Source organism: Eurosta solidaginis, chromosome 5 (genome assembly GCF_040869045.1).
Source record: "Eurosta solidaginis isolate ZX-2024a chromosome 5, ASM4086904v1, whole genome shotgun sequence".
NCBI lineage: Eukaryota > Metazoa > Arthropoda > Insecta > Diptera > Tephritidae > Eurosta > Eurosta solidaginis.
Window position 1 is genome coordinate 46,830,278 of NC_090323.1, and position 511,017 is coordinate 47,341,294.

The 511,017-nt window shown below is 38.0% G+C and overlaps 6 protein-coding genes across 33 annotated transcripts; 3 read left to right on the forward strand and 3 right to left on the reverse strand.

Moving 5' to 3' along the window:
- Nucleotides 1–3,105: 3,105 nt before the first annotated feature.
- On the forward strand, nucleotides 3,106–42,837 carry Pop2 (CCR4-NOT transcription complex subunit Pop2). Its single transcript, XM_067786580.1, has 4 exons — nucleotides 3,106–3,535; nucleotides 8,381–8,745; nucleotides 14,007–14,424; nucleotides 39,376–42,837. The coding sequence occupies exons 1-4, from the start codon at nucleotides 3,527–3,529 to the stop codon at nucleotides 39,496–39,498; spliced, it is 915 nt and encodes a 304-aa protein (XP_067642681.1). The 5' UTR covers nucleotides 3,106–3,526; the 3' UTR covers nucleotides 39,499–42,837.
- Nprl3 (GATOR complex protein Nprl3) lies at nucleotides 42,661–64,851 on the reverse strand. 4 transcript variants are annotated; one of them, XM_067786576.1, is made up of 4 exons: nucleotides 64,562–64,851; nucleotides 62,858–64,493; nucleotides 44,210–44,316; nucleotides 42,661–43,555 (listed from the first exon to the last, which is right to left on the reverse strand). In XM_067786576.1, the coding sequence occupies exons 1-3, from the start codon at nucleotides 64,827–64,829 to the stop codon at nucleotides 44,220–44,222; spliced, it is 2,001 nt and encodes a 666-aa protein (XP_067642677.1). In that variant the 5' UTR covers nucleotides 64,830–64,851; the 3' UTR covers nucleotides 42,661–43,555; nucleotides 44,210–44,219. The 4 variants fall into 4 exon arrangements, with proteins under 4 accessions (XP_067642677.1, XP_067642679.1, XP_067642676.1 ...); XM_067786575.1 differs by lacking the exons at nucleotides 42,661–43,555; nucleotides 44,210–44,316 and adding exons at nucleotides 44,651–45,357; nucleotides 45,436–45,591 and having other exon boundaries at nucleotides 64,562–64,844; XM_067786578.1 differs by lacking the exon at nucleotides 44,210–44,316 and having other exon boundaries at nucleotides 64,562–64,849.
- Nucleotides 64,852–66,789: 1,938 nt separating this feature from the next.
- emei (transmembrane protein 161-like emei) lies at nucleotides 66,790–70,231 on the forward strand. Of its 3 annotated transcripts, XM_067791090.1 has the most exons (9): nucleotides 66,790–67,028; nucleotides 67,246–67,623; nucleotides 67,683–67,762; nucleotides 68,092–68,307; nucleotides 68,367–68,497; nucleotides 68,555–68,624; nucleotides 68,696–68,870; nucleotides 68,920–69,285; nucleotides 69,564–70,231. In XM_067791090.1, exons 1-9 carry the CDS (start codon nucleotides 66,990–66,992, stop codon nucleotides 69,681–69,683), a joined length of 1,575 nt encoding a protein of 524 aa, XP_067647191.1. In that variant the 5' UTR covers nucleotides 66,790–66,989; the 3' UTR covers nucleotides 69,684–70,231. The 3 variants fall into 3 exon arrangements, with proteins under 3 accessions (XP_067647191.1, XP_067647188.1, XP_067647190.1); XM_067791087.1 differs by having other exon boundaries at nucleotides 66,791–67,028; nucleotides 68,367–68,624; XM_067791089.1 differs by having other exon boundaries at nucleotides 66,793–66,992; nucleotides 68,367–68,624.
- Hem (Nck associated protein 1 Hem) lies at nucleotides 70,079–82,985 on the reverse strand. The gene is made up of 3 exons (XM_067791086.1): nucleotides 81,567–82,985; nucleotides 71,394–72,582; nucleotides 70,079–71,326 (listed from the first exon to the last, which is right to left on the reverse strand). The coding sequence occupies exons 1-3, from the start codon at nucleotides 82,744–82,746 to the stop codon at nucleotides 70,324–70,326; spliced, it is 3,372 nt and encodes a 1,123-aa protein (XP_067647187.1). The 5' UTR covers nucleotides 82,747–82,985; the 3' UTR covers nucleotides 70,079–70,323.
- A 3,125-nt stretch (nucleotides 82,986–86,110) lies between these two features.
- On the forward strand, nucleotides 86,111–149,767 carry LOC137253653 (sodium-independent sulfate anion transporter). Of its 6 annotated transcripts, XM_067790984.1 has the most exons (12): nucleotides 121,774–121,993; nucleotides 133,230–133,478; nucleotides 133,550–133,726; nucleotides 133,802–134,006; nucleotides 136,021–136,106; nucleotides 136,177–136,314; nucleotides 137,705–137,959; nucleotides 138,034–138,384; nucleotides 139,288–139,461; nucleotides 140,844–140,991; nucleotides 141,055–141,234; nucleotides 141,366–149,767. In XM_067790984.1, exons 3-12 carry the CDS (start codon nucleotides 133,562–133,564, stop codon nucleotides 141,476–141,478), a joined length of 1,815 nt encoding a protein of 604 aa, XP_067647085.1. In that variant the 5' UTR covers nucleotides 121,774–121,993; nucleotides 133,230–133,478; nucleotides 133,550–133,561; the 3' UTR covers nucleotides 141,479–149,767. The 6 variants fall into 6 exon arrangements, with proteins under 6 accessions (XP_067647083.1, XP_067647085.1, XP_067647082.1 ...); XM_067790982.1 differs by lacking the exons at nucleotides 121,774–121,993; nucleotides 133,230–133,478 and adding an exon at nucleotides 86,111–86,405; XM_067790981.1 differs by lacking the exon at nucleotides 133,230–133,478.
- Nucleotides 149,768–156,262: 6,495 nt separating this feature from the next.
- On the reverse strand, nucleotides 156,263–437,109 carry rols (rolling pebbles). 18 transcript variants are annotated; one of them, XM_067788137.1, is made up of 8 exons: nucleotides 436,954–437,109; nucleotides 413,824–414,390; nucleotides 270,892–271,083; nucleotides 246,503–246,708; nucleotides 164,943–165,450; nucleotides 160,316–160,576; nucleotides 156,918–160,123; nucleotides 156,263–156,849 (listed from the first exon to the last, which is right to left on the reverse strand). In XM_067788137.1, the coding sequence occupies exons 2-8, from the start codon at nucleotides 413,912–413,914 to the stop codon at nucleotides 156,496–156,498; spliced, it is 4,818 nt and encodes a 1,605-aa protein (XP_067644238.1). In that variant the 5' UTR covers nucleotides 413,915–414,390; nucleotides 436,954–437,109; the 3' UTR covers nucleotides 156,263–156,495. The 18 variants fall into 18 exon arrangements, with proteins under 18 accessions (XP_067644238.1, XP_067644231.1, XP_067644230.1 ...); XM_067788130.1 differs by having other exon boundaries at nucleotides 413,824–414,534; XM_067788129.1 differs by having other exon boundaries at nucleotides 413,824–414,546.
- Between the last annotated feature and the right edge of the window lie 73,908 nt (nucleotides 437,110–511,017).

Sequence of the window (511,017 nt, forward strand, 5' to 3'; positions counted from 1 at the left end):
TATTTACAATCTGCAGATATGCATACTTTAAATGGGCATGACTAAGAAGGGTTCATAGTAGGAGTGACCAAGATAGCAATACATGAAACTACATCTGATTCAACTTGAATGACATTTTTCACCGACCGTATTGGATCACACCTTGAGGGGATTCGCCTCTATCTAGGGTAAAATGAAGCGGCTAACATTAAGCATGTCACTTTTTACACATTTTTGGCCAGTAAGTGACCATTTCTGAAAAATTTGTGCAGACTTTGATCCAAATTCCCTGCCATCATCGTGTGGCGATTCGATTTCACTGCAAAAACTCAACTAATTGGCACCGTATTTAACAATCGATCGCCACACGTACCACATCACTAACCATCGCGGCCTTGGCTATATGTTAACTACCACTTGTTCGCAGTTCGCCGAAGTAGTAGCATCGTTCTCCTAAAAATGTCTGAATAAAAATACTTACATTATCGTTTATGCTTTGTGTAGCTTAAAAAATGGGTTTAGTTCAATTTAAATAATTTTACTGTCTAGTTAAATGGACTTTCGTTTAAAAAAAGGGATTAATCCTGTGCAATATTAAAATTAAATACTTATGAGATAACGGATCTTAAAAACGGGATTTAAGCCTAATACATAAATGTACAGTCATGCAAATATAATATTATTTTATATAGAATTCTATACTTCTACAATACAAGACTTAATACGATGAAAACTTTCTTACTAAAATAAAACCTAATAACTATATTTTGGCAAAAAAGATTAGGATACTTGAGAAGATTTTAACAAACAATAAATTTACATAAGTATACCAAATTTGATAATTATTCTTTGATAATACAACGCCGAGCAAAAACGGAACAAATAACGGGATAGAAAAATCCCGGATACATACACATTGCATTTTTCAAATGGTTGCACTAAAAGAGACATTAATTATTTTAATCCACACAACCTAAAGTGCTAAAGTTAAATATATTTTGCAACATAAACCACATAAATAAAAAATTAAAATTTATGAGAAATAACTAATTTATGCAACTCATACTGTTTTTATTACCCTGGCCACATTGGTGGATTGCTCGGCCATACAAATGGAAAAAAAGAATCATATAACCAAAAATTTTAACATATTGTAATTTTGAAGATTGGAAAGAAATATTAACTAAAAAAAATTGAACATATTGTGATTTTGAAGATTGGACAAATATCAACAAATTAAATTGGACAAAAAGGACGAACTTAAATGAAAAAATTAACAAAAATTTAACATATTGTGGTTTTGAAATTATAATAAACTTAACATTTGGCAACTCATACTGTTTTGATTACCCTGGCCATATGGGTGGACTGCCCGGCCATACAAATTGAAAACCAAAAAAAAAATATGTTATGCCGTCGTTTTATGAACCCAAGCTTTTTTTTTTTTTTTTTGTTTATGTGAAAAGCAAAATAAAAGCAAAAACCAAAAATTTTGTTTATTTTTAAAACTTGACTTTTCAATTTAGATTGAAAAGCATGGTTCAATTATATGGTTGGCTTATCTCATCAGCTGATTTTATTTATTTCATTGCATGGCCGATGGGATTGTAAAAAGGAGATGGCAATCTCAAAATGAAACCAACACATTGGCAACATTTTCTTACACATACAATAACTGTTAAGTTTTATGTTTCCATTCCATACCATTCGCACCAACGCCAATACATAGATTTTTACAATTTGAACAGACATATTTTGTTGTTGTACAGGTGACCCAACCATATCATTGTAAACTTTACCAAGTAGCGCAACTAACAGCTGATCGTTCAAAATTAACACACACACACAAACACAACTAATGGCCATATTACGGAAATCTTTATGGAAATTGAAGTTAAATTTTTAAACAGACATAAAATGTTATAATTTTGGAATATATAGCATTGATAATAAACTCAATTGATAATAAACTCAAATTTGAAGATCATATAAATTATACAATTAAAAAAGTTGCTAATAAAATAGGAGTGATGCAGAGAACAACGAAATTCATTCAGGAAAAGTACAAAATAATCTTATATAAATCAGTTATAGAACCGCACTTCGTGTACTGCCCGTCCATTCTATTCATAATATCGGATAAAGAAGTAGACAAGCTCCAAAAGCTTCAAAATAGATGCGTGAGATTTATTCTTCAGAAACCTAGAGATACACGAACGGCTGACATGTTGAAGACTTTAGACTGGTTAAGTGTGAAACAAAAGATTTTTTTCCACTCCATGAAATTCATATTTAATATTAAACTTGGAAATGTACCTGAGTATTTAAATAAAAATATAGCATTAGTTGAGCAAACTCACAACATAAATACGAGGAGCAAACATAATTTCAAATTACCGTTTTTTAGAACTGAAATTGATCAACAGAACATTTTCTACAAGGGTCTGAAAAGTTACAATGAACTGCTTATGGATATAAAAAGTTGCAACCAAATAACAGTATTTAAAACAAAATTATATGAATATTGTAAAACCTTAGCTATAAGATAAAAAACTGTAATATTTTAAAATTTACGAATTAGGCTTCTGGCCGTAATAAATAAATAATCTAATCTAATCTAGGACACATTAATTGCAGTAATTTAAAGAAAATTTTTGCTTATACTCAAGTATTTAATTATTTTTTCTATATTTATTTTTAATATTGATACAATGATTGAAGTTATATTAATCCAATGCAACTCTGCTCTTCCTACTGTTCTTCATTCCACTCAATTCGAGTGCGTTCTTTCACTGAATTCGAGTGCCTTCCACTCTATTCGCAACATAACCTCATGGTTGAAATTATGCTCAACAAATTCTGAATTTTTCTTTTGCACCGCCTTACCGACAGCCGACAGTTTCCAGTGATTTAGGTAGCAATAGAGGCAAACTCGCAACAGCTTTAATACATTCTTCTTTTTCAATCAGTGCTTTTTCTTCCGATGCATTAGTGCCCTCGTAGTCGCAAGGAATATTAAGCGATATGCGTATGAAGCCAATGTAAACGCGTACGCATTTGAGGCCGGTGAAAATGGTTTGAGTTCAACTGGGTATATAAATTTACCAAATTGCGAAAGTACCAAACGTCCAAATGTGGAATAAATTGTATATTTGGAACGAAACCATTGTGAATATACGGAATGTGAAAGTCAATTGTGAATTTTTTTGCAGCCGTAAAAAACGCGAACGTATTCTAGCGCACATATTTTTTTTAATTATTCAATTTTTATTTTACACAGAGAGCTAAAACTGCAAATAAAAAGTTTCAATTTTTATCGGGTTAACGTTTGTAAATCACAAATTTTCGAATATTATCTTAAAATAGGAAAAATTCAGTGTATTATAGTCAAGGCTTTGTGGTCGCCATAAAGTGAAGTGTCATAAGTGGTAGCAACGGGCGCCGCCATATTAGCGGAAGCACAATTTTTCAACAATTTAGCAAAGCAAAGGCGCATAGACGACTGGAAAACCGAAAGAAATTTCTAAAACAATAGCGTTGAATTAATATGAAATGGGTAAGAGATTGAATAATAACTAAAATATACATATATGCGAAATATGTAGCAAAGCAAATTTTTCAAAAAACTACCACTATAAAAAAATGATGAGAAATTCATGCGAGAATCGGTAGAATAAAATAGTGCTGAAATTGTTAGGTATATAGCAAGATATATTTAACACAATTGAGCTTGAGTGCGTTCTATTAGATAAAATTTTAATTGCTCGGTTTACGCAGGGCAATTGAAGAGGCCTCACAAATCGTGTCCTTAGCCCCTGATAGACGATTGCTGCTCCAAACTTGTTTTTGTGTGAGAATGCACGTAATTGCTTTGTGGAGCTAGATATTAAATTCAACGCAAATTGTTTATATTTATATGCATATTTCTGTGTATATATATGTATAATAAATGCATATATGTAGGTATTTAGTTATATATACTTGTGTGCATTAAATCTCTTGCAGGTATACGCCCAATTAACGCTTCAATCAAGCGCAAGTCAAGTATAAAACCTAAGCAAGCCAACAAAATAAAACAAATCGAATAATGAGAAAGTTAAGCCAAATAAAAAGGTTTTGAAAAGTGAATCCCGGTATTATTTTTTTTAATTTATTTTAAACGCAATAATCAAGAAAACAACACTTGCCCGTGGTTGGCGGCAATTCTTTGAAAAACCTTTTAAACAAATTTTCAACGCAAAAACGAGCAGTATTGTAATGAAACTCATATCGGTTATTTAGTGAAAACCAATATACAACTTTATCATTCATATAAACAAGAAATAAGTAAAACAAAGACGAAAACGCGGTAGCAAACGAAATTTTGCTTATAACATTAGGTTTAAAGCAACGTGGCTGAAGCACCAGCAGCAACAACAAAGTCCACAACAGCTAATGTAAGTAGCGCAATGCCAATAGCTTTTGCCATTCTGTACGTTAGATTGTTTTTAGTTAATCCTACTCAAAAACACTCACATATACACATTGTACTCGCTTTTTTGAAATTTTGTTAGCTAGCTAGCTGTTTTCATTGTACGTCTTCTTTTAATCCAAAAATTCATTGCAGAAACTACTTTTTCATTAGCCACCCCACTCACATTATGTATGCCCCAGCGGGTTAGGGAGCAGGTGTGCCTGTTGTAATAATAATAAAAATACCAAATATATTCAAGGGGTTGTGTAGCGCAATCCTTTCATGTGGTTGCCATCGCAATTTATAGCTTCTCCAACCCATTTTTCAACCTTAGCTACCCGTGGCGACCTTGAGTTCCTCATGGATCTAAGGTGTGGGAGTATGGGAGGGCGGAATGGCCTAGAAGAATTCATGTGGTCATACTAAATTGTTCCCGAGATGGTCGGGCTAGTACCTTAATGGTGCTTGTTACCAGAACTTGCCGGATATGCATCCGGCAAAGGACCATCAACATCGATAACACTCCCCAAGGCCATCGGGGAATATAACCGCGACAGGTATGCCTGTCGTAAGAGGCGACTAAAATACCAAATTGATACAAGGGGTTGTGTAGCCCAACCCGTCCAAGGTGTTGCCCATGCGAAATGTAGCTTCCCCAACCCAAGTGTCAACCACACCTACCCGTGGCGATTCCTGTTACTTTAACAGCCGAGGCTCTGGCGACCCCAAGTTCCTAATGGATCTTGGGGGTGGGAGGGTGGTATGGCCTTGAAGGTTTCATGTGGTCATACTAACTCGTTCCCGAGATGGTGCTTGTTATTGAAACGTACCGGATATGCATCCGGCAAAGGACGATCAACATCCATAACACTCCTCGAGGCCTTCGGGGAGTGTCTTTATCGCTACAACAACAACAACAACTGATTTAATAATACATATATGTACATACATTATAATATAAATTTTGTTCACCTTGTATCACCTTGAACCTGTACAGTAAATCCGTAACTATATCTAGCCGGATCAATTGTTAAATTTATATACTAATAAATAAATAAAACTAAATGTAAGGGGCGATAACCTCCGAAGAGATTTTAGGACAAGCTTATAAATTGACGGGACGGAACCTACCTGTTTTATGCCGACTCCGAACGGCATCTGCAAGGCAGATGAGTTTTCAGTGAGAGCTTTTCATGGCATAAATACACTCGTAATGCTTGCCAAACACTGTCCAGGGGCGACCTCGATTAGTAAATTTTCTTCTAATTGAAAAACTTGTTTCTAAAATTTTGATGTTGTTTTGTCCAAGGCGTGAACCCAGGATTTTCGGTGTGGTGGGCGGAGCACGCTACCATCACACCACGGCGGGCGACAATATCACAACTTGATGTCGGAAAAACGACTGATTTAACGACTGCAAAGGTCGACAGGATCAGCATACAAAAATGTTATAAAAATGAATTAAGACCGATCAAACTAATGTCTTCATAATGTCGCTGTCTGCTTTAGTCTGCAGCGTTAAATGAAAACCTGAAATAGTGACACCACTCCTTAAACCGGAGCAACCTAAAGAAAAGGTGCACATGCTGCTATGTTATTCTTCAGCAGTATAGACACCAGATGCCGTGATAATTCAGCAGAAACTGCCTGTCGCTATTTTACATAATATTGTGTTGTTGTTATTGTTGTTGTGTTAATAATGATAAAGACACTCGCCGAATATTTTGGGGGATAATATCGATGTTGAGAATCTGCTGTTAGAGGTTTTGATTCCACATTACAGTTGAATAGATACTTTGTTCATGTGGGGATACACTACATACAGGACATACATACATCACGAATGCATGTACAATTGTGAGATGAAAAAATTTGAAAGTTTAGAAAAGAAGTTGTAATTTGATATCATCACCCACCAAATCTAACTGTTGGCCGTCCACGTCGATGACATTACGATAACTACTGGCAGATACACAAAATATTGTGCGCGGCTTCGATAGTGATGTACACTTTTGTGTACCGGGGTTGCATCTAACGTAAAGTGAGGCAACATCCTCTATTGCTGGTAGCACTTGGAGCAGTGACAAAAGAAATGCTGCTACTGCTTATACATTTATTGACCAGCTGCTTATCTGCTAATGCGACTCCGGTATGGTCGACGGACTTAAAATAGACAAAGGCTGTCTTGGTAAAAGAGGTTTACTAGTGGCGGAGGTTTCACGCTATAAAAAACTCTGATTTTCTTTTTTATATAAGTAAAATTTAGGAAAGGTTTCGTTCATATGTGTTTCGGAAAATCGACTGTTTGGCCATTTCGGACCTCCCACTGCAACCAGTTCTATATACTAGAGTGGTCCGGAGTTTTTGCCAGGACCAATGGCTGATTTTTCAATGTAACGCGGTCGGGGGTCGCTCAAAAATTATATCCAGGCAGTAGCTTTTTGCGGAGGGCCGGTCCCTCAGTCTCCATAAACACTATAACGAGATCCGGCACCTGCCAATACAGCCGTTTGATCCAAACAAGCATAAGGACGCCCTAAGCAAAATCCACACAGAATCGGTAAACGCTTTTGCCAGGTCGCGCCCGGTGAGCTCTGTTATCAATATACAATATCCTACTCTTGCAGAAGAAGAAAGCACACAACCAAGGCAGGTGCGAGTCAGCCTGGGCCAACTTCGTTATGTATACTGTAACAGGTTAAACTTTTACTTGTCCAGAATCAACCCCGACATACATAATGTATGTCCTACATGCGATGTGTCTCCACATGACATCAACCATTTTTTCAATTGTATTGTGGAATCTACGCCTCTAACAGCAACTTCCTTATGGTCCAACCCTTTTGAAACTGCTGGGTTCTTTTTACTCCCGTTAGAGAACTTTGATGACAATTTGTGAGTGGTCGCACCTATTGAATGGGGCCAAGCAACCTTAACACAACAACAACAACGCGTATTTCACGTTATGACCACGAAAATAGGGATCCCAAATATGGTTCTAGAATATACATAATGGTCTGTCATAAAAAATAATACGGCTGCAACAACTGCAGTTCGACCACAACCTATGTTAGGTGTGAACTGAATTAGCTTTCATTCCATTTTAGAAGTTTGAAGCTTTGCTGGAACTCTAACAACTTTTACAGTTTCTATAAGAACTAATGTTCACAGCTTTCTATTTTTAAATTCAAACAACGCCTTTCGTGTTATACGAATTTTCGTTGAGAACATCTCCATGACAGAAATACACTCGGAATATTTGCCACATATGTACTGTCAAGCAGCAAAATCGTGTAAAAAAACTTTTCTAAAGTACTTTCATGATGATTTTCTGGGATTTGAACCGCGAATCTTTGTTGTGGTGGGCGAGCAATCCATCAAAGCTCAGTTGTTGTTGTTGTAGCGATAAACACACACCCCATACAGCCCGGCCCCCTATTTCCATTAGGAACTTGGGGCTACCCAAGCCTCACCTGCTAAAGAAATAATATTCGCCACTGGTTGGTGGGGTTGACTATTGGGTTGAGATGCTACAAAATGAGCTATAACCCCTTGAATCCCATGCACGAACCTTTTCGTTGTCTGAGTACTGATTTCAATAAGCACTGCAAAAATATTAACACCTGCGACTCACGTAATAAAAAATATAGAATGGAAAGATATCAGTACTCGAGGGCACAGAAAAATAAATATGGTTTTGCTGGGCAACATTGAGAAATTCTTAGAAACAAATAACGATTTTACCAGAATTCTATGAATTTGTTTATCTTAGGTAAACTTATACCCTATTCACAGAATTGAACTCCATCCATTTTTTTTAATTTGCTTAAATTTTTTGTTCTTGTTGTAGCAGTGCTTAATATTTTTCATTTCCTTCCCGTTTTTTGTTTGCTTTCTTTAACATCCTTCATATTTTTCCTACTATAGCTCACGAATCTATTTTTACAGGCAATGCCTTCTGCCATAAGCGGTACTGGACACGGCTCATCTGCTGTTAGTCACAATGTAAATATACCAAATAATGAGGAGTGCGGCATACGTGATGTTTGGAAGCATAATCTTGAAGAAGAATTTCGCACAATACGCAAAGTTGTACAAAAATATAATTATGTTGCAATGGATACAGAATTTCCAGGTGTTGTAGCACGTCCCGTTGGTGAATTTCGTTCCACTGCAGATTATCATTATCAATTGTTGCGTTGCAATGTGGATTTGTTGCGCATCATACAACTTGGACTGACATTTATGGATGAAGATGGCAAAACACCGCCTGGCTATTCAACATGGCAGTTTAATTTTAAATTTAATTTAAGGTATGTGTAATATTTTACATAACAAATCAATGATCGAATGGAAGATCGCCCACTGTGCGCTTGGAGGATGTTAAACCCAGAAAATGCATGCCCATCTGATTTTTCTGCAGCCATTCATTCCAGCAACTGATTCGACTCGATACTTTTCTCAAATACCTAGTACTTTTTGTACTCGATTATCTCGCAGGAACACCTTTATGGGAATCTAGTAAGTGCGCACCCTATCAAGTTTGCAGATTTGCGTTGCTGAAAATTGTAGGAATTCGGTTTATTGGGAATGTATGCGATTAGGGTAGGTTGCAAGGGCTGAGCTGGCCACTATGGTAACAACTCACTACTTAGGCCACCAATGGGCCCATTGTAATACCCTATACGGTCTCAAAGAGAACCCCTACCCTGCCTAAAGCGGGTCAAACCACTTCGTTGAATTTATATATTTTGCTAGAGCCTTGACTTCATAGCTAGAGTCCTCAGCAAGGTCATGTAGAAAAGGTTTACCAAGGATGGCCAACCCACGCCTACTAAGCGCTAGACAATGACAGAGAAGGTGCTGGAGACCCTCCTCCTCTTCTATACATCTGCAGCTGCGACAATAGTCGAAGGTCGTTGCCCCCATTATAGCACCGTGCGTGCCTTTTAAACAATGCCCTTTTAGAACCCTTATCCCAAGGCAGTCGGTTCTATGTACCGGAGCGACTCGGGATTTTTCCCGACCAATGACTGCCATTTCAGTGTGACCCCATCTAATTTGTTTCGTCCCTCCCACAAATTGTCATCCTCCCAGCAACCCCTTGCAGCAGGACTGCTCCATATTCTCTTACTGCGGGAAGGCATCTAATCCAATCCGGGTCCGTCTCCTGACCCCGGTCCTTAGAAATGGTTTTGCTGCATCTGCCGGAAAAGAATCTTTTTAGGACGGTCATACTCTGTTCAGTGTGTCTCGTGCAAGGGAAGGTTGCATCGGACAGGTTGTTCTGGGCTTGATCCCAAAACCCGACGTCCACGTAACTTTTATAAATCTTTTGTGGCTCCTTGCTGTTCACACCCAAGGGCGTCCCGTAGTCTACGCCTAAGCGCCCCCCCCCCCCCCCACTACCTTCCAGCAGCCCCACTGCTCAGCAAGCCACAACAAGTACCCGCTGCTGCTCGCGCCCCACGGCGCCAACAACTCAAACACCTGATACCACTCATAACTACTACCTCGTAGTAGAGTTGGTACCAATACTGAGCATCAGCCCCTGCCCCCGCCTTCTCCCCCCCCCCCCCCCCCCTCTTTTCCGGCAGCAATCGTGCAGGTCAGGGAAACAGACTCTTATTCCCTACCTCCGTTTGCACCGTCTGCCAGCACAGAATATATAGGTTTGCGACATCCGCCCAATGCAGCTCCTGCCTTGGGTGGTGCCACTTTCCTAGATGTTCTGGTCTCCGCGACGGCAACCCCCCGACGGGTTTCATCGCGCCATGTTGCCAGGTCGCAAACCCAAATCATCCGGGTACCCCAATGCTTGCCCAAGGACGCCCAGTCCCAGGGACACAACAGCAATTGCGCCCTGGCCTTCCACAACCCAGGCGTAGTCACCCGTCACTTACCCCCAGAGTGGCGACGTCTCCCCTTATGCACTTCAGAATTCTGCAGTTAAACTGTAATGGACTAACTGGGAAGATTACGGAGATAGTCGATTTCATGAAGCGGCACAACATCCGCATTGCTGCGATTCAAGAGACTAAACTCACAGCAAGATCTGCATTGCAGACCTGCTCTGGGTATCATACACCACTCTGTGCAATATTATATATTTGATCCTGGCATCGACCGCAGGGACAATATCTTAGAACGTCAAGGCCTATCTGTCCGGTCAGGCGATGCAAACCTAGAAATCATCAACATCTACATCCCTCCTGCCACTTGTTGCCCCAGTGGATACTGCCCTAATATCAGGGCCTTACTCACTGGCAACAATCGCATTATCTTAGGCGATTTCAATGCCCATCATGATCTATGGCATTCAAACTTGCGGGCGGACAGTAGGGGTGGGATGTTGGCGGATCAAATAGAAGAAACGACGTTCTGCACAATAAACGGAAGCGCCCCCACACGTATGGTAGGAAGCTGTCACAGCTCGCCAGATATCTCAATCGTGAGCGCAGAACTCGTAAACTGCGTCAACTGGCAGCCGATGGTAACATTGGCATCCGACCACCTGCCCATACTTATTTCCCTTGAGCGTACCGCCGACTTCATCGTCACTGAAAAACGCACTTTCATAAACCTCAAAAAAGGAAAGTGGGAAGAATATAAATCCTTTACAGACAGCCGCTTTGCTGCCCTCCCTATCCCGACTGATGCCCGCCAAGGGGAGCGTACCTTCCGTAAGGTCATTAAATCCGCCTCGGCACATTTCATTCCCGCCGGAAGAATTCCCGAAATCCGGCCCCACTTCTCAGCGGAGGCCGCAAACTTAGCGAGAGAACGTGACCTTATAAGACAGCTTGATCAAGGCGACCCCCAAATAAGGGATATAAACCAACGCATCAGATTGCTTGTGGACGAACACAAGCGGGCGAAATGGGAGGAGCACCTAAGAGGTTGTAACCTCTCTACCGGTGTGGGTAAACTTTGGTCCACCGTAAAGTCCCTATCGAATCCGACTAAGCACAAAGACAAAGTTTCCATCGCCTTTGGAGTGCTGTCGGACGCGAAAAAATGCTCGAGAGCTTTCTGCCGACAATATATAATGCATCCTACGGTCGACAAAGACGGAGAGCCAATAGACACGCACATAAACACAAATTCAGCGCGTCACCAACCACCATCACCGCTAAAGAGGTTGAGCAGCAGTGAAAGCAGTGGGCCCAGACGGCATAGCCATGCCCATGCTTAAAAGCCTAGGGAAAGAGGGTTTCAAATATTTAGCGCATGTCTTCAACCTGTCTCTTTCCACCTTTGTCATACCTGAGAAATGGAAAATGGCCAAGGTGGTCCCGCTACTAAAGCCTGGGAAACCAGCTAACGTAGGTGAGTCATATCGTCCGATATCTCTCCTATCGCCAGTGGCAAAGACGCTTGAAGCCATTTTGCTCCCTTATTTCCAAGCACATTTGCAGCTAGCCCCTCATCAGCATGGCTTCAGAAAACTCCATAGCACTACCTCCGCGCTAAATGTCATTAGCACCCAGATAAATTGCGGTTTGAATCAATATCCCCACCATAGAACAGTACTCGTAGCGCTAGACCTATCAAAAGCTTTTGATACGGTCAACCATGGCTCGTTACTGCAGGACCTGGAAGGGTCTACCCTTCCCCCATGTCTTAAAAGGTGGACCGCAAATTATCTGGGTGGTCGGCAGGCATCGGTGCAATTTAGAAACGAAACATCAAAACCAAGGAGAATTAAATAAGGGGTGCCACAGGGTGGTGTCCTATCTCCACTTCTGTTTAATTTCTACATATCTAAGCTACCTTCACCACCGGAAGGAGTCACAATCGTTTCCTACGCCGATGACTGCACAATAATGGCCACAGGCCCAGGCCCAAAGATCGATGCGCTATGCAATAAAATAATCGGCTACCTCCCTGATCTCTCCATTTTTTTCGCGTCGCGAAACCTGGCATTATCACCGACTAAATCTTCCGCGACCTTATTTACAACATGGACGTCCCAAATGTCAACCATTTTGAACATCCACGTCGATGGCACTACGCTACCGACTGTCCTACACCCCAAAATCTTGAGTGTGACGTTTGATCAGGATCTACATTTTGGTGAGCACGCAGCCGCAATTGTTCCGAGAATTCAGAGCCGTACAAAATCCTCAAATCCCTCGCTGGCAGTACTTAGGGAAAAGATAAAGAAACGCTCATGACTACATACAAAGCAATTAGCCAGCCGATTACGTGCTACGCGTCACCCATATGGTCGCCAAGCCTAAAAATCACCCACTGGAAGAAACTACAAGCCTGCCAAAATACTCCTCTCAGAATCGCCACGGGCTGTCTTCTTATGTCCCCAGAACACCATCTGCATAATGAGGCGAGAATAATCCCCATTAGGGAGAGAAATGAGATGCTGACCAAACAGTTCCTGTTGAATACCCAGAAACCTGGGCATCCCAACAGACATCTGATTGATGAACCAGCACCGCCTAGGTGCTTAAGGAGTCATCTCCGTAAGCATTTTGAGGAAATACGGCACCTGAGAACCCAGCCGTATGAAGTGAAAAAACACAAGCAGGTCCTTGGTGAACTCCATAAATAGGCGTCGGACCTTTATGCTGGGAATTGCCCGGTGAATCCAGCACTTAACGAAAATTATCCAAAACTCGCGGAAGAGGGCCGCATACTCCCCAGGGAAACGCGTGTCACTCTTGCTCAACTTCGTTCTGGATACTGTAACAGGTTAAACTCTTACCTATCCAGAATCAACCCCGACATACAAAATATATGCCCCGCTTGCAATGTGTCCCCACATGACACCAACCATCTCTTCAATTGTAATGTGGAACCAACGCCTCTAACACCCCTTTCCTTATGGTCCACCCCTGTTGAAACGGCAAGTTTCCTTGGACTCCCGTTAGAGGATATTGATGACAATTTGTGATCGGTCGCGGCTATTAGGTGGGGCGAGCATTGCTACAACAACAACAACAGGGACGATAGAACTGATTTGTTTAAAATCAGAAGCGCTCCTGTGCGCCCTTGTCATATGAGGGCCAGGCTAGCCTGGATATCTCACACGATGATATGGCTGACCATAGTCCATTTGCAATTCTTATAGTGCTTGTGTTCACACGAAGCCTGAAAGTGGCCATGGGTATACCTACCGAAACGCTTGGTAAACACTGCAGTGATCTGGTAGGCGAAAAGAGAGCTCCAGACCCAGATCCGGTGAAAAGAGGCCTGCTCCCACCTTTCCGCCAAGCTTAGAACCATCCGTGAATATGTTGATGGCACCCGGTACCGTATGTTGTCTGGTATTCCAGTCTTGTCGCGATAATGTATGCCATACGCGCACACAAAGTCAAACAATTGGGAATTTTTGGTATGAATTGTCTTTCAAATCTAATGAGGCTCGATACTTCTCTTCGAAAATTTTAATAAGTTAATAGATGTAGTCATATTAATAAGGCTTCTGCTAAACCAAGTGGATGTAGTCAGTTTGACAAGCTTTTGCCTTGAGCGTAGCACAAAATGGGCAATTTTTCACGAACTGACGATTCGGAATACTTTAGAATTTTACTAATATTAACATTTCCCTTTGCAGCGAGGATATGTACGCGCAAGATTCAATTGATTTACTACAAAATTCTGGTATACAATTTAAAAAACATGAAGAGGATGGCATTGATCCGCTCGATTTTGCCGAATTGTTAATGTCCTCCGGTATTGTGCTTGTGGATAACATAAAATGGTTGTGCTTTCATTCTGGCTATGATTTTGGTTATCTGTTGAAATTATTAACCGATCAAAATTTACCATCAGATGAAAGTGAATTTTTCGAATTATTACGCATCTATTTTCCCAACATATACGATATTAAATACTTAATGAAATCATGTAAAAATTTAAAAGGTGGCCTACAAGAGGTTGCAGATCAATTGGAATTACGACGTGTCGGTCCACAACATCAGGCCGGTTCTGATGCGCTGCTTACCGGAATGGCATTCTTCAAAATGCGTGAGGTACATAATGACAATAAGAATTTTATTATTGAACCGACATCGACATTTCTCGATTATGCTGTCGAGTTTAACAACAATAACAACGTTGTATAAGAAATGAAAACAAACAAATCAAATAGAAAATAGCAAACTAAATTTGAAGCGTGCGAATTGAAACGTTAGTAAAATTAAAAAAAAGGACTTGTAGAAAAAGTTTAAAATAACGCAGCAAATTTTTTGAAAACACAGCGTTTTTGAGTAAAGTTAGCTGCGCCTAACTACATAAGAGCACGTACATATACATATATGCGTATGTACATACACTACATATATATAAATGCTTTTGAAAAATCTTTGCACATGCAAATTCAATTCAACTTTCAATTCAACTTGCAAATAATGCATTTGCGTTTAACATTTAAATGTCGAATTTCCTATACACACACAAACATACATACACACTCACATTCTATATACGAATTTCACTTGAAGTCATGCACTTTAAAATGCATAACCCACAAAAATATGAAATTTTTCCTTTTCTTTTGTAATATAAGATACGTCAGCGTTGACTGACCCAATCAGTTTCGACTAACTGCTTTAGATATGCAGTCAGTGCGCCAAACCATAAAAGACTGCAATTGCCTAAAAGTTAATCGTATTAAATTTTTCATGATCGTTTTTTTTTTTTATATTTATTAACCCTAACCCATTTTCCAATAAGCAGTCATGCTCATCACATTCGTTAGTTTTCAACTCGTTAAGAGGCTTGTTTTGTTATTATTGTGGAAAATTCGTTTTGCGCGCCAATAAGTAAACAAATTTTAGATCCATAATTTTTTAAATAAATAATTGGAATTATTGTTTTGGTTTTCACTATCGGTGTGTAACTTTCGATATTCTAATTTGCGTATTTTTTTTTAACGCTATTATTGTTTTAGTTTGATTAATTCTCGCTTATGTTTTCGAATAGGGGTCATTTCATGTGAAATGAATCAAATTCGATTTTAATGAATTATAGGTAAAATTGTGTTACGTCGTATAAGGAAATTTAAAAATTTACAAGCTCGTTTTAGAGTTATTATGTATAATATTTTGTAATAAAAAAGTAGAATTTTTGAACTCCTATACATGCCTCTTTTCATAGCTGTAAATTAACGCTTCAAAGTATTGTGGCTTAAACGCTTATTTGCAAGATAGTAGCTCTGGAATTTCGAAATTTCGTAATTGTTGTTTGACACGGTACGGCATAAAATCGCAACACCATTTCAACTAATTTTGCACTTATACCAGGGACCCATTTTAATAGTTATTTATTTTGTATTTTTGAGTCAAAAAAGACCGGGTGAAAAAATTGCCCTAGGTGAAAGTTCATGGAATTTCGGGGATACCCAAAGCACATTCTTGACGAATCATGCAATATTTTTTTCCGGAAATTTTTCAAAGAAATCCACAAATAAAATTAAAATCCGGACTTATTTTATAGCTCCGAAAATAAAGGTTTAATCCGGACGTTTATTTTCTAAGGGCAAATAGAAGTCCGGCCCTATTACTATGGAACGGCTTACACAAATGAAACTAATTTTTTTAACAATAGATTCTTCTAAATGTGTAGATTTGAAACCTATATGGTCATTTCAAAGGTTTTGTTACTAATACCAGAAATTCGTCATAAAAAAACCAAAACCAACTCTAGCATTATATTTATAATTTTCCATAGTAAATTTGCACCTGTTTCTTTCCCATAAAGTTTGATCCATTTTAGATATTGCCCTGAATTCTATATATCGCTTTCTCTTGAAAAAAGAAGAATTCCTTATATAATAAAAGAGGATTTAATCTTTTTTTCGGACTAAAAAATTAAAAGTTCGGAAATATTTTTTTCTGAAGGACTTTTACTGTCATAGGAATAACAGTTTGGGCCCTGACTTATACTCAAGCCGTTAACAAAAAATTTAAAAAGAGTGATAAAACTAGACTAATATCGCATTAGTTCGAAAATGGTCGCAGTATTAACTTTTCAAATATCATTATTCAAGCTATTAAAACTGTTGCATTTGCACAAACAAGTTATAACAGTCAATATGACCAATAAGAGGAAAAGGTGGACCACGCCTTTCATTTATTTATACAATAAAATGCTTGCATCCTAATTTCGAAATTGATGTAGCTCCACACCAAAAAACAAAACATTGATATTGATAGTGTAATAAAAAACCACTAGCCGGTTTGACATGGAACGACCCATGTATTATAAATTATTATTATTTTTTTAATACAAATTTTAAGTTCAAAATGTCTCGGTTTAAAATTATTGAAAATTTATTGAATTATTATAATAACTATATTTCCAGTCTACATCTTTTTCAAATGTACTTCCAGAGTCTATATCTTTTTCAAATGTACTTTAGATTTCATATCAGAATAATCATTTGTTATTCAGAAACGATAAACTAGACCTCAGATTAATCAAATATATTTCAGAGTAGTCAATTCTACTTCATAATAGTCAACTTCAATTCAGAGACCTTTAGTTTTACTTCAGAATAGTCTATTGAACTCTAGAAACCGTAAATTGTTGCATTTCAAAAGTCTTAACTGTACCTTAGAATAAAAAAAAATACTGTTCGGCAAACAAATCCTACAGTGTTATAGCGTTCTCGGCTACCACACCGAAGGACCTGGGTTCATGTCCAGAAGAAGCAACATCAAATAATTTTAATGCAAAGCAGCTTCCTTTATCAGAAGAAACCAATTTTTTTTTTTGTTGAATTGTACGTTTATTCTGGACACACATTTTTACGGTTTCCGAAGAACAATTTTCCGTTTCTGAAGTACTATTGAGAATAAAAAAAAAAAAAAAAATACTGAAGGCCATATTACGGTTTCTGAAGTACACTTGACTATATTGAAGTACAATATAAGTTTTCTGAAGTACACCTTTTAAATAGTAATAATTTCGACTTATGATATGAAATCTTCAGCAATCTCACATATTACATTTTGTAAAAACTTCATGCATATACATCAATACTCTATACCATGATGCAATAAATCAGACAGGTGAGGTGAAGTCATTAGTAGGTAGTAGGGAGGGTACTATTTTGCTACTTAAGTTGTTGTTGTTGTTGTAGCGATAAGGTTACTCCCCGAAGGCTTTGGGGAGTGTTATCGATGTGATGGTCCTTTGTCGGATACAGATCCGGTGCGCTCCGGTAACACAGCACCATTAAGGTGCTAGCCCGACCATCTCGAGAACGATTGATATGGCCTCATTAAACCTTCAGGCCATCCCTCCCTCCCCTCGCCAGAGCCTCGTCTGTTAGTGAAACGGCATTCGCCGCTCGAAGGTGAGGGTGACAATTGGGTTGGAGAAGCTATATATTGCGCTACAGAACCCCCTGAACCCCTACTACTGCTACTTAAATAAACGGTATGTTTCTATATGCCTTAGTTGTGTCATCTCCTTTCAGAAGTTCTATAAATATGATGCAAGGAAATAATGCCCCCGGAATTAACGCAAAAAATGGAAGTAATGCAATGGGCTTATTTCATATAAAAAAAAGAAATGGTCGACAAAAGAAAGATCGCAGCCGTTATTTTCCTGTACGTTATTTCACATTTCATCAAAAATGCTTGAGTTTAATATTTTATTATGATACTGAAAAAAACAAAATCAAGAAGCAAACGTTTTATTTATGAGAGCGGCGAGTATTGTCAAATTCGACTCTCTTTTGTCATATTCACTTCGACTGTCTCGTTTATTGCATCTATAAGCTATTTCACCAGTTGTCAATCGTATCGTTCTTTAAAATAAGTTGGAATTAGTTCAAGTTTTATTGAAACAAATTCCCTTTTATTTAAAATCATTCCTGTCGATTTTGTATTGGAAACTAAAATATTTTTTTTTTTTTTTTTTTTGATTTATTTTATTATTTTCAACTGCAGTCAGTTTGCTGTAACTAAATGCGTCTCTTTATTATAAGCCGTTTTGAAAGAGTTTGTTTTTTTTCTTTTTAATTGTTATGAAACCAAATTTCGTTCAAACCCTTTACGAATCCATGCATTTATTTGCAGCTACATGAAATTTGCTAAACTCGTCTTAATATGTGCGCTTTACATAAGCGCCTTTGAAATTTATATAAAACTAGTAATTTCGGTTATTCAAATCAAACATTGTTGTTGTTACTACATTGTTAAGCAATTACATTGTTTCTGATTTTATTTTTAATTTGCATACAAATTTGTTTTGTTAGTTTTCTTTCTTAAATTTTTTTTTGTATTGGTAATTAGCAATAATTTACTATAATTTTATTATTTATACACTCGTTGAATTGAATTTAATTTTTGATTAAAGACAAACAAAAATATTATAGAAAACAAATTAATTGAATTAAATTGGAAAAAACTTTTGTTATTGTTGTTATTAAAAAATATGCGAAATAAAAGCAAACTATCACTTTGAGTTTTCATTTCTTGGAGCAAACCAAACGAAAAGCGTGGAATCTGTAAAGTAAGCAATTTTATTACATATTTTTGTATACAATATATCCGTTAAATAGCTACTCATTTTATAAGAGGACTGGTACATAAAGTTCTGCAAATTTAGAACCCCCCTTAATTTTTAATATGACGTAGCACGTTTTCAATAAATAATTTTTGAGTTGGTGTTTCATGATACGATCCGAACCCGTGCGCATCTTGCGCAACAAATATAAAAGTCGCATACCAAATATCAACAGAAATCAGCTGTTGTATCAATAAAAACTTAGATACGCTTGCGCTGCCATCTGGCGTACGGTACCAACTGCCGGCAATGCAGTGCAAATATTCACAATAGTGCCATAGTACAAATAGATTTCTTTGTATGCTCACAATCGTTTATTTTTAACAAATTATTTTAATAAAATATAGCTAAACAAAAGCACTACGACTAATAATTCCCAAAGCTCGCTAATAGCACGAATCCCCCTCTTTGCAACCAAAACTTTATTTATAGAAAGCGACCTGTACATAAACAGCAATTAGAAATAATATATAAGATTTGTAAAATTATATAAGCTTCTAGAATGAAGCCTTCAACAACGAGAAAAGTGAGTACTAACGCAAAGCCACGAAAACAAATTTTGTGTACATTTGGACGAATAATCCCAATTTTAGTTACGAAAAGCTGCTGAAACTCGCAGGATCATCCTATGACACGGCCCGAAAAACAGTTTTGTGCTTCAAGGAAGTTGGCTTAGTGAAGGGCAAACCAAGAAGTAGCCGCTCAAAGGGATTAGCAGTCGTCTAGTTTGAGAATAAGCTCTATTAAGCTCTATGAGACCAAATTGGGGAACTAACACTTTTTGTGTGATTATGAACGACGAAACTTATTTGAAAATATACTTGAGAACGTTGCTGCCAGGTACCCAGTGATATTGCTTGCAGTCTGAAGCGGGCATTACTAACTCGGAAAACACCATCCAGATAAAAAAAAGGTTCTGATTGGCAAATAATTTCCAGTGAATGCGGGCATAAATTCACGCTGTTCGTTGGTTCGAAGATAATAGGAGGAGGAGCTGTAATGGGCTCTGATGAAAGCAAAACTTTTGAAAATAGGGTAAGCAATGAAAACCGTAGTACAAAACTTAATGTCGTGTCTCTCCAGAAAAGTTCTATCATACGGACAACTACGAAAGAATGTGACGAATAATAACAGTTTCGATACGTCACTATGCCGCTTGTAATAAATGCTAGACAACAACAACAACGCAAGCAAATGAAATAGAAAACAGCCACACATACATGTGCCCAGCAATAAATAGCACATTACTCAGATACATACATAGAAGTATAACCCTGAGAGAAATAGGCGAACGAGGATATTAAGAGCATGAAAGCAGCGCAAGCTAAGGAATTGTCAATCAGTTTGATTCTTACACAATATAAGTGAAGTGCGTCAGTATATTAAATTTTGAAAATCTACTACCATGGTAGTGCTGTTAATAAAGAATATTTGTGTTTATTTATTTGACAGTTCAGTGAATTGAACGATAATAGAAGGCGCAGAATAATCGAAAATCTTTAAGATTCGTAACAATATAAATATGTATTTTCATGCTAATAAAAAAAACGAAAGCACAAACAAAGTTAGCACTTTATGAGAATTTTCAAATTTGCAGAAATTTTTGTTTCAGTCCTTATATGTATGTATCTCAATGCATATTAGTACTGGACCCTTGCTCTCAAGTTCGTTTCATTGTAAATGTATGTTGTGATGCGAGCGCCATGTGATATAAAAGTATCAAGAGATGGTAAAAGAACTCATTGATTTACGCACAATTACTCACTTCTTGTTTTTCATAAAAAAAAAAAGAAATACATTTTTGGTTTCTATGAATAAGGCCCACTTGCAGAATGGCAAGTTTTGTTCTTTATTTACAAATTTGTCAAAAATCTGAGTTAAAAAAGGACAACAACTTCAAAACTAAGAAAATTACTCGTTATATCTTTTTTTTACATAATTTTATTGCAATTTTTGCAAAAATAAAACTGCTTTTAAAGTTATTTGAATTTAGATATGTAAAGGAATGCATTCAATTACACATAATTAGTCACTTGATTTTTTTCAAATTATTGTAATCGTTATTTGAACTATATGAGCAGGACTAGATAAATTAAGCAAATGAAGTGTGAGCATTTGGTGACTTTTTGTTTGTAAACTGATTGCAATTATTGGAAAAAAGTCTTCATTTGAAATTATTTGAAATAAGGCACATATGTAAAGAATGAATGCATTTGTACATAATTAGTCACTTGATTTTTATCAATGATTCATTAGATTTTATAATTGGAACTAAAAATAATTATTTTTTTATAAATGTTAGTTTTTTAATAAGCTGATGCGGTCTGATGTGCGCTAGTGCAAGAAAAAAAGATACGCTTTTTCTCCACTTAACTCCCTACGTTTCGCCAATCTCCTTGGCATCCTCAGGGGCAGGATCTTTATTTTATAAGACACAAACAAAGATAATACATAAGAGACAATTAGGGGACTCATGAAGGCATATAAACTTATAAGGTGTAAAATTATATCCATTTACACACGCTGTTATATGAACGCACCTAGAAATACTCTTGATAAACTTGATTGTTTATCAGATGTATTATTGCCAAACAAAAATTGTTTGATTGTTAACAAATTAAAAAATGCCAGGATTAAGTGAAAAATCAAAACTAAAACGTCTTTACTAAGTTATTCTTGTAAATGACTTGCTGATGTTGGAGATTTCTGATAATAATGCATGCTGTAATGTCTGCAAGGTTGCATTCCTTTGAGTTTACCGCGTTTACACAATGAAATGTGCGCGTAAATTTATACAACATGTGTAAATGATTTTTCATACAAAATTTGACAGCTCGTGCGTAAACTAGATAAATTTATAAGTTTACACACTATAAGGCATTTATACGGTTACATGAGTCCCCCTAATATCATCAAAACATGTATAAGTGTCACTTACATTGAAAAGTTGGAAAAAATGTATAATCTAAAAACATTAAACAATAACAAAAATTTTTTTTAAACTTGAGTCACATAACATAATTTATCTGTACCATCAATGTCAGGTACATTTGTCAGACTGATTTGTTATCATAAACATAACAAATATGCTGCCGCGATTTCGTCGCTATCTTCCTTTTTGTTTATTGTTTTTTCTCTGTTTTTCAAAATATGTATGCTTTCCAGTGTATATCTTGTTCTCTCTCTTTTCTCTGTGTCTAAAATTCTGGCGTTTTGTATATCAGTTGTATGCGCATGTGTCAGTATATGTTGGGCAAGCGCTGTACCGCTTTTGTTTCTTCTTATATCCGATTCGTGTTCTTGTAATCGCACTCCTAGTGGTCTTTTTGTCGTTCCAATGTATATTTTGTTACAGTCGTTGTTCTCTCCTCCGTTGCATTTAATTTCGTATATGACATTGTTTCTATGTTGTGATTCTATTTTGCTTTTGGTTTTGGTGTATACAGTTGAGAGTGTGCAATTTGATTTGTACGCCATAAATAATAAAAAAAATCCATAAAGTGGTCAGCAAATAAATATAAAAATAATTATGTTACCAATCATTTGCACATAACTAGTCATTTGAATTTTTTTACAAACAATTTCAATTATTTTTTGTGTTATATGACCCATTAGAAGTCAATAAATGGCTAGATATTTATTTTGAAGTTCCCTTTTTGTTTTTTGTAATAATTTGAATCAAGTCTCCTTAAAAACTTATTTAAAATTGGAGATGTAATGGAATGCATTAATTTACACATAATTAGTCACTTAATTTTGTATATGATTGCAATACTTTTTGTATATGACTAATATTAAAAAAAAAATGTCTGTTACCCATCAGAATAAATTAACTGACTAATTAATTTTAAAAACAATAATACATAAATTTGCAAATAATTACTGACTTTCTTACCAAATGTTTGCAATCAATTTTTGTATTCTGCGACGAAGACTATAAACAGAAATTCAACGTTTACACTTTTTTATTTTTACTTCCTTTATATTAGGTCGGTTGAATGTTTGTCCGCTTTTCATACAAATCTTGCAATCGATTTGTAACTAACTTCTCATTGAGCTACAAACGTGAAAACTTGAAATTTCAAACTTAATTCAGAGGCCGATGACATCCAACGACACGATACAAAAAGATTCGCTAGGGGGCGCACGGGATGTGATATTTAGAAAAATAATACGAAACGGAGGGAATTTTGGGATTGATTTTTATGTAAGTTCGCATTGAGTTACAACTGTCAAACTTCACAGATAGGATAAGACGCCGAGAAAATTTAAGAAAAGGAGAAAAAAATTCCGTTAGGCGGCGCACGGATCGAAATATTTAGATAAGAATTTGGAAATTTGGTGTTTTGAGATCGATTTTAAAGTAACTTCTCTGAGCTACAAACATAAAACCTCAGAGACAGGTAAGTCACGGTGGCAAAGGAAGAAAAGAAGAAAAAATTCCGTTAGGTGGCGCACGAATCGAAAAAAATTAGATAATAATTTAGAAATTTGAAACCGGGTTTTAAGTAACTTCTCGATGAGATAGAGGCTAAAAATTTAGAGCTTAATTCAGAAGTTGATGACAGCCGATGACACAATACAAAAAGTTTCGCTAGGGGGCGCACGGACTAAGATATTTAGAAAAATCAAACGGAACGGAGGGAATTTTGGGATTGATTTTTATGTAAGTTCTCATTGAGCTACAAGCGTAAAACTACAGATGGGTTAAGACACCGAGAAAATGTTAGAAAAGGAAAAAATAAAAATAAAATAAAATTTTAAGCACTTCCTTTATATAAATGGACAAAAATCAGCGAAAAATGTCTCCTTATATAAAGATATATTCTTGCTAAATTTTGACATAGAAATTGCAAAAATATTATTGAGAAGTAAAAAAAGCAATTGATTCACTAATTTTTATTACATAATTTTTCTAAGCTATTAAATTGAAATAATTTGAGTGGATGTCCTTTTTTCACGTGATTTGTAGTCATTTTAAATAATTTTATCTGTTTTACAGGAATATGTAATATCGTTAGCCTATTTTCACAAAGTCCCAAATTTAAAATTTTACAGAGGCAAACAAAAATGATCTTCACAATCACTCAAATTGCAGATATAGCCTTTTAAAAGTGGGAGAACTCCGTTGATATTGGTTGTAACACTTTAAAATTTTTGCTGGGGGCTATAAGTCAGTAAGACTAATCTCCGTGTTTGCCAAATGTTTTAAGCAAAATAACTCTTGACAGAAATACAATCTTGAAATTTCCCCTCGACGGTCGATCAAAACAAACGAACACATGGTTTGATGGAAACGTAGTATAAGAGACTTAATAAATTGGCTCATTATTCGGGACTCAAAAAATACTTCTAACTTAATTCTTTTCTCTTTAAACCAATGACTGCATTCCACAATTTAGAAGTCATTGATTGTGACTTTAAATGATTTCATTCGCAAACAATTGCATTCATTTACAACCCTGACAAGTATCTCTCTTCCAAATTCAATTACTTGATCCGTTCTACCTAATGAAACCTTAGGATATATATTCATTTTGGAATGAAACCGTGCTTACGCGTGCGACACAGGAGTTTCCACACCGTGGTAGCTCATGTCCATTCTTGTTTAATTTCTACATATACATAGAAATACACATCTCCATAGTAGGAGTGAATGAGATCGGCCCCTTCGTCGATGTGCTATTCTGTAAATTAAGCAGTTGCTATCGCCCTTATAATAAGTAATTTTTATACTCAGCGTGCTTTGCACACAGAGTATATTAACTTTGATTGGATAACGGTTGGTTGTACAGGTATAAAGGAATCGAGATAGATATAGACTTCCATATATTCCGTCCGTCCATTAACACGATAACTTGAGTAAATATTGAGATATCTTCACCAAATTTGGTACACGAGCTTATCTGGACCCAGAATAGACTGTTATTGAAAATGATCGAGATCGAATAATAACCACGCCCACTTTTTATGTATATAACATTTTGGAAACACACAAAAAACCGGATAATTTAGTAAATAATACACATAGTGTTGAAATTTGACATGTGGACTGATATTGAGACCCTTGATAAAAATTTGGAAATTTTGTTTAAAATGGGCGCGGCACCGCCCACTTGTGATAAAATCAATTTTACAAATATTATTAATCATACATCAAAAATCGTGAAACCGATCGTAACAAAATTCGGCAGAGAGGGTGCCTTTACTATAAGGAATGCTTTGGAGAAAAGGGTTGTGGACGAATAAAATAAGCTATATCCTTGCAAAAAAAGAGCTTTATATCAATGGTATTTCATTTCCCAAGTAGATTTATAACATTTGGCAGCACAGAAAGTGGGAGACCTTTTAAGGTTTGGGGAAAAATAGCTCGAAAATGATTTCATGTCTTCTTCTTGTAGCAGTGCTTTGCCTCACCCAATAGGAGCGACCACTCACAAATCCCACAGCGAGTTAGGCCTGTCGTAAGAGGCGATTAAAATACCAGATTCAAGGGTCTGTGTAGCGCAACCCTTTCAGGTTACCAGCGCAATATATAGCTTCTCCAAACCCAATTGTCAACCTCACCTATCCGCGGCGAATCCTGTTTCACTAACAGACGAGGCTCTGGCGACCACAAGCTCCTTATGGAACTTGGGTGTGGGGATGGAGGGATCGCCTGAAGGTTTAATTTGGCCATATAAATCGTTCCCGAGATGGTCGGGCTAGCACCTTAGTGATGCTGTGTTACCGTACGGGATCTGTATCCGGTAAAGGGCCATCACATCGATAACACTCCCCAAAGCCTTCGGGGAGAAACCTTATCGCTACAACAACAACAACACCCACAAATTGCCAACGATTTCCTCTAACGAAAGTCCAAGGAAGCTTGCGGATTTCATGTCTCTTGGTGCTTTGTTACGAGACGGCCAGGCAGTTGATTCCGATTTATGTTGAATCTAAGTAGGATAATTTTCATATGTTATTACATGTATAAAGCCAAATCAGAGCTCTAAAATAAATTAGCATAGGTACATAGGATTAGAAGTCAGTTTACACTAAGTTTTGTAATTATGTAACATAAATAGTTAAAGAAACTTTAGAGTTACCACTTAAAATATTAATTTATTATGGATATAAATCTTTCAACGCAAAAATGTTGCTGGAGTTTTTTAAAGAATATAGCTATAATTTTTGATACGTTTAATTTGTTTGTACATACAGCTGCGAGCAAGAAAATGACAGAAAAAATTAATAACAAATTTTATCAACTATTTTCTTCTTTTACTTATTTTCCTTAATTTTAGAAAAAACTTTAATGAATTCTATAATTAAAGCTATGAAAACCCAACTCAAAAGTGTTTTTGAAAAAATTCAGGAAAAGGATATGCATGAAATTTATTTTGAATTTTTAGAATTTGTTGCAGTCTGCAATTCGGTAGCCCAAACAATTTTAGAATAACAAAGCGCAAGTTATGCTTGTTTTTTTCAAAAACGGCCTCCCGGGTCAGCTGGAGGTTAAAAGCGTTGCAATTTGGCACATTACTGACTCGAAGTCTAAAAACAGTGCGCGGTCAAGACCCACGCTAAAGTTTTATGTTAATTTTTTTTTCACAAACTCATTTCATTACTTCCGGCTGCTTTTACACACTGTGACATTATTTATTGATGCGACGCCTATTGAAAACGAAAATAAACTGCCAATATGTTAGTAAATGAAATTTGGATGTCAAATTTGCCAATTTTCACTTTGCAGTCCAAACGGACGGGCAAACGTATTTGAAATTGTATAACAAGCCGTTTTAATTGATATGGCCAAGTTTGTGGTCAAATTTGACGTATCCAAAACCAAGTATTACATAAAATTTGTGCTTTTTAATGCTTGGTTTTCATTAGGCTCGACATCAAAAACTGACTCGAGCTGACCCGCTGGTGAGTTGGAGTCAAAAGTGTCGCTGTTTACACACAAATATTTTTGTTGCTGGAATTCGTTGCTTGAAATAAAGGCGGTGACGAGGAAAGCAGTTGGGTACCGAGTTTCTCGTGTTGTTAGCAAATGAAGTTTGAATGTTAAATTTGCCATACCGTTGGGTAATTGCCGTTTTCACTTTTTGGTTAATTTAATTTTCACTTTGTAGTCAAAATGGACGGCAAATGCATTTGACATTATATGACAAGCCGTTTTCATTGATATAGCCAAGTTTGTGGTCAAAGCATAAGACTGAAATTTACCGGGCAACAGTACTGCATACTCAAAAAGCTCTAAGTAGAAAATTTGAAATTTCCATGGAGATTTTTAAAAACTCCTTGAATTTTTAGAATTAGTTACACAAGTGTAATTTTTTTTTAAATCAACGAACAATAAATAATAGATAAAATTTTTAATAATTTCCTATATATTCGTGTTGCAGTTGTATTTAAAGTGCTTTTGTAGCAAGCTTATATAACTATCAAAACTAAAACCATAAAATTCACATCTGTAACGGCTCTCTAGATTGTAACTCTTTAAACATTGTCCGCCATCAAGACTGTCCCACATTCATCCTGAAACTGTTAAAGCTTCCATGAAAAAAGGATCCAAATACATTTTACTGAAGTTTTTAGAAAATTTTTTATAGTGTTGTAATGACTTTAGGGAAATTCCGCTTATTTGAAACCTTCTGCCAACGTTCGAATCGCTAAACAGTTGAATAAATCACTCCAATATTCTGTATTGCAAAATGGTCTTTATTAGACTGCTTTGGGAGTAGTACAATTACGCTTCACAATTATACTTCACTTCGCAACTGATAGCGTGTTTAAATCAAACTGATTAGTCATGCCTCAGCTTGCGCTGCTTTTATATTCTCGGTTTCCTCGTTCACCCATTTCTCCTTAGGTCTAGTAATTTCGCGAACTTCATGCTTGGTTACCAGCCATATACATGTATATTTGTAGTTTGTAGCCATATGCGTGTGTATATGTGAGTACTACTTCCGCTTATGATTACATGCGTTTGTGAGTATCTCTCCGCTGCCTTGTATGTATGTGTGTACGTGGTGATTGATTTGTTTACGTACATACGAGTGGCTGCTTACTATCGGCTTAGTGATGCTAGTATCGCTTAGTGATGCTAATATTCGTCACAGTTTTAATTGAGTGTACTCAAATCATTTAGCTCATGGTCCTTCCAATGGGGGCGTCTGCTCGCTGTGTTTTTATTCGCTGGGCCATGTTGATGTCAGTATAAAACTCATACAGCTTATTATTCGGTTCTCGCCGTCGCTAACTTGTGAGAGTCCGTAAATATTTCGTATACATTTTCTCTCGAACACGTCTAAAGCCACTTTATTTAAAGTCGGCATCAAAATTATGTAACACATATCAGCACAGGTACGATAAGAGGCATGTAGAGCTTGGGTTTTGCTTGCAGTTTTTAAATACCTACTCAGTCCAAAGTAGCCTTTATTGGCAAAAAAAAAAAATTCTCCGCCAGATTGTTAGGCTTACATTGATGCTTGTGTTAATGCAGGTTTCCAGATACACGAAGTCTTACTATTTCGAAATGTGCTGATTCTATGTTTGATAGAAGCAAATACTTCATTTTCTCCTTGCTTATAATCAAATCTTTATTTTTCATTTCGGTGTAAGTGGAACTCGCGGGTATTTGCCGAGTCTAAAGTAGAATGAATTATTTGCGATACTAAGGAGACTGATTCCGCGATAGTTGGCACAGATTGAAGAATATTTTTTCTGTACGATTGGGCAAAGGACACTTCTATCCCAGTCGTCAGGCATGCATTTGTCCGACCTATGATGCATGCACTTTTCGAATTCTTCGTCGTTAATATTAATTATTCCATCACCTTTATTTGGACATCGACTTAAATTTTCAGGCGCTATTCCTGTTTTTAGTAGCATAAGCTCCTCACATTCAGGTTCTTGTGTGTTGCTGTTGTACGCGTGGATTTTGGCTGCGAAGAAATATTTATCCAAGTCAATGTCAATAGTCATGGTCACCAACGTAATCGATCAGCCTCAAGGTAAGGTTCTTCCGTGAACGCGGAAAAATGTCTTATAGGAACCGAAAAAGGAATCAATAAAGGGAGCCTTAGGTTAAACAGGCCGATCAATGAAGACCTCACATAGACTGAACAAATTGGTTCCTACAGCAAAAAAAAACGTCAGATTTGCTATAACCAGATGCTAAGCCATATGACAATCAGGTGCTAAACCAGACATTCTCCAAACAAAGCATACAACGCTTTGAGAATATGCGAGTTCAATATATTTTCCAGCTTTGTATATCCGCAGCTCAAGCATATCGAAAAGCAGGCTTGCAAGTGAAAATATATTTGTCTAAGACATGTCTGCACAATTTCCTGATCTTAGGCTGATTGAGAGCTCGGTGACAGTTGTCGGAAGGCGATTTGAGGTCCAGAAAAATGTGCTACAATGATCAATGATTTTCCCAAATTTGTGTATATACCATTTGCATTCCAGAGGTGGCGCTGAAGTCAAGAGGGAAACGGCGAAGGTGAGTAGCAGATGAAGAAATTAAAAGAGAGGAGCAAACTTATATTTGTGTCCGCGAACCAAGCTCACGAGCTTCTCGACAATAAAATCAGTCGCGGTATTAATTGTATTCCATGTATTCCAGTATTTTTTTCTGTGGTTTTGTGGAAATTTTCGCTTGTGCTCCAGAATAAATCGGGAGCTCTATATATAACTGCTAGTACAGCGACAAAACTAAATGTCAGTCAACTCCCAATAAAAAGTTCAAAATTTTCGTAAAATTTTCTCTACATTTAAAACAGCTTTTTCTTAAAATATCGATAATAAAAGAGAATTTAATTCACGAAATTAGAAAAAAATGCCACTGCCGTTTTTCTGTTTGCTGCTGTATTTAATATACTCATAACGGTACCCCGTAACGGCATAAACTAATCGAGATATAGGCTTCTATATATCAAAATGATCTGGGCGAAAAAAGAAATTCATTTAGGCATGTCCGTCCGGCCGTCCGTCCGTCTGTCTGTAAACACGATGACTTGAGTAAATTTTGAGGTATCTTAATGAAATTTGATATGTAATTTCCTGGGCACTCATCTCAGATCGCTATTTAAAATGAACGAAATCGGACTATAACCACACCCACTTTTTCGATATCAAAAATTTCAAAAAACCGAAAAAGTGCGATAATTCATTACCAAAGACGCATGAAGCGATGAAACTTGGTAGGTGGGTTGACCTTATGACGCAGAATAGAAAATGAGTAAAATTTTGGGCAATGGGCGTGGCACCGCCCACTTTAAGGAAGGTAATTTAATAGTTTTGCAAGCGGTAATTTGGCAGCTGAGTATGTAATGTTCGGTTACACCCGAACTTAGCCCTCCTTACTTGTTTTTAACTAAATTTACAAATTCACATTTTCCTTATATTTGCTTTTTAGTTTTTTTTGATGAAATAAAAAAATTGCGTTTTATTAAGCTAATTACATAGTTGAATGTAAATACTTAAAGTTTAATTATTTAGATACAAACATTGTTCTTTCTTCAAATAAAATAGAGCGCCCTTGGTCTGATAAAAAACTGTTTCAGGAGGCCAAGGTAGAGTAGCTTCTTTAACAGTTTGAAACAACGTGCCATCAGAACGGACAAGGCGATAGCTGTTACGATTATACCTCATAAATCTCTTCAAAGCCTTTGCTCCTGGGTGTGGGATTCGAACTCGCACTCCTGCAATGATTAAACAATTGACAAACACATTCAGCCAAAGCCATGCCTTTGTTGTGGTGCAACTTTTCCCAATTGCCTTCTTTGCATAGTTTTATTCTTTGGACGATATATACTTTTGTATGTTTGCTTGTACCAAAGCTATTGTTGTTGGCAAGTTCATTTTATGAACAGATTTTGCTTTGTTCTATTTGTAGAAATACATACAAAGAATTGCCCAATGCATGTTTTTTTGTATTATTGAGCTAGGAGTGCCCTTTATTGATTTTAATGTATGAAATTATTTTTTAAAGCTATTTTTAATTTTAATTTTTTTAATAATTTAGTGGACTATTTTCGCTGAGTAGCTTTTTATGGCGAAATTACACGCGGAGGTTTACCTCCCACTACCGTGGTTTTGAACCCTGGCATTTAAGGCAACATTAGCACGGCGACCATTTAGTTAAAATGGCTTTTTCAATTTTTTTTTTTTTTTTTCGAAATAGAAAAGATTAATAAATTAATTATTCTCATTTTTCGAAAGCATATAGTAATAAATTTTTAGTGCTTTTTCACGAGTTTAGAAAGGGTGAAACTTTAATTATTTTAAGTTTTTCTTTTCGAAAATTACATATTTTTAAATATTTTTTTTTACAAAAAATGAATTGATGTGCCTCAGTGTCGCTAAAACTCAAAAACGGCTTGACCAATTTCGATCTTTTTTTTTAGAGCTTACGATTTCTTCTCGAACACAAGCGAGATTTTCGAGACCGGAGAAATCGAGAACTCGACTTTTCGCGAGATTCTCGACATAGACTTAATTGCTGTATGGACAGTATTTATACACTTGTTTTTTTTTTTACTTGTGAATTTTTTTTATTATATTGCTTTTCAATACATTTAACTTAAAACATATTTATTATACATATATAATTTTGTTCACAATATTTTATTTTTTTAACGAGACATCGAGAACACGGCTTCTCGCAAGATTCTCGAATCTCCAAATACTCGTAATGCTCGCGAGCTTCTCGACTTTCAATTCAGTCGCTGCATTGGCAGTATTCTATACATTTCGGTGTTTTTTAGTTGTGGTTTTGTGGAAATTTTCGCTTGTGCTCTAGAAGAAATCGTAAGCTCTATATAAAAGAACCAATGAATCGATTAAATTGAATGTCGAGAAGCTCGCGAGCCTTATGAGTAATTCGAGATTCGAGAATCTCGCGAGAAGGCGAGACTCGCGAGAAATCTCTTCTCGAACAAGTTCGAGAAATCGTACGCTCTAATTTTTTTCTTTCGTTCGTTATGGTTGGTTTAAAATTTTTTTTTTGGAAAACTGTGTGGTTCAACCAACGCTCATATTAGGAATACTTTTTATTCGTTAATACCTGCAATTATTTGAAGAAGGTATTTACAATAGAGATTTCATATATAAGTGTGGGTGCAGTTAGGGTGGGAGTGGGAGTGCGAGCGAGTGTGGGAGTTGGTTTTGGAGTGGGAGTTGGAGCGAGATAAATGCAATACGGGATGGGCAAGAATAAGAAGAAAATTTGATGATAAAGTAGACGAGAATGATATAGAGAGAGGAGCAGAAGCGAGCCTCACTTTTTGAATGTAGCAGACCAGCTATGGAATCGTAAAATACGATCACGGATCGAAAACGGGTTTCACACAAGCGATAAAAATAAGGATATCCAACTATTTAAAAAAATAATAATATATTATGGATTTTGTGAAAACGCGTTGTCCCTAGTTCACATATTTCATTAATCCAATGCACCATTTCGGAGCTAAAGTGATTTAAAAAACGGCATTCCATCACGGATCGTATGTAACGATTCGGCCCCAGTTTTCGAGCAGGACACTATCTGCCGAGTGCACTAGTTTTGTATAAAAATTATTTATTTTTATTTAGCGAAGGAGAAAAAATAATTTTCACGTATGTGCTTGAAAGTAAACAATTTCATAAATTTTGTACTTCCTTTTTTTTGAAAAACACAGTGAAATTCGCACTGCTTATACCTATGTATATGACACTACTTTATTTTGTCTTGGATTCCAAGCTAGAAAAACTGACGAACTTTATCGGAATTTCAAAATACAAAAACAATTTCTACTATGAGAAAGCGATACCACTATTCCCCCAAAATTAGTGAGTTTGACATGTTTTTGTTTATGTTTTCAATTTTATTTTTACATTTACATTTTTACCAATAAAAACAATGCAAATAACACGGGAAAATTATTTGGCTCACATTTTCACAAGAAAGTTGGTTTTAGTTGTATTTTTATGCACAAAATTTTCAAACTAAAAACAAAATTTTCATTTGTCAGAATAAATAAAGAAAAAGCGGCCGAATGTCAAAAAAAAACCTATCGAAATGCAAACTGCCTCGCTTGTTTTTAATGAACTAGGTTGTATTTTTCTTGTAATTCGTTAGTTTTTTGAAATATAGTTTATACACTTACACCAGTATTAAAACCGAATTAGGAGGGAGAGCGACAAAAAACAAGAGAAAAACAAGAAGAATGCAGAGAAAATAAAGTAGTGGCATATAGGTATTAACAAATAGTTTGTATTTTTGTTTTAATCTGTCTTAATTTTCATATAAAAAGTTATACAAATACGAATGGGTGTTTTTATCGTGACAGTAAATTCAATGAAAAATTGTATCAAGAAAAAAAACTTGAAACTATGATTTTTCTAAAATATTTCTTACTTACTTATTTTTATACTCAGTTGAGCAGAGCTCACAGAGTATATTAACTTTGTTCGCATAACGGTAATTCGTAACGGCATAAACTAATCGAGATAGATATAGACTTCTATATATCAAAATGATCTGGGAGAAAAAAGAAATTCATTTAGCCATGTCCGTCCGTCCATCCGTCTGTAAACACGATAACTTGAGTAAATTTTGAGGTATTTTGATGAAATTTGGTATGTAGGTTCCTGGGCGCTCAACTCAGATCGCTATTTAAAATGAACGAAATGGAACTACAACCACGCCCACTTTTTCGATATCGAAAATTTCGAAAAACCGAAAAAGATCGATAATTCATTACTAAAGACGGATAAAGCGATGAAACTTGGTAGGTGCGTTGACCTTATGACGCAAAATAGAAAATTAGAAAAATTTTGGACCATGGGCGTGGCACCGCCCACTTTTAAAAGAAGGTAATTTAAAAGTTTTGCTAGCTGTAATTTGGCAGTCGTTACTATATGTGTGCTAAATAAGAATTAGCGAAATCGGATGACGAACACGCCCACATAAAAAAAAAAATTTTGTAAGTCAAATTTTTACAAAAAATTTAATATCTTTACAGTATAAAAGTAAATTATGTCAACAGTTGACTCCAGTAATGATATGGTGCAACAAAAGACAAACATAAAAAAAATTTCAAAGTGGGCGTAACTCCGCCCTTTTTCATTTAATTCGTCTAGAATACTTTTAATGCCATAAGTCGAACAAAAATTTACCAATCCTTGTGAAATTTGATAGGGATATAGATTCTATAACGATAACTGTTTTCTGTGAAAATGGGAGAAATCGGTTGAAGCCACGCCCAGTTTTATACACAGTCGACCGTCTGTCCTTCCGCTCGGCCGTTAACACGATAACTTGCGCAAAAATCGATATATCTTAACTAAACTTAGTTCACGTACTTATCTGAAGTCACTTTATCTTGGTATAAAATATGGCCGAAATCCGACTATGATCACGCCCACTTTTCCGATATCGAAAATTACGAAAAATGAAAAAAATGCCATAACTCTGTACGAAATATGAAAAAAAGAGATGAAACATGGTAATTGGATTGGTTTTTTGACGCAAAATATAACTTTAGAAAAAACTTTGTAAAATGGGTGTGACACCTACCATATTAAGTAGAAGAAAATGAAAAAGTTCTGCAGGGCGAAATCAAAAGCCCTTGGAATCTTGGCAGGAATACTGTTCGTGGTATGACATATATAAATAAATTAGCGGTACCCGACATTAGGGTCACCCTGGTCCACATTTTGGTCGATATCTCGAAAACGCCTTCACATATACAACTAAGGGCTACTCCCTTTTAAAACCCTCATTAATACTTTTAATTTGATACCCATATCGTACAAACACAATCTAGAGTCACCCCTGGTCCACCCTTATTGCGATATCTCGAAAAGGCGTCCACCTATAGAACTAAGGCCCACTACGTTTTAAATAATCATTAACACCTTTCATTTGATACACATGTCATACAAACACATTCCAGGGTTAGCCTAGGTTCATTTTGCTAAATGGTGATTTTCCCTTATTTTGTCTTCAAAGCTCTCAGCTGAGTATGTAATGTTCGGTTACACCCGAACTTAGCTTTCCTTACTTGTTTATATATGTATATTTCATTTATAGATTTCCTTTATTTTTTTCGTTCATCTAAAAAATTTAACATGATTTTTCGAAACAGAAAATTTCATCAAACTACACAAAATAAAAAAACATATTTACTTATTGCTATGGACTTTTTTGTAAATTTTCTCATTTCTTTCGCGAAATTGAAAAATCGGTTTATGATTTTCCATATCAAAAGATTTTTTCTTTAATATAAGCTGAGCTTGTTTTGTGCTGATATTTTTTATACTTCTTTACAAAAAGAAATTGAGTTTGAAAAGCTTTTTTTTTCGAAGAAAAAATTTTCATAATATTTTATTTTATTATTATGATATACATAAATTAGAAACTTAATTTTTTATTTGATTATTTACCCTAATTTGTATTTTACAAACAAATAGGCAAAATATATTTTGAGGGCCACACAAATCGCTTCATTCGTAACCCCCTTATTCATAAAATGGTGAAAAAGTCTTTTCAGTGGCATTTCCATACAAATTTCCATTGTTTTTTATTTTTATATATAATATTTTTTATGAATAAGTGAGTTAATATCTACATTTTTTTTTTTTTTTTTCACACGAAAAATGCATTATTTTTTTATTGTATCTTTAAAAATTTGCCAAAAATTTTAATAAACATTTTTTTGATTGCTTCCGATATTTTATTTTCTTTACAGTAGCGAATACGAAAATAGCAGTAAAAATTACTAACAAATGCTATCAATTATTTGTTTATTTTATTAATTTTCGTTAATTTTATAAGCACTTGAATGAATTTTGTAACTGTGCCAAAAACGTTTTTCGAAAAAATTCTAAAACAGGCCACAAAACTGCATACTTAAAAATGTTCTAAAAATTTAATGCAGACTTTGAAGCACTTCTTGAGTTTTCGATCCGAGAGAGCGGTATTTTTTAAGTCCCAAAAATCCGGGGATTATTGGTCTCTAATCTCGGGATAGTTGAAAATAGCATTCTAATATCCATTTAAATAATGTTCCCTTTTAAGAGCAAGGCAAGCATTGCACTGGGGGACAAAACTGTATATAAAAAATCGGTATTCAGATTTTTGTAATTGATTTCTAATAGTTTTTATTGCACAAAAAAGACCTTAATCTGAAGTCAGGTTTTCCGAATTGGTTCAGGTTTTCGTAAAATTCGTGTCTAAAATTGCAGCAATCGCCTTTTTTGCTATATCACAAGTCGGCAAAAATCCAAACAAAAAATTTGTGACCAGAAATAGGACTATACTTTCTGCCAAGTTTGTACGTGGTGAACCCGATTCTGAGTCAAAACAGTACCGGCACTTCAAGTTTTGGCTGCCAAAAACAGCTTTTAGATACATTTCAGTTCAGATTGTTAATAATTTTTACTGCTAACTTTATGCACCCAGATTTTCTTTTAAGCAAAGAAGTTAATTTCAAGTATTTCTTTCTGGTTATTTTTTTTTTTTGTGAAATTTTAAAATTAAAAATTACTTTTTTGTCATAATATAATTTTACTGCAATTTACAAAAGAGGATTTTTCGTCTTTTATTTTTTTTTTTTAAATGCACAATCTAAAATTAAAATTTTTTTGCTTATAGCAAATTTAACATAGCATTCAATCGAAAAATTAAAGTTTTTATAAACATATCTCTTACTAAATCTTAAAGCTTTTTTTCATGAAATTTTATTTTTTTGTATTTCGAAGGCTGTGTGTAATATCACTCTATCTCTGCTGTCAGTTCGAAAACGCCCTTTCTGAGAATACTTTTTAAAAAACACTATTTCAAAATTTGTTTCAACAACGTCCAATCGCAAAATTCGACTGAAGATCGCCCTATCTCAGATTTTTTTTTAAAAAGACCTCGGCCAATGTCAAAATGAATTGAATTTAAGCTCAGATAGGAAGCTTTTGGAACCAATTCTGAAAAAATGCGTTCTTTAAACGAATCCTGAAATAGGGCGTTTTTAAACAAATTCTTTAGCAGGGCGTTGCACAAACGTTTTTTGAGAAAGCGCGTTTTCGAAACCGCAGCCAAGTGATATTTCACTCAGTTATCGCTCTGATATTTTATTTATAATAATTATATTTTAATTTAACTTATATTTTTGCTATTTAAAAATTCTTTTTTTAAATTTCAAACATATAAATTGTATATATTAGAGAAAAACTACAAAGTTTGCAGACGGCGCTGGTTACTGAGCGTTTTTGAATTTCAATTCATCATCAACTAGCTTTACGGCAGCTATGTTTTGAACTTGAAATCTCCAACATTCATACTTCATATGTGAAGGCAGTCGCGCCTCTCTCCGCTCAGTCATATGAATGCAGCGCTGCACTCTGTGTAAATTGTGTGTCTTGATGATTTGGTTTCAACAAAAAAAATGCGCCCTTGCACGTTGTGCATTCTTGCACTTTTGCACTCAAACCTGTAGAATTATGCCTGCCCTCTATGCACCTATTCATGAAACGAACACACATTTCGTCTGACGTTTGCAATCGAACACGAAAAAATGAGAGTGCAATAAAATGTGCCTTTTTTTTTGAAACGAAATTACCATAAGTAACCTTTTTTGTTGCAATGTCTTTTATACACACCATTGGGTACATATCGTTAGCTTAATTCAAAAAGGCCCTAACCAATAAATTTAAAATTTTACAAAAGCAAAAAACAGCTTATTTTCACAACAGTACATGCAGATACGAGGGTTGCATTTTATATTTTGCACCTTGCCAACACTACATGTGATATTTTTATCGTAAAGTTTGGACTTTTTTGGCATAAACTTGCATATAACGTTTTCTATTACGAGTTTTATTTGTGTTTATTTATAAGGAGTTTATAAATTCATATTGCCTAAAAATGGAATTAACCCGTGAACATTTTCGTGCGATGATTTACTACGATTTTCGACGTGGATTATCGAGACAGGAGTGCATCAATCTTAACTTAATTCTACTTTTGGTGTTAAATCACCACACTTAGCCACTGTGAAACGATGGTACAACGAGTTCCTACGTGGCTGCCAATCCTTACAGGACGAATTTCGTGCAGGTCATCCAAAAATGGTGGTTGTGACAGAAACAGTCGATACTGTACGTCCATTGATAATACAAGATCGTCATGTGACATATTGTGATATAGAGGCATCCTTGGGCATTAGTGGGACCATTCAATATTGCATGAACATTTGGTCGTAAAGAAGATTTGTTCTCGTTGGATACCGCATAATTTGATAATTGCCCAAAAAAGGACTCGTGCCGATTGGTGTAAAGAAATGTTGAAGAAATTTAGCCGTGGTGGATCAAAGCACGTCTATGACATCGTAACAGGTGACGTATCGTGGACCTATGCTTATGAGCCGGAAACAAAGCAGCAATCGACTTTATGGGTGTTCAAGACGAGCCTAATCCAACAAAAGTTGTTCGCGCAAGAAGCACCTCAAAGCAAATGGTCGCCTGTTTTTTATCTGGTCATGTCGCAACTGTTCCACTAGATAAACTTAAAATGGTCAATTCTGAGTGGTATACAACCATTTGTTTGCCAAAAGTTTTTGCAGAATTAAGCAAAACCAACCGCCGAAGAAAAATCATTCTTCACCAAGACAATGCGAGCTCTCACGTATCGATTCAGTATCGATTCACACAAGAGATTTTGAGGAATCAAAAGGTCGAATTGATGGGTCATCCGCCTTACACCTAATGTTTCTTTTTATTCCCGAACATCAAAAACAAAAATGCGAGATCAACGGTTTTCAACGCCTGAAGGAACTGTAGAAGCCTTCAAACAGCTGGTTTTAGAGCTGGCCTCTTCTGACTGGCAAAAGTGCTTTGAAAATTGGTTCGAGCGAATGCAGAAGAGTATTGACTTGGATGGAGAATATTTTGAAAAACAATAAAACTATTTTCCTTAATATTTGACTGTGTTTTCATTATTATGCGCAAAATATAAAAGGCAACCCTCGTATGGCTTTGTAAAAACGCCATATCTCTGTTGTTGGTTCTAACAGTTCAAAATTTTTAAGGTGGCTGTATTTTAATATATAATAATGGTTTTTGACCTTTGTGATTAAACTAACGTGTACTATATATGTATTTAATCGAAAAATTGTGTGGAATATTTTCAGGCACGTTCAACAGAACTTAGTAACATTGGATTTTTAGCAGTGCGTTAGAAATTTATTAACGATTTAAGCGCTCCAGAGCTATTCATTCGAGCATAAAACTCGCCTTCTAATCAACATTTTTTGGTTTTGTTTTTTTTTTTACTTTTATGCTATTTATACATATTTTTGCTTTACAAAATCGCGCTTCATTTGCGCAAATTTTCTAATATTGTCTATAATTTGTATTTTTTTCATTTACACTTGCAGATGTTCTTCGAAGACAATATCGATAATGCAAAATATTGTGGGCATCTCTATGGACTTGGCACATCATTTATTGTAAATGGCACGAATTTCCAGGATAGTAATGGTGAAAATAATTCAACATGATCCGTTTTAATTGAACATACGACAAATACCGACGCAAATGCGGCAAACTAAATAAGTTGTAAAATATTTCAGCTCGTACGCTATATGTTGGATGATGATTGTATTTTTTGTATGAGATCAAAAAAAAAATCGCAACGGTAACAAATAAAAATTCGGAAATGTAATTAAGCGCAAAAATTTTACTGTTTGAGGAAGTGTGCTACTGAAAAATGATGAAACAACAAAAGAAAGAAAATGCAAAAATCACGTCTGTGCGTTAAAACAACTTAAACGCATAAAAAAAGTTGCAAAGGAAAGCTAACCAACTAGCTCTAGTTTATATATACATAAAAAGAAATTATATTTAGTTAATGTTCGTACGAAATTGTATGTTTTTAAACACACTCAACCACACATACACACACACACTCAGATACAAGTACACTTTGTTAAAAAATATGATTACCGCCAAATACCGTAAAATAATATATTTAACATATTCCTTTTTTAACGCAAAGCACTACAATTCTACTTATAATAACTAAAAAGCGCAACGAGCAACAATATATATAAATGCCAACATTTATAATTATACCAACAATTTATATGTATGTATTCTTTAACGTCTGGCTAATAACTATTAAATATGTATATGTATATTTATGTCATATATGTATGTATGTAAGTCAGCGTGAGTCTTTAAGCTAACCTCCACTCTTTGCATAAAACATAAAAATTTAAAAAAAAACTCAATATCAACAATGTAACTTAAAGAAAAGTATTTAAAACAAAATATATTTAACAAAACGTAACGGTAAAATAAATACGTACATACACATTAGAGCGGGTCAAATTTTTTGCCCATCAGGAGTATAGCAAAAACGTAATCTACAGATGATTCTAAGAAAAATTGCCGAAGACACCATAGCTCTAAGTCCGATTTCGAGCCCCCGACTTTTGCAAAATAGATATTTTGCTATATGAATGTAAGGTTTGGCCAAAAAATCTTCATAGCTTCTGATAGAATTATAGGAAAAATATCATATTGGGCTTATTTTAAAGGTATTTTACGTACATTTAACAATCTGTATTAATATCTATAGTGTTTTTGAATTTTAGTAGAGATATCAGACCTAAATTATGAGAAATTAGCCTAAAATGAACTTTTAACTATCAACTATCATTTTTAACAAATTTCTTATGGAAAAAATGTTTTTCTTTACAGCTAAAATAAGTTCAGAACATTTCCAACAACTTACATTCAGACATTTTTTTTTTTCGAATTCGTTTTAGTAGAAAAAAATGTTTACTTATTACTTGAAAATATAGGTTCTTTTTGAAAATTTTTTTTTACTAAAACGAATTCGAAAAAAAAGAAAAACTGTCTGAATGAAAGTTGTTGGAAATGTTCTGAATTTATTTTAGCTGTAAAGAAAAAAAATGCTCTTTAGAAAATTTGTTAAAAATTATAATATCGTAGTTAAAAGTTCATTTTAGGCTAATTTCTCATGATTTAAATTAAATTCAAAAACACTATAGATATTAATACCGATTCTGAAATGTACGTAAAATATCTTTAAAGTAAGCCCAATATGATATTTGTCCTATAATTCTATCAGAAGCTATGAAGATTTTTTGGGCCAAACCCTAAATTCAAATGCAAAATATCTATTTTGCAATAGTCGGGACCTCGAAATTGGACTTAGAGCTATGGTGTCTTCTGAACGTCATGCTGAACATATACCCTGTAGATATTGCGGGAAAGGCGGCCGCGGCAAGGTCGTTGGTCAGGCTTCGTGATATGGGATATAGACTTTCTGACCGCGGACCCTCTAGCCTTCTTACCAGTTTCGACTTTATCCCGGACAGAACGGACTACTGTATGGATAACTGCTCCCTATACAACCTTCACCCCAGTTATTCCAGAGAGAGAGGATTGGGGAAGAGGAATTATCTGGGGCATGGGACCGGTTAACTTGTTCACGGATGGGTCGAAGCTGGATGGAAAGGTTGGTGGGGGGGTCTTTTGTCAAGAGCTAAATTTAAGCCGCAAGTTTAAGTTGGCTGATCACTGCAGTGTATTCCAAGCGGAAATTGCTGCGATTAAGGATGCGGTGGATGGAATGCTATCCAGTGCTACCACGGTTAGGGAATTTAACATCTACTCTGATAGCCAAGCGGCTATCAAGGCCTTGAGCTCAACTACAGTGCGATCGAGGGTGGTCTGGGAGTGCCTGACCTCGCTTGCGATTGCATCAAATTATTTTACAATTAAGATTATCTGGGTCCCGGGCCATAGTGATATCCCGGGTAACTGTCAAGCGGATCTCTTAGCCCGCAACGGTACAACTGAACCGGATGAAGATGGCTGTAGGGATTTCGGGATCCCGCTGGCCACCTGTGGATTGCTCCTCCATAGCTGGGCCTCGAATCAGCTCAGCAAACGTTGGGCGGATACCACGTCTTGCAGGGTAGCAAGATCTTTCTGGCCAAAAGTGGATGGCAGGAGGTCTGCTGAAATAATTGGGTTCACTAAGGCTCACCTATCAATGGTCATTGGGGTTTTGACAGGACACTGTCCCATGGGTATCCATGCGGTACGTCTCAATATACTGGAAACTCCATCCTGCTGCAGCTGTATGGAGGATGATGAGGTGGAATCACCAAATCACTTTATGCTTGATTGTCCAGCTTTTGCCAGAACTAGACGAAAGTATTTCGGTCGCGACTCACTTGGATCTCCCGAGGATATATCCAAAGTTGAGATCGGTATCATTCGGAGCTTTATCGTTGCTACCCAACGATTCTCTAAGTAGCTAGATCTAAGTCACCGTTATTTTTGGTGTATGTGGTATCACAACGGACCTTCGTGTTGTCCAAGTGAGCTGTCCTTATCAGGGCAGCTACCACCGAACCTACCTATCCTATCCTATGGTGTCTTCGGCAATTTTTCTTAGAATCATCTGTAGATTACGTTTTTGCTATACTCCTGATGGGGAAAAATCCATCCATACAATTTGACCCGCTCTAATATACATATATTCAGCTTTGTAAACGTTATGTCCCTTCCTTGTACGTGAAAAAAAAACCAAATTCAAAACAAGAACAAATTTAAATTGTAACTCACTTGCTCGTAGTACAGAAAAAGTTTATGTTACACAAACCAATAAATATACAAACTAGTTTTAAGCAGAGAAAAATATTAATTAAAAAAGAATATATATATACATATATATGTAGTAATAAATGGCAATTTAGTTATTATTTAGTATTTCATTTTCTATAAGCGCTACAGACTAAGCTAGTAATTAAAAAAAATAATAAGTAAATAAAAACGTAACTTCATTTTATCTTAAAAAATGCAAATTGTGCGTTTCAGTTATTATTGTTGCACAGTTATAGTAGTATAAACGCGTATAAACATTAATGACCTTGACTTTCTACAGGCGCTAAACAAATCCATTATATTTAACACAAAGGCAGATTTTTCTTATGGCATAAATTGCCGTTGATAGCATTTCTTTTATATATTGTAACGAATTTAGGGAAATTCGGCTTATTTGAAACCTTCTGCTAACGTTCGAATCGCTAAACTGTTGAATAAATCACTCCAATATTCAGTATTGCAAACTGGTCTTTATTCAGATTACTTTGGGGTAGTACTTCACAATTAATGCCGCGCAACTGATAGCGTGTTTAAATCAAACTGATTACTGATTCCTCAGCTTGCGCTGCTTTTATACTCTCTGTTGCCTCGTCTGAATATTTCTCCAAAGGTCTAGACGTTTCATCTTCTAGAATCTCCTGCTTGGTACATGTATATTTGTAGTTTATGCGTTTCTCATAGTCATATGCGTGTGTATGTGTGAGCAACTACTTTCGGCTGATGACCACATGTGTGTGTGTGAGAGATCTCTTCGTTGCCTTGTACATACGTATTGCTAACTTTAATGTGTACATGTATATACGAGTGGCTGCTTCATGTTTTTATTGTTGCGTGATTATTTACTAACAGCCTAGTGATGTCAACATTCGCCACAATATGTAATACTCCTAAATTGTTAGTACAATGTGTTCGCTAAAAGGTTTGAATTCGAAATAAAAAAAAGCAGCATAAGTGTGATATGAAAAGATTTGAATTATGTCCATTTGATTATTGAATAACAAAAACAAAAAAATTAAACAGCAGTATATCAGAGACGTAAAGCTCTAGAGAATCGCCAACGATGGACAGTAATAGAAATTGTCATTACCTACTTGAAAATTAGCAAAAAACTCGGTGTTATCGGTAAAAGTTCACAAAAAAGAAATTGAAAACGTTAAAAAAATAGTTAAATTGTGATTATTATATCAAAATCCCCAATGGTGAATTACTTACCCGGGATTTGATGGTTTACTGTTTCCCAATATTCGTTCTGTTGGCGGTTCTATGAGTATATCGGCACTCTGATGTCTATGAGTGTACCCAGCCTGTAGTAGCAATTTAGAAGTATTACAGGTATGGTTTCTTTACTCCTTTAACCTAACTGATAATATAGGCCGGCAAAATATTGAAAAAAGCTCAGAACCAGAAATGAGCTACTTCTTTTCTAAAGTTTGGTTCTTTGAGTCTCGGTCCGTATTACGTTTTACGATCCGTGATCGATACTCTTTTTTTAACACATAAAGGGCCAATTAATGGTGACTTATAACCATAAAACCATAACCAGATAAAACAGCTGATCGAACCTACCTTATGGAAATCAATGTTTTCGATTAATGGTGCCATACCATAACGCTAACGCCATAACCATACCATAGCCAACCAATTGGTTTTTGGTTTTTCGCCATATCCATAACCTAAAAATATTTGAATTGGAGAATTTATTAACTTTTTGTTGATTTTATTTATTGTTTTGGATACGATTTGACTAAGATACTTATTTTTTGTGGTATATGTTTGTAATTTTTTTTGTTTTCTTCATTTTTATGAAATTTTCGCGATTTTTAGGTTAAGGCACCATTAATCGATCACATTGGAGATGGTTATGGATATGGGTATGGTTACGACTATGGCGTTATGGTTAAGGAAGTTTAATTAGCCCTATATTCAATAACGGATCGTAAGACACGATTAGAAAAGTATTTGTCTGAAATCTGTCCACCTGTTTAATTCAAATTGCTGTCGAATTTGCTTGGTGTTACCAATTGGCGCCAGTTAGCCCAACGAAGAAGCGCCTGCGCGACTTGTTGAACTGCCGGAACCGTTTAGACCGTTAAGCGCCAATTAGGTAAGTCAGAATTCTGAGAAAATATTTTGTATTGGTAACATGTAGTTTGCAAATTTATCGACGAAATATTTTTATAGTATATTTTTTGTTACTTTCTTATTGTCTTAAAATTTTAAAAGCAATTTTCGTTTATATTTCGATAGTATTCTATATGTTCATTTTGTTCCAGACAGTTTTATTAGATACATATAAATTATTTTCGTTGTTCCGCCAAAAGGCTTTCATTAGCTGTGAACTAATTTGAAGAACAGTCAACTCGACTACCCACACTTCCGTTCATCATTTGTTATTATACATTGATGCAATAGCCGGATCTTCAGTCTCATAAATTATCAAAACATCACGAAATTTATCCAATAATTGTAACAATTCGGCTGGACGTAAACTTTGAAAATACATAATCTCCTCAAGATGATGTTCACTTTTAAAATAACCAGCCTGATAAAGTTTAACCAAGAGTGAAAGATCATCGATATTTGTAGAGGCTGGTATACGTCTTATAGCTAAACCATCGGCTTCATTAAATATGGATAACAACTCTTTGATCTTCTCCTCATCCTCAATAGAGGCAATGCTATCACAGTTTTCAGTGCTCATGGAAGCGGTCATACTGTGGGTTGGGTAAATAGAAAATAACAAAATGGTGAATTTATAACTTGGACGAAGAAATATGTAGCAATTTGCTTACCTAAAATTCGATTTATGACTAGAAAAGGGATGCGCCGCAATATTATCAGAGGCTGTTGAACAGCCACCCGAATATGGATCTTCGGTAATGGAGCGTCGACTTGTGTGCGGCACCGGAAGTGGTTGACTTGTGCAGGAGAGCATAGAATCAGCATTACTAAAACAAATAAGTCGGTGTGCATACATTGTTAAGATTTACTTTGAAGATGCCTTTGCTGTTATAAGCTATATTAATTGCATATTTAATGAAGTACTTATAAGTTTTTAGGTTTTAATTGCTAGTAACTAAACAACTTGCCTCAATTTTTTTCGAAATCGAGTTGTTGTAGCAGCGAAATCGAGTTCTTCTCAACCTGTGTCTAGCATATTAACACTTTCCCCTAGGACCTCTCACCCTGAGGCACAGGTTAAAACTGCCCATGACCCAGGATTTTTTCCAAAATCAGCCCCCGGTTTATTTGGAGGATTTAGTTCTATAACCCTCCTTCGCTTGCCGACATAAGCAAAGTCCGTTGCAATTTGGCACACAGATATCCAATTGTCTGCAAGGGTTTTATGGCTAAATATATATTTTTTTGAAAGACGTTGCAGTTCGCACTTCCCCTGAGAGCAGTTGGTTTTAAATTACTTTTCCCCACCACTAGTGCAAGCCTACGTACCCAACAGTGAACCTGCTTGTGTGAAATCCTCGGCTGAGAATATTTCGTGTGCATAGCAATAAAAATGCTGCGTCTGCTTCTAACGCTAATTTTACTGGTGATGGTGATATTCAAGGGTATACTAGGCGTCGCAAAAATAATAGCAATCATCAAAATCTTGTGACCGGACGAAATAGTCGCACTGAATTAGACGTAATTGCTAAGAAGAAATGGGTTCATACGAAAACATAAGCCGTCCGTTAGTGAGAGTAATATGTTGTTGTTGTTGTTGCAGCAGTGCTGCTCCCCATCCAATAGGTGCGATCGATGACAAATTTTATAACGGGAGTCCAAGGAAACTTGCTGTGTTAGAGGCGTTGGTTCCATAATACAGTTAAAGAGATGGTTGGTGTTGTTGTTGTTGTTGTAGCAATGTTTCGCCCCACCTAATAGCTGCGACCGATCACAAATTGTCATCAATATCCTCTAACGGGAGTCCAAGGAAACTTGCTGTTTCGACAGGGGTGGACCATAATGAAAGGGGTGTTAGAGGCGTTGGTTCCACATTACAATTAAAGAGATGGTTGGTGTCATGTGTGGGACACATCGCAAGCGGGGCATACATTTTGTATGTCGGGGTTGATTCTAGATATGTAAGAGTTTAACCTGTTACAGTATCCAGAACGAAGTTGAGCCAGAGTGACTCGCGTTTCCCTGGGGAGTATGCGTTCCTCTTCCGCAAGTTTTGGGTACTGTTCCCCGAGTACTGGATTCACCGGGCAATTCCCGGCATAAAGGTCCGACCCCTGTTTGTGGAGTTCACCAAGGACCTGCTTGTGTTTTTTTGCTTCATACGACTGAGTTCTCAGGTGCCGTATTTCCTCAAAATGCTTACGGAGATGACTCCTTAAGTCCCTAGGCGGTGCTGGCTCATCAATCAGATGTCTGTTGGGATGCCCAGGTTTCTGGGTATTCAACAGGAACTGTTTGGTTAGCATCTCATTTCTTTCCCTGATGGGGAGTATTCTCGCCTCATTATGTAGATGGTGTTCTGGGGACATAAGAAGACAGCCCGTGGCGGTTCTGAGCGCAGTATTTTGGCAGGCCTGTAGCTTCTTCCAGTGGGTAGTTTTTAGGCTTGGCGACAATATAGGGGACGCGTAGCACGCAAACGGCTGGCCAATTGCCTTGTATGTGGTAATGAGCGTTTCTTTGTCTTTTCCCCAAGTACTGCCAGCAAGGGATTTGAGGATTTTATTACGGCTCTGGATTTTCGGAACAATTGCGGCTGCGTGCTCACCAAAATGTTGATCCTGATCAAACGTCACACCCAAGATTTTGGGGTGTAGGACAGTCGGTAGCGTAGTGCCATCGACGTGGATGTTCAAAATGGTCGACATTTGGGACGTCCAATTTGTAAATAGGGTCGCGGATTATTTAGTCGGTGATAATGCCAGGTTTCGCGAGGTGAAAAAACTGGAGAGATCAGGGAGGCAGCCGTTTATTCTGTTGGAAACCTCATCGATCTTTGGGCCCGGGCCTGTGGCCATTATTGTGCAATCAACGGCGTAAGAAACGATAGTAACTCCTTCTGGTGGTGAAGGTAGTTTTGATATGTAAAAATTAAACAAAAGTGGGGATAGGACACCACCCTGAGGCACCCCTTGTTTAATTCTTCTTGGCTTTGATATTTCGTTTCTGAATTGCACCGATGCCTGCCGACCACCCAGATAATTTGCGATCCACTTTTTAAGACATGGGGGAAGGGTAGACCCTTCCAAGTCTTGCAGTAACGTGCCATGGTTGACCGTATCAAAAGTGGTGGTGGTGCTATGGAGTTTTCTAAAGCCATGCTGATGACAGGCTAGCTGTAAATTTGCTTTGAAGTGGGGGAGCAAAATGGCTTCAAGCGTCTTGGCTACTGGCGATAGGAGAGATATCGAGCGATATGACTCTCCTATGTTAGCTGGTTTCCCAGGCTTTTCCCGCTACAAACGAGCCGAAGCGGATTCAATGACCTTGCGGAAAGCACGCTCCCCTTGGCGGGCATCAGTTGGGATAGGGAGGACAGCAAAGCGGTTGTCTGTCTGCCCACTTCCCTTTTTTAAAGTGCGTTTTTCTGCGACGATGAAGTCGGCGGGACGCTCGAGTGAAATAAGTATAGGCAGGTGGTCGGATGCCAATGTTTCCATCGGCTGCCAGTTGACGCAGTTTACGAGTTCTGCGCTCACGATTGAAATATCCGGCGAACTGTGACAGCTTCCTACCATACGTGTGGGGCGTCTCCGTTTATAGTGCAGAACGTCGTTTCTTCTATTTGATCCGCTAACATCTCACCCCTACTGTCCACCCGCAAGTTTGAATGCCATAGATCGTGATGGGCATTGAAATCGCTTAAGATAATGCGATGGTTTCGAGTGAGTACGCCGCTGAGCGCTACGCGGTATCCACTGGGGCAACAGTTTCTAGATTTGCATCGCCCGACCGGACAGATAATCCTTGAAGTTCTAAGACACTGTCCCTGCGGTCGATGTCGGGATCAAATATATGATATTGCACAGTGTGGTGTATGATAAACGCGAGGCCGCCTCCATTTCCGCTCTCGCGATCTTTTCTGTGGACATTATACCCAGAACAGGTCTGCAATGCAGATCTTGCTGTGAGTTTAGTCTTTTGAATTGCAGCAATACGGATGTTCATGAAGTCGACTATCTCCACGATCTTCCCAGTCAATCCATTACAGTTTAACTGCACAATTCTGAAGTGCATAGGGGGAGACGTCGTCACTCTGGGAGTAAGTGACGGGTGACTACGCCTGGGTTTAGGAAGGCCAGAACGCGATTGCTGTTGAGGCCCTGGGACTAGACGTCCTTGGGTAGGCATTGGGGTACCCGGTGTATTTCGATATGCGGCCTGGCAACATGGCGCAATAAGACCCGTCGCGGGGTTGCCGTCGCGGAGACCAGAACATCTAGGAAAGTGGCACCGTCCATGGCAGGAGCTGCATTGGGCGGATGTCGCAAACGTATATATTCTGTGCTGGCAAACGGTGCAAAGGGAGGTAGGGACTAAGAGTCTGTTTCCCTGACGTACACAATTGCTGCCGGAAAAGAGGGGGAAAGAAGACGGGGGCAGGGGCTGATGCTCGGCATTGCTCCCGACTCTACTACGGAGATTGTAGGTATGAGTGGGAGCAGCCGTGTGAGTTGGGCGTGGGGCGCGAGCAACAGCGGGTACTTGTTGTGGCTTGCTGAGCAGGGGGGCTGTTGGAAGGTAGCGGGGGGGGGGGGACGTCTGGTTTTGGGGTCTAGCCCAGAACAACCTGTCCGATGCAACCATCCCTTACACGAGACACACTGACAAGAGTATGACCGTCCTAAAAAGATTCTTTTCCGGCAGATGCAGCAAAACCATTTCTCAGGCCCGGGGTCAGGAGACGGATCCGGATTGGGTTCGATACCTACCCGGAGCAAGAGAATATGAAGCAGTCCCGCTGCAAGGAGCTGCTGGGAGGATGACAATTTGTGGGAGGGACGCAACAAATTAAATGGGGTTACACTGAAATGGCAGTCCTTGGTCGGGAAAAATCCCGAGTCGCTCCGGTACATAGAACCGACGGCCTTGGGATGCGAGATGGTTGGTGTCATGTGGGGACACGTTACAAGCAGGACATATGTTTTGTATGTCGGGGTTGATTCTGGATAGGTAAGAGTTTAACCTGTTACAGTGTTTTTTGGCTTCATACGGCTGTGTTCTCAGGTGTCGTATTTCCTCATAATGCTTACGGAGATGACTCCTTAAGCCCCTGGGCGGTGTTGGCTCATCAATCAGACGACAGTGTATCCCCATTTAATTTGTGAGGATAACATTATTGTTAATGCTGCTTAATATGCAAACAAGCGATTCAAAACACCTCACTCTTCGCCAGAGCCTCGTCTGTTAGTGAAACAGGATTCGCCGCGGATAGGTGAGGTTGACAATTGGGTTTGGAGAAGCTATATATTGCGTTGGCAACCTGAAAGGGTTGCGCTACACAGCCCCTTGAATCTGGTATTTTAGTCGCCTCTTACGACAGGCATACCTACCGCGGGTATATTCTGACCCCCTACCCGCTGGGGTGCGGAATAGTTTTTCGAAGCTCTCGCTGGCCTCTTGCCTAGACCAAAAATATTGCGTTTGCAGGTCACAACTTATACATAAATACAATTTCACTTTTTGATTAAACGAAATTTTGTGTGTTTTTTTCTTCGTATAGACGGAGCCGTATTAATAGGGAGACACTCACAATGTCGAAAATCAAAATACAGACAAATCATTATACAGACATAATTAAGACTAATCGAAAGATATACACATCAAAATGCAGACAAATTAAAATTTTGACAAACCAAAATACAGACTAATCATAATAAGGAAATTCCTAGACTCTGTGTTCAAAAATAAATGCGATTTCCTGAATAAGTACATACTTTAAATGACTATGGATTTTAATATTTTGTATCTTCATAAATGAAGATAAACCTATGTATGTTTAAATAAGCTCAGCGAGGGGATCGCGTATCCGGTTTTGGATTGGCTAAGGATAATTTTTTTTGAAGCGCGTCCGAAGGCTGCCTACACAGAAAGGTGTTCTGGGCAAAAATACTGGGGATCGCGTACCCGGTGTTGGATCGGCTAAGGGTTATTTTTCTCAAGCGTGGCCGAAGGCCGCCTACGCGGAAAGGTGTTCTGGGCAGAAATACTATGGATCGCGTAGCCGGTGTTGGATCGGCTAAGGGTTATTTTTTTGAAGCGCGGCCAAAGACTGCCTACGCGGAAAGGTGTTCTGGGCAGAAATACTGGGGATAGCATAGCCGGTGTTGGATCGGCTAAGGGTTATTTTTTTTTGAAGCGTGGCCGAAGGCCGCCTACGCGGAAAGGTGTTCTGGGCAGAAATACTGGGGATAGCGTAGCCGGTGTTGGATCGGCTAAGGGTTATTTTTTTGAAGCGTGGCCGAAGGCCGCCTACACGGAAAGGTGTTCTGGGCAGAAATACTATGGATCGCGTAGCCGGTGTTGGATCGGCTAAGGGTTATTTTTTTGAAGCGCGGCCAAAGACTGCCTACGCGGAAAGGTGTTCTGGGCAGAAATACTGGGGATAGCATAGCCGGTGTTGGATCGGCTAAGGGTTATTTTTTTTGAAGCGTGGCCGAAGGCCGCCTACGCGGAAAGGTGTTCTGGGCAGAAATACTATGGATCGCGTAGCCGCTGTTGGATCGGCTAAGGGTTATTTTTTTGAAGCGTGGCCGAAGGCCGCCTACACGAAAAGGTGTTCTGGGCAGAAATACTATGGATCGCGTAGCCGGTGTTGGATCTGCTAAGGGTTATTTTTTTGAAGCGCGGCCGAAGGCCGCCTACGCGAAAAGGTGTTCTGGGCAGAAATACTGTGTATCGCGTAGCCGGTGTTGGATCGGCTAAGGGTTATTTTTTTAAAGCGGGCCGAAGGCCGCCTACACGGAAAGATGTTCTGGGCAGAAATACTGTGGATCGCGTAGCCGGTGTTGGATCGGCTAAGGGTGATTCTGCCCACGGTTATCTTTTTGAATCACGGCAATAAGCTGCTTATTCACCAGGGTATTTGACGGCGAAATAATGCAAACAACTTTTTCAATTTGAAATTCAAAAAAAGTAGGCCATTAAAAAAATAAAATTTTTTGCAATTTAAAAAACTTGAAAAAATCCCTTTCATGCAATTTGAAATTCAAAAACTAAACGATTTTCTCAAGTAGGCCATTAAAATAAATTTAAATTTTTTGCAATTTAAAAAACATGAAAAAATCCCTTGCAATTTGAAATTCAAAAAAAAAATATTCGTCAAGTAGGCCTCAAGAACAAATTAGTGTGTTTACTTTAACTGTTTGCGCTTTAAAATTACTCAGTGAATCGCGTTGTCTTTGAAAGGAAGTATTCAATCACGGTTGCCACACCATGTTTTCATTTGGGACCAAAATTCATCGAAAAAAAAAAGGACCAAATTTTTGTTTTATTTGCTTATGATACAAGCAATTTACAAAAGTGTCGTAGTCGTTGATAAATATAAAATGTCAGGATGCTTCCATGGTTTCCTATACAAAATTTTAATAAACTTTGGGAATAGGCGCAGTTAGGTTTTAGTAAGAATAGGCTCAAAAATTTGCGTTTTGGTGTAGCCGAACTATGAGCAAACTCAGTAAATCATAAATGATGCTTAATTTTTCCCCTGAACGTTGAGATTTCATACCAAAGCCTAGATTTAGTAAGTGTGATTTTTGAAAAACTCACATTTACTGAATCTAGCCCTATTCTTCAGATTAAAAATCAAACGTCTTAAAAGTTTCAACTGTGCAATAACGGAGCCTGATTACTTTTAAGTAGGTACTAGAAATTAGTTAACAGCGTTGTTATTGAAGTTTATGGGGTTCTGTGCCTACGAGAATAAAACACAAAACCCTTCTTTCGAAATCAAATCTTTTTTACATTTGCTTCAAAATCTAATATATAAAATTGTTGTGTCACGGTGTTAGAGGCTTAACTCCTCCGAAACAGCTGAACCGATTCTCATGAAATTTTGTGAGCATATTGGGTAGGTCTGAGAATCGGCCAACGTATACCTTTTTTTTCGCTTCGTGCCTAGGGTCTTGAGATCAAAACGTGGACTCGGGTACCCCTAGAATGTGTTTATACAATATGGATATCAAATGAAAGCTGTTGATGAGTGATATAGTACAGGATAATTTTCATACAACTGGGAGGCTAGGGTCTCGAGACATAGCCCAAAACGTGGACCCGGGTACCCCTAGAATGTGTTTATACAATATGGATATCAAACGTTGAAAGCTGTTGATGAGTGATATAGCACAGGATAATTTTTTTTCATACCACTAGGTGACTAGGGTCTCGAGATATACGCCAAAACGTGGACCCGGGTACCCCTAGAATGTCTTTATACAATATGGATAACAAATGAAAGCTGTTGATGAGTGATTTAGTAGAGGATAATTTTCATACCCCTGGGTGAATAGGGTCTGGATATATAGGCCAAACGTGGGCCCGTGAACGCCTAGACAATGTTTTTACATTTTGGGTATCAACTTGAAGCTGTTGATGAGTGCTTTAGTACAGGGTAGTTTTCATACCTATTGGCGACTGGGGTCTCGAGATGTAGGCCAAAACGTGGACCCGGATACACCTAGAATGTGTTTCTACATTATGGGTATCAAATTGAAGCTGTTGATGTATGCTTTAGTACAGAGTAAGTTTTACACCGCTGGGTGCCTACGGTCTCGAGATATAGGCCAAAACATGGACCCGGATACACCTAGAATATGTTTTTATATTATGGGTATCAAATTGAAGCTGTTGATGTGTGCTATAATACAGAGTAAGTTTTACACCGCTGAGCGACCAGGGTCTCGAGATATAGGCCAAAACATGGATCCGGATACCCCTAGAATGTGTGTGTATTATGGATATCAAATGAAAGCTGTTGCTGAGAGCTCTAAAGTTCATTGTGATATTCGATTTAGTAGCATCAACCTGGCAAAACTGATAAATATGCATGCGAAGCCGAAATAAAGACAAGAATTAATAATACCCACATACCTATTTACATACGTCCTATTCGATTTGCCTGAAATTTTCGTATATAAATTTGCCTATATTAGTATTTATGATGCTTTTTTCCGGGAAGTATACCAGAAACGGACTGGGACTGGGATTAGGACTAGGACTGGGACTGAGACTGAGACTCGGAGTGGGACTGGGACTGAGACCCGGAATGGGACTGGAACAAAATACATACCACCCTCTGGGACTGGCAATAAGAGATGAAGAAGAATGAGAAAAAATTGAGAGAAGAGAAAAGAGAGAAGGAGACTGAGAAAAAGATAGAATGAGACGAAGATGGAGATAGATGATGCGAAAAAGACGGAGGGAGGAGTGAATAAAAAGATTAGGAAAAAGTGTAGAGGGGTAGTGCAGAGTTAGACGGAAAAAGCTTATTAAAATGTATGCAGATAGACCAAATTTAGGGCAGAACAACATCTGCCGGGTGTGCTAGTCTGAATATAAAAGTAAATTTGTTCAATCGCGATCCGCTTTTCATTTGTAAAGTTACCGCTTTCAAGAAGTATTCCTGCCTTACTTACAGTTAAAATATTTCTTATGCCAAGCTACTTAGTTTTCAAGTATTCGGCGTGCCTTAACACCACACTACTCCTGGAACACCACAATACTCCTGGAACACGCCAATACTCCTGCAATTTTTACATAGGATTTCTTTGTAAACAATTTTGCAAGTGTTACCGATCATAAAACCAATGAGTTTCATTATTTTACTTAGTTTTCAATTCAAATTTTAACTTGACGACCATCGTAATGGCTCCATCAGTGGAAAGCCTGCGAAATTTCTTAGAGGCACACGTGCATTTGAGAAAAATTTTCTTAGCTGAACTAGTGAAAAAAATCTATCACTAACCGATCGAAATATCTGGATACTAAAACAAGAATTTTTTCTGATAAGTCCGTGTAATGTGTTTGCCCTTAGATCCATCACTTTTCTTATTAATGGCTCGCCTAAAATATCTCCTATGAAATATCATTGGTCTGCTACATTTTATTGACTGAGCAATTTTTGTGGTAAGATTTCCATATACAAAACTAAATTGAAAATTATATGTGGGTTAATGAAAGTGTGCCAAATGTTGTGGGCAGAGTTTTGAATTTTAACCTCAGCGAAAAAGGAAGAAAAGAACCAAAATCGTGGCTACTGTCTAAAAAAGACCAAAATTGAAAAAAAGGGACCACCGGACCAAATGGGGTTGAAAGGGACCATTTTTGGTCCAAATGGACCACAAGTGGCAACCGTGTATTCAATATTATTTCGCATATTTTATGCACCTTTCGATTTGCCTTTAGCCTTTATTAACTATATTTGTAATACCAGTGTTCGTTTTAATTCGGGTTATATTCTTGTGAAGGTGAGGGTTTATGTGAATATACATATGAATTATTTGCAAAATTTTGAAATTAATGTTCTTATATTGGTTAGATTGAAAACTTGAGCATGGAGATACTTAAAACAAATAAAGGTGGTATGAAGCTGTGTTGATAAAAAGCGCGACAAACGAGTGTATTGGCTTTGCGACAAAAGAAATTCATGTACGTGCAAGGGTAGGGTGGCAACAATTTTGAAAGAGGTCGGGCAACATGAATTAATTAAAAGATCCGCTGAACATACCCATGATCCTGTGGCATCCCAGGTTGATGTTAGCAAAACAAATACCACATTAAAGAATGATGCAACTAACTTTTCGGAAAAACCTTGCCAGATTATCGCTAGGGCTACTGCCCAATGTAACAAGGATACCCGAAAATATTTACCCACGTCGGCTGCTCAAAAACAGAAAATAAATAGAGCAAGGCGGAAGCTGCAGTTGAAGCAACCAAAATCTGTGGAAGAATTGGAAATTCCTTCCGAATTGCAGAAGGTTGACGGAAACAACTTTTTAATATCGTTAAAAAAGTTTGATAATCAATGCATACATAGCAACTAAGGAGAACATTCGTTTACTAGGAAATAGTGATATATGGATAATGGATGGAACATTTAAAGTTGTTCCTTCTCTCATGAGGTACGCAATCTTGCAATGAAATTGTACCGCTGGTTTATTGTCTCATGACAGAAAAAAGTTAAAAGTGCTACAACGAATTTGTTTATGAATTGTTGAAGTTCGCGTGTGATCGGTTCAAACTTGATCGTGTGTTCAAACTTGATCGGTTAGGATTTCCTCCTTTGCTTCTATCTTGGGTTTCTTCTTATGTGAGGGAAAGAAAACAAACAGTTATATTTAATAATTGTTGGTCTCGGTTCATAAACGTAACTTCTGGTGTTCCCCAAGGCAGCCATCTTGGTCCGGTTTTGTTCCTGTTGTTCATTAATGACCTTCCTAGTGTTTTGAAGAGCTGTAAGCCGTTGATGTACGCTGATGATGTCAAACTTGTAATGCCTATCCGCTCACCCGTGAATAGGGCATGTCTTCAGGCTGATCTGAATAGTCTTGGTGACTGGTGTAATGTAAACGCCATGTCACTAAACCTACCTAAATGTAAGTTCATGTGTTTTACAAGGAAGTCCTTCTAATCCCATGATTATGTTATTGGCGAATATGTAATCAAGCAAGTTACTAATTTTATTGATTTAGGCGTTACAATGGACCCAAAACTCGATTTTAAACTTCATATTGAATCTTGCGTGAATAGCGCGACAGGTACTTTGGCTTTCGTTAAACGTTGGTCTAAAGAATTTAATGACCCATACATTACAAAAACTCTTTTTACCACATTGGTCAGACCTACTTTGGAATATGCTTCAATAATTTGGAATCCGCGTTATCAGGTTCATTCTGACAAGCTGGAATCGGTCCAGAAACAATTTTTGCTTTTCGCTTTAAAACACTTACCATGGGATCCTTCTAAAAATCTTCCCCCCTATTGCAGCCGGTTAAAACTAATACAGCTACCTACATTGCAGAGCCGCAGGGAGATGCTGGGTGTCTTATTTATTGTTAAATTAATAAGAGGGTCAATAAATAGTCCATTTTTGCTTGGTGAAATTAAGTTTAACGTTCCTATTAGGCCATCTAGACATTTTCAATCAATTTTTGTAGCTACATGCAGGTCGAATTATGAAATGCACGAACCACTTCACTGCTTATGTCGTGATTTTAATAAACACTGTAAAAATTTAGACGTCTGCGACTCGTTTCTTGGTATTAAAAAATACCTTTTAACTACATTAAATTTGTAATTCGAAATGAAGCAAAGAACGCTAAACCGTGATATACTGTTCAACCCTCTGTTTCAAATTTGAAGTACCAGTTACTTGAAACTTGTTTGCAAAATTGCGTTGTGATCATTATTTTTTTTATGTATGCAATCAAATTTACTCTGTATAAATTCTATTATGTATATATTTTATCTACTATTAATTTGCTTTATTGTCAATTTCATAAATTATTATTTACTAGCTCCTTCATGAGTACATTTTAACACATTTTCAACATTTTATCTTTTGCTTACTTCTAAGTTTTTAATTGAAATTGTCAAGCGTTTAATTCAATACTGTTTAAATATTACTTTAAAATTGATGACTGCTTATGTTGTTTATATGGTGTATTACATCTGAGATTTAAGTGTCGGTATATTTGGTCTGTATAATTGTTTAATTTGTAGACTGATAAATAAATAAATAAATAAATAACAACATTTCGTTAAATCCAAAAGTAATTTTAACCGATTTTGAAAAAGCAAGCGTGAAATCCTTTAAAAACTTTTTCCCCGAGGTAATGTACAAGGCTAATTTTTTCATTTAGGCCAAATTATTTAGAGGCGAATACAAAAAGTAGGACTTCAGACTAAATATGGGAGAAATGAAGAGTTTTTTCTTAAAGTTAAACAACTGAAAGCCCTTGCATTTGTACCTGCTAATGAAATACCTACATATTTCGAAAGTTTCAAAGACGGTGATAATGATTTCTCAAAAATTGCGAAATATTTTGAAGAAGCGTATATATTGGAAAAACCCTAAAAAAGAAAAGATTAAAGCACCTGCATATGCTCCCAACTACTGGTCCGTTTACGAAAACGTTTTGGATGAGTTTCCCCGAACCCAAGAAAAATGTTGAGGCATGGCATCGCCGAATTTCCAGTTTGGTTGAACAGCAATATGTTAATATATTTAGTCTTATATCCAACTTGATAAAAGAACAAGTTCTAGTAGAAACCAAAATAGAAAAGCTGCTAAGTGGTGAAAAACCTAGTAAACGACGACGGCTGCAGACACATGAACATTGTATTAAAAAATGTATTACAAATATTGTTAGAGAAAGGGGAAACTATAGTCCCAAAGAATATTTGGAAAATATAGCTAAGCACTTAAATTTAGCATAGTAAATGATTGTTTGTTATTACTTGTTAAATTAATTGAAATAAATTTAAATGGATATATGAAACTTGGTTTATATAAAGTTATTAATGGAAGAATCAGATTTTGGGACCAACAAGATACCATTTTTTGGTTTGTCTGTATTTGTATTTTGATTTGTCTGCATTTGGATTTGTCTGTATTTAGATTTGTCTGCATTTTGGTTTGTCCGCATTTCGATTTGCCTGTCTTTTGATTTCTCTGCATTTTGAATGTCGACATTTTGAATTTTGGGATTTTGATTTTCTGTATTACGTTACACACCTGTATTAATATGGGTTGAATCATATTTAAACAGAGAGGACATTTTTGAAGCAAACGCTATTTGCAAATTTTCCTAAGGGTAGGCCAGATAGGTTGATTTTTGGAACTCAGCTGTATATATTCCGTTAAATTGCGCAAACAAATTACCATTGACCTAAAAGCATACTTACATTCCGTTCTAGTCGTTTCGTCGGAGTGGTGGTGCGGGTCATGTTGTTGTTGTTGTTGTTGTAGCAATGCTCGCCCCACCTAATAGCCGCGACCGATCACAAATTGTCATCAATATCCTCTAACGGGAGTCCAAGGAAACTTGCCGTTTCAACAGGGGTGGACCATAAGGAAAGGGGTGTTAGAGGCGTTGGTTCCACATTACAATTGAAGAGATGGTTGGTGTCATGTGGGCACACGTTGCAAGCGGGGCATACATTTTGTATGTCGGGGTTGATTCTGGATAGGTAAGAGTTTAACCTGTTACAGTATCCAGAACGAAGTTGAGCAAGAGTGACACGCGTTTCCCTGGGGAGTATGCGTTCCTCTTCCGCAAGTTTTGGATAATTTTCGTTAAGCACTGGATTCACCGGGCAATTCCCGGCATAAAGGTCCGACGCCTGTTCATGGAGTTCACCAAGGACCCGCTTGTGTTTTTTCACTTCATACGGCTGGGTTCTCAGGTGCCGTATTTCCTCAAAATGCTTACAGAGATGACTTCTTAAGCCCCTAGGCGGTGCTGGTTCATCAATCAGATGTCTGTTGGGATGCCCAGGTTTCTGGGTATTCAACAGGAACTGTTTGGTCAGCATCTCATTTCTCTCCCTGATGGGGAGTATTCTCGCCTCATTATGCAGATGGTGTTCTGGGGACATAAGAAGACAGCCCGTGGCGATTCTGAGAGCAGTATTTTGGCAGGCCTGTAGTTTCTTCCAGTGGGTGATTTTTAGGCTTGGCGACCATATGGGTGACGCGTAGCACGTAATCGGCTGGCTAATTACTTTGTATGTAGTCATGAGCGTTTCTTTATCTTTTCCCCAAGTACTGCCAGCGAGGGATTTGAGGATTTTGTTACGGCTCTGAATTCTCGGAACAATTGCGGCTGCGTGCTCACCAAAATTTAGACCCTGATCAAACGTCACACCCAAGATTTTGGGGTCTAGGACAGTCGGTAGCGTAGTGCCATCGACGTGGATGTTCAAAATGGTCGACATTTGGGGCGTCCATGTTGTAAATAAGGTCGCGGAAGATTTAGTCGGTGATAATGCCAGGTTTCGGGGGGAGGGGGGGGGGGGGGGGGGGGGGGGGGGGAAACTGGAGAGATCAGGGAGGTAGCCGTTTATTTTATTGCATAGCGCATCGATCTTTGGGCCTGGGCCTGTGGCCATTATTGTACAGTCATCGGCGTAGGAAACGATTGTGACTCCTTCCGGTGGTGAAGGTAGCTTAGATATGAGGAAATTAAACAAAAGTGGGGATAGGACACCACCATGTGGCACCCCTTGTTTAATTCTCCTTGGTTTTGATGCTTCGTTTCTAAATTGCACCGATGCCTGCCGACCACCCAGATAATTTGCGGTCCACCTTTTAAGACATGGGGGAAGGGTAGACCCTTCCAGGTCCTGCAGTAACGAGCCATGGTTGACCGTATCGAAAGCTTTTGATAGGTCTAGCGCTACGAGTACTGTTCTATGGTGGGGGTATTGATTTAAACCGCAATTTATCTGGGTGCTAATGGCATTTAGCGCGGTGCTAGTGCTATGGAGTTTTCTGAAGCCATGCTGATGAGGGGCTAGCTGCAAATTTTCTTGGAAATAAGGGAGCAAAATGGCTTCAAGTGTCTTTGCCACTGGCTATAGGAGAGATATCGGACGATACGACTCACCTATGTTAGCTGGTTTCCCAGGCTTTAGTAGCGGGACCACCTTGGCCATTTTCCATTTCTCAGGTATGACAAAGGTGGAAAGAGACAGATTGAAGACATGCGCCAAATATTTGAAACCCTCTTTCCCTAGGCTTTTAAGCATCGGCATGGCTATGCCGTCTGGGCCCACTGCTTTGGATGGTTTAGCACGACCAATGGCGTCCTCAACCTCTTTAGCGGTGATGGTGATTGGTGACGCGCTGAATTTGTGTTTATGTGCGTGTCTATTGGCTCTCCGTCTATCTTTGTCGACCGTAGGATGCATTATATATTGTCGGCAGAAAACGCTCGCGCATTTTTTCGCGTCCGACAGCACTCCAAAGGCGATGGAAACTTTGTCTTTGTGCTTAGTCGGATTCGATAGGGACTTTACGGTGGACCAAAGTTTACCCACACCGGTAGAGAGGTTACAACCTCTTAGGTGCTCTTCCCATTTCGCCCGCTTGTGTTCATCCACAAGCAATCTGATGCGTTGGTTTATATCCCTTATTTGGGGATAGCCTGGATCAAGCTGTCTTATAAGGTCACGTTCTCTCGCTAAGTTTGCGGCCTCCGCCGGGAAGTGGGGCCGGATTTCGGAATTCTCCCGGCGGGAATGAAATGTGCCGAGGCGGATTTAATGACCTTACGGAAGGCACGCTCCCCTTGGCGGGCATCAGTCGGGATAGGAAGGGCAGCAAAGCGGCTGTCTGTAAAGGATTTATATTCTTCCCACTTTCCTTTTTTGAAGTTTATGAAAGTGCGTTTTGCAGTGACGATGAAGTCGGCGGTACGCTCAAGCGAAATAAGTATGGGCAGGTGGTCGGATGCCAATGTTACCATCGGCTGCCAGTTGACGCAGTTTACGAGTTCTGCGCTCACGATTGAGATATCTGGCGAGCTGTGACAGCTTCCTACCATACGTGTGGGGGCGTCTCCGTTTATTGTGCAGAACGTCGTTTCTTCTATCTATTTGATCCGCCAACATCTCACCCCTACTGTCCGCCATAGATCATGATGGGCATTGAAATCACCTAAGATAATGCGATTGTTGCCAGTGAGTAAGGCCCTGATATTAGGGCGGTATCCACTGGGGCAACAGGTGGCAGGAGGGATGTAGATGTTGATGATTTCTAGGTTTGCATCGCCTGACCGGACAGATAGGCCTTGACGTTCTAAGACATTGTCCCTGCGGTCGATGCCAAGATCAAATATATAATATTGCACAGAGTGGTGTATGATAAACGCGAGACCGCCTCCATTTCCGCTCTCGCGGTCTTTCCTGTGGACGTTATACCCAGAGCAGGTCTGCAATGCAGATCTTGCTGTGAATTTAGTCTCTTGAATCGCAGCAATGCGGATGTTGTGCCGCTTCATGAAATCGACTATTTCCGTAATCTTCCCAGTTAGTCCATTAGGCGTAGACTACGGGACGCCCTTGGGCGTGAGCAGCAAGGAGCCACAAAAGATTTATAAAAGTTACGTGGACGTCGGGTTTTGGGATCAAGCCCAGAACAACCTGTCCGATGCAACCATCCCTTGCACGAGACACACTGAACAGAGTATGACCGTCCTAAAAAGATTCTTTTCCGGCAGATGCAGCAAAACCATTTCTCAGGACCGGGGTCAGGAGACGGACCCGGATTGGATTCGATGCCTTCCCGGAGTAAGAGAATATGGAGTAGTCTTGCTGCAAGGAGCTGCTGGGAGGATGACAATTTGTGGGAGGGACGAAACAAATTAGATGGGGTCACACTGAAATGACAGTCCTTGGTCGGGAAAAATCCCGAGTCGCTCCGGTACATAGAACCGACTGCCTTGGGAAGCGTGGTGCGGGTCATCCTCGGCTCAACTGCAATTTGTCGGGCTTTTTTAGTTGAGCCGAAAATTTAAATAGGCATCAAGGTTGGCTTGTGCTTCCTTCTGGCTTTTCGGCGGAGTTGGGAGGTGCAGTGCTTCACTGACCTGGAGTCAGATGGTGCTTGTGCACTCCTAACAGGAATCAGTGAAATTATAAGTGATCGCATATTGAAATATTGGGATTGAAAACCTGGCGTGGGCCACATAAAACCAACTCGCTTTATATAACGGATCGTAACGGGCCAGTGTTTAGCACACGGCAACAGGCCATATACTGGAAATTAAAAAAATTCTTAGAATTATAACGGAACAAATTATGGCTTATAATGGACAATTGATTGCTGAATAAGCAGCTCGTGTTAAAATCTATGCAATACTCAGTGCATAGCTACATTAAATTGCAATTTTGATTGCAAAATTTTTGAATTCACTTTTTGTGAACATTTATTGATAAATTCGACAAATTGATTATAACCTGGCGTGGTGCCATTGAAACACCAACAATCTCAATTTAAATTACGAACAATTACTAAAATTGATATCAATTCGCAAGCTAAGCTGCTACACATGGTTCTGGCCTCTATGGTATTACCATGGTGTACTAGCTGTGGAAAAATAAATATTAAAAACTTTACTGATTTTGTGACTGGCGTGGGGCCATGAAAAACCTATTGAATTGAAAATACTGTCGGAATATAACCTGGTTTTATGAGGATCTTAAGAATCCCTACCACAGAAATTATATCTCTAAAAAAAAAAGCATACTTACAGTTCATCATCACTGACATTTATGCTCCTACTCATTGGCGATGTCATCAATTCTCCCGTATGTCCAACGGATCCAACACTCATTGAATTATGCGCATTCGGGGCATCTTGTAAATCCATCATTGATGATTTATGTTCCTGAACGGCCCTACCATCTCCATATGCCAAACAATCATCACTACCTTCCGCCACATTCATACTACTCACTCCACCATAAAAATCATCCAAATCGCTTGGCATAAATTGTACATATGTATGTAATTGCATTAGAAGATGGTGTTGCAGCATCCATACCACCATTTGTGCAAGCATACCCTGGCGTGCTGACTGTTGTAATGGTGTTGTAAGATGACCAATAGATGTGGGTCGTGAAAAGTTTGAAATGGCATCGAACAGCGACATACCAGCAAAACGTGCTGAAAATTTCTCCACCAAATGAGATTTGGTATGAAGTGGAGCATCAGGCGCAATAACATACACATTCGTTTCGCAAAGTGGATAAATTATTGTGGCTTTACCCCAATAAACCAAATGTGAAACGATTTTATAAACATGTTCAATACTCATATCTGCCTCGGATGCTAACATTTGTAAGCTCATTAACGGTGTATAAATTTCTACTAATTGCAGCAACATACGCGCTGCACGTGGCGGCACACAGTCGAGCAATTCTGCATAGTCAACCAACAACATGCCATGATAAGGTTTGAGCGAACGCAAGCAACGATCAATAACCTCCGGATCAACCATGCTACCTTTTTTATGTAGCTGATGCGCTTTTTGTGGTAGGCAAAAACTAACCGTCAAATATTGATTCAAAGTTGTATTCAATAAACCAGTGGTACATAAATCATGATAAATTGATTTAAGTGCTTGTGCTAAACTACAATGTTCGACAATTGCATCAAAAGTACGTTCCAATGGTAGCTGCTGTGAGGAGAGTTCGTCATGAGTGCGTGCCATAAGCATTGTTTCGTCAGTACAATATCTAGTACGTTGCTCTTCAACACGCAAAGCCAATCCCAGTCGCTTGCTCAATTCATAATAGCATTTTACTATTGAATAACTGGCTTGGGCATGTAAAGCAAAAACAATATTTATAAGCATTTGTTGTGGTTGCGATTGTGATTTTGGTAGTGGCAATGTAAGTGCTACATTTGATGTTGTGGCATTACCAGTTGTCACATTCGTTGTTACTGAATTCTGCGTTATATTTGTACCTCCGCTAACACTACTATTGCTACGTTGCTCATTGCGTGGTATCAACGTTGGATGTGACACAAAGCGTACATCATTTACCTTTAATTCTAATTTTTGGTTGCACAATTGTTGTTTTACAGCGAACAAAGTTGAAAGCACTTCATCGGTGAAGCCTTCTAATTGTCCTTTGGGTGCACTATTGCTCGTATAATTAAAAACACCGAATAATGTGGGGGATACAGCATTTGGTGGCGGCATAGTTTGTAATAGTTCGTCGTTGCTGCTAATAGCATATGGATTACGTTTTCTATTCGATTCTACAGATACTTGTGAAACTAATGATGTTGTGGAGCTACTCATGGGTACATCCACCAATGGTGGATTATTCAAAACCGGCACTGATACAGCTAAGGACATACCATGCAGCGGTGGTTTATCTATAAAAGATGTAATCAAATGTAAGTAAGGTGTAAGGTGCATATTTCATTGTAATCATCAGACCTACCTTTCCGCACATTTTCATATGGGTAGCGAAATAGAAGACGATCACCTTTACTGTCCATATAAACGAGCATTACTGTGATTGGATTCACTTCCATTTTTATTAAATTATCGTTTGAATGAATAAAATAAAATAAATAAAGCACAAAGAACAATTTTACATTTGCAACTTTTGCAATGTCAAATGTCGTAGCGCAGGAAATACCAATGCCAACAAAATCTAGAGCTCGAGGCAAACTTGCCTTATCCATATCCAACCTCATGGAAATCATGTATTGGGTCTATGTTGGCTTACCATAACGCCGTAGCCATAACTATACCATAGCCAACCAAATTAAAATAATTTAAGGACCAATTAATGGTGACTTATCCATAACCAGATAAAACAGCTGATCGAACCCCTTCCTTGTGGAAATCAATGTAATCGATTGATGGTGCCATACCATAAAGCTAACTCCATAACCACACAATAGCCAACCAATTGGTTTTTGGTTTCTCGCGATATCCATATCCTAAAAATATGTGAGTTGGTGAAATTAATAACTTTTTGTAGGTTTTATTCATTGTTTTGGATACGTAATGATTAAGAGACTTTTAAGGGCCAATTAATGGTGACTTATAACCATAAAACCATAACCAGATAAAGTACAAATTAAACTTCCGTAACCCTAACGCCATAGTCGTAACCATACCCATATCAATAACCATCTCCAATGTCAGCGATTAATGGTGCCTTAACTAAAAAATCGTCAAAATTTTATAAAATGAAGAAAACGCAAAAAATTACAAACATAATCCACAAATAATAAGTCTCTTAATCATAACGTATCCAAAACAACGAATAAAATATACAAAAAGTTATTAAATTCACCAACTCAAATATTTCTAGGTTATGGATATGGCGAGAAACCAAAAACCAATTGGTTGACTATGGTATGGTTATGGCGTTAGCGTTATGGTATGGCACCATTAATCGATTACATTGATTTCCATAAGGTAGGTTCGATCAGCTGTTTTATCTGGTTATGGCTTTATGGTTATAAGTCACAATTAATTCGCACTTAAAACAGCTGATCAAACCTACCTTATGGAAATCAATGTAATCGATTAATGGTACCATACCATAACGCTAACGCCATAACCATACCATAGTCAATCATTGTTTTGGATACGTAATGACTAAGAGACTTTTAAGGGCCAATTAATGGTGACTTATAACCATAAACCCATAACCAGATAAAACAGCTGATCGAACCAACCTTATGGAAATCAATGTAATAGAATGGTGCCATACTATAACGCTAACGGCATAACCAGACCATAGCCAAACAATTGGTTTTTGGATTTTCGCCATATCCATAACCTAAAAATATTTGAGTTGGAGAATTTATTAACTTTTTGTAGATTTTATTTATTGTTTTCGATACATTATGACTAAGAGACTTATTTTTTGTGAAATATGTTTGTCATTTTTTGCGTTTTCTTCATTTTTATGAAAACTTCACAATATTTAGGTTAAGGCACCATTAATCGACCACATTGGAGATGGTTATGGATATGGGTATGGTTACGACTATGGCGTTAGGGTTAAGGAAGTTTAATTGCCCCTTAAGTCATAACCATATTTTTACTTAAGCTGGAGTCATTGGTGCCGTATGTCGTATCGCTGTATCCGTATCCCTAACGTAATCAGCTGTTTATCGTTACGACGGTAAACCAAAACCCAATTGGTTGGCTACGATACGGTTACGACTTTAGCGGCACCAATAATCGATTGCATTGATTCTCATAAGATTGGTCGAATCAGCTGTTATAAGGTTACCGATACGGTTACCGATAAAGCACCAATGTCTCCAGCTTTAACTATATATATTGGCATCGGTTATTGGTGCCTTAACCTAAAAAATGTAATAATTTCAAAAGAACATTAAAACAAGCCCAATTAATGAGTCACATAGTCAAAACGTATCCACAAAATAATTTAAATATTCAAAAAGTTATAAATTTGCCAAACTAAAATATTTATAGGTTATGGATATGGCGAAAAACTAAGAACTAATTGATTGGTTTGCACCATTCACCAATAACATGTTTTCCATATAATTGACCATTTTATATATAAATATGGCAAGTTTGCAAGGGCCTCTAACATTTTCTCACCATCGCCCACCGCAATTCGCCATCTACTGCGTCAATTTTTAATAATCGGTGCGTAAAATTGCCCCTAGTAAGTATTTAAAGAAGCACTACTCTCAGCTGGTTTGTTTTATTTTTGTGTCTTCTTCCCGGACACAAGTGGAATCTTCAATTGGCCAATAAATTCTATTGGATAAGCTCGAAAAGTTAAATATCCGTCTTTAATTAACGTGTTAATTATGAATTAATTAGCGGAATTATTTCGTAGAATATTCCTCTACAGCAGACAAATAAAAATGGTGCGTATTAATATTAAACGGAATGGACAAAGAAGAGTGAGTGGTCAACGTTAGCTAATATTTATATAAATGAAACGCATATTTTCGCACTATGTATTATATATTTATGAAAATGATGCCAAAAATAGATTGATAGCAAACCAGCTGCATACATTCATACATATGTTGACCAATAACTTTACATCTGCTTCATATCGCTCAAATAAAAATGATCTACATTCATACATAAGTACATGTTTTCCTTTTCTTCCAGGCAGTTCTCGGTGCACAATTGGTATTGACCCTACTCACATTGAGTGTAATACAAAAGCTTAGTCCACATTTCTCCTTTGCTAAATGGTTGTTATGCGCTACCGGACTATATAGATATTTACATCCAACAGACGATGAGCTACGTACACTAGCTGGCGTTCCCAAAGATAAGCATGTAAAAGGCGGAGGCGGTAAGGGCAATAAAAGCTACGAAAACCGTAATGGAAGCGGACAATTTCATATACCGCGAAGTTTGGAAGTGCAGTTGGAAACAACACCAGTTCTGGCGCGCGATGTAATACATCTGAGATATTTTACTGAATATCAATGGTTAGTGGATTTTAGTGCGTATGCAGCAATTGTTTATCTTTTGTCGGAAGTAAGCTATAAATACTATAAACGTACTATTAACCTACAATTCATTTTATTATTGCATAGGTGTACAACTACTACTTCCCATTGAAAAATGAGATGAACTTAAGCATGATTTGGTGCTTGCTGGCTGTCTTTTTTGCAATGTAAGTAAAAAGCTTAAAGAAGCTGTCACCACTGCTAAACTTTTCACAATCATTCCAAACGAGAGAATTGTCGACTTAACTACCTCAGACCGTAGAACATATTCACTTTAAATAAGCAAACAGGTTGTCCAGTTAAACTGACCTCAATGCACGTCCAAAAATATTGGGAGAGATGTAGAAGATGCGTCTTGACCTCTCTATATCAATCATCCGAAGCTGGGGAAAGAATGCGCGGAAGTGTTGCAACAAACAAATTAAAAGATCTTGTCTGACCAGATTTAATGCTGCTACAACAGAAGTATCTAATTCTCAAATCTTTTTTCTTTCAGCAAGCTACTCTCCTCACTCACGTGGTTGTACTTTCAAAATGAAGAATCTATTGGTGAACGTTCCATGGTTATTGTAGCTTGCCTTGTTTATCTATTAATAGCTATGATTGTGCTGATCATTGATGAACGTCATTTAGAAACAGGCTTAGAGCATGCGTACAATAGTTTTAATGAAAGCGCCTCAAAGTTCCTAACCGCACAGGGATTGCCGTCATCGTGAGTATAACTATCAAACTAATATACGCTAAATAATAATTAATATATCTCTTCTACAGTGGACCCGCTTCAAAGTTGATAGTAAAACTTTGCATTGCAGTTTGTTGCGGCCTACTGGGCGCCTTATTTACATTTCCAGGTTTACGCATGGCGAAAATGCATTGGGATTCACTAAAGTATTGTAGTGGACGTAAGATACTACAATTGCTACTCAATTTAAGCTTTATTTTACCTTTTCTGCTGATAGTACTATGGATAAGGCCGATTAGCAGAGAATATCTGTGTGAGCGTGTTTTTGAGAACATGGATAAGCCATTGTATGATGATATATTTTCCGATTTGTTTAAACTTTTTATTGTTCTTACTAAAATGTATTTCCCATTTGAAGACTTTCGGTGGAGGCGTTTGAAGCGATGCGTTTTCTAATCGTTGTGTTCGTCGTATTGCTACGTTTTGCATTAATTCCCATATACTTGCAATCGTATCTAAATTTAGCGCATGATAAAATCGTTGATTTACGTAAAGAAGCTGGACGCATTACCAATGTAGAATATCAAAAAAAGGTTGTAACATTTCATTTGTAAACACTACTAAATTTCATTACAATTTCAGATTTCTTCTATATTCTATTATCTCTGCGTGGTTACTCTTCAATTCGCTGCACCTTTGTTACTCTGCTTATATCTTACACTCATGTATAAGAATCTTGGTGAATACACATGGTCTGGTATACTTAAGAGTAGTAATAGTGGTAGTGTGGTCGACGGCTTTTGTACCGATACGTGTCCTTTGATTGATGCAACTTTGAACGATAGTGATGTGGAATTTTTAACTACAACACCTACACATTTGGATGCTACCGCAACAATTATGGGCCAAAGTGAGCCATTGCTGCTTGATAGTGATGATGATTTGAAAGAATTCAATATTTTGGAGTCGGCGAATGCGATGCATGATCAATGGATTAGTTTAAAAAACGTATGGTGATTCCATGTTAAAATGAAAAATAGTTTAATCGATTAGGATGCGTTTTATTCAAGACTTTTATAAATAGAGTTATGCATTCATGCAAAGCTCAGAATATAATTTTAGAGCATCTCAGAAAATGTTACAACAAATAAAAATCCTATATTTATTGAGGTAATGATGTTTATACTAAAGTTTTGATTAAAATTCATACAATCCAAAAGCGGTGGATTCAAGACATGTCAGTTTAACACAAATATATAAAATTATATTAATAATTTAATTTGCAGGTCTTCAATGCGGATGTCTATAGGGGTTTTCTCGGATTCGCCAGCTGGTGGAGTTACTTCACACTTTTCACCTCTTCAGCACTTGGTATCGTTTATCAATCCTATTTCAATAAGACGTGATTTGTAGCTAATAACAAAAGCAATTTTTTGTTTTATACAATTTTGTTTTTAGTTTAAATAGAAATATTTTGTTATTTATATTGACGTATTGAACGAAATTATTTAATCAGTTTGCTTAAGCTTTTATTGTGTTTATAAATAAAAGGTAATAAACCATAGATATTTGAAATGTAGAGCGAAAAAATATGTAGTTTTATATAGATCATATAGCGGGCATCAACTGAGCAATGAACGACTAAAATGGAGAAAGTTTTAAGGCACAGCTGTTGATGAAATCTCGTTTTTTAATTTTACCAGCCTTCTTGTAGAAAGAATAACAGAAGGAAAGATATAACAATTACGTATGTTCATCTGTGTATAGTGATATCGTGGTATGGCACATTAAAATGTTCTAAATATTAAATGTTTTAGAAAATTGTTATACTTTATTGTATGCACATGCACATATGTATGTAGCTAAGTTAGTAAATTGTAAGGATATTGTGTTAAATAATGCATACGATATTCATAAATGCGGTAATAGAATGTAGAGTAGACAAACAGCAAAATACAGTGAGAAAATACTTTTCAAAAGTTGCTTACAAATATTTTGTAACTATAAACAGCTTAAATTTAAATTTCGAATTCACCAACTAATCATTTAAAGTCCCAACATTTGCTCCTGTTTGTATACAGCATGATATGCATTACGTATCAGCACGTATGGGAAACATGATTCCAGTAAATCCATTGTTAAAAAGGGTGATTGTTTAACAATCTCATCTAAGAGTAAATAAATTGATTCGCGGTTACGTGTAGCCTCCTTATCCGATTCCTGACCCAAACGTAAAAGTGATGAACTGGCCAATGCCAAGAACTCTTTCATACGATCTTCTATATCATTCTCGCCACATATAGTAAACAGTGCACCAAATATATTATTAATGGCCACTGCCATGCAATGTGTATTATTCGAGTGACCATCGATGGAAGCACGATAAAATGATGTCTCATTACGTGCCAATTTCGGTATAGAAACAGCAACAAAAACCATGAGCAAACACGAAACTAAATGTTCTCCTTCATCAAATTCAGGTTTCTTCGATTTAAGTGTAGTCGTTAAAGTTGGATCAACTTTACAGGGCAAACCGGCAGCAGAGGCCATTTCTGAAGCAACACGTATTTGATCGCCACCAGGTAAATGCTCTTGAAAATCTCGCACTGAGCTTAATAAAAATGGAATACGTTTTTCGAGCACATCAACAAGTGCTTCATGTACCAAATTACGAAAGCACAGAATAACGCCTATAATAGTCATACGTTGGAGTACACGGTCTACGTCTTGCAAACGTTTAAATTGCTCTTTCATCACATCCGGTTTGTCAAAGCTGGTGCGTAATAAAATTAGTACTTCTTTATTTGTGGCTACAAGCTGTTTCAGTTCCTGCACTTGATTGGCAATATGCCACATTAGTGTCTCGTTGAGTGATTTTATGCCGTAGGGACCGACGAGCTCTGCCAGCGCACGCAATTCATTCAAGTCGGAAAATTCTTGTGGATTGAATGGTACCCAACCTTCAGGTGATATGGGTACAAATGCTTTTTGATTCATTGAAAATACAATGTTGCCAGCAGATACGCGTCGCAGTAGTACCTCGCTATACCTGCAAATTGAAAATGATGAAAGAAATTTATTAGAAATGTGCGCATCGGTATAAAAGAGGGAATTACCATGTATTATATAATGCAGCAATAGTCTTTTCACCATGTGAATCCAAGGTCTGAGTTTGCTGCAAGAGGCAATTATTAAAAACGCGCGTTATGTCAATATGCACATAATTCTCGACCGTCTGCAATACGTTCATGTAAGCGCGTACGGTCGCCAACAGCTCTGATGGTTTTGCAATCTCCATTGTCTCCTGATTAAACATTACCATACCGACCAGATCACGTGAAAAGCGATGCTCTAAGTTCTGGCAAAGATACTCACGCGGAGCAAATGCGAACTCCCACACATTTACTGTAGGACAATAGTTAATAGCGAAACACAATTCGGTTAGCGCCATATGCAACTTATCCATGGTGGTCAGATCCTCGCGTGTCTTACGATACGACTCATCACCTGGTTTGCGTATATCATCATATTGTTTCTTAGATTTATCTTTCTTTTTTCTCGCAGATTGCACAGATAGTATTTTGGCGCAATGTTTCGGCAGTAAAGCATCTGCCATGGTACATTGCTCATCACAAATTGTTGTTATAATATTCTTTGCCTCTTTCGCCATCTCTTCCAAAAAGATATTAACTACACTAAGTGAACGTTCGCGTATATGATGTCGTTCCTCGGGACACATTTCATGTGTACAATTTTGGAAGTGACTACAAATAAGTGGAAAAGCTATTATATAACGATTCTGTGCGGGAAATTCCAAGCACATATGAAACTGATCATCGAACATTTTACTATAAAAACAAAAGATACTCAAATCTGATGTTTCCACAAGTATCTCGTCCAAGTTGTCTACCACGCGTGTATGAAAAACCATAGAGTCGAGCAAACGCGCTAATTCAACATGTTCAGTAATGCGTAATGCTCCCTTGCTAACGCTCATGTACGTCTGTAAGCGAAACCAATCAAGACGAAAAGCTCGAAAATCAAATAATTCATTATCCTCGACTTGCTTCACAGTCAAACTCGACGCTGTATTATAGAGTGAAGAGAGTATAATGCTTTCATCTTCTGGACAAACTTGCAAACTTTGCATACGTATGTTGAGGTCTATAGAATCGAAACCGGAAAGATATTGCACATAATAGCGTTGCATCACTTGACTATATTTGCGTACCAGTGCTCGCAATTCTTCCATGTGAAACAGCAACTCCGGTAATTGACGATCGACTAGGTCTTCGTTGGATTTACCTGTGTTAATGAGGAGAAAAAGTGATTAGTATGATAGCAAACCATAAACTAAAGGGAAGAATTTCAATATTTTTTGTTCAGTTTGTGGCGAGACCGATTCCGGCGTGGCCAAAATGGTCTCCATGTGTCTCAGACAGTATAGAATCGTGCAGATTGATATGCAGGTATGCACTCGTTTGCATGCACGCACTATATTTCACGACTGTTGAAATATTTGATCACCGCAATTAAAATAAAACACTCGAACTTTTACAATAATGTTGGTTTTATTTGTGTCACACAAATTTATAGGTGAGCCGCTATATTTCTTATATTTTATGCGTACACGATATTACTTAGCGAAAATTTAGATGACTGCCCGAGTTGAATGCGCGTAAAATTCTGGCGTCATTCACTTTGACATTATGTGAGGTAACCCTCACTGTGAATGTTCCATACGTATTGCTTGACCTTATGGTCACGCAACACTTACCGTAGGGTTACCTTACATCATTCCCCTTTGGAAAAGAAGAATTGGCCAAATTCTTCTGTCCCAAAAGCGATGTAATTAACTTTAAAAGTTTAAGACTGTTAAACTAAGTTTAAATCTACATCTATGTTTAGGTCTAAATTAAGAATTGAGTTGTAAAGTCTAGTTCTAAAGTAGAACTTAAATTTAGTTTTTATAATTAGAAAACAAAATTTTTTTTTGTGTTTTAATTCTACTGTATACATTCAGTTCTTAATTTTTAATGATTGCTTAAATTTATTTGATTTCATTGTCCTTTTTTTTTTCAGGTTTGGAAGAAAAACATTTTATTTCTAATTTAACGATAGAGATTAACTTTAAATAATCTTGAATTTAAAAATTTAATTTAATTAATTTTTCTTATTCTATTTTTATGTACTATTTTTTCCTTTTTCGTTTCGTCATCAATTAACGTGACGTTTACGCCGTCAATACCTATTACGGTATACGGACCAATATAGATACTACTATGCTTGTCGCGGGGTTCTTTTTCAAGCAATACCTTGTCAAATACCTTGACAGATATTGGTTGTGAACTTTTGTTATATCCGGTTTGATTTTTTAATTTGTGTTCTGTAACTGTTTTATTCGCTAATTCGTGAGTTTTTTGAAAACGAAATTTAACTTCTTTCGAATAGTTTTCTATGTTATAAATCGGGTCTATTTTATCGGTTTGCAGTTCTTTTGGTAAATTAGCTGCTTTGCCAAAGACTAATTCATATGGTGAGAATTTATTATCGAATACTGTGTTTGTTGTTGTGTTGTGAAGAAAAGTGAAATATTTCAAGTAAACATCCCAGTCGGAAAAATTGGGATTTAGAAAAGATCTTAAATATTCATTGAAAACTCTGTGATTTCGCTCTACTGTGTCAAGAGTTTCATGATGGTACGCTGTGGAAAATTTATGTTCTATTTTTATTAGTTTTGTTAACTCTGAAAAAATTTCATTTTTGTATTCGGTACCTAAATCGGTTTTAATCGTTTTCATAATGCCATATATTAGTATGAAATTTTCAAAAATAGCTGATGCGACCGTTTTTGCACTTTTGTCAGGTATCGCAATCGTTACTAAGTATTTGCTGAGATCGCATATAATGGTGACAGCGAACTTGTTACCATTATCGGATTGAGGTAGAGGTCCTATAGTGTCAATGACAACAATGTCGAATGGCTTACATGGTGTTTCGGTTAGGACTAAATTTTCTTTTGTTTTTGGCTTAACCTTATTCAAAAGACATTTTTCGCAGTTTTTAACAAATTTCGCTATATCGCGCGTCATGCCTTTCCAATAATATTTGGTTCTGAGTTTTGCATAAACTTTTTTGCTACCGAAATGTCCTCCTAAAATTGGGTCGGTATGGTAAATTGTTATTAATTGTTGTTTTTTGTCTTCGTCTGTCACAGTTTCTACGGGTTCGGTTAGGACGATTTCTAAATGTTTTAAAATTTTATTCCCAGTGGTTTTCAGATCTGATATCGAAAAATATTTAAAAAGATTATCATTTTTTTGCAATTCAATTATATTAATATTGCGCTTGCCAGCTTCTTTTTGTAGCTTCAAAAGTAATTCATCTAAATGTATTATTTTGTTAGCACACGCAACCTTAATTAACTCAATCTTTTTGTGTTTTAGATGCGCATTTAATTCAAAATTCGTAATTTTACCACTTTTATCATAATTTATTTGGGATTTTACTCTGGGTATTTTCTTTGAAAATTTGTTTGAAAAATTATCATAAACTTGTAATTTTATGTTTTCTTTTACTTTTTCTTCTTTGAGTATTTCTTGTTGCATTAATTGTTTTTGTTTTGTCTGTGATCTTGTCTGTACTGCTAAAATTGATGTTCCTGAATTTTTTATTTCTTCTATTGTGATGCGAGAGAGTGCATCTGCTCCTACGTTCGTTTTACCTTTTATGTATTCAATAGTGAAGTTGTACTCTGCCAGTTCAAGTCTGATACGTGAAAGTTTTGAAGAGGGATCTTTCATATTGAACAAGTAAACTAATGGACGATGATCGGACTTGACTGTAAAGTGTGTGCCATATACGTATGGTCTGAACTGTTTTATTGCAAAAAATATAGCTAAAAGCTCTAACTCAATTATTGATTTCTTTTGTTCTGAATTATTAAATGATTTGGACGCGAAACAAATTGGTAAGTCAATGCCATCTTTATTTTGACTTAAAATGGCACCACAACCAATTTTTGAAGCGTCGACAGTAATTATAAATTCCTTTTTGAAGTCTGGGTATTGGAGAATTTGAGGAGAAATTAAAGATTTTCGGAGTTTTTCAAATGCTATATCACATGATTGATCCCATTTAAATTCTACTCTTTTCCTGCTAAGTTTATTTAAAGGTGCTGCTATGGAAGCAAAATTTGGTATAAACCTTCTGTAATAATTGGCGAATGCCACGAATCGTCTTACTGCATCTTTATCGGAAGGTTTCGGATATTTCTTTATTGCAATTATTTTGGAATCGTCTGGAAGTAGACCTTTTGAAGAACATTTGTGTCCTAGGAAAGTGACTTCTGAACGCATGAAGTTGCATTTTTCGGGATTGAGACGCAAATTAAATTTTTTGCATGTTTGAAAGACTTGTTCTAAATTTTTAAGATGGTGAGCTTCGCTACACCCAATGACTATAAGATCATCGACATATAAAAAGGCTTGGTTTGGAGAAATTCCTGAAAAGGCAATTGACATCATTCTTGAGAATGAGTTCGGAGCTACGTTTAAACCGAATGGTAAAACTTTCCATCGAAAAGCACCACGATCAGTGCTGAATGAAGTGATGTCTCTAGAATCTTTATTTAATGGGATTTGGTGAAAACCTGAATACAGATCCAATGTAGAAAAATATTTTTCTCTGCCTAGATTATCAAGAATATCGTCTATTCGTGCAAGTGGGAATTTGTCTGCTATCAATTTTTTGTTTACGGCTCTAAAGTCAACACACATCCTGTAGGATTTCTGTCCATTTGGGTTTTTCTTTGGCACAAGTATCAATGCACTATTATAGTTGGAATAGCTGTGTTCTATAAGATCGTTTTGCAATAAATTATCAACTTGTTTATTAATTTCCTCTCTCTGACAATATGGTAAACGGTAGTTTTTTATGTAAACAGGATTTGTATCTGTCAATCGTAATTTCTGTTCATAAAAGTTGTTAAGTGTCATACGATCGGTCTTTAGTGCAAAAATATCATCATATTTTAGACATAAATCGAGAAGTTTTGGTTTGGCATAGTTTGGCATTTGTTTTTCTAAAATTGATTTTAATTCCTCTGACCTTTTCGAATCTTTTGAAAGATCATTGATTTTATACACGTTGTAGTTGGTGATTTCATCCGTAACTATGTTGCAATTTCTTATGTATTTTACCTCGTCAGTGACGTTTAATACCTTTATTATCGGATTGTTGGTGTCAACAATACACTTTGCGGTGAACACACCACTACAAATTTCCTGTGCGTCTATAAAAACTGGATGTTTAGATTTTTTCAGCTTAAATAAGCGATAAACTTCGCATCTAGGAGGAATTATCAATGTATTATCGGTTGTATTATGTAAAATTGAAATTTTATGAATATTTTTGCCAATGCCAATTGTTATGCTCTCGTTTGCATAGTCTATGATGCAATTGTATTTTTTCAAAAAGTCTTTGCCTAAAATACCATCTGACGGTATGTTGAATTTGTCATCTACTACATTTAAAGTATGTGGAATTGAAAAATTTGAATAAAAAAGTTCTGTTTTAATGGTACCCAATGTTGAAACTGTATCTGTCGTAACACCCGTTATATTTATAATATTGTTGTTATTTATAGAAACATTTTGTTTTAAACTTGAAAGTTTTATAATTGATATATCAGCCTGTGTATCTACTAAGAAAGTGCATGTTTTAAAAGAGTCATTGCAATTCAGTTCGATAAAATCTGAGTAGTTCAGGTTTAAACAATAAATTGATTTATTTTGAAAAACGTTATTTAATTCAGATTCTGGTCCCCCAGTGTTCGCTCCTGAGGGCCGTTGGCGTTTAAAGTGCGTACACTAGCGTTATTTGTAGTATTTGAACGTCGATTGTTGTTGTTACTGTTGTTATTGCTGTTGTTTCTGTTTACGGGCCTGCTATTGTTATTTCGAAAATTACCATTATTTCGCGAGCCATAATTATTGTTTTTATTATGCCTATAATTGCTATTGTTGTTTCTGTTAAAATTGTTGTTGTACCTCGAAAAGTTGTTCCTATTATATTGATTTGACCTGAAGTTACCTCGAAAACTATTATTTTGCCTGTTATAACGTGATCTAAACGCTAGTACCTGCCTTTCACTTGTTTGGTTATTTTGTTCTACGATCATTTTCGCAACTACATCCTTAGAATCAGTAAACGTAGTTGACGCTAAAATTGATTTTACTAGGTCTGAGCGAGTGTTAAGCCGACAAACGTTGATGGTTTGTTCGACTGCCATTTCGTGCGCTTTTTCCTGAGTCATTCCTTCTATAACTAATGATCGTTCTAAAGCATCGGAGAGTTCCTCAACACGTTTGGCGAATTCGGTATGATTATTATTAAAAACTTTTAACGATGCAATTTTTCCTGCAACAACTTTTGAGTTGTCAGGTTTTATTCTACCTTTTAATGCATCTTTTATTTGTTGAATTGTTGTTACTTCATTTGGAATTGCCTCACGCGCTTTCCCTTCTAACTTGGATTTTATAAACGAAATGAAAGTATTTGTCAAATTTTCTTCCATCAAATCTTCTATCAAAACTATTTTATCTATAAAGGATGCAAGTGAAAGCGGATCGCCGCTGTAGTTTTCTCTAATTATGGATGCACACATAGTAATAAAAGTTTTCTTTTGCTCTGAAGTTGCCATTGTTGGTTGTTCTTCGCTAATTGTGTCTAAATTATTATTGTGGAGTGTATTGGAAAATCCAGGGAAATCCTCAAGAAAAGATACGTGACTTTTTTTAATAATACTAGCTTTGTATGCTGAAGTTGTCGATGCGTCAGATAATTCTTCCTCAGTGTCAAAATCAGAACTCGATTCGCTTTCTTGTATTAATTCAGAAAGATCTTTGGGTATTTTTATATTGCAGTTAATTCTAGAAAAACATTTAGTGAGTTGTTCTCTGCACTTTGACAAACTTTCGATTATTGAACTAGGCTTATCTCGATTTTCAAAATATGAATTTACTTGTATTATTATTTGGTTATAGCTTTTAATTAAAGCATCTTCGTATTCTATTGATTTTTTCGCTGAGATAGATCGGTTATTTAAAACTCGTTTAGTAACTTTAGTGAAATTAGAGCGTAAATTTTTGAAATTGGAATCAAAATCTGACATTTGACAACTGACATCTGAAAACTTTATTACATTTATTGAAAATGTTTACCTCCGTGGCAGAAAAAAAATGTTTCATAAAAAAAAAATTCGGAAAAATGTTAAGATTAACGCTGTAGGCACTGTTTATACAAAAATGAATTTAAAACTATTCATTCACTGTGTAATTGTGGTATGCAATTTAAAAAGAAAAAAAAAATTTTTTTGTGAAATCAGAGAATATTCGAAATATTCAAAATCGATTAGTTAATTGGTAAATGGTAAAGATTCGCATATTCAAAGGCACTGTATTTAAGACTTATTTTGTAAATGCAAGTGAATGTTGAAATATTTTAACCGCACTGTATTCGTTTAATAATGCCAAGAGGAAAGAAACTGTTGGAGTATTTGAAAGACACTGTATATAATACACAGTTTGAAAAGAGTCGCAAATGTAAGATATGTTGAAATATTTGGAATACACTGTATTCGTGTGATGCTTCGAAGGAATTGTTAACTATTTGAATGGCACTGTATTTGTTGCAAAAAAAATGTGTAAATGTTTATGATATTCACTATGTTCAATTTCCGAAGAAATAATTGGAAAAAGGGAAATTAAGCTTCCACCGATAAAATAAATTTTCACCATTACCATTATGTGACTGTAACCTGTCTATATTGATATTTGAAGTCAATGAGAGATTTCAAAATTGATTAGCTTCGAATAATTATTGCAAACTTTTGGCGAAAAGGTTTGATATTTTTGGTATTATACATATAGAATTGATGTATAATTTGCGTTTCAAAAGGGTTTTAAAAAAAAATGTGTAAATTTGAAAAAAAATATAATTTTCCGATTGTATGTATTACGAAGCAGTGTTCGCATTTAAAATAAAAAATTCAAGTTCCATGTTAATGTTTGAAAAAGAAAGAATATAGTAATATATGCGTGATAATTTGCATGTGGTGGCCGTATATTTAAAATTATTTTTAATGTACATTCAAAAAGTTTTCGATATTTAAATGTTTATATTAAATATTTGGTTAAATTGTGAGAAGAAAAATGTGTTGCTACATGCGCAGTATACAAATGTTTAGAAACAAAGTGTCAATTTTTGTTGCTACATGCATAGTATACAAATGTTTAGAGAAAAGTACATATGTAAAAAAGGCAAAAGTGTCAAGTTGATTTGCTACATGCATAGTATACAGGTATTGAAAAAGATTACATACAGAAGCAAAGTGTCTACTTATACACAGAAATTAAATATTAGATATGTACGTATGTTCTAATCTACTCTACTGTACCGCTTTTTGTCTTTTCTGCTTGCTGGTGTATGTGTTGTTGGTATTTTTCCGCTTCTTGCCGATGTAGATGTTGCCGTCCAAGTGATGCCGTCGCCGACTGGTTTTTTCTTCTTACTTTTGTTATGTATAGCATGATTTTACTGCTACTAACGGTACTGCGTATTAAAACGTAGCGGGTGGTTGTGCTTGTGTGTCAACGTTATGGTATGGTACAGCAGCTTCCAAAAACTTTTTACATATATGTATGTATGTACCACCACAATTCCACACGTAACTTTGGTTCAAGTTCAAATTAATTTTTAAATGTATGTATATACGAAGTTCTAAAAAGTATATTTTGCCATTTAGGATGTACCTTTTTCTTGTAGTTTATGAAATTTTATAAAAAATTTTTTTTTTTTGTATTTGAAATTTTATGATTTTTTTTTTTGTAGTTTTTGATATTTTAAATTTTTTTTGTAATAAATTTTTTGGAGTTTTTGAAATTTTTAAAATTTTTTTGTAGTTTTTGAAATTTTTAAATTTTTTTGTAGTTTTTGAAATTTACATATTTTTTCGTTTGTAGTTTTTGAAATTTTGTAGTTTTTTTTGAAATTTTTAATGTTTTTTTTTTGAAATTTTGTAATTTTTGTAGTTAGATTTTGTAGTTTTAAATTATAGATTACTTCATGTAATTTTTTGAATTTGTTGCAATCAGCTTTGTGTAATTTATATCATTTTATGTAAAATTTTTTTTTTGTATGTATGTACTTTTTTTTTTTACTACAACCACCACCGCATCACAACCACCACGCACTTAGTTTTTAGCAAATTTGTAAATGTCTTTTAATTTTGTGCTGCAGGGAATTATTCCAGGTCCCCGGAGCCACCATTTTTCTGCAGGCATGGTCACGGTCGCCATGTGGCGAGACCGATTCCGGCGTGGCCAAAATGGTCTCCATGTGTCTCAGACAGTATAGAATCGTGCAGATTGATATGCAGGTATGCACTCGTTTGCATGCACGCACTATATTTCACGACTGTTGAAATATTTGATCACCGCAATTAAAATAAAACACTCGAACTTTTACAATAATGTTGGTTTTATTTGTGTCACACAAATTTATAGGTGAGCCGCTATATTTCTTATATTTTATGCGTACACGATATTACTTAGCGAAAATTTAGATGACTGCCCGAGTTGAATGCGCGTAAAATTCTGGCGTCATTCACTTTGACATTATGTGAGGTAACCCTCACTGTGAATGTTCCATACGTATTGCTTGACCTTATGGTCACGCAACACTTACCGTAGGGTTACCTTACAAGTTCTTCTACTGTCCTCTTGTTACCGGAATGTACCGGATTTATATCCGAGAAAGGACCATCAACATCGACGATGATGACTCCGCTACAACATGGCGACCCCGAACTCCTCATGGATGTAGGCCTAGAAGATCGCATGTGATCATAACAAATCGTTCACGAGATGTTAGGCTTGGTACCGGATCTGCATCCGGCAAAGGACTATCAACATCTGTTACACTGCCCAAGGCCTTCGGGGAGTGTCCTTATAGCTACAACAACAACAACAACAACAACTTCGATATTTAAGATATAGCCGGACACAGTGCTCTACATTTGTATTTCCATTAAAAGTTTTAGTGAAACATTTTTTTAAGTGAAACTGAAAATGTAATTCTCTGTGCCCGACTATAATTTAAATTAATTAATCAGAGGCGGCGATAATTTATGTTACCAGTTAAAAAGGCATTCAAACCGATTGTAAACGGTAGGGGAGAGGAAAACACACAAAAAAAATTGGCTAACCAAGATTATAGCATAAAACTACCTTTGTTTTTTGTAACTGGTGGATTATCGTTATGCCGCAGCAGCCATAAGATTTCATCACGCGCCAAGCATAAGCCAATAAATATAAAAATTGCCTTTGGTCCCAACAATCCCGGTTGATCGGTCATTATCAACGCCAGCTCCTTTAAAGCTGTGCGCAAAAACTTTCTACGTTCACGATGCATCAATGCAGCTTTTTGCATTGCTACAGCATATGCTTCCTTAACCTCGCCTATACGTTTACTATATCCTTTAATTCCATCAAAAGTGCCCTGTATATATTGATGTATTTGTAGCACTTCATCACGAAATAGAGCAATAACCCAACTTGACTCTAGCGCCGATATCCATATTTTATTAACCTCTTGATATTGTCCTAACATTTGATGATTTAATAGCAAACCAAATATAATCCAACGGTCCATTGCTTCAAGTGAAACATATTCACAGGACATTGTATCAGTGCGCACTGCTTTCAATAATATTGCCGGATTTCCTACTAAACTCAATTTTTGCATTTCACGCCATTTATCTGCAGGTAAATTGCGCAATGGATAGATTATGGTAAGTGAACGTAATGCATTGGTCAATAAACGCTGATGTGGTATAAATTCTTCCGATAAACGCTTTAGTGGCACTTCATAATCAAGTATCATTTGACCCAAGCGTGGGAAACCAGAATCAGCTTGATTATTTTGCAATTCATAGGCAGCATTATAGAGACCTAAAACAGCTTTGCGATCTTCAACTCGCGAGAGTAGTATCATTAGCGATACATAAATGACTACTAAATCCAAATAATTTTTAGTCAATTCAAAATTTTGCGTAATGTCCAAATGTATTTGGCAAGCATCCATTGTAGTAAGCAATTCGCATACATTATCCTTAAAATCAAGCAAATCAACAAAAGTATGATAATATAATGATAAAGATTTAATAATCTCGGCTTTAATGTTCACAATTGCATTAAGGCCCTTTACATCGATATTCGGGAAACGTTTGACAATGAATTTTATTGATGATTCAAGTGATTTGTCTGATAGAAAACCTGGCTTGGATTTAGTATCGCCGCATGCTTTTTTAATATTGTAAATACGTGTTAATATTCCCAGGCCACGATCATTGAGTATAACTAATTTTTCAGCAATTTTCTGCTGATTTGGATAAATTGGGCGTGCCATAGCAAGCTGTCTGCACCGTTGTGTATCGCCGATATGGTTTTGTTTTGCACAACCACCTCAACTAATTGTTTTTGTACTATATTGAATTGGAATGCTATAGCGCAGCTATTTAAATATCCTATAAACACATTTTATTTATTTTCATGCCGCATAAAACATTTTTTGTTCCAAGTTTTTCCCCAAACACAAACTTTTTCACCACAAAGAATTTTTTCACAAACAGATCCACAATCCGTCAACTTTGACAGTTGCCATCATCCGGTGGCAAAATCCTGAGCCAGATAAATAATTTTGCATGTAAAAGCCTTCCGCTATTTACAACCAGATTGACTGAATTTTTGTATGTGTGCGTGTCGGGTATTTGACGCTTGCTCCGCGACTATCAAATAAAAAGCCAACAATCAACATTTGCATTGAGAAACCGTAGCCATTGTTTACTATATAGTTTGGCAGCTTAATTCGAGGTTATGTTGCTAATAGAGTGGAAGGCACTCGCAAGCCGTAAAAATAGGCACTCGAATGGAGTGGAATGAAGAACAGTAGGAAGACCAGAGTTGCATTGGATCAATCATTGCATCAATATTAAAGATAAATTTAGAAAAAATAATTAAATACTTGAGTATAAGCAAACATTTTCTTTCAATTACTGCAATTAAGGTGTCCTAGATGCTATATATTCCAAAATTATAACATTTTATGTCTGTTTCAAAATTTAACTTCAATTTCCCTAAGATTTCCGTAATATGGCCATTAGTGATGTTTGTGTGTGTGTGCAAATTTTGAGCGATCAGCTGTTAGTTGCGCTACTTGGTAAAGTTTACAATGACAGTAGCGTTCGGACGTTGTCGTATGTCGTCATCGGATGATGACTTTTTTTACTTGCAACTACAGCAGTTTTATTAAATAATAAAAAATTTTATTAAATAATAATAAAAGCTTTACATTCCATAAAGCTGGTAAACATTGATAATTTCAATAAATTTTAATATGAATTGCTTTTCTTCCGCGCACTTGTTCATTTTGAATGTCGACACAAACTAAATACAACACTGCGTTTTGTCAATCACACCCCGCGACTATCAAATAAGCTAGCGTCAAATGAAAAAATCAAAAATTTTTGATTTTCATCAACGTGTAGCCGACAACAAATACGTGTGTCACGAAGCCACCCGACTGCACTAACACACACAAAATTCAGTCAATCTGGTTGTAAATCGCGGAAGGCTTTAAATGCAACAACAACGATTTGAGCCAGATAAATCCAGATAGAAGTCTGGTTCAATTTGTGAGCCAGATAATTTGTTAATTACTTCTTTTTAGTTTGGCAACGCTGTTTTTAATGAACCTAATTTTTCAAAAATAGATGTCGCACCTTAGCCTTTCGCCGTATGAGTTAAATGAAAAACCACGCCGATCTGCCTATCACATTTCATGTGTGCGAAATTTTCACGACATCTGCTTCTCAAGCCTCTCAATGATCCAGAGCATTCCCGTGAGAATTGAGCGTGAGCCAGAGCTGTAAAACTCACTGAAAGTTCGATAAACGCAGTGCTGCCACACGGCTAAGAACTAGGCTGGTCCTAATTTATATATCAAAACAAATATATCAAAAAAAAGGGCTGAAGGATGAGACAGTGGGAAGATACAGAGGCACGTGGGCGGTGTGTCAACCAAAAGCATTTTACTCAGTGGAAAAATGTGGCATACAAATTTTTATGGCAGAAAAAAGTTTTAATTTCCACCTTTGGGTTATTTTAAGCGAGGCGAAACTTTGCGACTTTGACACTTCACCCGACATTTGTAGACTTTAACCTATGTCGGTAGTCAACTGTAAATCGATCAATCGAATCGATCCATAAAATCCATATAAAGCGGAGCAAAAAGTTGAGATATTGCGTCAAAGCGAAGCAACACTGCAAGCATTTTATGTAAATTTGGAATTTCAGGAGCGTATCTATATATTCTTATGACATGAACAGCGCGCTTAAGGTAGGTAGCTGTGGAAAAGCTATGACGTGTGGCTAAGTATGGTGTTGCAAGCGACAGTGAAGCAGCACCTCAGCGGGTTAGGGGATCAAAATATACCCGCGGTGGGTATGCCTGTCGTAAGAGGCGACTAAAATACCAGACTCAAGGGGCTGGGTAGCGCAACCCTTCAGGTTGCCAGCGCAATATATAGCTTCTCCAAACCCAATTGTCAACCTCACCTATCCGCGGCGAATCCTGTTTCACTAACAGAAGGGCTCTGGCGACCCCAAGATCCTCATGGAACTTGGGGTGGAGAGGGAGGGAATGGCCTGAAGGTTTAATGTGGCCACATAAATCGTTCCCGAGAAGGTCGGGCTAGCACCTTAATGGTGCTGTGGTACCGGAGCGTACCGGATCTGTATCCGGCAAAGGACCATCACATCGACAACACTCCCCAAAGCCTTCGGGGAGCAACCTTATCGCTACAACAACAACAACAACAGTGAAGCAGCATGGCGTAACCCTTAAAGCCCAACACATCGTCATGGTTATGGTCCCAATCCATAGAAAACGCAACGCGTATGATGATGATATTGGTGTTAGTGCCCCTAAACAATTCGACGAGTCTTTTTGTCGCCACAGGAAGAAAACGAGTGTGGGAATATCATCTAGGTTCACCTTAAATTGGAGACCTCAATCCAAAAGAGACGTGAAACTTAATCCCTTCGCTTGCATGTGCCAACAATGAAAAAGTGTTACGAAGGATTTGAACATAAACTTCGACTTCGTCGACGCCACAAACAACGCTGCTGACTCTACTTTTTACTCAAAACGACTTTTTAATACTGATGAAATTTGGGACGGTTTTCGTACGTGGCGTAAAATAAATTCTGCCAACACCAAAGAGGATAAATACAATAAGAGCCGTCACTCGTTATTTTTTTGGCATTTACTCGATGTATACTGAGAGGTAGTCGCTACTTTTTTTTTGGGCGAGATGTTTATAAACGTCTTCCAAAAATCACAGTTGCACAAGGGGACTACACGGCATGGATAAATGCGAGACAATTAAAAATGTCCCTCTCAGAAAACATTCGGCATCATTTTTTTCAATTTCCAGCTAGATACTCGCCACAAAATAACGAGTGACGGCTCTTATTGTATTTATCCTCTTTGCCAACACCAAAAAAAATGAAAAGCTGTTAACTGCATATATTTTCAATTGAGATGTCGCTTTGTAGCGGAAGTCATTTATGTAATCCGGCCTGGTATTTTCACTCAAAGAACGACAGCACTGGCAGCCCTTGCAAGTACAATACGCATAAATATTTTCGAGCCAAAAACAGCTGTAAACGGTTTAATGGGCAGCTGCTGAGAAAATTGTCTTGAGTGGATAAATAAATGGTGTTGCTGTCGCTTGAGCTAAACATTTTTTATATACCGTTGTTTATTTAGTAACGAATTTATATGAAAAAATATTTAGTTTTTTGTATTAACTACTAAGTACCTACATCGCTGATTTTGATAATGAATTATGGGGATATCGAATAGACGTGTTAAAATATTAAAGTGAATGAGAACAAAAGGCTGATTGCACACGTGTAAAAATTGTAGGGCAAAATTAATGTACAAACTAGCAAACCTATGTATGTAAATTAAGCTAAATAACAAAGTGAATATTGCATTTAGCGGTAAGTAACTTGCCGATTAGATCTGCTTGGCAAAAAAAGCAATGCAAGTACTTAATTAATTATCTTAATTAGCTAGCTATGTTGGTAACTTTGTGTGCTGTGATAGTTATTGGCTTACGTTTTTATATCAAGTTCGATCATATATCGACAAGGGCTGCCCAGCGAAATCACTGGATTACTTTCACGAACGAAGTTTGTGTTGGGTAAAATCAATTAGATGCAGCTGAATGTACCATACATGTATGTATGTATGTGGTACGGCTGGTACCTATGCAAACTTTCCTTCCTTTTAAAACGGTTTTATTTAGCTTGACTTGACAGTCCGCATGGCCGTATGCACGGCCGTTGTGAACGAATTTTGTACTTGAAATTTAAGTAACTTCCCGATAAGCTACAATCTTGAAACTTGGAATATAGTTCCGAACCCGATGACAATGCAATAGTAAGAAAAAAATCGAGAAAGGATCGAGATATTCACAAAAATCGTATTTGTGGTCCGATTTGGCTCATATATGGAACGCGTAATACATACAGGAATAAAAAGCGATCTATGAAAAAAATCACCGCTAGGTGGCGCAAGGATCGAGATATTCACAAAAATCTTATTTGTGGTCCGATATGGCTCATATTTGGAACACATATAAATACATGCAAGAATTGAGAGCGACCTATGAAAAAAATCGCCGCTAGGTGGCGCAAAGATCGAGATATTCAAAAAAAATCGTATTTGTGGTCCGATTTGGTCAATATTTGGAGAACATAATACATACAAGAATAGTTTGCAGGTACCTACGCAAACTTTCCTTCTTTTTTAAACGGTTTTATTTAGCTTGACCTGACAGGCCGCACGGCCGTATGCACGGCCGTTGTGAACGAATTTTGTAATTGAAATTTAAGTAACTTCCCCATAAGCTACAAGGTTGAAACTTGGAATATAGTTCAGAACCCGATGACAATGCAATAATAAGAAAAAAATCGCCGCTAGGTGGCGCAAGGATCGAGATATTCAAAAAAATCGTATTTACGGTCTGATTTGCTCATATTTGGAACACATAATACATACAAGAATAGAAAGCGACCTATGAAAATAATCGCATTTCGTTAGTTTTTTGAAATATAGTTTACACTCTCATACCAGTACTGAAGCCGCATTAGGAGGGAGTGCGGCAAAAATTGAAAATAAAATACAAGAAAAAATATACGAAAATAAAGTGGTGTCATATAGGTATTAGGTAGGTCCTAGCTACTAGTCATCACACTCCTCATCAATCTAGGTCGTTGATCAGACAAACAAAAGCGTTGGACGTGTCAAATTTCTATTGATAGTCATATATAAGACCAGCTGAACCTTAATCACACATGTGATTAATGAACGCCTCACATTTTTAAAAATTTCACGCGCCCAACGCTTTTATTTAATTGTCTGATGAACGTCCCACATAGGTAGATTTTAGACATTTAGGCGGCCATAATTGAATTTCTGAAAGTTGCCACAATTACAAAAAAAGAACACTCCCACAGCTTAAGAGTAGACAGGGGAACAATAATTCTACCCTTCCCATCCATCGCATACCTGGCGTTAGCTGTCAACACGGTTGCTACACCATGTTTTCATTTGGGACCAAAATTCATCGAAAAAAAGGACCAAATCTCAGAAAAAAGGACCAATTTTTTGTTTTATTTGATTGAGATACAAGCAATTCACAAAAGTGTCGTAGTCGTTGTTAAATATAAAATTTCAGGATGTTTCCATGGTTTCCTATACAAAATTTTAATAAACTTAGCGAATAGGAGACTTAATTCAAACTGCACAAACAAAAACACTACTTTTAGGTATTATATTTTCAAATTTCTAGGATAAGTCTATGCCTACGTTTCGAATGTTGTTTTGCTGACAAAGCTCTTAGTTCCAGAATTATGTTGTTAATTGGAAAGAAATAAAATATATAGCGCAGTAAGGTTTTAGTAAGAAAAGGCACACAAATTTGCGTTTTAGTGTAGCCGAACTATGAGCAAACTCAGCAAGCAATAAATGATACTTTTTCCCCTGAATGTTTTCCACAATACAGTCAAAGAGATGGTTGGTGTCATGTGGGGACACGTTGCAAGCAGGACATATGTTTTGTATGTCGGGGTTGATTCTGGATAGGTAAGAGTTTAACTGTTATTTTTCAACTGAACCTCACAAAGCAACTACAAATGCCTTCACGTAGACGAGTTATGTTGTTGTAGCGATAAGGTTTCTCCCCGAATGCTTTGGGGAGTGTTATCGATGTGATGGTCTTTTGCCGGATATAGATCCGGTACGCTCTGGTAACACAGCACCATTAAGGTGCTGGCCCGACCATCTCGGGAACGATTTATATGGCCACATTAAACCTTCAGGTCATCCCGCCCTCCCCACTCCCTCGATCCATGAGGAGCTTGGGGTCCCCATAACCTCGGCTGCTAATGAAACAGGATTCGCCACGGATAGGTGAGGTTGACAATTGGGTTTGGAGAAGCTATGTATTGCGCTGGCAACCTGAAAGGGCTGCGCTACACAAACCCCTTGAATCTGGTATTTTAGTCGCCTCTTACGACAGGCATACCTACCGCGGGTATATTCTGCCCCCTAACCCGCTGGGGGTCTCCGAAGGCCTTGCGGAGTGTTATCCAGCTGATGGTCCTTTGCCGGATGCAGATCCGGTACATTTCGGTATCAAGCCCGACCATCTCGGGAACGATTTGTTATGACCACATGCGACCTTCTATGCCATCCCGCCCTCCCACCCCCTAGATCCATGAGGAGTTCGGGGTCCCCAGAGCCTCGGCTGTTAATGAAGCAGGATTCGCCACGGATAGGTGAGGTTGACAATTGGGTTTGGAGAAGCTATGTATTGCGTTGGCAACCTGAAAGGGCTGCGCTACACAAACCCCTTGAATCTGGTATTTTAGTCGCCTCTTACGACAGGCATACCTACCGCGGGTATATTCTGCCCCCTAACCCGCTGGGGGTCTCCGAAGGCCTTGGGGAGTGTTATCCAGCTGATGGTCCTTTGCCGGATGCAGATCCGGTGCGTTTCGGTATCAAGCCCGACCATCTCGGGAACGATTTGTTATGACCACATGCGACCTTCTATGCCATCACGCCCTCCCACCCCCTAGATCCATGAGGAGTTCGGGGTCCCCAGAGCCTCGGCTGTTAATGAAACAGGATTCGCCACGGATAGGTGAGGTTGACAATTGGATTTGGAGAAGCTATGTATTGCGCTGGCAACCTGAAAGGGCTGCGCTACACAAACCCCTTGAATCCGGTATTTTAGTCGCCTCTTACGACAGGCATACCTACCGCGGGTATATTCTAATCCGCTGGGGGAGTAGACGAGTTATCTTGTAGCTTTGTTTAAATCGGTTCAACTAATGTTTATGTAAGACAAATACTGCTACGGTCGCTCGTGCTGTTGTTTGCATTTAGATCTGATGCACCCTGGCTATGATACCAATCAGCTCTCACTGTCATTGAGTAGCATAAAAAAGCTAGAAGAGATGACACCGGAAGATGAAAGTGGTCGAATCATACAATTCACACGTCAGTTCGTCTAATATATGGAACCCACTGGATTCATATACGCATTGATAAACTGTCATCAGGATCATCTTTAATAGGTGCTTAGCAGCTCAGACGATAATGTGGGGAGTTACTCCATACCTCCTTACTACTTATACCTCCTTTGCGATAATTGAAAGTACTAAGGAAGATCAAGTCTTCCTCCATCAGCCTTTCCTTACTCAGTAAGTGACTTTTCCTTCTTCTGTTTTCCAATATGGGTGTTGAAGGCTGCCAAAGCCTTTGTGCTTTTATTCATTGTACTAAGTTTATATCTACGTAAAGCCCTCGATACACGTCATGCCATAATCCATTGGCAGCGTCCACGAACGGATACGATTAAAGACTTATAGTGATTTTTGTTAATCGAAAGGAAACTTAAATTTTTCTACTCTGTACAAAGTAGCAATCATTACAATTACGACGAACTCGAAGCTAAGCCCTTTATATTTCCTGCCCTCAATTTATAGTAACTCAATCGAAGCTAATGACAAAAAAATGTTGGGTAAAAAGGAAACACCTGACATATAAACAATGACATATGTATGCAGAATTTTTTTATTTTTATTTTAGCGATAAGGAGGTTACCACCCAATTGGTTATGGGAGTTTTATCGAAGTTGATTGAACTTTGCCGGATATAGCAACTTTACGATACTAGCATCTTTAAGATAATAGTCTAGGTGATCCAACCTCTTCTTCCGTGTGGAACTTGGAGTCGCCAGAGCCTCACCTGCGAGATAAATAAGATTTGCAACCCGTAGGTGTTGCTGCAAATTGGGTTGAAGAAGTTTTGAATTGCACTCGCAGCCCCTTAAAAGGATTGCGCCAGTTACAAGAGTTTCTACATTATTGCGGTTTCTGAAGCAGATGCCCTTGAATGCGTTATATTCGACCCCCCTTAAGAAAACTAACTTTCTAGAACGATATATTTTTCTTCTACATATATTAAATACCTCACTCATCAATTTTGAGGTAACCAACAAATATTTGATACTGAAACTCATAATTGTTTAGTTCCCCAATTTTATAGCTTTCCGCAAGCAACTAGTTTACTTCACTCTTTCTGCAAGGCACTAGTATGAAGAAGCTCATCAATCCATAAAAATTCTTCATGCCATGCCCATATTTATGTTTACATCATTTCATTTTGATTTGACTGTATTTGAAGGTAAAAAAAAAAAAAATATGCAAGAATTAAGAGGTCAACGACTTTGTTTTGTAGTTGACTGAGCAATAAAGAAAATAGAGATTCGTCAAGCCAATTGGTGTGAATTTCTTTGCGTTCATTTCTGTTTGTAAATCTTATAACTTTAAACGAGCAATTCTTGTATATTTATATAGCCGAACGATCTCGGGAACGGCTCAACCGATTTAAATGAAATTTGGCACATAGATAATGTATCACCTTCTAAGACTTTCTACCTAGGTGTTGCCACTCAGAATGTTTCACAAGGTTACCACATATTCGAAATTTAAAAAAAATTGCATGAGATATGCCGATATGGATATCAAACGAAAGGTATTTCGCTCCGCCTTACAATAGGACATTTTTGAGTAGGATTGCCATTTAGTGTTGCCACCTATTCGAAATTAAAAAAAATTGCATGAGATATGCCGATATGGGTATCAAACGAAAGGTATTTCACTCCGCATTACAATGGGGACATTTTTCAGTAGGCTTGCCATTTAGGGTTGCCACCCATTCGAAATAAAAAAAAAAATTGTATGAGATATGCCGATATGGGTATCAAACGAAAGGTATTTCACTCCGTATTACAATAGGGACATTTCTGAGTAGGGTTGCCATTTAGGGTTGGGGTAGTTAGACGAAATAGTACTCTACTTACTCATATTCTATTAAAGCTTTAAATGAGAACATTTAAGTTAAAAATCTTCGTAAATATCTTACACATGATTCCACTTAATTTTCTTAATTTCACACACGCTAATAAAATTGAAACGCAATATCAAGGCACAGTGGCAAATTCTAGCAAAATATATTTAAATGCATATTTTTGGCAAATATGAAATTAATAATTCCAATTTCTCACAGATTACTATTAGAAATATTTCTCACAGTAGCAAAAAGATATCTCACCAAGATATCTCGCCGGTGTTAAGCTCATGAATTCTTAAATTTTCTACCGTTGAACACTAGAGGCATATGTTCAATTTGAAAACGACATCTAACTAAGTAAGTTGGCATTTAATTAAACTAACTGACAGTTGTCACTCGTGAAATTTACAAGTTTTTGGAATGTAATAAAATTGTGAGACTTTCATAGTTTCTAACTAAAAAAAATGTTTGAAATTAATAATTCGGCGCATGAAGATACTCGACCTTAATAACTTAGTTCTCGATTTCACTAATTGTCATAACAATTCCTTATACTATAGGCTGGAATTACGGATATTTGCGAGGTTTTTCATTCCAGTTCATTTTGCGGTTAGTGTTTGATATGTTTTTGAAATCTATTTTTAGGGAAATCAAATTTTGGTAAATAAAAATATATAATATATGTACATATAAAAAAAGTAGAGTTTGATTAATGATGACAATTAGAACAAAGTATGTTATGCGGCATACTCGAAGATTGCCGAGCAATGCTCGGTCGTCCAGGTACTATTATTGATGGGCCATCAGAAACTATAATGACTATGCGACTACGTTGGGGTTATTATGGAATATTCCCTAGGAATGAGATTATCAGATTTTTAAACTTGGGACAGGTTTTAATTCAGTCTACTTTTCCTTACGATCAGGCTGTGCCTCCAACATTTGGATGAGAGAGATCGCTAAAGAATGAACAAGTCATCAGAATATAAATTTAAAGCCGCAGCTTTCCGAACATTGTTCACAACAAGAAAAACTTGGATTGTGCATTGAAATGTGGCGAAAAAGGCAATGGAAAGTAAGGAATAATACAATCTCACATTTCGGAAACTTTTGGATGTACCTTCGTTGCGCAGGCAGAGTTAAAATAAAAAAACGATAACACTTCGATAACAAATTGATAAAACTCCCTTAACCCATCTATAAGAAATTGATAAAATGTTGACAAAAACCGATAACACTTCGATTACAAGCTGATAATATATCAACGACTCGTCAATATCGGTTGTTACCGATAACAAGCCAACAAAGCTCTTCTAAAACAGTCCTGAAATGATATAAAAAATAGCACTACAATTAGTACGACAGGGTTCCCAAAATAGTTTCGAAATGGTGCAGAAATATATCTGAGACAACCTCGCAAATATCCGAACTGGTTGCGAAGTAGTGCCTAAATAGTTATGGAAAGGTTAGGAATTTGTTAGACAATCGTACCAAAGTCATTTAAAAAGATCCAAAACTAATCCGAAAACCGTATGAAACTATTCCGAAAAGATCGCCAACTGATACCATAAACAGCATTATATCGGCACTCTGATGTTTGGGAATGTACCTAGCCTTTTGTAGCAATATAAGAGTATTACATATATGACTGATACCTTAAATTTTAATACTTCATCCTGCGAAGAAGACTCATACATAATATGTATATCACGCACCCGGGTGGAATTTTTATTTTTTGCAAAGCCTCTTCTCGCTGATTAGTAGAGGTGTTAATAAACCGAGTATAGAATTTGGTAGACAGATATGTAGATAGATAATTGTTGAGGATTGTACCAAAGAGGATAAATAAATAAGAGCCACCAGTCTGCAACGAGTGGCGAGTAACTCGCTGGAAATCAAAAAAATTGATGTCTAATGTTTTCTGTGAGGGACATTTTTAATTGTTTCGCATTTATCCACGCCGTGTAGGCACCTTATGCAAATGTGATTTTTGGAAAGATAATTAATTCATTAATTGAATACCGTCGGAAAAATGAACACAAAGGAACAAGTGCAGTATACGGACAATGCTGATATAAAAAAACGAAAAATTGAGATCGATAGGTATTAATAAAAGAAACATAACGATATATTTTTTTGTTGGGCAAACAACAACAAAAGTTATTAAAGGTCAAAGTTCATAATAAGCTTTTTTTTAAATCTAAATTACTTCTAAAGTATTGAACCGATATTTCCAATACCTTTCATTTGATGTATACCTTAAGTATATAACTGCAAAGAATAACCTGAAATAATATAATTTTTTAAAAAACATCAAAACTTTTAAAAGCTTAATTTTTTTTAAATTTTAATTGCGGTATTAAATATATGAAAATATAGTTTGGTAGATGGGAAATAATTTAAGCTTTCATTTAAAATTATATATAATATCCTTAGTCCCATCAATGCAATACCAACTGTCCTGTTCCTGGTATACCAAAACTTAATTTTGGGCAAATTAACAGTAATTCTGCGCAGAACACCTGGTATTTGTTTCCTTTATGTGCAGAACACCTTTCAGAGTTGGCGGCCTTCGGCCACCCTTATTTAAATAACCCTGGGCTACGCCAGCCAAGTTCGGGTGGTTGCCTGAACCGTGGCAACATGCCACGGTACGCACTCTTTTGCGCGTTTTTAGGTACAGCCTAAAAAAATTACCACAACCATGTTTTGAAAATGGCAATAAGGCCATACTGGCTTTATTTCTATTAGCAATTGGAAATAAGGCCATATGGCTTTATTTCTCAAACTGATTGGAAATAAAGCCGTGTGGCGTTATTGCGTATGGCTTTATTGCACCCCACCGTCATCCACAGTATTTCTGCGCAGAATACTTTCATACATACATAACCCCTTAAAAAATAAGTATTTATTTTGTAACTTACGTTTAACTCACGCCGACATATCGACCTCATAATCATCTTCATCTTCCTCCTCTACAAATCGTGGGTTGCATGGGTTGTAAAGGTTCCCAGCCATTTTAAAAAATGTTGTTAAAGGGTCAATATTAGTAGCCTTGCAATGCCGCAAAAAAATAAATTTTGCCAAATAGCCGCAAAAGAATTGCTTTTTGCGGTGGAATTGGGGCATAAAGACCTTGGCATACCTCCATAACCCCTCGATCGTATTTGTATGCTGGCCAGTTTCGGGGTCTTTAAAGTTGAGCGAGTGGTTCACTTTAAAATGTACATAACCCTCATCCTGTAAGCAATCATATGCCTATAAACGATATACATAAATGTATATTTATAAATGAATGAAATATATAATTATCAAATCAACGAACCTTCCAGAAATCGGACACAACTATGCTACCGGGTAAAATCCATTCTTTTATGATTTGCAGCAAATTATCTTTGTCCGTTTTCTCCACAGGTACCTTAAAACATCGGTTAGTTCCCCTCTCCACCCCACCGAATACCCATTGCCCTTCTACACGATGACCGCGGTGGTACTTCCGACGACCAAACTTACTTTCGTCGATTTCAACAATCACCCCGTCCCCGCCAATCTTAGTCTTATTTATGACCATACCATCAAACACCACCTCGCGACAAAAGCTGCTCCAATCGACCGCCGTATGTTTTGCTATCGTGAGCTCATCCATAATGAAATCGAGGGTAGTGTTTTTAATCCATAAATACGCGAAAGCTACCATTTTGAAAATGGGAAGCTTTGATTTATCGAAAAATGTATTCTTTCTTAACGAGACTTTAACGTTACATCTACGTTTGCCCTTGCCCTTCTTGAGAGCACAACACCTAAATAATTTTAAAAATTAACTTGTTACATACACATAATCACATTTTAGCATATATAAGCTAACCTCCAAGAGTAACCGTCACCGCTATCAGCATTTTCAATTAACTTGAGGACATGGCCTGCACTACACAAATACTCGCCCTCGCTGGGAATCAATCCCCACTCTTGCAGTGTATGCAGGGCTGACTCACTTATGGGACCACTTTCACAGCACTCAAATATTTGATAAATTTGCAACAACTTTATATTTGCCATAATAATTTACACTTGTATTTAACAGTTTAAATTAACACTTTTCAATAAATTGAAATAACGGTTATTTTCCAAACATCTGTTAAAGTCCAGCTAATCCTCCAACCAACCTTATAGAAATCAATAAAATCGATTAATGGCGCCCTACCATAACGTCATATCGAATACATTTATTTTAATAAAATTGTTGGTTAACGCTATAGAAAATTAATTTAAGCTTTAAATATCAACGTATTAACGAAATACACATACACATACATACATATGTATGTACAAATAAATATGCGTAATTTACTTAGTAAATATAGCACTTTTAAACATCGAATTTTTTAAGTATTTAACGGGATAGGAATACAAACAGCATACCAAATGAAAGGTAATTTTACCACCTATACAATGAAAAAAAAAATGTTGAAAATCGGTTCGATACTTAAAGAGAAATTTAGATTTAAAAAAATGCTTCATATGAATTTTGACCCTTAATAACTCCTGTTATTGTATTTGCCCACAAAAAAAATTGTGTAGTTATACTCACATTGACCATGTCTATCAATCCTATGCTTCTTTTTTTGATTTTGGAATTGTCCGTATACTGCACTTAAGCTCCAAAAACATTACGCAAAGTAACGAGTGACGTCTCTTATTATATTTATCCTCTTTGATTGTATTACAATTAATGGTATATTGTGCCCTCATATCCTTCACAGCATCACATCCAAGCCGACTTCCTTGCTGAAGCCTAGTAGTTACCTTGGCTTGAGTGTGGCAGTGTTATGGTCATGGCAGGCCCAAAAACTTAGCCCAATGTCTTGAGATTGCGCCACATTCCGAGAGATTTTTCTGCCGTCTCCGCTGACCGATCACAAAATCGGCAGATGTCATTCGATTGTATGCCCGATTTCTGCATATGGCTGTTGAGTTTGCAATGTGCTGTAAGAATAACTGTTAGAATTCTTAGGTTATTTTGCGAAAGACCTATGATTGCCCTATAGCTATTTGTATTGTAACCCCTTACCAGTAACGTAGACTGTCTTAAACAGCGCATTGCGCCAGTACTCTTCTCTCTTTTCCCTCTCTTCAAACTATAAATGCCCCTAACTTTCTGTGGGCCAACAGACAGATGCGGCTCAGGACCAATGGGTCGTGCATTCGCTGCCTCTCTCGCTGGGACGCAGGTCAGCAGTACTAAGTTGTGTGTTCCTAGTCGGTTTAGCTTTGCCCGCTGGCTTATGGCGTATATTTCCGCTTGAACGACTCCAGCTCCAATCCTCTCTGGTGTTTTCTAACTATCTGTGTACCATACAATCTTGTGTAGGCGTTGGGTGCTTTCTAGTCTGGCTGCGTTACATGTAATCTTGCCTCCCAAATTCACTCTATATCTTTTCTGAAACACTACCTGCCTGAGAATATCATCTCTCGGGAGTTGAGATATTGCGATCTTTTCTCTTAGCTTCTCCATGTTCAGGGATGAGAAAACATTTTCTTTACCCAAGCCGTCCTTTGCAATATTTATTAGGGTTCGCTTCGCTGACTGCTCTATGTATAGCGGAGTTAGGTTGAGGTAAGCCTCTACAGCTGTTGTGAAGACATGTGCGCATAGCCCCACAAATGTTTTACTTAGATTTCATATTCTAGTGCTACACCATCTATTGTTATTATTCTTAGGGCTGGTAGGACTTTTCTTCTGTTGTAAGCGATGATTGCCGTCCTTGATGGGTTGTTGTTAAGCCCTACACACTACAGTTTGGTAGGTACTGAATTGGAAAGCCCAGAGGTACACATAACTTTGCAATTTCAGATTTTTGAGTTAGCTTTATATTCAGGTGAGTGATATAATGCCGACAATCTGTTCCAAATAGCCACGTAATGTTCACAAACTCATTTAACAGATTTCAGAAATAAGTAGCATAAATAAAGGCCCGAAATAGTTTTATAATTTTGTCACAGCTAAGCTAGAATTTTTGCCCAGAATACCTGCACAACGAAAGTACAAAACGCCATCGAAACGTTTCCGAATTATGCGATAGTATATTCTCTTCACTTCAATGTACAAAACAATATTCAACACGCAAAAATATTTTAGCGAATTTTGGGAAATTCCTGATAAATATTCACCTTTTGCTAACGTTCGAATCGCTAAACTGTCAGTATGGCAAAATCTTCTTTATTTAGACTACTTTGGGTGTAGTACCATTATACTTCACTAATAACGTGTTTAAATCAATATGATTACTGATTCCTCAGCTTGCGTTGCTTTTATATTCTCGGTTACCTCGTTCGCCCATTTCTCCTTAGGTCTATACGTTTCACGAGCATGCCTTCTAGAACAGTTGTATCTCATACTTGGTTATTTAGATTTATACATGTATATCTGTAGTTTATGCTTTTCTTCTAGCCATATGCATGTGTATGTGTGAGTAACAACTTCTGCTCTTAGCTGCGAGCTACATATATGTACATATGTCAAATAGTCTCTCTGCTTCAAGCTGCTGGTTATGTGTATGGAATATTCTTCGTTGCCTTGTACATAAGTGGGGCTGCTTGCTTTAATGTGTATATGTACATAAGTGTGGCTGCTTGCTGGTTTTGTTGTTGTGATTATTTGCTAAGTAAGTACTAACAACTTTTAAGTTTTTTTTCCATGAATTGTATTCTTGTACACTCTGATTTTGAGCGCCGAAAACTTGACCTCCTTCATACCCAGAAATCTTTTTTCATTAATTCATACATGGGATTGATTAAACTCTTATCAAGTGCTGTTTACTGGACATGCTTTTGCCAAGTTCCCTAAAATAATAACAAGTATGCAGATCAAAACGCAGCATAGATATTATTGGAAGTTAAATTAAAAAAAAAAAACCAATTGAAAAATACGATAAAATAAATTAAAGAAAAAAAATATATTCAATAAAAAACCTATCCCTATCTCTTCGCTCGCTTAGTGCAGTGATAAAAGGGAAGTTTCAGTTCCTTCTAAAGCATAGACGTATGTATGTACTTTAGGGTGGGTCGATTTGTATGGACGAAAGTTAACCGATATCGCGCCATTGATTTTTCGATAGGATTTGGACTCAGGAGAAAAAGCTCCACTATGCATACCCAAAAAAATAATTTTCGAGCGTGCGAAATTTAATTTTCTTGCCTTTTTTCGACTTTGATTTTTAAGGTTTTTTTCATGACCTAATTTGCATATGTATACACTGTCCGACCCAAAAATGTCCGCTAAAAACGTTGTCGATAACAGTTTTTTGAAGAAAAAAAAATTTTTTTTTGGGTCGGAAAGGGTATACATGAAAATTTTACAATCAAATGAAAATGTTATTTTTTTGGGTATGCGTAGTGAAACTTTTTTTCCTGAGCCCAAATCCTATCGAAAAACCGATGGCGCGATATCGGTTAATAAATCGACCCATTCTAATGTACATATCTCAGAAAAGAATGATACCAATTATTTTATTTTTTAACTCAAGGTAAATGGATTTACAAATTATATTTTTTAATTAAATGCTCGTACGTCACATGATTAAGTATATCTGACTCTTGCATCTTTCTTTGGGTTTTTTTATATACGGAAATCCAGAGTGGCATCTACGAACTTTAAGAAAGCGATATCAATGTGATGCTGCGCCACTATTTTTCAGCCAGAAATCCATGCAATAGAAGTTTGCGGTAGAGAATGCCTATGAAGAGGTTTATCCTCAGACAGCCAGCCCGCCTTACATTCCTTGCAGTCTTACACAGTAACTTCTAAGCTAGTGAATGAATGCAGTCCTAAATGATATGAGAAGGCAAAAATGAAGTTTTGTTAGGATGGAAATCAAGGCATTTTAGCAGACTTTTATGGTCCAGAGCTGTTCTGTGGACTTACAAAGGCAGACACTACGGAAACCATAAGTAACTGGGAAACAAAGCAGTTCAGACGACACTGGTTTGAATTCCCAGGGCAAAGGCAGGCCAAATTGCTTATACTCCCAGCAACGAGAGTTTCAGCCAAACTCATTTATCTAAGCAGAGAGGGCCTATGGACTCTAACACTGTAGTCTACGATGTCACCTAAGTATAAAATCCATCCGATACATACATCTGTCGATTTTGTAAGTTGAAGGTTGAAACACCGGTTTACATTCTCTGCGAATGCATGGCTCTGACAGGGCAGAGACACTTTCATCTTGATGGCGAGACTCTTAATCCCTTCATGATATGGAGTAAAAAGCCTGAAGAGGTACTTATAAAATTTAAAAGTCTTCACATACAGTAGCAGGCTGAGAGGTCAAGCACAATAGATGTGACAGTGCATCCGAGCCTATAATAATAATAATACCAGCCGAGCTGCTCAAGCGTGGAGGTTAAGTTTTGGAAAAAAATATAAATGAACTCTTTTGCAAAATATAAGCTGACTAACTAATGCTTCCAAATTGGCATTAAAGTTTGCTCTGCCCAATACTTGAGAAAAGTAATCACGAAAACAGCGCTGATGGTCGTAAATTCATTGAGCGGCCGCCGTGGTGTGATCGTAGCGTGCTCCACCTACCACACCGAGTGTATCAAGTCCCGGGCAAAGCAGCTTCAATCATTTTTGGAAAAAAGTTATTTCAAATAGAAACAAGTTTTTCTAAGCGGGGTCGTCTATCGGTAGTGGTTTGGCAAACTCTCAGGGTCTTTTTGTCACAAATCGGCATAAAGCGTGTAGGTGATATCCAGTCAATTAGTAGGAAAAATTGAAATGAGCATGATGCACACTGGAAGAGAAAGAAGCTCGGTCTAAAGCACCTCGGAGGTAAACCGCGCCAAGTACTTTCTTACTTACATTGAGCTTATATCGCATAAAAGGTAATATCAAGCGTATAGTGTGAAGGACTATAATGCCTGATTCAGTTCTTAAATAGTTTATGTTTTGAAGGGCCTCACGGTATGCTGTGCCCTTACTCGTCTGGTATATTTAGGCGCATAAAACCATGTTCCGATGAATCCGTTTAATTTGAATAATAACTTTCGCTTCCTTAATTGCACCAGTTATCGTTACATGAACTCGGCCTGATTCACCCTGGCTGATATGTACCAATAAAAAAAGAAACTAGATACTTCAAATGAAGAGCAAAAAAAAACTTTTTTTGGACATAAATAGAGGAAAAATATTATTTCTTATTTATCTACATAAACCAATCATACCTACATATATTGAAAATAGTACTTAAGGAAAATGAAAAAGTAAATTAACTCATTTATTATTTCAAAATATTTGCCATAAGCTGAAGAGGCGTTTTCAAAGATCCTTTTCTCCCCCAGCGGGTTAGGGGGTCAGAATGTACCCGCGGTAGGTATGCCTGTCGTAAGAGGCGACTAAAATACCAGATTCAAGGGGTTGTGTAGCGCAACCCTTTCAGGTTGCCAGCGCAATATATAGCTTCTCCAAACCCAATTGTCAACCTCACCTATCCGTGGCGAATCCAGTTTCATTAACAGCCGAGGCTCTGGCGACCCCGAACTCCTCATGGATTTAGAGGGTGGGAGGGCGGGATGGCCAAGAAGGTCGCATGTAAGATGGTCGGGTTTGGTACCGGAACGTACCGGATCTGCATCCGACAAAGGACCATCAACATCGATTACACTCCCCAAGGCCTTCGGGGAGTGTCCTTATCGCTACAAAAACAACAACAAAGGATCCTTTAACTACAATTAAAGACCAATATGGAGTAGGAATTTCGCGAACATTCGCATTGCGTAAACGCGAAACTTGCACTTTCATTACAAAAACCTAGGGCGCTCAATAAAATTGAACATGAGCAACATTGAACCAGGAAGACACGTTCTCGCGCGTCATGTGCCGCTTCTCCTTTTAGGTTGCGTTAGCATTGCGTTGCAGTTGACGAAGGAATCTTACGCTCCTCGGTACTTTGCATGAGAATTAATCGATGCAATTCGCAATTATGTGCCAAAAGCCGAAGTAAGAGCAAAGGTCGCTGATTTATAAAAAAAAGTTAATTACCGCTCGCTCAGTGGATTAAGTTAAACTACAATGAAGGTAACTTTGCCAGAAACCAATAATTTCGGGCTTTTTGAGAAGAGCTTAGTCGGTCTCTTATCGGCAAGCAACACCAACCAGATACTGTTTTACTATCGACTTATTATCAATAGCGAAATATTACTTACCATCGTGTAATCGGTTGGTTATTATTATTATTAGGGTTGGAAGAACTGCGACCTTTGTGTAGATCTATTTTGCATGACCTTTCAGGCTAATTTTGTATTTGGAGGCTTTTAGTGTATTTACCTCTTCTCTTCAGGCTTTTTACTCCACATCACGTGATGATTAAGAGTCACCACCTAGATGGGAGAGTCTCTGTCTTGCCAGAGCAATGTGAATCGGTTTGTTATCCGCCTCTTATCGCCGAGTCATCGGTTTCTTATTGGTTCCTTGTCGACTTGTTTCGGTATCTATTTCATAAAAAGCAATAACAATTCAATAAGTTTTGATAGAAAATCTTTAATCTGATTAAAAATCGATATTTTTCAATACCAAATCGATAGCTTTTCGATAACAAATCGAAATTTTTTCGACAACAGACCGTTAACTCGTCAATAACAAATAAACAACTTGCCTATAACATATTTATAAAACTGCGTTAATAAGTCGACAGAAAATCGATAACTTTTCGATGATAAGTCCATAACTCGTCGGTAAAAACGATAGTTCATCGATTGGTTGTCGTGAAACAATTTATAACAACTCGATAAAAATCGATAGTTGATCGATTACATACCGACGAAAAACCGAAAACTTGTCGAAATGAAATGCATAATACGCTCATAACTCATTGACAAAAAATTTTTAAAAATTGATAATACGCTAGCCGGTTTCGACTTCTAATCTTGCAATTCCTTGCCTTTCGTTTCCTTGCTTTACCCAGGCTCCCACGACCGTGACGATAATCACAAGCATCGCCTAATCCTCCACACCATCATCGATATTTTTTTCGTACTACTCTTTTTATTCCTCCACTTATCTTATTTCACCTTATTTTATACTTGTTATTGTAGCGTGTCTTCCCGACGGTTTTGGGGAGTGTTATCGATGTTGATAGTCCTTTGCCGGATATAGCTCCGGTACGTTCCGCAAGCGCCATTAACGTATTAGCCCGACCATCTCAATTTAATATGACCACATTGAAACTTTTAGACCATCCCGCCAACCAACCTCCCGAGTTACATGAGGAACTTGAAGTCGCAATAGCCTCGCCTGCTAAATATTTGTATGATAGATTCTATTTGCAACAGGATCTGCCTCGCTTAGGTGAGATTGACAATTTAGTTGCGGAAGTTATGAATTGCGCTTATCAACCTCTTGAATCTCTCCATTTACTCCTTATTATATACCTATTTTGTTTTGATGATTTTCCGACAGGGTGCATAAATGGTGTGTATTGGAACGATTTTCCGTCATCCCTTGTCAAATTTGGTTTCGAGAAAAACCGGGTTCATCAGTGTCGATTTTCGAGAATGAAAACAACCTTCTTATTTAATTTAATGCCATTTACTTCTTTGCTTTTGTAGTTTCACTTTCCTCTCATACATCATCGATTTGTGTTCCTGCCTTCGTTAATTTCAATTAACTGATTCGCTGTCTGATTTCCCTTATTGCAATTCTGCCACGTGCATTGTTCTGACGCTACACCAAAGACTGATCGAAGAATAAAGATGTTGCGGGGACGAAAAATAGTGTGAAGCAAGCTTCACAAAACCTCTAGTAGGTCACATTCACCATTTACCACAGCAGAGTTGGTTAAACTACCACTGTCTGTATTTGTTATTTAATAACACTGGACAACGAATTTCAACTTTTTCTCTTTACCAGAAACGCCGTTATGAAATTCGTATGTAAAACCACCCCCTGATTTCGAAAATCGAGTTCATTTTTGATTCTATGGTACCGTTTTTGCGATATTTGCAATTTACCGTTATTCGAAAAAACCAAAAAGATGGCTCCATTTAATTACGTAGTTTACAGCATCGGAAAGACGATAAAATTTGCTATAAATGCATCATACACTGTTTTTTACTAAACCAAATAGTTTTCGAGATATTAGCTTATCATTTCATATCTTTGTTTTTTTTTATGAAAAAATATGAAAAAATTACTTTTTGCGAAGACAGCATTCCAAAACCACCACCTTTTTTCCAAATATTTTTTATTTACATAAAGCTCTGTTAAATAGAAAAAAGATAAGCTATCATCGAAGAAAATCGATTCAAAACTACGTAAGTTATAAGCGATCAAATAAAAATACCCAGGTTGCGCAATTTCAACGTATACCTCAAAACGTATGTATGGTATAAAGAGTGAAATATCTAGCTATGCTCTGCTTCTATTTAGTTAAAAGTTCAATTTATGAATGAAATTACCCATATTTTTAACTTTTTTTTTTTAATTTATTTATGTTTGTACTATATTCTAACAATCTTTATCTTAATTTTATTTTACTATGTAGTCGAAATAATTATGTGTTCGACTTTGACGCTTATTCAGTTTAGGATCGGTTTCTCTTATGAGAAACCAGCAGTAGTCACCCATCATTGCGACGTCCCAGAATCCTTGATATCGATTTTCAATTAATTTCTTTTGCTGTAGAAACCTTTCGCCATGTTCGTCACTTTCGTCGCCAAGATTTGCCGGAAAAAAGCTCAAATGTGAGTACAGAAAGTGAATTTTTAACGACATATTTACGCCTAGAAAGAAAATATTAGTTAGGTAAACAAGTTATAGAATTTTGGGAAATTAATTTTAATAGGCCTTTAATATTTACCCATTTTCGCATAATTATTGATTAAGTCATTCACTATCTGCTCGTAGTTAGGGCTTTTGTGTCTACCGAGGAAAGAAGCAACGACCTTTTCAAAGGATTCCCACGCTGCTGCCTCAACTGATGAGAGTAGTCCTTTGAATTGATTATTGTTGATCAACTTTTTTATTTGTGGTCCGACAAAAATACCTTCCTTTATCTTGACTTGAGAAATATCTGGAAAAATTGTTTTCAAATAGTCGAATGCTTCACCTTCTTTGTCCAAAGCCTTAACAAAGTTTTTAATGAGACCGAGCTTGATGTGTAAGGGTGGAAGTATGATTTTCTCTTTCTTGACAAGAGGGGTGTATTTCATGTTATCCACACCAACGGTAAACTCGACTCTTTCCGGCCAATCCTTTCTGGCGTAGTGGTCGTTACGAGCTCGGCTATCCCACTTGCAGAGGAAGCAGCAGTGCTTGGTGTAGCCACTTTGTAGACCGCATAGCATTGCAACGACTTTGAGATCAGAACATATTTTCCAATCATGCTCTTCATATTTGATAAATTTGAGTAGTTTTTGCATCTCCTCGTAGGATTCCTTTGTATTTACTGCATGTACGATCGGGATAGAAGGCTTTTTGTTACAAATATGCAATAATACAGCCTTCAAACTCAGTTTATTGCTGTCTATGAACAATCGCCACTCTTTTGAATCATATATTTGACCAAACTCTTTGAATACACCAGGAATGTCGTTGCAGTAGCATATACTGTCTTTCTTGGTATAGTGTTTGGAAAATGGTTCGTGACGAGTTCTACAATATATCACCTTAACATCGGATGACACAAATTTAAATTGTTGCATACGAGAAGTGTGGATCTCGGCCTTTTCTTTGGATAGTTCCAAATCTCTTATCCAATCATTAAGTTTTGTTTGTGAGAGAACGTTTCTCTCGTTTTCCATGCGAAATTCAGTACAACTTGATTCCCCGCACTCAGATATTACTGTTGACAATGGAACTGGATCCGCAACTGCCGTTGAATGTAGTACTGATAATGTCGCTGTAGGTACGCTGGCATAGGTTACTCTTCTTGATCTTCCAACGCCAAGTACTTTTGTTTGACAAATATAACACTCTATTGAATGGCAAGTAGGTTCTCTCCATATCATTGGTGTATCAAATTTTATTTGTTGTCCTGATTCCGACTGAATCAATTCTACTCGACACGATGTACACAAAGTGTTTGGTGTCCATGGTTTTTCAGCATTTTTAGGCTCAATGCCAAAATACTTGGAGTATAAAGTTTTGATATGATCTGAGAACACTCGTCGTCGCCTTATGATAGTATATTGGCCACACATGAAACAGAACATATCTGGATCGTTATTACACTCAAATTCTCGCGTCCTTTTACTCATTTTATTTTTTTTTTAATAAATCACGGTTTTGTAATTTGACTTATGAACTGAACTATCTCCGGCGAGCCTTGCAGATGTTATGAAGATTAAAGGCGTATTAACTCATATTTATACTCGGAACAAGAATAAAATTGAAAAAATTAAATCTTACCTAGACAGAAAGGTTCCTTTTTATACGAAGTCGGGAAAAGAAAATACTACCTGCTTTAGATGTAGGCTTTAAAAATTTTCTGTGTCTAATAATTTTGAAAATCTACCTGCATACTTACCCATGAGTGACGGAAATACATGTTTATAGCTACATGCCTACAGCAGGTTTCGAACCCAACCACTCTTCCTTTCGATGCAACCACTCTACCTACTATAAAACAATTCGAGTATTAAAAGTACTATTTGATTTATTTAAAGAAAAAGTATTATCATTGCTATGGTGTTATTCGTTTATCCGGATAATATCCCATTTGCGCTTTATACCTTTTATATATGTATGTATACATACATTGAAGTTGCGCAACCTGGGTATTTTTATTTGATCGCTTATAACTTACGTAGTTTTGCATCGATTTTCTTCGATGATAGCTTATCTTTTTTCTAATTAAACAGAGCTTTACGTAAATAAAAAATATTTGGAAAAAAAGTTGTGGTTTTGGAATGCTGCCCTCGCAAAAAGTAATTTTTTCATATTTTTTCATAAAAAAAAAAACAAAAATCTGAAATGATGAGCTAATATCTCGAAAACTATATGGTTGAGCAAAAAACAATGTATGATGCATTTATAGCAAATTTTATCGTCTTTCCGATTCTGTAAACTTATTTGCTTGACCCGTTCGTGAGATATACGTAATTAAATGGAGCCATCTTTTTGGTTTTTTCGAATAACGGTAAATTGCAAATATCTCAAAAACGGTACCATAGAATCAAAAATGAACTCGATTTTCGAAATCAGGGGGTGGTTTTACATACGAATTTCATAACGGCGTCTCTGGTAAATTTTGGCCGTCGACCAGTGTAATTATTTGTACACTTTTTATTCAGCTAATGTATTCAGAATTTACATTTTTACTCTCTAAAACTCTTGTGTGCTTAAATTATTGTGACGAATATGAGTGACACTAAGTGATAGTCACATCCCTAGTCTGATGCTAATTAAATGAAGTCACAACAACAATAAGGCAGACAGTCACTTGTATCTACATAAACGAATCAATCATTATGTCTACACATATGTAGGTACACGCAGCTGAGAAGCAAGGCACAACCACATGCATATATCTGAGATACTCCTGAAAGTATGCAATGAGAGAAGCTATAAAAGCGTGCAATTGTAGTTACAGCTGAGAAATTTGAGAGCTGATGGCAACTAGTAGATTCTGGAAATGGAAGCGCCTAGAGAATACGAACGTTGAAATCAGAGAGTATAAAAGAAATGTAGAGGCGCTGGCATTCAGTTTTATTTGAGCTATCAATCAGAGAAAATGTAGAGGCGCTGGAATTCAGTTTCATTTGAGCTATCAATCAGTTTGGTTATTAAGGAAGCTATTCGTTGCAAAGTTTGAGTGTTATTTTGAAGTACTTTAATAAAGGCCATTTTGCATTATTAAATATTGGAGTTATTTATTCAACAGTTTAGTGATTCGAACTTAGCAGAGGGTTTGCAAGTAAATTCGTTACATTATGATAAGAGGATTTGCAAGTAAATTCGTTACATTATGTTAAAAATTGTGTTAAAGTTTTTGGTGTGGTGGAAGTGACCTACTAGAATTTTGTGAAGCTCCGCTGCTTTCAACTGAAGTTCGCGCATGCAACATCTTTATTATTCGATCAGTCTTTGGCTACACTGTAGTGATTACACTTGCGCTTGCATTTAGGATTCCCTATACGTGAGCTAAGGCATTTCATTTACATATCAAAAGTATATTTCGATATCATCATTGGCATTCGGATTTGCGTATGTCTAAAATTCTACATTCGCATCATCCCTAGTTGCAGTTTCCAGAACGCTTTGAAGTACATACTGGCTATAAAAAATACATAATTTTTCTGTTCTCTAGTAGACGATGAGATGTCTTTACATATAGCATTGTAAATAACCACTTAAGTTTTTAATATACTAAGTAATAGTCTAAATTAATTAATTAATAGGGAAGTGTTACTTACTAACTTACTAACTTAGAAAGAATTAGATACTTATAGCTTTCTAAACAAAAGTAGTGATATGCGCGTGACTTAATACCTAATCCTGTAGTGGAATTCACTAACTTTTTTAACCACACTTGCCATCGCTTTATTTGCGAATCGATAACTATAACGATTTCGTTATTCAGTAACTATTAAAAAAACGCCAAGTAAATTGGCTGCGTTAAAAATCACGAAATTAATATTTCTGGCAATTTTAGTTAAAAAGAAAATCGAAACTTTAATTAAATACTTCCAAACACGAAAAGCTGCTTTATAAATGAAATGGCATTTGAGTACTTGGCGTACGTTTTATCAGAAGATGAAGAATTTCTAAGTCCATCGCCAGTGGACAGACACCTTCTTGGAGAAGTAGATAACCCATTCCACTTGAATGCAACGGAGTTTCGAAATTGGTACCGACTAACCCCAGACTTGGCTCATGATATTATTTCTCAACTTGATGGTCAAATAAGTGGTACAAGAATAACTGCGATATCAACAAAAAAAAAAAATAAATTAATACCGCATTTACTTACCTTTTGTTAAAATATATAAAAACTTGCACAATAATGACTTTTAACAGCAGTTAGTATACGGAATTTATTTATTTTTTGCATTCGTTTTGTGCTTTTCGCATCTTTTAGGTTTCGTTAAGTTGTGTTGCCAAAGCGATACAGGAAACTGTACAGGAAACTGTAAGCGCTTAAAATTGAATGGAAAATCTGTAGGAATCATTGGGATCCGTGGTATGAGAACATCTTCACCTTTGCTTTTACCGCTGATGATTGTTGCTTCAATTACATTCGGCATTAATTTCTTAACGCAAAGTCCATTGCACAATTTTGATGGGTCTAAATTCCGAAGAAGCATGATTTGTGAGCCCATATTCAAAGTTTATATATGCGCAGGCATTCCAGGTGGTTCTAAAGAGTTCAGAAATTCAGTTGGATAATTCACAATTTGATCTTCATCTGTGACTGTGTCGATCGATTTATATTTCGTCACTTCACCAGGAAATTGGTTGTGAATGCGATCACTGATTTTGTTAACATGATTTGGGAGCTAAGATAGTTCGTTCGCATAGCTAAAAAACGAAAACATTTAAATTTAAAATTCTTAATTCTGAAATATGAAAAACTTTCGTCTTGATCGAAGGAACCTACAGCCAAAATTTTGTGATGATTGAAGTATGGGAAACACGTTTTATAGGGAACACACACACAGAAATTGATTTTTATAGAAGACTAGAAGACCCTAGGTCGTTGGTTCTATGTACCGGAGCGACTCGGGATTTTTCCCGACCAAGGACTGCCATTTCAGTGTAACCCCATTTAATTTGTTGCGTCCCTCCCACAAATTGTCATCCTCCCAGCAGCTCCTTGCAGCGGGACTGCTCCATATTCTCTTGCTCCAGGAACGTATCGAACCCAATCCGGGTCCGTCTCCTGACCCCGGTCCTGAGAAATGGTTTTGCTGCATTTGCCAGAAAAGAATCTTTTTAGGACGGTCATACTCTGTTCAGTGTACCTCGTGCAAGGGATGGTTGCATCGGACAGGTTGTTCTGGGCAAGACCCCAAAACCAAACGTCCACGTAACTTCTATAAATCTTTTGTGGCTCCTTGCTGTTCACGTCCTAGGACGTCCCGTAGTCTGCGCCTTAGCGCCCCCCGCTACCTTCCAGCAGCCCCGCTGCTCAGCAAGCCACAACAAGTACCCGCTGTTGCTCGCGCCCCACGGCGATACCAACTCACACGGCTGCTCCCACTCATACCTACAATCTCATTAGTAGAGTCGGGAGCAATGCCGAGCATCAGCCTCTGCCTCCGTCTTCTTCCCCCTCTTTTCCGGCAGCAATTGTGTAGGTCAGGGAAACAGACTCTTAGTCCCTACCTCCCTTTGCACCGCTTTTGCCAGCACAGAATATATACGTTTGAGAAATCCGCCCAATGCAGCTCCTGCCATGGACGGTGCCACTTTCCTAGATGTTCTGGTCTCCGCGACGGCAACCCCCGACGGGTTTCATTGCGCCATGTTGCCAGGCCGCATACCCAAATACACCGGGTACCCCAATGCCTACCCAAGGACGTCTAGTCCCAGGGCCTCAACAGCAATCGCGTTCTGGCCTTCCACAACCCAGGCGTAGTCACCCGCCACTTACTCCCAGAGTGACGACGTCTCCCCCTATGCACTTCAGAATTCTGCAGTTAAACTGTAATGGATTAACTGGAAAGATCACGGAGATAGTCGACTTATGAAGCGGCACAATATCCGCATTGCTGCGATTCAAGAGACTAAACTCACAACAAGTTCTGCATTGCAGACCTGTTCTGGGTATGATGTCCACAGAAAAGATCGCGAGAGCGGAAATGGAGGCGGCCTCGCGTTTATCATACACCACACTGTGCAATATCATATATTTGATCCCGACATCGACCGCAGGGACAGTGTCTTAGAACGTCAAGGATTATCTGTCCGGTCGGGCGATGCAAATCTAGAAATTATCAACATCTACATCCCTCCTGTCACCTGTTGCCCCGTGGATACCGACCTGATATCAGCGGCGTACTCACTGGAAACAATCGCATTATCTTAGGCGATTTCAATGCCCATCACGATCTATGGCATTCAAACTTGCAGGTGGACAGTAGGGGTGAGATGTATCAAATAGAAGAAATGACGTTCTGCACTATAAACGGAGACGCCCCCACACGTATGGTAGGAAGCTGTCACAGTTCGCCGGATGTTTCAATCGTGAGCGCAGAACTCGTAAACTGCGTTAACTGGCAGCCGATGGTAACATTGGCATCCGATCACCTGCCTATAAATATTTCGCTCGAGCGTCCCGCCGACTTCATCGTCGCAGAAAAACGCACTTTCATTAACTGTGAAAAAGGAAAGTGGGACGAATACAAATCCTTTACAGACAACCGCTTTGCTGCCGTCCCTATCCCAACTGATGCCCGCCAAGGGGAGCGTGCTTTCCGCAAGGTCATTGAATCCGCCTCGGCTCGTTTCATTCCTGCCGGTAGAATTCCCGAAATTTGGCCCCATTTCCCGGCAGAGGCCGCAAGTTTAGCGAGAGAACGTGACCTTATAAGACAGCCCGATCCCGGTGACTCCCAAATAAGGGATATAAACCAACGCATCAGATTGCTTGTGGATGAACACAAGAGGGCGAAATGGGAGGAGCACCTAAGCGATTGTAACCTCTCTGCCGGTGTAGATAAACTTTGGTCCACTGTAAAGTCCCTATCGAATCCGCCTAGGCACAATGACAAAGTTTCCATCGCGTTTGGCGACAAAGTGCTGTCGGATGCGAATAAATGCGTGAGCGCTTTCTGCCGACAATACATAATGCATTCTACGGTCGACAAAAATAGACGGAGGACCAACACACACACACGTAAACATAAGTTCAGTGCGTCACCAATTACCATCTACATTTTGGTGAGCACGCAGCCGCAATTGTTCCGAAAATCCAGAGCCGTAATAAAATCCTCAAATCCCTTGCTGGCAGTACTTGGGGAAAAGACAAAGAAACGCTCATTACCACATACAAAGCAATTGGCCAGCCGTTTCCGTGCTACGCGTCCCCTATATGGTCGCCAAGCCTAAAAACTACCCACTGGAAGAAGCTACAGGCCTGCCAAAATACTGCGCTCAGGACCGCCACGGGCTCTCTTCTTATGTCCCCAGAACACCATCTACATAATGAGGTGAGAATACTCCCCATCAGGGAGAGAAATGAGATGCTAACCAAACAGTTCCTGTTGAATACCCAGAAACCTGGGCATCCCAACAGACATCTGATTGATGAGCCAGCACTGCCTAGGGACTTAAGGAGTCATTTCCGTAAGCATTTTGAGGAAATACGGCACCTGAGAACTCAGCCGTATGAAGCAAAAAACACAAGCAGGTCCTTGGTGAACTCCACAAACAGACGTTGGACCTTTATGCCGGGAATTGCCCGGTGAATCCAGTACTCAGGGAACAGTACCCAAAACTTGCGGAAGAGGAACGCATACTCCCCAGGGAAACGCGAGTCACTATGGCTCAACTTCGTTCTGGATACTGTAACAGGTTAAACTCTTACATATCCAGAATCAACCCCGATATACAAACCCAAAACTTGCGGAAGAGGAACGCATACTCCCCAGGGAAACGCGAGTCACTATGGCTCAACTTCGTCCTGGATACTGTAACAGGTTAAACTCTTACATATCCAGAATCAACCCCGATATACAAAATGCATGCCCCGCTTGCAATGTGTCTCCACATGACACCAACCATCTCTTTAATTGTAATGTGGAACCAACGCCTCTAACACCCCTTTCATTATGGTCCACCCCTGTCGAAACAGCAAGTTTCCTTGGACTCCCGTTAGAGGATATTGATGACAATTTGTGATCAGTCGCAGCTATTAGGTGGGGCGAAACATTGCTACAACAACAACAACAACAACAACCCGGCAGACGTCCTGCCCTAAATTTTGCCTATCTGCATACATTTTAATAAGCTTTTTCCGTCTGACTCTGTCCTCCCCCCCTCTTCACTTTTTCCTAATCCTTTTATTCACTCCTCCCTCCGTCTTTTTCGCTTCATCTATCTCCATCTTCGTCTCATTCTATCTCTTTCTCAATCTTCTTCTCCTTCTCTCTTTTCTCTTCTCTCAATTTCTTCTCATTCTTCTGCATTCCTTATTGCCTGTCCCAGAGGGTGGTATGTATTTTATTCCAGTCCCAGTCCCAGTCCCACTCCGAGTCTCAGTCCCAGTCCTATTCCTAATCCCAGTCCCAGTCCATCTCTGGATAATATATTACTCTGTACTAAAGCACTCATCAACAGCTTTCATTTGATATCCATAATGTATAAACACTGTCTAGGCATTCACTGGCCCACGTTTTGGCCTATATCTCGAGGCCCTAGTCATCTAGGGGTATGAAAATTACCCTCTACACAACTAAAGACTCTCCTGAAATAAAAAAAAATGTCATACGTCTAAATGGCGGGCCCCCTCAGGAGGTTTTAGGACTTAACGTCATATAGCTCCTTACCAATTTTCATTATCCTACCATTACTACATTCAGAGATATGCAGTATGATAAACCCCATTTATATGGGAGGAGCCACGCCCCCTTCTTCCCACCCCACATTTTCTTGGGGGTGTTAGGGATCGAACTCATATAACTCCTTTCTGAATTTCAATGTTCTGGCATGTATACCTTCAAAGTTATGCAGTACCAAAGATTCCATTTGTATGGGAGGTGCCAAGCCCCTTTTCTATATCGAAATTATTTTTAGCCTAAAACATTCTCGTTGATCGAAGGAACCTATAAACAAAATTTGGGAAGTGTGGGAAATACGTTTCCATAGCGGACATACACACACACAGAACTTGATTTTTATATATGGGGAAATCCGCCAAACTTTGGTTTTTTTGGAGAAAAAAATTTTTTTGAAACATGGTATCACGAAAATATATTTTTGTTAGGAACATTGAGGGGTAAATTGGAGCTATAGTGCATCGCCGTTACTCGTCTTACATAATGCCTCAAAAAGATATAGTCAAAAGATCGAGAAAAATATATATAAATTGAGGTCGCAATGTTAAATATATATTTATTTCAACACTTTTGTACCGATTATATCGAAATTTTAACAAAATATGGAAATATATGCAGCTGTTAGCTTTGTAAAATTTGTTTGATACACGAGACCCGGTTTCGTAGATATCGGTAAAATATAAAACCGAATAACCGCCAAATATTTTTTACTGCAACACATTTATTTTAACACCTTTATACCGATTCTTTTGAAACTTTAAAACCATATAGATATGTGAACGAAGTATGTTTAAGTAGAAAAGTTTTAATACCCGAGATTCGGTTTTAGAGATATTAATAAAAATATAAACCCGAAAAACCTTAATTTTTTTTTTCTTATTTAAACACTTCTTAACCGATTGTGTTGAAATTTTATCAGGATGTACATATTGCAGGCAAACTTGTGCTGTTTTCTTCACCGTATTTATTTTAATAATCATCTTTTTTCACAAAACTGAGAATTCAACAAAATATTTCTATGCATACTTATATTCTAAATTTCATGTAACAATCTATAAAGTATATAAATGTACAAATAATAATATAACAACAAATATTTTGTATTTCTACACACTACTACAATTCGTCCATCCTGACAAAGAGATCACCTGATCTCTCCTCAATTCCTAAACATAGTTTCCATTTTCCATTCTACTGCTTGGTGCATTGCATCCTTTGAACCATGGTCGAATGCTCCCAACAACCCATACACCTTTATATGGTAACCGAGTAAGCTGAAAACCTTCAACCTCGGTCTGCTATACGCTCGAAAATAATCAGAAGGTCCCTTTATAACTTCATTTGTGCTGGTAGTTTTTGTGGGTTATAACCGTACAAACTTTGGACATGAATCTACTATAACTAAAACATGTTTCAGAGCTCGCGCATTATCAATTGGACCATAAAAATCAATATGAACTACTTCAAATGGCAAATTACTTTTCAGAATATTATGAAGAAACTCTTCCTCTTTTCCGGATTTCGAGGAATACACAATACACTTGGAACAGTTTTGTATGTGCGTTTTTATCTTTTCCCTCAAATTTGGAAAGTAATAAGTTCTCGAAACTAACTCAGCTACCTTATCTATCCCAAGATGTCCCAACTCATCGTGATACTTATAAAGTATATGATCTTCCATACTTTCAGGTACATAAAACAAAATTGATCCATCTTGTTTTTTTCTATAAATAATTCCATTCCGCACTTCATATAAACTATTTTATGTAGTTTCTAATGTTTTAAATAATTCCTTTAATTTTGTATCCCTCCCTTGGCAAATTATCAAATTTTCCTCAAATGTATTTGTGTCTAAAATACATATGTTAGTGCAATAACTCAGTGCATCTACATGTTGCACACGAGTACCTGACCGGTGTTGTAACGAATAATCAGAGTTCTGTAACTCCAATGCCCATCTTTCAATACGAGGATTACGATCTTTCTTATTTAATGTGACAGTCAAAGAGTTACAATCCGTAATAATCTTAAAGTGTTTTCCCTGTAAATATACCCGAAATCGCTTTAAAGCATATATTATTGCTAGCGTTTCTAACTCAAAACTGTGGTACTTCGATTCTGCCTCAGTTGTATTTTTAGAAAAATAAAACACTGGATGCAATTTTCCATCATCTTTTTTTTTGTAACAAAATTGCTCCAAACCCTATAGTACTTGCATCACAATGTAATTCTGTTTTGATTCTATCAGTTTTTGCTTAAGAGTTTCAAACGCCTTAAATTCCAATTCTCCAAATTTATACTTCGATCCTTTCCTAGTCAAATCCGATAAGGGTTTAGCTTTAATCGAAAAATTCTTTACAAATTTCCTGAAATAAGAACACAGGCCCAGAAAACTTTGAACAGCGCTTAATTTTTGTGGTACGGGAAAATCTCGTATGCTAGATAAACCCTTCTCATCAGCTTTTATTCCATCTTTTGAAATATTATAACCTAAATACCTTATGCTTGTCTGTAAAAACTCGCATTTATTCAATCGCAATTCCAAATTATTTTCAGTTAACTTTTTAAATACTTCTGTCAAAATTATAAAATGTTCTTCTATAGTTTGAGTTGCAATTATTATATCGCCTAAGTAAATAACAACTTTATCTTCACTGACCATACTGGCAAAAAATTTGTTAACGAACCTCTAAAATGTCGATGGTACATTTTTAAGAACAAAAGGCATTCGAAGGAATTCAAACTGCCCTAATGGTGTAATAAAAGACTTAAATTTGACTGATTCATCATTCATAAACACATGAAAAAATGCATTTTTAAGATCTAACTTTGTAAAATATTGTTTTTTCGCTAATCTATCCAGTAAATCATCAATAAGAGGAATTGGGTAATTATCTTTTGCTGTTACCTTGTTTAATCTGCGATAATCTACACAAATTCTTAAGTCACCAGTCTTTTTCTTAACTAACACTATCAGCGATACATACTCGGACTCACTCGGCACAATATAACCCAAACGTAAATACTCATCCAGCAATAACTGCAATTGATTTTTTTCTGAATAAGACAAACGCCTAGGAGAACAACTAAACGGTTTCTGACATTCAATTACGATCTTCATTTCAGCCCTAACTTTTGGTTCAGAAGGACGTTCAACATTCAAATAGTAGTCGCGAAAAATTACATTCAACCGGTTTTTTTGAGTTAAATTTATTTCTTTTCCAACTTTTAAATTTAACTGATCGTCGAATTCCAAATCAATTACTAATAACGGATTTTCGTTTCCGTCGTTTACGTCAAAACTAGTTAAAAGCTCATTAGGCAATTTACACATATCACCATTTGAATCATCTTTCATTTAAAAAAAATTATTTTCGTTTACAATTTTTTTCATTCATTTGTTTACTTTCAAAATCTTTTCTTTCAACTTCGCTTATCTTGTTATATTTCTTATACCCTTTTTCATTGTCTTTATTTTCATTATTCTCAACTACTAATTTTAATCCAGCAGCTTGCATGAAATTCCTGCCTAACACAACATCATAACCCATTGATTCATTTGTCACAAAAAACAGATTAATTCCAATTTCTTTATTTTGAAACAATAAAAACGCATTAACTCTACCAATTACATTTAATTTGCTTTTATTTATGCCAAAAAAACAAAAATGTTCGCTCAAATTTGTTTTGACATATACATTCTTCGTCAAGCAGGAATTTTTCACAAAACTGATTGGACTTCCCGTGTCTAACAAGCACTCTAAAAATATATTTACAAAATCAGTTTCGCGTTTAAAACTTAAACTAAACCAACTTACATAATGGCCATTCTCAAAAAATTGTATTGCCTTCTTCTCTGGACAATTTACTACTCGATGCTGTTGACTACCGCATGCATAACAAGCACCCCGTTCTCTTTTCGGTTTTTGACACTCCGACGCGTAATGGCCAAGACTATTGCAATTATAACAGCGGACATCTTTCTTGTCAGATGATTTTATTGGTTGCATACGAACGTTTAAATTTATTTTACCAAAAGCTTGCAGTAATTGTGAAGTTGTCATATAACATTGTGTTCGCAATTGTTTGTCAGGTATTCCTTCAATCATATAATCCAACAACTCATCTTCGTCAATTTGGATATTAGCAGCTAAAACCTTCTATCGTTATAATACTTAACGAACGCTTCTGAATTTTTCCACTTACGAAGTTCGAACTGACGACGTAATGCTAGCTTACTTTCACCCACACCAAAAGCATTCAACATATCATACAAAATATTATCCACGCTCTCAGAGGCCAAATTTAACTTTGCGTGTAACCATACCTGAGCTTTTCCCTTAAGTTTACATAATAAAAGTGCTCGCAGCATCTTCTCATCAGGATTTTATACAGATTTAATCGTAGGAAACTGCATAACCCAAATCTTTGGATTTTCCCCGCCATTATATTCATCCATCAACTCTTTTAATGTATCGAAACTAAAGTCACGAACCGTAGCAACAGATTCAAAGTTTATGGAACCTGATTGTCTCAACATCTCATTTTCTCGAACAAGAAGTGCCTTTTCACGTTTCAAAAATTCAATTTCACGATTAAAGTAATGTGTAGCACTTGCTGTTGGCTCTGTTGACATATTTTGTTCGGGTTATATACGGATGTCACTTGTAATTTCAATAGGAAATGAGACACTAGCTTGTTCTTCTTCAACTACTCCATCACTCACAGAATTTTCTCTCGTGAGAATCTCAGGACAGTTTCCACGTTCATTTAAAGGCACTTCGTTAAGGTGAATTAGCGACCTTTCCTTCCACTAGTACGCAATCCAAGCTTTCGTAGCCACGAATGTAACTGCAAAACTGAATACTGATTTGCATCAATAGAATCCTCCATTTTCAATAAATTTTAGTTATCACACAATTTTTCGTTCTTAAACTTTCAAAAAATTTTTTTATCGTATTCGCTTTCAATATGATAATCTTTCCGATTCTTAAAAGTCCGATTGCTTTTTTTTTACAAATACGACGGATGTCTCTCAATTTGATAATCTTTTCGATTCTTCAAAAATTAATTCTAGTGAGAAAAGATTAAAAAAAATGTTTTTTTCGAATCCCACTTCTGATTAATTGTAGGCAAACTTGTGTTGTTTTCTTCACCGTATTTATTTTAATAATCATCTTTTTTCACAAAACTGACAATTCAACAAAATATTTCTATGCATACTTATATTCTAAATTTCAAGTAACAATCTATAAAGTATATAAATGTACAAATAATAATATAACAACATATATATTGTATTCCTACACACTACTACAATATATATATGGGGTATATTTAGGTAAAATTTTGTTGATACCCGAAACCCGGTTTTCGAGATATCGGCAAAAATATGAAACCGGGTAACCGTCAAATATTTCATACCCATTTGTTAATTTTTTCTCTACACCACAGTAGTATACCATCAATTGCCTCATCTTGGAATATTCACGCAAGGAAAGTTATTGATGTTTTTACATGGGGCAAATATACGAAATTTTCGCCAAAAATTCAATCGTCAAAAAGTGTAGACATTTTTTTTTAAATTTTTGTACCAAATGTGTTTCTTTTCATTTACTTTTAAATAAAACCTGGTTAAAAAAAAAATATTTTTTCTACACTTTTTGACGATTGCCAATTTTTGTCGGAAATTTCGTATATTTGCCCCATGTACAAACATCAATAACTTTCCTTGCGTGAATATTCCAAGATGAGGCAATTGATGGTATACTACTGGTAGAGAAAAAATTAACAGACGGGTATGAAGTGATAAAAGTAAAATTGTAGCTGTGCCCACAAAAAATATGCTCTTGAAAAAAATTTAACCCTAGAATATCATACTTCGTCGAAACGACGACGCATGTTTTTGTTTTTGGTTTTTCTCCTTAAATTATATGTTTTTTTTACTGATTTTTTGTATGGATAATATTAAAAAGCTAAACCGTTTTTGTTTTATTTCATTAAAATACATTAAAGAGAATTTATTAATACAAATTAAACATCTTTCTTAAACAGGAGACATCCTTTGTACCCTTTTAAATATTACCGTAGTCGATTCGACGAATTATGATGTTTACGTATTATAAATATGTATGATATTCTAGGGTTAAGCAACCAAGTGCTTCCACTTTTCTGCCTCTACCTTCAAAACTGAAAGGGGCACATCGAATTTGAAGCCCCAGGTATTTTTAGTCCCTGATAGGCTATTATCGTGCATAATCCAAATTTCAATACTCAGTTGCCTCAAAAAGCTATAAGCAAAAAACTGTCAATATTGGAAATGACAAAAAAAGTATCGCTACTTTGATTTATGATAGTTTTGAGTATAGAAGGGACACATTAATTTTGCTCATACTTTTAGAATCTCCGTCTCAAAAACAACACTCAGTCTACATTCCATAGCGTTTCGGCGATGCCCCAAAATTTTATCGAAAAAATTCAAAAAAAAAAAAAATCAAGGGTATCGCTTGAAAAAGTGTAAAAATCGACGTTTTTTACGTTTCGAAGTTCTGCAAAAACTTACTATCAACTTTATTGATTATTAAAATCATCAGATCGAATAGTCAAAAGGTCAAACTTAATGTCCTTGTAATTTTTTCTGGCCTTAAGTTTTTTTACCCGAGTATCCAAAAAAGTAAAATTTTTTGGGATTTGCCCATATATATATAGATAACATACTTCCAAATGCACCCACAAATTCTAAGCCACCGTCTACCTAATTTTTCCATGACAGTATGGCCTCTTCAAACCTCTGTTTCTAGAGACAGTTGTTGATAAGTGTACCCTATGTAGCGAAGCGCCTTAATTCAATCTCTTATTCGCTTCACTAGTTCATGTCTGCATAAATCTTATAGCTCATGCTTAAATCATCCGACGAACTTTTCTCGAAAATACCCTAGACGCAATTATAATGATATCATATTAATATATTAAAAAACTTGTTCATTTTTCCCAGCTCTGTTGCTTGTAAAGTAAACTACATTATTCTAGTTTTCGTTTTACATTCGTTCTAACTAAATACGCATACCTTTATGAGAAACAATGTGCACTGTACAATGAATGAATATAGTATAAGCGAAATATGCACAGTGGGTCAATTGCTATGAATATGAACTAATACATGTCAGTCTAGTTTGCTCACGAAACAGACAGCAGATCATCACTCCACTCGGCTCTCGCACCTGCTTACTGTGAGCAATCTTCTCTCATATATCTCTATCTTGCATATCGCTGCTGCAGCTGCTGAGTGGCTATCAAATAGTGTCGCGTGAGAACCCTTACCAAGAACGAAGGTATAGTTGTGAGTCCTTTATCATAACAAGGCCAAATCAGCCTCTGATCCCTAGTTCCAGGTATAATGAAAAGTTGACTCGACCACTTTATCATCAAGTTTCGAGCCTTCGGTAAAAAGGGTAATGGTATCATTAGCAGTATATTATCCGTTTTCAGTGCATTTTTTTCGTGTGGAAAAGGAAGCACACTACTGGTGGTGTAAAATTTACGATTTAATGACTGTACTAGATTATGCATAGTGCAGGAAAGTATTTCTAGCATCGTTTTTTAGAAACAATTAAAAAAGTGGAGACACACGATGCTTTAAAACACTCATCAGAATGACTTCGCTTTCCTTGGTAGTAGGAGAAATTATTCACGCGATTGGTTTCAAGACCACCAGCAGCAACTATACTGTGACGAATATTAGCATCACTAAGCTGATACTAAATAAATAAAGGCACAACAACAATAAAGCAAGCTGCCACTCTTGTGTAGGTAGAACAGATCAATCATTATTTACACACATACGTACAAGGCAACAAAAAGATACTCACAAACAAATGTAATCATCATCCGAAGTAGTACTCACGCATACACCCGCATGTGGCTATAACATAGACATAAACTACAAATATACAGGTATATAGAAATTACCAAGCAGGAGATGCAGCAGTTCTTAAAGGCGAAACATCTAGATTTTAGTATAAATATGCGAATCAAGCAACGGAGAGTATAAAAGCAGCGAAAGCTGAGTAATCAGTAAATAGTTTGATTTAAACACGCAATTAGTTGTGAAGGATAAGTATTATTGTGAAGCACTCTCAAAGTAGTATAGTAAAGACCATTTGCATTACTGAATATTGCAGTTATTTATTCAACAGTTTAGCGATTCGAACGTTAGCAAAAGGTTTCAAATAAGCGGAATTCCCCAAAATTCGTTACAATACGTTTAAGCGCCATCGCGTTATCGCTAAAGAGAGCGCAAAATTTACTTACCGATGCTATGCAAGAAATGGGCCCACTGTACTTCGGAGCGTTTGCTGATAGTTTTTTACGAATGCATGCATAAGTAGAGCCGGTTGCCGGCACAGTATGCTCATAGTGAGTTTTGTCATAGGTCTTAGCGTTTCGGCGGTAATTACATTCAAACGTTGGCGCACGTTCAAAGTGTAAAATTTGCTATACAGAGGCTACGGTCGAACGTAAAGTGAAGGTTTTTAGGATTTCTTGATTACTTTCTCAAAAACGCAGTATGATAATGAATTAAAACGCATAAACTGAGTTAAATTGATAATTCGACAGTGCTTTAAACAAATTTTTGAATTCTTTGGAATAAAAATAAAATTAAACGGTAAATGCCAGCTGATTTAGTACATACTACATTAATATTAATGTATAATAGAAATAGAAAAAAAAAAACAATAAATGTCAAACACAGCGCCTTCACCTACATAAAACTCAAACAACAAAAGCAAATAAACATTCTAATAGTGAAAACAGTTAAAACACTTGTAGTCCGGGAGCCAGCTGCTTGCTTTTTGAGCTCATCATAAAAAGTGTCAAGAGTTGAACCTTTGTATTGTGTAGCGATTTAGTCCATTCTACCATCAAACAAACTGAATGACTACTGACTGGATACACTTCATGTATATAAATTTCGCAAAAATTTGCTGCTAAACCAAATATGTCGGTCCCTCACTAGGGCAATGTTATAAACGATGCGCCCCACTCGGCGAGCGAAAGTAGTGGAGAGTCAACGAGCTCTGTGTTGGATAAGCATACGAATTCAAACAGATAAGTAGAGGGGAGAGGACCTCTACTCCTTGCCTCTCGTATGGGAGCTCTCTCGCAGCGCCCTGCAACACTAAAAAGTGTCCAACGCTTAGGAGAAGTAGTTGACCCAACAGATCTAGCGAGTGAGCGCTTGGAGTAGGTCCGTGAAGCGATAGAAGTGGGTCAAAGGCAGTTCGAGAGGTTTTCTGCAGGAAACCCTCTGTACTGCAAGCGGTACGAGGAAGAAGAAGCTGCGAGCGGTAAAATGAAGAGACGGCGTTCGGCTGAGAGCGACAAGCCTACTTTTAAAAGGCAGAAACGACCCAGCTGCAGGACCTAGTTCCAGCGAGGCAAGCTAGCCACATAGAAAACACAAGTGGGTATAAAGCTGACAGATGGCCCCTAATAGCGAGGTAGTAACTAGCTCGAAGTCAACAACCTCGAAAGCTGCAAGTTAGAGAGAGAGGATATTAAAAGTGAAAGAGAGATAACGCCAAGAATCCGGCTTTTTCGGAGGTGCCAAAGGGATGTAATATTAAGAATTCGGCTATTCTCGAGAGTATGAGTGATGTGGTAAAGCCGTCACTGACTGTGGCGCTGGAGATCTGTAGAAAGGGAGCTTATTAGCTTAATACGCAGGAGGATCAGCACTACAACTTCCAAATAAACAAACAGACGGAGTATATATTGTATACGCAGTTTAGCGAAATGTCCTGTGGAACATGGAAAATTTATGTGGGAAGAATGAGGGAAGGAATAGAAAATCATAGTCTCACGGCATATTTACGCATATTCCGGTAGAAATCTTAAAAATGCTGTCGCCTGCCTCCCGGATTTCGTAAGGTTTTTATAGATCTCAGTAAATATTAAATTGCTTTAAGCATCAATGACTAAAGCTAACACGCGCTTTCTTTGAAAGAGTTCTAAGTGATTAAATTTAAACAGTAAAAAATAATGTGAGAATTAGTCAATTATTGATCGATCTTTTAAAAACGTTTTAACAAAAGACCGTGTTTATTGCTGTATATTGGTGACATACTTCATTATAAGATTTTTGAATTACAATTGTGAAAATATTTACATATTTACTCGTTTTACGATAGGTGAGTTAGGAACTTGTATAATTTGTCTAGTAGAATTGTAACGGCAAACAATTTTTTTTCGGAGCATGTCTACAAAACCGGGTTTGAACAAAATCGGTTATAACCATGGACCAGGGTGATCCCTGAATGGGTTTTCAGAATATGGGGTGGTGGTTAAAAAGAAGAGCGAGAGGAAAGGGGAGATTTATACAAAAATCAAAGATTGAAAAAGATAAAAAAAGTAGAGAGTGGGTGAGGAAGAGCAAAGAAAGCAGGTACTCCATATTTGGCACAGAGATTCCATATATGAGGAAATTGAGGTGAGAAAGGTAGAGGGAGTGGGAGAAGGAGTGGGATTGGACTGGGAGTGGTAGTGGGACTAGGAGTGGAAGTAGGTGGGAGTGGATGTGGTAGTAGGAGTGGGAGCGGTAGTTGGAATGGGTTCGGTAATGGAAGGAAGATAAATAAAACAAGGGATGAACAAAAAAAACGAAGAACAAGTAAGGGTGTCTAAGTTCGGCTATATGCGAACATTATATACTCAGCGTGAGTGTCAATTATACAGTTTATTTTAGATAAACTACTTTTTCGTATTTTGTTACAGGGAACTTTTTTGAGGCTTTATCGGAATAGGAGCGTGGCACCGCCCATCAAAAAAAATGTCTCCCAATTTCCTCTTACAATAAAATTCTGTAAAAAAATATAATGCATACAAAACTATTTTTCGCTAAGATATAGCTTATTATTCTAGCCTACGACCCTTTTAAACCCCTTTTATATAAAAAAGTGGGCGTGGTCTTTAGCCAATCCATTTAATAATTTGGGAATGATTGATCCCGTCTACTTTTACTGCAAATAGTTAATGCTATAAGGAAAATATTTGTACCCAATCTTATTACGATTTGTTAATTTTTCTTCGAGGTATGGCTTCTGAAACATAGAAAATCGTAGTCATAAAGGGCCGGTGCCACTCCCATTTTCAAAAAATTTAATTTTTTCCTATTTCCTGTCATAATTCCACTTGGGAAATGAAACACCACTGATATAAAACTCTTTTTTGCAAAGATATGGCTTGTCTTATTCATCCACGACCCTTTTAAAAATCTTGTATATAAAAGTGCGCGTGGTTCTTAGCCGATTTCGTTCAATTTTCTTCGAAGCTTTCTCTATAGTAAAGTCATGGTTAGGTTAGGTTGAAATGGAAGTCCGCACCTGAAATTTCAACATTCTAGGTGTATTATTTACTAATCAGCTTTTTTTGTGTCCCAAATCTTATATATGTAAAAAGTGGGCGTGGGTATCACCCGATTTCGCTCATTTTGAATGACTATGGGAGGTGAGTGCCAAGAAACCCATATACCAAATTTGAATGAGATATTTCAATATTTCCTCAAGTTATCGTGTGCACAGACAGACGGGCGGACGAACGGATGGACATGGCTAAATCAATTATTTTTTTCATCCTAAGCATTTTGATATGGGGAAGTCTATATTCATCTCGATTCCTTTATACTTGTACACAACCGTTATCCAATCAAAGTTAATATACTCTGTGTGTAAAGCACGCTGAGTATAAAAAAGGGAAGATAAAGTAGACGAGCATGAAAAACGGAGTGAAGGAAGAAGCGAGGCTTAATTTCGAAATGAAGTCACACCATTTTTAGGGTAGAACAAAGTCTGCCGGGCACTCTAGCAATAATATAATAAATGTTCTAATATATGTACATTGTTTTCTTAAGTATTTCTACTTGATATCCATAATGAACGAACAAACTGTAGAATTATCCGGGACCACATATTCGCCAACATGTTCAGAGATCTCGAGAAGATTGTTTATGTTTGGTCTTCGAATTAGACTTCAGGAGCGGTTCGGGAGTATTTCTATAAATCTACCTCTACTACCGCTTTTACAGTTACCTCTACCTCTACTCATTAATTGTGGCTAAACCGTCTAGGCGGTCATCTCACAGTAAAGCAGTTTTTGACTGAAATTTGGTGATAATTTTGTTTCGCATACATACATACACACAATTAAAATAATTGGAAATTTTTAATATTTATATTTAATTTAAACGAGCCTGACCCGTGCGCATCTTCCGCAACCAATATAAAAGTCTCTTATCAAATATCAACAGAAATCAGCTGTTCTAATAACTTACAGCTTGCGCTGCCATCTAGCGTATAATAGCAACTGTCGTCAATCAATTAAAACGTACAGCTTGCGCTGCAATCTAGCGTACAATAACAACTGCCGGTAATGCAGTGCAAATATTCACAATAGTGCCATAGTACAAATAGATTTCTTTGTGTGGTTGCAATCGTTTATTTTTAACAAATTATTTTAATAAAATATAGCTAAACAAAAGCACTACGACCAAAATAGCCCAAAACTCACTAATAGCTCGAATCTCCATCTTTACAACCAAAACCTTATTTATAGATTTGGATTCCAAATAAAAGCGAAAAGGGGGCTGTACATAAAAACATCAATTAGAAATAATATGTATGATGCTAACGGGTTGTTTATGAACCTATGTAATAGCGATGCTTATAAACAAGGAACCGGATATGCGAAACCGAATTCACCAATTTATGTTTCTGTTGTCGAGTACATTTACAAGCTCTACATCGCGAAAATTTCTACTGAAAACACCGTATCTAGAGATCCTGGTTAGATTCCTGAACCCACAGCTGAGTCCATCTTTAAATTATCACTGCTCAACCGTAATCCCTTGGCAACTACAATCACAAATTTTTTCCAATCAAAAAGGGCAGAAGGCTTTATTTATGGACTCCAAAACCTTTCAAAATTTTTTTCCTTGTGGCTATGAATAGTCGTCCCAGTGGGGTTTCCTGACTGATAGGCAAATTGAGTTCATCACAGAGGGAGTTTGTTTCAGGTTGGCCTCTCTAATATATACTGATCCAAATTTTTATCTATACCCATTAGGAGAAACGAACTTAGGCTAATTGGTCGATACGACGAGGGCAGTTGGGCTTCCTTGGCTTCTGTATGAATACTACCTTAACCTTCGTCCACTTGTTTGGAATGAAGTCTATCAGTTGGGATACCTTATATGGGTTGGATAAGTTACACGAAATATAATATAGTAAGTAATTGAAAGGAGAGTGCAAATATGTAAGGCTTCTCACTAAACAATTGGTAATATCTGTTTAACTCATGACCAGCTTTCAGTAACTGATTCAGATACAAAGCTAAGATTACCGTTGACAAAATACATTTCGTCATCACCTGTATTAATACATTAGAAACGGATGTATTAAATGCATACGACTCTCATCAGTAAGCACTGGGCACCGCACATTACCAAGACCAATATTTTAATTAAAACTCCTGGAGCCAAAAAAAAAATTAGGCTGGAATTAATTAAACTAAACATTCAGGAATGTAATCAAATTATATGTAATCTCATTTCTATTTTCGGGAAAACGAAGAATATATATACATGAGAATATGCATATATATATATATATATGTATATATTGGGGTGGTCCTTATAAAAAAAAAAACAATATTTTCCAGTCTCATCTACTGCAGGCCGTAATACCTTTGTCAAATATATCACAGATCAATTTTGGTGCCGATTGTAGACGGCTAAAGAGTCCCACAAAGGGGTCAAAATGAAGATTGCTCTATGGAGACTGAAAAAATAATTGAATCACATTTACATATTTGTCCCGATTTAAAATGGTTAAGCCGTGTTGTCCCGGAATCCCAGCCCAGATTTCTCTAGGAAAACTCAATCTATATATACATAAATCAAATTCTGTGTGTGTGTTACCTATGAAAACGTATTTCCCACAATTCAATCATCACCAAATTTTTCATATTTAAGAATTAAGAATTTTGAATTAAAATTTATTTTTTTGGCTATGCGAACGAGCATTCTTAGCTCCCAAAAATGATCATGTTAACAAAATCAATAATCGCATTCAAAACCAAATTCCTGGTGAATTGACGAAATATAAATCTATCGACACAGTCACAGATGAAGATCAAATTGTGAATTATCCAATTGAATTTCTGAACTCTTTAGAACCACCTGGAATGCCTGCGCATATATAAACTTTGAAAATGGGCTCAAAAATCATGCTTCTTCGGAATTTAGACCAGCCAAAATTGTGCAATGGAACCAGATTTTGCGTTAAGAAATTAATGACCAATGTAATCGAAGCAACAATCATCAGCGGTAAAAGCAGAGGTGAAGATGTGCTCATACCATGGATCCCGATGATTCCTACAGATTTGCCATTCAATTTTTAGCGTTTACAGTTTCCTGTATAGTTTTCTATACAGTTTCCTGTATCGCTTACTGTTAAATTTAGAGAGTCCGTGCTTTTCCCATGGCTTGCTCAGGAGTCGGAACGCCAAAAAATTTGTTTATCTTTGCACCGAACGAAAAAACCAAGTTTCACCAAATATGCGTACAAAATTCAATTAAATTTACAGAACGATAAACAAAATTATCAACAAACAAAAGAGGAAAAATAACGCAACATTCATTCGATCTCGGGCGTTACAACGTACGCCGGGTAAAGCTAGTATATTAAAATATGTACTTTAAACACTGCGCGACACCCTTTACCCGTCTTCAATCGGAACCAAAATTGATGTACTATATTTCTAACGTAGTTACTACTGCCTGCGCGAGTGAGACTGGAATATGATTTATAAGGACCACCCTAATATACATAAATCAGAAATGTCGCGTAGTTGCATTGTGATCAGCTAAAAAAAAAATGACTGATATCAATGGAAATCAAATACCAATTCAATGGAATTTTTGAAGTGATAAAGATACAAAGCTCCTTCATCTTAGTTACTGTCTAATCGTAAGCTGATAATTGAGAGAAGACGATAAGCTGAAGTCTTCTCCTTGTTTTAAAGGCACTCCCCAAAGGTTTTGGTGTTGGAGTGTAGTCGATGTTGATGGAACTTTGATAGATATATATTCGGTACATTCCGGTAACAGGAACAATTAAGGCACAAGTTCGACTATTTTTTCTAGACCATCCCTCCCCTCACTTCCTAGTTCCTTGAGAAACTTGGGGTCGCCAGAGCCTCGGCTTCTGAAGAAACAGGATTCTCCACGGCTAGCTGGGACTGACATTTGGGTCGAATAAGCTAGAAATTGCGGTGCAAAGGGGTGAAAGGGTTGCGCTACACTACTCCTTGAATCATTTGGGTATTTTAATCGCCTCTTACGACAGGCATACTTGCCGCGAATATATTTTAAGCCCTTCTACTCGCTGAGTGTAAACCTTCTCCTCCTTCTAGGGCTCTTTCACCAAATGGGAACCTGTCTCTCATACATGCCGTACAGCGAATGAGGGAAGAGATATGCCTGTTAAGAAAGATGAAAGGGGAGTGAAAGCCGGAATATTACTGCTGCGATACTTGTGCGCCGTATCGATAGTTTGCTTTCGGTATTGTTCCTTAATGCAATTCTGATTAAACCACTTGAGTTCCTGAACGATTTGGCCTTAGATAAGAAATTGTGAAGAGAATAATCATATTGCTCCGTAGAAAGAGACATTCTGCTCATATACCATCTACACGCCATGTTATTGATGTTAAAAGCTGGGGGATAGATCGCCAAGTGTCTCTCACCCTCCTTCGGTGTTGACTGAAGGCATAGCATTTGAAGAAGGTGCGGTAGACGCCTTATAGGCAATTCGGGATTTCAGTATTCCACATTCTGGATCGATGTGATTGGGATTCCGCGCTTCCGATACTTCATTTCATCCACCCAAATTTCTTCACCATATAAGAGTATAGAATGCACGGCTTTTGTGATCTCAAATGTGATCTGAAAAGGTGAGAGCTAGATACGTGCTCCCCAACCATCGTATAATTGATAAATCGCATGCACCTCTTTTGAAGGGTGACGTTCTTTGTTTTTTGCTGTTGCTAGTTAAAGACCGCGTTGTTTGTTGTTCAGGCAGCTGTTGCGTTCTAAAGCATCTGGTTAAATATTTAAGATGCGACCAGTGTTATCAATGAAAAAAATATTTGCAGTAAGCGTTATTGCCATCGCTGGTATTTTATCAGATCCAGAATCTTCGGTGTGGTTGGCGGAGCACGCTACCATCACACCACGGCGGTGGTCTTGCTATGTAGGGATGTTTTTAGCTCTTCGTCGCTGAGTGGTTCCACGTTGAGATCTCCACGGGTAGCGTGCTCATCCTCTCTCAGTGGTTGGGTGGGCCCTCGTTGTTCCTCAATTATCCGTTTTTTTGTCCCTTCACTTTCCTTTCCGTAGCATAGAGACATCGCGTTTGCATCGTCGCTTTAACTCTATCTTCTGCTGAGGGTTATACTAAATTATATAGGAGACAAAAAGAAGGTTCTGTTGGCCTGGGTTCCCGGTCATCAGGGAAATGAAGGCAAAAAACAGGCAGACTACCTAGACAAGCAGGGCGCTATAGCAGCATTATATGGTCTAGAGTAGTTTTGTGGCCTCACAAAGGCACATCCTAGGAAAACAATAAGTAACTGTGAAACGAAGCAGTTCAAAAACACTGGATTGAACGGTCAGGCTAAAGACAGGCGAAATTGTTTATACCCCCACGAAAGTAGCAGCCAAGCTCATTAATCTAAGCAGAGCGTACCTACGAACTCTCACTGGGCACTATGCGGCACACTGTAGTCTAAGATATCACCTAAGTAAGTTAAATCTCTCCGATAAAAAAATCTGTTGCTTTTGTGAGCTGGGGGAGAAACGCCGGCTCACATACTCTTCGAATGCGTTGGTTTGACAAGGTAGAAACCTTCACATCTAAGACGCATTCCATGTGAGTACTTTATGTGAAGCCTTCGGTATCTGTCTCTGCGCTGGAACGTTAAGATAAAAATTTATATTGTGATCGCTACCTGTGAAATGCTCCATAACTCTCCCTCCAGCAGCGATTTTAAGGAAGGAAGACTCCAATCTCTTCAGAGATAACCAGAATCTTATTACATCGTTTAACATATACATATACCATTAACGCATATATTATAAATAAACTGAAATTATTAAATTGAAAAAGACTTAACAATAGTGTGGCATCTATTCAATAGAAGCTGTTCACAAAAGAATATTTCATTTGATTGTATTCAAGAACGAATAATTTGATTAACAATGCACACTAAGCACGCAGACCTGAGTACGATTACAGTCTATTATGTCAGTTGAATGTAAAATAATAATAAATACTACATATATATATATATATAAATGTACTGAGTTCTAGCACTTTTTTAAGTATAACAGCATAATAGGGGCTTTCAATTGGGACAGGGTGAAGTTGATGTGCATGCATCTTTGCTCACGATATGAGAGTCATGTGAAGAAAGGAAAGGGAAGATGAGAAACCAAAACCGAATGGCATGTTATAGAAGTGCTAAAAGTTTGTTATCGCTAACAGCCGTTATCGACAAGCTATCGGTTCTTTTTCCACTTATTAAAAGTTTCTTATCGATATATTATCGACCAGGTATACATATATGGCCGTATAGACGAGCTATATGTTCTCTCGAGCATCGGTGTTCTCGAAAAGATATCGATTTGCTGTTGAAAATTTATTTATTTTTTTTATCAAAAATTAATCGCTTTGTTATCGAAAAGTTATTGATTGCTATCGAAAATTTACCGATCGATGTTATCGATAATCTATCACTGTGTTATGGTTTGTTATCCACAAGCTATCCTTGTGTTATCGACAAGCTATCGGTGTGTAATCGATAAGTTATCGGTATAACCAAACAGTTAGCGATACAACTTCAAAAAAGAGAAAATATAGTGCAGGAATCCGAAGAATACCAATAAATACTTTCGAAAACTTCCAATATTGCCTGCATTTCATTGCATGTTCCACATATTTCAATATAGAAGTCAAAATTTGAATTTACCAAGCTACTTGGCTGTTTCCTGAGCAAAGAACACAAAACTAAATTGATGACGTCAAGAGCAACGGCAGGCATAGTACCGGTATCCTAGATGTGCGTAGGTCCAAATAGCGACTCTGCTTTCAAGATACACATACTCCCCCGTGCAGCACATAATGTGCACGCAGTAACCCAAGGAAAGTTTGCTTTCGAGAAGCTGCTCACGAAACCAACAGCTGCTGATTACTCCTCTCCGATCTCACACCTGCTCACTGAGCGCAATTTCCGACCTGACGATGTAACGGAGCAGTGGTGGCTCATTTCTCACCCACTACGTACCGCCGATTGGGATCATTGCCGTTGATTGGCGCTTAACCGTCTAATCAATTTTATCAGTTTCGTAACAAGTCACTATTTCGCGATAACGGATGCAAATTGGGAGAATAAGGAGAGGTCAAGTCATCGGTACTTTCCGTAATATCATGCGCAGGACTATAAATCTTCAGGAGAACTTTTCTCTGGAACATCCGAAGGGCCAAAACATGAGCGAAACAGCAGTAGAAAGCGAACCTTACTGTAATCGACGCTAGACGGGATCGGAAGATACTACGCATATCCAAGGAGTAAATTCTTAATGCTCACACTCACCCAAATAAACAAGAAGACCAAGAACTTTTCCTGAAGCACGTGAACTATTTATTCTTAGAAGAAAGTTTATCTAAGCGGGGTGGCCCCTCGGCAGTGTTTCGGCAAGCACTTCACGTGTATTTCTTCCATGAAAAACTTCTCAGTGAAAACTCATCTGCCTTACAGATGCCGTTCGGAGTCGTCGTAAAACACGTGGGTCCCTTCATGCTGATTTGTAGGAAAATTATAAAAAGGAGCACGACGCAAATTGGAAGACAAGTTCAGCCTAAAAAATCTTTTCGGAGGTTATCGGGTCTTGCATTTATTTATATAGCCTCGAGGCACTGACTCTCCTTGCAGTTGTTAATGGTATGTTCTTCGCCTCCAAGTCTATAGGTGGAATGTGCAGAATGGCATACAGTGCAGCCGTTGAGATTGTTTTCGGGGCTCCCGTTATGCTAAGCATTGATAGTCTGATTATAATTTTTGTTGTTGTTGTTGTAGCAATAAGGTTGCTCCCCGAAGGCTTTGGGGAGTGTTATCGATGTGATGGTCCTTTGCCGGATACAGATCCGGTACGCTACGGTACCACAGCACCATTAAGGTGCTAGCCCGACCATCTCGGGAACGATCTATGTGGCCACATTACACCTTCAGGCCATTCCCTCCCTCCCCACCCCCAAGTTCCATGAGGGGCTTGGGGTCGCCAGAGCCTCGTCTGTTAGTGAAACAGGATTCGCCGCGGATAGGTTAGGTTGACAATTGGGTTTGGAGAAGCTATATATTACGCTAGCAACCTGAAGGGTTGCGCTACACAGCACCTTGAATCTGGTATTTTAGTCGCCTCTTACGACAGGCATACCTACCGCGGGTATATTCTAATCCCCTAACCCGCTGGGGTGTATATAATTTTTAGAGGAAGTTCCTTTGCACACAGTCCACCTAAGAAGGACTAGTATAGGATATGATTTACAATCGCTGTAAATACCCAGTGAGAGAAAGGGCATTAGACTCACTCACTCTCCTTTAGGTTGAGCTTCCACGACAACTTACTGTCTAGAATGATTCCTAGATATTTGGTGCAAATTTTCTCCTGCAGGGCCACCTGTCAGAGCTTAGGCCTAGTCCAATTCGGGACTCTTATCACCGATTGATCTAAACACAATAAGTATTTCTATGAGAATAACTTGGTTTCCCAACTTACCTCTAACTAGATGAGAAAGAAGAGGACGACTTATTGAAAATTACTGGTATTAATATTGCCCCCAGCGGGTTAAAGGGCGGTAGGCATGGTCCTTTTAAGAGGCGGCTAATATCGGCAGATCCGATGGTTTGAGGGGTCAAAAGATCGTTCAAACGGTAATGGGGTTAGTAACTGCCCACATCGGCGAAACTCGTTGAAACCTTCTGTGAGTTTTTTGCGCTTACAACAACGACTAATTACTACTTTTGGATTACCATAGGTGAAAACATCAAAAGATACAAATTTCGAAAGTTAATAAAGTTTTTACCTCTTTTCTTTCTTTTATTACAGCTTTATTGAGACATGAAACCACTTGACATTGCTTACCGACTGCTGCCGGGCATTAAATGGTGGCATGGTTATGCAGCACAGGATGCGGTGGCTGATATGATTGCAGGCGTTACAGTGGGCTTAACAGTGCTACCACAAAGTTTGGCCTATGCTACATTAGCAGGCTTAGAACCACAAGTTAGTCTAAACATATTCACACATTAAACACATATCCAAGACCAGTAGTTATTTTTTTTTTTTTTTTCTTTCTAGTATGGTCTTTACTCTGCGTTCATTGGCGGTATTGTTTATGCCTTTTTGGGCAGTTGTCGACAAGTTACTATCGGCCCTACAGCTTTACTGGCATTAATGACTAGTCGGCATACAGGTTTTGGTTTGCAATCGGGACCAGCTTATGCTATATTACTTTGCTTAATCTCAGGAATTGTTGAATTTTTAATGGCTGTGCTGCACTTAGGTAGGCAACTTTTTTATACTCAGTTGAGCAGAGCTCACAGAGTATATTAAGTTTGATTGGATAACGGTTGGTTGTACATATATAAAGGAATCAATATAGATATAGACTTCCATATATCAAAATAATCAGGATCGAAAAAAAATTTGATTGAGCCATGTCCGTCCGTCCGTCCGTCCGTCCGACCGTTAACACGATAACTTGAGTAAATTTTGAGGTACCTTGATGAAATTTGGTATGTAGGTTCCTGAGCACTCATCTCAGATCGCTATTTAAAATGAACGATATCGGACTATAACCACGCCTACTTTTTCGATATCGAAAATTTCGAAAAACCGAAAAAGTGTGATAATTCATTACAAAAGACAGATAAAGCGACGAAACTTGGTAGATGAGTTGAACTTGTAACGCAGAATAGAAAATTAGTAAAATTTTGGACAATAGGCGTGGCACCGCCCACTTTTAAAAGAAGGTAATTTAAAACTTTTGCAAGCTGTAATTTGGCAGTCGTTGAAGATATCATGGTGAAATTTGGCAGGAACGTTACTCCTATTACTATATGTATGCTTAATAAAAATTAGCAAAATCGGAGAAGGACCACGCCCACTTTAAAAAAAAAATTTTTTAAAGTAAAATTTTAACAAAAAATTTAATATCTTTACAGTATATAAGTAAATTATGTCAACATTCAACTCCAGTAATGATATGGTGCAACAAAATACAAAAATAAAAGAAAATTTCAAAATGGGCGTGGCTCTGCCCTTTTTCATTCAATTTGTCTAGGATACTTTTAACGCCATAAGTCGAACAAAAATTAACCAATCCTTTTGAAATTTGGTAGGGGCATAGTTTTATGACGTTAACTGTTTCTGTGAAAATGGGCGAAATCGGTTGATGCCACTCCCAGTTTTTATACACAGTCGTCCGTCTGTCCTTCTGCATGGCCGTTAACACGACAACTTGAGCAAAAATCGACATATCTTTAATGAACTTAGTTCACGTGCTTACTTGAACTCACTTTATCTTGGTATGAAAAATGAACGAAATCCGACTATGACCACGCCCACTTTTTCGATATCGAAAATTACGAAAAATGACAAAATGCCATAATTCTATACCAAATACGAAAAAAGGGATGAAACATGGTAAGGTAATTGGATTGTTTTATTGACGCGAAATATAACTTTAGAAAAAACTTTATAAAATGGTTGTGACACCTACCATATTAAGTAGATGAAAAAGTTCTGCAGGGCGAAATAAAAAACCCTTAAAATCTTGGCAGGTATTACATATATAAATAAATTAGCGGTATCCAACAGATGATGTTCTGGGTCACCCTGGTCCACATTTTGGTCGATATCTGGAAAACGCCTTCACCACCACTCCCTTTTAAAACTCTCATTAATACCTTTAATTTGATACCCATATCGAACAAACTCATTCTAGAGTCACCCCTGGTCCACCTTTATGGCGATATCTCGAAAAGGCGTCCGCCTATAGAACTAAGCCCCACCCCCTTTTAAAATACTCATTAACACCTTTCATTTGATACCCATATCGTACAAACACATTCTAAAGTCACCCCTGGTCCACCTTTATGGCGATATCTCGAAAAGGCTAACACCTATAGAACGAAGGCCCACTCCCTTTTTAAAATACTTATTAACACCTTTCATTTGATACCCATATCGTACAAACAAAGTCTAGAGTCACCCCTGGTCCACCTTTATTGCGATACCTCGAAAAGGCGTCCACCTATAGAACTATGGCCCACTCCCTCATAAAATACTCTTTAATGCCTTTCATTTGATACACATGTCATACAAACACATTCCAGGGTTTCCCTCGGTTTCTTTTTCCTACATGGTTATTTTCCCTTATGTTGTCACCATAGCTCTCAACTGAGTATGTAATGTTCGGTTACACCCGAACTTAACCTTCCTTACTTGTTTTTGTATAGTGATTGAAATGCGTTGATTAAAATGTCGAAAATCTCAATCTTGCTGATTTCATTAAGGCGCACTTGTGGACTTAATTTCACTGCCAGTTACAGTCGGATTTACTTCAGCGACGGCGGTCATTATTGGTACCTCGCAGCTGAAAGTAAGTGCAACAAGTTGTAGATTACATCTGACAATGTGTTTGAAATATTATAACGAATTTCTTATTACAGGGCCTGCTAGGCATTCGCGGAGGAGGTGGTTCTGAATTCGTGGAAACAATGGTATCGGTTTTTAAAAATTTAGACAAAGTGCGTTACGGTGACTTGTTGTTGGGTATTCTCGCCATAACCGTATTATTATTGCTGAGGGTAAGTATTCAGTTTGCGAAATAATGAAATAGTTACGGGCTGCGTAGCCAGCTGCTACGGTGATAAATTCGCAATTTAGGTTAGGTTGAACTGGCCGGTTAGTAAAGACCACACATAGAATTAATGTGTCCATGGTATTACCAGAATTTGTTTGACGAATATACAGAAAACACTCAATTAGGCTCCTGCACTTGCATTATAGAATAACTCCGTCCTCTTGGCAAATACTAGACGTTTTCTAGGACCTCGCTTAATTGCTCCCTCAAGATCTCGCAACTGTGACCTCGAATATCTGTAGCCTTGACTTCGCAAGCTCGGGACTCAAACACAGAACGTGCTCAACCATTTCTTCTTACAGCTCGCACTTTCGTCATCTGCTGTTGCAGTGCCCAGTTAGTATGCCCATTGTGAGCCTTAAGTCTTCTCTCTTCAGAGATATGAGCTACTTTGTGAGTCTAATATCATAGGCTTTGCACATGATCTTACAAATTATACAGCCCCGCGCTTTTGCCCACGCGTTTCCTGCTTGATGGCTCATATGCAACTCCTGCCTTCTTTTGATTTCTCCCAAACGCGGTTTGGGACGTCTATCGTCGAATCAGCGAGTGTTGTACCCTCCTTTGCCAACTAATCGGCCTTTTCGTAACCTTATATCTCTTGGATGGCAGGAGGTCTGCTGAATTAATTGGGTTCACTAAGACTCACCTATCAATGGTCATTGGGGTTCTGACAGGGCATGCCAATGGGTATCCATGCGGTACGTCTCAATATACTGGAAACTCCATCCTGCTGGATCTATCGAGGATTTATCCAAAATTGAGATCGGTATCATTCGGAGCTTTATCGTTGCTACACAACGATTCTCTAAGTAGCTATATCTACGTTACCGTTATTTTATTGCATGTGGTATCACAGCGGACCTTCATGTTGTCCAAGTGAGCTCTCTTTATTAGGGCAGCTACAATCTAACCTAACCTATGTCATAGTGACCTGGAACCCAGCACAGATGAACGGTCCGGCTTGAGGGAAGTTTTTTTTAATTCTTCTTTGCATTCCAGAACACTTCTTGATGAAGTACTGTGTGAGATTATTGCCTTAATCGCCGCATTACTGTCAATATACATTGACGCGACTGCAGCTTAAGCACGCTTCCTCCAGAATTTCTGCTGCTTTCTTCACAGCTATAATTTCCGCTTGAAAAACGCACAGTAATCTGCCAGCCTGTAGGACCTACTTATGTATTTCTGGATCGATACAGTAAATAGCAGAATAGCATACAGCTTATAGCTCTTTTCCAATTTAAGGATGAAGAGGTTCCCAGTATACGTTTTACCAGTGAGCTCGATTCATAAAGTTCAGTTCTCACACACTGTCTATATTTCCATTTCAGAAACTAAAAGACGTCAAGCTTGCCCGACGTCCTCTACTAAGTGGCACAATATGGGTTATCGCAACTGGGCGGAATGCTCTAATTGTACTGTGCGCCAGCATTTTAGCTTATAATACATGTGAAACTGGAGCTTCTTGTCCCTTTATTTTGACGGGTACAGTAAAAGCGGGTTTTCCAGATGTTGAAGTGCCAAAATTCCATACAACAGTACTATTACCGAACGGTACAAGAGTTGAACAAGATTATTTTGACATGGTAAGTGATTTGTCTAAAACAAAAAAAGCGGAAAAATAATCGATTGATACAATTACTTTCCCCTCCATTTACAGTTCAAAGAGCTCGGTCCATCCATGATTATACTGCCGATAATCGCTGTGCTGGGTAATGTTGCCATATCGAAGGCATTCAGTAGCGCTGGCATAAGTCCAACACGTGAATTGGTTGCTTTGTCACTATCCAATGTGGTTGGTTCATTCTTCTCATCAATGCCGGTAACAGGCTCCTTTTCACGCAGCGCTGTAAATCATGCGAGCGGAGTGCGTACACCAATTGGTGGTTTCTATACAAGTGCTCTGGTTTTGTTAGCACTCGGATTGTTGGCGCCATATTTTCAATACATTCCAAAGGCTGCGCTTAGTGCTGTCATCATATCGGCGGTGATATTTATGATTGAATTTGAGGTGAGTGGATGACTTTAGGGAAGGGGGAGGGCTGTGGAATCTGCTTATTTAGCAGGCGAAGTTCTGGTGACCCCCTAAGTTCTTAACGAAACTGTGGGAGGGGGGTGGGGGGCTGGATTACCTTGATCGGGCTAGTACCTTAAGGGTGCTATATTCAGAGCATGCCGGATCACAAGGATGCTTTACATTTTGTACCAGGAATGTCAACAGTAATATTGTCCATACCGGCTTCTTAGCATTTCAACGAATACCGGCTCTGACACACCTTGCAGGTTTAAGAGGTCGCTAAGTCTGATGTAAACGATGTAAACAGAAAGGACCACGTAGTTTATAGCTATAAGCGCTACGTATGAAGCCTCTATCTCAGAGCTCTCTTGGAAAACTCCTTCTACCAGGATTTTTTTCAATTACGTCCTATTCCAACAGGGATCCCCTGTAGAGATGGGGTAGCCATTCCATCAACCCGCTATACACTCCCTTATACCAGCTTTGATCACAATTCGGACCGTAGGAGCAATAAGTAAAAGTAAAAAATATATACATATTTTTAAGGGCTGATTGATACGAATGGAAGAAGCAAAATTCATAATAATATGCTTAAGCCATTTCAGTGTATTAGGTTTTGGGGAGTGTTTTACCGATGTTGATATTCTTTTGTCGGATATAGATTCGACCCGTTCCGCCATTAAGGTACTAGCTTGACTATTTCGGTAATGATTTGATAAGGCCTAGTGGAACCTTTTAGGTCATCCCACTCCCATCTTCCTAGAGGAGTTTCAGATCGCCAGAGTTGCGCTCAAATTAGATTTGGTTAGATCTCTTATGCCTAAAACGAGTGCAAATATTTTTGATTAACGCATATCTGTAAAATTGTTTGTTAATTATTTCCTCTATTTCTTTTAGGTTATCAAGCCTTTGTGGCGTTGTAGTCGTCGTGAATTGCTGCCTGGTGCCATAACATTCGTCATAAGCTTAGCAGTTGGTGTAGAGCTCGGCTTACTGCTGGGTGTAGGAGTAGATGTCGCATATCTGGTATATCGAGCTGCCAGACCAGCACTTGCCGTATCCAAATTGAAGGTAAAAAAGAGCGAGCACGGACTCCTACATAAAACATTAATCATAAGTAGAAAAGAAAGAGTCACTAAAGGCAACCATTTAGGGTAACTTCAGACGGAGCAAGATGCAATAAATTAAATGGGGGAAGAAACAGTTTCTGTTAAATACCCAGAAACCTGGGCATCCAAACAGACATCTGATTGAAGAGGTCCCGCATCCCAGGAGGTCCCGCATCTCCGTAATAATGAAGAAATTCACCATTCAAAAAGTTAGCTCTTTGAAGAAAATAATCGCAAAAAGACTGTCAGAGACATCCAAGGCGGCAAATTACTATGTCAACATATACCCGGTGAACCCCGTTCCCAAAGACAAATACCCAAAACTGGCAGTTGAGGAAAGCAACCTCCCCAGGTAGCCGCGCGTCATTTTAGCTTAACAGCGACCTAGGTATTGTAAAAGGTTAAACGCTTGCTTATCCAGAATTAATGTCGGGGACCTACCCTTCCGCTTGTAACGTGTCCCCACGGTAAGACGTCCCAATTCGTTTGGGAGAAATCTAAAGGAGACAGGAGTTGCATATTATCCATCAAGCAGCAAAAGCGTGGACTGAGGAGCGGGACCGCAAAATTTCTAAGATCATGTGCAAATCCTACCACGTTACACTCACAAAGTTGCTCATATCTCTAAATAGATAAGACTTAAATCACACGATGAACGTACTAACTGGCCTTCTGGCGTCACATGCTTATAAGTTAGGCCTCATCAGTAACAACAGTTGTAGGAAGTGCGAGCTGCAGAAAGAATTGGTTGAGCACGTTCTGTGTTCGTGTCGTGCGCTCGCGAGGTCAAGACCCGAGCTACTAGGCGCGACAGAGTTGCTAGATCTCGAGGAATCAATTAAGCTAGGTTGAAGAAAACTTCTAGTATGTGCCAAATGGACGGATTTATTCCATAACATATGTAAGTCCTGGTGTCTAATTGGTGGTTTTCCGTTTGATCGTCAAACAAATTTTGGTAACACTATACACACATTCAGTCATTATTGACCGGCCAGTCCAACTTAACCCAACGTGTCCCCAGCATCTTTTAAATTTTTATGTTAAACCAACGCTTCTAACACCCATATCTCTCTGATCCAACCCTGTTGAAACTGCAAGTTTCCTCTACCTCCCCTTAGATGATATTGATGAGATTTTATGAGTGATCGTACGTATTGGATAGGGCGAAGCACTGCTACAACAACAATAACGGAACAGGAAGTGCTTTTTTATCGCTACAGCAACAACAACAACAGCGTGCTTCCCTAATTTAACAGCATAATTCTTTTCGATGCTACTTTTTTGTTTCCTTTAGAACTCTACAAGAAAAAAAAACTGTAAATAATCTTCACTTACTCCTTTTAGACTTCAAATGGTATTGACTACATACTCATGCGTCCGGTACATAGTTCACTATACTTTCCAGCTATTGAATGGGTGCGCACAGGTATTTCCAAAGCAGTGGCAGTGCACGGTTGCGCACCTGTAATCCTAGATTGCTCAAATATGCATGGTTAGTAAATAATAATATATAGTAAATAATAATAGTTTCAAACTAATTACTAATATATTGTAGAACTCGATTTTACGGCTGCGCGCGGTATGGGCGCTTTGAATAAAGAATTAGCCAACATTTCGGTGCCATTATTTCTAATGAAAGCTTCCAAAGAGATTTGTGTTATATTAAAGGAGTCTACAAATTGTGAATTTTCAACTGTAGAAACGCCAGATGATTTAGAATACATATTGGATAGTAGTGAGTAGATTTGTAAATTTCTAATTTTTATTTTACTTTAAAATCAATATTGTGTAATTTTATTCCAAATAAAAAGTTTCTAATCTACTAACAAAACATGATTAATTAAATTCATTTTCATATTCCTTTAGCCACATCGATCGATGAGCATCGTTTGCAAGTAACCATTCCATTAATTTCTACACAAAATGCCATAAGCAATGCAGACTCAACCCAAGTTGATGGCGGTGGTGGACCTTGTTAGAATTACTAGTATGTATATATGTACGTATGTATTTATTAGCGTTATTTAGGTAATTGTTAGTTTTATTTAATTAAGAACCCAAAAATTAATTATATATGCCACACCTAGATTAAAACCGCGATCAACTCAAAAAACCACACTTTTTAGAAAACGTTGTTGTTGTTGTTGCGATAAGGGCACTCCCCGAAGGCCTTGGGGAGTGTTATCGATGTTGACGGTCCTTTGCCGGATGCAGATCCGGTACGTTCCGGTAACAAGCTACATAAAGGTACTAGCGGGAACGATTTGGTATAACCACATGAAACCTTCTAGGCCATACCGCCCTCCCACCCCCTAGATCCATCAGGAGTTCGGGGGCGCCAGAGCCTCGGCTGTTATAAAAGAGGATTCGCCACGGGTGGATGAGGTTGACAATTGGGTTGGAGAAACTATATATTGCGCTGGCAACCCCTTGAGAGGGTTGCGCTACACAACCCCTTGAATCAATTTGGTATTTTAGATGCTTCTTACGACAGGCATACCTACCGCGGGTAGATTCTAAGCCCCCTAACGGCCTGGGGACTGACTGCCTCTCCCATATGCGCTAATGCAATTTAAACCTTTAACAAAGTCTTTTCTCGTTGATTAGTGAAGGTATTAATAATTCGCGTATACAGTTCGGTATGTATTGAATTTGGAAGTCCGGAGATAGTCATAGCTTCGAAGTTAAGATTTTTGAGTTAGTCCCTTAGTTGATCTAGGTGTGCGATGTGATTATAGCAGGGATCGAAATTGATTATTGTTTAAAACTTTTCGCATATTTGTATATCTTAGATTTCGTCCCATTCGAAGCTCAAATATATAGCAGGTAAAGTTTTGGCACATGAAGAAAATGGTGAAATGATGCGGATGCCTTTTCTGTTTAAATAAACTTACCGGTTCGCATTGTCATTGTTGTTGCAGTGATCAAAACCCTCCTCGAACTGGCACCATAGATTCACAGCGAATCAACTGGTACGTTGAGGATTGGTGTGCTGAATCGAAAAAGAAGGACGCTGCCTTTAGCACCACGATGCGAATGGCGTGAGAGCGAGGAGCTCCAGACGCTGGCTGATGGAATGTTGCCCAAAAGTTTTATCAAAACATGCAACGGATGCTGGAAGGTCGCACGATCGGGGAGGAATCTAGAAGGAATGATGATGGCGACTTGGTAACTGACGTACAGTGTGTGCTTAAGTTGTGAAGGGAACACTTGCCCTCATTGCTATGTAGTGAGTGAAAAGACGAACCTTATACCCCTAATTGCCGTTGTTGTTGAATTCTGCCTTCTCTGGATTAGATAAGGAGGCAAAAAGTGGGTCTTGCGGTAATTGTGAACAAGACGAAGTACTTGGTGTCATCAAGAAAGAATTGGCGCATTCGCGCTTGGCAGCCGCTTCACTGTTGACAGATATAAACTAGAGACTGTGAAGGGCTGCGATTGTTTGAGAACCAACGTTAACAGCAAAAATAACGTAAGCTTAGAAATGAAACAGAGTATAACTATTACCAACAAGTGCTCCTTTGGGCTCAGTAGCCAATTAAAAAGTAAAGACCTCTCTCGACAAACAATAATCACGCTCTACAAGTCGCTCTTCAAACGCGTCCTGATTTATGGCTCAGAATTATGGACGGTGCCGAGAGAAGATGAGATTGCTCTTGGAGTGAAAGATTTATCGTGCTGTACGTGATGCCGATGGCGAGTATCGAAGGAGGTATAATGATTAGCTGTATGAGCTTTACGCAGATATGAAGATAGTACAGCTAATAAAAACCCAGCGGCTTCGCTGGCTAGGTCATGGTATTCGAATGCACAGAGACGCTTGGGTCAAAAGTTGTTGGTGAGTTGGCAGAAGCAGGGAAGAAAGACTTGGCCTCCCTTGGTGCGCCCAATTGTCGTCAGTGCGTGCCTTGTTGTGAAACGGTCAAAATCACTTTGTCGGTTAAGGCCCCCCCGACTCAGAAAAAACATTTCCTAAACAATTTTTTTTAACGTTATTTCCTCAGAACGTTCTTTCAAACTATTTTTAAACGGTTTTTTTTATTTAAATGCTCGTCGTTGATATTTTATCAATATTCGAAAAAATGATAGTGCAAATTATTTACTAATTTCGTTAGTTATTTTCTTCTTTATATTTTTAGTTTCCTCGATTAATTAGTTTTTTGATTAATCAATAGATTTTTTGATTACTTACAATTTAAATATAGCAATCATTTTAATCTACAATTTTTGAAATTACTCAAATAATGTTCGATATTTATTAATCAAAATGCAGCGATTACTTCGCTTAGTTGCCCAACTGATTATTCATTTACGCGAATAATCGAATAATTGCTAATCCATTTTGGATTTACAAATTTGTATTATAAACCAGTAAAACCTCCTTACTTGATTAGAATAACAAAAATATCCCTGGTATATATTGATTTAAATGTTTTAAGTATTGTTTTGCGCATATTGCATTAATTAATTGGAAGCTGCTCTAAGTATTTATTGTTGTCATTAAAACTTTTTTTTTATACACAAACATATTAATTTTGGTACAAATAACTAAACTATTTCAACATCATTTAAAATTTGGATCATTTCTAAATTTATTTTCATGTTTTTCATTTAAAGTAATGTTCAGAGTTGTTAAGGATTGCAATCAGGCCGGAATGGAATATATGCATTCCCATTCACGCATTTGAATTGCAGCTTTTATACCTTTTTTTGGAATAATGAATAAATTTTTTAGTCATAACTCCTTTTTGGTTAGTTCGGACTAATTATTCCTTTCTGCATTCCTCATATGGAATAAAAAAATTCGAAAGCATTCCGCTAGTGAATAATAATATTGAAAAGCAAAAGATTGCGGAATGCATTCCGCGGAGTATTGCAGTCCCATGAATGCAATCCATGGAATAAAAAAAGAAGAATAATAAAAGGAATAATTAGTTCGGAATACAACAAGGAATAATGACTAAATTTTTTTATTCATTATTCCGGCCTAAAGTATTGCAATAATCTGCGACTGCAATCTAAGAATTATAACTCCAAATGGAATACATTCCCTTAAAACTCTGATACTGTTATACGAGGGTTGCTATTTATATTTTGAGCCTAATAATGAAAATACAGTAATTTATTATCGAAAATGGCTTTATTGTTTTTCGAAGTATTCTCCATCATAATCAATACACTTTTGCATGCGTTCAAACTAATTTTCGTAGCACATTTTCTACTCCGATTGAGGTATTGAGGATTGAGCTTTTGTCAAATTATACGATATCAAACGCAAACAAATTTTTTTCACAGCTAAATGTCATGCAATATCTCATTGATGCTCATCATATTAATGCCCAGGGATGACTCAAGCTCACGATAAGTCGTACAACGATTTTGCAATATAAGTTCGTGCACAGCGTCAATGTTTTGTTACACAACAACTGATTTTGGACGACCTTCACGACTTTCGTCCCTGAGCGAACGGCGGCGTTTCACTGGGGCAAAGGATTGGGGTTCGCTTCCCAAGGCAGTCGGTTCTATGTACCGGAGCGACTCGGGATTTTTCCCGACCAAGGACTGTCATTTCAGTGTGACCCCATTTAATTTGCCGCGTCCCTCCCACAAATTGTCGCTTCCCAAGGCAGTCGGTTCTATGTACCGGAGCGACTCGGGATTTTTCCCGACCAAGGACTGTAATTTCAGTGTGAACCCATTTAATTTGTCGCGTCCCTCCCACAAATTGTCATCCTCCCAGCAGCTCCTTGCAGCAGGACTGCTCCATACTCTCTTACTCCGGGAAGGCATCGAATCCAATCCGGGTCCGTCTCCTGACCCCGGTCCTGAGAAATGGTTTTGCTGCATCTGCCGGAAAAGAATCTTTTTAGGACGGTCATACTCTGTTCAGTGTGTCTCGTGCAAGGGATGGTTGCATCGGAACGGTTGTTCTGGGCTTGATCCCAAAACCCGACGTCCACGTAACTTTTATAAATCTTTTGTGACTCCTTGCTGTTCACGCCCAAGGGCGTCCCGTAGTCTACGCCTAAGAGCCCCCCACTACCTTCCAGCAGCCCCGCTGCTCAGCAAGCCACAACAAGTACCCGCTGCTGCTCGCGCCCCACGGCGCCAACAACTCAAACAGCTGATACCACTCATAACTACTACCTTCGTAGTAGAGTTGGTAGCAATGCTGAGCATCAGCCCCTGCCCCCGTCTTCTCCCCCTTCTTTTGCGGCAGCAATCGTGCAGGTCAGGGAAACAGACTCTTAGTCCCTACCCCCGTTTGCACCGTCTGCCAGCACAGAATATATAGGTTTGCGACATCCGCCCAATGCAGCTCCTGCCTTGGGTGGTGCCACTTTCCTAGATGTTCTGGTCTCCGCGACGGCAACCCCCCGACGGGTTTCATCGCGCCATGTTGCCAGGTCGCAAACCCAAATCATCCGGGTACCCCAATGCTTGCCCAAGGACGCCCAGTCCCAGGGCCACAACAGCAATCGCGTCCTGGCCTTCCACAACCCAGGCGTAGTCACCCGTCACTTACCCCCAGAGTGGCGGCGTCTCCCCTTATGCACTTCAGAATTCTTCAGTTAAACTGTAATGGACTAACTGGGAAGATTACGGAGATAGTCGATTTCATGAAGCGGCACAACATCCGCATTGCTGCAATTCAAGATACTAAACTCACAGCAAGATCTGCTTTGCAGACCTGCTCTGGGTATAATGTCCACAGGAAAGACCGCGAGAGCGGAAATGGAGGCGGCCTTGCGTTTATCATACACCACTCTGTGCAATATTATATATTTGATCCTGGCATCGACCGCAGGGACAATGTCTTAGAACGTCAAGGCCTATCTGTCCGGCCAGGCGATGCAAACCTAGAAATCATCAACATCTACATCCCTCCTGCCACCTGTTGCCCCAGTGGATACTACCCTAATATCAGGGCCTTACTCACTGGCAACAATCGCATTATCTTAGGCGATTTCAATGCCCATCATGATCCATGGCATTCAAACTTGCGGGCGGACAGTAGGGGCGAGATGTTGGCGGATCAAATAGAAGAAACGATGTTCTGCACAATAAACGGAGATGCCGCCACACGTATGGTAGGAAGCTGTCACAGCTGGCCAGATATCTCAATCGTGAGCGCAGAACTCGTAAACTGCGTCAACTGGCAGCCGATGGTAACATTGGCATCCGACCACATGTCCATACTTATTTCGCTCGAGCGTACCGCCGACTTCATCGTCACCGAAAAACGCACTTTCATAAACTTCAAAAAAGGAAAGTGGGAAGAATATAAATCTTTCACAGACAACCGTTTTGCTGCCCTCCCTATCCCGACTGATGCCCGCCAAGGGGAGCGTGCCTTCCGTAAGGTCATTGAATCCGCCTCGGCACGTTTCATTCCCGCCGGGAGAGTTCCCGAAATCCGGCCCACTTCCCGACGGAGGCCGCAAACTTAGCGAGAGAACGTGACCTTATAAGACAGCTTGATCCAGGCGACCCCCAAATAAGGGATATAAACCAACGCATCAGATTGCTTGTGGACGAACACAAGCGGGCGAAATGGGAGGAGCATCTAAGAGGTTGTAACCTCTCTACCGGTGTGGGGAAACTTTGGTCCACCGTAAAGTCCCTATCGAATCCGATTAAGCACAAAGACAAAGTTTCCATCGCCTTTGGCGACAAAGTGCTGTCGGATGCGAAAAAATGCGCGAGCGCTTTCTGCCGACAATATATAATGCATCCTACGGTCGACAAAGATAGACGGAGAGCCAATAGATACGCACATAAACACAAATTCAGCGCGTCACCAATCACCATCACCGCTAGAGAGGTTGAGGACGTCGCGCTAAACCATCCAAAGCAGTGGGCCCAGACGGCATAGCCATGCCGATGCTTAATAGCCTAGCGAAAGAGGGTTTCAAATATTTAGCGCATGTCTTCAACCTGTCTCTTTCCACCTTTGTCATACCCGAGAATTGGAAAATGGCCAAGGTGGTCCCGCTACTAAAGCCTGGGAAACCAGCTAACATAGGTGAGTCGTATCGTCCGATATCTCTCGTATCGCCAGTGGCAAAGACGCTTGAAGCCATTTTGCTCCCTTATTTCCAAGCAAATTTGTAGCTAGCCCCTCATCAGCATGGCTTCAGAAAACTCCATAGCACTACCACCGCGCTAAATGCCATTAGCACCCAGATAAATTGCGGTTTAAATCAATACCCCCACCATAGAACAGTACTCGTAGCGCTAGACCTATCAAAAGTTTTTGATACGGTCAACCATGGCTCGTTACTGCAAGACCTGGAAGGGTCTACCCTTCCCCCATGTCTTAAAAGGTGGACCGCAAATTATCTGGGTGGTCGGCAGGCATCGGTGCAATTTAGAAACGAAACATCAAAACCAAGGAGAATTAAACAAGGGGTGCCACAGGGTGGTGTCCTATCCCCACTTTTGTTTAATTTCTACATATCTAAGCTACCTTCACCACCGGAAGGAGTCACAATCGTTTCCTACGCCGATGACTGCACAATAATGGCCACAGGCCCAGGCCCAGACCCAAAGATCGATGCGCTATGCAATAAAATAAATGGCTACCTCCCTGATCTCTCCAGTTTTTTCGCCTCGCGAAACCTGGCATTATCACCGACTAAATCTTCCGCGACCTTATTTACAACATGGACGTCCCAAATGTCGACCATTTTGAACATCCACGTCGATGGCACTACGCTACCGACTGTCCTACACCCCAAAATCTTGGGCGTGACGTTTGATCAGGATCTACATTTTGGTGAGCACGCAGCCGCAATTGTTCCGAGAATTCAGAGCCGTAACAAAATCCTCAAATCCCTCGCTGGCAGTACCTGGGGAAAAGATAAAGAAGCGCTCATGACTACATACAAAGCAATTATCCAGCCGATTACGTGCTACGCGTCACCCATATGGTCGCCAAGCCTAAAAATTACTCACTGGAAGAAACTACAGGCCTGCCAAAATACTGCTCTCAGAATCGCCACGGGCTGTCTTCTTATGTCCCCAGAACACCATCTGCATAATGAGGCGAGAATACTCCCCATCAGGGAGAGAAATGAGATGCTGACCAAACAGTTCCTGTTGAATACCTAGAAACCTGGGCATCCCAACAGACATCTGATTGATGAACCAGCACCGCCTAGGGGCTTAAGGAGTAATCTCCGTAAGCATTTTGAGGAAATACGGCACCTGAGAACCCAGCCGTATGAAGCGAAAAAACACAAGCAGGTCCTTGGTGAACTCCATAAACAGGCGTCGGACCTTTATGCCGGGAATTTCCCGGTGAATCCAGTACTTAAAGAAAAGTATCCAAAACTCGCGGAAGAGGAACGCATACTCCCCAGGGAAACGCATGTCACTCTTGCTCAACTTCGTTCTGGATACTGTAACAGGTTAAACTCTTACCTATCCAGAATCAACCCCGACATACAAAATGTATGCCCGCTTGCAATGTGTCCCCACCTGACACCAACCATCTCTTTAATTGTAATGTGGAACCAACGCCTCTAACACCCCTTTCCTTATGGTCCACCCCTCTTGAAACGGCAAGATTCCTTGGACTCCCGTTAGAGGATATTGATGACAATTTGTGATCGTTCGCGGATATTAGGTGGGGCGAGCATTGCTACAACAACAACAACAACAACATTGGGGTTCATCACCAAAAGTGGAAGTAAGTTGTTCAAAGCACTTCTGTCTTGATAGTCCACGTTGAAAGTCGTAAAAAATCATCGCACGAAAATTTTCACGAGTTAATTCCATTTTTTCGCTGAGATACAATTTTTAAGTTACTGTAAACAACACAAGTTGTGCTCAAATGTCAAAATTTTCTGAAGAAGGTTATGCTTAAAAACGTCAAACTTTCAATTGAAAACGTCAGATGGTGCCTGCAAACAATTAGTGTTGGCAAGGCTCAAAATATAAATAGCAACCCTCGTATGTATGTAGGTAGTATATGTGTACATATAACACATTGTTTAGCTCTCTCTCTGTCTCTCTTTGTTTTACAAATCACTCAGTTTTAAGTTTTCCTACATAGTATTGTATTCAAGCACAAATTGTTAATTTATATGAAATAAATAATTATACATAAATATGTCGCAATGCATTTACAAAATTCAAAATTTTTTGTAGTTGGTTCTTTTACTGAAATTGGATGCTAATTTTTATGTTCATCGCCAAATATCACTGCTGCGACAGAATTGGAAGTTTAAAAGGGAATAAATATTCATTTCACAAGAAAGAAAGTAATCTTTGTTAATCATCATCATTATCATCGAAACATGTGCTGGATCTCATCATAGTGCTTATGGGGACGTTTCATTAATCCTCTTAGAGGCGGGGCTGGATCAAGCAGTTGTTTGCTGGGATGTCCTGGTTTATGACAAATCAGCAAAAACTGTTAAGCGAACCACCGCATGCAGATGATGTTCAGTGGTCGTACGAAGACATCCCGTGGTTGTTTTGAGTGCAGTATTTTGGTAAACCTGCAACCTTTTCGGGTATGTGTTTTTTAGGTTAGGCCACCAAACTGGCGTAGCACATGAGCGGTCGGCCAATTGCTTTTGGAGTGTTTATCAGCGTTTCTTTATTTTTTCCTCAAGTGTTGGCGCCAAGCGACTTGAGGACTTTGTTGCGGCTTTGTACCTTAGATATAATTTCGGTGGCATGCTCCTTGAAGGTCGGAGTATTATCAAACGTTACCCCTAAGATCTTTGAGTCACTGGCCAGTCGGTAGTATGACGCCATCGACGTGAACGTCCAATAGTCGGCATAGGAAGTGATAGTGACTCTTTCTGTTGGGGAAGGCACCTTTGAAATGTAGAAATTAAACAGAAGTGGGGATAGGACACCACACCGTTTAATACTCCTAGGTTTCGCTCTTAAATTGAACAGAGAGGCAAGGGGTGAACCAGCCTTGTCTTAGAGTAATGTGGCGTGGTGCACTGTGTCAAAAGCTTTTGGCAGGTCAAGTGCCACGATCACCGTCCTCGTTTAAGGGTTTGGTTGGTTTAGTCCATAATTTATCTGGTTGATTATGGCGTTTAGGGCGGTGGTAGTGGTATGACTATAAACATTAGCGCTATGCATTTTGCCGAAGCCATGCTAAACGAAGATACGCAGTAAAATGAGGCAGCAGGACGGCTTCCAACGTGTTCGCTACTGGCGAAATTAACTATATCGGTCAATATGACTTACCCTAGTTAGCTGGCTTTCCGGGCTTTAGTTGTAGAACTATCCATGCCATTTTCCATTGTTATGGAATGACAAAGAGGACTTCAACTACAAATTGACGCCGGGTAGCTTACTCGCTCATCGCCAAGTGTTTCAGCATTGGCATGGCTATACCGTGTGGACTTATTAACTTGGAAGGCGTGGTCTTTAAATTGCTTTCCTTAACCTCTATGGTAGTGATGGTAATGGGTTGTTTTTGCATTTATGTGCCTGTCTTTTTGCACGACGTGCAGCTTTGTCTACTGCAGGATGCGCTACAAATAGCCGGCAGAAGCGCTCGCGCATTTCCTCAAGTCCGACGAGAGTTTTATCGTCGAAGGCGATGGACATTTTATCATTGCATTTTGTGAGGTTTGATAGAGATTTGACAGCTGGCCGCAAATCTCCGACACCCGCAAGCTAAGATTCCTAATGCGAGGGTTTCTGTTCGAGCTGTCTCGCCGGACACCATTCGGTGTGGAGAGGAAGTCTGCTTTTCTCAACTGCAAGTTTCGGGTATTCGACTCGAGAACAAATATCGCGGAACATTTATCGAAATATTGTTGCGCCGCGCTCAAGTCCAAAATCTGTAGGTAGTACTTATTCTTCGACTGATCGCCGTATATCAGGTGTTGGGTAAAATAAAAGAATAAAATATATATCGATGAATGACTGCCAAGACGCTAGTTCGACTTTTCGTTTGTTGACAGGAAACACTGCGTCTTGTCTTCACTTATCGCTATACCCACCTATTTTCCCTATTGATCCCGGCCAGTGAGGGCAGAACTCGGGGTGAAACTTTTAATGGCGCTTTCAATAATATAACATGAACTAGTCAGCGAAGTCGTGGGCTTTTTATTCGTTGCATATCATTAGGGCTCCTCGCACTAGCCCCTTCTAATAGTACGTTTATTTGTCGAACTACGAGTAGTTTTCCTCTTTTCGCTTTTAGCTGTCTCGATGGCAGTTTCCCAGCGGCTTTCTTTTCTCGGCTGCCACAAAACGGCATGCACGACTCAAAACTGGTCCTGATCTATAACCTGAAGCTTTGCAGCCGTAGATCACCACGGGATCAACAAATAAATCTCACTCGCAGCAGTTGATATAAAAACTGAAGGGGATATTGTTGGAACGCACCGGACGAAGGACAATGCTCTTAACCTTCGAACAATGTTTTTATTGTTATAGCCAACAACAAGGACGAAATCATCAAGTTTTTTTGTTAGAGCACAATCAAATATTTGCAAACTCAGCCCAGCATTATCCGAAGATGTTACATTGATAAAATAAGTTTTCCTGGCTTTCGCAGATTCGTCTCGCAGTAAGTGTAGATGAGTGATATGTTGATAAACCTCGTTTAAATGCGGATCGTGTGGCGATGGTCGTTCATGTAAGGGGTTGATAGTATTTTGAGGTGTAGCTTCTTTCTCACCACAAGTCCAACACCACAGCTGCGCTTCTTTACTCTGTACTACACGTCGCAAGGGCCTTCCCTTCAGCGAGGTCTTAAGCCGAATATAAGTAAATGACCCTACTAAAGTTCACTTATCCCAACGAGCTAACGGAGTTAGAATAAACGCACGGTAAGCCATGGTTCGGATACTTCAATATGTCTTTTATTTCCACCTACGCAAGGACTATGAATAATCAGAAAATATCTACTGAGCTACGATATTTTCCTTGGGTAAAAAGGGGCTATCTACAGAGCCACAGAGCTATAGGATAAAGATATACGGTAAGTAAGAAGGAAGAAAAATGGGTGAGTGAGTTCGACAGACTACAAACACTTGTATACTTACGATTTTGTGGCAGTGATTGAAGCTTCTTGGGACAAAAATCAACGCTTCTGATTGAGTGTGACATCAACCATTAATCGCATTCGCATGCATAATCATAGCTTTCGCTCTTTCTTCCTGGCGAAAAGAGAGATATTAGTTATTGATTGGCTGCTTTGCGAGCTTCACATTTGTCCTTTGAGGTGTTTATACAATTGTGTTACAAAGCTGAATACGTCAAAAGAATATGTCTCTAGCTAAAGAGCGGAAATATGGCATATGAAAGTAATAAGATTATTAATAGGAAGTCCCTTATTGCAATTACATGACACGATGGCCCCTACGCTCAGAATATCATGGAATCCATTGTGGACAAAACTCTTTGCGAAACAGGGAATTCATGCACTGACCCTTATTCTCAGGTCTGGTTCACGGATGGATCAAATCTTGACGACGGAAAAACTGGAGCTGGCATCTATGGGCCGTGTCTCAAGATATCGATACCAACGGGATGCTACGCTACTATTTTTCAGGCAAAAATCCATGCAATAAAAGTTTGCGGAAGAGATTGTCTACGAAGCGACTTATCCACGAAGAGTTCCCTTGTTATGTCAGGCAGCCAGGCAGCTTTACGTGCCCTGCAGTCTTACACGCCCAGGACAAAGGCAGGCCAAATTATTTATACTCCCAGCAATGAGAGTATTAACCAAACTCATTAATCTAAGCAGAGAGGACCCACGAGCTCTCTCTGGGTACTATACGGGATACTGTAGTCAACGATATCATCTAAGCAAGTTCAATCTATCCGAGACACAAATTTGACGCTTTTGTGAGCTGAAGTATAAAAGGCCGGTTCACATTCCTCGCGAATGCGTTGCTCTGGCAAGGCAGAGACACTCCCATATAAATGGCGTGACTCTTAATCCCTTCGTGATGTGGAGTAAAAAGCCTGAAGAGGTAGTGAAATACATGAGGAGCCTCCACATACAAGAACGAAGAAGTCATAGTTTTTTTTTTTTTTTTTTAATTCATACATAATTTTAATTTTTTTTTTGTATCCTAATTTTTATTTATGTTTTATTTTAAATTAACCGAGTCTTTGAGAGGCAGTGGCTTATTAAGCGCCGAGATCTAACCGCTCAGCTACAGAGAAACTGATCAGCTGAGAAATATAGATTTAAAAATACAATAGATTAAAAGTATGAATATAATTTTTTAATTATTAAGAGAAGATAAAACCGTTTTTTATGGCAAAGAGCGAATCCGAAACATCAATTATTCTCGAGTGAGAGTTATAATCTTCACACAAACATAGAAAAGGTTCGTTTAGTTGGAAATTGCTTCTGCATTGTTTAAGAATTATAGGTTTATAATGCCTTGAAACTTGGCATGGAACATTCAAGTTTACTTCGTTCAAAAGAAATGGGCTTGAAATCGATCCATTTAATAGTTTAGCCATAAATAGTACATCTAGCATTTCTCTACGACTTGCAAGGGTAGGAAGATTTATTAGTTTTAACCGATTAGTGTAAGGAGGAAGATTATACAAGGAGTACCATTGAAGATTTCTTAAGGCGAAAAGTAAAAACTGTTTTTGAATTGATTCTAGTCTATCCAAATGAACTTGATAACGCGGATTCCAAATTATCGATCTATATTCTATTATCGGCCTCACCAACGATGTAAAAAGGGTTTTTGTAACGTAATGATCACTAAACTCTTTTGCCCATCTTTTCACAAATGCTAAAACTCCTCTTGCTTTATTGACTGTGGCATTTATATGAGGGTTGAAACTAAGTTTGCAATTCATTGTAACTCCCAAGTCGACAAAAACATCAACGCTTTCCAGATCTTGGCCATTAATTGTGTAAGAAGCTGGCTGTATGTTCCCACGTGAAAAACACATGAATTTAAATTTTTCTATGTCGAGCGGCATAAAATTCACATTACACCAAGTAACTAAACAATTTAAATCCGTCTGGAGTACAGAACGTTCTTCAACCGACGCGTATGACTTAAAACGTTTTACGTCGTCGGCATACATTAAAAGTTTAGAATATTTTATAGTTGTGGAAATATCGTCTATAAAAAGCAAAAACAGAGTAGGATCGAGATGACTGCCCTGAGGCACACCGGAGGGAACATCGATGACATTCGAACAAATGTTTTTGAAAATGACTCTTTGAGGTCTACCGCAAAGATAGGAGGATATCCAGGGAGTTAGGCCAGGTTGAAAGCCAAGCAATTCGAGTTTAAACATGTAACAAGTAATGAGTGGCGTACTTTGTCGAATGCTTTGCTAAAATCAGTGTATACAACTTCGGTATGATGATTGTTTCTAAACCCATTAAATGTGAGTTGTAAATTCAAGCAAATTGGTTGTGGTTGATTTGACTCTACAAAAGTCATGCTGACAACTATCTATCAATGTAGAAATCGGAAATGTAAGGTGATTAGTAACGATTGCTTCGAAAAGCTTAGGGATAGCGGAGAGCTTTGCTATTCCACGATAGTTTTCAATAGACGGCTTGCTTCCTTTTTTATGGAGTGGGATAAGAAAAGATTCCTTCCAAGCCGTCGGGAAAATGCCATTTTTTAAAGAGAGGTTAAACAGATCAGTAAGGGGCTGGTAAATGTATTCCGCACATTTTTTAAGAATACATGTTGGGATCAAATCGGGACCGTATTTGAAGGATTCTTCTAGGGTCTTTAGATGTAATAGAACATCTTCAGGCAACAAATGTGGAGCATATATTGAGTTACTAGAATGGAGCTCATATGGATAATTTGTAGGTGATGAATCAACCACAGCAGAAAATTAGAGTGAAAGAATTGAGCGGAGAAGTTTGCAATCCCTTGATTGTCGCTGGAAATGCTATTTCTAAACTTCATGGCAGAAGGAAACCCGTTAGTTCTGCGTGTAGAATTTACGAAATCATAAAAAGACTTGGGGTTGCAAATAATGTTTCTTTTAATTTTACATATGTAAGCTTTATAACACTTTTTATTAAGTTCAAAATACTTATGACGAAAATAGCGCACTGTGCATAATCAGAATGTAAACCGGTTCTCTTATATAATTTGAATAAACGTGATTTCTTATTTTTAAAGCTTTTGTTCTTTAGTAAACCAGGCCTGCACTGGTTCTGTGTACGAACATGTGCGTTTGGGTACATGTTTTTCAAATAAAGTATACATGTATTTTGTCTAAGGGGAAAGAATGTATCTGGTGGTAAGTATCTAAATATTGCATACTTTTAGGCGCGTATAATTTTTTTAATAGTTTCAACGATAGATAAAATTAGAATGAGTTGCAGTTCTCTTCAAAAGCGAGGGTTATTAGTACCTACCGAGCTGTTTCATCATTGCGGATCAACGTCGGAAAACAAATTCTAAACTATTTTCGGTTTTTTACTTTAATTATTTCAAATTAACAATTTTTATATTTATAAAATTAAAATACAATTAAATTTTTTTTTTACATGCGGATGAAAGTTTTCGATTTTTTACTTTATTTTATATATTTGAGGATTTTTTAGCAAAAAAAAAAAATTAAAAATGAAAATATGAATAATTTTTTTTTAAGGAGTATTGCCACACTTGCGCTGTTTTTTTTTAATAATCGACTTTTCGTAAAACTTAAATAAAAATAAAAAATAAAGCCAAAATCACTAACACAAATAAATACAAGACATTTGAAATGTAAACTTAATAGTTTATGTATGTAAGCAGCTACCGAAACTAAAAACAAAGTTATTAAATTTTTAATTATCATTTATCATAATATTTTAAATACAATATGTTGGCTGCGCCAAATCTTTAGCTCCATTTTAAAGAAATGCAGTGCGATTAAAATAATCATAAACTAAAATTAAATACAAATTTCTAATATAAAAAAGTTACTAATAAAAACTAATAATGCTTTTCAAATTTACTTTAATTAGAAAGTAAATTTGTGTTTGCGCGCTGCCCTAAGCCCACGCACACTACAGATCTGAACTCACATTCTGCGTTGAAAAGCCAACAGCGCCTAAATCAGCATACTCTTCATAAGCATGCGCATTAGAGCGCGCTGTCAAATCTCTTTCCACAGTCGTGCCTAAACCAGCTTCACTGCTACAGCGCGCTGATAGCTCAGCTTGTATGCGCTTCAGCACATCGACCACTTCAGCAGTGACAGCACTTAGCAAAGCCTTTTGCATGGCTTCGTTGGCATCGATGAGCGCTTCAGTGAAATCGCCGCACTCCATACGCGATTTGCAGCGCGCATAATAGCCTTCATAACTGGCAGGTTTCTGAGCGATTGCCTGCGTAGCCAAATCAATGGATTCGTCAAGTTCCTGAAAAAATTGATTGACATTTTATTAGCTGTTGAAAAATTCTAAAAGCATTTTCACATTCTACTCACATTCAACTTTCGCTTGCAGCGCGACAGATTCAGCAATAAATTAGTGCGCAGCTGCGCAAATATAGCGCTACGCTCCAGCAAATTCTCCAGACATGAGATCTTACGCAGCGCATATTGATAACGATGCGCTGCATCGTGAAAGCGATTTTTACGATACAAAACATTGCCGTCTTCAAGCAATTTATTGAGTAGCACTACTAAAATCTCTGGCTTTCCCATAGCCATACTCCATGTGGTGGGCCCCAGTTTGGCGCCGCGTCGCAGAAACACTTGCACTACTTGTATGTTGCGGCATGCAATTGAACGATCTAGCGGTCGCATACCATTCACATCTATATGCTCAATATTTGCGCCTTGCTCGAGCAGATAGAGCACTAGCGCTGCCGAACCTTGATACGCTGCCAAATCGAGCGGTGTACGTCCATTATTGTCGGCGTGATTACGGTTACAACCGCGCTCGATCAGACATTTGGCAGCTATTGGACGGCCGCGCAGACATGCCCACGAGAGCGCTGTGAAACCCTCTTCATCTTGCGTTTCCAATGCAGCACCGCGTTCAATCAACAACTCCAACAACTCTATATGTCCCTCTTCGGCAGCAATCATGAGCGGTGTTTTACGCGCTGCAGTTACAGGTTCATCAATGTCGGCGCCATTTTGTATTAGTTTCTCCACCACGGCCCAATGTCCCTCTTTAACAGCTAACCAAAGCGCTGTGAAATCTTGCTTGTTGCGCGCTTCAATACGCGCGCCTTTCGACAACAGTATAGATACTGCATCACTGCAACCATTACGCGCAGCTGCTGTTAGAGGGAGTTCGCCACACGCGTCATCCATGAGATTGACATCGATGCTATCGATTTCTAATAAATCCTCAACAATTGTGACATGATCTTGCGCTGCAGCAGCGATAAGTGATTGTTGAAGCGCCACCGCTAAGCTGACGTCATGTGAGTTGGGACGTGGCGTCCAATCGCAGGCGAGCAAATATTTCACAACATTCAAGCGTCCAGTGCGCGCCGCATGCACCAGCGCACAGCGTTGTGTTGTATCGGTTTGTCCTAAACTGCTGCCAGCAGCGACAAGTAAGCGCACTACATCAGCATGACCGCGTATCGCAGCTAGTATGAGCGGCGAGCAACCTTGACTATTTGTCAAACTAACATCAGCGCCGAATTCCAGCAACAAACTCACCATCGGCACTATGCCCTCATGCGCTGCTATGCAAAGTATTGTGGCATCACCCATAAATTCGGTGCGATAGTGTGGTGAAGCGCCTGCTAGCAAAATTAAGCGTGAAACTTTCAAATTCGGACTGTAAACGTTGCGTAGCGAGCCAAGTGCAGCAGAAATGTTATCTGTGACTGAAGCGATCCAGAAAGATTGCATATCACGCGGAAGTTGTGGTCCTTGACAGTTGCGATAGATATGCGCTTTCAGCATATGATGCCCAAGTTCCATTGTCTGTTCGGGATCGAGTGGCGCATGCATGCGCGACAAGCGGAAAGCGATAGCTGCATGTCCCAAACGAAAATCGCAAAGAAATTTCGTTGATTCACCTTCATCACGTCTAATTAACCATTCGCGGAAGTACGAGTGAAAGAACATGTAAGTATTATCAATGCGGCGTATAAGAAAACCATCAAGCGATTTGAAACGCTGTGAAAACTCATCCCAACTCAATACTTCGTCTGTCTTCATGGCGCATATCGTATAATAGATCTCATTCAAGGTTAGCGGATAGAGCGCAGCCAAACAGACGTTCAATATGGGCGCAGCCTTCTCGAAGCTGCTATTGGTGGGGAAGCGCAAATTGAAATGGAGCAAAAAAATCTGCGCTAAGCTTACGGGTAGCACTTTATAGCTTGTGGACTTGATTACCAACTGTCCACGTTCGATTAAATCCAATATCAGCTTCGCGTATAACATCGAGCCTTTCGTGAGCGACTGCAGGTGTCCAACGAACTTTAGCTGACCGCTATTGTGATCTTTCACCGAACCGATATTATTTTGTATTTCTGCGCTATGATTCACACGAAACGTAATGTAGTCGAGCATATCTTTTTGCAGCAAATCATTTGAGGCCCAACTATCCAGCGTCATTTTCGTATAAGACAAACCTTTGACGAACTCCAGCATCTGCGTGCGTACTGTGGCAACAACTTTCAGCCACGATGGAAAATATTGCGTCATTTTGGCAAGAAATGTGGCGATTGTGTTGCCGTGATCGGGGCGATGATATTCCGCTTCGCACAACGCATCGACGAGTATGACGCAAGTTTTCGTTGATATCTTACCGGCGCGCTTCAACACAATCAACGGTTCCAAAATAGCCATACGCATTACGCGCTCAGGATCGGCTATACACTCTTTTACGCTCAATATATCCTGCAGATGGGGCTCGCTAAGTAAATACTCACGATAGGCTTCCAGTTGTGGTGCTTGACATAGTTGTGCGGCTAGTGAGTGTACAAAATCGGGTACTAGGCAAGTTAGATTCGAGTCGGCCTGACAGAAGTGATAGCCAACAACGTGTGAGGCGAGTGCGCGTATGCGATCGTGCCCAATATTGACAGGGCAATATATACCGTCGGGATCACTTGCGCTATTGCCCGCCTTACGCCGTCCAAAACATGAATATTCAACCAATTGCAAGATGAGCGCAGTCTTACCCGTACCTGGGTTACCATTTATTAGCACACCTGGTGTTTCAGTGCCAGTTAGTATATTCGAAAGTTCGCGCAACAGCCATTGACGTCCAATAAATGGTGGATCTGGTTCGGGTAGTGGTACCTCAAAGAAGAGCGGCTTCAGCGCAAGTTGTACAGGCTGTAGTGCGGCTGGCTTGTAGATGGCATTACGTTTACCAGCGCCACCTGCTGTTTGGTTGGTGCGTGCGGAACGACGTGCGCCCGATTTGCGCGCCTTCACCGGAAATACATCACTGTTGTCTGTTGATAGAGACAAGGCATTCAATTTGCCAGCTAAGCTGAGAGTATCATCTTTTGTGATTACGGAGAGTTGAGAACCAAATACATTAGCACAGCCATTTGAAAGCGTCTGTTCAGGACTGATATTCTGTGAGGAGCAGCTGCTTGTTGTTGTATTTGTATTGCCATTCTGATCGCTGTCCAGCAGCAGTCCGAGGCGCGCACGTAATTGATCTTTTTGTTTCTCGGCAGCAGTGAGAACATTATCATCGTTGCCTGTGTGAGAGAAAAGAGAAAGAGGAATGATAATTTTCATGAAAGACAAAAACAAACATGCAATTAAACAAGAAAATAATGAAAACATGCTTTAAAAAAAGTTCATGCATTTGTGGGCTCTTCATGCAAGTTAATCCAACGCAAAAAAACACAACAACAATGAAAATGTATATGCGTGAAAAATGCTCGTGCCTGCAAATTGATTGAGTCCCGCATCCGATGAATTTGAGTTTACGCTCCATAATGATTTAATTTTTCCAAAAACCAACGACGAAAGATGTCCTGCATAGACTGAGGTTCCGGCGAGACTTAAACGATTCAGTCTGTTCTCACTACCAGCGGCAGTTGGTCTAGTAGATGCGGCATTCACAATGTTGCTAACTTTTTGACGGCGGCGACGTGTAACCGCCGAATCGGAGCAAGTCGATGTATTGAGAGCGTTACTATCTTTTCCTGCAAAGTTGGATTTGAAGGGTGATGAATTATGAGAGAACAAATATGAGAGTTAGTGGCTAAAAATTTGTATGATGTGCTAAGTGAGAGTAAGAGTAGAAATTGCATTAAGATTTGTTAGGTTGTTTTGGGTGAGCACTCTCTTCTTGCACTGAGATTAGACGAAGAGAAAATAAGCTATCTTAAACTGATATAGTGCTAACTAATCGGAATGTGCTCGATAGGCATACTTTTTCGAAATAACTACTTCGGAGGGTGGAAAGAGTCATAGAGGAAAACATGGAGTCATTGATGGCGTAGACGACTTGAAGAATACACATACATCCACTTCTTGAGGAAACGTCTTATACAGGGGAAATTTTTCTAAGGACTTACAACGTCTAAAAAGTGCGATGTATGCGAGTTAGTTAAGAAGCACAGCCCTCCAACTGTGAATAAGACGGTATCAAGACTAAAAATTAAGTGGACAGTATCTAACGTTTAGTCATTGGTTTCAAAACTGACGAAGACCATAGCAGTTCATAATTCGCTCCCTTCAATATTAATGGCAGGAAGATGAACGGAAGTTTCTAAGATGTAGTCACGGCTACGATGGCTAAGCCATTTTTAAAATAAAAATAAATACATAAAAAAATATCCGCCGTCTACCTTTCCGCTGTGTACGACTCCTCAAAGGAGTCATATAAGCGCCGATTTGTTGTATGGGATAACCAACCACGCGGAGTGCCCCTGTTGTTTTTTTTTTTTTTTTGATATTTAGGCATTAAACTCCCCGCCTTACATGTCTAAGACTATATAACGACAAAGAACCATCAACATCGATAATAAACCGCAAATCCTTAAACCTTCGGGAAGTGTCTTTATCGCTACAACAACAACAACAACAAAAACTAAGATTGGCACTCAAGGAAGGCGGTTTGTTGATGGTTGTTGATAGCACATTACTGTCAACACCCGATTGAAGGGGAGACCGAGAAGGTGGGAAACTAGAGCTTTAGAACACTAATCGGACCGATCTGCATGCCTGATCCGATCCAACAAGCTTAATAGAAAATAGATTCCTACATCCAGCCTCGCCTGGTTCGCTCGTAAACTACTACGCACGTTACTAATGGTATCTCGCTTAAAAACAAAAAAGTGTCGTTGACCAAAAGGAATGATCAAAATGAATAGTCTCGTATAAGTACACCGCACCGAAGAGCGCTTCTGCTAAAGGATTTCTAGGACGGTAGAAAGAAAACTGCAATTTCCTTTTAGTGGACGGAACTAACGGAACAAGTGGAAACCGATTTAAACTGCCTTGGTGCGACCCATTGGCGCCGGTTGGCAGAGAGAAGGAGCGACTGGCGCGCCTTGTTGGCCGGCCATAAGCGTTTAAACGGTTAAGCGTCAATTAAGTAAGTAAGTAAGGACGGAACTATTCCCGAGTTAAGAGAAGCAAATGCTTGGAAAACATGTAACATCTATTATCATTTCCGATGGAATAGGAACCCGTGACATCTGTTTTCATCTCTCAGAGGCGAGCATCTGGAGCGGGAGCGCTATTAATTCTTACGCAACCCGAAGATTGTAGCTGTGACATAAGCGCCTCTCTGATCCCAACAGTCCAATATTCGGGGAATTCTGCAATCCTACTGAAAGCATCCCTCCTCTTTCCATTAAGAACAAGCAATTAACATTTTCCACTGATCCTAGATAGCGACGACATGAGATCGAAATCAGCTCCCTGATTCCTGTAACCGCTTGAATTTGGAAGCAACTGAGAGTATTGCAAAGATGGTCATCTGCTTCTTCGCCAGCCATTTTGGATCAATCCATGAAAACTGAAATCTTGCTCTTTAGTTAACCATCTTCCCAATACTATCAGATGAGGTCTTTCATTTCAACTTCGATCTGGGCGCTGTAACAGGTTAAACTCGTACCTATCCAGAATCAACCCCGACATACAAAATGTATGTCCTGCTTGCAATGTGTCCCCACATGACACAAACCATCTCTTCAATTGCAATTTGGAACCAACGCCTCTAACACCCCTCTCACTATTGTCCACCCCTGTTGAAACAGCAAGTTTCCTTGGACTCCTGTTAGAGGACATTGATGACAATTTCTGATCGGTCGCACCTATTGGATGGGGCGAAGCACTGCTACAACAACAACAACAAGTCTTTCATTATGATTCAATAGTCGTTAATGTTGGGATGAATTCTGGCCTCGATCTTATGTCTACTTCATTGAGCCTTGGTCGCAGCCTTCGTGTGTCGTGAGATGTCATATCCCGCATTCACCTTTCTAAACTAATGTAACCAAACATAAGCTAAGTTTCCATGTTTTGGCACAGTACGCATCTCAAAACCCCTGCATCTTTCTATTGTTTACAATCACTTTGTGTATTACCACCAGCCTCCTGCCTAATACATCGATGATATTACTAAATATTTTGTTACCTATTAGCCACTGCCCTTTACCTCAACTGCACGTGCAATCATCCAGCCCATCACATGGACTTTTCAAGACGATGGCTTTGTACTTTGCATACAAGTATTCTTTTTTTTCTAAAAGCGTGAAGTAAATATTTTCACGGCTACAAATCAAGAGAGTGCCCGGCAAAGGCAATGACAGTTCGTGGTCACCATTAAGTGGGTAGGTCGAATAGCGGTCTTTCTTCACTTACCAAGTGCAGATTGCAAAGAGTAACCAATGAAAACAAATAGACATTTAAATGTTCACCTTCAATACTTCCAAAGCCTACTAAAAATCAAAACCCGTAGAGAGAAATATGGAAATCAAGGAATGAAACCGAATTTTGAGCCGAAGCCTTTGAAATCGGTGTATTATTCTAAAACGAGATCGAACCTTAGGTCTCAATTCTGTACTGCATGTGCGCCCTCCAAAGGCTAAGCTATCGACTCAGATTACTTACACTGCGGTCATCGTGGGGTTCCAGGCACCCGAGAAAAGAGCGCTTTTTGCAGCATCATACTGCGTACGAGTGCATCAACACGCGGTGTATGGGAAGATAGATGCGAGGAGTTGTAGATACTGGCTGCCAGGAACGATTCTATCAAATCTTGCAGATGACAGCAGGCTTGAAGACCGGGGCTAATTCTTGCAGGAATGAAAGTGGCGACCTGGCATCGACTACAGAGCATGGTTAAGTTATGGAGGGATCAGTTCATTTTATTGCCAGATCGTGAGGGAGATATCGGACCTGATACCCAATCCCTGACAATGGAATATATGTTGCGCCACTCGACTTTAAAATAGAGAAAATAGAAATGTCTCTTTTAAAAATAGGAAAGCGCTAGGACACAAAGGACCGAGCTGCTCAATTAAACAGGCGCAGCGTTGGAAGAGAGCATGTATCAGCTGTGACTTTAGCAAACCAATGATGATGATAACAGTAGCAGTGTAGCTTTACAACTTCGGAAGAGGATGTTAGTCGACTTAGGGTAAGTTTTTTGGAGGGTCGCGGGTAAGTGGAGCTAAAAATAGAGTGACACATTCAACAGTCAACACGCGACCGCCGTGGTGTGATGGTAGCGTGCTCCGCCTACCACAACGATGATCCTGGGTTCACGCCCCGGACAAAGCTACATCAAAATTTTGAAAACAAGGGTTTTCAATTAGAAGAAAATTTTCTAAGCGGGGACGCCCCTCGGTAGTGTTTGGCAAGCACTCCGAGTGTATTTCTGCCATGAAAAGCTCTAAGTGAAAACTCATCTGCCTTGCAGATGCCGTTCGGTGTCGGCATAAAACAGGTAGATCCCGTCCCGCCAATTTGCACGACGCAAATTGGAAGAGAAGCTCGACCTCTCTTCGGAGGTTATCGCGCCTTACATTTATTTTATTTATTTTCATTCAACAGTCCTAGTTATCCTACATACAGCTACACGGAAGCGACTGTTTAGGATGCTCGAGCTTACAGCAAGCGCTTCCCAGGTATAATGGAGTGTCCAAGCACCAATTAAGAATAATGGGATAAGTGTGCTTTAGTGCATAAACGTCTGGCGACAATATTCTAGCGAGAATATTCTGTCAGCCCTGCCTGAGATGTTGTCAACCCATTGTTTCATTATATCTCCCGAGTATGCGAAATTTCGAAGTCCCACTCAACCATTTCTGCAACTAAAACAACCTCCACAGCAAACCTGCGATATCATGAAGTGGCTCTTCAGTTACATACCCCAGATGAGGTATCAGAGTCTTTCGGCAGTTCTGCTCAACAACGAAAACACTATGTAAGGCTTAAGCCGAAACGTGAAGCTATTTTGGATCGGTTTCATTCCTTGATAGAAATCCATCAAATTTGGCGAATATGCAAAATTGTTTCTTATTTTTTTATTATTCTTCTTTTTTTGCAACTTACCATCGTTAAGTATCGCTGTGGCGGCATCTGTTGTTGCGCCCACCACACCACCACTCGATGCAGTGCGTCGGTGTCCAGTTAAAGCGCTGCGCAAATTCTTGTGATTAAAGAAACGTCGTCGTGTTGGTGGTGTGGCAAATGAAGATGCATTGATTGCATCGCCGTTGTAATTTGAATGTTGTTGTTGTTGTTGCTGTTGAGACTGTTGTACATTGTGGTTGTTGTTATTGCTATTGATATTGTTGTTGTGGTAGTGATTATTGTTAATATTATTGTGACCGTTATTATTACTGCTGCTGCTCGCTGTACTGCTGACTGTATTACTGTTGCTGCTGCTGCCAGCGCTAATGCCGCTGCTAATTGTGCTATTGTTGTTATTACTGTTATTTGTGTGGTGTATGTCCGCCGTAACGGTATATGTTGTTTGCGCGGTTGTGGTCGCTTTGGGCAATTTACCAATACTAGCATAACGATGGTATTCCGGCGATATGGACTCCTGCCGATTGTACTGCAAAGACAAAAACCAAAAACAAAAATAAAAACGATGTTGAAAAATATTGGAATTGGAAATGCGGTTGCTAGTTGGAAAGGGAAGCGTGACGCCTTTAAACTAAAGGAAAAGCAAAAAGGAATGCTAGGTACACAGTGGGGTCTGAGGCCAGACTTCATGGCATGGATGTATAAGGCAGTTATCCGACCAATTCTGACATATGTGGCACTCGTATGGTGGAAGGCGGTAGAGGTGAAATACATAATTAACATGCTAGGTAAAGTTCAACAATCTGCCTACGGAGCGATCACGGGGGCAATTAGGTCGTACCCCTCGGAGGCTTTAAACGTGATATGCAGTGTTCCACCGGTAGATCTCTTTATCAAGGAAACGGCATCTCAAGGGGCCCAAGGCTTCGGGATATGGGCCTTTGGAGGCAGCGTACATACGGGCACGCCCGTATCCTGCTCAATATTAACGACTCGCGCATCTTGTCAAGAACGGACTACATACGTCCAAGGACAGTCTTCGACACAAACTATACAATTCTCTTGCCCACAAGGAAAGATTAGAAAGATGGGGGGATCACTCAGAGATTCGAAATTTCGGTTTTCACGAACGGATCTAAAATGGCTTGCGGAGTGGGCGCGGGAGTATTTGCGACTGTCCCGCCCACGTCCTTATGTATGCGACTTCCCGACTCGGCAAGCGTGTTTCAAGCTGAGATTTTCGCTCGCTATCCAAGACGCGTGTAAAGCGTTGATGGATATCAATGGTAACGGTAACCGGGTAGCCATTTTCTCCGATAGCGAGGCGGCTCTTGGTGCTCTCGGGTCCGAGACGATATCATCAAACCTGGTTGGGAAGTGTAGGTAGAGCGTCGTGATTCTGGCGAGCCGTCAGATCGTTGCCCTGATATGGGTGCCGGGGCATCGAAACATACAGGGTAACGAATGGTCGAAGCAGAATAAAGTTGGGCCGGGAGAGCTTCTCAAATTTATAAACTCCACGGGATGGATATAGGGCGACGGGTTTCCCTGAGGCGCTTGGAAAATTTTTATTAATCTTCTTACAACACCCTTTCATTGGTTAACTCACGAGTTCGTGGCATCAAAACGGCGCATGAGCGCTAATGGGAGTCAATTGGGACTCGCCACTCCAACCAACCAACCAACCTCGATTGTGGATGGCACATATATCTGCTCTCCTGGATGATGAACCCGATCCCGCAATCGATGATGATGAAATTAAAGTCCCTCACCCGATTATGCCGAAGTCAGAATACTAAAGACCAGAATAAAACACAACACTTTGTCTGAATTTCGTTTCCATACAAGACAGTTACGGCTGCGCAGAATGACGTTGAGAAACACCATCAGCTCAGTCAGAAGCAATCTAGCCAATGAATGCTACTTTGGACTGTGTAAGCAATTGAAAGTAAAGTCATCTCTCTGCAAACGGAAATCATACTCTACAAGTCATTTATAGTACCCATCCTGCTATATGGTGCAGAAGTATGAACCATGACATGAGGCGGCTCTGCCAGTGTTCGATCCTAACTTGGTGTCCTGGAGCAATATGTTTCTTCTATAGAATAGACTTCCGCCTGCATTTGCATTGCAAGGACCCCAAAGTTTAAGTTTACCTAACCTGCAGATACTTCAGGTACATCCCAGGTTCTACATTTGTGAGCTATCAGAGTAGACATAAATTTCCCTATCTCTGTATAAGCTCCCCTTCATTGAATAACACTTTATGTTCTGTACCTGGAAGGTTGGCATTTGCAGGTTGGTTGGTTGGTTGGTTGCTGTGCTGCCCGAACGCCAAAGATCCGTGCCCAAGTAACGCACGGGGAGATATTTTGATGCACAATTCTACTGGAACGAATAGCTTCTGTTTTAGTATGGTTAGTCGTTACTCTGTGTGAACCATTTGGTGCGGACAATGGACTTGTATATTTTTTACAGAGCATTTAGCTACTTCCTTAAGTTCCAGCAGTATATAAATGCCCATAGTTAGAAACTTAGTGTGTGCTAGAGCTCGGTATTCACAGAGGTAGTGCCTGAACGTTTCTTTGCTGCCCTCCTCGCTGCAGCACTTGCAAATGCTACTAAAAGAGATCTCCATTCTCTCGGCGTGCAGTCCAAGTGGACAGTGTCTCTTGATTGTGGAAGTAATCCAAAAGACCTCTTGCAGCTGCTGACGGCCTTAGACAAAGTGATGGGGGAGTTAAGCGCCATGAGCGCTGCTTGGTAATCTGAGTAAATGCACAGCTCGCTCGATAACGATTTCCAGCTAAACTTGCTGTCTTGATAAACTTGACACGCGTAAATAGCATGGGGGAAGTACCATTAAGAGAAAGCCGTCCAAACTGTGCTATTTTGGTCTTGTTAGTGAACAGTATCAGTTCCAGAAGTAAAACCTTCAAAGGGCATCTTCTAGTATTTCACTTAAAGTCGACGGGAACCTCTGTTATAGAAATTACGACGTCGTCTGCATATGCGACTACCTTCACTCCAATTTTTATTGAGCTCCTGTAGAATATCGTTCAGCGTGACCACCTACAGAAGCGGTGAGAGAAGTCTTCACCTGCAAGTTCATTAAATGTATCTGCTTTCTGTCTCACGTAAAGGCCTTATCAGAAGACAGCTCAGTTTTGACACCGTTTGTAATCTGGTCGTCCACAGTCCGCTTTTCTTTTTTTTACACATCGTATTCTCTCAGTCTGAGGTTTTCTTTAGCGGCGTAAGACAGTACGTACACGTGCAAACCTATCAAGATTGCAAGACTACATCAACCGTAGCTTTTGGACTCGAGGGTCCGTAGCATCTGCGGTGCATACTAGCGCTTACATATGCAGCACATAGACACATCTCTTTTTAAGCTGAACTAAAAATGTTCCCATAGAAAAAACAAAAGGAAAATAATAATAATTCTTAAATATAAAATCAGATAAAGGTTCCCTGCGGTTATGGCACATGGGCAGGAAAACGTCTGTGGCATCAACAACGGTAATAATAAGTAAACGAATCAGAGAGTTAAACAAAATAAACGGCAAGCATCAAATATTGATTAGTCACATCCTCAAAAAAAAAAAAAAATCACTCACAAAAGTAAGCTTTAAAGTTAGAACTAAACGTAAAGTAAGAAACTATTTTAAGATACTCGAGTGTAGGTATTTATAGACAACATACATCTTTTTCTTCTATTTCTGCTTCATCATCTTCTTGCTTTTCTTGCTTATGTGCTGGCTAATTTTGTTGTTTTTCTTGTGCTTTTTGAAAGTGGTTGTTTAAGTTATTGTTTTTGTCTTCCCAATCATTTTACTTTAATCATATTTAGTCGATCAGTCAGTGGGTAGGCCAATGCCTCATATGGCATGTACCAGCGGTGCTGCATGTTGGCTGTCTTGGAGAGGAATGATGTTAGGCTTTGCAGGATGCTAGATGTGCTAAGGCGCATGCGTAAACTTTTATTATATTGCTATTCATATCAGTAATAGCACTTTATATACAATCATACTTTTTTCATGTATATTGGAACATTTTTCCGTCATCCCTTGTCAAATTTGTATTGAAGATCAAACGGTTTCGGTGTTGTGCCATCTTCAGTGTTATTTTTCGTTAACGTACTTTTCTCAATGCAATATCTTTTGAAATAGTACCTCATGCACAGACCTCCTTTTTAGAATGCTCCAATTAAGGGCTCACAAACAGATATATAAATTTTCATTTCATTCTCATAGAAAACATTGCTTTACTCCCAATATGTATAAACATCGATAACGCACTTTAAAATAAGCAAATTTTTTGTTCAAGAAGTAAGCCGTTCTTCGACAATACGGCTTCCAGGTTTTATGTCCCTGCTCGGGCGCCTCATGTAAAAGAGTTGACTGCATGAAGTTCATGAATTCCCTAAAATTAAAAAAAAATACTTGGCGCGATTTACCTACGAGGAGATGTAGGATCTTTCTCAATTTTTCCTACAAATTGTAGGTCCTGTTTTGTATCGACACCGAACGGCAGCTGCACGGTAGATGAATTTTCGCTGAGAAGCTGCTCATGGTTGGAATACACTCGGGTTATTTGCCAAACCACTGTCGAAGAGGGGTGCACCCCATACTACTGACTTTCAGATTCCCGACAATACATAATCCCGGAAATTTTCAGAAATCCCGAAAAGACACAATCCAGTTATAACAAAATCCCGACAAAACGAAAAGCCGAAAAGACAATATCCAGACAACATAATATCCCGACAAAGCAAATTCCCGATAAATTTACTAAAATTTCGTGCTCATACATTACGTACGCCTAAGCAGATAGGTGTTCTGTGCTGAAATACTTTGGATCGCGTAGCCGGTGTTGGAGCGGGTAAGTGTTTTTGTACGGAGATTTTTAAAATAATAGAAAAATACCGAGTATGTGTATTTTTTATGACATCATGTGATCTCCCAATTCATATATTTTCGCAGTTTTCGGGATTTTATGTCGGGATGTGGTGGTGTCGGGATTATGAAAGGACGGGATTTGATCCTGTTGGGATTTTGAATTATCCGGCTTTAGTCGTCTCGGCATTATGAATTGTTGGGATTTGGTCGCATCGGGATTACGTGTTTCGGGGTTTTGTATTTTGGGATTTTGTAAGTCGGGACAATGTTATATACTCCCCGGAGAGGAGAGTGACACAGATTAGAAACACTTTTTTCAAAATTTTTGATGTTGCTATGTCCGAAACTTGAACGCAGGACCTTCGGTGTGGTAGATGGCGCACGCTACCCACACACCACGACGGCTGCCTAGTTCCCAAATATTGTAGGTTATAATTTGATACGATACTCTAAGGAGAGAAAGTTCCATCACTGATACATATGAAATGAATTTTAGTTCGATCATACTGTGGGTAAGTTTTGTATGCTACTGACTGACAATAAACGCAAATTATACCTCCGTTGTGAAATGAAGAGAAGCCCAACATATGCTGGAGTAATCCTAGCTTTTGAGGCCAAGGTGATAAGACTATCAAAAAAAGGTTGGTGTACCCGAAACTACTTAGTTCGAATTGCGCTCGGTGGGAGGATCGACTTGTGCTGTACTGAAATGACCATCTATGGCGATCACGTTTAGAAAAACCTTGTCTAAAGTAACAGATGTAACCTTAACCCAGGATCTTCGGCGTCGTAGGCGAGCATGCTACAAATGCACCATGGCGCTGTCGATAGAAGCCGAGCTATCGATGGATTCGGCAGACGGGTGGTGGATGCCTAACCTCTTCTGCAAGTTCAGTGAACTGTAACTCTGTGATGGATGTCCAAGCCATCGCATATTGCTGTGCTATGCAGATATTTTCTGTTATATTATAGACATTTAATTTGTTTGTCAAAGAGTAGGACAGTGATTGTTAATAAAGTCCGTATCTTCGTATAAGAACTCCGATAGCTCATTGACGATGACTACATTTGATCGACTTTAAACCATCTCGAACCCAAGAGCGGTGGTGCATTAGACTGGCCTCGATACTTACTTTTCTCTGTTAAGGGGTTTCGGTGGCTATTTTTTACCAATCGAAGATCCGAGAATTGTTGCTTTCAATCTACTTCAAACTGATTGCTCACAGATCAAACCTTTCAAAGCCAACAAGTAATGGAAAATAGAAACAGACGGTCCAATAGGACATCAACTTCTGTCCTGGAGGCTTTGCAGGTGTACAGCTCCTAACTGCAAATTAATCATAAAAAATGCTTGAGGGGTTTAGAATATTCCAGCGGGGGGATTCAAGGGGTTGCTAACCGCAATACAAAGCTTAATAACGTCACAGCTGCGTAGCTTCTTTAGCAGGTGAGGCTCTGGCGATCTTAAGTTCCCAAGATCGCCTTAATCGTGCCTGGTACTGGAAAATACTTGATCTATATCCGGCAAAAGATAATAAATATCGATAACAAAATATTCGTAAAGTGTCTCTATCACTGCAAGAATAAGAAGAAGACAAACTCGAAGGTTCGAGTGGTAAAAAACGCTCTTGTTCGAAAGACCTGATCCCCCTAAAGTATGGCGTTCGCCATCGCTACTATGGGCTCGATGCTAGAGAAATTTTTGGTGAACATGCGGCTCCACAAGGATATGACAGAACATCCGACAGGCAGGGTTATTACTGGCGCTATTAAAAGGACAAGCCTAATAAGTACAATCATCGGCAGGTTCGTCTCAGTTCCGTTCTTCTAAAAGTTATCGAAATAGTCTTCTATCAGCATTTTATTAGGGAAGTCAATCTAAAAAAACTCCATTTAAAAAGAAATACATTTGCTTATAGATCGAAAGCTCTATAAATAAAAATATATGAAAATATGAATGAACTAGAAACGGAAGCTGATATTTATGGACCGACAGAAACACCAACATCTTTCCGACATAAAGCCTAACAACGAAGTTTGCTTTTGAAGCAGATAATAAACTGACAAACGATCTTGCCAACAAAAGTATTATATAAGCATTTTATGGTGCAGAGACTTTCCTGTGGGGTCGACTATATACATTTAAAAACTGTTTGGGAAACGTTGTCGTCACGGTTTAGTACAATATCAGGGCTTTCCTTATTTCAAAACGAGAAGTCCTACAAACTCGTTTGGTTTGTGTCGACCTTCTGGAAGATTGGACGGTTGGTGTACATTGGAACGACTTTCCTAGTCTTTTGTAAAAATTGCCTTGGATAAAAACCGGTTTTAGTGTTTTACTGGTCCGTCTTTGTTCGCGGAAATAAAAAAGCACTTGGCGCGAAATACCTCCGAGGAGATTTAGAACGAGCTTTTCTTTCAAATTTGAGTGGTGCTACCTTTAAAATTTTTCTACGAATTGGTGGGACGGCGACCTACATGTTTTATGCCGCCTTCAAACGGCATGACAGAAGAATTTCCGCTAAGAAGATTTTCATGGCGGAAATACACTCGGAGTGTTTGCCAAACCACTGCCTAGAGTGGTCCTGTTTCGAAAAAACTTGAAAAGAGTATTTTCATGTTGATTGGTCTTGGACTTGAACCTGCATACGCAACCTGTGTTATTAGTGTTAAGTCCACACTAAATCTGACGAAATATTTGAACCTTAACCAATTATATATTGTAACGAAGTTAGGTTATATTCCGCTTATTTGAAACCTTCTGCTAGGGTTCCAATCGCTAAACTGTTGAATAAATCACTCCAATATTCAGTATTGCAAACTGATCTTTATTTAGATTACTTTGGGATTAGTACTTCACAATTATACTTCTCAACCAATAGCGTGTTTAAATCAAAACAGATTACTGATTACTCAGCTTGCGCTGCTTTTATACTCTCCGTTGCTTCATTCGCATATTTCTACTAAAGTCTAGACGTTTTGCCTTTTAGTACTTCTGTACTTCCTGCTTAGTAATTTCTGTATACATACATGTATATTTGTAGTTTATGTCTAACTTATAGCCATATGCGGGTCAATGAACTGCAAAAATCGAACACAACAACCTTCGATTACATTCGGCAATATGATCGTGTTCAATGATCCAACTAGCTTAAACGAACATAATCGACATTGATTTAAAATCAACTAACTTATTGCATGCGTGAATATAATCAATTCAGGCGTTTGCTCGTTTGCCTCAACGGTGATTACCTTCATCGGAATGAAAAGGCAAATATGAAAACTCCATGCGTCTGAATATTTGCATGATTCTTCTGCCCTTACGTCACGGCGACAAGCTACATATAAATATACATATAAACATACATATAAACATTGCTTACGATTGTGGTTGTTTGCCGAACTAAACGGTACTAATTCTCGTGCTTAGATTTTATTCTCCGCTTGCCTTCCTTTGATCAATACAACCGTACGCAAAACCTGTTCGGTCATAATCATGCTAACAGAGTCTTGTAAAGACAGATGCTGAGTATATTCAATTACGAGTTTATTCAATTATGAGTTTATTCAATTTGAGTTTATTCGCATGATTGAATGTGAATGCAAGTGTTTAGTGTTTGATTAAATCAAGAAAATTGTGATTTTTGCAGTTCTCTGATGCAGGTGTATGCGTGTGTACTACTTCGGCTGATGATTACATGTGTTTGTGAGTATCTCTTTGTTGCCTTGTATGCATGTGTGTAAATGATGACTGATTTGTTCACAATAGATACGTTCACAATAGTGGCAGCTAACTTTAGTGTTGTTGTGCCTTTATTTATTTAGCATCAGCTTAATGATGCTAATATTCGTCACAATATTCACCTGTCCACATAGTACTGAACGAATTTATTTCGCACTTCTACCTAATCCTAAAATACTGTAACGAAGATTCTTAAAAGGAATCTCTGTTATAAGAATGCACCTGCCAAAAGAAAATTTACTACTGTGCATCACCGCTTACCATATTTTATTACTCTATTCAGCGCCAGTTATTCCACAGGCGGTACGTACGGCAAGCTCTTACCTGACGTGAGACACGTCGCTTTGCGTTCTAATGAACCTCAAATCATTTTAATCGCTAGCAACAATATGTAGAGAGAATTAAAATTTACTGATTGGCAATTTTCCAAATGTTTTCAAAGCAATGAATATAAGTGGAAATTTGAATTGACGGCAGAAAATAGGTGAAGACGATTTAAACAAAAAAAAAAAAAGATCAATAGAAATCAGTGTGAACAGCACAATTAACCGCACAATTGAACGAACAAAAAAACATATGTATGTGGCTAAACAATGTTGCTAAACATGCAGGTGCCACCGCAACATGTGTCCGTGTGTTCGAGCAGTTAAAAGTTATGTTTAATATGTCGTAAGTGAGGCGCCTCACAACGGATATATGCCATTATTTTTGATTATTATTAATGTTGGGGTAAAAACACCAAAAAAACAACAACAACTAAGCTACAGCAATAGAAAATTGCGGTTCACATAGCACACACTTGGACTTTTGAAGAAGAATGCAGGCAACCCGATTGCAAGTGTCGGGCCAACAAGCTGTACAGCATATTTCTCTCGCGATTGATTTGTGTGATTAGTTTAAATTGATTGAATACGATCGCTTTATCATTTATATATATTTAATGCATGTGAGCAAGCAGTTATATTTCTGTTCAGGCACATAACCCAATCAACAACGGGAGTACGTTAGAACAAATGTTAGTACTTAATTTGATTTGATGATATTGAGCTTTGGACGTCAAATATCAAGATTGATTGTAGAGTCCTTGATAGGCCATCCTTTTCTTTGCAAAGAGGCTACAGAAGGGAGGGACCTTTGGAAACCCTAAGTCAACGGAGTGGACCAAATTCAAGGAACATTTGAAAACAAAACTTGGACAACACAAAGAGGTTCCACTATAGAAGAAATGGAGGAATCCTATAACTTCCTATCAAAGACGCGTATGACAGCATACAAAAGAGCTCGTCCTATAAGGAAAATCAGAGTAAAAGCAAAGCTGTCGTGGTGGAGCAAGGAGCTGAGCCTTCCTAGAAGACAGGTAAAAGAAACGCTTAAGCTGGCAAAGGTCGCGGAAAGCGAAAGACGCTTACGACGCGTACAAACAAGCTTATGCACTAAGAAAATTCAGAGGAAAAGCAAAGCTGCCGTAGACAGGTAAAATAAACGATTAAGATGGCAAAGGCCGTGGAAAGCGAAGCGTGCAGGGACGAGCATAGAAATCTATGGAGGATAGATTTCACTATTATCTACCGGGCGAAGAGAGCCTCATGGCAAAATTTCTGTGCGGACCACTGGGGCTCCAGCGAGAAAGCGCGGTTAGGGACAGACCTAGGGGAAATGTAGGCCAGGGACAAATACATAAAGAAAACGTTGTATGGTAACGTAGTAGTGAAGAGTCCGTCGAGCGTTTCTCAACGCACATTTCCCATCGGGAGATGATGCAGAAGGGCCAGCAAGTAACACTTAAACTTCGATAGCGGGTAGTGCCGGGCTTGGTGACTGATATCAAAATCAAATGTGCGCTGAAGTCTTTTGCTAAGTTTAAATTGGCGGGCCCAGATGGTATATTTCCTGCCATGCAACAAACCTCGAGTAGAGTGATCATGGAATTGCTTAAAATAATATTAGACGGTTTCATGAGACTGACTGATGTATCATGTAAGTAAAACTGTTCTCCACAACACAACACATGCACACAAAAGCCAATTCTGTGGACAAGGCAGTGCTTAGGGTGGTTGTAAACATGGAGAAAGCCTTGGAATATCAAGAGTACGCCTTAGGTGTCTTCTTAGGCATTGCCGGGACTTTCAAAAATGTCTAAACGGACGATCATGGATGGTCTGGCTGTATGCTAAATTGCAAGAACATTATTGAGGCCATGGAAAAAGTGAACAGAGGAACGCCACAGGGCGGGGTATTATGACTTTTAATGTGGACGCTCGTCATTAACCAACTGTTCAGGCGGTTCGACGCGGGACCCGTTAAACTTATGGCGTACACAGATGACGATGATCGCACAAATAGAAAGTGCCTTCTTACAGCTAGCCCTTTGATGTATAGAGCACATAGAACATAGACAGAAAATACATACCTGGGCATTAAATGACGGGTTGAGCGCTAATGTGGAGATGACGCGTGTGGTTTTGCTTACTAGGAGGCATTTGCTACCGAATTGCACAAGGCACGAGTTAGAAGGAGTGACTCTGCAGGAGAAACCTTATACATAATATTGTAACGAATTTTGGGAAATTCCACTTTTCCAAACATTCTGCTAACGCTCGAATCGCTAATTTGTCGAATAAATCACTCAAATACTTCGTATTGCAAACTGATCTTTATTAAGATTACTTTGAGAGTGGTACTTCACAATTATACTTCACAACCAATAGCGTTGTTAAATCAAAACTGATTCCTCATGCCTCAGCTTACGCTTCTTTTATACTCACGGTTTCCTCGTTCACCCATTTCTCCTAAGGTCTAGTCACTTCGCTAACTTCATACCAGCCATATACATGTATATTTGTAGTTTGAAGCCATATGCGTGTGTATATGTGAGTACTACTTCGGCTGATGATTACATGCGTTTGTGAGTATCTCTCCGCTGCCTTGTATGTATGTGTGTACGTGATGATTGATTTGTTTGCGTACATATGAGTGGCTGCTTAGCATCGGCTTATTGATGCTAATATTCGTCACACTATAAAGGAACCATTTAGGTAGTAAGTTGTCGTGGAAGCTCAACGCAGAGGATAAAGTGAAGAAAGCCCGATGTATGTAGGCGAGTGCTGGGGTATTGGTGGGGTATATCGTGCTTCTCTCTCATTAAATATTTACAGCGATTTTAAAGCCTATCCTATATTACGGAGTCCTTGTTTGGTGCCACACTAAAATTACCTTCTTTAATAAATTTAAGGGAGAAGTGCAGGCTTTAAATGCGTAGCATGACGAGTGCCCTGAAAATAACCCTGACGGCTACACTGTGTGCCATTCAACCTGAAGACTTGATGACTAAGAATATAGCGTTAACAACTGCAACGAGACTGAAACCTTGGGGCAGCCTATGGCAATAATTAATCATAGCACAACATTTAAAAGTGTCTTAGAGTGTATGAATCCCTTGGATAGAATGGGATAGGGAGAAATATATATCAATAATGGGTCCCAGGGCATATAGAAATAGAGGAAAGTGAAAAGGCAGATTAGCTATCTAAAAATTTGCAAAGAGGACGAAACTATAGCTCCTGATTTCAAATAAGGTAAAGTTGACTAGAGTTTAATGTTGTTGTTGTTGTAGCAGTACAGTTTAATCTTACCACTTTGTGTGAAACACACAACATTTTGCTGCTTATCTCAACTTAGTTGGCAGACGATACAGGGTTAGACTCTAGTCAACCTTAACTGGAGTTTAACTTGTACTGAATAACGAGACCTTAATGCAGTAATGGCATTTGACAAGATCTAAAATACAAAAACTGCTGGGAAGTGCCCAATGATCATTTAAAATCCAAGACTAACAAAAAACGTCAACTACCCTAATGTACATATATTTGTAGTACAGTAAATTCGATTATATGTATTAACACAAAAAAGTTATGTTCTGAGATCGACAGCCTAATTGAGTTGTGCTAATTACCGCTGATACAATCTGCAGACAGTGTGAAGAAAGGTATAAATAAAGTGTAAACTAAAAATGAAGGGAATACGGAAATATAAAAAGCAGAAATCACAAAACAGATTGTACTTATCGATGTCCATCTTCCCTTAATTGAGGGAAATGCGAAATTGCTGTATTGATTTCTTTTGTACGAGTCAAGGCTAAAGAGTAAAAGATTGGTTCTATCGATTGAAGAAGCCCATGCAAAAAGCTGAGATTGAATCAGAATATAGAGTTTTGCAACGTTGGTTGTTAGTTGAGTTGAAGTGGCTGTCCGAGGGCACACTTAGGCCAGTGATACTATGCTTATTGTGATATCACGAAAATATAACATTACCTTTCCTCTTCGAACTTTATTGCGAACCTGTTAAAAGCTACCAAGTCCTTGATCTGCTACTTTACGACCTGGTGCAGATTACACAGAAAGGGAGTTTTTTGAAAGCGCTGCGTTTGGAAATTATATCTCTGCTTAAGGTGTAAACGTGATGTGATATTTAAAGATCTAATTTTGGCCAGGTTTTTGTGTAATGTACGACACTCTGTTGTTTGTAGCAATCTTTCATCGGCTTGACGGTGGATGTGCTCTTTTAACATTAGGTTGCATTTGTGGAAAGGAACATACTTAAGTGTTATTGGTCATGTTCGCACCATGCCTATCGAGTTCATCTGCAATGCAGTTTCCTTGGGATTCAAGTTGATATGCGCAATACAAAGCTTTAAAGCTTCAAGGCTTCCGTTACCCAATTGTCAACCTCACCTACGCGAGGGGAATCCTGTTACTAATATGAATGTATCATACATAGCAGGCGAGGCTCTTGCGACCCCTAGTCCCTCATGGCACTAGGGGTGAGGGTGGGTTGGCTTGGAAGGTTTAATGTGGTCATATTAATCGTTCTCGAGATGGTCCGGCTTGTACCTTTATGGTGCTTTGTCACCGGAACGTGCCGATTCTGTATCCGGCAAAGGACCATCAACATCGATAACACTCCCCAAAACCTTCGGGAAGTGTCTTTATCATTAATACAACAACAACAACATGCAGTTTCCTTCAATGTCCCTGTGCCTCGGTACCCATGTGAGGTTTACACTGTACCATTGGGCCATCTCTTGCAGAGATCGGCTACAATTTAGTGTTAGTTAGGAACTGGACGGGGGTTGTCGATATTATGTGGCCCTATCCTATTTCGGCTTCCATTATGCCTAATAATTCTGCCTGGAAATCAATGGCAGGGTGATTGTGTGGTCTGAAGGAGAGTTGGAGGTCAAAGTCCCTTAATTAGACTCCATTTACAACTTTTCTGTTCAGCTTAGAGCCGTCAGTGTATGTGAAAATACTGCCGTCAATAGCAAGGCACCTATCCGACTCCACCCAATCATCCCTACTGGGAGTTTTGCCATGAAGTGGCTTTCCCAAACTATTGCGGTCGCACAACGATCCCTGCTAGGAGGAAGAAAACTGTTTTTGTTCAGTATGCGAGAGTGTTCTTTGGTTTTATTGTACCAATTAGACAATTCCCTTAAACGCAGGGCTGACTTTGCCGCTGCTCGATAAACAGCATGTCAAGAATGATAGAATGTCAAGAATGATTTAACCAGTTTTGCTAAATCACCAATTTTGCTGATCATACTAAATCTTCGGACTTTACCCAAGCAGCATTTTATTTTCACCCGTTGAAAATTCAGTTCTTGGTAGGACATGCAATCTTGAGGTGTGAGATTGGGATAGATTTGCTTTAAGCCAACGGTATGAGCAACTGAAAAATTTAATTGTAATTCCACTTAATTTTTACCGCAATAATGTATATCCCTTTCTCTTTAAAGGCACCTTTTGGGATCGATTTGTAAGAGCTGCAACAATAATGTTCATCAGTGTTCCACAGAAAGTGGCAAAAATGCATCTAAAACGCTTCATTTCTACTCGTCTACATGAACAATTGCGATACAAACATCCAAACGGTTGAAACTAGTTACTGTGTGTAGTTGTAGTGTCTTCTCTACTTTTGCTATAACCTAGAGGATACATCAAAATGCATGCAAACATAAATATAAATATTGGGGTGGTTCAAAAAAAAAACGCATAGAGGGTTTTGTATGATGTCGTTTTCTAACTTTGAGTTACCTGTCAAATACCACATGCATTCATGCACTAGCTTAGTAGTAATTGTGTAGGATGCAACTTATGCAAGGCTGTCTGGCTGTCTGACACAATGAGGATACTCTTCGAGGATAAGCCTCTTCGTAGCGGAAATTTTTATCGTAGGGATTTTTGCCTGAAAAATGGTGGGGTAGCAGCTCATTGATATCGATTTCTTGAAGTTCAGAAATCATATCCCGTTTTTCCGTCATCAAGCTTTGATCCTTCCTGGGATTAGACCTCTAAATAAGGCCCAGTATATAGATTCCCTATTTCCCAAAGAGTTCTGTCCACAACGGACACCTCAAAGTTACGTGAGAAGAGGGAAGGGAGGTGTTCTCACTCAGGCTTTAAGTGCATCAGCAGACAACGTTCTCACCGCAAGCTTTATGCCAATGCAAACTAATCGATGTAGTTTGCTTAATTCTGCTATTGCTGTTCCATGGCGAAATTATACAAGGTGGCAGCATGGTGAGAGCTGAATTGTACTTTTTTAATATGATTTGATACATCAACTTCTGCCGCAGTGCGATTTTGACATTAGTCCATCGATTTACAAAAACAAAGTACATGGAAATTTTATTTATGTTTGTAGGTATGTCACCGTGCTGCCACTTTGTATGGTTCCGCCATGTGCTGTTTTTTGCGTGGTGTTTGACCACCAAACGAAGGAAGCATAGGTGACCATTGGCTTCACCAGTAGTATGAAATGTCCAGTATACCATTTTGGGGTATAGCAATTTCGGAAAAGTGGCATCTCCTCATCCTTTCATTTTTTTTTGAGAATCATTTTAAGCTTCGGGATTGCTTCTGACATCAAATCTGGATTTTTTTGCGGCTATTTAGGGACCATTTCGGAACGGTTTTCAGAATCATATCCGGATCAATTTGGTTTTTTTCAAAATAAATTCTGCACCACTTTGCTTTAATTTTTGGCATTGCTGGAACATTTTGTAATCAGTTGGACACCACTTTGCGATCAATTGGAAGACTGTTCCGTACCATTCAGGATCATTTTATAGTCCATCTCGGATTTAAGTTTAGATTTAATTTCGGTAGAATTTCGGTATTGCGTGTCACAGTTTTGGGACTGTTTACAGCAACATTTTGGTATTAGTTGGCGCATTTCTTAATAAACTAAAGACTATTTCGGGACCACTTTGGGACTATATTTGGGTATTTTCGGGACAATCTCAGGAATTTTTTAAAGATCATATTGTGACAAGTTTCGGTATAATGTTGGGAATGTCTTCGAGATCAGTTCATAATTGTATTCGGTATATTTTCGGGACTGCTTAGATATCATTTCGGAACTATTTCTGATTTCGGGACTAAGCAGGGATTGTGCAGTGACGCTTTCGGAATTGCTTTCAGAATATACGCGGTACTGTTTTGGGTATAGTGGAGGCGATATCCGCAATATTTCGACATTATTTACGGAATCATTTTTGAGCTATTTTGTAATAATTTTGGCTTTGTTTATGAGTTTATTTGGATACCATTTGAATATGAATTTAGACTACTTGGAGATCCGTACTTATATTGGACAGTTAGTGTATATTGGAACGATTTCTCGTCATCAGAGCGAACGTAAAATGGAACTGAAGATGGCACACCGCCAAACGTATTACCTCCAAACCAAATTTGACAAGGGATGACGGAAAATTGTTCCAATATACAACAATTTTAGAATTGTTTTAAGGATCATATCGGCCTTAGTTATTACGGTATATTTTCGGGTCTATTTTGAGATTGCAAAAGGGTTCAGTTCATGATGTCGGGATGATTTTGGACCATTTTGAGCATGTTTTATAGGTCTATATATATATATATATGAAAAAAATTTATGTGATAGCGAAGCTTTTAAAGTAACAAATTTACTTTGAACCACGCTAATGAAAGAGCAATGTATACTAGACTTTGTCGATTTATTAAACGATATCACGCCATCGATTTTTCGAAAGGATTTGGGGTGAGGAAAAAAACGTTCGCCTACGCACACAAAAAAAATTTTCGAGCCCGCGAAAATTCATTTTTTTGACTCTTTTTCGACTTTGATTTTTAAGGTTTTTTTTATGACCTACTAAAAAAATTTTCATTTGATTGTAAAACTTTCATGGGCACCGTTTTTAGCGGGCATTTTTGGGTCGGACAGGGTATATGTACATATGAAAATTTGTTAGTAGGTCATGAAAAAAAACCTTCAAAATCAAAGTCGAAAAGAAAGTAAAAAAAAAAAATGAAATTTCGCAGGCTCGAAAATTATTTTTTTGAGTATGCGTAGTGGAACTTATTTTTCCTGAGCCCAAATCCTATCGAAAAATCGATGGCGCGATATCGATTAACTTTCGTCCATACAAATCGACCCACCCTAATGTATACGTCATAGCAAGATGTTTTCAACGGGAGCCTGCAAGTCAGCATACTCTACATTGCGAAAATGTCTATCCTGTTGCTACTGCTATTATATCACTTAAATGTATGTATGTATGTATGTCCAAGTACATATGCATAGATAATAATTGTGTTGTTGCTGGCCATTAAAACATAGCAGCATGACGCCTGAGGTGGCATTTTAAATACCCACTACACATGTTGATTAAGTTGTTGTGGCTGCCATAGCATAGTTAATATTTAAATTAATTAATATATATAAATTGTAAACTTTCTACAATAAAAGCAAAACTAGGTATGAAATTATAGTTGCACAAGTGGCGCGGCGCGCATGTGCAAAACGTGCAAAAGCAAAATTTAAAAATGTGTAAATAACTGGCAGCAACTGTCAAATGGCGACAGCAGCACATCAAAAATGCATGCGAACGGTTGTTGTTTCCAAACACTTTCCTAACGGCAGTTGGCTACTGTAGTTGTTGTTGCTGCAGCTTTTGGTGTGAATTTTGTTGTTGTATTTATTATTGTGGTAAACAGCACACCTATCAATAGAGTGGAAATTGAAGTGATAATAAAAAATATTATATCCAAAATTGATAATAACAGCTTTGTCAAGTGATGGCCTATCTGCTTTGTTGTAATTTTAGTTTTGCTTGTTTTTGATAACCAATTCCTAGCTAGTTTTGAGCATGCAAAGATAACTTTCTTGCCTTCGTGCATTTACAACTTCATTTAAAAAATTGATAATCTGCATGTTTGGATCTTGTTTTGACTGACTATGAAATCCCCCAGCGTGTTAGGGGGCTTAGAATACACCCGCGGCAGGTACGCCTGTCGTAAGAGGCGACTAAAATACCAAATTGATTCAAGGGATTGTGTAGCGCAGCCCTTTCAAGGGGTTGCCAGCGCAATATATAGCTTATCCAACCCAATTGTCAACCTCACCTACCCGTGGCGAATCCTGTTTATTTAACAGCCCAGGCTCTGGTGACCCCAAGCTTTTCACAGATCTAGGGGTGGGAGGACGGGATGGCCTATAAAGTTACATGTGTTCATTGGCATGCTTAACCAACGAACCAATATCATTTCGTTTCGTTTATTAACGTTAAGAACGACAAATTAACGAAATGATTTTGTTTCGTTTTCTGCCATATCAAAACGAAATCAAACCGTTTATGTTGATTATTAAGCTGGAGACATTGGTGCTTTATCGGTAACCGTATCGGTAACCTTTTAACAGCTGATTCGACCAACCTTATGAGAATCAATGCAATCGATTATTGGTGCCGCTAAGGTCGTAACCGTATCGTAGCCAACCAATTGGGTTTTGGTTTACCGTCGTAACGATAAACAGCTGATTACGTTAGGGATACGGATACAGCGATACGACATACGGCACCAATGACTCCGGCTTTAATTTCAAACTATGCTGGCAAACCTGATTGATGGCGGAGTCATTGAAGGTGAAAGCATTAGCCAAGCTGATGGCAACTTTTCTCATGAATTTTGACAGTACGAACATTTCTCAGAGTAGTTTTGACATTACCACCAACGAATTACACAAACAAATTACATGGAGTTTGTGTGTATGACCGCTCGCTGTCATCATGGCTGTAGCATTGCCAGCACAATTCAAACATAAAGTATCACGTTTTTGTTAACTTTTTTAACGTAAACGAAAGCTTTTCGTTTCGGTTAAAAACGAGATACAATTTATCTTGATAATTTCTTTATCGATAATATTTCGAAGTGTTTCAACGGAAACGGTGGAAATTTTTCGATAAACGATTAGCTTAACGTTAAGGCGCATCCCTGGTTCATACCAAATCGTTCCCGAGATGGTCGGGCTAGACCATCAACATCGATAACACTCCCAAGGCCTTTGGGGAGTGTTCTTATTGCTGCAACAGCAACAACAACTGACTTGGAAAAATGTGTTTTAGTGTTTTTTAGCAGATCTTGATCTTGAAAGTTTCCTTAGAGGCCTTACGCTATATAATGCTCTGACATTTTGCGTCGCAGCCATTTGCATCCACTTCAGCCACTATATTATCCCAAAAGTTTCACAAAGACACTTTTGTTTAACTTTCACTCAATAAAGTAAGTGCATGAAGTTATTATTATTATTGTTAAGCCTTGCTGCCTGCGACTTTAATTTAGATCTATTGTGCTTTGCCTTTGAGCCCATTACTGTATGTTGAGGCTTTTAATGTATTTAAGTACCTCTTCAGGCTTTTTACTCCATAACACAAGGGATTAAGAGTCACGCCAACTAGACGGACAGCCTAGCCAGAGTGACACATGCGCATGCATCCTCCAGCTCAAATAATCGAAATATTTGTCTATTGAATAGATTTAACTTACACAGGTGATATCGTAGTTAACAGTGTTCCGTTCGGCACCCAGTGAGAGTTCGTGCATATATTAATGAGTTTGGCTGATAGGTACTCTCTTTGTTGGGAGTATAAACAATTTGACCTGTCTCTCTCTTCAGTCCAGTGTTGTCGTTCTCCAGTTACGTTTGGTTTTCCTAGTGTGTGTAAATCACAGAAAGGCACCCTGCTTGGCTAGGTAGTCTGTCTCTTGATAACTTTTATGTGCCTGATGATCGGTAACCCATTTTAACAGAACCTTGTATTTGGCTCCCAAATTATTTAGGACTCACTAGCCTAGAAGTAATTGTGTAAGACTGCAAGGCTGTCTGTTCAATTCCATTGGTATCGATTTCTGGAACTACGGCCCATAAATGTCAGCTCCCGTTTTTCCGTCTTAAAATTTTTATCCATCAGACTCTGAATCCCTGTTTTCTAAAGAGTTCTGTCCACACTGTATACTTCAAAATTCGGCGAGATTCTAAGCGTAGGGCCCATTGCATCACATAGTTGAAATACGGGATTTCCTATACATTTTTTTTTCACCATCGTATGCCCATTCATGTTTCCGCTCTTTAGCACAGAGATATTTTAAAGTCTTTGCGAAGAAAGTGCCTATTAGAAGAGGGAAGGGAGGTATTTCCACCAAGGAACTAAGTACATCAGTAGGGGACGTTCGCATCGCACCCGTTGTGCCAATACAAGCTAGTCGATGCAGTTTGCTTAATATTGTTTTTGCTGTTCTTTGCGTGATCTTCAGGCAGCAAACTAAGGAAGCATAGGCGACTATAGGCTTTACAATAGTATTAAATGTCCAGTATACCATTTTGTAAGATAGCTCCTATGTTTTGCCATACAGTCGAGAGCAAGCGAAGAAAGGTCTGGTTACTTTGTTTCATGTAGCATCTGGGTGAACGATCCACATGAAGGTTCTGTCTAGTATAGCCCCTAGGTATTTTGCTTCCATTGAAAATCAGATTTTGGTATCACCTAGCCATGGTTCCAGTATTGGCCTTTTTCTTCTCCGGTTTAAAAGCACTCGGTCAGTTTTGTTAGGATTGATAGACAATCTTTTGCTATCACATAACCACTCTATGATGCGCAGCGCTTATTGCATGAGATTGAATATCGTTTCCTCGTACATCACTTAGTTAATCTGCATACTCTTGTGTGTCAAAGCAATTGCATTTCAGTAACTGTAGGAGGTCATCTATGACTAGGATCCACAAGAGAGGAGGGAGTAAACCTTCTTGAGGGCATACTCCAGCTCAATACTGATTTTTGTTCTTTTTAGCATTGATCATTGGGCTTATAATCTTGCCAGTCGTAGCTTGCTCCGATTGCCTGCTATATCGTGAAATATTTTAATACTTTTCTAACCTCTTGTGCTGTATCTTACAAAAATTCCGCTATGTTACACCAAAGCAGGTGTTTCTAGAAAATTTAAATTTTCTAATCCCAATCAAGGACAACATTTACATCAATCCAATTAACTAAAAGCAAATTAAGCGTGATTTATGCAAAGGTCAATAAATTGTTAACCCTAATTGACAATTAATTGGCAGTACAACCAAAAATAAATTGAAGGCTTGAAAATTAACGCTGTAATGTAACAGCTTAAATGTAAACATTTTACAATAAATAAAAAAAGCGTATACAATTGCGAATAATTCATAAATAAATAAATGCAGAACAAGAAATATTTAACAATAATTGCTTTATATTATAGAAAAGCTTAAAGTACGCGCATAGAAAAGGAATAGAGCTTAAAGCTTGATTTTGCATAATTGAAGAATGGTATGAATTACAGTTGAAAGCTAAAAAATAAACACCCCGTATCAACTTGCAAGTATCTTGATGTTTGCATTTGTGTTGTGAACAAAATTTAAATATTACATATTTATGTATGTCCTATGATACATATATAATATTTATAGCTAAACAGCAGCAAACATTTAGTTTTATGTATGCAAGTAGTGCAAAATCATTAGGCAGCAATGCGATCAAAATGCGACTACATTTAAAGCAAATCACAGTAAATCATTGTGAGCAAGCAAAGGAAAAATCGATAAAAAAATAAATAAAAAATAAAATATTTATATGAATGAGAAGTTGTCGTTTAATCTGAAAATATTTTAAAAGATTGATATTCGATACGTGGGATGCCTTTTGGGTTTCTCACTCAACAAGATGTGACAATGAAGTTTCGGGAATTTAGATATACTTAATTAAAAAACTGGCAACACTTTTTCAGTCGTCAGTATCTGTCTAAGAAGGGAGATCTTACTTCTAGTTAGAGTTCAAAGTTGACGTAGACGTAGCACGTTTGGTTTGTGTTTTATGGGTATTTTAACTTTTCTAGTGGCGTAGTGAAAATGTGGTCCCTATTATGATAACTTTTTGATAAGAAATGGATAGTTTTTCGATAACGCTACGATGAGAAATAGGTAACAATCGATGACAAATCGATATCATAATAGTAACATATAGATAATTTTTCGATGATAAATCCAAAGTTTTCGATAACAAATATATAACTCATCGATAAAAAATCGATTTAATTTACTTAAATATTTTATTTTAATTTACTTTATTTATTTTTACTTTATTTTGTTTTATTATATTTTATTTTTTTCACTTTATTTTATTTTATTTATTTATTTTAATTTTATTTTGTTTCATTTAATTTAATTTTATTTATTTTTTTAATTTTGGTTTATTTCATTTCATTTTACTTTATTTTATTTTATTTTATTTTATTTTATTGTATTTTATTTTATTTTATTTCATTTTATATTATTTTCTTTTTCTTTATTTTGTTTCATTTTATTTTATTTTGTTTTATTTTACTTCGTTTTGTTTAATTTAATTTAATTTTATTTTATTTTGCTTAAATTTTTTTTCTATTTTGTTATTATTTTTCTTTTTATATTGGGATAAGTTTCTTTTCACGACCGAATAGGCCAGACAGACCACTTGAAAAATTTCAAGGCGATGTGACTTTTTTTTAAAGAAATCCATGATTGACTATGTTATAAAGCCACTGACCAATTAAAAGACCAGCGTATTTTGTTTACATCGCCAGCCGAGATATTTGGAAGAGCAGCCCTCGTATTGGTGGCTTAGCTTTATCTACACAATCATGTTGTTATGAGCCATAGTGTTTATGTCTGTTAACCATGATTTATGAGCATTTGTAAAAAAATGTTGCAAATAAATAGAAAAAAGTTTCGAATTTAAACAAAGTAAAAACAAAAACACAATTAAAAAGTAAAGAAAATTTCTATTTTTTTGCCTAAATTTAATAAAAATATAATGAAAAAAACAATTATCCATTCATGGTTGCCAACTGTCAAGTTTCTCAGATGACGATATCAATCACTAAACGATCTAATAGCCCGATGGCATGACTTAAGTTGTCGTGATAGTATCATCTTTTCATATTCCTTTGAGGCTTTTGTAGCTTGATAAACTACATACTTGGCAGGAGTTAGGTACGGAGTGCTCAGCTAATAAATCATTGGCCGTATTATGTGAATTGAAATGGGGTATGGCCTACTTTGATCTTATACATAGCTGAAATATGCTCTGAGCTACTATGATATGCTCAGACACCATGTGATAAGAAATCAATCGGTTAATCAGTCCAATATGCCTATGACTCATTTGATATTTCATCATACGTTTTGATCATCAATTCGTATGTTCTTAAGCAACATCAGAACATCATTATTCGCCTATATCTTTACATATCGTATTACATCGAATGAGGCCATACCAAATGCCAATTTACTGAGTATCGCTCATATAATATGACCTAAATTGATGTGATAGAATATGAAATAGTTGATTTTTAGAGAATACCATTTCACGTTTTTTTTAGATTAGGATGTGACGAAATTATGATCACATCGTATGATTTAAGTAAATTTTAATCAGTCAACGATATATTAAACCGACGTGTCGATTGTATGATATCATATCATGCCTGCACATATCATTTCATCTGATACTACATATATAATGAGATAAGATCTGATTTGCTGTGATATGATATCATATGATATCAATTGATTTATCACTCTACTATATCTATGATTTATTCGATTTTAAGTCACCTAAATTGATGTGATAGAATATGATATATTTGATTTTTAGATATCATCATTTCACATTATTTTTTTGACTACGATGCAACGAAATGATGATCACATTGTATGATTTACAACAACATATTTTATTGATGGGTTCATCGACATCATATTACATCATATTTCAACATATAATTCGACCTGATACGGGGTGGTGAGAACTGATCTGATTTACTATGCTATTCATGTATGATGTCATATGATATAAATCGATGTGTCGAACTAAATCGCCTAATTATTTGATAATAAATCACATGATATTACTTAAATTGATATGATAGGATATGAAATAGTTGATGTTGTGAGATTTTTTATGATTTAATGACTCGTCTGATTTTATACCTTATCAATCAGGGGAATATTAAGTCTATGAGACGATCGATATAATATCACATCATATCTGAAGATATCATGATAAGATATGAAATAGTTGATGTTCAAAGTTTTTAGGCTAAGATCATGTGACCTGATTATCCCATCATCTGATTTCATATGCAATCAGTCAGCGACATATTATGTTGATGGGCCCATTGACATCATATCACATAATATGTGCTCATATCATGCGACCTGTTATAATATGGTGCCTTGTTATGCTATTCTCATATATTATGCCATATGACATCAATTGACATATAGTTCTCCATATCGTTGAGTAATTTGATACTAAATCACATGATATGAATTAAAATGATGTGATAGGATATTAAATTGTTGCTGCTTAGAGATCATCATAGCATTTTTTTAGACTATGATGCTGATAATATCCAATCAGTCTATCACATCATATTTCAACATAAAATTTGACCTGATACGAGGTGGCGAGAATTGATCTGATTTGCTATGCTATCCTCATATATGATGTCATATGATATAAATCGATTATTTGATAATAAATCATATGATCATATATATTATTTCTAATTGCTGTTGTTATGTACGGATCCCTTTTTCGCTCTTATTTGGAATCAAAAGTTATAAAAAAAGTTTTGGTTGTTTTGGAGATTCCGGCTATTTGCGGGCTTTGGGCAATTTTGGTCGTAGTGCTTTTGTTTAGCTAGGTTTTATTAAAATAATTTGTTAAAAATAAACGATTGCGAGCACACAAAGAAATCTATTTGTACTATGGTACTATCGTGAATATTTGAACTGCGTTACCGGCAGTTGCTACCATACGCCACATGGCAGCGCAAGCTGTAAGTTTTAATTGATTGATAGAACAGCTATTTCTGTTGAAACATTTATATTGGTTGCCCAAGATACGCACGGGTCCGGCTCGTATTAATTGATATGATAGGATATGAAATAGTTGATGTTGACAGATTTTTTTACGCTATGATGTGATGACTCCTCTGATTTAAGACCTAATCAGTTAGGGATATATTAAGTCGAGAGAGTTTAGAGATCACCACATCAAATTTTTTTAGACTACGATCGTATGAACTCATTATCGCTTCATGTGATTTCATATCCAATCAGGCAGCGATATATTATGTTGATGGGTTCATTGACATCACATCACATCGTATGTGCTCATAACATTCGATCTGCTACAATATGGTGACATAGGATTTGATTTGTTATTGTGTTCAAATCCACGATGTTATATCATCATCAATCGATGTATCGCTCTATTATATCGTTGAATAATTTGATACTAAATCATGTGATATGAGTTATATTGATGTGATAGGATATGAAATAGTTGATGCTTAGAGATCGTAATTTTTTTTTTACTTTTTAGTATATAAGAAGTTGGTATGTCCTACTTTGATTGATATGGTGATATATGATCTGCTCTAAACAGATTTGATGCGATATGGTAGGAGCAGATAGTACCTCTGTGCCAAACTTAAACAAATATACCAAATTAGGTACAATAGAGCCAACATGCCAACTCTGGCCCAAGAGCAAAAAAAAAAAACAAGAAACTATTGCCGACACACACACTCACAACGAGTAGCACTAAGTGAACGCATAAATGTATAGAATAAACTGGCTGAGCTAAGCAGCATGCAAAGAAAAACAAGAACTAAAACAATAAAACACTACTTCACACTGAGCTGTTTATTGAATTTATGCTACTGTAAGCATTCAACTGCACCTCCAGCTAACAACTTTCCGTCAGCTATTCACTTTTTTTCGCATAGCTGGTTAGATACTCGTTTACAAGTGCTGCTGCGCTCTCAAGTCAAACCCCAATTCCATAGCCCAAATTGCATTGAAAATATAGAATTAATGAATGGATTGAGTGTTGGATGGGAGGTTGTTTTTTTGTTTTGTTTAAATATATATTTTACTTGTTTTCAAGTTTTTTTTTCCCATTCAAAACTTCATCTGTTACAAATAGTTCTCAGCTCATTTTTGGGTTTTTGGTAGGTGTTGCTGCCTCTAACATAACCGGCGCGCTGCCGTTCACAAATTTAATGGTTGTGTGCTTATAATTTAATAGCTATATATGCGTTTGATTATCATTAATTTTGCCTTTTTGTTTTTGTAAGTGTATGTTACTTGTTGGCAAGATTGTGAAAATTATATCAAATCGTTTTTGCCTATAAGAAATAATGTCACTATGTCATATTTAAGCTTTAAAGCTTATTGTGCATCACACGCAGTGTGATGTTGCCTGTGGTGCAGTGATGTTTCTTATTTGCGATTTATGTACATTACAGACAGCTACTATATTAAATTTAACATATTGTCACTTTTCACTAGTCAAATTATTTTTCACTTATCCCACTAATGATTTTCATGCTTTTTGGTATACTCTCACTTTTAAATCACTTTTTCGCTTGCAGCACAGCTGTTCGCTACATAGAGATGGAAAATATTCGTGGATATGTGGTGATGTCACAGTGACTAAAATATTGCAGTAAATCGCACGTTTACCAGCAATGGCAATTGCAGCCCCAATAACGATAATTTTAATCGAAGGGTCCGTGATATTCACAGCGACTGACCAGCATTTGATGTCGCTGTAAACTTATACATGAGCAGCTCTGCCAACGCCCTAGAATCGATGAGTCCATGATTTTGGCTGCAACCTACTACTGCTAGCCTAGGCGTATTCGCCTACTTAAGAATTTACCGCGACAAATCATGGATTTACTGATACATATTTTGCAACCAATTGTTCTGCTTTGGGTGGAGCTGTGATGTGGTTTGTGACTGCGATTATTATCAGTATACAGCAGTGATGCGCTCGGGTGTCTTCGGAAAACTATTCGGCGTTCACCTACATGTCGTATGGCCGCACCGACAATAATTCAGTTAAGCAAGTACTCAATCAGTTCTACCTTGCACTTCACATCTTAAAAATCTCATGCGTGAGTTCTATGCTAAAACGTTCTCCATGTAACCACATACTTATAACAAAAGAATTTGCGTTTGTATTCCAAGCTCTGCCGACATTGTGCCAACAGTCGCTTCTAAAAATCGTCCTAAAGCTCCAGTCACAAATCCCGTTGTTCCTCAAAAATCGCGTGATCTGCAAACTCTTATTTGCTCGTACAAGCGGTATGTAGATATTGAGCAGTACTAATGTCTTAAGTGCTAGACACAATCTACGCAGTAATGATCCGAATACAAGCAGAACAGAGTAAGTAGTATCGGACATTCTTTTCTACAGAAGGGTGATCGGTAATCTGCGTTAGCTAACATAGTTTATAGCAGGTACTGAGGATCAACAGTTCCGAGGCAGCACACTGGTCCGTATAAAAAAAAAAAAACTATATTCCTGGTTACTCTGAGGCTAACATTCTCTAAGGAATATCCAGTCAGTTCGACCAGTTCGCATGCAGGTCCGTTAGAACTCATGCAGCGGTGTGCTCACCTATCTAAGTAGTCTCCGAATAGGCTTCCAACTTAGCGTTCACAGGGAACCTTCACAGACCTTAAGGCCGAAAATATAGGGTTAGCAACTGCAACAAGGCTAAAGGTCTCAAGGCTGCTTGAGTGCAGTCCGTATGGCCAAAGCGCCATTAAATATAGGTCGAACGGACTACATGATCCCGTACCTGAGCATAGAAAGAGATATCGGGGCCACAATAGAGCCGAAGGGTGCAGAAATGGCAGAACATACTATACACGAGTATACCGATGATTCAAAATCAGCTGAATGGGTTGGGCCTGCTGAAATAAGTAGATCTTATATGCTGCCATATCACTGCAGTATCTTTCAGAAGGAAGTTGTAACCGTCAAGAATGCAGCAGAAATTCTGGAGGCAGCGTGCTTAAGCTGCAGTCGCGCCAGAATATATATTGATAGTCAGACGGCGATAAAGGCAATAATCTCACACAGTACTTCATCAAGAAATGTTCTGGAATGCAAAAAAATATTAGAGAAACTTCGCTTAGATCGGGCCCCTTTCCATCTATACTGGATGCCCGGTCATAAAGGGATAGTATATAACGAAAAGCCCGATGAGTCGAAAAACGAGAGCAAAGCACTCGATGAATCGACGGTAGACGTCCCAATCCGTTTGGGAGAAATCGAAAGGAGGCATGTGTCACATATGTTCCAACTACATCAAGCTGAAAAGGCAGGAGCGGCTGTAAAATTTCGAAGATCACATGCACATCCTACGATGTCAGACTCACAAGATTGCCCATACCTCTAAAGAGCCTTAAGGCTTTCGAAGGACATAATAACTGTACACTGCCTTCTGCGTCACATGCTTTTAAGTTAGGTCGCGTCAGTAATTGCTGATGTAGGAAGCGCGAGCTGCAGTAAGAAACAGTTGATCACATTCTGAGTTCGCAAGCACAAGCCTCCAGCTACTACGGACGGCAGAGTTGCAAGATCTCGTGACAGCAATCAAGCTAGGTCTAAGAAAATTTCAAGTATTTGCTAAGAGAATGGCGTTATTCTATAACATAAGTTTTGGTACCTAATTGAAGGCTGGTAAAAGTCTATTTGAGGGGTCGACTGCTAACACGCTACCAAAATTGACATCAGCAACAATAATCCGAAGGCGGAAAAGAAATATTTTATCTCTGTCCGCAGATATTTGCAGTTTAAGTTGGCGATTTTCATGTGGTTGTTGTAGTGTTGTAGTACCCACAAAAAAAAAATTGTGAAGTGTTTTGCGCGGATATAGTTTTGGTCTCCAAACCGGTGTTGGACCCACCCAGGGTAATTTTTTATAAGCCGAAGGCCGCCAACGCAGAAATGTATTCTGCACAAAACTACTATGGATACCACCCCCCCATTTCGGAAGGAACCGCGGGTAATTTTTCGGTTTTTCGGTAATATCTTTTGAACGAGTTAAAATTTTTATTTTCCGCCTTCGGATTATTAATACTGATGTCAAGACACGTCGAATGGCACCCTTCTCGATATTTTTGGTACAGTATTAGCAGTCGACCACTCAACTAGACTATTTATCACCTGAGGGCTTTCAGTTTGGTCTTCAAACAAGTTCTGTTAGCACTATGGACACATTCAGTCTATGTGAGGTCGTAATTCATTGGCCAGCTTTACCTAACCTATCCCATTAAGCTCAACTTCAGCAGACCTAACATGTATAGAAATCTCTTTAAATCTCTTTGCTATAAGTTTTTCTCATCAACATCTGCTTTGAGATCTCCGCGTGCCTCACTGCCGCCTTTACTTTCTACACAAGTCCCCAAGTTGTCTCTGCTTAGATTTATGTGACATTAAAATGCAAAAACATGATAAAACGGAACGATAAACGAACAAAAAATAAACTTTGGCAGCGGGCGACAACGTTTAAATGTTACCAGCCAGCAAAGAGTATTTATTTCATATCTTACCGCTACTTGCCACTGTGAATCCATTCTAAGCAAACATATGGCCCCTGCAATATATCGCTAACACATGCCTTATAGACAACAACAACAATAACACTACACGTGCTTTAAAAATATTTGAATGTCGATTTTGGATTCAGGTGTTGTGTAGTCATTCAACTTTCAGCAGCGTTTCGACTGTTTCACTTGTCGTCGGGCGCATAGAATTGCCAAAGTTTGCCAGAGTGCCTCAAAAGCACATTAATACCACTCCTGCAGCAATCTTTAACCCATAACTTTTCCATTTACACATCCATAAGTAATAACCGATATATGAGTACTGTGAGGAGATACGAATATAGTTTTGTAGATATGTATGACTGCATGCCACGGCGCAGTGCGCACATTTAGCTTGTACTTCACTGACAGTTTTGTTGGCTTGGCTTAGGTGCTTCGTTGGTGTCAGCATGTCTGCTATGTCGTGTAACATTTGCCGGCATAGAGTAATAAAAAATGAACAAAAGAAATACCGATTGCTTACCAATAGAGTTAAAAATATATTTATTGGATATTGAAATGCTGGATACAAGTAGTAGTAAATGATCTTTAAGCGAGCAAAGCAAACTTAATGGGCTTGCGCATGTGCTGTACAGTGTGTGACTTTGCGGTGCCAAACAATAAAAGCGTGTACGTCAGTCACATCAGTTTAAGGGAAAACTGGTAGAGGATTCATCTTGGACTAGTGAGCACGTTAAGTAGCTCATGGATGGGTAGAATATAGAAGAAGAGAAGCCTGATGGATCGATGTAAGCCGCGAGTTTAAGCGGCACCATCAATGTAGCGTATGTCAAGCGAAGGATGTCGAGATGGAGATCGCGGTGATTGGTAGGCTATCCAGTGATACTGCAGTGCTGCTAAAGATGGATTTGGCAGAGACAGAGCGATAAAGTTGCTGAATATAGAGAGACTGAATGAGCAGATTCCACTCATCCAAATTTCAGGGAATGACAAGAGGAAGTTGATTAAGTTTGAGGAGCGCTTCAAAATAGAGTCGTGGAGCAAATGTACGTGGGGCATTTCCAGAACAGAAGCGCTCCAACAGGAACTCACTCTCATATCGTACAACGATGGCTCGAAAATGCTAGCGACAGTCAGGGTGCGCTCAAGGGAATATCTTCAGTTGCGACTAAATCATCAATAGTCCTTGCGTGCGTGTAGAGGTTACATTGGTTAGAAGCTAATAACACTATTATTTTTGCTTCCGTACCTGGCCACAGAGGGGTGGATGGAAACGAGCAAGCGGACGGGCTGGCCAAGAAGGCAGCAACCGAAAAGCCAATAGGGCCTGAGCCCATAATGCGCTACATGCACATGCACACACCATAAGTATATAGCTCAGGAAAAAGGAGACATGCCTCAGAGAGCAACACTGGCCCAAAGGTCCAGGACTGCGACAAGCAAAGGTACTAATAGGATGATACAACTCCAAGCGTTATAAAGCTATAATTAGCCACCCAAAAAGCAACTTTAGAATTTTAACAGGCATACTCACAGAACACTTCAGACTAAAAATCTACATGCAAAAACTGCGTATATGTTCTGAAAGCCTCTGTCGCTTCTATGATAGCGAGGACGAGGCTGCATAACACATCCTGTTCGAATGCGGTCACTTAAATTAGAAAGTAGGCACGTACACTCTCTGAAGCCGAGCACTATTTTGGATTTCTCAGCGGACTCGATTTGGACGGATGCTGTGAAGAGAATAAGGGCACAATAGCCCAATAAGCCACAGTGCAAAACCTCACAACAATCTATCTATCTATTCAGTGCTACTACGGTTAGCAAATTTAATATCTAATCGTACAGCCAAGCGGCTATCAAAGTCCTTTGGGCCTGGACCTTTGACCTCTTTTGTTATTGCATTGAACAATTGAAATCAGTATCATCCGGAATCCTTTGCTTGCGTCAGTACGCCTGAACCCGACGTGTATGATTTAAGAGAGTTCCCCTGGAGGTCTACTTCCGTATGGATGAGCCTCGAGTCAGATAAGAAAACAATAGGGGCGGAAATATCTTGCAAGGTATCTATATTTGCCGGAAGTGAGCAGCAAGCGGTTTGTTGAATTTATTGAGCTCACTTAGCTCTTCACTGTGCTGTTTCATTCCTGAACTCTACCGATGACTGTCATTAGTTCGCTTAACATCTGTTACTCGCCAGCGTCACGCGTCAGCCGCGTGGACTCCCATTATGCAGTGCCTTGATTTTTTCCTGAGAAACTGATCATGGCAAACTCCGATTGTTTGCAAAACTTTTGCCGAGGGGCGACACCACTTAGAATTTTTCTATTTGAAACAACACAGCCAGGATAACGTAAACGACATTCATTCTTACGACAACTTCGAGCAAAAAGCAAAAATGTTTAGTGAACATATTAAAGATGCGTTGCATAAAATGTCAAAAAATAAAATCATAAAGAGTATTGAAATCAGATGTGAATGGTTTAACACATCATTACGTGAAGTGAAATATAAGAAAATTAATTGCTATAAACGCGCTGTATGGACAAAGAATCCGTCTGATTGGGCTGAATATAAAAAAGTAAGGAACGAATACTCATTAAAATTAGATAGAGAGAAAAATAAATATATTGAGAAAAAAATTGAGCAGTGCAAAGATCAAAAGTCAATGTGGCAAAAAATAAAAAAATTGGTATTAAAAAAGATTATAAAGAAATACAAAAAGTAAACTTTAGTGGAACAGTAGTAACTGAAAAGTACGAGATAGCGAATCAACTTAACAATTTTTTTGTGGACAGCATTAAAGCTATTAATGAATCTATACCAGCAATGCCTTTTGTTAATTGGGAACAAACACCAAATGAAAGTTTCAGTTTCCAATTCGGAAAAATAACGTTAAGTGAGCTCAAAAGTTATATTCAAAGTATGAATAAAAAGAAAGATTGTAATGGTCTCTCAGCGCCTATACTATTGCAGACGTTTGAATTTGTAAGACCAATAATGGTTGCGCTGATTAATGAATCATTCACGAAAGGTATTTTCCCAGAAAATTGGAAAGAATCCAGAGTTGTTCCAATAGAGAAAGTAAAGAACGCGATCAAGCTAGAAGATCTTCGACCAATTAACACATTGATAATGGAAAGCAGAGTCATTGAAACAATTGTTCATGAGCAACTGGTGCAATATTTTGAAAGAAACGAGTTATTTCCGAATATCAATCTGGGTTCAGAAAAAAACAGGCTGTGAATCACTCATAAATTTAGTGATTAGCAGATGGAAAAACATGTTGATAGAAAAAAAAAAAACAATAGCAGCAGTATTTCACGATTTTGAAAGAGCGTTTTAAACCTTGGATAGAGGAATATTAATAAAAAAAACTGCAACAATACGGAATATCCGGGCCGGTTTGAAAGCTATTTGACTGGCAGATATCAATTAACGATATCGAAATAGTCTTGCAGAATTCAAATGTATGTTTGTTCGCTGATGATACGTTATTATATATGTCAGCTAATTCAGGTAATGAGTGTATAGATAAACTTAATGCAGAAATTATTACAGTTTAACGTTATTTAAAAATCAATAAACTAAAACTTAATGTAAAGGAGACAAAATGGATGATGGTCAATGGTAGATCTAACAAAAATATTTCTATAAATTGTGAATATATAGAGTAGACCAAATTAAGTATCTAGGAGTTATTATTGATGAGAAACTTAAGTTTAATCTGCATATAGATTATGTTTGCAAAAAATTGGCTAAAAAGATTAATTTCGTTAAAAGAATACGAAAACAAATTTCAACTATGTGTGCAATAAATATTTACAACACGATCGTTAAACCACATTTTGAATATTGTTCCACTATCCTTTTCTTAAGCACAAGGTCAAGTATAGATAGAATGCAAAAACTCCAAAATAAAGCTATGAGATCTATTCTTAAATGTAGTGTAATGACATCGATTTCAACGCTTCTTGAAACGTTGAAATGGATGTCTGTAAATCAGCGTGTTATGTTTAACGCGTTATGCTTTATGTTTAAAATTAAATATAATATTTTGCCAAGATATTTAACGTCCGAGTTATGCTATGTAGTTGATATACAACCATATCCCTTAGGAACAATATTGATTTTAGAGCTAGCTTATTTAATTCATTGCCGATGGAAATAAAGTCTGAATCTAATATGTATATATTTAAGAGAAAAGTGATTGAATTTGTTAAAGTTAATTATGATTAAAATTTGAAATGTAATTATGAATTACTACATTTAATTTATTTTTTAAACAGTAGCTAAATTGCTAAATAATCTACTACATATATAAATAATAAAATAACAAAAATAATAAACTAAAGTTGCCACATCTCACTTCTGTTATTATTGTTGTAGCAGTGCCTCGCCCCATCCAATAGGTGCGACCACTCAAATTGTATTCAATATCCTCTAAGGGGAGTTCTGGGAAACTTGCAGTTTCAACAGGGGTCGACCAGAGTGAGAGAGATGTTAGAGGCGTTGGTTCCACATTGCAATTAAAAAGATAGTTGGTGTCATGTGGACATACATTATGTATGTCGGAAATGATTCTGGATAGGTAAGGTTTTAACCTGTTACAGTGTCCAGATCGAAGTTGACTTAGAATTACGCGCATCTTCCGCGTGATGGTAGCGTGCTCCGCCTACCACACCGTATGCCCTGGGTTCACACCCCGGGCAAAGCAACATCAAAATTTTAGAAATAAGGTTTTTCAGTTAGAAGAAAATTTTTCTAAGCGGGGTCGCTCTCGGCAGTATTTGGCAAGCGCTCCGAGTGTATTTCTGCCATGAAAAGCTCTCAGTGAAAACTCATCTGCCTTGCAGATGCCGTTCGGACCCGGCATAAAACATGTAGGTCTCGTCCGGCCAATCTGTAGGGAAAATCAGGAGCAGCACGACTCAAATTGGAAGAGAAGCTCGACCTAAAATCTCTTCGGAGGTTATCGCGCCTTACAGTTTTTTTTTTTTTTTTGAATGCTCACAGTGGTTCCAAGGTACTCCGGTTCTATGTACCGGAGCAACGCGGGATTTTCCCCGACCAAGCGCTGTCATTTCAGTTTACCCCGTTTAATTTTTTCCGTCTCTTCCACATCATAGAGTAGAAACACTGCCTTCGACTAAACGCTCTTCAATTTCAATCACTTCCGTTTTCCAAAAAAAATTAATTTAATGGAATAATACTCCCTGAAAAAGACATGAGAGCTTTGAAACGGGTAGGAAGGTAAAAGGAACAAGAATAAATTTTCCTTCAGATTTCTTGGTCGCAGAGCTCCAAGTGTTAAATTAAATTAATTTTTCGCCCGCCATTTCAAAATCGTACACTGTGCTTCGCTTATGTTGGAAAACCCTCAACCGATTTACTAGGTTCATTATTTGGTTATTTAATCACTTCAGCAGCAAAACGTATGTCACATGTGGCACATATTGATTTTCCTGCAGGCTTTTCATGTTTTCTGTTTACTATTTTTTTTTTATTGTTATTAACTAAATGGCAATGCTGCTTCGATGTGATTTTCCGTAGCAAATTTAATTGTTTTTTTGTTTTTTTTTTTGCCGCTTTTTTCTCAATAACCGGTTCGCCTTCTGCGCTAAATTGTTAGATGTAGTTTTGCTCTTTTTTTCTAAATATTGCTCGCTTCCAGCTACATTTTTCTTCTTCGCTTACCACATGAACTCCTTCAAGCCGTCCTTTTGTTCGTGCAGTTTTTTTTTTGTGGTGACTCTGATTTTCGTTGTTCCTATGTTTAGGCTAGCTTGCTGATATTTATTTCGTTGTTCTGCTCTGCGCGCGTGTACACTTCTCTAATATACCGTCAAAGTCATTCTTGAATATGCCATAAATCTTTGTTTGCGTACGTCATTTAATGGTTCGATAGCGCGTTAGCGAAACACCGCAATTGCCATTGGCTTGGCTCAACGTACAGGTTGGCTATGTATGCGATATCACAAAGTGCATATATCAACTTTATTTTTGTTGGCCGTTTGAATGATCTCCACTCTTCTCTCACCACTTTATCACTACTTCAAGTGGGCTTGTGGTCTGCCTCAGTGTCTGTTGGTGTACAAAAAAGTTGTTTGCTTCTGCTGACATTATGAACTCATAATATTTCCCATGCTAAACTTTTGCAATCTATAAATTTTGGGGATTGTTTTTGTTATTGTATTTAATATAATTTCAATTATGTATTGGTATTTTTTTTTTCAAAAACAAAATGCGCAGTTAATATGGTCATGTCGCATTTTAAACTTGCAACAACTTCCATGTAGATTTGCACCTGTTTGTAAAGAAAAAAGAAAACGGTGTTGCCAGATATTCGGTAAGCAAATGTAAGTACAGGGTGGTTTCGCTAACTGCGTGAGACATTTTTTAAATAAAGTTTTATATGTTTATATATTCCAAGTTTTCTTGTATATGAGTAACCCGAATATACAATAGAGCCGAGTTCCAAATCATTTGGTAAGCAATGAAGCTCTACTTGATGATATCACATCATTTGATATTACCAAACTTCACATTCAAAAAACCCACATCATAATGCATGATATAATTTTTATGCATGAATTCGTTTGATGTGATATCTTATACAATATCGTATCATATGATGTGATATTTTATACAATATCTCATCACATTAACTTTTGATATTTCATAATGTAAACGCATTTCAAATTAAATATATAAACATCCCGCTACCAATCTTCTGCTTTCATAAGTTGATTGAAAACAACATTCAACTGATCGCAAATAATACTATTATTACACCACATCAGATGCTATGACATCTCCTGACATAATCAAACGAAATGGCCTCATATTTAACAGTATCACATCAGCTCACAATTTTACGATATCATTAGAAATATTGGATTTAATGTGTATTGGTATAATGCTTAATTTTTTTAGACTATAGCGAACTAACCAAAGTTATGATATATCGCATACCATTACATCATATGGGTATATAATTTCACATCGCTACACCGAATCAGATCTTTTTATTTGGTATTAAATGTATCATGCTGTTTTTATCACCTCTCTATTTCACTATGTACTTTATCATCTGTAAACAACTTTGCTCATAATGTAGAAGAATCCAAATATTTACGTAACTATTTACGCGTGACTGCATGATTGAGTTGATATACATGCAATTAAAAATTTAAAAAAGACTGACACAAAAACTAAATCAGAATAACAAAATCGAAGAAAATAGAAAAAAAATTGAAAGGGGAGAAGAGAGAAAAATTATATTAAAAGGCAACGGAATAGAAAAGTAAAGATCACTTAGTGGTTGAAGGAGGAAAAACGGAAGAAAAATTGTTATAGCAATGCTAATGATGAGGATGACCGCATTTACGGTTACGACAATGCTGAATATTTAATACGGTTATGGTTATGGTAATATGTTGCAGACTACCTAAGAAGTTCTGTTTTAGTTAAGGTCACCTCTTCACATCCTATTAAATTGCAGCATCACATCATGCACACATTGTATCAAACTGATTCTGATAATTACAGTAAGACAATATATCCCATTCTAATTTTATCAAATTCCCATTACTTCATAACCATAACGCATCACATCCAACATAATAGCACACTACTACCCCCCAAATAGCACACCATGTTATGTCTATACGTATGTATCTATTACGCCGTTATCACATCGAATATCAGAATTAATTTTTTTTTATCTTTTTTCAGTAAAGAGACCCCAATTCATACCTCGCATCTTAAACATATCTCATTATAACGATCCATAGCAGATATAAATATAAATGATATCCATATCGCATCCCTGCCATAGTTATGATATGTCAGTCTTATTGCAGGAAGGGTCCGCAGATAACACCTCGCATCTTAAAACAAATCACATCATAACGGTGCTTTTGATATGGATGTGATCATGTATAAATATAAATGATATCACATGTCATACGCGTTATAACCAAATTGTTCCAAATCCTTATCACTTCATATCCATGTAATAAAATATATATCCTTATCACATATATGTCATAGATATCATATGCCTATCACATGACATCCATGTGATATGCATCAAAGCCATATTATTCCAAATTGATTCCAACTCAGCGCCATAATCATTAAATTTCACAATCCCTATGATCGGAATCGGACTTTGCGTGCTTTCAGCGAACATCGCAAAAAAACAAAGGCAGATGTTTCTCTTAATGATATTGGCTTTGAGGGAAGTTTCAGAATTTATGAGAGGGTATCTCAAGGTACTAGAAAACTTCTTCATGAAGCAATTAAGCTTAGGCGTGCTGGCAAAATTGCATGTGCATTTACTCTTCGGGGAGAAGTGTACATACGAGCTACCAAAAACTTCGTTGCAGAGAAGATCTTCACCTTTGACGATATGAAGCAGTACCACTGACTAGAAGTTGCGCTAGCTTATTGCTATTTAATATTATATTGCATTTATATTATTATACGTATATAACCTCATACAAACATATAACATCAACACCTTATGTTAAAATGGTCCGCTTAAATCTCTTCAAACCCTTTTACTTATGTTTCTCGTCTTTGACTACTTTCACTGCTGTAACTTTGCGCTTTTGTCTTATGGTTGCTTTTGTTTGCATACATTATGGTAACCCTTAGCAGCACTTTGAGTGGTGCGGGCGATAATAGTCTTGCTATGATAAATGTTTTATTTCAGCGTGGGAATGGTTTTAGTATTGTACATTTTAACGCCAGAAGCTTGAATGCTGAGAAGATAGATTTTGTAAGGTATGTGTTTGAAAACTCGAATGTTGACGTAATATGTGTTTCAGAGACTTGGTTTGCTGAAGATCTTGATGACAGACACTTCAATATAAGCAACTATAATCTGGTTCGTAATGACAGAGTGGGTAAAAAGGGTGGAGGCGTTGCAATTTATTGTAAAAAATATATAAATATGAAGCCTATTTGTACAGAGTATTTGTTCGTTGAGTTACGTGATGCTTCTACAAAGGTCCTTGTGTAATGCGTTTACAATCCCCATAAAACTAATAGTCATGACTTGTTACTTTCTTCTCTGTCCTCGTACATTGTAGCTTATGATAGTATAATTGTTTGTAGCGAATTTAATGTTAATCTCCTCGTTCGTGACTCGTATAGTTCCAGTCTATTGAATAACTTCTGTGGTACTGGTCTTAGTGTTGTAAATCGGGATATTCCTACCAGGTTTGGTATTAATTGTTGTCCTAGTCTACTTGATTGTTTTATTGTTTCTGACTTGGCTGTTTTTTTAAAATTTGACTAGATACCATTTCTATCAGACCATGACCTTATCTTTTGTTCCTTTAACTATAACTTTGACCGCTGTGACGCAAATAGCTCTTTTGCTTTTAGGAATTATCGTTCCCTTGACAACAATGCTTAAAAGTAATCGATGATATCCGAATACCCTTCGATAATAAACAGCTCACCCTGCTCTGCTTAGTGGACTTTTCAAAAACTTTCGAATCTGTCGACCACGAGTTGCTCTGTTATAAACTACAGCTATACTTCGGATTTACTATAAGCGCCTTGATGCTAATGGAAAGTTATTTTACTGGAAGAGTTCCATTTGTCAACACAGGAAGTGAAGTGTCGGGCATGAAAAACTTAATCCAAGGTGTTCCGCAGGGCTCCATCCTTGGGCCCTTATTATTTAGTATTTTTATAAACGACACTTTTTCAGTGTGTAAGCAAATGAGCATGCATGCGTATGCAGATGATAAACAAATGTATTTATCTGGTAGTTTCGCGAACCTAAGCACACTTTGTGTCAAAGTAAATAATGACCTATCATGCGTGCAGTACTGGGCCAATAGTAATGGTCTTTGCCTTAATGCTAATAAATCGTTTGTATTACCTATTTCTAAGAAAAAGGTCGTCGATGTACTAACTCCTACTATATGCATTGGTAATACTGCTCTACAAACTGTTACTAAAATTAGGAATCTGGGTTTCGTAATTAACTCAAACCTAACTTGTGTTGACCATATCAACTCTGTTGTTGGTAAAGTGTATGGTACATTGCGCAATCTGAGGCAATCTGCACCGTTTACGCCTCCTCAAATTAGAAGAAAGCTTGCTGTACAGCTTATATTGCCAATAATAACCTACTCTGAGCTAGTCTACAATAAACTATATTCGTGGTCTGCACATAAAATTGAGATTGCCTTTAATCAGGTAAATTCCTACGTATTTGGGTTACGCAGGTTCGATCATATTTCTGCGTGGCGGTTTCAACTCTTGGGATGTGACATATTGGCCTATCAGAAGGCTAGAAGTGTAATTTTCTTGTTCAGGTTGATTTCTACTAAATCCCCACCGTACTTATATGAAAAATTCACATTTGCTAGATCTCTCAGGTCATGTAGTATAGTTGTACCCAACTTCAATTTTGTTGTCTCTACAAGGCTGCTTTTCGTCAACACCATTCGTATATGGAACTCAATCCCAGCTGCAATAAGAAACAATGTAAACCAAAGCAATTATAAGCGCATTTTTTTTCAATTATTTCTCTACACATTAATCTTAATCTAGCCATTTTGTTTTTCTTTTTTTCTTTTTTTACTAAATTTTTTCCTAAGTCGCCTACTTTAAGTATAGTTTTAATTAACTGTCTTTAATATGTCTACTATATCTATATATATTTTATATCATTACTACTGTACTTTATATAGCGTCATTAACTTAGGTTAACTTTAGTAATACTGTGTATCCCTTTTTTATCCCAAAATTTTATTCAATCTTGTTAAATACTGTCACGGATATTAACATCACTAAGTTATACCATCACTAAGGCGATGCCAAGGCCACGATAAGCAGTATTTACGTCAATAATCAAATCATGTATACACATGTAAGGCATCCGAAAGATGTCACACACAGATGCATTTACTTATACGCCTATGTATGCGCGAGAGACTGTAAACTACAAACATTCACATCAATAATTCAATCATTATGTATATACATAAACGAATAAATAATTGCGTCTACACATATGTACGTATTCGAGCAGCGGAGCGGCAATGAACAAACACATGCATATATCTTATCTGAGTTGTCACAAGAGAGAGCAATAATTTGTGCACGTAGTTGTGGCTGGCGATTTTGTAGCCGAAACTAACTAGTAACTTCTGGAAATCGATGAGCCTAGAAGTATGCAGCGTAAACTATAAAAGCGGGGCAGGCGAGTAAGAAGTAATTCAGTTTGATTTGAGTTGTCAACAGTTTGATTAAGACGATATCTAGCGAGCAATAGCAGAGTTTCGTTGAGCTATCAATCAGTGTGGTTATTAAGCAAGCTATTCGTTGCACAGTTTGTTATTGTGAAGTACTTTAATAAAGGCCATTTTGCATTATTACAAATTGGAGTTATTTATTCAACAGTTTAGTGATTCGAACTTAGCAGAGGATTGCAAATAAGAGGATTTGCAAGTAAATTCGTTACAATACATATCTATGACACTGTTTGTTGTACTATAAAGATATATTATCTTACTGTACTAATGTAATTTCTAATAAATGAAATGAAATGAAATAAACTCTTTTTTCGTTACGAGTAAAAAAGATCATATCAGATAAGAGACAAATGGTCACATCACATCCATGTCATATGATATATATCCTTATCACATGCATGCCCGAAATACCCTATGCCTATCACATTGCTTCCATTTCATATGCATCGTATCGCCACTAATCCAAATTCTTGTCACAACACATCCAAATCTTACCTCCATTACATTCCAATTCTTTTTACGTTACGAGTATCAAATATTATATCAGATAAGAAACAAATTGTCTATATCCTCACATGATGTTTGTATCACATCACATTCATGTCATATATGTATTACGCACCCTTATCACAGCACGTCCATATCATATGGATATACCATATCCTTGTCAAATTACATGCATGCCATATATATGATATCGTTATTATATCGCATCTATATGTATACGCATATCACATACTTCTCCAATCATACCTATTTCATGCATATCACATCGACATCACATCACATACATGTCAAAAAATGACAATCATGTTTATTTACTTTTAAATCACATTTATCAATTGTAATCCATTCCTATCATAACTCATTCACATCACATCACCTTACATAACACTAGATCTCCTTATATTACATCAGCAAACATATATTCCCTTCACCACTCACGCAATCATATCACATCAATACACTTAACATCACACCTGCTTCAAATATGTTACATCACTCACTTTCGATAACATATTTTTTCTAAAGATTTTTGTGCAAAAATCTTATGATTCATAAAATGTGTACACGCACCTGCAACAATTCGAACAATATGCGGCTAATGTGGTGATAAAAACTTAATTTGTAGTAATTGATTTTTGTTATTACTTAAAACCAGAACGCTGTTGTATTAATAAAAGATTTTATTACAAACAATCACAATGTAATTGAATACACAAATCACAAAAGTTCGTTGCACTATGCAATAAAAAATGCGATTGAAAAGTTGCGAAATGCAGATATTGTCAATTAAACAAACAAATTAACAGAAAACTCAAGTAAAAAAAAAAACAAAAATCTAATATCAACAAATGGTAATTTAGTATGGATTAAGAAACTTTCTCACAATACGCTGAAAAAAAAACAGGCTCATGCATCAGAGCGCCACATAATTTACGAGCGCCTGACGCATTTAGCGACAGCCGCTGTACGGAATAATCCACAGCTGTCAGACGTTGCAACTTAACCTCATCGCCTACCGCCCGCTTTTACTTGCATACACGACGATGCCAATATAACAAGATGTGGTGTAAAGTAAAATGAAACATTCGAAGGCAAGAGTTGAAGACAGGGGATCAGTGGAGTGGAAAAGGAATATTTTGGATAACTGGGAAGAATTGATCTGCAGCAGCTGCAATGGATTGAGGCGACATAGGCCATTAAGCAAAACAGCAAAAACAACCACAGGAAAAGAAAAATAGCAGAAAACAGCGCAAGCGCAGCAAATGTTGAGATTTGAGATCTGTCAAGCGATTAAGCTGCTGCACGCATATTTTTATACCAAGCTGTGCTTGTGAACAGGGTTTTATAAAGTTAATGCCTCAAAGGAATGGAAATAGATATAGACTGTCATAACTCAATTCTTTCGCAAAATATGGAATCATATTTAACAAATTTAATACACAGGCCACATCATGTCCATATCACATCATATCCACATTTTACTATTTCCATATCCATTTCTCTTATGTTACATATATTCTTATAGAAAATACATCCATGTTACACAAAAACTACTGAGAATACACCCCCACGCCGTCTTCTTTGCGTGCACTATAGATCATATCATATGAGAAACAAATTGCCGATACCCTGTCATTATGTCCGTAACATAGTTGCGATGAAGTTATATATATCATATCCTTATCAAATCAAATCCATATCATATCCTTATTACAACACATCAGTATATCCACACGCCTTCTTCTTATCACAGATTACATCAGATGAACGTGATGTGTTCTCATCATACATGTCATACCCATATCACATGTCCCACAATGCTGTAATCACATCGAATTCGTAATCCAATCTCATCATATTGAAAATTGGCAAAATTGTAAAATAATCACGCCCACTTTTTCGATGTCGAAAATTTGGAAAATTAGGACCGTTCTTAAACTTATTTTCTTTTTAAAACTTTAGATATACTTCTGAAAGGTTTTATCAGGAGATCGTACGACCCATCGCTTCTTTCGCAAGCTCAATGTGCATATAGTAAAGGCAGATCAACCGTAACTGCTCCTAGTTCCATGATATCTGTCATTGAAAAAATCGCTCGACTTAAAAAAATGTACACTGGTAGCATTATTGGGTATTTAGCATTATTCTTCCGGAGACAAACACTTTGGCCATAAGCTATGTGGTAAATAAAGGCTCCCCCCAGGAGGTGTTCCCTCTCCGCTACTTTGGGTAGTGGCAGTTTACCGACTACTACAACTCATGGAAGTGGAGGGCCAAGAGTTGATTGCATAGCGGATGATATTTGTGGATAATATGCGGATCGGGTAAAGATATCAAGAACTGTGTTGCTCTTCTGCAAAAGATCAATTGGTTTATCATGGGGGGGGGGGGGGGGGGGGGGGGGGGGGGTTCCCCAAAACTAGTACATTGTATCTATTCAGCCATTGTACGCCCATTTCCACTATATAGTGGTCTGATTCGTGGCCTTTGTGGAGACCTCCTTCCAGGAGAGGTATCACCGTCAACATCCTTCCCGTAAATGAATCGATAGCTATACCAATGGCCTTTTTTGAGCTCTATGCGAGCTCGAACACTGTAAGCAGGAGTACTATGCTCTGGTCAGCGCTTCGTACATGCGAGTCAAGGGTGGTTTGGCTTTCCTATGATAAAGGAATCATTAACACTATTTTGACCCCGAATAAGGCAGTGCCTTCGTTCTTGGTAAGGATGCTTACTGATCACTGTTTGATAGGTACTCAAGCCGCTAGCATGGTTATCTAATCTTGCTATTACTGCCGCAGCTGCAGATGAATTGAGGAGGAGTAAAACGTTCAGCATTTTCTGTGCCACTGCCCGGCACTAATTAGAATGAGGAATGAGCTGCTCGCGGTCAACCGTTCTCGCGGAGGCTTTGCAAGCTCGAAATTAGGGCGATAGTTGAGTTTATTGATTCCACTAAGTAGTGCGATCGGCAGTAGCTGGTACTGTAAGGCTTACTTACCGTTTAGGGCATTACCATAGGCCCATTGGTGGCCCAAGGGTCGGGCTGGAGCGCAACTTTCCGTCGCAGTCCTTTCTGTAGTGTTCTGACTGAATATCTACAGCTGCGTATAACGTGTACGGTTCGCCCGAGCTTAGACTCTTATATGTTTATTCAAAATGATTTTTTTCCCTATTTTTATTGAAATGCATTTTTTTACTTTTTGCGCTCAAAGGTGTAAATTGAAAGCTTGACTTGCATATCAATTGACTGAATTGACGTAGATACCCAGGTTACTGTGCTTTCCACTTTGTAGTCGCTTTAATTGTCGTGTAGTCAATGAAGCTGAAAATTAACCCAATTTTTTGGCAGAGTTATGTTTTTTTATGTTGGAAACTTTGTTTTTTGCTCTAAGCGAACAACAGTGATTGATGATCACGCGTGCATAAGTGCGAGTGCCCGCGAGATACGAATTTTTTATGTTGCGTGCACTTTGATGTGCGGACCAAAAAAAAAAGGAAAAATAAAACAAAAAGATTTCTAAAAAATGCAGTGCAATGAGGAAATATGTATTTAACACTTCAAATTCATTAGTGAGATCTTTTAAGTGACACAAGCAACGGATCATCAAGCTGGAGCTGTGTTGTTGTTTGAGTGTACGATACCGATCATGAGAGAAAGGTGTGTTGATGAGTTAACGATGCACCACCAAACATACTTGTTAACAAAGAAAGAACACGTACAACAAATAATTGAACACCAACAAACATACAATTCACACAGGCGCATGTTCGACATAGTGAGGTACAAGAAAACAACGCTCTTCAATTTTCACCAACGCGCATGCGCACCGTTCAGCTAGCTTGCTTTTAGACTTTGTATTGTACCTTTCACTTTCACAGTCAGTGGAAATATATCTACTAAACATGCTTACTCTACTCTTAAATAAACAAATCAGCGGCATTTTGGAGCTTCTGACACATTACAAGTAAGCATATTGTACACTTTGAGTACAAGCTTGACTTGTTGTCAAATTCATTCATAGATTTTTATTTTCCTTGGATACTTATGATAAAAGGCGCGAAAGTTGTGCACCATGAATTAGGGCTTTACAGATTTTAGGCATACTTAGGCCAAATACTACGAGGGCAATACGGATGACACGCGTTCAATACTAATATTATTGAATCAGCCACAAAATATAAAGAATTTCATTAAACCATTAATATTCGTAACTTAGTTAAAGCTGTCGTCAGCTAACGCCAGTAATTGCACGCTCTTATAGAATATTGTAACTAATTTTTGGAAATTCCGCTTATTTTGCACCTTCTGCTATCGTTCGAATCTCTGAACTGTCGAATAAATAACTCAAATATTCAGTATGGAAAAATGGTCTTTATTTAGACTACTTTGGGAGTAGTGCAATTACAATATGTTTAGCCCCAATGCCTAACTTTTACCTGATTGACGGCGCCCCTCCCTAACGTTTTAATAATATTTCCAGCCACCCACACTCACACCGCATTTGTGTGCATGCATACACATGCATGCGTTTCATACACATGCACGTGTGTGTGTCCAGGTTGTCAGCACCCATGCACGTATATGTGGGGGTGGTTGTATGTGTGGCTTTCCCCTCCTTAACACCAGAGGACTTTTTCGCGGCTTAGCGTTTGTCCTCAACGGGACAACCGGCCTCTTTTATGATCGACAGCCAAGCAGTTCACAACGCCCAGGATCACCATCGTCTATTTCGACATTAAGGTAACATTATACCGATTGTATATTTTCCTTTTACTTTCCAATTAAGCATTATTTTATAACGAGGAATTCCTCTTGTGTTCTTTATTTTATTCTGAGTGAACCATCACACCAACCCCGAGATCGACCCTTGTGCGCCTACCCATTGCCGGTTTACGACACACTCAGGCCGAACATTGGTCCTTCGAGCCAATTAGGGACCACTCGCCCCTGCATTTCGAGAATGACTCGACCCATTCAAACCTATTTCACTCCTTTCGGGGAAATGGGTCGTTTTGCCGCTTTGAAACGTAATGCTGCCACGAGTGCAGCGCCTTATTCGTCGGAATGCCGAGTGTGTCTTGAGCGACACCCTATCCGCTTGTGCACAACCTTTCGAGCGAAAAGGCCAGAAGAGCGCCTCTACGTAACCATTCGCGAAAGCTACTGCGGAAATTGTCTGGCGCCTGATCACCGCTCTAACGCGTGCCTAATCCAAGGGCGATGCAAACGGTGCGGCGAGAAGCACCACACGATGCTGCACATCGCCTCGATCGACGAACAGGAGCAGCTATTACAAGAAGCCCGCTCCAAGCCATGGAGCGTCCAAGTGGAAGAGAAGCTAGATTCACCCCGCGAGCGGATATACGACTCAATCTCTTTATATGCGTCGGACGCTGGAACGGAGACTGGACCTCTTCGTCCACCCCGAAACCGAGATGCCAGCCGAACCGGAGCGGAGACGCGGTCTCTTCGCCCGACCATACCGCCTACAGCCAAATCATTTCGACCACTTTTGCAGCACGAGAGGAAGCGGCTCCAACAAGGGACAGCGACAGCACAGCGCCATACACATAACGGCCGAGCGGAGACCCGGTCTCTTCGCCGGCAAAACAGGAACCCCCAACGGAGACGACATTCGCGCGACCGCAGAGCGGAGACAAGGCCTCTTCGCCTGCACCAACGACATCAGCCACAAGACCGCAGCCACGGATGCAACACGCTGCAGCTCACCACAGTGTCCGCCTTCCGGTCAGGGCTCGTAGCCCAGCATTCAGCAGCCACCGCCACCATGACACCAACGGTAGCGATCACACCCACCGCGGTCGTGAAGATAGAAGCTGGGGGGCGGCTACACCTCGTCCGTGCCTTAATTGACGGATGCTCCCCCACCACCGTGATCGCAGATGAGCTCGCTCGGGAGCTCCAACTCCCTACCATCACCATTGGCGGGCAAGCAGGATGCCTACTACGCATACGAGGAAGACACGGTCAAAACAAACGAATTGCAACCCATGCGGCGGTCGCGTCAAATTTTCGGCGAATGGCCCCCACGACCAGCGTCGACAGCGCCATCGCATCCCCGTATGCACATCTCAGTCTGGCGGATCCGCACTTTTATTCATCCGCCCGATCCGCCTCGTACTAGGGACAGACGTGTATGCGGAAATAATGCTACCATGGATTCTGCCCACCACGTTTGGCCCTTTGCTAGCTCAGCGTACCATCTTCGGTTGGGTACTCTCGGGCACAACGAAGGCCTAACATCAAAATTTTCGGTAACGACCGAAATACATGAATTTTACACTTTTTATACTTTGTTATTTTATTGAATTCACAATGGAGGTATTCTTTTACACTCCTTTATCATTACAATAAGTTATTTTTTATTGAATTTTTCTTCATACCAAATTCTTTGTTGTTCCTTTCCAATGAATTTGTAATAAACGGTAAGAAATATCAACACGTATATCTTCTTACTTCTTTTCGCAATCTCTACCTCTAGGCAAACCTGGCTCAGGCCTTGAACCATAACGGGAAAAGTGCCGAATGACCGAGGCATCAGCAACCAAGCTCGCACACTGCGCAAACCATCTTGCGTGCTGCCAAGCTGGCGGACTGGCCGGCGTTATGTTAAGTTAGATATAATTAGTTATAAGTTTTTTATTTTATTTTTTTCCTCTTCTTCACGGTCGGTGATCCTTGGCGGACTGTGACGTTGCGTATCGCAAGGGGGCGGCATGTTTAGGCCCAATGCCTAACATTTACCTGATTGACTGCGCCCCTCCCTAACGTTTTAATAATATTTCCAGCCACCCACACTCACACCGCATTTGTGTGCATGCATGCACATGGATGCGTTTCATACATGCACGTGTGTGTGTGCAGGTTGTCAGCACCCATGCACGTATATGTGGGGGTGGTTGTATGTGTGGCCTTTCCCCTCCTTAACACCAGAGGACTTTTTCGCGGCTTAGCGGTTGTCCTCAACGGGACAACCGGCCTCTTTTATGATCGACAGCCAAGCAGTTCACAACGCCCAGGATCACCATCGTCAATTTCGACATTAAGGTAACATTATACCGATTGTATATTTTCCTTTTACTTTCTAATTAAACATTATTTTATAACGAGGAATTCCTCTTGTGTTCTTTATTTTATTCTGAGTGAACCATCACACCAACCCCGAGATCGACCCTTGTGCGCCTACCCATTGCCGGTTTAAACTAATTAATTATTCCTCAGCTTGCGCTGATTTTATAATCTCTGTGGCCTCTGTCGCATATTTATCCTAAGCTCTACACTTTTCACTAACATGTCTTCTGGAACAGTTGTATCTAATACTTGGTTATTTAGCTAAATATATGCGAAGGTATGTGTGAGTAACAGCTTCTACTCTTAGCTGATGATAACGTGATGTGTGATTGTTTCTCTTTCTTCAAGCTGCTGGTTATGTGTATGTGTGGCTGCTTGCTATGATGTGTTCATGTACATAAGTGTGACTACTTGCTTTAATGTGTACATCTACATACATAAATGTGGCTGCTTGCTTTATTGTTGTCGTGCATTTATTTAGTAGCAGCATAGCGATGTATAGAACTGCTAATATTCGCCACAATATTGCTCCGAAGTGCTTAGGTTCAGCAGCTAGTATAATATTCTACAGCATCAAATTGGCGGCCACCATGGTGTGATGGTAGCGTGCTCCGCCTATCACACCGTATGCCCTGGGTTCAACTACCGGGCAAAGCAACATCAAAATTTTAGAAAGAAGGTTTTTCAATTAGAAGAAAATTTTTCTAAGCGGGGTCGCTCCTCGGCAGTGTCTGGCGCTCCGAATGTATTTCTGCCATGAAAAGCTCTCAGTGAAAAACTCATCTGCCTTGCAGATGCCGTTCGAAGTCGGCATAAAACATGTAGGTCCCGTCCGGCCAATTTGTAGGGAAAAATGTTGGCCAATTTGTAGGGGATAATGATGGAGTGGCCTATCTAGGTTGTCGCCTTCTCACATTAGCATAAAGCAAACTTAACTATGCTATTATTATGTGACGCACTTGCTTTTTGTTTGCCCTATATTTTCTACATTTATAATCTATGAACGAAGTGAATATTGTGATCTCTAATCGCGCTCATTTCGCTAATATGCTCATAATTATAGTGAAAGTTTTACCATAAAAAAATTAATATCATAACACAATTTGAAAAGGCTTAACTAAAAGCAAAATAGTTAAAAGTTAATTACACAAGGAAAAATATTTTCGCAATCTGAAAGGGCAAGACAATTTAGCGAATTTACATATACATTGCGGCAATATTAGCATTACTATGCTGTTAGTAAATAATCAAAACAACAAAAACAGCAAGCAGCCACACTTATGTACATGTACACATTAAAGCAAGCAGCCACACTTATGTGCAAGGCAACGAAGAATATTCCACACACAGAACCAGCAGCTCAAAGTGAAGAGATTATCTCACACATATCTAGTCATCAGCTAAGAGCAGAAATTGTTACTCACACACGCATAAAGCTAAATAACCAAGTATGAGATACAACTGTTCCAGAAGGCAATGTCGTGAAAAGTCTAGACCTTAAGAGAATATAAAAGCAGCGCAATCTGAGGAATAACTAAATTACACAAGCTATTAGTGAAGTATAATTGTGAGGTGCTACTCCCGAAGTCCTCTAAATAAATACCATTTTGGAATACTGAATATTGGAGTTATTTACTTGACAGTTCAGCGATTCGAACGTTAGCAGAAGGTGCATAATTATCAGGAACTCCCCAATATTCGTTACAATATGCAATACAAAGTATTTGGCTACATGAATAGTCCTCGTCATCATTAATTGGCGCTTAATCGCCTAAATGATTTTGGTCAATTCGTAACAAGTTACGCCAGCCATCCCTGTTTCGCGATAACCTTTTCTCTCGGACACCTTTCAAAATTTCGAGCAATACATCAGGACAAGTATGAGCGACTATATAAAATATCGAAATTTTTGTAACATTTTCGTGAATTTTGGACTTTTTCCAAAGACGTTTTTGAAATTAGTTTGCATAGTTTAAGCTACAACATTCATTAGAAAAAAAAAAATATTTATAGGTCAAATTTGTTAAATTTGTGTTCGTTGCTGTCTATTTCTATTAAATGAATGCAAGTGAGGTAGGTGTGTGGCTGCAATTCTGTTGTGCTTAACGAAGAGGATTAGCAAGAGCCCAAATTTGGGTCGGGCGTGGATTTAATATCTGAAGCAATATCTGAGTTATAAACCAAACTGTGGGTGAACTGAAACTTCAATCACAAATACAGATATCAAATAAAGGGTGCTAAGCAGAAGTTTAATTTTGCTTCGCCTCGTTCAACCATTTCTCTCACGATTAGACTTTTCGCGAACAGCCGTCTCGAGTAGTTGCTTATTTATATTCAGTTATGTGTCTCTTATTGGCTTTGGCTACATACATGCATTTCCGCCATATGCACACTTTATTACCATGTACATGTGTGTGGGAAATAACTTCTTCTCTTAGGTAATGACGGCATTATGTGCAGGGGTGGGTGTGAGCTTAGCACCTACCATATACGTATACGATCAGCAAGAGCACAACGGTTACTTCGTCAAAATCAACGACAGCTCATTTAGTTTGATTTTGATGCTCGTACAGTAAGGACGTGTCGCACGCGCTCTTAAAACAGAGTACAAAAGAATGCGTGTGACAGGTTCTCACTGTACACGCGCTGAAATCAAACTAAATAGATACTTGGTTTTACTTTCGTGCAAACTACAGGTTCGTGTATTCAAACACACTCTCAATTTGGTAACCGTGTATATGTAGAGGTGCCCACCGCTGATTATGTGTGATTGTTTCTCTTTCTTCTTCGCTCTTAGCTGCTGACTACATGCATGTATGGCTGCTTTCCTTGATGTTTACATTTATGTGAGGTGGCTTGCTTTGTTGTTGTTGTTGTGCATTTATTTACTAGCAGCATAGTGATGTTTTGAAATGCCATAATATGTTAGATATTATTATTAACTCAAGCTGCCGTTGAGAGACGGTATGATACATCTAGGCCCCGCCAATTTGTAGGAAAAACAAGTAAGAAAGGCTAAGTTTGGGTGTAATCGAACATTACTACTCAGCTGTCAAATTACAGCTTGCAAAACTTTTAAATTACCTTCTCTTAAAAGTGGACGGTGTCACGCCCATTGGCCAAAATTTGACTAATTTTCTATTCTGCGTCATAAGGTCAACCCACCTACCAAGTTCCATCGCTTTATCTATCTCTGGTAATGAACTATCGCACTTTTTCGGTTTCCGATTTCCTTTATTTTAAATAGCGATCTGAGATGAGTGTCTAGGAACTTACATACCAAATTTCATTAAGATACTTCAAAACTTCCTCAAGTTATTGTGTTTACGGACAGACGAACGGACGGACATGGCTAAATGAATTCCCCTTTTCGCCCAAATCAATTTGATATATAGAAGTCTATATCTATCTCGATTAGTTTATGCCGTCACGGGGTACCGTTATGCGAACAAAATTAATATACTCTGTGAGCTCTGTTCAGCTGAGTATAAAAAGTGAAGTATCATGCTACTTACTAGAACAAAAACTCCGCCAACATTTTCTTCGGAGGTTTTTCGCGCCAAGGTATTATTATTATTGAGTAATGTAAGGCAAATTAATCATATTGTGGTGAATATTAGGAATGCCGACACATCACTAGGCCGCTAGTAAATAAATGCAGCACAGCTACACCAGGAATCTAGGCAGATGAGAGAACAAACAGCTACGCACACAAGCACACAGCAGCTGAGAGCATAGAAGATATTACGCACACAAGTAAACAGCAGCTGAGAGCGTAGACGACGTTACACACACATATACAAAGCAACAAAGAGCGCATTTGACATTAGATAAACTACACACATATGCATAAAAGGTATTGGCAAATATGAGATGCAATAAGATGAGAGAAATCCACAAGCATGGATCGCGAAGGCTGCTCGCGAAAGTCTAGACTCAGGGAGAAAAGGGAGAACTAAGCAACTGAGAGTATAAAAGTAGCGAAATCTAAGGCATGATAAATCAGCTTGATTTTAAAACGTTGTATGTGAAGTACGCGAATAGTTTCAATTGTCAAGTTATACTACCAATGTAGTGCTGTAAATAACGAACATTGTGATATACTGTAGATATGAGTTTATGTACTCGTCAGTTCAGGGGTTTGAACGACATCTCCAACTAAGGGTTGCCATTAAACTTTTTTCTCTTACAATGAAATCATTCTCAATAATCTCATTGAGTACCAGTTCTGCTTCCGTTTTAAAAGTTTTGCAAGAAGAACAGCGTTCAATTAAATCAAACTTTAAACTGAATTGCCATATCATAAGCCAAAAGAAGATACACATTATATGAACAAAGCCTAAAAAGTAACAAAAAAGAGAAAAATAACAGAATAGAAAATAAAGAAAAAAAGGAAACTGGTTCAGAGTTTGCTAATATTTTACATTATATCTAGTAGCACGCCGGTTTGATATACCAATTCCATATACAATAAAGAAAGTAAATATATATGATGAAGTATGTACCAACCTACAATATATAGGATGATGATATATTCATACATTTAGAAATTGTCTTGTGCAACATTATGACCACAATAAGTAGCGGTGTGTCAACAGTTGGCTCACTTCCTTTGTTAGCACAAAAGCTCGCACGAATGAGCAACGAGTATTTCGACAGGTTTGTGGTTTTCGTTTCACCATTTAGTTATTGTGCTACAGTAGTTTGCAAGAAAGAACCGGGTTGCTGCCAATGTTGGCCTTTTGTTTGCAACACGTTTAAAATGGCTTTAAGGTAGTGTTGTTCTTTGTTCTTGTTCGTGTTCTTGTTGTTGATGTATTTTCTTAAGTCATCATTGTTGCAGCAAGTTGTTGGCTATATTATAACACGAAGAAGTTGTTGACACATGTGCTACATTACTGTTTGTCTATTGTAGTGCGCTGATAGTTCTCGATAAAGTTGTTATTTTTAGTCAGCTGAATGTGTGAATATGCAGATTTTCGAGTGGTATTCCAAGGGACTGAAAGGACGGTGTCCGACGACGCGATAGTGGTCCTAACCCAGAAAATCCCAGTGGACTTACTGGCAAACGAAATGGTCGGTCTGTATAACACTAATACCAAACGACCATCTGAAGGCGCCAAGAAAAGAGCAAGGACATAAACAATAGCTAAGTGGCAAGAACGGTGGGAGGTCTCGAGTAAAGTGCGTTGGACCTTCGCGTTAGTTTGGGACATAGCTCAATGGAATTAGCGGAAGCAGGACGATACGCAGATACCGGGTGGACAGGGCGGTTAAAAAGAGTATTTATGGAAGCGTAGTATAGAGGAAGATCCTCTTTACCCAAGGTGTACCACGGAGTTATAAAACGCCGAACAAGTTATGTTCCACTGCCTCCGTTTTCACGAGGAAAGACTCACCTTGCATAGAGTTTTTGAAGAGGAATCTACCACGAGAAATTTAGTATCACAAATGTGCAACAGGAAGGAATGCCATGAGCAAAATGGGCTTCATAGTAATGACACGCCTGATGGATGCTGAGAGGGAGCGCAGACAAATGCGCACGCGAAGCAGTGGCGATTAAATCGACACTCAGAGAAAAAAGCGGGAACCTGGAAGCAGAAAAAGTGGTATGCTATTAAAAAATGACAAATATGGAACGCCACCCTGAAGTAGTGCGAAGGTGGTAACGGGGTGGGCGACGGTTAGAAAGCTGGGGTTGTTTTTTAGTCTACGGACACACGGTTGCTGCGACGGCAGCAATTATGGTGCATTATGCAAAAAAAGAAGGTATTGAGTTCGGTCTTAACCAAAGTTAAAAAAAAATATTTCTTTCAATTGTGGTCATCCGTCTGCAGTAGTCGACTAGCTTTTCGGTTGTGTTTATGCCCTCTCAAAAAAAAAAAAATTAAATACGTCCGCAGGTAACAACTGTGGTCACCAAAGTATGAAATCAAAAATCTTCCTAATAAAAGGGCAATTCTCGTAGTACTCGACCTCTAAGTAGCCCAGCTTACTTGGGCTCAAGGATCAAGAAAAGCAAAACGAAAAATTTAGAAAAACTTTTTTTATCATAAAAGAAAGTGTTTTTAACGGCAATGGGTTTTGCAAATAAATCAAGTATATTTCCGCCATGAAAAGCTTCTCAGTGAAAATTCATCTGCCTTTGCAGCTGCCGTTCGAAGTCGGCATATGTATGTACTGTCTCGCCAGTTTGTAGGCCTAAATCCACTCGGAAGTAAATCCAGCAAAGTGTTTATTTTTTTTATTAATAATAGGTCGGGAGCTGGGCTACTCAGGCTAGTGACCTACCAATGTTTAATTTTTCAACTTCTAAAGTTCCTTAGCCAACAGTAGTAACAGCAGGAGTTTCTTATTCAGATGACTTTTCGGTAGTGGGAAGAGATACAAGCTTTGATAGGTTCCACTCGGGTGGGAATGTCGTTAAGTATTGTAACGAATTTACTGAAATTCCACTTATTTCAAATCTTCTACTAAGGTTCGAATCACTAAACTGTTGAATAAATAACTCCACTATTCAATAATGCAAAATGGCCTTTATTAGACTACTTTCAAAATAACACTACTATTGCTCGCCAGATAGCGTCTTAAATCCAACTGATTGTCTCGCCTCTACTGTTGGTGTTTTATACTCTGTGATTTCCTCGTTGCATCTTCTAGGCGCTTCCAGAATTTACTTTTCATATGCTTGTGTATTTGTGGGCGACACTTCCACAATTATAATTGCATACTTTTGGGAGCATCTCAGATAAGATATCTGCATGTGTTTGTGCGTCTCTTCTCCGCTGCGTGAACGTACATATGTGTAGACATAATTATTGATCTATTGATGTGCATACAAGTCACTGCTTAGCATCGCTTAGAGATGACAGTACCCCTTAGTGTTGCTAATATTCGTAACAGTATATAGAACACTGCGACTACGCCACCAACAGTCAACTATCACTGGGAGTGGTTGGCGTAAATTACTCGCCTCCCAACACCGACTTCTAACAAATAATAGGACACAACATAATCATTAGGACGGTTGCCGACAGAACTTGAGGAGAAGACGAAGAGATGTTGCACAATCATGACTATAAGTTGGTATGTTTACACTTAGGGGAACATGAGTCAGTCAAGGAGCTCAAAGTTATCTGTATTTTCTTTTGCTAGCTCTCGTCTGATGAAAACTGTAACCAGAGCTTAGTTGTTGTTGTAACTACACTTATTTTTCTTCTTGCAGCAATAGGTAGACTTCCAGAAGGTTTTGATGGTAGACCGATCATCTTCGGAACAACGCTGAGCCCTATAGGCCATCCAACTTCCACTCCGTGAGAAACTTGAGAAAAATTTCAAGTGACGGGATTTTCGGGGGAAATATAAACCGCGCTTTAAAAAAAATATATAATAATGCAAATTACTTACTGAAGCGATTTTCTGAGACAGGGATTTTTGAAATTGATTCTATAGGCTCGTCTTGAGAATAAGCCATGACTGAGTTCTCAGAGGCAGGACTGAAATTTCACACGCCGACAGCATCTCAGACCCAGAAACCGGACTATATATTTTCGAAGGATTTTGATGCGATGAATCGAAATCTAGTCTCAAAACTGCTCCATCAGCTCTGGTTTTCGAGGTATCCTGGGGTCAGTGAGTTAGAAGTTTAATGAGTTCAACCGCTTCTGGTGTGAGATTTCAGGTAAAATAACACTCATTCCAAGAAAAAGACGCGGCTAAACCCGCTTTCCCTAGAGTCAGGTGGCTTAAGTTGTTCGTGGTTTGGTAGGGATGGTTTCTAGGGATTAGATGATACGTGGTGGTTTGGTGGAGGAGTTAAGCCAACTTGTGTTATGAGACATCAAGAAAAATATGCGACTAAACTCGCTGTTCCCAAGGTTAGGTGGCTTTGCCTGCTTGTAGTGCGGTAGTGTGGTGGTTTCTAGGGGTTAGGGGATAAGGGAGTTGATGGGTTAACAGTTAAGTTGGTTAGCCCACTTGTGGTGTGAGCTATCTAGATAAATAAGACTCATTTTAAGAAAAATATGCGAGTAAACGCTGTTAAGTGGGTTAGCCTGCTTGCGGTATGATAGTGGTTAGTGGGTGGTTTCTAGGGGTTAGGGCTGTTTGTGACTTGGTACCCGAGGGTCAGATCGTGTAGGGCTGTGGTGAGTTAGCACACTTATAGTGTGATACAAAATTTAAAGAAAAATAAGACTCAATTCAAGAAAATTAGCAATCGATTATAACATGTCTATGTTATCTCAATCGATTTTCAGGTTTAGGAAAATTTAGAAACATGAAAATTTCAAAATGCGATATCCCAGTGAAAAACAAATGATATTTGAGCAACCTCCAAGCAATTTGAAAGAAGAAAAAATAAAAAAAAAGAAGAAAGAAGAAGACTTGTATTTAAAGATGTCATCCTTTAATTTTGGTGAAAGAAAACATCTGCAAGGCTACATAACCTCAAATATGGGCAAAAACGGTGTTTTTTGCACTTTTAGGTTAGGATATCTCGAAAACCAGAGCTGATAGAGCAAGATTTGGATTCAGCGCATCATCAACCTTCGGAAATATATAGTCTGGTTTCTGGGTAGGAATGTTGGTTAAATTGTGTCGGCCTCTGTTTTCTTGCGCTCAGTGCATTTCGGTAAAATTTAAGATTTAAGGTGTTGTTGGACTAGTTTTGAGATTCTAAAATGGATAGTTTTGAGGTTTTAAATGGAAGGAGTTTTAAGGCAGAACAATTGTGAAATTAAAATTATTACAGGGAATTTTTGAAATAAAATATATAGAGATAGAGGTTTATGTAATCCTTTGCTGATATGATGACCTCTCACTCATTTCCTACATGGCTTATTGCTCTCATAGCACACGTAGGTCTTAAGCCAGACAATCAAAGAAAAAAACTAACTGCATCAATCAAATCAGCCGCCATATCATCAATAAATTGAGGTGTGTGCGCAAGTTAATTATTTTCGAAGTCAATCAATAGGCATTTTGGAATGATTCGGAATCATAGTGAGTTGCACAATAACAATTAGAAAAAAACTATATCCGCCGTTTGATTTTTAAACATTTAGTGGTAATTAGTACAATATTTTTAATGCACAATTAAGGCTAACTGTATTAACACATATGTATTGTATTTTTTGTTGTTGTTTTAGGTATTTATGTATAAGTTTTGTTGTTGTAATCATCTGTGCAATTGTTATTATAACTGTCTGCTCGTGTTTTAACAAGCAACACTTTTATGAATTATTAATATTTTTGTTGTTTTTTTGTTTGTTTATTTTAGTTTATTGCAATCAACGTGAGTACTTTTGTATGCTCAATTCCCAGCAGATCCAATCTTGTTATTAGTTGTTACTTGTTAAGTTTTTTTAACTGACATTAATTAGCGGCTGAATACCGCCAATTCATTTAAGTACACTGAAAGAAAAACGCTGCTAAAATCAACCGAAATACGATTCAACTCAACCGATAGGTTAGGTTGAATTGACCGATCAATGTAGGCCTCACAAAGACTGAATGTGTTTATAGTGTTACCACAATTTGTTTGACGACCAAAGGGAAAACCCCAATTAGACACCAGACATAAGCTATAGAATAACTCCGTCCTTTTGGCACATAGGAGAAATTTTCTAGGACCTAGCTTAATTGCTTCCTCGAGTTCTAGCAACTCTGCCGGCCCTAATAGCTGGAGCCTAGACAGAAGAACAGCAGAACATGAACACAGAGCGTGCTCAAACGTTTATTCCTGCACCACGCACTTTCTACATCTGCTTTTACTAACGAAGCCTAACTTACAAGCATTTGACGCCAGAATGCAGTGTCCAGTAAGTATGCTCATCGTGAGCCTTAAGTTCTGCCTCTTTAGAGAAATGAGCAACTTTGTGTGTATAACGTCGTAGGATTTGTACATGATCTTCAAAATTGTGTGGCTCAGCGCTTCTGTTCACGGCCTTCTTGCTTGAAGGAACATTTGTTGCTCCTGTATCCTTTCGATTTCTCCCAAACGGATTGGGACGTCTATCGTCGAATTATCGAGTGCTGCACGCCGTATGGGTTCATTAGGCCCGCCCTGAGCCAAGTCTCTCCATGTTTTTTTGCATCCCAAGGCACTTCTTGATGAAGTATTGTTTGAGATTTTGCCTTGATCACCACCTGACTATCAATATATATATTGACGCGGCTGCAACTTAAGCATGATTCCTCCAGAATTTCTGCTGTTTTCTTCACCGGCTACAATTTCCGCCTCTCCAGTGAACTTGCAGTCTGTAGGATCTACTTATTTCTAAATTGACACAGTAAGCAGCAGACCCTTTTCCAATGTCATCCTTTTATTAATTTCATCCTAAGAATACCAATGAAAACTGTTAAAATAACAGATTACCGTAAACATTAGAACAACAGTGGCTGTTAATATCACAGAGATTTCTGTGAGACGATAGTCATAAGAACAAAGTGTTGAGTGCTGTGAGCGTAAGTTTCTCTTCAAAATTAACTGATGCATTTGCATAATATTGACAGTTGTTCGCTCTTGAAACAACTACTGAAATCAGTTCTTTAACAGAAAAATCAGTTGATTGAGAACTTGTAATTTTTACAAAATATTGCTAACTTCAGACCAACAGTTTTTCATCTGTTAAAATAACCACACAAGTTTGTCCTCTTGACAAAAAACTCCGTCCAATTAACCATAATGATATCAATTTTACTAAATGTCTGTTAATTCACAAACCACCAACCAGATTTGTTGATTTTACTAGCTTCATTTCCTTCGGTGTGTTATTATATATTGTTGTTGTTGCTTTTAATTTTAACAGTTTTATTTGTCGTTTACAATTAAGTATTTATGCTGGTCTCTTTAGGTTTTACATTGTTGTTAATTTCATGTTTTTATTTCGCATAATTTTCATTTATAACCATTACACGAATAGTTTAATTTTATTGTGTTAATGCTGCTTCTGCAGCTCTGAAAATTATTTAATGTGGTAAAACCAACAAAAAATGCATTTTTTTGGAGTTTTTTATTTGACTGACAGCTGTCAATGTGTATTGGGGTACCGAAACATAAGATTGCATAAATTTAAAAGGTGTTGAAATGTTTGTGCGCGTATGCAATACGAATTAAGCTGCTAAATTTTTAAAACTTCAATACTATTGACAGTGAGTGACAGTTAGTGATTAAATGGAAATTATAAAATGATATTAATTTCATTCAATTAAAAGAGTGAAAAAACGAGTTCCATAAATTAGTTTTTGGTATTTTGATCGAATGTGAGAAATTCATGCCAAGGCTGCAAACGTGATGGAAGAGTTTTTCACAAATTAGAGAAATTCGGCTCTCCGTAAATTAAATTTATTTTAATTTTAACTCTATTTTTAATTAAAGTAAATTTTAATTTAGTTTTATTTTTATTTTAGTTTTAGTTTTAACTTTAATTTTAATTTTAGTTTTAACTTTAATTTTAATTTTATTTTTAATTTAAATATACATATAAATTAAATTTTAACTTTAGTTTTGGTTTTTATTTCAATTTTAAATTTAATTTTAGTTTTGATTGAAATTAATTTTAAATTTTAGTTTTAGTTTTAATTTCAATTTTAATTGTCATTTTGATTTTACTTTTTATTTTAAATTTAATTTTAACTCTAGTTTTAGTTTAAGTTTCAATTTTAATTTTTATTTTTATTTTTATTTTTATTTTTATTTAATTTAAATTTAATTTTAACTGTAGTTTCAGTTTTTATTTAGTTTAATTTTAGTTTTTTTCTTTAATTAACTTTTGGTTAAAATTTTTATTTTTATTTCAAATTTAATTTTAATTCTTCTTTTAGTATTAATCGTTGTAAAAATTTTAGTTTTAGTTGTAATTTTAGTTGTTTTTTAATTTGAATTTTTTATTTAATTTTAACTTTGTTTTTATTTTAATTTAAATTTTAGTTTAAGTTTTAATTTTAATTTAGTTTTAATTTTAATTTTGGTTTTATTTTTATTTTAAAATTATTTTTTTCTAGTTTTAGTTTTTACTTTAATTAAAATTTTAGCTTAAGTTTTAATTTTTATTTTTATTTTATTCTAATTTTAGTTTTAATTTATTTCAAATTTTAATTTTAATTTTAGTTTCCATTTCCGATTAGACATTTGTCGGAACCGGCCGGATCGGACCACTATAGCATATATCCTCCATACAACTGATTTTTCAGAAAAAGAGGGTTTTTGTCATATCTTACTCAATTTAACAGATTGAAGCTTCAAACTTCACCATCTAATTTCGTATATTGCACATATTGTTGCCTTGAAAATTTGATGAGATCGGTCGTATATATAGTATATATCCCCCACAACCGATTGTTCGGATAAGACACTTTTCGCAATTTCTACCCCATTTTAACAGCTATAAGCTTTAAATTTCAACGAATGCTTACGTATATAGCATATATTGTTGTCTGAAAAAATCATAAAGATCGGTGGTATATATAGTTTATATATGGTGGTATATATAGTATATATATATAGTATATATATATATATATTTTTTCGCAAATTTTAGCCCCATTTTAACAGCTAGAAGCTTCAAATTTCACCAAATGCTTACGTGAATAGCATATATTGACGTCTGAAAAAATCATTGAGATCGGTGGTATACATAGTATATATCTCATACAACTGATTGTTCAGATAAGAAACTTTGCGCAATTTCTGCCCCGTTTTAACAGCTAGAAGCTTCAAATTTCACCAAATGCTTACGTATATAGCATATATTGTTGTCTGAAAAAATCATAGAGATCGGTGGTATATATATTATATACTTCATATAAACTATAATTTTTGCCCCTTTTTTACGGCTAGAAGCTTTAAAATTCATCAAATTTCATCAAATATTTACGTTTACGTCATATATTTTTGAAATACGTGATTCGTAGTCATAGTTTTTACATGCAGACCACAAAAAACGTGAAGCTTTGCATCCTCACACAAAGTACCTACCTATTTTTTATTTTATATTTATCTTAAAAATCGTTTAGATATTTTCAAATTTCACCAAATGCTTACGTGTATAGCATATATTGTTGTCTGAAAAAATCATAGAGACCGGTGGTATATATAGTATATATCTCATACAACCGATTGTTCAAATAAGAAACTTTGCGCTATTTCTGCCCCGTTTTAACAGCTAGAAGCTTCAAATTTCACCAAATGCTTACGTATATAGCATGTATCGCTGTCTGAAAAAATCATAGAGATCGGTGGTATATATATTATATACTTCATATAAACTGTAATTTTTGCCCCTCTTTTACGGCTAGAAGCTTTAAAATTCATCAAATTTCATCAAATAGTTACGTTTACGTCATATATTTTTGAAATACGTGATTCGTAGTCATAGTTTTTACATGCAGACCACAAAAAACGTGAAGCTTTGCATCCTCACACAAAGTACCTACCTATTTTTATACTCAGTTGAGCAGAGCTCACAGAGTATATTAAGTTTGATTGGATAACGGTTGGTTGTACATATATAAAGGAATCGAGATAGATATAGACTTCCATATATCAAAATAATCAGGATCGAAAAAAAATTTGATTGAGCCATGTCCGTCCGTCCGTCCGTCCGTCCGTCCGTCCGTCCGTCCGTTAACACGATAACTTGAGTAAATTTTGAGGTATCTTGATGAAATTTGGTATGTAGGTTCCTGAGCACTCATCTCAGATCGCTATTTAAAATGAACGATATCGGACTATAACCACGCCCACTTTTTCGATATCGAAAATTTCGAAAAACCGAAAAAATGCGATAATTCATTGCCAAAGGCGGTTAAAGCGATGAAACTTGGTAGATGGGTTGACGTTCTGACGCAGAATAGAAAACTAGTAAGATTTTGGACAATGGGCGTGGCACCGCCCACTTTTACAAGAAGGTAATTTAAAAGTTTTGCAAGCTGTAATTTGGCAGTCGTTGAAGATATCGTGATGAAATTTGGCAGGAACGTTACTACTGTTACTATATATGTGCTGAATAAAAATTAGCAAAATTGGATGAAGAACACGCCCACTTTTTAAAAAAAAATTTTTTTAAATTCAAATTTTAACAAAAAAGTTAATATCTTTACTGTATATAAGTAAATTAAGTCAAAATTCAACTCCAGTAATGATATGATGCAACAAAATCCAAAAATAAAAGAAAATTTCAAAATGGGCGTGGCTCCGCCCATTTTCATTTAGTTTGTCTAGAATACTTTTAATGCCATAAGTCGAACAAAAATTTACCAATCCTTCTCAAATTAGGTAGGGACATAGAATCTGTGACGGTAACTGTTCTCTGTGAAAATGGGCGAAATCGGTGGAAGCCACGCCCAGTTTTTATACACAGTCCACCGTCTGTCCTTCCGCTCGGCCGTTAACACAATAACTTGAGCAAAAACCGATATATCTTTACTAAACTTAGCCCACGTACTTATCTGAACTCACTTTATCTTGGTATAAAAAATGGCCGAAATCCGACCATAACCACGCCCACTTTATCGATATCGAAAATTACGAAAAATGAAAAAAATGCCATAATTCTATACCAACTTCGAAAAAAGGGATGAAACATGGTAACTGGATTGGTTTATTGACGCAAAATATAACTTTGGAAAAAACTTTGTAAAATGGGTGTGACACTTACCATATTAAGTAGAAGAAAATGAAAAAGTCCTACAAGGCGAAATTAACAGCCCTTGGAATCTTGGCAGGAATACTGTTAGTGGTATTGCATATATAAATAAATTAGCAGTACCCGACAGATGATTTTCTGGATCACCTGGTCCACATTTTGGTCGATATCGCGAGAACGCCTTCACATATACATCTAAGGGCCACTCGCTTTTAAAACCCTCATTAATACTTTTATTTTGATATCCATATCGTACAAACACATTCTAGAATCACCCTGGCCCACCCTAATGGCGATATCTCGAAAAGGCGTCCACCTATAGACCTAATGCCCACTCCCTCTTAAAATGCTCAGTAACACCTTTCGTTTGATACCCATATCGTACAAACATTCTAGAGTCACCCTTGGTCCACCTTTATGGCGATATCTCGAAAAGGCGTGCACCTATAGAACTAAGGATTACTCCCTTTTAAAATACTCATTACCACCTTTCATTTGATACCCATATCGTACAAACACATTCTAGAGTCACCCTGGCCCACCCTAATGGCGATATCTCGAAAAGCGTCCACCTATAGACCTAATGCCCACTCCCTCTTAAAATGCTCAGTAACACCTTTCGTTTGATACCCATATCGTACAAACATTCTAGAGTCACCCCTGGCCCACCCTAATGGCGATATCTCGAAAAGGCGTCCACCTATAGACCTAATGCCCACTCCCTCTTAAAATGCTCAGTAACACCTTTCGTTTGATATCCATATCGTACAAACATTCTAGAGTCACCCTTGGTCCACCTTTATGGCGATATCTCGAAAAGGCGTCCACCTATAGAACTAAGGATTACTCCCTTTTAAAATACTCATTACCACCTTTCATTTGATATCCGTATCGTACAAAAACATTCTAGAGTCACCCCTAGCCCACCCTAATGGCGATATCTCGAAAAGGCGTCCACCTATAGACCTAATGCCCACTCCCTCTTAAAATGCTCAGTAACACCTTTCGTTTGATACCCATATCGTACAAACATTCTAGAGTCACCCCTGGCCCACCCTAATGGCGATATCTCGAAAAGGCGTCCACCTATAGACCTAATGCCCACTCCCTCTTAAAATGTTCAGTAACACCTTTCGTTTGATATCCATATCGTACAAACATTCTAGAGTCACCCTTGGTCCACCTTTATGGCGATATCTCGAAACGGCGTCGACCTATGGAACTAAGGATCTCTGCTTTTCAAAATACTCATTAACAGCTTTCATTTGATAACCATATCGTACAAACATATTCTAGAGTCACCCCTGGTTCACCTTTATGGCGATTTCTCGAAAAGGCATTCACCTATAGAACTAAAGCCCATTCCCTTTTAAAATACTCATTATCACCTTTCATTTGATACCCATATCGTACAAACACATTCTAGAGTCAGCCCTGGTCCACCTTTATGGCGATATCCCTAAATGGCGTCCATCCATAGAACTATGGCCTACTCTCTCTTAAAATACTCTTTAATACCTTCCATTTGATACACATGTCATACAACCACATTCCAGGGTTACCCTATGTTCATTTTCCTACATGGTGATTTTCCTTATTTTGTCTCCATAGCTCTCAACTGAGTATGTAATGTTCGGTTACACCCGAACTTAGCCTTCCTTACTTGTTTATTTTATATTTATCTTAAAAATCGTTTAGATATGTTCAAATTTCACCAAATGCTTACGTGTATAGCATATATTGTTGTCTGAAAAAATCATAGAGACCGGTGGTATATATAGTATATATCTCATACAACCGATTGTTCAGATAAGAAACCTTGCGCAATTTCTTCCCCATTTTAACAGCTAGAAGCTTCAAATTTCATCAAATGCTTACGTGTATACCATGTATCGCTGTCTGAAAAAATCATAGAGATCGGTGGTATATATATTATATACTTCATATAAACTGTAATTTTTGCCCCTCTTTTACGGCTAGAAGCTTTAAAATTCATCAAATTTCATCAAATAGTTACGTTTACGTCATATATTTTTGAAATACGTGATTCGTAGTCATAGTTTTTACATGCAGACCACAAAAAACGTGAAGCTTTGCATCCTCACACAAAGTACCTACCTATTTTTTATTTTATATTTATCTTAAAAATCGTTTAGATATGTTCAAATTTCACCAAATGCTTACGTGTATAGCATATATTGTTGTCTGAAAAAATCATAGAGACCGGTGGTATATATAGTATATATCTCATACAACCGATTGTTCAGATAAGAAACCTTGCGCAATTTCTTCCCCATTTTAACAGCTAGAAGCTTCAAATTTCATCAAATGCTTACGTGTATGGCATATATTGTTGTCTGAAAAAATCATTGAGATCGGTGGTATATGTAGTATATATCTCATACAACCGATTGTTCAGATAAGAAACTTTGCGTTATTTCTGCCCCGTTTTAACAGCTAGAAGCTTCAAATTTCACCAAATTCTTATGTATATAGCATGTATCGCTGTCTGAAAAAATCATAGAGATCGGTGGTATATATATTATATACATACTTCATATAAACTGTCATTTTTGCCCCTTTTTTACGGCTAGAAGCTTTAAAATTCATCAAATTTCATAAAATAGTTACGCTTACGTCATATATTTTTGAAATACGTGATTCGTGAAGCTGAAGCTTTGCATCCTCACACAAAGTACCTACCTATTTTTTATTTTATATTTATCTTAAAAATCGTTTAGGTATGTAGATCTGTTCACTATATATTTCTTATCTTATACATCCGATTATTCGGACATTACGAACGGGATAAGATTATTGTTCAGCCCCATTCATGAAAGGTATGAAGTCTTCGGCACAGCCGAAAACAGTCCCGTTCTTACTTGTTTTAATTTAAATTTGGTTAAAGTTTTAGCTTTATTTTTTTTTTAGCTTTAATTTTTGTTTTTATTTTAATTGAAATTTTTAGTTTAAGTTTTTTTAATTTTAATTTTTATTTTAGATTTAATTTTAGTTTTAATTTCATTTTAAGTTTAAAATTTAATTTGCAATTTTAATTTTAAGTTTTATTTTAATTTCTTTTTAATTTAATTTAAATTTTAATTTTAATTTGATGTTAATATTACGCCAGCTCTTAAGCTGATCCCTGCAATATAATACCCAGTTGTGTTATCACAGTGTGAAATACACCCTAACCCTACCGAAACTAATGTTAAGCCCTTCATTAGATCAGGCTCCTTACACTAGAGTCAGAGTCAGATATACTTCTTTCTGCTAAGCAGCCTTCTGAAATCACTTATCATACCTATGCCGACGTTTGGCACGTAATAATGGACGGTGTAGAGAGAAGATGATATGACCCTTAGAGTCTTTCAGAAAAAGGGTCTCCAATTCTTCTTGCCCGTGATAATAAAAATAGTGTAGTGAATAAAAACCCAGAAGCTTTGCTGGGTAGGTCATGTTATGCAAATGGACGGAAACGCTCCTGCGAAGGAAATATATCAGTCGACACCGAAATAATATTAAAAATTGAAAAAACCAGTTCCCCTTCGCATTATCCGTCCATTACTAACAAACTGCACGGATTACACTCAAAATCGTGAGCTTGGTGCGCCAATAACTTGTTTGCTTAATAGGAATATGCCAATATCGATACCAATTCTAATATTGAATCCAATTCTAGTATCAACATGCCTATACGTAGTAGGTACATGAATTTATTGTGCGGCTTATCAATATTCATTAGCAAAGAAATCTATTTGCGTTAGTCTTGTCAATCTTAATTGTAGATTAACTTTCACACAGAAAACATAAACGTCGTTGATGGCCAACTATGATTATGATGACTATGAAAGTGATGATGATGAAGGTGCTGACTAACAGTTTTGTGAAGGTAAATGCATAAATTATCCCGGAGTAAAAAACAAGTAAGGAAGGCTAAGTTCGGGTGTAACCGAACATTACATACTCAGTTGAGAACTGTGGAGACAAAGTAAGGGAAAATCACCATGTTGTAAAAAGAACCTAGGGTAACCCTGGAATGTGTTTGTATGACATGTGTATCAAATGAAAGGCATTAAAGAGTATTTTATGAGGGAGAGGGCCATAGTTCTATAGGTGGACGCCGTTTAGGGATATCGCCATAAAGGTGGATCAGGGTTGTCTCTAGCATTTGTTTGTACGATATGGGTATCAAATGAAAGGGGTTAATGAGTATTTTAAAAGGGAGAGATCCTTAGTTCCATAGGTTGACGCCGTTTTGAGATATCGCCATAAAGGTGGACCAGGGGTGACCCTAGAATTTGTTTGTACGATATGGGTATCAAATGAAAGGGGTTAATAAGTATTTTAAAAGGGCGTGGGCCTTAGTTCTATAGGTGGACGCCTTTTCGAGATATTGCCATAAAGGTGGACCAGGGGTGACTCTAGAATTTGTTTGTACGATATGGGTATCAAATGAAAGGTGTTAATGAATATTTTAAAAGGGCGTGGGCCTTAGTTCTATAGGTGGACGCCTTTTCGAGATATCGCCATAAAGGTGGACCAGGGGTGACTCTAGAATTTGTTTGTACGATATGGGTATCAAATGAAAGGTGTTAATGAGTATTTTAAAAGGGAGTGGGCCTTAGTTCTATAGGTGGATGCCATAAATGTGGGCCAGGGGTGACTCTAGAATTTTTTTGTACGATATGGGTATCAAATGAAAGGTGTTAATGAGTATTTTAAAAGGGCGTGGGCCTTAGTTCTATAGGTGGACGCCTTTTCGAGATATTGCCATAAAGGTGGACCAGGGGTGACTCTAGAATTTGTTTGTACGATATGGGTATCAAATGAAAGGTGTTAATGGGTATTTTAAAAGGGCGTGGGCCTTAGTTCTATAGGTGGACGCCTTTTCGAGATATCGCCATAAAGGTGGACCAGGGGTGACTCTAGAATTTGTTTGTACGATATGGGTATCAAATGAAAGGTGTTAATGAGTATTTTAAAAGGGCGTGGGCCTTAGTTCTATAGGTGGACGCCTTTTCGAGATATCGCCATAAAGGTGGACCAGGGGTGACTCTAAAATGTGTTTGTACGATATGGGTATCAAATGAAAGGTGTTAATGAATATTTTAAAAGGGCGTGGGCCTTAGTTCTATAGGTGGACGCCTTTTCGAGATATCGCCATAAACGTGGACCAGGGGTGACTCTAGAATGTGTTTGTACGATATGGGTATCAAATTAAAGGTATTAATGAGGGTTTTAAAAGGGAGTGGCCCTTAGTTTTATATGTGAAAGCGTTTTCGAGATATCGACCAAAATGTGGACCAGGGTGATCCAGAACATCATCTGCCGGGTACCGCTAATTTATTTATATATGTAATACCACGAAAAATATTCCTTCCAAGATTCCAAGGGCTTTTGATTTCACCCTGCAAAACTTTTTCATTTTCTTCTACTTAATATGGTAGGTGTCACACCCATTTTACCAAGTTTTTTTCTAAAGTTATATTTTGCGTCAACAGGCCAATACAATTACATGTTTCATCCCTTTTTTCGTATTTGGTATATAATTATGGCATTTTTTTCATTTTTCGTAATTTTCGATATCGAAAAAGTGGGCGTGGTCATAGTCGGATTTCTGCCATTTTTTACACCAATACAAAGTGAGTTCAGATAAGTACGTGAACTGAATTTAGTAAAGAATTATCGATTTTTGCTCAAGTTATCGTGTTAACGGCCGAGCGGAAGGACAGACGGGCGACTGTGTATAAAAACTGGGCGTGGCTTCAACCGATTTCGCCCTTTTTCACAGAAAACAGTTACCGTCCTAGAATCTAAACCTCTACCAAATTTCACAAGGATTGGTAAATTTTTGCTCGACTTATGGCATTAAAAGTATCCTAGACAAATTAAACGAAAAAGGGCGAAGCCACGCCCATTTTGAAATTTTCTTTTATTTTTGCGTTTTGTTGCACCATATCATTACTGGAGTTGAATGTTGACATAATTTACTTATATACTGTAAAGATATTAACTTTTCTTTTAAAATTTGAATTAAAAAAATTTTTTTTTAAAAGTGGGCGTGGTCGTTCTCCGATTTTGCTAATTTTTATTAAGTAGACATATAGTAATAAGAGTAACGTTCCTGCCAAATTTCATCATGATATCTTCAACGACTGCCAAATTACAGCTTGAAAAACTTCTAAATTACCTTCTTTTAAAAGTGGGCGGTGCCACGCCCATTGTCCAAAATTTTACTAGTTTTCTTTTCTTCGTCATAAGTTCAACTCACCTACCAAGTTTCATCGCTTAATCCGTATTTGGTAATGAATTATCGCACTTTTTCGATTTTTCTAAATTTTCGATATCGAGAAAGTGGGCGTGGTTATTGTCCGATATCGTTCATTTTAAATAGCGATCTGAGATAAGTGCCCAGGAACCTACATACCAAATTTCATCAATTTTAAATACTCAATTTATTGTGTTAACGGACAGACGGACGGACGGACATGGCTCAATCGAATTTTTTTTCGATACTGATGATTTTGATATATGGAAGTCTATATCTATCTCGATTCCTTTATACCTGTACAACCAACCGTTATCCAATCAAAGTTAAAAAATCTGTGAGCTCTGCTCAACTGAGTATAAAAAAACACAAAAGCCTGAGAAATGCGCATGCGCAAAAGAAGCTTAAACAGCAATATGCATGTTACGTATGACAAGCAACAACACTATTTTGCCCAGGTTGTCACAACAGTCAAAGCACATAAACACGTCCAAAGCAAAAATAGCAAAATGCACTAAAAATAGCAAAAACAAAAGACGCATTTACATACAGTGAAGTAGTCAGAGTTTGAGTATAAGGATGGAATGGTGTTTAGATAAACGAAAAAATGTTTTTCCATATTTCTTTTCGAGAGTTACACTGAATCGAAGATCGTCATATTTCGACTGTGAGTACTAAGCAGTACGGCTGAGTAACACAGCACTGTGCTGTGTTATTGTGTTAACACTCAGTAATGTGCGGCACGCACACGCACACTTATCGATTAATTTATAACACAGTGGCACACTCGATGGCACAAAGCTGACTGTTTCTATAGCACAGAGAATGACACTCAGATCGTAAGTGCACGTTCATACATACATAGTCCATTGTGTTTGTGTTTTGCTTGTGTGTTGTTTGTACTCATAATCTTGCCTGTGTATTACGTTTAAAAGATGTGGGCACAAAATGTATACTCTAAGTTGAAAATGTTCTATTTAAACAAAAGTTGTGGTTATATAACGTAAACTCCCTAAACATGGGAGTATGAAAGAAGATAAATGTTGCCATGATTTACTTTTCGAAATGGTGTCAAACGTGGCGTTAGAGGTAAGTAACACAGTACTGTGCTCTGATATTGTGCCAACACTCATATCGACTTTCGATAATCAGTTATAACACAATTGTGTCAACACAATGTGTTAACACTGCAAAGTGTGTCTGTGCTACTGTGTTAACACTCAAAAAATAGTGTCATTACCCACCACTACTAAGCAGTCAATGAATTGTACCGAAAAGCATAGGTTTTGGACATTATTGATTGGTCTTCTTAGGGATTCGTATATGACCTTGAGAATTGTTAACGAGGTCCTTAACTGATCATTTAGAAATCATCTAAATCTCTTCGATAATACTCTGATAACAAACCGACTGAGAGCGGTGTGTTCATTGAGCATTTATCGGCACAAGACTGACTGAGCTTGTATGAGGCGTATGACCTTTTTATGTTCTTTTGGTTAAACTGTTGAACTATTGTGTGCTAGATCTCTTCATATTGTTTACGGAGATGTTCCCTTATATGCCTCGGTTTTTGGACATTTAACATATTCCCTCACGATTCGATTGAGAAACGCCTTACCACAAATTAAGTTGAAGGATTTTGTCAGATTTTGAGAAATACTCTGCGACGCGTGTTCTATAGCGTTAGGTGGACATAAAGTTATCATATAGTCAGTATACGCCGCAGGATGGCGTTTCAGAAAAGTTGAGATGAACAGATGATCAGTGTCCTATTATATCCCGATGAATGGCCCATTTTTTCCAATCGTTATCCCGCTGAAGATGTAATGAGTGTATTATTGAGAATGCCTTAAGACAAAACTACACTTTATCATCTTGTTTCGGTTCAATGGTGCCCTTTCTACTTATTCGGTCCGAAAGTATCGACGGCCTTTCACCATTCAGCCACTAGTATGAAGTATGAATGTTGGAGATTTCGAGTTCAATGCTCAGCTCCCGAAGAGCTAGCTGATGGAGAAGTGAAATTCAGAAATATGTCCTAGTAACCATCGCCGTTTTTAAACGTTGCAATTTTTCTCTAATATCTATGACTCTTTTGTTTATAGTCAAATTGCAACTGTTAGAAAAGTATATTAAGAACTATATATCCTTCAAATCGCTTCTTACTCTAAACAGCCGATAAGTCAGGTTAGATATCGTAAACTGGTTTCTACCTCCATATGCTCAACTTTTGAAACTTTTATGTTTGCTTGGGCCGGTGCCGGTCTATTGAACTTCCCACCATATACGAACTAAGCCGAATGAATACCAGTCCCGCCGAACAATGGAAGGGGCCACAATTCATTCCAGCGGCAGTTTGGCTAGTACTCGAAAGTGCTAGTTTCGGAACAAGTAAGGTTTATATCTAGCCAAAGGCTGTGAAGCCTATAGCACTCCACTAAACCTTTGCGAAAAACAAAAAAAGAGTAGAGAGAGTTAAGGGAGTCTTGACGTAGGTGCAGTAGATATGGAATTTTTGGTGGGGTGACATAATGTCAAAAGCCAAAAGATCTGTTGAAGTTATACCCACTTCAAATAGCCATAAAATCAATGGGTCTTGAAGTACCACTTCAAATAGTCATGAGGTATATTGACTTCATACCCAATTTTAATTTGAAATACAGCAATTTAAACTCAGCACAAAAGCAAAAGACTTCTGCATGATTGGTTAGACGTTATAAGTTGAATAATTCATTTTTAAGTTGAGTGCAGCTTTTAAAAATGTTGTTTCCCTTTAATGAAATTAGAATTAGGAAAAGCGGGGCCGCAGCCGAAACTCTCTTAACCTTTATATGCACAAGTTATTCTTATCGCAGGGGGGCCTCATTGGGCCAGCTTTTATCCAATTTTTCCACAGAATTGATGCAAAATATAGGAAAAGGACCGTATTCGAATATTTTAAATTAACAAACATTTTATCTTTTCATTCAACTGAAGGATTATGTAGCGAAAACAATAAAACGTAATTGTAATTCGACAGTTACTTTTAGATCACATTTAGAATACGTAGAGGTTGAAACAAAATAAAAGTGGGCTTTATGATCATTGCAGAAAAGCACGATGGTCATAATGTCAATATCGTTAACATTGTAATATTTTGAAATTTGACGTTGTAACTATTTAATATGGTCATAACTTCAATTAACTTTGTTATCATTTGAAGTGGTTATAAGGTCAATTTACGTTATGACCGTTTTGTCACCCCTCTGAAATCAACTTCTCGAATTCGACCCTTGGCCTTACTTATTTCTCTTAGGAAAGTTAAGTTAATTTTGACTTATTTTGTTTTGTTGATTTTCCAAAACGAAGTTTAGTGTCCTTGAAAGACCTTTTACGCATATCCAAATGCTTATCTAGATCAGGCCCCATGTGTGAAAAAGTACTACGAACATTCCTTGATGCACCCTCGACTTTCGACCTTCTACCAACTTCATTAAAAAATATTTATTCAAATGCATTGCAAACATATACCCATTGAATTTATGCTGGGGCAACTAAGGGACCTTTGCTCCCCCCTCTGTATGCGCCTTTGATGCACATTAATAGTGAACATATCTAATGGCAAAGAATAGGCATAATATATGGTTAATGGTTTGTTAAAACGTTTATATGCAGTTTATGGTTGTGTATTAATGAAAATATGGCGACAATTAAAAATCAATTTACGTGCAATGCGCACGCGCAGCCATAAAGCGCCAATGACAAATGCACAACGCGAGTATACGCAGCAAACTATTTCTATTTATGTATGTTTGTAAGCAAGTGGATGGCTGGGAAATCCGACAATCAAACAAATGTACGCGTGTATATATGGGTTTAGCCTGTTGTGGGCTTTTAGCCAAGTCAATCGAATCCAGCGACCACCCGGGACTCTCATTTGTGATTCATAACTGGGCGTACCACCAGTTTATTTGATTTTGTTTTCGCAAAATATTTGCTGTTTGTCTGCCATTTGACGTTTTCGCTTACTGTACGTCACGGATGTGCTGTGAATTGACATGTGCCCCCGATATTTTTATTATTATTTTTTTTTTTCGATTTCGATGTGTTGTATGCCAACACGAATTGACTGCTTAGCTGCCATGCCACTTCAGGCTCATGCATGTACTCCTTTTTTGCATCCAGTTCATCCGTTGCATGCTTTGATGCGATTTACAGTTTATGCGCCTTACAAAAGAAAAATGATATGCGCTGACGTCTAAAGTGAAATCCCATGTCACGTGTCAAATGCAAAAGGCGCAAAGTGAAAAAATATTGAAAAGCGCATGCGCCACTGATCGTTTAAGAGGGCTGAGATGCGCATGCGATTGAAGTCAGTCATATAAAAAAAAACAATTTAAGTAATTTTTGCTTTGTTTCGGTTTATTTAACAAATTTGTGTGAATGAAATATAAAATAAAAAAAAAAAAACGGCAGTAAAAAACAAAATGAGCACAAGTGCCAGTACTGAATCATAGCTAGCATACCGTTATAGTAATGCACAGTGGTACGGGGTTTCGTAAAGTGCTGCTGAAACATAAAATGTATTACACTGGAAGTAAGTTCGTACGTTCTAGCTTGCAGGCTTAACCGCTCCATATGATCCCATATGAACTCATTCTGTGGTAGGCTAAATAAAGCGTCTTTAGTATAGTGAGCGTGGCATCGTCCATGGGCGTGTTTGTTAAATAAAAAGCGACATGTGAAATTTGAAGTGAACCCAATTCGTAAAGCTAGTACGTATAAATAAGTAGGTGAATGAGAACGTGTTGGAGATGTGCCACTGCCCATACGCATGAGTTTTTTATGCGTCGGGTCTTTGGACTTCGGATTCGTAGGCCATTGAAATTTGATACGAAGGCACAGTGTGCAGAAAATTATTCAGATCATCGCATACAGGTGTTAGATTTTTATTGTGCCACATATTTTGACTCAAAAGTCAGATTGGACTAAAGTTTGGTATGTAAACCGTCTAAAGTTTTAAAGGGTATTGGTTTTGAACTTACGTTGCTATGAAATGTGGTAGGAAGATATCCCAACAGCTAACTCTTACGACTATATGAAGGCGTTTGTGCTAGGAAAAGTACACGTGGCATTAAGAATGCGAGTGTAATGAGAGAGTAGAAGAGAAGGTGGTGCTTTTGGTAGAGAAAAGATCAAATTAAGAGACAGAAAGAAGGGTAAGGACAAAAAAAGCGGTAAAGGGAGGAGAAAAAGGAGTGTAGAAAAGAAAAGCTACTTAAAGAACCAGAGAAAAGCGAGAAGGAAAATACAAGTATACAAGAAAATGATGAAACCGAGCGAGTAAGAGTGTTAGGTAAGACAATGAAAAGGATGAGCGAGAGAGAGAGAGAGGAGATACCGAGCATATAAGAAAATACGAAACCGAGGGAGTGACATAATGAAGAGGATGATAGAGAGAGATAGAGAGAGGAGATGAAAGCAGGGAGATAGTAAAGGAAAAAGACAGTGTCAGAGAAAAACGATCGAACCACTGCAGAGCGAGAACAAGAAATGTAAGCAAAGAAGTAGGAAATAGAGAAATTGAGGAAGATGGCAAAAAAACTAGAGAAACAATAAGCACCAGCGGTGTAATGGTGCTAATTTTCGGAGCGTACCGTATCAATACCTGACAACAGACCTTAATAATCGATAACACTCGGCAAAGCCTTCGAGGAGTGACTCTATTACTAACACTAGAAGAAGACAAATGGAGATTCCGATATAGGAGGAACTAAGAAAAAGTGCAGAGTACAGAAGGAAGTACCCATGAAATGAAGGTAAGAGGAATAAAGAGTAGGGGAGAAAGAGTGCCAAAGAGAGAGAATATATTTGCATCAGAGAAAAAGAAAGAGACAGAAAGAAATGGAGAGACGGCCAAAGCGGCAAAGAAAGAAGAAAAACGAGAAAAAGAGAAAGCGACGGAAACATATAAAAAAGTATAGACGGCTAAATTGAGTATGATATTGAAACGAAGAAGAGATATTGGGTTAAGAAAGAAAAAAAAATATGGGCGCAGAATCAAATGCTAACAAGTAGTTATTTATGTGAATATACATAGGAAACTTGAGGTAGGCAATACATGGTTATAACTTAGAGGATACCATAATTTTGTTTTAAGTTAAGATTTCTAAAATAAAAAAAGGCGCTGACAGAGAACAGTCTGCGCATCTACGTCACACTACCAAATTTACTTGTGGCGAAATTTTTTCGATAATGTGACGTCATAATCAGAGACTGGATTAGGCACATCGTAAAGAGAAATGTTACAAAGCTCTATAGTAGTGGTACAAAACGCAAGCAGAGCTGCAAATACAAACGCAACTTTTTTGCATAGGATGTGTTTACATGAAGAATGTTTGAGCACAGAACTCACGTGTGAGATGTTTACTGCTTGAAGCCATAGTACAGGTTTACAAGTATGATATGTATGAGAAGGAAGCATTTCCTTTCCTTTTCTAACACATTGCAGTTTGACACTTCGGTCAGTGTCAAACTATTGTGGAACTCGGTGGAACCTGCGTGGAACATGCGTTTGACACTGAACGAAGTGTCAAAACTACCGGGGTTGCTGTCGTTGGAAGCGATGCAGGGAAACAAAAAAAGGAGCGGAATATCAGATATGGGTTGCTGTGATGGTAAATTTTTTGAATGAATTTCAAAATTTCCACAAGTGTCAAACGGCAGTGTGTTAGAAAAAGAAAGAAATTGTTTCCTTCTCATACATATCATACATATCGTAAACCTGTACTATGGCTTGAAGTACAAGCTAAAACTGATTGGATGTTTGCTTTACTGAATCCCTGTCGTTGCGCGCACACGACAAATAGGTGAACGTGGAATAGTTTTCCGAAGCTCTCTAATGCATCACTGCTCTACAGCTGAATATGGATAACAACAATTTTTGTAACTTTATTCAGTATCTTACACCACTGTGTAATGTTGTATAAATTCATTTTAATGTAAACATTTCAAAATCGTATCTTTGAATGTTCTCTTCCGCCAATAAATGCATCTGACCCAATTTTCTGAGCTGAGCAAAACTTAAAAAATTTACTACAAACTCTAAGATTTCGTATTAAATTTAAAAAACCCGTCAATTGCTCTCAAATAGCTGTCTGTATAACAGTTTTATGATACGGTATGCCCCAAAATGAAGAAATCCAATATGCCGCACCTCCTATAACCTCAGGTAACTCTACAACTTCTTACTCATATCAAAATTTAGGTAGCTGTCGGTGTTGCAGCTTTTTTAGGTCTACCCGACGCATCCAAACTTTAAAAAAATATCGCTACAAACAAATTGTAAAAAAAACTTGAAAAGGGTAACTCAAGTTTGGAGCTGAGAACAGTGCAATGTTGTTGATATCTGCATCATTGCTTTTTTGTTGTGGATAATTTTTGTATTGTCATTTGATATGCGAGCTTTGGTGAATTAAATTTTATGTAAGCCGCTTGTAAGCGTTTGAAAATGTCGTGATGTTGGCGTGGTAAGTAAATAAGGTATGTGCTCGTGTATGGACTGCAATATTTTTGGGTGAGTAAGCAATACTTTGGGAGCTGCCATGTATTTTGTTTTTGGTTCAACAAATGCAGTTTACAAAAGAGCAGGTTCCGCTTCTCAAATCCCTGACTTGAAAAACCCCGTCGATAACATAGACTGGTTTACAACTTATTTCCTCGCAAGGCAGTGAAGAGGGCGGCCTACACTCCGTTGGAAGGACCAGGTTGAGAACGATTTAATTCCTTTGGTGTTATCAATTGGCGCCAATTAGCGAAGGCGGCCACCGTGGTGTGATGGTAGCGTGCTCCGCCTATCACACCGTATGCCCTGGGTTCAACTCCCGGGCAGAGCAACATCAAAATTTTAGAAATAAGATTTTTCAATTAGAAGAAAATTTTTCTAAGCGGGGTCGCACCTCGGCAGTGTTTGGCAAGCGCTCCGGGTGTATTTCTGCCATGAAAAGCTCTCAGTGAAAACTCATCTGCCTTGCAGATACCGTTCGGAGTCGGCATAAAACATGTATGTCCCGTCCGGCCATTTTGTAGGGAAAATCAAGAGGAGCACGACGCAAATTGGAAGAGAAGCTCGGCCTTAGATCTCTTCGGAGGTTATCGCGCCTTACATTTTTATTTATTTATTATATTTATTGGGGTTTCATGATATAGGAGCGAAATCAGCTGACCAGATTTTAGTACACAGAGTAATTTTCTATTGCAACAGTGGAAATACCAAAAAGCTTCAACAGTGGTCAGTCTAAAACAGGAACCGCCCAATGTTGGGCGCAGCTAGAATGGTTGTTGTTGTTGTAGCAGTGCTTCGCCCCATCCAATAGGTGCGATCAATCACAAATTGCCATCAATGTCCTCTAACGGGAGTCCAAGGAAACTAGCTGTTTCAATATGACCATAATGAGAGGGGGTGTTAGAGGGGTTGGTTCTACATTACAATTGAAGAGATGGCTGGTGTCATGTGGGGACGCATTGCAAGCAGGACATACATTTCGTATGTCGGGATTGAATCTGGATAGGTAAGAGTTTAACCTGTTACAGTACCCAGATCGAATTTGAGCTAGAGTGACGCGCGTTTCCCTAGGGAGAGTTCGTTCCTCCACTGCTAGTTCTGGGTCTTTTTGTTTATGTACCGGATTCGCCGGGCATAGAAGTCCGACGTATGTTTGTGGATATCACTGAGAACCTCCTTGTGTTTTTTGCTTCATACGGCTGTGTACTCAGTTGCCGTATTTCCTCATAATGCTTACGGAGATGACGCCTTAAGCCCATGGGCGGTTTAGCCTTATCAATCAGATATCTGTTGGGATGCCCATGTTTCTGGATATTCAACAGAAACTGTTTGTTAAGCATTTCATTTCTCTCCCTAATAAGGTGTACTCTCTCCTCATTATGCAGGTGGTGTTCTGGGGACAAAAGACGACAGCCTGTGGCGGTTCTGAACCTTTAGGCTTGGCGGCCAAATCGGGGACGGGTAGCATTCAATCGGCCGGTCAATTGCTTTGTAAGCGGTAATGAGCGTTTATTTATCTTTACCCCTAATGCTGCCGGCAAGAGATTTGAGGATTTTATTAAGGCTCTGGAGTTTCGGTACAATTGCGGTTGCATGCTCTCCAAAATGTAGAGCCTGATCGAACGTCACACCCAAGATTTTAGGGTGTAAGACAGTCGGTAGAGTAATGCCATCGACGTGGATGTTCAATATGGTCGTTATTTAGCGCGTCCATGTTGTAAATAAGATCGCCCATGATTTGGTCGGTGACAATGTCAGGTTTCGTGAGCCGCTTCCCTTCCCAAGGCTGTCGGTTCTATGTATCGGAGCGACTCGGGATTCTTCCATACCAAGGGCTGTCAAGGGCATTTAATTTGTTGCGTCCCTCCCACAAATTGTCATCCGCTAGAATAGTGAAGAACTTGGCTTTGCATAATTGAGAACTTTGAACAAAGCATTTCACTCTCTATTTTTGTTTTTTTAAGAGCAATTAAAGAAGTATTAAATTTATTTATGTATTTCGTAAATCTGGTAGCCCTACCTCACAACCCTCTGCTTACTTTAAATTTGTATCATTCGCAATTCACTAATCAGGTGAATAAAAAATGTATGTGTCATGCTGTATTAAAATATCAATTTGACATTTAACAAATTTTGCAAAAGGTATAAAAAAGTGAGGGCTAAATGGTAAGAGAATTTAAACGAGGAATCAAGCATTTACCTAAATATGAATATACGGGAAGCCTTTGTCGCTTTTTATACTCAGCTGAGAAGAGCTCACAGAGTATATTAACTTTGTTCGCATAGCGGTAATCCGTAACGGCATAAACTAATCAAGATAGATATAGACTTCTATATATCAAAATGATCTGGGCGAAAAAAGAAATTCATTTAGCCATGTCCGTCCGTTCGTAAACACGATAACTAGAGTAAATTTTGAAGTATCTTGATGAAATTTGGTACGTAGGTTCCTGGGCGCTCATCTCAGATCGCTATTTAAAATGAACGAAATCGGACTACAACCACGCCCACTTTTTCGATATCGAAAATTTTGAAAAACCGAAAAGTGCGATAATTCATTACCAAAGACGGCTAAAGCGATGCAACTTGGTAGGTGCGTTGGCCTTATGACGCAAAATGAAAAATTAGTAAAATTTTGGACAATCGGCGTGGCACCGCCCACTTTTAAAAGAAGGTAATTTAAATGTTTTGCAAGCTGCAATTTGGCAGTCGTTGACGATATCGTGATGAAATTTGGCAGGAACGTTACTCCTATTACTGTATATGAGCTAAATAAAAATTTGCAAAATCGGATGACGAACACGCCCACTTTAAAAAAAAAATTTTTTTAAAATAAAATTTTAACAAAAACTTTAATATCTTTACAGTAGGTATATCAACATTCAAATCCAGTAATTATATGGTGCAACAAAATACAAAAATAAAAGAAAATTTCAAAATGGGCGTGACTCCACCCTTTTTCATTTAATTCGTCTAGAATACTTTTAATGCCATAAGTCGAACAAAAATTTACCAATCCTTGTGAAATTTGGTAGGGGCATAGAGTCTATGACGATAACTGTTTCCCTGAAAATGGGCGAAATCGGTTGAAGCCACGCCCAGTTTTTATATACAGTCGACCATCTGTCCTTCTGCTCAGCCGTTAACACGATAATTTGAGCAAAAAGCGATATATCTTTACTAAACTTAGTTCAAGTACTTATCTAAACTCACTTTATCTTGGTATAAAAAATGGCCGAAATCCGACTATGACCTCGCCCACTTTTTCGATATCGAAAATTACGAAAAATGAAAAAATGCATAATTCTATACCAAATACGAAAAAAGGGATGAAACATGGTAATTGTATTGGTTTATTGACGCAAAATATAACTTTAGAAAAAATTTGTAAAATGGGTGTGACACCTACCATATTAAGTAGAAGAAAATGAAAAAGTTCTGCAGGGCGAAATCAAAAGCCCTTGGAACCTTGGCAAGAATATTGTTCGTGGTATTACATATATAAATAAATTAGCGGTACCCGACAGATGATGTTCTTGGTCACCCTGGTCCACATTTTGGTCGATATCTCGAAAACGCCTCCACATATACATCTAAGGGCCACTCCCTTTTAAAACCCTCATTAATGCCTTTAATTTGATACCCATATCGTACAAACACATTCTAAAGTCACCGCCGGTCCACCTTTATGGTGATATCTCGAAAAGGCATCCACCTATAGAACTCAGGCCCACTCCCTTTTAAAATACTTATTAACACCTTTCATTTGATACCCATATCGTACAACACACATTCTAGAGTCACCCCTGGTCCACTTTAATGGCGATATCCCGAAATGGCGTCCACCTATAGAACTATGGTCCACTCCCTTTTAAAATACTTTTTAATACCTCCCATTTGAAACCCATGCCATACAAACATATTCCAGGGTTACCCTGGGTTCATTTTGCTAAATGGTAATTTTCCCTTATTTTGTCTCCAAAGTTCTCAGCTGAGTATGTGATGTTCGATTACACCCGAACTTAGCCTTCCTTACTTGTTGAACGAAAGGTTTTTTCAGACTGAGGTATAAGGAATGGTAGCAAACGAGCAGAAGCCATTCAAGTGTAAAGGGAGTAAAAGTAAAATGAAATAAAAAGAAGAAAACGAAGGAAAGCTCAAACTACCAAATAAATTGGTTAAATATAGAAGTGCCATAAATTAGGGGAAAGTAAATAACTGAAGCAGAAGACATGTACAACCATAACTCCATTGGCAATACAGTAGAAAAAAATATATACAATACCATCATTGAAACAAGTCAAAAAAACGAGCGAAGATCAAAGATCGCATACGAGATCAAATTGCCGATCAAACAACTGTCTGAGTAATCGAATATAGTCAGAAAACAGTAGAAAACTGAAAAAATAAAAAATAAAACACAGTTGATTGAATGACTGACTGCCGGAATAAACAGCAATCAAGCCCAAAGAAATGCAAATACGATCACTAAATAACTGACTGAGTTGCCCGTAAGCGCGGCAAAAAAATAGCGCACTCGAGCACAGCAGGCTCACATGCCAATATCATAGACGCAGTCGCAGCTCATGTCAATAAAAAAGTCGTTTGGAACCGACGGTTAGCCGCAGTGGGTACTACTACAACAACTAAGTAGTTACTTCAATTATTTTGTTGGTATTCGATCACAACCCAATCATAGATAAACACTTAAGTAACACCAACATATATGAAGCGAAAACTACAAAGTGCTTTATCAAGTCGATTAAGCGGAGCTTAGGTGTAATCAAAGCAAACTTACCTGCATATAACGCGCCAAAGCTGCTGCATTTGTACGTTGTTGCTGTTGTTGTTGTAATTGTAGTAACTGTTGTTGTTGCTGGTGGTGCTGCTGTTGCACTTGTGATCTTAGTTGTGGTTGTGGTGAACCCAACGGACTGACAATTGTCGATGTCGATCCACCAATGCCCGTATCATAGCCTTGAGCATTGCTATTGCAGTCAACATCTGTGTGGTTTTGATGATTTGATTGAGTTGAGGCGGAAGAGCAAATAATAAAAAAGAAGAGAAAATTTGATAATTGTGGTTGTTGTAAATAAGTAAGTAAATGCTGTGATAGACATCGAACTTAATTAATGTAAGATTAGTATTTTTAGAAGTACACTATCTAATGATAGTTGTTGTTGTGTTGCGGGGGTTGCCTTTTACTGTATTACAAAGCATTTTTTAATTTGAATTTATTAAACACAAGCTGATAGCCGCGGCCCAGTCCGCATGTAGAAAATACAACATAAAATTATTATTGCGATATACCCCGATATGATCCTGAAAACAGTATCGAACAGTATCGAGACAGTTCAAAAAACAATCTTAAAACAGTCCCAAAAATCCGGACACTAAAGCGCACACAATCGCGAAATGTTCACAGCCGCGAAGAAAAGCCCACAATGATTCAATCGCACGAGAATGGCTGAACTAATTTAATAAAAAAATAGCTAATAGGATCAACTGGGCATATTCACTTTTTTTTTTTTTTAGACGAAAGTGTCTTGAAATTATCCTGAAAAACCTAAAAAATTATTCTGCAAACAATCCCATAATGATCAGTAGATAGTCTCAAAATGATAGTAATAACCTTAATTTAGGTGTGCTTCCATCCAGAAAATAATCCGTAACTATGGCAAAAATAATCCCGAAACTATTCAGAAATTGTATCAAAGAAGTTCGAAAAGACAATCCCGTAATGGTTATGAATTAATCCCGAAACGGTCCCAAGATTGCCCCGAAATTACTCCGAAAACAATGCAAATAGTCCTCACCACAGTTACGAAATCATATAGAAATCATTCGAAGTTGTTTCCAAAATGGCACAGATACATAAAAATTGTGATACTTGGAACAGTCGCCCAATGATCCTGAAATAGTTCCCAAATAATCGTAAAACCAGTCCAGAAGTGGCAATGTTCACTTTTACACATTTCAATATAATTAACCTACAGAGATAACAAAAATTGGTAGACCACGATGAATGTGACCCATATACCAAATATTGTCAGTTAGTGAAGGAGTCGCCTTCCTGTTGTTGTTGTTGTTGTATTAACGATGGAAACACTCCCCAAAGGTGTTGGTCCTGTGTCGAATATAGATCTGGTACGTTCTGGTATCAAGCACCATTGAGGTACCAGGTCGACCAGCTCGAGAAAGATTAATATGAGCACATTAAACCTTTTAGGCCATCCGATTTCCAATCCTAGTTCCATGCGGATCTTGGGGTCACCAGAGCTTCGCTTCCTTAAAATTCATCATACCGCCAATTTTTCTAAATTCAGCCAACAATTTTCAAAGAAATAAATACTTCAGGTAACCACGTTATATCGCAGGTGAGAACAGAACACGCTAAATTTTTTTATTTATTTGCAATTAAAGAATGTGGCTACCGCAATCAGAGCATTCATAGCGTACAATAAAAGATCGATCACAAAATTATATAGTAAGGGAGTTCAGAATTTTGTGCAAATGGGGTAGCATCATTGCATTGCAAACTTGTGTAGCATATTTTTACAATACACTAACAAAATACATGACTACGCATTTGCTATGTCATGGCAAATATGCAACATCAAAAACCGTAGTTTATTTTTCAAATTTGAAAAGCAAATCAACAACTGTAAAAACAAAACAAAATATGCAAAGAAAAAATTAAAAATGAAAAAAATTGTCCACTACTCGTTGCTTTCATTTGCCATAGCAAACATTTCCAACATCAAATACAAACTCTAAACTCCCCTATAGTAAATATTAAGTAAGCAAATGACAACAAGAATTGCAATATAAATGCAATACAATAATTAAAACAACAATGCCAATTGATAAATCGCAACTTGGTTATGCAAATTTAAGACATGCAAATACAATTTGTTTGAAAAAAAAAAAAAAAAAAATGCTTAAAGGAAGGCTAACTCCCGCTTAGTACATAAACCAACACATACACAACATTTATGTAAATGAGCTAGAACGAATTCGAGAAAAAAATAATACATGGATCTTGCATAGATCTGTGAAACGATCGAGAGTGAAGGAGATCGATTTCAAATTGCTGCAATAAAGCACGCAGCTGCAACAATTTGCACTACAGGCAGCGTACAACAAAAACAAGCGCAACTAACAACAAGTAAAGGTGTCTAAGTTCGGGTGTAACCGAACATTATATACTCAGCGTGAACTTCAATTGCACATTTCATTTCAGATAAATTACTTTTCTACATAACACGTGGCACCCCATTTCCTCTTGCAATAAAACTTGAAAAGCGAAATATCATTGATTGAAAACTATTTTTTGCTAAGTTATAGCTTATTATTCTAGTCTACGACCCTTTTAAACTTGTTTTATATCTAAGTTGCCGTGGTCTTCAACCGATCCCGTCCATTTTTACTAGAAAAATTTGCTGCTATAAGGAATATTTGTGCACACAATTTCATTACGATATGCTAATTTTTATTCGAGTTATGGCTCTCGAAACATAGAAAATTACTTAGTCGTAAAAGGGGCGGTGCCACACCCATTTTCAAAAATTTTAGTGTTTTCCAATTTAATGTTATAATTCAATTTAGAAAGTAAAATTCTACTGATACAAAGCTTTTTTCGCTAAGATATAACTTTTAAAAATCTTTTATATAAAAGTGGGCGTGGTCCTAAACCGATTTCGTTAATTTTTCTTCAAAGCATTCCTTATAGTAAAGGCAACCTCCCTGCCGAATTTTGTTATAACAATATAATATCGTATACGATAGGTTTAACGTTTTGATTTATGATTAATAATATTTGTAAAATTGATTTTATCACCAGTGGGCGGTGCCGCGCCCGTTTTAAAAAAATGTTTCAAATTTTTATTAAGAGTCTCAGTATCAGACCACATGTCAAATTTCAACATTCTAGGTGTATTATTTACTAAATAATCAGGTTTTTATGTTTTCTAAAATGTTATGTATATAAAAAGTGGGCGTGGTTATCATCCGATTTCGCTCGTTTTCAATACCAATCTATTCTGGGTCCAGATAACCTCGTGTATTTGGTGAAGATATCTCAATATTTACTCAAGTTATCGTGTTAACGGTCAGACGGACAGACGGACAGACGGACGGACGGACATGGCTCAATCAAATTTTTTTTTCGATACTGATGATTTTGATATATGGAAGTCTATATCTATCTCGATTCCTTTATACCTGTACAACCAACCGTTATCCAATCAAAGTTAATATACTCTGTGTGCAAAGCACGCTGAGTATAAAAAAACAAGTAAGGAAGACTAAGTTCGGGTGTAACCGAACATTACATACTCAGTTGAGAGCTGTGGAGACAAAGTAAGGGAAATCACCATGTTGTAAAAGGAACCTAGGGTAACCCTGGAATGTGTTTGTATGACATGTGTAACAAATGGAAGGTATTAAAGAGTATTTTAAGAGGAAGTGGGCCATAGATCTATAGATGGGCGCCATTTAGGGATATCGCCATAAAGGTGGACCAGGCCTGACTCGAGAATTTGTTTGTACGATATGGGTATCAAATGAAATGTGTTAATGATAATTTTAAAAGGGAGTGGGCCTAAGTTCTATAGGTGGACGTCTTTTCGAGATATCGCCATACAGGTGGACCAGGGGTGACTCTAGAATTTATTTTGTACGATATGGGTATCAAATAAAAGGTACTAATGAGTATTTTAAAAGAGCGTGGGCCTAAGTTCTATAGATGTACGCCTTTTCGAGATATCGCCATAAAGATGGACCAGGGGTGACTCTAGAATTTGTTTGTACGATATGAGTATCAAATGAAAGGTGTTAATGAGTATTTTAAGAGGGCGTGGGGCTTAGTTCTATATGTGGACGCCTTTTCAAGATATCGCCATAAACGTGAGGGGTGACTCTAGAATTTGTTTGTACTATATGGGTATCAAATGAAAGGTGTTAATGAGTATTTTAAAAGGGAGTGGGCCTAAGTTCTATAGCTGGACGCATTTCGGAATATCGTTATAAAAGTGGACCTGGTTTGACTCTAGAATGCGTTTGTACAATAGGGTATCAAAAGAAAGGTGCTAATGAGTATTTTAAAAGGGTGTGGGCCTTAGTTCTATAGGTGGACGCCTTTTCGAGATATCGCCATAAAGGTGGACCAGGGGTTACTCTAGAATTTGTTTGTACGATATGGGTATCAAATGAAAGGTGTTAATGACGGTAGACGCCTTTTCGAGATATCGCCATAAAGGTAGACCAGGGATGACTATAGAATTTGTTTGTACGATATGGGTATCAAATGAAAGGTGTTAATGAGTATTTTAAAAGGGAGTGGGCCTTAGTTCTATAGGTGGATGCCCTTTCGAGATATCGCCATAAAGGTGGGCCAGGGGTGACTCTAGAATTTTTGTGTACGATATGGGTATCAAATGAAAGGTGTTAATGAGTATTTTAAAAGGGTGTGGGCCTTAGTTCTATAGATGGACGCTTTTTCGAGATATCGTCATAAAGGTGGACCAGGGGTGACTCTAGAATTTGTTTATACGATATGGGTATCAAATGAAAGGTGTTAATGAGTATTTTAAAAGGGCGTGGGCCTTAGTTCTATAGGTAGACGCTTTTTCGAGATATCGGCATAAAGGTGGACCAGGGGTGACTCTAGAATTTTTTTGTACGATATGGGTATCAAATGAAAGGTGTTAATGAGTATTTTAAAAAGGAGTGGGCCTTAGTTCTATAGGTGGATGCCTTTTCGAGATATCGCCATAAAGGTGGGCCAGGGGTGACTCTAGAATTTTTTTGTACGATATGGGTATCAAATGAAAGGTGTTAATGAGTATTTTGAAAAGGCGTTGGCCTTAGTTCTATAGGTGGACGCCTTTTCGAGATATCGACATGAAGGTGGACCAGGGGTGACTCTAGAATTTGTTTGTACGTTATGGGTATCAAATGAAAGGTGTTAATGAGTATTTTAAAAAGGAGTGGGCCTTAGTTCTATATGTGGACGCCTTTTCGAGATATCGTCATAAACGTGGACCAGGGGTGACTCTAGAATGTGTTTGTACGATATGGGTATCAAATTAAAGGTATTAATGAGGGTTTTAAAAGGGAGTGGCCCTTAGTTGTATATGTGAAGGCGTTTTCGAGATATCTACCAAAATGTGGACCAGGGTGATCCAGAACATCATCTGTCGGGTACCGCTAATTTATTTATATATGTAATACTACGTACAGTATTCCTTCCAAGATTCCAAAGGCTTTTGATTTCGCCCTGCAAAACTTTTTCATTTTCTTCTACTTAATATGGTAGGTGTCACACCCATTTTACCAAGTTTTTTTTTCTAAAGTTATAGTTTGCGTCAATAGACCAATACAATTACCATGTTTCATTCCTTTTTTCGTATTTGGTATATAATTATGGCATTTTTTTCATTTTTCGTAATTTTCGATATCGAAAAAGTGGGCGTGGTCATGGTCGGATTTCGGCCATTTTTTACACCAATACAAAGTGAGTTCAGATAAGTACGTGAACTGAGTTTAGTAAAGATATATCGATTTTTGCTCAAGTTATCGTGTTAACGGCCGAGCGGAAGGACAGACGGTCGACTGTGTATAAAAACTGGGCGTGGCTTCAACCGATTTCGCCCTTTTTCACAGAAAACAGTTATCGTCCTTGGAGCTAAGCCTCTACCAAATTTCAGAAGGATTGGCTAATTTTTGTTCGACTTATGGCATTAAAAGCATCCTAGACAAATTAAATGAAAAAGGGCGGAGCCACGCCCATTTTGAAATTTTCTTTTATTTTAGTATTTTGTTGCACCATATCATTACTGGAGTTGAATGTTGGCATAATTTACTTATATGCTGTAAAGATATTAACTTTTCTTTTAAAATTTGAATTTAAAAAAAAATTTTTTTAAAAAGTGGCCGATTGAATTGTCGCACTTTTTCGATTTTTCAAAATTTTCGATATCGAAAAAGTGGGCGTGGTTATTGTCCGATATCGTTCATTTTAAATGGCGATCTGAGATGAGTGCCCAGGAACCTACATACCAAATTTCATCAAGATACCTCAAAATTTACTCAAGTTATCGTGTTAACGGACAGACGGACGGACGGACGGACATGGCTCAATCGATTTTTTTTTCGATACTGATGATTTTGATATATGGAAGTCTATATCTATCTCGATTCCTTTATACCTGTACAACCAACCGTTATGCAATCAAAGTTAATATACTCTGTGAGCTCTGCTCAACTGAGTATAAAAATGGAAATCAAATGCCCAACAGCGATCAACAAACCAAACGATCAATTGTGCAAATTATCTGCAATTCAAATGATCGGCAACCAGAAAAATTTACTTAGTAGCAAAATCATTTGCGTGTTTTATTTTTTGTTTTTCTCTTGATTTCATTCTTTTACATATCGCTGTTTGAGTACGGCAGCCACAGAAGCTGTCTGTCTCAAATGAGTGTTTCTTTAAAACTGTCTGACCGTCCGACTGTGTGCGATTGCCACGACTCCAAACCTATTGCTCTTAACCTCTTTTTGAATAGCTCGACCGACACTTATATTATTATTCATATACCTATGTTTCTATTTAGAAGGGCTCCGAAATAACTCTCAAGCAATTCAATCGGTTCGATATTGTAACGAATTTTGGGGAGTTCATGATAATTATGCACCTTCTGCTAACGTTCGAATCGCTGAACTGTCGAAAAAATAACTCAAATATTCAGTATTGCAAAATGTCCTTTAGTTAGACTACTCTGGGAGTAGTACTTCACAATTATACTTCACTAATAGCGTGTTTAAATCAAACTGATTGACTATCGCCTGCACCGCGCTGCTTTTATACTCTCAGTTAGCCTCGTTCACCTATTTCTCTTAAGGTCTAGACGTTTCACAAACATGCCTTCTAGAACAGTTGTATCCCGTGCTTGGCTATTTAGCTATATATATGTACATATACATATCTGTAGTTTATGTTTTTCTTCTAGCCATATGCATGTGTATGTGTGAGTAAGAACTTCTGCTCCTAGCTGCCGGCTATATATATGTATGTGAAATAATCTCTCTGCTTCAAACTGCTGGTTAGGTGTATGGAATATTCTTCGTTGCCTTGTACATAAGTGTGGCTGATTGCTTTAATGTGTGCTTGTACCTAACTGTGGCTGCTTGCTTTCGATTAGTTACTAACATCATAGTGATGCTAATATTCACCACAAAATTAATAATTACAAAAGGAGACATACATTTGAGTTAAGAAATAATAGTTATGTTTTTTGTTTGAGAAACAAATGTTTTTCTTGGGTAATGAGGAATAAATTAAATATGACTTGGTAAGGTTAGGATAGTTTGGGCGACAGCTGTTCCATTTATAAGGGTAATGGTTGAGTTGCAACGATAAATCTACAAATAAAGCACGCATCGACGTCCCGATCGAGATATTTATAAATAGTTGTTGCTGTTGTAGTAGCGATAAAGACTTTCCGAAGGTTTTTGGGGATTGCTATCAATATTGATGGTGCTTTGCCGGATAAAGACCCGGTATGTTCTGGTAACAAGCACCCTTAAAGGACCATCTCGTGAACGATTCCATGTGACCACATTAAATCTTCTAGGCCATCCCGCCCCACCTCCTAGCTCCATGAGAAACTTGTGGTCGCCCGAGCCCCGGCTGCTAAGGAAACAGGATTCGGTACAGGCTGGTGAGGTCGACAATTGGGTTAGATAAGCTATAAATTGCGCTGGAAACGTCTTGAAAGGCTTGCGCTACACAAGCTCTTGCATCATTCGGGTACTTTAGTCGCCTCTTACGACAAGCATACCTTCCGCGGTTTTATTCTAAGCCCTCTACCAAGCTGGAGGCAAAGGCTGGACAGCTCAGCATAAGGTGACTGGATAATTCCACTTCGTCGTACTTCAAACAGCTAACACAGCAGGGGCTGTCCAGTATATTAGGGCGTACCGCATTGATTCCCATTGGGCAGGGCATGATTATCATTCCAATAACCATGGAAAGATGAGTATTGTAAACCCTAATAGTTCCGCCGAGCGCTTGGAGTCCACAACAGTTCAGCAAATCTTAACACAAGCTGGTATAATTGTAGCGTTTTCTAAGCTGACTCGGGGCTCACCTGTCCAGAAGCAGAATGGAAATGGTCAACGGAACTTCAAAGTAACCACTGACACACACATGCGTTCAGGTCCAAGATCGCTCATTTGTTGGATGCCATTCTAACCGCTTAACCGTATAGCTATCCATGCATGTGAACACCGAGTTCCTATAGCTCCAGCCAGGTCTTCTTCTTGTAGCAATAAAGGCACGCCCGAAGGTTTTAGGGAGTACTATTGATTTTCTTAGTAATCAGCTCTTGTGTGTCATCGAGACTCCAGCATGAACGTACCCTATGCTTGTAACACAAATACTTGTGAATTAACTGTTATTTTGGAGCTTTGATAAGTAATGCTTCAGTCTCTACTACTGCTGCCTTCACTTAAACACATTAAATTCTTCAATTGTTGAGCTTTAATATTTCACAGCACTTAAGTAACAACAATATAAATAGTGGTGGATTTGATTATTACTTCTTTTATATTTTGATTTTTAAGCATTTATGTGAAAAGATTGTTACAAGGTGATGCAATTCCTCTAAAAACCCCATTCATAGAACTTCAATAGCATTCCTTCCTTTCAATGTGACCGTTAGTGTAAAGAGTTGATGTCTGAATGAAGTAATATGAAAGTTCCCACAATAGCATCGCGTTGTGAGTTAAAGTTGTTTTTAGACGTGGGTTCAAACTAGAGATATACGCCGCCGATAAACGCCGCCCCCGTCGCCAATTTTAGTCGTTTTTCGCACGGCGCCGCCGAATGTAAAAAATATCGGCGCAGCGGCGGCGGCGGCAGCGTCCGGCGCGTTACTATACTTTCTAAAGAAGATTGTTTAGGCCATTTATTATTCATGTCGAAAATTGGTCGGATATGGTCGAAAGTGGTATCAACGGATGCGCATCACTGCCAGTTATAAGAAACTAATTGCGAAATTTAGGTGTTTCTAACTGTTTAAAAGTTATTAAAAACAAGTAAGGAAGGCTAAGTTCGGGTGTAACCGAACATTACATACTCAGTTGAGAGCTATGGAGACAAAATAAGGAAAATCACCATGTAGGAAAATGAACCTAGGGTAACCCTGGAATGTGGTTGTATGACATGTGTATCAAATGGAAGGTATTAAAGAGTATTTTAAGAGAGAGTAGGCCATAGTTCTATGGATGGACGCCATTTAGGGATATCGCCATAAAGGTGGACCAGGGCTGACTCTAGAATGTGTTTGTACGATATGGGTATCAAATGAAAGGTGATAATGAGTATTTTAAAAGGGAATGGGCTTTAGTTCTATAGGTGAATGCCTTTTCGAGAAATCGCCATAAAGGTGGACCAGGGGTGACTCTAGAATATGTTTGTACGATATGGGTATCAAATGAAAGCTGTTAATGAGTATTTTGAAAAGCAGAGATCCTTAGTTCCATAGGTCGACGCCGTTTCGAGATATCGCCATAAAGGTGGACCAAGGGTGACTCTAGAATGTTTGTACGATATGGATATCAAACGAAAGGTGTTACTGAACATTTTAAGAGGGAGTGGGCATTAGGTCTATAGGTGGACGCCTTTTCGAGATATCGCCATTAGGGTGGGCCAGGGGTGACTCTAGAATGTTTGTACGATATGGGTATCAAACGAAAGGTGTTACTGAGCATTTTAAGAGGGAGTGGGCATTAGGTCTATAGGTGGACGTCTTTTCGAGATATCGCCATTAGGGTGGGCTAGGGGTGACTCTAGAATGTTTTTGTACGATATGGGTATCAAATGAAAGGTGGTAATGAGTATTTTAAAAGGGAGTAATCCTTAGTTCTATAGGTGGACGCCTTTTCGAGATATCGCCATAAAGGTGGACCAAGGGTGACTCTAGAATGTTTGTACGATATGGATATCAAACGAAAGGTGTTACTGAGCATTTTAAGAGGGAGTGGGCATTAGGTCTATAGGTGGACGCCTTTTCGAGATATCGCCATTAGGGTGGGCCAGGGGTGACTCTAGAATGTTTGTACGATATGGGTATCAAACGAAAGGTGTTACTGAGCATTTTAAGAGGGAGTGGGCATTAGGTCTATAGGTGGACGCTTTTCGAGATATCGCCATTAGGGTGGGCCAGGGTGACTCTAGAATGTGTTTGTACGATATGGGTATCAAATGAAAGGTGGTAATGAGTATTTTAAAAGGGAGTAATCCTTAGTTCTATAGGTGCACGCCTTTTCGAGATATCGCCATAAAGGTGGACCAAGGGTGACTCTAGAATGTTTGTACGATATGGGTATCAAACGAAAGGTGTTACTGAGCATTTTAAGAGGGAGTGGGCATTAGGTCTATAGGTGGACGCCTTTTCGAGATATCGCCATTAGGGTGGGCCAGGGTGATTCTAGAATGTGTTTGTACGATATGGATATCAAAATAAAAGTATTAATGAGGGTTTTAAAAGCGAGTGGCCCTTAGATGTATATGTGAAGGCGTTCTCGCGATATCGACCAAAATGTGGACCAGGTGATCCAGAAAATCATCTGTCGGGTACTGCTAATTTATTTATATATGCAATACCACTAACAGTATTCCTGCCAAGATTCCAAGGGCTGTTAATTTCGCCTTGTAGGACTTTTTCATTTTCTTCTACTTAATATGGTAAGTGTCACACCCATTTTACAAAGTTTTTTCCAAAGTTATATTTTGCGTCAATAAACCAATCCAGTTACCATGTTTCATCCCTTTTTTCGAAGTTGGTATAGAATTATGGCATTTTTTTCATTTTTCGTAATTTTCGATATCGATAAAGTGGGCGTGGTTATGGTCGGATTTCGGCCATTTTTTATACCAAGATAAAGTGAGTTCAGATAAGTACGTGGGCTAATTTTAGTAAAGATATATCGGTTTTTGCTCAAGTTATTGTGTTAACGGCCGAGCGGAAGGACAGACGGTGGACTGTGTATAAAAACTGGGCGTGGCTTCCACCGATTTCGCCCATTTTCACAGAGAACAGTTACCGTCACAGAATCTATGTCCCTACCTAATTTGAGAAGGATTGGTAAATTTTTGTTCGACTTATGGCATTAAAAGTATTCTAGACAAACTAAATGAAAATGGGCGGAGCCACGCCCATTTTGAAATTTTCTTTTATTTTTGGATTTTGTTGCATCATATCATTACTGGAGTTGAATTTTGACTTAATTTACTTATATACAGTAAAGATATTAACTTTTTTGTTAAAATTTGAATTTAAAAAAATTTTTTTTTAAAAAGTGGGCGTGTTCTTCATCCAATTTTGCTAATTTTTATTCAGCACATATATAGTAATAGTAGTAACGTTCCTGCCAAATTTCATCACGATATCTTCAACGACTGCCAAATTACAGCTTGCAAAACTTTTAAATTACCTTCTTGTAAAAGTGGGCGGTGCCACGCCCATTGTCCAAAATCTTACTAGTTTTCTATTCTGCGTCAGAACGTCAACCCATCTACCAAGTTTCATCGCTTTAACCGCCTTTGGCAATGAATTATCGCATTTTTTCGGTTTTTCGAAATTTTCGATATCGAAAAAGTGGGCGTGGTTATAGTCCGATATCGTTCATTTTAAAGAGCGATCTGAGATGAGTGCTCAGCAACCTACATACCAAATTTCATCAAGATACCTCAAAATTTACTCAAGTTATCGTGTTAACGGACGGACGGACGGACGGACGGACGGACGGACATGGCTCAATCAAATTTTTTTTCGATCCTGATTATTTTGATATATGGAAGTCTATATCTATCTCGATTCCTTTATATATGTACAACCAACCGTTATCCAATCAAACTTAATATACTCTGTGAGCTCTGCTCAACTGAGTATAAAAACAGGCGCTTTCGATGTCAGCTGAACACGGACTTTGCAAAGTTGGCGGCCCTATCCGAAACTAGTCCCTTGGAGTGAATCACATTGATGCTAGCCCATGAACCAAGTTTAAATATCACCTACACGTCACGGCTCCTTTTACAAATGTGAATACGTAGGCACATATATTTACCAGGTGAGGCTTTGTCTTTCGCAAGAACACTCAAAATTGTGAAGCAAAATCTTTCTCAAGACAGCCGAACTAATGACCGTGAGTGCTACTAACCTAATGTAGTGGGCAGTCGAACTAGTCTGAAAACTGAAGCTACGCGGTCATCCATAATGAGCCCTTATATCATAAGGTCGGAAAACAGTAGTTAACATCTTGCAACTTAAAATCGGTCGGCTTTCATTCTAAAATATCATTTTGATTTAACGAAGACTATTGAAATCAGTGTTGTGAACACAAACGTCTGCAAACTTTGGTCTACATTTTAAAAATTTATCCAGGGTCCTTGTAAATTTTTAATTATGTAGATGCGCTGAGGATTATACGATTTTCACCCACGACTTACGCAATGACATCCACTTAGACTGCTTATGATTTCGACGCGGCATCCTTGGCCGAATAGTCACTCCCTAACGTTTCAAGGTGTTTTTTTGGTGTAGCTCGGAAGCATAGCGCGACAAAAACATCCGTCAGAAGGTCTTGGAGCTACACCTAGAGCTTCTAGGAAAGTGCCGTCGACGAAGGTATGAGTTTGAAGCCGCAGTCCTATAGCTTCTGTACTGGTATATGGTATAAGGGCCAGGATTCGTGGTAGCGACTGGTAGTCGGGATTGCTACTGTTCGCACGTCGGGAGTTGTAGCTCTTAGAAACAGCCGAAAAAACTGAAGGCGCCCTTTGGCGCGATCAACAATAAGCCAGCATTGATGCTAATCGTTAAAACTGAGAGTCATGACTATTAGTAGATAATTGATAGCAACCGTAAGTCGGCTTTGTGCGTGACCAGCATGTAGCCACAAATGATTTAAAGAAATCGTGCCGACGACAGGTATTAGAGTTAGCCCTGAACATCTCCTTCAGTGAAACTACGCTACAAAAGTGTTACCATTTTAAGTATTTTTCCCTCTCTCCGCAAGAAGCCAATCCGGAAATTCCTGAACGAACTGCGAGATTTTGAGGCAAAAACCGCGGATATTTCCGAAATGGCCGAAACGTCAATTTCCTTAAATACATATAAACAAAACCTTTCAAAAATTCTTTTTTTTTAATTTTCGCTTTACAAGCCTCCCAGATACTCATCCCCATGTTAATGATGTTGTTCCAGATCGTCAAACATACCATTGACGTCAGCAGTATGTTTCCATATTTATTAGTTGTGGACAATGTGATAATCTGAAGTCCAGCCATTCAATTCAGAGGTTTACACCGATCACTTTGTCGGCGCGCCGGATACACCGCCGGTATATAATAGAGCCTACACCGCCGCCGATTAAGTGACCGCGTAAACCTCTAGTTCAAACACCCGGGAGGAAAGAAATAATCGAAACAGCTGTTGCTTTGTTTAAATTTTTCTCAAATCATTAAAGATAAAAATGTGTGAGTATCAAAAACTCTTGAAGTTCGATTTGTAAACATATAGGTGAACTTCTAAAAATGTTTCAAAGTTAGCTAGAGCTCTCCCAGGGGTTAAAGTTGAACCACAACAGAAGCTACTTTACTAGAAACAAATAATTTTGGGCTTTATGCAATCATTATCGATAAAAAATTATTATCGTCGAGTTATCTCCGAGTCAAAGGCCTTCTATTGGTGTCGTCGATTTTATGTGACGCTCCGCGAGAAAAAACCCCAACTCGAAAAAAATTAACGACTTATTAAAATCAAAGTTCGTTCTATAAACTGGTAAGAACCACATATCTATACCTTTACTGTTTTTTAGTTATCAGCTGTCAAAGTCGTATACTAACCATCATATGAAGGCTAGCGCACCACTAAGCCTGCACGCCGTGCAAAATCAACCGCATTTGAGCTAGAGGTCTTTTCTAACATAAACATAGGGAGTGCCACGAAATCCCAAAAAAAAAAAAAAATACCCAAACACAAAATCCACAAAGAAAAAAAAATACCCAAACACAAAATCCCCAAAGAAAAAAAAAATACGCAAACACATAATCCCCAAATTCAAAATCCCCAAAATCAAAATCCCCAAAATCAAAATACCCAAGCACAAAATCCCAGTGCTATGATAAATATCATGACAGTGTAAAAAATAGCAATATCTCTTTCCTCTTTTATTCATATTTATGTATGTATAACTAAATATTCACGTTTTGGCAATACATATTTTTACTTATCCATATATAGGACTGCTAGTCGCTCTAACTCGAACAAGCTAACAGAAGCGTGTACTACGCAGAAGGACATCACCGTGGCGGTAGCCACGGTTATACCACACACCCGGACTTGGCATGGCGTAGCCCAGGGTTATTTTTTATAAGCGCGGCCGAAGGTCGCCTATGCAGAAAGTTAGTATGGATTATTAGCCTTTTTTGGTCGCGGCGATTTTAAACCTAATTTGAATTTATTTCGCACATAAAATGGGAATTTTGTGTTGGGGATATTAATTTTGGGCATAACGTGGTAGACCCATATACATATATTGAAGTTTTATCGGTATCTGCTTCATAATACCCAGAAAACCAAGAATTTTGATATCAATATGATGACCTTTTTAAAACAAATAGATAACTTTTCGATAAAAAATCGATTGTAAATTGGTAGCACTCCGATGACAATTCGATAATATTTTTACAAATAGATATTTTTCAATAATCGATAAAAAATCCAGAACTCGTCCAAAAAAATCGATTACTCGCTGAAAGCCTTTATTAAAAAAAAAATAAAAAATAAAATACTTGGCGCGGTTTACCTCTGAGGAGATTTAGGCCGAGATTCTTTTTCAATTTGCTACGTTCTCATTTTAATTTTCCCTACAAATTGACGGAACGGCATCTCAACGGCAGCCCCCGATTAGAAAAACTTATTTCTAATTGAAAAAACTTGTTTCTAAATTTTTTATGTACTGGAGTTCAAACCAGGACCCTCGGTGTAGTAGGTGTTGCATGCATCACTCCACGGCGGCGGCCAATAACTTTTTGATATTAATACCAAAGAGGATAACTATAATAAGAGACGTCACTCGTTACTTTGTATAATGTTTTCGTTATGATAGTCGTAGGTTTTTTTTGGGCGAAATGTGCACAAATGTCTTCTATACATTTTCGTGGGGTATTTGTGTTTATTTTTCCGACTGTATTTAGTTAATTAATTCTTTTTCCAAAAATCAAATTTGCATAAGGTGCCTACACGGCATGGATAAATGCGAGACATTTGAAAATATCCCTCTTGGAAAACATTAGGCATACATTTTTTTTAATTTCTAGCGAGTTACTCGCCACTCGTAGCAGACTGGTGGCTCTTATTATATTTATCCTCCTTGTTAATACGATGATTTTTTTTTTTAACAAATCGTAAGCTATTCGATAACAAATCGATAACCTTTCGATAAAAAATTTAGAACACACCGATTGTAAATTGGTAGCACTCCGATAATAATTCCAATACGTTTCGATTACTTTTTGATAACATATCGATATCTTGATTTATAACAAATCGATAAGTTTTTTATAAAAAATTAATAATTTTTAGATAATAATATGTTCGATATTTGACGAACTAAACGATAACTTTTCAATAACAAGTCGATAACAAACTGATAACAAACCGATTACTGCCGAAAAAAAAGTCGCATAACTCATTGACAACCTTTGTACCAAATGGGAATTTATACCACGTCGATAACAAATCAATAGCTCGTTTATACCTTTTCGATAACCCCTCTTAAAAAGCTGATAACTCGTCGAAAAGAAGAGGATAACACGCTATGTCGATAACACACAGATAACTGATCGATAACAAACCGTTAACACTTCTATAGTAAATAAATAGCACACCGCCCCGTTTCGGTTCCGCTTCGGTTTTGACTTCTAATCTTTCCTTTCCTCTCCCCTTCTTTTCTTGTGTCCTTTTCCTTCCTTGCCCTAATTTGCTGTCTGATTTCGCCCATATCAACTCCTCCAGATATAACTTTCGCAAAACCTGCTTGGGATGAGCTGCTAGGTATGCCCTGTGATAGAAAACTCTGTCTGGGGCCTGGACAGGATGTATTTAAAATATGTGTTTGCGTATTTACAGGCAATGCCTCTTATACTATTTTCTAAGGGACCTAGTAAGATTTACCAAGTATTACCTGAATAAGAAATTCTGTGAGACTGGGTATTATAGTTTTTTTGTAGAGATTGTTCCATATTCTGTCTTAACAGAAAACGCTTTCTAGGGTCTGAAAGCTACTATACGCTTCCTGTAAGAAAATTATATCTTTATCTTCGTTTAAGCCCTTACTTCTAAGCCGTTGCTTAACGAAATGGTAACTTTAATCGATAGATAAACAAAACTAGCTGCGGCCATCCACAAAGCGTTTTCCATAGAAGACACATAAAAAAATAAAAATAAATGTAAGACGCGATAACGTCCGAAGAGATTTTATGCCGGGCTTCTCTTCCAATTCGTGTCGTGCTCCTTTTAATTTTTCTACAATTTGGCGGGACAGGACCTACTTGTTTTAAGTCGACTACGAACGGCATATGCAAGGTAGATGAGTTTTCGCTGAGAGCTTTTCATGGCAGAAATACACTCGGAGTGCTTGCCAAACACTGCCTAGAGGCGATCCCGCTTAGAATAATTTTCTTCAAATTAAAAAAACTTGTTTCTAATATTTTTATGTTGCTTTGCCCGGGTGTGAATCCAGGATCTTCGGTGTGGTAGGCGGAGCACGTCACCATTACACCACGGTGGCCGCCAGACCCATAATATTGTGGCGAATAGTATAATCTCTAACATCGCTATGCTGTCCGTAAATAAACATAACGACAGTAAGCCATTTACGCACATACATAGAAGGCAACGAAGAATATTCCACACACATAACCAGCAGCTTGAAGCGAAGAGATTAGTTCACACACACATATGTAGTCAGCAGATCAGAGCGAAGAAGAAAGAGAAACAATCAATACCATGTTATCATCAGCTAAGAGCAGAAGCTGTTGCTCACACATACACACGCATATAGGTACATAGAAGTAAAACATAAACTACAGAATATATGTATATAGCTAAAAAATGAAGTATGAGATTCAGCTGTTCCAGAAGGCATGTTCGTGAAAAGTCTAGACCTTAGGAGAAATAGGTGCACGAGGTTAACTGAGAGTATAAAAGCAGCGCAGTCCAAGCGATAATCAGTCAGTTTTGATTTTAACACTCTATAGTGAAGTAATACTCCCAAAGTAGTCTAAATAAAGAAGATTTTGTTATACAGAATATATGAGTTATTTATTCGACAGTTCCAAAATTCGAACGTTAACAGAAGCTGCAAAATGATTATCAGGAATTTACCGAAATTCGTTACAATATTATAAATCTCTTCATTTTCCAATACTACATATATGTTTTGCAAATTGTCAAACTGTTAGAGCGGCACTTTTTTCGTCACCCTATTAAACTCCGGTAAGCAGTATTTAATGACTCTAAACGTTCACGAATTCTAATCAATGCCTATTGTTATGAACGATTGATTGGTAAATCGATTGTTGTTGTTGCTTGTTTGTACTAAATAGTTTAGCTTGGCTTATTAGTCGTAATACTCAAATAAGTATCGCTTAAGTATGAACTTTACTATTGGTCTTGTAGCAAAGAATCTATATAGACAAACTGCTACTCTTTCAGTTTGTGGGGTTGGTTTGTATTAATTTTAATTGTGTGGGTGTGGCTTGAAAATCTGATCGTTTTAATGACCGTTCTAATGAGTTTTTGTTGTAAGTTTGATTGAAAACGTTATAAATTAGTAACTGGTTGTGACTGCACAAATCACATAGAGGGACTGAAAGAAAACAACATTATTAAGAAACATTATTAAGAATCAAGAATCAACAAGCTTTAGAGATTTGTGATCCAAAAGGGGAGTACGAGTATACCTTAACACTCTAGAAATATGGAGACTCGTCTCGAAAGCTTAACACATCCGTCATTGAGACAATAGACTCAAGATAAACGTGTTAACTATCGATCCAGAGCGAAATAATTTCTTGGCGAGGTTCGAAGGCTAGAAGAAGGGAAATCAATAGGTATAGCGTGCGACACAAACAACAAGACTTCTCAATTCAAATTCGATTGTACTCCCTAAATGGTAGTACTCTGTCTACGAGAGTAAAGTATCTGGGCGTCGAAATAAACAGCATGTTAAGCTGCAAATCGATTATGTTGTTGTTGTTGTAGCGATAAGGTTACTCCCCGAAGGCTTTGGGGAGTGTTATCGATGTGATGGTCCTTTGCCGGATACAGATCATGTACGCTGCGGTAACACAGCACCATGAAGTTACTAGCCCGACCATCTCGGGAAGGATTTATGTGGCCACATTAAACCTTCAGGCCATCCCTCCCCACCCCCAAGTTCCATGAGGAGCTTGGGGTCGCCAGAGCCTCGTCTGTTAGTGAAACAGATACCACTGGACCTTCACATACATGAAATTGCGACTTTTTCGGTTGCAAGACCTCGTGGTTCTAAGTGTGGACATGAGGAAGTATGGCCACAGTAGCATTTTCAGATAACTCCCGGCGTGGCACCATCATCACATTATCATACGTCCTCAATAAGTTTTGACAAATGTCATAAGGCTAAGTTCCCCTCAAACGGGGACTAGAGGGCTACTCGGATGTAAAGGAAGAACGCAATTTCACTCTACACCGACGGTTCCAAAAGGGACTGCGGTGTGGGAGAGGGTGTGAACATCTTCTCAATGTCGGTAGTATCTACCAAGCGGAAGTTCTAGTAAGGATAGAACGCTGCTGTCAAACGACTCGATAGGGGTGCGACGTGTGCATTTATTCAGATAGCCAAGCAGAGCTCATGGTGTTTACCTTCGTCATCACTTCGTCCAAGGCCGACACTAGCTGCAAACGTTTCAAACCGCAGGTAACTTCGCAAACAAAACCCTTGCTCCTGGTCACAGGAACATCAACGGCAACGAGAAGGCAGAACCTGCAAGAAAAGAGACAATGCTGGATGCTGCGAACGCGGGAGAGATGCATCATACATATCAGATTCAAGAAGTTAGCAGTCTCCAACTCGTACTCCTCGGACACCTGCAAGATAACCAAGCAAAACTGACCGAATAGCGTTAGTGGGAGAACAGAGGACCTATTGTATAAGCCACAAAAAGAAATCTTTGGTATTACTACCCATGGTGATCACTTTTAAAAGCATTTCCAGGACTTGCAGAAGTGAAGAGCAACAGAGAAACAGTTGTGTGAATGCCCAGCTCTAGCACACACTAGGTTTCTAACTGTGGGCTGTTATATATTGCCGAAACTTAGGGAAGTATCTGAATGCTCTATAAAAGATAACAGTAGTTTCATTTTCTGCACCAAATGGTTCGAACGGAGTACCGACTAGCCATACTAAAACAGCAGCAATTGGTTCCAGGAAATATGTGCGTCCAAATGGTGCTCCATGCGCTATTTAGGCTCGGATCTTTGGTATCCTGGTGGCATAGCAACCAACCAATCAAATGCTGTCCATTCGAATCTATAGAGAAACCGATCGCAACTAAGTTGTCCATAGAGAAGAGGAACCTGATATTTTCAACCCATAGGAATGACGTAGCGCAAGCTGAGGTCAGTTTTTTACACCTACTAAGTTTATTTTCCATGGAAGCGCCCTTATTGAAACTCCTCCATATATTTGCTTTCAGGAAGTGCAACTACATATCGTTTAGGGAAATTTAATTAAGGCCCAATAAAAAGTTTGCAATTGTAACTGAAAAGATGATATTGTAGTAAGTACTAAGAAAAGAAAAAAAAACAAGGCCTAAAAAGTTTGCTAAGGTACTTAACTACAAGCGATTAGTTATTTGAAGTTTTAACTGCCACCAAAGAGAAAGGTGTTGTTGACATTTTATGACTCTGCAACTGATTTAGGATTTGTCCTCTTTTTATTGTAAAACGATTTCCGTTTGTCATAAAATTGTAAACAGCTATTACAAACAGTGATTGGAACTCTTAATGGCATGAAAATGGGAGAAAAATCTGATAAAACGAACAGAGCAAACAAAAAAAATTTGGAAAATACAATTTTGTGCAAATGTTATTTCAGCAATGATGGATGTCATTCAAAGATTTAGAAATATTAGCTCATTTGGTGTCACAGATGAGAGTCTGAGTCGGAAAGGTTTCCTCGAATATAAAGACGGATTGCATGGAAGTCCATTGGGCAGTGTCTTATCAAAACCGCAATCACCATTTTATGGGCGGATCTATTCATTTCAGCACACCGCCTGTTATCCACTTCCGGCCAGAAGGATATCCTTATGCTTGAGGATAACCTGCAGTCCTTTAGATACGGCTCAGATGTACCTACGTCGGCTAAGAGATTTGCATGTCCGGTATGGCCCACGATCCACAATAAACTAATCTTGTCCGTTCTGATGTCACGTTGTTTAAATTTTTCCCATATTATTAAATAATCTTAAAATATTTCCATACAATCGTAAGCGAGGTCGGGCACTCCCAGATCACAGCACTAGAGGTCAAGGCCTTAATTGGTATCTGGTTAACGGGATGACTTCCTTTCCGTAATCTCGGCAATTTCTGCAAAATTGATCGAGCAGCTTGAAATTGCGGTTTGCATCGAGATTCTAACAGAGAAACCTCCACCAATCGTCCCTTTCAACTTCGAACAATCCGGGAATTATTTATTTGGTCCATTGCCGCAGATGAGTTTCTTTCCAGGGATTTAAGGAGTTGATAAGCGCAATATATAGTTGTACAGCTTCCGCAACGCAATTGTGAACCTCGCGTACACGAGGGTAATCCTGTTACAAATATGAACTTAAAATGCACATATGTAATTGGCAGGCGAGCCTCTGGCGACCACAAAGTACAAAGGAGTGGGCGAACAAGTTAGCCTAGAAGGTTCAATGTTTTTATATTAAATAGCTGCCGAGGGTGCTTGTTACCGGAACATACAGCATCTACATCCGGTAAAGGACCATCAATATCGATTACAATACTCAAAACCTACGCGGAGAATCTTTATCGCTACAAAACCAAAAGCGCCCTTCCCAGTTCTCTTTCGAGAGAATTACTGTGTTAAAGTTCGCTCAGAAGCAGTTCTCGGCACACAGTATTCTGTTCTGCTTCGGGTGAAGTCGAAGGTGGGAAAAATGCCGCAGTGCCTATAGCACATATCGCGAAGCCTGATGAGGGACTGGCTCATAGCCGCCTTACCCGCAATATCTACTGGATGTATAACCAGCATGACATTCTGGGTCAAGGTGGACGTTGTTCCACAGAAAACAGTTGAAACAACCAAGAACCCTGATTAAAAATATTTCGTCATTGCCTTGGAGGACAAGTATAGTAAGTAGTACAGGACGGTTTCAGTCATCTTATAATAGTATCGGTCTATAAATCATTGGAGCTTTACTGATTTTCTTCAATTAACTTTGACCAGGTTATGGAGATAACATAGAGAACAACGGGTCCAACGTCTGAGACCGCTTTTAGTATTCCTTCAGGAACTCTTACGCTAAAAGGTAAGTAACCTTCTCCTCGGTCACAAATCCCGGGGATAGTTTGGAAAGTGTCTCTTCTACCCTACTACCTATTGTTTCCGAGCGAAACGTTCGAAGTAGGTTTGTATCAGGTAGACGCTTATTTATCCATGAGGTCGTTTTAACCTTTAGAAATTAATTCCCTGAGCACTTGCAATACTGCTGGACCATTGTTGTTGCTGTTATCAGAGTCCGATCGATTCATTTCGCCCGTGTATGATTGCAACATCTCTACTGACTTCTGCTGCGAGGTCGTAAATTCATATGTTTTCCTCAGCGAGATGATAAAGCAGTACCGCAATGACCAGGATAGCTTTTGTAGAAATCCTGTTGAGCCGAGGTACTTGCGTTTTTATAATCAGCTGCGCAGAGCTCACAAAGTATGTTAATTTTGTTCGCATAACGGTACCCCGTAACGGTATCAACTAATTGAAATAGATATAGACTAATCGAGATAGATATATATCAAAATGATCTGGGCGAAAAAAGAAATTCGTTTAGCCATGTCCGTCCGTACTTCTTGAGTAAATTTTGAGGTATCTTAATGAAAAATGATATGTAAGTTCCTGGGCACTCACCTCAGATCTCTATTTAAAATGAATTAAATCGGGCTATAACCACGCCCACTTTTTCGATATCGAAAATTTCGAAAAACTGAAAAAGTGCGATAATTCATTACCAAAGACGGATAAAGCGATGAAACTTGGTAGGTGGGCTGATCTTATGACGCAGAACAGAAAACTAGTAAAATTTTGCACAATGGACGTGGCACCGCCCACTTTTAAAAGAAGGTAATTTGAAAGTTTTGCAAGCTGTTATTTGGCAGCTAAGTATGTAATGTTCGGTTACACACGAACTTAACCTTCCTTACTTGTTTTCATTTAATCTGCTCATATTTCTGCCCCATACAAGAGTAAAGAATCTGATATATGTAAGTGCAAGGAACTTTTTTATAAACGGCTTTATGTTTGCCATCAATCGATTGAGATGTGTTTTAAGCTTTTACATGTTTCTAGAAGACGCTCCGAGAATACGTTCTTGCAGTTTAGCCTAATACTAGGTTCAAACACACACCATATTGGCAATTTATACTATTTGGGCAATTTATTACGCAATTTGTCATATAATAAATTGTAATAATAAATTGCCAATTTAAAAAAAATTGCGTAATAAATTGTTTCAAACTGCAAATGCAACATTGTAAAGTGTGTTTATTGAGTATATTTAAACGTCAGTTACGCATGGCTGAACTATATGGTTGGCTCATCTCATCAGCTGATTTTATGTCTTTCATTGCACTGGAGTAGGGATTTTCAAAAGAAGATGGCAAACTCAAAATGAAACCAAAACATTGAACACATTTTCTTACAACACACAAAAATTTCAAAGTTTTATGTTTTCATTCCATTTCATTCGCCTAATAATGTGCGTGTTTATTTTGACAGTCTGAACAAAGGTATGTTCTTGCTGTAGAGATGAGCCAACCAGCTATCAAATTACTATTGTGTAAGCTATATCGAGTTGTATGAACAGCACTCACTTCAAATCGAAATTTCCTCAATTTATTTTTCTGTTTGAACATAGTATAAGCCCCAGATATATCATATAGATGAGTGTATCTACTTTTTGGTCCCCAACCAAAAAACTAATGCTTGTGGCGAGGCGCATCTAAGCGAAGACTGCGATATCCGTTTTTTCATCTATTTATGAAGCACAATACTTGGGTTAGTTTAAGCTGTGCAAGTTTTGGAATTCGTGCTATTCTGGCATCATCAATATCGTCAACGAAAGCACAAGGAAAGAGCTTTGTCTATTAAAATTTTCCCTGGTCCAAACCATGTGGTTTGCTGCCTTTTTTCTTTTCTTTTCTTTGAAAGTGGGTTGTTTCGTAGTTTAGATATCCGTATGCCTTAAGAGGTCTCGCCTTTCTTGACTATCTTCTATTACTTCAGCTAAAGCATTCCCTATGTTCGATGAGACAGTCTTCTCCTTTCTTCTATGGCAAGCTGTGAGACAAGTCACACCCATCTTACTTTTTTCTTCAGATTTCGAGAAAAGTATACCAAAAGGAGCCATTCGAAAGCTATGACTACGTTGTACAAAAAAGGTCTTCACAAAAGTTAATACCAAGCTTCTAATGTGCACGGAGACTGATTATAGAACACATGCCCTAGAAATTAAATAGCTTACAATTTGCCTAGAGTGGGATGTGAACAGCCGACATAGAAAGTTGGTTTATCATCAACCCTCTGCTGTAGCTAGGAAGCACCGACGTGCTCTGCCTATATGAATAAAATGCGACCCGTAACATCAGAAAGTTATATCCAATGCAAAAAAACAGTGTGCTCTATGTGCGTTCGTTTAGTATACTGTATACTATATCTCCCAAAGTTACCTGAAAAGCGTTCTACTATACTGTGCAGCAAAAATTACACTGAAGATGGCCCAACTATGAAACTGGTTTATGTACAAATTAAATTCGACAGGGGATAACGAAAAATCGTCATTTTTCTTACCTTTCAATAGCGAACTATTGCTATTCATACACATTGGGCATTGATCGTTACGAAACATACAGGAATAGCAACGTTCGTGACCACAAGTATCGATCAATTTCCGGCGCTTGCCCTTGTCGAATGAAATGCGACAACTGGGGCATATCGTACCACTACTATCGTGCTCCAATAAGCGGCGAATCGATTGTAGATCTGGAAGAAAAAAGGAAATTTCAAAATGAATTATTGAAATATGAAATAATAAAAAATATATAACAAATATGTGATGAAGGTTGTAGAAATAGAAGAACAATGAGACACATATAGTCCGATAACTCTCCTATCGGCAGCAGTCTAGAGACTTAAAGCCGTCCTACTCCCTTAGTTCACCGCAAACCTACAGCTTGCCAATCATCAAAATCGAAACTAACTTCCCCACCAGAAGGATTTACCATTGTGTCCTACGCCGATGACTGTACGATAATGGCAACAGGTCCTGGTCCATCTAAGGATGGACTTTGTTGAAAAATTAACGACTCTTCTTTCTAGTCTTTGCAGGCTTTTCATCTCACGACCATATCCTTGGCATCGTTATTTTCAACGTGGACGTGGCAAATGTTGGTAATATTGACAAATATGTGTATGATACATTCATATTTGTAACGGGATTCCCCTCGCGGGTTGCGGAAGCTTTGAAGCTATAAAGCTTGAATCCCTCATCAAGTTCCTCGCTGGCAGTAGTTGGGGCAAAGACAAATAAACGCTTATTGCCACTTATAAAGCACTTGGCGAGACGCTTGTAGGCTACGCGTCTCCGATATGGTCGGCGAGCTTTAAAGAAATACACTGGATGAAACTACGCTCAAAACTGCCACGAGATGTTTTCTTCTGTCTCCAAGGCATCATCTACACAGAGAGGCGAGAGAACTCCCCATAGAGGAGGGATATGAAATGCTGCACAAAAAGTTGCTGTTGAATACCCAGAAACCTGGGCATCCAAACAGACAGCTGATTGAAGAGGCCACGTCTCCCAGGAATTTAAAGAGTCATCTCCGTCAGCCCTTTGAAGAAATTCAGGTTTCGAGAAGTCAGCCGAATGAAGAAAACAAGCACAAAAAGGTCTTCAGAGACATCCACAAAAAAAAACCGTAAAATTACTAAGCCAACAAGTTCCCGATGAACTCCGTTCTTAAATACTGTGGCGAGTATTAACATCACTATGCTGTTAGTAAATAATCACAATAACAAAAACAGCAAGCAGCCACGCTTATGTACAACGCAACGAAGAATATTCCATACACATAACCAGCAGCTTGAAGTAGAGAGATTATTTTACATACATATATGTAGCCGACAGCTAGGAGCAGAAGTTGTTACTCACACATACACACGAATATGGCTAAAAGAGAAACATAAGCTACAGATATATATGTATATAGCTAAATAACCAAGCATGAGATACAACTGTTCTAGAAGGCATATTCGTGAAACGTCTAGACCTTCGGAGAAATGGGCGAAAGAGGTAACCGAGAGTATAAAAGCTGCGCAATCTGAGGAATCAGTAATTAGTTTGATTTAAACACACTATTAGTGAAAGTAGTCTTATAAGTAGTCTTACAAGACCATTTTGCAATACTGAATATCGGAGTTATATCGGAGTTATTTATTCAACAGTCAACGATTCGAACGTTAGCAGAAGGTGTATGATTATCAGAAATTCCCAAAATTCGTTACAATACATACACCCAAAACTCACAGTTGCAGAAAGCAACCACCCCGGGGAGACGCGTGTCACTCTAGCTCAACTTCAAGCTGAATACTGTAATAGGTTAAACTTTTACTTATCTAGAATCAACCCGTACATACCCAATGTATGCCTCGCTTGTAACGTGTCCCCCCGCATATCACCAACTATCTTTTCAATTGCAATATGGAAGCAACGCCTCTAACACCGATATACCTTTGGTCAAACGCTTTTAAAACTGCAAGTTTCCTCGAACACCCGAAAAATGTTGTCGCATGCACTACTAGATAGAGAGGAGGATATTGATGACAATTTGTGAGTGATCGCAACTATTGGATGGGGCGAAGCACAACTACAACAATAACAACAAACTTACAGCAATAATGCTTAAACACAGTTGACATTTTCTATCCAACTGTCCCACTCGTAACAATGGAATATCACATAATGCGAAATTGTGAAGGCAGTTTAAAAAAGAATTGAAGTAAAATAACAATAAAAAAACATGAACAAATGCCGCCAAATTTTGCGCAGCTAGACTTTTTGACTTCACTTAATTTTTTTCGCAATAATTTGTTTTTATTTTTGTGCATAGATAACCGGTTGATAGAGCTGCGCATGTCTTGAAGCCTACGCAATTCTGCAATAATAATAATAAAAAATATAAAAAAAAAAAAAAAAATTTATCGCCAACCAAACCAGCTTCAGCTAACGACGTCAACATTTGTTTCACGTAGTGCATTCATGTTTCACTTACAGCCTGGTAACCCCGAATGAAATTTTTATATTTTTTGTTACCTCACAATTTAATGTGAATACGAATGCGCATGCAAATGAAAACAACGTATTGAAATTGCATTAAAAGCATTAATAAAAATCATTTGCAAAACGTTTTATAATTGTTTTCATTCTTTTTCAATCATTGCATAAATTTTTTTTTTACAGATTTTTTTTTAAATTTTTTTATCGCAAATTTTTCTCGAGTGCTTTGGCATGAAGGAAACCCACGCTTGATTGTTGATTACCAAACACTCCAAACACACACGCACACATGCACATAAGTTCATTCGGTTCATTCTGAACTTGCCGTGCTAAATGCAATTGCATTGATTGCTTTAGCGTTTACAGCGCTTGCGTGAATTATGCCGTCACAGCGCAGCGTTACAACCGGACGCAGACCAAAGTACTTTGCAACCCACTTGAAATTAAAAAAAAGAATAAAAAAACAATTCTGCAAAATAGTATACTTTTAATGCTTTATGTAATATTTGAAGTTGATATTTACAATAACAAAAATGTTTGTTTTTGTTTGTATACCAATAGAAGCGCACGTGTGTTTGTGACGTTTGCATCCGTTCCTTAAATATACTCAAATTCTTATATACTGTGGCGAATGTTGACATCACAACAACCAAAAAATGAAGTAGCCACTCTTATATACATGTTCACTTTAAAGCTAGCAACACTTATGTAGAAGGCGACGAAGAGATATCTCACACACACACACATGTAGTCATCAGCCGAAGCAGTTACTCTCACATACACACAAATTTGGCTATACACTACAAATATACACGTTTATAGCGGGTAACCAAGCAGAAGATTCTAGAAGGTTAAACGTCTAGAACTTTGGAGAAATATGCGGACGAAGCAACAGAGAGTATAAAAGTAGCGCAAGCTGAGTAATCAGTTTGATTTAAACACGCTGTTCTGAAGTACGTGATATTGAAGTATAATTGTACTACTCCCAAGTAGACTAAATAAAGACCATATTGCAATACTGAATATTGGAGTGATTTATTCAACAGTTTAGCGATTCGAACGTTAGCAGAAGGTTCGGAATAAGTGGATTTTCAAAAATTGATTACAATACATATGTATAGCCCACCCAGAATAGACGTTCTTCGACAATCTACTTTTTAACCGTTTTTGAAAAGTCAGGTAGGTTGGTATAATGACAGCGACCCCGGTCGCTTAAGCAGCTTGGTTGGGTTAGGTTGAATTGGCTGGTCTGTGAGGACCTCACATGCACTGAATGAGTCCATAGTGTTACCAGAAATTTGTTTAACGACCAAACTGAAAAACTCTATCAAAAACCAGCACCTATTTTATAAAATAACTCCGTCCTCTTTGTAAATACTAGAGGAAAGCGCAGGGCACGAGCGCAAAACGTGCTCGCCGTTTCCGGTGCAGTGAAATAACTCCCAAATGAAATAACTCCCATGAAATAACTCCCAATGAAACAATAAAAATGAAATAACTCCCAACTTTAATAAATGAAATAACTCCCAAAGAAGGGAATGAAATAAGTCCCAATATTTGCCAGTTATTTCATAATGAAACCACAAGTCCCAAAAAAAAAAAGAAATAACTCCCAAATGAAATAAGTCCCAAAAAATAAAATAAATCCCAAATCAAAATTTGAAATGGTATCTTTATACTATATAATCAGTTACAATGAGATTTGAAAAATACAGCAAACTATTATGTACATATTTAAAAGTTACAATTACAAGAAAACTTGAACAGTGTCGTCGAAGTAAACGAAATTTATTTTAAAAAATCGCATTTTTTTTATGAAATTAACATAATTTATTAAAAGTAAAAAATAAAAGGAACAAGTCTGCGTAGAACACCTTTCTGCATAGGCGGCCTTCGACCGCGCTTATAAAAAATAACCCTGGGCTACGCCATGCCAAGTCCGGGTGTGTGGTATAACCGTGGCTACCGCCACAGTGATATCCTTCTACGCAGAAGGTTGTACTACGGTTAGTTTTTATAAGCGCCCCGAAGGCCGCTTATGCAGAAAGGTGTTCTACGCAGAATTACTGTGCATCACGCGGTTTTTTATTTAAAATTTTCTATTTTTTTGTAAAATAGATAAATATAGTTGAATGAAAAAGTCCATTTTCCTCGTTGGTACTATTTAAAAATTTTTCATTAGTTGGAACAGTTTAAAGCATCTGTTACCACCAAGCAAGCAGTGATTTAGATAAAATGGCTGTATGCTTTTGTTCGCGGAAAGTAAACAAATAAATCATTAAATTTTACAATAATATGCAAATTTAAACAAAAGAAAATAGTTGATTGTGGTTTTATAAACATTATAAAGTGTACTTATGTATACAATTCTTGTGAAAGTGTTTGTATGTAGATAAAAAGTGATAGTTATACCATGGTAACTTTAACTACTAATTACTAGTAAATTGTTAATAGCAATTAAAAATTACTTAATGATTCTCGTTGGGGAACTCCCTGTGAACATATGTGCAAAATTTCAAAGTTCAAACCCGTTTGGTTTACGAATAAAACCAATTGGTCCCTTAATGTATAGCCGACCCATAGAAACTGTTAGAAGAACGTCAAAGTTTGATAAAATTGTATTTTTAAGAAAATGAAGTAACTCCCAACAAAAATGAAATAACTCCCAATGCCTGAATTACAAACAATGAAGTAAGTCCCAATAAAAATGAAATAACTCCCAATCTCAAAAAATTATGAAATAACTCTCAAAGAAATTTTATTGGGGATTATTTCATTTGGGAGTTATTTCATTATGAAATAATTACCAGCAAAAATTATGAAATAAGTCCCAATGAATTTGGAGCTATTTCATAATGAAATAAGTCCCAATTTGTATGGAAAATATTTGGGATTTATTTCATTTTTTTGTTGGGAGTTATTGCATTTGGGAGTTATTTCACTGCACCGCCGTTTCCTCCTCCAACCTGCACATCCTACATCTGCTATCATTGACCAAGCCTAATTTAAAAGCATATGACGCCAGAAATCAGTGTCCAATCAGAATACCCGTCATTAGCCTCCGTCTCCTCTTTTTAATGAGGGGAGTAACTTTGTTAGTCTAAAGTTGTAAGATCTACGCTTGGGTCCAAGCTTCGAGGGATGCGCTCTTTTTCGCTAATTCATCCGCATTTCAAAAGCTAAAAATATTTTTCCAAAAAATTTATCGATTTGTTTTCTAAAAATTTTGATTTGCTTATTTGAAATAAGATATTTATGAGAGAAATATTTAAATAAAAGAAGTGACTATTCCTCCGGCAAGAAATATATTTGGTACGTCCAGAAGTAAAATGAAGGAAATTAACAAAAAAAGAAATAAAAACCACGAAAATCAAATTCGAAAATGTATGAACTATATTATCCGGACGAATAGGGAGTGCCTTAAATTAAAAGGCAATTCTGTACAAATCGACAAAACCTGCCAATACTTAGTGCGTTCTATTTATATGAAAAGGGGTATATGTTTGCTTTGTCCATGTTGTTAAATTCACCACAGGGCAGAACACTGTAAACAGCAGTTTGTAATATTTTTTCTTTAAATGCTTTATAGCAATTGTTTTTGTATTGTTAGTACTTCTTATACACTATTTGTTTATTTTATTGTTGTTGTTCTTGTTTTTGTTGGCACAAGTGCAATTGCGTGGGTTGTTTGCATGGCGAATATCCACTTATATGCACAGCTGCTGTTGCCTGCTTCCATGACTGAGTGTCTGTGTGTTTGTCGCTTATGGCCTGTAAATGTCATTTATGCGGGCTTTATTGCGAAATCGTTGAATTATGCTGGAAGGTTAAGGTTTCCCTCCCACTGCTTAAAGCGTACATTTCAAATAAGAGTTTGGAACAATAGCCAATGATTTTTTGGGTGTGTTTGTTTTGTTTTTGAAGACAACTTAGATGAAAAAGCGTGGAATGTGTAGAACATGCAAAGATTTAAGACGTTGATAACAAATACGAGGGTCTTCACTTTTCATAACCAAATTTGGTTGGTTCTGCATGGGCGAAGCTCAATAAAAACGATTTAAAGTAAGAACAAAGGGATTAACATAGACGTACAAAGCTGGAAATACGATCTATAGACTGGGTAGTAGAGGCACTCCGCAAGGAGGCATACTCAGTGGTGACTATTTGCCAACGACATTTGAGTTATTATGCAGGTCTCCCCCTGCAAGCAATTTAAATCTGTAGGTTGAAATTGACGACACAAAACTTCAAAAGCCATTCTAAACATGAAAAAAAGCTACTCTAGAAGGACAATAGTGCAAATCGAGTGAATAAAAATTGCGCCGTTCTTCTCTAAAACTCACATTGGTATACCTTGGTGATAGTTCTCCTCTAAGAGTGGCATTGGTATACCGTTAAATAAATAAATGTAAGACGCGTTAACCCCCGAAGAGATTTTAGGCCGAGCTTCTCTTCCAGTTTGCGTGGTGCTCTTTTTGATTGTTCCTACAATTTGGCGGGACGGGACCTACTTGTTTTATGCCGACTCCGAACGGCATGTTCAAGCCAGATGACAGAAATACACTTCGAGTGTTTGCCAAACACTGCCGAGGGGCGACCGCGTTTAGAAAAATTTTCTACTAATTAAAAAACGTGTTCCTATAATTTTGATGTTGCTTTCCCAGTGAGAACGCAGGATCTTCGCTGTGGTAGGTGGAGCATGCTACCATCACACCACGGCGGCCGCCCATATGGTATCCCGTGGTTCTCCCAAAATAGTAACTGGCTCTATACAGCCAAGGTATGTTTGATCTGGTGGCATGGACTCTGTTTAATTTTCCAATTGGTGCTCAAAAACTATAAAACTATCATCATCGTTGAAGTTCCTTGCGGCAGGCCTGCTCTTCATTTACTTACACGAGAAAGGTCTAAAATATGTTGAACCTTAGATAAGACTTAGAGGCGGTTACTGCTGCGATTGCCGAAAAAAATAAATAAATTAGAGATGGCCACCCGCTTAGCAATGTGTCTCGTGCAAAAGATGGTTCCATCAGCCGGTTATTTTGGGGACTCGTCGTCTGCCCTACAAATATTTGTGGATCCTTGCTGCTCATACGGGGTTGTGTCTAGTAATGCTCACCGCCCCGTGGCACCCCAACTCTTCAAAGCAGAGCCATGCCTAACACTAGCCCTTGGTGCTTCCCCGCCCTTGCCCTCAGTAACTATCGTGCTAATTTCCTTAATGTTGTGGGCTCAGCAACGGAAAACACCCGTACTACCGGGCAACGCACCAGATACAGCTTCACAGGATTGCACCAGCACAATCAGGCACCCCTCACACCATCTGTGCGTATTCAACTGTGCGAATTACAACCATTTAACTGGGATAACGTATTGCAGCCTTACTAGAGGCCAAACTAACCGATACATTGACCCTCTGAACTGAAACTCTACATTCTTCCTGTCACTTCTTGTCCGAGTCCACTTTATGGCCTCTCCCACCCCAATTTTCCATGGCAGGAGACACAATTTCGGATGAAACGAAATTCTATTAGCGGTGAATTGAGACGACCTAACCAGCGTCGTAGGAAATGGTCAAAGTCTGCAAGATTTCCCCGTCGTAAATGCAGGGCTCCTAAACTGGGCTGAGTGGCGACCGATGCTAACACTCCGAAGTGACCAGCTACCCAAACAGAGATTCGAAGACAGTAGTAGTATGTATTTGAGTAGGTGGAGAATATCGAAAAAAGTTTTAGCATAGGATTTGCGCATGAGATGCTTACGGCTTGAAGTAGAAGGGAGAATTGAATCGATGCTTGCTTCGTTGAATCTCAGTAGCTGTCCTCACACGACATGCTGATGAACACCGAAGATCTTTCCGTTGCTCTACGAAGCTCTTAAGGGCACTTCTGCTCCAGATCGGCCAGCAGATTTCATAACCTCTGAGCTTTCTAGCGAAGTTTCATGATTTTGTGCGACTGCTAAGCCTGCAAGACTATCAAATAAGGAAGCGAGATGTAAAGATAAAATAGCGTGAGACGAATTCAAGTGAGCCCAATGGGGAGATCGTCTCAAAAACAAAACCTCTCTGATGGTGCCTGTAAACTCTGGTCAACCGTGAAGGGCTTGTTAGAACCGGCAATAAATAACGACGACTGCCAACAGACATACTACGATTTTGACTTACGCAATCTCATTTTCTGTTAGTATAAACAAACGGTATCGTGCTTAAAAACTAGATTGGCTACATTTGAAGGCTTGGCGGGCCAAACAAAATCGTTTTTGAAGCAGTCGGGCTACACAGTAGGAGTATGTCGTACTCATTTCCGGAATAGGACTGCGCTTATATTCGTTATATATATATATCTATATATTATTCTTAACTCTTCGGCCACGGTATTTCAATTAAAACAACCTCCACAAACGGTAGACTAATTGCGCTTTGGTTGGGTTATTCAGCTGCGATATCTCGATTCGAGGAAAAGTACTGGGGTTACAGTAACCTTGGGGTAAAGACAAAGAGACGCTCATTACAACTTACAAAGCAATTGGCCAGCCGATTGCATGCTACGCGTCCCCGATATGGTCGCCAAGCCTAAAGATTACTCACTGGAAAAAAATACAGGCCTGCTAAAATATTGTCATCAGAGCCGCTACGGGCTGTCTTCTTATGTCCCCAGAACACCACCAACACAATGAGATGAGAATACTCCCCGTTAGGGAGAGAAATGAAATGCAACTCAAACAGAGTCTGTTGAATACCCGGAAACCTGAGTATCCCAACAGACATCTGATTGATGAGGTTACACCGCCAAAGGGGCTTAAGGGGTCATCTCCGTAAGAATTATGAGGAAATACGGCACCTGAGAATCATACACGGTTTGAGGGGGGGCTGTATTTTGTATTGACTGTAATGAAATATATAATACTAATCTACATAGTAGTTTCTTATCACAAAACGGATCTTTAATAATTTTTAATTTTTCTTGCTTTTTTACGTTATCACTATATATATTTAAAAAAAAATTACTAATTGGGGTGAGCACTGCTACAACGACAACAACAACAGGAAAAGTACTAACTCACTTAATACAACAGGTTTCCCCAAGATCGTCCGGAAAGTAAGTTGAAGATTTTGTCTCCCGCTCAGTACTGACGCCGCAATCAGCCAGTCAGCATATAGTAGGTCAAAATATGGTGAGGAAGTGGGTTTCGGCGGCCTACCACACCGAATGCCCTGGGTTCACACACCGGGCAAAGCAACGTCAAAATTTTTGAAATAAGGTTTTTCAATTAGAAGAAAATTTTTCTAAGCACGGTCGCCCCTCGGCAGTGTTTGGCCAGCACTCCGAGTGTATTTCTGCCATGAAAAGCTCTCAGTGAAAACTCATCTGCCTCGCAGATGCCGTTCAGGGTCGGCATAAAACAAGTAGGTCCCGTCCCGCCAATTTGTAGGAAAAATTAAAAAGGAGCACGACGCAAATTTGAAGAGAAGCTCGGCCAAAATCTCTTCAGAGGGTTTCGATAATTAAAAGGCAAACTAAAATGGAAAAATAAGAAATCGAGCTAAGGCAGGGCTTGATTTGTTCTTCTGGGAAAAGCTACTCCATTTCATAATTCTACTGATACCAGTCAACCACTGAGGCGATTGTGGGTCACCTTCTCAGCCTCGATGAGATATTTGGTTTTCATCTCGGCTAAGTGAGTTCAGTAACCACTTCTAGACTTCGAATCTTCTTTCAATAAAAATATGAACTGTTCGCGAATTACAAAAGAAATTATCTCAGGAAAATATTTTTTTAATAATATAATTTTGTCATCGCAGCAGCAGCTCTATGGACATTAATTCAGTAAATGCAAAGGAATTACTATCTGGGCGGAAACTAAGTGTGCCATGCAAATGACCTAATTCCATTACGTCCAAACGTCATTTGTCTAGGCGATGATGCGCACCGAACTGCGGTCATAGCGTTGGCGTCTGTGTTGAATTAGAGTCGCAAAACGAACTAACACGAATAATAAGATTACGCTGAAAAAAATGTGAAATTAACATGCAAACAATTTTTCTTTCTTCGTCATCACAAAACACACAGTGAGCGGGGGGCGGCGGGCGGGAAGGTTAGCGGATGTTACGAGGAATTTAATGCAAGTTGAGCGTTGAAGAAAAGTAAAATTACTAAACAACGAAAAAGTTGTGAAATGCAATTTTCTTGTTGTTGATTATTGTTTTTTTATATGTTGCTGTTGCTGTTGTAGCGGCTGCTAAATTTAATTATGACAAAATGCCAGGCATACAACAAAATCCACATTGAGTGTAGGGAGGTGCGCAGGCAGGTAAGTAGGCTGCGTTACAGAATGGGTAGTGACGATTCCTTAAGCAGTTAAGTGTAAAATTTCAGCTAAATTTTTGTATACAGTCACTTGTGTTCGGAATGGGACACCCGCCAATATTGTTTCGTATCTTTCCCGGCTTTGCAACCTTCCGTCATCCGCTGGATTTTCTGGTTGAACTTCCCATTAGCCAGCACCTGAAGCTCTTCGAAATCTTGTCGTGCGGCCTTACATTAATTTGTTCCAACTAAGCGTGTCTCATCCCTTTCTGTGTCACGATAACACTCCCATAAATTTCGCATTGCTCTCCCGCAGGCAGCTTGGTCCTGTCTGCCTCGCCCTTCTTTTCCAAGGCGGCGCTTCATTCCCATTGTAACAGCTGTTTTTTTGGGCTCACTATAACGCTTCAATATCTGCAGCAGCTATACTTTGTAAGTGAGAAATGTGCTTCTTCTTTCTCTTGTAGCGATAAGCAGACTACCCAAAAGGTTTTTTTTTTTTTGTTTTTGTTTTGTTTTGTCGATTTTAATGGTCCTTTACCGGATATTGTTCTAGTACGTTCCGAAAAATAGCATAATGAAGGTACTAGATCGACCATCTTGAGAACGATTTTATGTGACCACGTTGAGCCTACTTCTGGCTCATCGCGTTTGGGCGAGGTTGACAAATAGATTGAGTCCCTCTCGCACTTCTCGGTCATATCGTTTGGTTGAAGATTGCTACCATATAGGAGGGGAGAGATTCGAATGGGGAAGTTATCGATTGTTCATTGTAAGCATCTACTCGACGGCAACCTTTCCTGGTAGCACTGCGCTCATATTCTTCGCTGAGCACAGGACTGTGCGTTCCATGGCTGTCACTATATAAGGACACTAATGCTATGCTGCCGTGCCAATTTGGTCTCGCATTATTTGAACAGGAGACTGCTGTTCTAGAACCTGGTACTACAGATAACTATATTTAGAGATGCGGACAATGCTGATAAGCCTCAAACCTGGAGATGTTATTTAGGCTGATTTTTGCGACTGTAGAACGAAGGTCTTCTTCCTTTCCCACCCTGATCTCATAGCTTTTTCGTTCAGGAATCTTTCTCCACATCCATCGCCTTCTCTGCTAGCGCGTAGGCACAGACGAATGTTATGTTGGTGGGAATTTCGGCTTGTTGCTTATTTGTATCCAGAACGCAGTTCTTAGCGACGAGTTCTCTTTCCACCATAAAACCAATACACGACTATGTCTGTCGTTTTTCTTTTCTTGTGACCTGATTGTCTGCATACATTGCTCATGCTGGAGAAAATTATATAAGTTTTAGCATATACGAGGACACAAATCCTCCAGGGAGGCTTGAAAAAGGGTTCTGATATTAGCTACATAATCAAATCATAGCTCTCAAACCGTTTGCAACATTACCATCGGCGTCATCAGAATAAATATTTTTTATTTTATTTTTTTGTTTTTGACGTGGCTGGTTCAAAGGCAGCGCAAAGCCCGGATGCGAGATTGGTACATAGTTGCATATTTGTATAACAACCCCCTTGCTCCAAGACAGATGTCCGCTTTCGGCTGAATATCATAGTGCATGCGCGATGTGAACCTTAGAGAGCTGGTTAGCCGAGTAGCCCCCCTTGAGGCTTTCTCACCTACACTTGATACTCCATGGGCTGGTCACCGCATCTTATATTGTGGCGAATATTAGCATTACTATGCTGTTAGTAAATAATCACAACAACAAAAAAAGCAAGCAGTTACACTTATGTACAATACAACGAAGAATAATCCATACACATAACCAGCAGCTTGAATAAGAGAGATTATTTCACATACATATATATAGCCGGCAGCTAAGAGCAGAAGTTGTCAATCGCACATACACACGCATATGGCTACAAGAAAAACATATACTACAGATATACATGTATATAGCTAAATAACCAAGCATGAGGTACAATTGTTCTAGAAGGTATGTTCGTGAAACGTCTAGACCTTAGGAAAAAATGGGCGAAAGAGGTAACCGAGAGTATTAAAAGCACCGCAAGCTGAGGATTCAGTAATCAGTTTGATTTAAACACGTTATTAGTGAAGTATAGATGTAATTGTGAAGTAATACTCCTAAAGTAGTCTAATAAAGAACATTTTTCAATACTGAATATTAGAGTTATTTATTCGACAATTCAGCGATTCGAATGTTAGCAGAAGGTGTATAATTATCCGGAATTTCGCAAGATTCATTACAATATATATATACTTCCATAGTTTAAAAGTCTTTTTTTATAGAATTGCAACAAAAAAAATAATTAGGGCAAATTTTAGTCCCATTTCGACTGTGAGTGACTGTATGTTCAAGTATTCAAATATGTAGACTTATGTACATACATATATGACTTTCCTACGATTTTCTACATTTAATGATTTTTGTTCGCAAAAAACCGCAACGAAAATTAACAACGACAAACGTCAACCGCTGTATGCTGGCGGCGAACGCCCACACGACGCATCGTGACACCGCGCCGCAACAAAACGTGCCAGGCAGTTCTTACTACCCCACATTAACATTTACATATGTTGTACGTTAATATGTTAAAACAACGCGGATGCTTGCAACGTGGGTCGTTGGACGACGGCAACAGCGCGTAGGCTCCCAAGCTTCAACAACCAACACTCATGCGCGCCGAAGAAAGAATAGAAAACCCGCAGCACGCGCGGTTGCTTGTAACTCAAACTTGCACATTAACGAAGCAGAAAATTCAATTCAATCAAAAACAAAGTCAAATAAATTCATAAATCTTAAACCAATCAAAAAAGAAACAGCAATAACAAAAAAAGTTGTTGCACGTAGTAAATAAATCTGCGAATCAAATTTGTGGCGCGTTTAAGTGGCTAAATTAGATTCATTGTTACGGCAGCGCGGCATGCATAAAAAATGTGCATATTGCATGCATAATTGTATCACAACCACCATGGGTAGACAATGCGGCAGGCATAGTGACCGACATGCTGACAGTCAGTGTGGGGAGTGTGCAGGCCGGGCGCGCGTCTGTGTATATGGTATTAGGCGGACATGCGCTGCAGGCGCGACTGCCGCGCGGCAGCTTGGCTTCCTTTATATGTAGGTAGCAGGCGTATGGCATATCTACAGTATCTTAGGTGCATACTTTTGCGCCGCAATTGACATCACTGTCTGTCACTAGTTGCTGCTTAGCATCACCATTTGACAGAGTGTAAAAAATGCTGTTTTGGGTGTAGTTTGAAATACCTAATAATAAATATCGGGGATTCATGCGTTTAGAATTAGTTATTTAGTGCTGTCTTATAATTTGAGTAAGGGCTGGGTGTATGCTGAGACATACCGCATGGACTCACATTGGACAATGACCCCAAAGTCTCTCACCCAAGCGGGTTAGGGGGCTTAGAATATACCCGCGGCAGGTATGCCTGTTGTAAGTGGCGACTAAAATACCAAATTGATTAAAGGGGTTTTGAGCGCAACCCTTTTAAGGGGTTGCCAGCGCAACATATAGCTTCTCCAACCCAATTTTCAAACTCACCTACCCGTGGCGAATCCTGTTTCTCTAACAGCCGAGGCTCTGGCGACGACTCATAGATCTAGAGGGTAGGAGGGCGTTACGGCGTAGAAGGTTTCATGTGGTCATACCAAACCGTTTCGAGATGGTCGAGCTAGTCCTTTAATGGTGCTTGTTACCGGAACGTACCGGATCTGTATCCGGAAAAGGAGTTTCCATCAACACGAGCCTAATCCATGGTTTTGATATACCCGTACCGAAAGATGAATGGTCTGCGGGTTCGAGTGAATAATGATAATAACAACGACGAGCAATACAGACCTCTCCTTAACGTGACGAAGTGCGAAGGAGATACATTTCATATACCAAGATAGGAGACTGATGTAGGTGTTTTTTTAGATGTGCAAATAGGAAAAGCATGAGGCGCAATGACAGAAATCATTCAAGTCGTGTGAAGTATTAATCATAGCGCACTGCGATTTTCATCTTGAGAGCGACTAGTAGCACCAAATACATTCCACTTGCGCTGCCGCAGCAGGTAATGGCTCATACACATATATATATATATATATATATATATATATATATATATATATATATATATATACATACGCTTCTCATTTCTCACAATGAATCTCCTGCTTATCTTCACAATAGTGTGCTCAGTGGGGTCCAAGAAATCATGCCCGAGACAATCAGACTACTTTCAGATGCTGCAGGTACCGGACCGTACTGAATCGTATAACCTACTCTATTCATTAACTTCTGTCTCAACTTTGAGCTATATTTCTACTGTTACAACAGCAACAACATTAACAACAGTTCCCGATCTAAAATCGAGATAGATAGAAAAAAAAATAAAGATGGCCAGATTCGACGGAATAGCTGTCAACGAACGCCAGCGGTTCTATAGTTTTCGTGTATTGTAAAACTATGGAGTAGGAGATCTTGTCAAGAAGGGTATCCTGACCCTCTTTAGAACACAGGGTCCAGCAATATTCGTACGATGTTTACAGAAAAAACAGATCGGTTCATGTGCGCACTGCCGATGCTGTAGCGAAGATATCCAAACGGACCATTATAGATGGCAACAGTGGATCGATAGCATGTATACAGCAAATGTGGGTTAGATTGTGATCTGACTGCAAAAATTACTCGAGGAGTAGTTGCTGAAATGTATAATGTTGTAGAACAGGCACTTTCTGACCAATTAAGATTGCAGCTCGGAAGAGGTAGCCAGCTAAAATCAGTAAACCTATCTGACTTACAAACGTAAACTACACTAGAGAGCAATAATTTGTAAACACATTTTACATCCCTCTAAACACTGCACCCGTTGTTGCATCACACCCAGTGTATTGACATTTACCTTCATATGTTGTTGTTGTTGTTATAGCAGTGCTTCGTATGTATTTCCTCGGTTTGATTTATTATGTGTTTTATTAGAATCGGGGACATAGGCGTTTGTGTCAGCGGTTTTCCATTGCTACGTCTACATGCAACTCTGTGTTTAGCTTCTCTCGCCAAACATTTTTCACTTTATTATGTAAGTAAGTCATTTCCTCAATTTTTCAATAGACTTAATACAGTGAATGCCCCCATAAATAAATTTGATTGAATGTGGGAAAATTTTTGTTTTCTAGTATTTTATGATGATGAAATTAAGTATGCAATTGCTATGGCATGCCCGTGATGCAAACAATTGGCGGACGCAAAGATTATTTGCAATGGAAATTGGCGCAGAGATGTTTGGAATGTGAAGTTGTGTGGAACGTGTAAAACATTAATATAAAAAAAAAAAATCAAGGAGGTTGCATAAATTTAGTTCTTATTATTTGCAAATGCAACTGCGAGTCCAAACAGTAAAGCCTCGATATGGAAATAAGAGTGGTGGAATGGGTCATAGTTTTTACTAAAGTCTTTAGTGTTATTTTTTGTTTTCAAAGTGTTAAACATTAACTCCTTTTTTTCAAGCTAGCGGAAATAAAATAGTAGGTAAGTTTTGCGAATTGCAGTTGCCTAAACAATAAACGAATAAAAAAGGGCACTATTGTGAACGAGCTCATGAAATGTAAAAACGAATATCGCGAATGTTCGAAAAAACGGTCACAATAGTAAACAGCCTTGGCCACTTGTTAAATCTCTGTTTGATTATATTCTGGGATATTCCGCTTATTTTAAACCTTCTGTTAAAGTTCGAATCGCTAAACTGTTGAATTAATCACTCCAATATTCAGTATTACAAATTGGTCTTTATTTAGATTACTTTGGGAGTAGTACTTCACAACCAATAGCGTGTTTAAATCAAAACTGATTCGTTATTACTCAGCTTGCGCTGCTTTTATACTCTGGGTTTCCTCGTTCACCCATTTCTCCTAAAGTCTAGTAATTTAGCTAACAGTTGTAGCTCATTCTTGGTTAGTTAACAGCTATATAAGTACACCTACCACGAGAAATTTAGTATCACATATGTGCAACAGGAAAGAGTGCTGGACTGCAGTGAGCAAAATGGCATTTATAGTAATGACACTCCTAATGGATGCTGAGAGGGAGCGCAGAGAAATGCGCATGCGAAGCAGTGGCGATTAAATGGACACTCAGAGCAAATAGCGGGAACCTGGACGCAGGGACAACAGTAGGCTCTTAAAAAATGAGAAATATGGAACGCCACGCTGAAGTAATGCGAAAGTGGTGCCGGGTGGGCGACGGTTCCAGAACGGGGCTGTTGTTTAGTCTACGGACACACGGTAGCTGCGACGGCAGCAATTATGGTGCATTAGGCATTTTTCAGCCTCCCCGCAAAGAAAAAAAAAAATAATATATATAAGTACATGTATATTTGTAGTTTATAGCCATATGCGTGTGTATGTGTGAGTAACTAATTCGCCTGGTGACTACATCTGTGTATGTGAGATAGCTCTTCGTCGCCTTCTACATAAGTGTTGCTAGCTTTAATGTGTACACGCACATAAGAGTGGCTGCTTCATGTTTTTGTTGTTTCATGATTATTTACTAACAGCTTAGTGAGGTTAATATTCGTCACAATATTTAAAATTGTTTGCTTAAATGGCTGCTCATATTCTCTTTTTTAACTAGATTTTTTTCAAATATCAATAACAAAACCAATTGTATAAAGCAATATGAGCATGTCTCGCTAATTAAATATCGATTTTAAAATCAATCAAATTTTTACCATTCTCGGGACGGACGTGAAAGCCAGCCAGCTCCCTGTCAGCCTTATTTGACAGGTAGGGTAGGTAAGACAATTTAGTAATAGAAAAATACTTCACTTGTAGAAATTCACAATGGATGCTTTCAGGAAACACAAATGTTGAGCAGTCGTTGAGTGAAAATATAATGAAAAATAATTTAAAAAGTCCTTTTCCTTCAAATTTATGAAAAGTTATTTCATTTGACAGTTGGTTCAACTCGCCGTTCATAAAATAAAATTTCTATCACTTAATTGACGGAAACATGTTTGCAGCGTTTCAACAAAAATATTTATTTTATTTTATTCTATCGTTTAAACGGTTAAGCGCAATTTGAGTAAGTATTTTGCTTTTTGTATAGGTTTCACTGTATGCAGATTTTCTTCTGATTTTAATGATGATACTGTAATGAATTTCGGGAAATTCCGCTTATTTGAAACCTTCTTCTAACGTTCGAATCGCTAAACTGTTGAATAAATCACTCCAATATTCTGTATTGCAAAATGGTCTTTATTAGACTGCTTTGCGAGTAGGACAATTATACTTCAAAATTATACTGCACTTCACAACTGATAGCGTGTTTAAATCAAACTAATTAATTATTCCACAGCTTGCGCTGCTTTTATACTCTCAGTTTTCTAGTTCATCGATTTCTCCTAAGGTCTAGGTCATTTCGCGAAACGGTATTCCAAAAAATATTGTATCCCTTGCTTGCTTATTAGCTATATACATGTATACCTATTTTTATACTCAGTTGAGCAGAGCTCACAGAGTATATTAAGTTTGATTGGATAACGGTTGGTTGTACATATATAAAGGAATCGAGATAGATATAGACTTCCATATATCAAAATAATCAGGATCGAAAAAAAATTTGATTGAGCCATGTCCGTCCGTCCGTCCGTCCGCCCGTCCGTCCGTTAACACGATAACTTGAGTAAATTTTGAGGTATCTTGATGAAATTTGGTATGTAGGTTCCTGAGCACTCATCTCAGATCGCTATTTAAAATGAACGATATCGGACTATAACCACGCCCACTTTTTCGATATCGAAAATTTCGAAAAACCGAAAAAATGCGATAATTCATTGCCAAAGGCGGTTAAAGCGATGAAACTTGGTAGATGGGTTGACGTTCTGACGCAGAATAGAAAACTGGTAAGATTTTGGACAATGGGCGTGGCACCGCCCACTTTTACAAGAAGGTAATTTAAAAGTTTTGCAAGCTGTAATTTGGCAGTCGTTGAAGATATCGTGATGAAATTTGGCAGGAACGTTACTACTGTTACTATATATGTGCTGAATAAAAATTAGCAAAATTGGATGAAGAACACGCCCACTTTTTAAAAAAAAATTTTTTTAAATTCAAATTTTAACAAAAAAGTTAATATCTTTACTGTATATAAGTAAATTAAGTCAAAATTCAACTCCAGTAATGATATGATGCAACAAAATCCAAAAATAAAAGAAAATTTCAAAATGGGCGTGGCTCCGCCCATTTTCATTTAGTTTGTCTAGAATACTTTTAATGCCATAAGTCGAACAAAAATTTACCAATCCTTCTCAAATTAGGTAGGGACATAGATTCTGTGACGGTAACTGTTCTCTGTGAAAATGGGCAAAATCGGTGGAAGCCACGCCCAGTTTTTATACACAGTCCACCGTCTGTCCTTCCGCTCGGCCGTTAACACAATAACTTGAGCAAAAACCGATATATCTTTACTAAACTTAGCCCACGTACTTATCTGAACTCACTTTATCTTGGTATAAAAAATGGCCGAAATCCGACCATAACCACGCCCACTTTATCGATATCGAAAATTACGAAAAATGAAAAAAATGCCATAATTCTATACCAACTTCGAAAAAAGGGATGAAACATGGTAACTGGATTGGTTTATTGACGCAAAATATAACTTTGGAAAAAACTTTGTAAAATGGGTGTGACACTTACCATATTAAGTAGAAGAAAATGAAAAAGTCCTACAAGGCGAAATTAACAGCCCTTGGAATCTTGGCAGGAATACTGTTAGTGGTATTGCATATATAAATAAATTAGCAGTACCCGACAGATGATTTTCTGGATCACCTGGTCCACATTTTGGTCGATATCGCGAGAACGCCTTCACATATACATATAAGGGCCACTCGCTTTTAAAACCCTCATTAATACTTTTATTTTGATATCCATATCGTACAAACACATTCTAGAATCACCCTGGCCCACCCTAATGGCGATATCTCGAAAAGGCGTCCACCTATAGACCTAATGCCCACTCCCTCTTAAAATGCTCAGTAACACCTTTCGTTTGATACCCATATCGTACAAACATTCTAGAGTCACCCTTGGTCCACCTTTATGGCGATATCTCGAAAAGGCGTGCACCTATAGAACTAAGGATTACTCCCTTTTAAAATACTCATTACCACCTTTCATTTGATACCCATATCGTACAAACACATTCTAGAGTCACCCTGGCCCACCCTAATGGCGATATCTCGAAAAGCGTCCACCTATAGACCTAATGCCTACTCCCTCTTAAAATGCTCAGTAACACCTTTCGTTTGATACCCATATCGTACAAACATTCTAGAGTCACCCCTGGCCCACCCTAATGGCGATATCTCGAAAAGGCGTCCACCTATAGACCTAATGCCCACTCCCTCTTAAAATGCTCAGTAACACCTTTCGTTTGATATCCATATCATACAAACATTCTAGAGTCACCCTTGGTCCACCTTTATGGCGATATCTCGAAAAGGCGTCCACCTATAGAACTAAGGATTACTCCCTTTTAAAATACTCATTACCACCTTTCATTTGATACCCATATCGTACAAAAACATTCTAGAGTCACCCCTAGCCCACCCTAATGGCGATATCTCGAAAAGGCGTCCACCTATAGACCTAATGCCCACTCCCTCTTAAAATGCTCAGTAACACCTTTCGTTTGATACCCATATCGTACAAACATTCTAGAGTCACCCCTGGCCCACCCTAATGGCGATATCTCGAAAAGGCGTCCACCTATAGACCTAATGCCCACTCCCTCTTAAAATGTTCAGTAACACCTTTCGTTTGATATCCATATCGTACAAACATTCTAGAGTCACCCTTGGTCCACCTTTATGGCGATATCTCGAAACGGCGTCGACCTATGGAACTAAGGATCTCTGCTTTTCAAAATACTCATTAACAGCTTTCATTTGATACCCATATCGTACAAACATATTCTAGAGTCACCCCTGGTCCACCTTTATGGCGATTTCTCGAAAAGGCATTCACCTATAGAACTAAAGCCCATTCCCTTTTAAAATACTCATTATCACCTTTCATTTGATACCCATATCGTACAAACACATTCTAGAGTCAGCCCTGGTCCACCTTTATGGCGATATCCCTAAATGGCGTCCATCCATAGAACTATGGCCTACTCTCTCTTAAAATACTCTTTAATACCTTCCATTTGATACACATGTCATACAACCACATTCCAGGGTTACCCTATGTTCATTTTCCTACATGGTGATTTTCCTTATTTTGTCTCCATAGCTCTCAACTGAGTATGTAATGTTCGGTTACACCCGAACTTAGCCTTCCTTACTTGTTAGTATATATCTTTTATAGCCATATGCGGGTGTATGGGTGAGGAACACTTCGGCTAATGTCTACGAAGTTATCTCTTCGTTGCCTTGTATGTGTGTGGGTAAATGATGATTGATTGATGTACACAAGAGTGGCAGCTTGCTTTATTGTTGTTGTGCCTTTATTTAATAACCTTAGTGATGTGTGTATCAGCATTACCAATTCTTGAAAATTCTATATATTTTCCACATTCTATCAAAAATATTATTTGAAATTCCCAAAAAGTTGGTGCTCGGAATTTTCAAATGAATACAAGCTGTGAAACTGTTTTAATTACTCCAGACTGCTTTAGTTTGAGTATTATTAACCTTAGCAACTTTTTTTAATTTTTAATAAGATTATTATCTATCTTTTGCGACTATTTAATATTTTCTTATGCGAAATTTTCCGCTTATTTTGATGCATCGTTGCACCAGATAAGTGCCAATAAATTATATGCGCTCGTGTTCGGAAAACATGTAAGGGAAAATGCTTTTGACGGTACAATAGGCACCTTAATAAGACCTACTCGTTTTTATGTACACATAAATGGCTTTACGTCTCTTTATACGAAGTTAACTAATTTGCCCAAGACGATTGACCTGTGTACCTGTGGTGCTTTCTGCACGTTGCAGTCTATGCTTTTAGCTACGCGCATGCGCTGTGGCAATTTTATCTGTACGATTAAAAATTTGCATACAAAAGGCGTCGACAATGCAGACGACATATGTTGCGTGTGCCAAAGATATTATATGTTGCATGAGTATGTGTGTGTATGTACTAGAGGTATACGCCGCCGCCGAATGTCAAAAATATCGGCGCGGCGGCGGCGGCGGCGTCCGGCGCGTCACTATATTTTCTCGTTTAAGACTGTTTAGACCCTTTATTGTTCATGTCGAAAATTGGTCTGATATGGTCGAAAGTGGTATCAACGGATGCGCATCACTGCCCGTTATAAGAGACTAATTGCGAAATTTAACTCTTTCTAACTGTTCAAAAGTTATTTAAAAAAACATGCGTTTTCGATGTCAGCTTAACACGGACTTTGCATCGCCCAATTTACAAAGTTATTAAAACAAAACACTAAAAGAAAATTTATATAATAAATTTATATGCTCACTTTGCATATTTTTTTCAAAAAACTAATAATGAACAATGAATTCAATTAAAATGACCCAAGGCGAAGATCTTTTCAAATTGTCCTCAAGCTGAAAGAATAAGCGAAATAAGTGATGCAAAATCCTTTAGTAGGTTCTAGGGGAATAAACACCCCTTTGAAATGATTCTTACCTTATACTTAAGTTGAGGATATATGTAGGTATATGAGAAGGGTTTGAAAATCACTTGGGCTTACATTCAAACATCTGTTGTTTATTAGCGAAACTATACAAAGCGTCTGAAATGTTAATTTTGATTTTCAAACTTCATGCTTCAACACCCAAGTCTCCCGGTTTGACATTTCCTAAAGTGGGCGGCCCTATCCAAAACTAGTCCCTTGGAGTGAATTACATTGATTATAGCCTATCAACCAAGTTTAAATATCACCTACTCGTTACGGCTCCTTTTACAAATGTGAATAAGTAGGCACATATATTTACCAGGTGAGGCTTTGTCCTTCGCAAGAACACTCAAAGTCGTGAATTAAAAGCTTTCCCAAGACAGTCGAACTAATGACCGTGTGCGCTACTACCCTAACGTAGTGGACAGTCGAACTAGTCTGAAAACTGAAACTACGCGGCCATCCATAATGAGCTCTTATATCATAAGGCCGGAAAACAACAGTTAACATCTTTCAACTTTAAATCGGTCGACTTTCATTCTAAAATATCGTTGTGATTTAACGAAGACTATTGAAATCAATGTTGTGAACACAAACGTCTGCAAACTTTGGTCTACATTTCAAAAATTTTATCCAGGGTCATTGTAAAATTTTAATTATGTAGATGCGCCGAGGATTATACGGTTTTCACCCATAAGTTACGCAATGACATCCACTTAGACTGCTTATGATTTCGATGGCGGCATCCTTGGCCGAACAGTCACTCCCTAACGTTTCAAGGTGTTTCTCTAGTGTAGCTCGGCAGCATAGCGCGACAAAAACATCCGTTAGAAAGTCTTCGGAGCTACACCTAGAGCTTCTAGGAAAGTGACGTCGAGGAAGGTATGAGTTCGAAGTCGCAGTCCTTTGGCTTCTGTGCTGGCATATGGTGTGAGGGTCAGGAGGCGTGGTAGCGACTGGTGGTCGGGATTGCTGCTGTTCGCACATCGGGAACTGTAGCTCTTAAAAACAGCCGAAAAACCTGGGGGCGGCCTGTGACACAAGAGTCATGAGTATTAATGGACAATTAATAGCAACCGTAAGCCGCCAAGGAGCCACACATGATTTAAAGAAATTGTGTTCGCGACGATTATTGGGAGATAACCCTAGGTGAAACTACGCTTTGAACGACATATACAGACAAAAGTGTGACTATTTTATGTATTTCTTTTCATCAGACGCAGCAGTACCAATTCAAAAGATCGGGGTTAGGTTCGAAGCTTCTCTGGAGCAAGTGAAAGAGGGACAATCCCACCGAAAGGACCTACTCCTGAAAATTTTTGAACGATCTGCAAGATTTTAAGGCAAGAACCCCGGATCTTTCCGAAATCGCCAAAACGTTGATTTCCTTAAATACATACAAACAAAACCTTTCTCAAAAATTATTTTTTTAAATAGAAAAATTAAGCTTTTTAAAGTAAGAGCACCGGCGTATGACGGCGCGCCGACCACGCCGCCGCCGCCGATAAAGTGATCGGCGTATACCTCTAGTATGTACATATATATGTATATTATGTAAGTATGCCTGTATGTATTGTGTATTTTAACTCGGATCAGTTATAAGGCTGCGTTTTTTTCAGAGGGTAAATTTTCTTGACCTCTTACCAGATGGCCTCTGCTTTTTCTTCTCCAGTAAAACTAACTGATTCTAAAAAATAAATTCGCTTGGAAAAGTTATTGGTTTCCAAAACGCAACCGATTCCCAAAATGCAACAGGTTTCCATAAAGGAACGGATTCCCAAAATGACCGGTTCCCAAAAATTAACCAAACCAGTTTCGAAGTATTAACCGGTTCCCAAAAAAGTAAGAAATTTCGACAAATAACGAGTTAAAAAAAGTAATTGAACTCGAAAACATATCCAGCTATGTGAAAGTAGCCAGTTTCGATAATTTAACTAATTTGCAAAAACAACCGGTTCCGAAAATGTAAGTAGGCTGATTCGGAAAGGTAGCTGGTAACGAAAAAGTTATTAGTTCGTACAAGCAACCGGCTTCCAAACGGTAACTGGTGCCGAATATACATATAACTAAACAAGTTCGGAAAAGTAGCCGGTTCCGTAAAAGTTACTGGTTTGGAAATGTTACCGGTACTAAATAGTTAACAGGTTTCGAAAATAGAATCAACTTTGGAAGAATAACTGAGAGCGAAGAATTTGCCGGTTTGGAAATGTTACCAGTTCTAAATAGTTAACCGGTTTCGAAAATAGAATCAACTTCGGAAGAATAACTGAGAGCGAAGAATTTGCCGGTTTGGAAATGTTACCGGTTCTAAATATTTAAGCGGTTTCGAAAATAGAATCAACTTCGGAAGAATAACTAAGAGCGAAGAATTTACGGGTTTGGAAAAAGAAACCGGTTTCGATAATGTAACCAGTTCCGGAAATTTAACCGCTCCCAAATACAAATTAAGAAAGTAACCAGCTCGTGAAAAGATCGCTGGGAGGTAAAAGTAACCATCATCATCATTAAATGGCGCTTTATCACCGAAGCGTATCAAGGTTTCGAAAATGCAACCGTCTCTGAAATTGTAAGTGAAGGAAGTGGCAGATACTGGAAAAGTTAACTGTTCTGAAACTGCAGCCGGTTCCGAAACGGGTTCAGAAAAAATTAGTCGCATGGAAAAAGAAACATGTTCTCAAGATTCAACCGGCCGTAAAAGTTATTCACTCAAAATAACCTATGCCGAAAATAATACCGGTTTCAAAAGAGTAACGTTGTAACCCATCCTAAAAATACACACACTCGCTCTAAAATGGTACTTAACCTGTTCTGAGGATAACCTTCTTTGTAGTAACTGGTTACGAAAAAAGCATTTTATTCCGGAATGGTAGCCGATTTCAAAAAAGCTACCAGGTTCAAAAGAAAACCCGGTTACAAAAAAAGGAACCGGCTTCACTGGCTCATTACTCAGCTTCAATCAATTGGCTTGGCATTGACACATGGAAACAAAGTGCCAAAAGAAGGATAAATAATAACCTGTTTAGGTGACATTTTCACCCGCACTAATATAGTTAGAATTTAACTGTAGGATAGTAATCCAATCCTTCAGATATATTCATTTGACATTTTAACCAACACAGGGTTACCAATCCCCAGTTAAAGAGATAATTGTGAATAATTTGTAAAACAAATCGGAAAAATCTATTGAGAATGCACAAAAATCAACAAACAGCTGACTTTTGTTCACACTTTTGTCTTTCATTTAACTGACAGTCACCGGCGTGTCCGTTAGCATAGAGAAAGCGAGAATTTCTATAACTTATAGATAATTGACTAAAAAAAGATGGTCAAAATGGAACTTGAAGGAAATTCTTAGTCATGGACTTCTAGGTTCCTGGCTCGAAAATTGGTTAGAGAACGCCCTATTTCAGAATTTGTTTCTTAGTCGGCCGTATCGAATGTCTGAATAAGTATTTCATGGAGTGCTTAGCAGCAGAACTTGGCTCTGCGGAAATCCAAAATATTCTGCGCTACATCAGAAGGTCAAATTAGTTCAAATTCTTAAACATCTAAATGAGGAAGGGCTATAGTCCACACAGTGGTATCACAATGGGCCAGTCGGCCTAAGTGTGTCCCTCATATTTCTGGGGGGCAGCCACTTTAACCTAACCTATATCAGGTAAACACGTATCGAACTTAAATTGAGACTGATCTTTCTACAAAAAATCTGCGATAAGGTGTTCTTCAAGCGATTGATGACTCACAGCGTTTTTGATTTGAGTCTGAGATTAGATGATCTCCGACTCAGAAGACGATATTTAAATGAAATAAAATAAAATGCGAGTTACAGTATTTATCATTACCAGGGTACTACTGAAATTAAAATAAATTACATAAAAAAGTATAAAATAAAAACAAGTAAGAACGGGACTGTCTTCGGCTGTGCCGAAGACTTCATACCTTTCATGAATGGGGCTGAACAATAATCTTATCCCGTTCGTAATCTCCGAATAATCGGATGTATAAGATAAGAAATATATAGTGAACAGATCTACATACCTTAACGATTTTTAAGATAAATATAAAATAAAAAACAGGTAGGTACTTTGTGTGAGGATGCAAAGTTTCAGGTTTTTTGTGGTCTGCGTGTAAAAACTATGACTACGAATCACGTATTTCAAAAATATATGACGAAAACGTAACTATTTGATGAAATTTGATGAATTTTGAAGATTCTAGCCGTAAAAAAGGGGTCAAAATGACAGTTTATATGAAGTATATAATATATATACGACCGATCTCTATGATTTTTTCAGACAACAATATATGCTATATACGTAAGCATTTTGTGAAATTTGAAGCTTCTAACTGTTAAAACGGGGCAGAATTTGCGCAAAGTTTCTTATCTGAACAATCGGTTGTATGAGATATATACTATGTGTACCACCGATCTCAATGATTTTTTCAGACATCAATATATGCTATACACGTAAGCAGTTGGTGAAATTTGAAGCTTCTAGCTGTTAAAACGGGGCCGAAATCGTAAAAAAAATATATAGATACTATATATATACTATATATACCATCATATATATATTATATATATCACCGATCTCTATGATTTTTTGACACAACAATACATACTATATACGTAAGCAATCGGTGAAATTTGAAGCTTATAACTGTTAAAATGGGGAAGAAATTGCGCAAAGTTTCTTATCTGAACAATCGGTTGTATGGGATATATACTATATATACCACCGGTATCTATGATTTTCTCAGACAACAATATATGCTATACACGTAAGCATTTGGTGAAATTTGAACATATCTAAACGATTTTTAAGATAAATATAAAATAAAAAATAGGTAGGTAATCTGTGTGAGGATGCAATGCTTCACGTTTTTTGTGGTCTGCATGTAAAAACTATGGCTACGAATCACGTATTTCAAAAATATATGACGTAAACGTAACTATTTGATGAAATTTGATGAATCTTGAAGCTTCTAGCCGTAAAAAAGGGGTCAATATGACAGTTTATATGAAGTATATAATATATATACCACCGATCTCTATGATTTTTTCAGACAACAATATATGCTATATACGAAAGCATTTTGTGAAATTTGAAGCTTCTAACTGTTAAAACGGGGCAGAAATTGCGCAAAGTTTCTTATCTGAACAATCGGTTGTATGAGATATATACTATTTATACCACCGATCTCAATGATTTTTTCAGACATCAATATATGCTATATACGTAAGCAATCAGTGAAATTTGAAGCTTATAGCTGTTAAAATGGGGTAGAAATTGCGAAAAGTTTCTTATCTGAACAATCGGTTGTATGAGATATATACTATATATACAACCGATCTCTATGATTTTTTCAGACAACAATATATGCTATATAAGTAAATATTCGGTGAAATTTGAAGCTTCTAGCTGTTAAAATGGGGCTAAAATTTGCGAAAATATATATATATATACTATATATATATACTATATATATATACTATATATACCACCATATATATACTATATATACCACCGATCTTTATGATTTTTTCATCCAACAATATATGCTATATACGTAAGCATTCGCTGAAATTTGAAGCCTCTAGCTCTTAAAATAGGGCAGTAATTACGAAAAGTTCCTTATCTGAACAATCGGTTGTGGGGGATATATACTATATATACGACCGATTTCATAAATTTTTTCAGGCAACAATATGTGCAATATACGAAAGTATATGGTGAAGTTTGAAGCTTCAATCTGTTAAATTGGGTAAGATATTACAAAAATCCTCTTTTTCTGAAAAATCGGTTGTATGGAGGATATATGCTATAGTGGTCCGATCCGGTCCGTTCCGACAAATGTCTAATCGGACACCCAAATACACCTGCTCACCAAATTTTATCAAGATATCTCAAAAATTAAGGGACTAGTTTGCATACAAACAGACAGACGGACAGACGGACAGACGGACATGGCTAAATCAACTCAGCTCTTCAACCTGATTATTTCGGTATACTTAATAGTGGGTCTATCTATTTTCCTTTAAGGACTTACAATTTTCGGTTTCGTGACGAAATTAATATACCATTTCATTTTCATGAAAGGTATAAAAATAGGTAGGTAATCTGTGTGAGGATGCAATGCTTTACGTTTTTTGTGGTCTGCATGTAAAAACTATGGCTACGAATCACGTATTTCAAAAATATATGACGTAAACGTAACTATTTGATGAAATTTGATGAATCTTGAAGCTTCTAGCCGTAAAAAAGGGGTCAATATGACAGTTTATATGAAGTATATAATATATATACCACCAATCTCTATGATTTTTTCAGACAACAATATATGCTATACACGAAAGCATTTTGTGAAATTTGAAGCTTATAGCTGTTAAAATGGGGTAGAAATTGCGAAAAGTTTCTTATCTGAACAATCGGTTGTATGAGATATATACTATATATACAACCGATCTCTATGATTTTTTCAGACAACAATATATGCTATATAAGTAAATATTCGGTGAAATTTGAAGCTTCTAGCTGTTAAAATGGGGCTAAAATTTGCGAAAATATATATATATACTATATATATATACTATATATATATACTATATATACCACCATATATATACTATATATACCACCGATCTTTATGATTTTTTCAGACAACAATATATGCTATATACGTAAGCATTCGCTGAAATTTGAAGCCTCTAGCTCTTAAAATAGGGCAGTAATTACGAAAAGTTCCTTATCTGAACAATCGGTTGTGGGGGATATATACTATATATACGACCGATCTCATAAATTTTTTCAGGCAACAATAAGTGCAATATACGAAAGTATATGGTGAAGTTTGAAGCTTCAATCTGTTAAATTGGGTAAGATATTACAAAAATCCTCTTTTTCTAAAAAATCGGTTGTATGGAGGATATATGCTATAGTGGTCCGATCCGGTCGGTTCCGACAAATGTCTAATCGGACACCCAAATACACCTGCTCACCAAATTTTATCAAGATATCTCAAAAATTGAGGGACTAGTTTGCATACAAACAGACAGACGGACAGACGGACATGGCTAAATCAACTCAGCTCTTCAACCTGATTATTTCGGTATACTTAATGGTGGGTCTATCTATTTTCCTTTAAGGACTTACAATTTTCGGTTTCGTGACGAAATTAATATACCATTTCATTTTCATGAAAGGTATAATAAAACTTTATGTGCTTCTAAAAAACAACTCGCAAACAAGTCATTTGCATGTCGTGCAACTGTTGCCATTGACAGATGTCATTGCTGGTGATGGTGATGCGTCGGCGCTCTGTTTAACATGTAAGAAAAAAGTACGCCAAAAGCTACACCGCTTACGTATGCAAATTAAACTGCAAGGTGCTGTCTTTGCTCCATATGCATGAATGTGGGTTTGTTGTACGAGCATGTCAATTTAATTTATTGTGCAAATTTCAGTTCAAGGACTCGACTCCTTACAAACATACGAAGCAATTTCTTTCGCTTTTTAAGTTGGCTGTCGTTACGCTCGTCTTCAGCTGTTTACAAGATGTGTTGATTAAGAATTGCATGTCAATGGTGATTGAAAGGGGGAGATGAGGGGAGGGAGTATTTCTGTACAATTACTAGTACAAAATACTCATAAGGGAAGGGAACGGAATTTCATGATATGTGGGCTCTTAGTATGCAAAACCCAGTATCCTTGCTATGTACGTCGAACTTTTCAAACTCTTATCCGAAATAAGTATAAGTGAACCTATGCGAATTTTAGTGCTACAGAAGCTGCCCCAACTGAGTGAAAGCAGCTGATTAAGACAAATATATTTCCTTGAAATTTCTTCCCTGGATTCGTATGCATCCAGACAGAGATTTCTACACATTTTTGTTGAAAAAGGGGGACAGCTACAACTTGGAATGACAAATTAACTGAAACAGGTTCGGATTTCGAATATACTGAGTTGCACCGCATAGGTTTCCATTCGGCAGGGCCCCTTTAACACTCTAGCCCTTGGAAGGTAGATCTTAGTAAACCCTAGTAGTTTCGCTGAGCGCATGGCATCAACACCCGGCTAAAGAATGTCGACAACTAATATGAGATGGTGATAGCCCGGTGCTTGCTTGCTTAGCTGATCTGAGGCCCACCTTCCCAGGAGTAGACTGCAAGTGGCAATCCGTGCTCTAAGGGTACTATGGGCATTTACCTCCTGTTCGCACGTATGCGCTCGAGCTGAGAGATCCGAATGACAATTGTCGCTATGCCCTTACTTCCAGATATCTTTATCGAATATTAGCTCCATGAGACCAGGACTGAGTTTAGGCACTCGCCTATATCACTCGATCGCACCTCTTCAAGCCTAGCGCTATAATAGCGCTAGCACATGACGCACTGAATAGCATTTAATCAACCGCATTTTTGATACCGGCGACCTGAGATTTGAAGAAGCTGCAGTTGTGAAGCTACCCTAACTAAAACAACATCTCGTCTTCTTCGAGGCTATATGAGCTGTGAAGTTGAGAGACGGAAAAGCAAATGACGTACAGTAATCTGTCTAGCTAAGAATGAAGTCCAAGGTAGTGAAAAATCCAATTACAGCCTGGGCTTCGACCACCCTCCCCACAATGTCCACGGTATACATATTTAAAATTGCATTCAAAAGTCAGCGCTGTTGTTGTACGAAGGGCCTCAGTGATCCCAATCAGGACTATTGGTTGCACAGTTGATTTTTTTTTATAAGAAGTGTCTAATTCAATCCACCAAGGAAATCTTCATAGAAGAGGATCGGCTCAGCACTAAAATATAAAGCCAGTATACCGGCCTTGGAGAGTTTCGACAGTGTTTGCCAATGCCTCAACGGCAGCAGTAGAGGGAAAACGGAGATTTTCTAGCTCTGTCTCCTATATTAAACTTTCTTGGCAGCTTGCTGTCACGTATAATACCAAAGTATTCCGTGACCGATAGTACCAACAACTTTCTCCATTAGAGGGTGACCTGAACACAGAAATCTGCTCTACCACCATCGGCTTAGTTTTGTTTAGTCTTCAGAAATCTGTTGACCCAGCCCCCGTAACCAGGAAGCCAACTTTACCAAGGTGTTCGGAAATTGTCTCCAGATGAGGATTATCATGTCAGATCAGCATTGTTTAGCACTTGGCAGCTGCTGCACTCTATAATAAATAAATAAACGTAAGGCGCTATAACCTCCGAAGAGATCTAAGGCCGAGCTTCTCTTCCAATTTGCGTCGTCCTCCTCTTGATTTTTCCCTACAAATTGGCCGGACGGGACCTACATGTTTTATGCCGACTCCGAACGGCATCTGCAAGGCAGATGAGTTTTCACTGAGAGCTTTTCATGGCAGAAATACAATCGGAGCGCTTGCCAGACACTGCCGAGGGGCGACCCCGCTTAGAAAAATTTTCTTCTAATTGAAAAATCTTATTTCTAAAATTTTGATGTTGCTTTGCCCGGGAGTTGAACCCAGGGCATACGGTGTGATAGGCGGAGCACGCTACCATCACACCACGGTGGCCGCCACTCTATACTTTGAAGTAATTCATTTGCGACCACAACCTTGAAGAAGGGCACGATAAAATACCACCTTTGGAATATCCTAATGCAGTCGTCTGCGTAGATACTAGGACCTTAGATGAGACGTACATTTAGGCCGTTGGATCTATGTCTGTCATCCAGTACGGCGGGATCGATTTTCCTACGCGTTTTTGGATCACGCGCGGTAAGTCTGCAAAATTACTTTATTTCTTTTAAAATAAAAACCAGAAACTCTGACAAACCAGTAAAAAAACGTGATCGGTGTACAAATTATTTTATTATTATGCAAGTACCATCTCACTCCCACACAATTTTGCACTGTGTCACCTGTGCCATGGGAATGTAGCTTGGCGCATTTGTTATTAAAATGTTTCAGGTACCCAAATGCTTGATTCCGATACTGGAGTTTAAAAAAATATATATATTTATAAAAATATGCAGTGAATAGCAGAAGAAATGTATCAGATGCCAGAAATGGAGCGAGAAAGGCGCGTAGAGAGTGCTTGGCAAAATAAAAAAAAAAATACGCTAGACACCCAACGCGCACCGCATAAATATTATTCGCCCGCGCTAGCGCCACACCAACCGTTTGCAGTTGTAGATTTCAATATCAATCGCATTAATCGCCAGACGAGCGCATAATGAGTAATTGATTAAATATGCCAAACGCTACCGGCTTTCACACCTCTGCCGCTTTCAATGCTGGCGGTCTTTGACGGACTGGCTAAAGCGCGCGCATATTATTGTTTTCACCGACGCTTTTGACAACAACTCTTCGCTGACTAGTCTGTCGCTGGCAGCGCTTTGACGCGCTACTTATTTCGTTCTCTTTTTCTTAATCTCCCTCTCTTTCTCTTCTCTTCTTTTACTTTCAATTGGCGTTTTTATTAATGTTTTACCTCCGCGTTAGTTACGGGTTAATCTTTGATTGTACGCGCGTTTGCGAAAGGTGTTGATTGCTGCCAGAATTGGCACTAATAAATTTTTGTTGTCACCTAACGCGTTTGCAATACAAGTATTTTTAAAAAATTTGCCGCTTTTGGTAGTGTTGAATTTGAAATATCTCATCGTTTGCAGTTTATCGTGCCGGCTCATATGATGCGTCATCGCTGTTTGCGCGTCTGTTACAACGACATACAATCGCTTGCCCTACTCGCGCATTTAGGTTTAGCTTTATTATTTGAATGTTTCTTTTGTGTCGTGACCTATTCATATCTGTTCCATTTGTTGGTTTTGCTTTGTCTGGTCGCTATCGCTAAACAATGTTGTTGTTGTAGCAATGCTCGCCCCACCTAATAGCCGCGACCGATCACAAATTGTCATCAATATCCTCTAACGGGAGTCCAAGGAAACTTGCCGTTTCAACAGGGGTGGACCATAAGGAAAGGGGTGTTAGAGGCGTTGGTTCCACATTACAATTAAAGAGATGGTTGGTGTCATGTGGGGACACATTGCAAGCAGGGCATACATTTTGTATGTCGGGGTTGATTCTGGATAGGTAAGAGTTTAACCTGTTACAGTATCCAGAACGAAGTTGAGCAAGAGTGACACGCGTTTCCCTGGGGAGTATGCGTTCCTCTTCTGCGAGTTCTGGATATTTTTCTTCAAGTACTGGATTCACCGGGCAATTCCCGACATAAAGGTCCGACGCCTGTCTATGGAGTTTACCAAGGACCTGCTTGTGTTTTTCCGCTTCATACGGCTGGGTTCTCAGGTGCCGTATTTCCTCAAAATGCTTACGGAGATGACTCCTTAGGCACCTAGGCGGTGCTGGTTCGTCAATCAGATGTCTGTTGGGATGCCCAGGTTTCTGGGTATTCAACAGAAACTGTTTGGTCAGCATCTCATTTCTCTCCCTGATGGGGAGTATTCTCGCCTCATTATGCAGATGGTGTTCTGGGGACATAAGAAGACAGCCCGTGGCGATTCTGAGAGCAGTATTTTGGCAGGCCTGTAGTTTCTTCCAGTGGGTGGTTTTTAGGCTTGGCGACCATATTGGTGACGCGTAGCACGTAATCGGCTGGCTAATTGCTTTGTATGTGGTCAAGAGCGTTTCTTTATCTTTTCCCCAGGTACTGCCAGCAAGGGATTTGAGGATTTTATTACGGCTCTGAATTCTTGGAACAATTGCGGTTGCGTGCGCACCAAAATGTAGATCCTGATCAAACGTCACACCCAAGATTTTGGGGTGTAGGACAGTCGGTAGCGTAGTGCCATCGACGTGGATGTTCAATATGGTCGACATTTGGGGCGTCCATGTTGTAAATAAGGTCGCGGAAGATTTAGTCGGTGACAATGACAGGTTTCGCGAGGCGAAAAAACTGGAGAGATCAGGGAGATAGCCGTTTATTTTATTGCATAGCTCATCGATCTTTGGGCCTGGGCCTGTGGCCATTATTGTGCAGTCATCGGCGTAGGAAACGATTGTGACTCCTTCCGGTGGTGAAGGTAGCTTAGATATGTAGAAATTAAACAAAAGCGGGGATAGGACACCACCCTGTGGCACCCCTTGTTTAATTCTCCTTTGTTTTGATGTTTCGTTTCTGAATTGCACCGATGCCTGCCGACCACCCAGATAATTTGCGGTCCACCTTTTAAGACATGGGGGAAGGGTAGACCCTTCCAGGTCTTCCAGTAACGAGCCATGGTTGACCGTATCAAAAGCTTTTGATAGGTCTAACGCTACGAGTACTGTTCTATGGTGGGGATATTGATTCAAACCGCAATTTATCTGGGTGCTAATGACATTTAGCGCGGAGGTAGTGCTATGGAGTTTTCTGAAGCCATGCTGATGAGGGGCTAGCTGCAAATGTGCTTGGAAATGAGGGAGCAAAATGGCTTCAAGCGTCTTTGCCACTGGCGATAGGAGAGATATCGGACGATATGACTCACCTACGTTAGCTGGTTTCCCAGGCTTTAGTAGCGGGACCACCTTGGCCATTTTCCATTTCTCGGGTATGACAAAGGTGGAAAGAGACAGGTTGAAGACATGCGCTAAATATTTTAAACCCTCTTTCCCTAGGTTTTTAAGCATCGGCATGGCTATGCCGTCTGGGCCCACTGCTTTGGATCGTTTAGCGCGACCAATGGCGTCCTCAACCTCTCTAGCGGTGATGGTAATTGGTGACGCGCTGAGTTTGTGTTTATGTGCACGTCTATTGGCTCTCCGTCTATCTTTGTCGACCGTAGGATGCATTATATATTGTCGGCAGAAAGCGCTCGCGCACTTTTTCGCATCCGACAGCACCTTATTGCCAAAGGCGATGGAAACTTTGTCTTTGTGCTTAGTCGGATTCGATAGGGACTTTACGGTGGACCAAAGTTTATCTGCACCGGTAGAGAGGTTACAACCTCTTAGGTGCTCTTCCCATTTCGCCCGCTTGTGTTCGTCCACAAGCAATCTGATGCGTTGGTTTATATCCCTAATTTGGGGGTCGCCTGGATCAAGCTGTCTTATAAGGTCGCGTTCCCTCGCTAAGCTCGCGGCCTCCGCCGGGAAGTGGGGCCGGATTTCGGGAATTCTCCCGGCGGGAATGAAATGTGCCGAGGCGGATTCAATGACCTTACGGAAGGCACGCTCCCCTTGGCGGGCATCAGTCGGGATAGGGAGGGCAGCAAAGCTGCTGTCTGTTGCAGATTTATATTCTCCCCACTTTCCTTTTTTGAAGTTTATGAAAGCGCGTTTTTCGGTGACGATGAAGTCGGCGGTACGCTCGAACGAAATAAGTATGGGCAGGTGGTCGGATGCCAATGTTACCATCGGCTGCCAGTTGACGCAGTTTACGAGTTCTGCGCTCACGATTGAGATATCTGGCGAGCTATGACAGCTTCCTACCATACGTGTGGGGGCGTCTCCGTTAATTGTGCAGAACGTCGTTTCGTCTATTTGATCCGCCAACATCTCACCCCTACTGTCCGCCCGCAAGTTTGAATGCCATAGGTCGTGATGGGCATTGAAATCGCCTAAGATAATGCGATTGTTGCCAGTGAGTAAGGCCTCGATATTAGGGCGGTATCCACTGGGGCAACAGGTGACAGGAGGGATGTAGATGTTGATGATTTCTAGATTTGCATCGCCTGACCGGACAGATAGGCCTTGACGTTCTAAGACATTGTCACTGCGGTCGATGCCAGGATCAAATATATGATATTGCACAGAGTGGTGTATAATAAACGCGAGGCCGCCTCCAATTCCGCTCTCGCGGTCTTTCCTGTGGACATTATAACCAGAGCAGGTCTGCAATGCAGATCTTGCTGTGAGTTTAGTCTCTTGAATCGCAGCAATGCGGATGTTGTGCCGCTTCATGAAATCGACTATCTCCGTAATCTTCCCAGTTAGTCCATTACAGTTGAACTGCAGAATTCTGAAGTGCATGAGGGGTGACGCCGCCACTCTAGGGGTAAGTGAGGGGCGACTACGCCTAGGTTGTGGAAGGCCAGGACGCAATTGCTGTTGTGGCCTTGGGACTGGGCGCCCTTGGGCAAGCATTGGGGTACCCGGATGATTTGGGTTTGCGACCTGGCAACATGGCGCGATGAAACCCGTCGAGGGGTTGCCGTCGCGGAGACCAGAACATCTAGGAAAGTGGCACCACCCAAGGCAGGAGCTGCATTGAGCGGATGTCGCAAACCTATATATTCTGTGCTGGCAGACGGTGCAAACGGAGGCAGGGACTAAGAGTCTGTTTCCCTGACCTGCACGATTGCTGCCAGAAAAGAGGGGAGGAGAAGAAGACGGGGGCAGGGGCTGATGCTCAGCACTGCTACCAGCTCTACTACGAAGGTAGTAGTTATGAGTGGTATCAGCTGTTTGAGTTGTTGGCGCCGTGGGGCGCGAGCAGCAGCGGGTACTTGTTGTGGCTTGCTGAGCAGCGAAGCTGCTGGAAGGTAGTGGGGATACGCTTAGCCGTAGACTACGGGACGCCCTTGGGCGTGAGCAGCAAGGAGCCACAAAAGATTTATAAAAGTTACGTGGACGTCGGGTTTTGGGATCAAGCCCAGAACAACCTGTCCGATGCAACCATCCATTGCACGAGACACACTGAACAGAGTATGACCGTCCTAAAAAGATTATTTTCTGGCAAATGCAGCAAAACCATTTCTCAGGACCGGGGTGAGGAGACGGACCCGGATTGGGTTCGATACCTTCCCGGAGTAAGAGAATATGTAGCAGTCCTGCTGCACGGAGCTGCTGGGAGGATGACAATTTGTGGGAGGGACGAAACAAATTAAATGGGGTCACACTGAAATGCCAGTCCTTGGTCGGGAAAAATCCCGAGTCGCTCCGGTACATAGAACCGACTGCCTTGGGAAGCGTAACAATCATCGCTAAACAATCATTTATGGCGCTTCATACAACAGGTAGCTGCATTGCCAACGCGTCAGCACGTTTCACAGAATTTCCATGCACGTTGGGCATATTGGCGGAATGTCACTGCGATACCCTCCATGCATAATACGCGCCAACGCATACTCTAGTGCAGCATTGAACTTAATATGAGTAAAAACTATTGTGGAAACTCTGTGGGAATATCAACAATTTACGGCCAGCGAGGTGTGGTAACGCTTCTGGGTAAAAGCTAAGTGGATCGACTTTGGTCAGTTCCGGCTCCTACTTTCTCGTAAACTTGGCAAAAATACCAACGTAAGTGAGGAAAAAGAACAAGAGCTTTAGAAAACACGAGCGCTAAATTAAGCAAAAGATCATTGGAAAAAAATTATATGTTATAACCGGCAGACGTGGTGATGGTCGGATACGTTTGTCAACAGTTCAGTCATCGCAGGTGTGGGGGTTCAAATCCCACTCCCAGGAGAAACGTCAATTCGTAGGAAAAATTAAAACAGAGCACGACGCAAATTGGAAGAGAAGGTCGGCCTAAAATCTCTCAGCATGAATTTTCTTAGCGAGGCAAAATAGTAAGGCGAGCGTGCGAAATACTCGTGAATATCGATGTGTGATCATCGATTATTTATGAAGTTTTATCGATATCTGTTACATGACAAACCAATGAGTCGGTGATGACAATTTGTAAACACGTCGATAACCAATTTTCTAACACTCCAATAAAAAAATCGATACATTTTCGATATCAAATCGATACCTGTTTGATAGAAAATCGATAAATTTTCGACAACAAAAAAGTAACTAATCTATAGCATAGCGAGAGCACGCCGATAACTTTTTGATATCAAATCGATAAATTTTGGAAACATATCGATTACTTTTCTATAAACAATCTCTAACATTTCGATAATAAATCAATAACTTTTTGATAACAAATCGATGGATTTTCAATAACAAATCGATAAGTTTTCCATAACAAATGGATGAATTTGTGATAGCATATCGCTTACTTTACGATAAACAATCTCTAACATTTCGATAATAAATCAATACCTTTTTGATAACAAACTGATAACTTTTCGATAACAAATCGATGAATTTTTGATAACATATCGCTTACTCCTCGATAAACAATCTCTAACATTTCGATAATAAATCATTAACGTTTTGATAACAAATCAATAGATTTTCGATAACAAATCGATAAATTTTACCGATAAATTTTTAGTAAACAATCGATCACTTCGATAAATAATCCAGCAAAGCTTCTGCTCAACCTTTTAATTCGAAGATAATTAAGAATTCGCAATTCTCACCAAACAATTAATCTGACAGCTACCATCGTTGTTTGCGCAATCAACCATAAAACTGTCAAAACAATGACATACAAAGGGTAAATAAATCGTATAACAAAATTTTGTTGACTAAATCAAGTCAACAGCCTCAATTGGCCCAGCACGTATCTTCTAGTATAAACTCTTTTTTTTCCAATTTTGTTCACGGGTTAGGTTAACCCTGCGCAATGACTTTCGTTACAGCTACGGCAGTTAATTTTAGCGCAAGCACGAAATGAGTACATCAAAATGTAAAGATCTCACGAATTTTTCCACTGCTTGTTGTGGCCAACTCATAAATACTTCAATGGTTGCAAAAAAAAAAAATAATAAAATAAATTTGGCACATTGAGTACACAAAGTACAAGCCGGCTTTAGAAAAATATAACTGCGCATGTGTAAAGGAGCCATTTTTTCAGGTTTTTTCTTTTGCGCTTTTTTGGCGTCTTTCTTTTCTTTGAATAGCCATAAAGTCAGATCTATTTACAGTATTTCATAGTACTTTCTAGCTCTGCGTCTGCCTGAGTGCATAGCCGACTAACTGTATAAGTTATTTGTTGGTCAAGTTAAGCAGTCTTTAAGACATTAATTGCACGCAAAATTTACGAGCTCATTCGCAAGTGTTGAAAGTTACTTTGTTGTAAGTATATTTTTACAGGTTATTCCTTTTTTCGTTTTCTTATGGCATCTCTTAACGAAAGTTCCATCATATTTTTGTTACTAACTCTTGTAGGCAGATATTGTATTTAACGGCAAACCAAAAAAAGCAGTTCCGCTTATCACGGATAACAACCTATATCCAAAAACAAGAGAGCTCTTTATCAGTGAGATATGTGGCCTAGATGCGGTCATGTTAAAACGCCCACGGGATGGTCGGGCTTGTGTCTTAATTGTGCTTGTTACTGGAACGTTCCGGATCTGTATCCGGCAATGAACCATAAACATTAATAGCACTCCCCAAAACCCTCGAGGAGTGTCTTTATCGCTACAATAATCGCTACCAATCTTCTTAGATCATTTCTGGACTGTTCGTGGAGAGTTTTAAAACTTTTTTGCAGTAAGGTTATTTTAGGTACTATTTCGAGATTAATCAATTATTGGGAAAGTGTTAGAGAAGATTTCGCGACTATTTGCATATTATTTCGGGACTATTACGGAACTTCTTCAAAGCGTAGCTTAAGATTCCTGAGTACGACTTCAGACTGAAGTCGAAATATTGAAAAATAAAAACAAAATAAAATACACATCCCAGTGTTTTATTTAAGAAAACCCGGCCTTGATTGAGCTCAACCAAAAAAATTTTAGTTATTGGAACTATTTTGAGATCGTTATTGAATCATCTTGGGATCATTCCAGAGTCTTCAGAGATTGGTTATAAAAATGTTATTGACACTATCTCGATTTGGTGTCAAAAATGTATCGATTTCTTATCAAAAAAATATCGATTTGATATCGATAATTTATCGACAAAATACCGTTTTGTTATAGAAAAATATTGATTTGTTGTTAAAAAAGATATTTTTATTATATAATCTAAAAGTTTTCGATAGCAAACATTTATATTTCGATATCACATCAATAACACTTTTATCAAAGAATTTTCGATAATAAGTCGATACATAGCTTTTCCATACCTCGCTCGCTCACATTATTCCAGCGCCCCACCTTTCGAAGCGCGCTAATAGAGCGCCAGAGTCACTTTATTTATTTTTGTAATCTTTTAGGGAATTCATATTTGTCATTCGGCCTGATGGGGTGGCCACAGTGATCTAAAATATGTGTAGAGATAAGAATATATCCCCCTTGGCAGTACCACCGTAATTTTTCTAAGACTTCTATCCTGAACAGCGCAGCTGCAATATCCTAAGGCGCTCAGCGATAAAGTAGGGCTCTATGGAGTTCAACTTTTCCCTCGCACCAACGACAAGGTGCCTTAGCAGGGTTGTCAACCTCACGCGATTTTTCTAAGTGACAATGGCTGGGTGGGTTAGGTTACGTTGAATTGGTCGATTCAAAAAGACCTTACATAGACTGAATGTGTCCATAGTGCTACCAGGTTTTTTAACGACCAAAAGGAAACCCCGAATAGGTACCAGGGCTTATGTTATAAAACAACTCCGTCCTCTTGATAATTACTACAAGTTTTCTAGAACCTATCTTAATTTCTTTTTCGATATCTGCCAACTCTGGCACCCCCAGTAGCTGAAGGCTTGACTTCGCGAGCGCAGGACACGAACACAGAACGTATTCAACTGTTTCTGCTTGCAGCACACACGAGGCAATATTTATAAGCATGTCACGCCAGTGGGCAGTGTTCCTTTAGTACGTCCATCATGAGCCTTAATTCTTCTTTTTTTAGATTTATGTATAATAACTGAGTCGATTTATTAACCGATATCGCGCCATCGATTTTTCGATAGGATTTGGGCCCAGGAAAAAAAAGTTCCACTACGCATACCCCAAAAAATAATTTTCGAGCCTGCGAAGAAAAAAATGGCGAAAGGGTCAATACAAACAAATATATATATATATTTTTTTTTTTTCAAAAAACTATTATCGCCAACGTTTTTACAACAGTTTTTTGAAAAAATGTACGGCGCGATATCGGTTAACTTTCGTCCATACAAATCGACCCAGGTTAATGTATAAATAATTTTGTGAGCAACGTCTGGGTAAATATGTACAACTTCAAATCGTTTGAAACCTATATTCGTATGTCATCTAATTTTGTTTCTGATTTCATAGCTAACTGTATTCCCTAATATCTTAAGGCAGTTTTGTTTACGCACCAACCTTTAATTGATATAAATATGTTAACGAAGAGATTTGCTTTTAACCATGGCGGGACCAGCAACAGGTGGCTTCCGGAAATCAGCTGATTGGTATATTTTTAATATGATTTAACACTTCAACTTCCGACGCAGTACTATTTTGACATTAGTCCATCGATTTACAAAAACAAGAACTTTTATTTATGTTTGTAGGTACATATGCCACCGTGCTGCCACCTTGCATGGTTTCGCCATGCTTTTAACTTTCATTCAAAAAACAAGCTTCAATTTCATTCAACATTGACCCACATACAATCGTACGTTTATTTAAAAACAAAACTTTAAATATTTATGTATGACATTTCTTACAATAACAATGAAGGTGTCATCTTATTTCTACAATGATCACCGTAAATGGTGGTGATTTTTGAAAGAAATTAAAATGAATGGAACTCTGCGCATGCGTAAACCACAAACTTCAAAAGTTAATGACGCTGCTGCCTAATTACGACATTTATTAGCGTTATAAAATAAAAATCAATAAAAGTCACTTAAAATAAATTGCCGCTAAATAATGTGCCCACCTTAAAAAAAAGCTAATTTTTTTCTTTTCTGTTTTTTTGTTTTTGTTTTTTTTTTTGTCAATTCGCATGCTTCAAAATTTGTGTCAACAACAAACAAAACCCACAAACACTCACGCACACAACCAACACGCACAAGCTTAGCTAGCATTTCGCACCGGAAATAGACGGTAATGCAACAACAATGCAAATGCACAAATTCGGATATAAATATTCACATATTAACAAATATCTACCTTTTATATGTATGTTTATGTATTTTACTATCTCTTCACACACATAAGAAGTTAAATTTATTTATTCGTAAGTAGATCACGACAAAACCCACGAGCGATCGCATGAATTTGTGACTATGACAACAACAACAACAATAATACATTTAAACGACTCTGCACAGCAGATCTCAATGTTAATAAATCAAATTCACTTCCGTTGGGAAAATAAAAAACGAAAAAAAATTTTAAATATCCACAAATTAATGAATGAATGAGTAAATGAGTAAAAACAAGTAAGGAAGGCTAAGTTCCGGTGTTACCGAACATTACATACTCAGTTGAGAGCTATGAAAGCAAAATAAGGGAAAATCACCATGTAGGAAAATGAACCTAGGGTAACCCTGGAATGTGTTTGTATGACATATGTATGAAATGGAAGGTATTAAAGAGTATTTTAAGAGGGAGTGGGTAATAGTTCTATAGATGGACGCCATTTAGGGATATCGCCATAACGGTGGACCAGGGCTGACTCTAGAATTTGTTTGTACGATATGGGTATCAAATGAAAGGTGTTAATGAGTATTTTAAAAGGGAGTGGGCCTAAGTTCTATAGGTGGACGCCTTTTCGAGATATCGCCATAAAGGTGGACCAGGGGTGACTCTAGAATTTGTTTGTACGATATGGGTATCAAATGAAAGGTGTTAATGAGTATTTTAAAAGGGAGTGGGCCTAAGTTCTATAGGTGGACGCCTTTTCGAGATATCGTCATAAAGGTGGACCAGGGGTGACTCTAGAATTTGTTTGTACGACATGGGTATCAAATGAATGTGTTAATGAGTATTTTAAAAGGGAGTGGGCCTAAGTTCTATAGGAGGACGCCTTTTCGAGATATCGCCATAAAGGTGGAACAGGGGTGACTCTAGAATTTGTTTGTACGATATGGGTATCAAATGAAAGGTGTTAATGAGTATTTTAAAAGGGAGTGGGCCTAAGTTCTATAGGTGGACGCCTTTTCGAGATATCGCCATAAAGGTGGAACAGGGGTGACTCTAGAATTTGTTTGTACGATATGGGTATCAAATGAAAGGTGTTAATGAGTATTTTAAAAGGGAGTGGGCCTAAGTTCTATAGGTGGACGCCTTTTCGAGATATCGCCATAAAGGTGGACCAGGGGAGACTCTAGAATTTGTTTGTACGATATGGGTATCAAATGAAAGGTGTTAATGAGTATTTTAAAAGGGAGTGGGCCTAAGTTCTATAGGTGGACGCCTTTTCGAGATATCGCCATAAAGGTGGACCAGGCGTGAATCTAGAATTTGTTTGTACGACATGGGTATCAAATGAAAGTGTTAATGAGTATTTTAAAAGGGAGTGGGCCTAAGTTCTATAGGAGGACGCCGTTTCGAGATATCGCCATAAAGGTGGACCAGGGGTGACTCTAGAATTTGTTTGTACGATATGGGTATCAAATGAAAGGTGTTAATGAGTATTTTAAAAGGGAATGGGCCTAAGTTCTATAGGTGGACGCCTTTTCGAGATATCGCCATAAAGGTGGACCAGGGGTGAATCTAGAATTTGTTTGTACGACATGGGTATCAAATGAAAGTGTTAATGATTATTTTAAAAGGGAGTGGGCCTAAGTTCTATAGGTGGACGCCTTTTCGAGATATCGCCATAAAGGTGGACCAGGGGTGACTCTAGAATTTGTTTGTACGATATGGGTATCAAATGAAAGGTGTTAATGAGTATTTTAAAAGGGAGTGGGCCTAAGTTCTATAGGTGGACGCCTTTTCGAGATATCGCCATAAAGGTGGACCAGGGGTGACTCTAGAATTTGTTTGTACGATATGGGTATCAAATGAAAGGTGTTAATGAGTATTTTAAAAGGGAGTGGGCCTAAGTTCTACAGGTGGACGCCTTTTCGAGATATCGCCATAAAGGTGGACCAGGCGTGAATCTAGAATTTGTTTGTACGACATGGGTATCAAATGAAATTGTTAATGAGTATTTTAAAAGGGAGTGGGCCTAAGTTCTATAGGAGGACGCCTTTTCGAGATATCGCCATAAAGGTGGACCAGGGGTGACTCTAGAATTTGTTTGTACGATATGGGTATCAAATGAAAGGTGTTAATGAGTATTTTAAAAGGGAGTGGGCCTAAGTTCTATAGGTGGACGCCTTTTCGAGATATCGCCATAAAGGTGGACCAGGGGTGAATCTAGAATTTGTTTGTACGACATGGGTATCAAATGAAAGTGTTAATGAGTATTTTAAAAGGGAGTGGGCCTAAGTTCTATAGGAGGACGCCTTTTCGAGATATCACCATAAAGGTGGACCAGGGGTGACTCTAGAATTTGTTTGTACGATATGGGTATCAAATGAAAGGTGTTAATGAGTATTTTAAAAGGGAGTGGGTCTTAGTTCTATGGGTGGACGCCTTTTCGAGATATCGCCATAAACGTGGACAAGGGGTGACTCTAGAATGCGTTTGTACAATATGGGTATCAAACGAAAGGTGTTAATGAGTATTTTAAAAGGGAGTGGGCCTAAGTTCTATAGGAGGACGCCTTTTCGAGATATCGCCATAAAGGTGGACCAGGGGTGACTCTAGAATTTGTTTGTACGATATGGGTATCAAATGAAAGGTGTTAATGAGTATTTTAAAAGGGAGTGGGCCTAAGTTCTATAGGAGGACGCCTTTTCGAGATATCGCCATAAACGTGGACAAGGGGTGACTCTAGAATGCGTTTGTACAATATGGGTATCAAACGAAAGGTGTTAATGAGTATTTTAAAAGGGAGTGGGCCTAAGTTCTATAGGAGGACGCCTTTTCGAGATATCGCCATAAAGGTGGACCAGGGGTGACTCTAGAATTTGTTTGTACGATATGGGTATCAAATGAAAGGTGTTAATGAGTATTTTAAAAGGGAGTGGGTCTTAGTTCTATGGGTGGACGCCTTTTCGAGATATCGCCATAAACGTGGACAAGGGGTGACTCTAGAATGCGTTTGTACAATATGGGTATCAAACGAAAGGTGTTAATGAGTATTTTAAAAGGGAGTGGGCCTAAGTTCTATAGGAGGACGCCTTTTCGAGATATCGCCATAAAGGTGGACCAGGGGTGACTCTAGAATTTGTTTGTACGATATGGGTATCAAATGAAAGGTGTTAATGAGTATTTTAAAAGGGAGTGGGTCTTAGTTCTATGGGTGGACGCCTTTTCGAGATATCGCCATAAACGTGGACAAGGGGTGACTCTAGAATGCGTTTGTACAATATGGGTATCAAACGAAAGGTGTTAATGAGTATTTTAAAAGGGAGTGGGCCTAAGTTCTATAGGAGGACGCCTTTTCGAGATATCGCCATAAAGGTGGACCAGGGGTGACTCTAGAATTTGTTTGTACGATATGGGTATCAAATGAAAGGTGTTAATGAGTATTTTAAAAGGGAGTGGGCCTAAGTTCTATAGGAGGACGCCTTTTCGAGATATCGCCATAAACGTGGACAAGGGGTGACTCTAGAATGCGTTTGTACAATATGGGTATCAAACGAAAGGTGTTAATGAGTATTTTAAAAGGGAGTGGGCCTAAGTTCTATAGGAGGACGCCTTTTCGAGATATCGCCATAAAGGTGGACCAGGGGTGACTCTAGAATTTGTTTGTACGATATGGGTATCAAATGAAAGGTGTTAATGAGTATTTTAAAAGGGAGTGGGCCTAAGTTCTATAGGTGGACGCCTTTTCGAGATATCGCCATAAAGGTGGACCAGGGGTGAATCTAGAATTTGTTTGTACGACATGGGTATCAAATGAAAGTGTTAATGAGTATTTTAAAAGGGAGTGGGCCTAAGTTCTATAGGAGGACGCCTTTTCGAGATATCACCATAAAGGTGGACCAGGGGTGACTCTAGAATTTGTTTGTACGATATGGGTATCAAATGAAAGGTGTTAATGAGTATTTTAAAAGGGAGTGGGTCTTAGTTCTATGGGTGGACGCCTTTTCGAGATATCGCCATAAACGTGGACAAGGGGTGACTCTAGAATGCGTTTGTACAATATGGGTATCAAACGAAAGGTGATAATGAGTATTTTAAAAGGGAGTGGGCCTTAGTTCTATAGGTGGACGCCTTTTCAAGATATTGCCATAAAGGTGGACCAGGGATGACTCTAGAATTTGTTTGTACGACATGGGTATCAAATGAAAGGTGTTAATGAGTATTTTAAAAGGGAGTGGGCCTTAGGTCTATAGGTGGACGCCTTTTCGGAATATCGTTATAAAGGTGGACCAGTGTTGACTCTAGAATGCTTTTGTACAATATGGGTATCAAACGAAAGGTGTTAATGAGTATTTTAAAAGGGAGTGGGTCTTAGTTCTATAGGTGGACGCCTTTTTAAGATATCGCCATAAAGGTGGACCAGGGGTGACTCTAGAATTTGTTTGTACGATATGGGTATCAAATGAAAGGTGTTAATGAGTATTTTAAAAGGGAGTGGGTCTTAGTTCTATGGGTGGACGCCTTTTCGAGATATCGCCATAAACGTGGACAAGGGGTGACTCTAGAATGCGTTTGTACAATATGGGTATCAAACGAAAGGTGTTAATGAGTATTTTAAAAGGGAGTGGGCCTTAGTTCTATAGGTGGACGCCTTTTCAAGATATTGCCATAAAGGTGGACCAGGGATGACTCTAGAATTTGTTTGTACGACATGGGTATCAAATGAAAGGTGTTAATGAGTATTTTAAAAGGGAGTGGGCCTTAGTTCTATGGGTGGACGCCTTTTCGGGATATCGCCATAAACGTGGACCAGGGGTGACTCTAGAATGCGTTTGTACAATATGGGTATCAAATGAAAGGTGTTAATGAATATTTTAAAAGGGCGTGGGCCTTAGTTCTATAGGTGGACGCCTTTTCGAGATATTGCCATAAAGGTGGACCAGGGGTGACTCTACAATGCTTTTGTACAATATGGGTATCAAACCAAAGGTGTTGATGAGTATTTTAAAATGGAGTGGGCCTTAGTTCTATGAGTGGACACCTTTTCAAGATATCGCCATAAACGTGGACAAAGGGTGACTCTAGAATGCGTTTGTACAATATGGGTTTCAAACGAAAGGTGTTAATGAGTATTTTAAAAGGGAGTGGGTCTTAGTTCTATAGGTGGACGCCTTTTTGAGATATCGCCATAAAGGTGCACCAGGGGTGACTCTAGAATTTGTTTGTACGATATGGGTATCAAATGAAAGGTGTTAATGAGTATTTTAAAAGGGAGTGGGCCTTAGGTCTATAGATGGACGCCTTTTCGGAATATCGTTATAAAGGTGGACCAGTTTTGACTCTAGAATGCTTTTGTACTATATAGGTATCAAACGAAAGGTATTAATAAGTATTTTAAAAGGGAATGGGCCTTAGTTCTATGGGTGGACGCCTTTTCGGGATGTTGCCATAAACGTGGACCAGGGGTGACTCTAGAATGCGTTTGTACGATATGGGTATCAAATGAAAGTTGTTAATGAGTATTTTAAAAGGGAGTGGGCCTTAGTTCTATAGGTGGATGCCTTTTCGAGATATCGTCATAAAGGTGGGCCAAGGGTGACTCTAGTATTTTTTTGTACGATATGGGTATCAAATTAAAGGTATTAATGCGGGTTTTAAAAGGAAGTGGTGGTAGTTGTATATGTGAAGGCGTTATCGAGATATCGACCAAAATGTGGACCAGGGTGACCAAGAACATCATATGTCGGGTACCGCTAATTTATTTATATATGTAATACCACGAACAGTTATCCTTCCAAGATTCCAAGGGCTTTTGATTTCGCCCTGCAAAACTTTTTCATTTTCTTTTACTTAATATGGTAGGTGTCACACCCATTGTACAAAGTTTTTTTCTAAAGTGATATTTTGCGTCAATAGGCCAATCCAATTACCATGTTTCATCCCTTTTTTCGTATTAGGTATATTATTATGGCATTTTTTTCATTTTTAGCAATTTTCGATATCGAAAAAGTGGGCGTGGTCATAGTCGGATTTCGGCCATTTTTACACCAATATAAAGTGAGTTCAGATAAATATGTGAACTGACTTTAGTAAAGATATATCGATTTTTGCTCAAGTTATCGTGTTAACGGCCGAGCGGAAGGACAGACGGTCGGCTGTGTATAAAAACTGGACGTGGCTTCAACCGATTTCGCCCTTTTTCATAGAAAACAGTTATCGTCCTAGAATCAAAGCCTCTACCAAATTTCACAAGGATTGGTGATGTTTTGTTCGTATAGTATCCTAGACAAATCAAAGGAAAAAGGGGGGAGCCACGCCCATTTTGAAAATTTCTTTTATTTTTGTATTTTGTTGCACCATATCATTACTGGAGTTGAACGTTGATATAATTTACTTATATACTGTAAAGATATTAACTTTTCTTTTAAAATTTTACTTAAACAATTTTTTTTTTTAAAGTGGGCGTGGTCGTTCTCCGATTTTGCTAATTTTTATTAAGCATACATACAGTAATAACAGTAACGTTCCTGCCAAATTTAATCATTATATCTTCAACGACTGCCAAATTACTGCTTGCAAAACTTCTAAATTACCTTCTTTTAAAAGTGGGCTGTGCCACGCCCATTGTCCAAAATTTTACCAGTTTTTTATTCTGCGTCATAAGTTCAACTCACCTACCAAGTTTCATCGCTTTATCCGTATTTGGTAATGAATTATCGCACTTTTTCGATTTTTCGAAATTTTCGATATCGAAAAAGTGGGCGTGGTTATAGTCCGATATCGTTCACTTTAAATAGCGATCTGAGATGAGTGCCCGGGAACCTACATACCAAATTTCATCAAGATACCTCAAAATTTACTCAAGTTATCGTGTTAACGGACGGACGGACGGACGGACATGGCTCAATCGTTTTTTTTTTTCGATACTGATGATTTTGATATATGGAAGTCTATATCTATCTCGATTACTTTATACCTGTACAAGCAACCGTTATCCAATCAAAGTTAATATACTCTGTGAGCTCTGCTCAACTGAGTATAAAAAATTAAATCAGTAAACGTATTGAATGGGCATTTTTGAGTGCGTGGAATATTTAAGTAGCAACGTGTGGATGCAGATTTGCATAAGCATATACCCAGTAAAAAATTGCGTAAGAGATTAAGGGAGAAAGAAAGGCGACAGGACAATAGGAGGACTTGTATCGTGGGTTGGGATCTTTGATCCTTTATTAAATGAGAGGAAGCTAGACTAGGTCTAACCCATCTTTAATCGGAATAAGTTCCCAAAACAGGAAAATATATTCACGACCCAACTGTAAAAAACGGCCGCATTTAGCACTTTATAATTAAAATGTGTTAAAGCCAAGCGCTCTTATCCTATCATCCATATGACAGCTCCGAATATGTATATTAACATATCCGAGAGATCGTCTGTCCTATCTTTGCTTTATTTGCATGACTTTTAAGAATTTTGTATCTCCTCACCCTAACGAGTTTTTTATTCTCTTACCTCTAGCATCTCTCTTCCTTTTCGTTTTCTTGGCTACTTCCTCTTCCGTTCTCTCTCTCCCGCGCCATCTTTTACAAAGATAGAGTAATCTTTGTCAGCTCACCAAAAAGTATGTATGTGAAACCTTTTTGACTTCATCGTTCGTTCACACAGCTCATCACTAAAACTCCTTCGATACACACCGTTGGCAACTTGGAAAAGACCTTAAATCTTGCGTAGAGCTTTTGTTTCATATACTCCCCGAACCGTCACATGTTCGCTCGACATCGACCATGTCTCCAACCGTACATGAGAGTATGATGGGATATTTATAGAGCGTGACTTATATTCGTCGAAGCAGCACTATTACCGACTCAGGCCAAAGTATATAGCTGATAGTGTTGTTAAACGTTATTTCGCAAAGTCGTATATCTTTGTGCTTCCAAAAGCTGTTCAAAGAGATGGTGCATATCGATGCTCTTATCGTCAGTCTTCTCCAGAATTTCAGATATCGTGACAATCTGGTCGATGCACAGTGTTTCGTGTAGAACAAGCTAGCTGGACAAAATTTTTTTATGAGATTTTCCGTTTCATATGCAGTCATTTATTACAACTACGTCATTTTTTTTAGCCATATGTTCTCTTTTTTATTTTTTTCCAAAATTTTACTTCATATGCATAAATTTGCTTATTTCATATACAGTAACTCATGTGAATAAGTGATATAGATCCAAAAATATTTAAAGGACTTAAGAATATTACTTTATTGTACTTAAATTGAATGGAATACAAATCTCAATACTCTAAAAAATTCTAAAAATTCAGAAAACAAAATTAAAATTTTTTATGAAAATTTGTCGAATTCTTTAAATATAATTTAGTTTTGTTATAGATCGTGACAAATTTTCTTATGGGAAATTAGTTAAAATCAATTTGCGAAAGCGAAAATTGTAAGAATTATCAAAAAAGGGGTGTCTACTTATTTATGTGAGTGACTGTACATATGTACATACATATTTTGTATTTATTTGAGTATATATTCTGGGACTACAATTTTTACAGAAATATTTTATAGTACCAGTCAGGAATGTAAAGGTGAATTACAATAATAATAATAACAATGTAAATAATTAAAAATTACTTATTACAAAAACTTAAAAGTAAAGTATCATACAAAGTAGAAAAGACAATAGATTTAAATTGAATAAAACCTGATCCAACAAAAAGTTATAGGGTAGGTTATCTTTTATAATTATGTTATTATTCGCTATCATCACTTTCATTTTATGAGTCACTTGTGGAATAGTCATGAACATCAGCAACACTACTGTGAAAGCTTGAAACAACTGGGGTATTTATTGACTCCTCAACATTATCGGGGGACAGTAAATTTAAGACTTCTGAAGTCAGACTTTTAAATTTTTTCTTAGGTATCTCCCTAAAACTGTTAACTAAAGGATACGATGTTATAAGCAACATATTCATAAGATCTCTATTCGTGGCTTCACGCGACTGCTTTTGTGTGTTATCAGCCCTGATTCGTCTCAAATCTTTGTTACGGGCTTCCTGTGCTTCCTCGGAAAGTTGACCAATAGGTAAAATTGCTGATTTTATAATATCAGTACTATGCACTAAGAATTTATGAACTGTAACAGGCATATTAAACCATGGATAGAGATCTATGTATAGTTTTTTAGTCTCGACCGCACATTTTTCAAATTTTTGGATATTTATATTGTACCCAGATGCTAATGCGCGAAGGAGATTGTCGAATCTTTTGATGAGCGTTACATCCAATCCCGTAATCTCAGCACTAGCCTCAGAATTTTCGAAAAACCTACGAGCAGTGTTGCCGTCATTGGTATTGCCGAAACCTGGTTTTGGTTTATCTTCATCAATCCATTGTATGTACCTTTTTTTATGCCTTGGTGACTGGTGCGGTAGGTTGTGGCAGGTTGAAGTCAATGATCTTCGCCTTTTTTGCTTTTGGTGTGATCTTGTAGACTTTGCGCGTTTATTTTTGTATGTTTTATGGCTACGTGTTTGTTCCCTGTACCAGGGAATTGGTTTTACCGTTTGTAGATCAGCTTTAAAGGTTCAAATATCTCGTCGGAGGTGGTACGTACATACATCCTATTTGATATGTAGAGATAACTAAATCTATAAAAAAAAAAATTAAAAATAGATGTGCCAAGAATTCGCAATGGTTTTTTCTTTCGACTATTAGAGAATACTTGCGACTATAACATATGTAAAATTAAGCCCGGATGTCCGCGGATGTATGTAACTTTTTTGTCCCTAAAGTTAAAAATATAGGGAAAAAATACCTTTTCTTCTTAATAACGCAATGTTATATATATCGAAAATACCCTAATTGTGAAAGAATTACTATTAAAAAATTTTACTTACCTTCGAGCTTAGAATCCATCAAAAAAATTATGTAAAAGTGTTCACTTAAAAGAAATATGAATCTTAATATTCAACAAGAATTTTGCAAATTAATCAATGCATTTTACGGCCACTCCTGCCTTCTCACTTCAATTACTCAATATATATGAGCAAAAATATCAAAAAAAAAGCAAAAAATCCTGTTATTTTGTTTGTTTTCTTTCATTTCTCATTACACTTTTCTTGGAATAAGAACTTTGTTTTTGTCCAGCTAGCTTGTTCTACACGAAACACTGTGCGATGGCAGATTTACCAGAATAGAAGCTGCACTGATAACCTGCTTAAATTCAAATGTGCAGAGATACGTTCGTCTGACTATTTTCGCATAGGAAGTCATGCACGCTTTTAACCAACTTCTCGCCTCCGTGTTTCAACATCTCTGCCGATAATCAGTCGTTTCGCAGAGATTAACTATGTTTTGGCATGGATATTACCATTCTCACTTTATGATAGTCGTGTTGCGAAACGTATCCGTTATCAATCATTGGAATATTGGGTTCGTCATCTTTCTTGCTATCTACCAAAAATAATAATTGTGAGCTCCATAACTGCAGCATGCGCAGTCCGTCGGGTCTAGTCACCTTTTCATATTTTCACTAAGCATTGAAAGACTAACCTGTTAGGCGTGAGGTAGGGGTATGATTTTACAATTATTTTACATAAGCGGCAGATTTTTTAATGGGTATGAATTATGTCAATGTAATGAATATAAATATGCTGACAAATAAGAAAGAAAACGCAGCCTTCATGTGACTTAAATGTTGAAACAAAGTAAAAAATAAGACTAAATAAAATAAAATAAAATAACAAAATAAAATTTAAAATTACATAAAAAGATAGAATAAAATAAAGTAATTTAAAGTAAATAAAACAACAAAAAATTAAAAAAAATACTACAATAAAATACATAAAAATAAAATGGAAATAAAATAAAATAAAAAAACAACAAAATAAAACAAAATCAATTAACACAAAATAAAATAAAAGACAATAAAATAAAATTTAAAAAAATAAATAAAATAAAGTAAAATTACATAAAAATACAGAATAAAATAAAATAAAGTAAGGTAAAATAAAATAAAACAATTTAAAATAAATAAAATAAATTAAAATACATAAAAATAAAATAAAATAAAAATTAATAAAAACACAAAAAATAAATAAAATAATATAGATAAAAAGAAAAAAGGAAAAATAAATAAAATAAGATTAAAAAAAATAAAACAAATTAAAATAAAAAAATAAAATAAGATAAAATTAAATAAAATTAATTTGTAATATATTTATTTTGGGCAATTTTTGGGGATACAATTATTTGGAGCTTTTCCGCCGATAAAAAAAAGACAAAACACAAGGTTTTTCTTTTCCTCGATGAAATTTTTCCATCTTCATCAGGGAGACTGTATATTTAATAAATGTGACCCGGCCTATGATAAGGTGGCTTACGACTTAAAAAAAATAATGCAAAAGAAGAACTACTAAGAAACTGAAGAAATGCATTATTTATCTTTAACAGCTGTTTCTTTTTTGAGTCATAAGCCACCTTTCCATAGGCCGGGCCACATATATATGTTATAGTTTCAATGTCATAAAATAATGTGACTTAAATTGAACGTAAGTAGAATCTTTATAACAGAGTTATGTGAATTGTTCAATTCTAATTAATGGCTTAATGTTTGTTTTTTTATGTTATATTTTATGTTAAACATATCTACAGTCTCCCTGATGAAGATGGATAAATTAATTAATTAATTAAATTTAAATTAAATTAAGTGAAATAAAATAAAATAAGTACAAATAAAATGAAATAAAACAAAATTAAACTCAAAAAAATAAAAAGGAATATCAAAAAAATTAGATAAAATAAAATAATTTAAAAATATTTTTTAAGTACATAAATTAAAATAAAATAAAACATAATAAAACAAAATAAAACAAAATAAAATAAAACAAATTAAATTAAAATAAAACGAAAGTAAGTAAAATAAAGTAAAATATAATAAAATTAAATAAATTGAAATAAAATAAAATGAAATGAGATGAAATAAAATAAAATAATTTAAAATTTAATTTGAAAGTATAAAATAGGACAAAAATAAGCTCTAATTAAGTAAAACAAAAGCAAATAAAAATAAATAAAAATAAATAAAAAAGAAAGAGAAAAAGAAGTTCCAAAAAAAAAAAATTATGACAAATTTCAAAAATTTATTAATAATAAAATAAATTTTATAAAATATTCGTAAGCGAAGAAATTGTCTTGTAGTCCGCTGGTAAAAATATGACTGTATCTTTTAATTACAGAAAGCATTCCCCTTTTATTTTTTCATTATTTTAGTATGCGTCATAATACTGAACGGATTCATGTTGGTCTAGTACCAATGCAAAAGAGTGATATGTACCTACTACTGAACTAACATCTTCTTTAGGGAAAAATTTGTACACTGGCTACAGCAACGCTGGCAGTGGCAATGAAGAGAAATTTCTATAGAAAACTCGAGTCGGGAACTAATTTTAGAGATAAGTTCAACAATGAAGGCCTGTAGGTCGCGATTACTTTCTATCTTACCCAGTTCCCAGTCGGGTAGTGCTTTGCTGAAGTCAATGACGTACAATTTCTATGAAGATATACATTTTATATCACTTAACGTTTTGACGAAGAGTTGAAGAGAAGATTAATAATGAACTCCCTCCCACCGTGAGTCAAACTCTCGGAGAGTCTTGCTACGAGAGCATATTGCAGCGAGACCTAATAGCGCGGTAAATGTTAAAGCAGCTTCGTAAAACCAAAATAATTAAATAACATTTCGCTTTACTCTTTTTTCGTGTATAATCAATTTATGACCTTAACCTGTATCAAAGTTAATTGCACATAAATTGAGCTCTTTATATTTTTAATAATAAAGCAATTAATCACGTTATCAATTAAAATGGGTTATGCGGTCGTGAAAAGTCATACATTATTTATAATATATAAAATGTAAACAATTGCCTAATATAACTTTTCAAAAATTTGTTGATACTTAAAATTTCACGCTTAATAAAAATGCATTAACGGGTGCCTATCTATTTGAAGCGCATTGCATTCGGGCAAATGGAATGGGGCGCGTAATCAGCGTTGAGAAAGAACGGAAACTGATTGTTTAGATTTTTTTTAACATATAATAGCATTTTTTATTTCCTGATAAAAAATTCCCTACTGTCACATACTCTCATAGAACACAATTTAGTTTTTGGTCATGCTAGAAATTTATTTGTTTACACTTTACTGTCTTCTAATCTTCATTAATTGACCCATTTCAGTGACAACACGCGACAGCCCGCGTGCCCACTTTAACGATCCTTATTTGTGTTTAATGTGTAAATGATATTTCTAATTGATTATATTAAATAATTTAGCTCAAGTTTTATCAGAAAAGTTATAAGATTTACTTTTTATTATACTTCTGCTGTAATTTTCTATAGCGACATTTGTACATCCAATGCATTGGAAATTATATTTGAATTGTTCTTTTTAAAGAAATTATTTTGAATGACTAGCGCTCGATCAAAAATAGTGCTTCTACAGAACGAGTATTTAAGTGTATACACCCTTGGAACGTTCTGAACCCAAAATGGTACTTTAAAATATTGTAACGAATTTTGGGGAGTTCCTGATAATTATGCACCTTCTGCTAACGTTCGAATCGCTGAACTGTAAAATAAATAACTCCAATATTCAGTATTACAAAATGATCTTCATTAAGACTACTTTGGGATTAGTACTTCATAATTTAGTGCAGTATAACGTGTTTAAATCAAACTGATTGATTATTCCTCAGCTTGCGCTGCTTTTATACTCTCTGTTACTTCGTTCGCATATTTCTCCTTAGGCCCATATGTTTCACGAACATTCCTTCACTAACATGCCTTCTAAAACAGTTGTATCTCATGCTTGGTTAATTAGCTATAAACATGTATATCTGTAGTTTATGCTTCTCTTCTAGCCATATGCGGGTGTATGTGTGAGTAACAACTTCTGCTCTTAGCTGCCGGCTAAATAATCTCTATGCTTCAAGCTGCTGGTTATGTGTATGGAATATTCTTCGTTGCCTTGTCCACAAGTATAGCTGCTTGCTTTAATGTGTACATGTACATAAGTGTGGCTGCTTGCTGTTTTTGTTGTTGTGATTATTTACTAACAGCTTAGTGATGCTAATATCCGCCACAATATAACGGCTAAGGGCCGTTCTCGCCATCTCTTGTTAAGTTATAACTAAACTGGAGAATAGAAATCCTTCAGAGAGGTTCAGATGATATTTTCATTTCCACCAACATAGGATAACCAACCCAGGTAAGGTCACAACTGTGAATATTTTGTAGATAAAGCACTTAATGAGAGTCGATGCTTCAGTTAGCAGCATGGAGAATACGAGAATATCAATAACTTATAAGTGACTAACTGAGGATGGTGAACCACCTAGGGTGGTAAAATGCAACCATACTGTGCGACGACCTTCTCATATGTAAGCAAGCTTCTAGCTACTAAAATGAGGAAGAAAGAAAATCCGTAAAATCGGTTGTCTGGGAGATACATATATGCTATAATGGTCGGATCAGATCGATTCCGACAAATGATGCTTTTTATGGCAGAAATACACTCGGAGCATGATACCGCCACACCACGGCGGCCGCCAAATGATGAATCAGCTTTGAGATTCGTGACAAACTTTATATACTAATTCATTTTCATGAAAGGTATAAATATAAGGGCTAAGGGCCGTTTTCAAAGTCCCTAGTTAAATTAGAATTTATCTAGAGTTTGAATCCTTCAAAATATATCTTTGCTAGACTATAAGCAGCACACCAAAGCCAAGTAAGTAGTTCTCTTCTAGAAATTAGAGGCATAAGATCGGCAGACAATGCTCACCACCTTAGAGCAAATATCTCAAATACCATTCTAGCATCAACGTGTCATCAGAAGCTATATAGGATATCACATCCCATAAACCCAATCACAAGGGACTCTCGGACTATGAGTCCAAAGTTTTGGCGCAGCAGGCAAGGGTATCAATTCTCAACCTATCTGTATGGAATGTGAGTTATTTTGCAATTTTCAATCTTGAAATGCCCCATGATACAGTCCTAGTCGAATATACAGCCGACATTGCCACAGTCAATACAGCGCGAAAGCGCTTCCAAAATAACACATGTGGCGTAGTGCGACTTATAATTCTGATACAAACAGCGGAGCTGCTCATTTTATTTAAAATTAGTTCGGCATTGCTTCAGGTCGGGGGGAATGTTAAAAGTTCACTTCGCCTAGCAGAAACGGCCTAGAGATTTCAACGTGGTCATACTTACTAGCCTTGTTTTTTTAACATGTATATACATCTACATTTGCGGGTAAAAAAACGCGTATCATAACTTAGATAATATTTAGAAGACCCATCTAGCGGCAGTGGTTATATAACTAGCTACTGAATGGGTTGTACAGAATAGCGGAGACACGCACCTCTGTTGGCCATAGTATATAACCTATAGCTGAATCGGTTGCGGTGAATAAGGGACACACACCATTTGTAGAGGTAAAACATAGAGGTAGTGTAGAGGTAAACCATAGACACACATTTCAGTTGCATCTGAGTATAACGCGTATTGACATTTAGGAATACTAATTTTCTGCGCAGAGATTTCAGAAGTATAGATAAAGTTACGCACTTGGTAGTCCATATAAAGTTTAAGTGCATATGTGTATAAATGTAAAAAAACACGTCTAATGATTCAGGCTTATACCTTTATGGTGCTTTTTTCCGCAACGTACATACATACGTCCGTCAAACTACCATCAACTTTGATAACACTACTCAAAACTTTCGGGGAGTGTCTTTATCGCTACAACAACAGACCATCCGATCAGCGCTATCTTTAAAATTTATTGCATCATGCAGTTTCTTAAATGAATCGCAGTTAATTTTGACAGCTTTCACTCATACAAGTTCTCGTTTGATTTTAAAATATATATTTGTATACATTTTTTTTGTCAATCTAATCTTAATTCTTGCTTAACACTTAAAATTAAGCTATTTAAAATTTAATTTGATTTTCAATTAAACGCACAATTTAGTGACTACCTACAAGTGTCAAAACAGCAATGTGACATGCACCTAAAAATGTCCAAATTACAATTCACAAAAGTGATTGCTTTTAAAACGACTAGCGGAAAAAGTGGGCTCAGTACGACGAGCACAAAAAAGGCATATCTATAACCAAAAACAGCAATAAATAAATAAATTAAAAAAAAAAAAAACACGTATTAAGCGTACAGCTGTTTGCGATGAAATATCAGTCAAATGGTGTTTTAGTCACACCGAGTCAATCAAAACTGACTTCTAATAAACTAAATACACGCAAAATTAAAATAAAAAAAGCGAAACAAGCTTTTAAATCCATCAGCGAATCACATTAACTGAATGAAATAACTACACTACTTGTAACTATGTATACATACATATATATAACATATTAGTATAGTATAGATATAGTATTACCAGTTTACATATACGTATGTAACCAATATCCTCAATCATTTGATCGCGTATTGTATGTCAAATTCATGTAAGTAGTACCTACTTAAACTCTTCAAGTTTTAGTTGCATCCGCCAGCTGTCAACACGCTATACTCACACACATGCATAGATAAGCACAAAAACTGCACTTCACTACACCTCATATGTGACAACTCGTAAACTGTCATTTGCGCTGTCAAGCAACCAACAAAAGGAAAATTTAAACAACCACACAAAAAAACAAACGCTAAGAAAATGCAACCCACCAAATTTAACCGCTCAACTGATACTTGTACAAACTTCTTTTTGGTCATAACACCCATCTATTTACTTATGTACTACTCGCAACTGTACATTGCTGGTTTGACACACAACCGTTTGACAACGTCTTGCGCTGACCACCCCAAATTATTGTCAATTGTAATTTGAGCTTTTCGTATGATTTGCGCAGCGGTCGATTACATTTTAATTAAAATGTTTTCGACTTTTTAAGGTATTTTAATACATACTTTATTTACTTGTTTATGGTTAAAAACATGTAAGCCATTAAGTCGTCAAGATCATCCTCCCAACTGGACATAATATTTATATGAGAATTTTATGTACGTGACCAGAAAAATATCATATGACTCATATTGTTTTGTTGATTTTCCCACAGTGTAAATACTGGATGTATATTAGAGCGATTTTCCGTCACACCTTGTCAAATTTGAAAAAAAAAAAACATTACACTTGCATTCAAAACCAATTAAAAAATATGACAACGGCGACGCCGGGTTGTCTTCAAACCAATTTGTCAAGTTGGGCAGCGTACTTTCCTTCGAAAAAAAAAAACACTTCCAACATCCTGTACATTACACAGGTCAAGGCGAGGCTTGTGAGGTTCCACATTAAAAAAAAGGAAAGATTCTATGCAAAAAACGCCCAAGAAAATTTTCGTTTGTCAAGTTGTATCCACCTCTCAATAAATCGCGTATGATTTCCTGCTATGTGCACCACGGCACACTACTCCAAGACAAAGATGGTCTACCAGTCCCCCTTGTCTATAAAGATGAGCCGCAAGTTATCTGAATGGTCAGCGGTTCAATTTATTAACGAAACCAGGGAGAATTAAACAGGAGCTACCAGGGGTTGGTGTCCTATCCCCACTTCTATTTAATTTCTACATATTAAAGCAACCTTCCCCACCAGAAGTAGTTATTATCATTTCCTATGCCGACGATTGCACGATAATGGCAACAGGACCTGGCGCTTCAATAGGCGAGCTAAAATAAAAAAGCTATCTCCCCAGTATTTCTGGTTTCTTCACCTCACGCGACTTGGCACTATCAACGACCAAATCCACGACTACTCCGTTTACAACGTGCAAAGAACAGATGACTGTTGGACGTTCATGTTGATGGCTATCGACTTCCCGACACTCAAAGGCCTTAGAGGCAACGTTCGATAACACTCTGATATTCAACGCACATGCCCACGAAATTGAAAGCTGCAACAAAATCCGCAAGTCGCTTGCTGGCAACACTTAAGTAGAAGGTAAATAAATGCTGCTAACATCGTACAAAGCAATTGGCCGACCGTTTATGAGCTATGCGTCACCAGTTTGGTCGCCTTGCTTAAAAAATACTCACTGGAAAAGCCTGCAGACCTGCCAAAATACTGCACTCATAACAGCAACGGGATGTCTTCTTATGACCCCTGAACATCATCTGCGTAATGAGGCAAACAAGCTCAACATAAAAGAGCATAGCGAAATGCTGAACAGATAGTTTTTGCTAGTTTGTCACAAATCAGGACATACTAGCAAACAACTGCTGATCTAGCACCGCCTCAAAGGAGACACGAGTCACTCGAGTTACTGTCCAGACTCAACCTCGACATACGTAATGTAGCAATTAAGCTAGGTCCTAGAAAGCTTCTAGTATTTGCTTAGAGGACGGTGCTATTCTATAACATTAGTCCTGGTACCTGATCAGACCTTTTACGTTTGGTCGTCACACAAATTCTGGTAACACTATGGACACATTCTGTTTATGTGAAGTCTTATTGACCCGTCAGTTCAACCTAACCGAACCTGAACAAAGTACTCGAGTATATTATTCGTAGTTACTCATATCGGAACAACACTAGGTGTAAGTAATAAACGCATACCATATTCTTTAACCGACGAACAGCGGCATTTTAGCTTTGGGGGTATTTTATTATTATCCAATTAGGTATTAATTACTGCATTAAAAGTTTTTGAAATTTAAATATGTAAAATTAAGTTTATTTTTAACTACTTTGTATAATCCAGCAGTGTAAGATACATTAGCCTGAAACTGACGTTGGGCTTACTTGTCTAGCAATCAAAATCAGTCAAGGTTAAAGCGTAGAAAAGAAAAAAAACTCTATGCATATAAATTTAAAATAAAACTGTAAAAAACTGCATTTAAAAGAATAACTATGAAAAAAAGCCTAACAAATGTTAAACAAAATAGGTACATTAACAAAACCAAGCGGAAAATCATAATATATTCAAAGCACGTATCCATAGGCTTCCCGGCGTTATGCAAATATTTCCTTCCTTCTCGTAGTAAAAAAAAAATTTTATAAATAAACAAATTTAAACTTTGCACGTAGGCGCATATTTGTCGTAAAATTCTTTTTTCCGACCATAATTTCTATGCAAATCCTTTTTTTAATTGACGTGTGACAGCAGCCAGTCTATGCCAGCCTATTAACCCTCTGTTGCCCAACGGGGCACCTCGCCCAAATCTACATACATACGTTTAATCAAAGCTCATGTGTAGGGTTGCCACTGTTGTTTTTACATATATGTAAATATTTTTATTATTTAACAGTTTTTTTGTGTCCTTTGTCATTTTGATTGGTGTCGGTCTGCGCTTGCGTTTTAGTCAATTTGTCTGTTGTTAATGAGTGTCGCTTTTTTTCTTCTATATTTGTCTATTACTTACATCACACGCTTTTTTAATAAGAGAACCCTTCTCTTAGTGTTGTTGTTTTTCTATTGTGTTTTTACATTTAATTGATTTGCTGCCTGACTTGTGACATTGAATTATTGCTTTCCTAATTGTAATCATTATTATTCTTTTGTTACACTGCATATTAATTTATTCTAATTAAGTAGTTTTAAGTGATTGGATTGGACGTAGAATTAAAAAAATTGAAAACTGAAGGGAGTGTTGGCGATCGTTTTTAAAAATTGTTATTGATTTATGCACTGTTATCATTCCGATTTAGCTCCTAGCTCTATTTTGGTTCGAATTTAAGCCGGATTGTATTATATATTTATTCATTTATTACGTTAAAATTTTATTAAGGTATCTTTCATATCTCTTGATGGTTGACTATTCTAATAATCAATTAGTCGATTGGCGAAGGTTGTTCAGTCAAATAATCGAGAATCACTAATCGATTAGGTGTTTACATTCGATTAGTGACATATTCCAAGAATTATACTCAGCTAAGCAGAGCTCACAGAGTATATTAATCTTGTTCGCATAACGGTACCCCGTTACGGCATAAACTAATCGGGATAGATATAGACTTCTATATATCAAAATGATCTGAGCGAAAAAAGAAATTAACTTAGCCATGTCCGTCCGTCCGTCCTTCCGTCCGTAAACACGATAACTTGAGTAAATTTTTTGAGGTATCTTAACGAAACTCATCTCCGATCGCTATTTAAAATGGACGAAATCGGACTATAACCACGCCCACTCTTTCGATATCGAAAATTTCGAAAAACCGAAAAAGTGCGATAATTCATTACCAAAGATGGATAAAGAGATGAAACTTGGTAGGTGGGTTGACCTTATGACGCAGAATAGAAAATTAGTAAAAGTTTGGACAATGGGCGTGGTACCGCCCACTTATAAAAGAAGGTAATTTAGAAGTTTTGCAAGCTGTAATTTGGAAGTCGTTGAAGATATCATTATGAAATTTGGCAGGAACGTTACTCTTATTACTATATATGTGCTAAATAAAAAATAGTAAAATCGGATGACGAATACGCCCACTTAAGAAAAAATTTTTTTAAGTCAAATTTTTACAAAAAATTTAATATCTTTACAGTATATAAGTAAATTATGTCCACATTCAACTCCAGTAATGATATGGTGCAACAAAATACTAAAATAAAAGAAAATTTCAAAATGGGCGTGACTTCGCCCTTTTTAATTTAATTTGTCTAGAATACTTTTAATGCCATAAGTCGAACAAAAATTTACCAATCCTTGTGAAATTTGGTAAGGGCATAGTTTCTATGACGGTAACTGAGGAGTTATGGTTATCCATTCTATGAAAATGGGCGAAATCGGTTGAAGCCATGGCCAGTTTTAAAACGCAGTCGACCGTCTCTCCTTCCGCTCGTTAACACGATAACTTGAGCAAAAATAGGTATATCTTTCCTAAACTTAGTTCACGTACTTATCTGAACTCACTTTATCTTGGTTTGAAAAACGGGCGAAATCCGGCTATTACCACGCCCACTTTTTCGATATCGAAAATTTCGAAAAATGAAAAAAAAAACGCCATAGTTCTATACCAAATACGAAAAAAGGGATGAAACATGGTGATTTGATTGGGTTTTTGATGCAAAATATAACTCTAGAAAAAACTTTGTAAAATGGGGTGACACCTACCATATTAAGTAGAAGGAAATGAAAAAGTTCTGCATGGCGAAATCAAAAGCCCTTGGAATCATGGCGGAATACTGTTCTGGTATTACATATATATGTAAATAAATTAGCGGTACCCGACAGATGATGTTCTGCGTCACCTTGGTCCACAGTTTGGTCTATATCTCGAAAACGCCTTCACATATAAAACTAAGGGCCACTCCCTTTTAAAACCCTCATAAATACCTGATACCCATATCGCACAAACACATTCTAGAGTCAGCCCTGGTCCACCTTTACGGCGATATTTCGAAAAAGCGTCCATCTATAGAACTATGGCCCACTCCCTTTTAAAATACTCTTACAACAAATATTCTACAAATACTCTACAAACAAATTCCAGGGTTACCCTGGGTTCATTTTCCTACATCGTGATTTTCCCTTATTTTGTCTCCAAAGCTCTCAGCTGAGTATGTAATGTTCGGTTACACCCGAACTTAGCCTTCCTTACATGTTTTTATTTGACTTCTTCGGTTCCTGAAGACGGTGTGGAGTTATATCTAGCCATCTGCAACTCATGTATGTTGCATTTTTCTTATTTGGCATCCTCGCAACTATAGTTCTATAGAAAAGAAGTTCCATAACCACCAATGTTACCGAAAACTCAATTTCTGACAAACAATAAAATTTTTGTTATGATAACATATTGAATTAATAAAACCGCCTGTATTGGAATAATGACAATTAGTCGATTGCATGTCATATTGTAATTGAATGCCAGCCAATCGATTTCCAATCAATGCTAGAGTTGCTACTCGACTAATTGACTAGTTGAATAGTAATCGAATAATCTATTGTAAACAAGAACCCTCGTATCTATAAAAGATACGGATAGCTGAACCGTCTCTCATTGAGGGATTTGCGATGAGTTTAAACTTTTTGTACTAGCTGATTGTCTGATAACCTTTTCCTTTACTGAGGTTTACTATACAATTTATTCACGGTCCATTCAGTGGCTACTAAAATGGACATAGTTATATTAAGTTTTCGAAAACCATCTGTTATCGTTTTTTGTGTATCGTGGTTTAGTCCCAACGCGTGCTTAATTAAGCAAAAATTAATTAAAATATATTTGTCACCCTCAATAATTGTTTAGTATAAAGATTAAATGCAAGCTGTTAAGGAACGCGTGTTCGCTATTTCAAAAACGACAAAGATTTTAACGAGACGCACAAACTCAGTAGCGCCATGCGGTAAATTAATTTGTTGGTCATTGCTTTTTGATGAGCACAACTATATTTCTTCAAGATTGTTATTCATTTATTTGATTTTATTATTTATGCACACACTTGGAATTACATTTATATTCAAATCTAGCCAGCATAGTAAAATTAACAAACAAGCTGTGGATTTTGAGTTTCTCGACAACTTAACGATCTGTAGCGCTCAACACTTTTGAGTATAATTTTGTTGTGAATCATTAAGGAGCAGAGTAAGCAGCATGACCCAAGTGTGGGTTTCAAAAAGCACTGAGTTTGAGCTGTGGCGTACGCATCGTCAATGAAAAACAAGTTGTTACAAATTCATATTTGAATTCGTTAAAAATTAGTGAGTGCTCCAAAGTGTGGGCAGCTCTTGCATGCAAATTAATGAAGATACTTTTTTTCGCTATTATTTATATTATTCGTTGGGTGTTTTACGTTTGTTTTTATTAAGTAGATCACTGAACAGCTGGCACAAAATATTCGAATTTATTTATGTTTTCTTTTTTGATGTGTAAACATCTTCACGAGAAAAGATTAGAGATCAAAAGTGGTCGAAACCAAGGGCGATATCGGATGGTGTGGTATGAGTTTGTTATCCATGAGTTTTCGGTTTGTTATCGATGAGATATGTGCGTGCAATCCATTTCTTATCGACGAGTCATCGGTTTGTTATGAAAGTGTCACAAACTTCCTATCGATAACAAAGTCCATCGATGAGTTATCCATTGTTTAACAGCGCGTTATCGGTTTATTAATGAAAAGTTTTCGATTTGTTTATCAAGAATTTATCGATTTATCATGGAAAAGTTATCGACTTTTTATCGAAAGTTATCGATTGATAATCAAAAATAGATCTATTATTTATAGGTATTTTTTTGAAAAGTTATTGATTTTTTGTCAAAAATTTATCGATTTATTATCTAAAATTTGTCGGTTGTTAATTGAAAAGATATCTGCATGTTATCGAAAAGGTACTTGTTATCGAAAAATATAAAATTTTTATCAGTTTTACTAATTTGTTATCGACGTGTTGTTATGAAAAAGTCATCAATTTTTGCTGTAGATTATTTAACGAAAAGCTTTCGATTTGCTTATCAAAAATGTATCGATTTATTATGGAAAAGTTATCGGCTTGTTATAGAAAGTTATCGATTTATAATCAAGAAGTGATCTATTATTTATCGGTATTTTTTCAAAAGGTTAATGATTTGTTATCAAAAATTTATCGATTTATTATCTAAAATTTGTTGATTATTAATTGAAAAGCAATCTGCATGTCATCAAAAAGGAACTTGTTATCGAGAAGTATTCAATCTTTTATCAGTGTTACCAATTTGTTAACGACGTGTTGTTGATTTTTTACCGGAAAGTTATCGATATGTTATTATAAGGTTATCGATTTGTTATCTTAAAGTTATGGGTATGTTATTAAAGTATTATCCATTTGTGCTACCAAGGTTATCGATTTTTGTTAAAAAATTTATTGATTTGTTATCAAAACCTTATCGATTTGTTATGAAAAAGATTGTTTATCAAACATGTATCAATTTATCATGGAAAAGTTATAGACTTGTTATCGAAAGTTACCGATTTATAATCAAAATGTGACTTATTATTTATCGGTATTTTTTAAAAAGTTATTGACTTTTTCTCCAAAAGGTATCGATTTATTATCTAAAATGTGTCGATTATTAATTTTTAAACGATATCTGTATGTTATCAAAAATGCATTTGTTATCGAAAATTATTCAATCTTTTATCAGTGTTACTAATTTGTTATCGACGTGTTGTTGATTTTTTATCGAAAAGTTATCGATAGGTTATTATACGGTTATCGATTTGTTAGCTTAAAGTTATGGGTATATTATTAAAGTATTATCCATTTGTGCTCCCAAAGTTATCGATTTCTGTTAAACATTTTATTGATTTGTTATCAAAACGTTATCGATTTGTTATGAAATAATTATATATTATTTATCGATTCGTTATGAAAAGTCATCAATTTGTTATCGTAAACTTATCGATTTATAATCGAAAAACTTTGGATTATTTATCGAAAAGTCGCGACCGCCGTGGTGTGGTGGTAGCATGGCTCCGCCTACCACACCGTAGATCCTGGGTTGACGCCCAGGCCAAAGCAGCATCAAAAATTTAGAAACAAGTTTTTTCAATTATAAGTAAGGCCGACCTCGCTTAGACCATTGGCAGTGATTTGGTAAACACTCCGAGTGTATTTCAGTAAAAAGTCATCTGCCCTGCGGATGCCGTTCGGAATCGGCGTGAAGCATGTAGGCCCCCTCCTTGCCAATGCTTCGGAGGCTATAGCGACTTGTATTCTATTTCCATTTAGCGATATGTTATTAAAAATGTACTGATTTGTTATCGAAAAGTTATCAAAATTTTATGTGAGTGTTATCAATTTGTTATCGGCGTGTTGTACAAATATTATCGAAAATCTATGGATATGTGCAGAACTTAACTGATATCATCGGCCTGAACACCTGCGCCGTTAGTTTTGCTTACTCCAAACTGGAAAAAGAGGCGTAAAATTGGTTTGGTGGTGAATGAGGAGAAAACGAAGTACCTGATGTCATCGCGCAAAGCATCATCGCATATGCGCCTTGGCAACCACGCTACTGTTGGGAGCCATAATTTAGAAATAGTAAAAGACTTCGTTTATTTGGGAACCAGCAACAACATCAGCTCTTAAATCCAGCGAAAAATCACTCTTAACAATAAATGCTACTTTGGACTAGGTGTGCAATTGAAAAGTAAAGTAATCTCTCCGCAAACGAAAATCATGCTCTACAAGTCACTTATCGTACCCGTCCTGCTATATGGTGCAGCAGCATGGACCATGACAATATCAGATGAAGCGGCTCTGGGCGTATACCATCAGCAGCGATAGCACTCTCCAACACCTTCGCGCGGTAGCTTTGTCACTACAACAACAACAAGAGCGTTTTAACGATCATATTTTCCGAGGTTGCTCACGCTTTGACCATTGTAAAATACATTGTCGTTTTCATCATTAGCCAACAAAATTTACCATAAAATATTTTTCAATTATTTTGATTGATTTTGAAGCGGAAAAATGTAAATTTTGATTGATGTTTTTGCAATTTGCCCATACGCCAATGATATGCACATATACTCGCTGAATTCGAGGACGCCATCAAGGCTGTGCAGATTTCGTACATAGATCGCATAGACACGACAAGATTATTATCGATAATTGCTTTTGGATACGGATTTTTTATTCGAAAACGTTGCTTGACTTGCGCTGTCCGTGAAGTTGTTAATTACTGGGTTTTGGGTAAATAGGTGGCATGTGCGAATATGCATACAAGGGATAAAAAAAAACCGTAAAGTATTTTAATGAGCGTCTATTTACAAAAACGAAAAATTCATTAAAACAGTTTATTTTTTATTTTTTAAAGTCTTCAAATCTAAGTCATCTTATGGCAGATTAAACGATTTTTTTACATAATTTTTACGGTCAATGACGAATCCTCAAGCCATACATTTTTGACAGCTCCCATATAAAATTATGAATGATTAATTAAGCGAATTGTTTCTTCTTTATATCTTCTTGTTAAGTTTTGCTGTGTTGTTGTTTATGTTTGTTTGTTTGTTATGTTTTTGTTGTATGATTAAATGATGCTTGACTGTAATATTGTGGAAGTTAAAAAATCAATGACTCCAGATATAGTTCTCCTTTGAATTTGGTTCTTTGCTTGAATACTTAAAAAGACAAAGCGCTCGTGCCATATGAATGTTTGCTATTATACGACTATTACGCATTTTGAAACTGACAAAGTATTTTAAGCAGCTTAATTTCATAAATATATTGAAAGAGCTTCCATATAAAATATATACAGTCGTGGTCAGCCAAATAGCACACTTTTATTTTTAGACAATATGCACAATTGCTTTTATATTGTGACGAATATTAGCATCACTAAACTGATACTAAGTAAATAAAAGCACAACAACAATAAAACAAGCTGCCACTCTTGTGTACATCAAATCAATCATCATTTATACACATACATAGAAGGCAACGGAGAGATACTCACAAAAACATGTATTCATCAGCCGAAGTTAGTTCACACACATACACACGCACACATATAGCTCAATTACCAAGCAGGATATACATCAGAAGGCGAAACTTCTAGACTTTAGTAGAAATATGCGAACGAAGCAGCGGAGAGTAATCAGGAATCAGTTTTGATTTAAGCACGCTATTGGTTGTGAAGTATAAGTGTTATTGTGAAGTACTCTCAAAGAAGTCTAATAAAGACCATTTTGCATTATTGAATATTGAAGTTATTTATTCAACAGTTTAGCGATTCGAACGTTAGCAAAAGTTTTCAAATAAGCGGAATTTCCCTAAATACGTTCCAATATTAATTTGTTTTGATAGTTTTCAATTAAAATATAACACCTTCTCTTTCCAATTTTTTAAGAATTCAAGCCCAGTACTTAAAACGAAATTTACAGAAATTTGACGAATTTAAAATAATTTAGCTCAAAACTCCATTTTTAACGTAATTTTTATTTAATAATGCAGTTTTGTAAAGCTTATTCAATGTTGTGATAGGGTGGTGTGGTGGTAGCGTGCTCCGCCTACCACACCGAAGCAGAAGCAAAATTATGAATACATTTTTTTCCATTAGAGACAAGTTTTTCCAAGCGTTGCTGCCCCGCAGCAGTGGTTTGGCAAACACGGCGAGTGTATTTCTACCATAAAAAACTTCTCAGAAAAAACACATTTGCTGCCCGGAGTCGGCATTCGATATTTGGAAGTGAAGCTCGGCCAAAATATTCTCGAAGCCAAGTATTTATTTTTTATTTTTATTTTTTTTTTCATTTTGAATTGGATTACGGTCGCCTCATTATAGCACGTACCTTGTCATTAGTGTGATAGCTTAGCCGAACTCATTAGCGCCCAACTATAGGTCTGGGCATTTAGGAGAAATCAAAAGGAGATAGGATTTGCATATGATCCATCAAGCAGGAAAGGTGTGGACACAAGCGCAGAACGCAAAATTTCTAAGATCATATGCGAAATCTATGACGTAAGACTCACAAAGTTGCTCATATCTCTAAAGAGACAAGACTTAAGGCTCACGATGGGTATACTAACTGCGCACTGCTTTCTTTACTACAAGCTGCAGGAAGAAACGGTTGAGCACTTTCTGTATTCCTGTCTTGCGCTCGTGAAGTTAAGGCTCCAGCTGCTAGGATCGGCAGAGTTGCTAGATCCCACAACAAGGTCCTAGAAAACTGCTAGTATTTGCCAAGAGCACGGAATTATTCTGTAACATAAATCATGGTGCCTAATTGGTGTTTTTCCGGTTGGTCGTTCAACAAATGCTGGTGGACACATACAATGTATGTTAGGTCTTTATTTACCAGCAAGTTCAACCTAACCTAACCTGTGAGTACTGTCAAAACAAAAGTGTGCTATTTAGTTGACCACCACTGTATAATGTATGTTTACTTATTTAGTGATGTCAGGTACTGAGCTGACTGTATATTTACAAAATCTTTGCAGATAACCTTCATAAGAATGGACGCATAAATGTTCGGAACAGCGCAAGGTAAATTAAGCTAAGTCCGTTAAAGGGTTTAGAATAGTTACATGGCAGATATGTTTGTCATAACAGGTGACTAAAACTAAAAATAGTTCCCAAGACAGTCGGCTGGTAACAGAAGGTGCTAGTAATGGAGCGTACTGGGTTAGGGTCACAACAACAGTAAGAACTAGCAGGGAATTTTTAAAGAAATTTTGTTTTTCGTTTACTTCTGAAGATGTTTTCAAGTTGTTGGACACAACTCGATTTTTCGAGACTATTTCACGGTTTTTATATACCAATGCCGAGTCTCTTCAACTGAAGATATTATTCGTTTCATATGCAATGATACCAGATCGCGTAAACCTGTTATTCTAGTGTTTCAACACGAGTTTCGGAATTGACCACTTTTTCATGGGATGGTTGGTTTATAAAATCATTGTTGATGAACCGGATCAATATTGTGTATATCACTAATAAAAAGAGTATGTGAATATTCTGGAATTAATGCAAGGTCTCAGCGCGATGAATTTGTGATGTGACACTTATTTGGACGTTAATAGTGTTGCCAAGCTTTAACATGACCGCATTCTCATAGTATGAACGTTCATATGCTCGTGATGATCCAAATACATAAATATACACAAATGCAATTTCATTGCTACTCATTTTCAGAATGACAAAATTAAGTGAATAAATTATGGATCAAATTCGATAGCAAATTTATAAATCAACGCATTCCCTAATAAAAAGCTACCACTGCTCTGAATTAGTTTTCGCTAGAGATCTAAAAGTATTTAAGAAAATGTTGCAAACAAGAACAGACGAGATATAGCTACCGCCCTTTCCGCAACGATTACTACTAGTAGTCTTTCAGTGTTCCCATTATGATCGCTGTACCTTAAAAAGGTGTCCGCATTTGAGCCGATTTTGGAAAGATAAAATTTTTTGACTTATTTCGAGAAGCTATTCTTGATTCATATACCTTATTAGTTGGCTCTAGAGTTGAGTGATTTGTGCTTAGGTGCTTGTAGGTTTTATGGACCCAAACATTAAGGTTAAGTAGAATTGACTTAGGATCTGTTTGCTGAAGGCTTGAAATTTAAGACAGAGAGATGCGTAAAGGTTTCTAGTTGGCTCTCATGCCTCACCAGGTAATAATAAAAGTGAATGAGCAAGTACTTAAAATATACCATAATTTCAAAGCGGAATAGCGTGAAGTTACGGTAAGTTCACATTTAAGTGTGAATTTGTACTGCAACTGTAAGTTGTGAGTAGATTTGCATTTTGTATAAGGTTTGGTTAGGTTAGGTTAGGTTGAACTGGCCGGTCAATAAAGACCTCACATAAACTGAACGTGTCCATAGTGTTACCAAAATTCTTTGACGACCAAGCGGAAGAACCCCAATCATGTACCAGGACTCATGTTATAGAATAACTCCGTCCTCTTGGCAAATACTAGAAGTTCTCTAGGACCAAGCTTAATTTACTGTCGCGAGATCTGGCAACTCTGCCGCCCCTAATAGAACTAGCTCAACCGTTTCGCATTAAAAGCATGTAACGCCAGAAGACAGTGTCCAGTTAGTATGTCCATCGTGAGCCTTAAGTCTTCTCTCTACAGATATATGAGTCACTTTGTGATCGGATTTGGACATAATCTTTGAATTTTGCAGCCCCGCGCTTTTGTTCACGCCTTTCATGCTTGATGGTTCATATGAAGCGCATGTCTTCTTTTAATTTCTCCCAAATGTACTGGGACGTTTAAGGTCGTTTCAGCGAGTGTTTCACCCTCCTTTGCCAACGCATCGGCCTTTTCGTTACATTCTATCCCTTTATGGACGGGTGCCCAGTATAAATGAATGGTTCAGTCTGAGCAAAGTTTTTCCAATGTTTATTTGCATTGAAGAATACTTCTTGATGAATTACTGTGTGAGATTATTGCCTTATATCTTCGTGGCTTCAAGATCTATTACGAAGCTGAGGCATGTGACCATGTAGTCTGTTTGCCCTATGTGAGATGATGATAAACTGCTATGGTGATACGACCTGCACACAAACTGCCCCAAGGCAGTCTTTTTGAAGCTATTAATGCTATACTATAGAATATTAGGTCTGATCATCTGCCCTTTTTTGTGCGGCAGACAAATTCCGTAATGACGCAATTAGAGAGTGTGGGCGATAGGCCCTACGTGCATCCTCTTGCACGCATACAGTTCCATTGAGACTTTCTCCGCTTTCTCTTCCACATGTATAGTATAATTCCTAGATATTTTGTGCTGTATTTTTCTTTTAGGGTTACCGCTTCCCGCTTAGGCCATGTTTAATTTTTATATCCTAGTGAAATATTACTACATCAGCGTGTATAATTGATGAATACTGGAACGATTTTCCGTGATTCCTTTGCCAAATAGGCTTTGCCAGTTTCGGCACTGACACTGAAGACGGCACAACACTGAAATTGTCGCCAAACCATATTTGACTAGGACTAACGGAAAATCGTTCCAATATACATCAATACTAGATCGGATTTTTCCGCGTTAGCGGTTATTCCAGATGCCCAGGCATGTATATCCCAAAGTTATTATTGTTGGAAGACATCTGCCACGTCTTATACGTCTTAAGCTTAGATCATCTTAGCTAGATGTGCTTATGGTCTATTCAAAACCAATTTCAATTACACTCACAACAAAAAATTCCCAATCACAAATCTCTTTAACTCATTTGACCCTCTACCAAGCTTTTTAACCGCCAAATGCGAATTCACTTAATCCACAGTAACCTACAAATAGCTTGTCAACACCAATAAATATTTCGAATTATGATAAATAACTACTACAATACAAATATTTGTAAAAAAAAAACAAAATATTTGTAATCATAAACATAATCTTTACGAAATGACTGGTAGTTATTAGAAATGACAGCAGCTTTCTCTGGACGCATCAATTGGCTAGATCTTGAGCCACTTTATTTTGATTTTTTTTTTTTCCATGAAAAGCACATAAACCATATAGTATTTTCTTATTGCATACATATCTACACACATACATACAAACATATAATTACACAAATTTATAAGTAAACAATAACAACTTCCCACAAACCACCAAAGCTCTTTTGAACATTGAAGCTGCCGCAGCAACATCCAAAAAAGACAGTCATAAATCAATGTTATGACCACACCTTATGACGGATCATATAAAAATATTTTTATGACCACTCAAAGAGATAGCGCATTTGCTAAGTGAAATGTTGCTAGGTACATACATATGTACAAGTGGCAGAGTAAAAAGAAAATACCAGAAATATTACAAAGTCAACAAAGAGAAGGGCAGCAAATTAGCCATTAAATATTTTTTTGTAGTAACGATAGCTTTAATGATATTGAGTGACTAATAAAAGTAACTGTAAATCTAAAAGAAAAACGGTAAATTTTGCATGACAGTTCACTAATACGTAGAACTGATAAAGAGATTGTCGTCCAAACGGAGCCAGCCGCTGCGATTAGCATAGGTCAAAGCTAACAAAGTAAAAGACAGATATGATTTTGCGATTTTTCAGTGATGAGATAAATCTTAATGAAACCGCCTTTAAACTACGCATGCTAAGCTGATTGGATGAAGATACATTAACAAAATTTAGTTGAATTAATCCAAAAGTTATAAAGGGATACCATCTTACTATCATCTAAAATAGATATAAGCCACTTTGCAGAAAAAAGATGACGTTATTGAAGCATCCGGAACATCAAAAAGTACTAGAGTTCGCCCAATGGTTAAAATTCAACCACTACAGACATCGCTATAACTTTTCTTTCTTTCATCTCCCTTTCTTTTCCTTACTCTGCTTTCCTTATTTTACCTTACTTCATTTAATTTAATTTAATTTTTTTCTTTTATTTTATTTTATTTCTTTTATTTTAATAATTTTTATTTTTTTAATTTTTTTTTTATTTTGTTTTAATATTTTTTGTATTCTCTTTTATTTTATTTTACTTTATTTCATTTTGTTTGATTTTGTTTTATTTTATTTTATTTTATTTTATTTCATTTTATTTTATTTTATTTTATTTTATTATTTTTTTAAGTTTGATTAACTTAATTGTTTTAATTTTTTCATTCTCTTTTATTTTATTTTATTTTATTTCCCTTTACTTTATTTAATTTTCTTTTTTATTTTATTTTTTCTTTTTTTTTATTTTTTTTAGCTTTATTTTTTTTCATTCTCTTTTATTTTATTTTATTTTATTTTCTTTTATTTTTTATTATTTAACTTTGTTTTTTTTTTTTAATTCATTCATTTTATTTTATTTTATTTATCTTATTTTATTTAGTATTATTTTGTTTTATTTTATCTTACTTTATTTTACTTTGTTTTATTTTATTTACTTTTATTTTATTATTTATTCTGTTTAACTTTATTATTTTTTTTAATAATTTGTTTCATTCTCTTTTGTTTTATTTTATTTTATTTTAATTAATTATTTTTTATTTTATTATTGATATTAAAGAAAAATTACAAAGTTTATTTTTGTAAACACTTTGAATATTAGCAAAGAAAATTACACATTTACGCATATTTCACTCCCGCGCCATTTTTCGGTTAATTTTTTTGGCGCTATATTTAACGTCTTCAAAACTTTTTAAAGGGCTGCACTTTTTCTTGAGAAGAACTATCGACACATACACAATTGTTATACGCTAGAGTTATGGTTTGGTCCTAAAAGGAGCGCAAAATGTTCAACTTGCTTATTTATATATGGATAAACATATACTTACAATCTCTGGTTTGCGTATTAAATACTCGTATAAGAAATACATTTGAACTTACCTGAAAAGAAAAACAATTAGAAAATTAGTTTAAGTAGGACATATGTAAATACTTATGTAGGCATAACTTTTTAATTTTTGAACACGAATATTTAAATGATATTTTATTTCTTCGAATGATTTTTGGAAAAAATGGTGAATTTTTTTCGCACATGCAGTGCTGTCATTCTAAAGAGGCCTTCAATTATCAGCTGACATAGCAGAGCATAGACAGCTATTTCTTATTCAGTTAATTTTAATCAAAATGCTTTGTTATTTCCTTAAACCTTGCCGACGAACATCCTAGGATCTTCTTGCATGTATATAGTGCAGCGGAAGCTTTCTTCGCTCTTTTTTCCACATGTAGTTTCCACGACAACTTACTATCAAGTATAACTCCTAGATAATTTGTGCTATATTTTTCTTGTAGTGTTACCCCTTCGAGTGTAGGCTTTGTCCAAATAGAAACCTTTTACTTCCTAATAAATAATACTAAATCGGTTTTTGCCGCATTGGCGGGTAACCCGACTCCAAATGCCCAGGCATGTACATCCCGTAGTACCTGATCCATCAGAGAGCTGATTGTTGTAGTTAGGCATCTGCCGTCATCTGCATATGCCGCAAGTTTGACAGTTCCTATTTCAAACTGCCTAAGCATAAGTACATCTTAGTACAAGATGAACTACATGTCCTTTGTGCACCCCACTTTGCACTTGTTTCATTCAAGTTAAAAAAAAATTTTTAGGAGGAGAGTTATATTGGAAAGGGAATGAAAGGCTCTGATTTTTCCACTAAGATTCCGAGCTCTTTTTTATAAAGCGCAAACGCGCTGTAACTTCTGTTAGGTTTTTTATATATCGGCTAATAACAAAATAAAACACAAAGTGTCATATCCAGCCTCGACGCAGGAGCAGGGTGTAGGAAAATTAAGAGAAAATAACAATCAAAGCAACTTATAAGTGAGAGTAACCTAAAAATTAAATAACAATTAAAAAATGCCTTAAAATGAACAACTTTAAGAACTTTACATAAGAAAAAAATTAGGAGCTATCAAAAAATACAAACTCATGCAATATAACTAAAGAAAAACTGGCAAACTAAACCATTATTCACAATGCGCATGCGCAAAAGTCGGCCAAACAGCAGTACGCAATGATTTTAAATTTAACAAACAGCAATTTAAAATGGCAAGAGTTGAACTTTTAATCATTTACAGATTTGTATGTAGAAACCTATGTTTATAAGTACATATGTTTACAAGTCTATATGTAAGTCAGGCATAAACAAAACTAAAGAGTATCACGCAAAAAAATCAAATAAAAATACTTAATTAACCCGTTGTGGACTTTGACCCTCGAACACTGCTCCGACATATGAGTGTAATTTTTTCTTGGCGTTTCTTTTTTAAAATCCCTGCTTATTGTTTTATTTATATGTATCTGCAGACATGTTTGTATATTTTTATATATTTATGTATTCTCTTTCATTTATTATTTTTATTCGGTGCATAAGACAAACAAATTAAGCAAACACGTAGTCAAGCAAACACGTTGCAAAACATTCAACATGAAAGTAATTAATAATTTTTGCGAACCCGTAAACTAACTGTGAGTAGAGGGGAATGCTACTTTGTTCATGCTTATGTGCATATATTGGGCTGTCAAAAAAGTTTCCGCAGAGTTTTCTGTTTATGTTGGAGTATACTTCACGGTACCTCCATCAAACTTTAATGATCAAATGACACCTGAATTATAGAACCAAATGTTCTCGTTCGCCTACTAGCAGTCCACGATCGTTTAGGCCGCTTAATTGTCTTAAAAAGTTCTCCCTTTCCACACTCAAAAGTGTGGAGATATCCTATAAGCCACTGATATTATCGACGACTGAGTAGAATATCACTCTAGATCAGCTGCCAGTTTGAAAAAAGGCCTGTCTCTGAGCTTGCTTAAAGAAAAGCCTAGCTTTATCTCAGAAACGTATTCAAAGTACACTCCATCTTTCTCCTCTTTCCATCTCCGTGCGAACACAAGCACGAACACAATAAGCTGGGCTTATATGCACTAGTCAGCGCTTTCTACATGCGGATCATCGAATTTGGTTTATCATACATCCGATAAAGGACGTACTAATACTATTTTGACCCTGAATAAGTTAGGGCTTTCGTCCCTGGTAAGGTTCCTTACTTGCTTTATTTTGTTTTGTTGATTTTCCGACAGGGTGGATAAATGACGTATACTGGAACGATTTTCCGTCATCCCTTGTCAAATTTGGTTTCGAGACAAACCGGTTACGGCGTTGTGCCATCATCAGTGTCGACTTTAGTTCTTATCTGTTGTTGTCGTTGGTCTTCTTGCATATTTATGTGTGTGTGCTGTGTGTTCATTCAGAACAGAGGGTGGTTTTTACTGATCGATTTGTGTGGCTGACTGAGGCAGGTAAAAGTCAGTAATTCTAGTCGTTTGACCTTGTTTGTCCTTACTTGTCAATGTTAAAGAGGTACGCACGCCGCTAGGATGGGCATCGAATTGGGGAGTAGGAAAATGTACAGCATTTTCTTTGCCATTATTCGGCACTAAGTAGAAAGAGGTTAGTTGCTCTGGATCAATCGTTTTTAAATGATCTGGTGGAAGTTTCCGCACTAAAAATAAGTACGATAATTAAATTTATTGATACCACAAAGTAGTTCAATACGCAGTAGCTGTTACAGTAAGTGCTACTTACCTCTTAGGACATCACAATGTCGCCATTAGTAGCCTAAGTGCCGGACTGGAATATAACTTCACGGCCCAGTCCTCTTAACTTAACCACTCCATCTCAGAAATTGGTTGAAGAACGCTCTTTATGAGAATTGGTTTTTATAAGCGTGCTTTCTCAGTTTAATATGAATTCAATATATGCTAAGACAGGGTGTTTTGCAATGACTTCTAAGATAGGACATTCTTCAACTGAGTTCTAAAATAGGATGTTGTTTTAAGAGAGGTTGTTTTTCAAAAGATTGCTGAGATAAGACATTTTAGGGAAGACAGCCGAAGTATGATGAGATTCTACTTAGCAGTCGGTATGCTGTAATTCCGTAGTACCTACCCAACGAAAATATTCAACACAAGAAACAGAAATATTGTTATCTACTAATATATCTATTTCATTGTCCAATTAATAGTCCAAACTCCATTAGCAAGCCCAATGTTGGTCGCAAAATTTACTTACATACTATCTAAATTTTGTTTAGGTACTGAAGTTGAATGCGAGAGGCTAAATGGACATTTACTTAAATAATTACATAATACAACAATAATAGAACTCCTCGCAACATAGTTACGGTATTCTTCTTAAGCCGAACTTTATACATATTTGCACCTAAAGATTAGGACGTGACAAGGAGTCTTTGCTGAAGTTGTAGAAAATCTAGGAGCGTAACAACTTTGGTGTCATAGAAAATATATTCATACAGGGAGCAAGAAGCTTAGAACTTCATACTTAAACTTCAACACTCCAGGAATAATCCTTTAATGGTCTTTTTTACCCCAGAAGTGAAAATGTCGAGAAAATCTTTAGCAACATGTTGCATCAACACGCAGCAACTTTTTGATGCCTCGGGGAATAATTCGAAAAAGTAGTGGAACAAGAATTAAAGGAATTTCGAAGTGTTTTTTGAATTGTTGCAGTTTTTTATGTGCATGTCGGATATATGCTATAGTGGTCCGATTCGGCCGGTTCCGACAAACGTCTAATGGTACACCTAAATATACCCGCTCACCAATTTTTATGAAGATATCTTAAAAATTGAGGGACTAGTCTACATACAAACAGACAGACGGCCAGACGAACATGGCTTAATGAACTCAGCTCTTCATCCTGATCATTTCAGTATACTTATTGATGGGTCTATCTATTTTCCTTTAAGGACACACAGTTTTGAGATTCGTGACAAAATTAATATACCATTTCATTTTCACGAAAGGTATAAAAACACTTTAAGGGAAATCGTTCTACTAGAACTTGTTTGAATTTTTTATTAATAGGCTTAAGAACTTGACGTTGTAACCGTTATGGTGAGGCGTCAGCATACTCGATTACCATAACGAATATCCTCTGTTCAAAATCCTGGTAAGAGCAACATGAAATACTTTAGCACACGTGTCCCTAAGAAGCGTATCTCCTCGGCAGTTGTTTGGCAAATATTCCGTGTGTATTTCTATCTTGAAAAGTATCTCCGCTTTGTAGATGCCATTTGGAGTCGGCATAGAAAATGTAGGCTCTGTCCCGCCAATTTGTAAGAAAATAAAGTCGCACAAATCCAATTGGAAGAGAAGCTCGGCCTAAATCTCCACGGACTTATATATGTCGCAGCTTATATATATTTTTATTTTTTACTTAACGTCATATGTAGCGTGTAAACAAAAAAACTTACAACTACTTCCGGCCTCGTGCTTCTCAGTTAGGAGTTAATCGGAAGAATGTACACAAAAATTCCAACGATGAACATCAAATAAGAAACGACGCAAGCCATAAAATATTTACAAATGCAAGCACTGATGTACTTATATATTTGTTGTAGATAAAGCCACGAAATATTTAAAAGTTTTTCCATCAAAAATAAATAAAAAATATCATAAAAATGTTATTAAAATCAGGCATAAAAAATTTGATGGCTTTAACTGCATATCTCCAAAAACCATCTATGATTTAATGGAATACATTAAATGAATATCACGAGTGTGGAGCATTCTTGAGAAAAAGGAGATACATATCGTGATTGGAATATAAAGATGAGTAAATGATCCAAGCCCAAACGACTACTCTAAGATTCGCCTCGATGCACTGCGACCTTTATTTACATCTGTTGTGCTTGACCTTTCAGCCAACAACTGTATGTGAAGGCTTTTAATGTATTTATGTACCTGTTGTTTTTGTTGTTGTAGCGATAAAAAGACTTCCCAAAGGTTTTGGAGAGTGTTATTGATGTTTATGGTCCTTTGCCGGATATAGATCCGAAACGTTCCGGTTACACGCACCATTAAGGTACTACCCCGACTATCGCCATAACGATTTAATATGACCGCATCGAATGTTCTGGCTCATCCCGCCCCCTACCAACGTTTCATGAGAAACTAGGGGTCACCGGAGCCTCGCCTGTTAAATATGTGTATGATACATGCATATTTGTAAAAGGATTTGCCTCGCACAGGTGAGGTTGACAACTGGGTTGCGGAACCTTTGACTTACGCTCATCAACCCGTTGAAACCCTACTTAAGTATCTCTTCAGGCTTTGTACTCCATATAAAGAAGGCATAAGAAGTCAGCAAGATGGGAGAGTCTCTGCCTTGCCAGCGCGTCGCACACCCAGTTAATGTGAACCAGCGTTTCATACTCCAGCTCACAGAAGCGACTTATGATTTTCCAAGTGTGGCCTTTGTGAGTCCACAGAAGTGCTCTGACCCATAGAATGCTGCTATAGCACTCAGCTTGGCTAGGTAGTATTCCTCTTCATTACCTTCATGTGCCTGATGCTCAGGACACCGTTCTAAAGAAACCTCGTCCTTGTGAACAACAGTATTAAGTATACCATATTAAGTATACTATACCATTTTGGGAGTTAGTCCACATGTTTTGCCCATAGAATCGAGTGCAGGCGAAGAAAACTCTTGTTGCTTTGTTTAAGGTAGTATCTATATGAGCATTCCACCTCAGGGCTCTGTCTAGTGTAACCCCTAAGTATTTTTCTTCCTTTTAAAATCGGATTTTGTTGCCAGCCAGGGATGGTTCTGGCATGAATAGTTTTCTTCGCCGGGTTAAAGGCACTAGGATAGTTTTGTTAGGATTGATAAACAGTCCTTTGGTCATCTGCATGCCCTTGAGTGTCAAATCCATTGGATGAAGTAGGTCATCTATGACTAGGGTCCACAAGAGAGGACAGAGTTCACCCTCTTGAGAGTATCACCTCGTGTTCACAATTTACTCAGTTGTCCCTCCCAGCTCAAGAAATATCATTGCTAATCATAGCTTTTTCGATAGATGTATGTGTTGTGTTTTCGAAAGCCCCTGAGATGTCAATAAAAGCACAAACTGCTTTATTTTTAGACTCCAAAGCCTTTCAATTTTTTCTGTGTCGCTATGAATAGCCGTCTCCATGGGTTTCCCTAACTAACAGGCAAATTGATCCCTAGACAGAAGGAGTTTGTTTAGGACGAGAGCAGTTGCTCGGGTTGCCCTGACTTTAGTATGAATACTAACATAACCTGTTCAACTGTTCAATGTAGGTTGGATGAGGCTCGGGCTATGTGGTTAATTATCAGCTGTAACGTACTAGTACAAACCCCATCTGATCCTGGTGACTTGATTGGGCAGAAAGTAGACAAAGCTCATTGCACCCGCTTAACAGTGATGAGCTTTGTTGCTAGGCTTTTTTCATTGCAACTAATGGTCGGCTAGCTTTCCGTTATATGTGAGTGTCGATTGCCTGAGTGAGGGGGATGGCCTCGAAGTTTTCATGTGGTCATATCAAATCTTTCCCGAAATTGTGGTGCTAGTAGCTTAACGGTGCTTGTTACTGGAACGTAATAAACATCGACAACACTCTCAAAAACCTACGGGGAGTATCTTTATCGTTAACACAACAACAACAATATCAGCTGAACTATTATCGTCTTTTGTTTTCTTTTTTTGTTCTTTGATTATTTTCAGCTGCCTGCACTTCGATTGTTTATTTCAACGCATTGCATGATTTTCCATTTTCTCAATTAGATTTTATCGGCTTTTTCACTTATCATCGTTTATGAGTTGTGAAGTGTTCTTTCACGACCTTTCTACAAGTTTTTTGTTCGTCGACTGTGTAGCTTAACTTGTTCTCTATTATAACAATTGTTTTTGTTTTTTTTTTACCTGTTTACTTCAAATTGTTGTTGTTGCTACTAGCTTCCACTTTCCAACCCCACCCACCTTTTCCTGTAGCGTTTTGATTTTTTTAATATTTTTGTTTTTGTAACAACAAACATGTTACGCAGGCACCGAGGGTACACAAGTATTACAACAATAATAAAATTAACATTCATAAAAACTCGAAATAGATTAATGGAAGAAGAGCTAGGTGAAGAAAGCACTTGTGAAAAACCAAGCACACGCAACGGCGCTACGGCGAGATACGAGTAGAGAGTACAGGTCATGTTTATACTTAGAGTTCATTATAAACGCAGAGATCTAATAATATGGTAATGTCTACAGAGATACTAATTTAGGTACGGTAGCAAATAGTGCCCGTTTTCACCATTTGATCTAACTTAGGAATATGATGTGGTAGAATGCTTTCGCTGAAAGTGTGTTTGTTCGTTTGCTTCACAGCGAACAAACAGAAAACAGTTTTTTATAAGAAATATTTTTATTTTATATTGTATTATTTTATGGGGTATAAAGATAAATCTATCGGTGATGTCCTTAAAGAAAAATTTTCAGGGGGAATTTAATGTCGGTCTGTGAAATTTTAATATCAAACTTTTCCAATTCGGATGAAAAAATTGCAAATTCTTTTGACGAGCCACCTTAATACACATCCATATGTATACTTAGTATGTATGTATATTCGTCATATTTGTACGTTCTATCACCTACCCGATCAGTTACAACTCTACTTACTTCATTCGGTGAGAGTCTATAATAGGTATCTACTTTTCTTGTTGCTATTTTTGTTGCTGCTGGATCTTTGATTGTTAATTTTATTTGTCTACTATGATACAAAAAAGATCAAAGCAGTTGTTATTATTAATGTAAATATTGTTTTTTTTTTGATTATTAACTACCTTTATGTCAACTTTTGAATACTGCGAGCCAACGTCTGGTTAGGCAGTGACGTGTTCTTGTAATTTTTATATTGCTATTGTTGTTTTTGTAAAAATGGCATATTATTTATTATAATACCTATCAAGATCAAAACACGAATGACAAAAGCAATCTTCTAAGGGATATATTAAAAAATACCTGCTATGGAGCCCATGTTAGGTAAAGTTGAACAATACGGTCCATGAGGACCTCACATAGACAGAATGAGTCCGTAGTGTTACCAGAACAACCAAACTGAAAAGTCCAATGAAAATCCAGGACATATGTTATAAAATAACGCCGTCCTCTTGGCAAATAATAGAAGCATTCAAGGAACTATGCCACTTGCTGCTTCTAGATTTGACAGCTGTATCACATCTATTAACTGGAGTCTTAGCCTGGCAAGCGCAGGGCATGAGCAAAAAACCTGCTCGATCTTTTCCACCTCGAACCCACACTTTCTACATCTGCTGTCACTGACCAAGCCTAACTCAAAGGTATGTGACGGCAGATGGCGGTGTCCAGTCAGAATACTCGTCGTGCGTCTATAGTTATCTTATTAATGATAGGAATAACTTTGCTAGTGTAAGGTGTAAAGACCCACACATGATCTTCGACACTTTACATCCCTGCCTAAACTAATTGGGAAGTCCACGGAGCAAGCTTCAGGGCTTTTATCGTCGATTTATCAGCTCTTCATCTGAAATGCATCGATTTATTATCGTAAAATTTTTGTGCATTTATCGAAAAGTTATCGATACCATCGAAAAAATATCGATTTGTGATGGTAGTTTTACAATTTGTTACCGGAGTGCTATTGATTTTTTATCGACAACTTATCGGTTAACAGATACCAATAAAACGTATATATAAAATCGATGACAGATCTGTAACCCGTCGGCAACAAGACGATAAAAAGCAAATGACTCGGCGAAAACAAGCCGATAACAAACCGATAACTCGACGGTAGTTTCGCACACGATGACAACCTGTTAATAATCGATTGTTACAGATAAGAAGCAGAGGAAGATGTCAAATAGGCCGAAATGATTTTTTTCTGCTAAGTTTACTCTGTTTCGGATTAACTTCAACCCCTGAGCGTGCTCTAGTTAACTTACAAATACTAGTTTTCTAAAGGTGAACCTGCATGTTTACTAGGGACATGATGTGGAATGCATAGTATCGATTGGGTACTCATATCAAATATCGCTCTACAAGTATCGGGTATGCGATAGTATCCAATCAAAAAAACTCGGTACTCAAAGTATCGATACTAAATTGACATGACAAATGTGCGGATCAATAATGCATTACGTTCCACAAACTTTGTGCTGCAAGACTGCACTTCAACAAATTAGAAATGGGCAAGCATATAGAGCATTCTATTTGGTCAATATTAGTGCATGTATACAGCCACGTTTTACCGAAATTTCGATACGATTCTAGGGTTGTTGTTGTTGTAGCGATAAGGACACTCCCTGAATGTTCTGTGGAGTGTTATCGATGTTCGTGGTCCTTTGCAGGATGCAGATCACGTACGTTCCGGTAACAAGCACTAGTAGCCTGACCATCTCGGTAACGATTTAATAAGACCACATGAAACTTTCTAGACCATTCCGTCCTCCCACTCCCTAGATCTATAAGGAAATTGGGATCGCTAGAGCCTCGGCTGCTAAAGACACAGGATTCGCCAAGGGTAGGTGTGGTTGACAATTAGGTTGGATAAGCTATAAATTGCGCTGGCAACACCTTGAAAGCATTACGCTACACATCCCCTTGAAACAATTTGGTATTTTAGTCGCCTTTTATAACAGGCATACCTGCAGCGGGTACATTCTAAGCCCCCTAACCCACTGGGGGCTATACTGCGGTCGAAGTACTCGATGTCAAAAAGTATAGCCATAAGAGCATTAAGTATAAGGTATAGGCGGCGGCCACCGTGGTGTGATGGTAGCGTGCTCCGCCTACCACACCGTATGCCCCAGGTTCACACCCTGGGCAAAGCGACATCAAAATTTTAGAAATAAGGTTTTTAAATTAGAAGAAAATTTTTCTAAGCGGGGTCGCCCCTCGGTAGTGTTTGGCAAGCGCTCCGGGTGTATTTCTGCCATGAAAAGCTCTCAGTGAAAACTCATCTGCCTTGCAGATGCCGTTCGGAGTCGGCATAAAACATGTAGGTCCCGTCCGGCCAATTTGTAGGGAAAATCAAGAGGAGCACGACGCAAATTGGAAGAGAAGCTCGGCCTTAGATCTCTTCGGAGGTTATCGCGCCTTACATTTATTTTTTTATTTTATAGGTATGAAATATCACAAGTATCGATATGCTAATGTTTCACCATCGAGCTTCACGAGTACTTGGTACTTACGTTATTTGTTTCTACTATTAGAACCTTTGTTGGGTTTCCTTTGAGTAATTACTTCACAAATCACTTATGTGTTTGTTTCTCTTTATTCCCAATTAACTTAAATGCACTACATATATTGTATTGTAAATATTTGCTGTCTAAGTCTAATGTATTTTTGCACTCTAGCGACCAGGCCCGGTCTTGTTGTATCTCGTTCGTCTGTTGTTTTCTTGTTGCAACTTCTCGCATTTAATTTATTTACAAGCATATTTAGTTTTCTTTAGCTTTTGAGCCTTTTATACTCAGCGTGCTTTGCACACAGATTTCCATATATCAAAATGTGCAGGATGAAAAAAGTATTGATTTAAGCGGGTCCATCCGTCCATCCGTCCGACCAACCGTCTGTCTGTGCACACGAACTTGAGTAAATATTGAGATACCTTATTGAAATTTGGTATGTTGTTTCCTTAGTTTCATCTCCCATCTCTCTTTAAAATGAACGAAATCGGATGATAACCACGCCCACTTTTTACATATGTATCATTTTGTAAAACACAAAAAACCTGATTATTTAGTAAATAATAGACCTACAATGTTAAAATTTTATGTGTGGACTGATATTAAGACTCGTGATAAAAATTTGGAACATGGGCGTAGCACCGCCCACTTGTGATAAAATCAATTTTAAAAATATTATGAATCATAAATCACCGCCAATCAAACCGTTAACCCTATCACAACAATTTGGCAGAGAGCTTGCCTCCACTATAAGAAATGCTTCGAAGAAAAATAAACGAAATCGGTTAAGAACCACCCCCACTTTTATATAAAAGATTTTCAAAAGGGTTCTGAATGAATAAAATAAGCTATATCTTTGCAAAAAAGAGCTATATATATATCAATAGTGTTTCATTTTCCAAGCAGAGTTATAACAAGAAAAAGCAAAAAATGCAATTTTTTCGAAAATGGGCGTGGCACCGCATGTTTTTTGGCCAAGAATTTTCTATGTTTCGGGAGCAAAATTCGTGGAAAAATTAACGGATGGATGGATGGATGCACATATTCCTTATAGCAGGAAACATTTCTCTTAAAAATGGACGAGATTTTTTAAAAACCAATCCCACTTTTATATACAAAGTGTGTTTAAAAGGGCCGTAGAATAGACTAATATCGTAAGGAGATTTGGGGTATTTCTGATAATTATACACCTCCTGTTCACATTCGAATCGCAGAACTGTCCGATAAATAACTCCAATATCTCAAAATTGACTTTATTTAGACTACTTAGGGAGTAGTACATCACAATTACAATTATACTTCACTAACAGCGTGTTTAAATCAAACTGATTACTGATTCCGCAGCTTGTGCTGCTCTTATACTCTCGGTTACCTCGTTCGCTTATTTCCCTTAAGGTCTAGACGTTTCACGTACGTGACTTCCAGAACAGTTGTATCTCATGCTTGCTTATTTAGCTATATACCTGTATATCTGTAGTTTATATTTTTCTTCTAGCCATATGCCTGTGCATGTCTGAGCAACAACTTCTGCTCTTAGCTGCCGGCTACATATATGTATGTCAAATAATCTCTCTGCTTCAAGCTGCTGGTAATGTGTATGGAATATTCTTCGTTGCCATGTACATAAGTGTGGCTGCTTGCTGTTTTTGTTGTTGTGATTATTTGCTAACAGCATAGTGATGCTAATATTCGCCACAATAAGCTATATCTCAGCGAAACAACATTCCTAAAGCCTCAAAAAAAATAAATCCCTTCTAACAAAATTCGAAAAAGTAATTTATCTGAAGGCGGCCACCGTGGTGTGATGGTAACGTGCTCCGCCTACCACACCGTATGCCCTCGGTTCGCATCCCGGGCAAAGCAACATCAAACTTTTAGAAATAAGGTTTTTAAATTAGAAGAAAATTTTTCTATGCGGGGTCGCCCTTGGCAGTGTTTGGCAAGCGCTCCGGGTGTATTTCTGCCATGAAAAGCTCTCAGTGAAAACTCATCAAAAAGGAAAATCAAGAGGAGCACGACGCAAATTGGAAGAAAAGCTCGGCCTTAGATCTCTTCGGAGGTTATCGCGCCTTACATTTATTTCTTTTATTTATTTTTTATTTATCTGAAATGAACTATACAATTGAAACTCACGCTGAGTATATAATGTTCAGTTACACCCAAACTTAGACACCCTTACTTGTTCATTTCAATTCTATTCATACAATTTTTTATTTTTTTTATTTAATGAAGCATATTTTTCAATTTATCATATTACGAGACATTCCTCTAGTTTACTATTTTTTAAAAATTTGTAGATATGTTGTATGTAAGTACATATGTTACATATTTCGTTCTAGCGATTATGTATGTACATACAAACACCTATTGTTTGGGAAATTCATTTATTTGTACTCGAGAACGAAGTCAGCAAACTTGTTTACATAAGTAGAGAACTTCATCGATACCAACTTATTTGAGAAATATATGAAGTCATCAGTTCTAAAGCAATGATTTTGTTGTAAGTAAGTAAATACTGAAAAAGGCTTTTGCTTTTATAAATTGTACGTTTTTTATAAGTATTCATGTATTAATATTGTAACGAATTTTGGGGGATTCCGATTATTTTGCACCTTCTGCTAACGTTCGAATCGCTGAACTAATGAAAAACTCAATTATTCAGTATTGCAAAATTGTCTTTATTTAGACTACTTTGGGAGTAGTACTTCACAATAACAATTATACTTCACTGATAGCGTGTTTAAATCAAACTGATAACTGATTCCTCAGTCGGCATCGGTTCAAAAGCAATTTCTGGGTTTTGCGCTAAGGGACTTGCCGTTGGATCCCTTAAGGATCTTTCCTCCACACTTCAGCCGTTTAAAACTTATTCAGCTTTCTACGTTACAGAGTCGTGTAGCGATGGTAGTTGTGTTGTTTTCAGCAAAACTTAATAGAGGGATGGTAAATAGTTTGCTTCTGATTGGTAAAATTTTATTTAATGTCCCCTTTAGACCATCTAGGCATTTTAAACTACTTCATATAAGCATATGCAAATCAAATTTTGAAATACACGAACCTCTTCGTTGTGTTTGTTTTGGCACCAGCTTCTCAACGGCATGCGTTCTTTGTCTCAAGGCAAGGGGGTCCTAGTCGATATTTGGACATTGGAGCATATTTTTCAGTTGAATCACAACGTGAACGATTTGGAACTGCAGATGATCACATATCGAGCTGCGACCAAGTCAAATAGTCCCACCTCATTGGGAAATGTTACAACTTAAACTTACCTTTATAAATACCCACTTTTTGCTGGCAACACAAGCTTCTTACATCCCATAAATGTTTTAACTTTTTGATTGCCTCTTAGTAATCGCTTATCTTTCACATATCAATTTAATCGCTTTTTGCTTTTTAATACGAATTGGCTTATTTACACATGACAATCACATGTCATGGATTTATTTATTTTATATTGAAAAAAAATTCTATTTGTACGGAAGTGAGAGATACAAGAACTTAAACAAACACAAATGCCTTTCCCTGAGGTTTATTTAATTAAATTTTCTGCTTAATCTTACCATCACCAACTTTTTCAGGGAAATTTGAATTATACGAAGCGCTATTTTTATTACGAGCATCCATTGTTGTAGTTTGTTACATATTTTTATTTTTTATTTTTTTAACTACTGAGCTTATATTTATTTAACAGTTTTGTTTAATGAGCTTTTCCTAAATATCAAACAAAAGTGTGAGCTCATTTAAAAACACATAAAGAAGTGCATATTTTACTTGGAAGAGAACAATTAAAAGTTACTTGCGGTAAAAGCTACCTAATTTTGCTGGTTTTCATAGAGTAATAAAAACACCCAAAAAGTTATTTCTTCATAACAAAAAAAAAAGAACACTTTTCTCCTCCAAACAATAGGAATAATGGAGCTTTACGGCCGAGAAATGAAAAGGCAAAGTAAAATTTTTCTTTCACCTCCAACGCGTCTCAAAGCACTCAATTCTTCCTCAGGGAGTCGGTTAATTATACTCAGCTGAGCAGAGCTCACAGAGTATATTCATTTTTTCGCATAATAGTACTCCGTAACGGCATATATCAAAATGATCTGGGCGAAAAAAGAAATTCATTTAGCCATGTCCGTCCGTTCGTCTGTCCGTTAACACGGTAACTTGAGTAAATTTTGAGGTATCTTGATGAAATTTGGCATGTAGGTTCCTGGGCACTCATCTCCATCGCTATTTAAAATTAACGATATCGGACTATAACCACGCCCACTTTTTCGATATCGAAAATTTCGGAAAACCGAAAAAATGCGATAATTCATTACCCATAAGCGACGAAACTTGGTAGGTGGGTTGACCTTATGACGCAGAATAGAAAACTAATATAATTTTGGACAATGTGGGTGGCACCGCCTACTTTTAAAAGGAGGTAATTTAAAAGTTTTGCAAGCTGTAATTTGCAGTCGTTGAAGATATCGTGATGAAATTTAGCAGGAACGTTACTACTATTACTATATATGTGCTAAATAAAAATTAGCAAGATCGGATGAAGAACACGCCTACTTTAAAAAAAAATGTTTAAGTCAAATTTTAACAAAAAATTTAATATCTTTACAGTATAAAAGTAAATTATGTCAACATTCAACTCCAGTAATGATATGGTGCAACAAGATACAAAAATAAAAGAAAATTTCGAAATGGGCGTGGCTCCGCCCTTTTTCATTTAATTTGTCTAGAATACTTTTAATGCCATAAGTCGAACAAAAATTTACCAATCCTTGTAAAATTTGGTAGCGGCATAGCTTCTGTGACGATAACAGTTTTCTGTGAAAATGGGCGAAATCGGTTAAAGCCACACCCAGTTGTTATACACAGTCGACCGTCTGTCCTTCCGTTCGGCCGTTACTAAACTTAGATCACGTACTTATCTGAACTCACTTTATCTTGGTATTAAAAATGGGCGAAATCCGACTATGACCAGGCCCACTTTTTCGATATCGAAAATTTCGAAAAATGAAAAAAATGCCATAATTCTATACCAAATACGAAAAAAGGGATGAAAAATGGTGATTGGATTGGTTTTTTGACGCAAAATATAACTTTAGAAAAAACTTTGTAAAATGGGTGTGACATCTACCATATTAAGTAGAAGGAAATGAAAAAGTTCTGCAGGGCGAAATCCAAAGCCTTTGGAATCATGGCAGGAATACTGTTCGTGGTATTACATATGTATATAAATAAATTAGCGATACCCGACAGATGATGTTCTGGGTCACCTTGGTCCACAGTTTGGTCGATATCTCGAAAACGCCTTCACATATACAACTAAGGGCCACTCCCTTTTAAAATACTCATTAACACCTTTCATTTGATACCTTTATCGTACAAATACATTCTAGAGTCACCCCCGGTCCACCTTTATGGCGATTTCTCGGAAAAGCATTCACCTATAGAAATATGTCCCACTCCCTTTTAAAATATTCTTTATTGCCTTCCATTTCATACCCTTGTCATACAAACACATTCCAGGGTTACTCTAGGTTAATTTTCCTACATGGTGATTTTCCCTTATTTTATCTCCAAAGCTCTCAGCTGAGTGTATAATGTTTGGTTACACCGAACTTAGCCTTCCTTACTTGTTTTATTTTAAATTTATATTAAAATAAAATTTTATTTTTGAGTACATTTTAATTTTTCCCTAAACCGCAGTATCTATAGTCGAAACGCATGGATGGGAAAAGGAAAATTTAACTTCGCCTTCTCATTTCTTGGCCGTAAAGCTTCATCAAAGCAAACGAAGAGTGGGAATGACTTTCCGCTATTGAAATTAGGAACGCCTATGCCTCAAAATGAGTATCGTTTTTTTTGTTTGGTCTACATTGTCCTCTTTTAATGATATGAGCCTCTCCATAAACCATGACCATTGAGAGTTAGTTAGAGCTTTTTGCGGATGGCGCCAGTGTTACATCTCTATCTGGTATTGTTATGGTAACTTATGGCAAAACATACAGTTATAATTTTAATGCTTAAACTTGTAACAAAAAAATTAAAAAAACAATTATAAAACGTAAAATGATAATAAGGCGATGGCCTAGAAGTGGTCATACCAATGGTCGGGCTAGTACCTTAATAGTGCTTGTTACCGGAACGTACCGGATCTGCATCCGGCAAAGAACTATTTACATCGATAACACTTCTCAAGGCCTTCGGGGAGTGTCCTTATCGCTACAACAACAACAACAACGCCCCTTTTAATCTCCCTCTCTTGATATATTCAGTTTATAATAGGAAGTAACTAAAACAGCACAAAAGCTGAATGTTAGATTCGTACTATCGTAGACAAAAAAGTAGACCTTAGACTGAAACGAAAAAGCTCATATTGTGAATTACCTCAACTCCCTGCTCAAATATTTATTCGCTAGATATGAATAGTCTTGTACTAAACTAGTTTTAAGAGCGTTTATTATGAGAAAACTAAATAAAGTCTAAATAAATATTTGGTCCTAAAAGCTGCTAAAAAAGGTTATCTAAGCATTATTTGCACAATTGTTGGTTTTATGTTGCTTAGAACAACAGAGGGTGGTTGAAGGAGGACTGACGACATTTTTGTTCTTAAGTTTTCAAATAAAATTAGATAAGTAATAATTAAAAAACAAAATCTTATAAAAGAACAATACTTTCAAGCTCATTCCAGGCTGAATAAATTTAATTTCTACGGAAATCGATTTCCTGTTTTTTTTTGTTTCAGGGCTAAACAAAACTTCTTCCACTCAAGTCAGTTTTTGGTAAAAATTTTGATCTTCAACCAAAATAACAAGACAATTGTTGGTGGGGCGTTGCTTAAAGCACCATTGAGAATAAGCACTAGTCTTATAGGAAGGGCATGCCTTCATATCCGACCAGCCCATGTCGCTCAGTCGGCACTTCAACAGAACTTTTAGACTGTTTTGCCGGTATTTACGCAAAGCACACAATCCAAGATTTAGGTAAGCCAAGATCACTCACTACCAAAGCAAGGAGACAAGGAAAATCAACTGTACTGGTGTCATTTTTCTGGGGAAAAATTTATCAATTACAGAACCCGCGCTACCGTATAGCATCTAAATCGGCTTTTTATAGGATTCATATTATTGGACTTCATATTTCATAGCAGTCTAACTTTGATATGTCCGTTAGAAACTACATTGTGCCTCGACTATAAGCGCCAACGTGGATGCTATCTCCCAAAATGAATTAATGCCGATTGAAAAGAGTTATGGAACCAAGTCAAGTAAACAACATAGACTGAAACGTGCGCTGCTGATACTCTCACTGCCCTAGTTAGGGAGTATCTTAATCGCTTAAAAAACAACATCAGCAAAATGTTTCGCACTTGCCTCTGGCAATAATGTTAATTTCATAGCCATCATCAGGCTAATACACTGCTGTTGTTGTTGCTGTAGCGATAATGACACTTCCCGAAAGCCTTGGGGGAGGGCTCATCCACTACTACCCTACACTGTAGGGATAACAGGTCTTCCTTACGCCTCTACGTACCTTTCGGTTTTTTGCGGATAGCTAACACACGACTTTGTTTGCCGACCTTTGTATGTTAACCTTATTTTAGAAACCTACGGTGTAGTCTTTTTGTCTTCTTTGACTATGACAACCTCCACTGGAATGCAGACCAACGCTAAACAATCCCACATAATTATCATTGGTGTATGTGTGACTGACCGCTTCGAATTTTTCAGACAACAATATCTGCTATATACGAAAGCATATGGTGAAATTTTAAGGTTCTAGCTGTTAAATTGAGGCAGAAATTACGAAAAGTTTATTATCTGAACAATCGGTTGTATGGGATACATGTCATATATACGGCCGATCTCATCCATTTTTGAAGACAACAATATGTACAATATAAGAAAGCATATGGTGAGTTTGAAGCTTCAATCTGATAAATTGAGGAAGAAAAGACAAAAATCCGCTTTTCTGAAAAATCGGTTGTATGGGGGATATATGCTATACTGGTCCGATCCGGCCGGTTCCGACAAAAGTATAATCGGACAGCTAAATATACCCGCTCACCAAATTTTATCAAGATATCTGAAAAATTGAGGGACTACTTTGCATAAAAACAACAGACAGATGGGCATGGTTAAATCAACTCAGCTCTTTATCCTGATCATTTAGGTGTACTTATTGGTGGGTCTATCTATTTTCTTTTATGGACTTATAATTTGAGAGTCGTGACAAACTTAATATACCATTTCATTTTCATTTGTTGAGCGAATCCGTGCGGCATGTTGGTATACCAGCGCCAGTAGCGCCACTATGGTTAACAGCGCAAGTACTTAGAGGAAATTAATAATTTTAGTTTTGTTTTTTTTTCAGAAAGAACCATTGAACGAAAACTCGAACAACGCGGTTAGCACATATTGAAACACCCTTTACTCTATTTATTTTTTCTCTCCCATATGCTTCTACCCACTTACATTTTATTTATTTATGATTTTTTTATTTTAATTTTTTTTTTTTACTCACTAATGAGCTACAAAGTGTGTGTGAATTAGCGGTTAGTACATTGGCTAATTGAATAAAGTTCGAAAATCCGTTGAAATCTATTTTGAGGCTTAGTAATTTGTAATGCTTGTTTGTTCCTTCGGTTTCCACTTTATTAGATCCATATATGGAGACCTTATTATTTATTAGCTACACAGATTTTTTAAACAAATAAATAGTGGAGCAGGCAGTCCATTGATCAAAGTTTAAAAGCTTTCGTATCTATGCTTCAACTGTATGCCTTCAATTGTTTCGTACAAAGGGTGCACCGCCGTTCCGATCCGTTACGCTTGAATTATGCAAATACATTATAGCGAAAAAGGCCAATTTTCATTTTTTCTAATTTATTTTTATTTTGTGTATAGATAGTTTCAACCTTCGTTGAACTTGTGATTTCAACTTGTTCAACTGGAAATGAGTTTCACTATCTACTTTTGTTAGGTAGGTATTTTATACTCCATTGTTTGTGAGTTTTCAAGGTTGCAGTAACTCTAGGTACGAAGCAATTATAAGTACACAACAGATAACATTCGCTATTTAAAATACGAAGTTAGAGCAAATACTTTTTGAAGTTTCAGCGCTCCCAAAATATCGCAGTACCCAAGATCACACAAAAGCTTTCACTGATAAAAGCTTACTAGTTGGAATGCCGAATCTTCATGTTTAGCACAAAGCTTAATCGTTTCTTCACTTAATCTTCTTCACTTTCTTGCAGTAGCCTGGATTTTTTATAATTATTTGAGAAAGATTTATAGCGATGTCATCTGAAATCTTCTGTTACAATATCGAAGGCAACTCCAAGTACAACAAGTCAGAAACCTCCAAAATCCAAGCGGAAAATGACCTAAACTTGCGAGATATACTAAACTGCAGGACGTTACTCAAGAAATCATATATGTTTGGATCGTCAATTATCTCAGCCCCTTGAAACGCCGGCTGCAGATGGAAGTTTCACACCCCTACCATGTTCGATTTCTAAGCACTGCTTGCACCACAGTCCATTACCAAAAGTTTGAACGGGGTCTAATGTAATATTTCTATTTACAAAATGCGCACCACATGAACTTAAAGGACTTCAGTCTAGGTTAGGTTCTTTTCTCCTTAGATATGGTTGAACTTCCCGTTCGTGAGAACCTTTCATACACTTAAATAGTCCATGGTGTTAACATGCTGAAAAACTCTTACAAAGACCAGCACCTATGTTATAAAAGAAATCAATTTTCTTTTCATATATTATAAGTTTTCTATGATCTATGCTACCTATGTTGCTTCTACATGCAATAGCTTGTGTGCAATAGCCTTGTGTGTGCAGGACACGAGCACAGAACTTGCTCAATCGTTTCTTCCTGCAACCCGTACTTTCTACATCCGTTATCACTTAAGATGATACCTTCAGATAGGCCAATATATGCCTATAAGATTTTAGACAACTGCTTTCTACGTCATCGCATCTTAGATCACTTTTAAGAGAACTCACAGAGACCATTGTCTCTTTGAAAATATCCAGCGAACGGCCGTGCTGAAATTGATGAAACAAGTTGCCCTATACCGAAAATTGTCGAGTTATTTTCGTATAGCAGCACTATTTGTCGAAGCCTCGGCGAAGCTACTATTAAAAGGTGTGGATGTTCATTTATAGCATGGGTCGTCAAAAATTTGCTGTGAGTCCACTGTCGTATTCGATTTGAGAGCACGATTGTGGTATGGAATGTGAAGCCCAGATTTAAGGGCACTTTTCATAGTCGAAATACTGCGAGAACAAAAACCCCATTATTTCAGGAAAAGGCCTTAAAAGAGCAACCATGGTGTAATTGAATCACCGGAGCGAGTATTCTTTTAGAGGAACTTTTCATTCAAACATCATTCTGGGAGTTCTGCTACAAGCCCCACTCATTTTAGAAAAAACCTGTAGTAAGAAATAAAGTTGAGCCTTTGTTATCAATACATATTAGTATATGGTCCTACCCCCAAACTATGTGGTATTAACCCAGCACATGTGTAGCTGCCTCAAAGGCAGTGGGAAGGGTTCCGTCCATTCGTTTACAATGTTTGTTTTTTTTTTAGACAGAACTCGTTATGGAATTGTAAAGACTGATTGATTAGCCCAAACTTGAGGCTAAATGTGGTATTTTTATACTCAGTTGAACATATTAAGTTTGATTGGATAACGGTTGGTTGTACATATATAAAGGAATCGAGATAGATATAGACTTCCATATATCCAAATAATCAGGATCGAAAAAAAATTTGATTGAGCCATGTCCGTCCGTCCGTCCGTCCGTTAACACGATAACTTGAGTAAATTTTGAGGTATCTTGAAGAAATTTGGTATGTAGGTTCCTGAGCACTCATCTCAGATCGCTATTTAAAATGAACAATATCGGACTATAACCACGCCCACTTTTTCGATATCGAAAATTTCGAAAAACCGAAAAAGTGCGATAATTCATTACAAAAGACAGCTAAAGCGACGAAACTTGGTAGGTGAGTTGAATTTATGACGCAGAATAGAAAATTAGTAAAATTTTTGACAATGGGCGTGGCACCGCCCACTTTTAAAAGAAGGTAATTTGAAACTTTTGCAAGCTGTAATTTGGCAGTCGTTGAAGATACCATGATGAAATTTGGCAGAAACGTTACTCCTATTACTATATGTACGCTTAATAAAAATTAGGAAAATCGGAGAAGGACCACGCCCACTTTAAAAAAAATTTTTTTTAAGTAAAATTTTAACAAAAAATTTAATATCTTTACAGTATATAAGTAAATTATGTCAACATTCAACTCCAGTAATGATATGGTGCAACAAAATACAAAAATAACAGAAAATTTCAAAATGGGCGTGGCTCCGCCCTTTTTCATTTAATTTGTCTAGGAAACTTTTAACGCCATAAGTCGAACAAAAATTAACCAATCCTTTTGAAATTTGGTAGTGGCATATATTTTATGACGTTAACTGTTTTCTGTGAAAATGGGCGAAATCGATTGATGCATGGCCTTTAACACGATAACTTGAGCAAAAATCGACATATCTTTAATCAACTTAGTTCACGTGCTTACTTGAACTCACTTTATCTTGGTATGAAAAATGAACGAAATCCGACTATGACCACGCCCACTTTTTCGATATCGAAAATTACGAAAAATGAAAAAATGCCATAATTCTATACCAAATACGAAAAAAGGGATGTAACATGGTAAGGTAATTGGATTGTTTTATTGACGCGAAATATAACTTTAGAAAAAACTTTATAAAATGGTTGTGACACCTACCATATTAAGTAGAAGAAAATGAAAAAGTTCTGCAGGGCGAAATAAAAAACCCTTAAAATCTTGGCTGGTATTACATATATAAATAAATTAGCGGTATCCAACAGATGATCTTCTGGGTCACCCTGGCCCACATTTTGGTCGATATATGGAAAACGCCTTCACACCACTCCCTTTTAAAACTCTCATTAATACCTTTAATTTGATACCCATATCGTACAAACTCATTCTAGAGTCACCCCTGGTCCACCTTTATGGCGATATCTCGAAAAGGCGAACACCTATAGAACGAAGGCCACCACCTTTTAAAAATTCTCATTAACACCTTTAATTTGATACCCATATCGTACAAACAAAGTCTAGAGTCACCCCTGGTCCACCTTTATTGCGATACCTCGAAAAGGCGTCCACCTATAGAACTAAGGCCCACTCCCTTTTAAAATACTCATTAACTCCTTTCGTTTGATACCCATATCGTACAAACAAATTTTAGAGTCACCCCTGGTCCACGTTTATGGCGATATCTCGAAAAGGCGTCCACCTATGGAACTAAGGATTACTCCCTTTTAAAATACTCATTAACACCTTTCTTTTGATACCCATATTGTACAAACAAATTCTAGGGTCACCCCTGCTCCACCTTTATGGCTATATCTCGAAACGGCGTCCACCTATGGAACTAAAGATTACTCCCTTTTAAAATACTCATTAACACCTTTCTTTTGATACCCATATTGTACAAACAAATTCTAGGGACACCCCTGCTCCACCTTTATGGCTATATCTCGAAACGGCGTCCACCTATGGAACTAAAGATTACTCCCTTTTAAAATACTCATTAACACCTTTCTTTTGATACCCATATTGTACAAACAAATTCTAGGGTCACCCCTGCTCCACCTTTATGGCTATATCTCGAAACGGCGTCCACCTATGGAACTAAAGATTACTCCCTTTTAAAATACTCATTAACACCTTTCTTTTGATACCCATATTGTACAAACAAATTCTAGGGTCACCCCTGCTCCACCTTTATGGCTATATCTCGAAACGGCGTCCACCTATGGAACTAAAGATTACTCCCTTTTAAAATACTCATTAACACCTTTCTTTTGATACCCATATCGTACAAACAAATTTTAGAGTCACCCCTGGTCCACGTTTATGGCGATATCTCGAAAAGGCGTCCACCTATGGAACTAAGGATTACTCCCTTTTAAAATACTCATTAACACCTTTCTTTTGATACCCATATTGTACAAACAAATTCTAGGGTCACCCCTGCTCCACCTTTATGGCTATATCTCGAAACGGCGTCCACCTATGGAACTAAAGATTACTCCCTTTTAAAATACTCATTAATACCTTTAATTTGATACCCATATCGTACAAACTCATTCTAGAGTCACCCCTGGTCCACCTTTATGGCGATATCTCGAAAAGGCGAACACCTATAGAACGAAGGCCACCACCTTTTAAAAATTCTCATTAACACCTTTAATTTGATACCCATATCGTACAAACAAAGTCTAGACTCACCCCTGGTCCACCTTTATTGCGATACCTCGAAAAGGCGTCCACCTATAGAACTAAGCCCCACGCCCTTTTAAAATGCTCATTAACACCTTTCATTTGATACCCATATCGTACAAACATATTCTAAAGTCACCCCCGGTCCACCTTTATGGCGATATCTCGAAAAGGCGAACACCTATAGAACGAAGGCCACCACCTTTTAAAAATTCTCATTAACACCTTTCATTTGATACCCATATCGTACAAACAAAGTCTAGAGTCACCCCTGGTCCACCTTTATTGCGATACCTCGAAAAGGCGTCCACCTATAGAACTAAGGCCCACTCCCTTTTAAAATACTCTTTAACTCCTTTCGTTTGATACCCATATTGCACGAACGAATTCTAGAGTCACCCCTGGCCCACCTTTATGGCGATATCTCGAAACGGCGTCCACCTATGGAACTAAGGATTACTGCCTTTTAAAATACTCATTAACACCTTTCTTTTGATACCCATATTGTACAAACAAATTCTAGGGTCACCCCTGTTCCACCTTTATGGCTATATCTCGAAACGGCGTCCACCTATGGAACTAAAGATTACTCCCTTTTAAAATACTCATTAACACCTTTCTTTTGATACCCATATTGTACAAACAAATTCTAGGGTCACCCCTGGTCCACCTTTATGGCGATATCTCGAAAATGCGACCACCTATACAACAACCACCACTACCTTTTAAAACCCTCATTAATACTTTTAATTTGATACCCATATCGTACAATCATATTCTGTAGTCACCCCTGGTCCACCTTTATGGCGATATTTCGAAACGGCGTCCACCTATAGAACTAAGGCCCATTCCCTTTTAAAATACTCATTAACACCTTTCGTTTGATGCCCATATTGTACAAACAAATTCTAGGGTCACCCCTGGTACCTTTATGGCGATATCTCGAAACGGCGTCCACCTATGGAACTAAGGATTGCTCCCTTTTAAATACTCATTAACACCTTTCATTTGATACCCATATCGTACAAACGCATTCTAGAGTCATTCCTGGTCCACCTTTATGGCGATATCTCGAAAAGGCGACCACCTATACAACAACCACCACTCCCTTTTAAAACCCTCATTAATACCTTTAATTTGATACCCATATCGTACAAACACATTCTAGAGTCACCCCTGGTCCACCTTTATGGCGATATTTCGAAACTGCATCCACCTATAGAACTAAGGCCCACTCCCTTTTAAAATACTCATTAACACCTTTCGTTTGATGCCCATATTGTACAAACAAATTCTAGGGTCACCCCTGGTACCTTTATGGCGATATCTCGAAACGGCGTCCACCTATGGAACTAAGGATTGCTCCCTTTTAAATACTCATTAACACCTTTCATTTGATACCCATATCGTACAAACGCATTCTAGAGTCACCCCTGGTCCACCTTTATGGCGATATCTCGAAAAGGCGACCACCTATACAACAACCACCACTCCCTTTTAAAACCCTCATTAATACCTTTAATTTGATACCCATATCGTACAAACGCATTCTAGAGTCAACCCTGATCCACCTTTATGGCTATATCCCTAAATGGCGTCCACCTATAGAACTATGGCCCACTCCCTCATAAAATACTCTTTAATGCCTTTCATTTGATACACATTCCAGGGTTTCTCTCGGTTCATTTTCCTACATGGTTATTTTCCCTTATGTTGTCACCATAGCTCTCAACTGAGTATGTAATGTTCGGTTACACCCGAACTTAACCTTCTTTACTTGTTTCAAAATGGGCTCCCAATTTCCCCTTCACTTCAAAACAAGTTATTTGTCTAACTATGTATCGCAATTTAAAATGGCACACCTTTCTTCCTGGTTCTAGATACCATTGGTATCGAAATAACTTAACTTTTTTTGCTTCCTGGCTTACTTCCTTTGGGGAGTACCGAAATCAATATTGATGACTCAGCAGAATAGACAACACCACTTCTGGGGGTCCCAGGTCATATTAATTGCTGTGCTGCCTTACTGATGAAACCGGTCCCAAGTAGCACACGAAGTGCCATTTTGATGCATTTTCTCCTATAACCTTTTATTTATTAGGCTGCTTTACGTTGTATTTACATCTACGTGACTCAGATCATTTGAATGGGTAATTTTTCCTCCTGTCCTACATGACACAATTTGATATCGCTCTCAAGTCGGGCCGCACAAAAGTGCTGAGCAATTGCAGATGAAGTGGGCGATCTGATCTTTGTAATCCTGTTAGCAGTAGCTCTTGTACACACCATTGAGGCATCTCGTAATTATGGCTGCAATACTAAATATTTCTCTTCTTAGCCTACTTAATGAACTCCGTCTTCTATTCGGATCGTAATCAGGCCACGTGCTCCTGCTAACGATGTACAGGCTGCTTTTTGTATTTTGTTAATTTGTTTGTTATACTCAGTTGAGCAGAGCTCACAGAGTATATTAAGTTTGATTGGATAACGGTTGGTTGTACATATATAAAGGAATCGAGATAGATATAGACTTCCATATATCAAAATAATCAGGATCGAAAAAAAATTTGATTGAGCCATGTCCGTCCGTCCGTCCGTCCGTTAACACGATAACTTGAGTGAATTTTGAGGTATCTTGATGAAATTTGGTATGTAGGTTCCTGAGCACTCATCTCAGATCGCTATTTAAAATGAACGATATCGGACTATAACCACGCCCACTTTTTCGATATCGAAAATTTCGAAAAACCGAAAAAGTGCGATAACTCATTACAAAAGACAGATAAAGCGACGAAACTTGGTAGATGGGTTGACGTTATGACGCAGAATAGAAAATTAGTAAGATTTTGGACAATGGGCGTGGAACCGCCCACTTTTACAAGAAGGTAATTTAAAAGTTTTGCAAGCTGTAATTTGGCAGTCGTTGAAGATATCATAATGAAATTTGGCAGGAACGTTACTACTATTACTCTATATGTGCTAAATAAAAATTAGCAAATTTGGATGAAGAACACGCCCACTTTTTAAAAAAAAATTTTTTAAATTCAAATTTTAACAAAAAATTTAATATCTTTACTGTATATAAGTAAATTAAGTCAAAATTCAACTCCAGTAATGATATGATGCAACAAAATACAAAAATAAAAGAAAATTTCAAAATGGGCGTGGCTCCGCCCATTTTCATTTAGTTTGTCTAGAATACTTTTATTGCCATAAGTCGAACAAAAATTTACCAATCCTTCTCAAAATTGGTAGGAGCATAGATTCTATGACGGTAACTGTTATCTGTGAAAATGGGCGAAATCGGTGGAAGCCACGCCCAGTTTTTATACACAGTCCACCGTCTGTCCTTCCGCTCGGCCATTAACACAATAACTTGAGCAAAATCCGATATATCTTCACTAAACTTAGCCCACGTACTTACCTGAGCTCACTTTTTCTTGGTATAAAAAAGGGGCGAAATCTGACCATAACCACGCCCACTTTATCGATATCGAAAATTACGAAAAATGAAAAAAAATGCCATAATTCTATACCAAATACGAAAAAAGTGATGAAACATGGTAACTGGATTGGTTTATTGACGCAAAATATAACTTTGGAAAAAACTTTGTAAAATGGGTGTGACACCTACCATATTAAGTAGAAGAAAATGAAAAAGTTCTACACGGCGAAATCAACAGCCCTTGGAATCTTGGCAGGAATACTGTTAGTGGTATTGCATGTATAAATAAATTAGCAGTAGCCGACAGATGATTTTCTGGATCACCTGGTCCACATTTTGGTCGATATCGCGAGAACGCCTTCACATATACATCTAAGGGCCACTCGCTTTTAAAACCCTCATTAATACCTTTAATTTGATATCCATATCGTACAAAAACATACCAGAGTCACCCCTGTCCCACCCTAATGGCGATATCTCGAAAAGGCGTCCACCTATAGACCTAGTGTCCACTCCCTCTTAAAATGCTCAGTAACACCTTTCGTTTGATACCCATATCGTACAAACATTCTAGAGTCACCCCTGGCCCACCCTAATGGCGATATCTCGAAAAGGCGTCCACCTATAGACCTAATGCCCACTCCCTCTTAAAATGCTCAGTAACAGCTTTCGTTTGATACCCATATCGTACAAACATTCTAGAGTCACCCCTGGCCCACCCTAATGGCGATATCTCGAAAAGGCGTCCACCTATAGACCTAGTGTCCACTCCCTCTTAAAATGCTCAGTAACACCTTTCGTTTGATACCCATATCGTACAAACACATTCTAGAGTCACCCTGGCCCACCCTAATGGCGATATCTCGAAAAGGCGTCCACCTATAGACCTAATGTCCACTCCCTCTTAAAATGCTAAGTAACACCTTTCGTTTGATACCCATATCGTACAAACATTCTAGAGTCACCCCTGGCCCACCCTAATGGCGATATCTCGAAAAGGCGTCCACCTATAGACCTAATGTCCACTCCCTCTCAAAATGCTCAGTAACACTTTTCGTTTGATACCCATATCGTACAAACATTCTAGAGTCACCCCTGTCCCACCCTAATGGCGATATCTCGAAAAGGCGTCCACCTATAGACCTAATGCCCACTCCCTCTTAAAATGCTCAGTAACACCTTTCGTTTGATACCCATATCGTACAAACATTCTAGAGTCACACCTGGCCCACCCTAATGGCGATATCTCGAAAAGGCGTCCACCTATAGAACTAAGGATTACTCCCTTTTAAAATACTCATTACCACCTTTCATTTGATACCCATATCGTACAAACACATTCTAGAGTCACCCTGGCCCACCCTAATGGCGATATCTCGAAAAGGCGTCCACCTATAGACCTAATGCCCACTCCCTCTTAAAATGCTCAGTAACACCTTTCGTTTGATACCCATACCGTACAAACATTCTAGAGTCACCCTTGGTCCAGCTTTATGGCGATATCTCGAAAAGGCGTCCACCTATAGAACTAAGGATTACTCCCTTTTAAAATACTCTTTACCACCTTTCATTTGATACCCATATCGTACAAACACATTCTAGAGACACCCTGGCCCACCCTAATGGCGATATCTCGAAAAGGCGTCCACCTATAGACCTAATGCCCACTCCCTCTTAAAATGCTCAGTAACACCTTTCGTTTGATACCCATATTGTACAAACATTCTAGAGTCACCCTTGGTCCACCTTTATGGCGATATCTCGAAAACGCGTCCACCTATAGAACTAAGGATTACTCCCTTTTAAAATACTCCTTACCACCTTTCATTTGATACCCATATCGTACAAACACATTCTAGAGTCACCCCTGGCCCACCCTAATGGAGATATCTCGAAAAGGCGTCCACCTATAGACCTAATGCCCACTCCCTCTTAAAATGCTCAGTAAAACCTTTCGTTTGATACCCATATCGTACAAACATTCTAGAGTCACCCCTGGCTCACCCTAATGGCGATATCTCGAAAGGGCGTCCACCTATAGACCTAATGCCCACTCCCTCTTAAAATGCTCAGTAACACCTTTCGTTTGATGCACATATCGTACAAACACATTCTAGAGTCACCCCTGGCCTACCCTAATGACGATATCTCGAAAAGGCGTCCACCTATAGACCTCATGCCCACTCCCTCTTAAAATGCTCAGTAACACCTTTCGTTTGATACCCATACCGTACAAACATTCTAGAGTCACCCCTGGCCCACCCTAATGGCGATATCTCGAAAAGGCGTCCACCTATAGACCTAATGCCCACTCCCTCTTAAAATGCTCAGTAACACCTTTCATTTGATTCCCATATCGTACAAACACATTCTAGAGACACCCCTGGTCCACCTTTATGGCGATATCTCGAAACGGCGTCCACCTATGGAACTAAGGATCACTCGTTTTCAAAATAATCATTAACAGCTTTCATTTGATACCCATATCGTACAAACACATTATAGAATCACCCCTGGTCCACCTTAATGGGGACATCTCGAAAAGGCGTCCACCGATAGACCTAAGGCCCACTCCCTCTTAAAACGCTCAGTAACACCTTTCATTTGATACCCATATCGTACAAACAAATTCTAGAGTCAGCCCTGGTCTACCTTTATGGCGATATCCCTAAATGGCGTTCATCCATAGAACTATGGCCTACTCTCTCTTAAAATACTCTTTAATACCTTTCATTTGATACACATGTTATACAACCACATTCCAGGGTTACCCCAGATTGATTTTCCTTATTTTGTCTCCATAGCTCTCAACTGAGTATGTTATGTTCGGTTACACCCGAACTTAGCCTTCCTTACTTGTTTTTTGTGTATCTTTGCTTTTGCAGAGTTGGTCACCAAACCATGGCTCCGTCAGCTATTATGGGATTTGGTTTCAGGCCGTAGCTTCTGCGAAGTATTTTTCTTGCACAGTTACTACCTGTGTATGTATATATTTTCAACCATTATTTTCATATTAGCTTTGCTGGGTAGCCAGCTGTCTATTTCGACAACGAGGAGGATCACAGTGAATTAGGGGGCCCAGAATATTCCAGTAGTAGACATGCCTGTCATAAAAGATGATTAAAATCCATAAATCTAAGTATGGGAAAAAAAATCGTTCCCTAACCAGTCGGTCTAGTACCAGAAGGTGCTTGTACCGGGTCGTACAGAATTCATATTTGGAAAAGGACTACTGCCTGCGCCTTCGGAGTGTTTCTTTTTCGGTTAAAATAACAACAGCACCACCAACAACTTCCGTTAAGAGTAAGTGAGTGTGTCTTTGAGTGAAGACCAACGAAATTGAGGTACTGTGAGCTTGTTACTGAAAAGCATCAGTGCTTTTGAGCTCCTGATAACCCACTAAGGCCAGCATGGGGGATTACTCTTTGCGTTGAGAAGAAACCCCGAAATTGGGATAACAACGGCGTCTGCTTATATTAAAACCTTCACTGTTGTTGTTGTTGTTGTAGCAATGCTCGCCCCACCTAATAGCCGCGACCGATCACAAATTGTCATCAATATCCTCCAACGGGAGTCCAAGGAAACTTGCCGTTTCAACAGGGGTGGACCATAAGGAAAGGGGTGTTAGAGGCGTTGGTTCCACATTACAATTAAAGAGATGGTTGGTGTAATGTGGGGACACATTGCAAGCGAAGCATACATTTTGTATGTCGGGGTTGATTCTGGATAGGTAAGAGTTTAACCTCTTACAGTATTCAGAACGAAGTTGAGCAAGAGTGACACGCGTTTCCCTGGGGAGTATGCGTTCCTCTTCCGCGAGTTTTGGAATAATTTTCTTTAAGTACTGGATTCAACGGGCAATTCCCGGCATAAAGGTCCGACGCCTGTTTATGGAGTTCACCAAAGACCTGCTTGTGTTTTTTCACTTCATACGGCTGGGTTCTCAGGTGCCGTATTTCCTCAAAATGCTTAGGGGATGACTCCTTAAGCCCCTAGGTGGTGATGGCTCATCAATCAGAGGTCTGTTGGGATGCCCAGGTTTCTGGGTATTCAACAGGAACTGTTTGGTCAGCATATCATTTCTCTCCCTGATGGGGAGTATTCTCGTCTCATTATGCAGATGGTGTTCTGGGGACATAAGAAGACATCCTGTGGAGATTCTGAGAGCAGTATTTTGGCAGGCCTATAGTTTCTGCCAGTGGGTAGTTTTTAGGCTTGGCGACCATATGGGTGACGCGTAGCACGTAATCGGCTGGCTAATTGCTTTGTATGTAGTCATGAGCGTTTCTTTATCTTTTCCCCAGGTACTGCCAGCGAGGGATTTGAGGATTTTGTTACGGCTCTGAATTCTCGGAACAATTGCGGCTGTGTGCTCACCAAAATGTAGATCCTGATCAAACGTCACACCCAAGATTTTGGGATGTAGGACAGTCGGTAGCGTAGTGCCATCGACGTGGATGTTCAAAATGGTCGACATTTGGGATGTCCATGTTGTAAATAAGGTCGCGGAAGATTTAATCGGTGATAATGCCAGGTTTCGCGAGGCGAAAAAACTGGAGAGATCAGGGAGGTAGCCGTTTATTTTATTGCATAGCGCATCGATCTTTGGGCCTGGGCCTGTGGCCATTATTGTGCAGTCATCGGCGTAGGAAACGATTGTGACTCCTTCCGGTGGTGAAGGTAGCTTAGATATGTAGAAATTAAACAAAAGTGGGGATAGGGCACCACCCTGTGGCACCCCTTGTTTAATTCTCCTTGGTTTTGATGTTTCGTTTCTAAATTGCACCGATGCCTGCCGACCACCCACATAATTTGCGGTCCACCTTTTAAGACATGGGGGAAGGGTAGACCCTTCCAGGTCTTGCAGTATCGAGCCATGGTTGACCGTATCAAAAGCTTTTGATAGGTCTAGCGCTACGAGTACTGTTCTATGGCGGGGGTATTGATTTAAACCGCAATTTATCTGGGTGATAATGGCATTTAGCGCGGTGGTAGTGCTATGGAGTTTATGGCTGCAAATTTGCTTGGAAATAAGGGAGCAAAATGGCTTCAAGCGTCTTTGCCACTGGCGATAGGAGAGATATCGGACGATACGACTCAGCTATGTTAGCTGGTTTCCCAGGCTTTAGTAGCGGGACCACCTTGGCCATTTTCCATTTCTCGGGTATGACAAAGGTGGAAAGAGATAGGTTGAAGACATGCGCTAAATATTTGAAACCCTCTTTCCCTAGGCTTTTAAGCATCGGCATGGCTATGCCGTCTGGGCCCACTGCTTTGGATGGTTTAGCACGACCAATGGCATCCTCAACCTCTTTAGCGGTGATGGTGATTGGTGACGCGCTGAATTTGTGTTTATGTGCGTGTCTATTGGCTCTCCGTCTATCTTTGTCGATTGTAGGATGCATTATATATTGTCGGCAGAAAGCGCTCGCTCATTTTTTCGCATCCGACAGCACTTTGTCGCCAAAGGCGATGGAAACTTTGTCTTTGTGCTTAGTCGGATTCGATAGGGACTTTACGGTGGACCAAAGTTTACCCACACCGGTAGAGAGGTTACAACCTTTTGGGTGATCCTCCCATTTGGCCCACTTGTGTTTATCCACAAGCAATCTGATGCGTTGGTTTATATCCCTTATTTGGGGGTCGCCTGGATCAAGCTGTCTTATAAGGTCACGTTCACTCGCTAAGTTTGCGGCCTCCGCCGGGAAGTGGGCCGGATTTCGGGAATTCTCCCGGCGGGAATGAAACGTGCCGAGGCGGATTCAATGACCTTACGGAAGGCACGCTGCCCTTGGCGGGCATCAGTCGGGATAGGAGGGCAGCAAAGCGGTTGTCTGTAAAGGATTTATATTCTTTCCCACTTTCCTTTTTTGAAGTTTATGAAAGTGCGTTTTTCAGTGAAGATGAAGTCGGCGGTACGCTCGAGCGAAATAAGTATGGGCAGGTGGTCGGATGCCAATGTTACCATCGGCTGCCAGTTGACGCAGTTTACGAGTTCTGCGCTCACGATTGAGATGTCTGGCGAGCTGTGACATCTTCCTACCATTCGTGTGGGGGCGTCTCCGTTTATTGTGCAGAACGTCGTTTCTTCTATTTGATCCGCCAACATCTCACCCCTACTGTCCGCCCGAAAGTTTGAATGCCATAGATCATGATGGGTATTGAAATCGCCTAAGATAATGCGATTGTTGCCAGTGAGTAAGGCCCTGATATTAGGGCGGTATCCACTGGGGTAACAGGTGGCAGGAGGGATGTAGATGTTGATGATTTCTAGGCTTGCATCGCCTGACCGCACAGATAGGCCTTGACGTTCTAAGACATTGTCCCTGCGGTCGATGCCAGGATCAAATATATAATATTGCACAGAGGGGTGTATGATAAACGCGATGCCGCCTCCATTTCCGCTTTCGCGGTCTTTCCTGTGGACATTATACCCAGAGCAGGTCTGCAATGCAGATCTTGCTGTGAGTTTAGTCTCTTGAATCGCAGCAATGCGGATGTTGTGCCGCTTCATGAAATCGACTATCTCCGTAATCTTCCCAGTTAGTCCATTACAGTTTAACTGCAGAATTCTGAAGTGCATAAGGGGAGACGCCGCCATTCTAGGGGTAAGTGACGGGTGACTACGCCTGGGTTGTGGAAGGCCAGGACACAATTGCTGTTGTGGCCCTGAGACTGGGCGTCCTTGGGCAAGCATTGGGGTACCCGGATGATTTGGGTTTGCGACCTGGCAACATGGTGCGATGAAACCCGTCGGGGGGTTGCCGTCGCGGAGATCAGAACATCTAGGAAAGTGGCACCACCCAAGGCAGGAGCTGCATTGGGCGGATGTCGCAAACCTATATATTCTGTGCTGGCAGACGGTGCAAATGGAGGTAGGGACTAAGATTCTGTTTCCCTGACCTGCACTATTGCTGCCGGAAAAGAGGTGGGGGAGAAGACGGGGGCTGGGGCTGATGCTCAGCATTGCTACCAACTCTACTACGAAGGTAGTAGTTATGAGTGGTATCAGCAGCGGGTACTTGTTGTGGCTTGCTGAGCAGCGGGGTTGCTGAAGGTAGTGGGGGCGCTTAGGCGTAGGCTACGGGACGCCCTTGGGCGTGAACAGCAAGGAGCCACAAAAGATTTATAAAAGTTACGTGGACGTCGGGTTTTGGGATCAAGCCCAGAACAACCTGTCCGATGCAACCATCCCTTGCACGAGACATACTGAACAGAGTATGACCGTCCTAAAAAGATTCTTTTCCGGCAGATGCAGCAAAACCATTTCTCAGGACCGAGGTCAGGAGACGGACCCGGATTGGATTCGATGCCTTCCCGGAGTAAGGGAGTATGGAGCAGTCCTGCAGCAAGGAGTTGCTGGGAGGATGACAATTTGTGGGAGGGACGAAACAAATTAAATGGGGTCACACTGAAATGACAGTCCTTGGTGGGGAAAAATCCCGAGTCGCTCCGGTACATAGAACCGACTGCCTTGGGAAGCGTAAAACCTTCACTCCTTTCCTTTCCTGTCGAGCTCAAACAGTTTAACATTCAGTGGTATAATCCATATCAATCGGAAGAAGAATACCACCGGGGTGTGCAGCTCTTACTACAATGCAGAAAGTTGTCAGCGAGCTTATGGCTGCTTGTATAATTTTATTATCCAGCATTGATTTGTTCTATTCGCAGTTGTGGCTGTCTTCTGCAGCTCTTTGGAGGAATTTGGCAGAACTGAGAAAAACTAAAAGATATGAGGGAAGCTGCCTAACTGATGAACAGGCAACGTATGACCAACCGTTTTCTACTTGGTGCTTTCTTCTCTTTTTACTTGTAGCGCTAAGAAGACTCACTGCAGGTTTTGGGGTGTTTTATCCATTTTGATAGTCCTTTTGAGGATATACTCGTAAATCCAATACGTTACGGAAAATAGCATCATAAAAGTACTAGCCCTTCAAATGTGGGATCGATTTAATATGACTAAGTTGAACCTTTTAGATCATGATGGATGACCTCCCTCCATCAAGACTTGGGTCGCCACGGACAGTTGAGTATAATAAGTGGGTTGGACACGCTTTCAAAGGTTGATCTCAAGATACGATTGGGCTTCTTAAGACTTCCTGAATAGTTCGATAAAGGGAAATTAACTGTATTAGTGGTAGCATATTTTTCATACCAACATTAAGAGAAAATTTCAACTTTGAGGTTTGTTTTTTAGAATTTCACGCTACTTCTCGCTATTAACGCTTATTTCGTCGTCAGCGTATCATAAAAGTTCTTAAGTTTACAATTTAAGTGCTTACAAAAAAAATTGTGTTATATAAACACTATAATTCTGTGCTGAAAGCTAACATATTGTGGGTGTTACTCATGTCGTAAAACTATAATATTCATGTACATATATATATAACACTTAAGTTTAGCTCAAACGCTCCACTCCTCGGCCAAGTCAATATCGATATTAAAGCGGCAACCAAGTGGCGCCAATGCAGCCGACCTGCACTTAAATGAAGATAGCATAAACTTTCTTAAGCGCCAGTGTCTTTTATATGGACATACGTATATACTTAGATACATAAAAGTAACAACTCAAGCAATCAATGGCACCGATCATCATTCCATCTACTTGGCACATCTTTTCAAGCACCAAATTACACAGTGTCATTCTCAGACAATTTCCCATCAAAGTAAAAGTATTAAGGCATCCATCGACTTGGAGATTGTAAGGAGTATCTCAAAGTTGACTAACAATCATAGATGTACTTATTAGGGTGGGTCGATTTGTATGGACGAAAGTTAACCGATATCGCGCCATCGATTTTTCGATAGGATTTGGGCTCAGGAAAAAAAGTTCCACTACGCATACCGAAACAAATAATTTTCGAGCCTGCGAAATTTCATTTTTTGGCTTTTTTTCAACTTTGATTTTTAAGGTTTTTTTCATGACCTACTAAAAAAAATTTCATATTTATACCCTGTCCAAACCAAAAATGTCCGCTAAAAACGTTGGCGGTAACAGTTTTTTGAAAAAAAAAGAAATTTTACAATCAAATGAAAATTTTTTTAGTAGGTCATGAAAAAAACCTAAAAAATCAAACTAAAAAAAAGTCCAAAAAAATTAAATTTCGCAGGCTCGAAAATTATTTGTTTCGGTATGCGTAGTGGAACTTTTTTTCCTGAGCCCAAATCCTATCGAAAAATAGATGGCGCGATATCGGTTAATAAATCGACCCAGTCTAGTACTTATATACGACATGTGTATGTATATGTGAATTGGATGGGTAAATGTAACAGATTGGCATTTGCACGTTCCAACTTTGCGTGTTGTTGTATAAATGATACTTTGTTGCTAGCTATGTGAAGGTGTTTTGTAACAAAAGTGTTTTCACACCAACAAATTGAATGAGTGTTTCGCATAATAACGAGCAATTATGCCATAAACGTTGAACAAAAAAAAACAAAAAAAGTAATAATAATAACACAGCAAAATAAAATAAAGAAAAATTAATAATAATAACAATAATGAAGTGTATGTGTATATTTGTGTGTGTATTTCAGGGGAAAAAAATTAATTTTGCAAAAAATTCAAATACATACATACATTAAAAGTATTTTTTTTTTAAACGAGTTGTAGTATGTTTAATACACATGTATACTATACACTATAATTGCAAACAAGAACAACTTCCATACAAATGAACTCTCAAGTTTACAAAGTAATTGCAGTACATCTACCGAATGAAATGAAACTAGTAAAATCAATAAATCAGATTTTTATACCCAGCTGTTTTTTCTACACAAGGTACTTGTGCGAATGTTAGCATTACTATGCTGTTAGTAAATAATCACAACAACAACAACAGAAAGCAGCCACATTTATGTACATGTACACATTAAAGCAAACAGTCACACTTATGTACAAGACAACGAAGAATATTCCATACACATAACCAGCAGCTTGAAGCATAGAGACTATTTCACATAAATATATGTAGCCGGCAGCTAAGAGCACAAGTTGTTACTCACACATACACACGCATATGGCTAAAAGAAAAACATAAACTATAGATATATATGTATATAGCTAAATAACCATGCATGAGATACAACTGTTCTAGAAGCCATGCGCGTGAAACAACTAGACCTTAGGAGAAATGGGCGAACGAGGTAACAGAGAGTATAAAGCAGCGTAAGCTGAGGAATCAGTTTAATTTAAAGACGCTATTAGTGAAGTATAATTGTAATTTTGATTAGGCGGTCACCGTGGTGTGATGGTAGCGTGCTCCGCCTACCACACCGTATGCCCTGGGTTCGCACCCCGGACAAAGCAACATCAACAATTTTAGAAATAAGGTTTTTAAATTAGAAGAAAAATTTTCTAAGCGGGGTCGCCCCTCGGCAGTGTTTGGCAAGCGCTCCGGGTGTATTTCTGCCATGAAAAGCTCTCAGTGAAAACTCATCTGCCTTGCAGATGCCGTTCGGAGTCGGCATAAAACATGTAGGTCCCGTCCGACCAATTTGAAGGGAAAATCAAGAGGAGCACGACGCAAATTGGAAGAGAAGCTCGGCCTTAGATCTCTTCGGAGGTTATCGCGCCTTACATTTATTTATTTTTTTTTAATTGTAATTTTGAAGTACTACGCCCAAAGTAGTCTAATAAACACCATTTTGCAATACTGAATATTGGAGTTATTTATTCGACAGTTCGGCGATGCGAACTTTAACAGAAGGTGTATAATTATCGGAAATTTCCAGAATTATTTACAGTACTATAACTTTGATTGAATAACGGTTGGTTGTACAAGTATAAAGGAAACGAGATAGATATAGACTTCCATATATCAAATTAATCAGTATCGACAATAAATTTGATTAAGTCATGTCCGTCCAGTCGTTAACACGATAACTTAAAGCAAATATTGAGATGTATTCACAAAATTCCCTATACGGGCTTATCTGAACCCAGAATAAATTGGTAGGTGTATTGATTTTACGACGCAAAACATAAATTCCAAAACATTTCTTAATATGGGCGTGGCACCACCCAGAAGCTACCTCAGTGATCGCGTCCTTATATACACGGCGCGTCATCAGAAGGTACCTCAGTGATGGCGTCTTCATATATGAACCCTCAGAGAGTCCAAGTATCACGAAATTCACAGGGATCAATTCTTGGTGCTGATTTGTGAAACGCCAGTTAGGAGGACGTTTTCAATCTTGAAATGTTTGATGATTCATCCTTAGCTAGCGCAGACAAGATTACTGCACTCATTACAGCCCGAAACGCGGAAGAAGCACACATAAAGCTCAATCTAGTCATGAGACGTTCAAAGGAGTGTATAGGCTCGGACGGACTCCAATTGGCAGAAAAAACAGAAGCTGATACTCCTAACAAAAAGGATATAACGCTCGAAGTTAGCTTTGAAACCGTCAACTATATAAAAGTAAGGTTAGACTCCCGACTAAAATATTGGACGCAAAATCAACACACGAATGAGCATAAAGCACCAGAAGCTTTAACGAGGTAAATGAGTACGTTACCCAAAGGCTCTCCGGACATGGGTACTTTAAAAAATATTTTCACAGGAAAAAAAGGCGAAAGATCTTAAATGCGTTTACGATGATGCAGACGAGAACGATACTGAGCACATTTTCTTCAAATGCGCGCGTTGAAGCCAGTGCCGACAAATGCTCGGGGAAAGAGCCGGGCAAATCACCGTTGCTTATGTTATCGCAAAAATACTGAGCGGCCCAAAAGAATGGCAAGAAATCAGTAACTACATAGAAACCAAACCCAGAGCAGATAAGCGGAACCTAGACGCAGGAACAACAGTAGGCTCTTAAAAACAGAGAAATAGGAACGCCACGCTTAAGTTATCGAAAGCGGTCCCGGGGTAAGCAGCGGTTCATTCGGTTGCTGCGACGGCATTAATTATAGTGTCACCCTTAGAATAACAATAAAAACTGTTAAAATAACAAATTTCTGTCAACATTAGAATAACAGTGAGCGCCGTGAGCGTAAGTTTCTCTTTAAAATGAACTGATGCATTTGCATAGCATTGGGAGTTGTTCGCTGTTGAAAAGACCAACGAAATCAGTTCTTTTAACAGAAACGGCAGTCAATTTATAGAGAATTTGTAATTTTTACAGAATATAGTTTCTCATCTGTTGAAATGACTAAACAAATATGTCTTCTTGACAAAAAACTTGGTTGAAAAAACCATAATGGGATAAATTACAAGGGTTACTTTTGATAATATACAATGAATGCACGTCGACTTCGGTTAACAAAATCTTGCTTCGATCGGACTCTATTAATATGTATGTACCTACCTAAGTATGAAAAAAATCAGCCTCCTTTGGCGTCACAAGTGTAGTGAGCTGAATTTATTTTGAAATTGACTTGTTCGTCTTTATGTATGTATGTACGAGCTCGTATTAATTTTTCTTAATATGAACATACTCATACTTGCATTTTTTATTTGTTTATTTTAATTTTATGCATTTGCAACAAAATTGCCTGGCATTACAAATTGGCCGCGTTGTATACAAATCAATCTATACTCACATCTTCACACAAAAGTACAAACATCTATGCTGTTGCTCAATATCAAGCATAATTGTTAATATGTAAACGTACAGTTGTGAACAAATCAAATGCAGTGCAAAATGTGATTTGCCAAATCTAATAATTTCATTCGACAAGTACCGAGAAAATTTAAAAATATGCAAAAATTTAGGGTCTTATAGCATATACTAGCTCTATCTGCATAACTTTTAAGCAGCTTTTACCTCTTAGTCTCCGTTGCTATCTCTTCCCCTTTTCCTTATCTTTTTATTTACTCTTCCTTCAGTCTTCCTCTTTTTCTCCGTCTCTTTCTCCCTATCCGTCTTTTCCCTCACTTTTTTCCCGTTCCATCTATCCATATCTCTATTTCTTCGTCTAACTCTAACTCTGGCTCTTTCTCCTTCCCTCTTTTCTCTTCTCTCTAGTTCTTCTCCATCCCTTTTTCCCAGTCCCAGTCGCATTCCCAGTCCCAGTTCCAGCCCCAGTCCCAGTCCCAGTCTAAGTCCCACCCTCAGTACCGCTTCCATTTCAAGTCGCAGTCCCAGTCAGTCCCTGCTCCATTTCCCGAAAAAAAATGTTATAAATACTATACCAAATTTCAGGCAAATCGAACCGTGAATAGAATGCCCAATTTTAGGTAATTGGCGGCCACCGTGGTGTGATGGTAGCATACTCCGCCTACCACACCGTATGCCCTGGGTTCACACCCCGGGCAAAGCAACATAAACATTTTAGAAATAAGAAGAAAATTTTTCTAAGCGGGGTCGCCCCTGGGCAGTGTTTGGAAAGCGCTCCGGGTGTATTTCTGCCATGAAAAGCTCTCAGTGAAAACTCATCTGCCTTGCAGATGCCGTTCGGATTCGGTATAAAACATGTAGGTCCCGTCCGGCCAATTTGTAGGGAAAATCAAGAGTAGCACGACGCAAATTGGAAGAGAAGCTCAGCCTTAGATCTCTTCGGAGGTTATCGCGCCTTACATTTATTTTTTTTTTTAGGTAAATCGAACCAAGAACAGAATTTGTTCCAAAAGATCGGTCCTCCCCCGGACAAAAAGTATCGTAAATAACAATCGAGTTAAAGGGCTACTTATATACTAAATTTCAGGCAAATCGAACCGTGAATAGAATTTGGTCGAGTAGCTCGGTCCACTTCGCGAAAAGAAACTTTACAGGAACGCTATTCTATCTTTCAAGTTGGATCAAACTGCACACGGTGTGCAAATTTGATTGAAATCGGTTTAGTAGCTTGGTAGTTCATCGCGGACAAACAACAAAATTTATATAAAAAATAAAATTTATATAAATAATAAAAAATATAATATATTAATATAATATAATTATAAGAATAATAATAAACAAAATTTATATATATTAAGATATTTTAAGTAGGTTAGCCCCATTAACCTAACACCTCAGCTCCTTTAGCACGAAGAGAACACAATATACAATTATTGTGATTGTTCGCCGAAATTATCCTGAAAACAGTTACGAGACAGCCCAGAAAATATTATTGTAGCAGTCCCGAAAACATTCCGAAATTATAACGCAAACAATCGCGAAATAGTCGAGAAATACTCGAAATGGCCCACAAACAATCTTAAAATAATCTAAAATAATTATGTAATTAATTACAAAATGAACCAATGATAACTAGTACTGAAATAGTCCTACTATGCCCTCATAAATAGTCACGAAACATAACGAAAATTAGGATATTGCAGAAAATATTTCGAAATGCTCTCGAAACAATACGACCCTAAAAAGTCCAAAGAAAGCTCTGAAGTGATCTGGCCACAAATCCGAAATGATGCTTTATTCAATCCGAAACTGCCTACTTTTTCAAAATTCTTTAGCTAGAAATCTATATAAAGCATGAACTATGTATAAATTATTAATGTGAACTTTTGGATACTTCGACATCAGGATGTCTGGATGTTTGTGACTCAATTGAAATTTGCCATAAAGATAGCTAATAATCTGTAAGGTCTTAATTGTCCTCAATCTTTGTTTTTTTTTTTTTTTGTTTTGAAGATGTTCCCAATTGCTCCTTTTGAACACTTTTTTTACAAAATGGTCCCTAAACTATCATGAAATAATTCCAAAACCAATCTAGAAATGATCTGGCGATATCTCAAAAATATATCAAAGCAATCCATGTTGGATGATTCTCAAGCGGCCTAAAAAACAACACCGAAACGATTCGAAATAATCTGGAAAGCATTTCCAAAATTATACGGAGTTATTCCAAAAGTGTCTCTACACTATTTTACGAAATCAAACATGAAACTAATTTGAAACAATTCCGAAAAAACCCCGCTCACAATCCCTAAGCTGCCCCTAAATAGTTCTCAAATATCTTGCAATAGCCCCGAAAAGTTCCTAAAACAGTCCTTAACAAATCTGAAGTAATCTTGAAATAGGCACGAAACAATTCAAACCACAATCCTTATACGATCCCCAAATAATACTGAAACAAGTCTCGAAATGATTCCGATCATAGTCCCGCAACAGCACAAAATAAGTATGATCCATGAAACGGATCTATGCGAAGTCCGTTTTATGAAAACTACCATGGTTACCATGACTAAAGAAAAAGTTTTAATTTTGTTGTATGGCCTTATTAGTAAAAAAATAAAGCTTTTTTCATACGTTGGTATTTATCTTATCACGACTGTATGAGTTTTCTCATATAGCATTTTTGAACTGCGCCTGTTTAAGCGCCAAATACACGACACAAACATTTCCGCGAACATTCCGCAATCTTGTTCGCAGCTTTGGCCATACACCATACGAACTTTTGGCCGAACATTAGTTCTCTTTCAGACAGCGATGAATATGGACAACAATTGTACTGCAGCAATATTGCTCGCTGTGGCAATTTAGCGTAAAAAAAAGAGAGAAGATCGCAAAAAAAGAATTTGGTGCAAAGAATGGTTTAAAAAACGAGCAGTTATTGGACAAAGTGAGCTTATTAAAGAACTGGAATTCACGTCACAAAATGATTTAAAAAATTACGTTCGTATGAGCAAGGCAACATTTGACCAACTTTTACAAAAAATTTTGCCACTCATAACGAAACAGGATACAATAATGAGAGAAGCGATTCCCCCTCATCACCGCTTTGCTTTAACTTTGCGCTTTCTAGCTAGTGGCAACAGCTTTGAAGACTTAAAATTTTTGACAGCAATTGCGCCCCAAACGATTGGGAAAATAGTTACAGAGACTTTTAATTTTTCGATTAAAGTCGCATAATCATTATTCTTTTTAATTCTATTACAATAATCTTTGCTTTTTACTTGCCACAATGATGGCAAAGATTTATACATTTCAATAAATTCACTCAGAAATTTTTTATTGTCCATTTTACTTTTCCGCGCACGTCTGTTCCGTTCAGAAATTACTACGATTATGAGCTATTTCGCCATACACGCACGAACAGTTCGCGCAAATGTTCGCCAAAAATTAAAATATTTTGATTTTTGGCGAACATTTGCGCGAACTGGCAAACACCACCATACACGACAGAAAAGGTCGCAGAAACATGACATAACGGGAATGTTCGCGGAAATGTTCGTGTCGTGTATTTGGCGCTTTATGAATGAGTTTTAACCAGTCACAGATATGAGCAATCAACAACAATTGGCGTCTGAATTCCTTAACAATTGCTACAATACATTGTTGCCATACACATTTATACATACAAATATATTAAAAAATATATATTTTCATATAAAGGCATGATAATTGTAAGAAATACTGAAAAGATTCATACTTCTGATACGCACGCGTATAAAAGTTCAGATAATAAAATATTTTTGCGCTGTCGGCTGTGAATTGTGCGAATTTTTCCCATTGATTGATTACATATGTACAATTTTACAGTTATAGTTGTTGCTATTGTCTTTTCTTACTGCATATTCGTTATGAATTTGTTTAGTTTTGATTTCGCTTTCTTGCCTCGAGATCTGGCAAAAGTTGCATATTTCTCATACCCTTTTATAAAGGTTAAAGTTCAGGAATTCATAACTTCATAACAGATTTAAGTGTCTGGTATGTAATTTACATAAATAACGGTATACAAATTACTTTAAAATTTTAAAGGTAGTTTACATGTTACAAAACATACTTTTGCTTTTTTATATGTGTGGAATATTTTTTGGCGCGTTCAACAGAACTGTTGGTTTGATAACGTCACATTTATTGCACAATTCGTTGCAGGGGCACAGGTTTGCTTCGCTACACTTGAAAATCTAGCTGATGGGGAATTAATAATTCAAATACACGTCCAATTTATAGTTCCTATGCTTATTTTGAAGGACCATGAAAAAAAATCGTAATCAAAAGCACTACCGACAAACTCTGAATATCCTTTGAAGTAGGTGTTTAATTAAATTGGCCTTAGCAACAAGAATTTTTTGTATTATGTTAAAAACTGTTCTTTATAGTACAGAAAACACAAACAAATGTGTACATAAAAAACTCCTACAACAAACAATGTACACTAATTGAGGTAAATATGAAAAGTTGATGGGCATTAATAAAAAATTTCAATTTGCAGTTGAGTCATGAAGGGAATGATGAAAAAGAAATGGTAAGGAACAACGAAGGCAAAGGTAATGTGGAAGATTTTAAGACGAAAATTCACAAAACTATAAAAAGAAAAACAGCAGTCTCAACAGTGTGAACTCTTTGTACAGGCGTAAGTGTGAACACATGTTAATGAAAAGGGTCTTTGGTGAGGGTACATTAGGCTGGGACGAAAAAAAGATAGCAAAAATTATTTAAGGACCGGAAAACGGAGAAATTCTAAAAGCTAATACTACTTTAAAATTTATTTTGATTTGATATTATGCTGTACGGTGAATTGGGTTGAACTTGATTTGCCGTCACCTTGTATAGATTGGCCTTCGGACGGCCAATGATTTCATTTTGCTTCTTATCAATACAACACGAAAATTTCGAATCCAATTCCCCAAAACATAGAAATTGTTAATAAGTTTTCGTCTGATACTTGCAACAGCAAAAATTTAAATAAGAACATTTAATAGAGATGGTCCGAAGTGGATATAAATGAAGCGACTAGCTTCGAGCACTCTGCACCGAACTTGCTATGAACCAACCGAAATTAATTTCGAGATCTCAATGCCCCCATTGCTATATTCGGGCACGAGCTTCCTTCTCAAACCAAATAAAATTGCAGTAACAGTACTTACGGTCTTTATGTTGTTGTTGTTGTTGTAGCAATGCTCGCCCCACCTAATAGCCGCGACCGATCACAAATTGTCATCAATATCCTCTAACGGGAGTCCAAGGAAACTTGCCGTTTCAACAGGGGTGGACCATAAGGAAAGGGGTGTTAGAGGCGTTGGTTCCACATTACAATTAAAGAGATGGTTGGTGTCATGTGGGGACACATTACAAGCAGGGCATACATTTTGTATGTCGGGGTTGATTCTGGATAGGTAAGAGTTTAACCTGTTACAGTATCCAGAACGAAGTTGAGCAAGAGTGACACGCGTTTCCCTGGGGAGTATGCGTTCCTCTTCTGCGAGTTCTGGATATTTTTCTTCAAGTACTGGATTCACCGGGCAATTCCCGACATAAAGGTCCGACGCCTGTCTATGGAGTTCACCAAGGACCTGCTTGTGTTTTTCCGCTTCATACGGCTGGGTTCTCAGGTGCCGTATTTCCTCAAAATGCTTACGGAGATGACTCCTTAGGCCCCTAGGCGGTGCTGGTTCGTCAATCAGGTGTCTGTTGGGATGCCCAGGTTTTTGGGTATTCAACAGAAACTGTTTGGTCAGCATCTCATTTCTCTCCCTGATGGGGAGTATTCTCGCCTCATTATGCAGATGGTGTTCTGGGGACATAAGAAGACAGCCCGTGGCGATTCTGAGAGCAGTATTTTGGCAGGCCTGTAGTTTCTTCCAGTGGGTGGTTTTTAGGCTTGGCGACCATATGGGTGACGCGTAGCACGTAATCGGCTGGCTAATTGCTTTGTATGTGGTCAAGAGCGTTTCTTTATCTTTTCCCCAGGTACTGCCAGCAAGGGATTTGAGGATTTTATTACGGCTCTGAATTCTTGGAACAATTGCGGTTGCGTGCGCACCAAAATGTAGATCCTGATCAAACGTCACACCCAAGATTTTGGGGTGTGGGACAGTCGGTAGCGTAGTGCCATCGACGTGGATGTTCAATATGGTCGACATTTGGGGCGTCCATGTTGTAAATAAGGTCGCGGAAGATTTAGTCGGTGACACTGACAGGTTTCGCGAGGCGAAAAAACTGGAGAGATCAGGGAGATAGCCGTTTATTTTATTGCATAGCTCATCGATCTTTGGGCCTGGGCCTGTGGCCATTATTGTGCAGTCATCGGCGTAGGAAACGATTGTGACTCCTTCCGGTGGTGAAGGTAGCTTAGATATGTAGAAATTAAACAAAAGCGTGGATAGGACACCACCCTGTGGCACCCCTTGTTTAATTCTCCTTTGTTTTGATGTTTCGTTTCTGAATTGCACCGATGCCTGCCGACCACCCAGATAATTTGCGGTCCACCTTTTAAGACATGGGGGAAGGGTAGACCCTTCCAGGTCTTCCAGTAACGAGCCATGGTTGACCGTATCAAAAGCTTTTGATAGGTCTAACGCTACGAGTACTGTTCTATGGTGGGGATATTGATTCAAACCGCAATTTATCTGGGTGCTAATGACATTTAGCGCGGTGGTAGTGCTATGGAGTTTTCTGAAGCCATGCTGATGAGAGGCTAGCTGCAAATGTGCTTGGAAATGAGGGAGCAAAATGGCTTCAAGCGTCTTTGCCACTGGCGATAGGAGAGATATCGGACGATATGACTCACCTACGTTAGCTGGTTTCCCAGGCTTTAGTAGCGGGACCACCTTGGCCATTTTCCATTTCTCTGGTATGACAAAGGTGGAAAGAGACAGGTTGAAGACATGCGCTAAATATTTGAAACCCTCTTTCCCTAGGTTTTTAAGCATCGGCATGGCTATGCCGTCTGGGCCCACTGCTTTGGATGGTTTAGCGCGACCAATGGCGTCCTCAACCTCTCTAGCGGTGATGGTAATTGGTGACGCGCTGAGTTTGTGTTTATGTGCACGTCTATTGGCTCTCCGTCTATCTTTGTCGACCGTAGGATGCATTATATATTGTCGGCAGAAAGCGCTCGCGCATTTTTTCGCATCCGACAGCACCTTATCGCCAAAGGCGATGGAAATTTTGTCTTTGTGCTTAGTCGGATTCGATAGGGACTTTACGGTGGACCAAAGTTTACCTACACCGGTAGAGAGGTTACAACCTCTTAGGTGCTCTTCCCATTTCGCCCGCTTGTGTTCGTCCACAAGCAATCTGATGCGTTGGTTTATATCCCTTATTTGGGGGTCGCCTGGATCAAGCTGTCTTATAAGGTCGCGTTCCCTCGCTAAGCTCGCGGCCTCCGCCGGGAAGTGGGGCCGGATTTCGGGAATTCTCCCGGCGGGAATGAAATGTGCCGAGGCGGATTCAATGACCTTACGGAAGGCACGCTCCCCTTGGCGGGCATCAGTCGGGATAGGGAGGGCAGCAAAGCTGCTGTCTGTTGCAGATTTATATTCTTCCCACTTTCCTTTTTTGAAGTTTATGAAAGTGCGTTTTTCGGTGACGATGAAGTCGGCGGTACGCTCGAACGAAATAAGTATGGGCAGGTGGTCGGATGCCAATGTTACCATCGGCTGCCAGTTGACGCAGTTTACGAGTTCTGCGCTCACGATTGAGATATCTGGCGAGCTATGACAGCTTCCTACCATACGTGTGGGGGCGTCTCCGTTAATTGTGCAGAACGTCGTTTCGTCTATTTGATCCGCCAACATCTCACCCCTACTGTCCGCCCGCAAGTTTGAATGCCATAGGTCGTGATGGGCATTGAAATCGCCTAAGATAATGCGATTGTTGCCAGTGAGTAAGGCCTCGATATTAGGGCGGTATCCACTGGGGCAACAGGTGACAGGAGGGATGTAGATGTTGATGATTTCTAGATTTGCATCGCCTGACCGGACAGATAGGCCTTGACGTTCTAAGACATTGTCACTGCGGTCGATGCCAGGATCAAATATATGATATTGCACAGAGTGGTGTATAATAAACGCGAGGCCGCCTCCATTTCCGCTCTCGCGGTCTTTCCTGTGGACATTATAACCAGAGCAGGTCTGCAATGCAGATCTTGCTGTGAGTTTAGTCTCTTGAATCGCAGCAATGCGGATGTTGTGCCGCTTCATGAAATCGACTATCTCCGTAATCTTCCCAGTTAGTCCATTACAGTTGAACTGCAGAATTCTGAAGTGCATGAGGGGTGACGCCGCCACTCTAGGGGTAAGTGAGGGGTGACTACGCCTAGGTTGTGGAAGGCCAGGACGCAATTGCTGTTGTGGCCTTGGGACTGGGCGCCCTTGGGCAAGCATTGGGGTACCCGGATGATTTGGGTTTGCGACCTGGCAACATGGCGCGATGAAACCCGTCGAGGGGTTGCCGTCGCGGAGACCAGAACATCTAGGAAAGTGGCACCACCCAAGGCAGGAGCTGCATTGAGCGGATGTCGCAAACCTATATATTCTGTGCTGGCAGACGGTGCAAACGGAGGCAGGGACTAAGAGTCTGTTTCCCTGACCTGCACGATTGCTGCCAGAAAAGAGGGGAGGAGAAGAAGACGGGGACAGGGGCTGATGCTCAGCATTGCTACCAGCTCTACTACGAAGGTAGTAGTTATGAGTGGTATCAGCTGTTTGAGTTGTTGGCGCCGTGGGGCGCGAGCAGCAGCGGATACTTGTTGTGGCTTGCTGAGCAGCGAAGCTGCTGGAAGGTAGTGGGGATACGCTTAGGCGTAGACTACGGGACGCCCTTGGGCGTGAGCAGCAAGGAGCCACAAAAGATTTATAAAAGTTACGTGGACGTCGGGTTTTGGGATCAAGCCCAGAACAACCTGTCCGATGCAACCATCCGTTGCACGAGACACACTGAACAGAGCATGACCGTCCTAAAAAGATTCTTTTCTGGCAAATGCAGCAAAACCATTTCTCAGGACCGGGGTGAGGAGACGGACCCGGATTGGGTTCGATACCTTCCCGGAGTAAGAGAATATGTAGCAGTCCTGCTGCAAGGAGCTGCTGGGAGGATGACAATTTGTGGGAGGGACGAAACAAATTAAATGGGGTCACACTGAAATGACAGTCCTTGGTCGGGAAAAATCCCGAGTCGCTCCGGTACATAGAACCGACTGTCTTGGGAAGCGTACGGTCTTTATCAAAAGCCACTGTATTATCATATGCTATTTCGACGATAGCGCGTAATAAAAAGACCCTCTGGAGCCGATGTCATGATGTAGAGAAAAAGTGTTCGTCGATTCATCACTTTCTCTAACGACATTTAACGACTGCTGACAAAACGAATCAAATTTCTGGCACACGTTTCTTCGGAAGTCTAGGTAGCGGCAATTGAGGTAGATCTTAATGCAAAGTAGTCAAATGGATGGAGGCGTAGTGCAAATAGATGGACGAATGACCATAGACTTAGGCTTGCGACATCGAAAACTGAGAACGTGATTCTCACGAAGAGACGAACAGGGGAACATCAAGTACAAACCTTCGAGTGAGGCTAGACAGCAAGCTAACCTTCTTAGAAAACTTTGAAAGAGCCTACGAGAAAACTGCGCTATCTAAGTCGATTAATGGCACACATAGGATGCAATGAAATTCCGAAAGTACCGAGCAGCTATAATCTTGGCCCAATGCAGAGGAGCACTACCAATTGCCTCAGCTTACCGCACGGTTTCCGCAGATGCAGTCATTGCAGTTCCTCGCTGAAGAGAGATAGTCAATTTATCTCCTCCGAGGAGAAGAAGGTAGAGATGTTGCTGCAGTGCTTCAGGCAATTGAATCAGGAAATTGATTCCCGAGCTCGAGTCATGGTTAGAGTGGCCACACATGGAGAGGTCGACTTCTACCTGACTCAGTTTTTAAGTGGCCATGTCTACTTCCGCGAATATCTAAACAGAATGGGCAATGTTGAGAATCCGAACTGATTGTATTGTGGGCTCTAGACGACGCACACCACACCTTTTTCGAATACGATTACTTCGAACAGCAAGGGAGAATTAACACTAGGTGACCTATCCCGTGCTGTGTCATCGATAAGATGAAGTCCGGAAGTGACAGATACCCGAAGTTATGCGAAACACGGTCCCAGGTGGGGAAAATGCTTGGGCCGTGTGAGGCAAGGTTTTAGTGGGTAACCCATTACGAGAAAAAGGTAGTTCTATACGCAAATAGGCTCGCATAAAGCATTTCCTCCTTCCCAGTAACAAAAAAAATTATAATAATAATATCTTGGTGCGATATATCTCCGAGAAGTCTTTCTTTTGAAGTGCTCTCAAAAGAATTTTCAGAAGTATTTAGCGAGAGACCAGGTTTTATTTTTGGAAAATTGCCAGTCCCTTCGGTTCCAGAAATAAAGAAGTGACATATTGGTTTCGGTAAACTACTTCGCCGGATATATACACTGCGGTTTATTCAGTAGCGTAACCATAAAAGTCAGACTCCGCCAAAAATAATAAAAGCACATAACAAATATTATCAGAGGTGGCAGAGTTGCCAGATCTCGAGGCAGCAATTGAGCTTGGTCTTAGAAAACTCCTTGTATTTGCCAACAAGACGGAGTTATTCTATAACATAAGCCCTGGTACCTGATTGGGGTTCTTCCGTTTGGTCGTCAAAAAAATTCTGGTAAAACTATGGACACAGAAGCAGAACCACCCTGATGTACACATATACTTTAAAGAAGTCGTCAAATTTCAGATATTGTAAAGACTGCATTCTTCACTTAGTTATTCGTCATACTTTTTTCGCGCATTTTAAATTCTGCATTTCTGTTGTGTTATTCAATTTTGTTGAGATTTTTTTACAAAAATGCTGATGTATAGACATGTGCGTGCATTAGGGTTGTCATTAAAACTAAATGAAAGATTTTATCAGTCTGAGTCTTTCAGATTGAACAAGAGTTAACACATATAAATTTTAACTGGATGTAAAACGGTTAAGCTGCCATAGCTAGGCTATGTTATCTTATTGTCGCGAATATCAGCAGTTTCAATACTTCACTATACCGACAGTAATATATGCTGCACAAGACTAACAGCAAGAGCGCAGAGAATATTTCACACACATGTACATAGCAATAAAGAGCGCATACGACCTTATATAAACTACATATATACATGTATGTAGCCAAAGCCAATATGATATCTACAGAAACAAGAAATAAATAAGCAACTATTCGAGACGGCTGTTCGGGAAAAGTCTAGACCATGGGATAAAAAGGTGAACGAGGGGAACTGAGAGTATAAAAGCGGCGTAGTCCAAGCGATGGTTAATCAGTTTGACTTTAAAACGTTATAAGTGAAGTACGAGAGTAATTAGTTGTGAAGTACTACCGTGGTAGTGTTGTCAATAAAGAACATTTTGCTATACTGAATATTTCAATTATCTATTCGACAGTTCAGCGATTCCAAAGATAACAGAATGTGCGGAATAATCAAGAATTTCTTTACATTCGTTACACTATAAACTCTCAAATATCTACAAAATACGCAAGTCGAAGGTATCACATCTGCATTTTGGCCACAATTAGATGAGGTTATCTACATCATAAGAAAACGCTCAAGAAAAATTTCATATAAATTTTGTGTGTGAAAATATAGTTGATCCTTCCGTTATCGCTCTCTTCTCTATGAAGTGGTGTCACTTCCGTACAAATCACGAAAGTCATATTCAGCACAGCATTAGAAGCAAATTTATTAAAATTAACACATTCGAACTGAAAATGCACTTAAGCCAAAGAAAATACACCCAACCAGAAAAAAAAGAACAATTGTGCTCGACCATAATTGCGAATTAAATTCAAAAAACTCATATATACAGTCACTGTTATTCCTGGTATTTAACCGACTGTGCTCTTACTGGGTCGTTAATGGCCGAACCCTACCTAAAAGTATAGGAGTTAGGCTGTTATCCCTTGTGACCATATGGTACTAAATGTTGCATAGTTTTCTGCGCACTTGATACTCATTTAGATATTTTTGGCGATGCAGTTTTAGTGTTCGAGAAGGTTAGAGTTTGGGGGCTGATCGTGCCCTAATCAATTTCTTCCAAATTTTCTCCCTACATTTAAGGATCACCCTAAAGTGCATACGTTAAAACATATGGAAGGTAGCTGCAACATACAAATTAAAAGAAAGATGAGTATTTTTGCATTTCGCAGCAAATTTCACATTAATATGAAATATTTGTGCAGCTACAAGTTGCCTGCAAACACCTTTTTAACGATAATTTACCCACATTTTGTTTTTGTTTTTTTCTTACTTGAATGCGATGTAAAATGAAGACAAGAATTTGAGTAGCCAATTTTGTAGTTATAACGTTTTATGTTACAACGGTCAATGTAAATGGCAAAATAAGCATATACGAGTGAATATATTTGCATATTTATGTATATCTGTATGAAGTAATAATTTATAATTTTTGGCATGCTGTTGAATGGTGCTCGCGGCGAAGGGTAAATCTTCGCACATTATTGCAGAAGAAGATGCAAAAAGTATTGGAAACATTGAATGATGATTTTGAAAAAAAAGGAAACCACAGACAGTCATAAATTTTAAATTGCAGATGGGATGTGATTTCCTTCACCTTGTGAATATTGTTTTTGACGGTTAGTCAGTAAAAATTTGCATAATTTTGTTTGGATCATTTTGAATGGCAAAATATTGCAGATGCAGAAGAGAGAAATGGAGGAAAAGAGAAAGAGGTAAAAGTAGAAACGTACCGAAATGTGCGTTATGTATAAGGTAACATTCGGCAGGCAGTTTAAGACGCCTACAAGGAGGAAAGAATCAGATTGCCTTTTGAGATTGTTATAACTTAATTAAACCACTGTCCATGGGATCAATACATAAATGCTCGTGAGCAAGGTTTACTCTCCAACTCTACTGGGAAAGCCTCAATTAGGAAACCAGAAAAAGCACTTATGCAGGAAAAAATGGCACCGACGGTGAAAAACTTTCCATTCGTAAGCTAGGACTTCATTTATCTGCGATAAATTTGACCTACGCATGTGATTTAAAGGCGTAGTTCGACTTCAACCAGGAGCTTTAAACTTGTAATTTATCTACCGATTTCGTTGGTTTACTGCAGGGTATATTATATATGTATATGTAGATTAGAGCGGGTCAAATTGTATGGATGGATTTTTTTCATCAGGAGTATAGCAAAAACTTAATCTACATATGATTTAAAAAAATTGTTGAAGACACAATAACTGTACGTCCGATTTCGAGTCCCCGACTTTTGCAAAATAGATATTTTGCCATATGAATGTAGGGTTTGGCCAAAAATCTTCATAGCTTCTGATAGAAATATCATATTGGGCTTACTTTAATGGTATTTTACGTAAATTTCAGAATCTATATTAATATCTATAGTGTTTTTGAATTTTAGTAGAGATATCAGGCTTAAATTATGAGAAATTAGCCTAAAATTAACTTTTAACTACTATATTATCATTTTTAACAAATTTCTTATGGAAATTTTTTTTTATCTTTAATTTGTGTCTTGCATTTTCTTCTTCGCCCAAATTAACATCTACAAGTAATTCAGCATTAGGCTCCTTTAGAACAACTAAATGGGGTTCTTTTACCATATTTCTATGAAATTTCTCATTAATTTTCTCTCTAGTTAATGAATCATTTTTTCTGCCATCGAAAGAAAATGCAGTTATGTTGGAATCTATGTATCGTTTACGATATGATATTTTTCCTATAATTCTATCAGAAGCCCTGAACATTTTTTGGCCAAACCTTACATTGATGTGGCAAAATATCTATTTTGCAAAAGTCGAGGACTCGAAATCGGACTTACAGCTATTGTGTCTTCAACAATTTTTTTAGAATCATATGTAGATTACGTTTTTACTATACTCCTGGTGGAAAAAAAAAATTTGACCCGCCCTAATGTAGATATATCATCATCATCATCATCATCCTCCTCAACTCCTATTGGATCATAGGGCCTCGACCACCGACTTAAATCTTATTCTGTTAGGTGCAGTTCTTGTGATGTCATTCCACGTATATCCTGCGTCTTCGAGTTCTTTATCCACAGTTCTGCGCCAAGTTTTCGTAGGTGCACCAGGTCGTCGGCTTCCTTGTGGATTCCATCGCAGTGCTTGTCTGGCTATATTTACTGGAGGTCTTCTGAGAGTGTGACCAATCCACGACCATTTACGCTTGGTTATTTCTGTGGCAGCCTTAGGTTGATTTGTTCTAGACCATAAGTCGTCATTCATGTTATGTAGATATATAAGAGGCAGCTAACTTTGTTCATTCTTTGTACAAACTCTGAATGTTCTTTCAGCTAAGCTTTTTTATCATTCAATTGCATAATTCTTTGTTTGCAGAGACTTTTTGGCTGCGCTGATGAGCATGAAAAATTTATGAAAGAGGTTTGAAAACAAACAAAAAATCTTAAAGAAATTAATAAAATTGAATTAATATTGTATAGCGGCTGATTTATGATTTCATACATCCTATTTCCTATAGCCAGCAGCTTATTCGTCCACTGGCATTATTCCCTTTATCTCCAATTTATATATATATTTTTTTTTTTTTGAATTTACAGTTAACTGTATTCCTTGAACAGCAGGATACTTTGGCTCGATGATAAATGAGTTTACACACGCTTGCGCAAAAGAATTGCAGCAAGACATGCGGGGGGCGTGGCGAACCAGCTGTTGAAATTTATAAAAGTTTATACAAAAAAAAAAAAAAACAATCAATTTATCGTTTTAAGATAAACCAAGGCTAAGAAAGAATGAGTTGGTCATTTTTGTTGACCGTAACACTATTGTAGCCTGAGCTTATCAATGTTTGCAGAAATATTGATCGAAGGTCTGACTCAGAGCAATTTAAGTTAACTAGGTTAAGTGGAAAGGTGCAAACAGAAATTGAGCTTCATTCATGATCAACTAGAGACATTCGTCACAAAGTCATGTCACATCTGTCGCAATTGTATTCTGATATTTTAGTCTCAATTTATTTGTTTATATTGAATTTAGTTAAGTCAGCAATATTACAGTTAACTTAAGTACTGAACTTTGGCTGATTCAGCGCAACTCAGCAAACCGTTTTTAGAAGTTGAATATCATTGCTTTCAAACTTTCTTGTTAGGTTAAAAAAAACACCTGACGTATGTGTTTTCATCGAAAGGGGCAGTGAATCTTTAATTTAGTCACTCTTTTAAATATTTAGCGCATTTATGCCATATAAAGTTATCTTTGGAGTGGAACATAAAGAACTTTTTTGTGTAGTTTTTGCTATTCAGCTACGTTTTCGCGTATTCAGCGCACCTCAGTTAAGCAAACTTGGACTGACTTCAATCACCTAAGCTGCTTTTGACTTGAGTTTTGTTAATTTTTGTATTCAGCTAGATTATTTGGTATTCAGCACAGCTTATCAATATATTACAGAACGCATTTGGCATGAAATAGCGCAGCTACGCATGTTTCGGTTGAGTATTGCAGTGAATTTTTATATTCAGCATCTGTTTTGAGCTTTCAGCGCAATTCAGCAAAGTTGAAAAAGAATTGTCCATATTAAGGGACATATTTGGCATGAAAGGGCGCAGCTACCTATGTTTCGGTTGAGTGTGCAATGAATTTCTCCATTCAACGTAATTCAGCAAAGTTGAAAAATTTAACATTATTCAGTAACATTGTTCAGTGCCCATTGGCAAATTGAAATTGTGCTGAATCTGCCCAACTCTACCAGCTAAGTTTAGTGTATTTTAGTATTCCGCGACTCAAATTCGTATTCAGCGCCGTTTATCAAAGAATACCTTTAATGCTATTGCGTAAATATTGCAGCTGAATATTTATTAGTTGTCTGTCGTAAATGTCTCTATTCATTTTTAAGACTTCAGCGCAGTTCGGCAAATTTGATAAAGTTAAAGTTTTGTTGCTGGAAATTGGCTGGTGTAATTTCTGGAGTATTCAGCATATATCAGCAAACTGAAATCGCGTAAATTTTCCAAATGGTACAGCTAAGTTTCATTGTGAATAATACTACAATGAATTTTTTTTCATTTTGCTAATCAAGTTCGTATTCAGCGCTACTCTAAATACATTGCTGAGCAGCGCTAAATATGAGCTTGACTCGCGAAATGAAGAAAGTCAACACAGTTTGCATGAAATACCGCCTTTGAATATTTTATAGTTGAGTATGTAGTGGATTTTACTATTCAGCGGCGATGCTGAACTTTCAGCGGTGATTAAAAATTAATTAACATATGGAAATGCATACACTTGTAGTTAAACAAAGTTATTAATGATTTCTCCAAACAAATTACATATAGAGGACCGCATATATGTACGTGCGACCTCGAAGGTATGAATTAAGATTTAGTACATTACGAAATGAAGTAAACTGGGTAATTCAGTATAATGAGTTTATACTTTAAACGTATTTGTACGAGCTTTATTCATATTCAGCGACATTTTTGAGTATTCAGCTTAGCTAAATACTGAAATCGCAATATTTTTGAATAGGCTTGGCTAATCTTCAGTACAGCGCATCAACGCATGGCAAAACTCAGTTTAAAGTAAATCTGTTTATCGGTTTTCCAAATTCAGCGTAATTTTTCAGATTCAGCATTGTTCAGTGAAGTAAAATTAAGCGAACTTTAATTATTTCAGCTAATCTTGTCTTAAAGTTATTGACTTTTTTATATTCAGCATGAATAGTTCGTATTCAGCGGTAGTCAGCAATAAATAAAAAAAACGTAGTTTACATAAAATATCACAGCTGAAAATACTGTGGTTAATTATTCAGCAACTTTCGCTATTCAGCTGCAGTTTTGAGCATTCAGCGCCATTCAGCAAAGTTTGTAAAATTAGTTTTGAAGCTAAATTTCTTGGAAATGCAAAAGGGAGCAAACGTTTATACAATTTTTTCCTACAGCCTAACAATAATTTATTATAGCAATCGACCGACTTCTCAACCGATACTTCAAAAGTTATCGATAACAGAAACATAACATCCATATATACATACATTCAGACAATTACGCGCATATGAAAAAGCATGGCAGTGCCAATGTGAATGAAATCATGGAAGCTATTCAAAAAAGTTGGTATACGAATAGTTAAACAGTTGCTAACACGACAAGCTTCTTGACGCCATCGTTGCACTGCGTTGTTGCATATGCCAACAAAAAATAATTGCCGCAGCAAAATGCTGAATACAGCATGTTAGTTTGTCAGCGCAGTCAGTCAGTTTGTCTACTTATATGTTTTGTTGGTTATTGGAAATTTATTTAAAACTTGTTGTGATTATGTTGACAGTGCTGTTGTTGTTCTTGTTGATGTCGCGAAAAAACGAGTTAATATGCAACTCCCACCTTCCGGCGCGCACACCACGGCATGCAGCACAGGCAGCTGCAACAAATTGCAAACAGCACAATATGAAAGCGCTGAATGACTGCTTATTAGTTAGCTATTGCGTTGTTGTTGTTGTTGTAGCTGACATTGTTTTTGTTTACGTTTGAATGCTTACATATTTGCTGCATGTTGTATTCCAAAAGTGTAATTAAGCTTAAAAACGCATCCATAAAATACTCAACTCGTATCGCTGCATTTAAATGCAAATGTGCACAAATACACATACATACAGAGTTAGGTACATGTAATGTATGTATATAAATGTATATAGCACATTAGTGCATTATTGCATGGCACGCAGCTGTGTCATTAGTTTGTGCAACTGCAATCGTTTTTCGCGCCAGTACGTTTATGCGTATCTGAACAGGTAGTTTTGCTGCATTGCAGTGGATGAGCGTTCGATTTGAGGGGGAGGCGTAGCACCACTTCATAGTGTCTAATATGCTATGCTAATTTGCAATTTGTCAATATTTAGTATTTAGTTTTATTTTGCTGCCACATTATATATAACTGCGCATGCGCCAATGTTTGTTACATGATTTTGACAAAATATCGATGATGCGTGAAGTTTTGTAAGGCATGAAATTCGCTTGACTTTTTTCGGAAAGGAAATTGATTTGCGCTTCTTTAGCTAATTCAACTTGCTTTTCATCTTGAGTAATGATAACTGACTTATCAAATATTTTTATTCAGCGCTCTTTATTGCAATTAAAATGGTGTGAATTTTATATGATTATTCTACGTTTTTTTTCAAAGATGAAAGTGCTTGTACATTTTACCAAGCGCATTACTGTTCATTCTGGTCACGTAATAGTGAGGAATCCTTTGAGGTGCTTCTCGATACACATTTCCCATCGGGAGATGGTTTAGAGGAGCCAGCAGACATCACTCACACTTCGATGACGGAGCTAGTAGTGCCGGGCTTGGTGACCGATACCAAGATCGAGTGGGCAGTGAAGACGTTTTCTAAGTTTAAATCGCCGGGCCCAGATGGTATATTCCCGGCCATGCTACAAGTCTCAAGTAGGGCGGTTGTGGAATGGCTTAAAATAATATTCGATGGGTGCATACGACTGAATCATGTACCGCACTCTTGGAGAACTGCTCGTGTAGCTTTTCTACCAAAGGCGGGGAAGATCGGTCACGTGTATCCCAAAGACTATAGACCCATTAGCTTAACATCATTTCTGCTCAAAACCTTTGAGAGGCTGATAGATGTGTACATAAAGTCCAACGTGGATGAAAAGCTGCTCTCCACAACACAGCATGCGTACACCAAAGGCAAGTCGGTAGACACCGCATTGAATACGGTGGTAACAAGCATAGAGAAATCCCTGGAATATAAGGAGTATGCTCTAGGAGTCTTCTTGGACATTGCCGGGGCTTTCAATAATGTTGCAAAATGGGTGATTATGGATGGTCTTAATTACATTAAAGTACATCCTGCCTTAATCAGATGGATCGGCTGCATGTTAAATTGCAGAAAGATTACATCACAATGGGGATTGTACGAGGCCACGAAATCAGTGGACAGGGGCACGCCGCAGGGAGGGGTGCTATCACCTCTGCTGTGGACGCTGGTCATCAACCAACTGCTCAGGCAATTCGATGAGGGATCCGTAAAACTTACGGCTTACGCAGATGACGTTGCAATTGTCATAAGTGGAAAGTGCCTTCCAACGATTAGTTCTTTGATGGATCGGGCGCTTCGCGATATTCATACTTGGGCATCTAATTTCGGGTAGAAAGTCTATGCGGAGAAGACGGATATGGTCTTGTTTACAAAGAGGTACAAGGTCCCAAACTGGACCAGGCCTAAGTTAGGAGGGCTGACCTTACAGGAGAAACCTTGCACAAAATATTTAGGAATCATCCTAGACAGTAAGCTGTCATGGAAGCTTTAACGTGGAGGAGAGGGTCAAGAAGGCCTCAACGGCACTCTATGCATGTAAAAGAATGCTGGGGTGTACGTGGGGCCTATCGCCCTCTCTTTCTCATTGGGTTTTTACAGCGCTTGTAAGCCCTATTCTTTACTATGGAGTTCTGGTTTGGTGGAAAGCCACACAAAAAACAACATACCTCAAAAATTTAGAGGGGGTATGCAGACTATCGATGCTTAGCATTACGGGAGCCCTGAAAACAACCCCGACGGCTGCACTGTATGCCATTTTGCACATCCCACCTGTAGACCTGGTAGCAAAGAACAAAGCGTTAACGACCGCAACCAGGCTCGGTGCTTCGGGGCAGATTGAGCGCCGACCATATGGCCATAGTAGTATAGCGTCATCAATAACAAGACGAACAGACTACATGATTCCCTATCTGCGCTTCGAGGGAGATCTTAAAGCCACAATAGAGGTGGACGGTTGGCGCAAGGGTGCGCAAATGGCGGACGAGGCGATACATGTGTACACCGATGGTTCCAAGGTAGTGGAAGGAGTAGGGTCTGCGGTATACTGCGCTGATCCGGAAATAAGCAGATCCTACAGGCTGCCGGATTACTGTAGCATTTTCCAAGCGGAAATATTAGCCGTAACCAAAGCAGTAGAAACCCTGGAAGAGAATAGCTTAAGCTGCAACCGTGTTAACTTTTATATTGACAGTCAAGCAGCAATTAAGGCAATAATCTCGCATAGCGCAGCATCTAAATGCGTGTTAGAGTGTAAGCAGTCTCTGGAGAGAATCGGGACAGGGGGAAGCATACATCTATATTGGGTCCCAGGGCATATGGGAATAGATGGGAATGAAAAAGCGGACGAACTAGCTAAAATGGGCGCATCCCTTGAAGCTTGCTCCGTAGATGTCCCAATTAGATTGGGCGAGATTAAGCGAAGTCGAGAGGTACACATGATCGACCAAGCGGGAAAGGCGTGGGTTCAAGCGCGGGGCTGTAAAGTGTCGAAGATTATGTGTAGGTCTTACAACCTTAGACTAACACAGTTGCTCCTCTCATTAAAAAGAGAGGACTGTAGACTCATGACGGGTATTCTGACTGGACACTGCCTTCTGGCGTCACATGCCTTTAAACTAGGCTTGGTCAGTGATAGCAGATGTAGGAAGTGCGGGTTGGAGGAGGAAACGATCGAGCACGTTCTGTGCTCTTGCCCTGCACTTGCCAGGCTAAGAATCCAGCTATTAGGAGTGATACAGCTGTCAGATCTAGAAGCAGCAAGTGGCTTAAGTCCTAGGAAGCTTCTAGTATTTGCCAAGAAGACGGAGTTATTTTATAACATAGGTCCCGGCTTTTGATAGGGTTTTTCAGTTTGGTCGTTAAAACAAACTTCTGGTAACACTACGGACTCAATCAGTCTATGTGAGGTCCTCATGGACCGGCCAATTCAACCTACCTACCTACTGTTCATTCATATAATGTATTTTAACTAAATTATTACTTTGAAATTAGGGCAATTCAGCGCTATCTAGCACAATTCAGCGAACGTAAAATTATTCAAATATTTTAAACTAACCAACTTTCTACAATGGAAGTGCTTAGTTATTCTACTCAGCGCTATTTCAGCGGGCATCAAATAAAAAAGGATTTTTTTTATGCAAAAGAGGGGTTCTTTGTTATACTCATTCACTTACAATTCTACTTAGAGTAACTCAGCGTACGTAAAAGTAACACAACATTGTTAACTACCGATTCTTCTACATTAGAGGTGCTTCTTGAAATATTCAGCACTATTCAGCGTGATTCAACTACCATGCAATACCTTTTGGAAAGGTCGACAGTCTTTGCTAGTTGTAATCAGTACTCCAGTAAATAAAAATGTTGCAATAAAGAGAGTGCTTTGTGTCTACAGCCAATTCAGCGCTATTTTATACAGCGGAGTTGAAAGCTTAACATGAACTCTTTATGAAATTTTTAAGTGATTACAGGCAGACTTATTTTATTTTACTAATTGCTGACTAAGTACTCTTTTATGAATATATTTAACACTGTTTTCAAAGCAACGCGTATTTAGCATACATTTACTCAATTCAGCACACTTGACCTCAATTCAGCAGGCCTTTCTTTCTTCGGTTTATTCAAGCTTGCAACACTGTAGAATTATTTATTGCTTTTGAGCATATTTAGCACTGTTTTCAACGAAGTCGGTATTCAGCATAATTTTACTTCTTGAGCTTCTAATTAGTAAAACTTGAACTCAATTCAGCAGCTATTTGACCTAAGTTTCCTTTACCGATTGCCGACAGCGCACTCTTTTGTGATTATATTTAACACTGTTTTCAATACAGTCCCTATGCAGCTTACATTTCCTAAACTAAGCTCCCATTCAGCAAACTTCAACTCAATTCAGCAACTAAGTTATTTAAATTTTCATTACCTGATGTAGGCTAAATACTTTATTCTGAACATATTTAACACTTTTAGTGATGCAGTCGCTATTCAGCATACTATCACAGAATATTGAGCACTTTTTCTCAATTCAGCACACTCTAGTGCAATTCAGCTCTGATATATTTATATGTAAAAAGCTAATTGTAGAATAAATACATTTAACCCTTTTTACAATGCAGTCGCTATTCAGCATAGTTTTACGCAATTCAGCTACTGTTTTAGTCTCATACTTTTACCTAAAACAATTTCATTGAAAATATAAAATTAATTAAAACGCATGATAACTTAAGAGATAGCACATACACTTGTATATGTATATACAACCCCGGCGGGTTAAGGGGCTTAGAATATACCCGCGGCAGGTATTCCTTTCGTAAAAGGCGACTAAAATACCAAATAGATCCAAAGGGGTTGTGTAGCGCAACCCTTTCAAGGGATTGACAGCGCAACATATAGCTTCTCCAACCCAATTGTCATCCTCACCTACCCGTGGCGAATCCTGTTTCTTTCCCATTCGAAGTTCTGGCGACCCCAAGTTCCTTATGGATCTAGGGGCTGGAAGGGCGGGATGGCCCACAAGGTTTCATGTGATCATACCAAATCGTTCCCGAGGTGGTCGGGGTAATAACTTAATGATGCTTGTTACCGGAATGTACCATATCTGCATCCGGTAAAGGACCATCAACATCGACAACACTCCCCAGGGCCTTCGGGGAGTGTCCTTATCGCTACGACAACAACAACAACGTTTTTTTCGTATTGCAAGAAAAATCTGTCAGCATCACATACCGATTCCTCCCTCTATACGATTAAATTGCAGTAGTTCTTTAAAAATAATTTTCATCTTCTCGTTTTATTACACCATTGAGCATCTAAAATGAAATCGAAGTACGAATATGCGACAGTACGAATACATACAGTATAAAACATACTACTTTAGAGCAACAACACGATGTAGGTACAATGTACATTTTGCAATGTCTATCCGCAGACATTATTGTTGTAGTCTTTTTTTTTTTTTAACAAAATTTTTTGAGAATTTTTGTTTCTGGATACATTCTTCGCCTTGTTGCAGACAATGGTCTGTGGTTGTTTCGGGTCTTCGTTTGCTCTGCAGATATTCTTAAATGTGTTTACTTTTTCTTTTGTTGTCAAAAAAGCAAAGTATGTATGTAAGTTTCACATTTTATAGCCTTGGGACAATTTGTGCTGTGCAAATTTTGGTTTGCTCTATTTTTTTAAATGCCGTCCCTGCTATTCAGCGCATCTAATTTTATTGTTGTACGCTTTTTTCATTACAGTCAACGTTGAATCAAGACAATAACTGCTGAAGAGTTATTTGATTGAATTTCGTGGAAATTATTTACATACACACTTACACATTTGTTGAGCTGAATTTGGTTTAAGAGCGATGAATACATACAAATTTATTTTGAAAAACGTTAAATCATGTTTATAAGATTATAATAAAAAGAAAATACAGCTTTGATCGAAATTAATAAAATTGTTTAGCTGAATTTTGATTGTTTATCGAGAAAAGTGTTTAACATTTGAATAAGCCTTTGATTTTGCGCTGAATTCAGTTTCGGCAGCTGAATTACGAAATATGCTACGAAAGAAGAAAGAAACTAGTCGAATAGTATGTATTTTAATACAAGCGCTGAATTTGATAACAGTGTTGAATTAAAAAAAAAATTTTAAGACTAAAGCAGTAATGTGGTTTTCTTGAAAAGGTGCTGAATTACATAATGAGCGCTGAATTGCGGAAAGTTTGCAGAGAGAATGGAAAATAAATCTTTTTTCATCAATATTCTGGCGAATAATGTGTGCTGAATTGATAACTGGTAGCTGAGAAAGATAAAAAGACACAACCAACATGCCCATTTTTGATAGGTATAATTGGGCTACTTTATGAATGCTTGGTTAGTTTGTTGAGAGTTTACCAACATTTTTGTTTAAATTATATAAAATGACACTGCTAAATATATTTAAAAAAGAATGTCCACTAAACATTTTTCGTAAAATAAGAAGTATGTTCTGAGTTGGATAGGGGTAGCTAAATTAAAAACAAAATACAAAGGCAAATATCACAGAAAACGCATTTTTGTGAACATTATCGAATTCTGGATGTCAACCACGTTGCAAAGAATCTTTTTTTTTTTTTTTTGAAGATAGAAAATGAAATATGTGCTGAATTGGGTAGTGGTAACTGAATTAGAAAAAAATACAAAGACAGGTATCAAAAGAAATGCATTTTTGTGAACATTATCCAATTCTAGTGCTAAATTAAATGCTGGATGCTGATTTGCAAAAAATTTGCTGGACACAATTGCAAATAAACGTATTTGTTGCAAAATAAGCCTATTTATATGTGCTGAATAGATTATTCATAACTGTATGATTTGAAAATTAAAGCAGGCGAGTCTAACATATTGTTAAATTTAAAAACATGCACTGAATGTAATTTAGCAGCTTAATTTCAAACAAAAATGTATAAAAATGATATAAGCGGCGTATTTTTTTATCGAAACATACATAAAACCAAGCGCTGAATTGAACGAGGCTAGCTGAATTGTTCTAAATTAGGTATTAAATGCACTTTAAAGTTTTGGTGCGTATGTAAATATAGCGCTGAATTGAAAATATTTAATTCAAATATGCGAAAAATCTAAAAAAAAAATAAATGTAGATGTCATTTATTGAATAATCACATGAAAATGCGCGCTGAATGGTAATAGGGCTAGCTGAATAGCATTAAAACAGCTATAATTGTATCAGAGAATTGAGCTGAACTGTAATAAACCCTGTTTAAAGTCGCATACATAGGCACACATGCATATTTGATCAATATGTAAGCTATTATGCGCATAGATTATTAATCAATATACATCATGGATTCAAAGGCAACGATAGATGTATACTTTTTAAAACAAAAACATGGTGTTTAGCTGTGCCAATGAAGTAATTTACTGCTGAGTGCTGAACAAATGTGATGCATTTAATGATTTCGCGCTGAATATAGAAATTGCTTGTTTTACATGTTCGAATAAACCAAATAATTAGTTTGTTCATACATCTTTTTGATTTTCTTATTCAATTAACCCGATTATTATGCAGTTAATGTAAGCTGCATGCATTAGCTGAGCGCTGAATCATAAAAACAAAATACTGATAAAAATTAAACATAAGTTTCTAAACAATTGATATGCAAAATCGTCTCATAAATTGAGCTGAATGCATCGCAAAGGCTTTAAAACTTGTTAAATAAAACAAATAACTTAATTAAAAATATTACGCAACCTTGGCAACGCATTGAATTGGCCTAGATGTACAAAATTTATTTGCTGAATGATGAAAATATGTAAACAGCAGAAGTGTAATTTAGCTGAATTGCGCTGAATAGTAAAATTAATGCAAGTTTCTTGATTCATTGGAAAAATTACATTTAAAACATTTTAAACTAAGAAAATAATATATGAAATCATTTATTATTCAGCAACATGTTTAATGCTGACAACCACAATATAACGTGCAGTTTACAGAAATTTGTTCATAAATGAAACCTAAAATTTGTTAAAAGCTGTTAGATCTTTAAACAAAACAGCAGAATTGTAAGAACGTTGGTATATTTTAATAAACTTTTAACAAACAGTGCACTTTAGGCTAATGTACATGCGCTGCATTTAGGACGACTAGCGCTGAATACATAAAAACGTCCAGTTTTGAACTATTAAATGATGATAAGCACATTTGAATTTTTCAAAATCTGCAGGAAAATGCGCTGTGAAAAAGGAGCCGAAGACGTATTTGAAACATTATTAGCCAATATCATTAGACGTTATTTTTAGCACCAATAAATGAAAAAAGACGCGCTGAATAGCCAAATTCTTTACAAAACTTCTTAGTTTTTCCAGTAGAGAATCAAATTAAATCACAGAGCATGTTCACGCCAGCTTGAATGCTGCTGAATACGCTGAATGGAGCTGAATAGCTCAAATATACATACATGCTTATATTTTTTGTAACAAAAATCTCAAACCACTTCATATTACACGCGCTGAATTAAATATATATGCGTGAATTGCATTTGATTACAAAATATCTTCGATTTCAGGCTTAAATTAAGTTCGTAGCTGAATCAACGCAACTTAATTATGTCAACAAATGTGACACAGATCACAAAACAACTTTATAAGCAACTTAGTCATGTTTCCACGCGCATCCTTACATTTTCTTAACAAAATGATAACAGAACAAAAAAACGTGCCAATAAAATTAACAACGCTAATTTGGTATGTAAAAAATGTCTTTCGGACGCACCGACGACGAGGATGCTGTGTCATCGCCCCTAAAATTGCATACGACCACAAATGTTAGACAAGCCACATATTTGCTGTACAACGCAATTTAGTATGGATGCTGAGCAGATACTAGGGAAACAAAAAAAGTTGCATTTAAATTAACTTGGCTATAAAAACAAAACATAGCACGATTTGTCTGGCCAGCGAGAACTCTTTAAATTTTTTTACTACTAAAAGACATGTATGTATGTAGGTATGTGGCGCAAAAGCCAGCGCAATCCAAAGCCCTTAGTCACTCCCATTTTGGTTATATGCGATGAGACAGCGACTATTTAGCAGAATAGGCATACATTATTCTTATAAAAAATGTGTTGAATGAAAAAATTCATGGAAGGGAAGGTAAAACCTTGCAACATCCAAATGCCACTCAATTGACCCGAAGAATTGCATGGGAAATGCAATGGTGTAAAAACTCAAAAAAAAAAAATAGCTTAAAATAAACGAGAAAAATAAAAAGTAGCATTTAAGTATGGGAATATGAATAAAAATGTTGTTTGGTATACAGCGTCCGCTAAAAGTACACGTTTTAAAGTTCGAGTGTAAATTATGAAACCTTTTGGTACGACCAAACCAAATTTGGTTTAAAATTTAGATTCGTTTATCCTAACTAGAGAAGGCACCTTGTCGATGGTGTTAGGGCTTAGCCGAACTCCACTGCCGCCGAATATGTGGCTGAACGATTTATGTGCTTGCATCTACGCCGTATGGCCTCATAGGAGAGCGGCGGCGTGTAGGTGACCAAGAACTGTCAACCCCTAATACATGGTGTTATCCACATCGTGTCTATTGGATTATTTGCAGTCAGGGGATATATTCAGCTGTACTCCAATGGAGCCTTCCCGTTACAAGGCCAGCTCTGGAAGTATTGATGATCTTGCCATAGTAAGAGACGCTGCTGTGGCAGGCGGTACTCTTCCCCATTTTATTTAATATTGCACCGCTGAGCACATCTTGTCGGGCAGGTGGTGTGGTCGTACGGCCAAGTAGAACGACTTAAGCTCCAAATTCGATAAGGAGGATGAGAAGTAGAGAACGGAGTTGCAAGCCAAGGAAGAAAAAAGCGTTATAGGCGATGGGTCGAAATCGGAAGGCGAGTAGAGTGGATAGTCATCCAGTTCCGTGACCGAAAAGCATACGAATTCAAACGGAGAAGTAGACTGGAGAAGTGTAAGGAGCAGATGGAGTAAGAGAGCTCTCATTCAGTACCGTGCAGCTCTAAGAGTTATCCAACACTTGGGAGCAGTGGTAGATCCAACAGAGGGGGAGACTGAGTGCTTGTAGAGGACCGGTGAGGCGGGAGAATTAGGTCGAAGGCAGTCCAAGAGATTTGCTGCGATAAACCTTCGGTACTGCAACCGTTACTAGGAGAAAGCAATTTCGAGTGGCAGAATGAAGAGACAATGTTCAGCTGAAGACAACAAGCCTGCTTTCAACAGGCAGAAGGGACCCAGTCCCAGTGCCACGAGACAGGCTAACCGCATAGACAAGACAAGTGTTTAGACAAGTTTAAAGCTGTAGGACAGATGAGCTGAACTGTTAATTTCGCCAACCTGTTAAATATAATACTACAACAATCATCTCAAAATCTTTTGTTAGTCGAATATTTATCGTAAACAATGTTATGGAAAAAGATCGAAATTCCAAGACCCTGTTTAACCGCAATCCATTCATATTTTGGCCCCCTTTTCACAGTTAATGTACCCTACAGCAACAACATTTTTATGAACTTTTGTTGTTATTGTAGACATCCAGTGTATCAAGCGGCAACACTTGACCTGAAAATCTCCAAGCGTTCCGATACTGTTGGAAAACCCATTATCAAAGCATCTTTATACGTGTGAACGTTTGTGTGTATTGTGGCGAATATGAGCATCACTATGATGTTAGTAAATAATCACAAAAACACAAAAAGGAGTCAGCCACACTTATGTACAAGGCAACGAAGTATAATTCCAAACACATAACCAGCCGCTCGAAGTTGTTACTCACACATACGCACGCATATAGGTAAATAACCAAGTATAAGATACAGCTGTTCCAGAAGACAAGTTTATGAAAAGTCTAGACCCTAGGAGAAATAGGTGAACGAGACTAACTGAGAGTGTAAAAGCAGAGCGGTGCAAGCGATGGTCAATCTGTTTGATTTAAACATGCTATTAGTGAAGTATAATTGTGATTGTCAAGTACTACACTCAAAGTAGTGTATATGATTTTTACCTAAAAAACTGCAGCTATACCCACTTCCAGAACGGCGTCCAGTTGTTTTATTACAGTTCCAAGTATTTATTTTATCCTTCGTTGTTGACATATTCCACGTCGGTTTGCCATATAAATTGGTTGATGATGTTGCGCGTTATAGCTAATGTTGAGCCTTTTGTTGTTGCGACATAAAAGATAGATAATGAAAATGCTGCAGGCTAGCGGTAATAGCTTTTTTTTTTTATTGACAAAATAATTGTAGGCACTTTATACGTACATAAATATGTATGGTATAGGGTTGTTGGTTATTTCAATTTTTTGTTGTTATAATAGTATATTTCATTTCATTTTTTTTTATTTTTCACTAAATTTTTTCTCCACACTTTACGCGGCTACTTTTGCTCATCAACAATTTTATTCTTTTGTTACGTGCTTAAGATGTTATCACCGTTGCTTTTTCGTTGTTGGTAGATAGCAATAAAACAATGCATTGAATATTTTTGCATTTTGTTTTGTATGTTTTTATTTTTTTTTAGAATTTAGTGATGCATTTTTTTATGTTTTTACGCTTTTGAACTTGAAAAACTTGAAAGAAATTCAAGGAAAAAATGCAGCTGCTGTTGTAATTTTCTTGTTGTTTTGCTTCACAATTGTTAAACTTGTTTTAGCCATATTTTTTTTTAATAACTAGGACTGAAGACATTTTGTGCTCATTGTTGATATGTATATCTATTAAATATACTAGTAAATATAAACTAATTTTTGAAATATTGCCTTCTTTAATAAGCTTATCTTAATATAAACAAAATGTTTTATATGCGCACCGGTACCCGTCCTTTTTGGTGCTATCTATATGTTTGCGTGTAATTAAAAAAACACGTGCTTTTTCTTCATTTATACCACATATCGGCTGCTGAGTGAAATATCCTCCGGCAGCCAGTTCAAAAATGGGCTATCTCAGAATACTTTTCAAAAAACGCGCCTTTTCAGAATCCGGTCGAAAGACGCTCCATCTCATAACTTTATTTAGAAACGTCCTATATGACATCAAAATGTATTGAATTTATGATTACATAAGGTTTTCCTGAATAAGTTTTCAGATAGGGTGTTCAAAATACTAGTTAATCCATAAGAACTTTTAAAATATTGCTTTTCTTAACAAGCTTACCTTAAAATATACAAAATGTTCCACATACGCACCGGTAACCGTCTTTTCTGTTGGTACGGTTGTGTTTGCGTATAATTAAAATAAAACAATGTGCTTATTCTTCATTCATATCACATATCGGCTGTTGAGTTGAAACCCACCCTATTACAGTAGCCAGTTCAAGAAAGCCCTATCTCAGAATTCGGTCGAAGAACGCTCTATCTTATAATGTTTCCATAAATTATCTCTCTAATATCAAAATGTTGAAATGTCACTTTTAGTAGCATCTTCACCCCACATTCATATACATAGTTACCACTTCATACGACCCCACTGTAACAGCGCTCAGCAAGCGCATGAGAATGTACATGAACAAAATGCAAGTAATCAGTTGCAAGCATTTCATTCGCCCGACAGTCTCGCAAACTTCTCAAATTGTTTATAATGACTTATTCTTAAGTAGAAATAATTTTTATTTGATAGGGCATCGAAGGCGCGACCTAATATAAAGGAAGTCCGTAATTCCCTTATCTGGCCTAAGCCCGCTAAAATTGATCAGTCGTTCACCTCGGTCGTCCACTACTTTTTAGTGTGGCTGCAGAATGAACGTAAAGAAACCTAGTTCACACATACTCCTTCTCCCTAACAGGTGCGTGCACCCCCCTTGCACCTACGGCGCCATACAAACTACCTGGCTTTCATCGATTTCACCAACCATCGGTGTTTTCGAACTCGCTACATCAGTCCGTTGTTGTTGATGTTGTTTAAAGACACTCTCCGAAGCCCTTGGGGAGTGATATCGTTATTGATGTTTCTTCCGTTCCGGTAACAAGCACCTTTAAGGTACTAGCCCGTCCATCTAGGGAACGATTTAGTATAACCACACAAAACCTTCAAGGCCATTCCGCTCTCCCACACGCTACATCCATGAGGAGCTTGGATTCGCTAAAGCCTCGGCTGTTAAAGCAACAGTATTCGTCACGGGTAGGTGAGGTTGACAATTGGGTTGGAGAAGCTACATATTGCGCTGGCAACCCTTTTAAAGGATTTCGCTACACAAGCCTTTCAACCAATTCGGTATTTTAGTCGCATCTTACGACAGGCATACATACCTGCAGCGGGTATATCCTAAGCCCCTAAACCACTGGGTGAACACTTGGAACACCGAATATAGATTCCACCATTCTTAAGTTGCTCGGAAATCGATCCACGGGCATCCATCAATCCACCGATTCGTCATATATGACTCTCCAAGTATCGATTTCACTAGCCACCGGTTGCTTGGAATTCGATCCACATCTTCGCGGGTGTGGCTAAAACACCTTCAAGATATCAACAACACCAATCGAATATCCAGCCAACGTAACATTCACTACAACAACAACAGGACTCTAGCAAACCCTGTCACAGCTCACCGTTTACACCAGCAACCGTAAGGTATCCATCAGCCAATACACCGTTCTCCAGTTTTCCGCCGCTGTCTATCAATCCTACGCCTGTTACAGTCCCCCTTCAATATTACCACTAGATAAATACAGTGTTCTTGAAAGAAAAAAATCTGAGATAAACTATTTTTTAATCAAATTTTTAGATAGCGCTTCCTCAAAGGTGTTCTGAAACAAACCTTGATAGGCCTAAGGCTGATATGTCTTTTCATACCCTTAAGCTAAATGGCTTTGTGTTCTTATCAGTAAGTGTGGTGTCCAAACTATTTTAAAGGAAGGTCCCACATAATATACAACCTCTCAACTAAATACTCCGAGTAGTCATTGATCAAAAGGAATCGATCACATCAACGTTGATTGATTTTCACGATTGCTCTACGACGAACGAGCACTTCATTGACCAGATCATCCAATGCAAATCAATTAAGATTTCACGGCCCAGTAACTATTCAACCGGCGACTAGACTTAAGGTAGACACTGGGCTCAAAGGATGCACTAAGACCCTGGCCGGCAAACTGTGAAACAGTTTTGTAGCCTGCCCTGAACCAGCATTGAAATATTAAATTTGAAATATGACACAAAGGGTAGTAGTAGTAAGTAGCATGGTCACGGAGGTATCTCTGTACATTTATTACTTCTGTAGACATGATATCGATCCAACTTTCGTCATTGATAAGCACCAAGGAACTGAAGGAACTGCAGACTATTCGTTGCAAAACGTATATGTTACTAATCCTTAGTCAGGAGAGAGTTCAATACTTCCCACTCCTACTTGACATTGGATCAAGCAATTAGTAGAAAGCGGCTACTAACTCTGAGATATCTAGAATTATAATTAATGTGCTTATTATGTAAAAGACGGAGCGACATTATAGTCACATTTTTTCGTGTAAATAAACTTTAGAACGCCATTTACTTCACTGTATAGCAGCGTATATGAATATGAAGGACTATGACGCAAAGTTTCGCAGCGCTTTACCTGATAAGGCCCTTAATCAGTATCTTTAGCTTATTGACTTGAAATAAAATTATAAATATCCTTATTATGTAAAAGGCCGCACAACACAAAAGCCATATTTTATCATGTAAAGCACCTAAGCGCGCTATGAAGGACTGTGATTCAAAGTTCCACGGCCCTAAAGCCATATCTCAACTTATTGACTTGCACAGAAAACTCGATCCATGACGTTTGGTATAGTAAAGTGAGTGCTACTGTATGTGAATTATGAACCCATTTCTGGCCTTAGTTCCGTCCAACTACTCTATCCTAACTGGACATTTAAGCTTACGTATCCTTAATTATAGTCATTCTGAACTATTAATATAGCAAAACATTTTTAGCCATTAATTCAACCACTCATCATAACAAAGAGTTATTTTTTCGAACATTTAAACTATTTTAGGCCAGCTGCAACTCCTTTCCAACCGATCGCCTTTTATGTGTAAGTATTTTTAAAGTGCGGCCACCGTGATGTGATGGTAGCGTGCTCCGCCTATCACACCGTATGCCCTGGGTTCAACTCCCGGGCAAAGCAACATCAAAATTTTAGAAATAAGGTTTTTCAATTAGAAGAAAATTTTTCTAAGCGGGGTCGCCCCTCGGCAGTGACTGGCAAGCGCTCCGAGTGTATTTCTGCCATGAAAAGCTCTCAGTGAAAACTCATCTGCCTTGCAGATGCCGTTCGTAGGGAAATCAAGAGGAGTACGACGCAGATTGGAAGAGAAGCTCGGCCTTAGATCTCTTCGGAGGTTATCGCGCCTTACATTTTTTTTTTTTTATTTTTTTTTTAAAGTGATCCTCACTTTGCCCCCCTATTCTTTGCAACACTTACATCTTAGAAATGCAGAAGTTCTTGCAAGAAATGTATTTATTTTTAGCGCTAATTACAGTAAAGCGTACAAAAAGGATGATGGAAACGGAAAAGGGAGCTCGCTACTGCTGACCAACAGAAGCACTTCACAGAGTTGACTGTGCGCCAAGTAAGACGTGCGATTGGAAGAAGAGCATCAGTCAAGAGCAAGGCAGACATATATTTTTTTTATTTGCACGCAACTTGCATATAGTACGTGATTTTGTACTTGGCCGAGCCGGCAAGCAACAAACTGACAAACTACGTACTCTTACAAAAATGTTCGAATTGCTGACTAACTCCTCTGTTCGTTGAACTGACAAACTACTTACTTATATATATGTTTCCAGACTTCTTGCAAAAAAAAACGCTTTTTGTTGACCACGAAAAATGCTTTTAATGATCGCGGCACATTTGCTGAAAGCGTAGGCTGTGGTGTGTGTGTGCGAATTAAAGCACAAGACGACTGCTAAACGTACTATGTTTCGCAAATGTCTCTGGGGACAATAGACCTTTGGTAGGTAGTTGGTAACTACCGCCGCATCCAAGGGCAGACAAGACAACTTAACTATGTACTGAATAGCCAGGTATGTAAGCCTCCAATCAACGTCTTTACTCATGGTACGAGCTGAGCAGCACCAGCATCTTTTGCCGCTTTGTTTCACTCTGCTTTCATTTGGCTGCTGATAGTCTAAGCCGCCGACGATCGGTGATCAATTGCTGATCTTGTAATGATCGTGTCGTTTTGTTTGGTTGGGAGAGCGCTTTACTTTTCCAGAACGTTGCAACTTAACTAATTTTCCTTGCCTTACTTTTTATTTTATTTTTGTTTTGATTTTTCTTTTTCCTAGTTTTTTTGCGCTCCCTTCAAATGCCGACAAAACTATCGATCGTTGTTTCCCCATTACTGGCTTTGAAAACGTACTGCAGTGAATTTATTGTATCATTTTGCTTTAAAGAAATATTTGTTGTATCGTCAACACGTACAAAACGTAAAACAAACATTAAAAAAAGAGCATAAAAAACATTGATACAATGCTTGGGTGCTTTGCTGTGTGATCAGCAGCAATCATTATGATCAGTGGCGATCATTACCGGTTCGCAGACAGCAGCTTGTTTGGACCGTATTCGATTGCTTCACTTCTTTTCTTTAGTCTTTCAAGAATGCATATGCAACGCTTCCGAGAATCATTACAAAACAAAAACTTCAAGTAAATGAAGTGTCCGAAGAATGGGTATAAACAAAAAAAAATTCAATAAAAAACGTACAAAGTAAGTGTGAACGATAACTGCTCATGCAATCCCTTCTTTACTCTTGAACTCAAGCTGAGTTACTGTGCCTAATGTTCCTGTGATGCAGGTCTTTGACACAGACACATAAACGCCTGCATTATAAATATTTAACCTTCCCGCTCTGTCGGCAAATCACTAGTGAACGCACAGTGGTGCCTTTTGAGTTGTTTCTTTGCAAAAATCATAACTTTTAAACCAATGAAGATATTTTAAAAATTTTAAATGCAAATGAAAGCCAATTATTCGATGTTTTACTGTGTGGAAGCTCAGAATGTGACGGATACAGGATGATTCAAAAAAATTCGTCAAATTCGAAAACTTTTAGAAAAATACAAACACAAAATGTTTTTAGTAAAAAAAAAAAAATAAAATGAGATTTGTCTTTTTATGACGTATTTAAGCATTAAATAGTATAAACTAATGATTTTGATAAGATAGCGTGGCACTGCTATGATAAAAAGTTGTATCTAAATAGTCACGTAATCAATAACTTCCAAAATCGATAGACCTATTGTTTCTTTTAAATGGCAATACTCTTATAAAACTCAAATGTCCGTTTTTGGTGCCACAATAACAAAGTGCTTCAAAATTCATCGTAAAATTTTACATGATTTTTTTTTTTTAATTTACAAACCAAATATGTATTTTATTAATAACTAACAGTTATTGAAAGTGGTTCAATGAAATTTTATTTGAGCTAAATATTAAACAGCCAACGAATTTTGGAAAAGGGGAGTGGCACTGTCCATTTATGATAAAAAGTTTGATCTTAGTAACCGATTTACCAATTTGTACCAAACTCGATAGACGTATTGATTTCTATAAAAATTTAATACTCGTTTGAAGGCGAAATGCCTAAGCTTTAAAATAAATTTGATAAACTTTAGAGAAATGCAATAACGAAAAGTATATATTTATAAATTACTAAATTAATTAATTTTTTTATTTGAAATAAAAAATTAACTTGTACATAGATATCTTATTTTTCAATAATGTAACAAAATTGATTAGTAAATCTCTTTTTCATTGTTGTGATAAGAAGTGAGAAACTTATTTTATCTTAATATAGTCATCGTCACTGGAACATATATCTAACAAAGCAACCATTTCTGAGCTATACGCACCTGTAAGATCTTTTTGTGTTCTTACATACCTCATAGATGATATGACTGGATGAGAAGAGATAGCTAACATGTTGAAAAGGACTTCGTTTTGTCTAACTCGTGATACTTTGCAGGTGTTCATACATCTATATCTTTTGTAGTCCTTGTTCTTAGATTCTTGAGCTTCTTCAGACAATTCTCCTAATGGTAAGCACTGGTACTCTTTTAAATCTTTTCCATGTGCTAAAATTGTATGTGTAAGTTTCTTCTCAGGATACTTTTGGTGCTCTCTGTAGTTTTAGATGTATATTCTCCAAATTTGGGTCCATTAACTGGTTCATGGCAGTTTAAACAATTTAAAATACTCCCAATCTTTTCATAATATCCCTATCAACCCCTGCTATGCGAGCAGTCACTTCATCGTTTTCAAAAAATCTTCTTGAGGAGTTACCATCATTTGTATTTCCGTATCCATACTTTGGACAGTCGACTCTAAGGCCAATCTCTTTATAGAATGCATCCTGAATTATTTTTTTTCTCCTGTTTTGTTTCTTCTTACATGTCGTATTGTCGTCGAAAACTTCTCCTTGTTGTGGTAGTGTATAAGCCCGATTCAAAACAAATGTCATACATCTTATCCTAGCATGAAAAGGAGATATTCCATACTCATAATTTAGTTCGTCAGTTATTGAATCATCAAGATTTTCAAAGTCCTTTTGGCTCTTCTTACAAATTGGACATTTCATTGTAGATGACGTATTTTTTTATTAAGTTCAAAACTTTTCCATCGACCATTGTTAGAAGAAAATCATGCTTTATTGTAATGACATTCTCATCTTCAATTTCAATTATTGTTAGTTCTAATTTGGCAATTTGATTTTTATATCACTCACTGTAGCTTTTATGAGTTCCGAAGACTCCTTCTCGTATTTAAATAATATCGGGCGGCACAATATAGTTGATGATGGACGTGGATTTTTCCAATATTCTGAAGCTTCACCTTTTAGTCGTAATGGAACAATAGAAGCCATAAACATATTACTATCTGTAATTGTTTCATCGTCTACATTTATTCTTTGTTTATATGCGCTATGTCCTGATGATCCATCACAGCCCCACTTAGTTATCAATGCTAGCTCCTTTGGCAATGATTTCAACTTTTCTTCAGTAAAACTTTGAAGGAGTCGTGTAGACGTATGATCCATTAGGTTTTGTAGCTCAATTTCAGCTGATACTTCGGTTATTTTGGGACTTAGAGGAACTGCTTCTTTCTTGGATTGAGTAATTTTTTTGTATCCAGGTAAAATATCGGCATTACGTTGCAATAATATTTTTTCTTCGTTAAACCGAGATCTATAAACAGCGCCAAAGCTTCTTCGGGAGTGTATTTCCTAGGTAGCGCATTTGGTGGTGTGGGAATGCTGTTTTTGATCCTCATCAGTCGCACTGGACTTGCTACCGCAACTGCTTGTGTTATATGAGACTTCACGTTTTCTTCGTCTTTTTTATATTTAATAGCCAGTGCTTCTGAAAGATGAGTCGTGGCCATCGATTGTGTGGTATCAGACAGCTTCCTTTTCCTTGTGTAGGTAGAACACTCTTCTATGGGTTTTGTTGGTCTCACTCTAGTTGGATTGGTTGACGTGCTAGGCGTTTCTTCGTCCAAAAAAGTTTTGTCAGCTAGCCACTTTTCATGCTTACTTAGAAATTTTTGAATTGTTACGATAGACGTCCTTCCATTTTCTTTCTATCATAATGTATTGTAAACCAATTTTTTCTTCCAGGCCTTCCTTTTCTTTAATGCTTGTTTCACTCGCTAATTCTCTCATAATAGCCTCAACGAAGTCCCGTCTTGACTTTGTAGATTTAAACACCGCAAATAGTTTCGAGTTTTCTAGATACATATTAGAATTGGCTTCGAGTGTATCTGACTAAATATTAAACTGTGACCTATATTTAAAAAGACTATTCACTTTATTTAAGTAAACATAATACTTAGTTCCTTAATCGCCAAAAGACGAATGATAATATGCATTGTATTATTAAAATGAATTTCAGGTATACAATTCGTAACTAAAACAATTTAACATTAACAAGTTCCAATAACAAAAACGACCTTACGGCCGTACTGAATTATATATACCTGCTCAGGCGCGTATTTATGCCCAAGGTTATTTAACTTTATTTGATGTAAAAGGTGAAGTTGCAGCTGGACGCAGGTAGACTTTATGAATAGAGGTAACTGAATATTTCACAAATACTTACTTACTTACTTACTTAATTGGCGCTTAACCGTCTAAACGGTTATGGCCGTCCAACAAGGCGCGCCAGTCGCTCCTTCGCTCCGCCAACCGGCGCCAATTGGTCACACCAAGGGATTTTAAATCGTTTTCCACCTGGTCCTTCCAACGGAGTGGGGGCCGCCCTCTACCTCTGCTTCCATAGGCGGGTTCCGATAGAAACACTTTCTTGGCCGGAGCATCATCTTTCATTCGCATAACATGGCCTAGCCAGCGCAGCCGCTGCGTTTTAATTCGCTGGACTATGTTGATGTCTGCGTATAGCTCGTACAGCTCATCATTAAATCTTCTTCGGTACTCGCCATCGCCAACGCGTAGAGGTCCATAAATCTTTCGAAGAACTTTTCTCTCACAAATAACTACTGTTAATTTGACGGAGCACATATTTTAACATTTTTTTTCCATCAAAATTTTAAAAAGGGTCTAAAAATAGGCATTTCGAAAAACAGGTATATCCGCCAACTTTTAACAAAAAGAAAGCAATTTTTGTTATGATTCAATCCTAAATTAAATGATCTTTAATTGCTATACAAGAAAATGACATCCGGCCGCCTTATTTACTCACAAAACCATTTTAAATACAACGAAAAAGAAGAAAAATTTCAAATTTTTTCCAATGTTGAAAATTGGTCAACTTTGAGCGGCTCTACCTGGTAAACTATAATTATCTATGAAAAAAAAAAAGTTGTATATTCTTGATCCCTGGAAAATTCTCTATTAGAAACATGTATTAGATTTAGCGAACGCTTTCATGTTTTTTTTGATTTTTGCCATGCTTTAAAGGCAGAGGCTCCACTGTGGAACGATCGCTGACGATCATTGCCTTAACTGCGATCACTTTGGTTTGTATGCCCAGTACAATGTACTAACTTGCCTCGTAAATGAACGCATTCATGTAAACAAATAGTTAACATTTAAATAAAAAATCTCTGATTTCATTGCTGGTATTAGTAGCTTGTCCGTCTTTTAAGCGCCCCGATAAATATCGCATAATGTTTGTGACAATTGCTTGTTGTTTCCTTTTTTCATTGGCGATATAAAATTGCATATTAATATTCTTTACAAGGTTTTCAAGCGAATTGTCATATACTTCATGCATGTAGATCCAGCATTGATATAAATGTGTTTCAAAACTAGATTTGTGGAAAGTGTGGACTTAATTTTGAAATCGGGCGATGGAGCTCCCAAACCTGTAGTAGAAACTTTAAAAACTACTGAGAAACCCATAAAAAGACCGTATGTGCGTTGCGAAAGCAGTGGGGTACTTAATGTTCAGTTCAGTAAGATGAAAATATACAAGCGATGAACCCAATTTTGTGATTAAACAAGTAAGGAAGGTTAAGTTCGGGTGTAACCGAACATTACATACTCAGTTGAGAGCTATGGTGACTACATAAGGGAAAATAACCATGTAGGAAAATGAACCGAGGGAAACCCTGGAATGTGTTTGTATGACATGTGTATCAAATAAAAGGCATTAAAGAGTATTTTATGAAGGAGTGGGCCATAGTTCTATAGGTGGACGCCATTTAGGGATATCGACATAAAGGTGGATCAGGGTTGACTCAAGAATTTGTTTGTACAATATGGGTATCAAACGAAAGGTGTTAATGAGTATTTTAAAAGGGAGTAATCCTTAGTTCCATAAGTGGACGCCGTTTCGAGATATCGCCATAAAGGTGGACCCCTAGAATTTGTTTGTACAATATGGGTATCAAAAGAAAGGTGTTAATGAGTATTTTAAAAGGGAGTAATCCTTAGTTCCATAGGTGGACGCCGTTTCGAGATATCGCCATAAAGGTGGACCAGGGGTGGCCCTAGAATTAGTTTGTACAGTATGGGTATCAAACGAAAGATGTTAATGAGTATTTTAAAATGGAGTGATGCTTAGTTCCACAGGTGGACGCCGTTTCGAGATATCGCCATAAAGGTGGACCAGGTGTGACCCTAGAATGCGTTTGTACAATATGGGTATCAAACGAAAGATGTTAATGAGTATTTTAAAAGGGAGTGATGCTTAGTTCCACAGGTGGACGCCGTTTCGAGATATCGCCATAAAGGTGGACCAGGTGTGACCCTAGAATGCGTTTGTACAATATGGGTATCAAACGAAAGATGTTAATGAGTATTTTAAAAGGGAGTGATGCTTAGTTCCACAGGTGGACGCCGTTTCGAGATATCGCCATAAAGGTGGACCAGGTGTGACCCTAGAATGCGTTTGTACAATATGGGTATCAAAAGAAAGGTGTTAATGAGTATTTTAAAAGGGAGTGATGCTTAGTTCCACAGGTGGACGCCGTTTCGAGATATCGCCATAAAGGTGGACCAGCTGTGACCCTAGAATGCGTTTGTACAATATGGGTATCAAACGAAAGATGTTAATGAGTATTTTAAAATGGAGTAATCCTTAGTTCCATAGGTGGACGCCGTTTCGAGATATCGCCATAAAGGATGACCAGGGGTGACCCTAGAATTAGTTTGTACAATATGGGTATCAAAAGAAAGGTGTTAATGAGTATTTTAAAAGGGAGTGATGCTTAGTTCCACAGGTGGACGCCGTTTCGAGATATCGCCATAAAGGTTGACCAGGGGTGACCCTAGAATTTGTTTGTACAATATGGGCATCAAACGAATGGTGTTAATGAGTATTTTAAAAGCGAGTAATCCTTAGTTCCATAGGTGGACGCCGTTTCGAGATATCGCCATAAAGGTGGACCAGGGGTGACCCTAGAATTTGTTTGTACAATATGGGTATCAAAAGAAATGTGTTAATGAGTATTTTAAAAGGGAGTAATCCTTAGTTCCATAGGTGGACGCCATTTCGAGATATCGCCATAAAGGTGGACCAGGGGTGACCCTAGAATTTGTTTGTACAATATGGGTATCAAATTAAGGTATTAATGAGTATTTTAAAAGCGAGTAATCCTTAGTTCCATAGGTGGACGCCGTTTCGAGATATCGCCATAAAGGTGGACCAGGGGTGACCCTAGAATGCGTTTGTACAATATGGGTATCAAAAGAAATGTGTTAATGAGTATTTTAAAAGGGAGTAATCCTTAGTTCCATAGGTGGACGCCGTTTCGAGATATCGCCATAAAGGTGGACCAGGGGTGACCCTAGAATTTGTTTGTACAATATGGGTATCAAAAGAAATGTGTTAATGAGTATTTTAAAAGGGAGTAATCCTTAGTTCCATAGGTGGACGCCGTTTCGAGATATCGCCATAAAGGTGGACCAGGGGTGACCCTAGAATTTGTTTGTACAATATGGGCATCAAACGAAAGGTGTTAATGAGTATTTTAAAAGGGAGTGGGCCTTAGTTCTATAGGTGGACGCCGTTTCGAAATATCGCCATAAAGGTGGACCAGGGGTGACTCTAGAATGTGTTTGTACGATATGGGTATCAAATTAAGGTATTAATGAGTATTTTAAAAGCGAGTAATCCTTAGTTCCATAGGTGGACGCCGTTTCGAGATATCGCCATAAAGGTGGACCAGGGGTGACCCTAGAATGCGTTTGTACGATATGGGTATCAAATAAAAGGTGTTAATGAGTATTTTAAAAGCGAGTAATCCTTAGTTCCATAGGTGGACGGAGTTTCGAGATATCGCCATAAAGGTGGATCAGGGGTGACCCTAGAATTTGTTTGTACAATATGGGTATCAAAAGAAATGTGTTAATGAGTATTTTAAAAGGGAGTAATCCTTAGTTCCATAGGTGGACGCCGTTTCGAGATATCGCCATAAAGGTGGACCAGGGGTGACCCTAGAATTTGTTTGTACAATATGGGCATCAAACGAAAGGTGTTAATGAGTATTTTAAAAGGGAGTGGGCCTTAGTTCTATAGGTGGACGCCGTTTCGAAATATCGCCATAAAGGTGGACCAGGGGTGACTCTAGAATGTGTTTGTACGATATGGGTATCAAATTAAAGGTATTAATGAGGGTTTTAAAAGGAGTGGTGGTTGTTGTATAGGTGGTCGCCTTTTCGAGATATCGCCATAAAGGTGGACCAGGGGTGACTCTAGAATGCGTTTGTACGATATGGGCATCAAATAAAAGGTGTTAATGAGTACTTTAAAAGCGAGTAATCCTTAGTTCCATAGGTGGACGCCGTTTCGAGATATCGCCATAAAGGTGGACCAGGGATGACCCTAGAATTTGTTTGTACAATATGGGTATCAAAAGAAATGTGTTAATGAGTATTTTAAAAGGGAGTAATCCTTAGTTCCATAGGTGGACGCCGTTTCGAGATATCGCCATAAAGGTGGACCAGGGGTGACCCTAGAATTTGTTTGTACAATATGGGCATCAAACGAAAGGTGTTAATGAGTATTTTAAAAGGGAGTGGGCCTTAGTTCTATAGGTGGAAGCCGTTTCGAAATATCGCCATAAAGGTGGACCAGGGGTGACTCTAGAATGTGTTTGTACGATATGGGTATCAAATTAAAGGTATTAATGAGAGTTTTAAAAGGGAGTGGTGGTAGTTGTATATGTGAAGGCGTTTTCCAGATATCGACCAAAATGTGGACCAGGGTGACCCAGATCATCATCTGTTGGATACCGCTAATTTATTTATATAATTAATACCTGCCAAGATTTTAAGGGTTTTTTATTTCGCCCTGCAGAACTTTTTCATTTTCTTCTACTTAATATGGTAGGTGTCACAACCATTTTATAAAGTTTTTTCTAAAGTTATAATTCGCGTCAATAAACCAATCCAATTACCTCACCATGTTTCATCCCTTTTTTCGTATTTGGTATAGAATTATGGCATTTTTTTCATTTTTCGTAATTTTCGATATCGAAAAAGTGGGCGTGGTCATTGTCGGATTTCGTTCATTTTTCATACCAAGATAAAGTGAGTTCAAGTAAGTACGTGAACTAAGTTCATTAAAGATATGTCGATTTTTGCTCAAGTTATCGTGTTAACGGCCATGCGGAAGGACAGACGAACGACTGTGTATAAAAACTGGGCGTGGCATCAACCGATTACGCCCGTTTTCACAGAAAACAGTTAGCATAATAAAATCTATGCCCCTACCAAACTTCAAGAGGATTGGTTAATTTTTGTTCGATTTATGGCGTTAAAAGTATCCTAGACAAATTAAATGAAAAAGGGCGGAGCCACGCCCATTTTGAAATTTTCTTTTATTTTTGTATTTTGTTGCACCATATCATTTCTGGAGTTGAATGTTGACATAATTTACTTATATACTGTAAAGATATAAAATTTTTTGTTAAAATTTTACTTTAAAAAATTTTTTTTTGTAAAAGTGGGTGTGGTCCTTCTCCGATCTTGCTAATTTTTATTGGGCGTACATATAGTAATAGGAGTAACGTTCCTGCCAAATTTCATCATGATATCTTCAACAACTGACAAATTACAGCTTGCAAAATTTTTAAATTACCTTCTTTTAAAAGTGGGCGGTGCCACGCCCATTGTCCAAAATTTTACTAATTTTCTATTCTGCGTCATAAATTCAACTCATCTACCAAGTTTCGTCGCTTTATCTGTCTTTGGTAATGAATTATCGCACTTTTTCGGTTTTTCGAAATTTTCGATATCGAAAAAGTGGGCGTGGTTATAGTCCGATATCGTTCATTTTAAATAGCGATCTGAGATGAGTGCTCAGGAACCTACATACCAAATTTCATCAAGATACCTCAAAATTTACTCAAGTTATCGTGTTAACGGACGGACGGACGGACGGACGGACATGGCTCAATCAAATTTTTTTTCGATCCTGATTATTTTGATATATGGAAGTATATATCTATTTCGATTCCTTTATACCTGTACAACCAACCGTTATCCAATTAAACTTAATATACTCTGTGAGCTCTGCTCAACTGAGTATAAAAAGGCTACCGGAGCAGTTAGTTAGGTGGGAGGAATGATTCCCGGAATGTTCGGACACATCAATCGGAGAACTTGGCCCCCAATTATCTAAGAAAAGAGTCAAAGATTTTCTTGTTTCCAATAATTTTTTAAGACAGTCAGTCCTTTGCGCACTCCCTAGATTCCAGAACGATAATTTTCATGTGAAATTATATAATCGTACGTTGTTCTGCCCAAGCTTTGATCTATCTACATAACTTTTTAAGCAGCTTTTACCTCCTACTCCCCCTTCCCCCTCTCGCCCTTTCCCATCTCTCCCCTAACCTTATTTTTTTATTCACTCTTCGCCCTTCCTTTCTCTTTTTCTGCGTCTCTTTCTCTCTCACCATACTTTCCCTCAGTTCTTTGCCGCTCCATCTATACCTATCTCTCTATCTTCGTCTAACTCTAACCCTTTCTCCCTCCTTCTTTGCTTTTCACTCTAGTTCTTCGTACTCTTCTCTATCCCTTTTTCCCGGTTCCAGTCCCAGTCTCAGTCCCGATCGGTCCCTGCTCCATTTTCCGAAAAAAGTGTCGTGGCAAATCGAACCATGAATAGAATTTCTTCGAATTGGTCGGTCCCTGGTCCCCTTCCCGGATTTTTGATATCGGGGCAGCATTACAACTTTGATAAGCCCAGAATGCTGAAGGTTCTGGTAAAGTACAAGTAGACTCTAGAAACTATTAGGATGTACGATTTTAAAGTTATAAGCATTTTCTCTTCAGCTACATAATCAGTATTTTATTTAAGGATCACCAAACTCAGTTAGGGCTCTGCGTCTCAGTTACAGCTCCGACACATAAGTAGTTTTTCATATAGATGAGTTTAACGCAAGCTTATGCATTATGAGTAGATTGCACGTATTTTTATGGAGAACGGTAGAATGAGCGACACTGGCGCCATCTGATATTGAAAAGTAGCCATCTCCCAAATTTTGTTCCAAGCAAAGCATAAGAAGAATTTGACAGTTGCTTTGGCTAAGGGTGTTGGCACACTTTGCAAGTGAAATTATTTTCCCCACTGGCTGGTTAATTTTCTAACATTTTTCGCAATTAAAAACTGCAATATAACAATCGTTTACCACGCAAAATATGTTAGCAAGTATTTTTGTTGTATAGGGAGAATGTTTACAACAGTGCTTCGCAAAATTTTGTATGTGAATGGGCAAGGCGTAATAAACTTGCCAAGTTCCTTCATATTTACAAACGCAACGTCTTGGTTGATTGTGGCGATGTTATTACAATGCACAAGCTTGTGTTAAACGCATCTATATGAAAAATGTCATTGTGTCACGGCCTTTAAGTGCAAGGAAAAAGTGTAAAGAAAAGTCATCTGTTTGGCTAATTTTCGTGAACCCACAATAAATTTTTGCGATTTATTTTACAAAGTATTCACAATTATTGATAAAAGCGGCGGTTGGTCACCCTGTGTTCTTGAAAACAAAATTGACAGCTGAAGCTATCTGATAGGTGAAATATTCCTTAACTGGAGATGGTGAAAACGGCGCTTAGTCACATAACTATAAATTACCGAAATTCTAGTTTTCTCTATGCTAACTAAAGCCTAGACTCTTACCATGGTGGAATCACCAGGTGTAGTAAATAAACAGACAGAAGATGTACGCTATATGAAACGGTAGAGGTGTATTTTCAACGATTACAAGAGGGTAACATTTTTACCCGCGTTGAAAAAATTGGAGCAGAAAAATTAATACCTTGCAACGAAGGCCATTACAGAAACTGTTTTTTTCAGCATATCAGTGTCACCTAACGCCAATACAAAAGGGGATATAGAGGACCAGTGCTAGTGTGGGATCGAACAAAATGAAAAAACTTAAACTGTGATGAGCAGTAAAATTTAATAATTTGTCAAAAATAAACTTACCTCAACAAAAGTTCAAGCTTTCATAGAAAAACCGTACATATTATTTAAATGGGTTTCGGGTTCGGTGAGAAGTTTTACAGTCCCAGTTGGAAGTGACCATAATACTTCTAAATGTGTTTCGATCCCTAAAAATGCATTGATATTTTCATCTGCTCTGTTGATTTGTCGTTGAGAGTCGGAACTAAAACATACGCCCGTCTAATATATTGTACAAACTTGATCAGAAGATCCCCCAAAAACTCCTGACAGTTGAATTCATTATGTATTACTAATACCAATTATTTTTTACTAAGATATGCCAGGAGATATACTATTCCCGCGGCAGTCGGCCAAGACCCAGAAGATGCTGGTCCGATTGAGCCGGATTCATATATTATAAACTACAATCCATATTTGTGACATTCCTCTTATCTTAGTGGTCTAATTTTTTGGGCAAAACAACAACAGTGAGTTACATTTTTTTTGTGACCATATTTAGAAATCCACTGTTTTAGCGAATTTTTTACATAAATAAGGTGTAATACGACAGTTTTGGTGTTCGTGATGCAGGAATAACAAAAAAATTTATCAAAAGTCAGTTCAGTAGCGCTGCACACGCGAAAATCCTTGTTGGATATGACATGAATACAAATAGTTTGTTTTAGCAAATACCTGTTTCAATTTATATATAATGAAAACATCAACAATATGAACGCAATAGTTTAGCACGGCCTTACTTATGATAGCCACCACGAATGATACTCAAATGATGAATATCTGTAATTAAATCCAGTAAAGGTCCATCCCACTAGTGAAAAAAGTACTAAAACTACCATATTTTACTCCTGAAATATGCAAAAAAAACATCACTTTTCGGGGACAACATTGGTGACGAATTTTCATATAGCCGATTGGCAGAACAAAGAAGCATTTAGAGCGAGACAATTGACGGCTTACTTCACTTGGTTATTCCACCATGGACTGTTACATAAGTATAAGGAAATGTGCAAACAAAAGTCAGCTGTTTACGTGTATTCACAATAGATTTTTATGATTTGTTCTATGAAATATATACAACTATCGATTTAACTGCGACTTTGACACCCGGTATTGGTGAAAACGTCAAATGAAGCTATCTGAAGGATTGCTACCCTCCAGTGAAAACTTCGCCAAGGGGCAAAGCAAGTTAATAAAGCTACGCTAAAACTGAAGAACAATTTCACTTGAATAATCCTGGAAATATGTCAATAGATAGGACTGAGTTGATCGTTTAAGAACAGATCTACAAAAAAGATAATAATGGAAACTGCCTAATCATTCAATGATATTCTGCTCCCATAAGCGGTTATCAGAAGTTGTCCAAAGGGGACTCGCGAAGGATGAATTTATCGTACTGTTCAATTGTGCACAACGTCAACAGATCTTCGAATACAAACGCAGGGTTTTTGTAGATGTATGTGTGCAGAAAGAGAATGATGAAAGAAAGCTTGAGTATAGAGTTTACAAAAGAGGTACTTATTGCTGAAAGTACACTGGCAAGCTGATTAATCTCTTGCTTTGCGAAGTCTTTGTCGCTGCGCTCACAAACATGTACGTGAATTCCGAAAAGATTTTCGAAGCTCGGAGAAGCTCTCAAAGTCATAAATTTTCCTTTTTAGGTTTTCACGGCAGCGTCCAGCGGACTGGAAATTACGCTTTCGCACAGCACAGAAGTGGAATATACAATTCTGTTAGTTAAGATCTGATTCTACATTTAACAAATGAATTTGGCTTTACGGATCACTTGATCATCAAATAGTTTGTATTGACATAACGGGTGCGATGGGAACGTACTTCAATGGAGAAAATACTTTCTTCGCTAAGACTGCAAAATATCTCGAGCCAAGGAGCGAAAGCAGAGCAAATGAAAGTAACAAGAAAATTCATGCGAAATCCCATATTGCAACTACGTGATGCAATGGCTGCTATGCTCAGAATCGCACGAAATTTCGAGTTGTCCATTGTGGACAGAGCTCTTTAAGAAACAGGGAGTCCATATTCTGACCCTGACTCAGAGGTCTTGTTCAGGGATGAATCAAAATTTGATGACGGAAAAACGAGAGCTGGGATCTAAGGGCGGAACTTCAAGAACTTAATACCAATGGGATGATACCCCACTGTTTTTCGGTCAGAAATCCATGCGATAGAAGCTTGCGGTAGAGAATGCCTACGAAGAGGCTTATCCTTGAGGAGGATCCTGATTATGTCAGATGGCCAGGCAGCCGTGAACTGAGTGATCGAAAGTAGATTTTTGGCAATAACAGTTATGAACCGAAGGAAACAAAGCGTGTGAGCTATCGCAATTTCCAGATGGCGCCAACTATTAATATAAATATAATTTATTATTTTCAGGTCCATATGACGCCTTTTGGTCAAAAGCTGGAAGGGTAGCACTCATCTACTTGACAAAAAAAAATGTTAATAACATGAAGTATACTTATTCATTGAGAATCATATCACAATGATCTCTTTAAATTTATACCAGCCTATTGATAAACAAGGCGCAACGCAAAGCTTATAATAATTTTACATAAGAGTTTGGAAAACAAATCACTTGAAGTACCAACCACAGGTAGGTTAGAATTTACTTCGCCTACATATGTAAGTGAGTAAGTAAGTTTCAGTGTCATTAACGAAACTGTGTAAAAGATCAGCTGAAATAATCTTAGCTTGCTAGGAGTACTCATCTCATACGCAAAGCATTCTGAGCGAAGATATGTCAAAGTAAAACTCGCTAACTAAGAAAGTTGATCTTCTTGATCCTTTTACAAATGTTTAACAATGAACGGATTAGTGCAAATAAACGTTTGGTCATGAAAGTGTGGCGCCAGATCAACGAAGACGTTTGGAATTACAAGAACTAAAACACATTTTACACACTCATTCAAATGAAGGAAATACTTTAAACTTGAAAGAAAATAGTGTGCTCACCAACAATATCGGACGTCATAGGTTCAAGTCCCTGGGAACGTCACAATGCCTTAAAAAGGGCTAAGTAAATACTCCGAGATGAGGGCGAAAGAAAATTAGCAGAGGGATAGCTTATCGATCAGTTTGCCGCTGTAGACACCATGAGATCTGAGCCGCTTTTGGCGCTTAGTTCATAAAAAATAAGAAAATGCTAATGCGAGATGAGAACTTGGACAGACTTGATATTCGATCGAAATACAGCTGCTAATTTTGTGAGCAACGAAAACCGCAGTGCCATTCCAAATTGTTTCTATGTCAGCGACAACTAAAGGCGCCACTTTTGAAGCGGCGCCAATAAATATTTCACTAACTGAAGACCGCTGTTCTACGACATGATTTTAATGCAATCGTCAGAATAGGTAGGATAGAGACTTAAAGAGTGTGCTTTTTGAGTCGAGAGAGAAAGTAGAACTCGTTGTAAGGGCCGAACGACTTAATTTTATTCCAGCGCAAATGTGTTATATCCACCAACAAAAGGTAAAGCACATTAAAGCCTAGCACTACTAAGCATCTTGTGAAGCCTCAAAAGTAGAACAAAATGTGGTAGGGCCTATTTCATATACGTACAAGCCATTGATATTCAAAAGTATAATTATAACAGAAAGTTTGCGGACCTTTATATAAGACATTGAAGTCAAAACTGTTCATAAGATACGTTTTATTTTGACGGATTTTTTTTAATATTGATGATTAGTTCTCAACCTGTATTTCATGTTTAATGTCTCGGCGGATGTGCCATCTGCAGACTGTATTTTCGCAAACTTCAGAAGTGGAATATTTGTATTTCAAGACTAAGCGCGGTTGCAAGAAATAAAATTCCATACAAGAAATGATCAGGAAAAATTTCGTTCCACCTCTCAAGAAAATGCATAGCTTTGTGCTACATTTCTGTAAAGATTTTTAGCAAACGTACACAGGGTAGTCGCTCCATCTACTAGGTGCAACCGATCACAAATTGTCATCAATGTCCTCCAACGGGAGTCCAAGGAAATTTGCTGTGTAAACAGGGGTGGACCATAGTGAGAGAGGTGTTAGTGGCGTTGGTTCCACATTACAATTGAAGAGATGGTTGGTGTCATGTGGAGAGACATTGCAAGCAGGACATATATTTTGTATGTCGGGGTTGATTCTGGATAGGTAATAGTTCAACCTGTTACAGTACCCAGATCGTAGTTGAGCTAGAGTAACGCGCATTTCCCAAGAGAGAGTGCGTTCCTCTTCCGCTAGTTCTGGGTATTTTTCTTAAGAAGTGGAATGGCCAGGCAACTACTGGCTTAGAGGTCCGACGCCTGTTTGTGGATATCACTGAGGACCTGCTTGTGCTTTTTTGCTTCATACGGGTGTGTTCTCAGGTGCCGTATTTCCTTATAATGCTTACGGAGATTACCCCTTATGCCCCTGGGAGGTGTAGCCCCATCAGTTTCAGCATTGGTTCAGCATTTCTTTTATATTCCTGATGGGGAGTACTCTCGCCTCATTGTGTACGTGGTGTTCTGGGTACATAAGCTGACAGCCCGTAGCGATTCTGAGGGCAGTATTGTGCTCGTGTCCTGCGCTTGCCAGGCTAAGGCTCCAGCTATTAGGAGTGATACAGCTGACAGATCTAGAAGCAGAAAGTGGCATAGGTCCTAGAAAGCTTCTAGTATTTGACAAGAGGACGGGGTTATTTTATAATATATTTAGGCCCTGGTTTTTGATAGGGTTTATCAGTTTTGCCGTTAAAATAAACTTCTGGTAACCATACGGACTCATTCAGGCTATGTGAGGTCCTCATGGACCGGTCAGTTCAACCTAACCTAACCTAACCTTATTATTTTTTGTCCCAATAGGAACACAGTCGGCTAAATAACTCTTATTATGAGTTTTTTGAAGAGAATTTGCAATTCTATTTTAGCAGAAGTGTTTTTTTTTCTTGTTTAGTGTATTCTCTTTAACTTAAGTGCATTTCCTTTCTTCTATAGAGAACAGAAAAATAAAGATACCTGGCTGCTACTACTTTTCACACAGAAAATATATACGAAATTTTTCTTTGGCATTTTCTTATGATATGGATACCCGTATTACGTGTTACGATCAGTGACTGAAAACCATTTTCACTAAAGTGATAACTATGCAACTGTCAAACTATTTCTAAAAATTATTATAATAAGTTATGGATCTAACGAGTACCCTTTGTCGCTTGTTCGCAGATGCCCTTAATTAAATCCACCATTTCAGAGCTTTTGTGATTTAAAAAATCAGTCTCGATCACGGATCGTGACATGTAATACGAGCTCTGAACTGGAATATTATGTGTTTCAAGGTTAGTTTAAAACGTGTTAGTTTTATTTTAGTGTTTTTTCGTACTTAATATCGAATGTTGAGTGAAACATCACCCTAACTCGGTTATCGTTTCAATATCGTTATATCCCAACAAAGTTTTTTGAAGAACGCCCTTTTTCAAAAGTTTATTTAATAACATCCTGTATCCTAATTCCGTTGCAGAAGTCCCTACCTCACAGTTGGTTTGCAACAACTTCTTCTTCAGTACATTTTCTGCCCAGAGGGGGGCATTACGAAAAAAATTCGAGATAGGGTTATCTAAAGAAATTCTGATATTGGGAGATAGAGTACCTAATATTCCACTCAGGTGTCGATACATTGATTTATTTATGAATTATTTATTTACACATTAACTTATTTTGTTGTTTTTGTCTCCTAACCTATTTCTCTTTTACGCTAACGACATTCGGGAGTTTAGAACCATTTTAGTTTAAGTAAATTCTGACAAAACTCAGACGTAATCAAATTTCGCACTCGTCATATGTATTAAATTTTTGCATGATGATTTGATGGTATGCAAGCATTCACTTTTTTTTTTATTTCGTAAATTATTTTTAATACCATATGCGCACACCGATATGTTTTTTAATTTTCTATTTATATATTTATTAATTTTTTAAATTTTTTTTTTAGGTGTACAGCTTAACGAAGGACTTCAGATCAGTTGCGTTTTCACAAAATTCAGTGGTGAAATATTTTTGGATTCTATATACAAACTTGATATCTTCACATTATTTAATAGGTTTATTTATGAATATTTACATTATTTGTTTTTATAAATGTTAAACCCACTTCATTTGCATATATTTTTTCTTACAACATTGCAGACATATCTTTGGTAGTTTTGCACTTTTATATTTTTTTAAATTATTAAACTTCACTTCTTCTTAGGTATTTAACAAACGAAATTATAAAATTTCATTATTAAAATCACCATTTCGCAAAATTTTCAAGCTAAATGTGAACTACCCAACCACAGGCTAAACACTTGCACAAACACGCGCCAGCCAACACGTTGCGATCACTTCGATACGCCGTTTCACCATAATAAATCTGCCTTTTTCCGTTCCTTTACGTTATTGAGCTTTAACGGTCGTTTCGTTACTGACATCAGCTAACCAGCCACTAACCAACAAGTGAATTTCCAACAAATTACGAAGGAGAACAAACAACGAAAAAAAAAGAAAGCAGTACATTTCGAATGTGCCCGTTCTCAAGCCCGGCTGTGCGAAGAGCGGTTGAGAGTGTAAAGAGCACAATGATTACCAACGAAAGTCTACACAATATGGTCTCCAAAAATTTGGCGCTCTGAAGAACGAAGTGGAAATGCTCAAAGTATACAGAGATTGTGTGATCTGTGTTTATTGTTAACAATGAACGTCTGGTTGGACGCACATTTTTTTGTGCGGTTGATAAGAAGGGAAAGTATGTAGTTGGCGTCTGAGCGCATGTTAAAGTAATAAACAAAAAAAATATTTTAAAACAATCTCAAAATTGCTATCAGCCGCAATATGCGTATCTTTATTAATTATACTCAGCGTACTTTGCACACAGAGTATATTAACTTTAATTGGATAACGGTTGGTTGTACAGGTATAACGGAATCGAGATAGCCATATATCAAAATCATCAGTATCGAAACAAAATTTGATTAAGCCATGTCCGTCCGTTCGTCTGTCCGCCCGTTAACACGACAACTTGAGCAAATATTGAGATATCTTCACCAAAATTCTGTATACGGGCTTATCTGGACCCAGAATAGATTAGTACTGCAAAATGATCGAAATCGGACGATAACCACGGCCACTTTTTCGATATCGAAAATTTAGAAAAATGGAAAAAATGAAATAATTCGAAAACGAGTACGGCTAAGCTAATAAAATTTGGTGGATGGATTGGTTTTATGACGTAACATATAAATTCAAAAACACACATATAGAAGAAGAAAGTTTGAAAGTTTAACAAGCCGTTAAAGATATTAAATTAAAATTTAGCAGAGACACTATCCTTGCCAAATTATATAGACTGAGTGAAGATATTCAAAATCGGTCTAAGTGGGCGTTGTTGTTGTTGTAGCAGTGCTTCGCCCCACCTAACAGCCGCGACCGATCACAAATTGTCATCAATATCCTCTAACGGGAGTCCAAGGAAACTTGCTGTTTCAACAGAGGTGGACCATAATGAAAGGGGTGTTAGAGGCGTTGGCTCCGCATTACAATTAAAGAGATGGTTAGTGTCATGTGGGGACACATTGCAAGCGGGGCATACATTATGTATGTCGGGGTTGATTCTGGATAGGTAAGAGTTTAACCTATTACAATATCCAGAACGAAGATGTGCAAGAGTGACACGCGTTTCCCTGGGGAGTATGCATTCCTCTACCGCAAGTTTTGGGCACTTTTCTTTGAGTACTCGATTCACCGGGCAATTCCCGGCATAAAGGTCCGACGCCTGTTTGTGGAGTTCACCAAGGACCTGCTTGTGTTTTTTTGCTTCATACGGCTGGGTTCTCAGGTGCCGTATTTCTTCAAAATGCTTACGGAGATGACTCCTTAAGCCCCTAGCCGGTGTTGGCTCATCAATCAGATGTCTGTTGGGATGCCCAGGTTTCTGGGTATTCAACAGGAACTGTTTGGTTAGCATCTCATTTCTCTCCCTGATGGGGAGTATTCTCGCCTCATTATGTAGATGGTGTTCTGGGGACATAAGAAGACAGCCCGTAGCGATTCTGAGAGCAGTATTTTGGCAGGCCTGTAGCTTCTTCCAGTGGGTAATTTTTAGGCTTGGCGACCATATGGGTGACGCGTAGCACGTAATCGGCTGGCCAATTGCTTTGTATGTAGTAATGAGCGTTTCTTTGTCTTTTCCCCAAGTACTGCCAGCAAGGGATTTGAAGATTTTATTACGGCTCTGGATTTTCGGAACAATTGCGGCTCACCAAAATGTAGATCCTGATCAAACGCCACACCCAAGATTTTGGGGTGTAGGGCAGTCGGTAGCGTAGTGCCATCGACGTGGATGTTCAAAATGGTAGACATTTGGGACGTCCATGTTGTAAATAAGGTCGCGGAAGATTTAGTCGGTGATAGTGCCAGGTTTCGCGAGGCGAAAAAACTGGAGAGATCAGGGAGGTAGCCCTTTATTCTGTTGCAGAGCTCACAGATTTGTGGGCCTGAGCCTGTGGCCATTATTGTGCAGTCATCGGCGTATGAAACGATAGTGACTCCTTCTGGGGGTGAAGGTAGCTTAGATATGTAGAAATTAAACAAAAGTGGGGATAGGACACCACCCTGTGGCACCCCTTGTTTAATTCTTCTTGGTTTTGATGTTTCGTTTCTAAATTGCACCGATGCCTGCCGACCTCCCAGATAATTTGCGGTCCACCTTCTAAGACATGGGGGAAGGGTAGACCCTTCCAGGTCATGCAGTAACGTGCCATGGTTGACCGTATCAAAAGCTTTTGATAGGTCTAGCGCTGCGAGTACTGTTCTTTGGTGGGGGTCTTGATTTAAACCGCAATTTATCTAGGTGCTGATGGCATTTAGCGCGGTGGTGGTGCTATGGTGTTTTCTGAAGCCATGCTGATGATAGGCTAGCTGCAAATTTGCTTGGAAGTAGGGGAGCAAAATGGCTTCAAGCGTCTTTGCTACTGGCGATAGGAGATATATCGGACGATACGACTCTCCTATGTTAGCTGGTTTCCCAGGCTTTAGTAGCGGGACCACCTTGGCCATTTTCCATTTTTCGGGTATGACAAAGGTGGAAAGAGACAGGTTGAAGACATGCGCTAAATATTTGAAACCCTCTTTCCCTAGGCTTTTAAGCATCGGCATGGCTATGCCGTCTGGGCCCACTGCTTTGGATGGTTTAGCGTGACCAATGGTATCTTCAACCTCTCTGGCGGTGATGGCAATTGGTGACGCGCTGAATTTATGTTTATGTGCGTGTCTGTTGGCCCTCCGTCTATCTTTGTCGACCGTAGAATGCATTACATATTGACGGCAGAAAGCGCTCGCGCATTTTTTCGAATCCGATAGCACTTTATCGCCGAAGGCGATGGAACCTTTGTCATTGTGCTTAGACGGATTCGATAGGGACTTTACGGTGGACCAAAGTTTACCCACACCGGCAGAGAGGTTACAACCTCTTAGGTGCTCCTCCCATTTCGCCCGCTTGTGTTCATCCACAAGCAATCTGATGCGTTGGTTTATATCCCTTATTTGGGGGTAGCCTGGGTCGAGCTGTCTTATAAGGTCATGTTCTCTCGCTAAATTTGCGGCCTCCGCCAGGAAGTGGGCCGAATTTCGGGAATTCTCCCGGCGGGAATGAAACGTGCCGAGGCGGATTCAATGACCTTACGGAAGGCACGCTCCCCTTGAGGGGCATCAGTCGGGATAGGGAGGGCAGCAAAGCGGTCTGTTAAAGATTTATATTCTTCCCACTTTCCTTTTTTGAAGTTTATGAAAGTGCGTTTTTCGGTGACGATGAAGTCGGCGGTACGCTCGAGCGAAATAAGTATGGGCAGGTGGTCGGATGCTAATGTTACCATCGGCTGTCAGTTGACGCAGTTTACGAGCTCTGCGCTCACGATTGAGATATCCGGCGAACTGTGACAGCTTCCTACCATATGTGTGGGGGCGTCTCCGTTTAATGTGCAGAACGCCGTTTCTTCTATTTGATCCGCCAACATCTCACCCCTACTGTCCGCCCGCAAATTTGAATGCCATAGATCGTGATGGGCATTAAAGTCGCCTAAGATAATGCGATTGTTGCCAGTGAGTAAGCCGCTAATATTAGGGCAGTATCCACTGGGGCAACAGGTGGCATGAGGGATGTAGATGTTGATGATTTCCAGGTTTGCATCGCCTGACCGGACAGATAGGCCTTGACGTTCTAAGACATTGTCCCTGCGGTCGATGCCAGGATCAAATATATGATACTGCACAGAGTGGTGTATGATAAACGCGAGGCCGCCTCCATTTCCGCTCATGCGATCTTTTCTGTGACCATTATACCCAGAACAGGTTTGCAGTGCAGATCTTGCTGTGGGTTTAGTCTCTTGAATCGCAGAAATGCGGATGTTGTGCCGCTTCATGAAATCGACTATCTCCGTGATCTTCCCAGTTACAGTTTAACTGCAGAATTCTGAAGTGCATAGGGGGAGACGTCGCCACTCTGGGAGTAAGTGACGGGTGACTACGCCTGGGTTGAGGAAGGCTAGGACGCAACTGCTGTTGTGGCCCTGGGACTGGACGTCCTTGGGCAAGCTTTGGGGTACCCGGTTGATTTGGTTTTGCGGCCTGGCAACATGGCGCAATGAAACCCGTCGGGGAGTTGCCGTCGCGGAGACCAGAACATAGAGGAAAGTGGCACCGCCCAAGGCAGGAGAGTCTGTTTCCCTGTCCTACACGATTGCTGCCGGAAAAGAGGGGTTGCGAAGACGGGGGCAGGGGCTGATGCTCAGCATTGCTACCGACTCTACTACGGAGATAGTAGTTATGAGTGGGGGCAGCCGTTTGAGTTGTTGGCGCCGTGGGGCGCGAGCAGCAGCGGGTACTTGTTGTGGCTTGCTGAGCAGCGGGGCTGCTGGAAGGTAGTGGTGGCGCTAAGGCGTAGACTACGGGACGTGAACAGCAAGGAGCCACAAAAGATTTATCAAAGTTACGTGGACGTCGGGTTTTGGGATCAAGCCCAGAACAACCTGACCGATGCAACCATCCCTTACACGAGACACAATGAACAGAGTATGACCGTCCTGAAAAGATTCCTTTCCGGCAGATGCAGCAAAGCCATTTCTCAGGACCGGGGTCAGTCCCGCTGCAAGGAGCTGCTGGGAGGATGACATGACAATTTGTGGGAGGGACGCAACAAATTAAATGGGGTTACACTGAAATGACAGTCCTTGGTCGGGAAAAATCCCGAGTCGCTCCGGTACATTGAACCGACTGCCTTGGGAAGCGTCTAAAAAATTGTTCTAATGTCTAAGTGGGCGTGGTCCACTTTTATATAAAAGATTTTTAAAAGGGTCGTGGACGAATAAAATAAGCTTTATCTTTGCAAAGAGAGCTTTATATCAGAGGTATTTCATTTCGCAAGTAGACGTATAACAAGAAAAAGCAAAAAATTTAAGTTTTCGAAAGTAGGCGTAGCACCATCCCTTTTTTACGAAGCAATTTTTTATGTTTCGGGAGCATAACTCGAAGATTGGTTGCACATTAACCTGGGTCGATTTGTATAGATGAAATGGGGAGATAATTTTTTTAATGGGCGGTGCCACGCCCCTATTCCGATCAAGCCTTACACAACATTTCAAAAAAAAAATAAATTTCTTGTAACAAAATTCGAAAAAGTTATTTAACTGAAATGAACTGCACAATTCAAACTCACGTTGAGTCTATAATGTTCGGTTACACCCGAACTTAGATACCCTTACTTGTTTTTTTCACTTTCTTTATTGATTCTTTGACAATCGTATGCAGTTTCAACGACTCTTGTTCATTTTTGTTTTTTTTTTTTTTTATGAGCAATGCAGAGAGCCCTAGCCTTTTCAATTAGATCAACTTTAGCTTTGTCAATTTCTTATCAGCTTATTTGTGCCTCCCTGTCTTTGTTGTTGCTTGTGACGCAATTTTTGTGATTTGCTTTTATTTCTTGCTTTCTTAGATTTTCATTGAGTTTTAGTGTATTTTTAGGTACGTAGAACTCGCTATAAATTTCGATGGTTGACATTTGGGGTATACCCAATTCCTCTCAATAGTAAGTCCTCAGCACTTTATGTATTACTTTGACATATTTTAATGTTTGATAAGGAATTACGTACAAAGCTTCTACTGCTCACAAATACCTTCGGATTAGTGTACACTAGTAATGATCTTGTACTTAGTAGTCGTTTTAAAGTGTTGTGAGATAATGTACATTCCAGCGGACACAGTCACCTCTATTAAATGGCAAATGTCTGGGGTAGGCGTACAACGAAGGGGGAATATCCTCTACTTTCTTTTTTTCTTGTAATAGAAAGTCCTTTCAAACCTTAAGGAGTATCCTGTATGGGTATCTTAACTTCGTGGTTATGTTATCCAGTGGTCGCCGTGGTGTTGTGGTTGCGTACTCCGCCTACCACACCGAGGGTCATCAGCTCAGCTCGCGGAGGAGTACTGCCCCATAATACAGAAGATCCCAGGACTGAGTCACATCAACCTGCCTTAACAGATCCGTCCGGGGTCAGCGTACAACTTGTTGGTGCAGCCAATTTGTGGGAATAAAGCAGAACCGTAGTCTCTTATCTCCTCGGAAGTATATCTTGCCAGATTAACTCTATTACCATAGTCCCAAACAAAATACGAGGCGTACCAGTCGATATCTATAATACCTAAAGTTACATTGAATACTCTTGACAGGACCACGTGTGTCTGTGAGTTGGAATGAGAGACATTTTAGGCGCAGCATGTTTCCCAGAGCTAGCAGTACATCAAACTCCCATTTACTTGACATTCAACAGGAATTTCAAGACGAGCTTCATTTAAGAAGCGAATAAAGTGGACCGGATAACCTCACTCAACACTGACGCTCTCCAAACTCACACCGGTGCCAGTGCATGTATTTTCTTTTAGCAGCTTAAGGTGGCACTCTCCTATTCTGCCTTCCCTCCCAACAACTGCGCGATCTTCTGAGAAATCGCAAATGGTATGAATTTTCGCAGACAGCTAAGAAAAGCTGTTGGCACTGACTTCGACAATCACATCCGCTGATGTTATTTGTAGCTATGAGCAGACACTCCTGATCACAGGAATATTGAAGCTAATGATAAAGAGGAAAAATTTGGCTTTTGGCAGGGTTAGAGTGACCGCCGCGTTGTGGAAATAGTGTTCGCCTACCACCTGGGATGCAACATTAAAATAATTGAGATAAGTTTTTTCTAAATCGGTGGAACCACTCGGCAATAGTTTGGCAACTCCGAGCGTATTTCTGCCTTAAAAAGCTTCACAGCGAATCTCGCATATGCCATTCGGAACCCGTCCCGTCCCTTCGTAAGAAGAGTTAAAAATTGGCACGACGCACATTCGAGGAAGAAAATACGGCTATGGCCGTCCAACAAGGCGCGCCAGTTGCTTCTTCGTTGGGACAACTTGCGGCATATGGTCACGTCACAGGATCTTAAATTATTTCCCACCTAGTTCTTCCAGCGGAGTAAGGGTCGCCCACACATTCGCATTTGGCTGGAGCATCATCCTAATTCACATAACAAGACGAAGCCTATATTTTACTACGCTGGCTATGTTGATGTCTGCATTAAGCTCGTACAGCTCATCATTTTATCTTCTTCGGTACTCGCCGTCGACATCGCGTAGAGTTTCGTGAATCTTTCGAGCACATTTTTTCTCAAACACTCCCAAAGCCGGCTCATCTGATATTATCATGGCTCATGCTTCTGCATTATATAGCGGAACGGATACGATAAGTGACTTTTTGAGCATGATCTTCGTTTGCAGGAGAATGCTTTACTTTTCAATTGCCTACACGGAGGTAGAAATTTTAATTATTAAACGCTTCCAAGGCAGTTGTTGTTGTTGTAGCAGTGGGTAACACTTAAATGACAGTATTTGGTCGAGAAAAACTTCGAGTCGCTCCGTTACATAGAACGACTGACTTTGGAAGCGGCAGTCATGGTGCATTTTCGATAGTAAAAGGCACTCGTCAAATAGCCAGTGTCGATCTCTAGCTTACATTAGGCAAAAAACTTTGTATCAGTTCGGTTTCCATTACTCTGCAATTCAGTAACCAGGAACTAGAAAGCTATTTTTTGCAAATGGTCATCATCCCAACTCGCCCTCGTAAATGAGGTGATCGGAGCGTCCTGGTAGACACGCCGCTATACCAAGCAACGAAACGAAAGTAGAATCTGCCCGCAAATATCTTTCGAATTGTCCACATTCTGCTAGACGTTGACCTCGTGCCTTGATTTGTCTCTCTTGGTAGGCTTAAAGAAGAGTTGTCTGCAAGGCATATTTGTGGCAATCGATACCCACGCTATTTTTTGCAACCATAAACATAGGTAATGGCATTTTGTCACCACCCGTCCCCTTAACTTGTCGGTCTATGATCTTTCATTAATTAGTCCATATGCACGATTTGACGCGTAACGAGACTTCTTGTCTGGGTACCATCAAAACAAATCCATGCGTATGAGCGAGTCTCATTTAAGCTATCAATTTTTTGAAAGGCATTATCAAAATCTCAGATAAGTCATAACAACTCCCTAATGCATCTGTAGCCTAGCAACTATCCCAGCAAAGGCAATAAAACATATACTACATATATAGATTGTATATACATATGTACGTACGTCCAGATACCTTTTCATTTATCCGAATTTCCCACAGCGCACACTCTTTTTCTTGCTCTTGTCACATCATTTTAAACCCCATCTCACACTGAGCCCGATAAGTGGTTGCATGGGAGATTTAAGTGTATGTTTGTATTGCAATCGCATTTAAACAATTTCCATCACCCACCAACTCTCTTTCTATCTGCTTCTATGCATTTTCGAATATTTTGTGTATAAAGATCTCTGTTGCTTAATATATGAACAAGTTCATTGTCTTGAGAAACTCACGTGGCTTACTAGAACGCTTGCTTAGGACGCAGAGCAGGGATGATAAATGGATATTTTCAATTTGTACAAAACGAGGAAAAAAATGTACCAAATCATCCATAAATGTACCAAAAGTCTTCGGATGTGAATTTGAACTAAACTAGAGCTATATTCTGCTTCTTTATCCAAAAACTGTTTTTAGACAGGAAATTTACTAACATAAATTAAAGGTAGTATAACAGGGAAATCGTTAGCTTAATGTGAAAATGTCAACTTTTACGAATGTTACAGGAGACGAAAAAAACTGAATAATTTTTGAAATACCCATCTTTTTTCAAAACTGTGAATGAGGATACCTTAGTTGCAATACTTTTGAGTGTGGAAGCTTTGAAAAAGATAAATAACAAGTAAGGAAGGCTAAGTTCGGGTGTAACCGAACATAACATACTCAGTTGAGAGCTATGGAGACAAAATAAGGAAAATCAATCTGGGGTAACCCTGGAATGTGGTTGTATAACATGTGTATCAAATGAAAGGTATTAAAGAGTATTTTAAGAGAGAATAGGCCATAGTTCTATGGATGAACGCCATTTAGGAATATCGCCATAAAGGTAGACCAGGGCTGACTCTAGAATTTGTTTGTACGATATGGGTATCAAATGAAAGGTGTTACTGAGCATTTTAAGAGGGAGTGGGCCTTAGGTCTATCGGTGGACGCCTTTTCGAGATGTCCCCATTAAGGTGGACCAGGGGTGATTCTATAATGTGTTTGTACGATATGGGTATTAAATGAAAGCTGTTAATGAGTATTTTGAAAAGGAGTGATCCTTAGTTCCATAGGTGGACGCCGTTTCGAGATATCGCCATAAAGGTGGACCAGGGGTGTCTCTAGAATGTGTTTGTACGATATGGGAATCAAATGAAAGGTGTTACTGAGCATTTTAAGAGGGAGTGGGCATTAGGTCTATAGGTGGACGCCTTTTCGAGATATCGCCATTAGGGTGGGCCAGGGGTGACTCTAGAATGTTTGTACGGTATGGGTATCAAACGAAAGGTGTTACTGAGCATTTTAAGAGGGAGTGGGCATGAGGTCTATAGGTGGACGCCTTTTCGAGATATCGTCATTAGGGTGGGCCAGGGGTGACTCTAGAATGTGTTTGTACGATATGTGCATCAAACGAAAGGTGTTACTGAGCATTTTAAGAGGGAGTGGGCATTAGGTCTATAGGTGGACGCCCTTTCGAGATATCGCCATTAGGGTGGGCCAGGGGTGACTCTAGAATGTTTGTACGATATGGGTATCAAACGAAAGGTGTTACTGAGCATTTTAAGAGGGAGTGGGCATTAGGTCTATAGGTGGACGCCTTTTCGAGATATCGCCATTAGGGTGGGCCAGGGGTGACTCTAGAATGTGTTTGTACGATATGGGTATCAAATGAAAGGTGGTAAGGAGTATTTTAAAAGGGAGTAATCCTTAGTTCTATAGGTGGACGCCTTTTCGAGATATCGCCATAAAGGTGGACCAAGGGTGACTCTAGAATGTTTGTACGATATGGGTATCAAACGAAAGGTGTTACTGAGCATTTTAAGAGGGAGTGGGCATTAGGTCTATAGGTGGATGCCTTTTCGAGATATCGCCATTAGGGTGGGCCAGGGTGACTCTAGAATGTGTTTGTACGATATGGGTATCAAATGAAAGGTGGTAATGAGTATTTTAAAAGGGAGTAATCCTTAGTTCTATAGGTGGACGCCTTTTCGAGATATCGCCATAAAGCTGGACCAAGGGTGACTATAGAATGTTTGTACAGTATGGGTATCAAACGAAAGGTGTTACTGAGCATTTTAAGAGGGAGTGGGCATTAGGTCTATAGGTGGACGCCTTTTCGAGATATTGCCATTAGGGTGGGCCAGGGGTGACTCTAGAATGTTTGTACGATATGGGTATCAAACGAAAGGTGTTACTGAGCATTTTAAGAGGGAGTGGACACTAGGTCTATAGGTGGACGCCTTTTCGAGATATCGCCATTAGGGTGGGCCAGGGGTTACTCTAGAATGTTTGTACGATATGGGTATCAAACGAAAGGTGTTACTGAGCATTTTAAGAGAGAGGGGGCATTAGTTCTATAGGTGGACGCCTTTTCGAGATATCGCCATTAGGGTGGGACAGGGGTGACTCTGGTATGTTTTTGTACGATATGGATATCAAATTAAAGGTATTAATGAGGGTTTTAAAAGCGAGTGGCCCTTAGATGTATATGTGAAGGCGGTCTCGTGATATCCACCAAAATGTGGACCAGGTGATCCAGAAAATCATCTGTCGGGTACTGCTAATTTATTTATATATGCAATACCACTAACAGTATTCCTGCCAAGATTCCAAGGGCTGTTGATTTCGCCTTGTAGAACTTTTTCATTTTCTTCTACTTAATATGGTAGGTGTCACACCCATTTTACAAAGATTTTTCCAAAGTTATATTTTGCGTCAACAAACCAATCCAGTTACCATGTTTCATCCCTTTTTTCGTATTTGGTATAGAATTATGGCATTTTTTTCATTTTTCGTAATTTTCGATATCGATAAAGTGGGCGGAGCCACGCCCATTTTGAAATTTTCTTTTATTTTTGTATTTTGTTGCATCATATCATTACTGGAGTTGAATTTTGACTTAATTTACTTATATACAGTAAAGATATTAAATTTTTTGTTAAAATTTGAATTAAAAAAATTTTTTTTTTAAAAAGTGGGCGTGTTCTTAATCCAATTTTGCAAATTTTTATTTAGCACATATAGAGTAATAGTAGTAACGTTCCTGCCAAATTTCATCATGATATCTTCAACGACTGCCAAATTACAGCTTGCAAAACTTTTAAATTAGCTTCTTGTAAAAGTGGGCGGGGCCACGCCCATTGTCCAAAATCTTACTAATTTTCTATTCTGCGTCATAACGTCAACCTATCTACCAAGTTTCGTCGCTTTATCTGTCTTTTGTAATGAGTTATCGCACTTTTTCGGTTTTTCGAAATTTTCGATATCGAAAAAGTGGGCGTGATTATAGTCCGATATCGTTCATTTTAAATAGCGATCTGAGATGAGTGCTCAGGAACCTACATACCAAATTTCATCAAGATAACTCAAAATTTACTCAAGTTATCGTGTTAACGGACGGACGGACGGACGGACGGACGGACGGACATGGCTCAATCAAATTTTTTTTCGATCCTGATTATTTTGATATATGGAAGTCTATATCTATCTCGATTCCTTTATATATGTACAACCAACCGTTATCCAATCAAACTTAATATACTCTGTGAGCTCTGCTCAACTGAGTATAAAAATCATGTATGCTAACCCAGCAGCTATTTTATGACTTAGCACAATTTCCGTACTCAAATCAAATTTTGTTTCTCCTGCACTTTTTACTCAATATGTTTTCCCATCACTCCTCCCCTTTAATGATTGAAATATAGCACTAAAACTATATATTTGACAAAACTACTATTTATTTGTCAAACTATTTTCTGATCTGAACTCTTTTGGCGGATGGTGCGCAGCCAATAATTTATTTTTAAATTCAAACAAGTAAGAAAGGTTAAGTTCGGGTGTAACCGAACATTACATACTCAGTTGAGAGCTATGGTGACAATATAAGGGAAAATAACCATGTAGGAAAATGAACCGAGGGAAACCCTGGAATGTGTTTGTATGACATGTGTATCAAATGAAAGGCATTAAAGAGTATTTTATGAAGGAGTGGGCCATAGTTCTATAAGTGGACGCCATTTAGGGATATCGCCATAAAGGTGGATCAGGGTTGACTCTAGAATTTGTTTGTACAATAGGATATCAAATGAAAGGTCTTAAAGAGTATTTTATGAGGGAGTGGGCCATAGTTCTATAGGTGGACGCTATTTAGGGATATAGCCATAAAGGTAGATCAGGGTTGACTCTAGAAAGCGTTTGTACGATATGGGTATCAAATGAAAGATGTTAATGAGTATATTAAAAGGGATATATCCTTAGTTCCATAGGTGGACGCCGTTTCGAGATACCGCCATAAAGGTGGACCAGGGATGACCCTAGAATTTGTTTGTACAATATGGGTATCAAAAGAAAGGTGTTAATGAGTATTTTAAAAGGGAGTAATCCTTAGTTCCATAGGTGGACGCCGTTTCGAGATATCGCCATAAAGGTGGACCAGGGGCGACCCTAGAATTTGTTTGTACGATATGCGTATCAAATTAAAGGTATTAAGGAGGGTTTTAAAAGGGAGTGGTGGTAGTTGTATAGGTGGTCGCCTTTTCGAGATATCGCCATAAAGGTGGACCAGAGGTGACCCTAGAATTTGTTTGTACAATATGGGTATCAAAAGAAAGGTGTTAATGATTATTTTAAAAGGGAGTAATCCTTAGTTCCACAAGTAGACGCCGTTTCGAGATATCGCCACAAAGGTGGACCAGGTGTGACCCTAGAATTTGTTTGTACAATATGGGTATCAAAAGAAAGGTGTTAATGATTATTTTAAAAGGGAGTAATCCTTAGTTCCACAAGTAGACGCCGTTTCGAGATATCGCCACAAAGGTGGACCAGGTGTGACCCTAGAATTTGTTTGTACAATATTGGTATCAAAAGAAAGGTGTTAATGAGTATTTTAAAAGGGAGTGATGCTTAGTTCCATAGGTGGACGCCGTTTCGAGATATCGCCATAAAGGTGGACCAGGTGTGACCCTAGAATGCGTTTGTACAATATGGGTATCAAACGAAAGATGTTAATGAGTATTTTAAAAGGGAGTAATCCTTAGTTCTATAGGTGGACGCCGTTTCGAGATATCGCCATAAAGGTGCACCAGGGGTGACCCTAGAATTTGTTTGTATAATATGGGTATCAAAAGAAAGGTGTTAATGAGTATTTTAAAAGGGAGTGATGCTTAGTTCCAGAGGTGGACACCGTTTCGAGATATCGCCATAAAGGTGTACCAGGTGTGACCCTAGAATTTGTTTGTACGATATGGGTATCAAATTAAAGGTATTAATGAGGGGTTTAAAAGGGAGTGGTGGTAGTTGTATAGGTGGTCGCCTTTTCGAGATATCGCCATAAAGGTGGACCAGGGGTGACTCTAGAATGCGTTTGTACGATATGGGTATCAAATGAAAGGTGTTAATGAGTATTTTAAAAGGGAGTAATCCTTAGTTCCATAGGTGGACGCAGTTTCGAGATATCACCATAAAGGTGGACCAGGGGTGACCCTAGAATTTGTTTGTACAATATGGGTATCAAATTAAAGGTATTAATGAGTATTTTAAAAGGGAGTAATCCTTAGTTCCATAGGTGGACGCCGTTTCGAGATACCGCCACAAAGGTGGACCAGGGGATACCCTAGAGTTTGTTTGTACAATATGGGCATCAAACGAATCGTGTTAATGAGTATTTTAAAAGGGAGTGGGCCTTAGTTCTATAGGTGGACGCCGTTTCGAAATATCGCCATAAAGGTGGACCAGGGGTGACTCTAGAATGTCTTTGTACGATATGGGTATCAAATTAAAGGTATTAATGAGGGTTTTAAAAGGGAGTGGTGGTTGTTGTATAGGTGGTCGCGTTTTCGAGATATCGCTATAAAGGTGGACCAGGGGTGACTCTAGAATGCGTTTGTACGATATGGGTATTAAATGAAAGGTGTTAAAGAGTATTTCATGAGGGAGTGGGCCATAGTTCTATAGGTGGACGCCATTTAGGGATATAGCCATAAAGGTGGATCAGGGTTGACTCTAGAATGCGTTTGTACGATATGGGTATCAAATGAAAGGTGTTAATGAGTATTTTAAAAGGGAGTAATCCTTAGTTCCATAGGTGGACGCCGTTTCGAGATACCGCCATAAAGGTGGACCAGGGGTGACCCTAGAATTTGTTTGTACAATATAGGTATTAAAAGAAAGGTGTTAATGAGTATTTTAAAAGGGAGTAATCCTTAGTTCCATAGGTGGACGCCGTTTCGAGATATCGCCATAAAGGTAGACCAGGGGTGACCCTAGAATTTGTTTGTACAATATGGGTATCAAAAGAAAGGTGTTAATGAGTATTTTAAAAGGGATTGGGCCTCAGTTCTATAGGTGGACGCCGTTTCGAAATACCGCCATAAAGGTGGACCAGGGGTGACTCTAGAATGTGTTTGTACGATATGGGTATCAAATTAAAGGTATTAATGAGAGTTTTAAAAGGGAGTGGTGGTAGTTGTATATGTGAAGGCTTTTTCCAGATCGCGACCAAAATGTGGACCAGGGTGACCCAGAACATCATCTGTTGGATACCGCTAATTTATTTATATATGTAATACCTGCCAAGATTTTAAAGGTTTTTTATTTCGCCCTGAGGAACTTTTTCATTTTCTTCTACTTAATACACAACCATTTTATAAAGTTTTTTCTAAAGTTATATTTCGTGTCAATAAACCAATCCAATTACCTCACCATGTTTCATCCCTTTTTTCGTATTTGGTATAGAATTATGGCATTTTTTTCATTTTTCGTAATTTTCGATATCGAAAAAGTGGGCGTGGTCATTGTCGGATTTCGTTCATTTTTCATACCAAAATAAAGTGAGTTCAAGTAAGTACCTGAACTAAGTTCATTAAAGATATGTCGATTTTTGCTGAAGTTATCGTGTTAACGGCCATGCGGAAGGACAGACGAACGACAGTGTATAAAAACTGGGCGTGGCATCAACCGATTTCGCCCGTTTTCACAGAAATCAGTTATCATCATAAAATCTATGCCCATACCAAATTTCAAAAGGATTGGTTAATTTTTGTTCGAATTATGGCGTTAAAAGTATCCTAGACAAATTAAATGAAAAAGGGCGGAGCCACGCCCATTTTGAAATTTTCTTTTATTTTTGTATTTTGTTGCACCATGTCATTACTGGAGTTGAATGTTGACATAATTTACTTTATACTGTAAAGATATTAAATTTTTTGTTAAAATTTTACTTAAAAAAAAATTTTTTTTTAAATGTAGGCGTGGTCCTTCTCCGATTTTGCTAATTTTTATTAGGCGTACATATAGTAATAGGAGTAACGTCCCTGCCAAATTTCATCATGATATCTTCAACGACTGACAAATTACAGCTTGCAAAAGTTTTAAATTACCTTCTTTTAAAAGTGGGCGGTGCCACGCCCATTGTCCAAAATTTTATTATTTTCCACTCTGCGTTATAAATTCAACTCATCTACCAAGTTTCGTCGCTTTATCTGGCTTTGGTAATGAATTATCGCACTTTTTCGGTTTTACGAAATTTTCGATATCGAAAAAGTGGGCGTGGTTATAGTCCGATATTGTTCATTTTAAATAGCGATCTGAGGTGAGTGCTCAGGAACCTACATACCAAATTTCATCAAGATACCTCAAAATTTACTCAAGTTATCGTGTTAATGGCCATGCGGAAGGACAGACGGACGACTGTGTATAAAAACTGGGCGTGGCATCAACCGATTTCGCCCGTTTTCACAGAAAACGGTTAACATCATAAAATCTATGCCCCTACCAAATTTCAAAAGGATTGGTTAATTTTTGTTCGACTTATGGCGTTCAAAGTATCCTAGACAAATTAAATGAAAAAGGGCGGAGCCACGCCCATTTTGAAATTTTCTTTTATTTTTGTATTTTGTTGTACCATGTCATTACTGGAGTTGAATGTTGACATAATTTACTTATATACTGTAAAGATATTAAATTTTTGGTTAAAATTTTACTTTAAAAAAAAATTTTTTTTAAAAGTGGGCGTGGTCTTTCTCCGATTTTGCTAATTTTTATTAGGAGTACATATGGTAATAGGAGTAACGTCCCTGCCAAATTTCATCATGATATCTTCAATGACTGACAAATTACAGCTTGCAAAAATTTTAAATTACCTTCTTTTAAAAGTGGGCGGTGCCACGCCCATTGTCCAAAATTTTACTAATTTTCTATTCTGCGTCATAAATTCAACTCATCTACCAAGTTTCGTCGCTTTATCTGTCTTTGGTAATGAATTATCGCACTTTTTCGGTTTTACGAAATTTTCGATATCGAAAAAGTGGGCGTGGTTATCGTCCGATATCGTTGATTTTAAATAGCGATCTGAGATAAGTGCTCAGGAACCTACATACCAAATTTCATCAAGTTACCTCAAAGTTTACTCAAGTTATCGTGTTAACGGACGGACGGACGGACGGACGGACGGACGGACGGACGGACATGGCTCAATCAAATTTTTTTTCGATCCTGATTATTTTGATATATGGAAGTCTATATCTATCTCGATTCCTTTATATATGTACAACCAACCGTTATCCAATCAAACTTAATATACTCTGTGAGCTCTGCTCAACTGAGTATAAAAAAGCTGTGTTGTGTCTTATTCCAAAAAAAAAAAAAACTGCCACATACTTTATCTACAAACTAAATGTTAAATCTCTTAATCGTTGTCAAGAGAGTAAAGACTTGGGTGTAATTTTTGACTCCAAACTCTCTTTTTCTAGTCACACTGACTTCATTTTTTCAAAATTTGTTGCAATGGTTGGGTTCAGTAGACGTAACACAAGTGACTTTAAGGACCCTATGACGTTGACGATGACTTTATTTATCCTTGGTCAGAAGTGGTGTTGATTATTGCTCAATAATATGGAATCCTTTCTATGAATCTAACTCCTATAAAATTGAGGGAGTTCAACATTTTTTTACAAATATTGCTTTACGTATGCTTCACTGGCCAGACGGCTCCCATCACATACAAGCAGGCACAAATTGCTTGGAATTCAGGCCTTGCATGACAGAAGAACTTTTATCTCACTCATGCTTGCCTATAATGTAATAAACTTTAGCACGAATTGCTTCGATTTATATAATTTGTTCATTCCATATATTCCACTGCGTGATCTTCGGCATAATAGAATACACAGGCTGACAGCATCTCAGACCCAGGAGCCGGACTATATATTTTGGAAGGATTTTGATGCGATGAAAATTGCTCTATCAGCTCTGGTTTTCAAGATATCCTAACATAAAAGTGAAAAAATTCCGTTTTTGCCCATATTTGAGGTTATGTATCCTTGCAGATGTTTTCTTTCACCAAAATTATAGGATGGCATCTTTGCATACAAGTCTTGTTCTTTCAAATGGCGTTAAGTTTGCTCAAATATCATTTTTTTCGCTGAGATATCATATTTTGAAATTTTGTGGTGTGGTAGGAGTGGTTTCTAGGGGTTAGGGGATACGGAACTTGATGGGTTAATAGTTAAGTTGGTTGCCCCACTTGTGGTGTGAGATATCTAGATAAATAAGACTTATTTTAGGAAAAATATGCGAGTAAACGATGTCCCCAGGGTTAAGTGGGTTAGCCTGCTTGCGGTATGATAGGGGTGGTTTCTAGGGGTTAGGGCGGTGTGTGACTTGGTACCCGAGGGTTAGATAGTGTAGGGGTGTGGTGAGTTAGCAAATTTATGGTGTGAGACAAAATTTTAAGAAAAATAAGACTCAATTCAAGAAAATTAGTAATCGACTATACCATGTCTATGTTATCTCAATCGATTTTCAGGTGTAGGGAAATTTAGAAATATGAAAATTTCAAAATGCGATATCTCAGCGAAAGAAATGATATTTGAGCAAACTCAACGCCATTTGAAAGAATAAGACTTGTATTCAAAGATCCCATCATTTAATTTTGGTGAAAGAAAACATCTGCAAGGCTATATAACCTCAAATATGGGCAAAAACGGTGTTTTTTGCACTTTTAGGTTAGGATATCTCAAAAACCAGAGCTGATAGAGCAAGGCCAAATTTGGATTCAGCGAATCATAAACCTTCGGAAATATATAGTCTGGTTTCTGGGTCTGAATAATGGTTGATTTTTGTCGGCCTGTGTTATTTATCGAAATAACTCATAAAACTAATAATTATGCTATGAACGAACCTACTTATAACTAGGACTATACATCTACATAGCAAAAAAATTCAGTAGTATTATTAATTTTAATAACAGCTTATATAAGTTTAAGCTTTTTCTATTTCTAACTAGTCTATAAGAAAGCATGTAGTTATCGACATGTAAAAATTGAAGTAGATAAAAGTCAGCGCAAAGCATTTATCAAACACCAAAGGCATGTCGCAATTCGGTGAATCCAAATTCAAGGGGTTGCCAGTGCAATATATAGCTTCTCCAACCCAATTGTCAACCGAATCTACCCGTAGCGAATCATGTTTCATTGACAGCCGAGGCTCTGGCGACCCCAAGTACCTCATGGAGCTAGGGGGTGGGGAGGGTGGGATGGCCTTGAAGGTTTAATGTGGTCATATAAATCGTTCCCGAGATGGTCGGGCTAGTACTTAATAGTGCTTTGTTACCGGAACGTATCGGATCTATATCCGGAAAAGGGCCATCAACATCGGCCCAACGCCTTCGGGGAGTGTCTTTATTTAATACAACAACAACAACAAAGCATGTACTTTTAGACTGAATGGATTAAATAAGTAAATAAAATGCGCGCACGAAGAAATGACTAGTAATTCAGATTGATATTATTGACTGGTTGACTTAGCACATTTTTTTTGAACAGCTGACGACTTAGCACATTTACACATCATTGCCAACAGCACGTAAAAATTAAAAATTAAAATATTTTTTTTGTGATCGTTGTATTTTGAATTCAGTTTTAAAACTGCATTAAAATACAATTTTTCAAAAAAAGTGACTTAGCACATTTTCACATTGAGCTAACGAAATATGATTTATGAAGAAATACTTTTCCAGTAAAAATAATAAAAGAAGTTTATCGATTGAAGCGTACAATTATGTACATATAAATAAAAAAATAACAGCTGCATTCAATGCAAAAACATTTCATAACAAGTAAGGAAGGCTAAGTTCGGGTGTAACCGAACATAACATGCTCAGCTGAGAGCTATGGAGACAAAATAAAGGAAAATCACCATTTAGGAAAACGAACCTAGGTTGCTTTATTCGTCTTTGGTAATGAATTATCGCACTTTTTCTGTTTTTCGAAATTTTCGATATCGAAAAAGTGGGCGTGGTTGCAGTCCGATTTCGTTCATTTTAAATGGCGATCTGAGATGAGCGCCCAGGAACCCACATACTAAATTTCATCAATATACCTCAAAATTTACTGAAGTTATCGTGTTTACGGACGGACGGACGGACATGGCTAAATGAATTTCTTTTTTCGCCCAGATCATTTTGATATATAGAAGTCTATATCTATTTCGATTAGTTTATGCCGTTACGGATTGTCGTTATGCGGACAAAGTTAATATACTCTGTGAGTTCTGCTCAGCTGAGTGTAATAACATTTTAGGTACAAATGATTGAGATTCAGGTATAAAAGTTGACAAATTGTCGCCTACATCTTTACTAACAACTCATGTTTCAATCACTACATCTATATTATGACAACTACTGTTAGTTGATTTCATCAAGTATTTAGTTTTTATTAAATTAACTGTGTTTATTTGAAGTCTATTTCTACACTTAGTATCAATTAAATTTTGTATAGAAAATATCGTTTCAACGTATTTGTGGAAATATTGGAAAACATTTACGCATTTAATTTATTATACTCAGTTGAGCAGAGCTAACAGAGTATATTAACTTTGATTGGATAACGGTTGGTTGTACAGGTATAAAGGAATCGAGATAGTTATAGACTTCCATATATCAAAATCATGAGTATCGAAAAAAAATTTTATTGAGCCATGTCCGTCCGTCCGTCCGTCCGTCTGTCCGTTAACACGATAACTTGAGTAAATTTTGAGGTATCTTGATGAAATTTGGTATGTAGGTTCCTGGGCACTCATCTCAGATCGCTATTTAAAATGAACGATATCGGACTATAACCACGCCCACTTTTTCGGTATCGAAAATTTCGTAAAACCGAAAAAGTGCGATAATTCATTATTAAAAACGGATAAAGCGATAAAACTTGGTAGGTGAGTTCAACTTATGACGCAGAATAGAAATTTAGTAAAATTTTGGACAATGGGCGTGGCACCGCCCACTTTTAAAAGAAGGTAATTTAAAAGTTTTGCCAGCTGTAATTTGGCAGTCGTTGAAGATATCATGATGAAATTTGGCAGGAAAGTTACTCCTATTACTATATGTATGCTTATTAGAAATCAGCAAAATCGGAGAACGACCACGCCCACTTAAAAAAAAATTTTTTTTAGTCAAGTTTTAACAAAAAATATTATATCTTTACAGTATATCAGTAAATTATGTCAACATTCATCTCCAGTAATGATATGGTACAATAAAATACAAAAATAAAAGAAAATTTCAAAATGGGCGTGGCTCCGCCCTTTTTCCATTATTTTGTCTAGGATACTTTTTATGCCATAAGTGGAACAAAAATTTATCAATCTTAGTGAAATTTGGTAGGATCTCAGATTCTAGGACGGTAACTGTTTTCTGTGAAAAAGGGCGAAATCGGTTGAAACCACACCCAGTTTTTATACACAGTAGACCGTCTGACCTTCCGCTCGGCCGCTAACACGATAACTTGAGCAAAAATCGATATATCTTTACTAAACTCAGTTCACGTACTTATCTGAACTCACTTTGTATTGGTGTAAAAAAAGGCCGAAATCCGACTAGGACCACGCCCAATTTTTCGATATCGAAAGTTACGAAAAATGAAAAAAATGCCATAATTCTATACGAAATACGAAAAAAGGGATGAAACATGGTAAATGGATTAGTTTATTGACGCAAAATATAACTTTAGAAAAAACTTTGCAAAATGGGTGTGACACCTACCATATTAAGTAGAAGAAAATGAAAAAGTTCTGCAGGGCGAAATCAAAAACCCTTGGAATCTTGGCAGGAATACTGTTCGTGGTACTACATATATAAATAAATTAGCGGTACCCGACAGATGATGTTCTGGGTCACCCTGGTCCACATTTTGGTCAGTATCTCGAAAACGCCTTCACATATACAACTACCACCACTCCCTTTTAAAATACTCATTAACACCTTCCATTTGATACCCGTATCGTACAAACAAATTCTAGAGTCACCCCTGGTCCACCTTTTTGGTGATATCTCGAAAAGGCGTCCGCCTATAGAACTAAGGCCCAAGCCCTTTTAAAACACCCATTAACACCCTTCATTTGATACCCATATCGTACAAACAAATTCCAGAGTCAGCCCTGGTCCACCTTTATGGCGATATCGCTAGATGGCGTCCAGCCGTAGAACTATGGCCTACTCCCTCTTAAAATACTCTTTAATACCTTCCATTTGATACACATGTCATGCGAATACATTCCAGGGTTACCCTAGGTTCATTTTCCTACATGCTGATTTTCCCGTATTTTGTCTCCATAGGTCTCAACTGAGTATGTAATGTTCGGTTACACCCGAACTTAGCCTTCCTTACTTGTTTTTAGTTGATCTTAATTTTTCCCAAAAGCTGCATATATTTAAATTCTTCAATTTTTTAAGGCTCTCATACTCTGCTAAAGCTCAAAATTCAAAATAAATTTTCTATATTTTATCAAATGCAGATTTCCGAAACAAGTCCATAACTAAAGGCACAATACTATTTGTTTCACCGCTTAAAATACTTTCGGGTGAAAGCTTTGAATCCCACAGAAAAGTTGTATCATTCAAATTTTCTTTCTTTAATAAAGTACTACTAAATTGTATATAAACAGCTATTAAATATGTGTACGTCATCTTTTTCGAAAAGGTTATTTGATAGAATAATATCCACATTAACACCGCAGTAAACTTCATCTGGGGTTAAGTGATTTTCGTCTGAATCAATATTTAGCATTCAAATAGGACTGGAGTATAAATAAGATTTTTTTTATTAAATTTTTAATTTCGTAATAAGTAAATGTATGCGAATATCTTCAGACTGCATTTCTATATTCACATTATTTATTTCATTTAAAATATAAGAAAGAAAGGTAAAATATACTTTATAAATAGGACTTTGAAAAATTTCAGATGCAAGATTAATATTTTGATTATAGCTTTTATTTTCAAATACGTAAAGATTAAAATAATACTCATCCCATTGCTCAAGAATTTTATCTTTTACTGCTTGTCTAGAAAGCCACCTTGTGGGGCGTACTTTAGTATAACATGCATTTCTGTACCGAAATGTTCTTATAAACTCTGAAAGTGTTCCCTCCTAAGGCGGATGTTACAAAAATGATAGTTTGCGCCTTTTCAAAATTTATCAATTTAGTTGGGAAATACATCACAAGCGGGCATTGAAGCTAAATTTAAAAAGTGACAAACACATACATTAACATGCAGATTTGGAACAACTTGCTTCAGCCTTGCTTGCACTCCGCTTTTTGGTCCCATCATAACCGAGCAATTGTCGGCAGTGAAACCAATCATTTTTTCAAGTGGTATTGAATGATCTTTAAAAGATTTAATAATGGCATTAAAAATACCCTCCGTGCTACTATCGGTCAAAGGTATCAAATCTAAAAATCGATCAATGCACTTTTTATCAAAAATTCGAATAGAAACTGCCAAATTTTTTGATATACATATATCAGTCGTTTCATCTATTATAAGAGAGTAATAGTTCTTCTGACAAAATGCAATTATGGATTTATAATTTTCTGGCCCTGTTATTTTAGTTATTATTTTCTGTGCTTTAATTCTATTGATGCCAAATTTGTTCACAATTTTAGAATCAGTTATGCTATTTTTCATAAGCATATTTAAATGATCCATAATTGCAAATGGCAAATTGTGCTCGGCAACAAAACAACTTAACTATATATTTTCTTCGAAAAATTAAAAATCTGTTTGCACATTCAGAGCTGATTTGCAAATGACTTGAAGTGTAGTGCTGTATTTTACAAAAATGTACCAAATATGTCAATGTAGTACCAACGTACTTTCGGGAAGCGAAATGTACCAAAAAAAAGTACAAATATACCAAGCAGAGTGCTATCATTGTTGAATGACAAGAGAAAATTCAAATTTTATTTCGATAGTAAATTGGCTGTAGAAGCCAGACTTTGTGAGTACGGAAATACATGGTGAGTCTTTAGGTTTCGTATGACGCCTAGTCAACTTGCTGAGTCCTATTACTACAAACTAAGCCTTGAGTACGTGAATATCACTTTCCACACATGGGTACAAATTGCAAGCAAAAAACTTTTTTCTACCAATTGTTGGGCAAGAGAGCGATAAAAGGGAACCCGGTGCGGAAAACTTTATGCCCGATGCCTTGCCTTATCGCCAAAGCTAAATAAATTGATATATCCGTGATTTTGCTGAGACATCTCGGTTCCGTAACTGTCTTCGTCTTAATCCTGAAATGTAAAACCCAAGAGTAGCCGTAATTACGGATCCCTGCCACAACATATCGAACGGAAGCAGGTCTTAAACGGGTTTTAAAGCCGCTGTGTGTGCGGTACGATGATGACACAAACGACCATATGCTCTGAACTTTATGTGTGCTGGTAAGGCTTCGGTAGTCCGAAAAAATTTCTCACCATCCTATTGCACCACAGGTCGGCACACTGGCCCCTACACAGTTTCGTACATCCAAAGTAGGTACCATCTTCGGCATGAAACACTAAGCATTTCTTATGAAGCCTCAGTTTAAAGCAGGGCTCTTCATTTCATAGCACAATTTTGCCCTCTCAATTCACACGCATATGATTTGCTCTGTCGTCGTTAATTGAGTTAGTCGCCGCTTGGCACTTGGCGTAGCTACATTGGTGATAGGTATCGCCTGATCGGTATCAAAATATGTTGCTTGCTAGTAAGCGAATAAATGAAAAATCAATTCACCCGCATGATCATCGCGACGATTGCGCTCTCTCTAATATAGGCGCAATTTCAATTTTGAAGAGCCCTGGTTTAAAGAATAAAAATTAATTGAGTCTATGCACACCCTCTACAATCTATTACAATTTGTTAGTTGGAGACACTTGGTGCAGATGATAGGTTAGTTGGTGGCCGTTCAGTCTTGACAGACGAAAAGCAGGATTGGAAATTGGAGAGGTGAGAATGTCAGTTGGAGGAAGACGTGAAGAATGGCCAATATAGGAAAGGAATAAATGAAAATGGGAGAAGAGGAATAGGAACAGGCAGGAGAAGAGAAATGAAAAATTTATTGTGGCAAGGGAAAAATATCGATAAGAGAGGAGAAGATGGAGATCATAAAGATGAAGGGGAAGGGAAATTTAACAGAAACTGATAAAGAAGGGGAAAGGATTTCGAAAAAACGGTACGGTAATATAAACGGAAGGAAGCGGATGAGGAGGGTTGGAGAGATCAAGACAAGAAACTGAAAACCAAGGGCGAAGGAGAGGAAGGAGAGGGGATGGAGAAAGCGAAAATAAAAACCGAGAGGATCAGAAAGGGTTAGGAGATAAGTGAAAAATATCGGTAGGGAAATGGAAAGGGGAGAGCAAAGGTAAAAAATTAGAAAAAATGGTATTGAAGGAGTGAAAGGAGTAAAGGATAGATGAGGAAAGAAAGAGGCGGAGGAAAACGAGGCGGTGGAAAGAGAGAATACGAGGATGGTATTGCAGAATAAGACGACAAGGTAGATTGAGAAGGAGGTGGAATTGGAGATGGAGATAAAGATGGAGATGTAGATGAGGATAGATATGGAGATTAGATGGAGATGGAATGGCAGAATAAGACGACGAGGTAGATTGAAATGGAGGTGGAATTGAAGATGGAGATAAAGATGGTGATGGAGATGAAGATTGAAATGGAGAAGGCTATGGAAATGCAGATGGGGATGACGATGGACATAAAGTGGGATATGGAGATAAAGATGGTGATGAGGATGAACATGGAGATTAGATGAAGATGAAGTTGAAGACGATGATGAAGATGGAAATGTGAATGAAGATAAAGATGAAGGTTAAGATGAGGATGGAGATGAAGTTGAAGATGAAGATGAACATGAACATGAACATGAAGATGAAGACGAAGATGAAGATGAGGATGGCGATGAAGAAGACGATGAAGGTAAAGATGAAGATGAAGATAAGTATGGAAATGAAGATGGAGATAAAGATGAAGGTGAAGGTGAAGATGGAGATGTAGATAGGAATGGAGATGGTCATAAAGATGGATATGGAGACGGAGATAAAATACGTTTTTAAAGATATAACTCAAGCGAAGATGACTTTTTTAACGGCAAAAATGAAAATGGATCTTTCGCAAAGTTGTAAGGTTTTGGAATAGGATCGCGCTAGAAAGTAATGCAAATCATTATGAATTTTGAAGCATCGCTGTATTTAGCTAAACCATTTGCTAGAGTGACAGCAGCAAAAACTTCAATATTACCTGCACCATTTCCTTTCTTTCTTTAGGTAATGGCCATTCAAAGTCTAATTTTTTCAAGTACCTGCGAAGCTCTACTCTACATCTACCTGCTGTCATCATTAACGCGCCGCCATTTGTGGAAACACAATTAAATTTCACACACTTCCAAACAGCAGACCAGTCAAGCGGTTATCAGCCGGCCGGTTGCAAACTTCCCGTTTGGAAAACAAGTAAACCAAACCACTTAGGAATACAAGTTCTAAGGTGCGCTTAAGGCGTGTGCTCAAGTGCATATGCCAGCAAGACTGGAGAAGTGTCTTGCACTCTGTTTTTTTTTTTTTTTGTTCTTTCGTTTTTGTTTATTATATCTTTTATTATTTACTTTGTCTGGCAAATGGTGCAATGGTGTTGATGCTGCACGCGAAAGGGTGATCTTCTTCAACGGACTCGCTATGAGGAAAGTATAATCGTAATTCAATAGAATTTATGTAAGTAGGGACAAGTTGATATTATGATGACATTTTGGATCTGAGTTGGGCACAAAACTTATATACGTGTAAATATGTAAATACGTCGCTACATGTTTGAATGGCTGTATGCACAAAAGTTTAGCACAATTTCTTTATGTAGTTGACAACAACAGGTTTTTATAAGATTCATTGCATCTTGTCCAAGTGTCGCCTACTTGCTGTAGCGTCAGCGCTCCAGTTCTTTGCAACAGAACTTGATGTTACAGACATATGGCCATACAAGAAATGTAATGAAGGCGCGCGTGGATTGTTTGACGTACTCGAGCAAGTTTTATTACCAATGCACAGACGAGTAGGCTTTATTATATTCGTACTTTTATCATATGCGCTCTAGTCAGTAAACCGGGTTCGTTCGACTTCCCTTCTTTGCTTGGCGAGCTCTTGTTTAGCTTAGCTACTTAGTTATTTACCGTTGTTGTAGCACAATATTGATGATTCATAATTTTGCTCATTTACACTTGATATTATGGCTTATAAATTGGCATTAAGTCTATTTTATTACGGGTTTGTTGTTACTAAATTTTCCTCTTTCCGTGCAAAGTTTGTTTCTTCATAGGCTTAACGAGATTGGATCTAAACGTATTGTAACGAACTTAGGGAAATTTCGCTTATATGAAACCTTTTGCTAACAATCGAATCGCTAAACTGTTTAATAAATCACTCCCATATTCTGTATTGCAAAATGGTGTTTATTAGACTACTTTTGGAGTAGAAGAATTATATTTATCTTCGCAACTGATAGCGTGTTTAAATCAAACTGATTACTGACTGCTCAGCTTGCACTGCTTTTATACTCTCCGTTACCTCATTCCCATATTTCTACTAAAGTCTAGACGTTTCGCCTTCTAGAACTGCTGTAATTGAGCGTGTATATGTGTAGTAACAACTGCAGCTGATGACTACATCTGTTTGTGAGTATCTCTTCGTTGCCTTGTATGTATGTGTGTAAATGATGATTGATTTGTTTAAGTACGCAAGGGAGGCAGCTTCCTTTATTGTTCTGTGCCTTTATTTACTAACAGCTTAGTGATGATGAAATTCGCCACAGTATTTTTTTCTGGAACAGAGACAAGAAATACTCACCAACGAGCTTGGGGCTTCAATATTTATTCTAAGATTGAAGGTTGAAAGACAGTTCCATCTATTCTCTTGGTATTGAAGGCACTTTACTCTGCCCTGCAGATTTATTGGTGTGGGTCTTAACATTTTATCTTGTCTTGCATCTCCAATAACAACTTTGTATCCCTCAGTAGATCGCTGCCACTTCTTCCCGCATGGAGCTTTTTTCTTCTAAATCCGTGTGCAGACGCGAGCATTGCTCACAGCAGAGCCTTTGTCAGCGAACGGCCTTCGAGCTGCACTGAAACTTTGAAAAATTTTTAGTGCTACGCCTCTCTTCTACGTTTCCCTTTCAACCCTTTTTCCGTGTCCTTGCTAGACTGGTAGACGGCTCCCTAACCGAACCCTCTGACTGCACGCTTATTTACAGCATGAACTCGGCAGTTTTCGGCAATTTTGGACATCCACGTCGATGGTACTACCGACTGTCTACGCCTAAAAATACTGCGCGTGATGTTCGACCAGAACCTACATTTCGACTGATATTGAGACACTTGATAAAAATTTGAAAAGTTGTTTAAAATGGGCGTGGTACCGCTCACCTGTGATGAAATCAATTTTACAAATATTATCAATCATAAATCAAAAATCGTTAAACCTATCGTAACATAGTTCGGCAGAGAGGTTGCCTTTACTATAAGGAATGCTTTGAAGAAAAATTAACGAAATCGGTTAAAGACCACGCCCAATTTATATAAAAGATTTTTAAAAGGGTCGTGGACGAATATCATAAGCGACACCTTTGCAAAAAAAGATCTTTATATCAATGGTATTTCATTTCCCAAGTGGATTTATAATAATAAATAGGAAAAACTTCAAATTTAAAAAAATAGGCGTTGCGCCGCCCCTTTTATGACTAAGCAATTTTCTATGTTTCCGGAGCCATAACTCGAAGAAAAAGTAACGGATCGTAATAAAATTGGGTACACAAATTTTCCTTTTATAGCAGGAAATATTTCTAGAAAAAATGGACGAGGTTAAAGACCACGCCCACTTTTACTTAAAAGATTTTTAAAAGGGTCGTAGACAGAAATAATAAGCTATATCTTAGTTTTGTATCAATAGAATTTTACCTTCTAAATTGAATTATAACATTAAATTAGAAAACTCTAAAATGTTTAAAAATGGGTGTGGCACGGCCCCTTTTATAGCCAAGCAATTTTCTATGTTTCGGGAGCCATAACTCGAAGAAAAATTAACATATCGTAATGTACACACATTTTCCTGATGATCATATAGAGACCCCCCCCCCCCCCCAGACTCATCCATGATATTTTGCCCCAGGTTTACGCCAATAATTGCTCGGTGAACCCCGTTACAAATGCTAAATACCCAATTCTCTCAGCTGAGGTAAGACGCGCGTCACTCTGGCACAACTTCTGTCTGGATACTATAATAGGTTAAACTCTTACTTATCCAGAATCAACTCCGACATACCCAGGGGGTGAGGCACTGCTACAACATCAACAACAGCAACTGCATGCTCCCAACGATTGTCGTCCTTCATATCAACGCCCCTTTCTATGGCCAGCGATTCTTTCATCAACGACCAGGTATCCGGAGGGCTCCTTCTAATGCAGTACAATATAACCCCTTGCTGCTAATCATCCAATAGGCACGGTCGGCCAATCAACAGCCTTTGGGGTCGTTATTAAATTTAGGCCATCCTCAAGAAGAATTAAGTGGACGTATGCAAATTAGTTGCATTATTCACCTGGCACTGTATCATTGGGACCAATGCCAAAAATTGCTTTGACCAAATAAAAGTGTTTATGAGAAACCGAGACGTAAAATTTATAACAAAAGAAAAAACAACAAATAACAAATCAGGAATTTATAAAAAATACTGGGGAAACTTGGCTTTCCCTGTGACGCAGCTTAATAAAGGCTTAGTCGAAATAGTTAAACGCTTAACTGTATTACCCTCTTTCTAGCTCTTTCCATCTGCCTCCCTTTTTTTTCTGTGGGCCTGCTCTTTCAGATACTCCTACTGTTCTACTTTCCTTTTTTATTTTTTTTCCTCTTTTTCCCTCGCTCCTTTTCTGGCTTCTTCTTTTCTTCCTTGCTTATCTCCTCTTCGCCTTTTTTCTCTTTTCCTCTCGCTCTTTTTCCCTCCCTTTCTTACTCTTCATAGTTCTCACTGCATCTTCTGTATTTTCCACTTTCATCCCACCCCCTCTTTTTCGCATCTACATTTCCTTATCATTTCTCCATTTTCTTTCTTTTTTTATTGCTATCCGTAAGCCTTCTCCCTTTTATACCATCAAACGCCTTCCTATCCCGCCACTCCCTTTCATCTCTTCCTTTCCGTTACCTCACTCAGATCCTTTCTGACTACTTAGTCATTCGTTCACTTCCTGTTTCGCCTTCCCTATTTATGATCTTCCTCCTTCCCCTTTCCATCCCCCGTTTGGTCTTTTTGGGGAAATGGGGTGACATATTCATTTTTGCCCATCTCCAAATCTCTTCTTCGTCTTTCTATTTCTGTCTTTCCCCAACTATTTTTATTTCCACCTTTTTCGCTCGATTTTTCGATTCGACTTTCCCCTTTTCCTTTTGCCTTTTACTTTCCCTTACTGTTCCAAATCTAACTAAAAATATCACTAGCTTTCGCCTCCGTTTGCAAGACTATGGATTAATCGGAACACCCTTGTCTTGAATGTTGTATTTTCGTGACAATTAAATTACCAAAAAATACCTTCCAATGTTTGCTGTCTATTTCATTCTTTGTTGTAATCATTACAAGTAAGCATTTACTTTACATTCATCTTATGGTAATCAACACATCTTGCTTGATTTTATCATTCTTCATATAGACGTATTTATTGTTTTTATAAATACGTACCCCGAATCAGTTAACAGTCTCGGGAATGCGGGATTTGGAAATTGTTTGATCAAAGATAGACCAAGTTCATAGTACTTGATCCTAGCTAACACTCCTTTCTTGGGGAGGTACCTCTTTATTCTGAAGGCAATGAGAAAATAATAGACTACACGATAGGTTGCTTTATCCCTCAGACAGTGGGGCTCTCGAGAGCTTCGGAAAAACTGTTCGGCATTCGCCTACCTGTCGTATGAGCGCAGCGACAGAGACTCCGCAAAGCAAGCAGCTAATCAGTTTTAGCTTGCACTTCAAGCACTAACCATCTCATGCGTGAATTCTGTGCTCAACCGTTCTCCATGTACACACATACTCCACCAAAAAGAGTTGCGTTTGCTTTCGAAGCTCTGCCGGCGTTGTGCACCACTGTCTTAAGAGAATGTCTCCTAATCAGCATGCTTTCAGAGATGTCATGTCCATATAAAGCCTTTTAGAGTTTTGTACTTTCTGAAACCACGGCAAGTTTCGGGATCACATGTTTGAATGTCCTAGTATGTACACAATTTGCTGCGAATTAATGATAGGAAAAGTTATGACCAGTAGCAGATTTTATAACTTTTAAACAGACGAATTGACAGTTATTAAATAAATTTTTGAGTACGAGTTCATACAAGCTGCAGTCTGCGTAAATGGAAAGGATTTTTTATTGATCATAAACTCAGAATGTTTATGAGTTCTAATAATAGGCTTCTATTTGGTGAGGCTTATGAGGAAACAAGAGTTTGGACAAGACATGAGTTCAGTGTTATATGCAGAAATAACTGTCATTTAACTTTTGCTTATTTACCAAACTTTGGTCAACATAAATTTGGGGTTCAGTGTGTATTCAGATGCCAGTACTTACTTTTGGTCTTGCTTAGTTGTTAGCTATAAAATCATACAACCAGAACCCATTTCAAAGGAAAAAGCATCGAAAGCCTCAGAGTTAAAATGGGACAACAAACAGCTTCACTGTGTAGGCTATAGCACTTCCTTCTTTAGATGTGTCCTTCTGATGTAGCGTAGAATATTTTCGATCCCCGCAGAGTCAAGTTCTGTTAAGCAATCGATGAAGTACATATTCATATATTCCATACGTATACTGGCCATCTACAGAGGAAGTGCTTGACGCTTTCTATCTCCTGTTCAACCCAAAATTCTGGCATGGCCGAATCTGATGTCCCTCCAGGGCATGATCGCGTTGTGTTATGCCGCTGGGTGATGTCCTAAGCTTGAGGGAAGGTCTACTCCTCGCCCCCCCCCCCCCCCCCCCCCCAGATAACTGTAATGCACTGTGCTGCCTTGAATGGCTGTTTTAGACTTCCTGATTATGTTTTTGATATGGCCGTTCCAATATAGCTAACTATCCCACTATGTTCACTTCAAATCTGAAGTATTGCATTTTGTAGCGTTTGGTGAGTCAATCTTTGTTATATCTTCCTAAGTGAGCTATGTAAGCTAAATTAAAACAAGAAAAATTGGGCCCTTTTTCGAGCCTCTCTCAGAACTCAGAGCTTTAAGAAGGATCTCATGCATTGGCTTTAAAAGTTTGTCAGTCTTCTTAAAATATTTTTCATTTGTTAATACCCGAACAGTGGTATGGAAATGCAGCATTAGCGCTTATTGGAATCAGAAGGAACCGGCCTTACTAGAAATTCTCGATTAGAAGTAATCCAACATCGAGACCTAATATTTGTATATTAAAACACTGCTAACTTTTTGAGGATCCGTGAATGATTTCCGGTCTTATTGTAGTGCAAGAGTTCTTGTTTAAATATATTCGGAGTGAATACCTCGGAGACAGCTGAAAATTTTCGCTGCCCATTCATTTATTCAATACCAGATGCTCTCAAGCGCTACCAGGTCAGTTTTACATTTATTCTGATAACCAAGCGTCAATTAAGTCGCTGTCGCGAGCGCTCAACCAATGCATAACCTCGCCCAGAGCAGCACAGCTACAATGCTAGTATGGGTCACTGGCAGTCTGCTCTGGGAACGACAGCCATTGGAACACTTAAGCATGCGTTTCCAAGAGTCAAGATCCTTCTTGCCAGATGTTGCGCTAAACGCTCAGCCCAAGTATTGAGATTAATATCTGTAGCCATCTTCAAGACAATCTCAGTTTTGTTAGCTGCAACGATGCTGTCGTTTTGGATTCATCAAACTATTTTATGCTCAACAGCTTAGCTTTTGCCTTGGCAATATCTTGGGCTGAATGTATTCGTGCATCCACAGCAACTATAAAGGGTCTATGTCGGCCTCAAGAGATAGGCCAGACGAACTGCTTACCGGCATTAAGATCAATAAATATAATTATATATTGTTGTTGTTGTAGCACTGCTTCGCCACTACCCAATAGGTGCGACCAATCACAAATTATCATCAATGTCCTCTTACGGGAGTCCAAGGAAACTTGCTGTTTCAACAGCGGTGGACCATAATGAGAGGGGTGTTAGACCGTTGGTTCCACATTATAACTGAAGAGGTGGTTGGTGTCATGTGGGGACACATTGCAAGTAGGACATACATCTTGTATGTCGGGGTTGATTCTGGATAGGTAAGAGTTTAACCTGTTACAGTACCCAGATCGGTGTTGGGCTAGAGTGACGCGCATTTACCTAGGGAGAGTGCGTTCCTCCTCTGCTAGTTCTGGGTTTGAGTAAGTAAGTCTTTATACTGCTTCAAAGTCGTACAAAATTAGCCCCTTAATCTTTCGCGCTATTAAATATTCCATTTAAGAGACTCGTACAATAGATCACAAGCTTTAAGTTTTAAAATTTATTGACTTACCAGTTTGAGCCGCATTTAAGCACTTCGCTGCCATTTCCTCAGTCAACTCTTCCGCCGGATTATCTTTGATATCACCATTGTCCCCATTCAAGTTCATGACAGCGAATTCCATAGGCAATGATATTTGCTGTAACATTTCATTGACGCTCACACTCGAAGTCATCGAAAATGAGTAGATGCTATCGTTTGGCAAACCGCCATCATTACCCTGCTCTAAACCACCACTACTACCACCAACACCTCCAGAAGCAATATTGCTACCATAAATCGAACTTGTTTGTGAATCAAAGCTACGATTGTGCGCACGTCTTTTATCTGGAGTCGCATAAAGTGCTTCCACTTTCTCCCCAGATCCTTTCATTGGCGCTTTTGGCTTGGTTGGCGTAGATGTGCTCATAAAAGTTGGTGGCGGCCCATAATTGTCACTATCAAATGAACTATTCAAAGCGCCATAACATGATGTCGTCATTACATCGGGCTGTTGATAAACATGCGACCTCTGCACGATATGCATCGTCGGCTCCGATGTGGTACTTTGCCAATATTCTTCGCTATTTTGACTTGTGTAGCTCATATCGAGCGTAGTATCGGCCGCTTCGGTCTTACTAACACTCAATTCATCAAAGTATTCCATATCATAGAGTCGCGTCTCATCAATCATTGCTATACCATCATCGTCAAATAGAGCTTTTTGTAACATCGAGTTCATTGTCGTTTCATTGTGGGTTCTGCAGCATCTTTTACATCAACCACTAATTGCTTAAAACGTTCATCCACATCTTTGAGCATCTCGAGTGGTTTTGGCACTGAATTAGAATGTAATGAATCCGAATCATTTTCTTCAATACAGGAAAGATGTCGCGTACGAAATCCATAGATGATGCCAGTTTGTATGGGAATGGCGCTGGTTGATGATTGTAAAGTTGCGGTTTGTTGTTGGTATGCTTGTAATTGCAGTATGTATTGTTTTTGTTGTGGTAGCTGTTGTTGTGTTGCATATTGTAACTCATTGTAGATGTGGAAGGAAGTGTCCGAGTCACAAGATTGACTCATTACATCCGAGCTGAATGAGGTGTTTAGTTCGGTTTGACCCAAGTAATCACTGCTGGAGTTTTGGGCAGGTTGTTTGTTGGTCATAGAGAACATTGTTGTTTGTGGCTGCATTAGTTAGCTGAAAAGAGAACAAGTAAATAGGAATTAAAGTGAAAATTACGCTTTAAAGAGGGCCCAAAGACTAAACTAATACTAAACAAAAATTGGTTTGCTTTAGTAGTCAAGGTCTTGAAGTGAATCATCCCCCTCCTGTAAGAATCAGAACATTTGATAAACTCCACTTACTCGCTATGCACCAAGTCAGTGACGTCGCTCGCAGGTAACAGCCATATACTTGAGAGCTGCGCTCCCACTCGATGTATGCCACTGAACAGACCGAAAGCCGAAGCAGTCGAGCATCTTTCCACTTCCTCCTGCGAAGTAGAAGTACTGCCTTCGGCCTGATTTAATGAGAAATCGAAAGAAGGTGGGCACTACAACTCACACGTGCTGTGAGCAAGCAAACTTAAACCCCGAATCAATTTGGCCCAAGCCAATTTCCTAATATAAATGGTATCGCACTAGGTCCAATGGAAAGGATAGTGAAGGGCAATGTCATGGTAAGAGTACGTGGTGGGCGCATGTGAGTCCCAGCGAATCAGTTCTGCCGCAGTTGTGGAAGGAGAAGATAGACGGTGTTGAACGCTAAATTTTCAGCTGTCACTGACTAAACCTCTCAAGCCACCCAACTCCGCTTTAGACATCAGGGATGAGTGTCTTGTAAAAAATGTCTCAGTCATGAATAATAAAAAATAATTATGTTTATTACTCAAAGGACGCTAGGTGACATACTTCGGGGTCACTTCGAAATAGTTTTCCGGTGGTTTTAACACTATTTTCGGGTAATTTAAGAGTTTTCCATTCCGTTCACTAATCATTTGTTTCTGTATCACTTCGCGGTAATTTCGGGACTATTTTGGGGACTGTTTAGGGGTAATTTCGGAATTCTCTCGGCAGTGTTTGGCAAGCATTCCCAGTGTATTTCTGCCATGAAAACCTCTCAGTGAAAACTCATCTGTCTTGCAAATGGCGTTAGGAGTCGGCATAAAACAAGTATGTCCCTCTGGCCAATTTGTAGGAAAAATTAAAATTAAATCTCTTCGGAGGTTATCGCGCCTTATTCACTGGCTCATTTCGGTCGGGACATATTTCGAGGATCAGTTGGTTCTCCTTGGTGTCAGTTGCCACAAAGAAGATATGACACTTGTTGCAAGACATCCAATGTCGCAGAAAGTTTTTTCAAACAAAATGAAGGCCTCTCCTTTTTTCTCTGCTCTGAATTCGGAGGTCGATAGAGCCGGACCGTCTTCAGCCGTTCATATAACATTGGTTAGGTCATGTGAAACTTAAGCATGAGTCCTCCAACCTCATCTCCTATTCGTCTGGAGAAAATTTTACTTTTCAGTACACTCAGAGTTCTTGCCAAACACTGCCGAGGGCGACCCCCTTAGAAAAATTTTCTTCTAATTGGAAAACCTTGTTTCTAAAATTTTGATGTTACTTTGTCCAGGGCGTGAACCCAGGATCTTCGGTGTGATAGGCGGACCACGCTTCCACTACACCACCATAGCCGCCATATAACTTTATACGCTATATTAATCATTTACACGGTAAACGGCGCAGTTTGCTTACTTACTTAAATTCCAATCTGGAAGCATACGCTAATTCGACCATATTTTGCATAGGAGTTGATGTATGCTCTTTACCAACTCTTCGTCTCCGTATTTGAACAGCTCGGCGGGTAGTCTGTCTTTACCTGGGGCTTTGTTATTCTTTAGCCGGAATACGGACATTCTCACTTCGTCACTGTCAGGTGTCGGAACGTGTTTCCGTCATCGGCGTTTAGGGTATCGGGTTCGTCTTCTCCCTCGCTAGCTATCAATGCGGTTCATATCGGTAAATATTTTTCAGTTGCTGCATCTACAATAAAAGCAACATGTCGTAATGTGATCAAAACATCTATGCATGCTCTCCTATCTCTCAAATATGAATGTTTCGCATACATAAGCATATCAAGTAATGCTCTCTTGCCAAGATCTCTGCAATGAAAGCGGGCGATATGACCTAGATATTTCGATGTTGTCACGTCACATCGATTTAGAACAATTTACATCGAGCACTATCCCGATGCTAGTTCCGAAGCACACCGGATCCTATTTTATACAGCAAAGGGCAATCAACCCTTTTCAAAATCTATGGAGAAAAGCCTTAGTGCTACTACAACAACAACCTTAACGCGAATTTGGTTTCATATGACTGAGATTTTTTGATCCCATCAGCAAAAACAATGCTTGCAACGGAGTTGGCAGCATTGCTACAAGAGTTCATTGAACCACAATACCCAAAGGAAAATAGTCGCAGCTATCCTCCTCTAAACAAATCAAACAAACCCTCCGAGCTTTGCACACTCACTTCTATCAAATCATTTATCTTGCTAAAAGTGTCTTATTTACAGCGATGGGGGGTCCTTGCACTCATATTGACGCATTTGCAATTAAAAATAAATTTTTAGTGTCTGTTGCCATAGTAAAATTACATACAAATTTACTATCTAACTTTCAGATTTTAAGTGCTAAACAACTACAATAAATAGATATTCCACATAAATTTTAAAGATAATAAAAGAAAACAAAAGGTAACGACTAAACACACACATTCACAACATATTTAGCGATCGCACATATGCGATACTTTTGTGTATATGTATTAGGGATGGGTGTGTCACAGAGAATGTAAATCTGATACCGCGGTAGTCAAATCTGTCGTAAGAGGCGACTAAAATACCAAATTGATTCAAGAGGTTGTATAGCGCAACCCTTTCAAGGTATTGTCAGCGCAATATATAGCTTCTCAAACCCAATTGTCAACCTCACCTACCCGTGGCGAATCCTGTTAACTTAACAGCCGAGGTTCTGGCGACCCCAAGTTAATCATAGATCTAGGGGGTGAGAGGGCGGTATGGCTTAGAAGGTTTCATGTTGTCATACCAAATCGTTCCCGATATGGTCGGGCTAGTACCTTAATGGTGCTTGTTACCGGAACGTACCGGACCTGCATCCGGCAAAAGACCATCAACATCGATAACACTCCCCTGTGCCTTCGGGGAGTGTCATTATCGCTACAAAAACAACAACAGATGTCATGGAAAATCGTTTGCTAGTTAATCAAGATGGTACTGGATTCATATCCGGAAAAGGGACATCCATCTCCGTAAGAACCCCTAAGCCTTTGGGGAGTGTTTTGCGCATAAAACACCCAAAACAACAACACCGGCATTAAATTTTAAGGTCTCGAACGAGTCTCATTCATAATTATTTATATTTTAGTCGTATTTCGGGTTTGGTGAGTCGCAAAAATCTTTCTAAAAGGCGTAATTGCTTATAGTCCGAACCCGCAAATTCGTATTCCATCATATACCCGTACTTTGAAGGAACTTGCCGTTATCACTTAGATAGGTATGTTGGTAATTTGCCAGAGCCCCATAAGTATCGCATGTCTCGATATTACGTGTTCATCTCTTAGAGTTCTATTGAGGATAGAAAGTTATGAAGACAGCATGTACTTGTGCGTGTTTTAGTCAAATGAAGGAGTACACATTAAAATAACTAAATCATCAACAACGCTTGCCACTCCAAAATAATTACGGACCAAAAATTTTTTGAAAAATTTGACCCATTTTTATTTAGTAATATAGTAACCGGCTCCCGGCTCTATGACAAAACATGGGGCTATCTATAAAAATGGTGTACTGACCATTTAACACTGTTGCGAAGTCAGCAGTCACCTATGCTTCCTTTGCTTGGTGGTCGAAGACCAAGCAAAGAACAGCTATAACAAAACTAAGCAAAGTGCATCGGATAGTTTGCATTGGCATAATGGATGAGATGAGAACGTCTGCTGATGTACTTAGTGCCTTAGTGGGACTACTTCCATTCACGATTTTTATAGATAAAGGGGCAACACTTGCTGCACTAAGACTTCATAATATCTCTGAGATAAAGAGAGGAAACATGACAGGGCATAGGAAGTAATAAGTAAACTCATAGGAAATCCAGTTCTGCAACTACGTGATGCAATGGCCCCTAATCTCATGGATTTTAAAGTGTCCACGGGATGTCTCATCTATGGGCCGAACTTCAAGAAATCGATACCAATGGGATGCTATACCACTATTTTTCAGGCAGAAAACCACGCAATAGATGTTTGAGGTAGATCATGTCTACGAAGAGGCTTATCGTCGAGGAGTATACTCATTATATCATACAGCCAGGCTGTCTTACGTGCCTTGCAGTCTTAAACAATTACTTCGAAGCCAGTGTTTTAGACTCCAAAGTGATCAGGGACAAGGTTTGGTTAAGATGGGTTCCTGGCATCAGGTATTGAATAGGCAGGCCATCTAGTCAAGTAGGTTGCTTTAGCAGCATTCTATGATCCAGAGCTCATCTGTGGAATCACAAAGGCACACACTAGGGAGACCATAAGTGACAAGAAAGCAAAACAGTTCAGACAACACTGGATTGAATGCCCAGCGCAAAGGCTGGCCAAACTGTTTAACCTTCCAGCAAAGAGAGTATCAGCCAAACTAGTTCATCTAAGCAGAGAATAACTACCAACTCTCACTGGTACTATATGGAGCACTGTAGTCTACGACATCAGCAAAGTACGTTAAATCTAACCGATACACAAATCAGTCGCTTTTGTGAGCTGGATGATGAGACGCCGGTTCACATTCTCTGCGAATGCGTCGCTCTGGTAAGGCAGAAGCTCTCCCATCTAGGTGGTGTGACTCCTAATCCCTTTGTAATATGGAGTAAAAAGCCTGACGTGGTACTTAAATACATTAAAAGCCTCAATATACAGTAATAGTCTTAAAGGTCAAGTACAATAGATGTAAATGAAGGTCGAAGTGCATCGAGGCCTAATAATAAGAAAAAAATAAAACTTACCTATTAGGAGAAAAATATACCAGTGTCCCTAATACAAAAAAGAACAATTTGTACAAAATATAACAAAGTGGCAACCATAACGCCAGCTTCAAACCCATATCTATGTATATGTGTATGTATTGCTCCCTCATCTTAAGAAACACCTAACACAAGCAGAAAGAAAGAACGCACCTATCAAACTCCCCTTTGCAATGAGCGCACCCATTCCCATCTAGACACATTCGCTTTTGCGTTTGGATTGCATCAACCAACTCAAAGCCAATGCAGCGCATTTCTATGACGGAAGTCTTCCTTTTCAAACGAGGAGCGATCTACACGCGCAGCTGCTTACTTCAGAGGAAGAAGTGGGCAACAGACAACAAATAGGAATTTCTAACCCCCTGCAAAGCAGCGACGTCGATATAAAAACGGATGCTGGTGGAGACGTTAGCGTTGCACAGTGAAAATTTTCATACATATAATGGTGATAAAAATAAACCAAACAAAAAATTATGGATCAGCCATTTCATCTCCAGATTTCCTTTTCTTTTTGCTCTGCTTCAAGTAATATTTTCTTTATTTGGTCGGTGTTTTGGTATAATAAGCATTCAACAGATTTCAATGCATAATCACAAGTATAGCTTGTCATGGGGTCAGACTGAACCGCACTGCACTCTGCACAACATGAGCTAACTACGTGTGATAAGCCAACTCGTATAACTCCTTGAACCGAAAATAGAAAGAGAGTGAGCAAAAGGAGAGGTTCCATTACGCTTACAGCGTCTCTTCACCATGAGATGCAGCTGTAAGTTGATGTCTGTCTTGAAGCCAACGGCGACCGATTAGTTTGTGTGATAACCTACTTACGGCGTATACAGGTTGAGCGCTGTGCTTAAGACCCCAACGTAAAACTACTTATAATGAAAAAAAAAAAACGCTCCGGTACAAATCTTGCGTTGCTTTGAGTCGTTATGACGACGACCTTTCTTCCAACTGTCAACCATGGGACAATTTTTAAGGACTCTTTTTTCTGGACATGCATCGGAAATTGCGGAACCTTTTAAAAGGAATATCGCTGTTCGGGTCCTCACAAAGACTGACTACTTTATGCTGCAGCAAATGCGACGGACGCGGAAAGGCATGCTAATCTGACATTGCGACATCTACAACATGGGCTCGGAAAGCCAATCGAACTACGCAGTTATGGTGTTCTTTCCGTGCTGGGAAAATGACTTTGCCGTCCGGCACTGTCATTTACACCTGTGAATGTGCGTCTTTCCTCAATTTAGAGATCAGGTCTCCGTAGTAAACAAGGTCTCCTTTTATGATAGCTAAGAAATCGTATACAATCGCTTTTTCCGTCATGATAATAAATAAATAATTTTACGGCCGACTGAAGAAGGAAAGCGTCTTTGATTCTACAACATGCAGATAGCGTAGCTTTTAAAATAAAGAGATGGACTCGGTGATTTAAATTGATCGGCTGTGGCACCAAATTCAACATAATAAGATCCCAAGTTACTTGGCTGTCGCCTCATTACGAAACAAAATTGATCGCGTCCTGATCTACTACAAACATTTCTCCAGTATCATGGATGTGCGTACTCTACGTGTTTTACATTGATGTCAATCCGAATCATTACCTTGAGGCATCCTATGTGTAAAAAAGTAACCGGTGCACTAAAAGCATACATCGGCCTAACGATATAATCGATAATTGTTCACTCACATGTACCTCCACTGCGGATATCACAGATTTCCAGCTAGAACGGAGAAAGAACTGAAATGATAAGGAATATGCCGCGGCCTCGGACAATAAAGGTTCGAAGAGTGAAGAGAAATGCCTTCTGGGAAAAAAGTAACGTATGTATGAACGATGGCTGTACGAGAAGCTTTAGATCCTGGATAACAGGAATGCTACCAGGATACCAGAGTATCCAGCGGAAGATGACAGGTTAAAAGAACAGGGCGAATTTCGGCAGGAGCTATAATGGTGGCCGGCCTGGTTACCGACATAAAGAGCTTTTAAAGGCGAGTGAGCTGCCCTATAAACCAAACCCTGATAACCCAATATACATTCGACCATCCAACTATGACGCTGTGAAAATGGCAATTTTGGGGAAAAAATTTGACGCAGGGAATTAACACTCTACATTGGAGCTGTGAAATGTACTGCCCGATCTACAAGAAGACAATCTCGCAAAGAACTCCAACTAGCACGGAATAGTTCTGCTTAGTATCGCTATCGAGCATTGTAGGCGAAATACGAAAACCCAAAATCCAAAGGATAGGACTAGACGTTGACACCAATAACTAGATACAAGTCGGACGCATTCTAGATGTGAAGAAACTTTACTATACGGTTGTTGTTGTATTAACGACAAAGACACTCCGCGAAGGCTTTGGGGAGTGTTGTCAATGTTGATGGTCCTTTGCCGGAAATATATCCGGTACGTTCGGGTACAAAGCACCATTAAGGTACTAGCCCGACCATCTCGGGAACGATTAATATGACCACATAAAACCTTCTAGGTCATCCCGCCCTCCCCAACCCCTAGTTCTATCAAGAAATTGGGGTGGCCAGAGACTCGCCTGCTAAATATGTGTATGATACACTCATATTTGTAACAGGATTCCCCTCGCGTAGGTCAGATTGACAATTGAGTTGCGGAAGCTTTGAAGTTATAAAGCTTTGTATTGCGCTTATCAACCCCTTGAATCCTTTTACTAGCCGGACTAAGAACTATCGATAGAAAACATGAATAGAGGCTTAGATACGTATTCTTCTATCTGAGCAAGGTATGCCAAGATGCATTCCTTTCTTTCTATTTCAATCCACCTTGGGACAAACCCTGATAAGTCGATCTTAAAGTGATCGCGGTAAGTACTTTTCAGTCAATATAACAGAAGGTGGTCTTGTGACGGTGTGTTACTTAAAACTATCTCGTCCTTTCTGAGCTCCATTTCTATAGATCGTGTTTGCGCTGATTATTCAGGGAAAGCAACAAATCATCTTTGTGATCTAAGACTCAATAATTTTCTCGCCGTTACTGCCCACTGTGCATGTATGTATGAAGCAACAAGACTTGTATCATTACAACAATATTCCCCTGTGCATAAAATTTGTTGTCATTTTCTTGGGAGCGCACGCGTGTCGTTACACCATATATAAGTGTAGATATGTACGCCTTCCAGCATTACTGACTGCATCACACACTCGTCGATGTCATTGCACTATTGGTTACGACTGCAACGCTTCGTAGCAGCCTTCACCGCGGACGCGCAAACGCTTCATCAGAGCTCGGTAACCACAGAAGCGTTTGCGCGCAGGAATGTTTATAGCACACGCACTTACAATAACGCCATTCTAAAACCGCTCCCAAATGCTTAACTATGGCCCCAATGTTAGATCTAAAAGTTGTTCCTTTGCTATTGATATATTTTTAGCGACTCTTTTCGCTGCTTGCGTTCTTCGTTCGCGGCTGTTGGTTGTCGCTTATTGTCGTATGTTGGTATAAGCGCTGTTATTGCAGTGCTGCTGGAATTACTCCACGTACGTACCATCCATATATGTACGTCTGCGAACTGTGGCATTTGAAGCACACACGCGAATGTTATAAATAAACAACGCCAAAATGTTTATAGAGAAAATAGTGGCGGGAAGGCACGTTCCTTAGAAGTTTTTGAAAAATATGTACTGATATCTACTTCTACACTGTAAAAAAAAAGCCCTTCGATATTGTAACGAATTTTGGGAAATTGCGCTTATTTGAAACCTTCTGCTAACGTTCGAATCGCTAAACTGTTGAATAAATCACCCCAATATTCAGTAATGCAAAATGGTTTTTATTAGACTACTTTGAGAGCACTTCACAATAACACTTATATTTCGCAACTACTTGCGTGTTTAAATCAAACTGAACAGTCATTCCTCAGCTTGCGCTGCTTTTATACTCTCTGTTGCCTCGTCAGCATATTTCTCCAAAGGTCTAGACGTGTCGCCTTTTAGAATCTCCAGCTTGATTACCAGCGATATATGTAATTGATGCGTTTCTCGTAGTCATATGCGTGTGTATGTGTGAGTAACTACTTCGGCTGATGACTACAATTGTGTGTGTGTGAGATGAGATATCCCTTCATCGCCTTCTACATAAGGGTGGCTGCTTTATTGTTGTTATGAAGTTATATAGTAGCAGCTTAGTGCTGCTAATATTCGTCACAATATGATAGAACATTCTCAAAAAATTGCTGCTCTCTTGTACAGAGCACATATGACATACAAACAACTGCTGTTATCTAGGGGTTCAATAGAGGGCACATACATATGTACAGATGTGGAGTGACGATTTCGGTCCAGAAAGCGCGTCAGTCATTTGCTTTGTCGTTAAATGGCGTCAATTATAAATACCAAAGGAAGCAGGGTAAGAGGCTTAGAACACAGCCTCGGTAAACACAGACCTAATGACTCAAGGCCTGCAAAAATTTTATCCGCTGCTTTTGGGCTTGTATTAGAAGGTATTTGCGTCGGAGCGTGCGATATTCATATCCGTTAAATCATATCCAATATCTTTGACACCTTCCTAAACCTTGGGCATGTGTTTTTCGAATACAACAACAGCAACCAAGGCAAGCCTACATATGTCCGTAATACTCCCAAAATTTCGATTATGGTTTTTATTTTTTTTTTTATGTTGCGTGGCACTTTTAAACCTAAGCATTTTCGTCACGTGAGACGCCCCTTATAACCGGCGTGGCTTATAAATGATGAGTCGGTTATCTTGTCAGCAACGACTCAAAGCCACCCAAGCCTTGTACCGGAGCGTACTGGAATCAGTTAAACATGGAACCGGTACCGTCTCAGATTGCATTAGAAGTGCCACTTTTTCCGCTCCTGGTTATTGGCTAGCGTTAAGTTCATTGAGAAACAAAACGGTCCTAATGTCTTCGTTGCTGGCGGAAGAAGGCACATCTATCATTATGACTATCAGTGATTAGCTGATTTCCGAATTTTCAGTAGGACTAGAGCCCTTTATGTTGCTATATTTCTGGAATGACAGAAGTGGATGTAAACAAGTCAAACGCCGTCGCTGGGTAGCATATTCCCTCACAAGATTTTTAGCATCAGCTTGCCGAGGCCGTCTGAGCCAATTTATTTGGCTGTTTTAGCCTTATTGATGTATTTTTCAACTTCCGTTGTGTTGATGGCAATGAGCGCGTCCTTCGTTCTCTGTTTACAATCGTGCTTATTGGCACGACTCTGAGCAGGAAGGCAGATAATTCTATACACGAGTATACCGATGATTCCAAATTAACGGAAGGGGTCGAGTCCGCTGTTTACTATGTCCAACCAGAAACAAGTCGACCCTACAGGCTGTCAGATACCTGCAGTGTCTTTCCGTAATCTCACACAGTTCTTCATCAAGAAGTATGCTGGAATGCAAAGAAGCATTGTGGAGACTTCAGTCAGGTCGGATTATACATCTATACTGGGTTTTTGGTAACAAAGGGATATAAGGTAACGAAAAGGCCGATGAGTTGGCAAAAAAGGGTGAAGTACTTGGTAAATCGAAGTTAGGCATCCCCATCCGTATGGAAGAAATCAAAGGGAGACAGGAGTTGCATATGGCACATCAAGCAGGAAAGGTGAGGACAGATGCGCTTGGCTGCAAAATTTCTAAGATTATATGCTAATCCTACGACGGTAGATTTCTCTAGGAGAAATACTTAAGGCTCAACGTAGACATACTAACTATACACTGCCTTCTGGTGTCACATGCTTATAAGTTGCCCTCGTCAGCAACAAGAAATGTAGGAAGTGCGACCGGTTTGTAGAAGCGGTTCTGTGTTCGTGTCCTGCGCTCGCGAGGTCAGGCCTTCGGCTACTAGTACTCAGGTATTCTATGACATAAGTCCTTTTAACTAATTGAGGTTTTTTCGTTTGGTGGTCAAAAAAATTGTGGTAACACTATGGACACATTCAGTCCAGAAGTCCTCAATTACCGACCAGTTCAACCTAACCTAACCCAGCGCAAAATAAAGTCTCAGCTATTATTCCGTATTCTTTGCGTCTTATATTGCGATCTTCCTTGCTTAAGACTCGGGGCATCCGATGATATGACAGACAAAAGATTACAAAATTTACAAAAGGATGCACTTTCCACGTGGTGACTACTTCTCAAAATATTTGGAGCTCATTAACTAAAACGGTTCATATTTCATAACCCAATTTCTCTCAGTGTGTTTGTGTATTTCATTTTCTAGTTGCAAAAATAAACAATACATACAACATACCCATTAACGTACACAAAAGAAAACAAACAGAAAATGTGTTTGCTGCAAGCTCCTAGTTCCAACACGAGTTTTTTTCTAGCATTAAAATTACTTTACGCTGAGACAAGCACGACCACTAAATAGTCATGCAACAACAACACGCGCAGTAGACAACCAATGGGAATTGGAATTTTAGTTGCCAAAAATAGATCGGCGCGTGCACAGATAGGAAAGATGTTGAGTGATAGCAACGATGCTCGCTAACCCAGGCGGGTCGCATAGAGATTGTAAAGGAAGATGCAGCAGCATAGAGGACCCCAACGAACAATGCACAGACACACTATATACATCAGCAACATATGTATACAGAGGAACCTCTCCTAAGGGACATCTCTATTTGATGGGGACTTCTCTTGGGCGTACTAAAGTTGACTGAAGGTGAGTATCCACCCAAGAGAGGTTTCACTGTGCAGGAGGTGCTGGCAACGCGCATTGAACTACTTTCGATTTCCGATGGAGTTTCTTCTTTTTATCTTCTTCTTCCTGTTTTTAAGATAGCGCTGCATTCAATTTTTATACATTTTTTTTGTCATACCAAGCACTTTTCCTCTTCTTCTGCAGTTCTTTCTTCTCTTTGAGAGTTTGTAGGGTAACGGAGTCGTGCTATATTATATATATTGTCGTGCTATATTATTTGATCATCCTTACTTTTTTCGATTGTTGTTGTGGTGATGGCGTTGAACTTGATCAGTTCGATAGATATGTAATTGGGAAATGTGTGAAAGTGGAGAAGTGAAGAAGGAACTCTTAAGAAGAAATCGTAAGCCCACATAAACAATCAAGTTTATATGTAAATGTGGGTGAAGACGTGCAACCTAAATGCATATTGAAACGTATTAAGAAATGTGAGAATGAATGCGAATAATAAGACTGTTATTACATGAAATTTTTTTTATAATCTACTTTTAGGTGTAAAAGAGATATAAAATATGCAATTCAAAATTTCTTGAAAGGGGTGAGGGTTATTCAATAAAAGGAATAATCATGTAGATTCGGACGACTGAAAGATATGAAAAAGACTCAATAAATATCTGTCATCAAGCGACCATATGAAGGTCTGCAGCTGGGACTGCTTAGTTGTGACTTTTTTCTTGGGGGTGCTTATGAAGGAAAGTGGAATGACATAAGGTCAACGGCCATAATGTCAATTGACCTTATGACCACTTTAAATGATCGGACGACTGAAAGATATAAAAAATACTTAATAAATATCTGTCACAAAGCGACCATGGGGGGGTTATTTATGAAAGAAAGTGGAGTGACATAAGGTCGACGGCCATAATGTCAATTGACCTCATGACCACTTTAAATGATTAAGGGGTCAATTGCTTAACACCAATTAGAATGGATATAAGTTCAATTGATGTGAACATGTTTTAAATTTGACTTAAGTAAGAGACATATAGGAAATTTCCGTTTGATCTTGAAGTCAATTCCGGAAAAGGGCGATAACCATATTTTTGCTGAAAAGAGACTAACACAAAAATAAAAAGGTTCCACAGAATGATTTGCTTTGGCGAGCGTGCTCTGCAATTGTACCTAAAATCCAGAACTGTAATGAAATCCTCAAATCTCCTGCCGGCAGCACTTGGAGTAAAGATAAAGCGATGCCCATTACAAACTTACAAAGTAGTTGGCCTGCCGCTTGCATGCTACGCGTGCTCGATGTGATCGCCGAGCCACAGAAAACCATCTAAACATTGTGGCAAGAGTACTCCCTTTTAGGGTTGATAATTGAAATGCTGTAAAAATAGTTCCTGTTGAATACCCAGCAACCTGGGCAACCCAACAGACACCTGATTGAAGAGGTTCTGCCTCCTAGGGACCAAAGAAATCATCTCCGTAAGCATTATGAGGAAATACGGCAACTGAGAACTCAGCCATGTGTAGAAGTAGAACACAAAAAGGTTCTCGGTGATATCCACAAACAGGCTGCGAACCTCTATGTCGGGAATCTCCCGGCGAACCCCGTTCTTAAAGTTAAATACACTGAAATCCCTAGGTAGACGCGCGTCACTCTAGCTCAACTTCCATCTGGATACTGTAATAGGTTAGATCCTTAAAATAAATAAGATTTTAGGCCGAGCTTCTCTTACAACTTGCATCATGCTCCTTTTTATTTTTCCTACCAGTTAGTGCGACGGGACCAACTTCGAACGGCTTCTGCAAGGCACATGAATTTTCACTGAGAAGCCTTTCATGGCAAAAATACACTCGGATTGCTCGCCAAATCACTGCCGAGGAGCGACTTTTTTCTAAATTTTCGATGTTGCTTTCCCCGGGAATTGATCGCAGGATCTTGGGTGTAGTAGGCGGAGCACGCTACTACCATACCACGGCGACCCCCAGCTTAAACTCTTACTTATTCAGAATCAACCCCGACATACATAACATATGTCCTGCTTGCAACGTGTCCCCATATGACACCAACCATTTTTTCAATTGCAATGTGGAACGCCTCTAACACAACCCTCCTCTCCCGCCCACCCAGTAGGACTTCCATTAGTGGATATTGATGACAATTTGTGAGTGGTCGCACCTATTAGATGTGGCGAAGCACTTCTACAACAACGTAGTTTTTAGACCGAGTTCTCATTAGGGCGACTTTTTATTCCAAACTTTCTTTAGTTTTTTTTTTTTCATGTTTCAAAGAAATCCTCTCCGCAGCTTTCAATCCAATTTATCAATATAGAAAAATACTTAAGAGCGCAATTCTTTTATCCCAATGAACTTTTCCAAGCGTCCTCACGGCGAGTTGTATGGAATTTATGAAGATTTCTGTAAAACACAAAGGTCATAAGGCCATTTGAAGGGGTCAAAATAACAATCGCAGTTATGGCCTTATGTCATCATTCCTCTTTTAGAACCTGCGGCCACCGTGGTTTGGAGGTGAGATGTGGTGTGGATGGACGCATTTGCCTCTCGGCAGCGGTACTCCATAAATTGAAAAGATCCACACATTATCGACTGTGTTTTTGTTCATCGCGAGCATTCGAAGAGAGTGTGCTCATTTGTATCGCGTTAAACGAATTCCAAGTCAATGTCCTTTTTACCCGGGTCCAGAGTGCTTTTGAGTAACAAAGTAGTTTGCCTCGCCAAAACTTCCAGCAATCCAAGCTTTAAAATTTGTGAGTTATGTCTTTCCGCAGCCTGGACGTTACCTGACGGCTTTCTTGTGGTTGATGACTCTCATGCTTTCTGAATCCATCTGCCTTTTTGCTTCCGGTGATCACTTGTACCGGAGCTATACAGATGTAAGAAGTTTACAGCGATTGTTCATATAACTGCCTTTGCCCTTAGTTGCAAGGATGGGCCGATGTCCAAGCAGCTTTCTTTGTTTTCGCTATCGGTTAATCCGCAATGTTTGACGTCAAGCTGCTTAGCAGCGATATCTGTTTAGATGTCTTCTCTGCCGCTTGCTGAATTTATATCTTGCATGCTAATGGGGAGTTCAAACTTTAGGCTAAATGTTTGAATAATCTCTTTGAGACTAATTTTCGAGAAGCTTTTCTTTTAGGATTATTAACTCGGCTTGCTTCTGCTTGGCGCTGAAGTCCGCACGAGTCTAGAAAATCGTTGGTTTAGATGATGACAAGAGCGAGATTTCAGCATTTTTCTTCTGTGTGTCGGTGTCGGAATTAGTATAATAATTGAAAATATTAATGACGTTGGAGATCAACTCGAAAACTTTTAATTTAACTAAATTTTTCAAACGTTGGATAGTGATTGGATAATGAAGTTGGATATCAACTTGAGAACTATCTGGTTAAGAATGATTAAATAAGGATGTTGGATATCACCTCTGGAACTATATATATATTTCATTGGAGAATTTTTTTCCCATGTTCGTTGGGTAAACAAAATGCAGCTGTTGCCGTATCTAAAAATTATATACCCTACAAGAAGCGCTGATAGTTTTACTAATACACTCACACTTGTAATTGACAATGCTGATCCTGCGATGACGTAAACATTGATACTCAAATTTATGTATGTTCCTTTGTTCGCTCATGCATGTCCGCATGTTCCCAACGACAGCCTATAATCATGAGAAAGGACTCAAACTTGGAAAGCTTCGGACACCTGGTACAGAACAAAAGAACATACAGCAGATACCATTATGCATGTGAGACAGATACATAATTCTCAACGGAATTTTATGTATGCGAGAACAATTTATCCGATTTAATCATGTTGTCCCTACTGACTGTCATATGACAATCAAATGATTATCACGGTAGTCTTGTTATTTTTTAAATTCCGCCATTTTCAACCGACGTAACCCATATAAAAAATAAGTTTAAAAAATGAAAAAGAGAGCATTTCAAAGCTCCATGCTAAAAGAAAAAAAATCGAAAATAATATTAAAAAATACCAAAAGCTGTCGGAATGTATGGGGCGCACTCAAAAAATTTATACGCAAAAAATAATAGTGGTTAGTGATGATTCATTTTTAAATGTGTTTCCGCATGAGGAAAGCGCTCTTCTGTTGTTTTGTTTATTTTCTGAATTTAAATTGAACATTCTGAACTCGAATTCTTATAAAACAATTTATTTTAAACAAATAAGAAACACGTATGCTTTTATCACGTACAAAATTAAAAACGTAATGAAATAAAGTAAATAAAAAGCAAAAAGCATTGTTTCATTTTTGACGGAATATAACAATGGTCATTTATGATAGTATAACAGTCAAACCTGATATCTACAGTAAACTATCATTTATGACACTTTTTGATAGTTAGAGTGTTAGCACTGATCCAGGAAAAGGAATGAGATTGAGCAGTACGGCTATATACTTAATCAGTAGGGCATGTTGATGTATAAGAAGGAGACAAAAACTCACACGTACACAGTTGTTTACATCACATTTGCGCAAGTCCCCTTAAGTTTGTGATAGAAAGTTTGTATGAGGCATTGATCGTTAGGTTGACATTGCTGACAATCAGATGATAGCCAGTATTCTTGTAGGGTAGATAATAAAAAAACCAATGTTGCCGCACAAAAAGCATACCCCAAAGGCGGCCTTAAACTTAAAACCGGGCCTAAGGCGCGGTTTTCCAGTAGTCGGTTAAGCTAAACTTAATTTGCGTTTGCTTAAACTCTAGTAAAATTTATACTCCAGTTAAACTACCGAGCAGGTTTTCAGTCACAGTTCAAGGTCGCCTTTGGGGTAGGGTTTTGTGCGGCAACATTGGTTTTATATTATCTAGATAATTTTTAGATACGACAACAGCTGCATTTTGTTTACCCAACAAACATGGAAACAAAATTTCTCCAGCGAAATATATTTAGTTTCGGAGGTGATATCCAACATCATAATTTAATTATTCTTAAATCAGATAGTTCTCAAGTTGATATCCAACTTCATTCTCCAATCACTATCCAACGTTTGAGAAATTTTGTAAAATGTATAGTTCTCTAATCTCCATCGTCGAAAACTTCCTAACGACCTTTGAGAGATTTTGAGAAATATACAGTTCTCAAGTGAATATTCAACACATTTCTCCAGTTGATATCCTACATTGGATATCGAGTTGTGGTGGATTTAAAAACAAAATCTCCAATCAGGTACCACCAAAACCAATAGCTGTTTATTGTGAGAAATAAACACCTGGTTGATAGCAGTAATGAAGTGTAATTAATCAAAAATAAATTATATACATATAATTTATTTAATTTTATTTTCGTGAAAATACTGTGGTATGGAATCTTACATTCGAGTCCAGTTAGAGAACCACATTTTGGGAATTAAATCTTTTTAACTTAAATATTAGCATTTTTTGTTTTATAAAAAAGTCCCTCTTTCGCTGAGCGCGCTATGGTTCTCGAGCTGAGCCCCTTTTTCGAAACAACTCTTGAGATTTTAAAAGTATGCCTAGTTATCAACATGAGCTCAAATCGAACGAACACAAATAACTGATAAGTTAACTAGAGTTTAAGCCTGCCAGATCGGCCTCTTAATCTCAGCTTAAACTTCAGTTAAAGTAGACCAAAAAAACTGAAGAATAAGTTTAAGCGTAGTTTAACTGACAAACTGAGTTGAACTTGTACTGAAAAACCAGGCCTTAGCATTAGCAGTAGTTTGTTTAGTGCGTCTAGGCGGTAATTCTGGCCGTGTTAGAACTGAGACAAATCTTATAACTTTAAACGAGCAATTCTTTTATATTTGTATAGCCGCACGTTCTCGGGAACGGCTCAACCGATTTAAATGAAATTTGGCACAGAAATAGTGTATCACCTTCTAAGACTTTCTACCTAGGTGTTGCCACTCAGAATGTTTCACAAGGCTGCCACCTATTCGAAATAAAAAAATGCCATGAGATATGCCAATATGGGTATCAAACGAAAGGTATTTCACTCCGCATTACAATAGGGACATTTCTGAGTAGGGTTGCATTTAGGGTTGCCACCTATTCGAAATCAAAAAAAAATTGTATGAGATATGCCAATATGGGTATCAAACGAAAGGTATTTCACTCCGCATTACAATAGGGATATTTTTGAGTAGGGTTGACATTTAGGGTTGCCACCTATTCGAAATTAAAAAAAAATTGCATGAGATATGCCGGTATGAGAATCAAACGAAAGGTATTTCACTCCGCATTGCAATTGGGACATTTTTGAGTAGGGTTGCCATTTAGGGTTGCCACCTATTCGAAATAAAAAAAATACATGAGATATGCCGATATGGGTATCAAACGAAAGGTATTTCACTTCGCATTACAATAGGCACATTTTTGAGTAGGGTTGCAATTTAGGGTTTCCACCTATTCGAAATTAAAAAAAAATTGCATGAGATATCCCGATATGGGTATCAAACGAAAGGTATTTCACTCCGCATTACCATAGGGACATTTTTTAGTAGAGTTGCCATTTAAAGTTGGGGTAGTTAGACGATATAATACTCTATTTACTCATATTATATTAAAGCTTTAAAGAACATTAAAGCTAAAAATTTTCGTAAGAAAATCTTACGCATGATTCGAATTAATTTTCTTAATTTCACACACGCTAATAAAATTGAAATGCAATATCAAGGCACCGTTGCAAATTCTAGCAAAATATATTTAAATGCATAGTTTTGGCAAATATGAAATGAATAATTGCAAATTCTCACAACTTACTAGTAGAAAGATTTTTCACTATAGCAAAAAGATATTTCATCATGGTAATTTGCTACCGTTGAACACTAGAGGCATATGTTCAATTTGAAAACGACATCTAACCATTTAACTACTTACCAACAGATGGCGCTTAGGGAATTAAGTTGACATTTAATTAAATTAACTGATAGTTGTCATAACTGATAGTTGTCATTCGCGAAATTTACAAGTTTTTGGAATGTAATAGAATTGTGAGACTCTAATAGTGTATAACTAAAAAAATGTTTGAAATTAATAATTCGCCGCATGAAGATACTCGACCTAAATAACTTAGTCCTCGATTTCACTAATTATCATAACAATCCCTTATACTATAGGCTGGAATTACCCATTTAAAATTTTTCATTCCAGTTCATTTTGCGGTTAGTGTTTGATATGTTTTTGACATCTATTTTCAAGGAAATCAAATATTAGTAAGTAAAAATATATTATATATATGGGGTATTCCATCCCATTTCGACCAATTTTGAACCCGACCCCTTTAGAATTGGCTGAAAGTTTTTCTTCTTTTTCTAGCTTACGGAAGACGTTTTTCAGAATTTTTTCAAATTTTTTCATCCAACTCAAAAAAAGTTATGAATTTTTAAAAAAGCACCGTTTTCAAAAATAAAAATTTTTTTTTTATCAATTTTATTTATAAAACAAAAAATGTAGGAAAATGATTTTTAAGTATTCTTTTCTTTATATGTTATGTTAATCTACGATTAAAATGACTCGCTTTCGCTGTCAGTCATTAATTCTGGTTATTTTAATCGTAGATTACCATATTATATAAAGAAAAGAATACTTAAACATCATTTTCCTACATTTTCATGTTTTATAAATAAAATTGATAAAAAAAAAAATTTTTATTTTTGAAAAATTTTTTTTTCAATTAAATAAAAAAATATATAAAAAAAAATCGGCCCACTCCGGGTATAGTGGGGATGATTGCAGAATTGATTGAAGTTTTTATGAGAAAAAAAAAATGCCGAAATTCGAAAAATCTCGAAAAACTGAAAAATTAAAAAAAAAAACTTTTTGTATTTTTTCCGAAAAGTACATTTAAAAACAAATTTAAAAAAAAAAAAAAGATCCCAAACGGTCAATTTTTGAAAAAGTTATAGCATTTTGAAAACAAAAACGGTGTTTTTTTTTAAATTCATAACTTTTTTTGAGTTGGATGAAAAAATTCTGAAAAGCGTCTTTCGTAAGCTAGAAAAAGAAGAAATACTTTCAGCCAATTCTAAAGGGGTCGGGTTCAAAATTGGTCGAAATGGGATGGAATACCCCATTTACATATACAAAAAAGTAGAGTTTGATTAATGATGACATGTAGAACAAAGTATATTATACGGCATACTCGAAGATTGCCGAGCAAAGCTCGGTCGCCCAGGTACTGATTTATTAATCGGGATATGTGTCGGAAAACTCGGAAACCTGGCAAACCAATGCACAACTTTTTGGGTGAGGCGTTCTAATGCTCCTACATAAATATGTACTTACCACAAAATTTCGCTAAACAGCTGCGGCCAGTAAAGCTTTTCAGATAACTAATATCTTTGGCAAATAACTTCCTTCTTATCAATGTAATCCTCAACACTAAAAGTCAAATATATTTGAGTCATAAAATCCTTGGTATTGATTAATATTTATGGGTAAAATAAAATGGAATTTTTTAAGTTTTTATACACAACAATAGGAACATTTCGATGCACATTTAGGAGTTTCAAACTATTTAAATATTATTTTTTAAACTGAATGCTTTTTTCCATATCACTTTTTTTGATTATTTAATTTTATTTTGTTTTTTTTTTTTGGTTTATTGTTTGAGTAATAATTTTTTTAAATTAATTAGTTAAGATTTATAATTTTTTGTTTTATATGTAATTCATTATTTGTTTAATTTAAATATCTTTGGAATATGTTTCTTATTTTATTTTTATACAAAAACAAAATATTTTAATTTAATTTTTTTAATTCCATTAATAGTTCTATTTAGATATTTTTATAAGTTTTTTTATTTCTATTTTAAATATATTAAATATTATTTCTTATATATCTAGTCATCGTATACATGTTTTTACTATAAGTACTTTGGTATTTATATTTTTATGATCACTCAAGTTTACGCCAACTTTAGTTAACTTAATCACTTTAGGCTTCCTTCAGAGCTATTTTAGATTTTTCGCTTTTACTTGTTGTAGTATGCATTCCAAAAATCACACAACAATTAGTCACCAATATTGCATGATCAATAAATAGATCGCAAAGAAAATTGTCTCAACCGATCGCGAGCGTACGCGTCAACGTCCCAATTTGGAATGCAACAATCAAAAAAATGTAGTCGAACTAAAAGAAGGCATGAAGATCTACATACTATCTCCGTATATGTAAATATTTGTATAAAATATGTACTTGTAATAGTTGCATTAGGGCAGAAATCACTGAAGCAGCGCATCCGTTAAACGATCGCACCGATCTGACAGTCCCATATGCTGCTGCTGCTGCTGGTGTCACAACATCAACCCCGTAAATTGCGTTTGAGCAATGGATGGCACGCACCACAGCGACGCACAAGAGGACAACAGTCGTTAAGACATCAAGCAAAAGAAGCAGGAGCAGTAGCAGCAGCAATCGGCGTATTTGCATCCGCTGCATCAGCAACATTGGTAATGGTAATGAACGCTGCTGGCAACAGTTTTTCTAAATAAGCGCGCAGCAATAGCTAAGAGAGTTTATGCCTCCCTGTTTTGTTATATTTATCTATCTTCTATGTGTGCACAACAGAAGACACTTTGCCAAATAGCAAATGCCAAAAATAATCAAAAGTCATAGGCCAGACATGGGACAGACATTTCTGTCTAGCTGGACGACAACGACGTGAAAAAGAATGCGCTTTGTCGTGTCACTTAACGAAAATAGCGGACTTTGGAATTTGCTTAGAAAGTGAAATAGAAATGGCATAAAAATAATAAATTTGGTACTCTCTGGAAATATCGCTCTAAAATTAACGAGAGCCTAATAATATTGAAGCAACCTAACACGATACTCTGAATATCGAGTCCTAAATCAATGTAACGTATCCTTTATACCTGCAGAAAGTAAAACAGTAGCTCATTGGGAACGTAGCTCAAGGACCTACTAGCAATATCCTAAAATTCGGATAGAGTCGCATAGCAAATACCCGCAGTCGAGACCCGACACCTCCGGAGGGTTGATGTCCTCATTAAGGCTGAGGCTGACATTTCCGCAATGCTGGAAGCAAGATAGACGGGCAAGGGAGAAGGACAATAGGACCTTGGCATGTCTGACACCAAACTGGAAAAGGCTGCAGACCTGCCAAACTGCTGAATTTAAAACTACACGGTATGTCTTCTCATGATCCTTGAACATCATCTGCATAGTGAGACAAAAGAGCTCAACATTAAAATTAATTTCTGAACTTGCAGTTTTTGCTTAATTGTCACAAACCGGGACAACAACTGCTTCATCTATCCCCGCCTTCAAGAGGGATAAGAAAAAATCTCCCTATGCTCTATGATAAGGTGGGGCACCTGCCTACGCAGCTGATCCAATCAAGTATAAGGAGGCGCTAAGCTCAATCCACACAGAATCGGTAAACAATTTTGCTAGGTCGCGCCCGTTGAACGTCGTTATCAATATACACTATCCAAACCTTGCAGAGGAAAAAAGCAACCTGCCAAGAGAGACAAGAGTCACTCTGGCACAACTTCGTTCTGGATACTCTAAAAAGTTAAACTCTTACTGGTCCAGAATCAACCCCGGCTTACGTAATGTATGTCCTACATGCGATGCGACAGTTTGATGACAACAACAACAACGTCTGCCACAGTGGTCATATCGACAGAAGCGTAATTCAAAGCCAAGGTGTCGGCTTTTCGATTATTTTCGCCGATCCCACAATAGATGAGCGATGGGTATAAGAACTCCATTTATAATAAACTAAAAAGAAATACGATTACTGACGCCGCCATGATATCAAAATCATGTGTGACGACTTTGATACCATGCGTATTTGGTCGTCCACGATGCAACATCTCTCAGCGGTTTGAGGTTGCTTGATATGGTCATCTGCATAACCAGGTTTCATCATAAAAAGATTCACCAAACTACTTGGCGGCCGATCGAAGAACCCGAAACCAAAGCGATCACGTCGTGATCGATGATCGACTCCCACACCTGCGAGCTGAGAGAAATTATCGACTTCGCGGCGTACACGAGGAGTGGGAGCCTATTTCTTATTTAGTACGTGGGTTTCAAGTGAGCCCGCAAAAAGGTGGAAGGATGAGGAATGTCACGTTGTGTTGGAAACAAGGTATCAGCTTGTAGGGACGCATTGCGTACAGGCGCAGTAATTCGCCTTCCAAGCGTTAGCGTGAAAGGAGCAGTGAAAACTGCTTAGAAAAGAGAAACGTGGGGAAGAATGGTGTGAGTGCGACGAGCATCTGATGACAATGGAATATATATTACGACAAGCAGATATAACGAAGTGAGATCGGCAATATCCAGGCTTGGTAAAATAGCATTATCTAACCAATCCACAAGAAAGCCGATCACGAGTTACTGGGAAATAAGATTGCTTAATATGGCGTATAAGGTGCTATCTAGCATCAACGAATGGTATATCTTTGCAAAAGAGACCTTTATAACAATGGTATTTCATTTCCCAAGTGGAATTATAACAATAAATAGGAAAAACTTCAAATTTAAAAAAATGGGCCTGGCACTGCCCCTTTTATGACTAAGCAATTTTCTAAGTTTCGGGAGCCATAACTCGAAGTAAAATTAGTTCAGAATAGAACCATATGTATATGGGGTATTCCATCTCAATGCGACCAATTTTGAACCCGACCCCTTTAGAATTTGTTGAAAGTTTTTCTTCTTTTTCTAGCTTACGAAAGACGTTTTTCAGAATTTTTTCAAAATTTTTCATCCAACTCAAAAAAGTTATGAATTTTAAAAAACACCGTTTTTGTTTTCAAAATGCTATAACTTTTTCAAAAATTTACCGTTTGGGTTCATTTATTTTTTTAATATGTTTTTAAATGTACTTTTCGGAAAAAGTACAAAAAAATTTTAAAGTTTTTTTTTCAATTAAAAAAAAAAAAAAAATTCGGCCCACTGCGGGATTAGTGGGGATGATTGCAGAATTGATTTAAGTTTAAAAAAAAAGGCGAAATTCGAAAAATCTGGAAAAACTGAAAAATTATAAAAAAAAAAAAAATTTTTAAATTTTTTGGAATTTTTTCCGAAAAGTACATTTAAACACAAATTTTCAAAAAAAAAAAAAAAAAGATCCCAAACGGTAAATTTTTGAAAAAGTTATAGCATTTTGAAAACAAAAACGGTGTTTTTTTAAAAATTCATAACTTTTTTTGAGTTGGATGAAAAAAATTTGAAGAACTTCTGAAAAACGTCTTTCGTAAGCTAGAAAAAGAAGAAAAACTTTCAAGCAATTCTAAAAGGGGTCGGGTTCGAAATTGGTCGAAATGGGATGGAATACCCCATATGTATTATTGCGCAGCCTTGTAACACTATTAAGCCCACAGTGTACAGCTGGGTATGTGATATTCGGTTTTACCCTAAATTAGACTTCCTTGTGCATAATCGAAATTATTTTCTGGACAACGTTTTGCCTTTTTGGCCATTGGTAAAAATCGAAATAAATGCACCCTGCCTACATCATCTTACAATCAAATATACGACTTAAAATAATGAAGTAAAATGCCCCCCCCCCTCCCCCCGGAAGTACAATCCTAGATCCGCCACTGCCCGCAGTATTGGTGCTAGATATTTTCATTTGCACACCTTGGACTTAAAGATTTTCCATACAAAATTTTATTTTTCAAATACTTTAAATATTGAACATTTTAATATTTGTTTTCTTTGGATATTTCATTTTTGTTCTGTAAAGTATTTGAAAAATCAAATAAAATTTTTGTATGCCATTTTTTTCTCAACAGAGTATCATAGAGAGAAAAATTTTGCGTATGTGGTTTTCCTTGCGTGCAAAAATGTGCTCCCAACAATTTTAAAAATAGAAATTTATTTCACAGAAATAAAAAATGTGCTTTTAAAGAGTAATGTATTACAAGCAAATTGGTGTTTGAATTGTCAAAATCTGTGAAGCCTATAGGATGCTGCTCAACTTCAAAAGAAAGAGGACAAAAAACTCAAATGGCAATTTTTAGGGACACACTTTTTTTTGGAAAAATCGAAGATAAGCATTTTTTGTATGGTCGACAGCTATCAAATAATACTTCTGTTGCTGAATTATCACGTTTTTAAGTGATCCGTTGCAGAAATTTTCACTGAAAATGAAACACGCACTATTAAACCATCCTATGTCCTCCCTGATTCGCAAATCGTTCGACGATATCTTCTGGTTTCACTTCAATGTCAGAATGTATATTCAGCAACGCCAGATCGACCAATCTTGGCTGAAGCATAGTCGTTCTGAGCCACGTTTTCAACCGACGTAATGTTGAAAGAGAGCTTTCGGCGCTTGCATTCGTGACACACATCGTAGATAAAATTTTGAGCAAAGCATGGATGGTTGGGTATACATCTTTGTCACAAAGGGATGTTCCCTATCCCACCCCCGTAGATCCGCGCCTGTATAGTCTACGTTACAATCACAGAAGAGAAGCTGAGAGTAATTAACTAAAAGATCAAACTCTTACTTTATGTCATAGTACAGTAATCGCGGTTACCATTTCCTATCGGGTCAATAACTTCGCTTGTAATAATTAAGTATCCAAAATTTTAGTTAATGACGTGACAACAACTACAGCTTAAGCAAATAACATAAGTCAGATACCATTTCCTAACATGTTCTGCAGTTCGTTCACCTTCTTTAACTCACCGGCAGAAATGCAACATTTAGTATATACCGTATTGTAACGGAAATGGTGAAATGAAAACAATTGTGAGGATTAAGCAAAATTAATCACTTGTGTCACTTTCTTCTTTTACATTTACCTACTTCTTCATGCTTCATGTGCCAACATACATAAACACAGGAACAGGATAATGTATTGGCTGTCGAAGTAACGCAGGCGCAGTATAACATGCGCTCCACAAGTTCATTAACCTGAGACTAAATCAAAAACAACAATACGATAATAATAGTACCTGACATACACGCGAAAATGAGACAAAAAGGGAACATTGAATAATGTGAGACATTCGTCCATATGTAAGTATGTATGGAGTTTGGTATAGATTTGGTTTGTATGTGTAACCAAAGGATGAAACTGCCATCCATGAAAATCATACTTGTTACATAAAACATCAATACGTCTGCGCATAAATACGAGGGGTTACAACTAAGTGCCTTTGTTTTATGAGTTTTAGATCGAAATTCTGATTTGTGTTGGATGTTGAATTTCGAACCGGCGTCTAAAGGTAGTTTTACTGTGGATTTCCATTTTTTGCGTCCTAAGTGATGAAATACGACGGTGAAAGGATTCAGCAAGACTCACATAATTTAAATTATCAATTCAAGTTCAATTCGCTATTTTGAAGGTATCGTTCCCAAGTCATAGAATTTGTTCAAATTCACCTTTATTCCTTATTTCCTTATACACTGATAATGTACTCCCGGCAGACTTTATGCTGTTCGAAAACTAGTTTGCTTATATTCAAAAAGCGAGCCTCGCTTTCCTTCTCTCTCTTTACCAATCTTGTGTACTTTTGGTAGGACTTGCTTAAATTTAGTGTTAAATGACTTCAGTTATCTTAAGAAAGGGTTAGCTTGCGAGAATTATTGAACTCGGTCAGAAACGCTCATACGGTTAAGAGCCAACCGGATTGTGATCATGCAAATGAGCTTAGTGTTACGATCTTATCTAGCTCATGACGACTGCTCATACGATCAAGAGGCCATGCTATAACAAGAACTTGAGTGCTCGACTTAGCTGCAGTGAGAAGTGTTAAAAGGTGTTAAGAGTGATATGTTGACTATTTTTCTGCAAAAGCAGGATGAAAAAGTAATAACACATGCTTCCTTATAATTCATAATAATCGACTTTCGTAAACCCCTCCCGACGCGCATCTTCTTCTTCATATACAGATATGATCACTCGGCGATGATTTCGGGGAGTTTTATCGATATTGATGGTCCATTGCTAGATAATGATCCGGTACATTCCAAAAAATAGCATCATTAAGGTACTAGCGCAGCCAATGCGGGAACGATCACTTTCTAAGTAAACAGGACTCCCCAAGGGTAGGTGAAGCGGACAATTGGGTTATACATTGCACTGGCGACCCCTTGAATCTAAATGCTTTTCTCTCTACGTGCATAGTTGAAGTTTATCTTATCTTCTTTAAACTTCAATTCAATAAAGCCTTAACCCAGGTGCGATATATGTTTGATATATTTTTGAAATATCCAGATCGTCCCCCCAATCATCGGTATGTTAAGAACCGATCCAGTACAGTCAGATAATTATAAATCTACTGCCAAGTGGAATCGGCTGCAGTTTCGAGCACCTTATCTCAGCAAAACTTAAGAAAAATTCTGAATTTGATTAAAAACCTTTCCATTTGAGATCTCGCTTTTGTCTCATATCAGCATGAAATCAATAAATTTCAATTCTCAGACGGAGTTCTTCAATCAAATATTGAGATAACGCATTTATATCAACAAAATTTGTGAAGCTGCAGCTGATTTCGACTTGCTTGGAGAGCTTCTTCACACCCCTTGGGAGCTGGTTATGTTACTCAGCGTCAAATCCTTTTCCGCTTTGCAAGGATTTTAATTCACACATAGCAGCATACAAGCAAATCGTTTTTGCCTCTCAAAGTCAGCTTCAAGTCTACAAAAAAAAAACATTGGTTTGTGTCGACTTTCTTATCTTGAGTCTTCTCCAGGATCTAACGCATCGTAAAGATCTGGGCAATGGTAGATTTAATTGATCTAAAGCCGCACTTATAAGGTACACTCAGTTCATTGCCTTCGCGGTAATTAGCGTGGTTTGTGGGATCGTCTTTCTTGTAGTTTGATAGAGCACAGTTAAATTCCAATCTAGTGCAAGCACTCGTTCGACCATAGTTTGTGTAGGAGTTGATTCATTATCGATTTTCATCGAATCCTCGTTTCCTTGTTTGAACAGTGGGCGGGTAGTCAATCGTTATCCGGCGCCTTTTTATTCTTTGTCCACTTCGTCACAATCGGGTTCTGGAACGTGCCTTCCGTCATAAGGGATTAGGCGATCGGGTTCCACTTCTCGCTCGCTAGCTTAAAACGCAGATAAATTCTCCCCTCACAGCTTAAGCACAATCAGTACGCCAGTGACCAGGTCGCTATCATCATTCCTGTAGGATTCTGATCCGGCTTTGCAACCTTTCGCCATACGGTAAATTGTTCTATATAATTTTCGAGCGTTATTCTATTAGCCAGCGTATGAAGCTCCTCGTACTCACCAAGTGCCTTCTAAATAGGCGCCTCTCTTCCTTCTTCGCATCTTCTGAGATAGGATTTCCTTCAAAAAACTCTCAGGTAAACCATTTCCGAACTGGTTTCTTCACTACAAAGCAAAAGCGATCTTAATGCCGGATCAGTGACCAAATTAAACTTTAAAAATTCATTTTTATAACACATACGAACTATACAAACAAAACTTGGTTACTCAACCCCACTCGTCCGACGCGTACCTGTGAAGCTGGAATGAGCCGCAGCGATAGCGTTCATTGTTGCTCTGTCGATCAACGACGATCACCACCGGCTAAATTCCGATGGTGCTAAAAGCGTGTTTCAAATGCCGCCCAAAATTCGAAACATGTTTAAAAAAACAAAGATTTAAAATCACGAGCGTGTTGTACTTTATCATTTTGTCTTTTTTTTTTATAAATTTTCAACAGAGTGATTCAAAAACATGCATATTTCTTTTCACTCCATCGTTGACAATTCCTAACAGTTGCTATGTTGTTGCTATACATTGCTGCACGGCAACAACAACATACTCAGTCATTACCACATGTTGCTTACAACTCAAAAATTCGGCGCTTAAGTGATGGTGAGACGTTAAAGTAAGTTGGTGAAAGAAATTCGTTGGCTGATACTTACGGTATGTCCCCGAGGGTGGTTTTTTGTTGTACATACAGCTTGTTATTGCTAACGATGCATATGATTTGTGACAATCCATTTGACAGCTTCACTCAAGCTGAGCAATTAAATAATGTACTGAGTAAGCTAGGCAAAATAGGAAAAAAACGTAGTCCCGATGATCGACTTCCCACATAATTCATTGAACTCATTCATTCTTTGGGGAATGCTGAGTTGAATTGATTAATATTGAAAATCTCATGCCAGCATAAGGAACGCAAATGATAAGAAGAAATGTTATCGCTGTAACTCAGTGGAAGTTCTGTAAAAAAACAAAAAAAAGTACAGTCGCGCTCAAGTGCGTTACAATGCATGGATACATATAAGTGCTAGGTTGGGTTAGTTATTGGTGAAATTCTCCTCTATGGCGACTTTATCATCATCAATAATTAATTGCCTATGCAATTTCGACCTTTTTGTAACAAGTCACGGCAGCCATACCTGTTTCGTGTTAATTGACGCCAGCTGTGCGCATCAAGAGAGATCAAGTCTTCCTCCACCTCCCCGCCTTTATCAACTCAAACAACAACAACTCAACAAACTTTTCTCTGCTTCCAAATACGGGTATCGAAAGAAATAGATGCATACTTTCTTGTCCGGAGCAATTTCGTTCATTCGCACTACATGACCCAACCAGCTTTTATTCGTCGCACTATCTTCATATCTGCGTTGAACATTATCAGCCCAATCACGCAATACATCGTAGAGGAGACGTTTGGAAACACGGTCGAATTGCAAGATAGCAGTTTCGTTACTTTCCCGAAAAAGCAGTCTACGATGGATTGCGTGATTGGGCTGTATACCTCCTTCGGTACTCACCGTCGGCATTAGGAACATGAACATAAATCTTCCTGAAAACGTTTCTTCTGAACAATCCAACAGCCATCTTATCTTCTCCCCACACCATCCATGATTCCGAGCCATACATCAAAACAGGTGTGGTGAGCGACTTGTAGATCATAATTTTTGTTCGGTGAGGCAGTACTTTCCGTTTCCAATTGTCTGCTCTGTCCAAACTAGCCCTTGTTACAGTTAGTACTGGTACCCATATAAAAGAAGCATTCTACAGTCCCGAATTTGTATTCGTCAACAGTGGCGTGGATGCCAAGGCACGAATTCACCGATTCTTTCTTGGATAACAGCGAGTATTTCGTCTTGTCGTCTTGGTGTACCGTCAAGACCTGATCGATAGTAGATTTATCAGGTCTCAACGCGCATGGATAAGGGGTAATCAGTTCGCTTACTAAGTGCTTAAGGCTTTCGCGCAGTACTCTAGATATAACCTTATACGCGATATTAAGCATGCTGATTCCACACCAATTGACGCTGTTTGCAGGATCGCCATTGTTGTAGAATGGGCAGATCACACCAATCAGGAGACATGCGCTCATCCGCCCATATTTTGCATAGAAGTTGAGATGTGCTCTTTACCAACTCTACGCCTCCGTGTTTGATAAAAAAGGATAAAGCTGTTCGCCCTGAGTATGGAAGAAAATATAAAACTCTCTTGGAAAACAAAAAATTGTAAAAAATCAATGTGAATCTTGAGAAATCTATAACTTCAACGTTGTTAGACCAAAATTGATTCAGCTACAAAATCCTATGCTCCAAAAAATTCAGAGGAATCTAAATAAATAGTTTGGAATTTTCGCAAAATTTTTTCGAATTGAAGGACTTTTTCGAATAGTTTTTTCTTAAATTATAGAAAACAAAACAAGAATGTTCTCATACATTAAAAGCAATGAGGGAAATCTCCGCGTAATGTACCAATAAAAAAATCATTCATTGGTTAATACTTTGTATTTCTATATGCAGAATAAATCAAATCAGTTCTTAAAATGAGCCCCCACCAACAACAAAGCAAAGCTTTGGTAAAAGCAAACATACAAAGTATATCCGTCCAAAGAATAAATCTATTAAAAACAAGGAAACTGGTAAAAGTTGTACAACAATAAAAGCATGGCTTTGGCTGAATTTGTTTTTTAACAGTTCAACCACCGCAGAAGTGCGGGTTCGAATCCCACTCCCCAGCAGAAAAATCTTTGAAGAGACTTGCAAGTTATAATCGAAACAGCTGACGCCTTGTCCGTTCTGATTTCGCGTTGTTGGTATTATTCCCAAATTATTAAAGAAATTAAACATTGCTTCAAAAACATGTTTTCATACATTAAAAACAATAGTACAAAAAAATTATTAATACAAATAAAAATAAAATTAAAAATTTTTAAGCACTTCCTTTATATAAATGGACAAAAATCAGCGAAAAATTTCTACTTATATAAAGACATATTCTTCCTAAACTTTGATTTTTAAATTTTGACATAGAAATTGCAAAAATATTTATGAGAAGTAAAAATATAAAGGTGGAGCGCACATTACTTGGATTGGAAAGTTGGTAGGAAAAGAGATATTATTAGTCAATCAATTGCGCTCCATCTTTATATTTTCACTTCTCATAAATATTTTTGCAAATTCTATTTTAAAATTTAAAAATCAAAGTGCCTTTGTGTAAGGAGACATTTTTTGCTGATTTATGTCCATTTATGTATATAAAGGAAGTGCTTAAAAGTTTTCTGTTATTTTTATTTTCTCCTTTTCTTCCTTTTTTCGGTGTCTTTAACTATCAGTTAAGTTTTACACTTGTAGCTCAATGAGAACTTACATAAAAATCAATTCCAGAATTCCCTCCGTTCCGTTTGATTTTTCTAAATATCTCAGTCCGTGCGCCCCCTAGCGAAACTTTTTGTATTTTACCATCGGCTATTATCGACCTCTGAATTAAGCTCTAAATTTTTAGCCTCTAGCTCATCGAGAAGTTACTTAAAATTCGGTTTCAAATTTCCAAATTATTATCAAATTTTTTCGTTCCGTGCGCCACCTAACGGAATTTTTTCTCCTTGTCTTAAATTTGCTCGGCGTCTTATCCTATCTGTGAAGTTTTACAGTTATAACTCAATGAGAACTTACATAAAAATCCATCCCAAAATTCCCTCCGTTTCGTACGATTTTTGTAAATATCTCATCCCGCCCGCCCCCTAGCGAATCTTTTTGTATCGTGTCATCGGCTGTCATCGACCTCTGAATTAAGTTTGAAATTTCAAGTCTCCAGCTCATCGAGAAGTTACTTAAAAGCTGGTTTGAAAATTTTCAAATTCTTATCTAATTATTTCGATCCGTGCGCAACCTAATGGATTTTTTTTCCTTTTGTTTCATTGTTACGGTGTTCTAACCTATGTGTAAAGTTTCACGTTTGTAGTTCAATGAGAAGTTACTTAAAAATCGATTGCAAGGTTTGTATGAAAAACGGACAAACATTCAACCGACCTAATATAAAGGAAGTAAAAAAGAATTTAATGGAAGAATTTTGATAAAAGTTACCACTACTATTTTCGTATTGCCAACTGCACCTCCTCTTTAAATAAACTCAAATTATATTGTAGTTGACTTATTTTATTAGGTTTCTTTATATTTATTATTTTTAATATAATTTTCATATTGAATTCAATTAATTTTTTCCAAATATGTATGTATGTATGTATGTGTATGTGCGATTACAATATATATATAGCACTATTTTGTTTCATTTAAATTTTATTTTTATTTTTTTATTTTAAGTAAATGGTACATAATAAAATATGTATGTTTTGTTTGTATTTATGTAAGTATGTAGGTAATTGCGTAGTTCATTGGAATATCATTTAGATTTGCTTCGTCGTATTTGGATTATATAATACTAACATCAGCATTCTTAATTGTCATTAAACATAAAGGACTTTTGTTTTTTTGTTTTTTTTTTTTGTAATTTTTTTTCTAAAGTACATAATCATACTATTTATTACACATACATGTATTATTGTTAATATTTTATCAACTTTAACTGCTATGGCCTTCGAATTTTTAGTTTAATAATTTTTTTTTATTTTTTATTTTTTTGCATATATTTAATAATCGTCATTTTATATACATTACTGTTAAGGTATGTTACTATGTTACAGGCTTTAAAATATTTGTTTATACATTTGAGTAAGTATTGAAAAAAAATTGTATTCTGGTCATCCTTTTCTTTTTTCCAATGTGCATAAGTTGCTATTGGTCCGGAAAGCAAAAAAAGAAATAAAAAAAACACTGAAAAATTTCGGGAATTTGCGTATTGAATTTTCCGGATGAACAGCCTTCTTCAAAACTAAGTTTTAATGAAATCGTACCCAGCAAACATTCGGGGTCAAAAAAGAGAGAGAAAGGAGTCCTTATTCGAATCGTTCACGCTAATTATGAGCTCATTTATGGGTCCGCAATGAATGTAATTCCCTTCTTACGATGGTCGACCGATATGAGCTTAATTTCATACATTATATGAGCCTAAATAAGAGTCCAATATGTTTTCTAATAGGCTCATAAACCTCTAAAATATGCTTCTTATATGACTCTTTTCGGAGTCATTTATGTTGTTCATATAATGGACTAGATTGGCTAGATAAGAGCGGGGTTTGAACGCATGGCATTCAAAATAGGGAAGCATATCCTCAATATTAGTTTAAAAACATAAATTTCGGAGCAAACCCATAAATGTAGGGCATACATACGTCAGCACTAAGCAAAGACAGGTTCGACCAGTTTTGCTCGAAACGCTTACATTGTTCAAATGCCGATAATTATGGAGATGATTAGATAGAAGCGTTCATGCCAATTTAAAACGGTAACAGCAAAATACATTATAGGATTGAATTTTATTCAAATTGAATATGAAAGAAAATTTTTTCAAAATAAAATATGAACATTTTTCAAAAGCTGATTTGCTTGCTGAACACTCTTGACATACAGTTCATAATCTTGACCATATCGGAGACACAAAAGACTCTGATTTCTAAGGCTCATATTTTTCACATATTTCGGACTCATATCGGATTCCTAAATTATGAGCGCTCCGAGAATGTTTGAGGGGTAATGATTCGCAACGCTAGTTCTATACTCTATAATTGGGCTATTAATGTCGAAGTTGGGCGGAATAATGGTAACAAGGTATATATGGGTTATACACTGATAGAAAGAAGCTGGTAAAATCAACCGAATTACATTCCGATTTAACCGATATCTGTAAATTTTTATCCATCAGTGAAATCAACACAAAAAATGCATCAAATTTAAGCCACACAAATCAATACTGTAACGAATCCTATGAATTAGTGATTAATAAATGTCTTCTAGTCGTTCGAATCTGAACTAGAGAACAAATAAACTCAAATGTTCGGTATATAAAATACTCTTTATTGAAAGCACCACTAGGTAGTAGATTTTCACAATCTAATGTATTCGGGTACTTCATTTATAACGTGTTAAAATCTAAACGTATTTCCCTCCATTTGGACTGCATCGCTTTTATAATGTCGGTTGCTTCGTTCACTTATTTCTCCCAGGGTCTATACTTTTTGCGAACAGCCTTCTTATAAGTATACTTCTATAAACTGCTGCATCTCATATTCGCTTTTGTTTTCTATGTATATGTGTGAGTAATGTTGTGTTACCCTGCAAAAATCGTTGGATCATGTGGTCCACTGGAGTACTTACCATTATACTCCACTGTAATGCAGCGATGGACCAACTCATGTTTCTACACGAACATATTGTAAGCCGATCATTGCTCGTTTTTAACGATTGTAATCACTACACGATGTTTATTGGAATGTGGGTACTCTGTGGATTACTCTCATGTTATGCGGAGCTGGAGTATATGGTCCAGTCCTAGGACATCGCAATGTTAATTGGACCATGCATGGAGTACTCGCGATTAATGCAGGGTATCTGCTATGTTCATGCTATTGTGATTGTACAGAATTTATTTACGAGCGGCATAGTGACGCCTCGTAACTGCTAATATTCGCCACAATACAATTCAGATTTTTTTTTTTTTTAATTGAAAAAAACTGTTTTCTAAGATTTAGATATAGTTTTTTCCAGGCCTTGAACACAGGCAACGCTCACACCACGGTGACCGACTAGCTCTGCTCAGTAACTAACAATTAGTAATGCCATCCTAAGAATACCAATAAAACTGTTAAAATAACAGGTTTCCGTCAACATTAGAAAAACAGTGACTATTGATATGGCAGAGATTTCTGTGGTACGATAGTCATAAGAACACAGTTAATAGTGAGTGCCGTGAGGGTAGTTCGTTGTTGAAATTACCAATGAAATCAGTGGTTTCAACAGAAAATCTGTTAAGATTGAGAATCTCACTTTTGGAGAATATTGTTAACTGGAAACCAACATTTTTTTCTCTGTTGAAATAACTTAACAAATTTGTTTTCTTGACAAAAAATTCGGTTGAATTAACCACAATGCAATCAATTTTACTGAATGTCTGTTAATTCAAGAACAACAAACCTGATTTTACTAGCTGCATTTCTTTCGGTGTACCTTTCCAATGGAGCATCCACTTTATTGAAATGAACCAAAATCAAAATTTTTCCCCTCAGACTATAGAGGATTGGTGTATCATACGGATATGATGGACTACAAATGACGAAATATATCTCTATTAAAGGAAAAACTAGCTTTTATTTTTATTTATTTTTTTTTTTTTTTTTTGAAGGAGGAAAAGTTTCGTTACTAGATGCTTTAGCAGCGTGAGTCTCCGAGTATAGGACTCCTCTTTTCTTTTCTAACCAATAAATCCTTACCCTTCAACGCGTTTCGCAATACTTCGGGTACAGAAGCGTGCTACGTGAGTTGTATGACTATTCTCACGTTAAATGTGAGAAGCATGTGTCTGAAGTATATCATTTGGCACTGCCACTGTTCATACATCGACAGGCGTCTCTGCTACGCTTCCACATTTTTGAGAGAAATGATGGCACTGGAAGTTGCGGCGTAAAATGTCCATATATATAAACATTTTGTGGAGACGTTTACGAGATAACCGCGTCCAATTAGGAGTTATGTCAGATAGAAGTCAATTTCCTATATGGTCTCTTCAACGATGAGTTCAAGTCGTCTATATTCCTGCTACTCAACCTCTGCAGCCAGTGTTGAGTCGATTCTTTTTATTCCTGTATGGCAGTAACATTTCTGTTTTCTTCTGTATTGAGGTCATATAACGGTATGGTTTGGGGTGCAGATTTGCTTTGATTAACTCCGTTTGCATTTCTAACTACTATGCTTTCCTAGCTTCCTGATAATCTGAGTTCAGATCTCCTCAGCCACTTGCTCTTTTATAAATTAGTTTTAAAGGTACAGTTGGCGGCAGGAAAAGACTAGTAGTTTGTAGCTTGCCTTGAAGGTTCATCAGTCACAAAGTAGCCCTCGATCCGAAGCCACAATACAACTTTTTTCGTTATTTAATTGGGCAGCAATCTAAGTCCCTTCAATGGCAACATTGAGTCTCCCAAAATGCACGATAATGGCAACAGGACCTGGCTCTTCAATAGACGAATTAGTTTTCAAAATAAATTGCTATCTCCCCAGTCTTTCCGGTTTATTCACCTTGCGTGACCCGCCACTGTCACCGACCAAGCACACGGCTACTATGTTTACGACGAGGAAGGAACAGATAGCGCAAATATTGAACGCTCACGTCGAAGACGTTACGCTACCGACTGTCGATCAACCAAAGATCTTAAGGATAATATTATGTAACACTTTTACCCTCAATGCACATGCCTCCGAAATTATAGCGAAAGTACTAAGTCGCAACAAAATCTTCAAATCGCTTGCCGGCAGCACTTAAGGAAAAAGTAAAGAAATGCAGCTAACAACTTACAAAGCCATTGGATAGCAGCTCATGTGCTAGGCGTCCCCACTCTGGTCGCCTGACCTTGAAAGCACTCACTAGAAGAGGCTGCAAGCCTGCCAAAATAATGTATTCAGAACTGCAAAGGAATGTTTGCGTAGTGAGGCAAAAGAACACTATGATGAAACCTGACACCTACACACTCAGCCATTTGATCCAAGGAGACCCTAAACCTAATCCAAACATAATCAGTAAATACCTTCGCTAGGTCGCGCCCGGTAAACCCCCATTATCAACATACTATATTCAACCCTTACAGATGAAGAAAGCCAGGGAGACATGAGTAACTGTGGCTCAACCTCGTTCTGGATACTGTACTAGGTTAAACTCTTGATAGTTTTAGCGAGTTGGGCGGTAGCCTGAATACAATCGCCCTTTAAAATTAGACTCTAGATAATGCGAAATCGGACTAGCCTTTTCCGGTTATTTTTCAGTCATAACTCAAATTTAAAACCAATCGGCAGTGTTTTTTTTTTTTAGATTAGGGCCGAACCATGACCCGTTAGGCCAATTCTGATAGCGGATTCGGACTCATCGTTAACAGTTTAATAGTTATTCGACAAAAAGTGTATGAAGATTTTCTCAAGCAGTGAAAAAAATGAAAACTAAGATGTTTTTTATTTTATATTTTTAACGTTTTTTTTTATTTAATATAGTAGTTTTATTTTAAGGTTTATCAAATTCTCAAAAATTTAATGTTAGCTATGGCATTTTAGATTTGCTTTTTATTTATCTCAATTTTATAATTTGTATAATACTTCCTTAGAAATCTGTTAAAGTAGCTTTTCATTAAAATCGCTTAAATAAAGGCGAGAGAACGCATAAAACTGATTTGAAAGTAAATTTTTGTTACATAAATAAAATAATAAGTTTTTACTTTAACATTTTATTATATTTCGAACGGAGCTACTTTAAGATATTTCCCCAGTTTTAATTTTGCATAATATAGTGTTTGATAACAATTGTGTGAATATGTGAGTAGCAACCAAGTGCTGTAAAATAAAAACAAAATTGTGTGAATATGATATACGTATGTATGTGTGTATGTTTAAGCAAGCAACTACAAGAGCGTACATATGTATGCATAAGTATGGGACCAAATCGTAACATCCGTGATCGTATAACTCGTCACGTAAAAATATGATTTTCGGATTATGACATACGTGAACGTACTACTTTGATCGTAATTTTGGATCGCAACATACGTGACGAGTGACTGAACGTACACGTTCCGTTCCACTTTCATTCGAACACAAACTGGCGATTGTATACACACAAACTTCATTGAAAATGTAAAAAAATTGTTAAAATAGATGAATAAGTAAAACATAATAACAAATTTCAAACTGTTATTATTAACAAAGGTCGAAATCAAACAAGCTTAATCCACGCCAAAAGGAAATATTGGCGGAATTCATGGCGAGACACCCGCTTTTGTATCGGCTTGCTTCAAATTTAACTTCTCTAGAAAGTAACTAAAAGCTTCTTAAGATAAGCGCAATCTCTTCAAGAAAATGCAATAAGTTTTTGTTACAAAGATATAATACATAAATGATATGCTTGCGCTCTGTTCGATAAGTCCAAAGGGTTACTGCACACTCTTAACCGCTTTTGGACTATCTTTTCATCGCCTTCGCTATTACTGGAGCTCAAACAAAATAATATAATTTGATCCATCGCAGTTATGTACTTTACTTTTTATATTTTGGCAACCAATTTGACAATTCAAAATCTATTGTGAGCTAAAAATACAATCCAATCTAATATGCATCGTACAATTTATTGTGAATTGAAAATAAATTACGTTCCGTTTGCTATCGTATGGTATAATCTCATTTTGTTTATACGTTTGAGGTATCACGTAATTTTCTTTCGTATAGTTTCCGATCCGTGATCGTATGTTACGATTCGGGCCATGTACTCACAAATCTGGTGTGTTCCACTAACCACCCAATTCATAAAAAAAATTAGTTTAAAAAGTTCTTGCGCTAAGAAATTTTTATGGAAACAATATTAAAAAAAAAAACTTTATAAACCTTTTTGTATTTTTTTATGGATTTAGGGTGTAAATATATAACTAGACGATAAGAAAATAATAAGTAATATTACGGTAGATAATAATAATAAAGTATCCGACTTAATTTCAAAAAAAAAAAAACGTTTTTTATGACGTGTTTCTTTTATACAAAAATATAATTAGAAATTCGAAAATTTTTTTGAAAATTTTTTTTTTTGAACTCGAAAACAATTTTCGAATTCGCTTTGAAAATTTGTTCTGATTCAAGTCAATAAGAATTTTCGATTTCAATTCAAGCACCTTTGAATAAAGGAATTTCAAAGAATTTCAATACTGTAAATAGAACAAAAAAATTATACGTGGATTCGAAATTGAGTCAAAATTCGGAGCAGATCCGAAAATTCGGTGTAAAACTGAAAAAATGCTGGTATCTGGGACGTCCAACACGTTTTTCAGCAATCGATTAAAACACCATTGAGAATTTTTATAAAGGAATTTAAGAACGTAGAATGCGGCTGAGAACACAATATCCCAGCTTTATTTTCAATAAGCTTAAAGCAAAAACATTTTCATTTCAGGTAGACCGTTTTTGATCTGCCACACAGCAAAAATTTGTGAAAAAAATTTTTAAAAACAGGCTTCGAAAAAATTTTTAATTGACAAATTTGAAATTAGTTTTCGAAAATAATTTATTTAACAAATTGGAATTTAGTTTGCAGCAATATAAAATGAAAACCCAAAACAAGGCGGTATATGCCTGTACATAACGCCTACTGAGCGGAATATTGACCTATCTCAGCCGCCGTTTCGAAAACGCTATATGTCAGAATTTGTTTCAAATCTCAGAATTCGGTTTAAGAATTGTTTCAAAACGCCTTAGCTGAGCTTAAATTCAATACATTCTTGAGATAGGGCGTTTTTAAAACCAGTTCTGAAATAAGCAGCCCAATTCTAAACGAAAATTCCGTGCGAGTTTTTTCCCTTCTCCCATTCCTCGTATTCTAAATAAAAATTCCTTGTGAGTTTTTTCACTTCTCCCTTTCCTCCTATTCTGAACAATGTTCGAAAAAGCGGAAACCGGTTATAGGAGAAAAGTAGGTATTATGAATGTGAGGGAGAGGGAGATTTCTCTACCATTTCATAGGAGTTTTTTCACTAGTTAAATTAAAGGGAATGCATCAAAATAGTTAAAGGAAATTGGCTCTTTTAAGAAAGAACACTTATTTGTACAAACTTGTGCTAAAATATGTATTTACATTCAACCCCAATATTCTCACTGCTAATACAACAACAACAACAACCACAATATTTATTTTAAGTCGAAAAGTATATAATAAGCAACGGTAGAGCTCTTGGTATACATAT

What these genes read in the sequence shown, in the direction of transcription:
- Pop2 (XM_067786580.1), top strand. An exon ending in AATTTTAAATTTAATTTAAG is followed by an intron (nt 8,746 to 14,006) that starts GTATGTGTAATA and finishes TTCCCTTTGCAG; the next exon opens with CGAGGATATGTACGCGCAAG. An exon ending in CATTCTTCAAAATGCGTGAG is followed by an intron (nt 14,425 to 39,375) that starts GTACATAATGAC and finishes TTACACTTGCAG; the next exon opens with ATGTTCTTCGAAGACAATAT.
- Nprl3 (XM_067786575.1), bottom strand. Translation starts at nt 64,829, where the DNA reads ATGATTTCCATGAGGTTGGATATGGATAAGGCAAGTTTGCCTCGAGCT. An exon ending in ATATGAAAATGTGCGGAAAG is followed by an intron (nt 64,494 to 64,561) that starts GTAGGTCTGATG and finishes CATCTTTTATAG; the next exon opens with ATAAACCACCGCTGCATGGT. An exon ending in AGTCATAAATCGAATTTTAG is followed by an intron (nt 45,358 to 45,435) that starts GTAAGCAAATTG and finishes CCCAACCCACAG; the next exon opens with TATGACCGCTTCCATGAGCA.
- emei (XM_067791087.1), top strand. Translation starts at nt 66,990, where the DNA reads ATGGTGCGTATTAATATTAAACGGAATGGACAAAGAAGA. An exon ending in CTGGCTGTCTTTTTTGCAAT is followed by an intron (nt 67,763 to 68,091) that starts GTAAGTAAAAAG and finishes TTTTTCTTTCAG; the next exon opens with CAAGCTACTCTCCTCACTCA. An exon ending in AATGGATTAGTTTAAAAAAC is followed by an intron (nt 69,286 to 69,563) that starts GTATGGTGATTC and finishes TTTAATTTGCAG; the next exon opens with GTCTTCAATGCGGATGTCTA.
- Hem (XM_067791086.1), bottom strand. Translation starts at nt 82,746, where the DNA reads ATGGCACGCCCAATTTATCCAAATCAGCAGAAAATTGCTGAAAAATTA. An exon ending in ACCAGTTACAAAAAACAAAG is followed by an intron (nt 72,583 to 81,566) that starts GTAGTTTTATGC and finishes TCATTAACACAG; the next exon opens with GTAAATCCAACGAAGACCTA. An exon ending in GCTGCATTATATAATACATG is followed by an intron (nt 71,327 to 71,393) that starts GTAATTCCCTCT and finishes TTCAATTTGCAG; the next exon opens with GTATAGCGAGGTACTACTGC.
- LOC137253653 (XM_067790982.1), top strand. Translation starts at nt 133,562, where the DNA reads ATGAAACCACTTGACATTGCTTACCGACTGCTGCCGGGCATTAAATGG. An exon ending in TTGCCGTATCCAAATTGAAG is followed by an intron (nt 139,462 to 140,843) that starts GTAAAAAAGAGC and finishes TACTCCTTTTAG; the next exon opens with ACTTCAAATGGTATTGACTA. An exon ending in AGATTGCTCAAATATGCATG is followed by an intron (nt 140,992 to 141,054) that starts GTTAGTAAATAA and finishes AATATATTGTAG; the next exon opens with AACTCGATTTTACGGCTGCG.
- rols (XM_067788137.1), bottom strand. Translation starts at nt 413,914, where the DNA reads ATGTCAACAACGAAGGATAAAATAAATACTTGGAACTGTAATAAAACA. An exon ending in CAATAGTTCGCTATTGAAAG is followed by an intron (nt 246,709 to 270,891) that starts GTAAGAAAAATG and finishes AAAACCACACAG; the next exon opens with ATGTTGACTGCAATAGCAAT. An exon ending in CTTTGGCGCGTTATATGCAG is followed by an intron (nt 165,451 to 246,502) that starts GTAAGTTTGCTT and finishes TTGTCTTTGCAG; the next exon opens with TACAATCGGCAGGAGTCCAT.